The sequence below is a fragment of the Zalophus californianus genome, chromosome 5 (assembly GCF_009762305.2).
Source record: "Zalophus californianus isolate mZalCal1 chromosome 5, mZalCal1.pri.v2, whole genome shotgun sequence".
In the NCBI taxonomy this organism is placed as follows: Eukaryota; Metazoa; Chordata; class Mammalia; order Carnivora; family Otariidae; genus Zalophus; species Zalophus californianus.
This window is the reverse complement of record NC_045599.1, coordinates 62,908,806-63,421,414: the sequence shown is the minus strand read 5'-3', so window position 1 is coordinate 63,421,414 and position 512,609 is coordinate 62,908,806. Positions and strand designations below refer to the sequence as shown.

Genomic DNA, 512,609 nt, shown 5'->3' with positions numbered 1-512,609 from the left:
GGAGCTCGCAGAACCACTCATTTATTATTCTGATAAATAAACATATTCGCATGTAATGATTGCCATGAGCCCAGAGAAAAGATAAAGTCCTTTGCGGTTCTTCCTGTGTATGAGTTCTGCCAAACTGAATATCCTTATTCCATGGGAAGATACTTAATCCTGTGATGAGAGCCAAATTTCAAATGGCTGAGAAGCAAATTCTATTGTTCTGAAAGAAATAATGTTTTTAGGGGCACCTGGGTGGCTCAGCCGGTTAAGTGTCTGACTTTGGCTCAGGTCACAATCCCGTGGTCCTGGAATCAAGTCCCGCATCCAGCTCTGTGCTTAGTGGTGAGTCTGTTTGTCCCTCTGCCTCTCCCCCTGCTTGTGCTCTCTCTCTCTCTCTCTCAAATAAATAAATAAAATAAAAAAATAAATTTTTTTAAATAATGTTTTTAAAAGCCAACCTTTAAGTTCAATATACATGAAAATTTAGTGATCTGTTAAAACAGTTGTATTCAGCATATTGCAATCACCTGGGGAACTTTAGAAAAACACTGAGATCTGCAGCTCTCCCCAGCAGATCATGGTGAAGGGTGTTCTCTGGACTTTGGAAATTTTTAAACCACCCTCTCAACCCCAGTCAATTCTAATATGCAGCCAGGGTTGAGAACCACCTGCCTTGTTTTTTCTTTTATCTTTGTTAAAGATTTATTTATTTGAGAGAGAGAAAGAGAGAGAGAGAGAGAGAGTGTGTGTGTGTGTGTGTGTGTGTGTGTGTGTGTGTGTGTGTGTGTGAGAGAGAGAGAGAGAGAGAGAGAGAGAGAGAGAGAGGGAGGGAGAAAGCAGGGGGGAAGGGCAGAGGTAAGGGGAGAGAGAGTCCCAGGCAGACCCTGCACTAAGCACAGAGCCAGAGGCCACCTGATCCCACGATCTGAGCTGAAACCAAGAGATGGATGCCCAACCGACTGGGACACCCAGGTGCCCCTGAGAACCACCAGTCTTAACAGATTTAAGATGAAAAACCAAAGCCATTCGATTAAGATATGATTCAACTGATATTTATAGCTCATAATTAAAAATGATTTTTAAACCAGTATAATTCGTTTGAATTTACTGAACTTAGAATAGTCTTCAAATATAAATATTTAATTCATTTGACTTGTTTTTCCTTCTAGTGATGGTTCCCATCATGTCAACAAATGTGTATCTAATAAGCTATCTTTTGGCCTGCCTGCCCTATTATTGTCACTCCTCCTATAAAAACGACTTAAAGCCATTTAACATGTTATCCTGAAATCAAACTCTAACCTACCTAAAGTACTGATATTCAAGGACTATAAAATAACTGTGGAGAACATTTTGGGGACAAGAAACTCCATGCTGAAGTCAATGGCTTTTGAGATTCCAGTTCTATCTCAGGAAAAAAAGACCAATGTCCACCATGAACTTTACTTACTTTACAAACATGGACACTCAGATTAAAAAAAAAAAAAAAAAGGGAAAGAAAGCCAACACAATGCCAGTGAGAGAGAAGAGAGGTTGGGGGTACAGGGATGGAGGAGACACAAAAGATTAAGAGAGAGAAAGGAAATTAAGGAGAGAAGAGAAAGAATTCTGCCCCTGCCCCGAGTAAGGACATATGGTTCAATAAAAATAGCTTGTCAAGTACCAGAGACAACTGTCTACTTTTTAAAACTCTTAAGAGTTCATATTAAAATATAGAAATACTGCCATTTTCCAAAAACATGCTTATTCCATGGCATACATTCCTTAGTACTTTATCACTAATTCACTCATCAAATGAAAGCGATGGGGCTATGAATAATCTGAAGACAGAGTTCCACACGGTCGCTAAGCATAGACACCAGAGTGAGGGTGCTGCAGTTTGAATCTAGTTCTGCCACCTACTGATTCTGGGGAAAATTATATAATATTTCTTGGCTTTGGTTTCCCCCCATCTAAAAGTGGAGATATTAGTATTAATGATCTCATGAACTCCTGCCCCCTAGGATTATAAAATTTGATTGAGTTAATATATTTTCATAATAGCTAACACAATATACCACACTATATTAAAAGTACTTTACGTATACAGTTTATTTAATCCACGTAACCCTATAATATATGTACTATTACCTACATTTTTACAAGGAGAAAATAAAGGCCCAGAGAGGTTAAATGACTTGCCCAAATCACAGAGCTTCTTAGAAGTAGCAAAGTAAAAATTTAAAGTAAAGCAGATGGTTCAAAGAGTTGCCCTCCTAACCACCGCACAATACTTAACCTCATGGCAAATGATAATACAGCTCCTGGCACATAGGAAGCAGTCTGTAAGTATTAGCTCTTCTCATATTAGAATCTATACATAGATTCACAAGTCAAATAGAGAAACAGGCCGCAGTTTCCTCATCTGAAAAAAGGGATCATAATACCAACATTACAACTTTTCTCTCATAATGAAATGAGATTTGAAAGTACAAAGTTCATTATCACTCATCATTACCCACTACCTTGAAGTATCTTTATTGTTCACTTTTTTACTATGTAACTCTTTAATATATAATTAAATTTTTATTTGCATAATCTCTTGGTCAATATGCTACATTGTAAGTTTCCGAAAGCACAGACAATATATTACTTTAATAATACTTTAGAGCAAAGGCTAGCATAGTGCTATACATGTAAATTGAGAATTAATGTTTTTATCACAAAATATATACTTATAGCAAAAATACCAGAAAATACAGATAAGCACCCAAAAAATGAAGATCACTCATAATCCAGATTCCCTAGGGAGGGGGGAATCTCTGTTAAATTTTGTTTTATCAGATCATGTTTTCCATTATGCATGTGAATAGGTCATAAGTTTTAATAAAAATTAGATCATTTTAGATTTTATTTAACTAGATAAATTAATAGATTAATCAATTCTCAAATTATAAAATGTATACACGATGTCATTAATAAAACAATAAGTGTTTTCCTAATTGGCTTATGGGTCTGGTATAGCTACTTGAGTCTGCTACAACACTCTGAAGCAAATGTAAGGCATGAACAATGTGGTTCAATGATAAATCAGCATGAAATGTCCTTTAGCAGTCACCCTTCATCTTCCTTAATTCTGTGGTTTGGGCAGAGCACAGAAGCCCATGGTCTGGCATTGGCAGAGGAGATAAAGGCCTACCCCTTCCATCCCTAGCTTTAGACAAAACCAAGGCAAGATTGGGGGCTAAAGACATGGAGACTTCCTATCGGAATACTTCCCATGCAAAAGAAAAAATGAGGTTCTATTCTGTATCCTCCCTAGCGGCAAAGAATAATTCTAAATTTTAAAGACAAGAATGATAACCAATTACCTGGCTGGATTAAAAAGAATAAGCATTAATTAGAAAGGTGAATTGACTATGTAACAACAGTTAGTTCCTACCAAAAAGATACAGGAAGCCACCAAAACCTGACAAATTCATTGAGAGCTGACTCCATATTAATGCCTCCGTGGAGGGAAGTTGAGGCATCAGGGTTTGAAGGGTTCAGTGGGAGAACACTGTTTGGGATGTACTTTAGAAACAGAAATACTGAACCAGCTTAACAGTGTCTAGGGACGGCGGCCTATGTTTGAGAGAGTCCGTGGAAGAAAGCTAATCAGGGGACAACTGGTCTGGAGAAATGCATGACTTACCAGCTCAAGCTTGCCTGCACAAGTCCATTTTGACACATAATGTAAATAAACTCCGTCCAACCTTGTCTGAAATAATACAAGGATAAATAAAACACTGCAAATATAATTAAAGCTTACTCCTATCTGAAATATAAATATTTAATGACTCTTCACATTTAGAAGCCTTCAAAAAAACATTTACAAGTATACAGTATTGATCTGAGGCTATGAAAGTTCTTCACTTCTATGCAAATAATCAAAAATATCAATTTTAAAAAGTCTGTTGTCTTTATGACCTCAACTATCCGTAATCAATCAATCAATCAATCACATGCCTAGTAAAACTGCTTCTTGAGTTTCCACAGCCAAGATATGTTATACAAAAATTATTTAACAAAGGAAAGCACCACAATGTTGGTGCATTGGAGCGTAACAATTTCGGAAAAAAAACTGGAAAAAACATTCCTTATTTAATTCCATCCACTCCTCCCCACTGCCACTTAACATCTCTCCCTTTTCAAGACACTCATTGCCAGAGATTACTCCCTTCCAATTATAATAACTCAAAACGCACCACACATTTCCCTACATCCCCAAGATAGGCAGTAGCGCCTGAGAACCGCCTGACTTTTTTATTACAAGGTGGCAGATCTGAGTAGAAGGGGAACTCGAGGAACTGTCACGTTCCCCAGTGGACCTTCGTGACATCTGCTAGATGGCCACAACCAAGCTCCTGCCTTAATGTCCACCAGAGCTGGATGGGGATATTCCTCCCTCAACCAGCCACCACTCTGGAGCTCAGTCAAGGTTGACGGTCTCCAAGAAGGCCCAGGATATTTTACCCAACCTTAATCTTTTATCTACTGCCGTCCTTTGAGGAGTGCCTTCGATTATGAAAGAAATAAACTAATCTCAGTATTTATCCCATTGGTTAAGATTATTTGTTAATGAAATCAGCTAATGTGTGTAAGCACTTCTAAATGTTCAATAAATGCTATATTCTGGCATTACTACATGATCGATAAATGCTTTATTCGTCACCATCATCATCATCATCATTTGTGATTTCCTTTGCAAGCTCAGTATATCAAACAGCAATTTTGTCCAAAGGCCCAAGCCTGATTGCTTATAATGATTACCCTTTAGTCTACCATATGCCAAGCTCTGTACAAAACAAGTTATCTCCAATCTGGTGATGATCAGCTTAAGACCTCAACAGTTCATGCCCAACAGTCAAAATTTGAGCCCTGTAAGTTGTACCCGTATTTCTAATGGACACAATGATTTTGTCCTTGGCAACGTATTTTTCAAAAAAGATTACCAAAATTCTTAACAAATATGTTTTTACAGTTACTGAGTGGTAAAATCAAATACAATGTAAAATTTATGCATCCATGTGCTCTGACAATTTTCTCATGGGCTGAACTGGTTGAAGTTTCTTAAAATATAAGATGAGTGACATTTGAACTGAAAATATTTTTTTCTGGTTTAGCAAATCCTCCTGTAGCAAGTGAAGCTTTCTTTCGTTGACCAAAGATCCTCCCTCTGGGATTTAAAATTAGAGTCAACTGTCTTGAAATTGTTCACTGTCAACTATATGCATGAAAGTTTTGAGATATCATCAAATGATAATCCTGAGATACCTGTTGTCTGGGCCTGTGGTGGTAAAGTCTGAGGTCCCTTAGCGGAGGTAGATGCAGTTTGGGTAGTTAATGCACTAATTTAAAATCTATTTTGCAAGCATGGTTTAATTTTGGGGAAAGAGTTTTTAATTCAATATTCACAAGAGTCGGCATCCTTTTAGTTCTCTCTGAAGGAAAAACAACATGGTGGGGCAGAAGGCTCAAAATAGATGTATTCATTAGTCCTTGCTAAGGATCTGTGCATAGTCTGGGTTGCCACATTTTACGTCCCAATTTAAAAGTCATTCAAGTTCAAATTCTTTTCAGTTACAAATATGTTCAGGATCCCTGGGGTGTTTGTGACTGAGCCAGATGGCTGGCAAATATGCAGAGTTCCACCTAATCTAACTTTTTATCTCAAAATAATTGAGTTTCTCCTCTTCATGTAGTCTATAATGAACAGCAAATTGTGTAAGGGAGCAAATGTTATTGATGCTTGTTCAGGTTGTGTTGGGTGAGTTAGTCTTGGTAAGTATGGGAAGAAATTATGGTCCTAAGATAAATTTCCAAGTCTGCAGGTGCTCTTCAGCTTGGTAAATAAATGAGTGGAAATGTATGTAACTTGTCCCAGTGGAACTTACAAGAACCCACAAATTTTCAAAGCAGACCAATTTTCTGACTTGACTGAAATATTTCCTGACTAGTCAATGTTACACATTTCAGCAGTTCTTCAACTATTTTCTGTCACCTCACACACCACAAACAATACAGAGTTTTGTGACACAGTGCAATAATATTTTGAAGTAACAGTTTGCATCTTCCCTCCCAAATACTGAATGTGTTCACTTACACCCTGAGGGTTTCCTTTGTCCCCCAAATGCTCAGAGGCAGACACAAGTCACCTATGCAGAGCCTAAAAACAAAAGCTACGACACTCAACTCTTCAGCAACATTCTGGCCTGATAGGAGCTGAGAGCTTCAGACGAATGCTTGCAAACTGGTTTACTGCTCCCCAGGATTAGAAAAATGATGCAGGACGGTGGATCAAGAAAGGCAGGGAGACTCTGGTCTGGGCCTGAGCCTGGGCAGAACCGACGCCAGTGCTCAGCCCACTGCCTATCCATCCACCATCCACGACGGTTTGCACCCCGAGACTCTGCCCAGCCCCCCACTCGACCCATCCACCACACAGGAGACGTGTACACTTTGCGACAGAGGGAAAGCCCCTTCCCCGAGCAGGGAGAGCTGTAGAGAATGGGATCTGAGTTGGAACACACAGCCCCTGCCACACTTTCTCAGGACACACACGTGCTGAAAAACCAACAGCAACAAAAACAGCCTATTAATCGTATACCAATAAGGACAGCTCAGAATGTGAGGGCTCAAGTCACTGATGGTGGATGACATCTACCCGGGAATTCACAGAACACAGCAAAGGTTTTGTTTTTTCTTTACAAGTTCAGTCAAGCTGGTGTTTTCTGCTCTTACATGATATAACAACCGAGGACACTCACCTCAAGCCTGTGTCCTGTCTTTTTCCACCGTCAGTCTCAGCTGTTCTCACATTTCTACTTCACGCCGTGGGGGCCATTACTTTTTCCAAGCTTCTGAGAGCTGTCTTCAGAACGCCTTGGCACCGTCTCCCAGGTCCCCGTCAGGGTGTTAAGTCCCAAGTCACACAGTGAAAAACTACCTCTTCCCCAACTTTACATTCTATTCCTCTGACCCAGCACCCTCAGGATCCGGTCCAATCCATGGTCCTCCCAGCTCCCGTTGGTATGTGTGGGCTAAGTCCCGTAGCTTCTTCAAAGTACACTGGCTTTCCTCCCTTAGTAGGCCTGGAACTTTCTGGCCAGGTTAGGTTGTGACTCAACTCTAGCGATTGATCTGGTTGCCAGTAGCAGAGGTGGGGTTATATCCTAAATGGGGTGCTCGTCATCTCCCAAGGCAGAGGCCTGAGTGTCATCATCAGAACGAGGGCAGAGTGCTAGCCCCTCGTGGGGAGTGGGTCACTCCTGCAGACTCAGACAGTTCAGAGATCTAAGGTGCTTCAGTGCATCGAAGACCCGTCTCAGGGCCCCATACTTGCCCTGTGGTAGCCCAGACTTTGAGAGACAGACTTACTGGCAGTGGGATTTCCACACTGCTTCTCTACAGCTTTGCTACTCTTCCAGTGAAGTCCTGAGTCTGATCCTTAGCTTTCCCAGCCTCACGGTAACAGAAGGTTGAGTTGCCTCACAGGCTTTCAAGAACACCTGCTGACTCACACTTTGCCTTTACGCGGTGATTAATCACCCTCAGCTGTTCTTCGTCTTTCGCTAACCTATCAGTGGCCACTAGCAACAGCAATCCCATTCCACAGGCTTTATGATGATTATTTTTCCCTGAATCTCTGAAACTTTTGAGATCTTGCACCCACAAGTACATTTCCTTCACCAAAATCCGTAACAATTCACTGCCAGCGAGACTTCACAATTGCAGTACCTTAGTCAGCCAAGGCTCGCCGACCTCTCCCTGTGAGGGGAGGTAGGGTTTTTCCTGCCAGCCAGCCGCCCAGGATTCAGGTCCAATATTTCATTGTAGTGTCTCTTTCTGTGGATTAGCCCCGGCAGCAGCTATCTCAGGTCTACTTCTCCTAGAACCATCCAGATTCTAAGCTGCAGATTTGCATGCAGGAAGCTTCTAGGGCAGCGGTCTCAATGACATTGTGAGGGAGGAACAGAAGCAGGTATGAGCTGAGGGAAACGCTGAATGGTAAGGCCGGTAAGGCGCGGGCCGCAGGGGCCTCGGCCCACCCCACAGGCACTTAAGAGTGAGGCTGCACTTCCCTGAATTAACGCCTGTCCTGAATTAAGAAAGATTTAAGAGGGCACGTCCTGCATGGAGCATCGGGTGTTACACGCAAACAATGAATCATGGAACGCTACATCCAAAACGAATGATGTACTGTATGGTGACTAACATAATATAATAAAATAAAATTAAGAAACAACAAAAAGCTTATCAGTTCCCCCCCCCAATTCCCCATATATTTGATCTTGCAGTGGTGTTGTAGCGCTTTTTTTTTTGTTAATATATCTACCTTCCTGTTATAAGCAAGGGCCAAAATGAATGATCTTTTGTGTCACCATACATCCTCATTGTTTGAAACCGTCATTTTAATTGAAATGTCTATTACCTAGGCCCAAACTGGGAGTTAATCCTCTCAAATGATAGTGAATAAGGGAGAAATATTTCTGCTTTGAGATCTGCAATGCCTGGAAAGAGTTATTAGTGTATAAAGATATAAGATATATAAAGATATAAGTGCAATGAGAGAAGCAGAAACAAAACAGGAAAAAATGGCATTATTTATTTATTAAAGATTTTATTTATTTATTTTGACAGAGAGAGACACAGCGAGAGAGGGAACACAAGCAGGGGGAGTGGGAGAGGGAGAAGCAGGCTTCCCGACGAGAAGGGAGCCCGATGCGGGGCTCGATCCTAGGACCCTGGGATCATGACCTGAGCTGAAGGCAGACGCTTAAGGACTGAGCCACCCAGGCGCTCTGGCATTAAGTATTTAAATAAACCATTGAAGTCCTACAAATTTTGAGTAATTTTGGAGAGGTCTTTGGGATTTTACTAATAGATATGATCCTTTTCCCAGAAAAAGCATCTGCTTGTGCACATGAACACATAAACACACACACAGATAGACAGACAGACAGACACACACCCCTTTAAGATACTTTTTAAAAAATATATATTTTATTTATTTTAGAGAATGTGTACGCACGTGTATGCGTGCGCATGGGGCAGGGGCAGAGGGGGAGGGAGAGGGAGAGAGACTACCCAGGCAGATCCCCACCCCCGCCCCCAGCACAGAGCCAGAGTAGGGGCTTGGTCTCACAACCCTGGGATCATGACCTGAGTTGAAACCTGGAGTTGGATGCTTAACCGACTGAACCACCCAGGAACCCCTAAGATAGTCTTAAAGGGTCTTTTTCCCTTGAAATCATCCATGGATTCCACTGGTGAGCTTTTGTGCTAGTAACCTCAGCCCACAGATTAAGAACATTGAGCCTCTGAAAACGGTGTGAGAGGGCAGAACCCCGTAAGACAACAAAGAGCGAGCTTTAGGAGAAAGTGGAAGAAAACCACGAGAAAGACAGGCAGTGTCCCTTTGGACCACTCCGGCTCAAAGAGTTTTGCTTCAGTGTTTGAATTGCAAGTTGTATCTGTCTTATGATTACAACTAGCTGTTGGAGGAGGGTGGTTTTGATGTTTTGTTTTTGATTCCATAGGAAACAAAAAGATACCACTGATTAAAGGCCTCTATCCTTTTCACCTCTGGAGGTGAGAGCTGATATCTTAAGGAGCAAGTCATTCTTGGGAGAAAGGCAGAAGGCGGGTGGTGGGGGGTGTTAGGCCACGGGAAGGGACAGGGCGATGGCTGGGAGAGAAAGGGATGGGATGGTAAGCTTATTTTCACCATTTAAATTCAAGTTCAGAGAAGCTTTGCAATCCTCAAATCTCAGTAGAGATAGGATTGAGTGGGAGCAAGCAAACAAGATGGAATATGGAAAAGAAACAAACTTAGCAAATGAGATGCAGAAAAATGTTAAAATTATATGAAAGGCTTACCATAAAAAACTAGTACTTCGGGGAAGTAGGACATGTTAGGAGTTAGAAATAAAAATAGGCGTGTCTACAGACTACAAGAACCACTGCGGGAGTAGAATGATTTGATTCTCGTTGCCATAAGTCAGCAAGCCCCAGGGTCTATTCTTGATCCCATCTACCTTGCCAGGAGACCTAATTTCTTCCTGGAGACTTCTGAGGATTCTGTTTTATTTTCCCCATCTAACAACATAAACAATAACGGGATGTGATCACTTATTTAGCGCTCACACTAGGCTGAATACTGAGCAGGGAGCTTTCCATAAACATAATTTCACTTCATCCTAATGTCTATTCCATGAGGCAGGTGCTATTACTACCCTCTTTTGTGGATGGAAAAAAAAATGGAAGTTCAGAAAAGCGTTAACTCTCTCAAGGTCAAAGAGCTGATAAATGCAAGGATGAAAGGATTTCTTCTTCCAACACTCATTTTCCTGGAAGGCAGTTGCAGACCTTAATTAACCGGTTAGCTAGTTAGGCTGAGACAGGGAGTCTGGCGTGTAAAATGATTTTTCTAACACTATGGCAGACAAAGAAAGCATAGTCCAGCAACCAAAAGAAATTTCATATTAACTCAGATTCTTTATTTGAGCAATGCTTCTTAAAATCTCATTTCTTCCCTATTTCCTTACTGACCCAGAGCTTCCCTGTCCTTTCTCCCATTAACTACCACAAAATCCTCCTTCCCCACTCTCTCTCTGTCCCCTTTCCTTCTCTTCTCTTGCCCAGACTTCTTATGTTCTCCCAGTTTTAAATCACAAAAGCCAACCATGCAGGAATTCTGTTCAAGTAAGACAAACTTGCCCCACACGCTAAAGCTCAAGCCCTCTCCCCCCTGCCCCTGGTGCCTTTGGGCAGTTGCCACACTACACCACCAGCCAGCAGCTGTGCATGGGACACTGAAGAACTCTCCTCAAGAGAAAAAGGGAAAGGAAACCCCGAACATGGCAGAGCCAGATCACTCTTCAGTTGGCAGGGAGAAGAAAAAATTTGAGAGTTCCCATACATTAGTCATTTTGGTTCAGTGACATTTATTTATATGTTTTTTTTCCCTTCAACTCACCTTGAATGTCATGAGATTTGGGTTTACTTTATAGTAATAGGAAACCACTGATAAGATTTGGTGAAGAAATTGGCTTAAGTCTATCCATATACATACAAGGTAGTCTGGCTGAAAGGTAAAGCATAGATTGAAGAAATGAAGGGTGACAGATGGCAAAAGAGACTTTTCTTTCCCTTTTGCCCTCTTCTCCTAACCCCCGAAAGGAGTCTTTGCAAAGACTCATATACATCAGAGACATGTTATGAAATAATGCATTAAAGTTGCATTATGGGAGGAAGTCACTCATAGCAAGAGAAATGTGTGTTTGGGTTCCACTCTGTTTGCAGTCAAAAGCTAAGATACTCACTTGGAACTGTCAGACACGCTTGGATGAGATTTCAGGGGTGTTAGCCCAGTGCCTGGCACATGGTCGTCAATATTTACTCATTGTGTAAATAATTATCCATTGCAGGAGCGCATGCATGAATACATGGGGTTGGCAGTCCATGGAGCAGGCAGGTAGAGACATGGACTGGGACATTTAAGTTGTTACTCTTACCTGACTTCATCTATTCCAATAGGTTGGTGGTTCCAGGAAAAGTGGAGTTTTGATTTAATAATTGTGAAAAAGTAAAAGAAAATCAAGTTTGAGGAGATGATGACATTGATTTAGGATATTGGTTGAGCTTTTTTTTTTTTTTTTTTAAAGATTTTATTTATTTATTTGAGAGAGAGAGAATGAGAGACAGCATGAGGGGGAGGAGAGTCAGAGGGAGAAGCAGACTCCCTGCTGAGCAGGGAGCCTGATGTGGGACTCGATCCCGGGACTCCAGGATCATGACCTGAGCCGAAGGCAGTCGCTTAACGAACTGAGCCACCCAGGCGCCCCTTTGGTTGAGCTTTAAGGCTAGAAGACTTTATTACCTCTCTAATAACCAGCTACTCCCACATGTAGATGAAGTACTGAACTACTATCCTTTATTTATTCAACTAAATATTATTGGTGATGACTTTGGTCAGGAAATATAATAGGGATCATAGAGAGATGACAAAGAAGGAGCAAAATCATAAAGAACTCGTGGTCTGGGGTGAACAGTATAATACAAGGTGACAGATGCCATAATTAAGGTATAGACTGAGTCATAGTAGGCCAAGATGGAAAGGAGTGTATGAGATATGGTGGAGCACTCCTCAGGGAAGGAAGGAATATTTTGTTACTGACATTGTTTAGGGTTGCCAGTCAGTGCATGGTGCTAATAAAAAGCAGCTGACCTCTAGTCAGTTTTATTATTGTTTTTCAATTCTCCACAGACAACTTATCCCCTTTTTGCTTGCTCCCAGGGCAGATTGCTCTCCCCCTCCCCCATCTCCCATCTTCCTTATGGCTGACACTGATTCTCACTGATGTGTGAGCAAAGTGAAAGAAGAGATTGACTTTTTCTGAGGAAGCTACAGAAAGAATAACAAGGCCAGCGGCATTTAAACTGAATTTTGAAAAGAATTAAAAGTTCACCTAGTTATCTAGAATGAAATATTATAAAATATTAATTCCCTGCTGGATTTTGGAACCCACTGTTCTGTGTGGTGTACCACTATTCATTTACCAGTATTACTTCCAGCCATAATCAGCTAAGAAGTACCAGCGCTGGGGTGCCTGGGTGTTGCAGTTGGCTGAGTGTCCGGCTCTTGGTTTCAGCTGAGGTCATGATCTCAGGGTCGTGGGTTCAAGCCCTGCATCTGGCTCTTGCTCAGTGTGGAGTCTTCCTGAGACTCTCTCTCCCTCTGCCCCTCTCCCCATGCTCTCTTTCTCTCTCTTAAATGGATAAATCTTAAAAAAGAACAAGAAGAAGAACCGCTACTATTCTTTAATGTAACAGGTCAATTATTTTGCTCACTCAGCTTTCTCACTCTTGGGAGTACCTAGTTTTGCTCCAGGAGGGAAAAGAAACCCTGTTTTCCATGCACATGGATGCAGGTTAGGTTCTCCACGAAGCTGACCCTGAGGCAGAGGTTCATGTGTAGTATGTATATGAGGAAGTGCCCGCAGAAAGGGGGAGAAAGAAGCAGGGTTTGTTGAGGCAAAAGACAAGCTGTGATGTGGGCCTAATAAACAGTTCCAGCTGATCCTGTGGGAAATTCTGGAGTTAAAATGAATGGAGTTAAAATGAAATTTGCATTTCATTGCAAATGACTGAGCCTTTATATACCAGATGGTTGTTGGATGGGAGCCACGTCAGGAAAGTATGCCCTTGGGCAAGCAGCAACACCTACCTGTAGCCAATAATGCTCTGGCCTTTCCCACCGCTTGCCCCATCATTCTAGCAAAAAGGGCCATTTGCCCTCATTTAACCATATTCTTGGCTTCTTCAGCATTTGTTCCCACTGAGAACCACACTAAAGAGCCAAGCCGCCTATCCCCCACTCCCTACGGCTCTTTTGTTTTAGAAATCTTATTTGGTTTAGATAGCTGACCATTTGGACTGCTTGTTTGTTTGTTTGTTTTTCCCTTCCTGTGCTTTAAATTTCCTCTTGAATGTTTTAAAATTCACAAATACAAAGTAAGCTCTCAAAACCCTAAACTTCAATCCTCTACCCCCAAAAAAGCAGACCCGCACTCTCTCTCTCTATCCACAGCCTTGTGGTGTGCCCGCAAGTGTGCCGTGTAATTTCCAGAACTTATAAGTAACAAACATTTTTTTTTTTTAAGTTCCTGATGTGGGGCGCCTGGGTGGCTCAGTGGGTTAAGCATCTGACTCTTGATTTCAGCTTAAGTCCTGATCTCAGGGTTGTGAGATGGAGCCCCACATCGGGCTCCACACTGGGCGTGGAGCCTGCTTAGGATTCTCTCTTTCCCTCTCCCTCTACCCCTCTCCCCATGTGCGTGCACTCTCTCTCAAAAAAAAAAAGTTTCCTGATGGTTATTGCTAAGGGTGTCTTGCAGTCATAATGAGAACACAAGGATGGGTCCAGCCACAACATTGCTTATGGAGAGGCTGAGACTGGCACAAAACACAAGATGTCAGTTCTTCCCAAGTTGACCTAGAGATTCAGTGCAATCCCAGTCAAAATCCCAACAAGTTATTTTATGGATATAGACAAACTGGCTCTAAAGTTTATATGGAAGGTGAAAGATCCAGAACAGCCAACGCAATATGAAAGGAGAAAAAAAAAGTTAGACCGATGTCACCCAACTTCAGGAATTACTCTACAGCTACAGTAATCAAGGCAGTATGGTATTGGTAAGAGAATGGAAAGATAGACCAATGAAATGGACGAGGGAGCCCAGAAATAGATATCTAAAATATACTCAACTGATCTTTGATTAAGGAGCAAAAGCAGTATAATAGTCCCCCCTTATCTGCTGGGGATACATTCCAAGACCCCAGTGGATGCCTAAAACCACAGAAAATACCAAACCTTGTATATACTACGTTTTTTCCTGTACATACCTACCTATGGTAAGGCTTAATTTATAAATTAGGCAACAGTAAGAAATTAACAACAATAATGAATAATAAAACAATTATAACCATATACTGTAATAAAAGTTATGTGAATGTGGTCTTTCTCTCTAAATATAATACTGTACTTACTCGTCTTCTTCTGGTGATAAAGTGAGATGATAAAATGCCTTCGTGACGAGATGAAGTGAGGTGAATGACATAAGCATTGTGATGTATTGTTAGGCTTCTAATGACCTTCTGACATCAGAAGAAAGATCATCTGCTTCCAGACTGTGTTTGACCACAGGTTGACTAAAACCACAGACTGTGAAACCATGGATACGGGGGAGGGTACTGCTGTACAGTATAGCAAAGGTAGTTTCTTCAACAAATTGTGCTGGAACCACTGGACATGCAAAAAATGAATTAGACACAGACATTACAGCCTTCACGAAAATTCACTCAAAATGGATCACAGTCCTAAATGTAAAATGCAAAACTATAAAGCTCCTAGAAGATCATATAGGAGAAAACCTATATGACCTTTGGGATTGTGATGCCCTTTTAGATACAACAGCAGGGACGTGATCTATGAAAGAAATAATTGCTGAGCTGGACTTGATTACAACTTACAACTTTAGTCTGTAAAAAAACAATGTCAAGAGAATGAGAAGGCAAGCCACAGACGGGAAAAATATTTACAAGACACATCTGATAAAGGACTTTTATTCAAAATATACAAGAACACTTACTAAACTCAATAAGAAACCGAACAACCTGACTTAAAAATGGACCAAATTCCCTAACAGACTCCTTACCAAAGAAGATATATGTATGGCGGGATGCCTGGGTGATTCAGTTGGTTAAGTGACTGCCTTTGGCTCAGGTCATGATCCTGGAGTCCCGGGATCGAGTCCCGCATCGGGCTCCCTGCACAGCAGGGAATCTGCTTCTCCCTCTGACCCTCCCCCCTCTCATATGCTGTCTTTCTCTCTCTCTCTCTCTCTCTCTCTCTCTCATTCTCTCTCTCAAAATAAATAAATAAAATCTTTTTTAAAAAAAAAGAAGATATATGGATGGCAAATAAGCATAACAATGGATATATGTCACTACATATTTGTTCAGATCCATAGAATATGCCACAACAAGAGTAAACTGCAGTGAACAATGGACTTTTGGTGATAATCTTGTGTCAGTGTGGGTTCATCCTTCGTAAAAAAATGTACCATTCTGGTGAGTGATGTTAATGCTGGGGGAGGCCACATATGTGTGGGGCAGGGGATATTTGGGAAATTCTGTACATTCCTCTCAATTTTGTTATAAACTTAAAAGTGCTCTAAAAAATTAAGTCCGTTTAAAATGTTTTGTTCGTTTTGTTTCTTCAAGAAGGATTATAGCACAACACCATCTCTCCTTGCAGGAGAAACACAGGGATCAGGGCAGAACACTTCCCCATTTGTGACATCTAGTGGCTCTGCATCTGAATGACAACCTCTTAGAGAAGGAAAATTTGGCAAAGTCAACAGTGGCTCTGCCTGGGTTTTACCAGTTCCTGAAAAAACACGAAAGCACTCCTAATTCCCCAGACAAGTTCGGCAGTGTTCTAGTTTCACAGCCAAGTAGATGAAAATATAAGATGTTTGTCTGTCTGCCGAGTATTTATTTGGATTTAAGAAAGTACAAAAGCCAAAGTACACCAAAGCTAGAAAATAATAATGGTAGGGAAGAATGGAAAACCCGGTTCCCATCCTCAAGCTATTCCTTAGCACGAGAAAGGCCATTAAAGAGCCAGCTATCCTCCATAGCAGCATCTTGCATAGTAGTGGGAGGAAATGTGCAGAATGGAACTTCAGGATAAATGGTTGATGTCTTCATGGGGACTAGGAAAGAACTGGGAAATCGACCCAATCTTTAATCATTTCTGCGACCATGTTGACTTGGCTAGTTGGTATCCTCTTTGTGCTTTTGCATATGTTATCTCCCTAAATTTAGACCCCACAACAACTCTAGAAGGCAGGTGTTTTACTTTCTTGTTTTGGTAAGTGAGAACACAAAGTCTCAGAAAGTCTGTACCTTGCCCTAATTATAGCTAGAAAGGAGCATTGTTGACAACTGATTCCATGTCTCTTTGGCTTCAGGAGTCCATATTTCTTCTATATCACATTCACCCAGATTATAGTTTTCATAAACTAATATTCTTTGTTTTTCCACCAGTATTTTCCACTTTTCTTGCCCCCCTCCCCTGTAACAAATATTCTGGGTTTATTGCTTCAGGGGAGGGAGGGATGTGGGGAGACAGAAAGCTGTGAACGCCAGCAAACATTTGGGGTATTGTATTCCAAAGGTCTGAGTTAGGAAGTTAGAGGACTCAGGGCATAGATGAAGAGCATAGGAAGAGTGCCAAGAATTGAGGTGAAGGGAACTGGATCTACTTCTTTTTCTTGCAGAGGTGGGATAAATTTGAGACAAGACAGGTGTGCACTGGAAAGAGAGGCCCCAAAGCTTCTTCCCTGGCAGAGCCATCATGATAAGAGGCACTCACTGTGGAAATGTCTGAAACACCTCAACTGAATGTATATGAGTATAAACCACCTGTCTGAGAGTCTCTCACCCTGTAGTAAGTAGGAAGCGCTAGAACTATCCAATCTGTAGGGGCCAAGGTCACAGAAACAAGGCATGTCCCAGACAACCGGGTTATACAGACACATACTCAGCGCAGTTTACACACAGTCCTGGAAGGCATGGGGAAACTAAATGGACTGGGTTTAAGGGTTATCCCCCCTGCAAGAACTGAAGGACAAAATAAACTTCATGTTGGATTGCAGAGAAATAAAATTATATTTAATAGCCACCTTGTATTAGCTTCCCAGGACTGTTATAATGAACTGCCATAAAGCGGGGGGCTTCAAACAATGGAAATGTATTCTCTCAGTTCTGGAGGCTAGAAGCACAAAATGACGGTGGCAGCAGGGCTATGCTCCCTCTGTAAACTATAGGGAAAACTCCCTTTTGGCCTCCTCATGGCTTCTGGTGTTTACCAGTATACAGGAGGAAAAGCAATTTTCCCTTTGCCCTTCTGGGTTCTTGCTGAGAGCCCATTATGATAAAAGACAGAGTAACAGGAGAGAATCACACAGAAGTTTAATAACATGTGTACATGGGAGACACCCAGGAAAACTGAGTAACTTCCCCAAATGATCCAAGCTACACCCTTAAATACCATCTCCAGCTCAAGACAAAAGAAGATGTTGGGGCAGGGCAGTTATGAGAGGTGACGAGGCAAAGCACAGTAAACAAAGTGAGCGTGGCTATGCAGATTGAAGTCCTTGCTTTCTCCACTGGTAAGAGTTTCTAGAGATTTGGTTATCCTCCTCTTTCTGGTACAGACAGGAAGACACTCTAGAAGTGGAGATTGCCCTTGTAAATGTCTCTTACAGAAGGGTAGCTTTGACTCAGCCTTCAGAGAGTGTGTCTGCTATTTCTTAAAATTAATTAGCCTAATATTTTCACAGATTCTAGGAGTTAGGGCTTGAAGATATCTTTTTGAGGGTCACACTTCAATACACCGCACACCTGAGTCTGTGGTGTGGGGTTCATACCTGCTACACACGTGAGTTTGGTGTGAAGGAGGTGCCACCGTGCAGGGTTAAAAGCATAGATGTCCAGGGGCTGGTCCTGGCCAAATGTTGACATAACATAGGACCTTGAGCAAGGCAATTAGCCTCTAGGGGTCTTGATTCCCTCATCTCTATGGTGGAGATTCTTTCTAGCACTAATGGTTGATTCTACAGGCCCAGTGTGGAGGAGTAGATGAATCCTCCCCCCATGTCCCAGACACAGTGTGGTTTAAGAGGTATCACAAGACTCTCCTGGTCCAAGAACACTACCCTGCACCTTATGATCCTTCCTTCCTGGTCTGCTTTTCTCACTATTAGGGTCACCGAGGTATCGAATGACAAACAAATACCTTGTCAATTGAGGGCCACTGCAAGGATCATCTTGATTCTGGAAAACCAACAATTCTATTGACAACAGGATTCAGTTTTGAAATGCTGAAACTACAGGGAGACTTGCTTTGTGGCGGGGGGGGGGGGGTGGTCAAGCTACATGGTTGCCAAGGGAAACTAGGACATGATTTAGAGAAAACACTGGGCTTAGGGTCTGCATGATTCCTTTCTTATAACTGCAAATGCATTCTCAAAGGAAAGCAATGACAGAGGAGAGCCAAAAGCCGAGGAAGGCAGGCCAGCCCAGACTGCACTGTTACTCATTTCCGGGGAGAGCTCCTGAGCTGCTCAAGTGGGCTGGCCCCCAGCCTGCAGCAAGAGGCAGGCAACCGAGATGTCTCACTTGGTCACAAGGAGACAATCTCAAGGATTTCCACAGCCAAAGCTCCAGGAATTTTCAGTGGCAGAGACCCGGCTGAAATCTGGGCTGCTTTTCCAGTGCCTAAAAGCTCTGCGGGCAACGAGCAGCACTGAGAAAGAAGGTGGCATCTGAGAACCGTGGCCAGGAGCTTTGAGTTCTGCAATCAGAGAGGCTGCCTGGAGGCCATGTTAACTAGCTGCGTGACTTCAGGCAAGTTATCATCTTCTCTAAGCCTCAGGTAAAATAAAGATTATTATCCTACAGCCTATCTAGACATGTAGTTGTGACACGATGTAGGTCAAGTGCTTCCTAGAAGCACAAGGGAAGTAGCCAGTTAATGTTACTTACATTTCAGACGCAGAACCAAAGCTACAGGATACTAAAAATTAAGTGTATTAAGTCCACAAAGCTAAACATATATCTCTGAGGTAAGAATCCAGGGTTGCTGACTCCTTAGTTCTTCCACAAAATAATACAGAAATGAAAAAGGGAAAGCCAGGCACACTTTATTTATTTAATAGTTATCATCGTGTTTACCCCATGCCAGGTGCTATTCTAGGCACTTCATAAATACTAAATTATTTAAGCCTCATAACAACTGATGAAAGCACAATTATCGTCAGGTTGTAAATGAAGACAATAAACACAGGAGGGTGAGTGACTTGCCCAAAGTCGCCCAGGGTCAGCGGGGACTGTGCTGTATCTTGGGGATCTGAGGCAAATTAAAAAAAAAAAAAAAAAAAAGAATATCATTATATTTAGACCATTTCTCTAGAAACTCATTAACTAAAACATATTGTTCTTTTTATTTTTTTATTTTTTATCTTTTTTTTTAAAGATTTTATTCATTTATTTGACAGAGAGAGGGAGACACAGTGAGAGAGTGAACAAGAGCAGGGGGAGTGGGGGAGGGAGCAGCAGCCTGTGGAACATAAACTGATAGTGCACCCAGCTGCTAGCAGTCCCACAAATGGCAAATGGAGTTCTGTGAGACGGCTTATCTTCCCCAAGACAAGCCTTACAGAATTTACTTCATAACCCACATTGTTAGCCTCCAAATTTCTAAATTAATTATTTAAAAATTAATCACAAATGTTCTAAACATCTAAAACAAAGCATAGCAAGCATAAATTAATCTATATTTGATGACTGTGGTCTCATCTATGACTTTCTGTATCTGTCCTACACTGTGATTTCAAGGTTCACAGCCCCTGAAACCTCAAACACCCTAATAAAAAAGACTCTGATGGGCTCCAGAACTGTGCACTTGGCCCAGGGCAGAGCAAAAGAAAGTCATCAGCCAGCAAAGAGATGGACTCTCATAAATTTGAAAGACAAAGCAAAAGGTGAGCTGTGGAACGCTGGTGTAATGCAAGGGAAGAATTCAGGTTATTCCCAAATGCCTGGCAAGAGTTACAGCTGGAGCAGGGAGCCTGGGGAGAACCACGTCCTTTACTGAGATAAAGAACTTGGGAAGAGGGGGAGGTCATCATACAGCACAAAAATAGTTCAGCTTTAGACATACTAAATTTGGAAATCCTGTGAGTCATCCAAGTGGAGATCTTTAGTAGACCATTAGACCTAAGTTGTGAAGCTTAGAAATGGGGCCTGGTCTGGGAATATAAACCTGAAAGTTTCCAGCATATTGTGGCAGTCGTCAGATTTCAATGAGATGACCTACGAAGGGGTGATGGAGTGAGGAGAAGAGAACATTCATCAGAGGGCATGAGGGACCCCAACATTCAGGGCTGGGTAAAGGAGAATTAAGTCAACAAAGAAGACTAAGAAAAAATGGTCACAGAGGTGGAAGGAATTCCAAGGGTGTATGGCAAGAAAGCCAAAGACGGAAATTGGTCAGCTGTGTCGAATGCTACTAAGTGGAACGAGGACAGAGAATCCACTGGAGCAGCACGACGGACGTCATGGGTGATCCCAGGAGGACAGCTTCACAGGAAGAGTGGGACGCAAATTACATCACAGTGAGTTAAAGAGTAACAGGGAGCTGGTATCCGCCATGGCAGAGTGTCTGGGATTGTGTGGGATTCATGCTATGACTGGAATGGCAAGAAGAACTGGATAAAATACGCAAACCAATGGCTCGAGAGAGCCAGCAATCCAGGTGCTGTCAGCCTTGAGAGAAGAAAGCGTAGAGAGGGAGCTCCACATTCTCCCTGGCTTTTTCTCTGAGGTAGTCTTCCACATTCAAGCGTGGGGAGATAGGGCCCCTGTAGAAAGGGGCTGTCTGGCAGGGGTCAGGTACGCCAGAAGCAATTTCTGGACAGTGAGAGAAATTCAGAAAAGGGGCCCAGAAACCGATCTACGTTATTTCCCCCAAACTGTTGGACAGTGTCTAAGCTGTGCATGAGTCCAGTGAGATTCTGCCACACCAGATGAAAACAGCAGCTGGAAAGATGAAAATCTGATCACAGATTTCAGCCACACGCCGTACTGAGAAAACAGAGGTTAGAATTTAAGCCTTACCAAGGAGGAGATGCATCGGTAACTGTTTTAAAATTTTAATCAAGGCTTCAGAAGGGGCATGCCTTAGTAGCAAGGGGAACCCACAAGAAATAAGGTCAAATAAGGTAAAAAAAATTTAGCAGTCTAGCCCTAAGAAAGCCTAAGATCACACCTCAGCAGGATCTGCCTGCCTGCCAAAAACAAACAAAAAACCAGCTTTTTTTTTTAAAGAAATCACAGAGCCGCTATAGTTCTTTTTTTAATCCACAATATCCAAACTTATGAGGCATGCTAATATACAGGATATGCTAGGTTTGATAAAAACCAAGGGAGGGCAAAGAAGATCCACCTGTAATTCACATATTAGAGGAAAAAGTTGGTCAAAGAGTAGAAAAGACTGAGAATTAAGCAAAAAAATTGGAACACATAAAAAAATCAAGTGGACATTTTAGAATGGAAAAATACACTATTTGAAATTAGGAAACCATTGGGTAGGCCCCACCTTCATATACCATTGCATTGAGAGTTAGGGCTTCAACATAGGAATTTGAGGCGGCGGTGGGGGGGTGGCGCAAACATTCAGCCCATAACACCTGCTGTGTGCACTGTGCAAATAGAAGAATTGAGACTGAAGGACAGGTCTGTCTGATGCCAGATTTAATGATTGCTCTTTTTGCCAGGACTGTGCTGCACCCCTCCTCACCCACTGGTTCCCACTCCAAAGCTAATATATCCTCTATATTCTGCCATAAAGGCAAGCAAATTACAGCCTGGGGCCCAAATCTAGCCTGCCATTTGGTTTTGTAAGTACATTTTTACTGGAGCCCAGCTGTGCATATGTGTTTCTGCTCTATCTATTGCTGTTCTCACACCATCGCGGCAGTGTTGAGTATTTGCAACAGACTGCATATGGCCGGAGAGGCTAACGGTATTTACTCTCTGCTCCTTCACCAAAAAAAATGCTTGCCGACTCGTGCCCTAGCTCACTGTAAAAAGGAATTTGACTTTGGCAATTTATGAAACTACTACTGCTATTAATTTCTTCATTAACTGCTTAAGCACCATAAATTTATCCCTCCTTAATATAAAGTGAGTGATGATGCTGATGCCCTGGGAGAGAAGATAGTGGTCGGTGCTCGGAATCAGAGGTAGTACAGCATCAGCCATAAGGACCAATGTACATAACTCATTTTCGACCGAGAGGACTAAAAAGGTCTCCGAGGATAGAATCCTTTAAGAATGGGGAGGTGATTCGAGAGACATCATCATGTACCCACACTGTGGATCCACCATCTCTCTCAGAATAAAACCCAAAGGTCTAGCTCTGTATCATCTCTGATCTTTTTCCTATTGCCCTACTCTCCCCACTGCTTGCTCATTCCAGTCCGTGCACACTGGCCGCCTTGCTGTTGCCCACTGTCCTCCAGGAATCCCCCATCTTAGAGCCTTTGTGCTCCCTCAGCATGGAACACTATTTCTTCTGATAGCACTGTAGCTAAGTGCCTCATCTCTTTCGAGTTTTTGACCCAGACATCATTGACACATTGCAGCCAGCTCGCCTGCCCCCACTGCACTCCCTATTATTTTCCCCAAAGTTATTATCACTTTCCCTACCTTGCCATGTACTCAGTTATGTTTATTTTTATTGTGTGTCTACACCCTAATAGGACCTAAGCTCTATCAGGGCAGGAATTATGGGCATTTTTGTTTTTGTCTACTGATGCTTCCAAAATCACCTAGAACAGCGATTGAAACATTGTTCTTGCCTATCATATATTTATATATATCTTGAATGAATGAGTGTACATTCACATTTTGTTCCAGGGTCCCAGAAATACTTTTAGATCCATTTATTAAAATAAGTTTACTTATTGATTGATTGATTGATTGATTGAGAGGGAGGGAGAGTGAGAGAAAGAAAGAGGAAGGAAAGAGGGAGAGAGAGAATCTTAAGCAGTCTCCAACCCCAGTACAGAGCCTGACACGGAGCTCGATCTCAGGATGAAGAGTTCATGACCTGAGCTGAAATCAAGAGTCAGACGCTTAACCAACTGAGTCATCCAGGTACCCCTAGGTCAATTTAGAACTATCAATTTAGGATTGGCCCATGTAAGCTTGACTGAGAAAATAATTTTTCCTTTCCTCTCTTGCCATAATTCTCCCTTTGTTTCCTGCCCAATAATAGCAAGTATCTCCCAGAGATTTCTGATGAATGAGATTTTCACAAGTCAAGCCTTCTAAGCAGCTTATTAACCAAAATATTTTAATGAAGCTTTTAATCCAAGTTAGCACCTAAATGCTAGATGCCAACGTCAGGTCATTGTGGTTAACCTAGTAGTATGGAAGAGAATCTTTTGATATTCTGTTCACATCTTTTTTTTAAATAAAGATTTTTATTTTTATTTATTTGAGAGTGACAGAGATAGCACAGGCGGGGAGGAGAGGGAGAAGCAGGGAGCCCGACGTGGGGCTTGATCCCAGGACCCTGGGATCGTGACCTGAGCAGAAGGCAGATGCTTAGCTAACTGAGCCACCCAGGTGTTCCTGATATTCTGTTTACATCTAAAATCCAAATTATGTTATAAAAAAGTTCACTAGTTGATATCCTCCACTTATATTAGAACTAGTTGTTCAGTCTAAATTAGATTTTTTCCCTCCTTCCAGGGTATCATTATGTCCTTTCTGCCTTATAAATATAATTAAAAAATACATTAAAAGTATCCATACACAACTTCTTGGAGCCAGATTAGGTCTGAATGCAGAAACTGGCATCACATATCAGAACAATTACCAACAGCAAGGTCTTTTTGTTCTTTATTTTGATGACACAAAGGATTAAATAACAATTTTCTATGCTATAATAAATTTATCCATTTTCAGCCTTTTAACGGATGGAGAAAATTTGTTTTGTTCTAAATGAAAATAGAAAGTATAAGTACTGGTAGATGACTTCATATCTAATTATCCACATCTTAGTTTGTAGAAGGGCAATTCCAGGATATTTAAGTTGAAATATCTTGCCTAGAAATCAATGTAATAAATAGAAGCCTGATTTTTCTATAGAAAATACTTTTTTTAAAACCATATTCCACATTCCAAGTATAGATCTATTGGATAAATTTCTACATCTATTCAATTTTAGCATTTAAATATATTTCCACGGTGGGAGGTAGGGGCACTCTTCTTACAACAAAAACTTTTGTGTTGACTCTCAGAACAATTAAATTCTTGCAGAGATTAACTTAGTGTGTTTCATTTCTAGCCCTGAAATTAGAAACAGTCTGTCTGGTTTAGGGAAAGATTAGCAAGAATTGTTCAAAGTACCATGTAAGGTCCAGTCACATGTTGGATTTGGGGTCTCCCAGAAACATCAACTCTGGGATCTGCCCTGGTTCCCCAACCAACCAGATCTGAAACAACAAAGATGAGTGCTCGGACAAGAGCAAGGAAATGCTAAATACACCCCTCTAAGTTTGCATCCATACAACTCCCAATATCATGCATGGTACCCCAAGATGAAAGCATACTGATTTAGGTATCAAGGATCTGGGATACAAATGGAGAATAAACACAATAATCTGCATGACTTGCCTTTATTGAGACACTCTCCATTTGTTAAAGTCCATAAAACGTACAATCATTTGGAGCCATAAGGATCACATATGTGGAATCATTTAGTTTCCACCAAGACAGAGAAATGAGGACCAGGTTTACTCTTTGGTTTTAAACCACAACTAAACGACAACAAAACGGATAGAATCTATGAAACAGTGGTTTTCAGATACTGAATGACAGGCAACACCTGACAATAGCCCCTAAGAGAGGAAAAACAAATGAGACAACTAAAAAGATGCCTTTCCACCTGTATGGCCGAAAAGTGGAAATAATTCACCACCTCCAGGAAAATATGTTCAATCATCCTTTCATTTTTCAGAATATGTAAAAGAATCCATTTATTTCACAAATAGTCATTGAGTCCCTAGTATGTAACCGTTATAGCCTCTCACAACCAGTAAGGAAGACAAGCAAGACACAAATCAACAATGAAATAAGTAACATCATTTCAGCTGAGAAAGAACCTAAAGTAAACAATAAAACAGTAATGATTCATAGGGACTGAGGACAAAGTATGTGCCTATTTAGACATGATAATCCTAAAAGTCATTTTTAAGAGGTCATTTGAGCTGAGAGACCTGAAAAGTGAGTGGAGAGCTAGAGAACAAACATTCTGGATATGGAAAACATGACATCGAAAGCCCATGAGATGAGAATGAGATTGAGACAGAAGAGCTAGTGAATGAAGGGAACCTGCTAGAAAATGAGTCCAGAATGGCAGGTATTTTATTCTAAGTGGATTTACTTTATTTATTTATTTTATTTTTTTAAAGATTTTATTTATTTGACAGAGAGAGAGAAGCGAGACACAGCGAGAGAAGAACACAAGCAGGGGGAGTAGGAGAGGGAGAAGCAGGCTTCCCGCCGAGTAGGGAGCCCGATGCGGGGCTCGATCCCAGGACCCTGGGATCATGACCTGAGCCGAAGGCAGATGCCTAATGACTGAGCCACCCAGGAGCCCTAAGTGGATTTACTTTAAATCTGAGAATGTTTCAAGCAGGTGAATAACATGATTAAATTTCAATAAAAAACAATTCACCTGACTTCTGGGTGGAGAATGGATTATACCAGGTTAAGAGTGAATACAAAGAGCCAACATAGAAGGCAATTTGAGGAACAGGGCAAGTAATGATGGTGGACCAGAGTGGGAGCTGTAGGTGTGGGGAGAAGCAACTGAATTCAGAATACAAATTTATATTAAAATATTTCCTACACTGCAGATACTGTTCAAAGTACTTTCATGTAATAGCTCATTTGATACTACAACAACCATATGATGTGGGCACAATAAACATCCCCATTTTACAGATGAGCAAACTAAGGCACAGAGTAGTTAAGTAACTTGTCAAATATTACAGGCTAATAAGAGGTGAAGCCTGGATTTGACCTCAGGGGTCTGGCACTAGAGTTCCCATCTCTTTACCATTACATGATGTTGTAGAAACTACAGGAACTGCCAATCTCTCACCTCAATCACATTGGCTTTCTTTTGGTTTCTCAAAGAGGTCATGGTGTTTTTATTCCCCTGGTGCCTTCATATGGGCTTGTTTTCTTAACCTGAAATGCATCCCCACCAGACTTTATGTTCTGCTTTACTCCTCCCTTCTTATCCTTCACACCTTCCCTCAGCTTCAATGTCACCTCCATATGGTGGGCTTTTCATCCTATCTAGAGTTCCCTCCCTCCACTGTTTTCCTTTTTATTACACTACTGTTTCTGCCTTCATAATCTTTTACTACAATCTATAGCTTACATGTATTTGCGTTATTATTCATCCAGTGTCCTTCTTCAACAACCGCATGACAGACTCCATGACACCAGGGACAATGTGTGTTTCATTACAGTATTTTTCGGCACCTAACACAGTGTCGGAAACAGAGCCATCACTCAGTAAGCATTGAATGAAAAAAACAGAAAATGTTTTGAAACCTAGCTTTTGAACAGACAGGTAATGAGGAAGAGGGAGAAAGAGCATATTGAGAAACAGTTCTGTAAAACAGGTCACACTTTGCTCAATGTTCAGAAGAATCACATATAAGGAGATAGTCATTCCTTCATTCAACAAATATTATTGGCTGCTTCATAAAGGTCAAGTGTCCTTGGATCACTGGGGGTGAATGCAGTAGTAAACAAAACAGACAAAAATACCTGCCCTCATGGGCCATACAATCTAGTGGGAGGTAATAAACAAAATCGATAAATAATAGGCTAAAAATGAAAAATAAATCAAAGAAGGGGCCAAGGAGTGTTGAGCAAGGGAGTTGGGATTTTAAATAGATGTTCAGTGAAGTCTTCCTTGAAAAGGTGACATTTTGGGGCACCTGGGTGGCTTAGTCATTAAGCATCTGCCTTCGAGTCAGGTCATGATCCCAGGGTCCTGGGATCGAGCCCCGCATCGGGCTCCCTGCTCCACGGGAGGCCTGCTTCTCCCTCTCCCACTCCCCCTGTTTGTGTTCCCTCTCTCGCTGTGTCTCTCTCTGTCAAATAAATAAATAAAATCTTTAAAAAAAAAAAAAGGTGACATTTTAATACAGATCTGAAGGAGATGAGAGAACAAGTCAAGCAGGTATCTGGAGGCGGAGAGGTCCAAGCAAAAAAAAAAAAAAAAAAAAAAAAGCAAGTGTAAAGCATTAAGATGGGAGCGGACTCAGTGTGCTTTAAGGAAAAGCAAGAAGACCAGTATGGCTGGAGCTGACAACGTGCGGGAGAGCAGTAGAAAAAGGAATTAGAGAGGTATTATCAAGGCAGGTATACAAACATCCTACACAAATTTGGCCCATTTGTGGGATACTTTAGAGAGATATGGGGAGCTGCTGGAGGATATTCAATAGTGGAATGGCATAGTCTGACTTGGGTTTTAACAGGGTTATTCTAGCTGCTCTGATAAGATTGAACCAAAGTGGAGCCAGGATGGACCTGTGCGTCCAGATAGTAGGCTATTGCTTAGTCCAGGCAATAGATAACAGTGGCTTGGACCAGCATGGTAGCAATGGAGGTGCTGAGATAGGAAAGACAACAGAGAGAGGAGATAGAAGGGCAGAGCAGGAGTTTGTATTTGGACATGTTACGTTTGAGATGTCTATTAACATTCAAGTGGAGATGTAGGATGGGCAACGGTCTATGTGAGTCTGGACTTCAAGGACAACTAGGCTGAGTCATAAATAAACACCTGACATTTACAGTCACAGGAGGCTGGGTGAGATTAACAAAAGAAAGTGTATAAGCAGGAAAGATGTAGATGAACCAACAAAGAAGGGAGATGCCCAAGGAGTAGAAGAAAAAACAGAAGAATGTGATTCCTGGACATCAAATGCAGACAGTGCTTACAGGGGAAGTCTAAATGAATGATCAACTGGGTCAAATGTTACTGGCATAAAACACAACCATTGTGTCCTCCTTGGCCAGGGGTCCTTTGGAAAACCTTGTCTTTATCAATTTTTTGTTTGTTTTTAAATACTAGAAAGATTATCTATCATCTATCTATCATCTATATCTATCTATCTATCTATCTATCATCTATCTAGGATAGTCAACAAGAAGGTCCAGGGGCAGAAAGATATATTGTTTCTATCTATATTTATAGCTACAAATCTTTACAACTCTGGTAGGTTTGTTTTCATGACAACTATAATAGCCTTATAGATTGTTGCTCTTGTAGGAAATGAAATACCAGTGGTTAGGGTTCTAAAGCCTCCATAAGGATGTTAATGGTCTAGAACTGGATTTTGCTACCAATCCCCCAATGCAGATAGATGTCAGAGGAAGTTAGGGCTGTTATTTTCACAGCAGTATGGCGTATTTGTACAGGAGAAGTGCATACTACAGAATTCTGGAATCTTTTCTGTAATTCATAGACATAACGTTTAGCAATAGTGATTACTTAGACTATACTTTTAGAAATCTGCACATTTTTTCTGCTCTTCTACAAGATGCATCATTATAAATGATGCTACGCAGGATCCAAGGTCTCAGATGGACAATTTCAGAAGGAAAAACAGGAAGAAAATTTATAGATACAGATACAGATATAGATATATAATTTATATTATATGCAAATATTTGTTATATAATATATATTATTTAGTTACATTTTTATTATATTTACTTCAATGTGTACATCCCATTGCTCTAATTAGACATTTTTCCATTTAGAAAACAATCAGGTGTGCGACGCCTGGGTGGCTCAGTTGGTTAAGCATCTGACTCTTGATTTTGGCTCAGGTCATGATCTCAGGGTTGTGAGATCAGGCCCCGTGTTGGGCTTCACACTGGGTATGGAGTCTGCTTAAGATTCCCCCTCTCCCTCTGCCCCTCCCCCCCTAAAATTTTAGAAAATAACCAAGTGATCAAATTTTATAAGATAATAACATCCCATTTGAAACTAAAATCCAATTTCATATTCTTTTAGAAGAGTCACCATTTCCACCGAGTTTTGCATTGGCAACATCAGAGTATTAATTCAGTAAAGAAGATTAGATATTAATATAAGTATGCAATAGATCATGTGCTTTATTTCTTGGATTCAGAGCTTTGTTCTGCTTTTTATTCCAAGTACATGAGGTGAGTGCAGATAAAATAAAATTAAACATATTTTTAAATAAAATTAATTTAAACTAAATGAAAATAGATATATTAGCATGCCCTAATTAATGCCAAATGACAAAAAATAATTTTTGCAGGCTAACTTGAAATGAGCTTTTTTGGACCCATGTTAATTATCTGTAGTCTCAATTTTATTTTTAACCACTAACTGCTGGGGCTGACTTCAATTGGCTTCATTTGTGTTTTAAATAATTAGTATTTAATAATGTATTATGCATTACAGGGATATTCACAGAGAACCCAAGTTTCAATTACCTGCCACTTCAAATTACAGGCTCCCAGTAATTAGCTTCTGCCACATAACCCATAATGGAACAGATCGAAGTTAATAGAAAGGAGGAGCAAAACTATATAGCCAGTTTGGCATGAGTAGATTTCAAAATGAACCAATTTGTGTACCTTTTAATGTATTTCTCTGCAGGAATTAAAAAGCTGTCTGGCTAACCTTTCCGAGCCTCCCTCATTTGTAATAAAAGAGATAATTATGAGGATAGTATCTGCCTCGTAGGGATTACTTATTCACCTATCCAGAGAGAGGCATATAGTTGAGATGTCAGAATTTCATCAGCTATAGTACATAGTACTATATTTAGAATAAAGTCTGAAGTCCTCATGTGACCTGTGAGGCTTTTTATCAAGGGTTCACAAACCTGACTGGACAGTAGTATCAGCTGGGGGCGGGGGGGGGCGTCCCCTTAGATTCTGTGAGAGCAGGGTATGGGGAGGTGAGAAGGCTGGAGAGGGCTGGAGGTGGCTAGCCTCAGTATGCTTTATAAGTGTGCCCGGTGTGGGCAGGTTTGAGAACCCTTGTCCCACATGATCGTGTCTGGAGCTACATTGCCTGCAAGCTTATAAGAAATGCAAGTTATCAGGCCCCACATTAGACCAACTGAATCAGAAGCTGAGAGTGAGACACAATGATCTATGTTTTAGTAAACACTCTGGCAGATTTTGATACACACTGAAGGATGAGAACCAGCGCTACCAGGTCATGCCATTCCAAGTGTGTTTTACTTTCCTTCCGGCAACATCAGCACCGCCTGGGAGCTTGTTGGACATGCAGAATCTCAGACCTATCCCAGACCTCCTGAAGCCGAATCTGCATTTGAACAAAATCCCCAGGTGATAGGTAGTAACATGAAAGTTTGAGAAGCACTACTCTGACATAATGGCTCTCAACCTTGGCTTGCAAATTGGAAGAATCTGGAGAAGCTGTAAAAATTACAGATGGCTGGTAAGCTGAGCAGGGAGCTCCTGGGTCTCCTATTTCAACAAAGAAAGCTCCACTTTCATCATTTTGCGATAAGCTCCCCTTGTAAGAAGCGCTCTGCTACAACTAAATGCTTTGGGCTTCATCTACCCCCATTTCCCTAGAACACCCTCACGATGGCTGAAATAACTTAATTAGTACAACTCTTGCTTCTGTCTATGCTCCGAGAGCTTCATAGTATCCCTAGCTCCCAAAGCAGCCTCTGATTCTTTCTGGGTGTCTCGACACTCCCATGAAGCCCACACTGTGCCAGAGCCACTCTATTTACCCTGCCCTTCTCCCCTTAACTGTGGGTCTCATGTTGTCCCTTTTAGCTTAAAGCCATGGCACTGCCTAAGCCTTGGTTTCAGAGTCTCAAAAAAAAAGTTGCTCTGCTCCCATGGTAGGCATAGATGGGGTAGGTCCCTGTCCTCCCCACTTCCTCACCAAGAACAGAAAGGAAAAACCTTTCCCTTTAGTTTTCAGTGAAATGAAAATCCCCATAGCAATGTACACGATTTCCAAGAATTATCTCTTCAGGGTGTATCAGACACCACCAGATCCTAACCCCCAGTTCAGGTCATGGTAGGAGCAGCTATATATTGTGAGCCAACAGAGTCCTCTTGGAGCCAAGCCTCAAGAAGCCCCTTACGGAATCGATGGAGATGCCGGAGCCCAAGTTTCTACACAGGCTGCTCTCAGGCAGATCTGCTTTCTGCCACTGTCGTCTGTGGTCTGACAATCCCTCCTCCCTCGCACCCTCTGGGGAGTTAACTTAGGATCTTTCTGCGGTGTTCCAGATACGAAGGGGGCTTTCCCATCTGCTTGGAGACTTAAGTACAGTTTCCAGCTCCCAGGCAAGGAACTGGCAGATGTAAATACAGAAAGTTTGGCCAAAACGCTGTTTGGCACCACGTCAGTACATTGTAAATCAACTTACAAGATGGCAGAAGACACGACTTTAAAAGAAGTATTTGAGGCAATGTTTTCAAGAAGGTCCTTATTTACCACAGAATTATTACAAACTCCTTGTTGCTTGAAAACAAATCTTCCTTCCTACACTCAAACATTTATCTTCATTCTGAACTCACAGGCTATTTCTAGTTTCCAGCAAAATTTGTTTTGCTCCAAAATGTCTTTAATCGTGAAGGAGATAATATATATTTTCAGTGTGTCAGTATAGATGTAGGATGTTCTCACATCATTTCTGGAAAGCTGAAAACTTTGAAGCTTTTCAGGACCAACTACTGAAAACCAGAAGTACCTTCCTTGCTCTATTGTCATAACAATGTAATAAAGTCTGCAATGAATCGAAGAAAGTCAGTAGAATTGTTCCTGGGTTATAGTCCCTGCTCAAAAAATACTTGTTGAATGAATGAAAAAATTGGTGTACAAATGAATCAATTTCTGCTTTTACGTTGGTAGCCTGAACCTAAAGAGTTCTAAGAACTAAGAGTTATGTAAACTTGGAGCACATTATTTCCCTAATTATTTTTGCTACATTTTCTTTGAAAGTAAAAGGTCGGATATTTTATTTGATGTCTATTTTCACTTCAAAAATTCACATATTCACATACTTACATAAACATTCTCAGGACACGTGGTAAAGGTATACCAGTACTTGACTATTGTGCGTGCTGGGATGTGGGTTCTACTGGCAAATTTCCTCCAATACTTTCTGGATCTCTGGGATCAAGTTAAATGGTTATACGGAGATTTGCCCACATCTTCCTGGAAAGCAGATTCTGGTTCTGTTCTAATGACAAATATTTCCTTAGGCTAAAAAGGCAAGCGTGAAAGTCACAACATACTGATCTCCAGCAAGAAATGACACTGACAACATAAGCTTATATAGACATGAATTGCACCTGTATTTTTCTAAACATTCATTCCTGTGATAGTCTAGAAATCCCAATAGTCCATATAATCCTCATCTGCTAAACTATTCAGCCACTAACCTTAGGTGGCCGACAAACCATGAATGGCATATTCCTGGAGCAGAACGGTGAGAGAGAGACAAACAGCCTGACATTTTTCTTCTTTTGTCCTCAGCTTCTGAAGCTACTGGTTAATAGAACTGCTCAATGAATAAAACATAAGTTCTTGATGGCACCTGTGGCAAGGAGGTAATGAGTTTCTGTCTTAGTTTCAGTGTGGTGTTAACATCATCCCACTGACCTTAATTTCAACAGGCTCCCCCCTCTACCTAAGGAGTAACAACCAAATGTATTAACGAGCTCCAGAGTCGGACTTCGTGGGTGTACATACTATCTTACGCACTAAGTGACATGGGGCTGTCGCTGTAACCTCCCTGTGCCTGTTTCTCCATCAGTAAGTTGGAACGGCAATAACATCAATGTGAATATTAAGGAAGGTGGTTTAGTCATCCATTTAACAAATGTTTATCGAATGCCCACTGCATGCCAGGTACTATGCAGAACAGAGTGATGATCAAGACAGAAAAGAAAGTCCCTGTGCTCACGGAGCTTACATTCTTGTGAGGAAAAAAAAAAAAAGATGGAAATACACTTAGAAGAGTGACTGGCACCCAATAAATAGTGCCTTCTGCACTTAGTTATTGAGCACTCTTTGGGGCCATGGGGTTAAAAATAGTGATCTCAAGCAAATACTCTCTTGAACCTTTTCTTTCCTAGTTATGCTTTTCTGTATTTTCCAACACATTTACAATGAGCACTGGTTACTTAGGTAGTAAATTAACAACAACGACAAAAGAGCAATGACATAATTTAACGAATACCTCATGGTGTCTGCTGGAGAGAGCTATGGTTCTGGTAACGATTCCATGAACATTCACTGCCCAGTCTCTTTTCAGCCCAAATGCGTACTTTCCGTCCCATTCATTCTGTTACTTCAGCATCTCTCATCCTTTGGTCTAGTCTAGTCTCTATCCTGAACCTCCTCCTTTGTGGATGGACAGGACTGTTATTTTTGTGTTTTCAAGCCTGCATTTAATAATAATAATAAAAAAAATCACTCCAAATCTTTTTCATCCTCGTACACAGAAATTCCCAAGCAACTATTTGCCCTATTGCTAGTGAGCTTCAACTATTTCTTGGTTTTTCAGGGGAACCGCCTTCTCTCTCTTCAGCATGAATGCTTTGTAGTATTTCTGTTTTCCCTAACTGTGGATGCTAAATGTTATAATTAATATTTTTCTTCTTTCTACCTTTCATCATCAGAGCCTCACCAAATCCCAACACCTTCTTTTTAATGACATGTTTTGGCTCTACCTAAATTAGAACAACCTCTAAAATCCCAGCAAATGACCTTCCTTTCATAAATCATTTTCCAAAACCATGATATGGTTGTGCTATTCTCATTCTGCAGGAATTACTTGGCTATTTAATTTTGTCGGGTTACCTTTCTTCCTTGCTCATGACGTTCACTTTTAAATTCTCTGCTCTCAGGGAGCCTCCTTCTCCCTCTCCCTCTGTTCCCCTTGCTTGTGCTCTCTTTCTCTCTGTCAAATAAATAGACAAAATCTTTAAAAAAAATCAAAAGTATTGCCACGTAGTAAGCATCAAAGATATTACTTATAAGAAAGCCTATGTCATACAGATGTTCAGAAATTTAGGTTTAAATTGCACTTCCCTTTAGCACTAAACAATATTCCTAAGCCCACATGGTACTTGAAAAAAACATGTAAAAATTTTAGCAGTCTCCTTTCCCCAAACATTCCTGGCACACTGGTCTGTTTCATAAATCCACCTTGCATGTCACTCTAACCCCAGCAAGTGTGATACCATGCATATGATGGCAGAGCACATCACACCATCCTTAGGTGGCCAGCTAGGCCTGGGGCTGATTTCTCCTTCTCCCTCCCCAGCGAGGGAATGACCCATCCCTTACTTCTGAAAAGGTCAGTCAAGTCTTAACAAAACTATCCTGAGGACTTGAGGAAACATAAAGATTTCTAACACAGTCAAGCAACACTTAAAACTGTGTACTTTATTGGACTACTTTCAGAGTTTATAGGCTGCTCCACTGATCTCCACTAGAGGTGTCTCTTACTTTCATCCCATCTACCAATATTCTTCCACTCCTTGGAATCAAGACCCCAGAGAAAATAAACAGAATATTTCTTAAAGTAAAAGTTTACTCTAAAAATACATTTTGTAGAAGAAGAAAATAACATCAACTTTTTCATGCAAAGCAGCTTAGTTCCTCCTTTTTACCAATTCATTCCGAAGTAGGAGCTTGTCCTTAAACTTGTAGAACTCAAAGACTCACTGGAATGGGTCCTCCAAAAACAAAGGGGAAAACGTCTCTCTGAAGGATAAAGGCATGCCTCTATCCAGAGAAACAAAATGGGCTGGCAGCTTTAAAATAACCTCCCTTCCCTACTCTTCACACTTTCCCTGTATATGGCCATAATGCTTCAAAAATATTGGGGTTTAGCCTCAAAGAAAGTTGTTACGCACATGTGTAACTTGACTCCTACTCTTTTCTTCACTCCTGATTGTAAGACAAGCATTGAAAACCAAACCTGCTTGATTTCAAGCTAAGGAGCGTCATACTTTATTTTGGAAATTTAAGGCAGAGAACACAACCTCAGGACTAACCAGTTGCCATGTGGCTATGTTTATGCAGAGCCGAGGCACAGAAATGACTGGCAGTTGCAACAATTGCATGGTTGATGTTTAGTGGTTGTAAGGAAGGAACTAAAGATATTAGCGCATAAAAGCACACAACAGGAAGAAACCCAAAGGGATTGACGCATAGTCTTCCAGACTATAATGTAGCATGCCCATCCTATGATTGCTATGAACTGGGTTACTTCCATAATTTCTCTAAAGAAATGCATCCAAAACACTCTGCCAGTCAGGAATCCAGTAGGAAACAGATGGCACAATCAAATTGGATAAGTTAAAGACAGTTTAATATGGGAAGTATTTATAAAGGTGGGCAGCTTAAGGAAATCACAATTTGTAGTGCAGGACTCCTGGACCAATAGTGGTGAGGTCTTACCACCTCTGTCCTGAAGGGTCAAGAAGAGAGAACAGTTGGGAACCAGCAGGCAGAGAGGGCTATGTGGAGATGGCGGCCTTGTAGAAGCTAATGACTTTATTGTAGGAATAGGGCAGCCTATGACAATCCCACAGCATTGGGAAGAAGCCAAGAAGAAACACACACTGCTGTCAGCCTTCTCTTTCCCTGTGATCACCTACCATTGCTCCCCATGGCTGAACCCAATAGGGACAGTCTGTACAGAGTCTCACAGGGCACAAAGCAGGAGGAGAAGGGTACAGAGTGTATCTGGAGGGGCAAACCTATGTCTCACTAAGTCAGATAATATTTCTGGCCTTCCATTTCTGCCTTGTACACAACTGGTACAAGGGGAGTCTGACTTTTGATCAGTTATTTAACAGGAAGCCACACTGATTTAATAGAAGGAAAAAAATAAGACTTAAATTTAATGATTGATTTACTTAGATTTTTATCAATTCCTCCATTCTTCTTTGGCACATAATACCTAGAACAGGGTTTTTTTGTTTTGTTTTTCCCAAAGCATTTTGCTATGCATCTGAAATTAGATTTTATTTTATAGGTCATAGGTTCTGAAGAATTTTGAGCTGGAGAATGCCAAGCTCTGATTTGCATATTTGAAAGAATACCCTATAGTATTTAAAAGATTATTTTGAAAGTGATGCATCTAGAGATAGTAATACTATCTGAGATATTGAGGACAGTTGGGAGAAAGAGAAGGCGATGGATGTGAGAAACTTGGAGAGGTAAGATTAATAGAATTTCAACCTTAATTGAATATCAGCATTAAATTATGAGTGCAGAGTGACTCTTAGACTCCTAGTTTTTTTAAAAAAAAAGTGTAGATGGTTAGTGGGAGAGGTGGATACTGATTCAATTTGGGACATAAGGAGCTCAATGTGCCTACAAAATCCAACCAACTGGATACATACCCGTCACACAAAAGAAAGAGATAGGGAATTTACCATAATGTAGGAAGTAGTTAAGGCCATGGTTATGAGTAGAATCAGGTAAAGATGGAGGGCAGCACAAAGAGATGGCCAAAATGGAGGCTTTGGCAACAACATTTTGAGAAATCAGACCTCTCCCTGTTTTTAGTGCTATTGCAAATCTTTCCCATGACTGTAAGCCCCATCAAGGACAGAGACTTGGCCTGTCTTGTTTCTCCCCAAGATCTAGCACAGTGCCTGGCACACAGTTAAGCACGCACTACATATTATTGAATGACTTGTGGGTTCAGTTTGCTAATGGGCACAGGAGAGGGTGATCTGATTTAGCTTATTCAGAGATTAATTTACTCCCAAGGATTCTCCCACCTCTGCCTTTTTTAGGGCTCTCTGCTGAATCTGAAGTTCCTTTCCCTGACTCTGTTGCTGGGAAGTTACAATATATCTTCTTTGCTTCTATTCTTCAGTTTTTAAATTTGTCATCAGAATGATTCATTGAGTAGCATAGTTTTTAGACTTTGTTTCAGGTCTATCCTTTAAGAAATAAATATTTTTAATCATGCCGCTTTATTCAGGTGGTTTTTTTTTTTTTCCTGTAGAGAAAGATTATCTCACTTTTTTCCTGTAAAACCAGAGGTCCATTCAAAGTTTGGATAGTAATAATCACCAGACTGATAGGACACACACTCATAAATATGGATAGATCATGTACCAAAAATCACAAGTACTTTAATGACTGTGTATCTTAAAGCAGTGGTCTCCGAACCAGGGTTGCTTACCCTGGGAGTACCCCAAGACCCCCAAGGGGTACATGGATACACAAAGGGAAGCAATTTCCAGAACTTCAAGCCTTATCTGGCCTCTTGCCTAGGACTCATCTGTCTAAAAGAAGGTGTCTGTGGTGGAGGATGGTCATTCTACTTTTGCTTCTTCTTTACCAGTTCTCATAAACTTCAGAGTGGATCAGAATCATCTGGAATGCTTGTGAAAACCCAGGTTGCTCTCCCATTACCAAAATTTCTAATTCAGTAGGGTAGGATACAGTCTAAGGATGTGCATTTCTTATAAGTATCTAGGTGGTGCTAAAGTTATTGTTTCAGGAACAAACTTTGAGAACCAAAGGCTTCAGACAATCGGTCTTTTCCCACTTTATAAAAAACAACCACCACATCAAACACACTTCAGTTAATCCATCCTGAGTCTTAAGATGCTTTTCCATGGAATGTGAAAACTATGAGCAAACAGGACAAATCAAAATTAATTATTCTGATAACAGTGTACAAATCAAATCTTTTTAAGGCAGGTCTTTGCAAAAATATTAAGAAAGACTTTGTTGAGTTGTCAGCTGAAAGGTAATTGAAAATAACTTTCAGGATGCCTGGGTGGCTCAGTCGGTTAGGTGTCTGCCTTTGGCTCCGGTCATGATCCCAGGGTTCTGGGATCAAGTCCCACACTGGGCTCCTTGCTCAGCAGAAGCCTGCTTCTGCTTCTACCTGCTGCTCCCCCTGCTTGTGCTTTCTCTCTATATCTGACAAATAAATAAATAAAATCTTAAAAAAAAAGAAAATAACTTTCAATAGAATGCTATGGGATTTTTGGCACATAATTCAGAAAGAGGTAAAAAAATTGAGTAGCACTGCATAATAAAACTATGATTTCCATCATTTCCTTGTATGTGAACGTTTTCTCTGAGTTTAAATCTGTAAAAACAAAATAGGAACAGAATTGAAGCTAAGCCATGACACATTTCCAGTTTTTAAGTAATATTTACTCACAAAAATGTGAATTGGGAAAAACAGCTCTAACCATCTCACTGAAATAGATTTCTTTTTTTAAGATTTTATTTATTTGAGAGAGAGTGAGAGAGAGAGTGAGAGCGGGAGAACATGAGCAGGGGGAAGGGCAAAGGGAGGGGTAGAGGGAGAGGGAGAAGCAGACTCCCTGCTGAGCAGGGAGCCAGAAGAAGCTTGATCCCAGGACCCTGAGCTGAAGGCAGTTGCTTAACTCACTGAGCCACCCAAGCGCCCCCTGAGATATATTTCTAATAAAATTTTACAATTTGTATAATTATCTTTCAAGGTTTGTAATAGTGTAATATTGTTTTGATCAATTGTATAATCAGTAAATTACAATGATAATTCAATACGGGAGAGGATTTTAAACTTTTACTATGTTCACAAGAAAAATTAATTTTCAACTTTTAAATACAATTTTTGATGTATATATGTTTGATAGCTAAATCAGTAGAAGACCTTCAGGCATATAAATGTATAATATCTGTTTAAAATTCCATGGGGGAAAACTGAAATAAAAAAAACAAGTCTAAAAATAAGAACAGAAAAATATAAAATGTCTGGCTGTTGAGTCTTTTTCTTCAAGCATTTTAAAAATGGATAATAGTAGGTATGAAACCACTATGGTATTTAGATTCCACTGAATATATTTAAAAGAGTAATGTTACTTGTTTATTTTAGAATGACAATATTTAAAATATGCCAAGTATATCATCCTTCGCAACTGTTTGACTTTATGATGAAAAATGTTTTTGTTGACAACTTAAAATGTGATGGCCATATAAGTTTTAAAATTTTGTTTTAGAATAAACACTACCAAAAATCACTTAAGACTTCCTGCTTTAAGGCAGTAAATTTTTAATCTTCAGCAGGGATCATTTGATAGGCTCAGACAGAATTCTGAATTAAATTTTAATTAAAACCCAAGCTTTGCTTATTCTGTAAACACCTCAACAAAAACCATTTCTGTTCTTGTTTGGCATTCGCTCTTTCTTGTCCAGCTGGGATCCAAACATACAGAAATGAGTAATAATGGGAAAAGATTATACAATCTTGAATGACTCACTCAAAGACCTTTATAAACTTTCTATTTAGACTTGTTTCAGAAAAGAATCCTTTTCTTGAATTCGTTTGTTTAGCAAATGGAAATTGCAGCTAAAAAAAAAAGCGAAAAAAAAGGATGCCCAAATATCTGTACAAAAACATTGCTGTGGGCATTTTTCTTCAAAAAACATTTCACTGCATTTGTAATATTAGGAAACACAAAAAGAAACACATTAAAACACATTTACATCATCGAGTCTTTAGCCACTTGATAGATTATTTTCTTGGGAGACATTCATGCTCAGGTTATGCCCAAAATTTACTCTGAACCATTTTGCAACCTATTACATTTTTTCTGTCCATTTCCAAATTCCCTAACTTCATTTTACATGATACATGGCTTTTGGACAATTAGCTCAAGGCTAACCCAGTTCCTATTTCCTGTACTGTATTGAAAATTCACTTCAGATTAGCCAAGGTCTATTTGCTATCACATTAAAATGATATATCCCTCCCTATACAATCTCTTACCTCTTTTTCATTTTAGCCACTCTGGAAGACTACCTCTTCTCAATAGCCTCCAGTGGTAGGGGCACATACTTCCTCCTGATACCTCCCCATACTTCTTCCTTCCTCCTGCCTTCTAAAGGCAGCCTAGCCTTTAGAAACTGAAAACCCCCTCTGGCTGACTTTGGGTGTTACAAGCCTCCTTAAACTTCTCACTCTGTCCCAGTATTCTGGGTATTGGAACATCCTACAGACTCCATTATTTGCACCTAGATCAATAAAAATTTACTTGATGGGTTTATAAACATCTAATAAGAGTGTATATGCACAAGTAATGAAAATTCTTATCCACTCCCTTGGGTAATTTCTGTTTAAAGCTCTGGGTGAATGATATGACAGACTGGATTGCATGTTATAAGGACAAGCTCAGCAAGGAAAAGAATCTCTTCTGCATCTATTCATGCCCGACTTCCCACATATTTTTGACATTCCAAGAAAGAAACCTCAAAATAATTTTCAACTCACCTTTGTCCTTTCTGATATCTTCGATACAACCTTAGAACATATCACGGATTTGTTCTTCCAAATTATCCGTAAATATATTGAATGGAATAGGCTGTAAAAAAATCCCCATGGGATGCATCCAGTATAAAACCTTTATGTGGGCAGAGACCTGTCTAACTCATTCACTGCTGAATCTCCAGAGCCTAGGACAGTGCCTGATGTAATAAGTACTCAATAAATAGTGAATGAATCAAACATGAAGGAATGGATGGAAATCTGGGTGGATAGAAACTTGGTGTTTTTGACATCTTCTGATCACTTTTTAGATAGAATCTTCTAGGCAGTAAATTAACCTCCTAAATGTATAACAATTGGAACATAATATTTTGTATTTTTCTTGAGGATGTCACGCAGGCCCTGGAGATTACCTCATTGACTAAAAACTAATTATGTGACTTTGGACCAAGGACTTGAGTTTTCTACAGCTGATCTCTCATTAATCAGATAGTAACGACACCTGTCTCACAGGCCTATCGGGAGATGATACACGCAAAGCACTTGGCCTGGTTCACAGGAAACATTTTGTAAATGTGAGATATCACTTTTCCTACTGCATGTTTCTTTCACATATGAGATTAATGCCTAACTGTGTAGATGTAAACACTATTGGAATTACTCTCAATTTTTGCAGGTACATATATAATCACTTCTCTGCTAGCCACAAAATCATTTCATCCAAGCCAGCAGCTTGAACTTTGTGATGGAACTAGAACGTAAAAATGTCGGTGCACATTAGCATTTCAAGTTGTAAATAACCAGACCAGTCACAGTATAGTAAAAGAAGGACTTTAGGTTTCTTTGGTGAAACAAAAGCAGGTATAAAAAGTTACAAAGGTTTTAGATTTTCATTCACAAAAAAAAAAAAAAAAGAACAACAGTCATTCACATTTTACACTATACACGTTATAATATAAATACAGGAACGTATTATGTGCATTGTAATGAAGGAGAAAAATTAAAACCTAAGAGGTCAACACAGTGTTGTTCTGTGCTCTGGAACACTCAGAGGTGGATTATACTTAGTGCAGCAACCAAGGGATCTTGCTGAAAGACTCTGAGGGTGATGGGAGCTACTGTTGTTCCTTCCAAGCCAAAGGAGGTTTCATGAAAACGAATCCATGTTGGGTCTGCTCTTTTTGCATTTTATTTGTTGTCTGCTCTTCTCAAGGTTGTTCTAACTAAAATTAGGGAAAGACTCCCAAATGCCTTCTTTCCATGACAGGGTTTTCCTTAAACATTAAGTGGATAATGATTCAAATTCATCTTCAGCAGTCACTTTATTCAAATAAAGGGAGAAAACACAGTAGGAAGAGATAGGGAGAAATGTCAACATGTACACTCCACCTAACAGGAAGAAATACCCACATTCCATCTGTAGCTCCTTGCTTAGAATGGGCAAACACCATTTGCTGAAAGCTATACATTTTCCACTCTTCTCATAATAAACACTGGATGCGTTCTATCCATCACATTATTTAATCAGGGACAAAATACCTAGATTATATGGTCCCAAATGGTGTGGGGGAAGCATAAAGGCTAACACTGAAAAATAACTAGCATACTAGGTCAATTTTCAGGTTTTGGGGAAAATAACATCCAATAAATTAAATCAGTATGGCTTACTTCATTTATTTATGTATGCTTCACAGCTGCAGCATTCATACATGAACATTCAAAACTTTATAAAAGATTAAAATGGTTATATATACAAAATTTCTTTCTTTGAATGTGTGCAGTTGTTTTAACAATCCCCCACCCTCCAGAACCCTTAGGTCTATATCCATTTGAAATGCGTTGATCTGTGATCTTGCAAGTTAGTGTTACGAAAGCCATTAAAAAGGAGACCTGGTTGAGTTAATAATTAGCACTTTGACCCCTAAAAAAATGCTCCTGGTCCTAGAAAAGTCCTCCATTCAGGCCTTTCCTGTAAGTGAAGAAAAAGGAATGCAGCAAAGAAGAGTTCCACGGTGCAGTCCCTAGTTCTGTGGGGATCCTGTCAGCCAGGCTTCAGCGTCACGTGGAAGCAAACTGCACTTACGGCTGACATGGCGCAGTGACCTACAAGACCTTGTGTTTGTTAGTTGTCCAGGAAAAGCCGTCCTCAGTCTTGCTGACAAAGGGCAAGTGAAACCATTTCCAGCCTAAACAAACTACAAAAAGCAGCCGAACCAATGATTAAAGACCTCTGAGGCTCCATAATCATCATTAAATATGCCCAAACTCTGTGTGACTTTTTATTTTATATACAGGATTAAAATCAACATTAAATCATCTTATTTACATTGCCATTGGTGCTGAAATGGAGCTTTTTAAATAGTACGGTAGGCTGGTATACATTATAAAATGGTCTGCACTGGAGGCAAATAGAAAACTAAAGAAATTAGATAGGCTGGAAACAGTTACTTTCTGCCCTCATTTTCTTTCATTTTGTTAGCTTTCTTTTTGAATGCCAATACTTTCATCTGAAACGTTTTGGGAGCACAGCAACCCCAAATGACTGGACGGTGGTCCAAAAATCCAAACCAACTGATAATACTTCTCGAGGTGATAGGAAAGGCACAGGAAGTTAGGACTTTGGCTGAAATGATGAAAACACATGTTTGCCATGTTAGGGATCAGCGCCTGGACTCCTGCCACCTCCGGCTCCAACGGTGATCATGTTTTGATGTATTTATTGAATTGTCCTTTGCTGATGAGGAATTTTTAAAGTATTTCTTAGAGTAAGTCCTTTGGTATGCAGATGCTACATGGAAGGAAAGAAAGAAAGAAAGAAAACACAACAATATTACTTGCTCCATACCCTAAACTACCAATACCGTAGCCATAAAATGAGCATGTCTAGTAGTTGTTATAGCACGGTTGTCCATTCTTTCTAAAGGACCACTTACGGTTCATGCAGGTAATTTTAGGCATAGCCCATCTTCCATTTCCGAGACAACGGATAGTTGGAAGGTGGCGTTGAATGAAACCATCTTTGCAGTGATATCTAATCAGAGAGTTGATTTCATAACGAGGTTTCATCTTTCCAAAGGTCTTGGCGTTTTCTACAACAGGAGGCTGGCCGCAGGCAACTAAAGAAAAGTAAACTGGGTTATTGCCAAATAAGCTAAGTATTTCTATTAGTAGGAATCTTTTTTTTCTCTTTCCCTTTTTCTGCTACCCAACCAAGCACCCTCATCAAAGGCAATCATTTAGAATTAAAGAATTGAAATTTTTCAAGAGAAATACTAAATACTGAGGCTCTGAGCCTAGTTTAAATATCAGATTATATCACCTTCAGCTGTGTTTTATTAAAAACCACTGGGCTAAATGATTATATATTCACCTATCCATTTGGAAGGGTCACTTTTCTGAAAAATTCCAAATTAAAAAGCACCTGTCTCACACCAACATGTGGCTTGTCGTTATTGTCTCCATCAGCATCCTAAAGTTTGTATTTATTACCCATCTTCAATTGGAACAATATGGATTTGTGACAATTAACTATCACAGTCACCTCCCTGAAAAAAATTACAATCTATAATAACATTGTAGTTTTTAAAATATGGATAAAATATGGACAAAATATGGATTCCTGAGTATAAAGAAAATATCTCTGGTTCCCTTTATTTTCTCTGTCTGTCCTCTGCCTGGAAACAGGGAAAGTCAGGACATAATATCCATGCCTCAGTTTTGCAATTAACATAAATTTCAACTCTTCAGAAGGGCTAATAAAGGTAAATCTTGGAATATATAACCATTATTTTAAATTTACAATGAAAAATTCTGAATATCAACAAACCTAGCAATGTTGAAATAAAAAAGAAATAGCAGTAAAAGAAACCTAGCAATTTTGAAATTCAAAAAGCTGGGAAAATTGATTCAACTGAATGTGTATTAACTTACAGTTGTATTCAACATTATTGTTTAAAATGATATACTTCAATAATTAACTTTTATTAAGTGATTGTGTTTTGCTATATGTCTCTAATAAAAACATAACTTCAAAATAATTTCCCTAAATGGCACTTCCTTTTCATAGTTTACTTTGAGAATTCTGATATCACAAAGCCCATGTCATATGCTCTCATGAAATAATGCAAATCTTTAACAGGAGAATGATTACCAGAAACCTTGGTAACAAGATGTCTGGATGTCAACATCCTAATATCAAAAATTTACAAACATTAAATTTATTTACATATTCAGAAGGTTGTTTACAACCATATTCTTTTGCAATTACAAATGTGGTTTCACTTAAATCTTTTGTTCCTCTAATTTATTTCTGCCTGACAAAACAGCTTGGAACATATTGACCTCATGACAAAGTTATCTTTAAAGAAACACAATCCAAGCATATCTTTTCATTCACATAAGGGATTGCCACTCAGACATAATCTAAAAATAGATTATGAAGTCATACTATCTATAACCAAGAAATTAGAAATATTTGTGCATGTGAATATTTGATCTTCACAAATTCCTATAAGATAAACTGAAATTCCTATAAAAAGTGTCATTTTCAATTAGCAAACTACACTATGTATATGGATCAACGATAACTTCAATCTGGAATATGTATAGCCTACACTGGTCTAGACACTGGCAAGTATCAGATAGAATGAAACCAAAGAGATACAGAAGGTTAAAAACTATCAATTAGCTAATTCATTTATACTTGATTCTGTGCTATGTCAACAAATTAAAAGTTGTCATTATCAATGTATAGATTTCTTCCAAAACTGTATATGAAGACTTAAAATAAAGCTAAAACAATTCAATGAGTGTAGTATTGGAAAAGGCAGGCAAATAGACCAGAAATAGATCCACACATACATGCTCGATACCTGACAGAAGCAACATGGCAGAAGAGTGGGGTAAAGGTAGTTTTTTCACTTGGACAACTGGGTATAATTATGGATAAAAATGTACTTGGTTCCCTACCTCAGAGAAAACATGGGAAATCAATTCTAGATGGTTTACATATAAAAATAAAGAAGGCAAAAACTATAAAACATTTAGAAAATAATATACAATATCTTTCTGACTTTAGGGTAGGTATAAATTTCTTAAGACACAGAAGGGTTTGAACTCTAAAGGAAAAGGCAACAAAATAGAGAATTCTGTTCATCCATAAACACCATAGGGTAAAAGTAAAAATAATGTACAAACTGGGAGAAGATAATATGCAACATATATAACTGTCAAAGGATCACTAACCAGGATATAAAAAGGATGCCAATAAATCATCATATAAAAGAAAAGCAATCAGTTTTAAAAATAAGGACTAGACATGAACAGAAACTTTACAAAAGAGCTATAAATGAATGACATGTAAATATATGAAATGATATTCAGGGAAAGCTATCTAAGAAAATGCAGATTAAATCACAAGAGATAATATTTTATACCCACTAGATTGGCAAAAATCTCAAAGTCCAATAATATCAAATGTTAGAGAAGATGTAGAGTAACAGGACCTCTCACATATTGCTGGTGGGAGTGCAAACTGGTACAACTACTTTCGAAAACAACCTGGCATTTTCTATTAAATTTGATGGTACATATATCCTATGACTCAGCAACATCACTCCTGGAAAAATACCCTACGGAAGCTCATAGAGGCCTGCTGGGAACAAGTTCAAGAATGTTGATAGAAACAGTGTTTATAATAGCAAAAACACTCAAAATAACCCAAATGTCTACTGATAGGAGAATTGGTAAATAAAATATTATATAGTTAGTTATACATAAAATACTATAAGCAGCAAAATGAAGAAATACAGCTAAATGTATCAACATGGATAAATCTCACAAACGATGCTGAACAAAAAAAGTAAGTCACAAAATACATACAGGATGATTCTACTTGAAGTTCAAAAATGTACAAAATGAAACAATTTGTTGTTTACAAATACAAGCATGTGTGATAATACTAAAGAGAAAAGTGAGGGAATTAAGTCATTATCTATGGTTGGAATTGGAAAGTAAACAGATGGGATTGTAAGGGACCTGCAGGATGCTCCAAAGATGTGTGGACAGCATGCACTATGTTCTTTACAAAAAAAACAAAAACACACGCTTTGAGAGTGACGTTACCAAGAACAACTAGCATCTATTCAAGAATAAGACATTCCTAGTACAGAGATTCCTAGTACAGGGAGGTGAGGTTGAAGCATACCCCTGCACCACAGAAACCAAGACAGACTACATTAGCAGATAAGAGAAGGGGTTAAGTGTTGACCACTTTGCTCCTCCCCCAGGACTGTGCAGCACCATGTGCAGAGGTCTTTCCTGAGCCACACGTTCCCACAGTTGAAAAAAAAGAACACCCGGAAGACAACCAGCACCCCCCCCAGCATTGTGGGATGCTTTGTGGGAGCCCTACTCTGCTCTTGCACCACAGGGCTTATAGGGGGATATTTAGGGTCCAGCCATTGGGAATCTGAGTGTGACTGTGAAGCGGGGAGGGCCCTGCAACAACCAGCACTTGAACCTTGGCAGACCAAATTCATACGTGCAGTGCCTAAGTAGTAGCCCCAGGCAGCAGCTTTGCTTACCTGCAGAGCCCAGGCAGAAGCATACTCTGACCACGGACCTTGGCGGGGTACAGCTCTGCCTCATTCAGATCCTCAAATAAGTTTTGCCAGCCCCAGAGCCTGGTTTGCCCACATCCAGGCAAGGTGCTGGGTTATAGCCCCACCTGCTGTGGAGAGTGTCTTCCAGGCCCTCTGACCAGTAGTGCTGATGACAACTCCAAACAACTCAGTTAAAAAATGGGCGAAGGGCCTGAAGAGACATTTCTCCAAAGATCTATGAAAGGCCAAGAGGTAGGTGAAAAGATGCTCAACATCACTAGTCATGAGGGAAATGCAAATTAAAATCATAATGACATATCACCTCACACCTGTTAGAATGGCTATCATCAAAAAGACAAAAGATAACAGATGCTGGAGAGAATGTGGAGAAAAAGGAACCCTTGTGAGACTGTAAATTGGTACAGATACTAGGAAAGTAGGGAGTAGGTTTGGGGGATCCTCAAAAAATTAAAATAGAACTGCCATATATCCAGTAATTCTGCTTCTGGGAACATATCCAAAGGTAACAAAAACACTAACGCTAAAAGATATCTGCACCCCCATGTTCACTGCAGCATTATTTACAATAGCCAAGACATGGAAACAACCTAAGTGTCCACCAAGGGATGAGTGGATAAAGCTGTGGTATATATACATACATGTACAATGGAATATTATTCAGCCATAAAGAGTGAGGAAATCCTACTATTTAGGACAACATGAATGGACCTTGAGGGTATCATGCTAAGTGAAGTACGTCAGACGGAGAAAGACAAATACTGTATGATCTCCCTTACATGTGGAATCTAAAGCAAATCTAAAATCTAAATCTAAATATGTGGAATCTAAAACAAACAAACAAAAAAATCAGGAAGAGGAGAAAAAAAAAATAAAGAAACCGAACAGACTGAGAAAAAGGAGATCAGACATGTGGTTACCAGGGTTGGGGGTAGGAGGTGGAGGAATCGGAGGAAAGCGGTGAAAGGTACAAACTTCCAGTTGTAAGATAAGTAAGTTCTAAGGATATAATGTAACATGATGACTGTGGCTAACACCTCTGTATGATACACAGGAAAGCTGATGAGAGTAAATCCTAAGAGTTCTCATCCCAAGGGGAAAAATTTTTCCCTTTATTCTTTTCTTCTTTCTTTTCTTTTTATTTTATCTATGTGAAAAGATGGATGTTAGCCGAACTGTGGTAATCATCTCACAATATATGTAAATCAAACCATCATGTGGTATGCCTTAAACTTATACAGTGATGTCTGTCAATTATCTCTCAGTAAAACTGGAAAATATAATCCGCTTTACAAGTATTTAGTTGAAAGTAGAATTACTTAGGTCTATATGTTTAAAGGTGTCTAAAATAATCCGAAAGGAGAAATTGGTCGTTTATAAAAGTCTATAAACATTTATAAAGTTCCCCAGAGTACTGGTTAACAAAGAGGTAAGTCTCTATGACTCCAAGTCAGGAGGATGATAAAATACAAGAATCGTTTTGTTGTTTTGTTTTGTTTTCCCTTTAGTGAGGTGGAGCCAATGTTTTATAAATCTCTTTTCCCCTCGGGAAATGCAAACCATGGTGCTGTTTTTGTGAAACCTCTATAGCTGCAGGGCTGTGGTGGTGAACCTGGGGGCAGTTGTCTTCCTCTCCCTCCCTCCCCAGGGATGCGGGGTGAAGTCTAGAGACACTGAGGGTTGTTACAAAGCAAAGAAGGAGGATGTGAGGGGAGGAGAGTGTTACTGGCATTCAGTGCACGGAGAGCAGAAATGCTGCCGAACCTGCAATGCACAGGACAGCCCCCACAGCTAAGCATTATCTGGACCAAAAGAGGAACAGTGTTGCTGGTGAGAAACCCTGCTCTAGGAAAAAATAACAGGGGAAATAGAAGAATGCTCGGATCACAAAGGGAAAAGCACGACTCCGGGGAACATTTGGAGATCTAAGAAGACAAACATGACATTTGGATTAAGACAAACAGTTCATTAAAGACTTCTTACATCAGAAACAGGGAAAACAGCAAACATTTGATTTGCTATTTTCATGAGTCCCGTGGCAGAAGTGTGGAAGTAACGCACATAGCCGGGGAAGCTGCTCATACAGAAAGGATATTCAGAGTCAATTCTGCTTTAGGTAAGAGAATGGCAGACAGAGTGACACGCCAACAGTTGAGTTTCACCCAAGCTCTGTGTGTCTCAGTGTTTTCTTTCTTCTGATAGAATTTTACTGTTAGAGTTGAAGTCTTTCCTAAAACGTCTACAGAGTGTGTATTTTTAGTTGATTATTTTTTATCCAAAGACAAAGAAATCAAATGGATTTCATATTTTGCATTTGTACTGTTACTCAATGAAAAGGTCTGGGTAAATTTGGAGGCTAAATTTTCATGTTCTAACACCATTATCAATTGGAAGCAGGTTAAAAAATTTTTTATGGAATTCCTATTTTTTAAAGGAAGAAGTCTAGACAGTGCGCCTTAGAAATTCAAACATATTGGTCAATAATAAACACTTTTTAAAATCAGCATTCATAATTTTATCTGTTTAATGTCAACTAAGCAAGTCTCATTACAGCGCTTACATTTCAAATGTTATTATTTTGTCATATGTTGAAGGTATTCAGCCAGAGATATAACAATGCTGTTTTGTGCTATTGTTTACACCCATGGAACTCCTAAGGGAATGATGAAAAAATTCAAATGACTACAAAGACCAGGCACTTAACCACAAGGAGGGAAGGAGCAAAGAGCAGGAGATTGTAGTCCCCACTGAAGGAGGGTGGTGGTTTTGAACATTCATAAATTTGAACAGGGACCAAATGGTATCAGTTCTTATTTTTTTTACAAAAGTAAAAAAATCCAGGTTATTTTATAATATATCCCAATTTTTAAATGTTGACAACTATTTTTCTTAATGTTCTCCTCATTAGAATAAGCAGGGGGATAGGCTCTTGGGCTGGCACTTTGTTTTTCTTAAAGATACTGCCAGGTAGTTGTTTTGTTTTAATATAAATGCTACACTGTTATCTTAGCATCTGACATCTAAGGTAAAGACATTACTGAAAACAAACTTTTCAAATGTATTGGAAGAATGATATTCCAGAGGCAGCAAGAGAGGGCCGTACATGACATGCAGTTCGTGTTTTGAAGTAATGAAGTTTATTCTTCCTGAATTCACTTGATAACTGAAATGCAGATTAAGTACATTATTAATTAATCATTACCTGTTCCTTTCTTGCAGGTATAGGTGAGATGATAATTGCAGGGAACATCATTCCATTGGCCGTTCTCATGCCAAATGATTACAACACAATCTTCTCCAGCAGAAAAGAAGCTGTCTGGCTGGTTGGGCCTCCAGTTCTCATATTGCTGTGAAAATGGAGGAAGAACAGAACTAAATACTTGATAGTTAAAAAGTAGCAAATGATAAGAGTGACGGAGCCATGACATCACAATGGAATGAGAACGACTCGACTTTTGAACCATCTAACTGAAATTATTTTAATGGTAAAGAAAAAGACTTTTATACTCTGAGTGGAAAATACATGTATCTCAAAATCTCTCTTCAACAAATATGTATTTATTTTCCTTTGGCAGTGAGATCTGTCTGAGAAATTTTGTTCTAGTTATCCTAGATTCCTAAATCAATGCTCAACTTAAGAAACTTAATCATGTTATTATTATTAAATGTAACAACATCAATGGAAGTGGAAATAGAGAAAAAAAATCCATTATCTAGTCACTTGGTCATGTTTTTTCCCAGGCCTTATGCGCAGGTATAATTTTATGTAGTTGTGATTATGGTGCAATAGGATTTTTATTCTTCCTTTTACATCTATAAAGTACCTTTTCTTGCCTTATTTAATGTGATTATTTTTATCTAAGTTCGTTTATTTGGTTAAAAGAATTGAGATTTTTGCTACATTTATTTTTTATAGTTATCCAATATACATATACCCATTATTTCATATTCAACCTTCCTGAGTAATTCTGTTTTAGATGTGATTCCTATGTGCACCATACAGTTAAGTATTGCTTTACAATCTAAACTGGAAGTTGTTCTCTCTTAATAGGAACATTTATCACATTTAAGCATATTGATATAAAATATAAGCTTTTAAAAATATATCTTACTATGGGGTGCTGGGTGGCTCTGTCAGTTGAGCATCTAACCCTTGGTTTCAGCTCAGGTCATGATCTCATGGGCTCCAAGCTCAGTGCGGTTTCTGCTTGAGAGTCTCTCCCTCTGCCCCTACCCTAACTCACACGTGGGGGTGTGTGTAAGTGCTCTCTCTCAAATAAATAAATTTTTTATATATATATATATACATATATATATATATACATACATACAAATACATACCTTACTATAAATATATATTTGCTTTTCTTTGTGTGATGTATGTTCAGATACTGTATTGAATTTTATTGATTTGATGTTTTTCTATTGGTTATCTTTATATCTGTATCTTTAGATGATATCTTTTTTTAAAAAAGATTCTATTCACTTATTTGAGAGAGAGAGAGCACAAGCAGGGGGAGCGGCAGGCAGAAGGAGAAGCAGACTCCCTGCTGAGCAGGGAGCCCGATGCAGGACTCGATCCCAGGACCCTGGTATCATGACCTGAGCCGAAGGCAGACGCTTAACTGACTGAGCCACCCAGGCGTCCCTAGATGGTATCTTTTGATTCCCCAGTCTGAGCGATGATATATAACCAGAAATATATTTTGCCTTCTATCAAAGTAACACCTGTCATTTGTTTAGCACCTATAATGGATGAAGCCCTCTTCTAGGTTCTTGGTATGCATTCTCTCTTAAAAGTACCTAGCAGGATTAAGAGTAACTTGGACCTCTGAGATGTTAGACACCCAAGATTCTTGGGTTTACTTTCAATTTCTATTACCTTAAAATGCTGCCCCCATAACTAATAATTATATGAAAAACACAGGCCCTGCCTATTCAAAAATAATAAACTTTGGACTATAAATCAGAGAGTGACCTCCTAGTCTTGGGTCTCCTTGTAACTAGAATGTGATATGGGACACGTCTGTTCAGTGTCCTTCTGGCTCAACTTGAGAATCAATTTGCCAATCTGCTTTGCCTACTGTCATGTTGTACATCACATCTAACGCTGACAACACTGGTGGAGACAAACTGCCCTCACTTAGTAGAAGGACAGATTCAGATTTAGGTGATGATGGCTAATATGACTACCTTTCCTGGGCCTACAGATCTATAAGTCTTCCCTTGAATTATATTTAAAAACAGTGTGGCTTGAAACGATGAATTACGATATTTTATTTGGGAAAAATAAAGTCAGAGAAGAAAGAACTGTAATATAAGAGTAAGGCAATTGTTTCCAATTCAGGGCATGCCAAAAACACAAAAAAACAAACAAACAAAAAAGCACTATGGTTACTTTTATGTCTTTTGAAAACATAATAAATAGATTAAAGAATATCTGTATTTTTTTCTTTCTTCTCAGAAAAACAAATAGCTTTTAAAACTTTTAAGTATGGTAAAAAACCTTGATCTTTGCTAAAATAATTTGTGAGAAGATCTAAAGTTTGAAAGCCTCCAGATTAAGAGGTCTTCTACTTTTCCTTCAATCTCTTTGCCTAGCTTTGCTTTAAAATCCTCCTCAATCATGCCAAAATTAAGATAGGAGATAAGAGATTCCGGTTATGTAAAAAAGAGTCTTTGGAAAGTAATAAAATTGCAAAGAACCAAGGTAAGCTTAATAAAGGTACTGTGGTATTTTTGTTTTTTTCTGGTGGAAATCCAGAAATTATATGGACTGAAATCCAATTCTAGTAGCCTGAATGGTACCACTGAGTTACTGTCCAGATGGTCTTGGAAAGGTTGCTCACAAGGACCATACTCACCAAAGCGTCTTTGACTGGCAGGTCTCCCTGCAACCAGGAACGACATTTGCTCTAAAATGGGTTTCTAAATATTTCTCTGTTTTCCTTCTCTTTGCTAACTGACCTCCCTTATCATCTTCTCACCTGCCACCCATGAAACCTTTTTTTGTTTTGTTTTTTGCTACTCTTTTTAAATAGATAATAAACAAGGAACTGGGACAAGAAAGCAGAGTTATAAGTCACATTCAGTCTGTTGCTGATGTATATAACTAAGTGACCTTTAACAGACAAATTAAAGCAGGATCAAAATAAAAATTCTTAAACTACATGAAATTAAATTAATAAACAAAGGCATAGGAATGCCTTGAAACTAACAAAGATCTGTATTTAATACTATTTAATGGCCAAAGTTTCTAGAGTTCTTCAAATACTTACGGATTTTGGAGCTCAGTAATTTCTAGGTTACTTTCTAACTAACCTCTTTCAGTAAATGAGTAAAAGTCCTCAAAGGTGGAAAATTTTACAGCATCTCAATCGGATGTGCAAACTGTGCAGTGCTCCCTGCCTCCTTGTCCCTACCTACACTGCTCATGTCTCTTCCTTGCTTATTTGTCTTCATAACAACTATTAACTTCTCATGTCCCATATAATTTATGTATTGTATTTTCTTCTCCTTAGTAGAATGTAAGCTCATTGAAGACACGAATTTAGGGTTCTTTAGTTTACTAGTGTATCCTCAGTGCTAGGAATTATGCCTGGCACACACTGGTACTGATATTTAGGAATAATGAACAACAGCATGTGTTGCATTCTTCCTTATCCATATCTACTTCTAATCAAAGATGTTGCTTGCTGCTACCAAATGCTAGGCAAGACAGGCAGTACCATTCTGGAAAACAGTTGGTAATACATATCAAGAGCCTCAAAAAGTTACAACCCTTAGACCCCATAATTCCACTTCTAAAATTCTATCCTAAAAAGTAATCAGAGATGTGAACAATAGTTTATCTAAAATATTATTCATGCTAGCAGTAAATGGGTAAAAATCTATAGAGTGAATACATATTCAATAAATTATGGCATGGGTATGGTCAGACAAGCGGTATATTATATAACCATTAAATATCTTGTCTGTGAAAAATATATAAGGAGATGGAAAATATTAAAAGACGTGTTAAGTTAAAATTAAAAAGCAAAATACTAAAAAATATACAATGATCCAAATTTTATACATACTCTCAGATACAGCTGTGTGTGTGTGTGCACACCCATGTGCATGTCTGTGAAAGACCAAAAGGAAATGCAGTAAAATGTGACAAAGTTTATATCTGAGTTATATGAGACAGAGATAATATTTTATTCCATATACTTTTATGTTTTCCACTTCCCTAGAGTGAGCATGAATTATTTTTCAAATCGGTAAAAATGAACATTGTAAAATGATCTATGCAGCAATCAGAAAGAACTTATAAAACTCTTAGCTAACCCTTTTCTAATCTAACCTCAACAAATATCACTTCAAGTCACCAGTTATTTGACTGCCATGGATTTTGCAGCTGACATTTCCTCCTGATCTGAACAATGACCGTCTCATTTTCACATTGAAATGAGATTCAGATTCCATGCCACTGAAGTGATTCTCAGGGCTTAAGCTGCCCAGACTCAGACCTCTGGTAAAAGATTTAATTGTTTTTGGTGGGAATTACATTTGGCTTGCAACAGTGATTTAAAACCTGTGTTCTGTGTTGTTGCCTGGGCAGAACTGTGGGTTAATGGTGCAGGACCAAACTTTGGGTCTGTGGTTTTTACAAGAATGTCTGATACCCACAGGCATGTCACACTATTACCTCATATCTGATAGCTCCATTGTGCAGATTTATTTTGGCTAGGATGCTTTGATTTTGCTCCATGTTATTGCCTAACTAACTTAGCAAAGGAAACTTTACTTTTCTGAATAACTTTCTTTGTTTCCCCCTAAATTCTTTACAGCTTTATTTTTAATATCATTTGCAGGGGAAAGGGTATAAAAAATAAATCGTTGACTTCAGGTTTAATAATGTATTTTTTCCCCTAAAATTAAGTGTTAGAAAAAGATCTCTGCTCAGGAAATCAATTCTGAGTTATAAGAATATAATAGAGCCTCTCTCATATAGGCAGTGTCTTATACATACAGAAATGTAGATTCTTGGAATGAGCAGAGAAAAATGCCCCCACCCCCATCTTGATATTTTTCTCTTCATTTGGAATTCTAAGCAAACATCCTGGGCGATCTACCCTAGATCAACCCTCTTCTAGGGCTGGATGGGCAAAGTAAGAATTATTCAAAAAAAAGCCTGCATGGTTTGTAGAGAATTCATTTTAACACCATCAACAAAAACAAATGCTGATCAGACCTCTGCACGTTTGCCTGTGTCTCAGAGACTCATGTGACCCCAATCCAGATCCCAAACTCTCATTGCCTCCCCCAGAAAGCAGAATTAGATGAAGACTATGTCTGAAAAGAGAACTCTAAATTACTTTGCATTTTCATTCTCCACTGATGGCAAAGAAAATTATGACATAAAACTCAAGTAGTTGATATAGAAGAAGCCAGCTCAAGATAGAAAATTTTCTACATGTTCTATAACAAACTTATACTTTATTAAGAGATAATTATTTTATATCAGTATGAAATTGCTTAATGTTGTATATTAATATGACAAAGTTACTCTTAGAGTTTCAGCTAAATGACTATTCTCTGTATCTGTAGAAAACAAAAGTGCCAAAAAAAGACAACCATTTCAATTAAATTGGATTTAGTAACTTTCGGTTTTTGTTTTCTCTTTCTTTTTCCCCCCTAAATGGGTTCAAACAAGTCAACTGCCGAAAGCATAAAAAGATTCAAAAAACCCTGGCCAAAATACAACAGCGAAGCATGGTTCTCTCACATGAAAATTGTCTCCACAAACCAGAGAACTCATTTTGAACCAGTCCTAATATCAAGAGGAAAAACTCAGAAAAGACTGAAGTTATTCATCAAAATCAAACTTTATATATGCTTAGCTTACTTTGTTCCAAATAATCCGTATGTTATTGTCAAAAATTTGTTGCTCTCTCACATTAACATAAGAGGGAAGAATTAACCTGCAGCTTCTCTGGGGCACACAAGACTTCCCTGCCTGCCGAAATTCTTCACTCTCAGCAAGTGACCTCAATTCCACACACCTACAAGGGACCTGACTCATTTTTCTCAAGCAGTATGGCTGAAGAGCTATTCTCTCCTCCCAGCTCTTTGCAAGTGTCCAACTTGATTCCATAAACATACTGAGGAGGTTAAAGTATGTGTGTGTGTTTGGCGGTAGAGGTGGGGGTCTCTTCTTTTGAAAGTTATTAGCAATCTACTAAAGTTAGACAGGGTTGACATCCTTTCAAGCTGAATCTCTGGTTATATAGTGTCTAGGAGTCCCAACTATGATTCAGAGATACTGGACGATCTTTTTATCTTTAAAATACACACCACATGGCCATGATCAATGGCCCTAAAATCTCAGCAGATAACTGGTATCACAAGCATGAACAAAACAAATTGATGATAAAAATGTAACATGGTTAATTGACCTTTTCCTTATGCAGAGATGGATAACTGCCTTTTTTTCTGAGGTTAAAAAAACATTATTTCAGAAATATACAAGATTTAGAAATAAACCAGGTGATTTGCTTTGCTTTAAAAAAGGAGTTTCTTGAGTTCAGCTTGGAGCATGGCTCTCAGTTAAAGAAAAGAAACAAGATATCCAGCATTAATCAGTTACTGTTGTGACAGTCACAACCCAGCTGGTCCTTTACTTGATACATATATAAAAGCAAATCCCTTTATGAGGAAAAATGTGAACAGCTAGGTGGTGAAAAGGAAAGACTGGAGCAAGGAAGGTTCTTAAAACACAGAATGACTTAGTCTTATCCCTCCATGCAACATTCCAAATAGTATGTTTTTCTGTATCAAGTTTTTTTAAAAAACATCTTTCCAAGAGAATGTCAATTCAGAAATCAAAACTTAGAAGGTACAAGGTCATGTTTCAACCTCTAGTGGAGAAAGAATCCCCAAAACACGAAACTCTTGTTTTTAAATCCCTTTTATCAGCATCTTAAAACAAAGAAGTTTTCAAAGCAATTGGTCCTAGCAAAACTTCATTGATAATGAACTCTTCTTCATAATAGAATTGACCCATTTCAAATTCTTTTCATTGAGTTTTTATGATTTCTTAACTTGGTCAAATAATTACAAAGAATAATCACTGGCACCAAATAGTTCTAAAAAGTTAGATACTCTTTAGAATCTCTTGATTTCTCTTCCTCTTTACTGAAAAGAAAACAGAATTTTCACAGACACTAGATCAAACTGAAGTTCATCTTTTTGTGAGACACCAAGGTGAGATTTATCACTATCACTCACATACATAGAAACAGACAGACAGACAGACACACACACACACACACACAAATACAGTACTTCTTGGCACTAGGGAAGAATTATCTAAGATGTTTAGAAATGCCCCTATTTCCACAGACCTGTGTGGCAGATAGGCTCTCACCATAAATACAACACAAATCCAAAATGGTTAAGAGGAATAAATAGCAATAGACATCTTGAGATGCCAAAATCAAGCTGTCCGTTAGACAGACTTGGTACCTAAATGAACAATTCTTACACACTAGTCAACCACTGAGTACGGTTCGAATTTGTGCCTGAGAAAGGAGTACAAATTATTTCAGATTGTGGATCTTTAGGGTCTCTCATTATAACTGAAACTGCAAATCTTGAATCTACAGCTGCCAAGGGCCTACTTTATCTGTCTATCTATCTATCATCTATTTATTTATCATCCATCTATCCACATATTTAGCTATAATTTTTTAGCTTAGATGGAGTCACTTTTTATTCTTTAAAATTCACCATTATTTAGATTATCTTAAATGGCCACTTAAAGCCTCTATGTTTTAGAACTATTATGGATTTTGCCAAGTACACTTAAACAATAAATCACACACATTCCACTGATAAAAACCATTCTTGACATTTGTCCAGTGAAGCTGTCCTATGACATAATATATTATTGTACTTGTTGGGAAAACTTACTAAGTCTTCCAGCTATAATTCAGAATCTTTTTCCATGAAGAGCCTAGTCACTGCTTTCTACCTCCTCTCCTTACCCCCACCAAACACTGCTAATTTAATTCACTGTAAAAAGTTTCATAAGAAAACCAAAAAAGTCCTCTAGGTTCACATACCAACGAAACTGGCCAAGGAAAACTTTCCACTGTGTTCTATTACTGTGTATAAAATGAAGATATGGGAAAGACTGGATCTAATATTTGCCTCAGTTGTTAGGACTTTACTAAGCATGTGACTCCCGCGCGTTAGCTTCACAGTGCACTTGAAAAATCATCTAATTTCACATTTAACTTTCAGGTTCACGATATAACGCAAACCATACTAGAATTTTTAAACTCAAAACTACAGGAACTTAATTCACGGGGAATACTATTCTTAAAAGATCGAAGAGGAGTTCTGGGTAAGTGAGGTTTTGAAACACAAAATACAATATGGCCACTAGGTGGTGATCTCCATCCATTATTATATTATGAATTACCAACTAAGTTACTTAACAGAATTTACAATACCCCCCAAAGTCATGATTATTTACTTCATGTGGCAAGATTACAGGATTATCTGTGATACGTCCTCTCAGTTTTGTGAGGGAAAGCATGAAGAGAATACTTTGCTAGAAGATGGACCTCGGCTAAACAGGATTTACCAATGTGATTGCATTCTCTTTTGTCACAGGTCATGGCACCTATAATCTGAATTTCCTATCTGATTGGAAAGTTCATCTACAATAGTTTATTTTTCTCCATTTTGCCTTTTTAAAAAAAAAGATTTTATTTATTTATTTGACAGAGAGATGCGGGGCTCGATCCGAGGACCCTAGGATCATGACCTGAGCCGAAGGCAGATGCTTAACTGACTGAGCCACCCAGGCGCCCCGCCTTTTAGAATTATCAGATCATTTATGTTTACATCAATGGTGAAACTGCATCAGGAGCAAAGACAAATACATCTTACAACAGGGCAGATCATAAACAAACACCCACCTCTGCATGCAAATTAATGTCTGCAGTGGGATTCACATGTTGTTTGTTTTTAGGCAAAACCTTACCCAGACTAACCATAGAAAGTGGCACTTGGACCAAGGGCCGCTTTCTCTGTGTGCAAAGCCCTGTCATCACCTGGGACTGGGGGTGCATGGCTGTGCTCTCACGGCTACAAGTGACACCCAAACGCAGGCGATGCCAAGGGGAAACAGACAACCACCAAGTACAAAAGCAAACTCCACAAATAGAAAACGCTTTCCCAAGAGGACTGCTTCCCCATTTGAACCATATGCTGATAAGAAACCACCTTTTCACGAAATAAAGAACTCAGAATAAGCACTCTGGGTTACCCCCAGCCTTTCAGAACAGAGGTCAAACGGTTATCTGCAAGGAAGTTAGGAGGACTACTTATTACAGAAATCAAAACATTTGGTCACTTTAAAATGCCTTTGTCCCCCCTAGATGGCTGTGGTACACAATAGGCATTTGTCTCCGGTCTGTGGGGGGCATATTTCACTTTGTTGTATTTAACTCCTAGGGGCAAATGACCCGCTTTCCAGTAGAGATATACCTCTTTTGATCCTTGTACTTGCTTAAGGTTCCTCTGGCCTGGGTCCCGCTTTATTTATGTTTTAAAGGAGGTTATGGTTTTGCTGTTGTCTTTCAGTGGAACACCAAAAGGAAAAGAGCAGCTTTGTTTTAATGGAGAAAGAGACATTTGTTTTGGTGTCATTGTCCTGGGCTGGCAGGCTGGAGTTGGATCCTACAAACTTGAATATGCTGAAGGGAAGAAAAACTAACTTGGGGTCTCCTGATAGTTGTTAAAGTGGCAATATGCCCATTATTTTCCTAGCTGGCAAATCTCTGTGCGGGAGAGACAATCTGGCAGCTCTTGAGTCCAGCACTAATCTCGCGTAATAGCGTGAGCTCACTGCCCTACAAAGCTGTAATTATCAACAGCATTTTCCAAAGGATGTGAGTTCCTCCCACTGTGAGAGCACTCGGAGGGGGGCAGGAGGGGGGCAGACAGAGCCCCACGGAGGCCTTTGCATTTAACCCCCACCTCAAATGGTGCTGGTGGGTTCCTTCACCCAAGCTTGTTTGCACAGGTCTTCAGTCAGGAAGTGCTAAGGATCCCCATGCAGTGGGAAACTGCCAAAACCCATTCCACATTTTTGTTTGCCTTTTCCATGAATTGCGCTAAAGCAATTAAATTTAAATATCGGTACGGGATTTTAGAGTTTCATAGAGCACTGCTGGGAAAAGCATCTGTGAGAAGGAACTACTGCATTGATAATTTTTTTTAAGGATAATCTTTTCATTGATGAAATGGTTTTCCAGTGATAGGTAAGTGTTCTTCCAGCTATCTGACATATCACTAGCCATCTGAACTCAAGGAAAGGCAAGGCAGAGATGAGGGTTTTGTGTTCTGGAACCACTCTATGATTTGTTATATTTCACACGTAGAATCACAAGAACCAGTTCTTGGTTTCTAATCAAGCTGAACTGCAACACAAGTAAAAATTTTTATGAAGAGCTCAGTGGTCTTTTGCAGAACAGAGACTGAGAATTCTTCCGCTCATGAGTAATGTGTTAAAGGATGAGGAAACAGCATATGTTTTCCTTGGCTTTTAGGTTAATATAATGAAGCCTGTGAGGTTTAACATAATTAATGTTGATATGCAGTGTGACTTGTTCACAGAGAAGTGGCATTTGACTTGGAGCTCAAACCACACCACAGCTGACACACATCCATCTGCAAATACTTTTTCGAAAGTCTTCTAACATTTTCAGGTAGAAAAAGTAAAACTTAAGTTTTTGGTTTGGGGGTTTTGTTTTTCATTGTTTTCTGCCAAATCATGGGCAATCTTTTCAATGAGCAGAAAGCTACAAACAAGCTTGGAAAACACAGGGAATTAGTTCATACTCTTGATTCTCTTTTCAATGTCCAAGACATCTGGGAGGGAGGGAGATAGGAACCTTTTGTGTTTATAAAAGGGGAATAATGATACATTCCTGCAGAAAAAAATAATGGTTTATGGCCTGTGACTTGTTACTCCTTTTCTCTGCCCCTTTTAAGTGTCTCTTCCTGAGTTAAGGGCTATTTCTTTATGGTTTCTACCTTTTATCAAAGCTGGGTTTTCTCACAATACTTTGTGACAGACTGACATGTTTATTTATGAAAAAAAGTAAAGGGGCCTCCGTATTTGAAGTCAATCCACAAATCTGGCTCTTCTCATGAATCGACTCTAACCAGGAGGGTAAACTGCTGTCCTGAATTCCAGGTATGCTAGCTTGCCAGTGCTGAACCATGCTTATCCAAATGAAAAAAAAAAAAGGCAAAATTCACTTATCTTCCAGAAATATTTTTCAAGTGGGATTTTTTTTAAGTGCAAAAGGCTACCAGTTAGCCTTTTGTAATCCCTTTCATAACTATCAAGGGGTAAGATGAGTTGGTTAGAGCTAGAAAATAAGATATTTATGGTTCTGTGATTAGTAACTTGTTTGAGAACTTGCTGGTTAGAGTCAGACAAGTGCAGAGGAGAGGAAGTCTTTCTGTTTCCTCCAGCAGTACGCTGGACCATGAAGGAGGCCATGACTACTTCCCGGGAAGCTGACAAGCCAGCAAGCAGCCTCTCAGGGCGAAGCGGAGTGCCGACAGAATAGAGATGGCAGAAGGAAAATGTGAAAGGGACGTAAGAAAATGTTTTTTAAAAAATGCCTGAGAGTAAAGTCAGGGTTTTTGTTTTGTTTTGTTTTTGTGCCAAACAAATCAAACTCTCCAAAAGTTCCTCAACAGTTTTAAAAGGGAACTGGATTGTCAGTTCAGTTCAGTCCTCAACCTCTGGCCAACACTACCTAAGGTGACGTTTTCCTTTGAAGTGACTGCTTCTGATCCGCTGAAGCATCCAATCCCCAGTGGTGAGGGGTAAGCTTTGATGGTGCTGCAGAAACTCACTAAAGAGAAGAGAGAAGGGACCAAATTCTCCTCCTGTGAGAATTTATTCCTGAGGGTCAGAGAGAGGAGGGAGCAAGGCGGTAACAGTTTTCATCTCTGAGGTCCACAGGTTGATTTTAAACCATTGGCTAGGAAGATGTGTTATAAAAAGTAATATCACAAAGGCACCTACCTAACAGTTTCCAGTCCCTAATTGTGCTATCCATGGACACACCATAGTCTATAGTTGAAAAGAAAGTTGTGGAAATGATTTTGCTAGGAAGCGTACTGACAAGGCAAGATAAATGACTCCATAGCGTTCCCTCATGTCTGGTTCCCTCTGTGCTTGAAAGAACAGACTCAGATGGAAGGTGAATAAATGAAGCTCTGTCCAGCCTTAGGTGACCAATTCATCCTTGGTCAACCAATGTATAACAAATAAAATGATCTGATAACATTCAGGAGTAAGATTTTCTTTGGCTTGTTTTACTACATTTTGGATTGCATAATAAGGTTTTTTTTTAAGTCATTTTTCTTCAGAAAGTGCAATGACAGAGTATGTGCCTATCTTGAAAAAAAAAATCCTCTTCCAAGTTTTGAGTAATTGTTGGTTTCCTAAAGCTTCATGGAAAATCTGTCCTGATATAACTCAAACCTGCAGGGGTGGCAGAGGCTGAAAAGTTTTCTTTCCCTTTTTTCTTCCCAGAGCTTATTGTAAATGTATTCTTGGGACAACCACGGACAAGACTGTCATCACTTCCAGTAGGCACATGTGTTTTCCTTTGGGTTAATAATTTTTGTAAGATGCATTATGCTCAGCTATATACATCTGTTTGGGGGGAACTTTTTTTTTCACCATTTTTGAAATCTCACCTATTATGTTTTAAGTTTTTCATCCTGGCACAACATTAAATAAGATATTTAACTTAGATGAACAAGAATTGTCACAAAAAGATTCTGCCAAAAGACCTAATTCGTCATTTCATGATTGAAAAGGTAACAGAGTAAGTTGGTTGAGCAATGTATAAATATTAATTATCATTCAAAGAAAACATTTATTAAGTATCTATTTTTGTCAACAATTCTGCTAGGTGCTGAAAACATAGAGATAAAAGTTAATCCCTGCCTCAGAAAGCTCAGTGGCAGGAAACCAGCCCCACAAGGCAGGGAATCAGTGGTAAGATGGGAAAAGGATACACGGGGCTTCGGGAGCACAGGGCAGGGGCTCTCAGTCACACCCAAATGGGAAGGCTTCCTGGAAGAAGGAGACTCTTGGCCAAGCAAGGCATTTGAACATCAATTAAAGGAAATTAGGACAAGAGATGAGAACACGCTAAGCACCAGGGCAAGACTATGCAAAGACCCTCAGGAGTTAAATGTCATGGCTTATTCCAGGAACTGTGACTATTTTGAGAGAAGACTGATACAGCTTAGGAAAGCAGGTGGAATTGTTGGGTCGGTGTGGCACACTAAGAATCAGAATTTTATACTGAAGGGAAGAGGAAGGTGTTGCAGAATTTCAAAGAGAGTAACAGGAGTTCATGGCAGGGGGAGGGGCAGGTCATAGGCACTGGAAAACAGATCTGGGGGAAACACTTCAGACTAGTCATTCATTTAACTATTAGGTTAAAGAAAGAACTTAAAAGTCAGCTAAAAGTATAGAAGCTAGATAAGAAATGTTTGTTTAAGTTTGCCAGCTTTAATGTGTATTTAACTTGGATGGTTTAACTTAGTGTCTTTGAAGACATTACTTGGCTGACAAGTAAAGTAATTCATTATTGAAGTTATTTGTCAGAGTTTCTAATAAAGCACTTGGGGCATTTCACTGTTAGGAGATCAATAGTCAAGTTAAAGAATAACTCATTAGTAGAAAACCAAGGGACAAATTGAAATGTGACTAGTTATTCGAAAACCAAGTGACAAAATAAAAACTGAAATGTGTTAGGAGAAAATAACCTTAATGGAAATCACAAGGGTAAGGCTAGACCCAATCTCTGCATGCGTACACTTTTGTGAAACTTATTGGGTGAACACCACAAATAATAATAAAAAAAGATTTCAAAGATACAACAAAAGCAAGAAGTTGGCATGTTATCTACGCCATATTATAGGGGCCAATAATGTGGAATGCGTCAATCAGAATCTGAAGAACAAGGGCAATTTAGATAACTTGGCCAAATAACATTATTAATTTAGTATAAGCATATAAATTGACTTAGTCTAGCTATAAAGCATAATCACATAAATATGATATACTGCAAGTTTATTGGAAGCACAATTTAATTATTTCAAGAAAAGAAATTACTGAGACTGAAAAATCCAATCTAAACTAGTTTGTTTTTACTGAATTGTAAGACTGAATAACAAAAGATAATATATGGTAAATATCAAAGGTTCTTTTGGTTTTAACACTGCTCTACCTCCCAAGAAGAATAAGCTCTAATAAATCTTTCAAACAAAAAATGGGGGGCAAAGGGGAGAGGGGAGAAATCACTCTAAAACGTAAACAAAGTCCTTAAAATTGCACACAGTCAAGGTAAAACCATTTCCAAGTGTAAGCAGATACTGCTTTCCCCTGAAGATGTAGAGTTTACTATTACGGATTTTTTTTCAAAGGCAAGACACTTGGAGTAAACAGCGAAACAAAGAAGACCTATTTTATTCAAAGCCTACAAACATATGGAAACTGTTAAGGGGATGGTTGGTGGCTGCAGAAAGAACTCCAAAGAGTTTAAGAGACACCTAGGCTGTCTTAGAAAGGGAGGGATAGAGGCGAGGGTGGTTACAAAAGCAGAGTGGGCCAGAGATCAGTCAGATGGGAGGGAGACAGGCTGTTGGGCAGATGGTCTTTTCTGTTCCAAAATGTTCAAAGTTAGGGACACTCCTTAGCACACTTTTATTTTACAACAAAGAGGGAATTAAGAAGAAACCAAGGGTCTGTCAGAGTGCTTTCTGGATTTGCTTGTGTCATTTCTTTTTTTTTTTTTTCCTTTTCTTTTATTTATTTATTTATTTTTTGCTTGTGTCATTTCTTTGATACACTTTACTTGTTTATGTAATTCATCCTCTGCCTTCTTCAAACTGAGGCCCTCACTTGATGCTCTCTTCATAACCTTTAGGTTTTAATGTAAAAATGTAAACTAATTTCGGGTAAGGTTCTTGTTTACATTGTACAGTTACCTACGTGAGGGATGTTATCTTCCTCTGAAAATTTCCTGGGAAGATCAAGATTTGTTTTTTGCCAAGTGCAATGCTCACTTATTTACTAAGTTGAGGATCAATCTAGACCATGGAAATGGCAATGAAGTTATTTTTTTTACAGTATTTTTCACGGTCCATTAAAAATTAATGGACACAGACCAAAAAAAATAGTTGAGTTGACTTGCTTTGGCTAAGTGGAATAATGACATCTGACGAGTGAAGCTCCCCTGAATGGCACCTGGCAGAAAAGAAAGTTTCCCTAAGATGCTTTAGAGACCTCACACAGCTGCCAGCTATAAGCCAATATTCAGTGTCATTAACCAAGCTCATAGGTAGTATAGGGCCTTGTCCCAGACACCATAAGAAAGAAAAAGCAAGCAAGAGAAACACTTCTATGAAAAGCTGAACTGCTGATGACCAAATAAACATCTAGAAACACATCAAAATGCTATGAATGAAAACAAATCAATTCTATATAATCAACGACAGATTGGAAGTTGGAGACTTGGCCTTATCAGGTCGGTGTGTAGCAAATGGCAGACTTCACCTACACTACAGCTGGTCAAACGCAGCTATTCCAGGCTCAGGGCAAGAACACACAGGGACACTCTGAGACGAGCTGTGGTCAAGGTCTGCAAGGCACACGCACCAACCAGAACCCCACCTGACCCCGTGGCTTTCTAGATTCTGTAATATAGGTCCCGCTGGGGCCTCACAGGACCTGCACTTTTCAGTGGGCTATGTATCAGGGAAAGTGTGTGGGAGGAAGATTAACAGAGGGTCTTTAGACCGAATTTATCCCATAGGAACGAAAAATTCCTTCAACAAAAGAAAACTTGATAAACGCCTATACTATATAAAACACATCAACAAAATTATAAGAACAGTTTTAACTATCTTTAACATACAGGAAAAAAATCCTTTAGTTTTTATGTTCACATGTAAATTAAATTAATAAAATCAAAATAGTTCATCCTCAGTTAAAATTAACATAATAGAACTCACGGCCTACCAGCCACTATTGATCTAACTGACCAAAATTAGCACCCCTGAAATTATTATTCATTTTAGCAAAATAAAAATATACAGATGAAACAGCTGCACATATACCATCTCGTCAGGACAATCAGAAAACAATGAGTATTGGGGCGCCTGGGTGGCTCAGTCGTTAAGCATCTGCCTTCGGCTCAGGTCATGATCCCAGGGTCCTGGGATTGAGCCCCACACCGGGCTCCCTGCTCCATGAGAAGCCTGCTTCTCCCTCGCCCACTCCCCCTGCTTGTGTTCCCTCTCTCGCCGTGTATCTCTCTGTCAAATAAATAAATAAAATATTTAAAAAGAAAGAAAGAAAGAAAGAAAACAATGAGTATTGATTCAGACGGTGTGGTTCATATATCTTACTGGGAATGTATTTTATGGACAATCTAACTTCCTTATCTTCTCTGCATCTTGCCAAAGGACCTACTTATGAACCTGAATGACAAAGAGTGCTGATTAAACATAAGGAGTGATGACAGAGAGAGGGCAGGCCAGACTTTATTTTAGGGTTGCTCAAGGCAAAATATGTAATAAGGGATATCTTTTCAAGTCTAGGAGGTGCCCGCCAGAATAAAGCACGGCTTTGGAGACTGGCTTCACCACTTAAAAGCACTGGTCCTGGGGCTCTGGGCAAAAATCTCAACCTAACCGACCTTTCCTTTCTTTACCTATAAAACACCTCATACCTCTCTTAAAGGTTATTGTGGGGAATAAACAAATGCAAGGTGCCAAGTAGAGCAACTGACACAAAGATGAACTGCGCGGTACATCCATAAGAACACAGAAAAGCTTTCTTGAGCAGACAGAGAAGAACTTCAAAAAGCGGAGATTCCTTTGGCATCCATTCTAAGGATGAACTTTACATTTTGCCAAACTCATTAAATCCAGATGAGTGGCAAGTAGTGAATGAAATTTAGGCACCTAAATAAATTCACAAAAAGAGCTTAAACATTACTTTCAATTTTTCCTGTTATTTATCTAATTTAGAATTGAATTTACACTTACTGTCCAGCCCCGTGGATCTCAACTTGTCTGCATTTTGGAATCACCTGGAGAACACATGGAAAATGGAGCCAGCCACCAGGGGTTTTGCTTTAATGAATCTGAGTTGATGCCTAGGCACCAGTTGTTAAATTATGTTCCCCAGGTGATTCTAATGAACAGCCAGTGCCTAGAACCACTAGTATATAGCTAACCACACTTGAACTATTTCTAAAAAATTAGACTCATATGTATTCAGAGTAGTGACTCAAAACAGGTTCAGCTGTCCTAAGAATCTTATTTCAGCCAACTCAAGTTTGGGGCCAGTATTACCATTTCACTCCTTCCTTTAAGAAGCATAAAAAGCTAAAAACTATGTAATTAGTGAGCAGAGTTTGAATGGAAGCAAATCCACAAGATCACAATTCAGCAATCTTTTTTAAGATAAAAAAAAATGAGCACCTTGGTTTGGATAAAAATGAGCCATGCCACAGAGATTTCCAGGTGCAATTATGTAAGAGGGAAAGGTAGGTTTTTTTGTTTGTTTTAAGGCCTTTTCTCTTACATTTATTCTTTCCCTTTTTTGAAGCCATGAAACACAAAAATAACCATCTGAAAGACAAACCTGAGGTGTGGTTTTCCCATTCAATGGACTCTGATACACTCCTCTCTCAAAGAGAGCCACAGTGACTGGAAACAGTCAGCATGGACGCTATTCTAACACTCATCTATCTTACTGAGTGACACTGAGCAAGTCACTTAACTGGTCTCTGATCAAATACGCCTTCTGTAACATGCAATCAGCACACGCTACCAAGTTCCCAGAATTGGTATCATTTTTCATGAGCAACTTACCAGTGTGCTGCCATCGGTCCAACGGAAGTCATGTTCAAACATCTTGTCATTGAGGCCTATCCACTGATAATCATGGCCCACACCTAAGAAAAGGGAAACAATGCAGATATTTTTACTACCTTTCCCATATATGGATGAAATGTATCCAAGAAAATTATTTTCAGAGTGAATCATACATCCTCTTTTCCGGCTAGATTTTTATTTAGTTGCTCATAAAAATCTCTCATAGTCTAACTATCTTTTGTTCTTCTACCCAATGTGCTCTAAACTAAAAAGCTAATTCACAAACATTGAGAAAGATTAAAATATCAGACATAAGAAAATAATTTCCCTAGCAGTTTACTATAATTAAATATTTTTCCATCCTTACTCATGATAAAAACTTGCCATTTTTTTTATTAAGCTATGCCATTGGCAAAAATTCAGTGACCCAGTAAAATGTGACAGATCATTCCCATGCTAGCCTCACTTTGGAAGCCACATGTTTCTTCTTAAAGCATTTTAAACAGTGACTACCTAGACCAGACAGTTCTACAAAATTGTAGATCTTCAAAAATAATTACTTTCATCATGAGATGAGTCACTGGCAAGAATACCATGCAAAAAAGTTAACTGAACCTCCATACAGATTGTAAACTAACAGTCAAACTTCTAAAAGATAGCAGGCATTTTGAGAACATATTTAATAGAGCATCAAACAATGCTTCATATCAAAAAACTTCTACATATTCACTACATAAAAGCTAGCTGCCCTCCTCTTTGCTATAGTTTAAGGAGTTATTCAACAGCTCTGGTAGTAAGTTTCATCAGCTTTACAGTCTCTATTTGTTCATGTTCTTAATATGAAACCCACTTTCTATGGCCTAAAACCATTAGCAGCTTGGATGAGAACCAATTTTGCGCAGAGGGTAGGATTAAGGTGTAATTGACAATTCAATTTTAATTAGTGGGATAAAAATAGCTAAAAGCAATTTTCTCTTTAATTCGAGACAACATATGCCCATCTTCAAAACAGAACTACGAAGGCAGCCATAAGAAGAATTGAGCGGCCATTTTCGTAAGTCAGAAAATAATCAGGTAGCAATGTCATAGGACCCAACCTATAGCATGCAATTTCACCTATTACTGCTGGTAGACTAGGAAATGCCTTCCTCTGTTAGAGCTGAGTGTTTCTCAAAGTAGGGGACTCAGGTAGAAGAGATGATTTTAAGTAGTTCAGACGAGGGATTTAATAAGTTGAACTGCAACAGAGAAGGCTACATCTGTTCAGTTAGATAACAGAGAAAACTAAGAAGATGGGGACACTGAGCAAAGCTTCAGGAAACCTGCGTATATTTGGTACATACGGTTCACAAACATCTGTTCTTCATGAGACAGGATGCTTGTGAGATGCGCGCCCTGCAGACGGCATTCTCGTTCAGCTGCGTCCCATGTGCGCCGATGGGCAAAGTATTTGTAGCACTGCCCTTGGAATTTGTGCCAACCGTAGTCACACGTCTCTGTGTCTGGAAGAAACAAGGCAGGGGCTTAGTAATCTCACCGACGTCATTCAATTTAGCCTCACGGATCTGAGTGTTAAGAAGAAGACCTAAGCCAATATCAGTGCAATGTCCCTGAAGTTATATATTAATAAATTTGGTCACGATGACAAAGAAAGTATGATAAAGACAGCCCACTGACCCCTGCCAAGTGGGTGCTGTACATCTCTGGACTAAAGAGGCAGTATCTAACTTCAGTTTCCTTGATTAGAGCCAGTGTCAGCAGGAAAGAAAACTGGCAGAAGGGCCAGACAAAACTTCTTAGGCTGCAATGTCTACTGACTGACTCACTTGTGAAGCAACTGGGGCTAAGTCCTTACCAACACAACTTTTCTGAAGAGAATTATTCAAGTGATAAGATAAGAATTCCGGCTAATAGGATTATGACTGCTCTATTTGAATAAGGACTTCAAAGGCTCTGTAAGTAGTTCCTTTACCACTTCCCAGAGAGATAGCTGGGTGGCCACAGGCTCTTGTCAAGTAAGATTTACAAAGAGAGGGGGGAAAAAAAAAAAGTCGTCATCAGGAGGCAGCTTCTGGGATATGGCGAGAACTGTGGGCCTTCTTTCCCCAAAGGAGAGGAAATATAGGTAACTCCCCGTGCAAATGCATCAGGATTTTAAGTTGTTCTTTTTTTAAGATTTATTTATTTATTTGAGAGAGAGAGAGGCAGAGACAGCGAGAGAGAGCGCGAGTGGGGAGGAGAGGGAAAAGCAGGCTCCCCGCTGAGCAGGGAGCGTGACGTGGGGCTCAATCCAAGCACCCCAGGACCATGACCCGAGCCAAAGACAGACGCCCAACTGACTGAGCCACCCAGGCGCCCCCAGGATTTTAAGTTTCTTAAGAATGAAATAACCTAAGTTCTTTAACTTCGTGCCCCACATTCCACCAAGCCATGTATACACATATATATGTGTGTGTATACATGTATATGTATATTTTCTCTTTTGTAACAAGCACGCTATAACCAGTACCCTGTTTGGATAAGAACATTTTTCAAATATATCTAAATTTTGCACTGGCAGGAAGCTGCAGCTGTACCTTCTAGATTCTAGATTGCCAGTTTTTAAATATTTTCACAGGAAAGCAGTCTGGCTCCATAGTACTGCATTCTTGTTAGCGACCTTCCTCAGACTCATCCACTCACAGGGGGGGCTGGTTCAACGGTATGTATTCAATGATGATCAACGGAAGTAATTTTGACTATCACAAAACATACCTCACAAACATACTGAACTAGTTAGATGCAAACACTAACAGAACTGCAACATTTATAAAATTTTAGGTACCAAGAAAACTTTCCAAATTACCTACGAACCACCCTCCCTTCCCCTAATCTTACTGGCTGATGAAGGAAAAAAATCCTTCTAGATGAAATACATGCTTGCTGTATACGTCAGACCTGGGGGCCAAACTGATAGTCAGATCATCTCCTGCCTCTCACACCATTTGCTCCTCTTTCTATAATTGTGGGAAAGTATGCATTCTGAGAGCTTTTCATGTTTTCCTGGCTCCAGGGATTTCAACCATCGTCATACAACAGATGCAGCTTATCTCGGAGAGCGGGCTTTATTTCAGTTTAGTCTATCGGGCTTCTTGTTTAGTTACAGCCAGCTGACAAACTGGTTTAAATACTGTGCACTGGAAGTTTTGAGTTTTACTAAAGTGCTTTTGGAGACCACCAAATCTCATAGGAAAAGAATCAAGGCACTGCTAGATGATTTGGGATAAAAGTAGCATTCAGCCCCCAAAGATAAAGTGCAGTTGGGTTACTTAGATGCAGTAAATTTCCTTTTGCGATGTTCCCGTGGAAGGTGGGGTAGGAGGGGTGGGGAGGAAACGGATCTTCATATATGAGGGAATTAGTTTATAAAGGAGAACAATTAGAAAGATTTTTTTAGAAAACTCTTACTGCCAAAGTCAATAATGTGATATTATACCAGCATAGCTTGCCTTAACTATGGAAATTAATATGTATTTTAAGATATAGCTTAAAATTCTAGAGAATCCCTAACTTACTAAGACATTAGAAAAAAAAATTCTTCTACACACTCATATCCTCTATTAACCCAATGGTTTTAGTCCGGTCTTCTTTCTTTGTGTTTTATCATTAAAACAGATTATCATTAAGTATTTTTTTCTCTTACACCAAAAAACCCAAATGATCATAAAATTTAGATGCATGACCACATCATTGCTACAATGCCTTTCTCAGTTAACAGGTGCATATATTCCTATCAGAACACAGGTCCAAACAGGGACCATTTGTTTGTTTTTGCTTGTTTATTTACTCATCTATGCTACTGAAACCAGAGACTTACGGTCCTAATGATTATGAATATATGTGCAAGTACTACTTAACAAAATGACTATTGAAAAAAAAGCCAAAAATCCACATGGATTTACTTAACTTTTATTATTCATGAATTCACTAAATATGTAATGCAGGACTAGGCGTCAAGCAGCATCTTCTAGGATGCTATTCTGATAGGAGTTACCAGAAGCAGTCTCCTTTTCCAATCTCACCTAAAAATGGCGTGATACACATTTCATTCCTTAAAAGCAACATATTTGGGTGATATTTTTGTAAAAATCATCTGACATCTGGAAATACTTATGCTTTCAGACCACTATAATGCATAGGTCATATCACAAAGACCTACATTTAGTTGTGTGTGTGTGTGCTGGCTGCCTGTGTGTGTTGGCTGTGGTGAGAACTGTCTCCATACTGTCCTAAGAGCCCCTTCTAGATTTTAGATCAGTTATCATTCTACCAAAATAGGTCCCTTATTCCAGAGTTACTGGGAGTTGGGAGGTTACCAATGCAGAGAAGAAAAGGTCAGCTGAAGAAACAACAACACAGTCATCACTGAAATTTGGAGAGAAAACTGTTTAGACAACAATGCTGCTGTTAATGAAAAAAACATTTGTTCTTAGGCAACCTGCAAAGAGGAGAAAAAAATCTTTCAGGGTCCTGGCAATAAATCACAGAAGCACAGCTGCATCGGATAAACACACCAGGATAGCTGTTTCTCAGCAAATATTGTGGATGAAAGTACACTTGCTTTAAGACAAAATAGAATGCACCTGAAAACTAAGTGGTACCACAAATGAGAGAGAAAAAAAGCAAAGCTTTTTAAGGTTATAAGCATAAATAAAATGCTTATCTGTGAGAGTTACTTGAAAAGTGGGACGATACTGAGAAAAACCTGGGCTTTACAAGGCAGCCTAGGTTCATTTTTCCCACTCTCTAGTGACCTTGAACACATCACTTTTTCCTTTCTGAACCTTGATTTCTGGCCCACTTACCACAACGAAATACTGTCAACTCAACGAAATGATATACCTGGGAACATCTGGTAAACTATAAGGCATTCAACAAATAGCATCTCTTTTTATTCTCTGCCAAGAATTACGCTGAGTCACCCAGACTGTGGACCTTGTCTATTTTGCTCCAAGTTCTACCTCCAGTACCCAGGATAGCACTTGGAAGACAGTATGTGCTCAGTAAACATTCGTTGAATGAATGATTTTTTAATTGCTCCTCGGACTTGGAACTAAGGGAAGCCAGAATCATTTTAACATATGCAATGTTTCAAGGATCTCGCCCTTTTGTTTTCTTCAACAAATGGCATCTTCCTTACTGTTTTCCTTAAGAAGAGGATCTTGCCTGGCCAATTTTCATATTTACCTTTTAAATTCTAAACAGACTCTTCCTATGCAACAGAGAGAAAAAAACTAAAAATGGAGCCATCACCCATCCTTTTTGATTGGCAGTTCAATACATGCTGCTTTCGGTTGTTCTCATCGTGGTGATGTCTGGATTAACACTGTAAACCAGAATGGGGGGCCAGACCAATGTGTCTGAGTGTCTAATACGTTTTCATTCTGTCTGGTGGAACAGAAGTTTGGCACTGGGCATTTTTGTCAAAGCCAAACCACTGTATGACTTGCAGTAAAGGAAATCGACATTTCAAAGCTGAGTATAGCTGAACATGCAATCTGTTTCTGATTGATGACTAAGAAATGTTACCATTAACCACCTGAAATACATTCTCAGGTTGGCCATAAAATACAAATTACAGGGATCATGAGATTCAAGCAATCATGAACACGGGCCTTGGTTTCATTCAGAAAAAGCAGATGCTTCTGTAGTAGGAAAAGTCCCTGTTGAGCAGATTTACAATACCTTTTATGTAATGTTTACCAAGCCAAAGCTAATGTAGTCTAACAACTATATCAATGCATTCTCCAGAGATGACTGACAATGAAAAATAAACCCATTGACTCCCAAGTGTTTTGGAGGAGAAAATAAAGGCAACGAGTATTGAATTCGATACTCCTTGGTACAAGCCACACAGATGGATTAAGGTCAATGCCTAGTTTGTCCTCAGGAAGAATACTTAACAACGTTCCTTTTGTCAGCTAGATGTCCTTAAATTCAGCTCAGTGTGCCTGTCTACAATTCTGTTCTATCAGCAAAACAGCAGTGATTAAGTCAACACTATTTTTCATGGGCTACGGACACATAAGGAAACCTAATATACTTAGGTAACCTGTGAATTTCCCTTGCAGGAAAAAAACATGCAGTATGGCCAACATTGCTAAAAACATGCAAATAATGATGGCAAAAAGCTGTCTAGAAGTAACATTTGAAATGAAGCAACCATACTGTTCATCCTACAGATGTTGCATCAGCTCTTACCTTGTTCACAAAGTGCACCAACATAGCTCGGAAGGCAGAGGCACCTGAACGTATTAAAACCATCAATGCATGTGGCTCCATTGCGACAGGGGTTAGAGTGACATTCATCAAAATCTGAAATAAAATCATAAAAGGCCACAAAAGTACTTTCAGAAAAGGTCAAAGGATCCTATTTAGTGTAAGGTTGCCAGATAAAGAACAAAACAGCCAGTTACATTTGAATTTCAGGTTTAAAAAAAATAATTTTTCAATATAAATATATCCCATGCTATATTTAGGGCTACTTGCACTAAAAACTTATTATTTTTTTAACCTGAAATTCAAATTTAACTGACCTTCCTACACTTGATTTGCTCAATCTGGCAACCCTAAGAAAATTTCAAAGTTATTCATAGGAGGGTCATTGTTTCCATTGCATTTAGATGGTCACAGGAGCCCTAGAACCGGTAAAGAATTCCCTGGAACTTCCTACCCTCAATCGTGGCTCATGCTCTGATTACCCCACCCGTGGAATACTGAAAATATGTAACTGGCCTGATTGCCTCTGGGCCTCTCTCTCTTCCCAACACATCTTTCATTCTGCTAACTGCCATCTCCTTTAAACACAGTCATGATAATTTACTCTTTGGCTTCCAAACCTTCGGTAGATCCCAACTGCCCAGGGCAGATATCTTCCAAATGTAGTCCCTGGACAAGCAGCATCAGCATCACCTCAGAATGTCAGAGATGCACATTCCCAGGCCCACCCCAGACCTACAGAGTTAGACCCTGTGGGGGGATGGGAACAACACCTGGGGCCGCAGAAGCCATGCCCATGATTTTGATGCCCACTGAAGTCAAAACGACTCTACTAGCGTAGGAAGTAAACTCATCGGTACACTGGATTCAGAACCTTCTCAGACCTATCGAGATCCAACCTGCTTCCAAGGATTTTCTCCCACAAACCCATAAATAGGCCTACCTGAGTACTCGCAGTCACCCAAATGCATTCTGCAGTCCAGGGTGTTTGTGCCTTTGTTTGCTGTGTCTGAGTCTTGCCCCACCAGCTATCAAAATCCTCCCAACTTTAAGATCTTAGGAAGTGCCACCTTTCTACCCAGACCTCCATGATCTCTGATGAAATTAATGCTTTATTCTCTCAGCAGTTTGCAATTCCACTAAAAATTTAATTATGCTTATATTAAATAAAAAGAATATTAAAACATATGACTTATACACAATACATGAAGTTCCCAAGAAGTATATAATGTACTGGTACCTAAGGAAATGGCCTTGGCAATGATGATATTACATAGCAGTGATACCAAACACTTTTATGATGCTTGCTAAATGCCAGCCACTGTTCTAACAGCTTCACAGATATTAACTCATTACATTATTTTAAATTGACTTTAATGTAAAATAGAATGGGGGCCAAAGAGATGCTTTTATACATATATAGGTAAATATGATACTTAAGATGTAATTATTCCTTAAATGTAATCTACTGCTATTTCTATGTCCCTACTAGTTAGCACACAGATAGAGCTGACTAGTTCCATTGACTATTTTTTTTAAAGACAAACACTCTTTTAATATGAATGTTAAGGATCTTATCTCAGCATTTCTGTGTAATCTAAAGCATTATCCATGGGCCTTCTTTACTCAATCGTAGAAGAAAACCTTTATGGGACCTCTAAAAGGATCACCTGGCCAGTGTATTCTCATCATCTCTTTTCTCAGAAGAAAGGTCTATCCATATTTACCCAAATCAGAACTGGGATCTTTTAAAAAAAAAAAAAAAAGAAACCTAAATAAAAATGAGAGTGAAAGGAACTGATTTAGTAAACAGACAATGATATTAAGGAAGAGGAGGACAACCACCTCAAAACTTATTGAGGTAGAGGTGGGTTAGGCTGGCCTCTGGAGACACCCAGAGAAGGATCTTGCCCATTTCACCTCAGAGGAGCAAGTTAACTCAAAACACAAAAACTAAACTCCCTCATCTTTTAAATACAGCTTTTTAATGTTGTTTTTTTTTTTGTATTTAAATTGATTATTGATATGCAGATTTGGGGAAGGAGATTAAAATATTTCCTTACTATTTATGCAAGTTTACATTTGTAAAGCCTATCTGGAAAAACTATAAAAAGACACAGTTCACCTCAGAAAGCTTCACTGAGTTTTGGGTATATTAACAAAATTCAGTAAACACCTGTCCCCATTTCCCAGACTCTACTTAAATTACTCTATGATTTTAATGTCATTTAACAAATAATTCATCTACACATGGGTTTCCCTGAAATCCTTTGAGCAATATAAATTCTGCCCCAATATATCTTCTGGAAAAGAATTACACTCTTTCAGGCAAGAACATCTTACCAAGTTCACACTGGTCGCCACTGAATCCCGGCACACAGGTACATACATAGGAAGTTTCAGTAGGGTAACAGGTGCCTCCATTAAGGCACGGGTTCGTTTTGCAACGATCAGGTCCTACCATGTTCAGGAAAGTAAGAAAAGCAATTAGGCTCATATCCAGGTTTTAATATATTTTAGCATAAATTGCCATTGATTGCTACCATAATAAAAGCTTTACCATAGCAATTTAGATACTACGCACAAAAATTAACATTAACTTTACTCTCTGGAGTGTTTCTTGGCATTACAACTAATTGTTACAAATTGCATCTATTCATTTCTGGGATTCAGTCATCATTATTTTTAAATGATAATCTGTACAGTATCTGGCAACTAATATATTCTACTGCAGATTTAGTCGGCATGATAATGGCAATTGATTTTAGTCAAAAATGATTACACATATGTGCACAGTGAATGGAAAATGTATTCTTTTAAACGAGGTTAGTTCATGTGAAATGGCTGGATACACAAAACATGCATTCTTTTTAGCAGTTTGGCTTGTTATCGTCATTTGAATTATTATTGCCTTTTACCACTTAATGCTCAGAAACTGTTTTTCTTCGAAAGTGTGCACTGAAGTCTCTTCTGCTACATTAATATGCTTTTTCCAAAAACACGTTCCAAATGTACTCCTTTAAACTATACTTGAAGAAAAGCAACACATAAATTAAACTCTACTGTATAAAAACACACCCAAAGACAAAAATCTCACCTAAAATGAGACTCCCAATTTTTCTGAAACCCCAAATTTTTATTACAATTTTCTTATTAAAACACAAATAAAATCAACAGTCCTAGAAGATAAATGTAAAGGCCAGAGACACAAATTTCTGAGAAGAAACACTTTAAAATGTGTTTCCTAAAGGCAAATACTTTTACAATACTTCAAGCACATATATTATTCTGTGGTATTGCTTGGATAATTGTATTTACATGAGTCACTTCTATTTATTATTTGAATGCTTTTTCAGAATTGCTTATGTTTCAAAATGTTTAAAAATCCAGGTAAGAATTGAAAGTCTTACAGAATAATTGAGATAAATAGGCTATATATGGAATAAAAACCATATTTTCAAGAATCTCCAGTCCTGAAACCCTGAAGTAATTACACATGAAAAAAGATTATCTACTTAAGAAACACAAACTTAAGGAATATTGGAATAAGCAGGCACTGCTCTAGAAGGTAACTGAATCTTTCCACACAAGAAAGTCGAACTCAAACTTTCCGAGTGTTAGGTAAATTCTGGACAACAAGAAAGACTTGATAGATACTACATTCACATCTATGAGTTCAACATTATAATCAGGTTGATTCAGATGCTTACACCTACTTCTTCAAAAATGAGCCCAATTTTTCTAAGACTCCTTCTCCTATAGTTCTAAAAATATGCAAAATCTCCCTAGCCATTTTAGCCTTCTGCCTTTGAAAGTACACTGTTTCTCTGTCAAGGATGCCGTCCACAACACATCTACGTGCTGCCCTCAGTGCAAAACCAAAATGACATGTATGTGACAGTGCTTGATAAACTGTCATGTGCCACACAAATGTGAAGTATTATTATTATTCCCACCACAGACTCCAGACACCATACTGAGACTATGGGACAAGGACTTGGCAAGAAAGTGGATCCTTCTGTGAACCTAAAGTAGTTTAGGTTAGGAGAAAAGTTTTGTTTTGATGAATTCTGTTCTTCCCTAAACAGTTTGTATTACTCTCTGAAAGCTGAACCTGCAACAGAGAAACCAGGCAATCCAATGTGAGCTGCTGTTTACCGAATTCGCCTAAAGTCACAATCTGCTTTGCAGTGAAGACGCAAGCTCTCGTTCTAAGTAAATACTGTGGTCTGGATTACTGGTACACATTTTTCATCCATCTGTCAAACCTAACTCTCTATGACTTAACAATGATTTCTGTATTGTATTTTCACCAACCTGAGGTATTTTCAACTAAATCATAAGAGAATAAATACTGGCCAGATTACTAGGTTATCATTTACAGATTAAATATAGAGTGACAGCAAAAAAAAAAAAAAATCCATCGACCACCTCTGATTAATTTTATTCATAAAATACTTCAAGTCATTTATAAAAGTTGCACTTTATGATTAATTATTTTACTCTATCTGAAGCACAACAAACAGAAGCATTACTGGCACAAAAGATAACATTGAAATGATTGGGAGAATAATCCTAAACATAGCCATGCTGTAAAACATATTCATTAAAATAAAACATAGTTTCAACAACACAGCCCTTGAAGTACTGATTTTTTTTTTCTCTTTATCTAGGTCACTAGGTGGTAATGGCTATTTGTGGATTCCACTGACATTGTTATTTAAATAACATTACTAGAAAATACCCTGTTAAAGAAGACTTCTCACTATTATCAAGCTAGACGAAAAGGAAATATAGTCTACAAAGTAAATATTCCAAGATTTCTGGCTTATAAATCATTAAATGTCAATTATTCACTTTTATACTATATTAACTGGAAACCAGGAAAGAGCAATGAAAAGACCATGACTTTGGAGTGGAGCTGATCTGGGTTCAGATCCCACCAAGGCCATGGTGTGTGTGGCTATGCAACCCCAGGTAAATTACAGAACTTCTCTGAACATCCACATCCCACCATTTTAAGTAGGGATAATAACATGGGGATGATGATAATAACAACACATTTTTGTGATCATATGAGAGAATCTGTGTGAACCAATATCAAACTCATGCTTTCTGTCCATTCAGGTAAAAAACAAAACAAAACAAAACAAAAAAACACAGAAATCCTCTTTCGACAAGCAGGGCGCAAATACATACCCACTCTGGCTAGGCGCTGTGCTAGAAGCATTAGGCAGACTATCTGGAGCAAGGAAATTACATAAAAGTGTGAACTGATAACTGATATTACACAAACTATAGTGAATGTTTATTAGAGTTATTTACTACTCAAAAAATTTTAAAGGCCTGACAGATTTTGATATTGCCATAATAGCACCCGTCAATGAGAGATTTTTAAAAATGGAATTTTTCCCCCGTTTTTAACTAAGATGTATAACTACAGGGCATATGACAAAGCAATATTTTAGTTATGGGTAAAACCAAATTGAATTTTTATACCATTAACAATTTCACTTTTCCTATGCCGCAATCATAGGTTGTCTCTAAAACACAGAAGAATACAAAGAGTATCTATAAAGCCCAGAAATAATCTACACTCACTTTCTTTGCATCTAATTATGGACTCAGTAATGTGGTCTGTCCTATTGTTATGTGAATAACATAAAAATCTCCACTGATTTAATATCACAACAAAGACTATATGCATAGGTGTGTTAGGACCAAGGGACTGTTTCCAAGTTTGGAAACAGATTTATCAATGTTGTGACCTTACCTGGTAAATAGACTGCTGTGCCTTCCACTGACTCTTCATTAATGCCAATCAGGAAACCGGTTTCATTAGAAGTTTCCAGAAGGGAAAATGACGGTGTTGCAAGCTCAGTATTTAACTCTGCAATGCTTACTGTTGCCAGATTATTGGAATCAAGAATCTTCGCCGATACTTTCTCTTCTGATGCTGCTACTGTGTAATCCTCCCCTCTGATCAAAGCTGCTTGTGTTTCAGGGTTTATTTCCAGAGAGGAAGGAACGGTGGGCCTCTCAGAAGTCTGTGGGCTGGGATGAGGCATGACATCTGCCTCAACTCCATAAACTGCAGAAGCAGAAGTAGAATGTGGCCACAGTGTAGCACCTTCTAACTTAATGTCACCTGTGGTTGTAACCACAGTTCCAGGCTCAGGGGTTCGAATATTGCTCTTCATTGTTTCTTCAGAAAGTCGAATATTGGTTTGGGTTTGGGAATCTTGGAGAATCTCAGTTCCGTCTTCAGCAGTCAGTTCTGTGGGAGAAGCTTCCATGTGTTCTAATAACTTAGGATGACTTTCATCTTCTGAAGGTTCTAATCTAGTGTCAGGAGATAAGGATGGAGGCTCGGTTATGGGAAAGAGCTCTTCAGTCAATGATGTGAAAGTCACCTCAATATCTGCAAGTTTTCCTGGAGACCTCTGAGATGTGCCAGCATCTGTACCAGGCAGAGTGCTTGCCGGGGGGTCCTCTGCATGTTCAGAGGCTCCACTGCCTAAGTAGACAGTGAGGAGAGATGATGGTGTCTGAGAGGACAACTTGGCAAAAGCTGAAACTGCTGATGTTGTATCAGTGTAATCTGAGGGATTGGATCCTTCTATCATGTTAGGTGCCTCTGTTAAACTCTGAGCCATAAGGTGCATAGTACCAATACTTACGTAGGGTGTAGGATCGATCAGTGCCTCCTCGGCTCCTGATGAGAATTCTGGCTGAAACGAAGGACCTACATGTTTCTTTTCTTCATACTCATCCCGTGTCTCCAAATGGCCCAATGTTGATATTACTTCACTTTGGTCTGCAATAGCTTGACCATCAGACAAGGTACTTGATTCAAAGACGTCATCCAGGGCTTTTGCTTCAACTTTTGGTTCTTCAGTCTCTGGATTAACTGTGGCAGATGTACTAGGAAGGGGCAGGGATGTCACTGTGGGAAGCAAAATATCTAATTCTGTTTCTATGCTAGGAACAGGGAGCTCAGTTGTGAAGGTAAAGCCCACGGGAGCTAAGTGGCTTCTGTCTTCAGAAGGTATTGATTCATTACGTGTTGTCTGAGTGTAGTTAGCCAGAAGAGGGTCACCAGAGCCCTCAAAGTTTTCTTCAGTTAAAGAAAGGTTAACAGCTACCTCATACTTCTCTTGAACTTGAGTGCTTTCTTCACTACTGCCATGTGGTCCTGATAGTACCTCTGGATCTATGTCCGTTTGCATTCCAAGGATGTCTACATATATAGGTTTAGTGTGATCAATATCTATGATAGTATTTTTATCTGATGTCAGCTCAGGTAGAATTTCAAGGATGGTACTCTCTGTAATTGTCAATATTAAATCTTTGTCCTCTTTGTCCAGATCTATAATGATGTCTTCAGTGGTTTTTCTTCTGTTAGGTTTTACAGTGGAATCCTCAAATCCTCTGAGATGGTCTTGGAAACGATCTGCAGCATCTTCTGTGGACCTCGTGTATGACATTGTATTTGACAGTGTGCTAGTTGGATCAAGGGAGCTTTCATTCTGCTCTAAATGAAGAGGCAGCAACATTGAAACTGTTGGGAATCCATCAACAGTAACAGCTTTAGCACTTGGAACCTCAGGATGTTTTTGCAGGGATCTATCAGAAACAAATGTGGTGCTTCCTTGCCTGGTTGCCTGCGTAGTTCCAGAAGTGTGGACTAAATCAACCATATCCAATTCCCCAGATCCCTCTCCAGAATGTTCATAAAGCAAGTCAGATGGTTTTGGTGCTGATGTAACAAATCCTGTGCCCATTTCAAGACCATAAGTTCTAGCCAGAAAATCAGAGGGAGGTGATGCCGTTTCTTTTGTTTCCGCTGTTGAAGAATTCTCGTTAGAGACTTGTTCGGTCATTGGTGGTAGTCCACTAGTCTGGATTTCTTCTGCCCGACCATGGGTCTGATTTCGAGGATGTTCAGTATCTGTGGAGAAAGTGAGAGGTACCATAGAAGGTCCTTCAGTTCTGGTGTCACTTAAAATTTCTAGTAAGGTTGGGCTGGACACTGTCTCAATACCTTCAGAGAGGCTGTCTGTTTTGGAAATGGGTGGTCTAACTTCATTTGCTACATCTTCCATTTCCTCATAGTCTTTGGTCGTATCATTTATGAGGCTGGTTTCTAAACTCTCCATGTGATAAGCCTGGGGAGAGAATGTGGTAATGATTTGTTCCATTTCAGTAAAATTCACTGACGCCGTAGTAGCCAAAACTTCTTCTCCTGATCCCAGTCCAGAGAATAAAAGATCGGTATCTGACTCTTTCACTGTGGGCCTCACAACTTTGGGAAAAGGTTTTAGGGTTTCCTCCTTTTGGATTAGAGAATCTGTAACTACACTTTCAGCTGATAAAGATTCAGTCACTGAGGTAGTAGCTAAGAAAAAATGGGATTTTTCGGTAACTTCAGGGAGAGCAGTATAGGGTTCCAAGCCCTTTGCCTCTGGATCTGGAGTAGACACATCAGCGAAGGAAATGTCTTCTTTCTCCATTTCCTCACCAGTACTGTCAGTTCTCTTCACAGTTAGTGTAGAATAATCTGTGGCTCGGAGTCCAGTTTCAGTAAATGTTTGTGAATCAAAAATTGTTTGTTCTGGTGCAACAGAGCTTTGAGGGGATTCAAAAGATTTTGGTTCTTGAATCTTCTCCTCTGATGCTGTCTCACTTTCAGTTCCTTGCCTTACAGGGTTGACTTCTTGCATGGACCATAATTTGGCTGGCTCCATAGTCTGGGGAAAGTTCACTGAAACTGTGCCATTGACTGTCACTTCTCCCTTTTGTGTTGCGGCTTCAGTACCTTTAGCTTCTGCTGTTGGTAAAATGCTGGTCCTTTTATCGGCTTCATTAACAGAACCTTCTTCTCCCAATCCTTGGTCAATAAATGGGGAATCTGTACCAGAAACATTTCCCATAGCACCGGAAAACACTTGGTCCACCTTGCTGCTTACCGAGACCAGCTGCTCACCTGAGCCCTCGGCTGAGGATGTGAACTCTTCCCAGGGGAAGGCGGAAGTGCTGACAGAGGTGCTACTGGGTCCTTCTGAGTCAGCTCTGTGGTTGCTGTGATCTGAAGTAGGTATCACAGATGATGAAATCTGGGTATCCTTAAATGCTGCATCCCCAGAGCCTTCCATCATTACTGTTTCTTCTTTTGCTATAGGGTAAGTTACTGTTGAGTACTCTCTAAAGTCACCACTGAAATCTTCTTCCAAAGGAAAATCTGTAGAAATGCCCTTTATTTCTGGCCCACGATTTTGTTCTCCTGAGACCTCTGAAATCAAGTTCTCTTTGGATGTTTGGCTTATAATTTCAGCCACCTCTCTGTCCATTACAGTGCTCAAAACTAATCCTGTTGGCTCAAAAGGGAATATAGTTTCCACATGGGGAGACAGAGTGCCAGCTACCTCCTTTCTGGTTGGAATTTCAGACTCTAAACTTAATGAAAATGAAGAAACAGTGGCTGTTTCTGGATCAGCAGCAGCTTCCCCAGAGCCCAGTTCCATAGAGAGAGAGGCGGGGCTCCCTGGAACAGTGGACAGCCCCCCCTGAACCCCAGGTTGACTGCTACTGCTGGGCTTAGCAGTCTGTGCCCCCAGACCGTCTAAAACATTCGTTTCTGTAAAGAAAAGAGTAGAACTTGTCATTTCCTTCTCAGATTCTGTGGGTTTTGTCGAGGACATAAACCTGTTCCTGGTAGTAGATGATGAATCGCTAGATGTAGCTTCACTTGAGCTTTCTAATTCAGAGAGTAAAATCAATTGATCTAATCTCTGTGTAGTTGAATGCACCTGAACTGTAGATGCTGTACCTGGGGTTCCCTCCTCTTCATCTTTCCTCTTCTTTCCCTCAAAAGCTGTACTGAAGACCCACTCAGAAGTGTCTGTTTCCCCTCCAAATTTGGTAGGCACGACTTCTGCAGAAGGTCGTTGAGAAATGGAATAAAAGGTCGTTGCAGGAATATCAAAAAGACCTTCTGTGATCATGATCTTGTTGGTGTCTAAAGTAACCAGCATATCCGTAGTATTTCTCTGTGATAAATCAGTTGTCACAGTGAACATTTTATTTTTATCTTCTTCTGCTTCTCCAGAGCCTTCTGGAAATGGGATTGAAGGACTCCCTGAGAGCTCTACATTTTCTCTAGGGGTTACTTCTACCCAGTTTTCTACAGTGGGCAATGAGCCATCAGGGAGGGCATTTCCTATGAAGGCAACGGATACTTCCTCTGAAACATCGGCTGACACAGAACTTGGAACTATACTTGGAGTATATGTGATAGAAGTACTTTTATCTGCCTCTTCACCAAATGTTCCTTCAGTAGCTCTTGAAAAGATCATTTTTTCAGATTCTTGGTCAATGGCAGCATCTCCTGAAGACTCTTCAGAAAACAGAGATATAGGTTCTATATGTTCATGGATCAGATTATCAAGTTCAGGCCCCCTCTCTGTGACCGATTCTGGCCCCTCTGTGGCTTCTCCCTCATGGAATGGGACTGTGGGGAAAACATCAGGCTCACCACTTGAAAAATGTTCGGGTGTTTCAGGGTAAGTATCGGGCTTCCACGTAAGTTCAAGTGACTCAGTTGTTTCTTGCGATTCATTAGGCTGCACGGCAGTAGACAATCCGGGATCGGCTACCACAAACAGATGCGTTTCACTTTCACTGCTGTCTGAAAGATTTTGAGAAGGTGCAACACTCTCAAACTGGCCACGCCTAGCTTCTGCTGCTTCTGGGTCCTTGGGCACCGTGGTGACCAGCTGTTTGCCATTAATGTACTGCACTGATGGGGTGGTCGTTACGTCAGTAGCATTTGCACACTCTTCGTCTTCCCCTTCGTCTTCTTCACTGTGGTACAGATCTATTTCAATTAACTCGGGTAAAATTTCAGCAATTAGATCGTGCTCTGGATCTGTTTCTTCACTACAAGGTTCATCTTCTTTAGATTCTGAATCTATTGGATGACCACTTACACTCAAATCACTCATTCGACCTGAAAAAAACAAAGAGTTTTCACAATACTTGAATAGAAGATTTGGCAGCGTACGACAGAAGAAATCGATAGCAAGGCTGGCTGATCACACTCATGCACACAAGGAAGGATTCAAATCTTTTCACATAAAGTGCAATCACCCTTCTACACATGGTTTTCAGTCTTCAAATCTGTGGAGTCACATTAACAATAGGAAAAATAAATCCAATATAAGATTATAGAAACAGGTTATGAGAACTCTTCAACATGTCTAACAAAGCAAGGCCCTTAAAATGAAACAAGGAGTCACATATGTACATTGTAATCATGAAATGTGGGAATTCATATGCATGTGAACTGAAAAAAAAAAAAGAAAAATTAAGACCATTTGGCCAGATCATACAGAAAAAGTAAGCGATTACTGTTTTATGTAAGGGGAGGCTGAGACACCCTCTATTCAATAAGGAAATGGGAAGAGATTCCTTCTCTTGCCATAATCTGTCCTAGAGAAGACTGTTTTCAGAAAAGTAAAAGAGAGGTTTCTTTATAGCCTTTTCACAGTGCATCAACAGTCCCTCCCCAGTGTAACAGTAAGACAAGATTTAGCTGCGTAGGCTGCAGCCACAGACCAGACACCAGGACAGGAAGCCCTGCATGAGGGGCTCTGCGCAGGGAGAGCTCATTGAGAACACCAGGAAGGAAGGAAGAGCCCACCACACTTTACACCTTTGTCCTTCATGAGGCAATCTGGATTGGGTCAGTTACATACAGTTCTTTTTATTAACACTTTCTCCAACGGGAAGTTCGGGAGTCACACCTTAACATCCGAACTAGCATACTTTAAATAACACATAGCCTCAGAGCACTCCCTAGATTGTAAATTGCTATAAAGTACCAACCACTAAGCTCAATGGGCTCTTCTGCTTCCAGAAATACACCAACCAAACCCCTTGTCTGGGCATCAGGAAGGAGGAAATTCTGGGCCCTCACTTTTATCAGAGTGGAATTCAGTTGTCCGAGAGAGTTCTGCCACTACAGCTGTCCTTGTCCCAGTGTCACGGCGAAAGGTGCCTGTGCATGCAAGGACCCATGAAGAAGACAAAGAGCAGCATGGAAGACTGCGCAGTGTCTTGCTCTCCCACCCCAGGAATATTGCTGCAGAATTCATATTCGGCCAAGCCCCAATTCATGCCACAAATGCTCAGGTGAAACCTGGGCAGCTTACAGAAGGAATAATTATGACGGAGCCACCCCTGTCCCCCAAAATTGTTCCTGTAGCAAGAAGCCACTCCTTTCCACGCACGAAAGGATCAACATCTAGCATTAACTGATAAGTCAGACGTGGAAAAAACCCTATTGAGAAGGAACGGGTCTTGCCTGTATTCTTTATGCATCAAAATAAATTCAGAAGTGTATGAACTATCAATAAAAACTCTAAGAAACTCCTCTATGTTTTTAACTATGGTTTGCTTAGAAAACCAAAGACCACAAGACTTTTATGGAACTGGAAGACACATACTATATTTACCTTTATCCCTTTGGCCCTAATAAAAGCAAAAAAGAAAACTCTTTTCTGTATCCCATCACATCTTCACTGCGTAATCTCCATAAACTATTACTTGCATAGGACTGGGTTATTCTTACTCTAACCGTATGTCCTATAACCAAATCTCCTCATTCTACCTCAGACATTCAGCCTTTCACCTATGGACACAAGAGCTTATGGGTATTCAAATGAATAAAAAATACTTTTACCATAAGAGAAGGGAGACCAACGCATAACTCTAGTACATTACAAAAATATAAAATGAAGACAAATGATTTCTGCCACAGATGCTGTAACAACTCCTAATTGCCAAACAAGAACATGACTAAATGCCTTACATTTTTTCAAAAAAAATATAATTAAAAGCATAAGCTCATTCACTATTAGATCACTGAAGTTGTTACTGTGATATTACAGTATCTCATGGTATATATGTTTTAAAAGAGGGCACTTTTAAGATCTTCAGATAATAACACCTCTTAATATGGCTTGCAATGAAGACCACTGTTTTGCTATGAAAAAAATGTGTGATAATATATATGCATATGTACAGATATGTATATGTGAACACGTTTTAAATGCCTTTGTACAAATGAATCTTTGGAAATATCACATCAGTAATTTTATCTAATCACCAAATTAAGTAGTCTTTCATTGCTAATACTATTTTAACATAGTTGAGGTAAGCCAGACTCAATTAAACTATTTTGTACAACTTTATAGCATCTAACTGGAACTTCAGAAATATGCATATCTTCAATTGCTAATACTCTCATTTTACATTCAACCTTTTGCATTAGGTTTCATGAGGTGTAAATAAAACTAGAATTCACATCAAGAAGTATCACACACAAAGATGCTAAATTCACACAATATCTTTCATTTAAATATGGAAAGAATTTTAAATAAGAAACATAGGTCTGTGTCAAGCATATAAAGAATCCCCACCACATTTTGTACTGTTTTACAAATAATGGAGATAAAACTAACCATTCAGCCAAGCTTCTCCAAACAAACATGGGATAAATAAAGAAATGACTGCTTAATAGTGTTTATTTATAAACTCCTAGGCCAGGAACAGGATAAACAACACTCATTGCCTGTATAGGTTTATATAGGTTTCTACATAAATTCCTTACTTAAAAAAATAGTAAAAAAAGAAAACCTGATATAAACATATCCCATGATCTTCTTAGTGAATATAAATGGAGGTCCCATCAATGTAGGATGTTGGTGGCTCTAAAAATTAGTGGGGTGAAGAAAAGCAGAGAGAGAGAGAGAAGACACTAAGGTATGTCAGTGTATCAACTATCAGTGTGTCAAAGGAACCGACATGTCATGATGTTCACTTAGATGTTTTACAAAGGAATGAATAATTTCAAATAAAATGTTTCCCCCACCCCCAGGATAGAAAACAAAGAAGAACTATAATTGTAAATCAAAAATTTATATAATAATTTCATTGACTATTAATTCTTATTAAATCTACTAAATTCAATTAATAAAAGACCCTGGCATTCACTTTATATTCTCTCATTTTAGTTCCAATGAACAAAGTATAACATTGTTTTAGTCCAGTTTCCACTTGGATAATGAACTTCAACATTTTTTATTGCACATGAATCTACGGGGACTTCCCTTAGCATTGTATGTAGACTATTGTATCAGAATATTTTACTAAAAGATTCAACTGTTAGATGCAATATATTCCATTTTGTAACCTAAGTAAATATCACAATATTTCAATCACAGCAATACAAACATAGCAGAGTTGGCCTTTGCATATTCTTCATGAACAGTCAGTTTCATATTGGTTTTTGCACACAAAATTAAATTCACTACCACAACCGTGCATGCCACCCAACTGTATTATCTTCCCAGAAGACAACTGACTGCATAAAATACATACCTATTATGTATCAGACTGTATTGCAGACACTTGCTTACCAACTCTATAGAGACCTAGGACCTCCAAGAATATCTTCCAAGTCTGTTTGTCTGTCTGCCTGCCTCTCTCTCTCTCTTTCAAACAGATGCTCTTTCCAAGAGGTTAGAAAAATGGCCTTACTAAACTCTTTTCTCTTCATTTGAAAAGGAAAATTTTTGAGTGTACATATTGCAAACTATCAATCATTACATTTAATCTAGGATTCCTTCCTGCACCTGCCTCCCAAGTATCTGAACTGACTTGCTTTCAGAATAGTAGAAAACAGGGTGCCTGGGTGGCTCAGTTGGTTAAGCGACTGCCTTCAGCTCAGGTCATGATCTTGGAGTCCTGGGATCGAGTCCCACATCGGGCTCCCTGCTCAGCGGGGAGTCTGCTTCTCCCTCTAACCCTCTTCCCTCTCGTGCTCTCTATCTCTCATTCTCTCTCAAATAAATAAATAAAATCTTTAAAAAAAAAAAGAATAGTAGACATCTTAAGCTGTTTTGTCTCACGCTTCTCATTGTACCACGAGGCTGGCAATCACCAAGGATCACACTAAACAGTGACTGCCTGGGTGGCTCAGTCATTGAGCGTCTGCCTTCGGCTCAGGTCATGATCCCAGGGTCCTGGGATCGAGTCCCGCATCGGGCTCCCTGCTCAGCAGGAAGCCTGCTTCTCCCTCTCCCACTCCCCCTGCTTGTGTTCCTGCTCTCGCTGTCTCTCTCTGTCCAATAAATAAATAAAATCTTTAAAAAAAAAATAAATAAATAAATAAATAAATAAATAAACAGTGACTGGGAAGAAGAGATACATTTTAAAAAGTGCTCATTTGATGTGTATCACAAAAATGTTCTACTAAAGGGGAGTTCTTAAATAAAACAGATACAAAATAAGAGTTGAAATTACTTTGTTTCCTTTTCCCCTAGTCTCACAATTAAGTGACTAATATTCATTGTTTAAATAAGTTGTGTCAGCTTCCAAATGGTTTCATCAGATTTCTTAATATTGTTTTGAGGGTGAGGAAAATGTTCATTATCTAGGGCTTTAAAGGTAATTTTTTTCCACCAACAGATTCTCTACAGATCAATCTACATTTTATTCTGTCAGTGTGGCTAGTGTGTTCCCATACTTTTAAAATCTCACAGGGGGTGTGGAGCTCTGAAATCTGCCCAGTATGGATGGACGAGTTCTTTCCCACCACCCCATACTCCTGTCATTGCTACCTGACATCTCACCCAGATTGTATTTGCTCCTTTTTGTGATTCAGTCTTTTAAAATTACTTCTTCATCCCTCGTTCTTGTTACTACCCCCACCCACCACACATGTTATTAGAGAGTTATAAGTACTATCATTATTGCAAACCATAAAAATTTCTTTGGGGGGTGTGGTGTGGGGGACACCTGTGCTACTGTAAAAGCAAAAAAAAAAAAAAAAACCTCATGATCTGCTCTATTTCCTATTAACAGTGCAACCTAATGGAGTAATTAACGTTCCCAGCTCTTAGATGAACAAGTCCTTATAAAAGACTCTCTATTTTAGAATTTTATTCTAAGGATAATATAACTTTTATTTGGATTTCAAGAGTCAAACCACAGAACTCTACACAGTGTATGTATAATCTGTTCTATGTTTATATGAACATATTTTTACAGCTTGACTTGAATATACTAGTACAACAGTTAATAGATTTTTTAATGGCATTTCACACAACGCTTAATTGCGAGCTGACCTCAAATTATTCACCAAGTATTTTTAAGTACTTCATGGCAGAATTTTGTGGACATAGCACAATCTTCCAGTCATGATGTTAGCAGACACAAAATATAGTTGCTAAGATGCACAGGCAGCTGGCTAAAGTTCATATTCTCTTTGGGGAATTTTACAATATAAGTTTAAGAGCTTTTAATTAAATATAACTATATACCAATTTACTCAGCAGAGATATATTAGGATCACATTTCTTTAGTAAAATGGATTTCATTTTAATGTGCAACAAAAATATTTTGTTTCCTTATTTTAAAAATATAATAGGCAACCATACTGAAGTGCCTGAGCAATACTTACAGAATTTAGAGAAAGTTTGAAGTTCTTTAAGATGTTTATATGTTTTCTGACACACACTTATAGGTCCAACAGCCAGACAGAAACCAATGCCTCAATTTCATTCACATTTGATGTGTTCTTAATTTAAAATAAAATGCTGGCACCTCAGGAAGCAAAGACAATCACCTAATATAAATTCCTTTTTTTAAAGATTTTATTTATTTGAGAGAGAGAGAGAGAGAGGGAGAGAGGGAGGGAGAGAGATGGCGTACAAGCAGAGGGAGGGGCAGAGGGAGAGAAGAGAAGCAGACTCCCCACTGAGGAGGGAGCCCCATACAGGCTCAATCCCAGGACCCTGAGATCACCTGAGCTGAAACCAGATGCTTAATCCACTGAGCCACCTAGGCACTCCCACCTAATATAAATTTCAATCAGATTGTTTCAGACATCCTAAATTCCCCCAATATTTTCCAAAATTTGAGACACTAAAAATAGTGCCAACTCAATATGTTACAAAAATTGACATTAGTAATCAAGATATAAACACCCTCCCCAAATCTCTTCAGATATTTTTGCATCCTTAATTAATTACCTCAATAACTGAAAATCAAGTGATATTTATATCAATACTCAATCTCCCCAGAGATGAGAGAGATTAAAGGTTGGGAGACCGGCATTAGATTCTGTGACCCATATCTCCCTATTAACTCTGCTAGCCGAGGTTCATTTGGTGAAACTCCCAAGCATGTTATCTTATACTGACAGCCTCCTCTTGCTGAGCAAGGAGCTCAGTATTTCTCAATTCATGAATTTTATACTCACAAAGAGTAATATTTGTCTATAAACAACATAAGCGTTTCTGATGGCCTCAAATTTAAGAGACAGACATGTTATGAGGATGATAAATGGGAATCACCTCTTTTCCCCAACTTGAGATAATCCACTAATGATGCTGTGGATCATTATTAAGCGCACTCCTAAGTGCGCTTAAGGAGATATCACCAAGTGTGGCGCATTCTTACTCAGAAAAAAGGCCGAGGGGACTTCACAACTTCCAGTTTTTAAAGAGCAAGGGCTTTCCTGGAGACCATAATCAAGTTTGGGACCTTCAAGCATTTCTGAACAGTAAGAGAAAGAGCTATATGAAAGAGAAGTAAGCCGGGTTATTTAAATTTAAATATTGCTTAAAAACATAACAAATAAACAAAAACCAGCAAAAGGCATTACACTTACTATCTTTTTCACTTTAGTTCTCCAACACTGTCAAAGCCTTTGATAGATGACACATAGATAGGTACCAAATATCCTAACACCAGAAAAACACTTCGGTCAGGATCGAGGGTTTAAAGTTTAAGTAAAAGCTTTGAGAAAAGTAAAACAACTGCCTCCCCTAAATAAATATGTTTATACTTCCTTTCTAAGACCTTTAAATTATAGCTGGTAAGATAAACTTTGCCAAGACACCATGTTATTTTTAATTATGTTACTCCTTTCTTCAGAAGTCAACATTTTCCGCTCACCTCCTTCCCCCGACCTCTTCACACAGGGTGCTCGAGCAGTCCCATTGACTGTCCCCTTCACACAGGGTGCTCGAGCAGTCCCACTGACTGTCCCCTTCACACAGGGTGCTCGAGCAGTCCCACTGACTGACCCCTTCACACAGGGTGCTCGAGCAGTCCCACTGACTGTCCCCTTCACACAGGGTGCTCGAGCAGTCCCACTGACTGTCCCCTTCACACAGGGTGCTCGAGCAGTCCCACTGACTGTCCCCTTCACACAGGGTGCTCGAGCAGTCCCACTGACTGTCCCCTTCACACAGGGTGCTCGAGCAGTCCCACTGACTGTCCCCTTCACACAGGGTGCTCGAGCAGTCCCACTGACTGTCCCCTTACACAGGGTGCTCGAGCAGTCCCACTGACTGACCTCTTCACACAGGGTGCTCGAGCAGTCCCACTGACTGTCCCCTTCACACAGGGTGCTCGAGCAGTCCCACTGACTGTCCCCTTCACACAGGGTGCTCGAGCAGTCCCACTGACTGTCCCCTTCACACAGGGTGCTCGAGCAGTCCCACTGACTGACCCCGTATTTATCCTTTCCCTTCAGTTCTGTGTTAGAACTCTCTGCTTCTCTGCCGTGGAGCCCAGTAATTCCACGTCCCTTTCTTATTATCCTCCTCATTCGCTGCTCAACTTCCGTTCAGGAAGAGCCCTCCCACCCTCAACTTGAAAGGCTTCACAGATCCTCCTTTGAACCTCACCCATGCATCTATGAATGATCCAGCTAAAGCCTCAGTTCTCCAGGGCATCTTCTCTAAAACTCCTCAGCCCAAACTGGTTGTATCTTTGATTTGTACGCCACAGGACTCAGGTCATATTGTTTCTTATTTATAAATTCCTTAGCTGTGTTTATATGTTTGTCTCACCTCCCATTCTAAATTCTGTATTCCGTGATTAAAGTGAGTGAAGGGATCCTTTAAACACGAATGCCCTTCATACTCTGGCCACACAGCCTCTCTTTGAGAATTTTGTTAGAAGAAGGTCTGCTCAGTTTTTTATCACCAAGAAAGAAAATGTTTACTATTAGAGTTCAATACTTCCTTTGAAAAATGTGAACTTTAGGCTGAAGAAATTGTTGTCTTTTGATTGCAGTAGTGGATCGAATTCTTAAGCCACAACTAAAGAACCATACAGATAACGCAAACAGTAAAGACTCTTCTGGATAAAATAATCCAGATAATCCAAATGTGCAGACACAGTTTCATTTTTTTTTTTTTATCATTCACCTTATTCCAAATCCAGGATTCCATATAGGCTTGTATCAGGGTGGTAATCACCGTTTTTCCTAATGTAAATGTATAATGAACAAAGTCACTTTGGTAGTAGACTCAAAAGAATCCCTAAGCCATAACCATATGTGTTTCCTTATAGTTTCCATGTTGATATAGAGAAGGTAACATGGATACAGCAAAGTGAGGTATGCAGTCTGGGTAATTCAAGACATATCTTCCACCCCTTGCCATTACTTCTGACTCAATTACAATTACTCCCGAAACTTTTAAAAAACATGTATTTTAATGATATTTAATTTTATTTTCTTCCTTACTTACAGATGCCAAGGTTCATTTTAACACTTGTGACAAAAGCTACACTTCCCAAAATATGATCAAAGAACACCATTTCACTCAGAGGAGACTGAATCAGACATATTCTTTTTCTCCTTAAAATTGGTAAAGTGCAGCTTAACTGGCAGAGGCTTAAAGCATCCCCTTCCCCAGGAGTGTCTACTTCAGCCAGCTGTCGGCAGGTCAGAAAGCCTTTACTTTACTAATGTTCAACACTCACTGTGTATCAAAATCACATGAGATGCATTTTAAAATACAGATATCTAGTAATGAAAAATAAATGAAGCAAATTTAAGAAAAGAAACTAACAGAAAGTACAAATGCCCGAGTCCCCCTGCCAGAAATCCAGATTCAGGTTGTCTGATGAGGGATGGGGACGTGGGCATTTTTACTTAAAGGCTCCCTGGTCATTCTAATAGACAGCGAGGGTTGAGAAGCAGTGTTGGCAATATTTATGCACTGGGCCATCTCCTGGTGTTTCTCAAACCCCCATGATCAGAATGGCGTCACTGTTGGTTAGCTGCCTAGTGCCTGGTTAGTTTAGCTCTGGCCCACTCCTGCCCCCCTGCCCTGGGGCAAGCTGGGTGGTTGCTCAGTGAGGGAATGAGTGTCCAGAGTTTCCTGTGAAGCCAAATCTAAAGATGCTTCTTCTATTAATTTATTTCATATTAAGTCGTTTTATCTTTTTACTAAAGCAAGCAAATAGCCTTTATTGTATGTTTTTGCTTACTAATTATTTCAAGTTGCCTTCCCTATTATGCAATGGATTGCGTTATCTTCTTTTCTCCAGCCACAAAATAGCCTGATTGAATAACTTTATTTCAACACCTCCAATTATCTCCTGGAAGTGAGTGTGAAGAGATGGGAGGAGAATGTTTCATCTACAGATAGTAAAATGGCTTCCCTACAGAGCAGAGCAAGGTGAGGGTGCAGCATAGTGAAAAATGGTAACTACACTATATTCTGTTATACTCTACAGAAATATACCTTAATATATTTCCTTTTCCCTTTCTCAACTTAGGAAAACCAAAACCTTCAGAAACTTCCTCTTCACAGCACATGGCCAAAGCAACTAAGTCACCCTGTGAGAAACCAAGAAGACTATGGCACAAAGCCAAAGGATGAAGCCACCAGAAGCCAGTCAAGGTAGTGTGTACTGATTACACATGTGTGCAAGCAAATCTGGGCATGATATCGTGACATGATAGATCAAATTTTCATAGACACAGATGCTGAAATATAATTAAACTTTTCTTCTCACTCCAGAGATTCTTCCTTTCCTGTTTACACTTTAAATTATTTATGGAGAAATACTTTGTCCATTATCACAATGATTCCAGCAAGTAGAGGGTTCATCATAATTTATTTTCCCCCCAAGAATCAAATCATTCTCTTTAAGAACAATTACAGTCTTCTTGCCGATAGGTGTTTTCCTCCTGATTCATACTCAAAAAGTCTAAACACCAGCATATCTCTCTAAGGAACACCATTTTTTAATATAATAAAATAGGTTCTCAGTTGTTCACATGATGCGCTAGGATAAAAAACTATTTTACATTTTCTATCACCTCAAGTATGGGGTTAAAAATTCAAAGCACTTTGATACAAATGAAAAAAATATACAACAGTTTTCACCAAAACACATCCCCAATCCCTACTCTGCAGCCAGGGCCCCCTTCTTGGAATCATTCTACCAATGAAGCAAATGAATAGCCAACTCTTCTTATACCTGACAAACTGACCTCACTGAGGTGTAACGTTATACATTTCGTAAACTGATACAAATAGGCAATGCCTTATTAAAAACATACAATTTTCAGCTTTACCTCATTAAAATGAAACCTCAGAGAGCATTTCTTTTTCCTTTTCTTTTATCCCTATTGCTCCTCTCACAATGCATGTCTCTCCCCTTGGCTACATCCCTTCCCTCAAAAATGTTCTGAACACTGCCTGGGCCCATGAATACATTTTTTTATTCATTGCACAAATGAATGATCTAAGAGCTATTAAGAAAGAAGAATGTAATCCCTGTGTAGAGAACTGGGGGTTTCCTTGACAACAACAAAAAGACAGCAGGGAATGCCCATGCATTCCATGAATATGCAAGAAGAGACTAGGCCTAGTACCTGGAAAAAATTTATAAAGAATTTGTAAAAAGATCTTTTTCTTTGGAAAAAAAATTAAATGGGTGGTTATCAAAATCATAAGCCCAATTCTCACACATGAAAAAAGAGCAGAAAGCTAATGAATTCTACATATAGGTGCTGTAGAATCAATACTACATTTAAATTTTAAATAAGGGTTGCAGCTGCTTCTGATTTGCACCCAAAATGGCATCACCCTAGACAAACACAATTCATAGAGGATTAAAATTTTAACAAGCTCTTACAGTCACGTAGATACTATAGTACAGTTATTTGGTTCCCTGTGGTCTAAATCTTGAATTTTAAGATAATTCAAATTTTTTTTTTTTTTTTTTTTTTTACCTATTCACCGTACAAAACAATCTAAGTGTCCCTACGTGTAGAAGTCCAGAATAAAATACCTGCTAAAGCAGAGAGGGGATTAATTTGTCCTCAGTAGCCCTCATGTGCCAGGCACTATGTGGAGTGCTTTGTTGTCATGGGAGGATTAACTGTGTGATGTGCCTACCACAGCGACGGACAAGCCCTTGAAGAGATCCCTTTCTCCTCCTAGCAACCTGGTGAGTTTGTAGTCTTATTAGACATTTTAAATGTTATAACAACTGAAGCCTCCGAAGATAAAACAATTTTTAAGACCAAACAGATGGAAATCGCAATGCTGACAATGAACCCAGGACTGTTTCCAAAGGCTCCTTCCATGATGTCAACGGCCTCTGCCATGGATCTTATGGGGCTAACAGACTACCCATCCACGTTCATTCAGAGTATCACAGAACCTGCTTCAAAAATCCAGTTCTAGTGGAGTATCTTGTGCATGGACCTTACTTGACTTGTTGAATAAACGAGAAGACATTTGTTTGTATATTATACATATAGGTGTGTATACATGTATGTGTGTGTATGTATACACTTGTGATAATCTTCCTTGTTTCATGACCCCTGTGATTTGGGAAAAAGCGTATAGGTCAAAGTTTAGGAAATATTCCTTCTATATAATAATAGCCATTACATCTATTTTACTGGCAAAAAATTCTGACAAAGAACTTAAGAAATTTCCGGGTCCACACTGCAGGTAAGCAAAGGAGAGACCGACTCCAGACTCTCCAACTTCTAGCTCTTGCTTCTGTAATAATACTGAGTCAAAAATCACTTGAATTAAGATGGCATAAGCCTTTAACTCACCTTTTATCATACACAGCCCACTCTTTAAAAAGTAGTTTCATGCCATTTAAATTTACAAGTGTGTAACTCTGAAACATGATAGTTCATGGGAATATATTTTGAAAAGTTAAACATACTTAACCTACAGAAGATGCTATATTTGACAAAAAGCCTGAATCACTGAAGAACAGGAAGGTAGTATGAGAACACCCCCTCCTGAAAAAGTTGGCTGAATATCTGGTGTCCACCCACCTGTATAGGTTCCTAGGTGAACACTAAGAAGGTATTCATCTCCTGAAGTGGGCCATGCCCCTCTGTCATCCCAGTGCTATTTAGAAAAATGCCTGATTATACCTGTGGCTCCTTAGTTCCACTGATGAGGCTCTGTTGGGCAGCAAGGGGCTACTGACAGGTTTCCAGTAATTTGTTTTTGATCTTCTTCTCCAACAAGGACCAGCTGCAGTTTCTCCCTTCTCATGAAATATTCTCTGACTTCCCTGTCTTCAGTGATTCCTTCCTTCGCTGACCTCAACCGCCACTTATCGTTGGTACCACGTTACCTAGTGTGTAACTGTATGTTTCCGTACTGTAACCAGATCTGATTGTGTTAATCCTGGCTCCCCAGAATGCACTTAAAAGTCCTTGGGAGCAGGGCCTGTGGTTTATATTTATTTTGTGCCTCTTTTAGTATCTGTCAAAGGATGAGGCACACTGTAGCTTTAACTAGAGATAAATCTTGCTTGACCATGCTCTGCTAGAAGACAGTGTATGCTTCTCTCGAGTTCATTGCCAGTGACAGCTAAGTGCTATTTGTCTTGAGATAATGCCCCACCCTCAGCAGTAGTTTTGATGACTCTAACTTATAACCGCAAATGCTATTTTCAGAAAGAAGAGGCTCATGTTAGCAGATAACAAAGGTCTTTTTAGCTATCTGTGGAACACGTCTTTTATTAAACTTCAACCTGTGAAGAAACAATTTCAGTTTCTTAAATTTTTCCTTGAGGTGAGTGGGTTATCAAACATTCATAGAGCATTTTAAAAATGGAGGGTCTATTGTGTTTGTATATGTGTGTCTACATGCGAGTGGTGTGCACATGTATGTGTGACACATACAAGATACTTCACTTACAAGGACTTTTTTAAAAAGGTAACCATTGATCTGCAGTATAGGGTTAAACTCACTAATAATTCAGAAACACACTAAGGTCAATTCTTTCCTTCGAAGTATAGAAACAAAGGGAAGATAGCCTCTTCCCTTTTCATGATTTGACTAATAGAAGAGGAACTCAATCCTTTTCTGGATTTCAGGCAGTGAAGGAAGGATGGGAGAAGCCATCCTAATTCCCTGCAGAAAAAAAAATGTGCTTCTCCGGCAGGGAGCCACAGCGGGGCCTACCAAGGAGAACCACTCATGTGTGCAAGCACCAGCCCCAACCAATTTCAGGGATGTGCTCCAAAATTCTGCAGGGAAGAAGAAGCCCAGACCCAGGGCTACCAATTTCATGATGCTGTTCTCTTGCCATGGCAGGTATCAGAATAGCATACGTGGCCCCCCATATTAGCAGCAAACTAAACCTAAACACATGCCTCCATTTGCCCATCTGCGATACTTTCCTAGTTGTCTCACAAATGATCTCTGAAGCTTAAACATGAAAATATACGTAAACTATGCCATGAAAGTATCAAACTCTGTGAGCATGATGATGATTTAGCTCTGCACATTCATGTGATATTCTGAAATGTAACTACGTACTACCTTGATGACACATAGGCACCAATGAGATTGAAACTAGATTTGCAGGTGCCTGGGTGGCTTAGTCAGCTAAGCATCCGCCTTCAGCTCAGGTCATGATCCCAGGGTCCTGAGATTGAGCCCCAAATCGGGCTCCCTGCTCAGCTCCTGAGCTCCCTGCTCCCTCTGCCTGCCGCTTCCCTTGCTTGTGCACGCTCTCTCTCTCTCTGTCAAATAAATAAATAAAATCTTTGAAAAAAACAAACCCTAGATTTGCTTAATTTGCTTTATTCCTCATCATACAAAGTTATTCAAAGGTAAATATCAGTCAATGTGTATGATGATAGTGAAATAAAGTACTGATAATCAGACCAATTTAAAAAATGTTTTTACATTAAAAAAAATCAACTCATTCAGGAATGAATAATTGTTGCTGCTTTCTTTTGAATTAGCTAGATGGTATTATTCTTTTTCTAGCCGTGGTCTGAGGTACATGTTAATTTAGAAATTACCACAAGGTAAGAGAGAGGTCCCAAGAAATTGGGGATCCTGATCTCTTTTCTCAAATGTTAACCAGAACAGTGCAGTGTTGCTGGCATAGTGGTGAGCACTTTGCCTATCAAATATTAACCAGAACAGCCACTCTTTTATCTGCTCAAAATATAGTGTTCCTAATAAGATTTTGCTTGAAGAAGGGAATCTGCTCCTATAATAAAAAATCTGAAAGTAATTTTCTCCATAATCAATTCTATCAAAGTGAAAAATATGTAATTTTGAAAAGTTATATGAAGCAATCCCATATAAACATTGCCTTTTAAAAAATGATGACTATGCTTGCAATTAGATAAATATTGCCATTTGCCCAGGTGTCTATCTCCTATTCTCAGAGCCAGTGTCCCTTATTCTTCATCCTCTCCTCAACAGCTTTAGCTTTGTGTACATTTCTCCAAACTACAAACAAAAATGCAGGAGGAATTAATCATATGAGAGTTATTTCTCAATGATGAAAGCAATAAGGTGCCACAAATTTCAATACAGAAACTGAGCAAAATGAATTCTAAGATAGAGGCCAAAATTATCTTTCTCACCATCTCATTAATCTCTAATACCATTGCATTAATAATTTTATCCATATCTTAATATCTGTATCATTTTAGTTTAATATTGGCTTTACACCTGCCTTACACTTAAGATATAAATTATAAAACTAGCAAAAAAGAATGCTTGATGAAACAAATAACATCAGGCTGGCCTGACAAATAGCATGGAGTATATATGAACTCATTTAAAAAAAAAAAACTAATAAACCATCTATTTTAAGGTTATAACTATGAGCATTTACATAATAATGTTTGAATTTAATATCTGTACATTTCCAAATAATTCTTTGGTTTAAAGATAACAGCACACCAGTTTTTAAAACATTCACGGTTTTGTCACACCAACCTGTGACATTTTCGATGATTTACAGGAGCGCTCTTTAAAAAAAAAAAAAAGTACAGAATTGAAGAAACTCTTCCCACACCACTAAATCCTGTAGACTTCATACGTGTTCACAAAGAAAACCTTTCAATAATTTTTCAAAATGCAGGTGTGCAAATTACTCCTGAAGTAGACAGGAGTCATGTTTTCAGTATCCCCTGAACCACTGTTAAACACACCCCATAGCATTTTTCAGCTCATAAAAGTTTTATGAGCTGAGAAGTTCCTTCAGATTTTTTTTTAACTGCTAACTACAGTTGCCCTCCAGCAAGAGCACCCTAAGTTGCTATTAAGATCCATTTCAGCAAATATAACATAAACGTGTCTTGAGTAGCATGTTTTGTTTCATAGTAGTTAAAAAAAAATCAAGATTTATATGACTTGCTGAGCACAGCAAAAAACTATGAATGCTTTGGTTTAGTGTAGCATGGGTGGCATTTTTGCTTACTTGGATATAACAGTACATGTAGAGGTCAGTTCTATGTTTGTGAATAGATTTATACAAGTTCATACATGAACCAAGGATTTTCCAATCTGGAAAAATGTACCTCGATACATAAAGGCACATATGTATTTTCCTTATTAATACACACCTGCCTTAAAACCCATTAATTTAACATCTGCTTTAACGTTTTCCCTTGCCAAAGTTCAAGATGCTTGAAAAATTAAATTTCTCATAGAAAACAAGTAAAATTAATAAAAGTAAGCAGTTGGATCTGAATAAACCTCATTGTCTTGTCAAGACAATAAACAATGCTTTTAGTCTTAAGAAAGACATACATAAAGTATACAAAAATGATAGATGAAAGAGAGAGACAGAGAGACGGAGGGAGGGAACTAGATAGATACAGGCTATACCCCGTCCCGCCCCACCACACACACACTGGAATCGCGTCCTGATGGAGAAACCCAACAACTCCCTGTCCATAGAGTTTTCTGACCTCCTGTTATCAACGCTGAAGAAAAACTAGACAAGCAAATCATGGTCCGTGTTTTAAAAGTGGAAGAAGGAAGAAGACAGACCTAGGCACATCTCCCAGACGCCGGTGAACAAAGTTAACAACTCCAATTTAAACACGCACCTTTGTATAAATGGTTTCTGGGTCAGGTTACTCAGGCCCTCCATTTCCGGTCACCATTTACAAACTCAGATTTTTTTTTTTTTTTTTTTTCTGATGACTGTCAGTGCTTCCAGGGAGATCAAGTTGAACATTTTCTATTTTGTAATTTGATCACCTAAACCTTATCAGTTTCCCATTTAGAAGAGTTTTTAAATGCAGAATTGTTTTTACTGTTTTCTATACTATTTGATTCACCTTAATATCTACACTAACTTGAGAGTCATCTAAATTGGGAAAAACCTCTGCATAGTCAGTCACTCAAGCATTTTTTTTTAATTCTCAAATTAAGTCTTAGTAGAAATTTCTTTTCACTTCTGCTTTTTTCTTTTTCATAGTAATACCATCTTGTCACTTTTCCAGCCCTACTAACAGCAATCCTCATTTCCACTACTTGGCAACTCATCTCTCTCTTACCCCGGTTTCAAGAGGTGGAAAAGGAATGTAAGAGACAGGAGACATGATATAGTTTCCAAGAAACGGCATCATTAGCAGGACAGTAATGTCCAATCCTGGGCTCTTTCAGCTGTACTAGAAAAGTGGAGATTAACTGCAATACTCTGGGAATGTATTTCCTTCTATTTACTGCTCTGCAAGAGCTTTTACACTGAGAACATTCTGGATACTAGAAATGTGAAGTTTCCCCCTACAGTACTGGAAGCCAGCTGACCTGACAACCGAGCTGCCTGCTTGTTTCCAACAGGTGCACTCCTGAGCACTCTAATGAGGATGGCGTCACTCTTCAGAAAATGACACCCTGAGAAAAGTATCTCAACAGTAAGAGAGAAACTATGCTAAAAAAAAAATAAATAAAAAATCTTCTAGCCCAACATCTCGGACCCCAGTCAAGGCAAAAATAACTATTTATTCTTTCAATTCACATATTCAAACAAGAATACAGCAACTTCACTAAAATCAGTGATCTCAACTTCTAAATTAAAAAGATACAAACCTGAATTGATCTATTAAATAGTATTCACTATGTGTTCTCAATTCAGCTTACCAAAGTCAAAAGATGGTTGGTCTGTCCTTTAGGAAGGAACATTATCAAACATAATGAAAACTGCAAGTATTATTCAATGTAAAGAAACGGTTTTTAAGAATTTTGCCGGAGAGAAAAATAAAATATTTGAGCAGAATAGAAGGCATCATAAGAATTCTTAGAGATGAAACAATTAAATCATAAAATAAATAACATTAACAGCCTCGTTTTTAGGGAACAGAGATAATGCTGACATACCCATATCCGAAATTATATGTGACACAATGAATTATAGCATTTTCTTGAACTGAGCTAGGTTGTATTTGCTCTAAATATGTAAAACCTCATTAAAATACCCAAGGACAACAGCTTAACAGTATGCTGAACTGGCATTAAAATAACATTTCAACTATAGACCTGGTACCCACCCCACAAGCTGTACAACCTATAAAATCCTGGGAGAGAAAAAAACCAAAGCAAACCTTTAAACATCCTTCTACCAGCCCTGGACATGTGCAATACAGTTTTAGCTGTCCACAATGTAAGTACTGAAGGTTAATAGTTAAAGACCAATGGAATGTTAACACAGTCTAGTACTACACTTGAGTAGTAATGCATGGAAAGACACTGAAATTAAAACATTTTGTTCTGCATGTTCTGAAGTGATGTAACAGTGATGATTGGTTATATTAGATGACAAAGCAGGGCTTCTTAGGACTTTTAAAATGCAACTGTATCTAACATTCTTCCAAATAACATATTCTTCCAATTCTTGTACAAATACATGAAGCTAAAATACAGAATTTTTTTCACACTCCAGTTATCTTCTAATGGCAGCATTTGGTACGTTGATTTTTTTTTTCCAAAAGTAATTTTCAAGATAAAATGCTGATTGCCTTGACTGGCATGTCTAGAAAGCAAAGACTTACCTGTCTTGTTTTCTCTGACCTCAATAATAAAAACATTAATGTCAGGGTGGAATTTTGTCCCTGCTGGGGGTTCTGGAGTGGAAATTGCCTGAGGTCTGCCAGCCTCTTTGCCTTCCACAGTGGGCGGTCTTGCTGGCTGCGTAGGGGAGGGAGTACTTGAAGTTGTGAAATACTCTCTGTCAATATCAGTTTCTGTCTCCTTCCCCAGAACATCCTCCAGGGTAGTGGGAGGAACACGAGATGTTGACTCTCCGATGATTACCATGTCACGGGTTGTGTCTTCTCCAGGCTCCCTGTCAATGAGAGGTGGTTTCTCAGTGGGTACTGAGGATGGCTTGGATGCTGAGGTTGTGCGGAGTCTTTCTACTGAACTGAAGGCAGCAGTGATATCACTTGGAACTGTGGCTTTAATTGTTGAAAATTCTGGGAGTTCTGTGGCTGTGGGCTTTTCGAATAATCCTGAGCCTATATCAGTATAATCTAGGGATGTTTTCTCTTTTTTCTCGGGAGTAGTTTCCTCTATAAGCTGTGTAACAGGGGTGCTGAAAGGTGATACAAATACCCCTGGACTAGCACTTTCTGTCTCATACTTCTCTTCTGGCTCTGGACTCAAAGACACCATTGGCCCCATGCTTGGTGTGACCACTTCATCTGTTTTTGCTCTGTGCTCCGTGACAGCATCAGGTGGATAAGATATACTATGCTCAATTTTTCCAACTGGAGTTGTTTTGACAACTGGGACTCTCTCAGAAGCTGTCACCAACTTATCTTCAGAGACTGTATATGGTGGCCCGTCACGCTCTTGTTTACCCACAGGTGTTGCTGCCTCCTCAGCCATGGCAGCTGTAGAACTGAGAGTAGGAACTGGTTTCTCTGAAGTTGACTCTTTCCAAGGGAGCTCTTCCTGACCTGGTCCCTGTGTAATTTCTGTTGTTGTTCTTGCAGTTTCAGGGGAAATCGTTGCTTCAAGGCGAGTCTGATTAATGACATGTATGTCTTGAGAGGGTCCACCTAGAACTTCACCTTCTGGTGGAACAGAAGGTATCAATACTCCCAGTTCTGTCTTGGGAATTACAGAAAGAGGAATGGTATGGGAGCTGTCTACATAAGCAGGAGGTTCTTGGGTGCTACTATAATTAACAAATGCTAATCCTTCCACATCTGAAGTGTCGGCAAATTGGGGGACAGTGGATACCAGCTTAGAGACATCCATATCTTCTCCTTCATCCAAAGCACTTCCTTCTGTGGTTGCATAAACAACTTGGCCTTCCATGCTTGTGATAGGTGGAACTCTTTCCTCAGTTGTAGACTCTCTCAAAGTCGGCTTTTCTGCAATACCAATTAATGTAGTTGTCTGAAATCCAACTGTGAATTTCCCATGATCTGTTGTGTCTTCCTCAGTAAACTCTTCTAGTGGCTTTTGAGTACTATCTGGGATAAGAGTAAATTCATCTCCTATATCTTCAGTAAAACTTGGGATTTCTTTATCCTTCCCACTCACTTCTGTAGTGGTGAGTAAGGCAGGGGGTAATTTTGGAGGGCCTGCCTCTTCTGTGGACTCTAAAGGCTTCGCTGTTGTATTATCTTCATCCCAGGCCCATTTTGATACAGTGACCACCTCCACAGTTAAAGTGCTGTGGCTCAAATGCACTGTTGTAATACCCTCATCATACTTTGTAGTATCTTGATAGCTGTCTGTTTCTAATTCAGCTGGTGTTGTCGTAAAGTCTTCCTCCACATCTCTTGCCTCTGTTGGCACTACACTTAGCTTTGTTGTTGTCAGTGTTGGGGAATCGAAAGATTTAGTCATTTCCACTGAAGACTCTGTAAGATGAATTTCCTCTGAGGAAGCTGTAGAGAACTTCATTCCAGAAAAGCCTTCCTCCTCTATTTTTCCTATAAATGGATCTTTGGTGATCTTTTCCTGTGTCTCATCATCAATATAAGTATCTGTTCTCATCTCTGGACTTAGTGTTTCTGTTCTCTCTCTTCCTTCTGCCATTTGTGTTTGTGGAGAGGGATAAATAACTGTGGGCATTCCCTCGACTAATCTTTTATCACCAGAATAAGGAAACAATTCTACTTCTGTATGATGCTGTGACGGGAAAGGTGTGGTGGACATATACTGGCCAAGAAAATCTTCAGTTATCCTTCCATTAGTTTGTTTCTCTTCCCAGTTGTCTGTGGATGATCCATCACTGTCAGGCATAGTTACAGGTGAAAGAATTGTAGATGCTGAGGCTGGCTCCCTGTCCTCTAGCGGAGTGGAGGCAGCGTCTTCTGACGTCTTTGACACTGTAACGACCTCAGGTATTTGGCTAAAGACCAAGGTGCTCTGAGCAGATCTAACTGTAAATGTTCTGTCTTCACTGTCATCTTCTCCCAAGGTGAATCCATAGCGGCCTGTGGTCAGAGATTCAGAAATAGTGCTTACTGTTTTCTTTTCAGTTTTGGATTCCAGGGTCATTGTTGTAGACACAAATGGTGTTACGGACAATTCCTTGGAAGGAATGTGCTTTGAGATTTCCATAGATGTTACCAAGGGACCCACTTCTATTTGTTCAATCTGTGTAACTGATTCTTGGGTTTGTAGGTCTTCCCTGATACCATCCCATGAATCAGTAGCATGATGGGAGATGACAGTTGTACTTTGAGGTACTTCTTTTTGAATTTCAGGTATGTCTGGCCTTCCAAGTGGTTCTAAAGCAGAAGGTGAGTAGTAGTCCATATCCCAAGGCTTCATGGTACTCCCAGCAAGTGTGGATGATTCAGTGGCTAATCTGTGTGTGATAGCTTGAGCCTGAACTGTGGTTTTCTGCTCAAAATTGACTATATTTCCCACAGGAGGGGACTTTGTTGTAATGATAGGTAATTCAGTGATTAGAGGGATGATTGGTGTTGTTCTGTTGGGTACAATTTGTAGTTCTTCAGAAAGACTGGATGATGCAGTTTCTGCAAGGATATTCAGTTCGATGGTTGTAGCCTCTGATATATTCTGTTTAGCTAGAAAAATAATTTCAAAGAGTTGATTAGACAAGTCACTAATAAAAAGTTGTACGTCCAGTATTGTGAAGTGCTGCTGTGTATTTTGGGGTGACCCAGAAGTGTTTTGTGATGAAAGTATCTAGAAACCATAATTATATTTACTCAAGGGCAGACAATCGAACATTTCATAGTCACAAACTCATCACTTGTTTTACATTGTAAGGTTTATCACTGCTTTCACCCATAAGGATGAATGACTGCTTTCGGTTAAGGAAAATGAATATTTTGTAGTTTTAAGACAAGGAGAAGTCCAAAACCATATAAACTCAGAGTTTGGAAACAGTAGATAGCTTACTTATCAGAAACTACAGCAGCAACTTGGGGCCTAGTAGGAAAACGTGGTAATACTATTCTGAAGGCTTCTTTTGTCGCCTGCCTCTAGCTTTCTCCCGCCTTCTCAAGCTGTGCTGTGTCTCAGGGGAGAGGGAGTGCCTCAGATTGCAAAACAACAGAAAAGCCACATCAAACGTACCCGAGTTACATATGAACTATTACATTGTCCATAATGCGGAGGGTTTCATAAAAACAGGATATTAAACTTTTTAATACACCCTTCACTTGAGTCCAGGTGTTGGGACATTTGTCTTCACCTTCATTTCAACTCTGTAGCGTAGCCTTGGGTTTCTAATAAACAGTAAGACATTTCTGGCAGAGGCTGCTTGGCATTTGTGATAGTTCTACGTTCAGCTCTATGCTCTACACACTATGTTTGTAACTCTTATAAGGATCTTGGTTCCAGGCTTACTTTAGCATGAGACGCAAAAGTAAAACATGAGTAAAGTACCCACATGATATATTTTAGGTCTGTAATTACAAATCACTGGAAACAACTCTGAGCATCAGAAAGAATGGGTTCAGGCAATAAAAAGTAACATGTCATCATAAAATGCTACATTATAATGCTTCCAGATTTACAGAGAATGGCCTCTCCTTTTTAAAGAAATTTAAATTGAGTATAAAAGTGACAATGTTATAGACAAGATTCCCTTTCAACATTGGGGAAAATGCAGCAACCTAGCACGCAAAGATTTTGTTTCTTATGAAAAAATCGTATTTTCAAAAACCAACAACTAGTCACCACTAAACTCAGAAGGAACTGTTCTAAGGAAACCTGTAGTCATTCTCTTGCCACATCCAGTATGACTTAAAACCAGCTGTACGGGGAATGCCTGTTCTCCCTGATGAGAGTTGTCACATCTGTAGTATCTGTAATATGTGTCTAACTCTCAATAATCCCCAAACAGGGGTCCTTGGAAAACTAAACTGGGTATCTTTGAACTCCATCTACCCTGTTAAAACTTAATGATATTAGGGCAGTGAAACTGCTGTGTATGATACAAGAATCATAAATATATGTCGTTATGTATTTGTCCAAACCCACAGAATGTACATCACAAAGGATGAACCTTTATGTACTATGAATTTTGATCATGGTATGTCCACGTGTGCTCATCAGTTGTAACAAATGTACCGCTTTGGTGGGCAATGCTGATAATGGGGGAGGCTGTGCATGAGAGGGGGCAGGGGTACACAGGAAATCTAACCGCTCTAAAGCTTAAAACTGCTCTAAAAACTAAAGCCTATCAAAATACTTTGGGGATAAAATGATGCAATTTTGTTGTAAATCAGACTTGAGTTGTAACAGGTTCTTTATTTTTGTCTGGGATGAGCTGTTATTAGCTGTGGTCATTCCCCAGACCATTCTGAAGCCCAGATTCACTAATTTTAGAATGAAAACTTGGTGGCCATTTACATTATGGTAACATTTAAATATTCTCCAAAGTCTGTCACTATTTACCTATTACTATTTTATGCTGGAAAAAAACTAAACAAAAAATAATTGGATTCTTCAAAAACATTAAATAATTTTTTTTCTCCTCATAAGAAAATCCTTTTCTATATTCATTTCCTGGAAGAAGATTTGGTCTATTTTGATTGACATGAACAACTTAAGGAGCCAAAGCGTGGTTGACGATCTCTCTTTTAATTCAATTCTCTATCCTCTGAAATTCCATAACTATTACCTCATTTCACTGCCAAATATCATGTTCGTCCTCTAACAGCTTTCTTTGGGGAAATAGTAAAATGTACATATGGAGAAAGTTCCCATAGAAACATAACATAATCACTTATCACACTGCATATTAGAGAAAAAATAATCATATTATTGTTAAGAACAGCAAAAGAGCTAATTTTGCTTTTTCCTCTGAGTATTTCTGTGGCCGATGAAATTAACTTAAAAGGAGATGATATGGCATTGGGGCCAAACAGAAGGCCTGTGGATCAGGTTGTCCCATGTTCCAACCCAAGTTCTGGGCTAGCAACTTCTTACAAAGCTATGAAAATACTTTTATGGTGTTATAAAAATAAAGGATTCAAATTTTAAAAACTAAATTGTACATCAATGCCAATTATTACTGTACCATTGATGTTGCCTTCATCTAGTCCTGGAGCATAGTAAAGTGACAGCACTATGTCTTAAGAGACTCTCCCTTACAAAGCCAGGGTGTATGTGACTTTGTTTTCAAAAACAAGGGTTTTTGATAATTTTAGAGCTCTGTTTAAAAGTCTGCTTATAATTAAGTTAATTAATTCTACTATTTGGAATGGAAAACCTCAGACTTCCTTTGGGGCTGGGTAGATTTTTCGTCAACTTAACAGCTGATTTCCATCATAACTCAGAATATCTGATCATTGTTTCAACCATTCCAAAAAGAGGAAATAATTTTAAAAACCACAAATATCTCCAAAGAGATATCTTAAGAATAAATGTTACTATATTAATGGTGGCTATTACAAAGGTGAAAATGCAACTCCAAGTTATTCCCAAAGTGTCCCTCCAGAAGAATTCACATGGAGAAATTTCTGAATTGGAAACCTACCAGTGTCCCTTTAGCTTCATTATTAAGGAAGCCAACAGAAATCAGCATATTTCTTTTCCCACAAAAGCCCCATTCCAACCTTTGCAGCTGTCTGCCACACAGATGTTTTGCATCACTGTACTTATGGTATTTTATGTCCTATGGACTCTCTTCTCTGTGCTTCTGTTATAAGACACGAGGGAGATTTTCCCAATAAAATATAAAGATCCTATTAGCAGCATGATAGTCGATTTAACGCACACCCGTACTGCCTACATTATATGAAAGTGACTAATTTCAAATTAGTTCTTCTACATTAAAATGTTTTCCACATAAATAACTGTAAACATGAGAACTCACAAATAGAGTAGATTTTCAGTAAGTTGATTCGGACTTCATAGGTAAATAGAATAAAGGCTGGAACAATGGCATTAGAATTCAAACTCTTTAAAAAGTTTTACGAGTGATTGAATGCTAACAGATTGAAATTCAAAAAACAGAAAACATATTTAAAATGCCATTTAGGGTAGTATTAGTTTTGGTGCCTGCAGTCAGATTATAGTCGGGGGGGACAAAAAGGTTCCTAAGCACACCATTGGTTAGAAGGGCAGGCCAACTTTAAAAGTAAACAAATATGTAAGAAGTGTAGCACATGAAGTGGTGGGAACTTATTTAGCCTTCTCTAAGCCACAATTCTAGTTCCTAGCTTAATCAAACAGAGGGACAGAAAAAAAATGAGGGTTCAAAGCTAGATCCCAGAGATGACTAGACACTTAGAAATTAAAATTTCAAAACAAGAAAATTATGTCAGTTGAGGAAGATGCTGAGAGACAACTGAACAACTGTGTTCAATAATAGAAATGGCTGTTATTTAGAGTTTGGTCTCCAACTTAAAAAGGAAAAATGGGCTCAAAGTCCAAAGCAATGAATTTAGATAATCAGAAAAACTATCTGACCATGATGGTAAAAGGATATGAGAATGGGTTTTCTAGGAAACATGTTCTATCTCCCTGTCTTGGAGATCATTAATAACATAACATGAGAGATTATCATGAGTCTTGAGCGGCTTTGACTGACTTAAATTTGGGGATGTATGGGTGATTTTTCAAAGCCCTAAGTCTCTGACTATCACAGAACTTGCTTAACTCTGAGGTCAAAGAAAAATCAAAAGTGCACAATTTAGGGAAATTTCACTTCACAAGTGTACTAATTTCCTTGTTTTTCAAATCTGCTTGACATGAACAGATTCTAATTATGTTTGTCATCAGCCTTTGTTAATATTCTATTCAGTGATGGTAGAAGGAAAAGAGAATTAGAGCAAAGTGAGGTTTGGTATTGTTCATTCACCAAGAAGTGGCTTTAAAAACCCCTTCTATGTTTGGTAAAAAGCAACCAAGAGAAATATGGTTAAATTTCTAAATTCCTCTACTTAACCAACCAGCGGCACATCTTTGAAATCGCTTTCAGAACTGTTGCTGAAGTCACAACTCATACACTTTACGCCGAGTATTTTAGCCACCGCTCAACTGCGTGGGAAAAGTGAATAGCAGTCAAGTCATTTTGAGAATATTTTTTAAATTCTTTAAAATATATACATTAAAAGAATCCTTGAAAAATGAATTAAGAAATTTGGGGAAGCTGTTGGCACTGTGTGTGATTTAAGAAAGATTTTTATGTTATGACTAAGCCTCCTAAATCTTTTAGATGCTGAATACATTTTAAATATAATAGGCCTTAGGGAAGAAATAAACAAGACCCTAACCATTAGATTAGATTTGGATTAGTTTAGATTACACTTTGGTTTGGAAAAAACTCAAAATTTGAACCATGATATTTAGAAGTTACATATTTCCAAGTTCTATCGATTCAGATGAATTAGAGAGAAAAAACTCGACCTAAACTTTCAAACTTATCTCAGATTTTATACAGACTTTTAGTAGGTGGTTACTGTATTTGAAACTAAGTATCTTGTCATTTCATGCGTTCATGTGAATTTCTCATTTAAATACATAATTTAAAACACATCAGGATGAATTCTTTGTGGCTACAGACAGCCTTTGGTTTAAGTTTTACCCTCAGGGAGAAAAAAAAAAAGTGTTGTTTAAAAGTTCTCTCTTGCCAGTTTTATCAAGCACAAGAAAATACAATTGAGCAAGGTAGTTCGGTTGGATAATTCCACTCCTTCCCTAATTAAACATCTCTAACCCTGCCCTCCCGACACCAATCTGATTTCAGTTCTTAATCATAGTCACTTAATGAAAAACTGATTTTAGAGCTTCAACTACTTGAAAGTCACTGTGAAAAGAATGTCTTTCTATTTTTAGAAATAGGCTTTCCTTTTTATTGTTGTTTCTTTTCCTGAAAATAAGTAAAGAAGAACTTTTCTGCTGTTTCAGGGCCTAGGAACAAAAGTCAGTATTTTCAAGTGGCTTTTTATGGCCAGCTTGTATTGCACTGATACCCAACACATGGCTTTCACACTCAGAAAGCTGAGTCTATGGGAGGAGATGTGGGCAGAGGCAGCTCAGCAGGGAGGACGAGGCGTGTGTGATCACGCCTCTCCACAGCACTAATGGCTACTCTACTCAGACACCCTGGCAGTGACTTTGTGGTTGATAAAGAATGCCTGTGCATTTCAGTTTAGAAACCAATTCCATAATAGGCTAGTATATTTTCTGTTCATTTCAGTTATGTATTACTAAAACAAGATATATTGGAAACTTAGTAAAACCCTTTACTCTATTTCAATATGACATGGTTCTACTTTGAACATACTCACCCCAAATGCTAGGAAATCTTTGTTTAGCTGTCACCACAATACAGACCCTTCAGTAAAAATCACAATGAGACTCTGGATTACTCGCTTGTTTGATCAAGCATCCTACAAGCACGATACTATATCATGTGACTACTATTGCTAAAATAATTTAAGGACATCTGAAAAATTTAAACAATTATATCACGAATGTGGAGAGATGTCACTTAAGATCAGTTTTAAATAGCAAACCTAACTGAGGATAGCCTATGTTACACCTTTCAAAGAACACAGACTGTACTTTGATATGGTACTAGAGAATTAGTGATTAGAAGGCACGTATTTCCATTACTTGAATTAAAATAAGATGAAAGGAGATACTTATTTATAGCATGGTTTCCTGTTAGGTATTAATTGAATGTTATGATTATCCATATCTGTTCCAAGTACTCACCTGCAATTACTGAAATTTGAATTCTCCGCCATTTCAAAGAAAGACATACCAAACAAAGACAAAATAAGCAGAATTCAAGGATTCAACTCAGTCACAGCTGGCCTCAACATTACAGCACCAACAATCTAATTACATTTAAGGACTGCAATTAATGTTAAACAAAACAAAACAAAAACAAAAACAAAGAATCAGAACTATGTTCTGTGGTTCTAGGTGCAATGGAGCATAGTTAAGACCTTAACTTGACATTTCCTCATCACCTCTAAAAGAACATCTGTCAAACTTCCTGTTGTTTTAACCATATCGCTGCCGTTCCATTTATTGGCTTTTGAAAGTCACTGAACTGTTTCCGTTCTGTGCATACACAATCCATTCCCATTGCTAGGTGAACACCAATGCATGTCTTCGAAGTATTTTTTTTTAAATCTGTAATTTTTAAAAAGGTCTCAAACACTTACGTTTAAAGCAGTAGGCATCAAATCTGCTATCAGGGGGAGGGAAGCCTGTCTGGTTCTCAAAACGATACAGGGTTCTCACCCCAAGTAAACCACCTCCACACTGCGCCCTGGCCACAGTCACAGGGTGGCGAACGCTGGCGTCGGACAGCCACCCGTAATCACACTGGTCAAAGCCATTCCTCCAAGCCGCTTGGAGCTCCCCCACTGTCGCCAGCCGGGCGTCCTGGTTTTCACACTCTTCTTCAGCTTCTTCAAAGGTAAATTTATCGGGAGCAGTGATATGGAACACATCACCTGAAATAAGGAGGGGAAGAAACACGACAACAAACGTAAGTTTTACTATTCATTCCTCTCCACTTTATGGGTGGGTGGGTGGAGGGAGCAGGTAGAAGGACATAATACCTTTTTCATGGCAAGGTAGCAGCTTCTGATTCTTTAAAGCAGTAAACAGCACAGCGACTCAATTTTGCCACTATTAGTGTGACACATACCAGAAGAGTTCATATATATTAACTTTAATATCAAATGACTGCTTCTATGGCCATGGGTATACAGAAGCAACCATTTGATAATAAAGTTACAATCAATTCTTTAAAATGAACACACCTTCTCCATTGAGTCTTTGGATTATCATCTGGGAAACGAGTTTTCTCTTCCGTGAAAGAGCAGGCTGGAAAGGGAAACTATACTAAAATGTCATCCGGGTTATTATTTCACGTCGTTTCACCTGAAATCCAACAGTAGCTCTCGAACCCTCCTTCTCACCTATCACTACCATCAGAATGGATGAACTTCCATCAAATTAAACAACAAAACAAGAAAAACTCCAGGGTTTGAAGATGCGAAGGGACGGACGCAAGATGGGTCCCGTGGTTGTTACGTCATCCAGGGCTGAGAGTGCATGGAGGCCCCCTAACGTTCGCTCCCACTCCAACTGGCCCAAGTGACCAAGGTCCCCCTGGAGGAAGAGGCACGTTTTTGTTTGCTGCTCGCTCTGCGAGAGCGAGAGAGGGTGCATACCTCTCTCGCAATCTGTCTGCCCAAAGGGGGCGCCCTTTTCCAGGTCTCAAAAAGACATCTTGGGCACGAGCCGGGGCTCTAGCTACCTTTGAGAGACTCTTCTATTTGCATATTGATTAACAAAGGAAGGCTGAACATTTACTTTGTTCATCACCAGGCCCAATTAGCAGAGAATCTGTTCACAATAACTTAACATGTCACAATAAAATATTCTGGAAATGCTAGAATAAATGCTTTGTTAAATCGGTACGTGGGGAGCTAACGAAACAAGGGGCGTAAATAAATTCAATGCAAATTAAATGATGCTTCTCACATTAGAGCACAAGCGGCTCGAAGACAGAGGCAGGGTGAGAGAATACCTAAGCAAATACAGCAGGCGGGAGGGAGAGAAAATGAGGCAGGGGGAAGCCAAAATATTGATAGCCCATTACTGCAACCGCGGGTCCTCGGTGAGATCACCGAGGCGGCTCTCTGTATGATTTATTAGACAAGGGGACTCCAGAGCTCTCACGATTCGGCTCTTCACCTGACTAAAGCCAGATGTAACAAGCGACTGTTTACAATGAATAGAGCCATTACTCTCTCTCTGAGTGTGCAATAGCTTCATGAACACGAAAAATTAGTCGCGGGAAAAATGGCCAAATCATACACGTCAGCTTTGGTCACTATGAATCTAAAATAGGCCAAATCCCTATAAGAGCTATTTGAAGAAGAGAGAGAAAAATGACTTTTACCTGATTGAAAAAAAGTAAGGGGGGTGGGGTGGGAATCGCTTTTTGTCCTTAACTGTGTAGGTTGCCAAGGACAGTAATCTCAAACCCAAAAAATACACTGTAAGAAGGTAAGTTCCAGCTGCATTCCTGCACCATCTCCCTCGCTAAGAAATTTTGAAAGTTTAAGGGTCACCGTACCACTTACGGAGCAGATCTTCAATAATCCTTGCTAAGTGAATGGCATTTCAAGTTCTTGTTAAGAAACAAGGTGCTCTTTTTCTTCCGTCCTCCCCAAGCAGCACATTCAAAAAAGCTGACTGCAGCCGAGCTGTGGGGAGCTGCGGTCCAGAAGAGCTGATTCATCTCACCTATGGACTGGCTTAAAGCAACCTGGGGCAAGGCAGACAGAGAGACTGTGTCTGTGTGCTCCTGAGCAGCCTCATTCACTTCAAAGGAATGCAAGAGTGAAAGAGGGCAGCACGCCAAACTGTTTCCCTCCAAGGTAGAACACTTGCATTTGTTATTACAGCTGGAATATCCTTCTGTTGCCTTAGTTCCCTGTGATGTACTGCAATTTTGAGGCAAAACGACTGCTCCTTTATAGTAATAAGAGTGATCAGCCAATCAAAGCAGGCAGAGAAATAGAATTGAGAGAGTAGAAGTCTGCTATTCCAAACAGCAATGCCAGTCTGTATGTTGGGGGAAATCAACTTCTCCAAATGTGGCCAGACCAAAGGGCCAGTGAAGAAGAATGACAGCAGGATTTCATGGGTAACTGGTTTCCCCTCTTTTAAACGGCAAACATATTTGAGGTGTTAGAGGAAAGAAAGGTTTCAGAAGATGCTGGTAGGTTAAAAAGAGAATTCCCTTATTATTACTAAGTCAATAAAGATCTACTTATAGAATTTTTATATAGAAACTCTTGTTAAGTCTGACTATATTGCAGTCAATTATTTAATTCATTTGTTTGGAAGATATAATTTCCATCCATCTATCCAATACCTATAAAATAATCATTTTACTTATTTGATTAAATTCTATTATCCCCAAGGCCACCTATTTTCCTTTATATGTAGGAACTTTTCAAACACTGAAAATAAAATAAAAAAAATTGAAAAAGATATCACCATTGTGTTTCATTCAACTCAGATTAAAAAAAAATTTTTTTAACTGGCACTGAGTCAAACATCCAAACTTTGCCCATCCTATGTATCAACCTCAAAATATTAAGGCCAGGACATCTTATACTTTTCTAAAATACGCCAGAATATCCTAGCATCCGTTTTATACTGAAACCCAAACCAGAAAATAGAAAAGGTAAGTCAATAGGTAATGCACAGCAGTAATTGAACTAATTCGTATTACTAAGTGTCTTGGATTCCTAAGACATCTATGACCTCCTATTTTGTTTTTATTCATTAAATGCCTGGTTTTAATTAGATAATCCTTTGACATTATATATCTTTTATCTAACATAATACAAACATAGGTGACCTATTGTTTAAATCAGAATTAACTTATTAAAAGCTTATTGTTGAAGATGTGGATCAGAAAGACTGTTAATTATGGTCCAAGTTCAAAGAACATAATTCCCAAAAATGTCTTCTACAGAAAACTGGTGATCCTTGAGATGAAAGTAGGTATTCTATAGAAAAGAGGTTCCACGGACAACTGCATTTGGAAAACAAATGCAAGTGATCTGACAGGTTTCTGCAAGACTTTCAGAGCATTTAATATTATAGCTTATTTAGAGTTCCCACAAGAAGTTACAATTTGTAAGCCATCTGACCAGAGAAGTCTCCTTTACTCGTAGAATACTAATTAATAGTCCATAGACCTGTTTCGTGGAATCATTTTCCAAACTCAATGAATCCATAGCAAGTATAATTTTGCTATTAAGTTTCTGATTGCCTACGTGTCAACTACTTAAGATAGAAGCAAAGTGGACCAGGTAAGCAAACAGCATCAAAGCAGGAGCCAAAAAGCCAGGGTACAAAGCAAAGGGTATATGAAGTCCATTGCCCCCTAGGGTTGCATCAAAGCCTGCCAGTGAGCACAGGGGACAGGGAAGAGCCAGGGACCTCGATGAAGCATCTAAGATGGTATTTAATGAACACGGGGGGTTCATTTCTTAAAAGAAGATCTTTTTGAGAAAAGTAAACCAAGGAATAGCAGATAAAAGCAGGCTTTCTCCTCAATACTAAGTGGTAGGCACAAAGCTTTCCCACAGAAAAAAAGCATATCGATACCATAGGAAAAAAAATGCAGATTTTAAGCTAAACGCTGACCACTTTTACAATGATAAAGCAGTCAAGATGTTAAGATTTTCAATGTTTCCAGTGATCTACTCTCAGTTTTTAAATCCATAATCAGGAATTATTTACAGGTCAAATTATATGTTCTAAACTATATTGCAGCAGAATGAAATGAGACAGATACTAAGTCTGGGCCAGTAACAATAATGTAACTCCAGCCTTGGTCCAAAAATGAATGATTATAACAGGATGCATCAAGACATAAAGTCTGAAGTTCAGAGTCAAGGGCACATCAGGCACCAAAGAATCAAGAAAAAGAGAAGGCAAACCTGGGAAATCAAGCAAAGCAACTCAGTGCATTCGCTTAGTTTCTTTCTCTACAACACAACTTAATTGGTCAGGTTGTGTAAGTTCCTGCCCCGAAGGTATCTTAAAGGCACTTTTTTGCCTCTGATGTATGTAATAAAAGTTCCTTCTGAATCATAGTACTGCTTTAGAGAGGGAGAGAATACTTGTAACTGAGCCATTTAATGTACTTTAGATTTACTTGATATTTGCCTTCCTGGATGGTAGACATTACTTTTGCAAGTTGACAATGAAGTCTGCTCTCTAAGTTCCAGAAGTAGCCTCTTCAAGGTAGCTACATCTGTAAGACACTTATCATCAAATTGGTAACTAGAGTAAAGATTTGGAACATGTTTGTAAATGTTATCTACCTATGAGAGAATACTTAATTTTTCTCTAAAGAGAACAAATAAAATGTCAGGAAAGAAATATACAAAATGTTTTACATATAATTACTTAACATAAAAGGTCAAGTTAATTTAAGTTAGCATAAGTAAGAATTCATTGAGGTGTATACATATATGCTCAAGTTAGTACAAACATGAGATATAATAATGCTGAACAGAGGATTGCACACATAGGATAATTTGCATAGTTATCTGAAAACCATATATGTGGTATCTTAACGCATATTTTTCCAAAATCTCAAATTAAATGTTATCGGTTTGAATTATTCCTGTTATTTCAACTTTCTAGGGATATCCTAGAAGAAACTGGAAGACACCGCCGGTGAGACTTTAATATCTGGTGACATTCCACAAATTAAATTCACCTTAATCATGGGAATTAACATCATCAGAAATATTAAGAAAAAAATACTTTCATTTGACAACTGACTGCTACAAGACTCCCTGGAAATTGGACCATGCATGTTCTTTTTTCTACATTTCTGATTGCTAAATGGGAAAGTGGCTTCTTGGCAGACTAAAAAATGACACATACTGAAATGGCAAACAATGATGAAAACAAATCAAACATTAAAAATGACCTGCACTGTTCAAAAGCTAGAATTTATACCCAGGAGTAACTCAGAACGACTATTAAAGAGACTGGTTCTAGAGTGAGGATAAGATCTTTCTCTCCTGCAGACAATTCCCTGTAAATACCAAGGAGAAAAGGGGAATTGGCAGGGGCAGGACATACATAATTACTCCATTCTCTCCTGGAGTCAGTGGACAGGTAGCCAAAGCCAAAATCCCACCACAGTTTTCTGGGCTGGGTATATTTGCTGGGTAGTGTGATAAATGTTTATTGTTTGTTTCTGTTTATTTGTGCTCATAACCCTTCCTTCATGAACTGTCCAGTCTGAAAATAAGTTTTTATAAACTAATCATGATTCCCTTTATCCATTTGAAAAAAGAACTCTGATTTTTTTTTCACTTTAAGGAAGTTCAGGATTTGTAAATGTTACTACATTGCCTTGCTATTTAAGTTATAATAAGTAATAAATATATGTAAAAGTAGCTACAGTGTGTAAGCAGGAAGTAGTCATGTGACATGAGCTTCTAAATGCCGATACAATGAAACCATTTATGGCAAATATCCTGATGATAAAAGCAATTCAGCATAATTATTATTAGCTTTGAAGTTTTGGACTTTTAAGTTTCAAAGGATGTTTCTTTTTTCTTTTCTTTCTCTCCATTTCTCTCTCTCTCTCTTGCCCTCTCTCACTCTTTCACTCTTGCTCTTTTTTGACTCTGTCTATGTACACACGATCAAAGCACTGAAGACTAATGCGCATTATACTCTGGATCACAGTATCCATCAGCTGTACATGTTTGATTAGCAGCTAACATACACTGCTATATAATCTTTTGAGGGCCAATATTTGAAGATAATTCAAAAGCATGTCAGTTCCCCTAAGATTTGGTCCTTTAATCTGCACAGAGATCAACGTTCTGTTCACAGTGACAAGAAAACCTCAGGGGCTGCCGACATAACTTCATTCCATCCCTAGTGCTAGGCTCGCATTATTCCCAACTTGGGGGTAATGAGACTGGAAAGACAGATGAGCACCTTTCAGATTTTTCACTTGTCTTAGGTTGAAGGAGAAGCATGATGTGGCTTAGAGCATGGACAGAATTTTGAATTTTTAACTTCCAATTAATTACTAAAGAATTGTCATCAGTTGGCTCTGAGAGTCAGTTGACATGCTCTAAGTCAGATAAGGAAAGGAATCCATGTATTTGTCAATGTGTTATTATATAAGATCTCATGCATATCGATTTGAAGAGCTTAAAGAGACAGGAAACCCCACTAAAATTCAGAATTTAAACATATTTTTATGGTTTTTCAGGATGTCAGATCTCCTTCTTTCCCACTGACAAAGCAGTAAGATTTTAATTAGAGTGAGAAAGAAGTTCTAAAATATTTCTGGGTGTCTGAGTCTTCAAAATATCTAAGAGATTGAACGTGTTATATGATTTGACAGGCACGGTATGGCTACGGGTCAACACGGGACAATCAGGCTAGTTTGGCTTTTTTTTTTTTTCTTTTTACTTTTCACAGCTGAAAGGTAAATGGCCACTGTATTTCCTAAGAAGCTCTTTCAGTTCAGAACTCCCAAAGACCTTGACATTAAAATCTTAGAGCAAATGTCACATGCTTCAAGGGATGTATATCATGACAAGTCTACTTATGGTAAGATTATAAATGCAAGGGTATATATATAGAAAATCCTAAGGATGCCATTAAAGAGCTATTAGAACTAATAAACAAGTTTGGCAGAGTTGCAGGATACAAGATACAAGACCAATATATAAAAACCAACTGCATTTCCATATACTTTCCACAAACAATCAGAAAAAGAAATAAAGAAAACTCCATTTTCATTTGCATCAAAAAAGAACAAAATATTTAGGATGAAATTTGACAAAAGTACTGTAAAACTTATACTCTAAAAGGTATAAAACACTGATGAAAGAAATTAAAGAAGGTCTTAAGAACTGGAAAAATGTCCCATATTCATGGATTTGAAGATTTAATATGGTTAAGATGGCAATACACCTCAAATTGATCTAAAGATTCAATGCAACCCCTATCAGAATCCCAGCTGGCCTCTTTGTAGAAATCGACAAGCTGATCTTAAAATTCATATGAGAACTCAAGGGCCCAGAATAACTAAAATATTTTTGAAAAAGAACACAGTTAGAGGTCTCATATGTTCCAATTTCAAAATTTACTACAAAGCAACAATAATCAAGACAATGTAGGACTAACATAAGTAGAAACATATAGATCAATGGCATAGAATGGAAAGTCCAGAAACAAACTGATATATCTAAGAACAGTTGATTTTCAAAAAGATGCCAAGGCCATTAAATGGGGGAAAGAATAGTCTTTTCAATAAGTGGTGCAGAGACAATTGGATGTCTACATGCAAAAGAATGAATCTGGACTCTTAACTCATACCACATACAAAAATTAACTCAAAATCAATCAAAATAAAAGTAAAACTTAAAACTTATAAAACTTGTAGAAGAAAACACAGAAGCAAGTCTTCATGACTGGGGATTTGGCAGTGTTTTCTTAGATATGACACCACAAGCACAAACAACCAAAGAACAAAGAGATAAATTGGACTTCATTAAAATTCAAAACTTTTGCGTGTCAAAGGGCCCTACTGAGAAAGTAAAAAAGACAACTCATGGAATGGGAAAAAAATTGTGCAAATCTTCCAAAAAGACACTTTAATCTAGATTATATAAAGAACTTCTGCAACTAAATAACAAAGACACCCCAGTTAAAAATGGGTAAAGGTAAAAAAACAAAACAAAACAAAACAAAAATGGGTAAAACTTCTGAAAAGACATTTCTTTTTTTTTTTACTTTTAAGATTTTATTTATTGGGGCGCCTGGGTGGCTCAGTCGTTAAGCATCTGCCTTCGGGTCAGGTCATGATCCCAGGGTCCTGGGATCAAGCCCCACATCGGGCTCCCTGCTCCATGGGGAACCTGCTTCTCCCTCTCCCACTACCCCTGCTTGTGTTCCCTCTCTCGCTGTGTCTCTGTCAAATAAATAAAATCTTAAAAAAGAAAAGATTTTATTTATTTATTTGACAGAGAGATAGAGAGCACAGGTAGGCAGAGTGGCAGGTAGAGGGAGAGGGAGAAGTAGGCTCTCCGCTGAGGAGGGAGCCCGATGTGGCGCTCAATCCCAGGACCCTGGGATCATGACTTGAGCCGAAGGCAGACACTTAACCGACTGAGCCCCTAGACATTTCTTTTTTTCTTTTAATTGAGGTTTAATTGACATACATTATATTCATTTCAGGTGTACAACATAATGATTCAATATTTGTATATATTGCAAAATGATCACCACAATAAGTCTTGTTAACATCCATCACCATACATAATTACAAATATTTTTTCTTGTGATGAGAACTTTTAATATTTACTCTCTTAGCAACATTCATATATGCAATATAAATTATTAACTATGGTTGCCATGCTATATGTTACATCCCCATGACTTACCATTTTATAACTCGACTGAATAGACATTTCTCCAAGAAAATATACAAATGGCCAATAAGCACATGAAAAGTTGCTTAACATCACTAGCCATAGGAGAAATACAAATTAAAACGACAATGAGATATTTTTGGCTGTAATCAAAATCTCGGATAAAAACAAGTGTTGGCAAGGATGTGAAAGAACCAGGACCCTAATATAGTGCTGGTGAGAATTTAAAATGGTGTGGCCACACTGGAAAACAGGTAAGCGGTTCCTCAAAAAGTTAAAAATGGAGTTACCATTTAACCCAGCAATTCTAATCATTACAACACAATGAGTAAACAAATCATTGCTCAAATAAGAATGAAGATATTCTTATGTGAGAAATCAGAGATTTGGGGGAGTCTGGAGAGCACTTTATCTCTTCTTGGCTGGGAGGACTGTCTGTTCTCTGCTGGGGAATCTGCAGCCACAAAAGTTTACCGCCGGGAAATAGGAAAAAGGGCATATCCCATTACTTAACCTTTCCTTATGGTAAAAAGCAGGGTTAAAGAAATACTTGACAAGGTCCTCATGAGGATTAAGTTAAACAATAATACAACCAAACAATAAATAGTTTCCTTCCTTACATTATCTGTGGAGCTACTCCATGGTCAATCTATGGAAATCATTGTACTGAATGAGGATATCATTTTCCAGAGAGGCTGCCAGGGTGCCATGCCTGGTTGCTTTCCTCACTAACTCTTAGCTACACTCTTCAAAACTCCCAAGGTCAGTTTCAGGTCCCTAGCAAGACATGTTAATTTCCAAAGCTTATGTAAGAAGCCACAGCTACAGCTATGATCTATGGTTCTATGAGTTTTACTGAGAATAAATGAAAAGTTTTCAGCATCTTCTAGCACCACACCAAAGTGAATGGAAGTGAAGAGTTTCTGTAATCCAGAATCAATATTTGAATCATTTGCTGAACCATAGCAAGTAGGAAGCTCTTCTAGCTGACACAGGATGTTTTAACTGAATAAGACCAGTATCACTAATTCTTAGATAACTCCAGCTGGTGAAGTATTTTGTAGATTATATGTTGTAAATCCCATTAAAATTAAAAGTCAATCTGGGGAGGAGCAAGATGGAGGAGGAGTAGGAGACCTAAATTTCGTCTGGTCCCAGGAAACAAGCTAGATAAGGATCAAACCATTCTGAACAACTAGGAACTCAACAGGAGATCGAAGAAAGGAATAGCAGCAACTCTCTGAACAGACAAGCGACCACTTTCTGGAAGGTAGGACGTGCGGAGAAGTGAATCTGAGGTGATATTCGGGAAGATAGACGGCGGGGGAGGGGGCCTCCATCAGCTGCTTCTGGCTAGTGATAGAGCAGCAGAGCACAAAATCAGAACTTTTATAAGTCCGCTCCGCTGAGGGACATCGCTCCAGCTAGGGCTAAATGGGGGTGGAACCCTCACGGGGACAGTGTGGTCTTAGGACCCTCGGGGTCACAGAAAGATGGGGGAGGGGGTGCCTGAGTGCAGCAGAGCTCCCAGGTATTGGAGCAGGGAAGCCGGGTGCAGAGACAGCCGAGGAGTGGGCTCTCATCTCAGGGTTGCCATAAACCATGACCCGTGGTACAGTTGGGCCACTGCTCCTCCAGCAGGGACCCCACAAGCGGCAGATCCATGGAGACTCACCTTCCACCCCGGGGAGGAGTGGCATGGGAGTGCACCACAGGATCTGCTGGGTTTGGAGACTCCACACAGGGTCAGGTGCCAGAGACAGAAATGCTCGGTCACAGGCCGGGTGAGCACGGAGTGCGGCCGGAGACCGGGGAGATGGAAGTGATTGACTGCTTTTCTCTGGGGGCTCACTGAGGATCCCGGGGCCTGAGGTCTCGGCTCCTCTTGGGGGGAGATTGGGAGGCTGCCATTTTCATTCTCGTCCTCCAAAGCTGTACAGAAAGCTTGCAGGGAACAAAAGCTCCCGAGAGCAAACCCGAGCAGATGACTTAGCCCAGACCAGGCGAGGGTGGGGTAATTCCGCCTCCAGCAAAGACAATTGGGAACCATGGCAACAGGCCCCTCCCCCAGAAGATCAGCAAGAACAGCCAGCCAAGAACAAGTTTACTGATCAATGAGAACAGCAGAACTCCAGCACTAGGGGAATACAGCACATAGAATTTATGGCTTTTTCCCCCCTGAATCTTTAGTCTTTCAAAGTTAATTTCTTAATTTTCTTTTTTTTTAAATTTTTCTTTTTCTCTTTTTCAACCAACATCTTATCAATCACTTTTTAAAAAATCTTTTTTATTTTTCATTTGTAGAGTCATATTCTATCCCTTCATTGTAGTTAACTTTATTTTTGATATATATAGATAAGTTGTTCTCTCTTTAAAATTTTGGGATACAGTTTCTTCTAACACACCAAAAGATACGCTAAATCTCTAGTGTATGGCTTTGTTCTAGTCTCCTGCCTGATCACATTCTCTCCCCCCCTTTTTTTTAATTCCTCTTCTTTCTTTTTTCAACCAACTTCTTATCTGATCAATTCCTTTCATAAAATCTTTTATAATTTTCATCTTTACACTCATATTCCATCCCTTCATCTTATTTACCCTTATTATTGTACATATATAAGTTTTTCTTTCTTTAAAATTTTGGGAGGCAGTTTCTTCTAACAGACCAAAATACACCCAAAATCTAGTGTGTGGCCCTGATCTATGCACCAGCCTGATCATATTTGATCACATTCTTTTTTTTTTTTTATCTTTTTCTTTTTTCTTTCTTTCCCCCGGTTTCAGGTCTCTTCTGATTTGTTTAGTGTATATTTTTCTGGGGTCATTGTTACCCTGTTAGCATTTTGTTCTCTCATACATCTATTCTCTCTGGACAAAATGACAAGATGGAAAAAATCACCTCAAAAAAAAGAACAAGAGTCACTACCGACTGCCAGGGACCTAATCAATACAGACATTAGTAAGATGTCGGAACTAGAGTTCAGAATGACTATTTTAAAGATACTAGCTGGGCTTGAAAAAAGCCTGGAAGATTTTAGAGAAACTCTTTCGGGAGAAATAAAAGAACTAAAATCTAAACAAGTCAAAATCAAAACGGCTATTAATGGGGTGCAATCAAAAATGGAGGCTCTAACTGCTACGATAAATGAGGCAGAAGAGAGAATTAGTGCTATAGAAGATCAAATGATGGAAAATAAAGAAGCTGAGAAAAAGAAAGATAAACAACGGGATCACGAGGGCAGAATTTGAGAGATAAGTGAAACCATAAGACAAAACAATATTAGAATAATTGGGATCCCAGAAGAAGAAGAAAGAGAGAGAGGGGGGCAGAAAGTATATCAGAGCAAATTATAGCAAAGAACTTCCCTAACCTGGGGAAGGAAACAGGCATCAAAATCCAGGAGGCACAGAGAACACCCGTCAAAATCAATAAAAATAGGTCAACACCCCGACATCTAATAGTAAAACTTATGAGACTCAGACAAAGAGAAAATCCTGAAAGCAGCTCGGGGCAAGAGATGTGTACTCTACAATGGTAGAAACATTAGACTGGCAACAGACCTATCCAGAGACCTGGCAGGCCAGAAAGGACTGGCATGATATATTCAGAGCACTAAATGAGAAAAATATGCAGCCAAGAATACTATATCCAGCTAGGCTGTCACTGAAAATAGAAGGAGAGATAAAAAGCTTCCAAGACAAACAAAAACTAAAGGAATTTGCAAACATGAAACCAGCCCTACAAGAAATACTAAAAGGGGTCATCCTCTAAGCAAAGAGAGAGCCTAAAAGTAACACAGACCAGAAAGGAACACAGACAATATATAGTAACAGTCACCTTACAGGCAATACAATGGCACTAAAGTCATATCTTTCAATAGTTACCTGAATGTAAATGGGCTAAATGCCCCAATCAAAAGACACAGGGTATCAGATTGGATAAAAAAACAAGACCCATCAATATGCTGTCTGCAAGAGGCTCATTTTAGACCCAAAGACACCTCCAGATTGAAAGTGAGGGGGTGGAAAATCATTTACCATGCTAATGGAAACCAAAAGAAAGCTGGGGTGGCAATCCTTGTATCAGACAAATTAGATTTGAAACCAAAGACTATAATAAGAGATGAGGAAGGACACTATATCATACTTAAGGGGTCTATCCAACAAGAAGATATAACAGTTGTAAATATCTGTGCCCTTAACATGGGAGCAGCCAATTATATAAGCCAATTAATAACAAAAGTAAAGAAACACATCGACAACAATACAATGATAGTGGGGGACTTTAACACCCCCCTCACTGAAATGGACAGATCATCTAAGCAAAAGATCAACAAGGAAATAAAGACTTTAAATGACACACTGGACCAAATGGACTTCACAGATATATTCAGAACATCCCATCCCAAAGCAACGGAATACACATTCTTCCCTAGTGCCCATGGAACATTCTCCAGAATAGGTCACATCCTAGGTCACAAATCAGGTCTCAACTGGTACCAAAAGACTGGGATCATTCCCTATATATTTTCAGACCACAATGCTTTGAAACTAGAACTCAATCACAAGAGGAAAGTTGGAAAGAACTCAAATACATGGAGGCTAAAGAGCATCCTACTAAAGAATTATTGGGTCAACCAGGAAATTAAAGAAGAATTAACAAAATTCATGAAAACAAATGAAAATGAAAACACAACTGTTCAAAATCTTTGGGATACAGCAAAGGCAGTCCTAAGAGGAAAGTATATAGCAATACAAGGCTTTCTCAAGAAACAAGAAAGGTCTCAAATACACAACCTAAACCTACACCTAAAGGAGCTGGAGAAAGAACAGCAAATAAAGCCTAAACCCAGCAGGAGAAGAGAAATAATAAAGATCAGAGCTGAAATCAATGAAATAGAAACCAAAAGAACAGTAGAACAGATCAATGAAACTAGGAGCTGGTTCTTTGAAAGAATTAATAAGATTGACAAACCCCTGGCCAGACTTAACAAAAAGAAAAGAGAAAGGACCCAAATAAATAAAATCGTCGATGAAAGAGGAGAGATCACAACCAACACCAAAGAAATGCAATTATAAGAACATATTAAGAGCAACTATATGCCAGCAAATTAGATGATCTGGAAGAAATGGATGCATTCCTAGAGATGTATAAACTACCAAAACTGACCAGGAAGAAATAGAAAACCTGAACAGACCTATAACCACTAAGGAAATTGAAGCAGTCATCAAAAATCTCCCAACAAACAAAAGCCCAGGGCCAAATGGCTTCCCAGGGGAATTCTACCAAACATTTGAAGAAGAATTAATACCTATTGTTCTGAAACTGTTCCAAAAAATCGAAATGGAAGGAAAACTTCCAAACTCGTTTTATGAGGCCACCATTACCTTGATCCGAAAACTAGACAAAGACCCCATCAAAAAGGACAATTACAGACGAATATCCTTGATGAATATGGATGCAAAAATTCTCACCAACGTACTAGCCAATAGGATCCAACAGTACATTAAAAGGATTATTCACCACAACCAAGTGGGATTTAGCCCTGAGCTGCAAAGTTGGTTCAACATCTGCAAATCAATCAATGTGATCCAATAAATTAATAAAAGAAAGAACAAGAACCATATAATCCTCTCAATAGATGCAGAAAAAGCATTTGACAAAGTACAGCATCCTTTCTTGATCAAAACTCTTCAGAGTATAGGGATAGAGGGTACATACCTCAATATCATAAAAGCCACCTATGAAAAACCCACAGCAAATATCATTCTCAATGGGGAAAAACTGAGAGCTTTCCCCCTAGGGTTAGGAACACAACAGGGATGTCCACTATCACCACTGCTATCCAACATAGTATTAGAAGTCCTAGCCACAGCAATCAGACAACAAAAAGAAATGAAAGGCATCCAAATCAGCAAAGAAGAAGTCAAACTCTCACTCTTTGCAAATGATATGATACTTTATGTGGAAAACCCAAAAAACGCTAGAACTCATACAGGAATTCAGTAAAGTGGCAGGATATAAAATCAATGCACAGAAATCAGTGGCATTTCTATACACCAACAACAAGACAGAAGAAAGAGAAATTAAGGAGTCAATCTCATTTACAATTGCACCCAAAACCATAAGATACCTAGGAATAAATCTAACCAAAGAGGCAAAGAATCTGTACTCGGAAAACTATAAAATACTCATGAAAGAAATTGAGGAAGACACAAAGAAATGGAAAAATGTTCCAGGCTCATGGATTGGAAGAATAAATATTGTGAAGATGTCAATGCTACCTAGAGCAATCTACACATTTAAAGCAATCCCTATCAAAATGCCATCACCTTTTTTCAAAGAAATAGAACAAATAATCCTAAAATTTGTATGGAACCAGAAAAGACCCCGAATAGCCAGAGGAATGTTGAAAAAGAAAAGCAAAGCTGGTGGCATCAAAATCCAGACTTCAAGCTCTATTACAAAGCTGTAATCATCAAGACAGTATGGTACTGGCACAAAAACAGACACATAGATCAATGGAACAGAATCGAGAGCCCAGAAATGGACCTTCCACTCTATGGTCAACTAATCATTGACAAAGCAGGAAAGAATGTCCAATGGAAAAAAGTCTCTTCAACAAATGGTGTTGGGAAAATTGGACAGCCACATGCAGCAGAATGAAACTGGACCATTTCCTGACACCACACACAAAAATAGACTCCAGATGGTTGAAAGACCTAAATGTGAGACAGGAATCCAACAAAATCCTAAAGGAGAACACAGGCAGCAACCTCTTCGACCTCAGCCACAGCAGCTTCTTCCTAGAAACATCGCCAAAGGCAAGGGAAGCAAGGGCAAAAATGAACTAATGGGACTTCATCAAGATAAAACGCTTTTGCACAGCAAAGGAAACAGTCCACAAAACCAAAAGACAACCGAAAGAATGGGAGAAGATATTTGCAAATGACTTATCAGATAAAGGGCTATTATCCAAAATCTTTAAAGAACTTATCAAACTCAACACCCAAAGTACAAATGATCCAATCAGGAAATGGGCAGAAGACATGAACAGACATTTTTTTCCAAATAAGACACCCAAATGGCCAACAGACACATGAAAAAGTGCTCAACATCGCTCGGCATCAGGGAAATCCAAATCAAAACTTCAGTGAGATACCACCTCACACCAGTCAGCATGGCTCAAATTAACAAGTCAGGAAACGACAGATGTTGGCGAGGATGCGGAGAAAGGGGAACCCTCCTACACTGTTGGTGGGAATGCAAGCTGGTGCAGCCACTCTGGAAAACACTATGGAGGTTCCTCAAAAATTGAAAATAGAGCTACCCTACGACCCAGCAATTGCACTACTGGGCATGTACCCTAAAGATACAAATGTAGTGATCCAAAGGGTTAGTGCACCCCGATGTTTATAGCAGCAATGTCCACAATAGCCAAACTATGGAAAGAGCCAAGATGTCCATCGACAGATGAATGGATAAAGAAGACGTGGTATATATATGTGTGTGTGTGTGTGTGTACACACACACACACACACACACACACACACACACACACACACTCAATGGAATATTATGCAGCCATCAAAAGGAATGAAATCTTGCCATTTGCAACGACGTGGATGGAACTGGAGGGTATCATACTGAGCGAAATAAGTCAATCAGAGAAAGACATGTATCATATGATCTCACTGATAGGAGGGATTCTTAATCTCAGGAAACAAACTGAGAGTTGCTGGAGTGGGGGTGGGGTGGGAGGGAGGGTGGCCGCATTATAGACATTGGGGAGGGTATGTGCTATGGTGAGCACTGTGAATTGTGTAAGACTGTTGAATCACAGACCTGTACCTCTGAAACGAATAATACATTATATGTTAAAAAAAAGAAGATAGTAGGAAGGGAAAAATGAAGGGGGGTAGTTCGGAGGGGGAGACAATCCATGAGAGACTATGGACTCTGAGAAACAAACTGAGGGTTCTAGAGGGGAGGGGGTGGGAGGATGGGTCAGCCTGGTGATGGGTATTAAAGAGAGCACGTTCTGTGTGGAGCACTGGGTGTTATACGCAAACAATGAATCATAGAACACTACATTAAAAACTAATGATGTAATGTATGGTGATTAACATAACATAATAAAATAAAAAAAGAAAGAAAATTAAAAGTCAATCTGACAATCTATCGCAGGAAATCACACAATTTCCTGATCTGATATCAGATTTCTGTCCAATCAAAGCCTCCAAAAAAGCCTGAACCTTTAAGCCCTGCTTAAGATCTGTTTAATGACATTCGGGCCTTTACCTAAATTTTTAGCTTTGCATATCTAAAGGAGATCATAGGATAATAAAAAGGAAAGGCTATTTTTTGGTTCTAGGCCAGACACAAGGATGGCATAGAAGTATTACACAGTTATGAAGGTGATAGAACTATCTTGGATTTTGACATGAGGAAGCAGTATAAAAATTAACTGCTAAAGTGTGAATAGGGACAAAGGAACTAATCCCAGAAAGGATGATTGGCTAGGGTGGCAAGAAAGGGCAATTACTGTGAGAAGCTGGAAAAGAGAAAAAAGTATCTCTAGGAAGGAATTCTTTCTAAGAGACACCATGGAGAAGAGTGAGAGGAGCAATTCAAAGAGAAAAATTAGTATCATGGTGATCAAATAAAGATGAAAAAAATAGGTTCTTAGTAAATTTGGTGAAGAAAGTGAAGCATTTTTTTTCAAATATTATAGAAATGGAAGGGTAGTAGTAATTGTATTCCAAAAGAGACAAAGTCTGAAAAAAATAATGCAATTCCCACCAAGTATTTCTTGAATAACTATTATGTTTGTATTAATGGAATAGGTCCTTCATTGAGATTGAGAGAGGTCAAGAAGATGTTTATGGCCTTATCTCTACAGGCAGTTACAGAAGTTTTGCAAAACAAAACTAACATCAAATTTTGTATTCGGTGACTATAAAGCAACGAAAGGACAATTAAACACCAAACCTGTGGAACTAACTCTATGAGAAGAGGGAGTTCAGACTAAGGAAATCACGTGATCTGGAAGAGCCAAAGATGGGCTCTCGGAAGCAGTAAGTTTTCAGGCACAGGGAAGAACAGAGTGTTGGAAAGCTGAGGGCTGTATGTTCTCTGAGAGGACCAAAGCAGAACTGCAGGTGGGAGCAAACACAGGGTCTGTGGAGGGCTGGTGCACATGTCATGTTGGAAAGAGGGAAACAAGGTTGAATTGGTTACCCTCTAGCCAGGTTTGGGGCACTTCAAAGATCATGCAGAGTTTATGATTGAGGAGGAAGATGACAGAAAATTCACCACGGAATTTTGAGTAGGAGAAGAACGTGGACACAGTGTTCAAGCTCTTTGATGGTTGTAAAACAGGCCCCTTGAAGGTCTGTTAAAGGCATAGGGATTATCTGTGAGAATCAAAACCAGAGATGAGACAGAAATGCTTCACAAACTAGAAACATGGGTATGGAAATCAGAAGAGAATTCAGGGCTAAACATGCAAAACTAGAAACTAACATTTCCATTTTCACTTTTTGTTATTTTGGTGTACTTTCATGCCCCATTCATCCTACAAGGCATTTGATGTACAGTTTACCTACAAGAACAAGTATGACATTATACAAACTAATAAGGAAATTGGAGCAATGAAAATTTGGGAAGCAAGTAGAATAGCGATTAAGCCTGGAGAGGGGTGAAGTTATCCAAGGGGTAAGGGCAAAGCAAGGTGAGTAGAGTGGGCACTTTTAGTTTGGAGGTTAATTCAGTAATTCACACATTTATGTGACTCCATCTATGGAGCATGGACATAGTGGAGATATACATGGTTCCTTCCCTCCCAGAAGCCACAGTCTTATGGGAGAGACAGAGACAAAGCAATATTTGGGGGTGGTTAGTCATATATTCAAGGTTTGGAGATGTAAAGGTGAGAAAAATCAACTAGGACTTAGGAAGAGGATATGAGATGAAGGAGACAGCCCATAGTACAGACACATCCAAGTGCTGAGAACCTTATGTGAAAGCCAGGAAATCAGAATAGTAGGGTAGTAGTTATTCCAGGAGAAGTAATAGCCAAAGGGTAGGGTTACATAGAAAATATAGGCCACAGAAGGATGAGATGTAAGTCCCCAAGGTTGCCTATATCCGAGGGACAAGAGGCTCCTAGATCGATCATTCATCAGGTCTAGGGACGAGACTGGAAGTGTTGACTCACTTGCAAGGAAACTAAGCAGGTCACCCGTGAAAATGAAAGCAGACTGACCTCACCTATCACCATTCTTTCCAACATTCTCTTATCTTTCTTATTAGGATAGTTTTTTGTTCGTTTGTTTTTGTTTTTGTTTTTGTTTTATTTTGTTTTGCTATGACACACATACTTCCTATCAAGCGGCCAGTTTTCAGCACAGAATGCATTAATTCACAAAGCACTCTCAGAATTATTTAAATCTCCCACTAGCATGACCTCCTATGAGGAATCAGATACCAGATTGATTCCTGAACACTGTTAGTCAAGAATATAATATTCTAATCAGAGAATAAACTTATTTTAAACTATTTAGGAGGGATAACACAGGAATTCTAGTTTTGCCACTGTATTAATTTTAATTCTTAGTAATATTCAAGCAATTTACCTTATTTAAAATGCCTTGACATGAAAGTCATCCTTCTTCATAAAATGAGCCATTTCCAATTCTTTTCTATACACTTCAAAGTACCAGGACTCAGACTTTGACAGAACATTGCACTCAGAACATCTCAGAAAAATTCTAGTTTTAAGATCATTCCAGAGAAGAAATTTTACAGTCTGTCAGGATTATTTCTACATTTTGCAGTATTATCAGAAAATTTTTCCTTATATTGAACCTAATTCACAGAGTTGCAATTTTAAGTCATTTATTATTTTTATGAATTCAGTGGAAATAAAGAAACTTTCATATATCCATAAGCTATTATTTATTGAACACTTACTTTGAGACACGCACTGTGATAAAAGCTTTACACATTAACTCGCTTCATCTTCATACCCTGATTAAAAAGTAAGTATTCTAATTGTCTCTATGTCAGAGAAGAAGAAACTGAAACAGAGGTAAAGCCTTGTTTAGGATCTCACAACTAGTAAGTGACAGAGCTGGGATTCAGTTGAGGTCCTTCCTGTTCTTAATTACAGGGACCTTAACTACCGCCCCAGACTCCTCTCTCAGCATTGTCTTTACCACTCCTAAATAACGCCAGTCCTTTACTCAATTTTCTGAACTGTATGATCAACTCAACTCTATTCTAAATGCTCTCAAAGTTCTCCAAGCCTATGTTTCCAGGAAACCCAAATTAAACTTCCTACTAAGGAAACCTCTCAATGTTTTCCAAAGCTACCTCACCAGGAAACACAGATTAAACTTTCTAATAAGGATTATTTTGTGATTATCTTAATTTCTAGATTTCCTACTTTAGAATCTTAATTCCCTTAATTTCTTGGTAATAGTGCTCTGTTACCGAATCATGGCTAATAAGCCACCACAGTGTCTAGACCATTTCCAAAAATACAGGCTAATACTGGAATTCTGGCTTGTGGATATAGCTAATATAATTGCTATTTTACATTTACTAGGTTATTTTTAAAAATAGAATTGAATATTATATTAGTATGTATAACTGTGCTATAATCACCATCTTAGAATAAGAACCAGATTAGTTTTTTTTTTCTCCCCTAAACTAGCTGGATTTAACAGAGTATAATTATTTGAATTTTATAAAGAAATACACACATCAAAATGAATATGACATTATAAAACAAGAATGAAGAAAAAAAGAGGGTTGACATTCTGTCAACTAAATACCTTTCATTTTAAACGACTAAATTAAAACAAAATTAATTACCTTTTTAAACTATGCTTCATTTTATACTTAATTGGCTTTTTCATTAGGCCACCTGGAATAATTTGGCTTCTGATCTAAAGTTATTGCACCTTAGTTCATAACTGGATATTTTTTCCATCACATGCATTCTGACTGCATCAACATCTCTACTTTTTTACTGACGCTCACACACACACTTGGCTGTCAAAAATACAATAAAATATAGGTGGCAATTATGATAGCCATAATATAGTAAAAAAAATCTCTCTTATGAGGAATTTTGGCTTACTTTCAAATAATCTGTCATCGATGTGGCAATTGAAACATCAGATGTAACTTTATATAGTCAACTTTCCACAAGAGTTTTTATCAATTCAAAGTTCAGCCAATGGCCTTTACTTCAAAGAGAGGTGTACACTTCAGTAAAGGAAGGAGAGAGACTTTACAAGAGTGATCTTCTGATCTTCCTCATTCATCGCCAGTCGCAAAGGCCTCTCTAACCTCCCCCATCACACCAGTCCAATTTCAGGTCAAGAGAGAAAAGATCAGTGTCCAAAGATTTGCAAATTATTCCAAGGGACAACAAACATGGGAGAAAAAATTTCCAGAACACTGTCACTGTAACCATACTGAATATCCTTCAGAACTGTTAAATTCCTTCTATAAAACAATGAAAAACCCTGTTACTCTGCTCAGAAATTTCAGTCAGTGTTTGAATTAGTAGTTATACTGATTCTTCTGCCTTTCTCTTTCAACTTTTATATGCCCAAACAAAAACATTCAAATTCTGTGTATATATACATATATTTTATATTCAAAATTCAATATATATATATTACATATATATCATAGGTTGGATTTTGTATGTTTTCCCTTCGTCCCTATGCAAAAATGGAAAGGGTTACTATCTGAAGTTCTACTTTAGAAAATACATTTACCAGTTTAAAGGTCAGTTATAATAAGAATGTTAAGATGCTAGCGAACCCCACTTAAGCAGCCTTCTGGTAAGCCAGGCTTCTTATTCAAATTTGGTCAGGGCATTAGGAAAATATAAGCTGCTTAGTTTGTAGCTTTCAGCCTCTGAGGTGGTTTATTCAATTCACAGAATCACAGAATTTTAATGTTGGAAGGGACCGTGGAAATTATCTAGTCCAACCTCTTTATTTTACGCATAAGAAAATTGAGATTATCCTTTCTATATGCACCCAGCCAAAATTAAAAGTGTAACTCAATTCAAAACTCCCCCTTATATATTTAGACTTTAAGCTGCTTGTTAATACAAAGGAGACTCCATTTCAAAAGTCACAGAAACTTCTGTTCCATGTGTCTATAATAAAACTGTACTATGCCCCTTGGATGCCACTACTGAACTCATACTTGTCTTTAAGAACCTCTAACTCAAACCAAGTCGGAGTTGATTGTGCCAAAATCAATCAGGCTCTAAGCATCTTAAAAGCAAGGCCTCTATCCTCCCTGGCTTCATATCCCTAACAACTAGCAGAGCACCCAGCATACGGTTGGTGGTTTCTTTAATGAATGAACAATTGCCCTGAATATTAGTGCAGCAAAGTTAACAGGAAAAGAAGTAAAACCTGACAATCCCTCCTGGGCTAGTTTCAGCTATTTAGTTGGGCTTTGGGGTGTTTATCAGCACTTGCATTCACAGTGGTTTGTCATCACAGGACTTTACCTGAAGTTCTCACAAGAATAGGTACCACCCGTACAGGTTTCTATTCTTAAGGCTCTAAAAGTGTATTGGAAACAGTCCAACAGCAGCATGCCTGAAAGAAAACCTGCCATTAACTGAAGACATTTCTAACCTGCCTAACCATTTGCACACTCCTCCTTCTCTTTCCACTTTAATTTAAGCTTATTTCACCACAATCATACGGTCATTTAAACTAAATGCTGCTGCTTGGAATCCAAACAAGTATGAAAACTTGCTCTAGTCCTACGTGCTCCCAGTCTGTCTTCAATTTCCTGAGTTCGAAGGAAGCATTAGAAATGTAAACATCGTACCATCCAGGTGGTCCACGTAGCAGTACACGTCATAAGTTTCATGAGGCGAACGGAATCCATAGGTCCTGACTCCTTCCTTCCCCATCATATCTCCATAACAGCCTACTCGGGGAGCCCGGATGGGATACCTGGGGAAATAAAGGACTAGTAAGTAGCACTTGATTCTTCCTCTCAAATGAATGAATTACAGCCTGAGGCCCCCAAACCTCTCACCGTACGGTCTGATCAGACAGCCAGCCTGCATCACACTGCTCAAATCCATCTTCATAGGCGGCATAGAGCTGCTCTGGGGTTGCTACGACTGCTCCAATATCCAAACAAGCCTTCTGTGCCGCCTCAAAATTCAGAGTATACCTGCTGGTCGCCGCTCTGTAGTGAAACACAACCCCTGCCAAGAGAGCAACAAGCAATCACAGGCAGGTTCAAACACCCCCCATACTTTGCAAAGTGTTTTACTGGAGCAATACATCAAATTCATTGCTCACATGTTAATGACACTATGGTGATCCTTTATTTTCACTTGGTGTAGCACCACACAAAATTATGTGAGGAGCCCCAGAAATGCCATTCACTCAGGTGTCCTATTCTGCTCCATTAGGAAGTTTCCTAGCCAGGAATTTTCTATTCTCATGAAAACAATCTAAGAAAAAGATTTAAGCCATTAAATCCCAAGCGGTGGAGAATTGTTCTAATTACAGGTAGTCTTCACACTATCATGGGGAGACTGGACAACTAAAGGGAGTTGGTGCTGCAGGAGATACAAAGAGTTAAGGGGGTCACAGGATCAATTTGCCCTACTTCATGATTTTACCCTGGGCCAACTCAACAGAAGCCCGTGGAACATTCACTAACACCACTTCCTCCAAACATAAAACATTTGAGATATTTACTTCCAGAAATAATGTACTAAGATGGCAAAGACAATGGACTGTGTATGAGTGAGAGCTTGTTCCAGTTCCTAATTTGTTCCTTAGCCATATATTGAGTTAATCTCCCCTACCATAAAGTATAACGGATATTGCTTACGTTAATGGATATGAAAGTCAAATTATGTAAAGGCTTTAAAAATGTTGGATAGGCTACGAAACACTACCCAATGTTTATCGTATTCACCATCTGACTAGCATAACTGAGGGTTTCCACTAAGACAGATAAAATGTACAATTTTTATCCCAAAGAAGGCCTGAGGTAAAGTTCCTAAGACTCCCCCGAGTTGAGGCTAGGCATTTCAGTACTTGCTTCAAATTCCACTTTGCTGTATGTTAGGAGTTGCATAATCTAGTGGTTCTTGAGTGGTGCTCCAGGGCTCAAGGAATTGTCAAAGGGCTGACAGAAGAGCAGCTGGGGGGTGAGGGGGGTGGAGCTTTGGTCCTCTCCCCGCACTTCAACAGGAGCATCTTTATTTTTAACTGGAGTAAATATGGTGACTCATTTCTACAAGACTGCAAAGTGAGTCACCGTAAGTACCTGGGAAGTCACTGGAAAATAGAAATTGGGGCAACTGGGTTTTATGGATGAGAATTTATTAAGAGTTGCATTGCCAGGGTGCCTGGGTGGCTCAGTCAGTTGAGTGTCTGACTCTTGATTTCAGCTCAGGTCATGATCTTAGGGTTGTGAGATTGAGTCTGGTGCCAGGTTCCACGCTCAGTGCAAGTCTGCCTGGGATTCTCTCCTTCTCCCTCGGTCCCTCACCCCACTCACACTCCCAGTCTCATGCAAATAAATAAATAAATAAATCTTTTTTTTTTCTGAAAAGGTCATATTGCCTAAGACCACTTTTTTTTGTTATGCAGAATGAACTTTGGTTTCCAAGATACCTTCCACTCTCTTTTTATTCCTAGTAATTCCCTGGGGTTGACAACAGTCTATATCCCACAGCCTGACTTAAGAGACTGTCTTCCACATGCCCATCCTTAGATTGTCTCCTTCTCCCGAGACAGGTATGTGGCAATAAAATAACTACAGGGCGACAAACTAGCCATGTCATAGATAAGCACCTCTGATAAGTGTCAACTAAAAAAGACCTGCACAGTCACCGAGTAGAGGTACTGACAATTAACATTCGTTTTCCCATTTCTGATATTGCAACGAAAAATTCATCAGGTGCCTTTCAGAAAATTTGTACCTCTATAGAACTACAATAAAATTGCCAGGAAGTATATATTGTGCTATCTGGTAAGTATGAGATAGTTTATTACAATGATCTCTAAGGCTTAAGCAAGAATTCAAACGGTTTTAAATTAGTCTTATGTTGATCAAAGCTTCAAATAGTCCTCCTGGTAATTAAAAATCTTCCATGTGCACTGAAGACTGGCAGTAAGGGGGCACAAAGGGGCCTCTAAGAGCAGGGCAGGGCATATCAGTCGGTATAAGTATCAGCAATTGTTGGGATAATTTGAAGACCTCATGGGGCTAAGGAGATTAAGTGGAGGATTTTCATTGTTTAAGAGGGGCAAGGGGCAAATCCATTGCTAATTCTTTAATGATGAAAATAGTAAGAAATTGTTAAACTCCTTTTGGGATTTTAAAAACATATATATAAATTTATACATAGTGTGTATCTACCACTACTATATATATTTATAATTTATTAATAATCTATATGTTTATACAAGATATAAATATAATACACACAAACATACAAACACACACACAAAGAGAAATAGAAAAATATCACTAGAGCAAAACAGTCCTAGGCTAACTAAAATAAATAATAAAAAGGTTAAAAGAATGAAGAGCCCAGGATATTTAGTGGATGCCTGGACAATATAAAAATAGATTGGTAGGAGAAAGAAACAGAATCTGAACATAAAAGGATGTACAGAAAATTAATTCGTTGCATCTGAAATTCAAAGTACTTCCTTTTGGCCACACAAGAAAGTTTTAATAAAACCCTTTGTATATATTTCTGAAAGGTAAATATTTTATAGGGAAATGGAGGGATGGAAGAAAAATCTGTTCCATCATGTTTGGGTATTAGAATTTTGCTTAATAACTTGCCAAAATATTCTGTTTCCAAGAGCTATGGTATTATGTGTGTACCCAATTAAAGCAATTTTTCTTTGCTTTGTCTCCTAACTTAAATTCAAATGACATATAAACCACCACAGAAAAGGGGCTAAAATGAAAATGCCTCATTGCAAGACTTAATGTATAACAGCTAGCGTATTAAAAAATTCACTGAGTTTTATTTTGATGCAGTTCAAATGTTTATTAAGTCTGGTCTTTCTAAGGCACTGTGAAAGGTATCATGATACTTATTAAGTGCTTCATTTCTTCAATGTAAGATGGAATTTATATTTCTTAAAAACAAACTCAAAGGTTTTAATAATCATGGTAGGACAGCGAGAGAAAAGGAGAAAAGGTAGCATGTAAGTATGTGTGTGTGTGTATATGTGCATACACACATATTGTAAAAATTAAACTGTAGATCAGTCTTTATGGTCTTAAAAAGTATCATTGATAGGTCTCAATAATGAAGTAATAATTCTTGAGCTATTTATCATGTCTTGAGGTATTCATCATTTCCGCGATACTGCACTTGCTCTTGACTGTACTGAGTCAGGGAAGTTGCTGTGCAAAAAGTCACCTTCCTTGACCCTTGAAGAAATAACAGCTCATTTTTGGTGAAAGGCATGAGCTGTTGAAATGACTGATATTTCTTGCACTTGCCCAAACCCTGAACTACAGTTACTTTGGGTACTGTTTCACACTTCTGAACCAGGTATCATGTTACACTACTGTCTTCCAGACTCAGAAAGCCTTACCATCCACCGCCAACGACACTGTGTCTTGTGTGTCTTCAATCCCGTACATGACGTCGCAGCGGTAGAGACCCGCGTCACTGGCACGCAGTTTGACCATGGTGAGTGAGGCATCACCCACGACCTCGGAATGTGTGGGCACGGACACTCTTCCTTGATAGCCTTGACCAATCTTGATATTCCCATTTTGGGCGACAAGAACCGTAGTCTCCTTCAGATCTTTTCCATTCTTGTCCAGTTCAATCTTAGACCATTTGATTCTGAGAAATTCGCTGGAGGTGTAACTGGGTGGTAAGGTAGGCAGGGTTGAAAAATGACAAGGTAGGTTGACTTTTCCAGAGAGGGAGCCCTTAACAGGTGGGCTTTCTTCCACTTTGACTAGAAGAAAGAGAAAATACCAAATTAACAGTCCTAGAAAACTCAACTGAGTCTATTAAATAAGTGAAGGGATAAGAAACTGTTGCCTTGGTTTGGTTACATCTTCAATATGTGAGATAATTAGAATGATTTTATATATAAAAAATAGTATACAATTTTAATAATGTTTTGCAACGAAGATAGGAATTCATAATGCTCATTTTTATGTACTAAAAATATGGCATTTATTTTGAAGTATTTGTAACTTAGGGTTCAACAGGAACAAAATAGGTGATAGAATAAGGCATGTATAGGAAGGCAGAGACTAGAATCAGTAATGCAAGTTTCAAAGACTGGACTGATGTTAGGAAGAGCAGTTGAAAGGCAAATTTATATCTACAGGTCAGAAGAGGAAAAACTTTTAAGATAACTGCCATATTACCTTAGAGGAAATGAAAATAAAATGCAAAGAGGAAGTGAAAATTTTTAAAAATGTACTTCAGTAGACTGGAGTGAGAGGAAGTTTAACACTTGAAGGACCCTCATTTGGTTCAGTGTTCGAACCAAAGGCTTTCATCATAATGACAAATCCAGCTGCAATCACTTTGCAGTGAAACATTACCTCTCAATTGTATCCTGGGGGGAAATTTTGGTCTGTTCATCTAACCCACCTAAAGTATTAATCTGCATAATGTCTTTCTGTTTAAGCCCTTAAACTTTTAATAAGAAAGAATACCTTGACTGCAATTTAACACTATCACATGCAAAAAAAAAAAAACAAAACAAAACAAAACAAAAAACCCTCAAAAAACTGTTCTTTTACTCTTACAGGAATTCATACCCCTTTCTTTCTTCCCCGCCATCTTCCAGTTCCTACAAATTGGCTAGGCAATGTGTTGGCAATAACAATAGAAATTATGTCAATACACAAGCAGTCCTACTTCATGAAAATATGATGAAAAAGTTAACAGTAGCCTCCAGATGGAGTGAAATAATATTTCTTAATTAACAAAATGACATGTGTCTAACACCTAGTGTGTGTTAGTAGTCAAGGTATTGGTAACATACATCTCAATATAAACATGCATCAGAAATGATACGGCTGTCAACACAGCACTGAGGATTCAGTTGGGGATAAGTCATTTTGAAAACTGCAGGAAGATAAGGAGACACTATGGACTTTAAGAAAAAAATACTCTCGGGGCGCATGGGTGACTCAGTCGTTAAGCATCTGCCTTCAGCTCAGGTCACGATCCCAGGGCCCTGGGATGGAGCCCCACATCGGGCTCCCTGCTCGGCAGGAAGCCTGCTTCTCCCTCTCCCACTCCCCCTGCTTGTGTTCCTTCTCTCACTGTGTCTCTCTCTGTCAAATAAATAAATAAAATCTTAAAAAAAAAAAAAAGGAAAGAAAAGAAAAGAAAAAAATACTCTCTACTATTAAAGACTGAAATTCAACTTCAAGATGACTGGCCTATAAAACGTTTTATATGATACAAATAAATCTAAAATAACCAATACAGTATTATATTTACAGTATTCGATAGAAATCACTCACATATTTCTAATTTATAATGGTCATTGTTGTCATGCATTTCTTTGTTATCTTACTAATCTATATATAACTTGTCCCAAAACAGGATTTAAGGCACTTAACAAAATTAAATAAAAATAAAATATACTACTAACTGCACTAAGTTAGTCTTTAAGATTTTACTAAGATCATTATCATCTTGGAATATAGTATCAAGGGGACAATTCCATTCTATTAAATCCTTGGCTGACAAATTATCTCACTTAAAGCGAACCCTCAGAGTGAAACTAGTCCAATCACTTTCTACGGATGCTCCACTGAGAGGCAGTGACATTCAAGCTCCCAGCTGGCTGGTTACAGACCTGGGTGGTGAGAAGGAAAATTCTCCTCACAACTAATCAAGGGATCTTTCAGCTTTGGTATTTATTGGGTTTTTCCATTGTCCCTAAATTAGTTTTAGTTCCTTTGCAGAGTCTAGACCCATCCTATTTCTTTAATTGCTGTCTGCATTGGCAACTCTTAGTAATTTCATGATCTTTTAAATAAATCTATAAAGTCCACAGGGGACTCCCTACCTGATTCATAATCCTTTAATTTGGGCCCTATTAGGGAGATGATGATGACACAAAGATTTTTTTTTTGCCAAGAATAGGGGTTCTGAGAAGAGAAGGGGTGAGAATTCTCTGATCTAAAAATCTCCTAATTTACATTTATCATATATTCTAGGAAATCCCATCTTCCTTCCTGAAGAATTATTTAGATGATTAACTTCACCACAAATAAAGTATTGCTCTTTTAATGGAGAATAAACAGCTTTACCATCAACCTCAATTATGATATAAATTATGAGATTCTTTATCATTTCCCTAAAAAATGAATTTAAGATAAATGATGTTCAACTCTGTAATATTTATTACTAAATTATAATTCTTTTCACAATTTTAGATGTGTAGAGGCAGATATGAGAGTCAGTCAAATCTATCCAGTTGGGTGGTTTTTGAAACTCAGAGCATTGCTCAATAACTGTGCTGTTATGAAAAAATATATTGGAACAAAATGATGTCAAAAGGCAAATTTCCCAAGGGTTATTTATTGTTCTAGATGTTTATAGATAACAAGAAAATTAAAAGCTTCAGTTGGATATAAATACATATGCATATAGAATCCAGTCTTAACAACAGGATTAACAAGAAGCTGTGTGGTCAAGTCTTTTGTGTATAAAATCTTGAGTCTTAATGCACTGGGTCACAAGAACTAAGTTCACTGAATCTAAATATTTTAAGGAAGAAATTTAGTAGTTCAGAAGATTATGTTTATAGACCACGCATGTTTTTAAAAAATGCTACCTACAAGAACTTGTCTGAAATTGTGAACAATGCAAGTAATAAAAATGAATGTTAATAAAAAGTTCACTGTTCCCACCAGACGGTTTGTGGTCCAAATGAGTATATTGAGGGAGAAATCTCTGAATAATGAATGATCATTTACCCTTCATTCTTTGTCAGTAAATTCCGTGGAGAAGAATGACGTAAATTCCATCTACACAATTTGACCAAACACATACACACACACACACACGCGCACACACACACACACACACATACACACCTTGGCCAAATAAATGTCAGATTGAGAATATGGGAATTTATTACTCTCTCAGGTGATAAATATCACTCTCTTGTTCATTCATTTACTCATAACTGTGCATGACTCATTTACTGATATTAGAGGAATATCCAAACAACCAAGTCAACACTAGATAATCAATATAATAAGTATTGTTACAGCACAGACCTCTTCATGCATTAAAATAAAGCCAATAACCAGGAGACAAGGTATTCATTAATACTAGTTATTGATCTTTTGAGTGCCTAGGAGTAAGCAGAGAAAAGCTTAAGATGAAAATACTTGTGTTGACTCATAGCAAGTTACTGCAGTGTATCCTATTATGAACTTGGCAACTCTGTTTTATGTGGATCTTATGTTTTCAACTCTTGCCCCTCATATGAAAAAATTAAATTCTTCTGAAATCAGCCCCCAACTAATTACATCTCTTAATCATGATCACATATGTACAAAGAACTTGATTCTTGGCCTAAAGTATAGTACAGTGGTTAAGAGCATGGACTATGGAGCTGACTGCCCAGGTTCAACTCCAGGCTCCATAACTAAATGGCTATATAATCTTCTACATTAGCTATGCCTCCAAAGCTTTTGATAATACAGTTTCCTCATCTGCCAAATGGGGAGAATAGAAGCATCTGTCTCACTGGAAAGTTAAGATTCAATACATTTACTATGTAAAATACTCAGAAGAAGGCCTGACATGTAGAAATCATTCAATATTGCTAGCTATAATTATTATTATTTTAAAAAACCGTCAAGGGGCTATATCATAAGTGTTTTGGGCTTTTTCCCCATTGTTTGTGTGAGTTCTTTCTTTGTTTTAAGCAGAAAGTCTAAACTCTGTTTTAAGTGCCCTCAAGGTACTCCCCCTCTTTTCTCTATTATTCCTCTTCTGTTACTACCCATATAAACCAACTCCATTTTCCATATTTCCTTTCTGTGTTCTCCCTTGTCACTGAATGCTATTATCCTTCCCTGTCTGTGACCTTCCCCTTTACTTCCTGAAAACACTGAAGAAGACAGCGCCTGGGCTGTCTGGGAATATGAAAGTCTATGTGTGGAACTGCAAATTAGTTCAGAGAGTCTGAAGCATAGAGTAAGTGTGAGAAAAAAGTGGAAGCTGAGTCTGGAGAGGAGCAGATCACTGAAACTCAGGGCAGTATCTTCCCTCATGGACTATGGTCCAGGAATTTGGATTTATAGAACCTTCATTAGGTGAATATATAATTTAAAACTGAGAAAAACAGTGCATGTGTACTTACCCAGTTACTTTGAGAGAGAGAGAGAGAGAGAGAGAGAGAAGAGGAGAGGAGGGGAGGGGAGGGAAGAAGAGAGGAGGGGAGGGGAGAAAAGAGGAGAGGAGGGGAGGGGAGAAGAGAGGAGGGGAGGGGAGAGAAGAGGAGGGAAGGGGAGGGAAGAGGAGAGGAGGGGAGGGGAGAAGAGAGGAGAGGAGGGGAGGAGAGGAGAGGAGAGGAGGGGAGAGGAGGGGAGGGGAGGGGAGGGGAAGGGAGGGGAGGGGAGGGGATAGGAGAGGAGAGGAGGAGAGGGGAGGGGAGGGGAGGGGAGGGGAAGGGAAAGGAGAGGAGAGGAGGGGAGAGGAGGGGGAGAGGAGAGGAGAGGAGGGGAGGGGGAGAGGAGAGGAGGGGAGAGGAGGGGAGGGGAGGGGGAGAGGAGAGGAGAAGAGGGGAGGAGAAGGGGGAGAGGAGAGGAGGGGAGAGGAGGGGAGGGGAGGGGGAGAGGAGAGGAGAAGAGGGGAGGGAAGAAGAGGGGAGAGGAGGGAAGAGGAGAGGAGGGGAGGGAAGAGGAGAGGAGGGGAGAGGAGAGGAGGGGAGGGGAGGGGAAGAGGAGAGGAGGGGAGAGAAGAGAAATATAGATGTGGGTAGAAATTTGGCTGTCAGCCTGTCTTTTTGACTCTTCTCGAACTCTAGCCTCCTGAGGGTTTGATAGGCTTTCTTTTCTTTATAGGAAAGTCTTTGAGTATATTGAAGAAGACAGATTTTTAAAAATATGTCCAATGCCATATATGAGCCTTTTTGCAGTCTGAAAGTAATCTGGGAATTTACTGAAAATCCATTCGCTTCTTTAGCATTCTTTTCATCATTTCGATTGATTTAAAACCATTTATTAAATAAGAAATAATATTTTAGCTGAAAGTGTTCAGCACTATAAATCACTAAATAGATCAAAATTAATTCTTTATTCTAGTGGCCCCATATTGCCATTCTATGCCCTAGTACTTACATTTTTCTTTCACTAAGCACCAAAGAAATTGTTACCATACTCACCTTTATGTAGTGCATGGGTTGCTATTAAGGTAGAGCACATCCATAAGATGCTCTTTATATTTATCAACATCTTGTTCTAGAAATGAAGAAAAACACAAAGAAAATCATAAGCATTCAGGTTTGTGGTGGGCCATAAATCACATGCTATTTGTGCAGTGTATGTAATAAGAGCACAAGGAGCAGCTCCTCTTAGATTGTAAAAACAAGATAGAACCTGTAATAGGAAAAGTCATCCCAACACTTTAATTATTAGTTTGACTCTCACCCAATGCAGTTGTTACCAAAATAATCCCAGAACCCGCTTTGGGAACATACAACAATATGGATGTGAGGGACAACCACAACCGAGTAGGCTGTAGAAAGAACAACTGAGACCACAGCCCGAGTAACTAGTGGCTAGGAACCGGCACAAAGAGGGAGGGGTGACCATAATGTCTATTTAGAAACAGGAAGCTGGTCACAGATGGAGCAGAAGAAGATGGGGAAGCAATAGGCAGAGATGTTGAAAGAGAGGGATTCATATCAAATGTGAGGTAGGAAGGAACATGGTGGTGGTTCCCGCACATGGTATCAAAACAGGGAATAAGGACTTCAGCAGGCTTTTTAAAGCACAGACTCAATTTAGTTTCTAGGAATCTGAACAAACAAAACAAATGTGTTACAACGAGTTGTTAATTACAAAAAGACCAGTGCTTGCCATGAGTTTTAAAGTAGTTTCAACAGTTCCTAAGTCTGAAGGGTGAAAAAAGAAAGAAAAACTCTGTTCTGAGAGTCAAGAAACCCTGCCCTGGCTTTGCCATTAATTTATTGTGCGACTTTGGGGAAGACATTTAACAGTCTGGGTCTCAGAATGGTCCCTTCCAGCTCGAATTTCTATGAAGCTGTAATTATGAGGCAGATAAGTACCAGTGTTGGGGACCATCTGAAACGCAAAGAGCCAATCTCAGAAGAACTGCAGATTATTTGATCCCCCCTGGTTGTTCCTTTCTCAGCTACATTTAGAACTGTTCTGTAACGGTCCTTCTTGGTTGGCTACCCAGCAGCCATTCTTCTTTCTCCTTTCTAACAAAATTCCCATTCCATTCTCCTGTCTACCCTCCTTCACACACCTTAGAGGAGCCTGAGTCAAACCCAGCCCGAGGGAATGATCTTGATTATCTTAAGTCGGTCACACTGCTCCCATTCCTTTCACCAATGACTGGTTTTGGAAGGAGTATATGAGGCAGTCTTAACTAATGAGATGTGAGGGGATCTCAGCAGGGCAGAAGGGATGCTCCTGGGAGAGGGACATTCATCTTAAGAGTAGAAAGTGAAATTTCAGGTTGTATCATAAAAAAGCTATTAAAGAAAATGCATTCCATGAGTATTAACTGAATCTAACTAAGAAACCTTTTTATAAATATACTTATAAACAATAATTTCCTATCTTCACTAGAGAAAAAATTGTCCTCAATTTTTTTCACTTTTTCAGGAAACTTTTATTTTATAAGCATAATGTTAAAAGCCTGGTCTCCACCTGAATTCAAATTCTGAATCCTTTACTAATACTCTGCAATTTGGGGGTAAATTACTAACTCTCTCATTTTCAGTAGCTTTTTAATTGTGAAAAGTAGTACTTAACTATTGGAGTGAATGTGAGGATTGATAAAATAATGCATATGAAATATAGCTCAGGGATACACAGTGTATTCAGTACTCAATATTTCTTACTAAAATTACTAATTCGGGTTTTCTACAGATACTCTCTTCCTGCTTTCATATCACTAATAGTAAAAAGAAAAGTATTTGAAGCTGTTGGATTTGAAAATTATAACCTTGGTTGCCACTACAGAAGCAGTGGATAAGTTTATGCTTATAATAAATTGCTCTAAAACTTTTTTCAATGTGCTTTGAGTCATTTCTTGTAAACATGTTTTATCTTCTCTGTAGAACAGAGCTAGTATCACATTCAATTTACTAATTCCCATAATATTCCCATAATATTTCCACAGGGCCAGCTTCAGAGCAGACCTTGAGGAAGGTTTATAGACCAAATGCAGGACTATTGCCTCCATTTCCTATTCTGAAACATACTTTGAAGCCAAGGGCCAACAGTCTCTTATGATTATGGGAAAGTAGGCTAATTAAACATGAAATACATTTAAACCAGTCCAGTTGACTATTCATCATGTCATGATAATATTTGATGTTTGTCAATATGTGGACATCGGTGTTAGATCTCATAACAAAATCAGAGAAAGTGTGACCGTGACCCAGGAATGGGTCTTCTGCATCCTAATTTCCTCTCTAAGACCAATACTCAAAGTCTAACTTTTTGTGCCATGCTTCAACCTTACAAAAGTATCTTTTTTTTTAAGGGAGGGGGGGAAAATGGTTTTTCATCTATATAACAAGTATATTCATCACTTGCCTTAAGATTGCCCCAAGACAAGGCTAGCGAAGGAAGCCCCTGCATTAAAAATACAAGGGAGAGATCAGTCATGTCTTAAATATATCTACATAAATATATTTTAACAAATTCTCAACATTCAAAAACTAGAGTTTTCACAGTAAGTCTCAGATCTCTTTTGACAAATCAGATCAAACAACTCTAGGTCCATATTCTTGCTGACCAGTCATCAGCACTAGGCAAGGAGCAGGCTCTCACCCTGGCTCTGTGTACTCAAGGTCATCACTTGCCCCACTAGGCTTCTCACCCATTTCTACTCCATTCCTGTTCCCTTTAGGCACCTGATTTAAAGAATGGTCATTTATTTCTTTAGTAAATATCTCAGAGTGCTTTTACTGATCTTAATTGCCTTAGAACTACATTTCTGTGGTCTCTTCCTTGGCGTCTACGGGCATTCATTCTATTTCTCTAATTTTCTTAAGGCTATGTCCATGTTCATGTTGTTAAAGCACACTATTTACCTTCTGCATTTGATCTTACTAGATAAGAAACTTTCTAAAACCTTTCTTTTTTTTTAGTACCACTCTAACCCCCCACTTCTATTCTTCCCTCTTCCATGTCTTGTAAGCATAATCTGCTAGTGATAACGAGTCTGTCTGCATAGAAAGACCTAGGAGATATGAAAGCCAGTGGCTATATTTAGCCTTCACTCCAGTGAAATCAGTGAGAAGAGGAGAAAGTCATCAAACAATCAAGGCACAGCTGACTGAAGCTGTTTAATTGCCTGAGAGACAGAAGAGACAAGGTTAACAGGACTCCTATACATGACAAATGTCTGCAAAAAGGGTAAGGGTCATGCCAAGGATGGGCTGCCTTGAAGAAAGAGAGCCAAGGTTCTAGTAAACAGATATTTAATATTCTCCCTTAATCCTCCCTTAATCTTAGGGAAGATCCTCTGAACAAAGGGTGACTTAAGGACACAGACATAGAGATTTTGTCTTCTTGTCTTCAAATTAGTTACCCTAGACAACCAACTGTCTAGGACACCTCAACCACAAGGTAAATATAATGAGTACTGCCTACCATCTTGCTCCTGGGTATGTTCTCACAGGAAGAATCACCGCAAAGCAGAGGGAAATATCATGGTTTAAGCAGGACATCTTATAAATTTATTTCACAGGAGTAACTGAGCCATGTGAATTTATCATTAACCTGTGACTGGATTCCTGAATCGGGACATAGATAAGGTTTCTCATGTCATTGCCCCTTGGTACTAGCCTTTTCTCTGCCTGGCTAACTTCTTCCTCATTACTCTGTCTAAAACACTGCATTCTCTATTCCTTTTGCCATGCTCTGTTTTCATCCCAGCACACAGCACATATCATTTTATTTATATGTTTGGGAATTGCCTTTCTCTACTCACCATAATATAAGCTCTGGGAGAGTAGTCTTTGATGTTTTGTTCATTGCTCAGGACACTCAATAAAATATGCTCATTTTTTTTTACATAATAAGATACATATTATAAACACTGTTTGGTACATTCCTTTCTTCATTTAAAATGCAGGGTATCTTAGAGAATGTTCCAAATCAGCAAATACAGGTTTTCTGGGTTGTTTTTAACAACCATATAGTTTTCCATTAGATGAATGCAGCATCTTGTATTTCACCAGTTCCTATGATAAGCCTTTAAGCTGGCTTCATATTTTTGCTATTAGAAACAATGCTGCAAAGGGCATCCTTGTCCATTTGTCTTGGGTGACATTTGTGCCAATATCTATATGACAATGTCCAGAAGAGACTTGCTGGGTCAAAGAGTATATGCATTTTTTTAAATTTTCTGGTAGCTCTTACCAAATTATTTTGTAAAGAAGATGAACCTATTTATATTGTCACAGTAGTATGTGAGAGATTCACTTTCCCCCACAACCTGGCTGACACAACCTTCATCGAACTTTTTTATCTTTACTGCTGTGATGGATGAAAACATAGTGCGGTATATCATTGTTTTTCAATTACTATTTCTTTAATTATGAATGAGACTGAGCAATTTCTCATATGATTAAAAAAATATTTGTTCTTCTGCCAACTGCCTGTATTTCACATTTGATATTTTTTGGATGGGTTGTGGCCTTTTACTTATTTGTAAAAGTTCTTGGTATACCAAAAAAGAGTTATTAGCTCTTTGTCTCTCATCTGTTCCAAATGTGTTACTTGTTTTTGTTAAATAATTTAATTGTTATTTACTCATACTTATCAGTCTTTTCTAGTATGGCTTCTGGATTTTATCTTTTGCTTAGAACAGGTTTCTCTACTTCTATTTTATTATTTTAAAAATCCTGTAATTTCTTCTAGTTTTTTTTAATTTTATTTTAGCTTTGAGAGAGAAAAAGAGAGAACATGTACAAGCCGGGGTGGGGCAGGGGGCAGAAGCAGAGGGAAAGAGAGATTCTTAAGCAGGCTCCACACCCAGGATAGAGCCCCACATGGAGCTGGATCTCATGACCCTCAGATCATGACCTGAGCCGAAACCAAGAGTAGGAAGCTTAACGGACTGAGCCTCCCAGGCGCCCCCTCTAGTTATTTTTTTAATATCATTCTCTACATCTCATATTTGGTCATCTTAACTTTATTTGAGGAAAACAAATGAAGTAGAGATTGACTCTCATTCTGAGTGGACCAATCAGTTGTCCCCAAATCATTTGTTGAATAATCCTTCTTTTCCACTGAATTTCCATGTCTATTCTAGTATATTTCTGGACTCTGTCTCCTGTTAAGTGAAACTAGACAATTCTTAAAGCAAAATGCTCCTATCTAACTCACTTTATAGATTTAGTAGGAAATATGTGATTTAGGTAATAGTGTTTTTATTGAGATTATAGAATTAGATCAATATGAGTCCCCGGGATATAATATTAACACCACTTATTTGTATAGTTTTCCATTTGCCAAAGCTTTCCCACAGGTATTCACCGTTTTGATGTGTATAACTGTATATGCATTTAATAGATTCTGACATCAAGCTTTTTGATTCCAAGTCTAGTGATCATTCCACCACACCATAGGTAATAGCAACTCAGTAATAAGAAAAAATTATTGTCACATATTACATATGTGTTTATTATAAGCTATGTAATCTCATTTTTACAGACATAAGCACCTCTTAAAATTCTTAAAAGAACGAGGTAGGATATATACAGATACAGAAATGAGGTAAATTTAAACATAGATGTGCATTCACACCCTTTTATAGTTGATAGATCTATCCAGAGGAGTTTCAGGAAACATAACAGACAAACACATTCAACAAAGTCACTTTGCCCTGACCGCTGAAATACAACCACCCTGGCACATTCAATGATAAGAACCTAGCAGAGTAAAAACAAAACAAACAAACAAAAAACAACCCAAACACTGGAGAATACATATAAATACAATATAAACACATAAATGTACATTTATGTATTTATGTGTGGGGGGAGTGGGTGTAATTTACTAAATCTAGGCTACCAGAGGAAACAGGCAAAAACTCACTAATAGAAGCAGAGCTTGACCAAGACATTTATCTCTAGGGATTTGTCTGCCTTCCGCTCAGGTCATGATCCCAGGGTCCTGGGATCAAGCCCTGAATCGTGCTCCTTGCTTAGCAGGGAGTCTGCTTCTCCCTCTTCCTCAGCCTGCTGCTCTCCCCAGTGTGTGCTCTCTCTCTCTCTGACAAAATAAAATAAAATAAAATAAAATAAAATAAAATAAAATAAAATAAAATAAAATAAAATAAAATAAAATAAAAGACATTTATCTCTACTTCTTGTTCTTTTTTTCTTTTTTAAAGATTTTATATATTTATTTGAGATAGAGAGAACAAGCAGGGGCAGGGGGAGAAGCAGACTCCCCACTGAGTGGAGAGGCTTGATCCCAGGATCCTGAGTTCATGACCTGAGCCGAAGGCAGCCGCTCAACCGACTGAGCCACCCACGCACCCATCTACTTCCTCTTGTTCTGTTTCCCAATCAGAGGGAGTACCAGCCTTGTGTTTTCTGGTAGAGACTTATGCAAAATTCAGCATGTTTTCTCAGACTAGAGCAACTCACCCCCAACAATGAGTGTGAGTCCTCACTGGTTTCTCTAGGTGGGGGTGAAATAATCACCTACTATGGTATAGTCACTGATTCTTCTCAAGAGAACCGTGTATCTTGAGAAGTTGGGTCAGTCATAGGGCAATATCCCATTTTAAATATCGTGTCTAGTGATGTCTGTCAATGAATAAAGTCAACAAAACTGTTGAAACTGCAGTAGGAAAGAAAAGCTTGGTTTTGTGACTATTGGAAGATAGCCTTGGTGGGTCTTTATGCTCTCAAAGGCTCTGAAGCTCAATTAGTGATTATTCATCAACCACAAAGTACTTATGCATAATAATGTGAGGAAAGAGAGAACAAAGACCATATTTTTAACATTAATCATATTTAACCTTAAGTTAGCTTTTTAGGTCCTTTGCAAACAGAATTTACAAGCATGAAGACATAGGTATCTTAGAATATCAGAGACATTCCCCTCCGGTTTGCAAGCACAGAGAAAAATTAGAGGAAACCTACACCTGTAAGCATATAAAGCTAGGGGGGATTCTTTTCAAACTTCATTTTTTTTAAGCAGAAAAGTTATTTAGGAATAACTTTTAATTTATCTACTAGGAAAAACAAACTAAAAGCTTGAATTCTGACATAAACCCTTAGATGGTCTCGTTCTTATCCCTCTTTCCACCACCCCCAAGATTAAGGACTGTGGACTTCCTGCTGGAGGAAGTAATTGCTCAATCACTTTGGAATCCACGGGAACCCTTTGCTGTATTAGTTTGGACAGACATATACAATTGTGAAATCTTCCTTTTTTTACTGAGAGATCGCACTAGAAGTCAGTCCCTGAGACCTTCTGCCTGATATGCTCTTATATCCAAGTGACATATTCTCGGAACTGGGAACAGATTTCATCTCAGAAAACTAGTTGTTGCTCCCATTGATGCCTTCCCATTTTTATATTAAACTCACAACATCCTATTTCAGGACGTCACATGAATATTTTCATGATAGCTTTGGCACAGTTGACAAGCAGTACTTAAAATAATTTAGGTCACAGCTTTTAGAAGGAGTCAAAAAGAAAGGGAAAGTGTATCAATTAGATAATCAGAATTTGAGATCTCAGAGATCCTTAAAACCCTGTTCTCTGAAGTAAAGCAAGGAAGCAAGAGAGTTTAAAATGCAGCTCTAAGTGGCAGTGTCTAGACTGCGCCACGTTCCCCCAAGTTACTAGCTCCGTCGTTTCATAAATGTGTGCTGAGCTCCCACTGTGGGCCAAACCCGTGCTAAGGGTCCTGATGCACAGGGACTGAGTTACACCCGCAGCCCCTTAATGTTTGCGCTCATTGGAATTACATCAGTCCTGTCAAATGGCAATCGTTCGCCATTCTAGACGCACGACAGTCTGGACGTGATTATCCTGTAATTGACTAAAAATAGTCTTTAAACCTACTTGAACGTATTTTAAGTCAATATATGGAGTACAGAATAAACTCGTGTCATTTTTCTGTCAAAAAAGTTTGCTTGGAGTAAATCTTTACTTCCTGTTGCAAGGCAAACACTCCTACCGCTCCCAAGAAGCAAGAAAAATTGTTTTCACATTATTAATAAGAGTGTTTAGCACCTCCTGGACCTAAGTCGGGTAGCCGCCAGCAGCAGCCCGAAGCCTAAGCGCGGAGGGCGCGACCGCGGAGCTTCCACCCGTGAGCCCCGCCCAGCCTTTCCCCGCCCCTCCCCGCCCCCGCCGAAAGCGCAAGGCCCCGCCCCCATTGGCCTCTGGGCGGGGACCCGAGGCGCCGCGCCAGCGTTCCGGCTGGGCGGACTGCCGGTTCGGCAGAGCGGCTGTCTCAGAGCCCAAGTCACACCCGTCTCTGGCCGGGAACTAAAGCCCCAGCCCACGTGGCGGCGGCTGGAGAACTCCGGCGTAGCGAGGAGCGCCCGGCGCGGCTCCTACCCCGCGCCTGCTGAGCGAGTTGGGCTCGGCCCGAGGCCCCAGCCGCTTTAAAAGGCTCGTTTCTCCCCTACCCGTCCATCCTGGGACGCCGCTTTAGTCGCATTTGTTGTCACTTATTAAAATATATCCTAAAACAAGACGCGAAATTCGGCCTCAAACTTCGAAACGTACCCTACCTGTCCTCTCCTGTTTGCGTCCGTCAGCCCCATCTCCGCTCCCTTCTTCTTCCCCCTTCGTCCCCTATCCACTTCTTTACCCTTCCCTTCCCTTCTCCTCTTTTTCCTCCTGGCGCACTCCTTCCCCCAAAATTTCCATGTTCGATGTGTGTCTTGAAATTGATTAAGTTTAAACTTTGGATTAGGGGCCTTTCTTTTGCCATATCCTGGGGCGGGGCCCTAGTATTGGGTTCAAGTGGTCAAGGGCCTTAGTAAAGTTTCCAAAAGTAAAGCATTCTGTATTATATTTCTTAAAGTGATGCGTAAATTGAACAACAAGCCCTCCAAAACCTGGATTCGCCCCTGGCCATGTGTGTTCGTCCACCAAGCTTCAGACTTGGCCCAGAGCGCGGCGCACATCCCCGAGGACTCGCGAGCTGGCGCTTCTGCACTTCGCAAAGACAAGGTCTCCTTTCAGGGTCCTCCAAATCCCTAGATTTACGTCGCAGAGTCTGAAATAGAAAACTTAACGACTAAAGGTTCTTCATCTTGAATATATGGTTGTAAAAGTGGCTCGCTTGGGGTTTTCTGAGGGGGGAGGTGGGGGGCTCGGTTTCCTCCACCTGTGCTACACTTCTCCATTAGGGGGCGCCCACACCCGCCACAAAACACCCTATTCCTAGACATCTGGGTTCTGCAAGCCCTAAGCACGCCTACTAGGGGCAGATCCGAGGGAGCTCACTGCCTCTCTCGCTCCTCCCTCCTAGCCTGCATCCGCGGACCCGGGAGGCAGGGATTTCACACTAGCCATTCATTTGTCAGCCGTGGGGGAGGGGACGCAGGAGCGAGACTGAACAGAGGCTGGGAGAGGGGAAGGGAGGCAGAGAAGATGGAGACAGAAGAGGGAGACACAAAGATGAGAAACGGGACACAGCGAGACTGTCTTTCAGTCTGTGGGTGTGTGCACGGTGCGACAGCTCTCCAGGCGTTGCGTAGATTTCTTCCCCCCCCCCATCCCCCGCGCAGCATCTCCCGGGCACAAGCAGGACTTGCTGGGGCGCAGCTGGATCGGAGAGTAAATAGTTTAAGCTATGACACTATTTCTAACCCGCTCTCCGCTGCCTAACACACAGACCGCTCCACGCCCAGTGACACAGACAGCAAGCCGGGACAGCCCTGTGGCCCCCATATCCGCACGCACTGGGAATGTCGCCCCGCGGCGCCCACACCTCTGTAGGGTGGCGAGACGCTCCAGCCTAGGGCGTCCCCCGGAGCTCCCGGCACACGTTCTCCCTGGCCGCTGGATTAGCCAGTAAAGTTGCTCAACTAGGGCGAAGAGCTGGGAGGGTGTGGAGAGATGGAAGGAAAAGAAGGACCCGCTTTAGTCGGGGCGAGAAGGCTGGTCCTAGAGGCCCCAGATTCGGGTCCCCGCGCCACCTTTGTCTAGAGAGCGCTCTGAGCGCTGGTTTGCTCGTTGAGACCGGAGTGGAAGCCTCCACTTCGCTCTTCTGGGTGAGAGAAAATTCTTGCACATCGCTGATGGTTTAAGGCAAGCTTTTCCCGCCCAGGCGCTTCCCAGACCGCCGCGGCACTCCAACAACCCCACCCCCATCCCCTGCTCCCTCCCGGCCGGCCCCTGTGCTCCGCGCGCAGGACAAAAGAACCCAGGGGCACCAGGGAGGGCCTTGACAGCCCCCAAGTCTCCAAAGAGACGCAGCCCAGGCACCCCGCACATCCCCCGGCCGGACCTCTTTCCAGACTGCTTGCGGGCAGGGTGGGGGGAGGGTCAACGTCCGCCCAGGTCCCGGGTTGCTGCGGCGCGGGATCGTCCTGTCAGGAGCTGCCCTGGAGCAGCATTCCAGGAACGCCGGGCACTGACCACACACCAGGGGCCCGGGAGCCAGGTGGCCCGCACCGGGGCGGCTTCGGGGACTTGCAAGTGGACAAGTCTCCGGAGTCCCCATTCAAACTTTTGCCTCGAGCAGGTTAACAAAAAAAGCTCAAGGTGCCAGCGGTCCCTCCAGCTCTCCAGCTCAAGATCCCAATACTTTTCTAAGGATTCTCTACAATTCTCTTCCCTCCCTTCCCCCAATTCCGTTAGTCCTTCTACCCCCACCCCATTCCGGGCTTCTTTTGTCTGGATCTTTTCAGCACCACGGTCCCTCGGTATTCCTCTCTCCAAACGTCCTTCTGAAAGTTACCTGCATTTTTAAAGTGCATATATTTTCTTAACTTCTCCTCACAGCTAGTTCTCTTTGCCTTAATTAAAACCTCCTACCAATTAAAATGTACTTCGTTTTTCTAAGCTCGCTCGTTTTTGTTGGTTTTTTCTTTCTTTCTTTCTCTCTTTTTTTTTTTAAAGGGGGAACAAAAGAAACGTGATTACCTTGAAAGGCGGCTTATTGCAGTTTGGGGGAAAAACCACTGCAGCGCTGCGCGAATGGGCTCGGTGTTGCCGGGGCGGGTCACATAGGAAGCTCGGTGGCCTGGGGAAGGGTGCGGAGGGTGCGGGACGGTGCTGAAGGATGCAGGAGGATGCGGGGCTGGCCGCAGATCCCGGTCCCAGCGCCTGTCCACAGCACCTAATGTTCGCGGCTGTTGCTCCCGCCCGCCTGGAGTTCTTCCCCAGAAAGGCTCGGGGCAGCTCGCCTGCAAGTTCAAATGCGGGTTGTGACACCCATCATCATTATATCACTGTACCGTCAGCACCGAGGAGGAGACTCAGCGAGGAGGAGGAGGAGGAGGAAGAGGAGGAGGGTTCATTCACAGGCTCCTGAAGCGCTCGGCAGCTTCAGCCACTCCTAAGAGCCCAGGCTTGGAAAGCAGGCAGAGGGGCGGAAAGGCAGCTCCCCGCGCCTGCGGTAGGGACCGCCTGCCTCCCTCCCCAGGCACTCCCACCTCTCGGCGTTTCTTCCTGACAAGAAGTACCAATCGGCTTGGGGACAGCAGCGCTCCCCATTCAGCGACTCACTAAGTAACATCGCGCTGTGCGCACGGAAACCACTGCCCTCCCACCCCTCCCCACCCCCACTTCCCCGCCCCCTGTGCTGCCAGTTCTGGGTTAGGGGAAAGGAGCCCCCAGGCTCTGGTGGGGCAGGCCAGCACTAGACAATTGCGCACCCTCAGTTCTTCTTGGGAGCGAATGAAACTCTGTAAAATCAGCAGAGAACTTGGTTACAGCGTGTTTACGCGGCCACGGAACCTGCCTGTCCCATCCGAGGGATGTGTCAGGCTTGCGCCTCCGGCCAACCTGAAAGAGACACTGAGAAAACCAGATCCTTCTAAGACGTAGAGGGAAAGTGTAAGAACTGCCTTACCCGGGAACTGCCCAAAGGGGAGCCCGACGTCATAGCGCAATTTACAAAGACCCTGGTAATAAAGGCTTGGACAGGAAATTCCCCGAAGCAAATCCCCTGTCGGATTTCAACAGATTGTCTAACTCTGCCACAAACGTACAGAAGTCTAGATTTTGCTTTCTTCCTTCTTCCTTTCCCTTAGTTTTTCAAAGTGTCCCTCATGGTAGAATATTTAATAATTTTTCTGAGTAACAGAGACTCCTTGGATGTACCAATCCCCTTCCTTGTGGTCAGGAAATGGGACCACAATCTTTCTTGAGTTTTTGTGATTTTTGTTTTCAGCCAGGCTGACCAACTATGTAAACAACATCAACACAAGGAAGAGTCCCCTGCATTGTGTTACAAAAGGTTTCCTATAGGACCTTAAGAGAGCAAAGGGTCAACCAGTTGACACAAAGGATTTCTCCCTCTTAGAAAAGAGGGACTTTGTATTTTCCTTTTCTTTGAAGTCAAGTATGAGTTTATACAATGGGAACAAAATAAGTCCAAGGTGCACATCAGTTTCAACATGGGGGATACTGGAGTGGATAGCAAATTTTTCTTTCTACACAAACATGGAAGTATCCTCATGATTTTTCTCTCTGAAGTCTCTACTTAGAAAATTATATCAAATACAACAGTGATGATTAAAGAAAAAAGTCCAGTTTCACTCTAAATTTCTTTGAATGGGTTGGCTTTAGACTCATACTTTAAAACTTGTAGAAGCCTAGACTTCTGTGCACACACATTTATAATGTTTCTTTTCTAAGTTTCTTTTGCAAGTTGTATACATTCTGCATGATGCTAGATTTTAAGTGACAAACAGGTAGAAGTTTTGCTGGGAGAATTTCAGTCCTCAAAATGTGTGCTTTCCATTTCTTCTTATCTATTTATTTATCAGCTCACTACAGTGAATACCATAACTACTAATTACAGGATTTAGGAATCAATTTTTTTGTTTGTTTTACGATGATTTTTTTATTCTTACTATAGTTATTATACCACCGTTCTTAACATTGAAGGTCTATTTCATTAAGTATTTAGAATAACAGAGTCACAGAACAGAATCAGATTTCAACCTTTACATTTAGCAGATAAGCAAACTAAAGCTCAGAAAGTGATTTTTCCTAAAGTCACACAATTACTAGCAGAGCTATTAGCAGAACACAACTCTTGACTCCAGATCCAGTGGTCTTTCCAGCACTCCTCCTAGTAACATTTTTTAAAGATTTTATTTATTTATTTGACAGAGAAAGACACACAGAGAGAGGGAACACAAGCAGGGGAAGTGGGAGAAGGAGAAGCAGGCTTCCTGCCAAGCAGGGAGCCCAAAGCAGGCTAGATCCCAGGGACCTGGGATCATGATCTGAGCTTAAGGCAGACGCTTTAAGGACTGAGCCACCCAGGTGCCCCTCCTAGCAACTTTATAATCAAGATCACTTCACTCAGAAAGGGAGAAAACTCCTTCCTGAAATTTATACTCCAGGTATTAGGACAGACCTTCCTCTGAGACACCTCAAAGTATATATTATTGTTCTCATTCTTAAATTTGAGTAAACCTAGTTGAGTTCCAAAGAGTTTAAATGTCTCGCCTGCGGCCACTTTCTAAGTGGTACATCTGCCAATCTGAAAAGCTTATTATCTTTCCATTACCCTGCTCTCTCTTCATAATACATTTAAGTAAAACATTTCTGCAAAGGAGACCTAAGGCAGAAGAAAGCAACTAATAGCAGATTAATAACCATTTTTAAGGAAATGTTAATATTTAACAGTCCCTGTAAATAATGCCAACTTTACATGATGAAACATGATGAAAAATAAGGGTCAGAGACTACTTACACCCTGAGATATTTTCCTTTATCTTCCCAAATGTGTTTCTCTAGCCCTCTAATGTTTATAGTTCCTTATAATGTCCATGGATATTACAACTCTTGACAGAGCAGTTCTATAGGGCAAAGGCACTTTCTCAGGCAGACTTCACTAGTCAGAACATGGACAATTTTGAACAGCTTTATACCGCACGCCTTTTCTTTACTTCGGCTTGTAACATTGTTTAGAAAATTAAACACTCCTGCAGGCTGCCAAATAACTAAAATGAAACGACACCCCCAAATATCAGCTTGCTTTCTCTAATTTCCCTATAATAGGGAATAAAAAGGAAAGTATACAAGGTACATTCAGAATAGACTCTTTAGATGTGTTATTTCCATTTAACTGTCCTTGAGGACTTCTCTCTCTCTCTCTCCCTCTCCCTCCCTGACTCTCTCTCCCTGTGTCTCTCTTTCTCTCTTCATGAAGACAAAGTGAATGACAGAGCAGTTATTTCTGATTCTCCCACGTTTGAAAAATTATCACAAGGTTTTGAATGGGAAAGTATATCTTTGTAACCTTTATAACTAAAACTACTTTGCCCATGACACTCAAGTCTGAATCAAACAGTAATTAAAATCTCATTCTATGTATCCCCCTTTAAATCATGTCCTTGTACTGGGGATGTTCTGTATGTAAACTCCATAGTCCCAGGTATTGATAAAGCAAGATCTTCATTCCTAGTGCTGGTGTCTACAAGAAACCAGAAGCCAGAAGCTGCGTGCCTTGCTTCGTTGCCTTGATCTTGTCTTCAGGAACTTGGCAGGAGTCAGGGGCAGTCAGCCAATGACTGGACAAGAAAGGTGTAGCTGGCAGGTGGGTGTACAGGGAATTTCATTATCTTCATCTGAACCTCCTTCTGAGCTTTAGCATCACATTTCAAGTCTTCTTTTTTAGTGATCAGGTGAAGTGTTCTTAGACATGGTATCATCTTTTGCTGCACTAGGGATGACAAGGTTCCAGTCCCACCTATATGCAGAAAATAGGTTCGCATTTCAAGTCCCCGATCTGGCTGATCCTAGGCACAATATCCTCTGTGGATGGTGAAAAAAATGTGTTGTTAAAAAATGTACCTTTAATGAATTCCACAGTGCCTAGAAAAAGGAAGCCAACCTCTAAAATTGCTTCATTATTATTTTTTTAAATAGGTTAAGGACTGATCATTTATCCAACACTTTAAATCCTCTTTGGTTTTCTAGGAAATGCAGAAGTAACATGAGGTCTTTTTGCCTTCCTTAAAAAATAAAAGAAACTCTACAAAAGGCAAAGTGATGGTGGCAATCTTATTACTCTTTAGCCTGAAGTATATAAATTACTCAGAGAAATTAAACACAGACAAATATCTTCAGAAAGCCATGAAAAATTTGATTTTTCCCAGGGTGAGACTTGTTCCCCAACCCCCAAATCAAAATGTTACAGTAAAATGTTTCTTTCAGTAAAAGTTTTTTTTTCCTTCTTTGCTGTAAATGTCCTGTTCATGGTTGGGCAGATCATTCCAGAACTTAACTGGAAGACCATATACATCACGACGGAACTATGCAAGCGAAAGCCAAGTTCCAACATGGAGTGATGGGAAAGGCTGGGCTGCCCAGAGGATGACTTCATTAGGGAGAAGAGAAGTTCTCTGAGTCGGTCCACACGGCAGCCAAATGGCTCAGCACATCTGCGCTCGCCCCCAAGAAAGCTGTTTGGAGCAGAGTATCAAAAATGCCATCGTTTTTATAAAGAAAAAGATTAAGGCATAAATGAAGCAGTCCAACTAAATTGAATCAGAGATAGTATCGACCTTACTCCCCTCCTTGGTCACTTTCTCAAACTCTTTTCTTCCCCTCCTACGGCCTGAGAAATATAGGTCACTTCTTATAAAGCATTTGTCTCACTGAACCAAGATGAACTGAAGGATTTGGTTTCTGAACACAAGGAAGCGGTAGAGATCTTACAATCTATGCGGTAGGGCAGGGAACAACGCAGAGGTTTTCTTAAGAGGCAAGACTTCTGCAGTTGCTGTTTATTTTCAGTGAGTACCAGCTTCCATTTATTTAATCAGAGTACAATGGGACCCAGAGACAAGAAATTTGATGAAAGCTCTATGGATGGTGCAAAAAGCCACCACGGCATCATGAGTGTCTCCGGTGAGCAAAGGTGGGAAGCAAGACAGGAAACAAAGGAAGTTCGACGTAGTGAGAAGAACCTTTGGAGAACTCCAGTATACGTATCAGAACAAGACACAGAAGTAACAGGCAGGCATTCCATTTTAATTTTTTCAGCAAAAAGAATTGCAGGACAAGTTGAATGCTAGGGACTTTAGGCTTTTGTCAAAAAATATGAATGATCCCATTTAACCCTGCAATTCAAAGGACATTAAATATTTGCGATAGCTCATCAAGAAAAAAGAAGAGAAGAATATCTGTAAGACTCAGCAAATACTTATCACAAACAGACTGCTCTCAATTTCATTTCTATTTTCTTTGTTCAATCCAACAAGCATTTACCGAGCACTGTTAATGTGTACTGTTTTAGACCTTAGGCATTCAGGCATTATTCAAAAGGTAAGGATTGCTTCTCAGCCTAAAGAAGTTTCTAATCTCTATAGAAAAAATTAATTTATTGGAGTAGCCAAGGTTATTATTTATCTATGTAATGACTAATGAATTTAAAGGGAAAAAAGCATTTGTGTGTGTGTGTGTGTGTGTGTGTGTATGTCCATTGGCTGGTCTAATCAGCCATCTTTTAAAAACATGTCACTGATTACAAATGGATCAGGGGAGAATGATAGCTCAACAAATATCCTCTACAGGCAAATCACTTGCATGCACATATTCTACTGACATTGAGTCCAGGCATTAATCTTGTTGTATATGAAGAAATTGTGTTTCTTATTTTTCCACAATAAAAATAGTTCAGTAGATGTCATGTACTCAGGGTTCATTTTAAGTTTTTGAAGGTCTTCTAGAGTTGATAAATGAAACCAAAGTTGAATGGTGGAAGGAAAGCATTAATGCCATCCTAGCAAGAAAGGAAGGTCAGGGAAATTGATCACACCAAGGACATCAGGGTCTCTGGCTGCTGGACATGGGTATCAAATGTAGGCATCAGAAAACAAGAGAAAAGAACAGGCACTAAAAATTCTTCTTAGTCATCACAAAGCTGAAATAACTTGATTCTAAATATTGTATTGAATTTATAGGCTTCCTTCAAAACTGCAGTTGAGGATGTGTAATAGCCCTTCCTATCCCCATTTCTGCAACTTTTGGGGGGAACTTTTGTCACTTCTCTCTGATGGTAGTTACCTGCGACTGCCTCCTCTCCCCATATCATTTCACACAATATCTCTCTCCAGCTTTATTGAAATATAAATCACATAGAGCATTATGTAAGTTGAAGGTATACAATGTGACGACTTGATACATGTGTATACTGTGAAATGGTTACCCCAATAAGGTTGGTTAACACATCTTTTACCTTCATAATTAACACTCTGTTGCTGTTGTTCTGGTGAGAACATTAAAGCTCTACTCCCGTAGCGACTTTCAAGTATACAATACACTATTGTTAACTGTAGTCACCACGCCCTACATTAGATCCCCAGAACTTACTCATCTTATAAGTGAAAGTTTGTAGCCTTTGACCAACATCTCCCCATTTCCCCCATCCCTTAGGCTCAGGCGACCACCATTTTACTCTCAACGTGATAAAAGGTTGGCCATATATGACAAGCCCACAGCTAACATCACACTCCACGGTGAAAGGTGGAAAGCTTTTTCTCTAAGGTCAGGTGTCCACTTTCACCACTCTTATTCAACACAGTACTGGATGTCCTATCCAGAGCAATTAGTCAAGAAAAAGAAATAAAAGGCATTCAAATCAGAAAGAGAGAAGAAAAATTGTCCCTGTTTGTTGATGACATGAGCTTGTATATAGAAAATCCTAAATACTTCACTAAGAAACTGACAGACCTAATAAAGGAATTCAGTAAAGTTTCAGTAAAAATCAACATACCTAATAAAGGAATTCAGTAAAGTTTCAGTAAAAATCAACAATCAGTTGCATTTCTATACAGTAACAACCACCTGAGAAAGAAATAAAGAAAACAATCCCATGTACAGTAGCATCAAAAACAATAAAATACTAGGTATAAATTTAACCAAGGAAGTGAAAGAACTAGGCACTGAAAACTATAAGACATTGAGGAAAAAGAGTTGAAGATGACATAAATAAATGGAAATATATCCTGGGAAAGTTAATATTGTGAAAATGTCCCTACTACCCAAAGCTATCTATAGATTCTATGCAATTCCTATCAAAATTCCAAAGGCATTTTCCACAGAAATTTAAAAGGAAAAACAAAAAAGCGTGCTGTCTATCTTAGTTTGGGTTCCCACAGAGGCAAGCCCTGAGGCCAGGATTCAAATGCAAGCAGTTCATTTAGGAGGCAAGACCAAGAAACATCTATAAAGAAGGCATGAGGCAGGGAAGGGAAGGAGACTAGTGGGGGACACACTTCAAGCAGGCTGTCACTACAGGCAATTAGAGCTTAATCCCACTGGGGACTGCTGAGAAAGAGTAGAGAACGTGCACCGCAGAGGTATCCCTTCTGGGCTATTTATATACTTGTTGTTGGTTGAGGGCTTTTCCGAGGGGTGTTAATCTCCTGCCACTTCGGTATATGTGCCGGCAGCCTGGGCTCTGGTGGCCAGAGAAGGCTCTCAGGCTAAAAGATCCAGGGGTTGTGATGGGAAACTGGGCCAGCCTGCATGGAAATAATAAAGGTAAGGGGATGCGGGTGGGGTACCAATCACATCTGCTATAATTCTCAATACTCTAATCACCACTTGGCTGGCTAGAAAGGCAGGACTGGCAACAAGAGGTTTCCTGCCTCGGTTGGGGCAAGATGAGGCTGCAAGTTTTAAGGTATCAGGGAGGAGTGTGAATCCAGCCACGGCTCCTTCCATGTAGGCCATGCTCCCCACGCCAGGATCACATCACAGCTACTTGGTCACACCCAGGGCTGCCTCACTAGCAGGATCCCTAGTCTAAATCTCAGTGCCTCTTCTCCCTCTGATAGATCTAGTTTGTAAATTCACCTAATGCGGACTTCCTCTTACTTTCGACATGTCATCACTGACGGAAGCTGTGCGAGAGTAGGGTCTTTATGTGTCCGGTTCACATTCTCACACAGCTCCTTAGCACAGTGCCTAGCCCGTAGGAGGTGCTCAACAGATATGTGTTAATAGACGTGGAATGAATACATCTGTTGATTATGTTCTATGTCCTAAGGACTATCATTAAAGAATAGAAATGAAGATAGGAATAAAAGATAGTCTCTGCCTCAAGAAACAGTGAAAACTCAAATGCTTCACAAAGGCCATGAGGACACCACAAAAGAGTGAAGTAGGCAGAGAAGTAAACAATAGAAAATGGTAAGACGTTTGGAAGCAAGGGAGCCTAGTCAATCGGAATGTGGGACTGTTGGTCCAGTGCTTCCTGCTCTTAAAACATTCAAAAGGCCCTGCAAAACTGGTCTGTGGACTGATTCCCACTGGAGGGATCCTAAGATTCTGACCATAACTTTAAACGATCCAAGGGAAGGCTGGTGGGAAACTAGTGGAGGGTAGGACTCATTTTATTCCCTTTATCTACTCTCTCCTTTTCTTCTTCTGCTTACCCTTCCCCCCCCCCGCCATAGTAAACACCCTTATGAATCCCCAAGAGGCCAGTGTGCTGTACATAGGCTTAGGAAGGGGAGGAGGCAATGGTAGGGAGATTTCAAGGATGAAAGGGGACCAATACACCAGGATTTCTGAAGCATCAAGGAAGGCTGAAACCAAAATGTAGCAGGCAGGGAAGATGCCGCCTCCCTACGAAGCTCCCTCCCTTGGGGCCACCTATCCTTGCCATGTGCGACCGGGGCCCATGACTCCACCTGAGTTCCTGTTCTAGGGGCCAAGAAAGTCCCTTTTCCCCTTGTAGTTGAGGGATCCAAATACCCAGCAACTCAAGTGGTAATAATGTAACTTCCTAAGGGGGTCTTAACCAAGAACACTGTTAATCTGCACTCTCCAATGTACATTCTTGACTTTTTATCTTTGAGGCAATGTATTGTCAGGACAAAAAGCACAATTTTACACTATTCATAAATAGAGACTGGCCCATGAATCTATAAACAAAATAGGAAAGAATACCTCCTGTGACAGACAATTGCATTTTGGAGAGGGAACTGGGGAAGCAGGTATCAAGAGAGTGAGAAAGAAGCTGGAATCTGGGTTATAATTGGGAATCATTTCCTAAAATGATCCAGCCATGCCTAATAGAGATGGCGGATCCAGATGGGAAATGGAAGAAGCTGAGGGACGGCAGTGTTCACCTGGGGACAGACGGATGGCTGATGCCTAGGAAACAGTGGGACTGGGGCTAGTAAAAAGCAAAGGTGATGAGCACTGGGTGTTATACCTAACTAATGAATCATTGAACACTACATCAAAAACTAATTATGTACTATACAGTGGCTAACTGAACATTAAAAAAAAAAAAAAAAAAACAAAGGTGAATGAAAAATTCGGTTGCTTGAAACCAGGCTATTTGTGAGCTTCCAGGTTAAAAAATAACAACCCGAATGCTATTGTTTTTGTTCCCAATCACTGTCCAAACTGCTGTGTCAAATGCCCCCTTACCATGAGAGTAAAGTTCCATAACTCTCTGTACACTTTTCATTAACATATGCTTATTTTTACATAGTTGAAAATACTATGTAATCTCATAGACTAATTAAGGCTCTCCTTCCACCAAAGCTTCTCTACCTGCGGCTCAAGGGATTTAAACCAGAGAAGGAGGATGTCTGTATTTTTACCCTTCCTGCTCCTGCCTGACTCTGGCATGGGGCAGGGCTGGGCAGGCTGCTCTGGGACCTCTGTATTCGCTCTCTTCTAGCTTCAGCATTTCTGCTACAAACAGGCAGAAGTGAGGGTGAAGGAAAGGGACAAGACCCTCTTCCTTACCGGCTGCTGTTAGAATCCTCTCTGGGATCATTAAAGCTTCCCTGGACCACAGCAACTGGCAGCTGATGCCCTCTGTCGGTCAGGTGTCCCAATGCTGGCCGCCTAGAGGACACGTGTGCACTTTCCAGGAGTCTCTAGAGGACATCCTGCTGTGCAATCTCCTGCCCTGGGAGGTGCCATTGTGCTTCTCCCCTCACCCTCCTCAACTCAATCTCAGTTGATACGCCCCATACCCCTGCTACTGTTCCCCAAGTCTGACAGGCTACTCTTGGGACACCAGCAAGGCAGCTTTAGTACAGCTACTTCCTGCTCTATCACTTAGCTCATTAAAAAACAAAACAAACAAACAAACAAAAATCCAAATCCTGGTCTTTGCCAGATCAAATAGTGGGAGTTCAGGCTCCCCGTGCCCTCTCTCCTTCCAGTTACTTCTTACCAAATACCTTCGCTCCTGTAGGGTAGGCACAAGGACGATCAACAAAGTCCCTTTCTGAGTACATATGCTGAGCTCCACTTCTTAGAAACATCCTCAATTTCTGTGACTTCTCTTGGAGTCTCCCCTTCACCTCTCCCTTGAGGAGAAGAGGGAAAATGGACAGTACTTTCCACAAAAAAAAATAGTGGCATACGGCTTGGTGGAAGGCAGCACAAGAGATATTGGTGAGGAGAAAAGCAGGTTGTCGGGTTGTCTAGAGATGCAGCAAGATGACTCTTGATGGTGAAAACAGATTAGTCCAGCAAGAAAGAAATTACAAAAGCCTTTCCTCCAGTCTCCTCTGCCATAGCCCCTCGGCTTTCTATCTGTGCCTTTATGTAACTGTAGGTATGCATGTGCTTCATATCCTAGACCTTTACGTCTCATTTGAATAAGAAGCCTCCCAGCATCCAGTGGTAAGGCAATTCCATACCGAATGCCAGGATTTCCTCTGATTCATAGCATTTTGGCAACTCCATGAAGGGAGAAGAGAGCTGGCTATGGTTCAGCAATAAGGGAAGAGAAACACTGCCAAGCCTTGGAAAGTCCTAAATTAGAAGGCCAGGGGTTTGATACAGGGAAGCAACGGGAAGGAAGTAGTAATCTGAGTGCAGACTCCAGCAAGGTAAATAGGTTCCCGACGTGTCTGGCAGTTCCTGATCTGGTTTCAGATAGAGGAATTTAATAAGCTTTAAGGTCTTAAAACCTGAGTGACAAACAGAATACAAAACAGTGGCAGAGTGGAAAGCCTTTTAGAATTGAAGTCATAGGAGGGGAGCACAAATCTTAGTTCCGCTACTTACTAGTTCCATGAATTCGAACAAACCAACCGACCTACCTGAGTTTACTCACTGGCAAAACAGTGATAACAATACCTACACAACAGAGTTAACAAGATTTGACAAGAAAATAAAGCACCTGATAAATTGGCCAGGGCCACCATGTACGGCTGTGCAATCTTTGCACTATACAAGTGTCCAGCCAAGCAAATGAGCAGGGGCTGAAATAGCATCCAAGCTCTGCTAGTCAAGCCATTGACCCAGCAAACGTCTATAACCGACAGGAGCAAGGGGCAAAATTTCTTCCACCTCTGACACACCCTACTGAGACTTTTACCAAGGGACTCTATTTTCCCACAGCTGGCACCTCTTTCTAATTTTCACAATGCCTGCAAACTTGGGGATAGCCACTAGATGAACGAATAAATGGAAAGCATTGTCTTGTTACTGGGCCATGGCTTCGGCTAATCTTCCTACAGAGGACAGCTCTCAATAAATCCACAAGAGCAGACTCCAAATGAATGAACTGGTTCAAATCAAGGACCATCTACAACTAGATCAGTATTTTTCAATGTGTACCTTGTGCCACTGTAGAAAATAATCTGTATTTTATAGTTCTGACACCAAAGTCACAAGCAGTAGAAGAAAAAATTTAAAAATGGGATTTCATCATGATTAAAAACTTCCACAGTGTCAAAGCACACCATCAAGAAAGTGAAAAGACAGCGCACAAAATTTTTGCAAATCATAGATCTGAGAAGGAACTTTTACAACTCAATAATAAAAAGACAACCTAATTTTTTAAAATGATCAAATTGTATGAATGGACCTTTCTCCAAAGAAGATAAACAAATAACCAGTAAACACATGAAAGATGCTCAATATCATTAGCCACCTGGAAAACACAATTCAAAGCCATGAGGTTCTACCTCACAGCCACTAAGATGGCTAGAATCAAAATGACAGATAATAACAAGTGTTGTTGAGAATATGCAGAATTTAGAAGCCTGTACACTGCTGGTAGGAGTGTAAGATGGTACTGCTACTTTGGAAAGTGGTCTGGTAGTTTCTCCAAAGGTTACTCATTTGCTGCAGCGATTCCACTCCTAGCTATATATCTGAGAGAAAATAAAACATGTCAACATAAAAATTTGCTTACAAACGTTCATAGTAGCACTGTTCCAAGAGTGGGAACAACCTATATGTCTATAAACTGATGAATGAATAAATAAAATATAGTATATCTACACAAGGGAATATTATTCAGCAATAAAAAAGACTGAAGTACTGAAACATGCTACAAATCGATGGACCTTGAAAACATTATGTTAAGGGAAAAAAAGCCAGACACAGAAGACCACATATTGTATGATTCCACTCTACAGAGACAGAAGGTAGATTAATAGGGCTACCTAGGGCTGAACAGTATGGGGAAATGGGGTTGACTGTTAATGTGTGTGGTGTCTCTTTTTGTGGTAATGAAAATGCTCTGGACTATGTTAGTGCTGGTAGATGCATAACTCTATAAATATAATAAAAGGCATTTAATTGTACACTTTAAATGTGAATTGTATGGTATGCGAATTATATCTCAAAGGTGTTACCAAAGAAATGTATCTTTAAAAATCTTACTTGTGATGCTCGTAAAATGTAGATGCCTGAGCTCTTCCCCAGACTTACTAAATTAGAATTTCTATGAGTGAAACCCAGGAATGTGTAATATAAACAAGTACACTGAGTCATTCTTTTATGCCATAAGTTTATCAACCACACAACCAATCTGTCATACGAATTAACTGTATTATATTTTTTGTTATAGATTTTGCTGGGAGATTTTTCCTTGTAATAAGAGTGGCATTTGAAGTCCAACAGGTGACAAATAGTTCGGATAAAAACAAACAAGCAAACAAACAAACAAAAAACCCCTCTTTTTTCCGTGTGAACAGTTAAAGGCAACAAATTGGAAGAGTCTGTCTTTCCACCTTTCTCACTCATGTGCTCAATGATAAAAGTTAAAGGTAGTAAAAAAAGGAAAACCAAGTAAAATTTCAGTAATTCATGGTAAAAATTTCCATCATCATTATCATCAACCAAAATAAAGACAAGAAGACTCTGGAAAGTTTCTAAAACTTGGGGGATCCAGTTTCTACTTTCCCCTTCACCACCAACCACTGGGATGAGATTTCATCTTTCACATTTCCAACCCTGGCCATTCCTTTTACAGTGTTTACTAAATCAGAATAAAAGTTTGAGGTGAAAGTTGTTAATTTCAACTGTATGATACAATGTTAAAAATTTAAAATTTTCCTATTAAAGATTTTTTTACACTTGGATTGCATATCTGCCTTTATATTTGTGCAGAATGTTAGTATTTACAAAGTTACAAAGTTAGTATTCACTAGTCACTTAATCTTTGAACAATCCCTGTGTAGCGTATCTGGAAGATAATAATAGGCCTTCTGGCAGAGGCATCTAGTTGTTCCCTAAGTTGGAAATGTACCCAGAGTTTGTTTTTATTAGATTTGGTAAGACATCAAACATGGAAATGATTGTCATGAAGGAAGAAGTCTGCACACATAGATCTCTAGAAATAGATGCCCTGCACGCCACACAGGGTCACACGCAGAAGGACCAGGGATGGTCAGGAGTCAGACAAGGGGTGAAAGCAGAGCATGGCCCAGAGGCTTTATTACTAGTTTTTATTTTATTTTATTTTAATTTATTTTATTTTATTTTATTATTTAGTATGTGGGAAGTAATGGGTGAGACAGGGTAGGTACACTGAGTAACTTCAGGATTGGATAGTTTGAATAGTTTTGGCAGGCTCTGGGGCTAGAGAGATGGTCCCTAGTGGTCTAGTACCTGCCCTGGGGAGATCTAGAGTAGGTGTTGGCTTGGTGTGTGTTTGATAAAGGGGCTGGTTGGGGGTGTGGGCTACGGATTGGTTGGTTTGTATATGGAAGGCACATTCCCAGGAGAATTATTTACCATCTCGAGGAATTAGCTAGCTCTAGGAGGGGCAGTCTCTCCATGATCAAGGCTCCAAATGCCAGCGCATCAAGAATACAGAAAATAAGGAAATAAAATCAATATACTCCCCCCAACTAATTGTCTGCTCAGTCGGTCACACCTCTTTCATAGCATGCTTGGATCACCACTACCGGGAAAATGGCAACATTTCCCAGATTCTCTTGCAGCCAGGAAGGACCACATGACTGAATTCTGGTTAATAGCACAGGAGAGGAAATGACGCGAGCAACTTCGAGGATATGTCATTCAAGGATGGCAACATGGTTCCTCGTCCCTTCTTTCATCCTGCTGCCTAAAATGCTGATGTCCCAGTTCGCTTTCTTGGATCATGTGTATAAGGACAACAGCCTAGGGATGGCAGAAGGGCAAGAGAGAGGGAGCCTGGGTCCCTGGCACTGTGAATTTGCCATACTAGTGTTGATGTGCTTACATTAAATTAATCAGATTGTTCCATGAGAGAGAAATAAACTTGCAACTTATCAAGTCACTCTAATTTTGAGCCTCTGCTAGAAAGATTAAACCTATATTGTAACTGATAAGGGTGAGCTACTGTGTACAGGTGTGCAAGCATCTTTCCCACCGTACAGTGTACAGCCTCTGTACTGTACATGGCAGCCATGGATACAGTCCCATTTCCCAGATGAGGACATAAAGTCTCAAGGAGGTTAGGCCATACCTTTAGTAAATCCCAGATCCAAAGCCCTACAAGGATTATAGAACCAAAAAGGATAATATGCCAGTTTCACTATAAAATGAAATACAATAATATATCAACACTCTTAGGCAAAAGATAAAAATACATTCAGTATCAGAATTCAATATTTATTTATTTAGAAATGAAAGTAAGAAATTTAAACAAAAATAGAATTGGAGACAATTCTCCTGCTGAATGTTGTTCAACATGCTCGGAGGAACAGGATATCTTTTTAAATTCAATAGCCAAAGTGACAGGCTATGCACAGGGCCAGTTATAATGCCTGTATGTGTGGGTCTATCATTTGCATGCATTAAGATGGAAATCGAGCATTCATATTTTACTTACATGTGCCAGTGAAGTGATTGCACTTCCCAAGATCCCTTTGTACACATAATTACTTGATTTGTGAACCAAATGTGTGGTTTAAGGATGGAAATAGGTACACAGTAACTCCATTTGGTTGGTCCAGTTTTGACATAAATGATTAGAGACTTTTTTAATGAAAGAAAGATTAGAAATAGGATTCAAATTTAGTTTATTTAAAACGTTTGATATTTGGGGATTCATTTATTTGAAGGGTCCAATTTGATTTTCTGCACTTAAAATTGCACTTTAATTGGGAGATACAGTTAAGTGATGATTGAAATAATTAATTTGTAATAAGAAAACAGCCACAAAGTATCATTTTTATCAGTAGGATATATCATATCAGCTCTGCAGCTTTCAGAAAAAGTTTCAACATTTTATATTTAAAAGACTTATAAAAACATTCTGCAGGGGTCCGCAAAAAGTAGTCCCGCGTGTATCCGCACTTCTGGCACCCGGGAACAAGAACCAGTCAGCCTGCGCTGCTTTGGGGAGGTACCCAGGGCAGGTGTGCACGGGAAGGTGGCGGGGTCCCGGACTGACCCCCAGCTGGTACCCCGGACAGAGAGAAACACAGCGAGAGAGGGAACACGGGCAGGGGGAGCGGGAGAGGGAGAAGCAGGCTTCCCGCGGAGCAGGGAGCCTGATGCGGGGCTCAATCTTAGGACGCTGGGATCATGACCTGAGCTGAAGGCAGATGCTTAATGACTGAGCCACCCAGGCGCCCAGGAACTGAACATTCTGATTTGAGAAGGATTCTAGTATTCTCAGCACTGGTCTTTTCTGAATTGTATAGAGTATATTTGCTGGGGATGTTGTTAACCTGTTAGCATTTTGTTCTCTCATTCATCTATTCTCCTCTGGACAAAATGACAAGACGAAAAAAATCACCTCAGCAAAAAGAACAAGAGGTAGTACCATCAGCCAGGGACCTACTCAATACGGACATTAGTACGATGTCGGACCTAGAGTTCAATGGATATGGACTAGCTGGGCTTGAAAAAAGCGTGGAAGTTATTAGAGAAACCCTTTCTGAAGAAATAAAAGAACTAAAATAAAATAAATAGAAATAAAAAGAACTAACCAAGTCGAAATCAAAAAGGCTATTAATGAGGTGCAATCAAAAATGGGGGTACTAACTGCGAGGATAAATGAGGCAGAAGAGAGAATCAGCGATATAGAAGACCAAATGATGGAAAATAAAGAGGCTGAGAAAAAGAGAGAGAAACAACTACAGGATCACGAGGGCAGAATTCAAGAGATAAGTGATACCATAAGACGAAACAACATTAGAATAATTGGGATCCTAGAAGATGAAGAAAGAAACAGAGGGGCAGAAGGTATACTGGAGCAAATAATAGCAGAGAACTTCGCTAATGTGAGGAAGGAAACAGGCAGCAAAATCCAGGAGGCACAGAGAACCCCTCTCAAAATCAATAATAATAGGTCAACACCCCGACATCTAATAGTAAAACTTACGAGTCTCAGAGAGAAAGAGAAAATCCTGAAAGCAGCTCGGGAGAAGAGATATGTAACCTACAATGGTAGAAATATTAGATTGGCAACAGACCTATCCACAGAGACCTGGCAGGCCAGAAAGGACTGGCAAGATATCTTCAGAGCACTAAACGAGAAACATACGCAGCCAAGAATACTATATCCAGCTAGGCTGTCATTGAAAATTGAAGGAGAGATAAAAAGCTTCCAGGACAAACAAAAACTAAAGGAATTTGCAAACACGAAACCAGCCCTCCAAGAAATATTGAAAGGGGTCCTCTAAGCAAAGAGAGAGCCTAAAAGCAGCATAGATCAGAAAGGAACACAGACAATATACAGTAACAGTCACCTTACAGGCAATACAATGGCAACTAATTCATACCTTTCAATAGTTACCCTGAATGTAAATGGGCTAAATGCCCCAATCAAAAGACACAAGCTATCAGATTGGATTAAAAAACAAGACCCATCAATATGCTGTCTGCAAGAGACTCATTTTTGACCCAAAGACACCCTCAGATTGAAAGTGAGGGGGTGGAAAACCATTTACCATGCTAATGAACACCAAAAGAAAGCTGGGGTGGCAATCCTTATATCAGACAAATTAGATTTTAAAACAAAGACTGTGATAAGAGATGAAGAAGGACACTATATCCTACTTAAAGGGTCTATCCAACAAGAAGATCTAACAATTGTAAATATCTATGCCCCTAACGTGGGAACAGCCAATTATATAAGGTAATTAATAACAAAAGCGAAGAAACACATTGACAACAATACAATGATAGTGGGGGACTTTAACACCCCCCTCACTGAAATGGACAGATCATCTAAGCAAAAGATCAACAAGGAAATAAAGACTTTAAATGACACACTGGACCAAATGGACTTCACAGACAATTTCAGAACATTCCATCCCAAAGCAACGGAATACACATTCTTCACTAGTGCCCATGGAACATTCTCCAGAATTGATCACATCCTAGGTCACAAGTCAGGTCTCAACCGGTACCAAAAGATTGGGATCATTCCCTGAATATTTTCAGACCACAATGTTTTGAAACTAGAACTCAATCACAAGAGGAAAGTCGGAAAGAACTCAAATACATGGAGGCTAAAGAGCATCCTACTAAAGAATGAATGGATCAACCAGGAAATTAAAGAAGAATTAAAAAAATTCATGGAAACCAATGAAAATGAAAACACAACTGTTCAAAATCTTTGGGATACAGCAAAGGCAGTCCTGAGAGGAAAGTATATAGCAATACAAGGCTTTCTCAAGAAAAAAGAAAGGTCTCAAATACACAACCTAAACCTACACCTAAAAGGAGCTGGAGAAAGAACAGCAAATAAAGCCTAAACCCAGCAGGAGAAGAGAAATAATAAAGCTCAGAGCAGAAATCAATGAACTAGAAACCAAAAGAACAGGAGAACAGATCAACGAAACTAGGAGCTGGTTCTTTGAAAGAATTAACAAGATTGATAAACCCCTGGCCAGACTGATCAAAAAAAAAAAAGAGAAAGGACCCAAATCAACAAAATCATGAATGAAAGAGGAGAGATCACAACCAACACCAAAGAAATACAAACAATTATAAGAACATATTATGAGCAACTCTATGCCAGCAAATTAGATAACCTGGAAGAAATGGGTGCATTCCTAGAGATGTATCAACTACCAAAATTGAACCAGGAAGAAACAGAAAACCTGAACAGACCTATAACCACTAAGGAAATTGAAGCAGTCATCAAAAATCTCCCAACAAACAAAAGCCCAGGGCCAGATGGCTTCCCAGGGGAATTCTATCAGACATTCAAAGAAGAATTAATACCTATTCTCCTGAAACTGTTCCAAAAAATAGAAATGGAAGGAAAACTTCCAAACTCATTTTATGAGGCCAGCATTACCTTGATCCCCAAACCAGACAAAACCCCATCAAAAAGGAGAATTACAGGGCGCCTGGGTGGCTCAGTTGGTTGGGCGACTGCCTTCAGCTCAGGTCATGATCCTGGAGTCCCGGGATTGAGTCCCACATCGGGCTCCCTGCTCAGCAGGGAGTCTGCTTCTCCCTCAGACCCTCTTCCCTCTCGTGCTCTCTCTCTCTCATTCTTTCTCTCTTAAATAAATAAATAAAATCTTTGAAAAAAAAAGGAGAATTACAGACCAATATCCTTGGTGAACATGGATGCAAAAATTCTCACCAAAATACTAGCCAATAGGATCCAACAGTACATTAAAAGGATTATTCACCATGACCAAGTGGGATTTATCCCTGGGTTGCAAGGTTGGTTCAACATCCGCAAATCAACGTGATGCAATACATTAACAAAAGAAAGAACAAGAATCATATGATCCTCTCAATAGATGCAGAAAAAGCTTTTGACAAAGTACAGCATCCTTTCTTGATCAAAACTCTTCAGAGCATAGGGATAGAGGGTACATACCTCAATATCATAAAAGCCATCTATGAAAAACCTACAGCGAATATCATTCTCAATGGGGAAAAGCTGAGAGCTTTTCCCCTAAGGTCAGGAACGCGGCAGGGATGTCCACTCTCACCACTGCTATTCAACATAGTATTAGAAGTCCTAGCCACAGCAACCAGACAACAAAAAGAAATCAAAGGCATCCAAATCAGCAAAGAGGAAGTCAAACTCTTCACTCTTTGCAGATGATATGATACTGTATGTGGAAAACCCAAAAGACTCCACCCCAAAACCGCTAGAACTCATACAGGAATTCAGTAAAGTAGCAGGATATAAAATCAATGCACAGAAATCAGTGGCATTCCTATACACCAACAACAAGACAGAAGAGAGACAAATCAAGGAGTCGATCCCATTTACAATTGCACCCAAAACCATAAGATACCTAGGAATAAATTTAACCAAAGAGGCAAAGGATTTGTACTCAGAAAACTATAAAATACTCATGAAAGAAATTGAAGAAGACACAAAGAAATGGAAAAACGTTCCATGCTCATGGATTGGAAGAACAAACATTGTGAAGATGTCAATGCTACCTAGAGCAATCTACACATTCAATGCAATCCCCATCAAAATACCATCCACTTTTTTCAAAGAAATGGAACAAATAATCCTAAAATTTGTATGGAACCGGAAGAGACCCCGAATAGCCAGAGGAATATTGAAAAAGAAAAGCAAAGCGGGCGGCATCACAATCCCGGACTTCCAGCTCTATTACAAAGCTGTCATCATCAAGACAGTATGGTACTGGCACAAAAACAGACACATAGATCAATGGAACAGAATAGAGAGCCCAGAAATGGACCCTCAACTCTATGGTCAACTCATCTTTGACAAAGCAGGAAAGAATGTCCAATGGAAAAAAGACAGTCTCTTCAAAAAATGGTGTTGGGAAAATTGGACAGTCACATGCAGAAGAATGAAACTGGACCATTTCCTTACACCACACACAAAAATAGACTCCAAATGGTTGAAAGACCTAAACGTGAGACAGGAGTCCATCAAAATCCTAAAGGAGAACACAGGTAGCAACCTCTTCGACCTCAGCCGCAGCAGCTTCTTCCTAGAAACATCGCCAAAGGCAAGGGAAGCAAGGGCAAAAATGAACTATTGGGATTTCATCAAGATAAAAAGCTTTTGCACAACAAAAGAAACAGTCCACAAAACCAAAAGACAACCGACAGAATGGGAGAAAATATTTGCAAATGACATATCAGATAAAGGGATATTATCCAAAATCTATAAAGAACTTATCAAACTCAACACCCAAAGAACAAAGAATCCAATCAAGAAATGGGCAGTAGACATGAACAGATATTTTTCCAAAGAAGACACCCAAATGGCCAACAGACACATGAAAAAGTGCTCAACATCACTCGGCATCAGGGAAATCCAAATCAAAACCTCAATGAGATACCATCTCACACCAGTCAGCATGGCTCAAATTAACAAGTCAGGAAACGACAGATGTTGGCGGGGATGCGGAGAAAGGGGAACCCTCCTACACTGTTGGTGGGAATGCAAGCTGGTGCAACCCCTCTGGAAAACAGTATGGAGGTTCCTCAAACAGTTGAAAATGGAGCTACCATACGATCCAGCAATTGCACTACTGGGTATTTACCCCAAAGATACAAATGTAGGGATCCAAAGGGGTACATGCACCCCAATGTTTATAGCAGCAATGTCCACAATAGCCAGACTGTGGAAAGAGCCAAGATGTCCATTGACAGATTAATGGATAAAGAAGATGTAGTATATATACACAATGGAATATTATGCAGCCATCAAAAGGAATGAGATCTTGCCATTTGCAACGACGTGAATGGAACTGGAGGGTGTTATGCTGAGTGAAATAAGTCAATCAGAGAAAGACATGTATCATATGACCTCACTGATGTGAGGAATTCTTAATCTCAGGAAACAAACTGAGTGTTGCTGGAGTGGTGGGGGGTGGGAGGGATGGGGTGCCTGGGTGATAGACATTGGGGAGGGTATGTGCTATGGTGAGCGCTGTGAATTGTGCAAGACTGTTGAATCACAGATCTGTACTTCTGAAACAAATCATGCAACATATGTTAAGAAAAAAGAAAAAGAAGAAGATAGCAGGAGGGGAAGAATGAAGGGGAGTAGTCGGACGGGGAGACGAACCATGAGAGACGATGGACTCTGAAAAACAAACTGAGGGTTCTAGAGGGGAGGAGGGTAGGGCGATGGGTTAGCCTGGTGATGGGTATTAAAGAGGGCACATTCTGCGTGGAGCACTGGGTGTTATGCACAAACAATGAATCATGGAACACTACATCAAAAACTAATGATGTAATATATGGTGATTAACATAACAATAAAAATAAAAAAAAATTCTGCAATTATCTGTCAGTTGTTCTAAAACACACATGCGTAGTATTAGCAATTGCAAAATTAAATTTTGCCTCCACAGTCCTAAGAGATACTCTTCTACAAACACCTTGGGATTTATAGTTTAATATTCACAAGTTTTCCGCTTTCTTGAAAAGTCACTTCTTGCCCCCTTGTGTGCAAATATGTTCTATAGGAAATGGAACAGTCTTAAAAGCAAGCAATTTTTACTAAAGCGGAAGTTTTCTTACCCATACCTAGTGCTGTATTACTATAAACAAAATATTATTTTATCTACTATACCCCAAGTTGTAATGAGTGCTTTCAACTACTCTCGTATTGCTTGAATATTAGCTTTGTGTTTGCAAGTCTGAGAGACAGTCTCCAGTTCTCCCTGAGAGTCAGAAGGAAAGCAGGAGGACTTGTGGCCTGAGGTGAAGGCCCCTGGCGATGCTGGGCTCACCTGGCTGCTGGTGGTTGGCATGGGGCAGTACTGTTAGCCATTTTGAAATAATGATTTTAGAACAATTTTAACCTAAAATGCTGGGTAAAGTTACATTCAAAAAATTTGCAGCCAATAGTTTTTATTTCATTTTCTTATTTAAAAATTTTTTTTTAAAGATTTTATTTATTTATTTTAGAAAGGGAGAGAGAGGGAGTGCATAAGCAGGGCAAGGGCAGAGGCAGAGGGAGGGAGAAAATCTCAAGCCGACTACATGAGGCTCTATCTCATGACACCAAAATCATGACCTGAACCAAAACCAAGAGTCCGATGCTTCACTGACTGAGCCACCCAGGCGCCCAGCCAATAGTAGTTTTTAAATTGAATGGGACAACCACCATTAGGTTTTAAAAAGAATGTTGTCTTTGGTTAAAGTAAATGCACATGGCTGGCATTGATTTCTAACTTCTATTTTGGTTGACAAGTCTAATCATCATACTATTTCCCTGTTATGGAAACCAAAATATTTTGTTTCCAGGGTAGTGTTCATCCAAAAGATACTACAATCTCAGATGAACTCTAAATTTCTCTTATTCATTCTCCAAATACGATTATGATAATAAAAATAATGACAATAGTAAAAATAATAGTTATAATAGCCACCAATTGTTGAGCACCTAATGTAGGCCAAGCATATCTTCATGATAATCTTGAAAAGTAGATGTTATTATTCTAGTTGTACAGAAGAGAAATGTGAAGTTCAGAGGGGAAGGCCACCACCTCAAGCAGCCAAAATCTGTCTGATCCCACGACTGCTACTTCCATGTACCGCATACAGTCTAGTCTCTATATAGTTATATATTCCCATGTCAGGCTGCAACTGAATTTCCAAAGAATATTGTAACTTTCCAGGGAGTTGTTACTGTTTAGACAGGGGCCCACTTATTATTACTATTTTCTTCTTTACTAAACTGAAACTGAACAGAACAAGGACTGCCCTGCTCCCACCCTCCTTAAAGAAAGAATAATAAATAAATAAATAAATAAATAAAAAGAGGAGGGGAAGTGTGTGGCAAAACTAGTCATCACATGTGAATGGCCTCAGACACATTAAACACTCTGTAAATCCTTACCATCCCGGACATTCTGATAAACTCAGTTCTGGGGACATATTATTTTTATTTTGATAATTTGTCTTCGACCTCTTTCCGTTTTACGCAAGAACACAGAAAAATCAATTGGTGTTTTGTTTCATTGCTTTTATTCAATTAAATGCTTCCTTTTACCTTTTTTTTTTTCTACCATGCTTCAAAGTAACAACGTGATAGCATCAGCCTTGGATATTAGCCCTCACAGATAGAAATGTTCTTGAAATAAGCTCAGTAGGACTTTTTGTAATACATTACGCATGCTCTCAGACTCCTATCAGTCTCTGAGGTAGTCATAATAAACATGAACTAAAACCTCAAAATCTTCAGGAAATTCTGGCCTTAAAAAAAAAAAACTGTCTTTGGAGGTCTCGCCAAAGTTAATGTAATGTTTATAAATTGGGTCAATAATCTATAAAAATAAAAACAGAAATCATTTAAGAAAATAACTAAGAAATCTCTTTAAATGGTACTAAATTTACAGACTTAAAATTTTCCAACAAAAGTAAGACAGTGATTTCATAAGAATAGGACTCCTTAAGGGGAAAATGAGCATTAAACATTTTGGTGTTTCAAGTGCTCCATTTTCTTATTTTCAAGAGAAATTGGGATTTAGAAAAATAGTTTTTTGACATTTAAATGAAAGTGTAAAGTTTGTAAAGGATGTTTTATAAACATCAGTTCATTTGTTAAAATAGCTTTGAGGCAGTCTTGTCGCCATGTAAAGTTTAGCTTACCAGGAAAAGTTTAGACCAGACACAAAGTATTTTCATCTTACTGATATACCACTTAGAGATACCATGTACTTAGCAATCCTAGGTCACACGTTGTGACCTGGAGTGTATATCACAGCAAACCTCCTCAAGTTCATCTATTTTTATTACCTCTTGGCCACAAAGCACAATGTGTTTCAGTTTTAATTATTTCTAGAAATTACAATAGCCTAATGAACTCCTACTGAACACTTTGCACATTCCAGAAATTTCCAACTCAAATACTGATGATCTTCCTTATAACAAATCAACTTAAAGAGTTAATTTCCTTGTGGCTTCTACCTTTGAAAACATCTGCTCTTTTATAACATCCTCTTGCCTTCATATATGTCATTTCTATAACTTATAAGCTTCTTTTCCTGTCTCCCACCTTTGTTTATCTAGAAAAAAACTGACCAAAATTTCAAGACCTGGATTAAATGTATAGTAGTTCAAGTTTTTCTGAGGTGATTCTCCTGCTTATACCCCACACCTGCTCCTCCTGCCTTTCAGAATAGCTACTGTAAATTGCATGCCCTTTCACTATTACATGTATCACAGTATTATTACAATTCAAGGACTATGTGAGACTTTAAAAGCAAGGGCCATGTTTTGTTTTGTTTTGGTTTGTACCTGTATCCCAAATTTCTGGAGCAGTGCTTAACACCTAGGTATCCTAAAAAATTATTTCGTGAAAAATGAATGATGAGAAAGAACACATCTGTTTTCCATTTCAGATTTTTCAGGCATTTCAGATACTTCAGGAAACTTTTGTTTCCTTCTCAGTCCTCCGAACGAAGTAAAATCATCAGTGCACCTATTTTGTTGTCACTGAAAAATTATCCATGGACATATGAAAGTTGAAATAGTAAGAGACTGCCAGTGCTTGAAACGTGCCTTCGCCATTTTACTCGTCAAATAAACTCGGAAAAGTAACTTCATTCTACCCTCTCCTCAGGAAAAAAAAAAAAAAAGTTCTCGGTCTACTCACATGTAAAACAGGGACTGTACTCTCTTTACACCTCATAGGGTTCTTGTGAGGACTGAAGGATGTAATGTACACAGGAGGCTTTGCCCAAGGCCCAGCATCACGGGATCAGCTTTTATAAATGACAAATTATCAGGCTAGCATCTCATAATCTATTTCCTTTTAAAAAGCTGAAAAAAAAAATCCTCACTTTGTGGTGGCTTCTCCTTCTGCTCCACTTCTCCTCCCCCTCTTCCAACAGCTTTACTGAGATATGAGCGACAAACATATTAATATGTTCAGGGTTGCAAGATGAAAAAAGTTCTGGTGATGGTTGCACCAGACAACATGAATGTACTTAATGTCTGTACAGTTAAAAAATTATCAAAATGGTAAATTGTCTGTTACATATCTTTTACTACAATTTTAAACATTTAAAACATACTTTTCCAATGGCATACAATAAACTTCATGTATTAAAAGTGTACAATATTTTTGACAACTTTTGACATATGTGTACACCTGACACCATCACCACAGTAAAACAATGAACATATTTATCATCTCCAAAATATTCATTGTGTCCCTATGTAATCCTGCCCTTCCTCCACCTCTGCCCTCGCGCCTAGCCAACCGCTGATACTCTTTCTGTCACTATAGATTAACATATGTCTTCTAGAATTTTATATAAGTGGAGTGAGTATGTATTCTATGTAGTCTGGCTTCTTTCTTTGAGATTTACCCATGCTCTCGTAAGTATCAACAGATCATTCCTCTTTATTGTTGGGTAGTATACTATTGTATGTATTTTACCAATGTGTTTATTCATTCATCCCTTGATGGACATTTGGTTCATTTCCAGTTTTTTAGCCATTGCAAATAAAGATGCTATGAAGAGTCACACACACAAATCTAAGGACATATGCTTTCATTCTACTGTGTAAATAACTAGGACTGGAACGGCTGGATCTCATGGCATGTTTCTGTTTAACTTTTTAAAGAAACTTCTAACTTGTTGTCCAAAGTCACTGAGCCCTTTATATGACCACCAGCAGTGACTGAGAGTTTCAGTTCCTCAGTGGCTTGGACACATGACACTGTGGCCTGGAAACTCTCTTGGAAGTAAAGTGAGACAGTGGTGGGGCTCACCTTGTTTATTTCCTGTTGGTATCTCTTCTATTTTCTTGCTTGACTTCCAGTTACTTGCAAACCACTGTTTAATACATTTTGTCCAATATTCCAGCTATTTCTGGGAAGAGGATAGATCTAGGCCTTTTTATTTTACCTTGGTCTCAAGTGTAACTCTTGCATGCCTTCATTCGTATGATGTGAACAGTCTGATTTACCAAGTAAACCAAGAAAGATGTGATCATTAAATGAAACTGCAGTCATATCTCATGCTTTCTAATCTTTCAGTTTACAATAGACATCAAATAATTAGTCTATTATTTATATCGTGTTATATTTGCATCTTGAATCTTCATTATAAGTTGAGCTTAAGAAAATTCAATTTCTCACCTATTTATCTGGGAAGAAGAGAAGCAAAAGGGATATATGCTGGCCAGTTAGGTAATTATATCCTGGATATATATAACTGGTCAGTTAGTTGATTTTATACTGTTGGCACATTTGGATCAGAGAAAACAGTGCAGTGTGGAGTTTCTCAGCTCTGCACCCAATCAATTGTAAGAGCTTAATAAATGAAGATGGTTGTTGGTTTGGGTAGCTCAGAAACACAATTACACATCAGCTGAACTGCAAGAGATACATCTAAGGAATTTTCACTTATCCTATTTTACCTCTCCTGTGGTTTATCAAGCAACTCTCACTAAATAGGATTTGTAAAGAGCCCACTTGCTTTGCTTCCCTTGCTCTTGGTTGCTGATGAACACATACCACGTTATGCTTTGCCTCTTTTCTGGTGTCAACAGAGTGCTTCAGCTATTAAAAGAATATTTCCTGGCTTTGGGGAGTTAGTGTGAGCTAAATGCAGCCCTCCAACATCCCAAGAGGAAGGACAGCCCCTGAGACATTGTGACCTAAGCCACTGGCTAAAATTTTATGGGAAGTCACAGAAAGGAGAGGTCATGGGCTTCTGGATGTGAGTGTTCTAATTAGTGCACAGTTTAGGATCCAGTCCCCTCATGTTATCCTTCCATCTTTGCTTTGTTTCAAATGAAAGCCAACTTAGATGAGAAAACTATTCTAGACTCTAGGTGAAACCGCTGACATGTACACAGTGAGGTGGTAGGGTGGAAGGTGACAAATCTTCAGGAGAAGAGAAGTGGGTCCCAGGAGGTTGGACAATCTCTGGGGGAGCCTCTCACAGGTGAGTGTCCCATGGCAAAGAGAGGTCCTGAATACAAGATGTGCATTTGTAATAAATCCCTCCAATGCAGGTACAGACTGAGGATGGGACTGCGGAAGTGAAATACCATCACTATGTATAAAAGGCCTGCGAATAAATGTACCCACTTTTCAAGAGCTTCAAACATTAACTTTTTTGGTGCCAGAGGCCCTGGAGTGAGGCAAAACAAAAAACAATGGTAAAGAGTAAAGGGTGAGAAAGAACAGAAAACTTAAGTGGCATACGCTGAAGTCCTTAAAACGATAAAGCCAACGTTCTACCATAATTATCGGAAAATCATTTTTATTGTTTTCCCCAACTTTTGGATTGTGACAAAATCACATAACATAAAGCATGCTGTTTTGAATAACCATTTTTAAGTGTAGAGTTCAGTGATATTTAGTACACTCAAGATGGTTGTGCAACCATCAGCACTACCCATCTCTAGAGCTGTTTTTATGTTACAAAACTGAAATTCAATGCCCATTAAACACTAACTCCTCATGCCCCTCAATCCCTGGCAACCACCATTTTACCTTCTGTCTCTATGGTTTTGACTATTCCATGTACCTCACAGATTGAAATGTCTACCCTTATGTCAGTACCACTCTTGTTTTGATAACCGTAGCTTTGTGGCAAGCTTTGAAATCAGGAAGTATGAGTCCTCCAGCTTTGTTCTTCTTTTTCAGGATTTTTTGGCTATTCTAGGTCCCTCAAGATTTTTCTATTTCTGCAAAAAACATCACTGAGATTTTGAGACAAACTGCATTAAATCTATAGGTCACTTTGGGTAGCATGACCATCATAACAATATTAAGTCTTCTAGGTCTTCTTTAATTTATTTCACCAATGTTTTGTAATTTTCATCATACAAGTCCTTCACCTCCTTGGCTAAATTAATTCCTAAGTATTTTATTCTTTTTAATGTTACTATAAATAAAATTGTTTTCTTAACTTTGAAACTCCTGAATTGGGGTTCTAGTTTGATGAGAAAACAACAGAGCAACATAGTTACATACAAAATTTAAATGTATGTGGGTATTTTAATGTGCCTGTAAGGCTTGGTAATAATGTTTATCAGAGAATCCTTTTCTAAAATTAAAAAAAAATGAACACAGACATTCTATAAATGGTAGACATTCTATAAATGGTAGAAATTGATTATGTAATAGCAACATGAAAGAACAACTTTAAATGGTTCTGTATTTTATTAATCACAGTGGTCACACATATGTACATATGTACAAGCCCTATTAACCAGTGAGACTAGATGAGCCCATGGATACCCTCAAATATCTCTGTAATGCACAAATGGGCTACAATTATTATACATGGTATCTGACAAGTCAGAAAATATAAGAGAAATTTTTGTTTAAACAGTCAATATTTACATTTTCAAATGGCATACATAATATTTTTTCTTCCATCTCTAGACAACTTTTCAGGTACAGCATCTCTAAATTTAAACAATAGGTCCCAAATGCTAATCTGTAAAAGGAACTCTCCATACACTATTCTATTACCTCCAGACTCAAGAATATTAAAAGATCTGAAAATCCTTCAGCTAAATGCACACATATATACACACACACCTACATACAATAGCCCCACCCAAGAAGGTTTAGCTCAACTAACCTAGCATTTCCCCAAACTTAACATCTTGATGGTCAGCTCCCTAAGGGCAAAAACAGTGTATCTCTAGCACGTATCAAAGTACCTAGCACAGAGAGATGCCAACCAGCATCAGGTGAATGAATGAATGAATGAATGAATGAATGAAGTTTGGGAAACCAACAACTAAATCAGTTTGGTGCTTTCCATAGGCCACATACATAAAAATGTAATGCCAAAGTCAAATCTGTTTTGACACCTGAAACAAGCCAGTAACACTATGACTATCCTTTGCAGCCTTTAAAGTCTGGTGTAAGTCTCACTAATCCTAGCACACTTTCACTCTAGTTGTCATCAATCTTCTCCTCTGAAATGTTATAGCACTTTTAGTCTTTACCATATAATTTATACACTATCTTGTAGAACTCACTACAGCATGTTTGATTTACGACTATTTGACTTCTGGTGATGCACGTTGCTGGTGCTCTGTTAAGTTGTAACTATCATATGATAACAAGAGTGCAGCACACCAATAAACCTCTTGTTATTAACAATTATTGTATGATTAATAACTTTATGGCCCTTTATATCGACAAGGTTCATTTAAAACTATTATCTCATTTGATTTCACAATAATGGTGCAATGGATATTGGTACAATTATTCCCATTTTGTGGATGGTGCAGGTAAGAACCAAAGAAGTTAAGAAGTGTTTCAATGATTAGAAAGTTGTTAGATTATGGACTAAACCCAGCATTTATGACATCCGAAGCCCATTTACTTGCTTCCCGGTCTGTTTTCTGACTTGATCAAACTAAGCCTTGTTCTGACATTCAGAACATATCCAGTTCTCCAGTCTTCCTGCCCTGCACAACTTTTGTCCCAGACACTAGTTTCTAGACAATTAGTGATTCAAGAGGCTGGAAGGAGAGAAAGAAAGAAAGAAAGAGGAAATAGAAGTCCAAGGGAAGTAAAGAAAGGGAAAGATACTAAGAAGTAGAGACCCAGACTGCAGGACTCTAGGCCTATCTGGCTAGCAGATGTGTTTTGTTTGGCCACCACAGAGCGTTTTTGAAAAGAGTGAATTCATTGCCAACTTTTAAAATGGCAAGTGTTCTCGTCTATACTTCTAGCTTCTCTTGAAAATATGAAATGAATGGCAAATTAGGCTCAAATTTCTGCATGGCGACAATTTGCTCCAGCTGAGTAGTGGCCGCCCCCTTAAGACAGAGTGTGTGCCCTCCAGTGTACCCCAGTCCCAACACTCTCTCTTACGCGACTCCAGATAGCATCGCTCCTGCAGCTTCTTGAGGGATTTGCAGCTGTTTCTTCTGCATAAAGAAATCTGATGGGCTTCATTTTATGGCTGTCCTGGGCTTTCTATCGATATCGTCAGCTTGAACGGGTTTATTTTAACTACTAATAATTAGAGGGCTACCTGAAGCCAAACTCTTTTTTAGCTGAATAAATTCATTCACGGAACAAATCTTCATGGAGTGCCTGCTATGTACCTGGCATTGCTTAGGAATCAATCTCCTTAATTCAAAGTCATATCTTAGTTTTCCTCTAAGATGACTAACAATTACAATTACTATCTGGTAAAGAGTCAGTCTTATGTCTAAGACACAAACACTCTTAATTATGCATATTCAGGATCAAATTTCAACAATGATTTGGTCATAAAATCCAAGCAGAGCTTTAAGGATTCCCAAATGATGAAATAACCTGTAATAGATCAAGGTGCAGAAGGGTTGGTTTGGATATTCTAAAGATTTATGATTTTGTTTCTTCAACTGCATTACATAGAAAAACATACAAGTTTTTAATTGGGTTTGCCTCAAGAAGCCAGACAGACTTTGGTTCGGAGATAACAGATGAACCAAAGCTTACTCCTTAGTTCCTTTATGTGTTACCCAGAACTTGGAATACGTGAAAAGGTGAGCACAAAGCAGATGCACGGATAGGCTTCTCTAAATCTGATCTCCATCCCCAGATATCTCTTCAAAACTGCTATCCCACTCCCCGTAGAAACTCCACTTGGGGCGCCTGGGTGGCTCAGTTGGTTAGGCATCTGCCTTCAGCTCAGGCGTCCTGGGATCGAGCCCCATGTCTGGCTCCCCACTCAGTAGGGAATCTGTTTCTCCCTCTGCCCCTGGCCCTGCTTGTGCTCTCCCTCCCTCTCTCTCAAATAAATAAATAAAATCTTAAAAAAAGAAAGAAACTCTACTGAATTTCATTAATTCTATATGGCTATGCCTTTAATTTCTGATTCATTACAGTAAAGGAAAAGCAGGAAATTATGGTAAGGAAAAAGAGACCATCAAAAAAGGTTTTAGGTGATTTATTACCATGTGTATTAATATCCCGTGGCTGCCATAACAAATTAGTAAAACTTAATGGTTTAAAACAACAAAAATTTATTTTCTCACAGTTATGGACCAGAAGTCTAAACGTAGAAGTCAAGATGTTGGCAGGGCCACTCTCCCTCTGAAAGCACTTGGTTTGTGGCTGCAAAGTTAAAATACCTGCTTCTGTCTTCACATGACCTTTTCCTCTGTGTCTGTGTCTCCTCTTCTGTCTCTTCTAAGGATACTTGTCATAGGATTATCAGGGTAAACCAGGATAATCTCATTTTAAAATCCTTAACTTAATTACAGGTGCAAAGACCTTTTTTTCTAAATACGGTCACATTCATAGGTTCCAGGGGTTAAGATAATGGACATATATTTTAGTTGTTGTTAGTCCACCATTTTGACCGACTACACTATGTTTCACTGTTCGAACTCTTGATCACCTTTCAGAAACATTTATACCATACAGAAGTACTATTTCTACTTAGTTCGATGTGATGCTCGTGACTAATTCTATAAAGGGTTTAGCATCAAGTCCTTGGTCAACAACACAAGGTTTAATTCTACCATTATTTCTATATGAAAATTAGATGTGATTTATGGCATGCCTCTTATCTGTTTTCTGTAAATATTTAAATATAAGTTTTGCCAAAATAACAACGTAAGCTCTGAGAATCCAAGAACTGTGCCTTATATTTATTTCTGTTTTCTACTCAACACTGAAGACAGTCTAATGTATACAGATAGATATTTATTGCATGCTTATTGATGAGCACATTCATTTCAAATTACTTTGTCTGCAGTTTCTGTAGAGATTTTGCTAAGGGTATGAATATACAGGAGGAACAAGGGTAGTTTTTTTCTTAGAGTATATTTTCCTTCAGGGGTAGGGGGATGAATGACCAAGGTTAGCTCTAGGCATTTAATTTCTTCGTTTTTTGCCCCTCACTGAGTCCTTCCTCTTTGGCTGTTTGGATTAATGTACGTACCGGCTTCCAGAAGTTACAGGTAAGAAGAGCAAGCCTATAAAGCCTGTTCGAGAGCAGCAATACAAGAATATGGCTTAGAAATCTTGATGGCATCCTTTGAGTGATTTAGTCAGGACTGAGGCTCTACAGAATGGCCACTGGGAGAGATATCTCTAGAACTCAGGGAGAGTGTATTAATACCTTAGCTGGAACTGTTCTGAATGGCTTTCTTCAAAGGAAGGGAGGAAAGAAGGAAGGAGGGAGGGTCGGAGAGAACTTGTTTGAATAGATATTAGGATCAATAGAAGAGTTATTTTTAGGTTCAGAGCATTCCAAAAGTTTTTTGAGACATAGTAAGAGATGTCAGAGAAAGAGAAATTAAACAAAAGTTTGTAGAGAAGTGAAAAAATTTTGCACTCGGTTGGTGGGGTAGGAAACAGAAATTAAAATATCGGAATGTCATGAGCTAGCTAGTGGCACTTAATAGCAGAGAAATACTAATGAACAAGAAATACTAATGAAAATAAATGCTTGTGGAGAAGGCTAGAGAAATATAGAGCCTCAGTGCTGCAATTACAGTATGAATAGCTGGCCAATCTGGGGTTGCTGGAAGGAATCATTAGTGCTGATTAAATGAGTAAGGTCTTGCGCTAAAATAATAAAGTACCGTAGAGGCATCAGAAGCTGGGCTGAAGATTTGTAGCAATCCTCTTGATGTTTCATTAATTAACCAAGAATACCTTCTCTAAGCCTCTTTGAACCTCCACTAACAGAACTTATGGACACTTTTTCTAAGGTGGAGAAAGAAAACCTAGAATAATCATATCCTTTTGTTCATTTTAAGTAGAGGTCACATAGGTTCCCTTAAGCTCAGTGAAAACATTATCCAGGCAAAGACTCCACTTCACATTGAAATAACTACTAATCCAAAGCCTTAGATTAGCCTCTAAATGGTTTTCCTTTAAACAAGGAAAATTGTAAAACTCTGAACACTTGGTGAGGAACTGGATGAAAGGCTGGGCCCTCTAGACAGTTCGGCTTGGGAGACATGTGAACTCTACTATCCCTTTTCTGTCTGTCTAGCCAAGGCGTCTCTGAATGCTCAAGGATTGTTTTCAAACCAGACAGATAAGAGACTAAAAAGACCCAGTCTAAGTTTGCTGGACCTTATCTTTTTTCCCTTAAAATGCCTACCACACTGTGAATGTGAAACACAAATAGGTAAAAATAAAATCAAACGTGGTCAAAATAAACATGTCTTCTCTTGCCAAAATGAATATTTCTGTGATTTCTTTAGAGGCAGAGGCAATGACAAGGTTGAGATGTGTGTCAGGTGGAGGAAGGAGAAACTATGGGTAAGGACCTATGGGCTCCAGAGAACAAAGCTCCCTCTTGTTCTGGAGGGGAGGCCACTGTCTAGGGACGTGTCCACTAGGTGGCGATTCATCTCTTACATTTGTCCTACAATTGAAGGTCCAATCTGCTAAGCATTATAATGGGCATGAGAAAGGAAACCATGGATTATTTGGGTTAAAAATTGCTTTTCTCTGAAAATCAGTTTTGAACAATCCAAATATCCCTTTTAGGGTGAAAACTGAGTCCTATCATTTTGAAGATGTCCTAATCAAGGTTCTGAGCATTAAGCAGAGTTGAAGAACTCTGAAGCTGAAAGCAATCTTACAAACCATCCCAATGATCATCTGCTCAGCCTTGTTTTGCAAATGAAGACACTGCAAGCCAAAAATATCAATTCACTTGCCTAAGATTTTAGTATTAGACAGTGAGAGAGCTAGAATTAGATTCTATAACACTTTAGTCATCCTGGTCCAGGTTAAAAGCTTTTGTCAATAAATGTGCTGACACGCCTGTTAAATTCTAGGCACAGTCCTAGATTCTGGGGATGCAGAAATAGCACCTGTCTTGAATCACCCGTTACAGTACGGCTGGAGAAACGAATAACTGGATAGGCAATGGCAGTGCAGAGTGCATTAAACAAGGACCGATGCTGATGTCTGTCTGTTGCCCAGAGCAGAATGTGTCATATGACAAAGCGGCAACCCTTTGCTCCAGGACCCACACTGGAGTCAGATTGCCTCACAGATCGCAAGTGCAGGCAAGTGGTAGACATCAGAAGATGGGCAGGATGCAATCCCGCGGGGACCCAGAGGGCCAGGCAAGGTGGTGAGGAAAACATCTGGACAAGGAAGCTGAGCAGCAGTTGATTAGATAACAGAGTAAGGACACAAGAATCTGGCGTGCAAGTCAATGCTATCCTAGTCAAGAAACTTCCAATACCCACTGTGCTGGGACAAGAAGCAGTTCCAGGATCTGAGCCGCTCAGAAGCTGTTGGTTCTACACAAGTAGAACCCCATCCACTCTTTCTGCTTCCCTTGATAAAGCTATACAGAGAGACATTGAGTTTATTCACCTGGCAACTGCATCCAGCCGTGGCATTGTTCCCATCAAAAGTCTAACAAAACCCGCATGCAAAATCTCACAAACCCACGCTCATCTCAAAACACCCGAATGAAGATTGGTGAGGGGGGGAGGGGAGGAGGCATTACAGATAGTCGGGACATGGCCCCTTTTGAAAAGAAACTGTCAAGCTTTGCGCAGTGGCAGTATCGTAGCCAATGAGATTTATCCGAGGCGTGATTATTGCTAATTGAAAAGAAACTGTCTTGGAATCCATTTCTGAAGAATCTCTAGCTACGCAAGACTTACCACATACATGCTGCCAGAAACAGTTTCCAATTGAGAAGAAGCCTTGGGCCCTGGGAAAGACAGAAGCAAAAACACAAAGTAAATTTTGTGTGAGGAAGACAAGTTCTTCCTTTATCCTAAAACATGAATGCCAGAGCAGGCCAACAGTAATCCACTCCTACACAGATTGGGCCTGCAGATCTTAAATATGTGCCTGTTTTCTCTTTCAGGGAACTAGCTTTTCAGACCACAGAGAAAAGCCCACAGGTGAGTCTCAGATCCGAACAGGGTAAATACCGCGAGGCAAGGCACCACTAGGGCAAAGCTGAGTTTTCTGGTGGATGCTGACTGTATTTATTATCTCTAACTCCTGTCTTGAAATGTTTCACTTGAACCAAATATAAATCTTGGCTTGTTGGTTTGAATTTACCAGGACTGTTCAAACGTGTCTGGAATATGCCATTTACATGGGATGTTAATTTTTGAAGACACGATTTATAGTGTTTTTATCCTCCAAAAACACTGTGGCGTTATTTTAATGAAAAACTCGATATGGCATAGGCCTTGGGGAGGGCTTGTGGGTTGCTGACATTGTTCTATTTCTTGACCTCTATATGATAGTTCTAGGATATTTTGTCTTATAATCATTCATTGGGTTTATGTTTTATACTTTTTTTCATTGCGTTTCACAGTACCAAAAAAAAAAAAGTTTAACAAATGTTACGGTCTGTATTTTTGAATCTGTGAGGCCTTCAAGAAACTCAGTGAAGTGCTAGCAAATTCAATAGCAATATTCCATGAGATCTACTGACAATGAAAAACCAGTTTCCAGCTACATGATAGTTTCTTTCATAGCTGCACTTTGAAAGTAAAGTATTTTAATGTATATTTCCACTGTCTTTTTAGTGACTTGAAAACACTTCACAAACATCTTTTTGCTTTTCCTAGACTCCTGATACTACCCAGGTGAGGGGATGTTGGCCCAGTTAACCATATCATATAAATTAAGAAAATGGGAATTCTGAAAGCAATTTTTTCATGATTAAACTCTATCTTTTGAACTCTCACTTCTTAGTTTTAAACTTTCTCTCTGAGGAATGTGTTCCTGGCATAGTGCTATCTGCCATTCATTCACCTCAGAAAAGATAGTTGATTTCTCCAAAAGCATTTATCCTTCTGTTCACTTACTCTAGGTGTGTTAGTGACAGACCGTGAGACTCAGGGGCTCCAGATCCATGTTCACTACACCAGATCTGAGTTCTTAATACTTTCCTGAATGTTCTGCTAGTTTAAACTGGTTTTCCTATCTCCCTTTGTTAGACTGTGTATATATATCTCCTTTATATAATACTAGAAACAAACCACGTGAGTGTTATACTGCCAAGTTTAGATCCAATCAAAATTTGTGGTTTCTGTTTCAAACCGACCTTGAACCTTTGGTGTTTGGGACTGTTTAATTTTGGCACAGGTTTGCTTCCTGTTTCCAAGAATGACCTATTATTAGGCTCAAAGGCTTCTTGCCTATCTAATAAGTTCTTAGAAAGCAAATTAACATGGAGTGAGGGAATTTAGTAAGTTAAACATTCATGATAAGGAAATAAAACCTGGAAGAATCTAATAAGGAACACAAAGAAAATGTATTCGATACAAAATAATTTGTATTGAACAGAAGTCTAAAACATCCAAAACTAGCTTATACTTTTAAATATTTAAAATACTAAAGAGAAAAAAACCTAGTCCTTGAAACTGACCTCAAAGAGAAATTCTGAAATAATTTTACTTAGTTTATTGAAAAAAAAAAAAACAGGTCGGGTTAGAAATCGGGATGCACAGATGAAATTTTTCTCTGCCAATAACCAACTACTATATACAAGTTTTTAACCTTTGCTACTAATTTAACATTTTTTCATAGATAAGTTAGTAACTTTTATTTTTTAATACCAAAATACTTTATTGAATGGAATGGTGCAAAGGTACGAAGAAAGCAGAGGTGGCTGTTTTGGTGAGGCTTCCAGAAAGTGCGCAGGCGACACGTGTAAGTGCACGGTGTTATTCACCATGGGGAGTTGTTCCCACTGGTGATGAGGAAGGCTGCCGGAGGCTCCATGCACGCTCAGTACCACTGTCTCCCAGGGTGTGCTTGTCAAACATAGAGGCTGTGATGCCAGATTTGGGAACCCCTGTCTTGCCTACGTTTATTACACAATCATCCATTTATTAAATGGATTTTACCTGCTTATTTAGATCATGCGTCGCAAGAAAGTCAAACAAATGGGGGTCCTTTTCATCAGTGGATCACTTTACAGTTGTAGCAGTGATAGACTCACACACGATCTAGGTGTGTTGCACACAATCCATTGCAGTCAGCCCACATTCCCATCATTAGGAGCAGCTTTACTGATATCCTGAAGCAAATTCGTCCACCTTTTCGGTTCTGCAGGCCTGGCAGTGGTTGTGGGGCCCCTGCAGCGAGGATGCGGTCATCATGGCAGGTAAGTGGGAAGAGGTGGCGGCTGCACGGTAGGGGAATGGTGGCACCTTTGGGGCAGCTTGAGTGTAGAATGTGCCAGTCAAGTGGGGGCACAGCTCTGAGCAGCTGATCAGGAACAAGCCTCGGGTTCTGGCCCAGCACAGCTGAAGAAGGAAACTCTGGTCATTCTCTGCACGGAGCATCTGCCCACTCACTACAATTTTCATGCAGGAGTTTCAATCGTCAGAAAACAAGAATAGACTTCTGCTTCCAGCCATAAAGGAGTCATAGGAACCAGGTAAGTCCCTTTCTCTTAAACAACTAGAAATCCTAACAAAAGATGTGAAAGAATAATTTTCAGACCTTGGACAAGAAAAATCACAGGACCATTATCTCAGAGAAGGGCAACAGAGTGGAGGACTTATTGCATGGAGATAGTCTGCAGGCCACAGTATGGAACAATGTGGAATGTATAAAGCACGCAGGTTTCACTCAGCTGGGGAGACAGAGACAGCAGAGCTTGGGAAAGCCAAGGAAGTTAGAATTAATGGGACAGAGTACCAAAGGAAGGAAACGCACAGAGAGAAACGAGGAGTGAGAGAAAGTGAGAGAGAGCAAACTCTCTAATCTATAGAGGGGTCCCCTTAAGTCTTGGGCTGAGTACTGAGGTACACAACCATGAAAGGAAAACAATCAAGACCTGGTAAAGAACCTCTACGAAGTAGTAAGCTAGACAACCGCCAGAGCTCACACCAGGCTGGGAACATTTCTAGTTTTTACCAGTTAGAGTAGAATGGTCTTGTAGTATACAGGGCCTTGGGTAGAGTCCTCTGAAGGATATTGCCTTAGGCATGGGACTAAATTAGCCCTACACTAAAAGGTTGCTCTAGACATGCCCTAATAAAGCTTAAAAGCAAGACTAGAAAGGACCCAGCCAATTTCCAGTATCTTAACTGCAAGCCAGAAACATACTCCTTAAAGGAAAACAACAAAATCCAGCAGACAGTAATGTAAAATTCATAACATCTGTCATCCAATCAAAAGTTACCAATCATGAAAAGAAGTAGGAAAATATGATCAATAACTAGGAGAAATATATTAATTATGGACACAAACACATTAAGTAATGGAGATGAGGGGATTAACATACATACCAAGCCATTTAAAACAACCATTTTCAATATGCTTGCATATTCAACAAGGTGGAGGAAACATGAACATGACAATAAGAGAAAAAGGAGATATAAAAATGCTCAACTAGGCTTCAAAGAGATGAAAACTAGAGTATTGGAAATAAACAAAAAAAGAAAATCATGGGTGGGATTAATGGATGATTAGATCCTGCAGAAGAAAATCTCAGGAAACTTCAAGTGACAGCAATAGGAATCATCCTAAATGAAGCAGAGCGTGCGCGCGAGAGAACTAAAACTAATAAGTTGAATCTCACTGAGCTGTGGGACAATATCAACAGGTCTAACATACACAGAATTACAGTCCCTGAAGAACGGGAGAAAAGAGAACAGAAAAATGTTTCAAGCAATAAAGATAACATTTTTCAAATGTGTTGAAAACTAGAATGCCACAGATCAAATAATCTAATTACCTCCAGGCAGAAGAAACAAGGAAAACCCAAACAAGGCATCTCATAATCAAATGCCGATAATCGGTGAGAAGGAGAAAAACTTAAAAGAATCTAGAGAAAATGACATACGGCAGAAAAACAATGTAAATGATCCCAGATTTGTCAGCAGAAACCACAAATTCCATAAGGCAGCGACACGTCTGTAAAGGGCTAAAAGGGAAAAAAAAAAAAAAAAAGATCGTTACAAATAGAGGTATGAAGATCAGCAGACTTCTGGTCAAATGCTGTATAAGGCAATGAACAGTTCAGCTATACCTGTACAGTCCTGAAAGAAAGAACTATCAACACAGAATTCTACATCTGGTGAAGATACATTTCAAAAAGCAAGATTAAATAGACTGTTAACAAATAAATGTTGAGAGAATTCATTATCAGTAGATCTAAAACTATCAAATATGTTAAAGGAAATTCTTCAGACTGAAGGAAAATGAAATCAAAATAAAATCTGGATCTCTACAAAGGAATGAGGTCTGTCAAGAATGGTGAATATAAAATACATTTTTTTTCTCATTTTTTATATGTTAAGACAACTGAATGTTAACCGCAAAAGTAATAGCAATGTACTGTGGAGTTTAGAATATATAGAGAAGTGAGAAAGATTTGCAACATATAGAAAAATGACAGAATGATCTGTTTGCAGAATATAGGAGTAATTCCCATGAATTAATAAGGACAAAATTAAGTTTCTCACAAAAGAGAAAACACAAATGGCCCATGAGCATTTGAAAAGATTCTCAGGAGAAATTAATTAGATGCAGCTTAATATCACAATGAGATCCCACCTAAAATCCACCAATTGGCAAAAATTAGAAAGTTTGAGAACACTGGGTGTTGGTGACAATATAGAAATAGAGACTCATTGTCTGCTGGTATAACTACTGTGGGGGAAAAATGCACTGTCTAGTAAAATTCTACTCCTATGTAGTCTGTAGAGAAACTCTTGAGTATGTATACTGGGATCTATACAAGAATGTGCATCATGACAATCTTTGTAGTACTAAAAACTTAGAAACTTAAGTGTATGCTGACAACTGAATGGATAAATTAATTATAGTATAGTCTTACAATGATATACTGTACACCAGTAAAAAAAAAAAAAAAGTTTATGATTACATGCAACAATGTGAATAAATCACAGAACCATAACATTAAACAAAAATAGCAAGTCAAGTATTGCTTATCATTTATATGATACAATACCAAAAACAGGCCAAACTAAATAAAATACTGTTGTCTTTCTGCTAGATCCTTCAGTGTATTTATCATAGCAAAATTAAAGTCCCTGTCTGATATTATCTTACACTTGGCTGACTTTGCATCTGATTCTATTGACCATCTGATTCTTTTCTCCTCTTGACTGTGGCCCCAAGTTTTTTACCACTTAGCAGAACCCAAACTTTTTTACTGTGCGCCTACTATTGTGCATATAGGAACAGTGGAAACTGAAGAAATATTTACCTCTAGAAAAAGGCATGCCCTATTTCTGTCATCCCACCAGTATAAAGACTGAGTCAATCTACTTTACAGATTAGTTGGGTCTTGGCTTTGTTACAGCTGTACTTATTTAGTTCACCACTGGACTCAAATGACTTGATGGAGGAATCAGGACCTTCCCTTCAGTAGGACCTGAGATCTGAGCCGTCACAAAGCTCTAGAGATTTTTGCACTCTATAGCCTAGCTTCTACCTCTTTGAATGTGGGTTGTATCTCTTTGCTTTACAGCTTGTGAAAGCCAGTTTTGGGGAGTCTAAAGAGTTCCCTTTGCTCACTAGGGCTGTTATTGGCCTTCTGTATCCCAGGAAATTTCTTGTCTTAGCCTTGGGAGGGCCAAGATGATGCATTCAATGGAGGCCTTAAAAGTCTTGAAGAGATTCCACTCTCTTGCCCTGCTCGCAGCCTTCAGCAGGTGTTACCATGCTCTCAAGGAAGGCCTGGAGATCCTCGGAGGCATTTCTCCTCATTCTCCTGCCCTGATTGCAGCCTTCAGTGTTTTACCCCACGACTCAGTGAAACCTGTGGGAATGAGGTGGTAGGTAGGCGAAGGGAGACTTGCTCTGGGTTTGGACTCCTTGAGATCCTAATCTGTCCCACCAGCTCACATGCAGCTGCTAAAAGGTTGTTGAAAGTTTGGCTGTTTTTGTGTCACTCCATTCTGTGGCAGACTTCTTTTCCCACTGTGCATTAGACATTAAAGTAGCCACAGATCTCTCTTCTTTCCTGGGAATGGTTAATTACTTTCTGGATTTTAGTTCATTTAGCTTTCTTACATCTTCAGTACTCTGATTAGTTTTAAATACCAAAATTGTGTAAGTTATCTGGACTGTTCTCATTGTTAGAAATGACAAACTTGTGACTTACTAAACTATAAGTGGAAGCAAAAGATGAAATTTTGAGTTTTAAAAAGATTCGCAAACAAGTCCTTTAAAAATTGTGGGGTTTTTTTTAACCAAATTAAAAAGTATTGCATATTCATTATTAAAACTCATATTATATGAAAATGACAAAAATCTCAGATACATAAATATTGAGTGCCACCCTCCAGACTAATCACAGGTAAGAGTTTGTGGTAGTATTACTCTAAATAGCAAACACAATTTGTAATCTCAAAAACAATCTGATTCACCAAGACTGATTTTAAACACAACTGTGTATGTTGCTTGAGGTGGGTTAACACTATCCATTTCTCCACGCAATTAGGATAGATGGTGTCTCCAAATAAAATTACTGTCCTGAAAATTTATGAACAGCATGCATGCAACAACTTTCCTCTTCTCTTTTCTCAACAAGTCTTGATCCTAGCCTAACCTTATGATAACAAAATTTCATTGTAGCAAAATAACCTTAGCTACATTTTGACTGAAGATCTACACAGATCACAGAGAAACAGATTAGCTGAATGAAACTGTAATCAAACTAATATGTAGGCTTGATGGATGCTGTGTTGAGAGAATCTCCAGAAGTTAATACCATTGGGCTGTTTTGCCAATGCAGAGACTGGCATGTATTATTAGTCAGAGTTCTCTAGAGAAAGAAAACCAATAGGAAATATATATGTAGGACTTGGCTTATGTTGTTCTGGAGGTTAGTAAGTCACACAATTTGCTCTCTGTAAGGTAGAGACCCAGGAAAGGTGGTGGTGTAATTCACGCTGAGTTTGAAGGCCTGAGCAGCAGGGGAGCTGATAATGTAAATCCCCATGTTGGACAAAGGGCTGAAAAGAACAGCAGGAAGGGGGGCTGCTGGTGTAAGTCCCAGAGTCCAAAGGCCATAGAACAGGAGCTCCAACGTTCTAGGACAGGAGATGATGGGTGTCCCAGCACAACAAGAGAGAATTTGCTCTTCCTCTGCCTTTTTGTTCTACTCAGGTCCTAAAAGGATTGGATGATGCCTAACCACATTGGTGAGAGTGGATCTTCTTTATTTAACCTCATGATTCAAATGTTAATCTCTTCCAGAAAACCCTCACAGACACGCCTCAGAATGTTCACCAGCTATCTGGGCATGCATTAGCCCAGTCAAAATGACACATAAAACAGTGCATGACTGAGACTGAGAAAAGAGAGAGCCATTCACTTACCTGAAAAAAATTGTGGATATAAATATATCATCTTTGCTTTGTTCATTTTTGTTGATAACTTGAACATTAGGTTTATGAGCCTATTTAAAGATAACAAATTTTTTTCCTGAGGAATTCAAATGAATAATAAGTTTAGTATATTTCAGGACCTCCAAAAAAATTTAGAAACACTCAATACTCATGATAAAAAGGATACTTTGTGGCTGTGTGATGGTGTGCCCCAATAGATATTTCAGGTTGGTGATCCAGAAGTTACAAAGGCACATTGTTTTTCTTAAGGAAGAAGTATAGCCCCAATAGACTGTCTCAGTTTATGTCTATTTCATTGCTTATTCCATTGAATTGTACGGCAAACCTTTACAGCTTAAGTTACTCAATCACTCAACAAACATGTATAGACCACCTGTTATATGCTAGGTGCTGTGCTAAGTGCTCTAGGTATTAGGATAGGAAAGTGAGCAAAATCAAATACAATTCTTGCCCCTGTGTTGTTTATACACTGCTTGGTAAGATAGATACTGTTCCAACAATCACAATACATAATGTAAAACTACAAGTGGAGATAAGTGCTCTCCTTCTAAGGAATGTGTTTTATAAAAGCATACAACAAGAGAATCTGACCTAGACTGAGGTGGTCAGAAAGGGTTTCTTCGAATGTGAGATCTACAGCATGAACGAGGATTAACTAAATGAGTGGAAGAGGTGTGGTTTAGATGAAGTGAACAGCACGTGCACAGGCCACGTGCCAAGTATTGCTTTAGGGACTTCAGACTAGTAGAGCCTTATAAGTGGCATAAATTGAGGGAGATGACGGTTGGAGATGGGGCAGAGAGGCGTGCAGAGGTTTGACTATGTAGAGCTTTAAGAGACTGAAATGTTCTAGTCTTTATCCTAACAGAAACAAGAAGCAATTAGAGGGAATTTGGGGAGGGGTGGGGGAAGGCAGCGGGAGAGTGACTTACCAGGAATAACATTTTGAAAATACCACCCTATTTTCAATACGGGGTAAGTCTAGAAGGCACCAGCATGAATATAGGAAGATAGCCAGTAGATTTTGCCAGTAGACTTGGTGGGAGGAACAGTCTTCATACTAGAATCTTGTGAGTAAAGAATGAGAGAAATGAGCTATGATTTGAGATATTTAAGAGGTAAAATTGACAGAACTTGATGACAGATTTGAATTGGGGGAGGTAAGGAAGAAGGAAACATCACGGATCACTTTTACAATTTGATTGGATGGTGAGGCCTGTATGACTCCTTAGCTGAAGATCATGAATTTAATCTCAGGTATTTTAAGTATGTTAAGTTTTTAAATCAGCTGTCAAATAAGCAATTGTATTTACAGGTCTGGAGTCTAGAGGGAATGTTCAGACTAAATACACAGTAGTAAGATAGATATCTAAAGTATGATGATGGAAGAAGTTAAGGGGAAAATTACAGAGTGAAAAGATAAAAAAACAAAACAAGACAAAACTACGGCGTATTTAGTTTTCCAAAAGTGCAATGTGTCTCCCTCCTGACATGATGCCCTGAGAAGGACACAACATCACTTCTGTGAAATATCTCCCCACAAAGGTTTACCTGATTCTAATCATAAAGAAACATGAGACAATCAAAATTAAGGAACATTCTACAAAATAATATTTTTTGAAGAGTCAAGGTCAAGAAAATGAAAGGAAGCCTGAAGAATTGTTCCAGATTAAATGAGTCTAACATAACAACTAAATGCAATGAATGATGGGCTAAATTGGATCTTAGAGCTCTTGTAATGGTACAAGGAAAAGCGTTAGGTGATAAAGCTTCTTGGCATAAATAGTCAATCATTTACCACTTGATTATAAGTGACAAAAAGGCAGGAACCATGTCAGTCTTACTCATTACTATACACTCAGTGACTACGGGCCAAAATGCTTCACATACATAGCTACTTAATAAATATTTTCTAAAATAAGGGATACATGAATAGTGTATTCTTGGTGGATTTTTAGATCTTTTAGTTGCCATTCTCATTTTCTGAATTTGGTTGGTTTTTCAGCCACTTGCCATTTCCAATTGCTGAACTTCTTGGTTCCTATAGAATTATAAGTGGTGAGAGGGTGTATTGACTGTTGCTAATCCTCCTACTGTCCCCTGCTTCCTCCCCCCTAATGACTAAGCCAATGACTTTCATGCCCATAGTCACCCCACGGACATATCATAAGATTGAGAAATTCAATATAGCTCACAACCAGGAGAAAGGGCACTATCTCAGAGAGAGCTGGGTTTTTTTCCATTGAACCACTAGAGCTACCATCACTCCAAATCCCAATAGGCTTTCATAACCTTAACCTGGAGGACTGCATAATAATTCTTTTGTTAAAATAAGCTCATTGATACCTGATAAGGACTTGTTTCCTATAGGTAGTGGGACCATTTTGATTAATCTGAGTATCCCCCACCAGCACTGAACACAAGTATCTTATACCTGAAGAATCTTGATTATAAACACACACACACACACACACACACACACACACACACACACACCCCAACACACACAGAATACATTTGCTGTCCATACACCACACTTCACAGTCAAGACATTAATTGATCTCGTGAGCTTCCTATCTGCAAAACAGAAGGTGGTTGGGGGTTGATGAGTAGAAACCTCCATTATGTTTTATTTAATTGTGCTCCAGGAAAGGGGTCTGTACCTCCAACTGAACAGACAATTTATGCTTCATTAAATTCTCCTCTCATTTTTGCACTTCAGGTACTTCAGTTAGATGGCAGCTCTATTTTGAATGGTTCATTCAAGCGTGACAAGATGCCAGTGAGTATCTGAAGAACCAATAGAATTAAAAGCACCCTTTACATCTGGAAGACACTACCTCTCACTTCTTATAATGCTCAATTGAACCCTGCAGCTTATAAATATTCATAAGTGTGAAAAAATATCTTAGATAAATGAACAGACATCACAGAATTCCTTGATGGGAGGCTCAACTAATGCTTCAAAATTAGAAATTTATTTTTACAGAAGGGAAATGTTTGCCTCATCTGGCACAGTTGGGGACTAAGTGGCTTAGAGATCTATTTATTTTTAATTACAGTATGCATAGAATAATAACCCTTTGGTGATTAACTATGACCCACCAAAATATAAAGCTTGTAAGAGGTAAAGCTTAAGACTTCATTTTCTGAAATCGAATGACATATATTTGAATATTTTCTTTGGAATAAGTTTAAATTCATGCCAAATATGACCTACGTTTTTACATCTATATGTATATATGAATACACACACACATATATATACATACATATATACATTATATATATGTGTATATATGTGTGTGTGTATATATATATATACACACAAACACACACACACACACACTTAAATTTACACAAATAAGGAGGGTTTAAATATGTGGGGATGATTTTATGTAAGCTCCTTTACCATTATCATAATTTCATAGAGAATCAGATAATCTATAATTTCATTGGTGAATAGCTGAGAATCTTAAATTCTTTTCTCTTTGAAGTTAATTAAATACTAAAAATATTATTGCCTCCTTTTAGAGTACTTACAGTATTTTCAAGTTGTTTGTTTTCATAAGCCAACAAAGTCATATAAAATAATTCTTCCAACTCTTATCATTTCAGTGGACATAATCATTAACTAAAATGTAGCCTTGATGACTGGATGTTCGTACTCCTTAAAAAGAAAGGTCCCATTTTCTCTGGGGTTTCTTCATGACTTTGCATATTGTGTGATCAAATACCTTCCCCAATTTATTCTCTAACTTGCTGACATCCAGATTCCTTGGAAACTGAGCTAGTAGCTATGACATTCTTTGTTTTTATATTTTCTCTTTCAAGATGGAAACTAGGGGCTTTAAAAAGCAGTTGAATCACATTTCTTGGTAGCACAGGTTAATTCCAGAAGAAGCTCGGTGGAAATACAGAGACTTCCAGAGAAAAGATGGAAAAACACAGAGAAGCCAACTGAGATGGGTATCAGTGATACGAGTTGAACCCTAGCTGATGGAAATGATTCAGCAAGGAACCTTAAATTTAATTTTCCTCTGTGGAGAGGAAAAGAGTTTTTTAAATTTTTTTAAAAAGATTTTATTTATTTACTTTAGAGACAGCATGAGAGAGAGCAAGAGCACAAGTGGGGGGAGGGGTAGAGGGAGAAGCAGACTCCCCGCTGAGCAGGGAGCCCCTGGGATCATGACCAGAGCCGAAGGCAGACGCTTAACCCTCTGAGCCACGCAGGCTCCCAAAACATTTTTTTTTTTTTAATGACAATTTATTCATGTGTCTGTTAGCCATCTGTATGCCTTCTTTGGAGAAGTGTCTGTTCATGTCTTCTGCCCATTTTTTGACTTATTTGATTTTTGGGTGTTGAGTTTGAGAAGTTCTTTATAGATCTTGGATACCAGCCCTTTATCTGTAGTATCATTTGCAAATATCTTCTCCCATTCTGTGGGTTGCCTCTTTGTTTTGTTGACTGCTTCCTCAGCTGTGCAGAAGCTTTTTATCTTGATGAAGTCCCAAAAGTTCATTTTTGGTTTTGTTTCACTAGCCTTTGGAGATGTATCACAAAAGAAGTTGCTGTGGCCAGTGTCAAAGAGGTTACTGCCTATGTTCTCCTCTAGGATTTTGATGGATTCCTGTCTCACGTTGAGGTCTTTCATCCATTTCGGGTTTATCTTTGTGTAGGGTGTTAGAGAATGGTCGAGCTCCATTCTTCTGTACATAGCTGTTCAATTTTCCGAGCGCCATTTATTGAAGAGACTGTCTTTTTTCCATTGCATATTTTTTCCTGCTTTGTCGAAGATTATTTGACCATAGAGTTGAGGGTCCATATCTGGGCTCTCTATTCTGTTCCACTGGTCTATATGTCTGTTTTTGTGCCAGTACCATGCTGTCTTGGTGATCACTGCTTTGTAATATAGCTTGAAATCGGGCAACGTGATGACCCCAGCTTTGTTTTTCTTTTTCAACATTTCCTTGGCAATTTGGAGTCTTTTCTGATTCCATACAAATTTTAGGATTGTTTGTTCCAGCACTTTGAAAAATGTCATTGGAATTTTGATCGGGATGGCGTTGAAGGTATAGATTCCTCTGGGTCGCATAGACATTTTAACAATGTTTATTATTCCGATCCATGAGCATGGAATGTTTTTCCATCTTTCTGTGTCTTCTTCAATTTCTTTCATGAGTGTTCTATAGTTCCTAGAGTATAGATCCTTTACCTCTTTGGTTAGGGTTAGGCATCAGGGAAATTCAAATCAAAACCACACTGAGATACAACCTTACACCAGTTAGAATGGCAAAAATTGACAAGGCAAGAAACAACAAACGTTGGAGAGGTTGTGGAGAAAGGGGAACCCTCTTACACTGTTGGTGGGAATACAAGTTGGTATAGCCACTTTGGAAAACAGTGGGGAGGTGCCTCAAAAAATTGAAAATAGAGCTACCCTATGACCCAGCAATTGCACTACTGGGTATTTACCCCAAAGACACAGAGGTAGTGAAAAGAAGGGCCATATGCACCCCAATGTTTATAGCAGCAATGTCTGCAATAACCAAGCTGTGGAAAGAGCCGAGATGCCCTTCAACAGATGAATGGGTAAAGAAGATGTGGTCCATATATACAATGGAATATTACTCAGCCATCAGAAAGGCTGAATACCCAACTTTTACATCAACATGGATGGGACTGGAGGAGATTATGCTAAGTGAAATAAGTGAAGCAGAGAAAGTCAATTATCATATGGTTTCACTGATTTGTGGAACATACGTAATAGCATGGAGGACATTAGGAGAAGGAAGGGAAAAATGAAGGGGGGGGGAATCGGAGCGGGAGACGAACCATGAGAGACTATGGACTCTGAGAAACAAACTGATGGTTCTAGAGGGGAGGGGGTGGGGGGATGGGTTAGCCTGGTGATGGGTATTAAGGAGGGCACGTACTGCATGGAGCACTGGGTGTTATACAAAAACAATGAATCGTGGATCACTACATCAAAAACTAATGATGTATTGTATGGTGACTAACATAACATAATAAAATAAAATTAAAAAAATAAACGACAATTTAGTTTATGTACTCTCTCTCACGTGTGATGCCACTGAACTGCAGTTTTGGTTTCACCAGGTCTCCTCTGGCTCACAGGAACCACTGCTCTCCCCCTTCCTGCCCCACACATACTTTCCTCGAACATTCCTTTTTTTTTTTTTTTTTTTACAAAAAGCAAAGAAAACCTCTGCTCTCCATTTTTGCTTTTCCTCCCACACATTGCTATTAACCATTCCCCAAACATAGATGGAAGACAGGCTTAGAATCTTCAGTTGGTGCTTTTTTATAAGATCTCTTCTCTTTAAATATTGTGATTCATTCTTCTGAAGAAAAATTGTACCTTTTCGGGGTTTTTCCTCTCACCAGTAATTCGCTATTTTTGAAACTTGCCATTTTGGCAGTAATACTCTCCAGTGATAAAGTACACATCGATGGAACAGCCTCGTGTACAGTTAGAAAAACTTGCAATTTATGTTTCTCTCATGTGGTCCTTCCTAAGTAAAGAGAAAAGGGTCAAAGATGTAAAGACACAAAAAGCAAACCCACCAATAATCTCTGACTGAAGGAAGGAAGCATACGTGAAGAGGAATAAAACAACTTCTTCAGTTCTTAATCATGCACAATTTCCTTGCTTTGCCACTGAGCCAAGAAAGGTGTGGCCAGCGTGCTCTCAGGTATGGGATTATTTCAGACTCTAGTTTGGCCTTATGCACGCAGGCATGCAGTAAGGATGCTGAAAATTCATAATGTCTCTTGAACATCAAGAATAGGGGCACCTGGGTGGCTCAGTCGATTAAGCATGTGCCTTCGGCTCAGGTCATGATCCCAGGGTCCTAGGATCAAGTCCCACATCAGGCTCCCTGCTCAGCGGGGATTCTGCTTCTCCCTCTGCCTACCATTCCCCCTGCTTGTGCTCTCTCTCTATCTCTCTGACAAATAAATAAATCTTAAAAAAAAAAAAGAAAGAAAATCAAGAAGATTGTTCTTCACTGTGTGTGTGTGTATGTGTGGTGGGAGTGGCTTTCCCTTTGTCACAAGAGCAACTGTTTCCAACATGAGATCATACAAAAGTTTATCTAGCATGATTACAAATTGATATAAGGCTTTTACTTAAAAAAGAAAAATGTTAATGTAGAGGAAGAAGGACATGGTTGAGAGATTATCCAGAGACTAAAAATTTACAAGAACTTCACACTTTGGATCTGTCACCATTAACCTCACCTGCCTTTATAAATTATGTTTCCTTAGAATCAACTGTAGGTTCCCTTCTACTACTAATATTTTTCATTAGATAGATCTATATAGAGATATATATGTTGATATATATGGAATTCAATATCGGATAAGAATTCTACATATATGTAATAGAGATCTCTATATAACAATATATGCTATAGAGATATCCACACAACTATATCTATATATATCTAGAGAGATATATAAACCAATAAACCAAGTTTCACAGGATGTGGACTCTAATTTATTATCTAACTAATTTATTCTTGAACTAGCTTTCTATACACATACATGTGTACAAGCACATACATGTACCCTGTATTAGTGCCGTTGTTCACGAAATGTTTTTGGATTTCCTTCTTGCAGGCACAAGGTAGGACAGCACTTCTCTGCCCCTTTGAAGCAAGATGAGGCCATGTGACTTGCTTGGCCAGTAAAATATGAGCACAAGTGGTATGTTTCACACCAAGGTGGAAATTCTCAGAGCCAGTGTTCATCTCATTGCACTCCCTCCCTTTCAGTTACTGTGGTGACCATGGAAGCACATAATGTCATGAAGTCTCTGTCAGCTTGGGTTTCTGAGTGATCTGGATAAGCAGAGACTCCTGACAGCCTGTGTTGGGCATGTGATATCACCCAAGAAAGACATTTGTGTTGGCAAGCCACTGAGGTATGGACTTTGTTTGTTACTGCAACATAATCCAGTCCGGGAGTTGGCATAATTTTTCCGTAAAAGGCCAGATAGTAAATATTCCTCTTTTTATTTTTTTTAACAAACCTTTAAAAAATTCTTAATTTCCAGACTGTATAAAAAGAAGCTGCAGACCAGATGTGGCTTGTGGGCCTTAGTTTTCCAATGCCCTAACCTAGCCTGTGCTGAGTGTAAAAGGCATTTATCCTCTCTCTGCATCACTTTCTTCAGCTGTGAAATAGAATACAACTGTCCTAATTATCCTCTCAGAGTTTCCCTGAGATTAAAAAAAGAAGTGACGATGAAATTATTTAGGAAAAAAGTAATGTTGTATGCCTTGCAAAGTGTTACTTCAGTTTAAATAATGATACAAAGCAATACTTCCAAACAAACACAATTAAAAAGAAACAAATTTTTGAGAAACCATAAGAGACTCTTAATCTCGGGAAACAAACTGAGGGTTGCTGGAGTGGTGGGGGGTGGGAGGGATGGGGTGGCTGGGTGATGGACATTGGGGAGGGTATGTGCTATGGTGAGCGCTGTGAATTGTGTAAGACTGTTGAATCACAGACCTGTACCCCTGAAACAAATAATACGTTATATGTTAATTAAAAAAAATTTAAAAAAGAAACAAATTTTCTACCCTGAATTCTATTTATTCATGAAGATACCCTATTTCATTTCGTTTTGTTTTTAGATATCCTATTTCAAATGAAGCTTGGCCATGCCATAGCCCAACACTTAAAAAGGTGTGCTTTGTAGATAACTGATCCTTTAAGATGCCACACACACACACACACACACACACGCACATACACACACGGTTCTTTGGATGAATAAATTGAGGCAATTCTACGTACTCTTTAACATAGTATCTATCAATATCCAGTGGAATCTCTCTTCAGCCCAAGACACTTTGGGCAGCCTTGCATGGCCTCTTCCTGGGTACTGAGCTCCTTGAAGTTAAGCCATCGCTAGCTTAACTGGTCAAAGTCAACTTATCTTGCTTCCTCAAGATGTGTATTTGGTCAGCTTTATGACCCGGCTCTTGGCTTATAATATCTCTGGACAATGTGTGTGGCACGCTTGGGCTTGGGCTTGGACAGCAGTTGTTGGCAATGGTAAAGATTAATTTTATGCTAAGGTATGGATCTGCAACAAATGCAAGTTCCCTTGGCTTTAAAAAGAAACACTCAGGAAATAGCACTATATGAGAAAGGCAGAGGGAATATTGTTGGCTATTTGAGTTTTTACCCGTCTAGACCAAGTGGTCCGTAAGAATCAAGAGAATTTGCAGTAGCACTCTATAAAGAATGTTAGGCTTTTAAAAGCAACAAATAGAGCCCTACGGAGACCTGGTCATCTATGACGGACATTACGTTATATTGGATTGCTTCACTCTCATGTGGGATAATCATCTTGATTTGCTATGTTATCCAAACCTAATTCAGTACGCACCCCTAGATTGAGGAACAAATGTTTCCCATTTAGAACTGCATTAGAATGTTTTAAATCAGCAAATCCAAGACAGGGGGAATCATGAGACAATAAAGAAATTAAAAGCTAAATTAAATATGCTTCAGATATATATCTATATATTTATATTACATATATTTTTTTCATATACATATACACATAATTTTATTATGTGCCTGGAAAGAAACTTGAGGAATGTGTTAACTATGCCAGAATAGATATTGCTACTTCAATTTACATGGAATTATAGAATGTTATACTCATGATTTTGGTGATTTTCCACAAGATATAACGGGGGAAAAAAATGTCACAGAGTATCTTTAAGGTGAGAAGTAATGGTCTATCCCCTGAATAGAAATTGTCTCCAACTGAAACGTTCTAGAGTTCTTCATGCATCCCCATCCTTTCTGCCCTGAATCACCTAAGTCAAAGTGGCAGAGTAATAGCACCACTGGAAACTGGAGTCAAAAGACCTGGGCTCAAGTAAGAATTTTCCAACAAATAACAGTGTGAGTTGAGGAAAGTTACTTAACCACTCTGAACCTTTACTTATTGACCTAGAAAATGTGGTTGATGATATCTTTTTCCCTGTCCTGATGCGAAGATATTTTTAATGTTTATGAAAACTTCTACATTATGTGCTTAATAAATGTAGATAGGAATCTGGATCGGTCATATGTTTGAACGAAATTATCAGTAATTCAAAATACACAGATTAATTGCCCCTTTAAAACCAGGACTATAGAACAGGTGCTAAGGGGTGAAAATGTGTTTCCTGGTCATGCTTGAGCTGCAAATTAACAGAAAGTCAGACTCAAGCTTAAACTCTGATAAAAATGTATTTTTTCCCCCTCAAGAGGAAATTAAAGGTAGTGTGGCCTTCGAGGCTGGTCATCATACATCCAGGTTCTTTCCTTTTTTCCTCTGTTGTCCACAACCTTAACTTCATCCCAAGTCTCTCTTTGCAGTGGGAGTGAAAGTAGCTCCTTTCAACCCTTTGGTTAAGTCTCTCCTTTGAGTTTGATTGGGCCAATTTAGGTTATGCGTTCCCGAGCAAATGACAGCCAGGGGAATGTTGTACTCTGATTGGCTTCAACACTGGTTCTTCCAGCAATACCCGCAAGGAAGGTGAGATTATTGTAATTGGCTTAATCGAATCAGAAGCTGCTTCTAGAATTAGGGTCACCTCTAAAACCATATGGTTGCTGCATGTTAGGGGGTCAACCATAATATTCCTGTAACCAGCTTTTTCTAGAAGACCTATAGAGGTCTTTTAAAATAATTGGATGATGGGCGTCTGGGTGGCTCAGTTGGTTAAGCGACTGCCTTCGGCTCAGGTCATGATCCTGGAGTCCCGGGATCGAGTCCCACATCAGGCTCCCTGCTCAGCGGGGAGTCTGCTTCTCCCTCTGACCCTCTTCCCTCTCATGCTCCCTATCTCTCATTCTCTCTCTCTCAAATAAATAAATAAAAAATCTTTAAAAAAAAATAAAATAAAATAAAATAATTGGATGCGTGTCACCTTCAAAAACCAAGAACCCACTCAATTTAGAGTCAGAAATTTATAATGTAAAAAATTATCTTCTCTTGCTTGCTTTATCTAAACTAATCATGCAAATTAGCCCAGGCCATGCAAAGGGAAAGAAATTTAGCTTATTCTGAGAGAAACCAATCCTTAGGAAAGAAGGTGTTTGTTTGTTTGTTCCCTAGTTAGGAATTAAATATCAGTACTGTATACCAAAACAGGGGTATTCACCACCCACTGATGGGTCGTAAGTTTGATGTTAATAAATATGAAAAGCTCTGGCTATGTAAAATTTTAGTCACATGATTTTGTAGGGTAAAAACTCGATGCTTGAGTCCTGGTTCTTGCCCTCTCCTGTGTGACCCACAGCAAGTCACTTGACTGTTCTGTGGCTCAATTTCCTGCAGTGTAAAATGGAGATAAAAATAGCACCTAGTGTATAGGGTTGATATGAGGATTAAATGACTTAATGTATGTCAAGGGTTTATTACATGGCAGGATGTGGAAACAGAAGTTTTGGCAGTTATCATATTGTTATCAGTATTTTTGTCTTCTACTTCAAGATGGTGAGCCGTCTTAAGAGGCAACCCACAGAATGGAAGAAGATATTTAAAAATGACACTACAGATAAAGGGCTGGTATCCAAGACCTATAAAGAACTTCTCAAACTCAACACCCAAAAAACAAATAATCAAGTCAAAAAATGGGCAGAAGACATGAACAGACACCTCTCCAAAGAAGACATACAAATGGCCAACAGACACATGAAAACATGTTCATCATCATTAGCCATCAGGGAAATTCAAATCAAAACCACATCAAGATACCACTTTACACCAGTTAGAATGGCAAAAATTGACAAGGCAAGAAACAACAAATGTTGGAGAGGTTGTGGAGAAAGGGGAACCCTCTTACACTGTTGGTGGGAATACAAGTTGGTACAGCCACTTTGGAAAACAGTGGGGAGGTGCCCCAAAAAATTAAAAATAGAGCTAACCTATGACTCAGCAATTGCACTACTGGGTATTTACCCCAAAGACACAGAGGTAGTGAAAAGAAGGGCCATAGGCACCCCAATGTTCATAGCAGCAATGTCCACAATAGCCAAACTGTGGAAAGAGCCGAGATGCCCTTCAACAGACGAATGGATAAAGAAGATGTGGTCCATATATATACAACGGAATATTACTCAGCCATAGGCTGAATACCCAACTTTTACATCAACATGGATGGGACTGGAGGAGATGATATTAAGTGAAATAAGTGAAGCAGAGAAAGTCTATCATATGGTTTCACTGATTTGTGGAACATGAGGAATAGCATGGAGGACACTAGGAGAAGGAAGGGAAAAATGAAGGGGGAGAAACTGGAGGGAGAGACGAACCATGAGAGACGATGGACTCTGAGAAACAAACAGGGTGTTAGAGGGGAGGCGGGTGGGGGTGGGTTAGCCCGGTGATGGGTATTAAGGAGGGCACGTACTGCATGGAGCACTGGGTGTTATATGAAAACAATGAAGCGTGGATCACCACATCAAAAACTAATGATGTATTGTATGGTGACTAACATAGTAAAATAAAATTTAAAAAAAAGATGGCGAGCTGTCTTTTGAAGATATTTGAAGCTAGACAAGAAGAGAAGTGGAGATACTTTTTAAATGTATTTTCAAGATTATTATTAAGAATTTGCTTTTAACTAAACTATACTGTATTTTTCATAATTGTGAGAAACACAAATCTGGGAAGACATATTTCAGGCAAATAATGAAAATTTAGCACATCATTTTGTATGCACCACATGGCTGTAAAACTCCTCAGGACATACTCATGCCGAGTCCCAAAGTAAAAGAAGGAATCCAGTTTGTTTTAAATAGGATTTGGGTGCAATTTTAATTGTCAGTTATTCATGAATTTAACTTGACTCCGAAAGTACAAAATTATCTAAAAAAATTCTCTACATATTATAAAATAACTATGCTTAAGTGATTGTTATCTTTGGAATATCCTTTTAATTATGGTAATTTTGAAAGACTATGAGTGGTTTATGCTGTTCACCAATAATATGATTCCCAATGTTATTTTTAAAATTATTAAAATAATACTTAATCCAATTAATGATCTAATAAGAAAACAACTAGGACATTAACACAGGCTACTTTGTATAGTGTGCTAGAAGGATGAGTGAATGAGGCCAAAGTTACAGATTCTATTTAAGTCTGATGTGGTCTAGTTTGAAAAGCTCTGTTCTATAACCAGTGCACTTCCAGGCAGTCCCCTGAGATTGCAGGCTTTGAGGACAAAAGAGAGACTAGGCAAGGTGGAAGGGGTACAGCCTGCATGTGTACAGCCGTTAGAAAAAAATCCAGAGCTGTGTCTTACAGATGGTAGTCCGTGGCATTAGGAGTAATAATAACTCTTAACAATCGCAGTTTACTGAGTATTTATACTTTGAGGGTATAAATACATGCTAGATGTGTTGACAGATGTTTTACAAAGTTAATTTCATTTGACTTAATCTTTGCAACAACACAATGAAGGAGGTATTACCACCCCCTTTCCAAAGATGAAGAACACAAAGCTTAGAGGTAAGGAAACTTGCTTAAAATGACACAGCTGATCACCGGTAGAGCCATCACACTGCATGTAAGAAATGCTCTTCTTCAAAGAAAGGTGCTTGAGGATAGGCCTACAGAGCAGGTAACAGGGCTGCTGAGCTTCCTAAAGCATTGATGTTGGCTTTCCAATATTTTTTGAGCTATACTCTATAGTTGCTGTTTTCAGACTGCTGCATCAAAAGAAAAAAAAATCTAGAAGTGCAAAAAACCTCTCTTCCTGATTTTTTTCCTTGGAGGAGGAAGACTAGATAATGATGGTGATTATGATAATAATAATAGGTATTAGTGAGTACTTACCATGGGCCAAAGCTATTTTAGCACATTTAATCCTCCCAACAACCTCAAGTGTAAGATAGATATCATTTCACTCTCATTCTACAGATGAAGCAAATGAGAATAAAAAAGCAAAGTAATTTCCTCTAAGATCAAAAAGAGGAGCAGGGACTTAAGTAACCTCCATATAAGGTCAAACCCATACTCTAACTGAGATAGTGACAAAAATAAACACCAAATAAATGTTTACATAATTTGGTGGATTTGCAATAAAAACTGCACCCAACTTCCTATTACTCCATCTAAATTTATCCACCCCAATTTAGCTCTCAATGATTTATCAATTATTTCATAGCATAGCACATTATGTCTGTAATAAAAGCCTCCGGTAGAAACACACATAGCTCCTGGAAGACAAAAATGCAGAGAATGGAATGTACAAGATCCTCACACATTTTGAATGGGATGCAGATTCTTATTTAACTTCTTTTTCATCTAATTGGTGAAAAGTCATAACCGTGCTGACACTTCCCTAAGGTACCTGTGATCTGTATAAAATGCTTAAATGTACTTACTGCATGTGTGCATTCAGCCATAAATCCAAAACAGAGAACAATTCAAATTATATTTCATCATTTGTTCAAATATGTGTCTCTTTGGTCACACCTTCTTAATGAATGGTAGCAGACAAGCAACACAGCCAATAAGTTATTTTAATAGGGTGATGTAACGGCATGTGAACTGTTACCTCCTGGGAGAGTAAGTGACAGATTCCAGTTCTCATTACTGCGTAGATTAGTCTCAGAGAATTCATTAGCACCCAATGTGGCAGCTCTGTTGAGGGCCCTTAATTTGCAAAAAGAGACAGGAGGCCTGTGTGCCCAAGAAACTCTAAAGACAGATGAGCTGGAATTGGAGGTTTTTAGGGCAAAGGAACTCTCTTGAGAAGATGGTAATTATGCACCTAGATTTCCAGGCATCGGTGACAGCTCTCTTCTCTTCATTCTGTGTCAGTACATACACTAGGGACAACAGCAGACTCCTGGATCTCCCCTCACCTATGGGGAGGCAGGTTGAATGCAGAATGTTTCAAAGGCACCATACATCCAGAGGACTTACCTCCATTATAAAAGGCTTTTTTATTTTACAGACTGACAGTGAGCAGAAGTAGCATAGAAAAATGCAATCTACCAGTAATCCTATTTTATTTTTAGGTAATGGTCTTAATCCTCTCCACCAAACCACCAAGCAAGCTTGGTGTGGATTGATTTAAAAAGCCGCTATGTGCTATTTCTGCCACATGCTGGTAAAGATGTTGTAAAGATGTTTGAACTAGCTTCATAAAAAACAAAAAGTCCTGACTTCTGGACAATTAAAGGTGCCAACATAGCACTGTTCATATACTATTAAAAAGCTTTCAAACTTTTTTTTGACTGAAATCCTTAGTAAGAAATATGTATTACACACAACCAATACCAATATACTTATAGGTATTTATATGGGTGAAGTTAATGTTTCAGTACATGTGATGTACTTAAAAACTGATTTTACCACTTACTAATAAACCAAGATCTATAGTTTGAAAAACTGTATGAAAGAACCAAGGTCTCAAGATAAAGCTCTTTATGTATTAATTTTTGTAAGAATTGCAATTTATTTATGAGTACTTATGATAGGCCACGCACTCTGCCATTACTTTCAAAAAATTTCTAACTTATTCTCCACAACAAAGACAGGTATTATTCCACTTTTCAGATGAAGAAAATCAAGCTTAGAGCATTAAAGAAAGTTGCTCCAGTGCCCACAGCTGGTAAATGGCAGAGCTACAATACTGGCACATAGTAAGCACACAATAAGCACTGAATGAATGGATGGGTGGATGGATGGGTGGATGGATGGATGGGTGGGTGGAGGGAGGGATGGGTGGAGGGATGGGTGGAGGGATGGATGGATGGATGGATGGATGGATGGATGGATGGATGGGTGGATGGGTGGAGGGATGGGTGGAGGGACGGGTGGATGGGTGGATGGGTGGACGGGTGGGTGGGTGGGTGGGTGGATGGATGGATGGATGGGTGGATGGGTGGATGGGTGGATGGATGGATGGATGGATGGGTGGATGGGTGGATGGATGGATGGATGGGTGGGTGGATGGATGGGTGATGGTTGAGAAGGAGGTGACCTTAGATAATTGGATGTATTGACAACTAATTTTCATTGTAGCATTCCTTTCTGGACCACAGCCTAACACTATGGTTTTCAACTATCTCAAAACAAAAATAAGAGTTTTTATCTGAAAATGCAAAAGTCCTTTCTTTATTGGGAAGGGTGACAGTAATAATAATAATCATAATGATTGTGGCTAATACTTATTGATGACTTAGCATGTGCCAAGACTACTCTAAGTTTTTTTTTTTTACATGTACCAATATAAAATAATAGTAGCCAGCCAAAAAGATTGTTATGAGGATTAAATTCATTTAATTCTTTCATCAACCCTATGGGACAGTTACTGTTATTATCTGTTTATAGTTGAGGAGACTGCGGCACAAAAAGGTTAAGTGACTTGCCTAAGGACACACAACTAATAAAACCCAAGACATTTGCCTCAGAGCCTAAACTCGTAACCTTTACTCCTGACTGTAATCATTAGAAATCAGCCAAATTCTTCTTGTATCACTAAAGCAAGGTTGACTGCTTCCAAAGAATGCACAGTAAAAAAATGCGAAAGCCTTTGCTGGAGTGAGCCATTCAGGATAAGCCATTTAGCTCTCCTAACATGCTCCTCGGTTCCTAACTTTAGAGCATTTTTCTGAGCCTATATTACCCAACACAAATATTGAAGATTATGATTTCAGACTATCTTGCATTTTCATGCCTCAGTATTTTATAAAGTTAGAGTTAAAACATACCTTTTAAGAAATTAGTCATGATTTTTTAAATAAAATCAAATTAAGAACTATTTGCATAGTTAATAGCAATTCATTCTGCTAGACAGAATGTTGGGGAGACAAAGAAATTCATTCTCAGGTATAATTATGAATACCTTAGGACTGGGGAGAACTGTGGTGGGGACATTTTCCTTGACAGAATTTAAGGGATTAACAGCAGAGCTTGAAGAGGAAGCCAATTTAAAAAAAATTTCTTTTTAGATTTTATTTATTTGAGAGAGAGAGAGACAGAGATAGTGAAAGAGAGCACAAGTGGGAAGGAGAGGGAGAAGCAGGCTCCCCACAGAGCAAGGAGCCTGATGCGGGACTCAATCCCAGGATTCCAGGATCATGACCTGAGCCGACGGCAGACACTTAACCGACTGAGCCACCCAGGTGCCCGAGGAAGCCAATTTAAAGTGAGGTGACAGGTTTACCTGCAGATCCCATGAGGAAGCAAAAGAACATAGCAAAGAAGGTTGGCGAGAAGTCAGATGAATAATGCAGAATCCTACAAACTAATTTTTTTTAAAGATTTTATTTATTTATTTGAGAGAGAGAAAGAGAGAGCATGAAAGGGGGGAGGGTCAGAGGGAGAAGCAGACTCCCTGCTGAGCAGGGAGGCCGATGCGGGACTCGATCCCGGGACTCCAGGATCATGACCTGAGCCGAAGGCAGTCCCTTAACCAACTGAGCCACGCAGGCACCCCTTTACAAACTAATTTGTAAAGAGACTTTCTCCCTTTGGCCGCAGGTTATCCCCTACATTTGTTGAAGCCTGTAAGCCCTACCACATAAATACAGTAGACGAAACTGGTTAGAGCTTTTAAGTAGAGAAGGCCAGTGCCCAGAGATACACATGATTTTCCTTTTCTACCCAAGGCCAGCACTACATCACATTTCCTAGCCTCTTGACATTCTGACCAATGAAATGTGGGCAGAAGCAATGTGCCTGGTCTCTAACAACCTCTCTTGAGATCCTCCATTCTCCCCTTCCTTATCCACATGCTAGATGACACCAGACAATCTCGTGATAAAGAAGAAAGCAAATCAGGTCCTCGAATGACTGGATGGGGCAGATCCACCCTCACAACCTTCACTAGAGAATGATAAGAGCGAGAAATAAACTTGTATTGTATTAAGAGAGATTTGAGATTTTTATAGCAGCTAACATTACTTACCTTAACTAAAGCAGTGCCAGAGTATGAACACTGGTCTAAATGCTATATTTTAAATAAAAGATTATGATTGGCATTTAGTGTTGTAAATTAGGAACACGGGTATTGTTCACACATGTGGCCTGGTCTGCTCTTGTTTGGAGCCGTGACTGCTCCCAGCACCCACCCTGGCACAGCAGAACGTGTAGTCAGGTCGGTTCTCTCTCCACTAAACTTGCTGGAACCTGCTGAGGGCCCCGTTGCCCTCCCCTTGACAAATCAGAAACACATACACACATATATAAATACAAATTATACATATTTATTTCCGTCTCTCTTTATCTGTATATATGCAAATACGTATTTAAATATCTCTGCTCATTCTATCTAGCCACCTACTCTTAAACAAACATGGTTCATTCTGATCTCTCAGATGCTAATCCAGCATGGCAGTTTTCACTCTAGCCTTCACTCCTATATCTGCAACCTCTCTGATGGTAAGAACCCTGGCTCTCAGTATCACAGTGTATTTACTTTTTTGTTCACCCCTAATAATATACATGTACTAAGAATTGCAAAATTTCCCGCATGAAGAATAGCTTGACCAACTAGAGCACAGTAGTAATGTACTGTTTGTTATGCAGTCATGAGATGGTGTACCGTTGGAGACAACATGAATGGATCTGGAGGGTATTATGTTAAGTGAAATAAGACTGAAAAAGACAAATACCATATGATTTTACTCATAAGTGGAATTTAAAAAAGAATAAATAAATAGCAGACTCACACCTATAAATACAGGGAACTGATGGTTGCCAGAGGGGACAGCAGTATGGGAATGGGAAAAATGGGTGAAGGGAAGTAGAAGATACAGGCTTCTAGTTATGGAATGAATAGGTCATGGGAATAAAAGGCAGAGCATAAGGAATATAGCCAAAGATATTGTGTTTTTTTTTTAAAGATGTTATTTTTAAGTAATGTCTACACCAATGTGGAGCTCGAACTTATACCACCAAAATCAAGAGTTGCATGCTCTACTGATGAAGCCAGGCAAGCACCCCTATCACCAATGATATTGTAAATAGCACTGTATGGGGACAGATGGTAGCTACACTGTGGTGAGCATAGCATAGCGTATATAAACTTGTCGAATCACTAGGTTGTACACCTGAAACTAATGCAACATTGTGTGTCAACCATACTCAGAAAAAAAAATAAAATAAAAAAATAAAATAGATAAAAACATGTTTTTCTTCCTGAAGAAAAATGAACAAAAGAATGAGGACAAAGATAAAACTCTGAATAAAATTAATGAGTTCATTATGCTTCCGATAATAAAGATCAGTTCAGAGAGCTGGCCTATTTAGCGTGTTTTGTTTTGTTTTGTTTTCCTGAAGCCAGTTCTATTGGCCAAGCTATGATTGTTTTCACTGTATGTTGACAGAAGAAAGCTCCACTGAGAATGGAGTTTAAGTATTGGATGCAGAGAGTTGATCTTGTGCCTGAAATGTTTGTCTTTCTTTCTTTACTTACTGACATGTAAACAACATATTAATGATTTCAAGGGGAAAAGCATTGTCAATCATCTCCTTCTGCCCTGAAAAAGAAATTTGAAGAACATTTTCCTCATTCAATAAAAGAATCTGATTGGAGATCCACCGTATATATGCCATTTAAAGTAGGAATTAGACTGGTCAATAAAAGGATACAGTTTGTGACATTTAAAATTTCTATCTGAAACACTCTTTTAAAAAAGGAATCTGAAAATGTTGTAACTGTGGTCAGCAATCTGGCCAAATTTCATTACCATTGTCATTGGTAATTGCCTACTGATGTGAATCCACTTAAAATAACTGTGACACCAAGACAGAAAAATATAGGCTGAATCTGTATATCAGCTTCAGCTATCCTATCTACTATGGAGAAAAGACATATAATTGACCAATATTTAAATTGCTACATACCGCAATAATAAAAACATCTAATCCATTGATAGAAAATTCAATATACCATGAGAGCCTTAATTCTTCTAGAATTAGTAAAACATAGCTTTTCATTTTTTTGTAGACAGAGTGTATCAATGATCCTAGAGACCATAAAGTTGGCATGAAAACACAGTACATCAAGAGAGTGGTACATAGTTGTTCGAATATGTATACTGTAGGCCAGGGTGATGTGAATTTTAACTTAGGCACCCCACCATTTATTAGCTGTGTAACCTTGAAAACATTATTACTATTCTCTAGGCCACAGTTTCTCACGTGGGATTCTCTCGTCCGTATTTTCTATAGGGCTATTTTGATCATTATATAAGAAAATGCATGCAAAGCAGTTAGTAGAATGCCTGACACATAAAAAGTTCTTGATAAATACTCATTACCAATGTATCTGTTAGTTCTGTACCTTTGTCTTTTGTGTGTATGACATCACTTTTAGTATCCAAATCTCCATGAGTTAATATATTATTATTACCTTAATATGTTATTATTTCACCCACTCATTCATTCAACCATATTTATTGACCACTTACTATGTATCAGGCACTGTTCTAGGTGTTGGGGATACAGTGGACCCACAGAAAAATGATTCATATTTAACAGCCATCAAAGTTCTGTAGCAACCAGACTGTTTTAATGTATTTTAACTTAAAAAATAACATTAGTTAAAATAATATCCTCTGAAGCAGAATTTAGGACATTTAATGATAACTTTAAAGATTTGGTGTTATTTTAAATTGATTTTGATACTTTTCTAAAAATGAAAAATGACACCACTGTTTATGGGTCAACGGCTAGTGGGAATTCTTTTTACAGCTGCCTTGTGTCATTTATCTTGATCAGACACTAAAGAAGCCATTTCTGGGTAATTTACAAGATCATTGTGTCTTTTACACCCAGGCTTCTGGATCACCAAAGAATACAGCTTAACCTTTACTTTCATCTATCCATAGAGAAAAATAACATGTAACAAGGTCTCATATTCTATATTTCAATTCATCTGCTTTTAAAATACCAGTTGAACAAAAATATCAATTGGTAACAACTGCAGAAAGAGGGAACTTAGATGTATATTTCACCAGAGATATACATTTTTGAAAATTCAATAATTTAGTATCAAATAGAATATAGTTTTCCTTTTAGTGTATTTCTAACCCTTCTCTAGGTCTATCCATTATTATGCATATATATTACACATCTACAAATATACAAAAATAAATGTAAAAAGTATACATGTATACTTTTTTTTTTTTTACACCACCAGCAGTGGTATTTGGTGGATAAGTAGCAATCTTCTTATTGTTATTTAAGTCTACGTGTACGGTCTGGAAAAGTTAGTAAGGGATCAAAGTCTGCCCAGAATGATGTCATAACAAGGTAATATGGAATCTGATTATGTGCAAAGCTGGATATTTACACAAAGAGGTCAGAAACCAGCTGGCTACATATAAACTAAAGAAAAACCAACAAATGTCCTAAGACAGTTCTTATTCTTGATCTGCTACGGACTTGCAAGCTTAGCACAATTTTTTAAGACCCAGATATTGAGACTGTTTTCTAAGTCAGCACAAATCCACTCAAAAATTTTGTGTGGCTTGCTACCCAAATTATCCTGGAGGCAATAAGAAAATCTGTTTATTTTCCCTTTGCATGATATTATTTAAAAATTATAATATTGTTTTGAAAAAACTGTAACAACATTTTACTTCTTTGATTTAGGGAGAACATCCTTACAGATTCAATAAAACAACTTGGGGCTATTTTTATCTGTATTTTATTTTTATTCTATAGATTTGAACATTTGTTCAAAATGGTTTTGGGGTGGAAACTCAATTCATTTTTCTGGACTACTGCCAATATTGGAAGAAACACTTATCTGAAAAGTCAGCTTTATGATTGTTTGCCTTCATCTCTTCTTCCTTCCTTTTTAATTCCCTCCTTATTTCCTTCCCTTTCTCTCATTTACTTTCATCTCCCACCCCTTCTTTCTTTCTCATGACTCTAAATATTAACAATCAATATCATAAAAGATTAGGTAGATAGATAAAAACCTGGGTCACTTATAGTGCAAAAAATTCAAAATTACTGAATTGTTAAACTACTTTATCTTCACCAACTATATTCATTCTCTTCACAGGATTGAAGATGTATTCTAAATTGGGTAATGGATTGATTACAGAAAGGAAAAGAGGAACCAGAAATGTTATATTTCTGGATTATTCCATAAAAAAAAGATGACAAATCAAAGCTGTACATTCAGGCCTAATAACAAGACTAGAAATGGGCTAGGATCACAATTCCAATATTAGACTGAAGATAAAAGATTTGTTAAATTTTTTAGTGGAAATGTAACTAACTGCTCTATTCATTCTATAATACCTTTAATAATTTTTTTAAACTCTTGATGCCAAGATTATTGCGACGCCATCCAATTTTTGTAAGGTTAAAAAGCCCTCAGCCTGGTGTATGGAGCCATTCGTATTAGAATGGTTAAACAACATAAAAGAAGTCCCACGCAGACATAATCCATGGACTTGATCACAATGTATATGAGCTTATTGATGGTCTTTAACATCTGAAAGACTCTAAAAGCTTTACAGAGCCATAGAGATATTTTGACATTTATAGTGAAACTCTTTTCTGAGCATTTGGTTTTAATGATCTTAAAGACCTAGTTTAACTTTCTTTCACTTTTATAGACACTTCATCAAGCCAGTCTTTCAAAATAAAAAAAAGTGGTTAATGATCCCCTCTTAGCACAACATAGTGTAGCAAAGGACCACAGCCTCAAGTGCCAAAAGGGTAAACACAAATAGTTGTAAAACAACTGTGATGTAATAACCCACATTTTTGTCACTGTGATTCAGGATACCCAGACAGAAGATAAAATGTCAACATACACTTGGACTGGACAATTCTGTCTAGAGCAATTAATTCCTCCATTCCCCTTCCTCCTCTCATTTTCCCCAGTGTCTACTCTGCTTTACCACTCCTTGAAGTTAAAGGAAATGATGAAAGAAAATCTGTTCCATGACGTTAACTAGTTTCTCTACTTCATGAGTAAAATGGCTACCTAGCTTTTGCTTCTTTTTCCCAAGACTAGAGAGAAGACTAAGAAGTCTCAGAAGATCCAGACACTACACAACAATCCCTACAGGGATGTGAAGCCTTGAATTTCTCAGGAGAATGTAACTGCTTCTTTGGCAAATAAGGGAGGGCAGTGTGTGAGTCATTCACTCATAGTAAGCTCCAATGGAAGTTTTGTTTTATATTTTTCAGAGTGGAAACAGCTTCTTCCTTTTTCCACCCATAATTATAACAATATTCTGTGCTTACTCTTAAAATATCCAAGAATCGGGCGCCTGGGTGGCTCAGATGGTTAAGCGTCTGCCTTCGGCTCAGGTCATGATCCCAGAGTCCTGGGATCGAGTCCCGCGTCGGGCTCCCTGCTCCTTGGGAGCCTGCTTCTCCCTCTGCCTCTCTCTGTCTTTCATGAATAAATAAATAAAATCTTTAAAAAAAAAATCCAAGAATCTAGAGAGGTAAGAGAAAAGGTCTCAACTGTAGCTTTGTAAGCTGTGTGACCATTTTGTTGCATACTCTTCTACAATTTTTATTATGCAAATATACAAAGAGTTGCTTCACAAAATACATACTTTCTAAAATTATTGTAGTAAAAAACACATCAAATAAAATTTACCATCTTAAGTGTACAGTTCAGCACTGTTAAGTTTACTCACGTTGCTCTGGAACAGATCTCCAGCACTTTTACACCTTGCAGAACTGAAACTCTGCGTCCATTTAAATAAAAGCTCTCCCCCAGCCCCTGGTAACTACCAGTCTACTCTATGAGTTGACATATTTTAGATACCTTATGTAAGTGAATCATTTTGTGAATGGCTCATTTCACTTAGCACAGTGTCTCCAAGATTCATCTGTGTTATAACATGGGACAATTTCCTTCCCCTTTAAGGCTAGATAATATTCGACTGTATTATATTTATCTGTTCATCCATCAGTGGACATTTGGGTTGCTTCTCCCTCTTGGCTATTGTGAATAATGCTGCAAAGAACATGGGTGTGCAGAATTTTAAGTGAACATTTATACAGTTTATAATTCTCAAAATTATGAACATAAGTATTTGTATAACTGATCAATTATTTTTTTAAAAGTTCCTATAATTCACAGCGCTCACCATGTGTAAGACTGATGAATTACAAACCTGTACCTCTGAAACAAATAATACATTATATGTTAAAAAAAAATAGTAGGAAGGGAAAAATGAAGGGGGGGGAATCGGAGGGGGAGACGAACCATGAGAGACGATGGACTCTGAGAAACAAACTGAGGGTTCTAGAGGGGAGGGGGGTGAGGGGATGGGTTAGCCTGGTGATGGGTATTAAGGAGGGCATATACTGCATGGAGCACTGGGTGTTATACGCAAACAATGAATCATGGAACACTACATCAAAAACTAATGATGTACTGTATGGTGATTAACATAACATAATAAAATAAAATTAAAAAACAAAACAAAAAGTTCCTATAAAAGTAGAATTTCTGAGTCAAAGGTTATATGCATAAAAAGGAATCTATATTTCAAGTAATACATGTGCAAGGTACAGATCAAACATTACAACATATCTTATTAAAACAAGTCTTTTTATTCTTCTCTTTTTATTTGAGTATAGTTGACACACAATGTTAACATTAGTTTCAATTGTACAAGACAGTGATTCAGGTAAGTTAATACATTATGCTATGCTCACAATATGCGTAGCTACCCTCTGTCCCCATGCATCACTATTACAATGTCATTGACTATATTCCTTATGCTGTGCTTGTATTCCCATGATTTATTCATCCCATGACAGGACGCCTGTCTCCCCTTCTCTCCTCTTCACCCATTTTGCCCAGCTCCCATCCCCTCCCCTCTAGCAACCATCAGTTTGTTCTCTGTATTTATAGGTCTGATTCTGCTTTTTGCTTGTTTATTCATTTAGAAAAAAAAGTCTTCTTTCCCAAACCTCTCCATCCTCAGCCCAATGCCCCAATAGATCCAGAAGCAATTTTTTTTTAATTGTTTTTGGTTTCATTATCTGTCACTTACCACAGTTATTCTAGATTACTGGTTCTCAACCATGACTACACATTGGAACCACTTCAGAAGCTGTTAAAAAAATACTGATTTCTGTACTCTATCCTATTTAAAGCATCATCTCTTAAAGTGGGGCCTGGGCTTGGCCCCTTTCTAAATAATATTTTTTAAAACCTTCCCAGGTGATTCCAATAACCCATAACCAAAGCTGAGAATTACTCTTTTAGAGGAGTGCTATTCAAACTTTAATGTGCAGGTAAGACACTGATGGATCTTGTTAAAATGCAGATCCCATTTCAATAATTCTCTGGTGGGGAGAGGGGCTGAGATTGGGCTTTTCCTTCCTTCCTTCCTCCCTCCCTCCCTCCCTTCCTTTTTCTTCTTTCATGTTCAGTTAGCCAGCATATAATACATCATTAGTTTCTGATGTAGTGTTCAACGATCCATTAGTTGCATATAACACCCAGTGCTCATCACAACACATGCCCTCCTTAATACCCATCACCTGGTTACCCCATCCCCCCAGCCCCCTCCCTTCTGTAACCCTCAGTTTGTTTCCTGGAGTCCGGAGTCTCTCAGGGTTTGTCTCCCTCTCTGATTTCTTCCTAATCAGTTTTCCTTCCCTTCCCCTCTGGTCCTCCGTGCTACTCCATATAATTGTCTTTCTCTGCTTGACTTATTTCACTTAGCATAATCCCCTCCGATTCCATCCATGTCAATGCAAATGGTGGGTATTCATCCTTTCTGATGACTGAGTAATATTCCATTGTATATATGGACCACATCTTTATCCATTCATCTGTTGAAGGGCATCTCAGCTCCTTCCACAGTTTGGCTATTGTGGACATAGCTGCTATGAACATTGGGGTGCATGTGCCCCTTCTTTTCACTACATCTGTATCTTTGGGAAAAATACCTAATAGTGCACTTGTTGGGTCATAGGGTAGCTCTACTTTTAACGTCTTGAGGAATCTCCATACTTTTTTCCAGAGTGGCTGTACCAGCCTGCATTCCCACCAACAGTGTAAGAGGGTTCCCCTTTCTCCATATCCTCACCAACACTTGTTGTTTCCTGTCTTGTTAATTTTTGCCATTCTAACTGGTGTAATGTGGTAAACTCATTGTGGTTTTGATTTGTATTTCCCTGATGGCTAGTGATGTTGAACACTTTTTCATGTGTCTGTTAACTATTTGTATGTTTTTTTTTTTTTTTTTGGAAAAATGTCTGTTCATGTCTTCTGCCCATTTCCTGACTGGATTATTTGTTTTTTGGGTGTTGAGTTTGACAAGTTCTTTATAGATCTTGGATACCAGCCCTTTATCTGAAATGTCATTTGCAAATAACTTCTTTCCATTCCATGGATTGCCTCTTAGTTTTGCTGTTTCCTTTGCTGTGCAAAAGCTTTTTATGTTGATGAAGTCCCAAAAGTTCATTTTTGACATGATACTTTATGTGGAAGACCCAAAAGACTCCACCCCCAAATTATCAGAACTCAAAGTAACTCAGCAATGTGGCAGGAAATAAAATCAATGCACAGAAATCAGTTGCATTTCTATACACTAACAATGTAACCAAAGAAAGAGAAATTAAGGAATCAATCCCATTTATAATAGCTCCAAAAACCATAAGATACCTAGGAATAAACCTAACCAAAGAGGTAAAGGATCTATACTCTAGAAACTACAGAACACTTATGAAAGAAATTAAGGAAGACACAAAGAGATGGAAAAATATTCCATGCTCATGGATTGGAAGAATAAAAATCATTAAAATGTCTATGCTGCCCAGAGCAATTTACACTTTCAATGCAATCCCTATCAAAATACCACTGACATTTTTCACAAAGCTGGAACAAACAATCCTAAAATTTGTATGGAACCAGAAAAGACCCCGAATCTCCAGGGGAATGTTGAAAAAGAAAATCAAAACTGGGGACATCACAATGCCTGACTTCAAGCTCTATTACAAAGCTGTAGTCATCAAGACAGTAATGGTATTGGCACAAAAACAGGCACCTAGATCAATGGAACAGAACACAGACCCCAGAAATGGACCCTCAACTCTATGGTCAACTAATCTTTGACAAAGCAGGAAAGAACATCCAATGGAAAAAAGATGTCTCTTCAATAAATGATGCTGGGAAAACTGGACAACCACATGCAGAAGAATGAAACTAGACCACTCTCTTGCACCATATACAAAGATAAACTCAAAATGGATGAAAGACCTCAATGTGAGACAGGAATCCATCAAAATCCTAGAGGAGAACACAGGCAGTAAACTCTTCGACACTGGCCACAGCAATTTCTTTCAAGACATGTCACTGAAGGCAAGGGAAACGAGATTGGGCTTTTCCTGAAGTGATGTCAACACTTCATTTTGCTGTATGAAGATGTTAGATGATACATGTATTCTTCTACTCAACTCCTTTAGACAATATGCGGTGACTTCCTGAGATGAAGACAGGGGTTTGCTCATTTTCATTTTTATTTCCACCTCAATATTTGTTATATTACTTTTAGCTTTAGGTTACTTTTTGGCAATAAAACTAAATTATCATTTCATTTTCCACTTTTGACAGTATTTCTTGATCTTGACCACTCCTTAAAAGAAGAGATAGTCTTCTATTTTTTCCATCTTTCCTCTCAGAAAACTTTTGGTCCACCTTTTGTTAGCTTTTGCTTTGGCATGTAATCCGAGTAGTTAATTATTTCTGTTCTCTGCTGCAAATACAAATAAATCTTCCATGTTATGTCATCAGGTTGTCTCTTAAGTAGAAAACCAACAAAGTGATTTGCCATTGTTATGCTTTAATACAAAAACAGATATAGACCATGCCAATTGATGCACTAGGATTCCAGTGCCTTTCCCATGGGCCCTTGTATAGGAATCGGCCACCCAAAGAATATTGTTTGTAGCATGAAGGTCCATGGATTCCTTAAAAGCATAGCGTTTAGTTTTCATCTCATTTTGATCAAGATTTTGTAGTACAGTCTTTCCCCTGGAATTTCTATTACTTGCTACTCCCACCCCTTTTGTTACTTGCCCTTTAGTTATTTTCCACAGTCTAAGCCATATTAGCTATTCGGTAAGCCACAGACTGTCCCTGAAGCCTAACCCTGGGGCTTACTGTCCCATTCTCTTCAGGACTGGGGGCTCCCAGGCTTGTGGCTACCTGGAACATTCCTTTATTCCTTTCCTGGGTCAGAGCCACTGTTCCCACCTGCCTTGGTTACTGATCTTTTCTGCTAAAGACACTCAAGGAGCTTCAGAAGAGATGACACCAAGGTGATAAATGTACTTAGGGCTTTTATCTTTGAAACTGTATTTTTAGAGAATTCCAGGTAAAAAGTTTTACTTCAGAACTTTAAAGGTATCAGTCTGAATCCCTTTCCTTTGTGAATCGTGACTTTTTTCTTCCTAGAGGCTTGCAAGGTTTTCTTTTTAATTACATTGTTCTGAAATTTCACCACAATGTATCTAGTTGGGGGGTCTGTTTCCATTCATTGGGTTGGACACTCAGTGAGCCATTTCAAACCAGAGTCTAATTGTTCTTTAGCTCTAGCACGTATCTTTTTTAGTATCTTTTTTATTACCCGGTTGAATAATTTGAACACTTCTTTGCCTCCTTCTCTTTCTGATGTTTTCATTAGTTGAATATAGGTCCTCCTTATTTGTTCTTCATATTTTCCATCTTTTGCTTTCTATTTAATGTTTTGGAATATTTCTTTGATATTATTTTTTCTAGTATCTCTAATTTTTTTATTTTGACAAATTATATTTTAAATCTCTAAGAGTGCTTTCTCATTCTCTCATTCTCCTATTTCTTGTTTTGTAGATGTAGTATTTTCTTGGATCTTTTTGAGAATATTTCTTAGGATGATTTTTTAAGTTCTTTTTGTTCCCTAAATCATTTCAGCTTCCTCTGAGGTTTTCTATTTTTTAGAATTTGGTACTTCTCTTTTTATACGGCTAGTTCTCCTCACGTTCTAGTGACTTCTCTCTGTTATTAAGAAAGCAGGCCTGGGTAGATGGAGTAGATGTTTCTGCTTTTGTAGTGGCATAAGACTGTTCTCCTAGCAGGTCTCTCCCCTTTTGAAATTTTTTCTGGGTTGGGCCAGGCAGTGTCGACCAGTAAACCATGAGGACCAACGGTAGTGGGAGCTAGCTGTCAGGCTGAGTGCCTGCACAATGCTCAAATGATAATGGCTTCCCTCTGAGGCATCAACAAATTTAGAAATGATATCTTCTCCCTGTATACCCCATTTCTTTAGAAAGGAGTCATTATATATTTTGCCTGGGGGTAAAATGCGAGTGGCCTGCTTACATATGTTGGAGATAGGGTGCTGACTGGAAGAATTCTGGACATATTCAGACCTTTAAGTAATCTCTCTGTGTTTAGCTCCATCTTGGACTCTCTCCCTCTGTTGTGTCTACTGACCCTGCACCCAAGGCATTCCAGGGGGTCCACAGGGGAGATAAGCTTTCTTCCTCTACAGAGCTGTCAGAGGATATTCTAGGCTTACGATTTCTCTGCCCTCTTTTTGTCTAATGGCTCCCGTCTACCTTTTTGTATTCCAGGAATTTATGAAAGAGCTCAACCTTTAGTGACACATACTTCCCATTCTCACTTGTCTGTTGTGCCAGGCAGTTGCCTTTTTGCTTTTAGTCATTACTCAATGTTCCCCTGCTCTGCTCTCCATCACAGAGCAGTGACCAGCCCCTGTAAATGACATTTACATGCCAATTGGCTTCCATGGAGTTTCAGCCAGTGGGAAGCACTGGTAGGATACTGGAGAGAAAGAACAAGGAAGAAGGCAATATATTTCTCCCTTCTTTCTGCCCTGGGCAGCATCTCTAGAAGTGTTGCATTTCTTCTTTCTCATCCAACACCTCCTGACCCCAAGCAGCCCCTTTCTTTTTTTGTTTTTTTCTTTTTTCTTTTTTTTTTATTGTTATGTTAGTCACCATACAGTACATCATTAGTTTTTGATGTAGTGTTCCATGATTCATTATTTGTGTATAACACCCAGTGCTCATTACAACACATACCCTCCTTAATACCCACCCCCTTCCCCTCTGAAACCTTCAGATTATTTCCCAGAGTCCATAGCCTCTCATGGTTCGTCTCCCCCTCTGATTCCCCCCCTTCATTTTCCCTTCCTTCTCCTAATGTCCTCCATGCTATTCCGTATGTTCCACAAATAAGTGAAACCATATAATCGTCTTTCTCTGCTTGACTTCTTTCACTTAGCATAATCCCCTCCAGTTCCATCCATGTTGATGCAAATGGTGGGTATTCATCCTTTCTGATGGCTGAGTAATATTCCATTGTATCTATGGACCACATCTTCTTTATCCATTCGTCTGTTGAAGGGCATCTCAGCTCCTTCCACAGTTTGGCTATTGTGGACATTGCTGCCAAGCAGCCCCTTTCTGCATGGTTTCAGCTCCTGCCATGCAGGCTAGACTTCTTAGGCTCCAGCAACAGTAGTTTCTTCCTTGACCCCTTCCTTGAGCCATAGTAGTGGCAGTAATGTCTGATGTTGCAAATTCATCTGGCTTTGTAGATGTGCCCATGCTTTCATAGATAGGTGCCTATATTCAGTTCTCTCTACTGAACTACTTGGTTCAGTTTTCCTGACTGAACTTGGGAGATACAGATATAAAGGGAGATTCTATTCTACATTTCTATACCTTTAATTCAATAAGGCCTTGGAAGAAATGAGAGGCCAATGCATGTGTTTAGTCTGCCATCTTGAATTGGAAAATATATACATTTTGAGGCTTTTGATGCATATTGCCAAATTGCCTACTAGAATGTTTGTATCAAATTACATTTCCACTAACAGTGTGACGGTATCGATAGCCCGTCACCCTCAAAACACAGGGGATTGAGGCTTCTTTTTAATCACTGCATCCAATCTTTGTATGGGGATCTAATGAAAACTTCAAGTTTTCCTGGCTCAGAAGATTTCATATTTGTGTTGTTCTAACAGCTGGAAATGATCTATGAGGAGATGGAGCCAACAGCACTTGCCTAACATTTAATTCAAGATGGTTGGCCAAGTTACTAGGGAGCCCAGAATCCCAACAGTACGAAAAAGACACAGAAAGCAGCTTTTCCAGTGTCTGCTTCTGATATCTGAAAGGAAGGAATTATTCTGGCTCTCTAGAAAAGTAAAATTCCCCAAGACAGATAAAATCACTGCTGAGATCCAAATTATTAAAGCATGACTCAAAGAAGAGAGTATCTCACAAAAGACTGAGTTAAAATCAACTCCTAACATCCCCGTTTCCTAGCTTAAAATTTCACTGGAAAAAGTTGCCACTTGTCTCCACGAGGATCTCACGGAGATTTCCAACTAGAGAACTAAACACAGAACAGGAGTATTGGAAATAAAGAACCTCCGATTTCACCTTACGAAGTAGTGGCATAGTTGCAGCCCTCACTGAAATCATGTGGAAATATCAATCTGGAATCTTGATTAACCACATCTGGCCATGACTCAGGCCATTTTATGGTGGCTTTGCCCAATACTTATTTTCCCTGTAATATTGCTCTCAATATTTACCACCTTATCAACTGCTAGTAGTTGTCCCACTCACTCCAGACCTCCTCTGTGCCTCCCATGTGCCTTCCATTTGCATAGAGAGTATACTGAGATATGCTTTTACACCAACTAATTGTGCTCTAAAGTACATCATTTACACTCTTTGGTCTCAGCTTTCTTATCTATCAAATGAGCCTAAAGGATCCTGGAACATCCATCCAGCTCTGAGCAGGAGCTATGATGGTTGGAAAATATGTGTCTTTAGTAAAGCCATTTAGCTAGGGCCATTATATTCACAAATAGCCTCAAATCTGGCCATTTGATCTTGTCTTCCAAAAAGGTTATTTTATTTTTTATGTGTTTGAAGCATGATTTTAAGTACTTAAAATATGCTACATTTTTTTTTTTCTATCCTCTTCTGGCATTTCTCTTCTTCTCCTTCTTGTTTTAATATTCCAGGAGCCTCAAAAAATTGAAGTGTCTCAGCTCTCTCTGGATGTCTGAGAGGGCCAGGCCCTATTATTCAGTGAGTCTATTCACATCTCTCTCACTCTCCCTATGGTCCATGAACAGGTTATTGTGGGATGGAGAAGAGATTTGGTTTTATGAAGTGATGAATTGGTGTTCTGACTAAACCCAAATGTTTTGGTGACTGTTGGGGTGGAACCCAATAATTCTGCCAAGTTGGGATTAGCACCAGTACTACTTCCCCCTTGGTGGGGATTCAGCTCAAAATCACGGTAAAGAAAGATGAAGGAAATCCAGCATGCAAGAGTGGACTTCAATTATCATAACCACCCAAAGTTTTTTTCAAAGTTTCAAAGAAAGAAAAATGGAAAACCTCATCACACACATTAACACACCATTTGTAATTTGCCTAATGGATACCTTCATTGAAAACTATTTCTAATGGGATGGATGAAAAGCTAAAGTGGTCAATAGATCGGGCCAAATCAGGCATAAAAAAACATCCCTAGGGCTTTTTAAATTTCATTTCACCACAGTCTTCGATACACATAGTTTCTTACCAGTCTTCTCAGTCACAACTTGTTCCCTTGAACCCTAAGAATCAAGGTAAAGCTCAAAAATCTTTTTACAAAATAATCATTTATCACTCTAGTCTCAAAAGTTGTAAAATGTACTAAATACATTTTTTACTTCGTATCTGAGGAATTTAAATTTAATCTAATTAGCTCCTATTGAAGATGGGACATCAAAGAATTTAGTATGACTAAAACATTCTTTGTCTGTTGTCCTTTTATCTATGCATAGGTTAAGTTTTGAATGTCGATTTGCTTTTTCAGTTCATCAGAGTATTCCTAGAGGAAATGACTAGCAGCGGTCAACAATGTATGGTACAGGGTTCCAGAAAACCAGGTCCCTCTTGCTCTACGCTAACTACTTGGATCAAGTAAACAAACTAATTTGTCCACACAAGATACCCCTTGTAAATGAAGTCTGTTCCCTAGCATTCCCTATTGCTCGGCAAATACCAATTCTAACCAAGATAACAGAGTTACCTTTATATATTTCCAAGATTAAGTTTTGCTATCTATTCTCAGCCCAAGTAAATACACGACTATGTCTTCTCTGTTTTACAGGTGATGTCAAAAAAAAAAAAAAAAAGTATGTTTCATGGGTAACAAATGGCATCTCTGTTTTATCAAAACTATTTCTCTGGAAAGTAAGGAGTATTTTTTGAGTCTTCTATACATATCTGGAAATTTAGCGTCTCAAAGCAGAAACAAAAACAAAAAAAAACTGAAAAATTTCATTAAACGATATCCAACAGGGAGATATGAAGAAAAGCAAGTCCACTCTTTTTTACAAGTATATTAAGGTTCATGATTATAATGAGCCCCCAACCAGGCAAAGGGCTGGTCTTCAGTACAAGGAAGGGCGTTTTGTCTGGCTATAGCCTTTGACACAGGTGGGGAACATATGAAATTGAGTAATTTAAGAAATCCTGCGGGGGCGGGGGGGAGGGGAGAGACACAACCTTCCGGAAAGCACTTTTACACTGTGTATTACACTGGGGTTACTGCCTCTGTACAGTATCTGCCTTATCTGGTGCTTAGACAAGAAGTACATGTGAGCAGTTCTCATTCGTGAGGAAGCTGACTTCCAAAGAGAGGTTAAGTGGCTAGCTTGAGAGAAGAGAGCTAGGCAGTGGGAGATCCAGGATTAGAATGTCAAAGTTAGTGACTCCAGCCCACTTTACCCCACTGTGACACTATCTTCACGCTGCTGGGGAAAAAAAAAAGTGTTGCTGGAATTATCTATCAATGGAACAGACATTTGTGCTATTTGCAGTCATTTGGGGAAATGTTTCTGGTAAACAGTAAGAAACATTTGCATCTCCTATTTCGGAGATCATCAAGAATGGGGTAGGTATGGGATTCATTCTTTTCCGCAGCCATGCCCTGGAGGGAAAGGGAGAGCCAGAATTATCTCACAGACAAATAGAAGAGAACAGCAAGTTTTACACCCACTGGCTTTAAAACGCCAGCCAGCTCCCCTTGTGATGTCGGCCTGAAGCTGAGTAATGCACTGGAGAGCTGTTCTGTAATGTTTAGAATGTAATGTTTAACATTCAGTATGTATGTAATGTTTAACCCCTTTTATTTTGGATCTGGTGACACTGTGGCATCGCACAAATGATACACTATCAGGTTAAAAACAACAAAATTTAAACTGCTTTTATTCTTCACATTCAAAGATGCAGAAGCCAATGCCAGTGGTAACTCGGCATGATAGCGTGTGGTGGAAAGGGTCACGTCAGAACTCTGTGACTCACGCATGCCTACTCACTTCTGTACGACCAGAAAATTAATCTCTTCTTCAGAATGTTGGGTGATGACTAGCTTTTCCACCTTGATAAAATACTTGGTGCTCACAGGTTAATATTCTGTCACCCAATAATCTATTTGCTTTGTGATAGGGCAGGATCTCACAAACCTCGCTCTTGAATAACTCACATGGTTTCTGCTGTACTATGAAACCACCAATATCTTTATATTTTTCTTTAAATTGACTATTATTTTAAAAGATTATATCACTACTGTAGATGGATAAACAACATATTATTGGCCTTAAATGGATGGTAGCTATAAAATATATATACAATCTGTACAGAACAGTGCTTTAAAGTTTATGTAAATATCGATACCTTGTGCTAAAGGCTCTGAATGTGAGGCCTAGCTACACTCTCTCTGTTAAACAGTAAATGAAAAACAGAGGGAGGGCAGGGGACACTGTAAGAAGTGTTAAATATATGCAAATACTAAAAACACTTAAATTAAGATTTCTTCTTTTGTGTGATCAGAAAGATTGAAAGAAAACTGATAAAAAAATCAACTTTTTATTACGGGAATCAGAGTAATGATACTGCGTCATTGTGCCATCTTGTGTGCTCTCTCACTTCGGGAAATATTTCAGTGACGAGTTTTTGTAAAAAACATGCCTAAATTTTAAAGCGCATGTTTTTTTCCTAAGGAGGCTCCACGGCCAGCACAGAGCCCAATGTGGGACTTGAACTCAAAATCCTGAGATCAAGACCTGAGCTGAGATCAAGAGTCAGATGCTTAAAGGATTGAGCCACCCAGGCGCCCCTGAAAGAGCACTGCTCACTTAGACCCTAGTAAGAAAGAGAACTCAGACCAGGATGGGTGTTGCTTTTCCTTCACAGTCAACTCCACTCAACACAAAATATGAATTACTTACTGCTCAGCTATTTCAAGTAGTTTATTATCTTATTGGTGAGGAGAGACAAAGACATTTGAAACAAATAACTACGAAACAAATCAACACCCTTCAGGGGTCACGTTAAGTAGCGAGGCAGATAAGAGCACCTGAAGAGCCTTTAGGTTCCTCTGCATGAATAAAGCACAAAACGACACTCCTTAGAGACAGACAAATTAGCAACTGGCAGCATCTGGATGGAAGCAGTCCTGTGGGGCTCAAGGCATGGTGAGCAGAAGGCAAGAAAAAGAAAAATGGGATTTCTGGTCTTACTTTCCTGCCCCAGGGGCACCATCTGTGTTCAAAGGAGGGAGAGAAGCCCCACTCAGACTCCTAAAGAATTAGACCTTAGACACTCCATTTTGTTTTCCATGATCTGATGGTGTTTGTTGTGTCAACTATGGACTAAGGAGGGTGTTAGCACAAGTATCCTGCAGAAACAGAGCGAATAAAGCAAGTTTGTTTGTTGAAACATATGGCAAGTGTTTTAAAGAACAGATTTTTGTAATGCAAATAATTATCAAAATATTAAAGAAAATGCTTTGCCTCTTGTTTAAATCATCATCCAGTGGCTTTATTCATGTTTTCTAGCAAATAACAATGGCAAATGTCCAATCTCTTCTGAGTATGAAGACTGTATCATGCTAGACATTATACTTTCAATGTCTGTAGACTGAGAAAATACATAAGGATCAAAGGTTTCTATTAATTCAGCAAAGCAAGTAAGTGAATTTATATTTTATTCATCACCTCATCTACAGACATTTAAAAAATAGTTCTGTGGGTGTGTGTGTATGACATATTATTTATTTAGTCTACCTATACTGAATGTGCATATGGATTTACAGACTCCTCACAATAAATTCTGCTACCCCCGGGGGTCCAAGACCTACTGGTTGGTAACCACGGGGTAGGACAGGCTTATGATTGATGACAGTGAGGAGGGCCTGGGGCACATCTGCGGGTCTTCCATTGCTTTTATCATCATGACCCTCACGCTTTCTTCCTGAAACTCTGTACTCCTCTTTGTTTACTGAAAATATTTTCTGTATAAACTTCAACAAGTTGGTTATGATTTTCCACAGTGGGAACATTTTTTTCATGCTAAAAAATGAATTTGTGCTTTAATTGGAGACCTTCACAACTGGGAGAAAAGTCATTTTAAATTCCAGAGGCACCAGGTCTTCTGCTACATTTACTAATATGTTAGTCCTGAAGCTAGGTGGTGAACATGTGGATGTTTGCTGTGTGATTCTTCATACCTTTGTGACACCCATATTTAATAATAAATGAAAGCACAAGAATTTCCTGCACAGTTACAGCTCTTTTCCTTGACATTGTTAACAAGCCAACAAACTCTACCGATAAAATTACTTGCTGCACAAAGCATAGTGAAGTAACACTGTAAACTTACTTTCTGAGTGTTTTCTGGAATTTTAACTCATTTGTCCTAGCACATTTTATCAGGACTTGCGATTCAAAATGTGCTCGTGAACTTTTGCCCAAATGTGCATTCCTTCTTTTGGGTCTGCCTTTTGTGTGACGCTAAGGACCTTTGTGACTTTCTTACAAGCAGTGTCTTCAACGGGTTCACATATATGTTCCTGCAGCCATCCCCTCTCTCCTGTAGCAGCAGGATCTTCCTCTTACTATGGCACAACTTACAATAAACTTGTCTACGTTTGCTGTCTACAGATACTAACAATTTCAGGACCACGCCACTTCACTCCAACTTCTATCTCTGCGATACCAAGGAAAGTGCCCTTGTCATAGTCACAAACCACTTCCACATGGGCCCAAAGGTCACTTTTTGGTTCTCAGCACACTTGCTCTCTCAGATGCATCTGACATGCTGACACTTCAAATAGTTACTTAAGTTTGTTTCCATTATACTCATGTATTTATTCATTCAGGAAGACCCAAAGAATAGAACAGAAAAAAAGACTGGGTTCTTGTGTTTCTGAATGACAGTGACAGAGACAGAGAAGCAAATATGCAGTTACAAAGGCCATGTACACTAGCTGTGCTAATGCTGTGGTGGGGAAAATAGGGTGTGAACACAGGACCTAGAAGAATGTCTAATCAGGATTTAGAAAGTCAGGGAAAAGCTTTCTGAGGAAGTGACATTTAGTCCAAGACTTGAAAGATGAATAGGAATTAACTCCAAGAATGGAGGAAGTGTAGCGAGAAAGGGTACCCAAGACAAAGGGAGGAGTACATGCAAGGGCCTGGAAGTGAAGAGAGAGCATGGAAATATGGAGTAACTTAGTGTCAATAAAATGCATAGGGTTTTGCTTGTTTGTTTGGGCAGGGGAACAGTAACAAAAGAGATAATAATAAAAATGTCACCAAAATAGGGAGGCATCACATCATTGTCTTATAAGACAATTTAAGAATACTGGAATTTTTTACTGAAGGCACTGGGGAGCAAATGAGGAATGTGGAGCTAGAAAATGACCGAACCAGGAGAAAGGACTGGAAAGGGGCAAGGTTAGAGGGCAAGACTGGTTAGGAGTCTGTGACACTGATCCAGGCAACAGTGGTAGTGTTAGTGGCAGTAGGCTTAGTGGGGATAGAGAAAATTGACCATTATAGAGAAGAAGCAACAGAATTTGATGATTGGATGGGGGCCAGGATGGAAGAAAATGTCTGGTCACGAGATGGAAGAGTCAGTAATAACAACTATGATAAAGCTGGTGCTTTTCACCAACGTGGAGAGCACCCAAGCAGGAATGACATGTGGTTAAAAGTAGAAGTGAGATTATGAGTTTAGTTGGAGCTTATTGATATGTCAAAAGCAGAGACACACTTGGACAGGCAGTGAGGACCCTGAAGAGGACTGGCTCTCCTCTATCTCTCTCAAAGATAAGGAGTGAAGAAATAATGAGGAGTTCTCTGTTCCTAGGAGCTTTCTCAGGAAGCATGTCTAAGTGACCCGTAACACAAGATGTAAAGTGTGGGGGCAACATGTTTCTAGCATGGAATCCACCTTTCTTCTAAGCAGGAGGACGCTTCCCACTACAGACAGAAGCCACAGCTCCAGATCCATGGTTCTGAAAACTAGGGTATCAGGGAATCTCTAACAAGAATCAGACATGTAGTGACAAGGGACACATGACCTCATTGCCAAGTTTTTGGAAATAGGCTTTAAGAGGCCTCAGGGGTCATAAAGGGAAAGGAGTTTAGGGGAAGCAGAAGTAGCCCTAAAATAGCTAAAACCCGAATTGGGGGCTCTTGTCCTTTCACAGGATCCTGACAAGGTCCTGGCAATATATCCAGGTCTGGGATCAGCAAATTGGGCCAAGTCGGAATGAGGATAGATGAAATATAAGGGAAGAAAAAGATCAGTTTTCTAAATCTCAGGTTTGTTGGCTTGTGCATTTTATTTTGTATTTTAATGGTGCATATCACTTTCAGTGGAGGTCTCTCATTTCTTTCAAGATCATTGCTTTTGCAATCTTATCTGGAGCAATACATAAAAAGGAATATATATGTAAAATGAGGATGTGTATTTCAGTCCCTTTTAAGAAATCACTTAAATTGCTAGATGTTTGTTTTATGCCAATAGCTTCCCAACACCCTGACTTGAGATATTGTGCCTCTCTGTGCCGTTAGCAGGACAAAAATCAAAGAATTCAAATATTGTGGTTCAAGGGAACCATTTTTCTGTTTTCAACCTGAGTTTTCCAGTTCATATTCCCATTATTTATCTCTCGAGGGCTATGTCTCTCTCCATGCTAATACTTTATATGCCAACACAACTTGCCTCATCAAAAGGCTATCAGTACACTATGAATGCAGTGTATTTTACTTTAGGAAGTCGGTGGGGAATTCCCAGCAAATTATCTTTAGTATATGTTAAAAGCTGAAATTTCTCCTGCAAATGAGTTCCTTTCTTCTACGATTAGAACTATGGCAGGAGCACCAAGGACGAGACCTTGTGGATGACCTGAATTTCTGTAAGCAGAGCATGGTCAGCTTCACCACAGTGCCTTGCACAAGGGTGGCCACCTCCCTTCTGCTCTATTAGTCATCATTAGCCACACCAGGGAGTGGTTTAACTCAGTTTACAAAAAGTGATTGTTCTGAGTCTACTCTCAGGGGACTGTTTGGTCATGAGCACCAGTTCTGTTGCATCAGGCATCATACTGTGCCCATCTCTCCTTCCTAATGGTTCTGGCTGCACTGGAAGTGGCAGCGGATTAGCTGTAACAAGTCTGCACCTTTGACGCAGCTCTGCTTGGGCACCAGGCACTGTGCTAAGTGCTGTTTCACATGAACTCATTTATCTTCAGATCCACCTGTGATGTGAGATTATTGGCTGCATTTTAGAAATGACAAAACTGAAGTTCAGGGAGTGGAAGACATTTCCCAAGGGTCACCCAGAACGGAGGTTTGAACTCCACTGTTTGACTCCTGAATCTGTTCTCATAATCTGAATCTTGAAGCTGAATCTCTCAGTCACTGGACCGATGGCTTGCAAATTTTGTTCCCAAAGGATGAGGGAGACAGAACTCTTGGATCCTACCCCAAATCTTCTTTCGTTGCTTTAGATACTGAGGTTCAGTGTAGAGCTCACTGAAATAAGAAAGCACAGCCATATTTTAAGAACAGTTTGAAGTTCCTGAGTTTGCTCTGCTCTCTCAGTAAACCAGCCCCTTACCTGACATAGAATCCAGAACTGCCTGCTTCATGTGCTTTAGTGACTGACTAAAAGAAAAGCCTCACTGGTTGGCCACAAAGTCTAAAATCTCATGTCAGTAATTCTGGGTTAGATCAATGAAGGTCTGTTAAAGGGATCATATAACAAGACAAAGGGCAGCCAGTACAAGTCCACTGTCCTCCATCTTTGGCATCAATTTATTAGCCACTTTGTCATGCTGGAACATCCCAGGACAAGAGACATGGGCAGGTACATTTTGTTAGTGGGATGGCTGGAAACAGTTATAATAGTGGGGACCTAGTGAAGAAATCATGAGAGATCAAGTGGGACAGATGGAGAAAAAGCAAATGTAGCAGAAATGTGGGGGGAGGGAGGGAGAGAGGGGGAGGGAGGGGGAGAGAGAGAGAGAGAGAGAGAGAGAGAGAAGAGAGCCTATTTGTTGCATATTTAAAGGGCAACTAATCAGATTTAATTTATTACAGGCCACTCTAAGAAACCACACGCTGAGACTGGCTACAGTTCTTCCTAATGACTGTTTTACAGTTAAGAAAATATCACTGTCTTCATTCTAGAGATAGCTATCATTTCACAGTTCAGAGAAAAGGTTGCAAGAATTTACTATATGGCATGGAAAACTTTTGGAATCAAAGTATTATTATTATCTAATAGATAAAGGAAGCCCAGATTATAGAGGAGGAATGTGTATTAGCCACAAACACTCAGCACATCATCTGCCAGGGATTTCCTGCATTGGATTGCGCTTCAAAGTTTTTGGACACCAAACAGCCAAAGCAGAGGAATCTGCCATTTTGATGCTGTAGATAGCCTTTCTATTTTGGGAAAAACAACCCAATATGCCTGTCAGTTATGAATTATAAAGAAAGTAAACATCTCTACTCTTGAAGCCAAAATAATAACCTGGATTCAGACCCTTTAAGCCCAGAGGATGGGTCTCCCATTTAGTTGTATAAATCAGGTATGATTTCATGGAGTTCTCTTTCTCTGCAGATAGTTTTTGGGGTGGAGGAGAGCAGAGTCCAGGGCAGAAACTTGTTTTTGTCATTATATGGATTTAGGCTGCTTTACAATAGCATATTATTGTTTATTGCTAGGAGGACCCTCTTAGAGCACACAGGTCTATGGGGTGTGTGTGTGTGTGTGTGTGTGTGTGTGTGTGTGTGTGTGTACAATAAATGCAAGTGTTGGGGTGCTGGGGGGGTTCAGTCATTTGAGCCTCTGACTCTTGATTTCAGCTCAGGTCATTATCTTGGGGTCATGGGATCTGGCCTGTGTCGGGCTCCATGCTCAGTGGTGACTCTGCTTCACATTCTCTCCCTCTCCCTCTCCCCCTGCTTGCTCCTTCTCTCTCTCTAATAAATAAAAAAAATTAAAAAACAAAGGCATGCATTTGCTATTGTTCCCATATGTCAAGATCTTATTTTCAGGGAATCTGAAGACTACAAGAAATAAGTCAAGCAGAGAAAGTCAATTATCATATGCCACTTATTTGTGGAACATAGGAATAGCATGGAGGACATTAGGAGAAGGAAGGGAAGAGTGAAGGGGGGAAATCGGAGGGGGAGACGAACCATGAGAGACTATGGACTCCGAGAAACAAACTGAGGGTTTTAGAGGGGAGAGGGGTGGGGGGATGGGTAATCAGGAGGGCATGTATTACATGGAGCACTGGGAGTCATAGGAAAACAATGAATCATTGAACACTACATCAAAAACTAATGATGTACTGTATGGTGACTAACATAACAAAATAAAACTTAACAAACAAAGCAAAAAACAACAAAAAAATAAAGTTGGGTATGTTTGAACTTGACATTTTATAAAAGATTCTTGATTGGGCTTGGTACAGCTTAAAATGGACTGTAGATGCCCCATACTTACTGTAATAAATGGTCCAATAGCCCTAGTTTGGGAGAAATATACTGATATTGAACGATTTGCCTGCTCAATTATATAGGTTAAGGCTGACTCAGAGGGAGAGTGTGGGGCTTTCCTTGGAGAATTTATAGAATCATTCTGGAAAGAGACAGATCCTGGGATATGCAGTGGCACAGGAGGCAAAATTTAGGATAAGGAGAGAAGGAACTTTTTCCTTTGGAGCCTCATGATGATTGGGTGTGGAGGCGACACATAGTAGAGGAGAATCACATTAAGGGTTGTGCATATGTGTGTGCTAGATGGTGCATGTTGATAAGCTGGTTCTTGCAACATGGTCACACGCAACTGGTGACCCTATAGGTCCAGCCACAGTACATTAAATTAGTCAGTGTGGTGCACTTTCCTTGTATTATTCCCAACGTTTGTTTTCAAGTAACGGTGTGAACAAAATGATGACTGCAGAATGACCACCATATTTAGCAATATGGAAGCTACTGGAGAGTTTGAAAAGATCTCATTTAAAGTAAATAAGCTTCATCTGCTGTGCTACGGGAATCAAAGAAGGCTTGCTGCCCCATTTTGGGATGAAACAGTATAGTGGGGAGGCAGCAGCAGCAGCAGCTTAAGGAAACGTATTCTAGGGAGATAAAGGAATGAGCAGAGGCCCACAGAAGGAGCAAAGACCTAAGCTCTGAGCCAGATGGTTAGCTGAAATGATAAAATGGCGACCAGGATGCACCTGTTGAGGGAACAACCCAACTGTCACATAGGGGTAAGGCTCAGGTCTTTATTTTGGATATTTAAAAACATGGGAGCACAAATATCTCTTCAAAACAATGATTTCATTTCCTTTGGATATATACCCAGAAGTGGGTTTGCTGGATCACATGGTAGTCCTATTTATAATTTTTAAAGGAACCTCCACAATGTTTTCCATAATGTTTAAACCAATGTACATTCTCACCAACAGTGCACAAAGGTTTCTTTTTCTCCACATCTTCACCAACACCTGTTATCTTTTGACTTTTTGATGACAGCCATTCTAAGAGGTATGAGGCCATATCTCACTGTGGCTTTGATTTTTATTCCCCTGAAGATTAGTGATATGGATCATCTTTTCATATCCCTGTTGAGTATTTACATGTCTTCTTCAAAAATATGTCTATTGGGTCCTTTTTCCATTTTAAAATTGGGTTATTTGTTGTTTAAATAAATATAAATTCCTTATACATTTTGGATATTAATTCCTGATTAGATATGTGATTTGAAAATATTTTCTCCCGTTTCACAGGTTGCCTTTGCATTTTGTTGACGGTTTCCTTAGCTGTGCAAAAACTTTTTGAGTGTAGTCCCATTTGTTTATTTTTGCTTTTGTTGCTCATGCTTTGTGTCAGTTCCAAAAAATCATTTCTAAGACCAACGTCAAGGAACTTACCCCTTATGTTTTCTTCTAGGAGTTTTATGGTTTTAGGGCTTACGTTTAGGTTTTTAAGTCATTTTGAGTTGATTTTTATGTATGGTGTAAGATAAAGGATCCTATTTTGCATGGGTCAATCCAGTTTTCCCAAGATAATTTACTGAAGAGACTATCTTTCCCTATTGAGTATTCTTGGTGCCTTTGTCAAAAATTAGTTCATTGGAGCATTATTATTCACAGCATCCAAGATATAGAAATAAACTAAGTGTCCACCAACAGATGAAAGAATAAAGAAAATGTAGTATATATACACATGGACTATTATTCAGCCTTTAAAAAGAAGGAAATCCTGTCATTTGCAAGAATATGGATGAAACTGGAGGACCTTATGGTAAGTAAAATAAGCTAGACACAGAAAGATAAATATTGTATGATCTCAATTAAATGTTTAATCTTTTAAAAAAGTCAAAGTTATAGTAACATAGAGTGGAATAATGGTAATCAGAGTCAGGGGGATGGAGGAAAAAGAGAGATATTGATCAAAGGGTACAAGCTTTCAGTTTTAAGATAAGGTCTAGAGACCTAATGTATAGTATGGTGAGTATAGTTGTCAGCGATGTTTTGTATACTTGAAATTTGCTAAGACAGTAGATCTCAAATGTTCCCACCATACACACACACAAAATGGTAACTATGGGAGGTGATAGATAAGTTCATTAGTTTGACTGTGGTAATCATTTCACAATGTATATGCATATATCAAAATATTATATTGTACACCTTAAATATATACAAATTTTATTTGTCAAAAATAAATAAAACTCAGAAAAATAGTAAAGTTAATGATCTCATTTTTAGCCTTACACTGATGGGTCTTGGATATATGATTTGTACAAAAAAAGTAAAATGTGAACACTATAAATTCTGAGAGTCTGATATAATTTAGACCAATCTCTCGAGTTAGATTCAGTAAAGGGTTTGTTCTACTACCATGTCAGTGAGCCTAATCAATAAAACTTCCCATGCCTTATTGCTCTTATAGTTACCATGACAAAAATTTAATCCATTAACTCAGAAAAATCTATTAACAATCTACTGTGTACACAGCAGCACTCTAGGCAAAGGAGATAATAGGGGAGTACAAAATAGACTAAGTCCCTCTTCTAATGGTGTTGGTAATCTAGTGAGAAAAGACAGTCAACAAACAAATGAACACATTATATAATATGCCAAGTTCTGATAACTGCTACGGAAAATAATGAATCAGAGCAAGAGAAACAAAAGTGTGGCAGGTAGAGAGGTAAAGGTGCTATTTTACATAGGATGGTCAGGGAAGACCTCCTTGATAACATGGAATCTGAGTAGAAACTTGAAAGTAAGGGAGTGACTACTGTAGTTATCTGAAGGAAGAGCATTCCAGCCAGAGGAACAGCATGTTCCAGGCACAGTGATGACATGACTGTGGCTGGAACAGAGACAAGGCAAAAGAGGGCATGGTAGGAGGTAAAGCCAGAGAGATGGAGTTGGGGGCAGATGGTTAGAACCTTATAAGAGATGGTAAAGATCTTGGCTTTTACTTGGGTGTGCAGGGATGCCACAGAAGAATTTTGAGCAGAGAAGGAACATCACCTGGTAATTTTCTAAAAAATATTTTATTTATTTGAGAGACAGAGAGAGAAGGTGCGTGAGCGAGGAAAGGGGCAGAGTGAGAGGGAGAGAGAGAATCTCAAGTAGACTCCACACTGAGCACAGAGCCTGACATGGGGCTCAATCCCAAGCCCCTGAGATCATGACCTCAGCCGAAATCAAGAGTTGGATGCCCAATGGACTGAGCCACCCAGGCACCCCGATCCGATATTTTTAAATGGTTACTGGCTGCTATGGGAAGAGACTGCAGGGAGACTAGTCGGGTGTTCCATATATACTGCCAATAACCCAGGTAAAGGGGATGTTGGCTTATTCTAGCTCTGAAGTTGGTAAAAATGAAAAAAAAATCGGATTCTGGGTGTCTGCTGCTCAGAAACTGGATATAGGATGTGAGAGAAATAGATGAATCAAGGATGTCTCCAGAAGAGTTTTTGCCTGGGAGCTGGTTGAAGAGAATCATTATTTATGAAATGGAAAAAGCTGGTAAAGAAGTATATTTAAAGAGAAAATAAAGAATTTAATGTTATATTTACCATGTCTATTGTACATCCAAGAAGAGAGGCCAGGAGGCAGTTGGCAATTTTCATTGTGTAAAGTTACTTAAAGCCATGACTAGATGAGACCACTTAGCCAACAATATGAAGAGAAGAGGTCTGAGTACTGATCCCTTTATAGAGATTGGGAAAATTAGAAGGAAGCAAAAAAGGAGTAAAGAAGGACTAGCCAGTGGAATAGGAAGAGACCAAGAGCCAACAATGAAGCAGAGACCAAGTGTTTTAAGTTATCAGTGTTTCCATGTCACTAAGATGAGGACAGAAATGACCAATGACTTTAGCATGGTTCAGTTAAGACTATGATTTGGAGATTTAGAGACATTCTAAATCTAGGATGGTTCACTAATGAGGCAGAATAATATCTGTGTATTAATAAGTCAACTCATGGTGAAAATTCATGAGCCTATTTAAAAAAAATCATCAAAGATGACATAGCTCGTCCCTTCTAAGTCATTTGATCAAGACATATCACCAGTGGTAGCAGAGGGCATATGCTGAGGAGTGGTCTGTCTACAGCTTAAGTCAGTTACTATTTGGATCTAGAAATTTTCTTCTAGAAAGGTAGAAAGTTGATTTATACTTATGGGAACTAAGGGAGGACACACAGTTTATCTGTTGACACAGTCCCTAACACTGAGGGTTTCAGAAAGACCATCTCAATGACTATTTTTCTTTAGTTGAAGTTAGTTATAAGGAATCCATCTACTCCATTTTATTCTATATAGATTTTTGTTCTTACCACGGCACTTTGGGATAGTATTTCTGAATGCAATTCATAGTGAGTCTACGAGATGGAGTTTGTTCTTGATGAGTACATTTCTCTAGTCTGTAAATTATGGGACAAAAATAGAATGGTAGCTCTGAAAGTAAAAGCCAGGCATAAAGAGGTTTGTTGTTAACCTTCATGAAGGGCCCTATAACAGTTTAAGTGTCTCGCCCTTCTGGGACTAAAGACATCATGCTTTCCCATGACCTGAAATGGAAAATCATTCCAGTGTTTCTGGGACAGCATAGAACACACACCATGTGAAGCTGTCATAAAATATTTTACTTGTTTTATCTTACTTTTTCCTCTTGCTAGTTCCCTTTATTTTGGCAGGAGGTGGGATGTGATGACCTAAATGAGGCTTTTCCACATCAAATTTCCAGATTCAGGGACAAAAGGTTTACTTTCCTATTTAAAAACATATGAACTTCCAGAAGTTACCCAGAAGGAGTCCCACTGAAGGCAAATGTCCTATCAGTTTTAGCATGGTCTGCAACAATTTATTGGAATGAGGTTTCCATTACCTCTTGAGCAGATTGGTCATATGCAGGAAATTTACAGTACCGTAAGTGGCATTTCCTGAGGTGATGGATCTGCCATTAATAGCCTCTGAGCACAAGTCTCATGAAGCCTAATGTTTTTTGCATATAAACCTGTAAATGCCCACTGCAGATTTCAACAAATAAGCCTCCTCTGCATACAAGGTTCTAAAAGTCTACGGCAGGCAATTCAAACAAAACTGTGTTCACTTCTCTTCACTTTTTTTCTAAGTTTACACCCCTGGGTTTTTGTTAACATTTAAAAAAGATATTTAAAAACTGCACTTCAGCCACCTTGTAAAATGAAAGAGTACATTGTACAGGCACCAAAGGTACACGTCAGTGCTTTTATCAAATTCAGGGTCCTGCTCTGCTGCACTAATTGGAACCATGTGTTGAAAATGCAAGACAGGATTTTTTCAGCTGTTCTTTAATTAAATGGAATAAAATAAGGACAAAACCTCACATTTCTTTATAAAGAGAGGCTGCTGGGTTGTTCTATTTGCAGGACTGAGAGAGGATCCTGAGTGGGGATGCCGGCCCCTGCGTCAGGGGCTCCAGGGCCCTTGGTAGTCATTTTAATATTTAAGATAGTCTCAAGGATTTAGCCACATTCAGAGAATGCCTGGTTGCAAATGCTTCTCTGATAAGGAAAATAAGGGAAGTGATAGAAAACCTAATTATTTTCAATTACACTGGAAGACTGACTCATGAAGATTCTTTTTGGTATTTGTATAAAGTTCAGTCACTGCAAAAATCATCAGTGAGGTGGAGAAAGTGCCTCCTCATGCACTTGCCCACTGAAATCTATGGAGAAATAGTGGCCAAGATGAGTGTGTGTCTACTAGCAAGACTGTGAAAAATACTGTCTCGAGTTTTCTGTTGAAACTTGAAAAACAAAATGTAATTTGATTTTTCTTGAAAGTGTTATTTCTGCCACTTTATTTTGGGGAAAAGGATACTCTATACCTTTTAATTGTCCTGGGATTTTGATCCAGGTTTTTGAATAAAAGGTTAGCTCACAATGTCTCTTTTCAGGATTTAAGCCCCTCTTTCATGATGTTTTATGGTATTTCACATCCATTGAATGGCACCAGTGTATTGAACTCCACTCCCTCCCTCCTGCACAAGTTTTGGATCCAGAACTGGTACCTTTGCATAAAGTGTTGAAGCCTTAGGAAGGAGATGTGAATATTGCTTCCAACAGCACGGTGGCACGTACAGCCTCCAGAAAGAGGTGTAAGAAGTGAATTAATGAGGACAGCAACAGCAATTCCTCCAAAGGTGTATATAAGCCACATTCCGCAGGACATGGGGAAGTCAAAGCAGGGCTGGGAATGTTCAAGAAAGGAGGCCAATTTCCCAAGAGGTTAAAAAAATCCTGAAATCACTCCCAAAGGAAATGATGAAACCACTCTTGCTTGTATCAAAGCCCAAGGCCCGGGCACTAGAAAGGGGTCTCTCTGTTGTAGGCTGGTTGTGTCACTCTACCATCAGGAGTCTTTCAACTTCCAAAGATTGTTGGAAAAGTTTAATCTGTGGATATTGCTTGGTATGAAGTGGAGTTTGACAATCTTCCAGACAGGCTGGGAACAGCATCAGAGAGTTACACAACCTGCAGAGAAGTGGGAGACCTCTGGGTGCCTGTGGTTTTGCCCTTACGTTGCCTTCAAATTGCTCTTTCAAAAGCACAAATTGCATCAGGTCACTCCTTTTCTTCTCTTAAGATCATTCTATAATTGTTCATTTGCAATAAAAATCAATGAGGAGCCGCACTACCTTCTCAGCCTCACACTGCCTCTTTTTTTCTCCCTTTACTCCAGCCACAAAGCACTGAAGATGCCACACTCCTCTACTCCTCCGTGCCTCACACATGGTCAAGTGTACCTCAGCCACCTGGCAAATCCTCAGTTATCCCAGAAGTTCAGCTCAAACTTCGTCCATCTCTTCTCTTAAAGTTTCCCTCACCCACAACCTCTTCTTCCTGTACCCTCCCAACAAAATAAATGCAGGCCGATTCTTCCTTGTGTCCTCTGAGCTTCCTGGGCTCCTCTCTTAGAGCATGTGTCACATATCTTGATTGTCTGTGTACATGTCTGCCTCCTTCCTTGGTCTAGACTTCCAGGCACTATGAGACAAGATGGCGTTACTCATTCGTATATCCCCAGTGCCTGGCAGAGTGATTGACACAAAGTGTTCAGTAAACATATGATGACTGAATAAGTACATACACATTAGCATCTGCATTCTTCTAATCATAGTTGAGAATTTCATGTAAGCTGAAGGACATAGGACAGATTCCCATGTCCTTGCACATAGCCCAAATTTAAAATTCTTGAGATGAATGATTACTGACACATAGGGTGGTGACAGTGAAAACACACACTGAGTTACTGAAAAAACTTTACTTAACATTTGCTGATTGCATGCAATTATGAAAGTTATTGATATCATATATGATAGGTTAGGGCTATAATGGAAAAATCAAAGGAAGAAAGAAATGCTCTTCAGAAATGGCAATATTTTATATAGAATTCCTCAAGAAAATACTAGTATTTGTTTTATTATATACTTTCTTTTTTCTCTCACCTTCCTCAAATGCCATAATTCTTGCAGAACATAAAATTGTTAAACAAGCATAGCCTTTGGATGACACATTATTGAATTTGAAAATCTCCATGTCAGAAGTAATAACCATACTTTGAGATTCCAAATCATAAGGAAAGATGACCAGTTATTGCCAACATAGAGTTGCAATTTTATCTTCTGGGGAAGAATATGAATAAATGAATTAATGGGTGAATACATAAACATACTTAAAGCTCTGGGATAGATTTTTCTTTTCCCTAGACAGCACTTGGGCAGACACTTACAGTGTTTTCCTCTGGAGTTCCTCCTTTTTATACTTCTGGGGCAAATCTGCCTCCCTTCTGATTGTCACACTATTTTTTTAGATAGGTCAATACCTTCAATTACGTCTTGCTTTGCTTAGAAGTCATGTCATCTTTTTAACATGACATTACATATATGGTGGGGCAGATGGTATTATTTCAACACTTAACACTGGGGACAGCGTTACATGAAAACATGTTGCATGACTATCTGATAAACACATGGGGTGATCAAAATAAAGAGAGAGCTAAACAGTTCTTCATAAGAAAATAAGAAAAGCTGAGAGGGGATGGACAGTATAGCAGGAGGTTGGACTCTAAGGTGACACATTGCCAATGGAAAATTCAGGCAGTAGGAAAGCCAGAAGACTTTAGAGTCACAGTACAATCAAATATAAATTGCTCATTTTCTTTGAGGTAAACTACTTCTCTCTAACCCAAACCTTCAATAAACTCCACTATACACAGAGATTTCTCAGTGCTTTTGTCATGGAAGTCAAAGGAAAGGAGGGGAGTTCCATGGCTGAGTGGCCATGGAGCAGAGAAAAAAGAAAATTAGTTTTACTACTAAACATAAGTGAAACTCTGAACCCAGTGGAAGCAGGGATTCAGAGCAGAAATGGCCATGAAAATAAATCCTACAGGAATTCACAAAAATCTTGGGAAAAGCATGAGACTTCAGAAAGAACCAAGAATGGGGAGCTTGAGCTAATAAATTTCAGAGAGTCAATTTAGCTGATCTGGTTTTACATAACTGTATGCTGATCCATTGTATGCTGATTTGATAGTGTAATAGTAACACTCATGATAAGAGCTTCAATACCTGCTTCACTTACTGTGCAGCAAGCACTGTTTAAGTGCTTTATCTGTGATATGTTATGTAATTTTCGCTGCATGGATGAGAAACCTCGAGTCAGAGAAAGTAAGTCTGTTGCCCAGACTTAGACGGTTAATAGGTGGCAGACACAGTGTAGAAACGTGGCTTAATCTTGTTCTCAAACCCACATTAGTAATTCCTACTTATTTTATTAGTAAATTCCAGCCAGAAGACACCGGATTTTTGTGCCATGTATACACTAAAAGCTACTACAAATGTAAAGTTGTCACTGTATGTTATACTATATGAGCTTTATTAATCAGCTATTGTCAAAATACCATTATATAATACACTAGCCCAAATCTTAGTGCTTATGAATAGCAAGCTATTATTCTCATGCTCACGGTCAGCATGGTTGACTACAGTTCAGTCTATTTAGAATGGGGTCAGATGGATGGTTCTTCTAAAGGTTTCAGGGTAGCGAGCTTGACTCCAGATTAAGACTGAGCTCAGGTCTGCTCCATATCTCACCAGGGGCCCAGACAGGAGAGATAGCAGCTACCTGGGGCATGTTTCTCTCACAGCAGAGATTAGAAGCTCCCAGAGGGGGGAAAAAAAAAAAAAAACATGTACTATCTCTTAACTCACAAGCTCCAAAAACTGGTATATTTTTATTTCATCCACATTTTATAGTCCAAAGCAAGTCAAAGGAGAGGTAGTGGTGGAGAGTAAATACTTACTGACAATAATTTAATCTTCCATAGTAATCTAAGCACTCCTCTGTAAACTTAGTTCCTCAGAGAGATATACTATATCTCTTAAAGGAGTAGAACAAGATTGTTTCCAACATTACCCAGTAGAGGCTCTGGAAAATTTCAGATAAATTCCCTAAATGTTGGCAAAGCACAATGACAAAGCATACTGCTCCCATCATCACTACCAGCATCTCGTCCTCACAGGGGATCTAGAAGTCTCAGAAAGTTTTCCGGGGCGCCTGGGTGGCTCAGACAGTTGGGCGTCTGCCTTCGGCTCGGGTCATGATCCCAGGGTCCTGGGATCGAGCCCCGCACTGGGCTCCCTGCTTGGTGGGGAGCCTGCTTCTCCCTCTCCCTCTACCTGCTTCTTCCCCTGCTTGTGCGCTCTCTCTCTCTGTCAAAAATAAATAAAATCTTAAAAAAAAAAATCAATTTAAAGAAAGTTTTCCATCAGACCACATATGAGAGAAAGAGACGGAGAACCCATTATCATCATATAAGAATACTACAGGGCGCCTGGGTGGCTCAGTTGGTTAAGTGACTGCCTTCGGCTCAGGTCATGATCCTGGAGTCCTGGGATCGAGTCCCACATCGGGCTCCCTGCTCAGCAGGGGGTCTGCCTCTCCCTCTGACCCTCTTCCCTCTCATGCTCTCTCTCATTCTCTCTCTTACAAATAAATAAATAAAATCTTTAAAAAAAAAAAAAAGAATACTACAACTTGATGGTAGTCTTTTCACTATTTGGTAAGATCAAGAAAAATTATACTGTTTTGTATTCTTTAAAGGGTTAGCATACACATTAATCTACCAACGGTGGCAACTTGGCGGCACCTTACACTTAAAATTCATTTTCAAGTAAAATTTACAGTACTGTCCTATGTTGCCAAAGATCAGACATTTCATACTATCAATAAAATCCATCAATGAAAAAAAGATCCATCAGTGATTTGAAAACACATCTAATGTAGGTAAGACCTTAGCTATATATATAAAATGGTATTTTAATGAATTTTAAAATTTATATTATAAAAATGATATAAATTTTAATTATAAAAGTGGTTTTACTTTCCCCTCATATTCCAAAGTTTGTCTATACCAATCTATTTTAAAGCTCACTTGAAATATTCTTTTAATGGTAGTGTTAACTCGTGACAACTTGTTAACTGAAGAAAATAAAACTTAATTAAAATGTTCAGTGGAGAATATTTTTGATTTCCTTATTAGCTGGGTACTTTTTGCCTTGCTCTAAAGAATCATTTCACTAATAAGACCTCAAAAAAGGAGCAGTAATTCTTAGAGATATGCCTGTACTAAAACTGGCTCTGAACTACAGAAGGACCTGAAGCTGCTCCAGGCCCTGGGTACTCTCCCAGTTAGTCTCACCGGTCACATGGCACCTCTGCTCTGCCTTCTCTTTCTTCTAATCCATCTCTGTGCTAACTTACATAGCAGCTTTTTCAGTGAACTCAAGTTCGGCCACACCATGAGGGTCCCATTTCTTTCCCTGGTCTAATCAGCTATGGCTTGGGTTGGGAGGCGATGCAGGGGCAGGTTTATAAAACAAGGGTACCATATTGGACACCCCTTGTACACCACCTCAAAATCCTCAATAGCCGCCATTTCTTTGGCAGTCAGATCCAGCAGGTTTTGCTCTTCTTCAGGCAGGTAATGGCTCTTGTGCTGCTCCTGTTTCCTGTCTAGGGCCTCCCTGAGATTGCAGCTTTGGTCACCTACAGGAACCTGCTACGTATTCAACAGGGGCCAAGTTAAATATGTGGGAACGAGGCTTCCAGGACACCCTTTACCAGTGGAAACAGCAACCCATGGATAAACGCTTCTCCCCTTCTGCCCCTGGATGTACAGTCCTGAGATAACTTTCAGAAGGTACCTCAGAAGATCCTGGTGGGGTGGAGCATGTCATCCATAGGACTGGCTGCCTTGATAAGGCATCATTGCACCGGTTTTTCCTCCTTTCCTTTTAAATGCTGCCAGTCCAGCACTCCCACTCCCTGGGATCAGATTTCCAAATAAACTGCCTATATGCAAGCCCTTATCTCAGGCTCAGTTTTCAGAAGAATGTAGAGTTAAGACAGATTCCTACAAGGATCTTGTATGAGCAGCTTCCATAAAAATTGTCTAATCCACCTACATATATTTGCCTGGCTGTGTTATTTCTAAGATAGTAATTAAGTTGGAAACTGTCTCTAAACCAAAAGTAAGTTCAGGAGTAGCCTATGTTCCATTTACTGGAACAGTTGCCGCCAAAATTGCTCCTGACCTTAATGAGAATAGCTACTATCGAGATAGGTGCAGGCTCCAATCTCCCTCTCTTCTCCTGAAGAAGCAAGAGCCTTCAGGGACAAAGACCCTCATTCAGAAAATATAGTTCCCTCTGAGATTTTGAGATGAGAGTTTAGGATGAAGGGCCTCCAAAAGAGGGAAGAAAAATCAACATATGAACAATAAAATTCATAATGAATTTTATTTGAATGCAGAGGAAAATCAGTGATAATGATAGTTGGTAAATGAAATGACATGTGGATAACCGAAAGGGAGAAAGTGAGTAGAAGGTAGGCTGGGGAGTGTTTTAGGTTGAGTAGATCAGAGAGGTGGTAGTTGGTAGATCAGAGGATAGGAGATGGTCGGTCAGTCATGTAGCAACCACAAAATGCTTGTCATGTATTTTTCAAGGTATCCTTTTCTGATTATTAAAATATAGAGAAAAATCATTGCAGGCTTGCTCACAGAACACGTGCAAATGAAATCTGCCCTCCTGAAAAGCATTCATTGGAAGTTTTCAGAACAGCAGTGAAAAACTTTAATTCAGACTATAGCTAGAAACGGATAAATAGTTCTTTTGTGACTATCATTCTCCCTTACAAAATGTGTTAACTACCTATGTTTTGCATTTCCTGATGTATAAGCAAATTCATGAGGTCTTTCATGAATTTAAATGTCAGCTATTTAATATCATTTTATTAAAAATGGATTCTATAAATAATACTGAGTGCAAGAATTAGAGACAACAAAAGGAGGAGGGTTGGCTGCTTCTGGGCAGTCTCTGTTGAGGACCCATTGACTGGTTTTCCTTTCTCATTCCCAGATATCCAGGAAGGGCTCCATGACATGAAGATTTCTGGCACTGTATATCTTCCCATGGAAGTGTCAGCTCAAACTATAGCGCTCAATTCTTGTTATGTCTTTAGTTTCACACTAAATCCACCTGGCCAATATTCCTCCCAGGATGCCTTCTAACTTGTCTCCTTCATTCTGATGACTCACAATTACAAACTCAAACATTAACCCTAAGACCCTACCCCCAGTACCTTCTGCACTCTCTCTGATCTGGCAGACAGCTTCATCCTCAGCTCACTGTCCCCAACCCTACCAATTTCTCCTACCCCCCCTAATTGGATCTTTTATCTTCTATGGCTCCTCACCCGTAACTTTTAATTCTTTGTTCTTCTCTTTATGCCACTTATCCTACCATACCTTGATATCATAGTTTGTCACAGAGCGGTTTGGGGCCCCAATCTCAAGCCCCTTCCATATACTTCCACTCGTTGAGAGCAGGCCCCAAATTTAACTTACTAGAACATAAGCTCCACATTAAAAGAGCACATGTATTACTCATTACTGCATCTACTGCCCAAAATAGAGACTGACACAAATGCTTTACAAATATTTGGTGAATGGATGGATTTATCCTTTAATTCTCCATGTGGCCCAGTTCTGTATTTTGTGCATAACTGATCCTTTATAAACAGTTGTTGAATCAATTTTACCCAATTAAGAGCTACTTGGCTCTAAAACATAGGGTCTATCTAGTATTTTATAAATTTGAGTTACAGGTCACTAAGAAAAATTCGTCTAAAGTAGTTTCCTGGCCTTTTTAAACTACATAATAAAGACATCTCTTCCTGAGATGGGACTTTTGCTTTCATGAACTTCCCTAAAGAGGCCTAAGTCATACCATCTGATTATAGACCAGAGCCAAGAATTATACATTTTAAGTTGAAAAAAACTTCAAAAATGCAAACACCTTGTTTTACAACAGCAATCAAAAAAGGTCAAAAGAATTAAAAAGAAAACAAAAGACATGCTGCATTACAACTTAATTCTCGTGCCTTCCATTTCAGTGTTTTCCTGCAACAATCTGTTTTTGAGTACAGACAATGGAAAATGTGAGGAAAAATCATGGCATAGAATGACCAGATCTGGATATCTTAACACCAAATCTATAGGTATCTGTCTACATAGCACAAAATGTAAAACTATCCCTTCAATTTCTCCACACTAGATATAAAGGAGGGAACCATAACTATGGGCTTATTATGCCCTGTTCTAACCAGCTGAATCAATCTGACACACAATACTGGTTGAAAAGATCCACTGCCCCAGAAAAATACTATCAAAATTTTGTAAATATTATGAACTTTATAGATTCTGTTGTTACAATTACTAGGAAACACTCTTTGTACATCACTCTCTCACTCTCTTACCACCAGTGAGTTAATAGCCAAAATTGTTTTCTTCTTCTCTTTCACTTAAAAAAATTGTACATGTATGTATACACACACACACACACACACACACACACACAGTTGTATACTAATTTTGGTTATTCAGATAAGATGACATTATTTTGAGATTCTGGTACTTTACGTACAAAATCCCCTTGGAAAATTCCAAGACATATCTCAGATTATATGAAACTCATTATTATTATGAAGTTCCTATGTAACTGAGTAGAATTTTAGACTTATAAATTATGTCTATAGACTTATAATTATATCTTTATATTTTACATATTTACATTTATATTTATTTTAAAGTTTCCCCTCTTAAATGGAAGCCATTATGGAAATAAAAATGCAGTAAAATTTCTATTTAAAATGCTTTGTTGTTCCATTGACATAATAAAATCCTATTTCTGATATCAACAATATGTGTAATCCTTTCTCATTTACTCTCTGTGATCAAGCCTACATATTTATGCATATATTATTTATAATTAATCATAAAAGGTACTTGAGCTTCTAAACAATTATTTCTTTGTATCAAATCAACTGACTAAATTTCAACCTTAAGTTTCTTTTCAAAACAGTTTAATAAAGAAACATTTCGAGTGCCTATGTTGTGTTAGACATGCATTTATTCATTCAACAAATGCTTACTAAAAGCCTTTTTGAATCTTGCCCTGTTGTAGGAACTGAAAATAGATAAAACAGATGGTCATGCCTCTGCTATGATGGGGCTTATTTCCTACTGGGAGATATGAAAGAGAGAGAGAGAGATGAAAAAATAACTCTAGGTAGTAATATGCACAGTGAAAAAAACACTCCAATGGGACAGTGACTGGGAGTGTGCTCATCTTTAGAAAGGGTATTTCAGGGAAAGCACCTCTGAGGAGGTGACATTTGGTTCTAGACCTGAAAGAAGAGAAGAAACCAACCATATAAAGATGAACATTCTGAATATAGGGCCCAACAATACAATTGTTCTGAGATCTGGCCTACATGAGGGACAGTAAAGAGCAAGGCAAGCCAAGAGAAAGGAGCCGGAAATCAAGGGGAGAGACAGGGAGGGGCCAGATCATATCAGACCTTATACGCTGTGGTAAGGAACTTTATTCAAAGGGCAACGGATTACTACTGGAAGGTTTTGATCCAGGAGTGAAATGATCTTACCTAAAATTTAAAAAATTCAGTTTGTCTGCATTGCAGAGTAGGAGATGAGCAGGGAGACCAGTCAGGAGGCAGATGTAGCAGACACACAGAGAGAGAAGTAGACAGAGTCAAGCTGTAATTTGGAGGTAAAAATGCCAGGATGTGGGAGACAAGGGAAGCAGAGGCACTGGGTTTTTAGCCTGGAGCAACTAGGTACATGATTGCACAATTTGTTGGATGGGGAAGACTGGGGGTTAAAATGATGGTTGGAACACATTCAGATCTCCGCTTTAGAGTATCTAAACATCCAAATAATCATCCAAAACAGACAGATGTACTCAGGTAGATTTTCAAGAACCTCCTTTTGCGATAAATTAATGATAAATTATACACCTGACCTTTGAACAACATGGGTTTGAACCGTGCAGGTTCACTTATACAGATTTTTTTTCCCAGGATTCTAGTTAAATGTACTGCCTCTTCCCTAGGATTTCTTAGTAACATTTTCCTTTCTCCAGCTTAGTTTATTATAAGAATCCAATATATAATACATATAAATACAAAATATGTATTAATTGAATTTAAATTATCTGTAAGGCTTCCAGTCAAGAGTAGGCTCTTAGTAGTTAAGTTTTTAGGGAATCAAAAGTTATATACACTTTTTTGACTACCCAGGGTATCAGTGCCCCAACCCCTACAGTGTTCAAGGGTCATATATATATATATATATACATATATATATATATGACTACGGAAATAGAACTCTTCTAATTTTAGAGATATTAGCATGCAAATGGTATTTAAAGCCAAAGAAAAGCTAGGGAGACAATGTAGGTAATGAAAAGAAGAAAGCTGAAGATTAAGCCCGAGGCACTCAAACACTTTAACTGTTGGTCATCAAGGACAAAGACTTGGGGGCCAAAAAGAAAGAGGAATACAAACAGCCTATGTTACTGCAAAAGTCAGGTGAAAAAAAATGTTTACTGAGGAGAAGTGATGGACTATGTTAGGTGTAGCTGAGAGGCTTAGTAAGATGAGGACTGAAAATGGACCAACCATTGAATTTAGCAACACGGTGGTCACTGTTAACTTTGAGAACCATGGAGAAAATGGATGTTCAACTGGAGGGAAGTGAGGACAAAATGAGAGGGTAGGAGGCAGAAACAGTAAGTATTTTTTTTTTAATTGTGCTAGATGTTATGGAGGATGATAATATCACATAGTCCTTGTTTTCAAAGAAGGCCCTTAATGTGTAAGAAATCTTTCATCAACAATCTGAAAAACATATTTTTGATAGAAAAAGCGGTTTCATTTATATTAATAAGCACCTTGCAAAGCCTGTTACTATAAAAAAGGAAAAAGCTAAGCTAAATAACATATTTTATTAGGAACACAAAATCTTCAATGCATCAACAATTTTGTCTTCAGGTTTTGAGATTGTGTACAAACTAAAAATAAATTTTATACATCACTTCACATATTAAAATGCTCAAACAACTGTTCAGAAGATGACTATTCAAAAAAGAACTGTAGACATTTTCTTTGTCCTATTTCCAAAATCTTCCTAGACAGGATGTTAGACAGCTACCACATATAATATGTGTGAATTAAATAACATAAATGTGTCCTTTGCAATAAAAAGTCTGAGGTTTTATATAATTATAGGCATGTGAATGAATAGTTTAGAATAATGTACCACTGTCATCAAATCACATCTTCATATACATGTATAATCCATTTTGCACAATGGTTTCAATTCAGTGTGTATGTAATTAAATTGTAAGGTACAGTAATAGCTGCTGCTGAGTTGAAATCTTGCTTTTTTAGTTTAAAGAAATGAACAGAAAACATAGTCTAGTGAACATCAAAGTACCTTTTTGAGACAGTTAAATCTCATCAAAGAGGTCTTCTGAACTACTGTTTCTTAGAGTTTCTAAAGACATGTTTTCAGCTGAGCTGTGCTCCTTTTTTGACGTCTCAGGTGGTGAAGGATCAAGCCTAGAATAAAAAGAAAATCAAGAGAATTTTATTCTAGAAAATGCCATATATGTAAAAGAAAATTAAGATACATAAGTGAAATAAAAGTTAAATTCTATTTCAGAATTGGTTTAGAGACTCATTTCCCTATGCTGCACTAACATAAAAAAAGAGACGAAGAGAATTTAATTACTTTAACTGCTTTGGGATTAATCTGTCTCTATTCTGAGCTAACAAAAATTCAAGGGCCTACAACAATACTCATAATTAAGGTCAAGAAATAAAATATCCTCTGTGTTGTAAGCCTTTTTATGCAAGATACAGAAGGTCTGTCTCTCAAGCCATTTCCATTTCTTTTTTAAGATTTTATTTTATTTATTTGACAGAGAGAGAGACAGCGAGAGAGGGAACACAAGCAGGGGGAGTGGGAGAGGGAGAAGCAGGCCTCCTGCCGAGCAGGAGCCCGACATGGGGCTTGATCCCAGGACCCCAAGACCACGACCCAAGCTGAAGGCAGACGCCCAACAACTGAGCCACCCAGGCGCCCCTCTCAAGCCATTTCTTTAATAATCCCATCACAATTTACATCTTCCTTTGGCTCCCTTAAATTCTACCTATTAACATGCATTTTAATCTCTTAATATCAGAAAGTTCTGATCACATGAATTTCCTTTAGTGGTCTTTCGATTATAAGTGTATATAACTGATAATGACTTCACATTTTAGCAGTTGTTGATGAAATGTTGTTGGTCCACATTCACTTACTGAATTTACATATCTTTATTTAATAACTAAATTTTATTCCATTTCAGTATTGGAATTACCACATCAATGGGCTGATCTCTAGTATTTATGTAAATGTTCTCTTTGAGTCCTAGGATAAAAGGCATGATGATCCCAGATTGTTAACTGGACTTATAAAACGGTAAGTTGCAGGGTAACAGCTCAATCAGAAGGACCCTTGGATAAACCTTGTCAATGGTTCTTTGTGGAACCTAAAGAAAACATGCTTAATATTGACAATTAGAGGTGGCTTCAGGGGCAGTTATGACTAGGCTGAGTCAATCCACTAAAACTCAGTAATGCCCCCATATTTCCAACTTCAAAGGCAGAGGGAGAGTCATAGCAGCTAGGTATAGCTGAAAGCGAATGGTACTTGAAGTCTGGACACCTAGATGTGGATCCAGGTCTATTTCTTCTTAGCTATGTGACTTCAGACAAGTCATTTAACCTAACTAGATTTCTGTTTTCTCACCTGTAAAACTGGAATATTATCTGCCTCAGAGGTGGTCTAAAGATTAAATGAAGTATCATATATGAAAATACTTGTAAATTCCCACAAAACATTTGAAAACTACTATTATTAGCCTCTACTAGTGCATAAACTACAAAAAAAAAAAAAAAAAAAGCTCAGGCTAACAGCTTCTTTAATTTAAAAGGATAACCAATTAAAAATCCCCAAACACTGACTTTGTTTAGATTATGAGTATTTCAAAAATCCAGCACCCACACTTAGTCACAACAGATTATCAAAAATGAATCTGCCACAGGTTCCTCCTTGGCCTCCTGGCTGCATACAATTAATAACCATGGTTGGCTGCCACTAGACCTGCGACGTGTTCTGTCTTATCCTGAGCAAGCCAAGTTCAGACAACACTACGCTCACAGGAATGCCAGGGTGCTAGGCATTACTGCATTATCAAGATGACAAGTCCTCCCTCTGGGAACTTCAATGTTAAAATTAACAATAAATACGGACACAATTATTGTAACATGTAATTAAATATCTAAAAATATATTTCATAGGAGAAAATGATACAGTACAGAATAGAAGTATAATTATTACATGCATAAGTTTTCAATGTCAACTCAACACATTTAAACATTTTTCTCTGGCCCCAAATGTCTCAGAGTTGCTTTTTTCTCCTCCTGGCAAAAAGGAGAATTGATTTTTTTTTCAATTAAAAAGTCAGACCTTGAAAAATCTCTGATTTTGTTCGTAGTTTACAGCCAGAACACAGAGATCAATCAGTTTAGTTTAAAAAAAAAAAAAAAAACTGGCATAAGACAAAAGGGCCACTCTGAAGTGACAAGTCTGAAGGACATGGATCCCTAGTGCTCCATTTATAATTCCCATCTCCATCTAAAGTCACAAGGAGCTCAAGAATTAGATTCTGACTCTTTTGTTTTTAGTGCCTAGTACATAAGAGATGTTCAACAAAAGTTGTTCAATGAATGGAGATCATTTTTCTATAGCTTTTTTATCTGTGGTAAGTCAACAGAATAAATTTAGAACTCTTCCCACAACCAAAAGAAAAGTTTAATCATTTCTGTAAGTAGTAAATATTCTAAGACTTCTTAAAAATTCTAAAAAGCATAAAGAAGAAAATAAAAATGTCCATCATTCTATTTTCCATTATTTGTATTTTCATGGTTTTTATTTTCACACAAATGGGATCATTCTGAAATATATAATTTTGTTTTTAGAGAATTTTTTTTACTCTACACATTAGCAAAGTCTTTGCATGTTAAAAGACACATATCTACATTAATCATTCATTTTATTTTGGTTGTATTAACCATTAATCTACTGATGGATATTTGGGTTGTTTCCATTTTTTAATGCTCTTATAAACAACAAAACAATTAATATCCTTAAACATACATCTTAGCATATTTATCACATTATTGTTTCATGAACATGCTTATTCCAAGAATTCATGCTTAGAGGTGAAATTTGAAAGCAAATAGCTCAGATAATCTTATCTAAAGTCTTAATAGAAAGTGAGCTAAACAAGTAATTTGAAACTTGAAACTTGGGAGTTCCACCATAACATTAGTTATGGCCATTTTAAGTCATAAATGTTCCACAAAGACTTCCCACATTCAGGCTGATTTTTCTTTTCTTTAATCATTTAAAGTAACTAATGTCTTTACCCTGTATTTCAATATATAATTTTATTCATTTAATCAATATTTGTTTAGTATGTACTATGAACAGCTCATTGTGTTAGGGGAATAAAACAAATTGATAAAGTTATCAAATGATTCTTGCTCTCAAGAAGCTTTCAGTGAAACTTTTTGCTTTTTCTCATTTTTAAAAAAATGTGTCTTTTCATCCTAAAAATTTTATAAGTAGCTTGAAGTAACTATGTAATATAATTTGCTCACAAACAGTGATTTATCCTTTTAGGAATCTCTATAAACATTGTATCAATATTTAGGACTCGAGAAGATTTTTCAGATAGTTTTTGTGGAAAAAATTATTCAACAGGAAGAATTCTGAATCCAGGGTCAAGGATTTTTATTTATTCTTCATCACTTTGAGATTTTGGTCAGATGACTGCACTTTTCTGGATCTCAGTTTCTGAATTTAATTTGTGGGAAGTTAGGATTACTATAAATGATCTTGGACTTCTTCCAGTTCCTGAATTCTGAAACAGTTACACTCAGTTGAGCATAGGCTACCTTCCAAAACATAGGTTCTCAATAAATATCTGTGGAATAAATGAATACTGTAAATTAAAGATGAATGGCTAATGAAAGAAAGAAACCAACTTTGTAGAGTTTAATGCTTAAGTATAAGGACTTTTTTAAATGAAGGGAATAAATGAAACTAGATGATGACAGCTTTTACTAAAAGAAGACTTATGTTCTCAATAACACAACTGCATAGATTTCTGTTTTATTAGCTTGATTCCACACGGTATTGCAACACACACATATACACAACTACACAGGAACTATATCCTGAATCAAAACATCAAAACTGCACGACCACCATCTATTAACAATGAACAATGTAGATCAAAAGTTAGATTTGTCAAAAGATGTATCTCATCCTGGGAAAGTTTCTCTAAAATGTTTGAATGAAGATTGGCTTCTCTTTTAACTATCTGGGAGTTGAATTACCAACATCTTTTGAAATGTCATTTCCAGTTATTGGCTCATTTTGTAAGGGCATTTTCTCAGCCTAGTTTAATACTGGTGTTACCATGGCTAGAATATCAACCTTTTCTTACTCAAATGAGAAACATTAATATACTTTGGAGTGAATTACTTGCATTTTGTTACATATTCTGAGAATAATATTCCTGAAACACGTCAAGGTGCCAAGCTGAGCAAAATGAAAGATCCAGAAAAATGTGAAATGATTAATGGCACTGGGACACTTGAAAAATCACGCCATTTGACTATGACACAAATGGTTCTGAAATAAAAAATCAAAGGTCAATTTTTATGTGGCCTAACTATCTCTCTACCCACACAATACACACATAAAATTCAGGAGAATGTCTTTAGGATCTTAGGATAGATAAATTTTATTTTTTGTTTTTTAAGCAGAAAGGGAAACCATGAAGATTGATCAATTCAATTACATTAGAAGCATTAGAAGCAAGTACTTCTATTCATCAGTAGATACCTTAAAGAGAATGAAAAGACAAGTTACAAACTGAAAGGAGATATTGCAACATAAGCTACTGATAAAGGATTACTATCTAAAACTCCTATAACATTTTAAAAATCCCAACATAATTTAACAATGTATGCCAAAGACCACAGGAACTTCCAAGAGAAGGGAACAGTAGGGACAAATAAGCATATGATAATAAATTCGACTTCACTGGTAACCAAGGAAATGAAAACCACTATGAAATATTTTACACCAGATTAGCAAAAATGAAAATGTTCAACAATAGCAGAGATCGTGGAGGACATGGAATATAACAAGATAAATTACTACTGGTTAGAGTATAAACAGTGAAATCATTTTGGATAACAATTTGGCAACAACTACCCAGGTATATGGAGACCTATATACCTATACCCAGGAATTCCAGTCCTACACACACATTTTTTTTTTTAAAGATTTTTATTTATTTATTTGACAGAGAGAGCGACAGCAAGAGAGGGAACACAAGCAGGGGGACTGGGAGAGGGAGAACAGGCTTCCCGCGGAGCAGGGAGCCAGACGCGGGGCTCGATCCCAGGATCCTGGGATCATGACCTGAGCCGAAGGCAGACGCTTAACCGACTGAGCCACCCAGGCGCCCCCTACACACACATTTTTTTTTTTTTAAGATTTTATCTTTTGACAGAGAGAGACACAGCAAGAGAGGGAACACAAGCAGGGGGAGTGGGAGAGAGAGAAGCAGGCTTCCAGTGGAGCAGGGAGCCCGATGCGGGGTTCGATCCCAGGACCCTGGGATCATGACCTGAGCCGAAGGCAGACACTTAACGACTGAGCCACCCAGGCTCCCCGCTACGCGCACATTCTAAAGAAACATTTGCATATCTATGTCAGAAGATATGTGCACAAATGTTCATTGGTGCATTGTTTTTAATACTGAAAAACTGAAAACTACCCAAATGTCTCTCCACAGGAAAATGGGCAAATAAGTCACAGAATTTTTACACCATGGACTATGACAATACAGCTGTACACATGAATGAATCTCAGGTTGAACAAAAGAGAAAGGCACAAAGGAATACACATAATATGATTCTATTATTCAAAGTTTAAAAACATGCAAAACTAGGCAGTATTCCTCTCTGAACACCAGTGTGTGTGTGTGTGTGTGTGTGTGTGTGTGTGTGTGTGGTGTGTTACAGTAACGGTGTAGGTACACAGTAGTTCTTTGCTCTTCCATGACAATGTTCTCAGGTTTCTGGGTCTTCTAAGTTTGGCTTCTGTGAAGATGGTGAAATAGAAGAGGGACAAGTTTAGTATTAGGTGTAAAGGGTTCGCTTTTAAACTTTTAACTTAGATTTGGGGTAAAGGGTTTGGTGAGTCTCAAGAGCCTGCAGGATATGTGAATGGGGATGGATGGTGAACAGGTAAACCATTACATAGATGGAGAGCTCAGGGGAGAAGATGGGACTTTGTGTAGAGAGACAGCAGTCACTGCCATATTACTGGCACTACAGGCAAATGAGCTGAAGAGAACTATACTATGAGAGAAAACAGTTCAGTATAGAATTCTGGAGAGTATTAAACTTGCAGGGCAGACAGAAATGATGAAAAGGAATGGTATGAGAGATACAGGGAGAACCAGAGAGAAGCACTGTCATGAGAGCCAAGGGCCAAGTTTTTTGTGTGGTCACAGCTTATGCTCTTTCCACATGCCACCCCAAACGCTGGCTTTCTATATATACAACTTTGCTCAATCTACAAATCCACATTTTCACCCACTATGAATTATGTGGAGTTGAGAATAGCTTGGAAGGATGCTGCTATGCCTGTGATTTATTACAGAAAAGAAAAGACCATGTTTTCTTTTGGAAAGAACGATGTCTTAAATTGTTGGGACTGCAGCAGCCACAGCAAGAATCTAGCAAAATGGTCAGTTCCTGCCTGGCCACCAAAGCAGGTCATCCTAAAGTAGCTGTTTCTCTCACATTTTATTCATATCTATGTATGTGTGTATGTGTGTGTGTATGTGTGTGTGTGTATACTACCAACTTCTCTGGCATCCACCCACCTCATCTCTGACTTCCCCTGGGATTAGGGTAAAGGTCAGATATGGTGTGAGGGGTAAAGAGGAGGGGTAAGGTAGGGGCAATGTACTGGAAGAGAATCAGACCTGAGCACTGGCAAGGACATACATTATTTGGTAATAATAAAAGCCAAATAGCAAATGACTTGTTTTTTAGGTGTAACAAATCAAACCTTCATCAAAAGAACCACAAAAAATAGCCAAATCAGGTATTCTGTACTTGCTAATATTAAATAACTGGGCAGCTAACATACTGACCTTGACAGAGTTCCCATTATGAAATAAACTCAATTACAGAAACATTCTTTAAATGGAAAAGTCTTAAATGTATGCTTAAAGATTCGACATCACCAGAGTTACCACAGTATTTTCAAATTAAATTTCAGTATCTAAAAATTTTTTGATCTTAGAAGAAGTGTGAAAAGTAGCTTCAAATTTCTAGTTGACCTTATAAAAACCAAAAGCATATTCTAAATAAATTAACAGATCGAAGTCATCAGGACTCCGTAAAACAAGTGTTGAATGTTGTCTGGAATTCAGTGGGCCCAGACAACATTGCATTGGCCTGGGAAAATGAAAGAAGAGAAGCCGAAACATTGTTTCTGGCAAATGAAATGGCAATTAAATAGTGTTAGTTAATTTCAATTAAATTTCTAAAGCTATCTTTTTCCAAAGAATATGACTTTGCTGTTCAAATTTACTAAGAGCAAGAAGAAAACAAATATGCTTTTGAAATAAGTAATTCTGACTGAAACAAAGAAGAATTATGAAGAGTGACTATACTTAATCCTAAGATGCTTTATAGGTATTGGGAAAGATAATTCAAAAATTTTCCTGTAAAATAGATATATTATGGATTTGATAAAAAGATTCTGTGGTTTTACATAATTCTATGTTTAAAGTCACAACCATTAAGAAATATACATCTCCAATCCACAAGGATGCCAAAATTTATGCAGGAATTTCATAATAAATTGGAAGATTTTGTTACTCTTACTGTACTTTATTCAGATAAATAATATTACTCTGGTAATTCATCAGATGATTAATATTAGAGTCCATACATGCTTTGAAAAATCAATACCTGAAAAACCCTATATCAAACCTCACTTCTTCCTACATTCATTGCACATTGTGAAATGGTGTGACATTTGCTACTGTTGATCTATGCCTATAAAAGTAGAAAACTGTCATCTTGGTAGAAAATGATTCTCCCCAACCTTAATTTTAAGACAGGCCATTGCTTATTGCTGCTTCATGTGCTACAAATGAAGCCTCCCTCACAAGACTAGAAAGCTTCTCAGGTGGAGAGACTCTGCTTTACTTGACCTAGCTCATAAACATTCTAATAATTGCATGTATTCGTTAATGAACAAATGACTAAGTGAGGTAGACAGTATTAGAGAAGCAGAAGTCTCAATAAACAACCTCCCCAAAGCCACACAGCCAGTAAGCATGAGTGTGAGCAACAACCAGGCAATCCAGGAGCCAGGATATTAGTCTACATTTCCCTCACTCCAAAATCCACACCTATCATGCTACACTGGTGTATGGGAGTCACTAATTCTTACTTCTAGTACAGACGAAGGCAGCTTGGTGTTAAACAGTGTATCTCAAAAGTTGTTCTATGAGATGCTCTCAAAGAGTGAAATCTGTGGTCCAGAATATTTGGAAAATATGCATTTTTCTCCATGAAGTCCTCTTAGTGTTTTATGTGCATATTATACATTAAAAGCTATAAAAATTCTTCCATAAATAAATTTGTTAATTAAATTATTAAGTAAAACAAAAGCAAGGTACAGAAGAGTATGTGTAGATAATTGTGTGTGTGTGTGTGTGTGTGTGTGTATTTATATGTATACAGAATAGCTCTAGGCTGGAAGGATTCACAAGAAACTAGTAATGGCCAACTCTGGGCAAAGGAACATACTTTTTGCTGGATATTCTCTTAAACAGTTAAGATTTTTTTTTTTAAACCTTATACATAGATCGTATCTTTATGAAGTGCTTTAAGAAAAAAGAAGCTTGTTTAGCCTGGATTTTGGACATGAACTTGGAAGTGGAAGCCTTTTTCTTCACTATCTCTCAACTATTAACATCCCAAGAAACCAGTGATCTCTGGAACAGACTGCATTACTTGCTTCCTTGAGAATACAACATTTGCTGGCCTGAACCCCTAAATTTAGTGGTCCAATGAAGGAAAATAAAAATACAGAAAAAAGAGACAGAACTCTACTTTTGGTTACCAAGAGAAATGGAAAAAACCATGGGTAAGACACTAATACCCAGCCATGGAAGTTAGTGATCTCTAGTTTCACCACAGTGTGGAACAAGCTGTTTGAGTTTCCAGCTGCTGCTGTAACAAATCACCATAACATAATGGCTTATAATAACACAAACTCATTCTCTTACCATTCTGGAAGTCTGCTGTCTGACCCAGATTTCACTGGACTAAAATCAAGGTGTTGGCAGAGCTGTGTTCCTCTCTGGAGGCTCTAGTGGAGAATATATTTCCTTGCCTTTTCCAGCTTCCAGAGCTACTCCATTCCTCCATCTAAAAAACCCAGCAATGTCAGAAGGACGCTGTCTCACAGCACATCACTCTGACCTTGCTGCCTTCATCACATCTCTTTCTCTGCCTCTCCTCTCTCTCCCACTTAAGAGCTTTGTGATATATTGGACCTGCCAGGATAATCCAGGATATTTAGCTACTTTTAAGGTCAGCTGATTAGCAACTTTAATTCATCTGCAACCCTTTTGCCATGTGATCTACCATAAGCTTTGGTTCCAGGAATTGAGGCATCTTTGGAAGGGTGGTGACCATTCTTCTGCCTACTCCTACCTTACCTTGGTTAGGGCTCAATTGTTATTCTAACCCATTAGCTTAAATATGGTTCAGGATAACCGAAAAGACGAACAGGTTGTGTATGAGGACATGCCAGGCCCAGAGCTAAGAGAAACCCTCAGCCTGGCTGGAGGAGGCATCTTCAAGGTCTGTGCAATAGGAACTAAAATTCCAAAGAACCCACATTGTATTTCTCATCCAGAAATAAACTGAACCGGATTCCCTGAGAAAGGCTGGCAATTACTATCATCCGTCACCTACCCATCCACTATTTACTGAGTGCCTACCATAGGTCAGAGACCCAGGAGACTGTATTAGATGTTTAGGATACAAAGGCGAGCATACAGACCACCCAAGGCAGAAGCAGCACTCAGCTGCTGAGCTCGGATGAAATCAGACTTACCGCAGCCCTTGTCAAGGCTGAGTTTAGAGGCCTGTCTACAGTGCCATGTTTTATTATGGCAGTTCAAAAGAGTAAGGTTGTTAAAGAACCACAGAAATGCCACCCTCATGGGCATGTGACATGTGCTGTCAGTCACACAGGGCCACGTGCTTAGAGGCCCTCATCTCTGGCTTACTGTTCTGCTATTGTTATCTTGAAACTGTTAAGAATTTTGAACAAAGGGGCTCTGCATTTTCATTTTGCACTGAGCCTGCAAAGTATCACATAGTTTGTCCTGACCGCAAATTTTGAGTGACCTCGGTATACAAGTTCCAAACCAAACCTAGCCAATTGCTCAGACTTCTGGACTGATAAACAATGGGATTTTTAAAAAACCAACTATGTACTGATGTATGGACTCATTCTGTCCTAATCAGAATCGAGTTTTGATCCCTAATTATCATAAACACCAGTAAACCTCCTTTCTATCACTTAAAACACACCTGCTCTTTTTCTCTTCTGGGAAATACTTGGTGAATTTTTATTTTTGCCTGCGTATAAATAAACATGTATTTTCCTGATAAATACATACTCTTCTTTATTAGGCTTTTCCTTCTCCTTCCTTTCCTCCTCTTTTTTCTTTTTAAAGCACCACTGTCTTTTGTTTTACAGTAAGAGAACTCAATTTCTACTTTAATTAATAGTTTTTTCCATTATTCTAGTCCTTGCTAGTGGGCTTTATTCTTAGCGTTCTTAAAATTACCCAGTCTAATTAATTCCTCCACTCTCAGAGGAGCAAGCCTGTTATTAGCGCCATTGTGCTGTGGCTTACCTATCTCCTTCCCTTTGGATTTATTGATTATCAGTCTGCTCCAAATCCTTCCTGAATATCTTTCTAGGCTTTTCATGGAAAAGGTGACTAACGATGATTAAACGGTCAGACTTTTTTAAGAAGTCGAACTATTTTTTAACATCACTAATATCATAATAACTTTTATATAAAATGAGTAGAGTACCATATAACTGATGCATAAAGTACACAAACCAAAACACCACTTCTTCACAATGTGTGCTAATGCAACTTGGTTTTACGGGTGAAATGCAAAGAGAGTCCTCGCTCAAGTTCTGGGAGATGTTCTGTTTTATAGAACCATGTCAGAAAGGAGCCAGAGCCCTGGAAGAAGGCAGATGGAAATAATCTACAAACTTCTGTGGATTTTGATTCTGAATTATAAAGATTACACTTTTCAGTTGATTAAAAAAAAAAAAATTAACTGAACTGTAAAGTAAAGCCAAGCTGATTTGGGAGGCGGCGCGTTTTAAAAAACAACTCATTTTGGGGCGCCTGGGTGGCTCAGTTGGTTAAGCGACTGCCTTCGGCTCAGGTCATGATCCCAGGGTCCTGGGATCGGCCCCGCATCGGGCTCCCTGCTCGGCTGGAGGCTTGCTTCTCCCACTCCCACTCCCCCTGCTTCTGTTCCCTCTCACGCTTTCTCTCTCTCTCTCTCTGTCAATTAAATAAATAAATAAAATCTTAAAAAAAAAAACAACTCATTTTATCTCACAACTGGTAGCAATTCACTGTTGTAGATAAGGCAGTACAAGGCATGGAAGATGTAATCTACGTGCTCAAAGTGACTGAAGAAAGACCTATCTAACCTTTTGACCCTAGAAAAATTTATTACATGGATGGTGTTATGATTCTAGTAAAAGTTCAAATGTCACCACTGAACTTTTATCTATCACACTAAAAATACATGAAATAAACTCAAATGTTATTTCAAAGTCAACCGAAACCACACAGAAAGCTGTTGACTACAGTTGTGTTCTGTGTTTACATAACTATATTTACTAAATGAATTATATATATTTTCTCATTGTAATATCTTTATCATTACATAATTTACCAATTTTTTTAAAGATTTTGTACTTAACTAATGTTTATTTTGAGGAAGGAGAGGAAATATGACACACGGTTCCATCAGTATATTAACTGATGCAATTTAATTTCATTTTTTAAATGTCCTGTGTAATCAATGCCTTAAGAAAAATATAAACATAGATTAATCATAATTCTCCAAAATTCATAGTGGAAGAAGTTTTTACACAGCATTCAGAAGTATCATTAACAAATTTAATTAAATCAGTGCTTTGTAAAGGCAGTGGTTTGATTTGTCAAAAGCAGGACTGGCTATAGCATTTAATTATTAAGCCTTGAGTAGACAAATTCAGGAAATAATCGATTAACAATTGAAACAACCATTGTTACCTAATTGATCTTATTTTGCTACCAGAAGAAGGCCAGCTCAGCCTTGATTGTCTGTCATCTGAACTATATAATTATTAACTTTTCCCCTATCTTTTCATTTCTTTCTCCTTCAGCCCATTTTCCAATTGCTGCTAATTAGTTATCTTTCTATGACACAAGTGTGATTATTAACTTCCACTCCTACAATGCTGTAGTTGAAACTCCCTTGGCATAGCAAATAAAGAAAGAAATCATTGCATAATTTCTGGCTTCATGGTTATCTTTCTGGCTGTAACTATCCAGTGCTCTTCTACACTAAACTTCTTGTCATCCCCAGCCATTCTTTCGTTGCCAAACTTTTCCATATAGTTCTCTCAGCCTGAGGTCTCTTTCTCCTATGCTCTTTATTTAGCAGATTCCTACTCATCATTAAAAGCCAAATTCAGGGCACCTGGGTGGCTCAGTTGGTTAAGGGTCTGATTCTTGGTTTCAGCACAGGTCATCACATGGTTCATGAGATCAAGCCCCGCAGCGGGCTCTGTGCTCAGTGGGAAGTTTGCTTGAAGGGTCTCTCCCTCTGCCCCTCCCCCACTCTCTTTCTCTCTCTCTCTCTCTCTCTCTCTCTCCAAAATAAATAAATAAATCTTAAAAAAAAAAAAAGCCTAATTCAGATGTCACTGCTCTTGGGAAGGCTTCCATATTTTCCTAGGCAGAGAAATTATCTCCTATTCTCCCATAGTATATCATAAATCAAGTAGGTCATTGCTGTGTAATACACCACCCTTTAGCAGCCCCAAACAATGACTTCTGTATTATGCTCACACTTTCTGTCAATCAGGAATTTGGACAGGGCACAGTGGAGGATGGCTTATCTTTGTGCCATGGCATCAGAGCATTAACTGGGAATACTGGAAAACCAGGCTGACATAATGGCTGGGAGCTGGAATTCTCTGAAAGCTCATTCAGTCCTACCTGGTGTTTGGACTGCGAGCCCTCCAAGATCAGGACTGGCTACCGGAAAGTCTTCAATGGCTTGGTTTCCCTATAGCATGGCAGCCTAGAGTACTCAGACTTGTTATATAAAAGCTTAGGGGCTCTAAGCACAAGGTTGCCTTTTCTGACCTAGTCTCTGGAAATAAAACAGCATCGCTTTTCCTGCATTCTGCTGTTACAAGTGAGTCAAAAGCCCACCCAGACTGAAGAGGAGGAGACACAGAAACCACCTCTCAATAGGAGTATCAACCACAGCTTTTAATTCTGTACATCTTTGTCACTTATACTGTAAGCAACTGGAGAACACGAACTATGAGTTAGAATAATTGTTTCATTCAGAATTTGACGCAATTCCTAGAATAAAGAACTACATGCACTGTGAAACTGACTAAAAAGTGTCCTGTCAAGGGCATTTGCCTTTTTTCTCTTAGAGTTGAGTGTGAAAAAAGCTACAGCTACTTTCATATATAATTTACACAGGATAAAAACCATTCCAGATGAGAATAGAAATAATACAGACTTTTTAGAAATCCCCTCACATAAAATAAATTTAAACCTTATTTATGGGCTCTACAGGGAAATTTTAATTTCTGACAACTACTGCTGTCTAGTAGCTAGCTCACTTTCCATTATGAAGTAACTTAAATTATTTATTTTTTCCAAGTAGTTTTGGCTGTTTATAAATTTCTATGCTTACAAGTTCATAACTAATACCATTAGTTTAGTTATACTCCACTTTACTGGAATGTTTGGGAAGGAAAAGTTGTGGTTAAATTAATGATGTTTCAATCCTCATGGCTAAAAGCCTCACTAGTAAATGCTGGCCATGTTCTAAGTAAACACATACGCAGAACTATATAACAACTACTGGAAGACTCTCATTAGTGGAATTTTCTATTAACTTAAGTTTCACTGAGTTGTCATTGTTGCTATTATTATTATTATTTAAGCTTTAGGAATGTTAGTCCATCTAAACCTCTTTTATCTGGCTATTGAGAAATGACTAGGAAAAATACGCAATCATACTTTCCTTAAAAATACAACTAAAAGTCAAAGGTAAAACAAAATCTTCAGCTCTATATATCCTTTACTCTGAGAAGAAATGTGACCCCTGTTAGCAACAGGGAGTTATCACCATCAATCTTACCATCAGTGAGCAATGAAGAAGGAGAATCAGATTTCAAATATCAGAAACCATAAAGAGAAATTAAAAGGTTGAGCCAAGAAATTCTAACACTTGTTTGGAATTAGGAAAGCTGTCATCCGTAAATTCACATGCAGCCCCCAAATAAAAGCATGAAAACTGAACAGGCTACAAACATGCATGAAAAACATTCAGCTAGATTCTACAGTCTGATTATAATTTCCCTTAAAATATATATAACATCCAAATTCCCCTCAAAATGTCATTGGGCTTCTATGGATGGGTAAACAGAGAACATTTTAAATTAATTCATTTAAATTGCTGTCCACAGTACATTCTTTTATTATTTCAGTAAAAACAGGCTCATCTGTCATACTATAAAAGAAAAAGGATGTTTGATATTTCCTGTTTTATCAGTGAACAGTTTTCTGTAACTAAGAAATTTGGAAGTGACTAAAAGGAGCAATTAAAAATCCTGTTTGTAAGATTACAAGTTTCTAGAAGGCAGGAACCATGGTTGTCTATGTATAGTTTAACCCATACAGGACATTTGCAACTAAGAAAAAAGTTGTTTTCTTTAAAAAGTTTGTTTTTAACTTAAACTTAAGACACAATTTTTAGGAATGTTATAAATAACAGATTTTCTCAGGTCATTCCACTAAACTACTTAGCGTATGATGAACAAACTATTAGAAAGTACTAATGATAAGAATAGTCAACACAATTATAAAAACCTGTTTTTCATACTTTTCTCACTTCAACCAATATTTTCTCAATGTAAGGCATTGTGCTAGCATCTGAGATGAATAAGTAAAACATAACCCCAAACTCTGAAAATCTCTAGTGAACAAAAAATTTAAAGAATTAAGTGTAATATGCTGTGATGAGGTACATAAAAATAATGATTTAGAAGACTAAAAAATATTTTAAGTTTCAAATCCAGATGTCAGGAACACATCTTTCCTTACAGAAGGCTTATTTGTATTTGCAGTTATATACATAAAAATTAACATGTTACACATAAAATGCTATTTGATGTTTACTACATGGTAATTTCCCATAACTCTTAAAGTAATACTTTGTGGTTAATGATTAAAAGTCATTCTTATTCATAACAGCCATAAATGTTTCCTTTCCTTAAGCAACTTTTTTCATAAAGAAATGGAATTAATGCTGTATCAGAACACTGAATACTTAAGGGAAATGTTTACTTATATTCATCGGAATTTTATTAAAATAATGATAAACACTATTAGATACCTAGACAAACCCAACCCGAATATCCAACATTTAGGATGGGGGAGGGGGTGGTTAAAAGGCTACTTCCACATCTGAACTGTGCCTTCCAGGTCCAAAATTTCGGTACTGTATTTTCAGGACAGAAGACCACAGTGCAACTTTTAGGTTTTATCCAAAGACATGAATCTAAAATTTCTCCTTACCTTATTTTGGGTGTTGAATCATAATCAAATAAATATTCCTTAAAGTGAAATAATTACTACTTAAAATAAACATTTGGTAAGAAGAAATTATGAATTTCCCAAATCACTTCTTAAGATGACTTGGTTTTCAAAATCAGAAAGTCTAATTCTTATATCAATCCCAGTGGATGCAAGCAACAACAACAAAAGACTTACTTTTTGGTATATAAAGTAGTATATGCAAATTACAAACACTTCAAAAACTTCAGAGAAATAGAATAAAAATAAAAATTGTCCTCTGTCCATTTACCTGTTGATATTTTAGTGTATATCTTTTTTGGATTTATATATTATATATATATATGAGATACACATATAATATAGTCTTTTAAAAATAATTATAGTATGAAAAATACTTTGTATCACATTTCTCTTAATTTGCTGGGGATTACCTTTCCTTGTGAATAATTACGGCCCTACATAATAATTTTTAATGGTCTCATAGTATATTCTATTATGGTGAAGTACCATAACTGACTCTCCATTCATAGTCAAAAATTATAAACAATTTAAATACCTAGAGAAAATCACATTTCAATGAACATCCCTGAATGTACTCCTTCTAGATAATGTTCTTCAGACAATAGTTCTATTTACTTCTAATTGAAAATGATTTATTATAACACTGTAGTTCCTGATAGTTCTTACTCTCAGGAATGCTAAAGGGAGAAGCAAAGCTTACAACCAAGAGAGTAGCTTATATGCTTTTTAACTACCTGAAAATTAAATTATTTTTTAATGAAAGTTCCATTTTGAAACGATGTGATTTTTGCCATAGGCAAATTAAAGTATTACATAGAGATAAAAATGTTAATGGAAGCAACGACTACAGTAACTATCAACATAAACCTGGGAAATAAAATGATTAAAACCTTGAGAAGTGAAGAGAATATTCATTAAAATACTTGTATATTACCAAATAGAAAAAGATCAGACATTCCTTAGGTTTCTCCTTAAAGACTACCCCACCCCTTGCTTTCCAGTCATAAAAAGTTTTGATATTACACATCAGAGGTAGACTTCATACATATTATACACACTATTCATACATATACACACTTCATACATATTATACACACTATTTTTATACACACATACTATTGGGGAAATTGGATAAGGTCATATGACCTATTACAGGAATGTTTTGTGTCTGTTTGGTGAGGTGTGGGCCAAACTCTCTCTCTTATTACATGAACTAAATGGTTTATTATTAATTTGGAAATAAGGCAAAAAGAGGTTTTTCATGGGATTCAGGAAGAGTCAGACCTGACAATATTTCTAAACTTAGCATGCAGAGGATAAGCAAAAGGATTAAAAGATAAAGATAACATATGTATTGAAAAGTGTCTTATTTCTTGTGATATTGGTATTTTAATCCAAGTATACATCACTGTACTCTGATGTCACTCTGCCACATATGTAATTATAAAGAATAATTTAAGAGGTATAAAGATGACTTTTTAAAAAAGAGGACCTTGATCTTTCTGGATGCAAATAAGAATACCAACTAGAAGTTTCAAATCTTCGCACATAACCTGAGTCTGTCCTCCATGGCTTTTTCTTTTTAATTCAACATGGAAAATTCTGTTCAAAGTCTATTCAGATTTGCTCAACTGTCACAGAGACTAACAGTTAACATTTATTAAATGTTCTCCTTACACCAGGTGCTGTGTTAAGCTCCTTGTTCATGCAATTGTCACAATAACCCTATGTCTTGTTACGGTCTCTATTTTCCAAATGAGAAACCAAAACCTTAGATATCTGAACCACTTGCCTAAGTTCTCACAATTTATAAATGGTTAAAGCGGGACTTGAACCCAGGTCTACTCCATGCTCTTAACCAATGCCTCTTTCCCTTTTTCCCTTTGCCTCAAATGTCTTCCTTCACTACTATGTGCCCAAATTCTTCTACCTACCCTAGAAGGCTCAGCTAAAATGTTACATGCTTCATGAAACCGGCCTTGAATTCAGCCTCTTTAAAACCTCTTATCACATACCACTAGAGAATCATTCTAACAAAATAAACTAATTCTGCTCAAAGCCACATAGTTTTATGTGTTACCTGCCTAATTATAATGTGTGAAGTTGAAAGCAGGGCCATTTCCAGCAAATATTTCTTAAAGTACAAAAGGTGTTTATAGTCAGATTATAAGTTCTATTTTCCCTTAAAGTCATTAATGTTACCATCTTGACTGACAAGTACTTAGCAAACATTTGAAAGTGACTTATGCTTTACTGGACATTGTCTGCATAATATTAAATTGCCATGGTCACTACCCTCTTTGAGCTTACAATCTAAAACAGATGTCCTGGTGTAAACAAACATAAAAAGAGATAAAGGTGCCGACATGCATCTGTTCAACAATTGACATACACTGCACGCATGAAATATTTATATTATGTTCCAGTTACAGTGCCACAGTACAAGGGGTGTGTGTGTGTGTGTGTGTAGAAGATTGAAATGTTCATATTCAGGGTCAAGGTAAGAATCTTTTAAATGCAGGTTTTGTCTATGTAAAAAAGAAGGCAACAGCTCACATCTGCGTAACTAGGACTTTATTAGAAGAATACAGATGTCAATCACCACAGAATAACCACTGTACACATGTGAACCAGATGCTTTCATGTAAAATAACCCAGGGTGTTTCACAGATGAATCACCGAAAACGTAATTACACATCAGTCCTTGTTTATTAGTAACAGGTCCGCTTATGTGGAAGCCATATGGTACTGTCCATCCTGAACTAGTGGAAAATACGAAAATGGGTACTGTGAGATCTTCAACAGACACTCTGCTGCTGCTTTGCTAGCCTTGTGGCAAGGTAAGTGATGATGTATGTGTTCAGTCAGATGTCTTGGGATACAGGTCCACTGCTGCCTCTTACTAATAAAGACTATGTCAATAAAGTTTACATTATACCCTTTCCTCTTCAAAGGATTTTACCCCAACAGAAAATAAAATGCTTAGTGACCACATAACTCCTCTATAGCTAATTAATGACTGTCAGGGTAAATTCTCATTTATAATACCTTGAATGTGTGCCGAGCACTAAAGTATTACCAGTGGTTTCTTTTGCATATAGTTTGTTAATTCAATACGGATTCATTGCAGATAAACAAAGCCCATGTAAAAGTTGTCAGAAAGCATCTATGTTTTACAACATTGATTCTCTGAGCTCCAAGGGTCACCAGTCTGTGTTTCGTAAAGCTGTCTACCTATTTACATATTCGATTTGCTTGTTTTCTTCAAGTATCAGAGCACTGCCTGACAAATGGCAATGGAACTCTTTAGTTAAGAGCAAAGCCTTTTAAGAGGAGTTCAATTTTCTGCTTCAGAGAGACTTTAAAACAGAGAAAATCAGCACACCAAAGTCTACTTCTGTGGAAAACTTTGGTTAGGAAACTACACCAGGAGGGCATAGCATGAAAGGCACCTAGAATAACTGTATCCAGCTATCCTTTTGTACTTCAAGGCTGAGGTAGAAACAGGGTTTTGTTGTCGTTTCTACGGAGGCAGAAACAGTTTTAAGTATTCTCAAATAACTTAGGCTCTAGGAACGGTAACACTGAGCAGTCTTTTAATGATGCAGCCTCAGGGTTTTCTTGTTTACTGTTTGACCACATGGACAAAAATGTCATGGCAGGGTGATATGCTACTTCTCTCCAGCCTTAAAATTTTTTTTTCAAGAATTTAAACAAAGTTTTATGTAATATTTGATACATACAATATACATATAACATGTAAATTCATATGTTATAAAGCATAATAATAAATCAAACTCCTGCACTGCTACTACTTAAGAATACAAAATTACCAATATGGCTACTCCCAACGTGCTCCATTCTCCAACCTTCTCTCCTTGCCTCCCCTGAGAGGTATAACCTATCCTATATTGTGTGTTAATTAATCTTTTGCCTTAAAAAGAGAAGTTTTATTACACATATACATATTCCTAAATAACATCTTGTTTAAATGCTGCTTTATTTTTGAGCTTTTATGGAATCATACTATGGCTAGCCTTCTGTGACTTGCTTCTTTTATTCAACATTAAGGAACTAGGATTCATCCATCGCATTCATTTTCACCGCTGTATAATATTATGTTGTGTGATTTTATATACCTACATACACATTATATAGAATACAATATATATAATTCTCCCTCTCTCTCTCTATATATATATATACATGTGTACATATATATAAAACACAAACAACACTGCCATAAGCCTTCTTATATAAAATTTTTAGAGCACATATACTCGAATTTCTCTTAGGATTTGGACTTGGGGTCAATACTGTATGTGAATGTTTAACTTTTTTTTTTTTAACAAAATAACACCAAAAATTGTTTCTCAAAGTGTTTCTAATTTCTACTCCCATTACCAGTGTTTAAAAGTTCCTGCTGATCATTATTAAATGGCTAAAGTGGGATTTGAACCCAGGCAGTCTTGCTCTAGAGTCAGGGCTATTAATGTCTACAGTAGTTTCAAATACACACACACACACACACACACACACACACACACAAAAACTAGATTTCAAAGATATACTATGTTATGATTTATAGCACTAAATCATTTATGTAAAAAATCTACCATAGTACCTGGCACACAGTATTTTTAAATAATATTTAAATTTTAATAATAACATAATTATTAATAGTGAAAGAGTTTATAAGGCAAATGGATAAACAAATGTGATATATCCATACCTGGAGTATTACTTATTAAAAGCAATGGAATACTGACACAGTTCTACATGGAAAAATCTCCAGGGCATTACGCTACATGAAAGAAGTTAAATTCAAAATGGCTACATAGTGTACAATTTTATATGACATCCTAGAAAAAGCAAAACTATTGGGACAGGGGCGCCTGGGTGGCTCAGTTGGTTGGGTGACTGTCTTCAGCTCAGGTCATGATCCCGGGGTCCTGGGATCGAGCCGTGCATCGGGCTCCCTGCTTGGCCAGAAGCCTGCTTCTCCCTCTCCCACTCCCCCTGCTTGTGTTCCCTCTCACGCTGTCTCTCTCTCTCTCTCTCTGTCAATTAAATAAATAAATAAAATGTTTAATAAATAAATAAATAAAACTCTGGGGAAAAAAAAAAAACTATTGGGACAGATCAGCAGTTGCCAGGTCTGGGTGTGGGAAGACAGGATGGACTAGGAACAGGCATGAAGAAACTATTTGGCATGATAGAAATATTTCCTAGCCTGATTGCATGTTTGCCAAAAAAAATTCACAGAACTATACACCTAAGAATAGTGAATTTTATTGTATGTTCACTATATCTCAATGAGTAAAACAAATAAAAAACAGGAAGCAATCTTTCCCCTGAAAGAGCATTTTCAGGCTATATTCATGATCTTTTGTCTTTGATTAACATACAGAATTATGCCATTAATTATTTCTAAAATCTACTGGTTTAAAAAATACAGCATATTATTATGAAATATACGTATATCCATGGAACAGCAATAAGAGTTCCTTACCAATCCTCTGGGAATGGAGGGAAGCAATTAAGGAAGAGGGCTTGCTAGTTTGAAACTATCAAGGGATGCTTAACATCTTTCTTTAGATTTTCTATTTCTTTCTACACTCTTTAAGAGATAGATTACAACCTGCTTTCTGGCAAGAATATCTGCTATATGACCAGAAAAAATGTGACTGTACATTACTAAAAACTCACATTATGCAATGACAAAATTATTGTCAAAGCAAAACTTCAAGAAATAAACCATACTGTAGTTCAAAATGAAGAGTGGAAAATGTGATGTTAGTAGAATATATAGATCCAAGGTGGATTTTCTTATATATGAAATGTGAAATGACTCAAACTTGGTTAGAAGAACTACTTAATTTTTTTCTATTATCCTTAAGAAATTAGAGACAGATTCTATTATGAAGAATAATTAAATAAAATGAAATTTGGAAGAAAACTATCTATTAATAACAAGAGAATCGGGCTGAAAGCAGGTGAAGTCCCAATTCTTAAAAGTACAATACGCTCAGCTACGTGATAGCTTTGATTATGAGGCAGAAACATTTCCAGTCTCACTACAAAAGGGGAATGTTTATTTTGGAATTCAGTCGTAGTACAGAGTAGAAGAGGAAATAGGAAAAAGACTGTTCTACTCTACCTTGTTCTAGGAAGCAACTTCATTAAATAATCACTTGCAGGGTTCTTAGTCTATCTGTGAAAGTAGCAAAAAGTGAAAAGAGATCTCATTCTACATGACTGCCCAAGACTCAAATCGATCTTCTGAGTTCCCAATGAGTCTATTTCCAAATGACTTTTAGTCTGCTTTTACAAGATGTGTTTCTGAATTTAGATGGTGGCAACAGTTATATTACTGAGTCAGTCAAAATCCTTACTCTCCGAAGGTGACTACCTAATGTCAAATAGGTGCCAAGCTTAGCAAAATCTTATGGCTAACTACCAGAGCATATCAATTTCCTCCTACATTAAGAACAACTCTATTTTCCTTCTTCCAGATGCACAGGGAAAAAAAAAAAAGCTGCAGAAATAGAAAAAAGCCAATTCCAACTTACGTACTTAAAAAAAGCAATGATGCAGACATTCAACATTCAACTGTTTCTCTTACATCTGTTAGGTTGAGGCAAGGAAAAGATCTGTTGAAATTCTAAATAAATTAACACTGTATCCCAACTATAACTGTGACTTTTGTAAAATTCCCATTGGCATACTGGCGGATTAAACTGATAGTTATTTTTCAGCCTAGTTTCCCTATTATTGTCAGGGGTGACAAAAAGAAGTAATTCATTATCTAGAGACTAGTAGACCAAATAAATTTTGGAATGACTGTACTTCCCAGGCTTAGGCTGGCATGGATAGTGACAGCACAGGATTATATTTTTTGTTAACAAAGTAGCCAGTGGACACAGCTTATATATATATTAAAACAAAACAAAACAAACCTTGGGGCACCTGGGTGGCTCAGGCAGTTAAGCAACTGCCTCAGTTTCAGCTCAGGTCATGATTGCGGGGTTGTGGGATCGAACCCTGCATGGGGTTCCAAGGTTAGGCAAAGTCTGCTAAAGTTTCTCTCTCCCCGTCCCTCTGCCCCTCCCCGTCCTCACACTCGCTCTCAAATAAATAAATCTTAAAAACAAAACAAAGAAATACCCTTGAAAATTAATGGTAAAGTATACATCTCTGTATACAGATGACATTATCAATATGTGGATATCTGATTAGAAAACTAAGAGACACATATATTTTTAGGATATAGAAATCTTTTGTTTTACAGTAAAATGAGAAGAAGAAATTGTTAAATATTTAAAAGAAATCTTTCTGGGGCACCTGGGTGGCTCAGTCGGTTAAGCATCTGCCCTCAGCTCAGATCATGATCCCAGGGTCCTGAGATCAAGCCCTGCATCCGACTCCTTGCTCAGTGGGGAGTGTGCTTCTCCCTCTCCCTCTGCCTGCCACTCCCCCTGCTTGTGCTCTCTCTGCCTGTCAAATAAATAAATAAAATCTTTAAAAATAAATAAAATCTTTAAAAATAAATAAATAAATACACCTTTCTGTAAGTGAATATTATATATGTATTGTTCCTACGGGTTACCATAGTACTGTATCAATTATTTTTATAGGCATCCCAGTGATATATACTGGGGAAAAAAGAAACAATGCTTATAGGAATAATGAGACAGAGAACTGCCTCAACTATGTGCCATCCATCATTTAAGCATAATTACTGTGCTCATGAATAAAATATTTTTTGAAGTTTTATCAACAGGAAAGCGCTCTTGGACCACTCATAAAAACAAACAAACAATATTGCCAACTGTCTAAATGAATTCGAATCTCCCTTTCAGTTCCATGTCTATTTGCATTAATAGCAAAGTTTTTTAGACTGGATCGGAGGCAATTATCCCAGAAAATCCTCTGCCAAAATAATATGTGAAGTGAGACCTCCCTGACTGGCTGAGTTTGCAAGCCTGTTTTTAACTGGAGCATAGACCTGGCTCAATGTACTGTGTTTGGGCCAGAAGCCAAGAAGGTCTGGGAAGGGGCTGTGAGTTCCATGGCTCTCAGGTGAGCTGGAGATGCTGAGGAGGGGAGCAAGTGTTGGGCCTCCACAGGAAGCCTAATGAATATGGCTAAAACATCAATTAAAAATTTTTATTCCCTGCTGCTTTGGAAAGTGCCAGTATTTGGCTTCTTTCCTACAAAACTGAAAAGTCTGATAATGCCTAATGCTGTGAAGGGTGTGGGAATGAAATTCTCAGTATCTAGTCATCAGTTAATCTAGTCTCTTGGCTCTGGGAAAAAAACTAAAACCGATAGCTGCCTTTTTACTTTTACTTTTCTTGTCATCCCTGGATAATCAAATTGTCCTTTATATTATAATTTACTTGTCTTCCCCTCTTTGTTCTCATAGCCAAATCACTGATACCTGATACACGTCATAGTAAATCGCCACTTGGTTTATAACATCTCTTCTTTACCATTTTTCCTCAAGTATTTATAACAACTTTGAAAATAGATATCAGGACTCATCCAAATTCTGTCCAGTCTGCAAAATTTCTAGGGGTCCCCAACACAGTATCAGATGTTTTGTTCAGCTAACCTCATTACATCTACGGTTTAATTTTGACAAGAGAACACACAGAGAAATAACCTCTCTCTGTTTTTCACTTGGCCAGAAACTTTTAGGCAAAGTTCTTACTAATCCAAATAAAATGGAAAAAGAGAAGAGAAATATTTTTATTAAAACTGTTCCCTTGTTTTTATTATGATTTGAGGGGTTGGCAATTATTTGTCTGTCTAGTATAAATTATCTCTCTCTCCCCAACTGATTAATCTACGGCACTGTTGAGATCTTCTAATCAAACTTCCATGTAATAACTTCTCTAAAACCCTCAGCTATTGGCAATGTTATGAAATTATAAATTATTCTTTACTTTTGTACCAGTAGAATACTTTTATTACTTGTAGTATATATGACATTACTCTTTCCAAGAATGCTTCATAGCCTTACGCTACTCTTTTCCTCGAAAACTTTTATTATTTAAAAAATTGAAATTTTTTGGGGCACCTGGGTGGCTCAGTCGTTAAGCATCTGCCTTCAGCTCAGCTCATGATCCCAGGGTCCTGGGATCGAGCCCCGCATCGGGCTCCCTGCTCTGCAGGAAGCCTGATTCTCCCTCTCCCACTCCCCCTGCTTGTGTTCCCTGTCTCACTGTGTCTCTCTCTCTGTCAAATAAATAAATAAAATCTTAAAAAATAAATAAATAAATAAAATAAAAAATTGAAAATTTTTAATTGAAGTATAGCTGACATATATTAGGTTCAGCTGTACAACATAGTGATTGAACAATTACAAACACAATGCTCACTATTGTAAGTGTAGTTACCATCTGTCACCCAACAAAATTATTACAGAATTATTGACTATATTCCCTTAGGCTGTACTTTTTCATCACTGTGACTTATTTATGCTTTACAGTCTTCTTTGATAAACAAATTGAATCAAAAATTTAAAAATACATGAAAATTATTTTAGGGCTTAATCGTTCCTGAAATAAAATATACATTCCAAAGTATAGTTTGGTATTATAAAACTAACCACACCTTTGTTTGTTTCTGCATTTTTGCACTCTTCTTTGTTTGAAAAACTCTTATTTTTTACTTCAAGCCTCAGTTCACACCTTCTAAGTAGCTTTAAAGAACCTGATCTGCCAGAGCTAATGCTCAGCCCTGTACTCCCACTTCCTTTCCTGTAGACCTTTGCTAGGGTTTTCCCTGCAGCATCATTATTAGTTTTTGTGTTTGTCTCTTTCACTAAATGTTGAGTACCCCAGGATATTCACTTCCTGTGACTGCTGCAACTAATTACCACAAACGTGGTGATTAAAAACAACACACATTTATGTTCTCACAGTTCTGGAGTCTAAAAGTCTGAAATCAGTATAACTGTGCCAAAATCAAGGGGCTGGCAGGGCTCGGCTCCCTCTATATCCACTAGGGGAGAATCTGTTCCTTGCTTCTTCCGGGTCCTGGTGATGGCCATACTCCCTGGCTGGCAGTCATAACACTTCAGTCGCTGCCTCCATTATCACACTGTCTTCTCCTCTTAAATCTGTGTCAAATCTCCCATCTCCCTACACCTACATCTTGTAAGGATACATATAAATGCATGTGGATCCACCTCAACACTCCCAAATAATCCCAGGACATTCTCAAGATGCTTAATTTGATCACATCTACAAAGTCTTGACCATATATGGTATCATTCACATATTCCAGAGATTAGGATGTAAACCTCTTAGGGGGGCAATTATTAAGGCTACCACACTCAGTGAGAAATAAATATCTTATTCACGTTGAACCTTCAGTCCTTGGTATATGACCTGGCACAGAACAGAAGCTATATAATTGTTGATAAACAAATATATACATAATTTCACTGAGGTTATAATTGCATATAAATTCATAAAAAATTGTGAGTTTACAGTGTTTATTAGAATTCAGTATTGAGAAAAACTGACCAGAGGCTTTAATAGGCTAAGAGTAATGTTTTTAGTGGCCATATATATTGAATACATTTATTTTATAATTAGGTTCCCATTTAACACCTAAAAATATTAAAAAATTACAAAGACATCAAATAAGAAAAAATTCTGCAGCCAGTACAATTTATAATTAACTGTTAAATGTAAAAGCACAGAACATATAATAAGAAATAGCTTACTAGTACAAGCTTATTATTTTTCCAATTAAAACTATAACTCACGTATTTGCAATTACTATTTTTAAAAGGGTTGTTTTATTTAAAAATCACAGAATACTAGATAATGAAATATTCACTAATTCATGGAAATCAATTGGATCTCTCAAAGATTGAATATAAATTCCTCTGGTGAATGTCTACCTGTTGTCTTGGTCTTTGTGCCATTTTCGTGTGACTTAATCATGGGTAGTAAGGGACGGTATCACAACACATTACAACTTCTTTGCATCTTGATCATGAATGATAAATGGCTTGGTACAGGTCGTTCTTTGGGGAACACTATTTCTCTGCAATTATATTATGTTCCTATCTGTATTCTACAGTTCCAATTAATTCTATGAAAGAAGCCCTTCATACCTGTGCCTGTACGGTAGACAGATCTAACTCATCTCATACTTTATTTTATGAGGTATCAACTTATCTGTATGTTTGTTCTCCAAAGTGTACTTAAGATTGACACCAATTTGAAAAATAAAAGTTAACATATTAATGTTATAAATAAATATTTGCTATGGCTTAATAGAATATACAAAGCTACCAAGAAAATAATTTAATTTTTTTTAATATTAATAACATAAATGCTTCCATGAAGGGGAGGATTCTAGAAGCTCTGAAAACACTTATTGTCAAAAGAGTTAGAGATTTCCTTGATGCATTCCGCTATGTCACTCCAAGATACCTGATGAAATTTGTGGCAAATTTTTGCAACTGTAAAAAATTGAAGTGAAAGTGATATGGATTTATTGCGGTCATAACGCTCAAAACTATTATTTACTGAATACTGGAACAACACTGAAAGCTGAAAGCTGTTATCATGTATATCATTAAGATAACTATTTCTTTCCACTTTGGATACAGAGAATCTAAACTACCGTACATAACAATTTCAGTTACAATTAGAACTTTTTTGTGCAATCAAATGATTTTCTCTCACTAGGCTTTGAATTACCAAAAACTGGTGTTCAAGAATAATTATCAAAGTAGAGGACGACATTAATTTTATCCAGTTATCAGAACAAGAGGTAGGATTTATTTATTTGACTGGTACAGTTCTTTTTTAATCTGGTGTCTACCATGTGCTATAATTACACTTTTCCCCCCTTTTTTAAAAGTTTTATTTTTTTAAGTAATCTCTACACAAAACATAGGGCTTGAACTTACAACCCTGAGATCAAGGGTCACATACCCTCCTGACTGAGCCAGCAAGGGACCCCTATGATTATGCTTTTTAAAGGAATATACATTTAAGTAACATTTACTAAAGGAAAGTCTACAGTTTTAGGGGATATTTGAGAATCAAAAGGGAAATATCTAGAGCATGAATGTGATTAAACAATAAATAATATTAAAGGGGAATAAGATTTTGTTTAAGATAATATTCTTGTCTGGACATAAGATATCTAGCAATTCCTTACTCATAAAGGTATTTTTAACAATAACACAAAAATTGCTATCTTTATGAAACATATATCAGTAAAAAAAAGAGACAAAGTAAATTGGTATATAATATTTTAGACAGTAAAGTGTTACATGAAGAAAAATTTGAAAAGGAAGTAGAATGGGAGTAGGATGGGTTTACAATATTAAACAGTGTGATCAAAGATGGTCTTACCCAGAAATCAAAATGTGAGCTAAGGTGTGGAAGAAGGGAGCAAGTTGATACCTAAAGGAAGAGCATTCTAGGCAGAGGAATGCTCACACAGAAGCAGGACTACTACTCATGTGTTTGCAGAACATGCAGGAGTCTGGTGTGGCCGGAGCAGAGTGAGAACAGAGAGAAAAGCAGATGAGCTCAGAAAGGTAGATGGGCAGACAGGTGAAAAGTTCAGCATAAAAATCCTGCAGCATTAGACTGGCTGCATTTATCACAGGAAAGCTGCACAAGGAGATACTGTGGAGCCATTACCAAGAATGGGTTAGATCTCAATGTGTTGGCATTAAAAGAACTCAATGGATGGGGTAAGTACCATGCCTATGCCAAGATTCCATTTTGTACATGAGAAAGGCTTTCCAAAAGGACATGTAAGAACCAGTTAATAGCAGTAACCTTTAGACAGAAGATCCAGAGGTGAGGTGGAGTATGAGAGGCTTTTACTTTTTATTTTATACTTTACTGTACTGCCTTGTTAAACCATCTCCATATATTAATTGTACTTTAAAAAGACAAGAGAGAGAACTGCATGTATATCTGCGGCATGGTCCCTTTTCGGTCAAACCTCATCAGCAGTTGCTGAAAACGTTGCCCTTTGCCCTTTGGATGCCATTGCAGCCTCGTGAAATAAATGTTGCAAGTGTTGTTTCCTAACTTCCTTTTTCACAGCTTATCCCAATGATCTTTCTAAGTCATAACAACTTTACTAAGAAAAATTAGTTCCTCAGTTTGAGCCTCCTGGCTACTTAGCAACTACATCAACCTCAGCACTTTCCTTCCTAAAACTTCACACGGACCCGTGTACCAACCACCCAGAATCACTCATACGACTATAATCCCTCCTGACGCCACCTGCACAAAAGCTTCGTCCTCCATCATCCAGAAATGCATTTTCTACTCTGCTCAGAGAAACAGTCTCTGCTTTCCAAACTCTCCTCCCAAATGAAGACTCTGAATTCATTTCCAACTTATTTTTATCACTCAGAACTTCTGAACATACTTTATCCTATATTAACCATATGTAGGTAGCAGTTCCATTTTGCATTAAGCACATATTCTCTGTAAGAGCAAGGGCCTAGTTTTTCCTTTCTTTAGTATTATCCCCTCTTGACCTTATACGATGCTCCCGAAACAACAGGTGTTCTATCCAAGTTGTTGCATTAACTGACTTTATTTTATTAATTCATACTGCTTGGAAAGTAATTCTATAAAAACACAGGGAATGATGGAGCCTAGAATGGTCAATAAATAACCTCAAACCCTTTGTGGTAAATTCTGTAGATTTTTCTGCTCATCTTTCTGGGTTAAATTTTTACTACTGTAAAAACTGGAGAGCTAAAACCTCTTATTTCCCAGTCTGTTCTGTGAAACTATTGAGGGATCTGCAAAGTGAAAATGCAGCGAAGGATATCTTCTTGACTCATTGTACTGTTTTCCCCCTCCTCCAACAGCAAAGTCTTACTGGAGTCTAACAGGCTTTTCTGGAGCAGAGTTCTGTGCCCATTTTTCAGCTTGCTGTGTATCAAGAGGCAGCTGTCCCAGTAGAGGTGATGACCAGAAGACATATTCCTATGGTCATTCATCAATTTTGAGGCTGTCATGCAGAAGAGTTTCCTAACAACTGTACTAGAGTTATGGTAGTAGCTTCTTGTGTTCTGATAGCCCCTAAGGTTAATCATTCTTAGAAGCCCACTATAGCCCAGGCAAGGCTTTCCAATGATTTTATGAGCACCTAATGCCTTACGTGTATTAATCTTCTGTGGCTAATTACAACAAATTTGGTGCCTTACACAACAGAAATTTATCCTCTTACATTTCTGGAGACCACAAGTCTGAAATGAGTCTTAAGGGGCTCAAGACAAGGTGATAGCAGGGCTATTTTCCCTCCTGAAGCTCTGGAATATATCTATTTCCTTGCTTTTTTCAGTGTCTATAGTTACATTTCTTTCGATCCTTGACTCGTGTCCCCTTCCTGTATGGTCAAAGTCAACAGCTTACCATCTTCTCTCTCTGTTTTATCACACAGCCTTTTCCTCCTTCTAATAAGAACACTTGCAACTGCATACAGGGCTCATCTGGGTAATCCAGGATAATTTGAGAATATCCTTAATCAGAGCTATAAAATCTATTTGCCATAAGTGGCAACATTCAGAGGACCCAAAGATTAGGACCTAGATATATCTTTGGGAACTATTATTTAGCCTACTACATGACGCCTTCCTCTTGCACCTGTCACCATATGGGGGTAACATAGTCACAGGTTCCAGGCAGTAGGAAGTTGACATCTTTGGAGGGGGGCACAGGAGGAGGCATTACTCTGCCGGCCACAAAAAAGGTACATAGAATAAATGTGAAAACATGACAACAAATAATGAAACTTTTAGCGCTGCTAGGAGGAGTTTTTCTTTATAGCCTTCCCCACATCTAGCCTGTCCTTCCTATTTAGCTTTTCTTGCTGCTCTCCTAAGCCTCCTGCTTGGAGCCAATCAACTCTCAACCAGTGACCAATCTGCCTCCCTGCCTTTGCTTATCTTGCTCATGTAGGTAGAATGGCCTTCTCCTTCCTCTCCACACAGCTGTAATTCTCACTCGTTACTGTAGCCACCAACAAAAATCCTTCCCACTTCTTTAAAATCTTCCCCCATCACTTCAGGGAAATCCTGTAGTGCTGCCTTTACCACTGTAATATTTATGATGATGTGCAGTTTTCTTCACATATGACCACATCTTTATCCCTGTCAGAAATGTAAGCTCCCAGAGGCCAGATACTCTATTCTTCATTCACAGCTAATTACTTGCCATTCCTAATATACCAAAAGAAAATTCATACTACTAAGCTCAAGGAATTGGCATATGACATAGTTTAAGTTTGACGTATTTGACCTATTTGATACATTTATATATTAGAATATGTCTCCTATCTCCAGAATATGACTAAACTTCTTATAACACAAAAGGTTAGTTTTGAAATTTTTATTAATTGCTGTTTTCACTTTGTACTTTAATCAGTCACTGATTGCAGAGAAATGACAATAGATGGTATATAAAAAAGTTCCTATTAGTTTGAAACATTTCATTTAAAAAAATACAACTAGGAATGCACTTACTGCTATTTTAAGTTTCGGAGATAGATATTTAATAAGACTCTTCTCCTATTAGGTAAAGAATGTCCCAAATATTACAAGTACTTACATTTTCTTGGAACATAAAGGTAAATATTCTCAAAGAGAGCTTTTGAATTAAGGACAAAAAATACATTTAAAAGTGTGGAGGACTGGGACACCTGGGTGGCTCAGTCGGTTAAGCATCTGCCTTCGGCTCAGGTCATGATCCCAGGGTCCTAGAATCGAGTCCTGCATCGGGCTCCCTGCTCAGCGGGGAGTCTGCTTCTCCCTCTCCCTCTGCCACTCCCCAGCTTGTGCTCTCTCTCTCTCTCTCTGACAAATAAATAAAATCAACAAAATCTTTTTTTTTTTTAAGATTTTATTTATTTATTTGACAGAGACACAGCGAGAGAGGGAACACAACCAAGGGGAGGGGGAGAGGGAGAAGCAGGTTTCCCGCTGAGCAGGGAGCACGATGCAGGGCTCGATCCCAGGACCCTGGGATCATGACCTGAGCTGAAGGCAGACGCTTAACGACTGAGCCACCCAGGTGCTCCTAAAATCAATAAAATCTTTAAAAAAAAAAGTGTGGAGAACTTTTAGCATTGACCTTTCTAAGGAAACCAGGGAACTGCTTTGCAAATGCCTATATCTATGTATTAAACAAGATTTTTATATTCTCCAAAATATAAATGGTTAAAAGTAGGCCAAGTTCTATATGGTATTAACATAATCCCACATACATATTTTTCATTCAAATATCTCACACCCTGTGCCTATGCTACTACCCATTCATCTACCCATGATATTTATGTCTATTATATTAAAAAAAAATGGACTGCTACAATGAGTTAATGCTTTCTCCGTAATACAACTACACAAGAATTTCTCACTGGACCCAAATTCATTTTACTGGTGAAACTCCTTCTTTAAATGAAATCTTGTAGATATCATCTAACAAACAAAATAGTAAAACATTGAACTGCTGCGGGAATGAGGGAGAAGAGGTGGGAGGAAGATCCTCTTATTTACCACCAGCTCCCTTGGTCCTCCAAAGTATATTTGACAAATTTTTCAGGCTTCATGAAATATAGCCGGAAAAAGGGGAATACATAATACACTTTAGTAAGACACAGAGTATACCGCATGCTTCGTAAAGACTTCCTTCATAAAAGTTAAAATATAAGGTTCAATTATTCAGTATCAACTCTAAGTTATCTGATCTAGAATTTTCTATCTGGAATTTCATATCATTCTAGACAGCTAATCTTACACAGTGTGTCATATGGTAGAAAGTTGTATACATAACCACAAAATGCCTCCTGGCTTTCACCCTACTTTTGAAGCACTCTCTCTTCAACCTTCCCAGAATGTCCTACACTACAACTAAAAAAGAACTGCTTTCTGCGCTCTTAACCACAGTTTGTGTTTTCCTATTTCTGGGCTTCTGAATCTGTCATTCTCTGTTAGGATTCTGCCTTGCCTCCACCATTCATAAATCCAGCCCTTTACCGTTTTGGTATAAAGCTTCCTGGTAGTCATGAGTGAATATACCCTCCACCCCAGTGCATGACACTCTGCTTAGGATTCTCTTAAAACAACTGAAAACACTCCCTTTATAGCTTTCCTAACACATATATCCTATTTTGCCTTACAAGTATAGATTTTGGGCATTTGTTCATCCTTCAGCTAAATTCTTAGGATATTCAGGGGCTACATTAGAGAAAGCTGGTAGCCCCTGAGTGTTAAATATATTGTAAAATCTTTTAAAATTGCTGTGGAAGGGCCACAGGTCGAAGAAATAGCATCTATTCTCTACAGCTCATCTCCTGCCCCTAAGCCCCAAACAACTGGCAGAAACAACGTATAACTACTTTTTAGAAAAATCAGTACACATTACTAGTTTGAATAATGAAATTAAAAATCAGAATTCCTTATCAACATTCCTTGAACACCTTCAGAATTCTTCTATTAGCAGTCAAGTGTGTTGGACTGAAACACTCTGGGAAAAACTCTTATTCCTCTTTTCAATATTTGGCCAGAGCGAGGCTGGAACACATACCAGGGCGAGAAGGAACGACCATAAGCGTGCCCCCCTCCCTCTGGCACAGTAAAAGCCTGGAATCCCAAATACAAGCAATTCTGACTACTTACTCCCACAAAAATATGATCTGACCAAAGAGTGAAACATTGAAATATTTTAGAGACTTAACAAAATTTCCCTTCTTCCTTCCCCCTCCCCCCGCCTTTTTGGGTATATTCTGTTCTCTGTTCCGTATTTTGTGCCTCATGAGGGAAGAAAAGAAGCCACAAAGATGAGTCAGGGTTTCCAGCCTCTAACAGAGACACTGCCCCAGCTGAAGCACTTCAGTGATGCAGACTGCTGTTGCCTAATCAGTCCTTTGACGGCGTTGGGAGGGATATGGCCGCTGTGGCTTTGTTCCCATCGTCCACAGTCCATCATGCCATGTACTGCTTAATTTGAAAATCCTAAACTATGGAAAGTATCAAATGACATTGGCTGGGAACTGTATTAATCCATTTCTATGATACTGACACTCCCTGTTGATTATATAACTATTCTTGTTAACACAAAGTCTTAATCATTTGGCCCTTGAAAAGTCAACCTTAAAAGAGTCCATAATCTTAAGAGATTTACCTGATTACTTGAAAGGTTTTTTAAGTTCGCCCCTGCTTTAAAACATAACTATCAAGTCTAACATGGGAATTCAATAATGATCTGTGATTTCATGTACTGAAATGTTTTCCTTTCCATATCTAAAATGAGATGAACATAGAGTTGACTAATTAATCTTGAATAAATTTTAATGTGATGACAAATTCTATGGTTTTTAATAACTACTCATTTCCTGCTTCTTAATCTTCATGAATATATATTGAGATATATATATGCACTGATTATGCATCCACCCATATAGGTATCATGACAGCACTTGATGAGGACCACATGGTTTCTGCATTCTAGGAATCTGCAATCTTCAGGAGAAAATGCACTGGAATGTTTAGGGATAAAATCGGTATTAATTGGTAAGATTGGTTTGGGTTCAGTTTCTCGGTAGTTGAGCACTCATGAAAACGATGCCACTTGAAAACTTCTGCAAAATACAATCTTCCATTTTCCTGACTTAATTAACAGAGGTTGCAGATCAAAATTTAACATCTCCTTTGGGTGATCATTCTGAGAATCAGTTCTCGTTGTGCTGTGATTCTGAAGAGATTGTGAAATTCCTTAGACATTGTTATTTAAAAAAATACTTAATATCATCTTTCTCTCTTTTAATTAATTCTGCTTGAATTCCTTATTATTGAAGTTTTGTATAATTAAGCTGCAGCTACAGTCAGGGATCATAATATTCACAGGAGGTACCAAAGAGCTGGGTCAGGAGACTGGAGCTGACGGTGCCCTGGGTAACCTAGGAAATGCCTCTTGGCTGCTGTGTCCATCCTGTTTTACAAAGTGGCATCAACAATAAATCCATACTACATACTTTCCAAGACTATTGTACAGGTAAAACAATGATAACGATGATACTGGTGATGACAATATAAATATGTGGAAAAGAAAGAAATAACAGTAGGTTATTAATTGATTTTTGTAAATCAGAATAAAATGCTATAGTAGAGGCTCCTCTAGCCAAGTATTCTACAGTTTTATTTGGACAGACATTTTCCAATGAAACAGCTGAGAAAGTTGCTTTTTGTACCGAAGCTAAATTATGATGAATCTCTCATTGTAAAACATATTGTTTAATGAACCCTTACTTACTTTGATGTTCTTTGGCAAATTTGGGTTAATTTCTCCACAATAACGAACTTTTAAAAACATATTATTTATATTAAGCCCCAAACTATAATCAATCAGGCATACTACATTATTCATCTATTAAATTATAGACATGCATGTCTTCTGAGTATAATTTTCTGATTTCTTACTATGTCCTTATCTAAGAACACCTTGTATTGGTTATTTTCTAAAATATTCTTACACTGATAGTTTTACATTAAACAATATATAAACTCATATTCAAGGATAGGTTATATGTGTATGATTTTAGTTAGCAACAATATTTTATCACTATGGACATATACCATAACAGTTATGGTAGCAAAATCCATATTTACGCAGTCAATATTTTGTTTCCAGGATAGAATGAATTACAGAGTATTTCAATTTATACCATTCTGTTAGTTTTTGAATAGGTCATACATATATTTGACACAAAATTTTTAAAAGTACAAAACAATACACAAGAAATAGATCTTCCCTTCATCCATACACCCTTAGCCAATATTACCTCTAGGAACTAAGCACTATTATCAATCTCTCAGCCATACTTCCAGGGATGAATTCTAATGAAACTGAGTTTTAATGCTTTCAGATCTATACTAAATTATGTGATAGGCAATAGTGTAGGGCAGAATTTTCCAAAGGGTGTTCCCTCAGAATATAAGTCCTTTGAAATGTTCAGTTATCCAATTATTTTGGAAAATACGACACATTCCTAACTCCACTTAGAGATTCCAATTACATACCCATTAGGACTCTGAATTCTTCAGGCTGGGAATATGTCGAACTTTGTTTAACTTAGCATTTCTTAAGCTTATTTTAACACAGAACAAAAACTTTTTTCCTCCCTACCCAGGAACACTAATAAGCAGCCTGTAAAATTAATTTATTTTAGAACTGAAGAGTAACTATCTGAGTAAATAATGTACTTATAAGGTATTGCTACTGGTTATTAACTATAATGAATGTACCACACTAACAGAAGATGTGAATAATAGAGAAAGGGTGATATATATGGAAACGGTATTATCTTTTCAAGTTTTCTGTAAATCTAAAACTATTCTAAAAAATGAAGCCTATCATAAAAAAAGTTAATTTGGGAGCTGCAAATGGAACATTAAATAACATAAAAAGGCACATTAAGAAATCCAACTTCTAGACTCAGTTCTAGGGAGTTGGTGCCAGGAGGCCTTGGTCAACTCACTATAATAGTTTTCTTGGTTGCAAAATGATTATTAAGGTTTCCCTCCCCCCATCACTATAAAATATTTCTTAAAATATGATAGAGGTAAAATTAAGTTTGTTTCTATGCTTATTTGTTTTTAATTCAGAAATTCATCTTCTGTTCAGTAACTCAATTTAAGAAATATTTTTAGGTAGCTATCTCATAACAACCAATTTCAGAGTGTCTTTAAAAAGTAACTTAAAAGTTTTTGTTTTCTGAAGCAAATGAAACATTATTCCCAGAGTCTTACCAAATATCATTTATTCACAATTAGTTTATGTGAAAATTTTATAGAAGCAAAGCAAAGGTAAATTTCCTCTAGAGATTATTTAAATGACTACCTATTTGGGAGGGCACTCAACTCTTGATTATCTGGTAGAAGATAACTAAAGTTATAATTAACCATAGAGAGTAGAGTATATTTGTGAAGAAATTAAAATTACTATAAATCAGTAAGACATCTAGATACCAAAAGATATTTTATAGTAACTAAGAGATGGTACAGAGCCCTCCAAGATATCCTGACACACGAGGCCCTCCCTGTTCCTCAGCCCATACAGCAGTGTTGTGGTATATTCTAATATTAAAGTGCAAGAACTTCGGTTGAACCTAGGTAAGGGTAAGCAATGGAAGAGAAAGGAGACATGTGTCTGCTCAATCCAGGTCTCACGAATACAAGGGATCTTTGCTAAGAAGTTGTTTAACAGCCCATTATTTTTCAACAGACAATTTATGTGGCCTTAAATCAAAGTACTTGTATCACTTTTACACTTTTGGATAATATCTGTGGACTGTGTTCTGAAATACTAGTTTACTAATAACTTTATTTTGTGTCATATTCTTACTAGTTTTGTAGTTTTGTCTTACCCACAATTCTGGGTAATCTGCGGTTTCCTTTCAATCTATTCATCACTCCAATTATGCCAGTTAATCAAGGGTTGACTGTAGTTGAGTTCAAAGCAATTAGTTTTACTATATTCTCAAATTGTTTCCTTATTTGCCATGCGTCATCTGCAAATATTATCAAAGTTTTCCCTAATTCTATTTGTAGCCATTTTTTTGAACTTGAAATTGTACTCATTTGAATCATTACCTCAAATCCTTCATTCTCAGTTTACTCCACATAATATTAACTAAATATAAGTAGGCTATGTGGTGTTCTTTGTCTCTCTAATTGAATTTTCTATTGTGTTATTTGTAGGTTTTTTTGCTAGATTATCCTTGATTTTCACAAGTTACTGCAATATACAATTAAGAATATTTTATTGGCCCATTTTTAAAAGCTTGCCATAAAAGCAATTTCTCATTTTTATAGTTAAGAAGTATTATAAATTATTTCTGGTACTTATTTTCCTTATACTTTATTATTATATTACTACAATTATAATTAAAGCTTTCTCATAGTAAAAACATTCTGTCACCAACCAACATTTTATGTGACATTTCCTATACTATATAATAATTGTTCTTATAAATGCAGGCTTTAATTTTATTATCCTGAGTGAGATACATTTGAAACCTTTCTCGATGCATAAGTAAATAATCCTTCATTTTTCCTTTACTGATAGGGCAGCGATACAGTATATAGAATGGACTTTAGATTGTTACTACCCAAGCTTGATTCTCTTTTATAGTAATTATTACCTGTCACCCTTTGTGGCTCAGTCCTCTCATTATAAAATGGGGATAAAAATACTAGCTATCTCATAGAATTAGTGGAAGGATTAACTGATATAATACATACAGAGCCCTTTGAAAAACTGCTTTAAGTCCTTAATAGTATTAGTGATTATTATTTCTATTGGTGGTGTTATTTTTCATCATCCCAAGCACACTTATAACTATTTCTCCTTGAATTAGATATCCTATAATTTGTTTTCTATTAAACATGAAACTACAATAAGGATGCTAAAGCACGTAACTTTTTCCTCCCTCAAAAATAGACAATTTAAGAGCCTATCTGAAAGACAAATGTCTCTGTGACCTATAAGAAAAAGAAACTGAGCTATGACATCTTTTATTTGCATATATATATTCCATAAGTCTATTTTTAGAGCAATCTATGATCTTACTCTCTAATACTATCTAAAGTTTAATAATCTTCACTGTTAGGTATCTCTTCTTCACAGCCAATCTCCAAAAGTAAAAATACGTTACCTGCTATTAACGGATAGTTAACAACACTTACATACTGGTGTATTCACTAAACAATCTTAGAAAACTCAAATGTTTCTAAGCATAGAGTTTCGATGAAAATCACTTCACAAATGCAAACGGGGCAAATACCAAACAAAACTCTCTATTTTCTTTGTAATTTTCATTTAGATGGAAGTTAGCAAATATAAAAGTACATGTAGCTTAAGTGTGAATAAGTGAAGTTAAAATTAATCTGCATGATACTTCCTTGTAGCACAAGAATTCTACTGGGAAGAGATTCCTCCATAACTTAGTTTTGTTTTTTATTTTATCATAGACTCAAAGCCCGTAAGTGGTATGAAGTACTACTTAAATTTAGGAGGAAAAACAACTGGCCAGTTTAAATGACAGTAATAAGAACAGCTATTGCGGAGAATGCCACGGTGGCATTTCTGTGCCCAAAGAGTTATTTCTCATAATACCAGTTTAGTTTTCATTTGCATGTCCTATAAAAGAGTATCATAATTAAGGTGAAAGCAAATGAGTTTCATTCAAAGCAAAAGGGTGTGCTGAAATAAAGTGTCAAAAGAAGATGAATAGAACTGGCAAAGGGGAGATGTGACTCCAAGGGATTTTATATATTATCTCTGTCAATCATTTTGGAAATCTTCCAACATTATATCAAATAAAGTCAAACTCAAGAGAGATTTGAATTCACATAGTTTATACTTTGCAATAAAGCATTGCTAAATAAATACTTAAGCTATCTGGAAAGCAGAGCAGAGGAGGAAAAAAAGATCAAGGTCATCCTTATTTGCTACTTCTCCCTTTTCTCCCACTGGAAAGCATCAAACTCTATCTTAAATTTCACAACACATCATCATCCCTTGCATCTTTCATCCGGATTTACAACAGCCGCCTAACTGGTCTTCCAGAGCTCCACTTTTGCCCACTTTCAATCAATCTACCACAGAGCAGGAAAAGTGATCTTCTCAAACTGTAAATCAAGTAACAAAATTCACTGTTTAAAACCCTGCAAAAGCTTCCCAGAGTACATAGAATAAAATCCAAGCTCCCCCACTTTGGCCTCCAGGATCTGCATGATCTGGCTTCTGCCTACAACCCCAAGCTATACTTACCCCCACACAACCACATGGAGCACACGTGTGTGCAAGTATGTGCATGTGTTCCTTCCTGGGTATGTTAGTACCTAGCCATGCTAAGTTTCTTCCCACCCTAAAGACTGCATAGTCATTCTTTCTTCATGGAACGAATACCTCACTTCTAAAAGTCTAGCTCCTTCTGTCTACATGCATCTTAAATATTACCGGGCTTGAGTCCTTTCTAACTACCTATCTCAACTATCCGTTTGTTTTCTTTTTAGCATATATCACTGTGTACAATTAGTTTTTATATTTGACAGCTTTTTATAAAGTTACTAAACTAACATGTAAACTCCATGGTGACAGAGAGGTGTGTATCTTTTCAGATGGCATCTTTTTTTTTTAATTTTATTTTTTTATTTGACAGAGAGAGAAAGAGAGAGAGAGCACAAGCAAGGGGAGTGGCAGGCAGAGGGAGAAGCAGACTCCTCGCTGAGCAGGGAGCCCGATGCGGGGCTTGATCCCAGGACCCTGAGATCATGACCTGAGCCAAAGGCAGACACAACCAACTGAGCCACCCAGGCATCCCATAATGGCATCTTTTTAATGTACAACTTTTTATGACAAATATAAGGTAGATTATTCTACATGCACATCATTTTTTTCCCACTTTGAAACAAGAGGACAATGTTTTAGAAAATATGTCCCATACCGCATGACATTTGATGAAAGAGTGGTTCTATTGCCAAACAATTCTTTGCAAGTGCTACCCGCTATATGTGCCTCTTAAGGGTCCATGATGCACATTAGGATATGAAAAGCTTTGAAAAGTAAATAAATCCTTTTATTCAATCCACTGATTCCTGTATTTGTAGATTCTACAAACTCCTTCATTTCCTTAGTTAGCATTTATTAATCTCCTGAGGTACTAGTGTTCAACATAAGAAACTCTGAGAACTAATGCTATAGATTTCCATAGAAGAATTGTTGACTTTTCTATTAACCTTCCTAAACGGATTCAAGGATTTCATCGTAGCACCAAATCATGCTCCCATAAAACCTCTTGTTTTATAAAAACAGCTTTAAAATTGTTCTAAGAAAAAGTCTTAAGAATGTCTAAAATGGTCAAAAAATGCCAGTGCTGGGAGATAAGCATTATCACTAAAGCTAAGTAAATTTACATAAACTAGTAATAAGTCACTAATTTATGCATGCCTAAAATTCAGGCCTCAACCCAGGTTTTGTATTTTGTGTGTTTACTTTTTGATACATGGTCCTTCAACTCTAACTGTGCTAGTATTGTTATTATTACTTATTTTTGCTTGTGATCTAATAATAAAGCAACCTGAAGTCTTCTCAATCAATCCCTACAAAGCTATCTAGATAGAATTTGCTGCTAATGCTTTTTCTAGGCTACATATATCCTCTGAAGGGATTAAAGTATTACTTGGATGTACACGGCTCCTAAAAACACTTTGGTTTAGGCACTTCACCAGAAGTTTCACTGATAGTAATGAACACCTGGGGTACAAGACTTTTTAACAGTCTGATATAGTGAAGATAAATTTCCATTGGTAAAGCTATTTTATTACTCCATCTTTGAACCATTTTATAACTTTATATTTTTGTTCAAAACATCAAAAATTTAAACCTTGAAATCCAACAATACTGGATCTTTGTTTCTGTTGCCTGTTACCTTTTTATTATATTTCTTTGGCACAAAATCCTACTTGGGCAGAAAAAGGTTTCTAAGAGCTCCCTATGTACTTGAAAACTTGTAGATATACACATCATTGGTTAGAGCACAAGTGTGTTTCCCTACCAACAGATGGTATTATTAATGGTTAGTCATGCTCACTTTTTTGGTCATATTTTATTCTTTAGTCCACAGAGCATTTAAAGTATCGTTTATACCTATTTATGATGAAAAGAGAAAAAGTTATATATCTTTCAACATTTGGGAAAAAGACTTAGAGAGTTAGATAATAATGGTATTAATATCCACAGTTTAAATTAAACCAACATTTTAAAATACCCATATATTGGTTGTTTTATAGTATTAATTTAAAAGAATCTTTTGCAACCTACTCTGCTCTAAATCAGAACTGCTTCTATCCTTATAAATTTTCGTATATCCTAACCTTTTCCTTGGGTAACCTGAGGTAAAAAAATATTCATTCACTTATTTATTAATTTAGCAAATAGCTCATGCATACCTAATAACATCCAAGTATCTTGCTAAGTGCCATGGCACACAGAAGATGCAGGTGTCCCAACTCAACACTCAAGCAGCACACAAACTGAGAATGGAGGTAAGGCATATACATAAATACCAGGCAAAATGGGTCAAATATTAGATGATGTGCTTAACAGCCTATAAGTTCAAAGAGGAAAGACAGATTGTTCTCATGATTTTTAGAAGGGATTTTTGAAGGTTAGGACTATGAAAGAAGAAGGGAATAAGAATCTGCAAGCAGAGAGAGAGTTTAGGAAAGAAAAAAAAAAGGAAAGAAAGGATTCCTGTGCATTCAGTTCACTGGAATGTTAACTAGCCTATAAGAAAGAGAATAAAAGTACTGCTGTATTCAACTTACAGAACTATAACTTAATTTTACCTACAAAAAGAAATTAAATCATTTCATTAATTTTGAAAATATGGTACTATTCAAAATGTCATTTATACGAAATAATGTCATTTCATTACCAAAAGGGAAACAGTGGGAAAGTGAAATGCATATTTAAAGATTTGCTTCAAATTAGATTTTGGAGCTTAAGTTTTTCAGTAATGAATACACCATGAAACACTTCGAATTCTTCAGTAGAAAAACACTCAATCTCAATTATTCTGGGGGATACTTACTAGAAATAGTAATAATTGTAATCAGAAACTGCTCTGGGCAAGTGTTTTTCAAAATCCCATGAGACACTCCAGTAAAAGGTGTTCTAAATTCAGACACATTTGGGAATACTGGTTCAACAAAGCTAACATGCAAATGCATACTATGAATCTCAAGAAAGGTTTAGAGCCTGCAAAGTTTCTTAAAAGCATATGACTAGAGAACTTGTTATTTGCCAGACACCCTACCATTTCAAGGAACAACTTTGAGATGCTGTTCTAAGGAGAAATTAGGGAATTCATTTTTCTGTACAAAATTGATAGTATTGCTTTGCCTTTCTTTATATCTTACAAAATTTCATCAAGTCCTGCACCTTGCCGTACACCCAGCTACACACAACATATATACGTATATATAAATACACCATTTTATATATGTATGTATCTTTTTATCTTTCGATCGATCAAAATTTACCCTTCCTGGACCTGTCTCATGATTTGGCAGATAAAGTTGGTAAGTAATCAATCTGGTGTATACAAATTTTAAAAGAATAGGTCTGGGGATGCCTGGGTGGCTCATTCGGTTAAGCATCTGCCTTCAGCTCAGGTCATGATCCCTGGGTCCTGGGATCAAGTCCCGCATCGAGCTCCTTGCTCAGCGGGAGCCTCCATCTCCCTCTACCAGCCTCTCACTCTCACTCTCTCTGACAAATAAATAAAATCTTAAAAAAAAAAAAAATAGGTCTGGCTGTAACTCTAAGATATAAATCACAAACAGGAAAGTGGGACAAGAGTAGCTATAGTCTGAGGGAAGGAGGTCTATTCTGCTGGCCCAAGAACTCTACCCAAGTGTCTATCCATCTGGCTTAAATATAAATCCAGTAACAAGTATTTATTCAAGGACAGCTTTGTGATTATACTTAGGAAAATGTATTTAAATTTTTTGTTCTTCTTTTATCCTTCCAAAAAACAAAATGAATAAAAAAAAGTACAGGAAGAAAACTTAGGCACATTTTATAGGAAAATGATACATCTTAAAAAACATTTTATAGATTTCATTAATTATAAACTTGGTGTGGACTGGGATGTACAATTATAAAATGGATGAGCTGAAAGGACCCCTACTAATTACCTAGCACCTCCAGCATTCTCATTTATAAATGAAATTTTAAAAGGTGTGGAGGGGTGGTAAATGAACTCAAAGTCACACAAATTTGTGGCATAACCAGGCAGAGAGCCCAGGTCTTTAAACTCATTGTCCTTTTAGCTTTCCATTTCACCACATTGCCTCTCATCTTTCTCTTTTATTTTGTTTTTGAAATTCTTCATACTTTTCAGAAAAAAAAGATACTCAAGCGTATTTTGTGCTGTGTTTTAACATACTTAAATGTTTGGAGAAGTGAAAAGCTACCACTATTGTCTATTTATTTGCTACCTGAGTTTATTCACATTCACCCTCTGATTTTAAAAGTCTTAAAAACAGGGCGCCTGGGTGACTCAGTTGGTTAAGCGTCTGCCTTTGGCTCAGGTCATGATCCCAGGGTCCTGGGATCGAGTCCCACATTGGCCTCCCTGCTCAGCAGAGAGTCTGCTTCTCCTTCTGCCCCACACTCCCCAGCTTGTGCTCACGTGCATGTGCTCTCTCTCTCTCTCACAAAAATAAATAAATCTTTAAAAAAAAAGTCTTAAAAACAAATGCATAATCTGCTTAAACTGAGTAAATACAAAGCACAATAAAGTGATGATCATGTGAGTGTACATTTCCCTTTTTAAAAGTCACATTGTTTATTATCATACCTAAGGAAGAGTACATTTTTACCTGCCAATGTTTCTGAGGGTAGTAATTTTGTAGCATTTTAAAAATCTCTAAATATTGAATACTGACAAAAGAATAAAACTTTGATTTATTTAGATTAAAGAAAATTGTGAAGAACTCAGACTTCTTCGTACTATTTTAAATCCCTGAGCTCTCTAAATTACTACATGAGATCTTGAACAAGATGTCACAAATAATGAAAAATTTCCCTTTGTGCAAATATAAAGTGAAACAGATTTTTTCCAATTAGTTTTTAGTTAAGTAACTGCTAGCTTAAGCCTTAGTGATGTGCTTTATAAAGTTTCATGTAATAAAGATTGTTTTTTACCAGAGAATCCCTGCAATCACATAGTACAGAATATAATCACAGTACTTGATATGTAATAATCATGCAATAAATATTTACCAAATGAATAAAATACATTTAAGTTTTGGTTTTCTTAAATAGAATAAAAGTACCCAGTTTTATATATAATCCCATATAATATATATATTACAAAAATTGAACTTAGTCAAAAGAAGAATATTTCAACTCTCCATTTGTTTATGGATAAAGTAAATTTATTACATGAGGGAGGTCAGGTTTCACTTCTCATATGTAAAGAGCTTGGAAGTCATCATCCCTATCCCTGTAAGAAAAAGCTGAACAAACTGAAAATTAACTAATTTTCTTGGACCTTTCAGATAACGAAAATTACAGGGCAAACCACCACCCCAAATCTGGAGAGACAGATCAATTCAGAGTCACAGCTGAGGTCTACTTACCTGGAGGTGAGGCTTCTAGAGCCATAAATTGGTAGTAACACTTAAGTGGGAATTTTAATGAAATGCTGGTGACTGAGTGTAGCAGAGTGAGAAACTCCCGTGGGAGTTTTGAGGCATACCCACCATTTGCTGGATTTTACTTCCAGGAACCCCAGCAGGTTCTCATACTGAAGATTCAACAAAGATCCCCTCCAGATTTTGAGGAAGGGAAAGAGTGATCACTCTGAAATTTGCCCAGAACCCTTCCATAACAAAGGCCTACTCTCCAGGGTAAAAGACTACTGAGCTTAGTCTCACCTGGGGTAAGGATATTTCTCATGCTCCAGCCCCCTCTACCCTTCTTATCTCACCAAACAAGGGAGGAAAACAAAAAAGCTGTAACACCAGAGAAACACTTAGGAAGGTCACAGTCCCAAGACAGAGGCCTGCTAAAAGAGATTTTTTTTTTTAAGATTTTATTTATTTATTTGGCAGAAGAGGAGATAGCACAAGCAAGGGGAGTGGCAGGCAGAGGGAGAGAGAGAAGCAGACTCTCCGCCCGAGCAGGGAGCCCGATGTGGGCCCGGATCCCAGGACCCCGAGATCAGGACCTGAGCCGAAGGCAGACATTTCACCGACAGAGCCACTTAGGTGCCCCAAGATTTTGGTAAAACAACAGTGAGTTCTAAATGAAAGGGCTGGAAGAGGCTGACTCACTCTCTGACAAGAAGTACTCAGAAAAGCCTAAGGATTAAGAGGGGAGACAAAAACAAAGACGCCAGGGGAATCTGAAGCTCCTGACACCTAGAGCTATAATAAACATTAAATATAGCACAAGTCCTAGTCATATTAACATAAATCTTCACATTAATGACCTTTTCACTTTAGTTCCTATTACTCAATACAAAATGTCAATTTTCTACAAAAAATTATAAGGCATGCCAGACAGCACGAAAAAACCATCTTAAGAGTAAAAGCAAGTGTCAGAACCAGAATTGGATATGGAATAGATGTTTGAATCATTATACAAGGAATTTAAAATAATTATGATGAATATGTTAAGGGTGCTAATGAAAAAAGTAGACCATTTTCAAGAGCAGATGAGTAATGTAAGCAGAAACACAGAAACTTCAAGAAACAATCAAAATGAAATGCTAGAAATCAAAAGCACTAGAATGGAAATGGACAATCCATGGGATGGGCTCATCAATAAACTGGACACAGCCATTGAAAAAAAATGAGCTTGAGAACAGGTCAACAGAAACTACCTACAATGAAATGCAAAGGACTAAAAGAATGAAAAACTGAACAAAATATCCAAGAACTGTGAGACATTTCATATGTGGAATTGGAATACAGAAGGAAAAAGAAAAGAAAACAGAGTAGAAGAAATATTTGAAACTATAGTGTCCGAGAATTTTCCAAAATTAATGAAAGACACCAAGCCACATATCCAGGAACATCATAGCACACCAAGCCGTATAAACACCTGAAGAAACAAACAAACAACATACACCTAGGCATGTCATATTCAAATTGCATGTCATATTCAAAGAGAAAATCTTGAAAGAAGCAAGAGAGATATGCTATCTTTCCCTTGTTGCCCTAAGATCATGGGTTCTAAATTGTTTCCAAACACAGATTTCTTTGTCAGATGGATAAGCCTTGGCCAATGATTTTGCACTGAATATTTTTCTTTTTTCCCATATTATCCCTGAGACCTTAAGAAGGGACAGAATATCAAGTCCACTGACAGATCTTGTCAATATCTATGCCCTTCTTTTCCAATCTCCTATCTAAGAATATTTTGACTAGAACTGTGAAAAGGTGGGGTAAAAGAGGACAGGAGAATGGGGGTGGGGAAGAGTCACCAAAAATCTGCCTAATTACTCCATGGAAGCATAACTAAAAAAAAATCAGAGATAACATATACCAATGAAGCTGGTAAAATCCTGCTCAGGCCAAACTAGAATGCAGATGGTTAATAAATCATTAGTGATGACAGGATTTCACTGCTGATTACATAATTTGTCCAACTGGTAACCAAGTACTGTCAACTCTTCCTCTTTCATATTGTATCTGTCCCACAATTTTCACCTAGTCTCCAATGACTTTAGGTGGTCATCTTCAGTTATCTGCATTATTTTAACAACCCTCTATTGTACACCTCTCTCAATATTCTTCCCTATCTGAATATTCTCATGTGCTTTCTGTTCCTAGCCTGTGATTGTAGTTTTATGTGTCAACTAACTAGGCTAGAATACCCAGTTATACAGTCAACACTAATCATCTAGGTGTTGCTGTGAAGGTATGGATTACTATTTTCAACCAGCTGACTCTCAGTAAAGGAAAGTGCTCTTGACAACATAGGTAGGCCTTACCCAATCAGTGGAAGGCCTTACAGCAAAAACTGAAGTTTCCCAGAGAAGAATTCTGCTTCAAGACTGAACTCTTACCTGAGTTTCCAGCCTGCTTGCTATACGTGTTTCAGACTTGCCACTCCCCAGAACTGTATCAACCAATTCCTTAAAATAAACCTTATGTGTATGAATATGTATATATGTAAGTATATGTACGTACACACATGCACACACACTCTATTATTGGTTCTTTTCTCTGGAGAATCCTGATTAACACACACCTCTCTATTTGTTCTTTTCTGCCTTAAGCTTCCTACTGACACTGACATAATACCCCGGTCTTTGGCATTCAGGACCAAAGAGACGGTTCATGTTATCAGAATAATGATGTTAAATAATTTTTTTTCTCACCTGATCTAAGCAGCAATGGAAAAAATATAATTTTCACATGATGAAAGTTGGAAACAATGAATTCTGTCCTTCATTCTATTTTTACTAACAATTAAGAAATTTTTAAGGAAGCCTTTTTATAAGGGCTTCAAGATACACACTATGCATTAGTATGCATCTGAAATCTAGCTAAGAATGAAAAACTTCCCCCAAACCTTACAATGTTTTATGACCTACATCAATACATTTTACAGTGTCAAGGGTATTGCCACTCTATTATATAACTACAATTTAAAGTAGTTCTTTCCTTTTTGCTTGTTTGTTTTTTTTAAAGATTTATTTGTTTATTTGACAGAGAGAGAAAGAAAGAGAGAGAGAGCACAAGCAGGGGGAGTGGCAGGCAGAGGGAGAGGGAGAAGCAGGCTTCCCACCGAGCAGGGAGTCTGATGTGGGACTCAATCCTAGGACCCTGGGATCATGACCTGAGCCAAAAGCAGATGCTTAACCAACTGAGCCACCCAGGTGTCCATAGAGTAGTTATTTTTAAATAAAAATTACATTAATAATAAAAAGAAACATTTATTACCAATGGACACACACAAGGCTGTGTATTGTATGTGGGTTATCTCATTTATCACTAAAATAAGATGAAACAACCAACCAAAGCACTAACAGCTAAGACCTCTCATTATGTGCTTTAACAGAGGAATAAAATGAAGTGTAGTGATATGAAGTAATTTGTCTAAGGTCAAAATATCTAGTAGGTAGTACAGCTCATGATTCTAAAGCCTATATTCTTGTGTTATTTAGCCAAGATATGATTTTGACTGAATAAAACTCATTCCACTTTTCCAAACTGGTGGCTATATACCGACATTGCTTTAGTTCTTGATGAACAGAAGCCAGTGGCAAACTTTTCTGAACCATTTCTAAGATAGAACAATTATGTAGCTCTAGCAGATCATCAGATTAGTATAAATATCTGAAAAAGAGCCTTTAATAGAATTTTGAAACAGCAAAATACCAAGAAAAATAAGAGCAACTATCTTTCAATAATTCAACTCCTATTTAATTTAGAGTCAACCTCAAAATGAACAAGGAACGGCAATGCTGTGCATAACTGATTTTGATAGCTGTATGTGCTCATTGAAACCTCCCTGTTTGTGGCCACTGCAGAGTGAGTTTGCTATCTGGCCAGCTTCCTTTGGAGCATAGGATGTAGACAGGGACCTAAGTCCTTACTTTGTCATGAATCTTTTTGGAAAGCTCCCTGTACCTCAGTTTCTTCATGTGTCATGTGTCAAATGGGAATAATAAGACCTACCTTACAAGACTGTAATAAACAGTAGAGAGAGGAAAGGGTAAAGACTGCAGTAAAGAGTAAAGAGGACTGCGGCGCCTGGGTGGCTCAGTCGGTTAAGTGGCTGCCTTAGGCTCAGGTCATAATTCCAGGGTCCTGGGATCAAGCCCCGCATTGGGCTCCCTGCTCAGCGGGGAGCCTGCTTCTGCCTCTCCCTCTGCCTGCCTCTCTGCCTACTTGTTCTATTTCTCTGCCAAATAAATAAACAAAATCTTTAAAAAAAAAAAAAAAAGAGTAGAGAGAATTTATATAGCGTAATGGGGGAAACACAGCATGCTAAATAAGTGGTTTCTGGTCATTGTTCTTGTTATCACAAATGTAGATGGTTCCCTGTATCATAAAAAGTACATATTAAAGAATCACTTCTGAGAGCCACTAAGTGAGGGTGAGGACCACTGCTGGTTGCTTTGGGCAGAGAATAAAGGCAACAAGTTGTCAGACGGCAAATGTGTGAGTCAGAAAGGTCGGAGAAGAACTGTAACAGGGAGCTTCTTCAGATATTTCAGACATAAAGTTGATTAGAAGGAAAGGAAACTGAAAGTCACACAGACAGACCAATTCACAGACCACTGGTCCCAAGAGTCATGTTTAGATTTCAGTCAGAGATGTATTGTGCCAAATTATTCTGTCTCTAGAACCTCACCCCAGTGATGGGTATTATCTTACTAACCAGGAATTAAGGGCTGGATCGTCTGGATTTTCTAAGGAACACATGCCAAGGGCAGGGGTATTTTAGACTAATCCCACTTCTGATTCAAACTGAAAAAAGGAATAACAAGCTCCTGTGAAAAGTCATGTTTTTCAGTTTTTGTAAATCAGATGTTACATTCCAGAAGGGTGGAGTGAATTTGGAGGTAATCAGTCCCTACCTCCGCCCCTTAGAAAAAGCCCAAAGGAATTACCAACAGGCCCCTCCCCCCCAAAAAAATTTATACAGCTCAGAATTACAAGAACATACTCATGGTTTTCAACTAAATTTATTACTTTTAATTTACCAAGGTTATTGTGATGAAACAACCCCCTCTTCAATTGATATTTATTTGTTGCACAATATAGCATCACGGCCAATTCCTCTTTGATTACTAAGTATTTCCCAAAACTAGGAACAAATCAGAATGATTCTGAAAAGATGCTTACATTCAATTCCTTTATTTCTGTCAACCAATAGGTCAAAACAAGCTATGAAAAGTATTACATAGATTCCAAAGACAGTGTAATGACCTGTTTTTATTCATGAAACAGCAGAGACAGCCCCCCCACCCCCCAGCCATTTACCTCTCTTTCCATCCCTTCTCTTTCTTGGTATAGTTTGATAACTTCCAGAATCCAACTGTACTTTCTTAAAACATTTTTTTTTAAGATTTTATTTATTTATTTGCCAGAGAGAGAGAGAGAGAGAGTGCACAAGCAGGGGGAGTGGCAGGCAGAGGGAGAAGCAGGCTCCCTGCTGAGCAAGAAGCCCGAAGCAGAACTTGATCTCAGGATCCTGGGATCATGACCTGAGCCAAAGGCAGACACTTAACCAACTGAGCTACCCAGGAGTCCCCATTCTTGAAACTTTTTAAAAATTAGTTTTAATTCCACAAGCCATACATGAACACATTTAGACTGTACTTCAGAGAACGCTGAGATCTTTGAGACACTTACACCACCCACGCCATGCCGCCAATTCTACCCCTCACCCACATCACAGGTAGCTAGCATTAACAGTTTATAGGTAACTTTCAGAGCCTTCATGTATCAGGAGAAAATAACTGCTATTTTCTGACCTGTTTTTTTTTTTTTTTAAGATTTTATTTATTTATTTGAGAGAGAGAGAATGAGAGATAGCACGAGAGGGAAGAGGGTCAGAGGGAGAAGCAGACTCCCTGCCGAGCAGGGAGCCCAATGTAGGACTCGATCCCTGGACTCTAGGATCATGACCTGAGCCGAAGGCAGTCGCTTAAACCAACTGAGCCACCCAGGCGCCCTGACCTGTTTTTTAATAACTGACATTATAATACATGTACAAGTTTGCAACTTGCTTTTGTTAAGCTGTAAGAAATTCTAGGGTATACATATTCATTTATAGAGGCTAAAAGGTTCATGGAAGTAATGCTGGGCAGGTACTAGGATATAAAATAAGGCACGAGGTTCTAGGCCTGTGCATAGCCATGAAATTTTGGGTATGTTACCCACCTCACTATCCTCAATTTTGATGGGAAATCTCCCTTTCTCACAGGGTTTACATAAAAACTACACAAAGTAATATGCATGTGTATGCTTTAAAAGTTGTATGGTGTTGAATATAAATATTTTTTTAAATAGTATCTGGAAAATAAAATGAGGTAGTACTACTATTCTCAAAGTATATACTACAGATATTTTACCTAAATTTTAATGCGGAAGTGTCATAAGAATATTTCATATTAAAACTTTTAGCTAGTGGCATTGTCATTCCTAGCTTTAAATGCTTCTTTGGAAACACTTTGATATATATCAAAGGCTAACCATAAGAAAATATATTTGCATGGAAGTCCATGTTATTAAACTGATTCTTTACAAACCTTATTTCACTTTTATATCCATGAACTTCTGTGCTTGATTCTCAGAGTAAATGAACAGCAGCTCTAATGTATTAAAACACTTAGAATGACTAAATCAGAAAAGAGTTTATGAAACCAAGACATTTAAAAATATTTTAAAATTTACCCCACATCTACTACATGTGATCTTCAAAGGAATTATTTTAGTAAAAAACAACTGTATAAATGACTTCAGTTTTAAGCTGCAATTCTTTTAAGTGAAATATTCTTTATATGATACAAGCCTGAAAGGTTGGCATTTTAATTAAGATGTCAAGATACTTGGAGGAAATGGTTAAAAAAGAATGCTCTAGAAAGCCTCTCACTTCTAGGATTGTTCATAAATAGGAACATCAATAACAAATATCACCTTAAATAAAGACCTCCATGTATTTATTCTGATTGCTTTTCATTATGAATTATCGTTTTGTTTTGTTTTGTTTGGCTGGAGGTTGGTAAGGGGTTTGGGGGAGTGACTGATGTTTCTGAAACTTCCCATTTCCCTTTATTTGAAACACATTACCACACACTGTTTGTCCAGAGTCTCTGAGTTCAACTGGCTACCAATTTTCATGTCTCAGCATTAAAACAAAAAAAGAATCACAGGAAAGTACTGACATATATACATATATGTAAAAAAAAAATTACACAAAGCCATTATAGTTGGGGGAAGGGATAAGTGTACTCATAGCAAGATAACTCAGAGATGAGTTAAGATCCTAAAATACAAGTAAAACAGAGTGTTTCCCAAGGACATTCATGTCTGAGGAGGAAGGTGGGGCAGATGGAACATGTATCTAATGTCTACCTTTTAGATGCCAAAAGTGAAGGCAAACTCTGAGAATGATTTGAGGTCAATCCAGTCCAACACCAAATTATAAATCTGCATGAACATACACATTTAATGAATTAGAGGAATAAAGTAGATCAGGAAACTCTAATTGTATAAATCAGAACAATGAGTCATATGACAATTTTAGGACATTTTAATGTCCTAGGTTGTGCCAATTTTTCTAAATAGAAAAGTTTTGACCACTGGCACTTCAAAAAAAAAATTAGTTTTCAATCATGGGAAAAAAACAAGAACTAACACAATGGTAAATGCTCCAGCAAGGTAGACGTAAATGAGAGAAATGAAAATTATGATTATTTATAAGTTGGGTAGATAGTAGAAAAACACATGGCATCAGAAGATCACAGGCTCCCAGCTCTAGCTTCTGTATACCAAAATATTTTGGATCGTAGTTTCTTCAAATATAAAATGAGGGGGCTGGGCTGTATCTTCAATGTTCTCAACAACCTATGGTATTTCATGGAAAAAAATCCCAAACGGTAGCAGGTTTACAAAACCTATGATTTGAATGCCAAAAATGCTAAGTTGGGAACTTTTCAGTGTCTTGTGTACTCTTTATTGTTGTCAACTAATTTTTTTTCAAGAACCATTTTTCGTTTGGTTACAGATATAATTATATGTTATCTGTAGACAATGTGGAAAATAGAGACAAATCCAAGTAAGGAAAAAAAAAAAAAAAAACTAGTCACTGCCCAAAGATAACCTGAATTGTTAACACACATTTCCTTATATAGTTACATGAATTATTGTAATTTATTGAATCCAGTGGATTTCAAATTTTTACTTTTATGAGCAGAATTTTTAAAGAAAATTTCACAGGTAACCTTAATATATACAACAAATAAAAGTGAAACTACTCTAGTTGAAGTGGTAATGAAAGGCCAGGTTTTCCTGAGATGGTTATCAATACAGTCCTGTGGAACCCTATACTCTAAGAAGTACTGTTTTAAAACCACCGACTTAGGGCACCTGGGTGGCTCAGTCAGTTAAGCAACTGCCTTCAGCTCAGGTCATGATCCCAGGGTCCTGGGATGGAGCCCCATTTCCGGCTCCCTGTTGGGCGCAGAGTCTGCTTCTCTGCCCCTCCCCCTCCCCTTGCTCATAAGCATTCTTTCTCTCCCTCTCTCTCTCAAATAAAGAACATCTTTAAAAAAATAATAAAACCATTGACTTAATTTCCTATACTGGACATTTAAATTGTTTCCTTTGTTGTTGTTATAGATAACATTCAGCTCACTATGGACATTCATGGTTATTTTCTTTCCTTTTTTTTTTTTTTTTTTTTTGGATAAATTCCTGGAGACAGAATTTCTGGGTCAGATAGTTTTAAGGCATTCATTGTCATGAGAACTGACTTTGATCATCATCTCCTCCCAAACCATTTGCCACTGGCAGGAAGTACTCATCTTCTATTCTGCTTTTTTTCATGGCAACTAACCCCAGCTGTAGCATTTGAATCAGATTTAATTTGTCTAACATATTTCCTCATCTTCCCTTTCTCTTCCTCATGATGCTGAATAGGTTGCTGTTAAGGTTAAATAGATGCCCTCTTTGAAGTACCAATATTTGCTTTCCGTTAAATGTCATCAAATGCCTAACAGATTAGCCTTTGGCTGCCTTTAGACAATGATCTGTTACACAGCTTCTATGTAGGAATGACTAACCAAAGCATGTGGTCCTTTTGGAGGGGAATACCTTTGTTACTTAGCGCTTTAGGCCACCACATGCCCTAATTCCCTTGAGTCTTGTCTAGTATGTATCTGAGCTCTGTTTAAAATCTGTTCAAAGCAGCCTCTGACCCGATTCCCAAAAACGAACGAGAGAGCAGACTTTCAAATAAGAGGAACGCCTCAAGGTCATACGATCTCCTTTATGATCACGTGCTCATCATTTATAAATGATGACACTGAGGCCGACAGTGGCTCTTTTGAGCCCAAACTGGGACATAAAAACAAATTAGACACTTGTCTATGCTCCCAAGGACTTTACTACATCATGAGGGATTCAGACAAAAAAATCAAATACTATACAATGTGATAGAGTAAGGTGGTGTGGGTACATCAGAAGGGTAGGTTGGGTAAGTTTTCTGAAGAGCACAACAACTATAGTGTACTTTGAAGGAAGTGAATGGGTCAGTGAGATAAATAAACAGAAGGACAGGAGGACACTCCAGGCAAGAGTAAGCATAAAACTTTGAAAGAACTTGGTCTATAATTCAAAGCTATAAACAATGAACATTAAAGACTGACTGCAGCAAAGGCCAGAGGGAGATGCAAACTCAAATGCCCACCAGTTACATAAAGGGGTGAAATGTCAATGGGTGAGGACTGTGGTAAATTAAAGAGTGAATGTCCTCTCTAAAAAGAATAGTCAGAATAGCCAATTGCCAACATGTGAGAGGATAGTCTTCTAATTTCAAGAGAAGCCAGAAATCTCTCAGTTTTTAAACTAACATTTATACCAAATTTTTAAGAAAACATGGTGCAAACCAGACCAAACACATATATGAGCTGAATTCTGCTAACAGCCCACCAGTTTACAACCTCAGGACCAGAGTTAGGCAAGGGGCAGCTCATGAAAAGCTCTGTGTACCACGCTGAAGGGTTTGGACCATATCCTGAAAACTGTAGGGACTCATTAAAAGACTTGAAGCGATTAACATCTTAGAAGGGTCACTCTGGCAGCTCTGTGAAGTCTGGAAGGGAGCTATGTAACAAGGTCTTAAACCAAAGTAGTGACAGGGTCATAGAAAGGAGACAGATTTGAAAGATGTTAAACAATGCATACAGTTTAGTAAATGACACAGTTGAAACTTGGACGCAGGTCTCCTACCTCCTTACTTGATATTGCTATACCTTTACCAGTATTGTAAGATTTCTTTTTAAGTGGAATACTATTTAGTTTGCCATTAATAAAGTACAGAGGAGATGTCTTGCAAACAATAGCTTGAAATACCAGAATTTCTTCCTTAGATGCTATTCGTGTAGTGTAAGCAAACACTATACTAAAATAAACTCCAGGAAAGGTAATATATAGAGAAATCATGAGGAGAAAGACACTGGGCATAGACACTGACCATGAATTCCTACCATGCTTCATTTGGCTAAAGTTCTATGCCAGTTTACAACTAAACAATGGATAAAGATATCATTATTTGGTAAAGGAAGAGAAAGGACTATCTTACTCTATTTCCACCTTAAAAATTCTATGACTAAAACTTACTCAATTTATGAATTTTTGGATCATCTGCATTGTGGTTAATCTCAGCATACTTGGTGGAAGCAAAGACTACAGCTTTAATTTGCAGAGTACATTTTTTGGTTCAATAAATAACAAAAAGAAAGTCAAACGGAAAGTGAAGTCATTAGGTGGGGTGAAGTGATGTCAAATCTCTGAGTGTTTTCTCTCTTAACCTTCTAAGTGGGAGCTGGACGCCATTTGTCTGACTGGCACAAGATGAGCTTATAAAAGACCATTTGTTGAATAGCTCTGTGAATAATAAAATCGATGACTCCTACCTGCTTGAGAAAAACCTGAAAATGCTATTTTTCTTTATTACAAAAAATATTAATTTGTTTGTAAAATCACTGAAGAATTTATAGTTTCCTTAAAGTTTCTATATTATACAATGACATTGGTATTGAGAGAAAATGAAACTTCCCAATTGTAACATTTGGAAATATGTTCTATGTTTTTAACTTTGTAAAAACATAGCTAAGTAGTGGTTTATTCTGACCCTCTGTTTAGAGTAAAGGTGTAGATATTCACTTTATGGCACTGGGGCTGAACCTGGATTCAATGTTGTCTGTGGTTCCTTATTTTTTAAACAGTACGGTGAAGAATGCTTAAGGTGCTAAGAATATGCTACATTTGGACAAGTCTCTGTGTTCCATCACTCAGGTTAAACCTAACCTATACTGTAGTAGCAAGTACCCCAACATCTCAGTGACTTAAAAACAACAACGCTTTAATTTCTCATCCATGCATTCATGTCTCATTCAACATTTCTCATAAGTCCTTCAGGAGTGGCCTGGGGGCTCCACTCTGCTTTCCTCATTCCAAGACCTAGGATGACAGGGCAGCTACCAACACTGCCAATCACTATGGCAGAAGGAAAGAAAGTTCTCTGGCTCGGAAATTACACATGACATTTTTAATCAAAACTTTCTGGTAAGACCTAGTCTCATGGCCTCACTCAACTACAGTTATTGAAGTGCAATTTTACCATGTGCCCAGAAGGCAGAGAGCTGGAAATATTTGGTGAACAGAACTAATGACTATCACAGTCACGCAAATAATTGCTCTATTATGGTTTCATGTATCTGTTTTTTTCTACTTGCCTGGACTATAAAGTTGGAATCTATGATTTAAAAGGCTCCCAAAAAATTCTTTTGATTCAATGATTATACAGGAAGAGAATAGTTCCATTTAAAGTGTACTTTGGAACTTCTCCCCAGTACTATATATAAATTTAAAACCCAATTGATCTAACACTAAAGTTGTCAGGAACAGAAAATAAAATTGAGTTAAGAGCCCAGCAAGGAATCACCTAGCTATTAAATCCACATATAATCTAAGACTGATAATTAGAAATGAACTGAACTCATTTTCCTACAGCTGTTATAATCTATTAAAGAATAAAGCACAGAATCTAGCACTACAATAGTATCTTCTTTACCTTTATTGTATCGTTTGAAGCGCCACATTAAAAGCTACTCAAGCCTTGTTGAAGAGAAACACCCACCTATGCTGACTGTTCTCACTTCAAAATCATAACTATACATCCCAAATGTTTAGGACTCTCAAATCTTTATCTCTAGACCTCGCTTCTCCCAGGAACTCCACACTCATATATCTTGATATATCTGCTTTTTAAAAAAAATTTTATTTTATTATGTTATGTTAATCACCATATATTACATCATTAGTTTTTGATGTAGTGTTCCATGATTCATTGTTTGCATATAACACCCAGTGCTCCATGCAATACATGCCCTCCTTAATACCCATCACCAGGCTAACCTATCCCCCCAACCCCCTCCCCTCTAGAACCCTCAGTTTGTTTCTCAGAGTCCACAGTCTCTCATGGTTCGTCTCCCCCTCCGATTCCCCCCCTTCATTTTTCCCTTCCTACTATATATTTTTTTCCAGACCTGTACCTCTGAAACAAATAAAACATTATATGTTAAAAAAAAAAATCTGCTTTGATGTCTGTTAAGTATTTTAAATATAACCTAGCCAAAACAAAACTTCTCAATTTTCTGCTCTGCAAGCCTGCTTCTTTTTTAGTCCATCCCTTGTCTGAAAACTGTACCACTCACCTACTTTCTCAAGCCAAAAGCATAGGAATTTCAGATGATGAACATTTGATTGTAAGTTATTAAACATAATAAAATATACATGCTTTTGATAGTATAATTTTTGTAAGTAATTGACTTGGAAGACAATCTGCCTTTAAACTCATCTAGACATTGGAAGGGAAAAATAAAACGAACAAGAGCTGCAGTAGTAACTAATACCGAGCATTTATCATGTGCTTGGCACATTTTATTTATCATCTCATTAATTTTAATGAGGTGGGTATTACTGTTCCCATTTTAGAAGTTAGAATATTGAGGCTCAGAGTAGATAACTTGACCCAAATCACACAGCCTGGGCATGACTGCAGTTTGAGAAACTCAGGACCATTGTACTTACCTTTTTAAAGTAGGTTTTTAAAAAAAATTAGTGATGTCTTAGGAATGAAAAGTATTAACAGCTGGGGAACATCCCACATTAACAGAAGTATGGTGTCCCATTATTCTCTGTACAGATCACACCACATCTGAGATATAAGCAGGCTCTGGGAACACGACTTCAATGGAACACTAGCAAACTATATACATTCAGTGAAAGGCAACTCCAACCAAGAGACTAACCACATGAAAAGCATGTTTTACCTGGGGAATATTGATACATTTAGGCGCTTTGCCTCACAGAAGAAAAAACTTAAGACGATGCAATGGCTTCCATATTAAATGGGGTTCTATTTTATTTAGGGGTTGGGTTCTAACTGTAGGACTTAATGTGAAAATCACAGTATCCTGAAAAATCCTTAGGAAACTGTTACTCCAGTATGATATACCGACTTTAATCAGCCCAGCATTACAGAGTTTTCCACCTATTTTGATAAATGGCTATTTGTTTTCCATCCAGTGGTAGAAGATATAAAGTAGTTGCCTTTGTTTAATGGCAATGTTACATGAAAAAGGTTTCTTTTTAAATGTGCCGTTCGTTATGGAAAAATAATAGAAACTCAGACAGCGGGAAAGGAGATATGTCTCCTACTTGATATTCACTCCCAGGAATATGTCTGAAAAGAATGTCCAGAACTATTTAAATTGCCCTTTTTCGTATCTTTCTCCCCAGACCCTCTTTATGGTCAAAGAAGAGGATGGACAGTGTATGCTGAATACGCATAAGTTGTATGCACTTATAACATGACTCCACTCTGTATGAGTGACTTTAATGTAGACGATTTATCTGATATGATACAAAAGGCACCTCTAGGGCCAATTGATGGATATTACTAGGTGAAATGGGCTTCCTTCCATTTACACTGTAAGCCTTTTGTCCCACAAAACATTTATGTGACGTTTACGTGGCTGCATATTTTTATTAGATAATCAATAAATTCCAGTCTAATACTAATAAAATAATTACCTGAAACAAGTGCACAAAATAAAAATACAATATACAATGTTATTATTCAGTAAGAATACTGAGATCTTCATTTGTCTTACTTGAACATATAACAGTTAAGAACAAATGAAATGTTCTCTTTCCCAGTTTTTATGCCTTATATGGCACTGTTTATTGCTTAACCAAAAATAAACTTCAATAAATAATTATTATTTTCATGGTTTCCTTGAAATAGGGATATACAGGCCAGCTCAGTTTTATAACATTATCTCTTAACTTCATTAGTTTGTCAGATTCACTCAGGAATGTAACACCTATCTTATCCCCTACAGCCTGGAAATTTCTAGAAAGTCATATATCTAGGTCCTAGGCAAAACACTCCATAAAATCAGCACTAAATCCATAGTAGATTGTAAGGCAAAAAAGTTTTTTTTTTCTGTAGTCCATAAGAATTTCATATATCTCGAAGCAAGAGAAACCCATAACTTCAGATTGAAATGAAAATACATGACACATGTCCAAAAGGAGTATTTCCTGTGATTGGAGCTAACAAGAACCCTTTCATCAAGAAAGGTATTCAGAGGCTGTAGTACATACACCTTCCAGAGTGACAACCTTTCTTAAAAGTATGATTTGAAGATAGCTTACTGATTAACATACTTACTTATATGCTAAATTAAGTTTAAAAAATTAAATAAATGAAAAGAAGTAAAATAATATAATAGTAATGTACTATATACCTAGATAATTGAGTATATACTGGAAAGGAAACTTTCCCAGTCTTTTCAGAAGTCAATGCCCATGACCACCAAGCTCTGTTTATCCAGCTTTTGTAGTAGGTTGATTTCTAAAGACAGAGGACTTATTTTGATAAAGACCATGTTTAACAAATAGCTTTCAATACTGATAAGGCTTCCAAGGTCTTTGGCAGTAAGACAGCAATCTTAAGTGTTTCTCAATTCATCTCTTCCTTTCCTTTCCAATCACACTCACACTTATAATCACTATCCTTCTTCAGACTAACTCTTCCTGGACTACTGCAATAGCCTCCTATCTTCACTGACAATCTGTAAACATTCCCTCCATCAAATATATAATTTCCAGGGAAATTTTCCTAAAGCACTGTTTATTATGCCATTCTTTGGCTCAAAACCTTTAACAGTTTCTAGTTGCATTCATAAAAGAAATCCAAATAAATCAGCTTAGCATTCAAGTTCCTTTGTGATCTGAGATCCACCTACTTTACCAGCTTCATTCAACATGTCTATGCACCTCATGATACGGTCAATGGTCCCCTATATTCCAGACTCTTCCTCCATGCATTTACTTATTGTATTCTATTCCTCTGACACAAAAGCCCTTCTTTTTAGTTAGGGAATATCTCAAGTTTCTGTAGCAAAGAGATCCAAAAAGCAACATGGCTTATTCAAGCTAGACTTTTATTTTTCCCTCTCACAATACTGTAGAGGTAGCTGGGTAGTCCCCAGTGGATATGTTGCCCTGCTCCACGAGACTGTCCAGAGACTATGATTCTTCCTTTCTTGTTTCTCTGCCATCGCCTAAGATGTCTTCCTTCCACACGAGGTAGAAAACGGACTGAGAAGGGAAAATGGAGGAATGTATACCCACTCATTTTAAGAGCAAGATCCCCAAATTATACATATTATTTCCACTCACATCCCATTGCCAAGGACTTTGTCACATGGCCGTACTTCGCTGCCAGTGAAGTTGAGAAATGTAGCCTCTAGTTTGGCACCACACAATCTGTTAAAACTTGGGGATGCACGGGTGTTGGAAGGGGGTTCTATTACTAAAAAAAGAAGGGGCCTCAGGAGTCTGGGTTCAATATTAGTCTCTGCATTATCCTTCTTCAGTTTATGTGTCTAGAAACATCCATTCCTATACAAAGTCAGACTAAATAACATCTAGTCAGTCTTCTCTGATTTTATCACATCTTATTTTACAGATTTACAGAATACTAACTCTCCCTCCTCTGAAATTTCATGGTTCTTATACCTACTATGGAATCTGGCACATTTTAGTCATATATATATTAAAGACAGTTTGTCAGGAAATATAAAGAAGCCAAAAGAAAAAGATAAATGTGTTCTAGTGATTAATCTTCCTTCATTATTTTATATCATATACAAAGATTGTTGAAGACATAGCCTACATCATCCTCTTTATTCTGAATTTCTAGAAGTGGTGTATGCAGGATAAATAACTCAATAATGCTGGTGATGATAACACTGCTTTATTCAACACACTTATAATTTATCCTCCTTTATCACAAAAATAATATTTTAAAAAATAACATGCATAAGTTTGATCTAGAGAAATTATTTTTAGAAACTGTTCAGAAATGAAATTATTGTAAAAGATCTTTAACTAAACAAAGTATTTGTCCTCAAATTTTACTGAAAATATTTTTAATAACGATGTTTAAATAAAGCATTTCTGTGCTCTTTGTCCTTTAGTAATGATTTACCAAAAACAAACAAAATCACTGAATCATGTTTATGGATTATTATATATTTTTAATTTATTTAGGTTTTTGTTTGTTGTTTTTTATTCTCATATTTTATTTTTTTTACTCCATTTGCTAACATCTTAGTTACTTACAGGGTTTATATCTTCTTGTTTTGACATAACTAGTTTGTACTTTCACATAAGCTTAGAACATGAAACAACCTTCAGTTCCATTGTGATAAAACATTTTATTTCATTTCACGGTGTTTTAATACAAACAAAATACCTATTTAACATTTAGTTATATATCACAGTAGATGATAAAGTTATATAATTTCACTGTTAAAATGTGTATTTTGAATATAGCATACCAAATAATTAAAAAATAAATGTACCTATTTTTCTTTCAATACTGAACTATAAATTATGAGCAAGGAGTCATTTCTTTTGATTAATAACTCCTCTGACCAGTATAATGAATATTTACACATTATTCTTTGTTGATAGAGCACTGAACAAACGCCTGAAACAATAACTATGATCATACCAAATTGAGAGAAATTTGATGTTAAGTCTTTCGAATAGGAATATTATATATGTGAAATATATGATAAATTCCCTTTACCTAAAACACAGAAAATTATAACAGCTTCCTACTAAAAATTATTTTAAACAGAAATTCAAGTCAGTTATTTGAAATCTAAGTGCATGTAACAGCCTGAGGGAATCGTAGGAAAGGTTGTTCCCAGGGTAAGTTATAAACAAGGAAATACTTATTTAAACATCTATGTAATCTCCACTGAAACATATTATTTTGAAATTATGTTAAAACAGAACTTAAAATACATGCACTTATAAGACTAAATCCCTGATACACTTAATCATCATGCTTTAAATTAAAAGGCCACAAAGCCGTGCTTAATACTGAATATACATATTTTTTAATATTAATATTTTGTCCTTTCTGTACAGTTAAAAAAATCCACTAAGGGAAACTTTATCTTAAAATATAAATACATATATATATATGTATTTAAAAAATACATATATATATAACTGTTGATCTTATTGGCAAACCTATAATAATACCTATGATCAATCTTTACTTAATTATTTTGATGCAAACACAATTAATAAATCATCTTTGAAGTGCACTGACCATAATCAGTATATTCTGGAACAAGTCCAGGGGGCCATTAATCAAAACATGCAGCAAGGAAAGTGAGAGCCGCAGCCTGAACAGTTAGGTAAACACAGAGTGAAGCTAATAAAAACCTATCTTGCTTTAAAACCACCACTGTGTTTACTTTTGCAACTAAGATAAACATTATGATAAAATTAAAGTTGTATAAAAAATGAGGTTTGCTCACAATGACCAAAGTAAATATATAGCAATTGCACGTTCTTTTTACGTCTCTAATTTGACACTAAAGAACTTCTAAAGTTCAGTTACTAAAAATCTTTAAGAATTAGAAATTTGAACCTGATAAATTATATTCTCCAGAAAAATTAAACATACACATGTATGCACACACAAATTTCAAATACACTGATGTTTATACTAGAAAAATCACAGTAAGTTGTTAGGAATTTTTAAGAATTAAGTTATAAACATGAAAGCAGATCCTTTCGGAAAAAGTAAGATATAGTAAAATACTATATTTTAATATGGCAGATAGAAATGATTGAACCGTAACAAAAAATGTATAAGTACTTGAGTAAGTTGAAAATTAAATCTTAAATGATTAATAATATAAGATATAAAAGAATACAAATGCATATATACATATGTATATCAAATTAATCAACTGTTTTTAAAACATGGTCTTCCAATTGTATTATTTTCCTCCAACATTATCTTATTGATTGCTCAATAAAGTAGGAAAATTTGCTGAGTTAACACACAGAAAGCTCTGGGCAATCCTCAGTTCCTTAAGAGTTATGAGAAAAGGAAACACTCCAGGTTTGAAAATTTCATAAACACAAGTTTCCTTCTTGGGAACAGACTTCCAAGATTTAACTGAAAACCCAGGGATAATACCACTTTAAAAATAACAATGCATCGTATTCCTAGAGCATCCAACTTAGATAGTATTTTCATACACACGATCTCATCTAACCCTGATATTCATGTAGAAAGGTAGGCAGGAGGTATTATTAACCTAATCCTGCACTCACAGAGCTTACATTTTTATTTCTACTATGTAACTGGAGGAATTTTGAACTAGCAGTTAAACCTCATTGAAACTCATCTTTATTTAGCTTTTAATAAATATGGTTATAAATAGAGCCCTAATTCAGAGTTCTGGAGAGAGTTAAAAAAAATAAGTTAATGGAATTGAAGTACTTAACTCATAACCTGGCATAAGTAATCAAACATATATTAGTTATTATTTTATTTTTGAACAGTATAATAAAGTAGCTTAAAAGAACTTGCTTTGGAATAAGATGATCCTAGATTCAAAATCAACGATGTACCACTTGTCTTTGGGCAAATTATCTAATCTCTCTAGTTCTGAGCTTCCTAATATATGAAATGGGTACAGTTAAATGAGAGACTGCATATGAAAACTTAACAGCATGTAGGACATAATATATATTCAATCAATATTAAATATTATCATTATTATTGATGGATTGATCTAATAACTTGTATACATAAAAAATGCCACTAACAAAAATTAAAGGGCAAATGATGAGCTGGGAAAAAGAAAGATTAATTTTTTAGGTACATGAAACTCTTTTAAAACAATAGGAGACAAAGACCTCCACTGAAAATCAGCTGAGGTTATGGACAGAGAAGTAAACAAAAGATAAAATGCCAATAGTGAATAAATACCAGAAAAATACTAGACTTCTCTAATGGTTAAATATAAAAATTAAGCAATGAGATATTCATTGATTAAATAATTAAAATGATCTGGCAATGATCAAAATGAACTGGAAAACGACAGAACAAAAGGCAAACACGACTTGTAAGACTGTGGATTGCCACGGCCTTCTGGAGGAATTCTGGCAAAACATAAGAAAGGACTAACAAGTACATATGCTCTCTGACCTTGTAACTCTACTTTTGGGAATGCAGTCTAAAAAAATAATCAGTCATATGTGCAAATTTATGTATAAGTATATACAGCACTCTTTGTAACAATACAAACGTGGACAAGGCCTAAATGTATAGGAGGGTAATTGGTTAAAGATATTATGGTACATTTATACAATGGAATATTATAAATATAAAATGATATAGAAGCAATGTATTTACTAAATATAAAATGTTTATAACGTATAGTTTAAAAACAGCAGACTACATCATAAATGGTATGAGTCTCGTTTTGCAAATAAAGTGTAGAAGAAGAGACCTATAAATATGGAGTAACATGGTAATCCTGAAAAATAAATGGATTCCTTTAGTAAGTAAATGGATAAACTCTGGTATATCCAGACAATGAAATATTATTCAGTACTAGAAAGAAATCAGCTACCAAGCCATGAAAAGACATGGGGGAATCTTGAATGCATATTATTATAAGTGAAAGAAGCCAGTCTGAAAGGGCTACATACTGTATGATTCCAACTATATAACATTCTGGAAAAGGCCAAACTATGGAGAGGGAGGGATGAACTGGTGGAGCACATAGGATTTTTAAGGTAGTGAAACTTTCTGTAAGGTACTATAGTAGTGTATACTTGTCTTTATGTATCTGTCCAAATCTGTAGAATGTGTAACAGCAAAAGTGAACCTTAATGCAAACTACTGACTTTCAGTGATAATGGTGTATCAAAGTTTATCAATTGTAACAACTGTACCACTCTGTTGGGGGACGTTGATAGTAGAGAAGGTCCTACATGTGTGGGGACCAGGGTTATATAGGAACTCTGTACTTTCTGCTCAATTTTGCTGTGAACTTAAAAATACTCTTAAAAAAAAAGTTTACTTATAAATAAATAAGTAAATGGATCAACACTGGGCTCTTTCCCTCCCTACTATTGGGTTTTGTTTTCAATAAACTATAACACTGACAATAGTAACATAGAAAGAAATGTATCAGAAGGCAAACAAACATGTTTCTTCAAAACTCCACCATAAGAAGAATCTTATTAATAGTAAATATTTTATTTAAAACTCTATTTGACTGTGCCTGGGTTACTGTGAAGAATTGGGCACTCTAGGACCCTGAAAAGCTTTGAAAGACATGATAGCTTTGCTTTTGTAGGCAGGGAAGTCTGACGTGTGTAATCATTCCTCTAAACAAAAGTGCGTGGATTGTGCAATTTCTTCCTGGATGATGCTGTAAGCTTCTAGTATTAAAAAGGAAAGAATTGAGCTTTCCTGGGTCCAAGAAGACCATATATTATACCAACCTTCTCAGTGGTGGCTGTGTAATACCTAACCCCACTCGAGGAGGTGGGGAAATACTGTGCTAAAATACGCTCTATCTTTTCCTGGTCCTTGTAGCTATGTGGGCTTTGATAAGATTGTGTAACCTTTGCTAATTAAACCATAAACTTAATCTGAGGAGGGTGTGTGTGCGCATGTGTACTCTTTTGCCACCCACTTCTAATCTAAAATATTACAGCTACACAATTATTAATGGGACCACTTACAGGTTGATTAAGAACACACAGTTAAAACTTCTTCCCTACAGTTCAAGGAGCAACATCTGTGAAAAGTTATAATAATTTTTTAAGGTTGTTTGGAACAATATGCTAGAAGTCTTTACTTTCAAAAGCTACTCATCACATAGAGGACTAAATCATAGCTGAGCCTTGCATGAGATGTGTGAACCTATATATATTTATTTTTTTAATTTTTTATTGTTATGTTAATCACCATACATTACATCATTAGTTTTTGATGTAGTGTTCCATGATTCATTGTTTGTGCATAACACCCAGTGCTCCACGCAGAATGTGCCCTCTTTAATACCCATCACCAGGCTAACCCATCCCCCCACCCCCCTCCCCGCTAGAACCCTCAGTTTGTTTTTCAGAGTCCATCATCTCTCATGGTTCGTCTCCCCCTCCGACTTACTTCCCTTCATTCTTCCCCTCCTGCTATCTTCTTTTTTCTTAACATATATTGCTTTGTTTCAGAAGTACAGATCTCTGATTCAACAGCCTTGTACAATTCACAGCGCTCACCATAGCACATACCCTCCCCAATGTCTATCACCCAGGCACCCCATCCCTCCCACCCCCCACCACTCCAGCAACACTCAGTTTGTTTCCTGAGATTAAGAATTCCTCACATCAGTGAGGTCATATGATACATGTCTTTTTCTGACTGACTTATTTCACTCAGCATAACACCCTCCAGTTCCATCCACGTCATTGCAAATGGCAAGATCTCATTCCTTTTGATGGCTGCATAATATTCCATTGTGTGTATATGGACCACATCTTCTTTATCCATTCATCTGTCGATGGACATCTTGGCTCTTTCCACAGTTTGGCTATTGTGGACATTGCTGCTATAAACATTGGGGTGCACGTACCTCTTCGGATCCCCACATTTGTATCTTTGTGGTAAATACCCAGTAGTGCAATTGCTGGATCGTATGGTAGCTCTATTTTCAACTGTTTGAGGAACCTCCATACTGTTTTCCAGAGTGGTTGCACCAGCTTACATTCCCACCAACAGTGTAGGAGGGTTCCCCTTTCTCCGCATCCCCGCCAACATCTGTCGTTTCCTGACTTGTTAATTTGAGCCATTCTGACTGGTGTGAGGTGGTATCTCATTGAGGTTTTGATTTGGATTTCCCTGATGCCGAGCGATGTTGAGCACTTTTTCATGTGTCTGTTGGCCATCTGGATGTCTTCTTTGGAAAAATGTCTGTTCATGTCTTCTGCCCATTTCTTGATTGGATTATTTGTTCTTTGGGTGTTGAGTTTGATAAGTTCTTTATAGATTTTTGGATAATATCCCTTTATCTGATATGTCATTTGCAAATATTTTCTCCCATTGTGTCGGTTGTCTTTTGGTTTTGTGGACTGTTTCTTTTGTTGTGCAAAAGCTTTTTATCTTGATGAAGTCCCAATAGTTCATTTTTACCCTTGCTTCCCTTGCCTTTGGCGATGTTTCTAGGAAGAAGTTGCTGCGGCTGAGGTGGAAGAGGTTGCTGCCTGTGTTCTCCCTTAGGATTTTGATGGACTCCTATCTCAGGTTTAGGTCTTTCAACCATTTGGAGTCTATTTTTGTGTGTGGTGTAAGGAAATGGTCCAGTTTCATTCTTTTGCATGTGGCTGTCCAATTTTCCCAACACCATTTGTTGAAGAGACTGTCTGTTTGCCATTGGACATTCTTTCCTGCTTTGTCAAAGATGAGTTGACCATAGAGTTGAGGGCCCATTTCTGGGCTCTCTATTCTGTTCCATTGATCTATGTGTCTGTTTTTGTGCCAGTACCATACTGTCTTGAGGATGACAGCTTTGTAATAGAGCTGGAAGTCCGGAATTGTGATGCCTCCAGCTTTGCTTTTCTTTTTCAATATTCCTCAGGCTATTCGGGATCTTTTCTGGTTCCATACAAACTTTAGGATTATTTGTTCCATTTCTTTGAAAAAAGTGGATGGTATTTTGATGGGGATTGCATTGAATGTGTAGATTGCTCTAGGTAGCATTGACATCTTCACAATGTTTTGAACCTATATATTTTTACTTGTTAGCATGCAGAAACAAAGACTATACAAAAGTATCAAAAGACTACACACATATTTATTTGTATTTTTGGCCCAAATTATTTTAATGTTTTTATCCTGCCGTTGAGATTATGTGGAACTGTTCCTTTTGAGATATACTCAATGTGTGCTAATCACTAGAAGTCTCTTAGAAAATGATCCTGCTGCTCCCAGCAAGGACATATGCTGGACAAGCAGGAAATTTCCCTAAGTAGTAGGATTGCGGAGAGTGGCAGAGGAAGGGCCCATATATGCACCAATTTTCTTTTCTCATGAGGTCCCATATACACACTAATTTTTTTTCTTGAGATACGTTCAATGCCTAACATTCTCTAACTATGGTTTAAAGGTTCTTATATTTCTAAAATCATTGATATTTGAGAATTTTGAGAGTTCATATTCCAAACTAGGGCCGTACAGAATATTATCCTTTGGACTGTTACTAAGCCTTTCTTGGGAGGGAGGGGAGAGGCAAATTGCATGAGGATGCTCTGCTTAAGTACATTTGAAAAGTGATTATAAAGTCAAATGAATTATTTACTATGGGTTTCTCAGAGCCTTTAAAATATAAATCTCCAAGTTCTATGGGTTGGAGCACATGGAAATGTGGAAGCTATGGTATACAACCATTTATAAACTTATTTGAATATGGAACCCCTTACAGAGCACCTGATAAGATCTCCTTTGCATATTCTACAGAATGAAGTATGTTAACGGTATTCTAAAGAATAAATTCTGGACTCATTACCATCTAACTTCAATAAACATCTTGATTTTCTTCCTGAAAACCTCAGAGGTGGGGGCATTTTGTTCCCTTCTATATATTTAGCTCTTCTGGCCACAGGGACTAATGTTTTTTCTAGTTAAGGATCACTTAAGAAGGAGCTCGAAATTAAGTTAGTATTATTTCTGATAAGAACTTTATACTCCAGTTCTGGTAACAATGCCTGTATGGTATATCCCTACGTTTGATTCCCTGTCTTGGTCTCCAGCATAATCTTCATTTGGTTGCATCAAGGCTTTGGCTCTCCTTGGCCACCTTTTCTCAGTGTCGGAGCCTTAATTCTTAGGCAAAGTTTTCATTTATAGGCCCCTTGTTCAGATGCTAATTTCAGTATCTCTTAAAACTAGTTTGCTTTCAAGAAAGAGAACCTACAGAGCTGAGAAACAGAACAACTAGAAAAAGGTAAAGCAAAACTGGGGAGAAATGGGGTGAAACAGCTGAAGATACGACAAGCATTAAAGTATTAATTAAATAATCTAATCTGAGCATTGTGTTCATTCATTTTTTTTAACTGGTTGCTAATTTCAGTAAAACTGGGACATTGACTCAATTTAGCCAAATAAGTAAATAATGACTGGATTAATTTGTTAAAATAATCCCACTAGTCCACCTGGCCATAATTGACTTAATGTCATACCAACAGAGTGCTACAAATAGACTTTTATTATATTCACTCTTTTAGGATGTTGGAAGAATTAGTAAGAGCTCCTAAAATTTAAAGAATTTTAAATGAAAAAATCTTCCATGGGTATTATGTTGTATTATAAAACATGACCTCATTAAAAAGTTAAACTGAGTGCCTAATAAAGCCTGAACATAGTTATATTTCATTGAGATATGTATTGTGCCCTTATATATTTATAGAGAGTAATTTTATATCTTGTTTACACTCAGTATTTTACCTGATATTAATAAAGTATACAAATATGAAAGTAATTTTATAATTTCTGTAGTCTTTTTCAGCTGGCACATTTTGTTTAATATATAGGATTAAAAACTCATACTGAATAACTCTATAAATCACAATTTCAACTGATGTAAGATAGTAAATAGCAAGGAATGTACAGCATATGGTTATGTTGAATAACTCTTAGTGTTGATGCTAGTTGAAAGAACAGGATGAGCGTTCCCCAAGCATAATCATATTGTGGGGATTAGTCACACTAAAATTTTTTAATGAATATTTACCAACATATACCACATTCAAGGAGTTCAGAGTCTTACTAGAAGTGGGAACTCTTCAAAGATCTAAAAATATTTCTGAAAAAAGGCATTTATATTTACCATAAAAAGGGAAAATAGCACTACAATTCTGCACCTCAGGACTACTAACACATGTCAATTTAAGCTGTTATCCCTGTGAGCACTCTACATAAGTTTCAGTATGTTTTCAATTTTCTAGTTTCCTGTGTTTCAAGAGAATGAAAGTTGTATTATTGGGAATCCAAAATTGTACATTAAGCAGTTTGAAAGCAGAGTTAAAAAAAAAAGAAAAATAAACTAGGTACAATAGCTTTAGATAATCTTAAATGATTATATCTAAGAAGATGCAAAAAGGACCAAAATATAAGAGTTTTCTATTCAATATGATATTTTCTAACTCTTAAGAACTTGAGTTTAAAAACCATATTAAAAAGCAGGGAAGACAGAAGAAAAGTCCCTCATGATGTGAGAAATGAAAATGCTTACATGTATGCAAGGAAAGGCTGAATTTTTAACAAGAAGTACACAGCCAGGTTGGTGTGGCCTCTGAGCAGCCCTCAGCCTCATCACACTCCCCCCGGCCCCATCTAGCTCTCCTAGCATCACCACTTACACATTCCACCTGGTGCATGCTCCCAGGCTGTTTCCTCAGGATTTTGAGCACTCTGCTCTCTACTCTGCTGTTGTACTTCTCTTCATCCTTCAAATTAGAGCTCAGATGATGCCTCAAGCCACACCCCCTTGTCATGTTTACCCTAAATCTTGAAATCCTTCAAAAGTTTGCAATTATATATTGATGTAATGATATAATTAATGCTTGTCTTCTCTCATATAAACTAAGCTTTATGAGATCAGGACCTATCTCAGCAGTATGTCCCTCGTGCTCAGCATGTAAGCATCTGTTAAATGAATGAATGAATGAATGAGGGAAAACCACAATCAGAATTTTCTTCTCAACAAACAGCACCTACTGTGTACTTCTTTAGTCAATGTGAGATCATGTAATAGTCATACAATGAATATAAACTCTACTCAGTGGTTAATGCAGAAGATACGGAGGAAATGACATTGTGAGGGACTGACATAAACACGTGAAATCAAGCATATTCTTAGAATTGAAAACAAGTAATGAAGTAAAACTTCCCTGATAAATTTAATGGTATATAATGGTTAACACACCATGGTATCATGAACTACAAACTCAAAACTTTCTGTGCAATTTTTCTTCACTAGAAGTATAAAAAATTGTATAATACATTCATTCTCAGCTTAATCTTTTCTACTTAAACATGGCTAAGAATACAAAGAAAAACAATATGGTAGAATATCTATATTTAGATCAAAAATCTGTTAAGTATTCAGAATTTTGAAAACTCTTGAAAATGGTCATCTAAGAGTTACATCTATGGGATGTCCTTAGAACATACATTTAAGGAGATATACAACCAAATATTTCATGTGCTTTTACCATGTAGTGCACGTTTATAAACAGACATAACCTATTTTAGTATAGTAAACTGAAAGAAAACACCATTAATCAAACAGCTTCATAAACATTAGTGACTGGTTGATGCAGAACTAACCGTTTAATTTAGTAAGATAGTAACAGTTAACAGTAATAGACAGTAATAATAATTAAACTAATTTTATGGCCAAATTTGGCGAGATGTAATTACTCATCCACGTAAAGACAGCTCTCACTCTTATGAACAATGGAGAATATGTTTTCATTAATCCACAGAATAATTATTTAAAATCACTCAGTATGTGACCTTGGATAAGTTACTTAAATTTTCTGTATCTTTGTGCAATAGAATTTTTGCATTATTTGACAGAATTGGGTTAATATTTCCATAGTAAATAGTTCCCACTTAAGATGGTAACGTTATTTTTTAGAGTAAACTCAAGGACTTAGAAAATTACATTTGTCTTCAGTTACAAAATATTTTTAAGACACTCGGAGTGACACATTTTTTAGAACTTACTAAACACACTAGACTAATTTTAAAAGTTGTGACCCTTAAAAATACAGTTTTAGCTTCCTAGTTTTTGTTAATATTTTCTTATATGGCTAAAGAATAATTGTTTTTGTATTAAGGGTGGAATTTTACTTTATGTTAACATTTGATTATCTATTGAGAAATTATCTTCACTATAGCTTTTACATTTATTGACAAATTAATGTGCTAAATTTTCCTGTGTGGAAGGTATCTAGTTGTTCACTAATCATATTGCTATCCACTCATTAAATGGTATTTTAGAGCCCAGACACTCTGAGAAGTCACCTCTGATTTGCCTGGGTCCTTACATCTATCTGAAGAAAAATCTGTTGTCTTTCTACCGTAGAAAAATGTAGAAAGGAGGTAAGAGCGAATGAGAATGAAGAAATTGAACAGACTTGGGTCTTTATATGGCTTCAGTACTTAGTTTAATCTTATTCCTGAAGTTTTAGGCATACTTTTTATCAAAAGCAAATATATGAAGCTTGACTTCACTTTTCTATCCTTAATATAACATAAACAAGATATTTGAATAAAATCTTATAGAATATGGTAAACATTCCCATGATAGTTATTAGTCATGTTTTCTGCTAAAAACTGTACTGTGTATTTCACTATTTAGTTTTATTGGTAAAAATAACTTTATTACAAAGTTCTTTTCATATTTAATATACATAGTTGCCCAGAAATTTTAAAAGTTTACTTACAAATTGATTTACTTCTCTCAGCTAAAAAATAATGCAATTTTTATCAAAGGCAGCTAAATTACAATTACTGTTTCATAATGCTATCATATTAATTCATAAGGAATTAGGTTATTATACTTTTTAACCATGAACACACTTAAATATGATAGGTAAGTAACACATTCTGATTTTCTAATATTGCCACGCTGGTGAGATAGAATTAGAGACCCCATTGATTAGTTCTAAGCATACCTCTCTAATATAGATCAAAAGTGGGTCTCAGATTCACATAAAATGTCCTAAAACTACTCCCACTTATGATATAACTTAAAATTTTGTAATAACACTCCAATTTAAAATCTTAAGGCTGGTGTTCTCCTCTCACTCTGTTCTTGTAACCACAAAATTATTTGTGTATATCTCTGTCTCTCAATAGATTATAAGCCCCTTCAGGCATTGAACCAAGCACAGGCTTTTAAAATAAAACAATGGTTGTGTTGCTCTAGAAAAATAAAATGTAATTCTGAGCCTGAGTTGTTTTTCATCTGTAAGAAGGGTAAATTAATATCTACCTTGTAGGATCTGTGTGAGATTTAAATGAGGGATCACATATAAAGCATCTACCCCAATTCTTATTTATTTTCTATCTCTCTCTTCTCCCACAGCTTGTCACTGTACCAAGGACAGTATCACAATAAATTTTAAATAAATGTAAAAATTACCATGATTTTGTTTTATGGATTAGTATTAGTATACCTTAGTATTTAGATTTTTTTAAGAGTACAAAGTAATCCATGGTATATAGAAATGTACTAAAATTTTTACATTGTGAAATACTCATAAATATATAAACTTAAAAGACAATTTTCTCATTCATAGATATCTGTATTTTTTAATCTTATATTTTTCATGAATTTTAATTGCTAATACCTAATAAATGGGTGAGTAATTTATTGCTGAATCATGTTCATGTTTTGAAAGTAGTAGTTGAAAGTATAATAAAATTATAGATATTGGGAGATTTTACAGATCATCTAGTTCAATCCTTTCACTTTACAAAGGAGAAAACGAAATTCCAGAAAGAGGCAATGACTTGCACAAAATCCAGTAGCAGACATAATTTTTTTTAAATTAAATCAGAGTACCTATGATTTTCCCTTCCTCCACTTTGTTTTTGAGGTGGAGAGCTAGAGAAGCCAAGAGAAGCCAAAGAAAAAATATGGAAGATGCCCAGTGGGAATATTTGAAAGGACTAGAGGCCACAGAATTTGTCAAAGAGGGCTTAGGACACTAAGAAGTTTAGAGTTAGGGGCCAATATCTTTTCAGCCCTAAGAAGTAAACATCCACATCTGCATTTGTTTGGGAGGCTACAGTTAGAGTATATTTGCCTAACTGAGGTACATGAGAAATCATCAGAGAAAAAAGGTGTTTAGGAAGTTAGGAAATAGGTAGTAGTCTAAATTTAAAAAACATAAAATAAGGGTTAATCAACAGTACTTGAGAATGTCTTATTTTAACTTTTCTTCACAGTTAAGAGCTTGTTTTTATTTTTTGTTTTGTAGAAGCTTTCTAATATTTTTGATGAAGAAGACTGGGAAAGAACTAGGACTTTAAACTTTAATAGCCATAAAATTTCAGCCTTCTGTATTCAAAATGGAAAAAACAAAACCCAAAAGTATATAAAAATAAAATAAAAACAAAAAATATAATTTCTCTTTCTGCTTTATTTGGGAAAAGGAAGAGGAATTGTAAAGCAGGGTATCAACCACTCACCATCGGATTGATAAATGTTAAACTAAATTTCCTTTCATCTTTAAAATTCTTCCTGACATCTAACATATGTTTTTCATTTCTTGTAAGGGCCAGTTGAGCCTAAAGGTCCAAAGTAATATAATTAGCAGACAATTTGAAGAAGCTGATATGGTTTATATCAACTTTTAAAGTAGTGAAAATATACAAAATAAGTACTGGCACGATTATCAAAACACAGAAAAGGAACACAACATTAACTGCATATATTTCGTAGAAACAAACACACTGCATTTATTAAAAAGTCTAAATAAAATATTTAGTCTTGATTCAGATTTAACTTTCTTCATCTCTGTCCCATGCATACTGGAAAGCTGTTCAAGCAATATCATGTAATCAGAAAATGTTAGTAACCTCAAAACCTTGTATGTCGTTCACACACAGAGTGAAAAGACGTAAGGTGCAGCTCTCTAACATAAAACCAATATATTTCAGTCTTCCCTCAGACCCTGAAATCTTTATCAGAAAAAACGTAAAACCAAAAGTTATATGAGGATGGGGCTGCGTCTGTTTCTACTGAAATTCCCCTGAATCTTCAATATCCAGTTTATGTCTGCACACAACTGGTTCTCATTGCTCATTTGCTTACAGATTGACTGAATGAAGTACAGAGTTTCCTGAATACTTCAAACTGCTTGTAATTTTATGTTTTCCCATATTAATCTATAGGATTAGCCTGGCTGCTCTAATGTTTGCAAATTGGAAATATTTTTGGTTCATTATTTAAAAGAGATAATGCAATACCTTTGAATTCTATGAAGCCAGCAGTTTATGAGCTAATGAATAAATTCAGATGATAAACACAAATCACTAAGAGTTTAGTACACATTGGGTTTTTATACGTATTGTCTGAAGACATAAGGGCATAAAACCATAAAGGCATTTTCAAGTACCAATAGATCAGGCCAGTTGTGGAGAGAATAAAAACCCAATGATAAATATACAAACAAAATAATTCCACTATTAACTGTACAACGCTTATTTTCAAACAAGAAACTTGAAAACTCCCTCCTATCAAACCATCAGTTTCCTGAAGGCTTGGATTGTGCCTGTCTTGGTATCCTCATTGTCTAAAACTTTCTGCTCTCAGGACGTCTTCACACTTTTAAAAGTTCTTGAGGACCTCAAAAGCTTTTGTTTATGTGTACTATATCATATTCAAAATTTAAGGGGCACCTGGGTGGCTCAGTCGTTAAGCGTCTGCCTTCGGCTCAGGTCATGATCCCAGGATCATGATCCCAGGGTCCTGGGATCGAGCCCCGCATCAGGCTCCCTGCTCTGTGGGAAGCCTGCTCCTCCCTCTCTCACTGTGTCTCTCTCTCTGTCAAATAAATAAATAAAATCTTAAAAAAAAATTAAAACCTGAAAATTTTTATATCTTTATTAATTCATTTAAAAGTAATAATAAACCCAGTATATGATAACACGGATGTCATATTCTTTATGAAAGATCATTATGTTTCCCAAAAACTCTTGTGAGAGCAATCTTTTACACTTCTGCATATCTGTTTCATGGCTGGCTTGAATGAAAAGAGTTGGATTCTCATAAGCCCCTGCATTCCATCAGATCTGACATGTTATTTTAATTGCATTATATGAAATATATTCCACACAGGTATGGAATTGAAGAAGGGATGAGCTTACGGATAACCCCAGAGGTCCTCATTTCACACTGTGAAACCAATGACCTGTAACATCATTTGTCATATGGCTACTGTTTAATAACTACTCGCTAAAAGTTAATAAAAAGTTTACAGAAAAAGAAATATATTCTAAGGGCACACGTGCATATATCCAAACATACAAATGATGTGCACATTCATTTTGGATTCAACTGATAAATTATTCTTTTAAATGCTGTTTTACTACAATAAAGTGTTAATTATCCCAAGTCCTCAACTCATTACAACTAAATTGGGATGCAGATCAAAGGAGGGTATGTGAATGAAAGAGTGAAAAACTCTAACAATAAAGCATGTAATTCCAAAATTTAATAGAAAGAAATAGATGACTAGAATGAGACTTTTCACTTGAGAAAATTCCAAGCATAACCAAATCAAGTAGCTAATTCAAATGCTATATGGGTCTGTTTAAAGCAGTAAATTAGATTGAAACACTTTACTGAAAACAAGCTGGATTCTAATATTTTTAGTATCTACACGCCATTTCTAATTAATCTATAAAAACCACAAGAAAAAAACATTTTGCTTATATTTTTAGCACTTCTGCTTTAAATATTAATAGGAACTAACCAAATACCAGAGAAAATATATTGATTTTAACATTTTACACTTTCCAAAATCACAATTCTTGTTCTTTAAAAATAGCCTTAAGTAAACTCAGAAATGAAAATATAATTTTTGAGATCAGATATTAGATTTTTTAAATGATATTTCATCATTTGGCAAAAAATAAAATGACTTACTTCTCCTTTTCTTGAGGCCCATGTACCTGAGAAGCTATTTTAGGTTCTGTCCCAAGATTCTTTTGCATCCGCTGCCTCCTCTTTCTACTTGGTGCAATATCCATGACATCAGGACTTGAAATAATGGAATCATCTCCTCTTAAAGTAGCTAAAATTAAATGACATAAAAGTGTAACCCAACAAAATTATGCATATAATTTGTAAGTAAGAACTTGCTGCACTGATATGAAGTGACACTTAAAATACAGTATAACTATTTTTAAAAAATTCATGAAGATTTGGTAAAGTGGACCAGTTAGATTATAATACTTTAATACCAATATAAAACATAAAGTATATTATACACATGGAATAATTTGATCAAAATGGTCTCTGCCTATCTTGCACAACAACCCTCCCAAATACATCAAAGGCACAGTTTGATCTTTCAATGGTAGAATTAGATAGAAATGCCTTAGAGGCTACTCTATAAGATGTTTTCTTTGGGGGGGGCAAATACTGCTATAGGAATAGGATAAATCAAGTTGATACTAAACAGTAATTATTAACAGGAATGGAGACTTCTGCTAGTGATCCAGAGATAATTTCATAGACTTTTCAGCCAACTGTAGGGAATGAGAACAGGAAAAATGTCTAACAGATGTCTCTATTGTATCTAAGTCACATTAAACTACCACTAAAAGTGTTAGATATACATGAAACAGAAGCAACAAGAGAAACATGTTTGATTTATATTCCTTTATTCTCTATAAACAATTTAGTTCCAAAGAGCTTTAGGGGAGTTCAGAATTCATTCATCTAACACATAGTATACTTAAGTAAATACATATTTATATAAAAGAGCTCCTTTGCCATTGGTAAATAATGAACAATATCAATATAGTTTGGACTTTGGATGTCTTGCTGGTTCATATGATTTTTGTCTAGCATGTTAACATTTTAAGGCACAAGCTTTCATCCCAATTAAAGAGAAGGCCTTCACAATGTATAAAGTCCTAAAAAGATGGAGATGAGTGGCAAAAATCCTGGACAAGACAATTCCTGTACCACAAAGAGGGGCTGGCTGAGTAGAGTCAAGAACCCTAGACTTTTCAACAGTTAAGCTTTCTGTTACAGAAAGAAGCTGTGAAGATGTCTCCCTGTAGCTTGAATCAGATGTTTAATTTTCATCAAACTATTAGAATGCATTCAGTAACTGCCATCTACTCCATTTGAGAGGAAATGGGATGCAAATGGTTAGTGGGCTGTGATGCTGAGTGCAAATGTTGCTAGAGAGTTAATGGGGTTAATACTTTCATTAGGATTATAACTAGGGAACTAACAACAACAATGTAAAACTGCATAGATTTTGAGTGGTCTGCCTAAATCTTAATTTTTTTCCCCATAGGCTCTACTATTTTTAGTGTGCAATTCTGCAGAATGAGTGGTTTTTCAGGCACATATATATCACATCCTAGAAGAAAAGCTGGTATTTTGAATTCCCACTTGCTGCAGCCCATGCTTCTCTGAGTGACCGGAGATCACTTGGACACTGTTGACCACTCTCTTGAAAGTCTTCTTTGGGTGTTTTTTTTTTTCATTGAAATGGCTACCATTTTTGAGAACATATGTGGTAGACAGTTTGCTATGGGTTTTAAACATATTATTTTATTAATCTTTAACCTTGTGAAGTACTTACTATTATTACCTTTATTTATGAAGAAGCCAAGGCTTTAGAAAGGTTAAGTAACTTGACCAAATCACACAGACTTTGAGTTGATATTTTAACATATGACAATTAAAAAATATTTCTCCTTAGTAGATAAAGTATTCCTTCATCAAATATTTACTGATTAAAGGATATTTTACTTTCCAAAGCTATTTAAGTCATTAGGGCACATAAGTTCTACTACATTTCACATACATTATTTTACTAGCTAGTACTATTCTAGGAATAGAGAAGGGTAGATAACAAAGGGTGTTTCAAAAAGTTCTGCCATTCATTTCAAAACTCCAAATAATGACTTAACACACTGGCACCCAAAAGCATGTTTTATATGTAATATGGTTATACTATTTGTTATGCGTATAATTTGTAACTAATTTACTTTAAAATACAATGCAATTAAATGTATGTTGTTAGGGTGAGCTATAACCCAGGTGTTGCTAGCACCTACTCAAAAATGCATAGCCCATTGAGTTGAAGGTCCATTTCTGGGTCCCTATTCTGTTCCATTGATCTAAGTGTCTGTTTTTGTGTCAGTACCATACTGTCTTGATGATTACAGCTTTAAGTCCAGAATTGTGATACCTCCAGCTTTGGTTTTCTTTTTCAACATTCCTTTGGCTATTCAGGGTCTTTTCTAGTTCCATACAAATTTTAGTATTGTTTGTTCCAGCTCTGTGAAAAATACTAATAGTATTTTGATAGGGATTGCACTGAATGTGTAGATTGCTCTGGATAGCACAGACATTTTTTTTTTATTATGTTCACTTAGCAGAGATTTTAACAATATTTGTCCTTCCAATCTATGAGTATGGAATGTTTTTCCATTTCTTTGTGTCTTCAGTTACTTTCATAAATGTTCTATAGTTTTCAGAGATCTTTTCCTCTTTGATTAGGTTTATTTCTAGGTATCTTATAGTCTTTGGCATAATTATAAATGGGATCAATCCCTTGATTTCTCCTTCTTCTGCTTCATTGTTAGTCTATAGAAATGCAACTGACTTCTGTACGTTGATTTTTATATCCTATGACTTTGATGAATTCCTATTATCAGTTCTAGCAATTTTTTGGTGGAGTCTTTTGGGTTTTCTATATAGAGTATAATGTCATCTGTGAAGACTGAAAGTTTGACTTGTTCTTTGCCAATTTGGATGTCTTTTATTTGTTTTTGTCATCTGATTGCTAGGCTAGGACTTCCAGTATTATGTTGAACAACAGTGGTGAGAGTGAACATCCCTGTCGTGTTCCTGACCTTAGGGGAAAAGATCTCAGTTTTTCTCCATTGAGGATGATATTTGCTGTGGGTCTTTCCTATGTGGCTTTTATGATGTTGAGGTATGTTCCCTTCATCCCTACATGGTAGAGGGTTTTTATCAAGAAAGGATGCTGCATTTTGTCAAGTGCTTATATTCAACTAATCTTAGACAAAGCAGTAAAGAATGCCCAGTGGAAAAAGGTCTCTTCAATAAATGGTGTTGGGAAAGTTGGACAGACACATGCAGAAGAATGAAACTGGACTATTTTCTTACACCATACACAAAAATAAACTCAAAATGGATGAAAGACCTAAATGTGAGAAAAGAATCCATCAAAATTCTAGAGGAAAACACAGGCAGCAACCTCTTTGACCTCGGCCACAGCAACTTCTCGCTAGACACATCTCCAAAGGCGAGGGAAACAAAAGCAAAAATGAACTATTGGGACTTCCTCAAGATAAAAACTTTTTTCATAGCAAAGGAAACAGTCAACAAAATCAAAAGACAACCCTACAGAATGGGAGAAGATATTTGCAAATGTCTTATCAGATAAAGGGCTAGTATCCAAAATCCATAAAGAACTTATCAAACTCAACACCCAAAGAACAAATAATCCAGTCAAGAGATGGGCAGAAGACATGAACAGATATTTCTCCAAAGAAAATATACAAATGGCCAACAGACACGTGAAAATTTTAATCAACATCACTCCGCACCAGGGAAATACATATCAAAACCACAATGAGATACCACCTCACACCAGTCAGAATGGCTAAAATTAACAACACAGGAAACAACAGATGTTGGCAAGGATGCGAAGAAAGGGGAACCCTCTTAACTGTTAGTGGGAATGCAAACTGGTGCAGCCAGTCTGGAAAACAGTATGGAGTTTCCTCAAAAAGTTAAAAATAGAACTACTCTATGATCCAGCAATTGCACTACTAGGTATTTATTCAAAGGATACAAAAATCGTAATTTGAAGGGGCACATGCACTGTTTATAGCAATGTTTATAGCAGCAATGTTTATAGCAGCAATGTCCATAATAGCCAAGCTATGGAAAGAGCCCAGATGTCCATCAAGCGATGAATGGATAAAGAAAATGTACACACACACACACACACACACACAAAGGAATATTACTCAGCCATCAAAAAAACTGAAATCTTGCCATTTGCAACAATATGGATGGAACTAGAGGGTATTATGCTAAGTGAAATAAGTCAGAGAAAGACAATTATCATATGATCTCACTCATATGTGGAATTTAAGAAACAAAACAGATGAGCATAGAGCAAAGGAAGGAAAAATAAAATTAGATGAAAACAGAGAGGAAGGTAAACCATAAGAGATTCTTTAACTCTAGGAAACAATCTGAGGGTTGCTGGAGGGGAGATGGATAGGGAATGGGTTAACTGGGTGATGGGCATGAAGGAGGGCACTTAATGTAATGGGCACTGGGTGTTATATGCAACTGATGAATCACAAAATTCTATCCCTGAAACTAATAATACACTATATGTTAACTAAATTGAACTTAATTTAAAAAAAAAAAAATGCACAGCCTAGGAGCAGATTGTTGAGATTCTAAAAATAAAGCCCATATCTTGAGGGGCCTACTATAAGTACTTTTGATATTTGTATATCAATGAATAATAGATAATTTATTAATTAATATAGTGAATGACAAAAATGTGTGTCTCTTAGTAAACACAAGGCATGAAAACAAGCATGATGAATATTGCATATGGGCTGTCATGAGTGGAAATTAAATGCTTTCCAGATATACGAATTGACTACAATATTTTAGAGATACTCTCCACCATTTTACAAACAGGCTATAATCCACTGAGGTCTGTTTAATCTTGGAGACGATAACCTGTGCTAAATTTTTAAGTGGTTTGGGGTCCAGTTGTGAACTCTGGACAATTGGTGGCCTGATGTCAGGAAAAAGCATCACTTCTGCCTCAGTAATCTTTTTATTTGCCAAAAGTGAACTTTTTATATGAGAGTGTGACTGAGACATCTAAAAAGACAGACAGCTGGAATTTCTTCAAGTTTATAGAACAGGTTTATGAATTCTTTTGTGCTTACTTGTTAGTAAATATTAAGTTGATAATTGTGTGTGTGGGAAAACCTAATCTGGTAATTTGTTATTATTATCCTCATACTTCAAACTTCTTGGTAGCCACCATTATTTACCACAAAGAACCTAAAAGTTGTGTATAACCAAATGTTTCAGGTCAGTTCACTGCACCATTTGTATTCCTTTCTCTTGACAATTACAGGGTAGCCTCTGTCTAATGGTGTCATGATGCAAAGGGGCTAGCATATAAGTTAACTACTGTTTAAACTAAATATATATTTTTTGGTTTGTATTTGTACTGTGAGAAACAGTTCTCCCTTCAGTTTATGACACACATGTAATAGCAAATTATATTATAATAGATTTTCTTAATTCATAAATTCCTTTCAAAGAAAGTTGTGGTAATATTTATATAGACTTTAATAAAAGGGAAAAGGTTCCACCCTATCCTTTCTTCTCCACCCCTCAATGCCAGAAACCAGGAAAAAGAGGCACAAGTCCCATACCTGGTACCTAGGTATCAACTGCTCATCTCAAGCAGTCCTCAGATTTCCACCCATCCTACCTCTAACCTTTACTGTGCTAATGTTTGGTCTTATTTCATTTGGTCTTGATGCTGGATACTTTATTTCTATTCTGATAACGGATCCCTTGAAAAATGATTCAGGGTCTACAAACATCAAAGCCATTTTATATTCAGCAGAAGGGATCTGAAATAAACCTATATCTCTATCTGTATCTACGAAGTCAAACGTGGGACTTCCAAATCGTATTATTCATAACCATACATATTTTTAAGGGCAACAACCAAAGTTTTCACTTTCAAGTATTGCATCCCATTTTTAAGGAAAGAAATCAATTCATATTAAGTTTACCCAGTTGTACATACTCATTTTACGTAGGAAAAAGAACTTGAAGAGAGTTGGAAAAGAACGGCAAATGTTCAAAGGGTAATGAGAAGGAATGTGGCCTGGTTGGAGTAGTGTTCACGAGCAAAAGATACAGAAAATGCTTGGATAAGTATGGGCAGCAAGGAAGGAGGGGAGAAGAAAAAGGAGACAGAGATATGCTAAATAAATTTGCAACCTTTCAAATCTAGGCAGAAGACTATGAATTCAATATTGATCGGGTTTTTTTTCCCTGAGGTTTCACCTCCAGAATTCTCAGTTTTTACTATTATCATCAGTCTCTGTCATAACAATGTGTCTTTCACCATTTCCAGGAATTATTTTTTAAAAGAAAACAAAAGAGAAGAAGAAACTCTTGCCAATGAACATACTACAGCTGAAACACTGATGGGCAGAGCTGTGGGATGAATTTCAAGTTCTCATTAGGTTCACTGAACCTAGAAAATGGGGAATCTTTACACAAGCCTTGTTATTGTGAAAGGTGGCTCCACAGAAAGCCACACTTCTTCTCATGTGACAGAAGAACTGCAGGAGTTTGGCAGTCGTATTTCAGACATGAGAGGCAGTGTTGGCTTCCCTGCATACTCTCAATGTCTCAATGTCCAGACAAAATGACACTGTTGGCTAAATTGCCAGCAATCTGCATAAATCCCATGAGTTAAACTACCTGGTAAACTATTGGCTCACCTATGTGCTCCCTTCTAGCACAGCCCACTTCGGTCATTTCAGTCATCCCTACTAGTTCCAGTCTCTCCTTACTCTGTAAGGCTTACAGTCTGAACCACTCACTTCACATATATGGTCTTATTTTGTTATTCTCTTTTTATGTATATCTCTTTTTTCTTCAATTAGATCAAGGACTATGAATACCCTACAGCTAGAGGCTATGCCTTATACCTTGATATAGCCCTAATATATTACCCAATAGTGTTATAATGAGAACTATGAAAACTCAAAATTTTTTTCAAATGTCTATTTTATTTTTTTTAAATCAAAACTTATTTACTTATGGCCTTCTCAATGAGGTGTAGAGAAAAGTAGAATCAGAAGACCTGGGTCTGGATCTCTAGTTCCGCCATTTACCTTGGGTATATTACAGAATTTAAGTTCCTAAGATGAGAAACATATTTTAACCATGATTTCTGACATGATTAAATGAGACAAAATGACTTACAAATGACAGTGTCAGAAGTACTTGATTTCAGCAGTTAAGTATTATTAACAAAGTGTGTGTATCCTTATAAAAGATCAAGTTGAGATGAATTTAGATTAATTTGAAGAACTTTCAGGCTATCATCTACAGCTTAACAGAGACATAAAAATAAAACAATAAAAAACTCAAAGTCAGATGAATTCATGGTTTTCTAAACTCAAAATAACCCAGTTGTCATGGAATTATTATCTGTTATGAATATACAATAGCCTGTCTGCTATGGCTCTTTACACTATTATTAATTTCACAAATGTTTTATGAAGTGTTTACATTCAATAAGTCATTCTTTTTTATTTCAAAAGATATAAAATATTGAGAGGAAAACCCAAAATCCAAACCTTAAGATACTACCCTAAGTAAATCCAAAACTACAAAAAACAAAAACAAAAACAAAAACACAACACTATTTCTTTCACCAGGGAAAACAACAAACCAATGACTTGGGCTCCTTCATGTTCTGTAGTTTGTCTTACTGACAGGTATAAAGATAAGCAAAAAAAAAAAAAAGCTAAGATAAGGTAGGTCACACCATACTTCAATGAACAGTATCTTAAAGTGGGCTATCTGGAGGTAGGAAATTTCTAATCTGACCAAACAAGCAAACATTATTTTCCCTCACCATTCATCAAAGAGCCCTTTTTCAAATCTGTAATCAGCTGCTACCCAGTTTTCACAATCTAATCTGAATAAATGATGACCACCTTACACAAAAAGTCAATGGTTTAACTTATTAATCAGCAATCACCAAGTAAACTGATAATTAACATCACATTGAACACTTAAAAGAGTGTGTGTGTGTGTGTGTGTGTGTGTGTGTGTGTGTGTGCATATTCACATACATATACTTTTCCAAAAGTCAGGCTCCTCTTTTAGCCAGCACAGCTGGAAGTGAGACTTAATGACAAATACCTACTGACATTAGGACAACTAAAAGGTCATCTTTGGAAATCCAATACTCTCAATGTCAGAGGCAGGGTGGGCCACTAAAGATAAAGTACAGACTCTAAAAGTATTCACTGAATTTAAGAAAAATTAATTTGAATATATTAAGTATTATTCTGTACCTACAAAACAACAGGCTTTTTAAAAAATACTTTTAAAAAATTTAATTCCAAATGAACTCAATTTTTTAAATCTTAAGGATTCATTCATTCCTTCACTTATTCAACACATATTGTTTTCTGTGTCAAGGACTATCCGGAAGACACCATCACCAGGTATTCAAAAATTTTACAGTTGAATAGAGCAGAAGGACACTACTATTTGCAAGAAAACCATAAGTCACATAAGCAATTATAAAGGAACTAACTTGAAAGTTCTAAAGTAGGTGCAGCTTTCCAAACTTTCATTATTTTTTTTCCAAATTAATCTGTGAAGCTTCAGTTTTTCTTGTCCATTATTAAGCACTAATTATAACTTGATTTCTTATATTATTTTTCTTCTTATATGGATATTTCTTTTGAAAGAATAATCATCAGTATCAGATGGCTCTGAAGCAGATTTCCCAAAAGAGAAAATGAAAAGGCTAGCTCACTCTGAGTAAAATGACAAGAAAAAAACTGCATTTTAAAATTAAATATTAGGATCTTCAAGAGTGAACTCTAACAGCATTTCTTTTCTTTTTAAAGATTTTATTTATTTATTTGAGAGCAAGTAGAGCGATAGAGCGAGCAAACGAGTGGGGGAGAAAGGGGCAGAGAGAGAGAGGGAGGAGCAGGCCGCCCACTTGAGTAGGGAGCCAGACGCAGGGCTCAATCCCAGGACCCTGGGATCACTACCCTGAGCTGAAGGCAGATGCTTAACTGACTGAGCCACCCAGGCGCCCCACAAACAGCATTTCTAAGTTGAAACTACACTGTGACCTTTTTGGATATCCTTTACATGGCCCCACAACATCCTTAGATTTCATCACACTGTAATAATTTATCTAATATTTATAAGCTCCATGAAGGCAGGGGCTGAGTTTGTCTTATTCACTGTTAGTACAAGACAGACTAGCTGGGTCTCTACACACATAGTAACTCATCAATAAATATTCGTTGATTGATATAAATGCTTAAATAGTAACAATGTTAACAAATAACTTCTTAAAAATTATTTCGAATCTATGCAACCACTGATTAGCTATGCTTGCTGCTGCCAGTCAACATTAAGAAAAGAAAAATATCAGTGAGGAAAAGCTGTTTATGAAAGAACAACATTAGCCTTCAATTTATATCATTTTGTAGTTAAAAATAACAAATACTGGAAACAATTTTAATGGCTAATGAGTTTTCAGAAAACAAAACTACAATTTTTCACTTTCACCAGCTTTGTAAAGTGGCCTCTGCCTGTGACCTATGTCATGAAATGTTTGGACTCAACATAAAGCTTTCACTGTTGTACATGAGTCAGGTATGGTTTTCTGTCAATGGAAGGCATTTTTTAGGCGTTTTCTTCATAGAGACTGAAAGGTTTTTGAAATTTTCATTTTTTTTAATTTGGGTCAACTTTTAATAAAACCTAGACTTTTTACAGAGTTTAGGATGTCGTTGAACTGGTATGAATGAAAAAAAAATCAGACAACAAATGAAATGTAAACCTGTTTTAAAGAAGTAATATAAGGAATCTTTCAGTTTTGTTTTGTTTTAAATAATGTATTGCCAGCATTTTATCTACAGTGACTCTGGGTTAACTGGTTAGAACTACGACAAGACCAGTAGTTTAACTAGCTAGTCAAAATCAGAATAGGATGAAAGTGGTAAAAATGAAGTGCTGCATAATTAAACAGTGAAATGGGTTTGAGAGCAACTTGCTCTCAAATAGATTTGAAATAGATAAGAATCACTAATCTAAATCACAGACCCTCACTCTAAATATTAACAGGGGTAAGAAGAACTTGACTTGAGTTTGTGACATGATGTACTTTTCCACTTCATTTTGCTAATATCTGTTTAATCTTAGGAAATTTTGGAATAATTTTGATACATTAAGAAAAAGCTCTCTATTTGCACCTCTTTAAATTCCTTTATAATAAGATTCATGCCCTTGTGATATAATTTAGCCAGTTCATAGAGGCTCTGTAAAAAGGCAAATATGAGGCTAAATTTCAGAGGCTTCCCTTAAAATCTGTGGGAAGATTTTCAAAAAGATCCATGATGCGAGACATGTCCCAACTAGCCTTCAAACCAAATGTGATTAAGGCAATACTTTTACTAAAGATTAAAAAAAAAAAAAAAATTCTCTGCCAAACTGTCAAATAACTAAGATAATGTTTATACTGAGTTAATGAAATACTGCAGAAGGATCCTACATGTTACTATTAATCCCTGACAAAATGACTATACGCAATTCTGTGAGGGTTTTAAAATCTATAAAAATAGGTGTGGAGAAGTGAGACCAAATAGTTACTTCTGGTATAAAAAATGCCCTGAAATAAATGGTGCTGGGAAAACTGGATAGCTACGTGTAAAAGAATGAAACTGGACCACTTTTTAACACCATACACAAAAATAAACTCAAAATAGATTAAAGACCTAGATGTAAAACCTGAAACCACAAAAATCCTAGAGGAGAACACAGGCAGTAATTTCTCTGACATCGGCTGTAGCAACATTTTTCTAGATACTTCTCCTAAGGCGAGGGAAACAAAAGCAAAACCAGACTATTTGGACTAAAACAAAATAAAAAGCTTTTGCACAGCAAAGGAAACAATCAATAAAACAAGGACAACCTACTGAATAGAAGATATTCGCAAATGATATATCCAATAAAGGGGTTAATATCCAAAATATATAAACAACTTACACAAATCAACACCAAAGATACCCAAACAACCTGATTTAAAAATGGGCAGAGGACCTGAATAGACATTTTCCCAAAGACATAAAGATGGCCAACAGACAAATGAAAAGATGCTCAACATCACTTATCATCAGGGAAATGCAAATCAAAACCACAATGAGATATCACCTCATACCTGTTTGAATGGCTAAAATCAAAATGACAAGAAATAACAAGTATTGGCATGGATGTGGAGAAAAAGGAACCTTGTGCACTGCTGGTGGGAATGTAAGTTGGTGTAGCCACTGTGGTAAACGGTACGGTGGTTCTTCAAAAAAAAATTAAAATAGAAATTCCATACAATCTAATAATTCCACTACTGGGTATTTATCCAAAGAAAATGAAAACACTACCCTTATGTTTATTGCAGCATTATTTCCAATAGCCAAGATATGGAAGCAACCTAAGAGTCCATCAACGGACAAATGAGTAAGGAAAATGTGGGGTGTGTGCGTATGTGTAAAACAGAATTATTACACAGCCATAAAAAAGGATGAGATAGTGCCATCTGAGACAACATGGATGGACCTGAAGGGTGTAATGCTAAGTAAAGTAACTCAGACTGAGAAAGACAAATACCATATGATTCCACTCAAAAGTGGAATCTAAACAACAACAACAAATAAACAAGAAGCAGAATCAAACCTACAGATACAGACAACAGTTGCCAGAGGGGAGGTGGGAGGGAGCTGGGCAAAATGGGTGAAAGGGAGAGGGAGATACAGGCTTCCAGTTAAGGAATGAGTAAGTCACAAGAATAAAAAGCACAGTGTAAGGAATACAATCAATGATACTGTAATAGCACTGTATGGGGACAGATGGTAGCTACACTTGTGGTGAGCATAGCATAGTGTATAAACTTGTCAAATCACTATGTTGTATACCTGAAACTAATGTAACATTGGACATCAATGAGTCTCAAACAAACAAAAAAGAGCCCTGATTCTATAATTCATTATGCTTTTTAAAAATTATTATCTGGCATTATCTGAATTTGAGAAGAAAAACTAAATGCATTCTAAGGCCATTTTTAGGCACTTTTAATAAGTTAGTAATGTCTTGCCCAAATGTGAAAGTTTTTCTTCAGAAATTTTATTTCCAAACATCTACATGCTTTTCTTTACATTACACTTTTGTTTTTAATGGGCAACTTAGGGAATTTTTGTTTATACATTTTTTTTTATTTTTCAATAAAAATTCTGTAAAGTTTTTATGCTAAAACAAATTGTATATTTTTTGCCTTAATACTCAAAATTAGACAAACAACAGCAAAATAATTTTAAGCATTGATCTGACAAAGACAGTAACACTGGAAAATTTATTACAGCTTATTATGAATGTATACCCTTTACATTAGATTTTCTATATGAAGCTTGTTTGGCAAGCTTCAGTATTACTGTTAGCAATCACTGTTGGCAATGTGTTAACTTCTCATTTTCAGCGTGCTTAGTAATATGCAATCTCAGGACAAAGTCTTTATAATGCCACTATCCCATAACTAGCCAAAAGCCAAATTGGGAATCATTCTTGATGCCTTCTAAAACTTCATCTTGCACATCCAATCAGCACTCCCTAAAAGGCTCTTAAGCTCTCCAATAATTCTTTGCATCCACAGTATTTCCATAATCCCTTCCCTAGATTACTGCTATAGCTTATAAATAGCTAAAACAGTTACAATTCATTCCCTAGAAAACATCTAGGAGAATTTTTCTTAAACTGTGAATCTGATCAAGTCATGTCGTCCTTGTTCACTACCTTGAGGACAAAGGTAAAACTCACTAATGCTCTTTAACAGCTTTCTTTTCCTGATTCAACTTACTTTTACAGCCTTACTGAATTTTGTTTGATATATCATTCTCTCTCTCTCTCTCTCCTCTTGGACTTTGAACATAATGATTTTCTTCCAGATACAGTGTTCTACCACCTACCCCTCAACTGGCTAACTCTCACCCATCCTGGATATCTTAGTAAAGATTTCACTGTGTCAGGAAGCCTTAGATGTCTTGATTAGATGTCCCTCCTCCGTGCTGCCATAGCATCTTTTACTAATCCTATAACTGCAGTATAGGTCATAGACTTAGAAAAATGAAGTATGGAAAACTGTTTTGGGTCCCCTAGGGAGTAATATACACAGTGGGGTTGAATCTTATTGTAAAGTCAGTGCATATGGCAAACAATCATAATTAATCAAAACTGCCCCTGAAAATTCCTTAAATTGCCCATTAAACATAGTAATACATAGTGTATATAATTCTGCAGTATAATACTCATGCCTAAATATTTCATGACTACCACTGTGTGCAGTTTTGTAGAAAAACTGTATTTTGAAAAAAAAAATTACTCAAGGCCTTCAATAACCTAATCACATCATCAATATAGAAAAATTTGACTTGCTAGCCCTCCCCAGTTAATGTCATCATTTTAATCTTCCACGGAAGACATATCAGTTCCTCTAATGCTTCCTTAGTCAGATTTCTCTATGGTTCCCAATTAATTTTTCATTGTTTTCTTTCCTGGATGAAGATATCACCTTACTTGCTTAGCTACCTAAATAGTGCTTACCATTTCTTTGTCAATAGCCCCACATCTCAAAGTTACTCATACTTGTTCGTAAGTTTTTCCTAGTGATACTAACTCTTGTCAGGCTTGATTTCATCTGTTATCAGTGGTCATTAAGTAGAATTGCAGGCAAGTGGCAGAACTATTTAAAAATATAAGTTTCTTCACCCCTGGTAAAATTTATAATTACCTAGAAAATACGGTTAACTAAGGTTCAATTAAGTATATGTGTGTGTGTATATAAAATGCTACTCCACTATAATTCATAAATGACCAGTAAGACCAATTTTGATTTTAAGGTATTTTAATCATGAAATGGGAAGTGGGGATATCATAGCATAGTAGGCCTCACAGAGTTATACATCGTACTCTCCCTGAAATTCATAAAATAAGATTTTTCACATATGCATTTACCAGAATGCTTAGACATGAATCAAAATGGACAAACTGCTACTATAACGGGCTAGAATTTTTTAGGCATTATAATTTTGTATAAAATGAAAAAAAGGTAAAAACTACTGACACAAAAAACATCTTTCCAATGAAGTAGATGCTATATGTACCCTCACATTTTGATATTTGTAATTATTCCATAATAAACTGTCATTTAGAATAATGGTCCATCATATTGCTCAGTATATTGTAGGTACTTAAAATATTATTTCTCAATGAAAACAGCAGCAAAGGAAAATACTGAAGATTTTATAAATAAAATCTAAACAGCAAAACTTTTATAGTTAAATACAAACGAGGAAAAATAACAAAAGTTTGATCTATTTGTTTATCCATAAACATAACTTATGAAAAAAAAAAGAAGCCTGTAATATTCATTATAAAGCAAACACTGAATTCAAAACCTAAGACATTGCATTAGAGGTGGCATTTAAAATGCCCTTGTGGAGAATATTCTGACCTTGTGTAAAGGAATATATTATTTGTAAATAATGGTTACCAGACGTCTTAGCCAAAAAACAAGTAACACAGGGGAAGTTATCATAACACAGCTGGGAAAATACAGAAGGAGAAAAAAAGTCTATATATGTGTTAGTGTTCATACAGACAGATAAAGAGATCTATACATATTTATATATATGAAAATAAAAATTTTTAAGTGCTCTAAATAAAAGTGAGGAGTATTATTCCTAACTAAGGCCAAAAATAGGGGAAAAAAATAACTGGGAAGAAATTAGGATAAATAACTTGATAGAGAAAATACAGAAACACAAGGGGAAAGAAACAGGTACCTTCAAGAATCAGTATTCAACTGACAATAACACACTTCCTGTAGGTCACAGAATTGTCGCAGATGCTATATAAAGTGTTTTAAACTGTCTCCATAATTGCCATTGGATTTATTTGACCAATTTGAATTGCAGAGGAAAAAGATAAATTTAATGAGTTCATAAATCATTTGAGTAAAAGCTATGTTATTTTCTTAGAGTGGAATCAGCACAAAATTTTTGCTTAAAGCTTCTGATTCAAGAGAAACAAAAAAGAATACCTACATTCTTCTGCATATCATCTTTGATGCCTACTGTAATAGTTTAGACACCTGCACTTTATAAAATATTATAAAACTACCCTTTAAAAAATTAAGACACAATCTTTACCTATAAAGGGATAATAATCCAGAAATAATTAAATGGAGAGGCGCCTGGGTGGCTCAATTGGTTAAGTGGCTGCCTTTGGCTCGGGTCATAATCCCAGGGTCATGGGATGGAGCCCCACATCGGGCTCCCTGCTCATTGGGAGACTGCTTCCCCCTCTCCTCCCTGCTTGCGCTCTCTCTTGCTATCTCTGTCACTGGCTCTCTCTCTCTAATAAATAAATAAAATCTTTAAAAAAATTTAAATGGAAAACATATTGTTAAAAAAATCCCTTTAACATTTGGTACATTTTTAAAAAGGTGTAGGTGGCAATTAAAAATTTTGCAAAGTTTAATATTTTTTCTTATTTAAAGTGGTTTCATACCGTATGCTGCCAAAACTTATGTAACAATAACATTAAATATAATCATGAAAAATTTAAGATCTTGCCAAGAGCTAGACCTTGGTTATCAGTGAGTTAGATATCAAGTCCATCATGACACTCAAACGAATGCTTTGAATCCTAAATTTAGGTAAGTAGAAAGAGCGCAAATAAGGAAAAGCAAGCAATTCAATCATAAACGATCAAGGCTGGTCAAGGATAGTGTAAATACATCTTAATGCCATGCCTCTATAGCTACTGAAAATGAAGACTTAGAGGCAATTATCCAGATAAACTGGCAAAATGCAAATGTCATCTCTCAGAAAAGTAACTGGAAGCTCTGCCAGCAAATAACTATCTCATTACTTTGGGAGACATGGCCTCGAACTTTCTTCTTTAGATCACAATAATATACAATAATATTACATCTAATTTTTTTTTAAAATAGAAAAAGAAAGCAGGTAGGAGGAAAGAAAAAGAGAAAGAGTGAAGAGCAAAGATGGAGAAAGAAAGGGAGGGAGAAAAAAAGTAAATTTTTACCAAACTGTTATCTAAAATTAATTTGTATTTTTTTCTTCTCTTATCAAATGGAGTATTTTAAAATGTCTTTCAAAGATTTACTTCATCCATGTTCATTTAAGATAAATAATTATTCCTATTAAATGCAGATATCAAATGAACATTTTAAAATTGGAAAGTTAAAAAATATAAAATTGGAAATTTAAACACATTTACAGTCATAAAAAAAGTCTTATACAATTATTCAAAAAGTAATTTGTCACTAACTTCTCATTTACTTTATATGTATTAATGTATTACTTCTATGATGACAATAAAAATGATATTCTTAGGTTTCTAGTACCTACATGTTTCTGCTTTGTTTTAGGTAATAAATTATTTTAAAATCTACTAACTCTAATTTCTTATGCTACATAAGATATGTCAAAGACCAATAAGGCCACTTCCTTGATTTCTTCTTCAAGTCCATATAGCAACAGATTCATTTCAAAATCTCTTGTTTCATTAATTATAATAAAGAAAATAGGGTACCCTAATGACTTAAGCCATGAATAGTTTTTTTATTACCAAAACACCTGTTGCTATTTCCAAAACTATTTTCATTAAATACAGAAGAATGTTGATTTTGTTACCCGAGGACATCAAAAGCTAAGAAAACAAACTTTCTTTAACAGAACCATTCTCAGAACACTTTTCTGAACACAAGTGATTTTAACAGGTTGCTCCTTCTCAGAATGAGGCTTTTATAAATTATTTTACATTAATGTTTCAAGCTGGTGTGATTTATCTTTGATATGTTGCTAATATATAGCCATATTTAACTTCTTCAAAACAGTAGTAATGCTAGTATGACTATATAAAATTGACCTCAGCAAAAAAAAGCTGAAATTAATTTTATCAAAACTCATGTTAAAGATGTTTTCAATTTCACAAGAAGAAATTACTGGTTTTCAACATTGGACAACAGTCAATATATGTCTCCGGAAAGAAAAGAAATACAACAAGTGAGCTCAGGATCACTCTGTCTTTCTGACTGGTGGCATTCTTTGGACCTCAGTACAGGGAGGTAGAAAAGAGCCCAAGGAGAACACAATGATTTCACTTAACTGAAGAAGTAGAAATCAGAGTTTGGTGCTGTTGAAATGGTTGGAATCTGCAGGACAAGGTACTGGAAAAGAGAAAACTGCACACAAAAATGAGGCCAAAAAGGGGTGATCTTAAGTTGTTAAGATGAATAATAAGCTGCACATGCACAAGACTGTAAGGCCCAGCAGAAAATAGCTACTGAGGAGTCAGAGCTGTGAGCTGAATAGAAATTCTAAATGTTACATATACTAGGAGATGCAGAACATCTGACTGGTGGAGTAAAATACCATGCTGAAAATGCTAAGCATTCAGGTGACACTCCTAAAAGGTCTAGATCCACCCAATCAAGCTTGAAAAAAAAGGATCAAGTTTATTTGCCAGTAAATTAACTACCTACCAGAACAAAACTCAACATTCTTTAAAGGAAGACAACAGATTCCAAACTCTGAACAACATCGAAACCATAATGCCCAGTATATAATAAAAAAATTACTAAACATGTAGGATAGGAAAATGTGATCCAAAATAAGGAAGAAATCATTAACACTTTGAGTACATTAGGAGTTACAGTCGCTACACTTACCATTATAAAATAGTACAATTCTTGGAATTACAGAAAAATAACATCTTTAAGTTAGTAATACCCCTTCATTTGTAAAACAAAAAAACAAAAAAAAACCCGCATTTTAACTTTGCACATTATCTCAAAAAGAGATGCTCTAAGAGCCTTCATCTGCCACATCCCCACTATTGGTTACTCCCCTCTCTATTAATTTAGACTTTCTCAGTGGCAGGCACACAACAAAGATGTAAGCTATTTAGAGCCCTGAACATTAACTTTCTGCTTATACCTAAGGAGGCTGGTTAGGTCAACAAAGCTAGCACATTATTCTGTCTTGTCCTTCCTTCCTACACATCATTAAAATGTGCTTCCAATTTCCTAATCTATTGCCTCCTTTATCCTGCTGATGTTGGTATTCAGGATCAATACTCTGTTGATATCTTTTTGCTAGCTCTCATTTTCATTAAATTGATTCGCAATCCTTTCCAGGGTAACTGTGTACAAATGATTGCCCTTTTTATAGTCAAGAAACTCCTTGTTAAATACTGAACTGTGTCCCCAAAAAACTTTAATATAATAAAGTCCTAACCCCCAGTATACCTCAGAACATGACTATATTTAGAGACAGAGTCTTTAAGAGGTAAGTAAGGTCTACTGATGTTATATGAGTGGGCCCTATTCCCATATGATTGCTATACTTTTAAGTAGAGAGACACCTGGAATGTTCACACAAAAAGAAAAGGCCATGTGAGGACACAGCTAGAAGGCAACCATCTGCAAGCCGAGAGAGAGGCCTCATGAAACACTATACCTGCCAACACCCTGATCTTGGACTTCCAGCCTCAAGAACGGTGAGAAAATATATTTCTGTCATTTAAGCCACCCAGGCTGTGGTCTTTTATTATGGCAGCCCTAGCAAACCAACATACCCCTGAATATATTTTCATTTTTGCTGGGCATTCAACCAACCTCTTCAACATTGTGAAATAAACTTAATGACACCATATCCAATAAGACATCATTCTTATCCTTTGAAGTAAGAGAAGCATATAGCCAGACCACTTACCAACTACTGATACTTCTACATGATTATTCCAATATTACATCTCAGTCTTTAAGGCTGATAAAATTGATTTTGAATCTAAATGATGTATCAGGAGGAGGAGGGTATACACATATCTTTGTGAAAAATACAAACAGCAATGTGGTATTATAGAAATTAAGAGTGAGCTACCTATGATACCTGGATTTGAAACCAAGTTTCCCTGCAAGCTACTAAATCTCACTCTGGACAGTAATAGTACCTACTTTTTATACTGTTGTTGTAAGTTAAATATGTTAGTATTTGTAAAGTATTTAGCTTGGCACATTAACTGTTACATAAGTGTTTGCTATTATCAAGGGAACTGATTTTGTACAAGACTGCTAAGTGTAGGGAAAAGGGCCAAGGTAATGGGAATGTTGAATTACACATATGTTAGAAATTGATTATACATATATTAGAAATTTGAAGTAAATGAAGGTTAGATTCAGTAATAATTTTAAAAATGAGTACAGCAAGAGAGAAAAGTTTTTTGTTTTAAGATAAATGAGAATTGAACATGCTTACAATTTCATAAAAGAGACTCAGTGAGGGTGAGAAAATAAGCATCAATAAAGCAAAACACTGAAAAGAGATTAAGGCGGTCAAATAATGTCTGGACAGGTCATGACCCATTAGTAAGTTACAAAATAAATTAAGTGGGTGGTAACCAGGTTTTACTTTATTTTTATTTCAAATTTTTATTTAAATTCTAGTTAGTTAACATATAGAGTAATACTGGTTTCAGGAGTAGAATTTAGTGATTCATCACTTACATATAACACTCAATGCTCATCCCAACAAGTGCCCTCCTTAATGCCCATCACCCATTCAGCCCATCCCCTACCTCCCTACAGCAACTCTCAGTTTGTTCTCTGTAGTTAATACTAAGAGGTTTGCCTCTCTCTTTTTTTTTCTTCCTTCCCCTATGTTCTTTTGTTTTGTTTCTTAAATTCCACATATAAGTAAAATCATATATTTGTCTTTCTCTGACTGACTTAGCATAATACACTTTACCTCCATCCACATTGTTGCAAATGGCAAGATTCCATCCTTTTTGATGGCTGAGTAATATTCCTGTGTGTGTGTGTGTGTGTGTGTGTGTGTGTGTACACACCACATCTTCTTTATCCATTCATCAGTCAATGGACATTTGGGCTCTTCCATAATTTGGCGGTTCTGATAACATTGCTATAAACATCAGGATGCATATACCCCTTTGAATCAGTATTTTTATACCCTTTGGGTAAACACCTAGTAGTGCAATTGCTAGATTTTAAAAAATAAAATATCTTAGGGAATATCAGAGTTTATGAGATATAACAGGGTAAGAAGTGTCTCATGAAATGTGTATGTCAGCTTTACATACACATAAAGACACGTGTACACTCAGCTGAAACGAAATATATTGTCACTGTGGGTCTCAGTGGAGAGTTGAAAACCTTAGAGTCTAAGGCACTTTTGAAAGGGACTTTTCTTCTGAGGTGAGAAGAAAAAAGTATCAGTGAACTGGGACTGGAGAAGTATTATTCTATTTAACAAAATTAATTCACCTATACATTATATTCATTACAAAAGAAATAGACTTGTGTAAAATTATGTTGTACTTCTTAAATTTTATTTTATTTTTTTTAAAGATTTTATTTATTTGAGAGAGAATGGGAGATAGAGAGCATGAGAGGGAAGAGGATCAGAGGGAGAAGCAGACTCCCTGCTGAGCAGGGAGCCCAATGTGGGACTTGATCCCAGGACTCCAGGATCATGACCTGAGCCGAAGGCAGTCGCTTAACCAACTGAGCCACCCAGGCGCCCTGTACTTCTTAAATTTTAAAGTTAATGAATTAATTATGAGTGAAATGACTGAACAAGTGCATTAACTTAAAGATCTTACAACTCAAATTTTTATTTTCTTAAGTTATTTCTTTGTTTTACTGAATTTTTAACACAGTGAATGAAGCACTCTTTGACAGTCTTGCGGGACATTCATTAGATGCCAATTAATATAAAGACTGGTTTTCATACACCTGTATTATTTATTTTGGATTCTTAAATACACCTCAAAACTAACCTTTGTTCTTCTTGACAGTGCCTTAGAAGACAAGTTTCAGGACTTCCAGGATCTCATGCAGCTGGCTCCCCCTGGTAATCCTACCCACTTTTCCCAGCCTCATCTGTCACAGAACCTGCCCTCATGTGCTTCCTTAGATCTGAACACACAGTTTCAACTGTTTCTGGGACATTTTTTAATATGAGATCCCTAAAGCACAAATTCAATATGTGAAGATTTAAAATCATTTGTTTTGATTACTAGCCTTACCATCAACCTTCTAGTTTGAGATAGAAATCTAAAAGTCAGAATGCTCCCATCCACTTGGAATAAATCATCAAGTTCTATCAATCTTGTCTCCAAATAGCTCTCAGTCTCTCCCCCATCCACCTCAGAGGACATTATTTTCTCTCATTTTAATTCAACAGCCTTTTAATTCATCTCCACCTTCTGGGTTTCTTCCTGCTAGTCCATCTTCCACACTAAAATCAGTTATCCTTCTAAAATGCCAGTCCACTTGTATTCTAGAAGGCCTAGTCTTTCTACCCAGCTTCTCTCTCCCCATTCTGCCACATTCTGACACACACTGAGTCAATCACATACTTGTCTCCCTTCCTTTAATATGTCCTATTCTTTCATTCTTTTCTTAAAAACACCTTCACACCTTTGCATAAGTTGTCTTCTCTACTCGGAATGTTCTGGGCTGCCTTCTCAACCTGCTCACTTTTTAGCTCTACTACTCACTCTTCAATTTACAGTTCAAAGATCAACAACTCTAAACTATTGCTGAAGACTGTCATTCCTTCCTCTTTGCAGATTTTCTACACAGCATTGTAAAATTCCATTCACTTACCGATACTGAGTACCGCCTATGTCCTATACTTGTGATTTTGCATTGTAATTAATTGTTTAGATGTTTACTCCCTCAACTAGAGAGGGAACTCATAAAAGGCAGAGACAACATCTTATTTAATGTGGCTTCCCTAGAGTGAGATGACAGGCCCAACACCTAAAAGGCATTTAACAAATGTTGGTATAAGTAAATTAATTTGATGCTTTCTAACACACTACTTTCTTCTACCCTCCAATTATTTCTATTTTCCTCAACAAAATTTAAAATGCTGGGAGAACAGAGCCATCAGTCATTTAATTATTAATGGCATAGTCTGGTGTGAACAGGATTAAACATCTTTTCTAAAGAGATACAAGCCTACTTGAGAGCTGCCTGAAACTTGGAATCATTAGCACCTATTTGTGGTCTAACCATTTCTTAAAGGAAAAGTTAAAACTATTTTGCCTAGTTCCTTATGCTTGAAAAATTCACTATCTTAAAAACCTTTACATTTCCTAAGAAAATGGTGTAAATTTTTATTACTGATGAACCTGAGAACCATATAGCTAAAAGGTATGATCTAAGCTTCCTTTTTTATGAAAACTAAATTGCTTCATGGAAAAATCAAACTTACTCCAACATCAACAAAATCACTTAGGTAAATACAATTCTCTCTCTTATTTGCTCATATATACACACAGATGAACACTTTGTGTCTATTAGTATTTATTAGTGTTTGTTATATTTTTCTACCTCATTCTTTAATGTTTATTTTTGTGTTCTTTAAAATCAGGCTGCATATTAGAGAAATGGCTAAAGAAAGGGTTTTGTGAGCATGTAATAACATTTACTGACCCAAATAAGCACTAAAAGAATCTTCAGAGCACAGCAGCTTTGTCCAAATTTTGAAAGCGCCCAGGGGTATGAAGGCTCATTGTTCATCCTAACAACTCACATGTCTCTGAGCCTGGCAGATCCCTTCCCAAAATCCAAAAGTATTTGTTCAAGAGGCAAGATCTTATTTTCTGAGGACCACCACCTATATTTCTTCATAAATCAATTATCAAATTCCACTAAGATAAAATTCCAGGAATATATTTTTTAAATATTTGAATTACTAGAATAATACTATTAGCATATTTTCTTTACATATTTTTTGAAAATTTAAATAAAATAGCAGTATTTTATTGCATTTAATAGCGATATTTACCATCACCACACTGCCATGAATAGTAATATTAATAACAATGCCAACATCAGTTATTTTTATTAAGTATGACAAGTATTGTATTAAATTATATTTTTGATAATATAATAATATATAAATATACATATTTAAAGAGGTTTAAATTTAAGCCTCCATTAATATAGTTATCTCCATTAATATAGTCTCCCCCACCATTTAGAAGCCTAATTCCTTTCAGAATTACTGGGATGGGAATAGGTAACATTTTTTAGGAACATTTTTCCACCGAGTAACATTAGTTACCTCCTGGCATACTGGTGACTTTCCTGACCTCATTAAAAACAAACAGTAAATTTTAAATATATTGGAAAACTAAAAATTTAGAGCTGATCAAACTCCAGAGATTATCTAATTTTCTCCTCTCATTTTACAGATAAGAAAAATGAGATGCAGAGAGATTGGTAAAAAAAAAAAAAAAAAAAAATTCCTTGATCAGAAAGTTAAGTTATTGGTAGAACTACAACTGAAGCCTAGATTTTCACAGTGCTATAAATAATTATGGTGTAACTCTCTCAGTAATTACTGTTTTTTTTAAGATTTATTTTTATTTATTTATTTGAGAGAGAGAGCAAGTGCACCCATGAGTGGCGGATGGGGTAGAGAAAAGGAGAGGGAGAGGCAGAGAGAATCTGGAGCCGACTCTGCACTGAGCAGGGAGCCCAACTTGGGGCTCAATCCCATGACCCTGAGATCATAACCCGAGCAGAAATCAAGTAACCAACTGAGCCACCCAGTAATTATTGGTGATTAACTAAAACTTTTTAAGAATAGAAGCTGTGGGAAGTAAAAGTTTCTGGATAATATGTAAATATAAGAGAGACCTGTTTTTTTCTGAGGAAGAATGGGTTCCCCCTAATGAGGCAATCAGTAAGCGAAAGATCAACTTACATTATTCGAAATTCACACTTCAACAGTGATACAGTCGATTATTAACAACAGTAACCTCCTCTAGAGTGCCTAAGGAGAGAGAAGAGTAGAGGAGGCTCTTATTTTCTCTCTGGATTCATTTCCAGAGAATATCAGAATCAGTTGGATACTTCCATTTGCCAATTGCACAGACACAGGAACATGTGGTTATCCAAGCCAGTTAGAGAAATCAGTAGGATTTATATTGACCTCAGACTTCTTTACAGACTGATCCTTTCTGTGCATCCAGTTGAATTTTTAAATAATGTCTTAATAACTGTTTATTTTCCAGTATAACAAAGGACAAAACAGCTCTTTTACTTCAATATTCTTTACACTAAATCTTGTGAGTTCACCTATATAAAATATTTAACAACCAAATCTAGTTATTAATTAATAGTAAAAGAACCTGAATCATAGCATGGGTAATTAAATAGCATAGGCTTTGTTGTCACCCACAATTGCGTTCAAATTTTGGCTGTTTGTCCTACTAGTTGTGTAACCTTGGACAAATTACTTAACCTCTCTTTTGAACTAAGAGCTGGAAGGCCTGATATTGATTATGGTCAAGATGAAATGAGATAAATTATGCAAGGCACCTAGCACAGCCTCCCACACAGAGCAGCATAAAATCAATGTTGGTTCACTTTCCCATTATTCTTTTTGACCAGAAATTTAGCAGACTCAATGACCTTGGTCTGAACAAAGTTTGATTTCAGGAATCCTAGGCACTCTAATTTTGATATTGTTTTGAAAGGGCAGACATATTTGGACAAAACTCCACATACTCAGTTTTCCTCAAACTGAAAAAATAGTTCCCAATGAAAGTCCTCATGCTTTAACACCTGGTCTTTGACCCAGTCCCCTGAGAATTATGTGACAGCTTAGCTCCTGCTCTTGATTTTTTGGTTTTAGGTAACAGTCTACTAGAGACCTTTGTGGAGCACTCATTATTAAGACTTTTCATAAATCTTTTATACAAGTATTAGGACAATTCACTTTGACAAAAACTTTGGCTACCCATTAAGTACAAAGCACTGTGCTGACGCTGAGTCGCAAAGATGAGTAAACCATGGATTTATCCCTTTTCTTTAGAAATTCACAATCAGGCAAATACACAACTATCTATAATGATGATATCTGTTGTGTACTTTTAAATTTATCAGGGATGCTGAAAATGTAAAAGGTGATTTTGGTGAAAAGGCTGATGTAGAATATTGTGTTTATTTTTGTGAAAATATTTTTATGGAGGCATAATTAGTTTGCCCTCTGGCTTTTAAAAATATGCTAGGATATGGTTTCATGGAAAGAAAAGTATAATGGGGGATAAAAGTTTTCTTTAGGGTAGTGTCCAACAAAACAGAGACTTAAACCAAGCTGGCCTGCAGATAAAAGGAGTGTATTTTGCAGTGAAAGTCATTAAAAACACCTTATTACATGTTGTAAAGTCCAATAGCAGAGGGAATTGTGACTCATTTAAACTCTAACAAATGACCACTCCATGTGAGTGGGTCTCACAGGCAGTTTATAATCAATCATAGTCAATGAATCTGTGAGTAAGTGGCATGCCAGCCAAAGAACAGAGAATGAATGGAGTCTTTTAGGCTAATTTGGATATAACACAATGTTTAAGTAAGTGTTTGAAGCTTAGGGAAAAACAACTAGTATAAATTATACTTTATCCTTCTGAAATAGGTAGGAAATTGTGCCAAATAAAAGTCATAACTGCGGGGCTTTGTTTAGCAATATGATGATGCTAAAATAAACTCTGAAGCAGTTCTGATGCTATGCCAGATAATAATGATAGAAGTCTAAAGGTGTCAACATTTTACTAATGGTGCTCAAACAACATGGCAGGTAAAATCAATTAAAAATTATAATCTAATTTAAACTGCATTTATTGTGTTCATCTCAAATATATTCAATTATACTGCAATGGAGACACTCACTACTTCATGAACAAATGTTAGAAATCCTACTGTGTGCAAGGCACTATGCTTGGTGATGCAGGAATAACACTAAATCAACTAACTTTTAGGATACAGAGAATGAAGAGTATGGGAAACAAAGAAAACTATCTAAAAAGTTCTTTGGAATCCATATATTCCTAAATAAAAGAGTAAGAAGTGAAAATACTTTCACATATATTATGCTATATGGCTTCCAGAGTCCCTGCCTGACAGAGGTAAGAAAAAAACAGGTAACCTATCCACAATAATAAAGAGAAGATCATACATGAGCTCTCAGCTTATTCTAAATCTTTTCCATTAAAATAGGCTATGCTGCCTCTCTTTATGGATACGTACTTTATTTTCATGATGCTAACATTCAAATAAGGAAGTACGATTGGAATGTGGTATCATCTAAATCATGTGGGTTATTACAATTTATGCAATATTTAAACAAGCAGAATACACACACAATTCTAAGCCAAAAAGAAATTCTTATCAAAAGGTAACTTTTCCTCTCCAGAATTAGAAAGAGCTAGTGATTCAAGAGATGTCAGATTTTCCTTCTAAAAGAGAATGCAGGTTAGTTTCTAAAGTATTTAATTCTTTGTTTTTAATTTTTTGTTCCTGAATAAGCATGAGGTGAAGCAACAGAAAGATGCTAATAAAATGGTGGCACCTTCATTTTATGTTTTTAAAACAATACACTTCTTATTCTGAGTTTCTGCCAATCACACTCTTTGTAACACGAGCTACAAGAACTCAGCTTTGAAAATAGTCTTTTCAAATGACAGCATGTCTACAGGAAGTTCTCCATATAACTATCAGATGCTATTTTTTTGTTTGTTTTGTTTATCTTTGGGTTTAAAAGGAAGGTTGTCATTTAAAAAGCAATTAAAAGATTCATTATTCCTGATTTCCTTTGTAATGGAAATTACAGCAAGTATATAATACTTTGCACACACAATGTCTTAAGATATTAATCACAGGAATTCTGACTCTAATGGTAACAAAGTCTAATTTTATTTCACTTTGAAAAGCTATACCATAATATAGCAGAGAAACAGCTTGATCTCCATGTAGAAAATCATGAAAATTTCAGAGTTTTTAAAAAGAAAGTCACATTAATTAGCCTTCGAAATTTATTTTTTTAGTAAGGAAAGTGCCAAGAGTTTTGGCAGGTAAACTCAACCTATTTATTACTTTTTAAAATCTCTCAACAATTGTTACTACTAAAATTTTTATTTTAAAAGGTAGAATTATCTAACTTCACAATTTTGTACTTCCAAATTTGTGTCACAAATATCTCTGAAACAGAATAACCAATAAAAGGGAATAAAGGAAAGATAAATCACAGAGAAATGTAAAGGAGCCTCTATTTCAGTAAACATCATTTATTAAAGACCTAGTTTAGTATCAATGAAATTAATTTCAGTACAGAAGGTCAAATTAAAAAGTAAAGTATATCAAATATTGTTATGCACTTTATTTAATTTTCAATAATCTCACGCTCTGTTGAAAATAAATTAACTTTCTAATAATGCAAATGTTGAACTGTGGAAAACAGTGAATGCTGTAGTCCTCATTTAATCAGATTAAAAATGTATACTAATTACCATCTTAAAGACTCAACTATTTAGAGTAAAAGAAATATGTTTAATTTTTATTAACTGTTTTCTGAATTTATTGGTCATAAAATTCATTTTTAGCAAAGAATATTTTAACATTTGTCTCCTGGAATACAGTTTTAATGAATGAATATAATTTCTCAGAAGGTATTTCTCCCAGTTCAAAGTTATCTTCCTATTAGTACTCAATTAAAAAAAAATTATTTTTCTAAATAAAAACCACTGGAAATGTATTCAAAGCAGTGCATATAGCATCTTTTTCAGAATCCACCCTTGGTCTTTTGAGTTAACAATAACAGAATCATCCCTAATATCCCATCATCACTGTCACCACTACGGGCCCCAGGAGTTTTAATAACCTCTGGGTCACCAAAGTTATATCACAATAATTGACATCATCATGTATTATAAAACCATATTTTTTATATTTTAAAACTATGTATTTATATATAAATATGTATTTCTATACAATAATAATGCTTTATGAGGTCTAAAATACATGGCAAATTGAAATATATGTTACAATAATGCAAAAAAGGTAAGTGGACTTAAAGTGTCCAAAGTCCTAGCATTATCTAGGGAGCATGAAAGTTAAATTAACATGGGACTTAATAGGTCATGGATGTTTGTTGCCAGCTCAAGGATTGTCACTAAAACAAGAATACATAAATCTTTAAGTAACAAGTTAATAAAAAGAGAAAGTTAGAATGAGAATAAAAAACAAAGAGTACATTAGTAGATCTAAATTTAAATATGCAAGTAACTACATGAAATATAAATGGAGTAAACACTCCAATTAAAAGACAAAGATTATTACACTGGGTTTAAAAAACAACTATAGATTTTTAAATATATAAAAGGTTGAAAGTAGAAGAGTAAAAAAAGATGAAAAAGATATGCTATGTAAACATCAAGAAAAAGAGAGCTGGTATAACTACACTATCATCAGACAAAGAGAACTTTTAAGGGAAAGAAGCAATATAGACCAACAAGAGAGATATTTCATAATGGTAAGAAAAAGTCAATTCACCAAAAAGATATAAAAATTCTAAATCTATATCCCCCGAATAATACATAAACAGTATATAGTGTAAAGTCTTTATTTTAAAACTATATTTTTTATATTTTAAAACTATGTATTTCTATATTTTTTAAATGTCTACATGGACATTTGGTAGTATTATTTAATATTTTTTTAGCACCTCTATACACAAGCCTTTTAATCAAGGACTGAGTATAAATCAATGTTCTGTTGCCTTATTTGCTTTGCCATCAAATCATAATAAACCTCCAACACAGATATGAACATTCCCATTCATCTTAATGGTGCATTAATGACCTCAAGCCATATCTTTTTCCAGTTAAATGTGTGCCCACCCCATTAAGTAAGGAATCAAGGAGGCCATATATTCCACCCTTTCTTTTTTAGGACCTTAAGTCTTTTTATAAAAACAAAGGCATCAAGTACATTTAAATTTAAAATATAAAATTACAGACACCTCTTGGATTTTAAAAAAGAGTGTTCTACTAAATGAAAAGAAAGAACTTTAGCACAGGAAGGGTTCTCAGAGATGAGTTCTGTAGTCAGACTGCCTGGATTAGAACCCTGGTTCTTTAATTTACTAGCTGTGTCACCTTAGACAAGTTTTCTAATCTTTCTGTGCCTCAATTCTCTCAGCTATAAAACGGTGATAATAATAGTATATACTTCAAGGGACTGCTTGAAGTAATGCATCTTAGAAACCTAGAATACATTCTGGCACCCATATAAATGCTAAGTAACCGAGTCTATAGTAGTTGTGGTGGTGGGGATGACATTACTATAACAGTGGTGGTGGAACTGTAATGGAACATAAAAGTAACAGCACTAGCAACCGTAATAGTAAAGGAGAAGAAGGAACAATAATTGTAGTAGTAGAATTAGAACTAGTTGAACTAGTCATCATTGTCAGAGTAATCATCATTTTCCAGGGGTTACAAACTCAAATATTTCCAGAAATCATGCAAATGACATCAATGAATAAAATGAGACAGATCAAATACAAAAGGAAGTGTTAAAGACTACAGAAAACTAGGAATCTATTTCCTATATAAATGCATTCAGATTTATTATGTAAAACACTGATGTTATCAAAGGAAAAGCAAAGTATGTGACCTAGGTCATACGAAAGATAACAGTTACAATCTCTGATACAGTCCGAGTTATTCATTTAAATTAAAAAAACAGTATGGTTGTTAATATGGCTAGCCATTATGCTTGCGAAGTAACACGGCTGGCAGGACCCTAAGTTCTTTTTATACTCGGTCATCCCCCAAATTACAACGACCCCCACAAAATGCTGAGTGTCACAGATGTATGTTTGCACCTACTATTTCTCAATGCACTGAGTTTTACCACAGGCTTGAAACTGGCACTCCGGGTCTCACTTTGATTTCTTCTTCCGCCCACCCCACTTATAACAGTTCTCTTTCAGGACACCACATATTCAGATTCTACTCAGCAAGCCTGCTGATATCCATCCTTCACACATACCCAAGCCCTCCAGAGTGGAAGCTTTAGCAAGCATCATGTCAGTGCTGGTGGGCTGGCAACATTCCAGAACCTCATCACTAGTAACCTTCTCTATCCTTTTGATCTTAAATATGGCTTATAAATGATGTTGATGAATTGGTTCAAGGAACCAGATGTGCTGTTTGTGGTGGAGATCCCTGTCACAATCACAAAGAGACAAGAGTCCTATATATTATATTATAGACATTCAGCTGACTTAGAGAGTACTGCTACATTACCCCAACTTTTGTCTCAACTGGGTCACGGTTGCAGTTATACAGGGTCAATAAAAATGTTTAGCTTCATTTTCCTAGGACAAAAATGAGCCAGGCTTTCTTAAGTCTGTTTTACTATAATGAATCAAAAAACAACAAATAAATAAAACAGTGCAAAACCTTTTGCATTTCTTAGATATACTCAATTACACCCATAGTCATCTACACCCACCTAAAGGTCTCAGCCTTACATTAACAGCTTCATAAAAACTTGGTAGTAAAATTTGATTTCATTTTCACAATAATATACTTCTATCATAGAACCACAAAATCAGCCTGAGATGGAACTTTTTAGAACACCAAGATCAGTATGTCAAATAGAAATATGGGAGTCACATACAGAATTTTAAATTTCCTATTAAACACATCTGAAGAAGTAAAAAAGAAGCAAATGAAGGTAACAGTAATATATTTAACTCAATACATCCAAAATAATTATTTCAAGATTCAATTAATATTAAAGACACATTGTAAGAAATTTTTTACACTTACTTCTTTTTTCATACTAAGTTTTTGAAATCCAGTATACTTATGGTACATTTCAATTTCAACAAGTCACATTTCCAGTGTTCAACAGTCTCAGGTCACTAGTGGCTACCTGACCGAACAGGGCAGAGCAGCTCTAGACAAAATTAAATCCAAGGAACTGACAGATGGTGATTTAGTTTCTGCCTGACTGCTGTTTTCTCTTCTTCTCATCTTCATTTGTTCTAAGGTGCAGTTTCCTTTTAACATGTCTTAATCCATCTTATGTGGTTTAAATACCATTCTCCTAGGTCAATGATTCTGAATGATTTTTGGAATAGACTTCCTATTGAAAATATGTAATAATTTGAACCTTACTCTAGAAAAATGTACCTGTGAACTTGTTATGAGATGAACTGTATCCCTCCCAAAAAGACATTTTGGGGTCCTAATCCCTAGTGCCTAACAATGTGATTCTTATGTGGAGACAGAGGATTCACCGAGGTAATCAATTAATGAGGTTACTGGCATGGGCCTTACCCAATGAGACTGGTGTCCTTTTAAAAAAGGGAAATTTGGATGCAGCATAGAGGGACAGTGATGTGAAGAGACCCAGGGAGAAGATGACCTTCAACAAGCTGAGGAGGGAGGCCTGGACAGAGCCTTCCCTCCTGGCCCTCAGAAAGAATCAACCTTGCTGATATCTCAACTTGGGACTTCTATTCTCCAGAACTATGAGACAATATATTTCTGTTGTTTAAGCCACCCAGTTTGTGGTACTCAGTTATAGCACCCCAGCAAACTAATACATGCATTTACACACATAATTTTATATATAATTCCAAAGGGTTCAAAGATCCCCCTGCTAACTACTTAACCAGAGGTTAAGAACTCACTTTGAGATTAGAACAAACCAAATTAAATAGCAGTTAAGTAATGTTTTCTGTCAACTATTAACATTAATTTTATCAGCCAACATTTGTCCTAAGTCCATTCTCAGATCAGTCCTCTTACTACAATGGCAAAAATATAATTTTTAAACTGTCTTCAGAATCCTAAAAGTCACTCACTGCATATTCTGAGGTTTAATATTCACATGGGTTCATATGACATTTTAAGAATATATCCTTGATTATATGATCCACTCCCCATGTTTAGTACATGTCCTCTTAAAATAGAGAGACTGTTCTGGGAAAGTATTTGTTTTCTTTAGATGCTTCTCCTTTTTTCACCTAATTTATATACAAATCCAAACAGTCTAAAACAGGATTTCTCACATGGAGTGCATGGCATAATAACTTCCACTGAAAAAGTTCCTAAGGTCTTACAATTTTGAGAAATGTTTCCCAGTACATTCTACCCTTCATTACTGTCTACATTAGCTTATTAAAGACCCTGAGAAGCTATGCAGAAAAGAAAAAAATAAGTGACCACATAATTTTTCTCCCACAACATATTACCCATTGAAACAGCAGATAGATGAATACTTATGTCAAGTCACCATACTCTGTAAAATTCTAATCTTAGATGCTTGGAGCAAGATGGTACTATTGTAGCCACATAGCAGGCTAACTTTAGGTTAGCAGATTGATTGGCCCAATGCACTTAGCCACTGCTGCCAAGATCATTACTTCTACCAACACCGCTAAATGTGGGTATTCTCCTCCATGCTGAGTGAGCCTTTTTTTGACCCAGACCTAAGAGTTGCCAGTCCTCACAGCCTCCCAGGTCCTGAAAGAACTTCCATACTGACCAAACTCAAGGAATATGGGAGAGGGCAAGAAAGGAGGGCACAGGACAGGAGTGGGGACAGCCCTAGGCAAGAAGTGCACAGACTCCCAGTTCTTAATGGAATTTCAGCAATTTTTCAAGTATAAATACTTCTCATATTGCTCTTTGCCTTTACTAATTTCCAGAGCATTTCAGTGAATCGCTTCTTGGCTTCCTGGCTAAGATCAAGGGCAGAGCACTTCAATGTTTGTTTCTTTTTTGTCAGTTTAGATTTCTAGTTACTTTTTTGGGGAGATTAGATAACCTTCTCATTCATCCATAGGCAGATATAAATATTCTTTTTTTAAAATATTTTATTTATTTATTCGATAGAGAGACACAGCGAGAGAGGGAACACAAGCAGGGGTAGTGGGAGAGGGAGAAGCAGGCTTCCCGCTGAGCAGGGAGCCCAATGCGGGGCTCAATCCCAGGACCCTGGGATCATGACCTGAGCTGAAGGCAGACGCTCAATGACTGAGCCACCCAGGTGCCCCCAGAGATAAATATTCTGAACAGAATTTCCTTCTGTCTCTCCAAGAATATATATAAAGATATAGAAATAGTTGCCTAGGAGGTTATATCTAAGTTTTATTTTAATAGTGTAGCATAGAGAAATTATCACAGATTTACTACAAATCTTTGGTATATTTGAGATTCTCAGGTAGATAAATGCTAAGTCAAAACCTGAAGCAATTAATATACAGAGGGAGTGAGAAAAGTCAAACAGAAAAAGATAAATACTGTATGATATCACTTATATGTGGAATCTAAAAAAGGCCAAATTCATAAAAACAGAGTAGAATGATAGTTAACAGGGGCTAGGGTAAGGGAATTGGGAAGATGCTTAGGGTAGAAACTTGCAACTAAGTAGATAAATAAGTCTTTAAGATCTAATGCCCAGCATAGTGATTATAGGCAACAATACTGTATTATAACTTCAAAGTTGCTAAGAGACTAGACCTTTAATGTTCTCCCCACAAAAAAAGCAATGATAAATATGTGATACAGTAGAGGTGTTAGCTAATGCTACTGTGGTTATCATACTGTAATATACAACTACATCAAATCAACACATTGTACACCTTAAAATTACACAATGTTATATGTCAACTATATCTCAATAGAAAAATATACAAGGAATAACCTCAATAGAAATATGTGCATTCTGGAATTTTTTTCATAACTATGTATCATGAAGTCTTGTTTGTTTAATCTGATGATGTTGACTCTCTTTCTGGAGAATTTATGTACAAATAGAATCTCCTCTTCAACAGAAGTGTTCTCATCATTCTATTGCATTAATTGCAATTTCCTCAGTGTTGGGAAATTTCCGAAGTTTTTAAAATATCTCAAAAAGAGATGTGCAAATGTGGTTTACTACTACAGAAGTCAAATATTTTCTCATTCTTTTCTCCTGTAACATATTTAACCTTTCTAGGACTCTGTTTCTTCATCTGAAAAATGACAGGCTTGAACTAGAAGATCTAGAACTACGTGAGACCTAGATTTCTGAAGTACATAATATCACTCCTCAGCAATGTTGCTTATGTATAAGAGCCCATAATTGCTACAAAATACACTCAAATTGCTCTTCCAGTTTTGTGACAGGTTTCACTAAATCAAGCTTTTTTTTTTTAAGATTTTATTTATTTGAGAGAGAGAGAGAGAGAGAGAGAGAGAGAGAGAGAGAGAGAGCACGGACAGTGGGGGAGGGGCAGAGGGAGAGGAGGAAGCAGACTCCCCACTGAGCAGGGAGCCTGAGGTAGGGCTCGATACCAGGACAAAGGGATCAAGACCTGAAGGGAAGACAGACGCATAACTGACTGAGCCACCCAGGTGTGCCCTAAATCAAGCTTTTTATTTATAATTTATCAATAAATGAGTCTATGATAAACAAGCTGGATAAGATTAAGGGAATAATCTGTGATTCTAAAGTTGAATTTCTGACTAATCTCTTTGGCAGTACATGTTGTTACCCCTTCTGTGAGTAGACATTCACTGTTTGAAGCAACGAGCTCTTTGATACTTAGAAATTTTGGATTCTGTTCTATTTTTAAAAGCTACTATATCAGTATTCATCAACTCTTTGACATAGCCATTCATTTATTTTCTAAAAGGCTATTCTATAATCACACTTCCTTTCAGGAAGCCCACCAACTAAGTAGAAGCCTAAATTACTGATAGCAGTAACACAGGGACCTTCCTGTTGGTTAAGAATCAAGACTAATTAAACTAATGTGCTAAATCCCAGGCTCATAATTATGCAGACGAGTGTTAAGCTTATTTTATTTGTTTTTAGTGGTTGTGCACCTTTAAAATGAAGCTAAGAAGAATAAAACATTCTAGAATAAGTATTTTTCGTATTTATCTTTTAGTAAGGCTGATTTAATTGGTCTTTATTTTAAGAAGTATTGTCAATTCCTACTAATAGAAATAGTTACAATTTAAAAATATTATATTAATTTAAAAATAAATAATTTAAAATAATTAAGGAGACATTAAAATAATTCCTCTTGTAAAAGCTAATTAGGAACCAATTAAGCATAAGTTTTCAAAATGCTTCATAGGAAAGATCCTATTTCAATGAAATAAGCCCAATCTTTGTACTAAATATTCACCCACATTCTGAATTATGTTAACACTAAGAAATCTTTCATAATAATGGTTAAAATTCTTAAGACTATTCATATATATTTAAAAATTATTTTTACATACCATTTTACTATTATTACAGTATCAAAATGGTTATAAATATGAAAAACTGCATAACCATAAATTAATTTTTAGGTTATAGCAGATATTGTTGGGGCAAATAAAAGGCCACGTGAATGCACTGCTAGAGGTTTTGGCACTCAGATGCTATACTAATTACACTTCTGTCTCTGTATTTTGATGAGGTTCTGTTATTCGGGAGACCTACTTCAACCTAAAGTTTCTCCAAAGACATGGACATCAGATGTTACCTTGATTTGTATCCCAAAACACAGAAGATTTCCTGTAGAGAAGGTTGTTTTACTATATCTATAAAAACCCAACAGGGTTATTTTTCCATTCAATTAAAAAACAAAACAAAAAACAAAAACAACATGGAGGTAGGGCAAATCCAGACAAACCAGGAAATCCTTAAAGCCACAAGGAGTTAGACAAACTAGGTGAGAGTGAAAGTAATCCATCCTCCTTGGTAATCCAGGGGTGGAGCTATAAACAGAGACCATAGCAACCAGTTTATCTATCTTAACCTTAATCTGAAACAAAGTTAAATGCCTATGGGCTTTAGTATGCAGTAATCATTTATTTCTTAAACTAAGTCTGTAATACCATTGCTACCTATTTAGAAATTCTGGAAGTTAAGAACAACAGAAAGTAAATCTTGCTTTACATATTTACAGAAAACTGTAAAATGTAGGTATGGGTGGTATAGACTGTGATGTTCAGGTTTCAGAATACTTCAGAGATCTCCTTTTAAATAACCAACTTCTAAAAATTTTAGGGGTTTTTCATACTATATGGTATAACACATATAAGCATGATGTAGTTTATTAGATTGGAGTACTGTCATCAGTTATTTCCTCAACAACCCTAATGATGGGGGGGGAATTTAAAACTTTGGAGAAAAAAAGTAATAAAAGAGATTGCCTATACATAAAAAAGTTACCTATCAAGTTTCCTGCAAACTACAATATCCCTATCATACACCTGGATATATGTATAAAAATAAGCAGACCTTTTCCTTGAATGAATACTGCGGAATCACTAAGTGATCTTGGTCTCACTAAACTTTTATCATACAGGAATGGGGTAAAAATGTGAATGACTCATGAGGAAATTTGATGGTTTTAAAAATTAATGATGAAAACACATTTACATAATAGAAATGACTACTAAGTTAAACATTTAGCATTTTAAATAAATGGCTTTCTGAAAGAATAAGTATAATAAATCGCATCAATTTTTTTCCTCCTGTTCTTATTGTAGGGAAAGCACACATGAACCTGCATACCTAAAATATATATTCAAATAAATTAATAAATTTATTTGAATAAATAAATTTAATAAATTCAAATATTTACTTGTACAATAAGAATAGGTAATTCATTATCAAGATGACAGAGTAAGTTCAGGAAGAAACTTTCATTGCTCTGGTCCAAATACATAGTAATAACATATAAAATACCAAAAGACGAAGCTATGATTATATATATAAACATATATCCCATGGACTAAGAGTACAATTTTGTCCCTGTAAAAGAATGAATTATAGAATCTGGTAAGTTATAAAGAAGCCTATTCTGTTGTTTAACACATAAAATGTTTCTCAGATATATGGAATCTGGTTCTTATTCAATATGGAATCTGGTTCTTATTCAATATCAAGCATTTTAGGTCTGAGGCTCTTTTTTTTCTCCAAAATTCAGTTTCCTGAATATTTCTTACTGAAGCAGAAGGAAAAGGATAGTTAAAATGTCGAATAAAAATGCTCTTAATTCTTGACATCAAAACCTGCCAAAAGCAAGTTAAGTGCAAAAAAAAAAAAAAAGAGAGAATCAGAGACCTATATGTCAAATATGTAGTGAACTAGATTTGAGTTAAAGAAAATATGCCAGGTAAAAGATAGGAAAAAAGGTACAATGAACCAAACATTTTTTTTAATGTTTTATTTATTTTATTCATGAGAGAGAGAGAGGCAGAGGGAGAAGCAGGCTCCCCGCCTAGCAGGGAGCCCGATGCGGGGCTCGATCCCAGGACCCCGGGATCATGACCTGAGCCGAAGGCAGACGCTTAACCATCTGAGCCACCCAGGCGCCCCTGAACAAACATTTTTGAAGAGAAGAGAAATTTTGCCAGATTTAAAATAGTACAATTGTAGTAAAGCTTTGCCTAAAATAGATTGAACACATAAAGGACCCCATTCTCATATACCTATTATTTAACCATGGATTTTCTCTTCAACAATAATTTTCATCTACTTCAAAGGTTAGTAAGATACTCTGAGTAAGGAACAAAATCAAAGTCCATTGTATTTAATAAAAATTTTGAACATTTAGATTGGAAAGAGTACAGATTCCCTTTTTAGTGAGCTTTCAATTACATATGATTATTAAAGAATGACTTCATTTTATATTGGGTCACTAATGTAAAATAAGCATTGCCTTCAAACTTAACTCTGCTGTGCAAAAGTGAGAGTGTATGTGATTGTGCGATCCAATTCAAATCTAATTAGAATCAGGTTAATCAACCAACTTATCTAATCAGCATCAGTAAATGTCCATGACCCCCAATTAGATACCTTCCTATGTCTTTGTCCATTTATTCTACTTTCTTTTCTGTCATTATGGAAAGTGCCCATGCTCCTACTTAACCAAATCCTGCCACTTGTCCATTTGATCCCATCTTCACTTAGGAGAAAGAGTATTCCAGGAATTCTGGCAACATTTTCCCCCTTTCCTTTCTTACTCCCATCAATATGCAAACGTGATATTATTTCTCTCATCTAAGAAAAAGACAAAAAAAAACCTTGGCCCTATGCACCCCTCCAGCAGCTACCCAGGTCTTTCCTTTTCTTTACAGTGCAACTTGCTAAAAGTGTTGCGTAGGCTTGTGGTTTCTTCCCAACTATCTCCTCTCACTCTTTTGAACCTTCTATTCCTGCTGTCCCACTGAAAATGCCTTCTTAAGATTTCCAGGAACACCTGTGTCCTACAGTGTTTGCCTGCTACCTCCTGGCTGCTCCCTCTCAGCCTTCTTTGCTGGTCTCCTTACTACACACCCAAGTGCACTAGGGCGGAGTCCTTGATTACTGCCCTTTCTGGTCTTCTCAAACTCCCTTGATAGCTCAGCCAGCTTTAAATACCTCTTTACTTAAACATCTTCGGCAGGAAGCCCTCTCCCTAATTCCAAATTTGTATACCCAACTCCCTACTCAATATCTCAGAATTAAGGTTTGAAAAACTGAGTTCCTAACCCCGCTCTTGCGTACTCCCCTAATTCAGTAAGTCAACTGCATGCCTTTGGTATTCAATCCAAAACACTTATCATGATTGTTGTGTGTCGGTCTCTCAGGACAATCCCCACTTCACCAACAATAATATGCTGCCTCTCAGCATGGCTAGAATCTGCTCGTTGTGTGTCATCGTCACTGCTATCACTCTGGTGTAAGCCACTCACATCCTTCACAACTGTTGAACCAGCTTTCCACTGTTCTAACTTCTGTGCTTACCACACTACGTATACTCCATTCTCAACACAACAGCCAGATTAATCCTGCTAAAACTCTGAGTCAGATCATATCACCTGATGTCTGAAACCCTCCAACAGTTTCCAGTGTAACTGAAAGCAAACCTTGAAATGCTTACAATAGCCTATAAGGCCCTACACATGATCTGCCCTCTCTCTGACCTCATACCTCCATCCCCCCATCTTCATCGTCCTATTTTACCCATACCTCCCTCCATGCTGTTGCTTAAACACATCAATAAAAAGTTGATGAAAGCTCCCACATCAGGGCCTTTGAACTAACTGCTTTTTTCTGCCTAGCATGCTCGCCCCACAGATAGACCTGTCACCTTCTCACCAAGGCTTTTTCTGGTGCCCTGGCTAAAATTATAACCTTTATCCTACTTCCACCCCGACAGTTTCTATTGTCCTTCCCTGGTTTATTTTTCTCTTCAGCATTTATCACTATCTAATATAGTTGATATTCAATTTATTCATCTTATTATTGTCGGTTTCCCTGACTAGAATTTATAAGTTCCATGAAAGCAAAAATATTTGATTATTGCTCTCTCTGACACAGACTAGTTCCTGGTACAGAAGAGACACTCAGAAAATATTTGCTAAATAAATGAACCAAACATTTATTTTGAGACTACTAGGCTTCTGCCAGAACCATGTAAGTGTAAGATGAGTTCAGGGGCTCCTGCCTCTAGGAAATCTATAAACGTTTAGAAAAGTAATTCATGGATTTAGATCTGAGGGACTGAGTAAGGCTCAGGTACTTTAACTTAAACTGCCATTTCCCCTTCTCTTCCCCTTTTCTGAATAGTGAAAGAAGGCCCAGCCTCAAGACAATCAGAAGCATTCTAGATCACCCTGCTCCTTGCCCATCCGTAGTTCTAGCTAGATAAGATCTCACATGTTAAAGGCAGCCTGCTTCAAGCTAGAGATAACTAGCATGAACACATACATATCTTGCTTATTCCTTATGCACCCTTCTTTAATAAGAAATAGCATGCCTTGGGCGCCTGGGTGGCTCAGTTGGTTAAGCGACTGCCTTTGGCTCAGGTCATGATCCCGGAGTCCTGGGATCGAGTCCCACATCAGGCTCCCTGCTCAGCAAGGAGCCTGCTTCTCCCTCTGACCCTCCCCCCTCTCATGTACTCTCTCTCTCTCATTCTCGCTCTCTCAAATAAATAAATCTTTAAAAAAAAAAAAAAAAGAAATAGCATGCCTTGGTGTGTGTGTGTGAGTATGCATGCTTGTTTGTTAATGAGTTGCTGCATTTTATAATAAATATTAATTTTTAACATTAAGTACTTGAGGTTTCAGACTAAAAACCCTGAAGAATTTTTGTAGAAAAGACTTTTTTCATAACATTTTTCATTACGGTTTATTACCTTTAGAATAAGAAGCCCGAGTGAGATATTCAACAAAGGTAATGAATGCATTCCTCTTACCTGGAGCTAACACAGAGGGATCAGGCAGGTTTTCCCTTTCCTCATCAGTGCTTTCATCATAGACTGCATCTCTGTCAGCAGTCATTTCAGAACATGTTGTGGTTTCCCTAGAAGCGGAAAAAGGTAGAATTATAAATTTTTGGCTCACCCCTGGCTAGGTATCAAATTCACCAGTAAGTAAATATAGAAAATATCCCTGGAAAAATACTGTAGTTAAATAAACATATATTGAAATATATATGATTAAGATGAAAGCACTTTAAAGACTGTATGTTAACTCTCTTAAGAACAAGTTTCCCTTCTACCTAATTTAAATGTGGTTTAGTGCTCACTATAATCAACTCTTGAATCAGTTTCTTATCATATTATTCATCTATCAAAATACTGTTCTTCCAAATTATCTTCTGTGGCTCAAAGAGTGTTCAGTATTTTATTGATCTCAAAGCCGTTCTGCCTTGCTTCTGATTGCCCCCAAATTCTCAGAGAGGTATCTTTCGTCTTATTATGAAGATGCCAAGTAAGGCACAGAGAGTTTACAGTTTGCCCAAAGTCGTGTACTAACAGATATCAGTGCCAGACAGCACTTGAACTAGGACCATCTGACATCAAATGCTGTGTTCTTCATATGACGCCATTAGTAAACCTGTGCATTCTCTTGGATTCAGGGCAAAAGATCCAAACCTGGGTCCACTAAAATAATTAAGTGGATAAATAATAAATAAAATAATAAAACAATAAAAACCAGACTAAAATAATTATAAGTGTCCAAACCATACCAGCTATAAGTCACCTATGATTTTTCCTTAAAAATCAAGGCTATGTCCACTCTCAGAGCCACTTGATTCTAAAATTAACCACTACTTAGACACCAAGATTACAAATGTGTATTCAACTCTGCAGTTTTGCAGAAGATAAGTTTTTATTATTTTTAATGATGTCTAAGAATTACACAAATAATACTTAGATAAGTCATATGCCAGTTTTAGGGATTTAAGTGTAGTTATGGCAGTGGGCAGAAAAGGAGGGATCATGCTGAGAATTCTCCAGCCCATTGCATCCAACAGCCAGAGCATCCAACCCCAGACTATCAAATGATCTCGTATTACTAAAAAGTTGGCACCTAACTTTCATTAAGTTTGGGAAAAAATTCCATCCAAATTTCTGTATCTGCCATCTCAAAACAGACAACTCAAAATACCTTTCAGGCTCAACGTTCTTTTCTAGTTCTTGAACTTCATTTAACAATTTATGTAAGCTTCTAATCTTCGCTTTCTTCTCATTCAGCACCAGAATAAACCGTTTATAAAGATCAGTCTCCACAGCTTCCTTAGCACTCACACATTTTTCAAATCTAAAATGTAAATAAACAAATAAATAAATCATGCAGTTTTTCTTAGCATTAATATTATTCAATCCAATACTGAAGATGATTTCAAGAAAACTTTTCAAGGAAAATACAATTAAAAATCACTTTTATAGATTTTCATTGACTTAAAGTTTTATACAGATAATTAAACAATTACAATTTATTGTTTATTAATGTTAGTAATTATGCAGTGAGATAAGGATCAAATTGGAAAATGATACCCAAAAAGCTTTTAAAACATCTAAATACCTAAATGTAATCATTTATTTACATCTACGATTTATTTCCAAGAGTATTTCTATGGGAGGAATTTCACACAAGAGTAATTATAGCCTATGTTTCCTGTACTTTACTAATATTACTATAATAGCAACCATGATCTTGTTTTGTGATTAGGTGATTTACCTAATCAGTTTTCCCTAAATAGACTATGAACTGCTCCATGGCAAGAACATGACTTAGGCAGTTATCAGCACCATATACACACACTCACGTATGCATATATATAATGAATGAAAATATCCAACTTGAAATTTCCAAGGAGAGATTAATGAAGCAGCAAATGAGAAACACTATATATCTTCAATTTTAAATATATAAGACAAAATATAAAATTCTCTCTATCATTTATAATTCTTTCTACAATGTTCAAATGAGCTAACAAGAGATTACACTAATTTTATTCTTCCAGATACAAAGAGAGCTAACAGAGACTATATATATGATATGCTCATTCACACAAACCACGAATAAACCTGTATTTTAAAGATTCAAACATATATTATTCCATATAAAATATTATTTTAAATATAGTCTTGCTCTGCCTTGTTTTCTCTTTACTATTTATTTATACTTATTCTATGCAGGTATTCTAGTATTTTTAATATATATGTATTTATGTACATATATTTTATATATTTGCAATATAGAATTTTTCATTGAAAAATTATAAACAAAAATGTCAAAATTTGATACCTTTGATATACATGTTCCTATGCTTTCAATAATCCACCTATTTAGAGATGCAAAGAATCAGGGCCTCTTATGGAATGAAAAGGAACAAAAAGCAGTATATTTTCTGGGAGCAATTACAACACTCATAGTACAATCATTGCCACAGCTGTGAACTCCGTAAGGGCAGAGACCATGTGTGTTTTACTGACTGCTTTATCTTCAGTGCCTAACATAGTGTTTGCCATTCAACAGATGTGGAGTAGCTATTAGAAAAATTAATAAAGGGAGTTAATATGGACATCTTATAAGGAAATGGAGAATCAGTGATTCTGAATTTATTTTTCACTCCTTTAACAGCTATTCACCATTTTAAGAGCACCATTTTTCATCCCCTTCAGCTTCTAATAAAATTTGTGGTAAATATTAATATAACAGTACTCCTTTCATCAAGCAAAGCTCTCTGAGAAAGAAGTATACCAAAAAGTTGGGGGGTGGGGAACAGAGACAAAGTTGAAGAGGAGCTGCCAGTATCAATGGCTTATGTTAAGCAGGAACATCTCACTGCATTTTTATTTCAGATGCAAAGTGTTAAACATTCTATCTCATTTTTTTGTACTATTTTCTAATGTAACATAAGAAAAAAAGTTTAAAAGATGAACACCACCAAAATACTTGCGTACACTATAAAATACGTTATACAAAGGCAAATTAAAAACCAATTACAAGAATGTACAATAAAAATCTTGTGCATTATATAAAGTTTTAGGATCAGGAACCACTTGGTTATTTATCTGATTTAAATGCATATTTAATTTCCATATAAATCACTTCAATAATTCTTAATTGATAGGTTATGTGCACTTAACAACTATCAAGCAAATTTCAAAATCCGTATTAAAACTGACATTTGGTACAACACAAGGATTACAAATGAAAATAAATATAAAAATAAAGTATCATGTACTTTGTCTAAAGAATACTGTTAATCCTAATAACTAGTATCACAACTACACTGTCAAAGGTAACATGTCTGTGATAGGAGAACAAACAATAGAATAAATGGCATTCTATGACTTAATCTTGCTTGGTTTTAGCAAACCTTTAGGATTTTCTTGCAACCAAACTTCTGACTATCAAACTGGTTAACACTTCCTAGACAAAGCTAGGGAGTGGGGGGTTGGCTGGGATACAGTATTACTGTGAACAGGACAAAAATTTATTCTCAATTATTAATTTATCAAATTTGGAGAACATTATTCTTCTATTAAATACTCAGTAACTAAGAAGTACATACCATCTTCCTTACCCCATTTTTAATGCCAATCCTCTCTTACAGCATTATGATGCTACTAGGCCTTCCATATTACTTGCCTCCTGCTAACCTTTCACTGAAAAAACTAGACAGGTATTAGAAGTTGAGGCCATTTAGTGAAAGAGAGACATGGGATTCACTGCCAAGTCAGTGATACTAAAGGAGAACTCACATACAACTAGATTAGACTACAACTAGTCCAAGGATCATCTCGAAGGCAAAACTCAAACCTGATGAAAACATAAATAACATCAAACAGGAGAGGGCTAATGATGCTTCATCCTTTCAACAGTGACTAGGACAAAAGAACAATAGTGTTAAGGTTAATTAGTACCATAGGGCTGACATATCTAAAAACTATGATGAAAGAAGAGTAATTTTAAAAAATTAAAAGGATAAAGACTAAGTATGGGAAATACTGAATATTCTAAATAAAATACTTCTCTGCAGGGCACCTGGGTGGCTCAGTTGGTTAAGCGACTGCCTTCGGCTCAGGTCATGATCCTGGAGTCCCGGGATCGAGTCCCACATCGGGCTCTCTGCTCAGCAGGGAGTCTGCTTCTCCCTCTGACCCTCTTCCCTCTCGTGCTCTCTGTCTCTCGTTCTCTCTCTCTCTCAAATAAATAAATAAAATCTTTAAAAAAAATAAAGTAAAATAAAATACCATGCAGGAAAACAAAGAGTCTAAGAAGAATAACATCAAAAAATAACAACAAAAATAAGAGCAGAAACAAGGCAATTTCATGCAAAAATACAATTCAAAATAAAACAGATTAAAAGATAACCCAAATAAAACATCAGATACATAAATGGGAACATGTGGTGCTTAGAAATCGTGCAGTAATCCTTATATTTACAATCAGCTGTGGCCAAATTTATATCCAGGTCAGGGATGTACAGCAAAAGAAAATGTGAATGGAGTTCAGAGGACAAAGAATGCTAAAAAGAACTGGAAAAGAAAGCAGTGGTAAAGAGATTTAATAAGCCTTTAAGTACTGAAGAAGATGGTAAACAGCTGTTCCTCGTCCTCTCTGACGACAGAACAAGAGGAAATGGCCTTCAACTATACCATGAAGGACTCAGATTACTAAGAGACGGAAGGAAGAATTTTCTGACTGTGACTGTTCTTAAACACTATAATGGGCTACCAAGGGGAGTTGAAGCTATCTCCTGAGGTCTTTAAAAATCAGACTGAATTCATCTGGATATAATGTGATCCTAGCCTGAAGGCAGAGAGATGAAGTAAAAGAGCTTTCAAGGTCTCTTCTATTCTTATGATTCCATGAGTGTCAACCCAATTCAATCTGCTGAGAACTGCCTCCAATTACAGGTTTAATAACTATAACGCAGAATAAAGCTGGAGTTTCTAACTTGATGTCTGAGCTAACAAAAGACCTATTTAGTAATATGGAACTCGAGAGTTGTATTTGAAACTAAATAGGAAAAACAAGTGAAATAAATATAGCTAATAACTTAAGGATTCACATACAATATTTCTAATGTTTTCTCCTTCACCTAAACTATACAAAATTAAATTGATCCAGTAATGTCACTTGTTCAAAATGGAGCTAAGACCACAATTATTAAACAGTTAATAAAAAATAACAGCAGATATGTTAAAAGTCTGCACATTAAAACTCATTTTTTTACTCATACTGTAATTCCTCATTTCTTATTCAAACTTCATTTATTCTCCACTGTCATCCCAAATGGAAATAGCTTTCGAGTTGGTTCTGATTATAATTATACGTATTTCAATTTCAAAATACAAAAAATACCCCCAAAGAGTAAAAAAAGAAATTTAATCCGCAATTCCAGACATATACTATTACATTTAATTTTCTCCCTCTAGATATTTTCTATCTTAAAGATGTATTTTGCAAAAACTGGCATACTATTCCTCTTTTTGATAACTCACATTTCTCATCTTAACATATTAACATTTTCCATGGTACAAGCACATGCGTATATGACTGTTTTTTGCTCATATAATATCCCATTGTGTATTACATTTATTTAGGACCTATCTACCATAGCTCTAAGGGAATTCTCAGCATCTATTCTGTGCTGGTCCCTCCTTCATCCTCCCATATATACACAGTCTGAAACAATGATGGGGAAGAAATGATTGGAGCATGGATGGACACTGATATAGGAGTATCAGAGGCTGCCCAAAAAACTGAACTGTGGCCAGGCCTAACATGATGGCCACCACTCTAAAGATTCTCTACTTTCTATGTTCTCAGTTACCGAACTCACTATGTTCATGTCCTATTTCTAATTTCCCTAAAGACTATTCATCAGTACTACTGCCATATAGAAGATGGAAATTTAAATCCTTTGGCTCATTTTCCACCATACTAAGGCTCTAGAGAGGGAACATTTAGAAAAGTACTGCTTGGCCATGACCAAGATGTATTTACAGCTCCTTAAAATGGCCACCTTCTCCTCTGATAGGAAAGAAAACCATTTGGGAAATTTGGAAAATAGAGAGAGCTAACTAATCGAGAATTCTCTGGAGCAGGCTCACTTTCCTGTTTGGGAGGCTACCACAATAGCACACAATCTTCAACCCCTGAAGAAAATACATGACCCAGTATTTACAAAAAAAGAATAGCTGGAGCATAATAAGCCCGGGGATGAGAGATATGGTTGTGCTTTTGATCAAATGGAAACGTTTTGCCACAATAATGCAAAAGCACTTTCTGGACAGTTCAGGAATAGCAAATCAAGCACCAGGGGGCCACATATTATACACAGCCCTCCCCCAATGTTTTACAGCACAGGGTGCGTTTGTTTCCACCGTCTCATCTTTGTTCCCTGCTGCTTTCCAGTCTACTGCATTGGTGTTGAATACTGATGAGGTAACACCTCTTTCAACCTCTGGCAGACATTTTAAAGCAATTTGTTCAAGGACCAAGTACTCAGTATGCATTTTTGTGGGTAATTTGTGGAACAAATTTCCTATCATCTTGAGGGTATTTTGAGTTTTAAATATAATGGCTTATCACAGTCACAGTACATCTCCCTTAATTTGATTTATTTCATATATAAAACAGAAAAGCATATCCAAACTACAGATAAAGACCCAGAACCATGCTTTATAGCACAGATATTTGATACTGATTCATACTAACATGACTTTAAGGAGAAAAGGAAAAATTAACTTATTTTTCCATATGGTTTCCTAATATTTACACAGCTTTGATTTGGTCTCTTTTTTTTTTATACAACTGGAGATAAATGTTAATTCAAAAATAAAAGAGAACAAGACACTTTCTTAATATAATCACTGAAAGCCAAATATAGTCAAGTTCTAGGTGTTAAGTTTACATGTCTTACATTAATAAATATAATTGGATATATAGAAACATAATTCCTTCTAGTTAACACCCTTTCCACAAACATACATTGATAGTGGTAAACCCTTCACATTTTTCATATATTCTCACATTTACTTACCAATCCATTTTAAACAATCTTAAGGATTATCCTAAAAAGATCCTAAATTGGAAAATTGTTCTTATGTTTCAGAGCTAGTGGTTTGATTGAAAGATAAAAAATCTACTGGATATACTGGATATAATAATAATATTATTATATATATTCCATATAACTCTTTCAGATGTTGCCATGCACATATGTACAAACACATGCATATGATGTTATATGTCTCTGTAGAGATACAAATGGTCACAACATACATTTTGTTTCATTCAAACATCTCTTACCTAACAGAGTAATAAAAATACACCCTGGGCTGGCCTATTATGATACAATTGAAAAAAATGCATAACAAGAAGTAAAGTGACTTTCTTCATTCTTTTTTTAAAAAAAAAAAAGAGGCAAAATCATGAAAATAAGGGCTTCCAAATGTCTTATCTAGTAAACACAATTACTTCATCTTTTTAAAATGCTGGTAGTATGAATTCTCAGTGAACAAAATAAGTCTATAATAGGAGCCAAAGCACACAGCATCTGAAATAGTTACCATTTATATAAAGAGTCCATATAAGCAATCAATTGGCATACTTACATTTCATATCTTTTTTTATTCATTATTAATCCTATAATTTGAGGTAAATTAAATTTATAAATATCAACTTCCTAACTTTTGATTAATATTAATGGCTTCTGATTCTCATTGCCTGATTACTCCTTATTGTTCATTAGTTTGCTGGTGCCACCAAATACTAATGACCAATAAGTGTTAACGTACTCCAATAATGTACAGTAATGACCAAGAGCTTGATTTAATCATACTAAGATTTTTATGCTAAATATATGCTAGTCTACATATATTATAAACTTATAAATCATTAACTTAAATCTATAGCAATATGAGAGCTTAGTGTTTTTATAATACAAGAACATTAGCACATACCGTCCTTGAACCTCATTCCAATCTCTCAGAAGCCTTTCATTTTCCTTCTGCAGGTGCTCATTTTTGGCTTGGTTTTCTGTGATTGTATCCAGGCAATCACAAATAAGTTTCCTAATGACCTCAGCTGGACTTGCAACTTTCTCCAGGTTGAAGGAACCAAGTCTGAACTAGAACAAAAGGAAAACATTATTAGTTTTGGGAGAATATCAACATTGAGTTTTAAATATACATAATTTCTTCTGAGGGGGGAAAAACATAGTACATTTATCAGATACAAATACAATGAAGAAAAACCGGGCAACTTCCTATCTTCTTACGGAAGTTTATCATGTAAATCAACATATAACCCAAGAATAATTTGTGTAAGTGCTAAGTCACTCTCCCATCTCCTAGCAGAGAAGAAAACAAGTAAATACCATATAAGCATACTACCATTTATTTATTACAACTTAATTTAAGTCACTTTTCAGAGTAAGAAAAGGAATTATACATGAAGATTTTTTTTAAAGATTTTTTTAAATTTATTTATTTGTCGGAGACAGAGAGCACAAGCAGGGGGAGTGGCAGGCAGAGGGAGAAGAGGACTCCCTGCTGAGCAAGGAGCCTGATGCAGGACTTGATCCCAGGACCCTGAGATCATAACAAGATCCGAAAGCAGATGCTTAACTGGGTGAGCCACCCAGGCATCCCTATACACGAAGATTTTTAACTGTACTTTGTTACTAGCGATAACATAGAATAAGTGCTATAATACATTTCTGAAGAAAGAGCAAAATTTTGGTACTAGTTAAGAGAAATGCAGGGTTTTAGGAAACTGATAAACCTGAGTTACCACTCAGTAATTACTTCTGATTCAAAAACCAATAAATTACAAATAATACTGTCCAATGTCAAGTTTGTGTACTTCTTCATAAAGGTAAGACTTGGAAAATATATCCTCTACTAGAAGGCACTTTAAAATAAAATAGTATAATACAGTTTCATTATAGTTATGGAATTTAGAAGGGGACATGGGTTGTCCTCATTTGGTAGATAAAGATAATGAAATATAGTGATTTAATCATAATTATAATTATCCTTACTATTAAAATTATTATAACAGCTACATATAAGATTTTAAAAATGATAATTATTATTATATAGTTACCATGTCCTGCAGCTGAAATTTAATTCAGGCAAAACACATATACAACTCATCTAATCATCACCAGAATGAAACTATCATATCTACTTCATAAATTAGTAAACTGAGGTTCAGAGTAGTTATCTAATATATTGAAGGAATACAGCCAAAATTCTACTATGCTATGCTGTTATGCTGTTTCCTGACATAAGAGAATAACCTAATTTAAAAAACTAGTGCTATCTAACTGAACAACAACAAAATAAATAAATAAATAAAATAAAAAACCTAGTGGTGTGCCTGGGTGGCTCACTCAGTTAAGCATCCGACGTTTGGATTCAGTTCAGGTCCTGATGTCATGAGTCGTGAGACAGAGGCCCATATCAGACTCCCTGCTCAGCAGGAGTCTGCTTAGACATTCTGTCCCTCTGCCCCTTCCCCACACACACACACTCTCTCTCTCTTAAACAAATAAATCTTTTAAAAAATAAATAATGAAACATTAAAAATTTAAAAACTAGTAAGAGGAAGAATTAGATTCATAACCTACATATAATTCTTAAGAGAGACTCTAATGGCACTGAGTGGTAGAACTGAGCAAAACTGAAGGTTTTTTGGGTTGCCAGATCAGTAATTTCTACTATGGTATTCATTTAATAGGAACATAGTGTGTGTACACACACACACACACACACACACACACATATACACGCACATATATGAAAAGAAAGTTTTATCTGTGTAAAGAATATATAAATTGAAAGTAAATTTAAGGGGAAAAATAAATTTAAGCATTTACCTTTTGAAGCTTTTCTTAGTTATAAACACACACACACACACGTTAAAGAACACCTATAGAATATCTAGAATATAACTTTGAATTGATATAAAATAGAAAAATTAAGCTTATTGTTATATAATAGATTACATTACCAGTAAAACATAAACCCACAAAATGATTCTGTATTCTCTCATTATCACAATTGTCAGGCAGAGATAAACATTTTTAGAAATGAAAGAGTTTTTAATTATTTGAAAGTTTCAACAATGCCAAATGGATAATGAATTCATGCCACACTTTGATCCTGAATAAAGTAATTGGTAAAATACAAATGTACAGATAAGCATAAGTCCAGCTGCCTACTCATCTATCTTAGATGGCAAAGGAAGAAGGTAACAAATTCTAAATCACTAATAAGCCATTTCTTTCAAAATATCATTCAAACCTATATATTCAAATTCCAAAAGAGAATTCTTAAATCTTCTCTTGGTTAGTCACGATAGAATAAACTTAAAATGTCATTTCTTAGGAATAGGCAACTACTTTGTTTCCATTTTCTAATTATATTCACTAGTATTTGGTCCTTTAATGGGTGTGAACATGTTTTTCTAAACCAAAAAAATATACAAGAAGTATCTAGAAATTCAGTCCAAGAAAAGAAATTTACTTGAAACATTCAACTTATTTCTTAGAAAAATTTTGAAGTGGCAGAGGAACTCTGCTGGGCCATCCTTCCTGTAACACACGCAGTTCAGAGCCACGGCACAAAGCTCCCTTCTACCCTCACTGCTGCTGTTCCAGCCTTTCCGCATTACTGAAGATAGAAGGGGACATATGCACTGAACTCTGATCAGGGCCTTTTATCAGACCTCATGAAACAAGAAGTGTAAAGATTTCTGCACTCTCACTCTATATCAAGCCAATTAAAAAAAAAATTTATTTATTTTAAAGAGAGAGGGAGAGCAAGAGAGCATGGGTGGGGGGAGGAGCAGAGGGAGAGGGACAAGCAGACTCTGTGCTGAGTGCAAAGCCCAACAGGGGGCTGAATCCAAAGACCCTGAGATCATGATCTGAGCTGAAATCAAGAGTCCGACGCTTAACCAGCTGAGCCACCCAGGCGCCCCTATATCCAGCAGACCTTTATACTAGCCTCCATATAAAAAGTGGCAACTTAAAAAAGTATTATTTTTAAAACAAGCAAATTTGCACAAAAGCCACATTATATGGATGCGATGGTTTTAAAAACTACTTTAGCTTTTTGTTTGACATAGAAGGCTATAAGCACAGCTTTTAATTATTAGTTCTGTAATTTCAAAATAATCTAAATATAAAATCAGGACTTCAAATGGTACAACAGAATCAGAAACCACAAATTAAAGGCATCCTGAAAGCATGTCTCTCCTTTAGAGGCATGGTCAAAAACTTTTTTTTGCAGTCAGTTCTCAAGATCTGGTAGAGAATTCGGTACATAGACCTCTACTAGGCACCTTATTCAGTCTATAATCTAAAGTTTTAAGACACATCTTTAAGACACAGTCTATAATCTAAAATTTTAAGTTGAAAACAATTAACTTTTTAAATGTTGATAACTGTAGGAGTTTGCACTAGTTGGTTCTAAAGCGTCATAATTTTAGATATTAAAACAAGTAAATAACATTTTTAAAATCCGATCTGCATTAAAAGGTCTCAATTTCAGAAAACTTATCCATTTTCTTTAGCCAGTGCTTTGTTTGTTCTGGATATCTGTCAATTCTTAAATCCAAGATTAAATGCTATACCTCCTTACCCACCCACTTCAAAGCGCAGGTCACATTCTCTATAACTACTTTAGCCTATACTGACCTGTCTATTCTTAATACTTCAGAGTTTGTCTCACAATTTTTCCCTCCTGTCATCCTCCTTATATTTTCCTCTGGTTGTTTCAGAAATGTAGTCTTTTAAATATCTAGTTCTTTAAGATCAGAGGGCCTATCTTATATTTCTTCCACTGCCTCTACAGTACCTTGCATAGCTCTAGACAAATATTAAGCGCTAAATAAAGATTCCAATTTTTTATTGGAATGATCCTTATTAATAAAGGAATGTAACTATAATGGGGCAGGCAAATAAAAAAACTGGGACAATGGGGTGCCTGGGTGGCTCAGTCAGTTAAGTGTCCAACTTTTGATCTCAGCTCAGGTCTTGATCTCAGGATCGTGAGTTCAAGCCCCACGCTGGGCTCCACACTGGGAGCAGAGCCTACTTAAAAAATACAAAACAAAACAAAAATGGGAATGCTCTGAACACAAATTAAGAAATATTTTAAATAGTTCAAGAATATAACAAAGTTTTATCTTATTGAACAGTATAATTGAAACAAAAAAAATCATGTTAAAAAACTATATAATAGCACTTGATACAATGATAATATATATGTTTAATAAAACCTACACAGATTTTTTTTTTTTGGTCAGATTTTTTTTTTAAAGAATGTTTTCAGGTTCTTTGGAGTGACCAGATTAAAGAGAATACATAGCATTACTAAAGTATACAAAATAAACACTATGGATAATTACTAACCAATTCCTGGGGGATTGTTTGTGGCCCTTCTGAATGTTTCTGGGGAGAGGAGAGTTATCACAGAGTGAGCTGATATTCTGCTTAGAACACATCAATTAAAGAATTTGAGTTTTGACACATTATCAAAGTAGTCTAAATAACCTTGCAGACTTAATCTTTGCTACTGTCCTGGGAACCAAAATGTAAAGCTAAATGAAAAGGAGGAATAAAGATATCTTGATGTTATTACAAGGCAAATGATGGCAGAGAAGAACTCATTTTCTTCAGTATGTTTTTAATTTATTCCTATCAGACAAAAGTTTAGCTGTATCTAGATATGTGTACACTAAAAAAGTAAAGCCTGCCCATTATAGTTTATAATACAGAATGTTTTGTCTATTTTAGACAAATACACAGTTGCATATACTTCGCTGTTATAATACAGTTACAAAATTCAGTAATATAGGAAATCAGTCAAGTTTTGTAATAAGAAAGAGACTAAACTGTATTACTTTGGCCTACTTATGTTACTTACCATTTGTTCATATTTTGGATCAAATATATTTTTACTAAGATATGTATCATGAATTCTTTGGTTTAGTGGCCTGTTGAAATGTTTATTTCATATTTAAATAACTAACATTACAAATGTACCTCCTAAAGAAGTAATTTCTCTAGGTTGACAACTGATCACATTTCTTTTCGAAGATACCTAGAACTTAGAAAAGAATACCGATAAGGACTCCTAAAAAAGATAAAAGAGCTATATATACTAGAGGAATACTAATCTCACTTTTCCCACTATTTTCTTGCCCAAATTTCTTACAGCTCATAAAAAAAAGTTTAAATATCTCAAGATGATTGTATGATCAAGCAAGGCTCTGTATATTTTAGATTCTGTAGGTTCTTACAATCAAAATGCAATAATCTAAAAGTGAAAAATACTCTCATCTCGAATTAGAGTGCTACAAAATTATTCGAATTTTAAGGCCATGCTATGTGCTTTAATGTATTAAATATCATCTAAGAATTCTTATTTTGGTCTTCATAATTGTAAAAACCTTTGGTAGAAGTCAGAGAATCCTTCACAACAAAAACCCAAAGCCTATGTGGTAAGGGAATCTCAGAAGTTACTTTTACTTTGAATGACTATAAATGTTCACTCCACTACTGTCTTAAAATGGATGATGAGTCTTTTGGTTCATGAGAAGTACAGTAAAATCTAGATTTACCTCAGCCTAATTAGGAGTTAAAATTAATAATGAAAGATTATACTATACAGGGATTTAGAATCAACTAGAAGGTTTTTTATAGTAACTGGATTGGGGGGAGGTGATAAAAAGCAGTAGATACATATTATTCGCCTGTTACTTCATTTTTGGTATTGCCTTGGATTCCCTAACACTCTTCTAAATCTCCTAATACTTATCTAATCACATCTGTGCAGTATGCTTCTCTGTCCTCCACTTAGATGCTAAATGATAGTATTTCTTGGCATGGTCTCTTGATCCACTTTTCTTTTTCCTCTATAGTTATAGGGTTGTCCAATATCACAGCTTCCATCATTACCGATAAATTGAAAACTGCCAGATGTATATGTAGGTGAGGGCGCTCCTAAACTCCAGACTTACATACACATTTAACTCCGTTTCAGAATGGTGCCAGCAAAATGACCTATGCAAACCCCACACTTTAAATGCCCAAACAGAATTCATTGTCCATCCCCCTCACTACTAACCTAGCTCTTCACTGCATTTTCCACTAGACATTCACCATTCACTCAGTTATACTTGGGTGGTCTAGTGAGTAAGTATGGATATCTATCATAGCATTACAGTATTTACTTTTTTTTTGTAGTATGCTAAAAGCTGCAAAGGGATAGTGGCTACATATTACACATAGTATCCCCAGTTTTTTTTTTTCTTAAATTAACAGACTATTTTTTTTGGAGCACTTTTAGTTTTATAGAATAATAGAATGGGGACAGTTCCCATTCACACACCCCCACCCGCAGGTGCCCCTAATAGTAACATCTGCATGCATGTGCTACATTTGCCACAATAGATGAGATCAATACTGTTTAGCTAGTAAGACTTAAACCCCATATTTTGTAGCAGGATTAATTATTTATGTTGTATAGGTGACCCTTGAGTGACATGGATTTGAACTGCACAGGTCCACTTACATGCGGATTTTTTACAGTACAGTCCTGTAAAGGTATTTTCAGTTCCTTAAGATTTTCTTAGTAACATTTTCTTTCCTCTAGCTTACTTTATTTTAAGAATACAGTATATAATACATATAAAATACAAAACATGTGTTAGGTGATGGTTTATGTTACTGGTAAGGCTCCTGGTCCACATAAGACTATTAGGAATTAAGTTCTGGGGGAGTCAAAAGTTAGTATCCCCATTCTTACACGGTGAAACACAGAACACATTCATTCATTCATTTATCAGACATTTTGAATATGTACTATGTACTAGGCATTGGAGATACTGCTGTGAGAAAGGAAAACAATGTGTTCTCTTGGAAAGAGTTGATGGTGCACAATGATTATAATTTCACACAGCTGTAGAATCAATGAAGAAAATAAAATAGGTAATGAGATTGTGACTAGAGGGCAGCATATCTTTGGATACGGTAGTCAGGGAAAAAGACCTTGCAAAAACTTAGGGGGAGAACACAGTTGAGGCGATTGAAAAGGTAGACAGGAGACTAGATCACACAGGATTTCGTAGGCTACAGTAAGAAGTTGAGCATTTATTCCAATTATAACAAAAAGCCACTGGAAGGTTATATGCAGGAAAATGACTGCTTAAATAGTACACAGCACTTCCTCTAACACTGCACCTGATTATCTCAACCTCCTGGGACTCATATCCTATGTAATCCCCTCCCTTAAGTGCAAGGAGGCCTGTGATTTGCTTCTTAACAACAGAATACAGCAAAGGTAACATATATCACTTCAGTGATTAAGTTATATAAGATTATAATATCCACCTTGCTAATAGAACCTCTCCTTGCTGGCTTTTATGACACTAGCTGCCATGTTGGAGAAGCCCATGCAGCAGGGAGCTGAGAGTGATTTCTGACAAATAATCATTTTAAAACCATAGGAGGCCTCTGACCAACAGCCAGTGCATTAGATGGGTTCTCTAAAGACAGAGAAACAATAAGATGTTTATACATATAGAGACTTATTGTAAGCAATTGGCTGACATGATTTTTTTTTTTTAAGATTTTATTTATTTATTTTTTAACAGAGAGAGAGACAGTGAGAGAGGGAACACAAGCAGGGGGAGTTGGAGAGGGAGAAGCAGGCTTCCCAACAAACAGGGAGCCCGATTTGGGGCTCAATCCCAGTACCCTGGGATCATGACCTGAGCTGAAGGCAGATGCTTAACGACTGAGCCACCCAGGTGCCGCGGCTGACATGATTATGAAGGTTGGTTAAGTCCAAAATCTGCTGGGTGGACCAGCAGGCTGGGAATCTAGGAAGAGTCAATGAAATCTCTCAGCAGATTTCCTTCTTGTTCTGGAGAGATAGGTCTTTTGTGCTGTTCAGGTCTTCAACTAAGGTCCTCCCTTATTTGGAGGGCATTCTGCTTTACCCAAAGTCTGCTTATCTAAATGATAATCTCATCCAAAAACTTCCTCAAAGATATCCAGAATAATGTTTGACCACATATCTAGGAACTTTTAGCCCATCCAAGTTAACACATAAAGTTAACCATCACAGTCAGCAAGAAACTGAGGCCCTCAATCCAACAAGGCTATAAGGAACTGAATTGTGCCAGCATCAACATGACCTTAAAAACAAATCTTTCACCTTGAGATGAGACTGCAGCTCTGGACAAAACCTTGATTGCAGCTTTCACAGGAGTCCTAGCAAAGCCATGCCTGGATTTCTGACCCATGGAAACCATGAAATAATAAATGTACATGGTTTCAAGCTGCCAAGTTTGTGATAACCTGTTACTCAACAACACATAATTAATACAAATGTGCTTCAATATTACCAGTCTAAAAACAAAAGCAAAACAAAACAAAACCACTTTAATGTCATCTAATTCTAGCTACTGTTCAGTTTTCTGCTTCTGTCAGAGCAAAATATCTCCAAAAATATACGTAGTATCTTCCAATAGTTCTTCCAGTAGTCCTGCTTCCAACAGTTACCAGCCACACATGAGCTATTTAACTTTAAATTAGCTAAAATTAAAAACTGAACTCCTCAGTAACACAAGCCACATTTTAGGGCTCAATAGCGACATGTAGCTAGTAGTTGCTATATCAGATAGCACAGATACAGAATCTATCATCCCAGAAAGTTTTTTAGAATAGCATCGATCTGTTTCCTCATTTTATTACAACCCATTTTCTCTTTAAATACTCCAATGGACGAAAAGGCTTTTTATAATCTGGCCCATTACTATCTCTCTAATTGCATCTCTCACTTGAATAGGTCAATTATTCCCATATGTAATAAGCAGCTACCCCCAAATGTAATTAATGATGCTCCCCACAAAATGTCTACACCCTACTTTCTGTAACTTGTGAATATCTTACTTTCTCTGTGAAAAAGGGACTTTGCAGATGTGTTAAGGATACAGACCTTGAGATGAGGAGATTATTGTGGATTATCTGGATGAGCCCAATCTATTCACATAAATCCTTACAATCAGAGAACTTTCCTTTCTCAGCTACAGTCAGAAGGACGTGGAATTGGAAGAGAAGCACAGAAAGATGCAAAATTGCTGGCTTTGAAGACAGAAGAAGACCTTGAACCAAAATGTGGGTGGTGTCCAAAAGCTGGGAAAAGGCAAGGCAATGGGTTCTTCTGTAGAGCTTCCAAAAAGAAATACAATACTGCTGACACATTGAGTTTAGCTAGGTGAGACTACTATGTTGGACTTTTTTTTTTTTTTAAAGATGTTCTTTCTGTTTTCCTTTCTTTCTTTAGAGAGAGAGAGCCTGCGAGCAGGGTGGGGGGAGGGGAAGAGGGAAAGGGGAGAGACAATCTCAAGCAGACTCTACACTGAGCATGGAGTCCAATGCAGGGCTCAGTCCCATGACCCTGAGATCATGACCTGAACCGAAATCAATAGTTGGACCCTTAACTGACTGAGCCACCCAGGTGCCCCTGTGTTGGACTTTTGACCTACAGAAACATCGGATAGTGAATTTATATTATTTTAAGCTGCTAAGTTTCTGGTTATTTGTTATAGTAGCAACTAAAAATGAATATAGTGTATCGGGGTCTATGGCAGGATAAGTAATTGACCCCCAGTGATGCCCACATCCTAATTCGCAGAATCTGTGAATATTACCTTATATAGCAGAAGGCACTTTGCAAATGTGATTATATCAGTGATCCTGAGATGAGGCTATTATCATGGATCATCCAGGTGGCCCAATGTAATCCAAGGGTCCTTATAAGGGGGAAGCAGATCAGACTGAGCTAAGGCAGTGTGAAGATGAAAAGAGATTGGAATGATGTGGACACAGGCCAAGGAAGGCTGGCAGCCTCTTGATGCTGAAAGAAATAAGAAAACCACTAAGTCTGTCCTACTTTGTTACGGTGGTAACAGGAAACTAATAGTCTGCATATTCTTCTAGAATGTTCTTCTCCCTGAATTGCACATGGCTTCCTCTTGTATTTTATTCAGGTCTCTAACTCAATGTTACCTCTGGAAACACTGTCTTAACTACCTTAACTATGATATAAGCATTCCAGAATCCTTCAAATAGTCCTACAAAAAATTGCAATAGTATAGGTATTAAATAACATTTTATCATCTTTGCAGCAGTTGTCATCATCTTAATTCATTTTATTTACAAATGGTTATTGTCTCCCTTTCCCATCCTCATAGTAGGGATTCAAAATATGTCTGTTAACTGAGTGAATGAATACTTGGGTCATAAATGCTACAAATATTCTTCTGGTCTGACAATATAACTTATAGAGCATTTACGTTTTAATGTACTTAAATGTAAAAATAGTTTCCTTTGAGGTGCCTGGCTGGCTCAGTCAGTGGAACATGCATCTCCTGATCTTGGGATTGTAGGTTCAACCCCACACCAGGTGTAGAGAATACTTAAAAATAAAACCTTAAAAAAATAAAAATAGTTTCCTTTCAAGGTCTTTACAAATCAGATAAAGTGACTACTTGCCTATATTTTCATTTTTAATTTACTTCTCCAAATACATAAGCAATGTTCCCTCACCATTTACTCAGTGAACCATTCTCTCCCTGATATAAAATGCCGTGATTATTAGAAACTACATGTTTATGTATACTTAAGTATTTTCTTGAGTTTCCTCTTCACTACCATCGTTCACTATTCTTTTACTAGTGCTAAGATGCTCCTTTAATTATGACAGCTTTATAATATTTTATTAAGGATTATAAATTCCACCTCATAATTCCTTTTTCAATATTGTATTTATTGTCTAGTTTTGCCAAGCACATCCCAAGAATTTTGACTGTGAATTTCAGACAAGCTAAAAACAAACAAAAAAAAGCGACTAAAAAATACTAGGAACTTTGTTTGGAATTACACTCATTTTCAAATTATTTTATAAGGAATTAACTTATTTCCAATATGAATTAACAGTGTTAATTCCTCCATTCAGGATCATTATGTTTCTTCATCTAATCAAGAGTTATTTTTATGTCCTTTGGCTAAGTTTCTTATTGATTTTTTTAAATCAGACTCCCTCCACTGCAGCTGATAAGATTACCAAATGATCTGTAAGTAGAAATATAAATGCGACTACACAGTCTTATTTTTGATACCTTGATCATATCAAAAGAATTACATGGTGTACAGGAACCTTAGGAATCTCTATTTTAGAATCCCAATACTGACATTTATTTACAGTGGGGTCCTGCACAAACAATTGTAACCACTGTATTCAAAATAATGATTTATCCTTTTTTTTTGAATATCCGTATAAATTCTATTTTTATTATTATGTTATGTTAATCACCATACATTACATCATTAGTTTTTGATGTAGTGTTCCATGATTCATTGTTTGCATAATAATGACTTATCCTATACAAGATTTGTGAAAAAAACCTAAGCGCTGATCAGGAAGGATTTTGCAAATAAACCACAACGGAAGTAACACCTAAAGACACAAAAAACTCCATTCTCTTTAGTTTGAATTTGATTTGTCTTCTAAAAATGGTTGATTACTTTAACACAGTAGCATTCCAGAGTGGCTATGACAGAGAAAAATGTCACTGGGGCTGGGATCACTGCTGTTGCTTAGCTTCTAAGGCCCCAAAGAAATAGTAAGCAAGCAAACACTTGATAAAACTTATGATAAAATATCCTGCTGTGGGATAATTAGGAAATGTAAGTGTTAATAAAACATAAAATGAAATGGATTGTTTACTTCAGAACTTAAACCAGTTTATCCTGTTAAGTAACAATTGTTCAGGTCTCTCATAACATTCTCCAGGAAAATTAAAACAGTAGACTCTTGTAATTTTTTTTTCTGATTATAAAATTCTGACCCTTTGTCCTTTAAAAATTTCAGAAACTTAAGGCTAACCTCCCCTATCCTGCCCCCAAGGCACTAAATTACATCTTTTGATGAAATAGCATAAGTGGTTAAAAGTCATTAAATTGACATTAGAAACGTTTTGGAAACAAAATATTTTCATAAAAAAATATTGTTAATTGTAACTCTAATATTCTTAAAATCAATTATCATAAACTAATAAACTCAAAACTAGTGATCCTTAAAAAATCATAAAAGCACCAAGTATCTTTAAATCCTCAACTTAAATGAAATGATGAAACATGAAATCAAAGACAAAATATGAAATCAAAGACAAAATAAAAAATTTTCCTGTACTGTTTATGAGCTTCTAAAAAAATTTTAAATAATTGCCTTTTTAAACTATGGATTAAAAATTCTTTTGCCATATTTTTTTCATTCAAAAATATTTACTAACAGGGCACCTGGGTGGTTCAGCCAGTTAAGCGTCTGACTCTTGATCTCCAGCTCAGGTCTTGCTCTCAGGGTCATGAGTTCAAGTCCTGCACTGAGCTCCACACTGGGTGTGGAACCTACTTAAAAAAAAGAATCCTAAAAAACTTTATTGTAATTCAGTGGCAGATCTTTAGGAAATAAATTTCTATCTAAAATATTTATACAGAAAACTAGTAATATTTACTTTGATTTATTCCCTTATTTACCTAGAGACAAGATAAAAACAAAGCATTCATCTAAAAAACACTTTAAAAATTTTCAAGGCTTTTTTTAGGTGAATAATCACTAAATAGGAAAACTGGCTATTAGGTATAAAAATTACTATCTATTGATACTTGAGAAGAACCAAAGAGCACAACAGATAGTAACCATGCATCTAACTGAATTTTCTTGCAAAGAAAAATGTAATTAAGAATTAACACCGAGGTAGTTCCAGTTCAGGTAATGGCAAAGTAAGCTATAATAGACTAACTCCCCTGGAGGTAACAATTATAAACTTTGAGCCAAAAACCAAAAAACAAAACCTATCAAGGGACTGGAGAATGACTGACAGCAGGCAGCAACTGGAAGGTACTAAAACAGGGTGAGACCCATGTTTCCATGAGTTCCTCACAGGGCATTCTCCCCTGACCTAGAACTCATATAGATAAATAGAAACCATACGTACTGACTTGAGGTATCAAAGAATAAAATTCTGGGCTGCACATAACACACACACACACACACACACAGAGAAATAGATGGAAAACAGGAGAGAAATTATAAGAAGATTAGAGGATAAGCATAGTACAGGATCAGTGAAAATCCATATAATAGAGTTAGCAAAACCAGAAAACAGAAAAGGAATTTAAAAAGTAGGAGAAAAACATGAACTGAAATTTCCAGACAGAAAGAGCCTACTAAGGTCCCAGCACACTGGATTTAAAAAAGGACTTCTATTAAAACCTAACAACATTATGGAATCTGGATTCCAGATTCCATTAAAACAAGTTATGTGTGCTTTTCTCAGGAAACAAACTGAGGGTTGCTGGAGTGGTAGGGGGTGGGAGGAATGGGGTGGCTGGGTGATAGACATTGGGGAGGGTATGTGCAATGGTGAGTGCTGTGAATTATGTAAGACTGATGAATCACAAACCTGTACCTCTGAAACAAATAATACATTATATGTTTAAAAAAAAAAGAAGATAGTAGGAAGGGAAAAATGAAGGTGGGGATATCGGAGGGCGAGACGAATCATGAGACTATGGACTCTGAGAAACAAACTGAGGGTTCTAGAGGGGAGGGGGTGGGGAGATGGGTTAGCCTGGTGATGGGTATTAAAGAGGGCACATACTGCATAGAGCACTGGGTGTTATACGCAAACAATGAATCATGGAACACTACATCAAAAATGTATGGCATATGGTGATTAACACGTATGGTGTATGGTGTAATGTAATGTATGTATGTAATGTATGGTGTAATGTATGGTGATTAACATAACATAATAAAATAAAGTAAAATAAAAAAAGGTCATATGTGAATGATCAGGAGTTAAAATGGCACTGGATTTCTATCGCAATGCTGGATACCAAAAATCAATAAATTAATGTCTTCAAAATAATAAAGAAATATTCAGAGACTATATTCCATCAACGTGATGAAATAAGCCAAATTATATAATATTTTTAAATAATAAGTAACATTTATTGAGTACTTACTATGTTTCAGGCATTTGATTAATAGAGAAGTCTCTCTGGGGCTAACAGTAATAAATTCAGATTTTGAGCTCTATGGACCTAAGACCAAAATAGTATAATAGTTTAAGTATAAAATAGTATAATACTATAAGTACTAAGACTATAAGAAGTCTCTCTGGGGCTAATAGTAATAAATTCAGATTTTGAGCTGTATAGAAAAATACTTCATAAGAAATATATGAAGTGTAGTCAGTAGGAATCCTACATAAAAACTTGAAATTCAATTAAATATTCTTTCTTTAGCTCCTACCATGTGTATGTACAAGGCAATCTACATTATACAAAGATAAGTCAGATAAAATATCTGCTTTACATAAGTGTAAAGAGAGTAGTATTTTATAAGGCCTACAATGTTAATAAATTTCAGAAAAATCAAGATAAACCATCATATCCCAACTATGAATTTTCCACTTTTAAAAGCACAAAGTAAAAATGTAGCCAGACAAAAATGTTGAAATACTGCAGTACTAAAATTACTGTTTTCAATGAAATAATGTCATTACTGCATGAAATACCAAGTGTTTTGTGGTAACTATGTAAATAAATCATGTTACATAGAATAGCACCTTGCTGTTAGGAAAAATTAAAAGCAGAAACCTAGTTTCAGTTAAGTCCAAAAGAAATCAACTATTTTGGCATACTGTAGTTCCACCTCTGTGAACTGTTTCTTATGAAGCAGCTCTCAAATGAGAACACTTACTCATTGCCAAAAGTGTCCAAATGGTATAGCAGTTATTGTATTTTGACAATGTAGTAATCTCAATATATTCAACAGGGTGCTAAGGGATAAATCCCTAAAACTAGGGTGAGGGAGCAGTGGAAAGGAGGGTGGCAATCTGAAAACACAGTATACACTGAGATACACAGTTATATGAAGAGTTATATCCATGGGGAAATAATGTCAGATGCAAAATGAGTATTTCATAAAATTTTTAAAAGGGCAATTTTTCTTTGATCATATGACTCAAAAGGTCAGATCAAAGATTTATGTTCAACTACCAGAAATGCTTTTGCACTTACTGTCATGGTTACAATATATTAAGGGAGGAAAAAAGCATTCCCCTTAATAAACCAGGTCAGAAAACTACAGAACGTAGACTTTACAAATTATCATAATTTTATAATTCAGTGTTTGGCTATAAACTGAAGAAGGAGGCCATAACGCCTGATATGCCTGTCACATACCAAGCTCCTTTTGCGAAAGGTAGCTCCGACCAGTTTATTTAATTTTTAACCTAGGTAAGTAAACTTCTACAAGTTCATGCTTTGGATAAACTCAGATTTGCTACCCAATCATTACCAACTGGATCAAGGCACAAACTAAAAAGAAAAAAAAAAAAAAGTACCTAAGGACTGATTATGGGGATGGCTACCGCTTTTGAAATGACTTGACAGAAACTCTTCCCAAAGGGATTCTATGTAGTAAGGGACAGGAACTGTCACATTCCATATCCCCTTAGAATTACTAAAGTGGTGATTTTAGGCAAACAAATAAAAGACATTCCCATGAAGTTAGGTTGCTTTCTTAAACTGGACAGAGCTAAGATTTCAGCTCATCATATATCAATCACAGGAGCTAGAAACCAGGCATTACTGGGGGGCCGAAAGAGGTGGTTTTCCAATCTGTCCTTACCTTACCCTTGATCCAAATACTCTCATTTGTACGGATATTCCTAACATACCTCCATCCTCAAAGGTCATCTATATATATATACCTTCTCTTACTGATCTTAAGAAATTTGACCAACTAGGCTCTACAATCTAGAAATATTTTCTAGACATGAATATCTATTGGATTGGCTACCTCAAAAGCAAATTCCTATTTGTTTAACATATGTTTAACTGAGATTTTCACTTTTAACTGTGTATCTTAGAAACATCTGTGTTAAATGAGCATAAATTCACAATCTACTTTAAATTCTGAGGTTGTCAAATGTAACAACTAAATTGGTTTTAATAGCCATTTCCTGGACCTACATAACTATGAAAGACTGACAATCAGATTTAAATTCTGATTTTTTCTTAATACACATTTTTCTTCCTAGGAATAACTTCCTCTTAGCTAAAACTAAAAATATGAATAAAAACAAGATATGCTACATGCCCTAAAATTTCAAATTCCCTTCTTTACAATGTTATCCACAATCTTAGTACTTAAATACAAAACAAGATATACATGAGATAAATATTATAGTCCAGATGCGGTTCCCTTACCAATAAGCTATGACCTTAATCTTTGAACTTCAAAAACTTTTAACAATGCTACTGCCCAATTTACCCTAATTCACAGGTATTATATAAAGGGCATTCAAGAAGAAAATGAGAAACTACTATATAGCCTCAAAGAATTGTCCATCCTTATAATTTCATTCAACAAAGATTTTTATGTAATTTTTCACCAGATACTAATATATACAACAAAGCAACAAAGAGGATAAAGCAATGCCCCTGCCTGCAAAGAGACTTGTAAGGATGTACCCATTATATAGTATGAGAAGTGCTATAAAAAGGTGATTAATGGAGTATTCAATATTTTTCACAAGTACATCAATTCCAGGATAAGCACATTTTCAGGATAATAGTAGCAGCATGAAATATTAGCAAAGTATCAATATATAGGGCCATAATCAGATTCTCAATCTCAAGACTGGCAAAAGCTGGTGTGATAATTCATTTTATGTGTCAACTTTATGGGGTCACTGAATGCCCAGGGAGTCAGTTAAACATTATTTCTAGGTGTGTCTGTGAGGTTGTTTATGAGAGACTGGCATTTGAATTGGTGGAATGAGTAAAACAGATTAGCCTAACCAATCATTTGAGGGCCAGAATGGAACAAAATGCAGATGAAAGTTGAATTCACTCTGCCTGATAACCTGAACTGGGACACAGATCGTTTCCTGTCCCTGGTGTTTCTGATTCTCAGGTCTTCAGACCTGGACTTGAATCTACACCACCAGCTCTCCAGCCTTCAGACATTTAACTACACCATCAGTTTTGCTGGGTCTCCAGACTTCAATGGCAGATAGTAAGCCTTCTCAGGCTCCACAATTGTGTAAGCCAATACCTTATAATGTATCTCTTTATATACTGGCATTGTTGCTCTGGAAAACTTTAATACAGGTAGTATTTCAACCTTACAGAGTCTATGGTTATATACTAAATTTATTTCCTAAATTCCCCCACTATGCCTTGAGCAACCTCTGGTCAATTCAGTTAAAAAAAAAAAAAAGTGGAGGAGAGGGAAAGAACTACTTCTATCCAGGCTTTTTGTTCTTTTTTTTTTTCCATGAGTATGGACTGAACATTATAAATAACAAAATAAAGAAATACTTGGGGTGCATGGGTGGCTCAGTTGGTTAAGCATCTGACTCTTGATCTCAGCTCACGTCTTGATCTTAGGGTTTTGAGTTCAAGCCCCGCATTGGATGTGGAGCCTACTTTAAAAAAAAAAAAAAAAAGCAATACTAGAACAATATCTAAAAATAAAACCAGAGTGTACTGAAAATAATGACTATTGTTGGAACATATACACAAAACAATTTATCGCAGAAAACTAACGTCATCACTATTAATTATCATTGAAAAAAGAGCAGAATATTATGAACCTTTAAGAGCAACACAAAAACAAGATCACAAAGAGAATTTGTTCACAATTTAACAATTTAACTGAGCCGAGAAAGAGCAATGATGCAAATTTTTCCATTGTTATTGTCTCATCAGTGAGTAACCTAGAGGAACCACCCTGTCTTGGATTAAAAAGGATTTCTTTCTATTTGCCAACAATAATCTATGATCCTTTTTAACATGAGTAGTAGCTACCTCTATTTCAAGCAATAACGCTTTTGTGGGATACTGTAGATATATATTTTTTTAATTAGTTCAATACATTTCGGAAAAACAACTAATATATGCAGTGGAAAGGCCATCCTCAAACCCTAAAAGGACAACTTAATTACAAAGAACACTATAAAATTTACCCTCCTAGACTGAGATATATTCAATAATCCCATTTACATTTTCATGTTTTAATCCAACCATAAAGAAATACAGTAGAAATTCCATTATCTCTATACAGTTCTCCAATAACCAAACCCATCATTCTCAAAACTACCTTAAAGAATCAGTTTAAAAATGCTCCTTAATGACTAGCAATGGTTAGGAATCTATTTAGAAAATTTATAAATATTTCCTGATTTTTATGGATATCAACAAATAGAAAGCCTTTCAGTATCTTGCAAAGGAAAGAACTAGAGCCAGCTGGAAGCCCTATTTTCTCTGTGTTTTTCAGAAGACTGAACATGTAACACTGTCAGGGGAATCCCGATTCTCACTCCTGTTAAAGAATGGAAGGATCAAGACACTGATTATGTTAAAGAATTTCCACAACCACTGCCACCATCATAGTACTACAACAGATTATTTGTAAATCAAAATAACTCTACTGATTCATTTTTGGTAGAGAATAAAGTTTTGATTGAAGATTTTTCAATAGTGCCGAGAGCTGATACTTTCATCTGTATTGCCTTTTGAGCAATTATATGGGCACATAAAATCAGTGTGAAAGTATAATCAACACCATTCAATTCAATTTCATTGAGTTCCTAATATGTGTTAGAAATTATGTTAGGGGCTGAGAATGAAAGCATAAACAAAGCATACTTCCCATCCTTATGGAAATCACAATCTGGCAGAAGGAACTGAAATGCTATCATCCAACTAAAATATAACTTGATTTGAAAAGAATGAATGGGAGGAAGTTAGGAAACAATTATGAATGTCATGCTAAGACATTTAACCTTTACTCTCTAGGTCAGGGCTTGTGTAATCAACTGTCCTCAGGAGCCAGGCAGGTAAAGTGAATGAATAAAGCTGATGGGCTGACAAATTACAGAAAGCTTTTCCCTTCTACAGGGGGAGCCACTAGGTAGTAGTAGTGTGGTGGAAATGTGGGCCAGGTTACTCAGATTTTTAATTTTTCAAGAGAGACCAGAAACTTAGATTTTTAGATATAAGCTCCTGTTTGATAGAGACTCATTTCTAATTTTTTCTAGATGTAAGGGCCAACATAGCATTTCTATCGGCTGTATTTGGCCTTTTGCTGAAGACAACAAGGTAGGGCTTCCAATGACTTTTAAGCAGAGTAATGTGATTAGATTTGCATTTTAGAATTGTCTCCCTGGTGGTAGATAAGAGTAGGGAGGGCCAGAGACAGGAAGATTACCCGTTTGCAAAAAAAGAGTGGATTTAAACCTGAGCTATAGAAAAGGCAGATTCACTTCAGAGAAGAACTGAGAACTAGGCAACATGCAAGTTGAAAAGGAGCAAATAAACAGGGAAAAAGGAAAATACAAGAGTGTGTGAGTGGGACCACAAGTAGGTCTAATAGAGTGAATTGAAAGAGGGGTGGGAAAGACCAGGGGGAAGAATTTAAACTTAGAATAAAGAATCTTCCTTTTATGAAACTAGAGGAGGAAAAGAATCCAGACACATATGAAGATGGAAAAAAGAAACAAGAAATCCACACCTCATCACCTCCTATTATTTTAGTGGTAGACACTAAGATGGCCCTCCAGATTCCCAACTTTAAAGCACACACCCTGTATAATCCTTTCCTTTTGCATGTGGGTGAGTACTTGTGGATTTAAGGAGATATTCACTTCCATTAGGTTAGGTGATATGGGAAAGCTGACTTTAAAAAAAAAGATTATTCTGGTTGGGCCTGATCACATTAAGTGAGTCCTTAAAATGGATTGGGATCTTCATCAAGAGCAGGAATTTGACTTGAATGAAATTCTGTTATGGGATTTAAGAGGGAGGGTGTCATGAAAATGGCTTCTGAGAGCTGAGAACAACCTCTGGCTAAAAGCCAGCAAGGAAATGAATGCTGCCAACAACCATGTGAGCATGGAAGAGGAATCTGAGCTCCAGGTGAGAATGCAGTCTGGCTGACACTTTGATTCCAGCCTTGTGAGACCCTCAGCAGAGAACCTAGTTGTGCCACAACAGAAAACTAACATGCTTAGTAAACAGAACATCGTTTTTTGAGTGAAACAACAGGCATTGCTTTAAGATAAAGTTGTTTGAACTGCCGTGAATGAGTGTCAGGCTGAATTTATTTTCTAGCAACTTTGGTCTCATCAAGCTTTATTCAAATGTCACACCAGGCATAAAATGATTCACCAGAAAGAGAGAAATCACTTCTTGTGTTACGTAAAATTTTAAGTTCTATACTAAAGGAGTTGGACAGTTACAACTAGGTTTTCAGAGTATACTTCCATGAAAAGATGCATGCAGCAAACACACAAGATGCAAAGTCACTATTCAATGGTAGTTCACTGGTAGTCAACAAACATGAAAAATGTTATCAAGTAAATCCTGAGAATTGAACACCTTTAGAAGGTTCTAGCTATCATAATTGCTATAAAGAAGTATATATTCAAGTTTCTCCATTTGGTAGAATAAAAGACTAAAAGTTTCTACTAAAACTCTAAAAAAAAAATCAATTTATGCATGGCAAAAGACTAACATATGTCATAAAATTATTTCAGAAAACATTTCAAAATTATGGTAGAAATAAAAAATTATGAAAGAATAATAGTATTACTGCAGTCTTCTTGGCATTTAATCACTTAGGCTTTTGAAATCATTCTGTTTACAGTCATACTTACTCTCTGGTTTCCACAGTAATAAACACACAGCCTGTTTATTTTAAATATTCTATCCTGAAACAAGAAGCTTTTTTTTTTCTCTCAAAATCATACTGCACACTAACCAAGCTCCCAAGCCAAAAAGAACACAGGAGACTAAATGTGTAAAAGACAAGAAAGCTCCAATATGAACATTATCCAGTCTTCAGACTTAGAGAAGAAAAATGTCAAACTCCAGCTGTTCTAACTTAATAGAAGGATAGCCCAGATTGGCCTAAGTCTTTGTCTCCTGAGGGAGACAAGCAGCCTATGACATAATGCGTCCGTTTTGTTCATTTTACGTTAGTAAGCACAACACTGGCTTTGTGTTTCATCTTTCTCTTGTCAACTTTCAACTCTCTTTCCCTAAAGAGAACAAAGAAAGCTCCCTTTACATTAAAATGAAAGTCTATTCCAAAATCAAGGGAAATAATAAGAAAATCAACCACTGAGAAAACAGAATTAAAACTTAGAGTTGTCTTCAAATAAATAGTTTCAAGGAGGTAGTCTTTGTTGTTCAATCAGCATATCTTTTAAACACAACAAAAAGTACTTCCCTTTAAATTTAGAAAAAAATATAATCACCTATAATTTTAAAAAGGAAATAAGCTATAAAAAACTATTTTTTGAGAAATAAATCTGAAACATATTCCTTTAAAAATGGAGGTATAAAAAAAGATGTATAAAATAGATGGAAAATGAGAATGGGAAAATATTAAAAATAATTTATGTTCAACAAATTTCAACTCTAACTCATAACAATCCAACACAAATAATCACCAACCTCAACCACCAGCCCCCTTCAATTCATCCCTCCTGGCCCTCTGACCAAGCCCTTCTCCAAGATGGACTGGCAGTCTCTTACGTCAACTGTATGAAGTCATCCTGGATCTCCTTGCAGCAGCATCATAAGGGTTCTCTTGGTTGTACGCCCTGTTTCTTACATCGCATGGCATGAGATGAGAGCTCGCCTCATCAATTTTCAGTCCTTGCTAAAATATGCACTTAAAACTATACTAATTCTTTAGCTTCAAGTTATGATGCAGTGTTTTGGCTGGTGTTCAATTCTAAATATTTCATAATCTTTCTTTAAATTTCTGCTTTGGCCCATGGATTTTCTTATATGTGTGTGTTTTACATTGTGGGAGAGACAATCTTTTTTGTAATTAAGAATTACAAAATCTTGAACTCTACACTTACTCTCTCAACTAGAGTTGAGAAGTCTTTGTGGCCTAGTACATGAGTATTATGTTTTAATATGCTCGAAACAAATGTATATTCTCTAATTATTAGATAAAGGGATCTACCTCTTTATCCATCCATCTCTCCAAACAACCTTGTTAAAATATAATGTTCAAACCTTCTATTTTGTTGCTATTTTCTGATCAGCTTAATATGTTGGTTTTCAAGAACAGTATTTTCAAAAGTTTCGTATGATTTGGTATTTTTTAATTTCAATTTGTAATTGAGTCAACTTTTGCTTTGTGTATTTTGAGGTTATGTTGTCAAGTGAGTATAGGTTCTCAGAATTATCTTTCCAGTCATTTGGTCTTCCCTATTCCTAGCAACACTTATTGCCTTAAAGTGTTATTTTTTGTATGATAATAAAGTGACCTCACAAGTTATATTTTAATATTTGCCTCATGTATTGCTTTTATCTTTTTTCCAACCTTTATGATCCTTATATTCAAGATGTGTTTCTTATAAACAGCATAAAGTTGTATTTTGCATTTTTTTTTTTTTTTTAGGGAGAGAGAGAGAGCATGATGGGGGTGGGGGGCACGGGGAGAGACAGAGGGATAGAAAGAGAGATAACTCAGCAGGCTCCATGCTCAGTGCAAAGCCTGATGCAGGGCTCGATCCCACAACCCTGAGATCATGACCTGACCCAAAATCAAGAGCCAGACACCCAACAAATTGAGCCACCCAGGCATCCAGTATTTTGCATTTTATAGAATCTAGAATCTATCCTTCAATAGAAGAGTTTATATTCACATAATTGATTTACTGACTTATTTCTACCATCTTATTGTTCCATTTTCTTTGTATTTATTTTCCCTTTGCTCCATTTCATTATGTTTAAGAGTCATTTAAAATCTCCTTAATCACTTAAAATACACTTATTCTACATTACTTTTCATTTTTAATATTATTTCATGTTTTGTAGCAATAACACTTCTTTTCAAGGTAGCTGCTAACTATATCATGTTATTCATGTTAGATAATTCATACAGCTGTATTTTTTTATTTTGAACTTATTTTCAGAGGGGATATTCTTTCCATAAGATGCCCATCTGTGTGGGCTTTGTATTAGTTTCTAAATAGCTTAGCATTTGCTTTGGCAAGAGTTTCAAAAATTCTAACAGTCTCTTGGCTTGGGATCCCTGTACTATAGAGACAATACAAATTCTGACTCCAATCAAAGGCTCCTCCTCCCCTCCTCCTGCATCCATAATATCCTATCACCACACAGCCATTAAACTCAAGCCCACAGAACTTGTATATAGGCCAAATGAACTCTCTGTGCAATGCAGCATAACTCTGGCTTCAAGTTATCTTTTCACTTCTGTGCCCTGGAGAGTTTCTACTTCTTTCCTTGCCCCAGCATTTCTATGTACCTGGAATGGGATCATCATATCCACAGGTCAGGCCCAAAAATCCATATAACACTTTTCTAATCATTCATATTACTGTCATGAATAACGTAAGTATTTACTGAGTGCTCAGCTCAGCACAAACGTGAATGACAAGAAAGTTACGTTCCCTACCCGCCTGGAGTTTACAAAATGCCTGAGGATTATTCATCACTGTCCTCTGTAATTTGAACATGCAATACTACCACTGTTCCAGTTTTCTATGCAGGATGTAAAATCTTCTAATTCCATAGTGTCTTTTTCACAATAATTTTAAGTTAAATCTAATATAAATCAGTTATGTCTAGGGATTACCCTAATCCAGACATATTCATCACCTCAAGAAATGCTAAGACATTTTTCAGAAAGAGTATCTCCTAACAGAAACTAATTTTACTCTTACAGGTTATGTTTATTTAAATAAAAGGGTTATTTCATTATAACCTGGATCAGGAAAATTTTGCATTTGTTTTCATTTTGAATTGAAAAACACAACTAATTCTGCATGTTTGCTCAAAGTTGTCAAGCTCCAGGATACTGTTTTGTAATGGGATTATCTTAAACCCTTACCTAATCAGATAATAGTTTATCATTTCATGTTATTTGGAGCCTTGTGCGAAAAGACATTTTAATTATTTAAAATAAAATAAAATAAAATATAAAATAAAATAAAATAAACATAGCAAATGAAACATAATCATAACTTATGTCATCCATAAAGCAATTTCATATTCCTAACAAGTTTTTATATTATATTACTAATAATTTTTAGTTTTTTAAAAAATGAAATCAGTGTGATTTATAGAGGCATTCTTATTTAATATAAAAGAAAATATGAACGACTGACAATTCTTTTAATAAGATACTTTCATGCAATATGTTACATACCCAAAACATATCCCAAACTGTAAAACTTCTTAAATTTCCTGTTTTTGATCTTAATGTCTAAAGAGTAATGGTTTTTAACTTTTTAAAAAATGGTTTATTAAAAATATTATTCTGTAAAACATGCACAAAATTTTTCTGAAGAACAACTTAAATATGTGAAATTCACTTACAGCCTGAGCTGATGAAATAAAATTATTATATATTCCATTTCAAATTTCATGGTAATTTAGAGAGTACAAAGCTGAAGATTTTTTCTATTTAACAAATTGTTATATAGATATCAGAGGTCATTACGGTGAATAAGACATCTTAATAAATCAAATTTCTAATCTAAAAACCAGGTAATTTAAAGAAGTTATCCTTGAATAACTAATAGCTTTTTTCATTTTTGTTATTGTTTTGTTTTGTGTAAGAACCTTAATGCCCTCTATTATAGTATTTCTTTAAAAATTCCATACAGAAGACCTTTGATATTTTGGCTAGATTTTCGAAGACCTTAGGAATTCTGCACATTTACAAAAACATAAACCTTCTACTAGCTCCTAGCATTTTCAAACCCATAGTACTGCTCTCAGGAGACATGTTTCCAATGTGTTTTGTTACAAGTTAAGAGCATTCTCAATATTCAGGAAAATTTTCCTTCTGATTTGGTGACTGTTTCTCCACAAAGACACAATGTTTTGAATATTTCAAAGGTTACTGTAGTGACAGTACAGAACAAAAACTCGTATGTAGATAAATAGGCAACTCGCCCACCTAAGAATCTGTGGTCTAAAATTAAAATTCATAGCTATATAAATTTACAGATCATTTCATGTCATAGACACTCGGGGATTGCTCATGACTTGGATATTAAAGTTATAAATATCAAAAGTCTACCAATATAATCCATGATTTAAATTTTTACATTTGGTCTTCTCCCTGAATAACTCTGAATTATAATGCTTTGTTTTACAGTACTCTGTTAATAGGCATACAAGTACAGAAATGTGTCCATTAAGAGAGTGTATCCATTAATGAAGCTTGATTCCCAAATTTGGCAAAGCTGATATCAGAGTAGAGAGATATCAATCAACATTAACGAATCAGTTTGAACAACTATAGAACGATCTACAGAAGAGTGCCCTTATTTGGGACATTTCCTAATTATTTATTCAGAATTATCTTTGTTTTTTTCAGACTAATAAATAACTGAGAAACCCAGCTGCTTAAAAATAAGCTACTATCAAGAGGACTGACCAGACCTGAGAGACTCCAAAACAGCAGCAAGGCCTATTTCAAATAGCCACAGATGTCCACCACATGAGAGCTAACATGCTGACCATAAGGGACATGATGAAAGTCCTCTGTCTCCAGCGTATTTGTCCTAAGGTGTGAGCAGCCATCTGTTCTTTATTTATGTTTCCAGAAACCCAATAACTTTGGAGATGTATTCGCATGGAAAAAAAACATATATTAGAAACAAAAAGGAGACAGTTATGAAATGACTCAGTGGCCAAATGTGTGAGACATTTTAGCAGCTAAAGAGGTGGTCAGGAGTTTACTGAAAGTGAACTCTGTTATAAGCCATTATTGCAAAATGATTGTCATTAAAATAGGGACCCAGAGATAAGGGAGAAAATAAAAGGCAACTTATTTCACTTTAATTTTTTTCTCCTGATTAGAGATTAATAATAGCCAGGTAATTAAAGAAGCTCAGAGTTATCTAGTTAAAATAATAGGAACAAGCAGGGTAACCCAACAGATGAGGGAAATAGCATCTTCAGGGCAGAAAATAAGTGAACATAAATTTGGTTTCAACAGTTACTTAAATAGACTGAATAAGATTTTAAAGGCATATATGCCAGACCAGAATTTAAGATCAGCGATACCAAACAACTGCTGATATCAGTTAACTCTAAAAGTTTATAAACTCCAAATTCACTTGAAATCATGAGTCCAGATTCAAGGACGAGATAGGAAATATAGCCTATTCACTGAAGTTCTTTATACTTCTAATACACAAGACAAATAAACAAATATGCGGAGTGAAGGAAAAAATAGAACTTCACAAGTAACCTTCACGAGTCTTTTATTAGCACCTAATTCTACTGAAGTCTAAAAAATTATCCAAATGCAAATGAATTAAAATAAATGGAAGTTGAGTATATTAATAAATATGAAGGGATTCCCTAGACTTCTTTAATTAGTATGTGGTTTTTATTTAGATATTGTTTTCATTCTTTTATCTTTTAAAGTTATGATTTGTAATCACAGGTCCGCTTTTTAAGGTAAAAATTTCTGATAATTCACCTAACAGGAATAAAAAGAACTGAGAACAATTAATTTAATATTCTCTGGTTGATACAATTCAAATGGAATATCCTATCGAAGTTCTCTTAACAGGACTCTAGAAATGTAATTATTTGATAAATTTAATTTTTTTCTTTAATTTCAAAAAAGGATAAAATTTACAAGATAAGATTTAGAACCACTTTAAAAAAAGATCTTTTTTTTTAAAGATTTTATTTATTTATTTATATGAGAGAGAGCGCACGCACACACAAGCAAGGGGAAGAGCAGAGGGAGAGGCAGAGGGTGGGGGAAAGAATCCCAAGCGGACTCTGCGCTGAATATGCAGCCCCATGTGGGGTTCAATCTCATGACCCTGAGATCACAACCCTGAGATCATGACTAGAGCTGAAACCAAGAGTCACTTAACCAACTGAACCACGCAGATGTCCTTCTTTTTCTTTTTAATTTTTTATCTCATGACAAATTCAAAGTGAGAAATATTAAACTTAGGAACTCTTCTAAATGTGTATATTTAACAAATTATTGACTTAATATAAATTATATGCATTTATAACTATGGTTAATGTAAATTTTTGCATTTATGATAATAAACAGAAGTCTTGAAAATATTCATAGGGTAATATAAACGATATGATGATCTGATAATAGGATGCAAATCTTAAGTGGTAAGGTTAAAGAATATGTTCTTTCATCCTATCAGGGTATCTCTGAAAGTGTAGGTGAAATCTTATTTGGAAATAACATCAAAAAGCCTAAATTTGAAATCTTTCACAAATGTGTATTTTGCCCACAAAAATGTTTCAATGAATTTCTACACAAAATTTTAATTATTCTATATTTTAATCTCAATTTTCTGAGATTTTTTCCCCCCAAATTTTCATAATGACAAAATCACTCCCATATTTCCCATACAGGAAGAATTTAAAAAGCGATTAAACCTGCATGAAAATGGTCAAGGGAGGTCCCTGGGTTCTTCACCTATCACAGCAAAGTCTTTTGCATAAATACACATACTTTGGTCATGCTATGACTATATTATAATTGCACCTTCACCAAATTTCCTAAATTCAAATATTTCTTCTTTCAGTGTGTCCGTCCAATTGTTTCTGCCACATGGCAGTGTTCTGGAACCTTCATGGATGCTTCTTAAGCAAGGATGCCCTTAAACTAGGGCGCCTGGGTGGCTCAGTCAGTTAAGCATCTGCCTTCAGCTCAGGTCATGATCCCAGAGTCCTGGGATCAAGTCCTGCATCGAGCTCCCTGCTCAGCAGGAGACTGCTTCTCCCTCAGTCTCTCCTTCTGTGCACGTGGTATCTCTCTCTCTGAAATGAAAAAATAAAATCTTTTAAAAATAAATAAATAAATTGCATAAACTAGCACTCTAGGTCAAACATTCCCACTGCAGTCAAACTTTCTCATGTTCTCCAAATACCCTATCTAAATAACCGACAGTCCTAATAGATTCTAAATTCTCTAAGGGAAGGGAATTACCTACCTTGCAAATAGATCAAAATATGATTTGGAAATAGAAGCAGAATTGAAATGAATCATTATTTGTTTCAAATAATAAAATATGGAAGAATTTTAGTAATCTTAAAACATAACCTTAAAATTAATTTTTTCATATCTTCCACATAATTGTCCAATACATTTCTTACTATCTATTTACGAATCTCAGAATTATGTACTAATAAACATTTCATAAAACTTAACAAGTTATAGGAATTTAATTTCCAGTATATTGCTTCTCTTAATTTGTACGCCTGGGTTACAGTACAGGCTGATACTGATGTCTGTGTCATAGCATATATCACTTGGAGAAGTAAAGCAATTTGGTGAATGGTATAAGAGAAGACCTATAAAAGGAATGAACATAACTGTACCAATTAGAAAAAATAAGTATTTTGTACCTTTTGCTCAATGTTGCGCACACAAGATCAGTTCTTCGTGATAACTGTATTTTCTATTTCATAATTAAAGAAAAAGGCACAGTTTCTTTCAGCAAAACTGGGCAACATTCCCTACTGCCTCCTATGATTAAAACTGTTTACAGTTCTTGGAAAAAATTTTAAGTCTTATGAGAAAAAATTATTTTATTATTTTATGAATCATAAAATGCAAACATCAAATTGTCTTTGCCCATTCATAAATTACTTTTTCCTTACTTTCTTTTATTTCTCAAAATTCATCATGACTTTATATTATTTGACATTATCATCTTTGCATGAAATAACTGTTATGTATATTAGGTGAATTTTATTTTTTAAAATATAGTCAAGATAAAGTATCTTTCATGGTTGACAATGATCTTACATTAATTTTCAATATAAAATCTTTTTATACTGGTTGGAATATAGACAAAGATTCTTTCACAATCTAGAAAGAGATCTAATCCCTGTCATAAAATGTCTTAAGTGGAGTGGTTGTTTTTCTGAATATTAAAAAAGAAAATAAGAATTCTTTTTAAATGGAAAAATAACTACTAAATCCTCTAATCCATCTGCTGCCATATACTTCTTCCTAGCACAGAAGCATAAAAGACCATTACAGAAGACGATGTCCGAGTCCTTTACTTGGTAGAAATCCCATGGTTTCACAAATTTAAAGTTACTGAACGTAGTCAGCTTTTCTCAAATTGTTTCCAAGATATAAAATCCGACATAAGCATTTAGATTTAGGGACTGCTTCCTCATACAATGAGATTATTATTAAGCAGTCATATCTATATTTATAAAACCTTCCAAATAGCATTTGAGTAAACAAACTCTTCACCATATAATGCACTATCCACCAACATAGATTCTTGATAAACAGCTAATTGGATGGACAACTAATTTCAAAATAAGGATAGCTGTTTTCATTCACAGAATATCCAAAGTTTTGGGGTGCTGGGGTTTTTTAAAAATAATTTTCCATTTATACACCAGTGGCTAAGATTATAACTTCTTTATCAAAACTTACTTATGTTCTTAAATGTTCACAATACTTTATATAACAAAGAAATATTTAAATCCATATTTTTCAAAGTGGGTTTTATATACTATTAGAAGCATGTGGCCATGGGCCAAGAAGTACATACAGCAATCCACATAATTAACCTAGCACATAAAGCGAACATTTAACTAAAGCATCTCTGAGAGGTGGACACTTTTCTTTATAATAAAACCACCACAGGTACAATAGCAAAGAGAATACCGAAGTCACAGGCATATTTTAGTTCCATTATTAACCAAAATAATGCACATATATAGTTTAAAAAGTCAAAGAGTTCCACAAGATTTATAATGAAAAAAAGCCTCTCCAACTCCCCCCCCTTCATTTTTCCCTTCCTGCTATCTTTTTTTTTTTTTTTTTAACATATAATGTATTATTTGTTTCAGAGGTACAGGTCTGTGATGCAAGAGTCTCACACAATTCATGGGGGGGAATCGGAGGGGAGATGAACTGTGAGAGACTATGGACTCTGAGAAACAAACTGAGGGTTCCAGAGGGGAGGCGGGTGGGGGATGGGTTAGCCTGGTGATGGGTATTAAAGAGGGCATGTTCTGCATGGAGCACTGGGTGTTATGCACAAACAATGAATCATGGAACACTACCATCAAAAACTAATGATGTAATGTATGGTAATTAACATAACATAATAAAATTAAATTAAATTAAAAGAAAGAAAAAAAAAAAAGCCCCATCCCACTCCTGCCACCCAGATTCCAGTTCCACATAAACAGCCCCTTTCAACACTTTTGGCTACTTTTCACAACTTTCAATTTTAGCCATTTGGCCATTTGCTACTGATTTCCTTTAGCCTATCTTTCTTCAATCTACTCACTATGCAAGATGTGGACTTAACTCTTTTTACCACTTCTTCCTCCAATTCACTTTCTCTATATATGAATATATAGAGTTATATATATAGCTATATATATTTAACTGAATTTATTATGTAATTATGAATGCATACAATTATTCATGGCTGAACTATGTAATACACTGATTTTATTATTTTCTTTCTTATACAACTATTTGTTTTCTTTGAATTAATTTTTGACTCATTTTTGCATTTGTTTTGTTTTCTATGTACTTATCAGTAACTCATCCTCAAAGTTTCCAATAGAATTAAAAATGCCTCTCAACATGGGTAACAATTAATTGGGCAATACATTTTTCCCCTTGGGCAAAATCTTCCTGAAACTCTCCATCTTCTTGTTCATCCATTGAGTGGCTACTCCTTTGGGCTGAAGCAAAGCAGTTATCCTGAGATTTCAGCCCATCACCATCAACCCCTTATTCCCTTTGCCTCTCTCCTGTACTGGTTATCTATTTACTTGATTATTGGTCTTTTTCTTCTTTCTCAATGTACTCCCTTGTTTTAGTGAAATGCAGTCTTTAGAAATTTAATGAGAAGAACTTTCTGTTAATAACACACCTGAGACTTAGAATGCTTTAAACTATCTTTACTGATGATTAAGAATTCCAGGTTAAAACCTACTCTCCTTTTACTCTACTTTTTTATACTCTTTATACTCTACTAAAAATTACTCTATTTTTTACTAGCTTTAGGTGTTGCTATTGATAAGTTCAAAGACTTTTTCATTTCCAATGTTTCATGTGTATTTATCTTACTATTTTTCCCTTTCCAGATTTTTTGGGGTCATCCGTGGATTTTACTAGTGTTTTGAAATTGCACAAGGCTGTGTGACCCAGTATGGGTCTCTTTTCATTCATTTTGTAGGCCTTTCATATATGTTACATATGTCCCATGTGTTCTTATACTTTGTCTTTATTAAAATTAGTTTCTCTCTCATTTTACTCTTTATTTCTTCCTGAATCTGTTACCAAGTAATCCAATTTCTAGATTGGTGATCAAACTTTCTTTTCTTTCCTCTCCCATTTTGTTCATCTCTTTTTCTTTTAATTTTACTTCCTGAAGACTGCCTCCATTTATATTCCACCCTTCTAATATTTTTTTTTAAGATTTTATTTATTTATTTGACAGAGAGACACAGTGAGAAGGAACACAAGCAAGGGGAGTGGGACAGGGAGAAGCAGGCTTCCCGCCAAGCAGGGAGCCCGATGTGGGGCTCGATCCCAGGACCCTGGGATCATGACCTGAGCCGAAGGCAGACGTTTAACAACTGAGCCACCCAGGCACCCCCCACCATTCTAGTATTTTTAAAACTTATTTTGATTTCCAAGACTTCTATTCTTTCTCTGAGAATTTTGTTTTAATAGCATATATCCCTATTTTTTGCTTTTTGACACAAATTTTTTGACACAAAATTCTTATTTATCTGAACATATTAATCGTAAGTTATTAGACATTTATTCCGTCCCTTTCAAGGTTTCTGTTTATGCAAAGCTGTTTTGTACTTTGTTTGATTTGATCACTGTACTTTATACTATAGACATCATATTCTAAGATCCCATAAACCTGCCAATATCTGAGAGTCTTTTTTCTTGATCAGCTCATTCTTGTTCTTAGGAATTGTAAGATTGGCTGCTACTGTTCTTAAAATCAAACAAGGGAAGGTAACCGGCTCCACTGCTAATTATGTAGACTTTCATTTAATCCTCATGTTTTTAGTATAGTCCCTTAATCTTCCCTTAGCTGTGTCTGGTTTCTGTGGAACCAGATTTTCTTCTGGGAACAAGAAGAGAGAAAATTAGGCACGTGGCTACCTGGGTGGTCTAAGTCCCTCATTATAATGCCTTATACAAATATTCATAGTTTCAACACTGTTCTGTACCGTCACCTGTGGAGGTAACTGGTACCTCCAATTCCTGAGGCTTTCTGCTTAGGAATTAGTCTGCTTATAGCAACTTAAAATTATTAGACTCTCTCCATTCCACTTACTAAGTTACAAATTATTTATTTGCCTTCCATCTTCAAAAATTTTATAGATCTTTCTTAGATGCCTCTAGTATTCTTGGGTTTGTGAATTTATACTGGGTTTCAGCCATGTAAAGGAAAGTCTTGTATAAAATATTTAAAGCAATAAAGACACTTCAAAGAAATGTTGCACTTATGCTAACTAACAGGCCATGCACCAAGTTCACTGCCCTTAGCTAAAAGGGATGGCTGAGTGGAAAATTTTAAGAAATAAACATAGTCTAAATAAACAGTCTTTGGTATTCAAAAACTAACAAAACACTCATCTTTGACAAAGGAGCAAAGGCAATACAATGGAGCAAAGACAGCTGATTTAACAATGGTGTTGCAAAAACTGGACATCCACAACCAAAACAAAAAAAAAAAAGGAATCTAGACACAAACCTTATGCCCTTCACAAAAATTAACTCAAAATGGATCATAGACAGAAATGGAAAATGTAAAACTAAAAACTCCTAAAAGATAACATAGGAGAAAACCTAGATGATCTTGGATATGGCAATGAGTTTTTAAATACAAACACCAAAGGCACCATTTACCAAGAAATACTGGATAAGCTGGAGTTCACTAAAATGAAAAACTTCTGGAGCTTTTTTCTATTTCCTAGATGGGATGCTGCCCATTTTATGAATCCTTAAATAAAACCAATTCGATCTTTAAATTTACTCAAAAAAATATTAAAGACTTCTTCTCTGCAAAAGATAATGCCAAGAGAATGAGAAAATAAGCCAGTCTGTGAGAAAATATTTGAAAAAGACCTAACTGATAAAGGACTGCTATCCAAAATACATAAGGAACTCTTAAAACTCAATCTAAGAAAACAACATGATTAAAAAATGAGGCAAAGCCCTTAACAGACACCTCACCAAAAAGATATACAGATGGTAAATGAGCACATAAGATGCTCCACATCATAGGTCATCAGGGAAATGCAAAATAAAACAACGAGATAACACTACACATCTATCAGAATACCCAAAATCTAGAATACTGGCAACACAAAATGCTGGCAAGTGTATGGAGCAGAAGGAACTCTGTTTCATTGCTGGTGGGATTGTAAAATGGTACAGCCACTTTGGAAGACAGTTTGGCAATTTCTTACAAAACTAAACATACTCTTAAGATCATAATATCCAGCAACTGAACTCCTTGGTAGTCCAAAGGAGTTGAAATTTAGCCACGGGATTTGAAAACTTACACCCACATATAAACCTGCACATGGATATGTATAGCAGCTTTATTCCTAATTGCCAAAACTTGGAAGCAACCAAGATGTCCTTCAACAGGTGAATAGATAAACCGTGGTACATCCAGAAAAATGGAATATTATTTAGCACTAAAAAGATACAAGCTATCAAGCCATGCAAGATCTGGAGAAACCTTAAATGCATATTACTAAATGAAAAAAGCCAATTTATAATGCTACCTACTGTTTGGTTCCAACTTACGACATTCTGGAAAAGGCAAAACTAGGGAGACAGTAAAAAGATCAGTGGTTGCCAGGGTTTGGGGGCAGAGATAAGGATAAGCAGGCAGAGCACAGAGGATTGTTAGGGCAGTGAAAATACTCTGTATTAAATCATAATGATGGGGGTGCCTGGGTGGCTCAGTCGTTAAGCATCTGCCTTCGGCTCAGGTCGTGATCCCAGGGTCCTGGGACCGAGCCCCACATCGGGCTCTCTGCTCAGTGAGAAGCCTGCTTCTCCCTTTCCCTCTGTCTGCCGCTCTGCCTACTTGTGCTCTCTGTCAAATAAATAAATAAAATCTTTAAAAAAAAATCATAATGATGGATACATGTCATTAGACATTTGTCCATACCCACAGAATATACAACACCAAGACTGAACCCAAAATAAACTAGAGTTTGGGTGATAATGATGTATCAGTGTAGATTCATCAATTCTAAAAAATACACCACTCTGATAATGAGGGAGGCTATCTGGGAGAATAGGGAGTATGGGAAATCTGTGTACCTTCAGTTAATTTTGCTGTAAACCTACAATTGCTCTAAAAACATTGTTCAAAAAAAAAGTTAGTAAAAATGTCGTTGCAACTATAATTGTGTAAAACTCCATCAAATGGTTAATGGATAATCAATTTGTGGTCTATCCATGTAAAATGAGAAGGGATGAAATACGGATACAGACACCAACATGGATGAATCTCACAGATGTTAAGCTGAGCAAAAGAAGCTGGCCATAGACGACTATATCTGTCTGACTCTATTTACATCAAGAGCAAGAACAGGCAAAATTAGGCAAACTATCATGAGGGAAATTAGAAGAGTGGTTGCCTGTGAGGGATGGGGACTGACTGAAGTGATATTAAGGTTCTGTATCTTGACTGAGGTAGTAGTTACAAGGGTATATACATCTTCAAAACTGCAAACTGTACGTTTATGATCAGGGCATTTCACTGCATATAAATTTTATCAGAAAGGAGAAAGAGATGAAAGAAATATAACATGTATACTCCTGTCTCCAACTAGTTACATAGCCAAAAGTTTTGCCATAAGATTAGTGATATATTTAATATTGAAGGCTGTATATACCTTCGAACAGATTTTTTGCAACAATAACGTTTATCAAATAAATACTGAGGATTTCAGTTCTGAATAATTTTAAGTCATAGATTTGATACTCCCTAGTTTCAACTTTCAACTAATAAGAACTATTTTTTAGTAAGATTCATTGATTTCTTAGACTTCTTCCCTTCCTAAAAATATTATCTCACTAGGAAACTTAATTTGATTGTGTGTTAGTATTTCTTAGAAATGACTTTTGATTATTTTTAAAGTATATCACTGAGAACATTTTAATGCTCAAGAAATTCTAGAAACTTTTAAAGAGTAACTACCATATCCTAGTTAATCAATGGCATATTCACATAGTAGTACTCATTTAGCTTAATTTTTGTAAGCTTTTTACATTTTATATGTTGTTTCCTAATGATGGTTTATCACTTGCCTATGTGTTTTCTTGTGGATAACCATTTCACTAAGAAATAGTTTTATTACTTCATGACAATTTTTGTATATGACACAGTGAGTTGTAAAAAAAAAAAAGCTATTTTGAGATACCAATTTATCAATTTTGCTCTCTCACTTAGGAAGTGACTTAATTCCTACAGAAGATCCTTTGTGGAATACAGAATTTAATTTTGTGCCTTAGAAAAAAATTACGTTATGTCACAAACTTGAATAGCACACCCATGTAAAATTCTTGAACGACATGGATATACTGAGAGCCATAGGTCTTTAGTCTTATTCTTCACAGATGTTTTTAATTTTATCATTTGGCTTTAATGTTTTCATTAAGTTTTTTTCCAATGACACTAAAAACACATGAAAAATACTAAAATAACAGAATGTATTATTAGTTTTTTAAAGAAATTCTACTTATACCCCATATCATCCACAAAAAGAACAAGGTTCAGAAAGATGAGACAAAAAGAAACCAAAGGTAACGGCATAAAATTCAGCCAGAAATGAGCTATTACACAAAATACATATAAAGACATATATGGTAACCAGAACTGAGATGTCTGTTATATAACTATTACTTACTCAACTACATGAAATCTAATTTGTTACAAGCGAAAATACAATTTTCATTATATTTAATTTGTCTCAGATGATATTGGCACAAACGCATAATTACATAATTACATAATATAATAGTAACATGATTTCAAAATATATACTCAAAATTAAATGGCATTATGTATGCCTGATAAGTAACCTTTCAGCAATTCTGCTGGAATCCCCTTCTCTTCTATGTTTTTGATGTTTGCATCAAAATAAGAGAAGTATGAATATTCCTGAATATAAACTGTACAGTACAAATCATTCAAAAAATAAAAACTCGTACTTTATTAAAAAATAGCTGAAAAAGATATATGAAAAACACTATAAGTGTAATTTAAAAGCAATACTAAGTACAAATTATTATTACTAGCATTTAGGTCTTCTAGAAACCTAAATTCACTCCCTAAGACTCACATATACTATGAGGATCATTTCATGAAAGACTTTGCTTTCTCTACAATGAATAAAGCACCTTGGAACAAATATAAATATGGCAGTGAGGGCAAAGAGGAAGATGAGTAAAGGGGAAAAGCAAGGGTGATATAAAGGGCATGACCATAATAATGGTATAAATCTGCACAAAGTGAACATTTTCTTAAAGTGAAGTCTATTAAATGATGAAATAATCTCTGCAAGAATGCAGTAAAAGCTCCATCACTTAAGCTAAGAACTAGCCCAGACAAAGCACTTGAGAAAATCCCATAAGGACCAGACTAGTATTGGCAGGGGAATTGCTTTGATGAATGTCTTAAATTTTCAACTAAGTTTGTCATTCATAAGACAAAGAAGATTGGTTACATTCCCTGAAGAATATATCTGTAAATAAATGATGCATGAAGACCTGACTTTAAAATGAAATGTTACGTTTTTCTGGCATGCCCTTCTAAAAATTTCAATATGTTGCATTGAACATATTTCATTCACAACTATCAGTTATGTTTTATTTGCTCTTCTATTTTTAAGCTACCAATTTCCAGAAAGCATTTAACTAGTGAGAGTAATATTATCATGTAGAAAGACATAAAGATTACAATTCATATTGCCTATATAAAGCCAGAGAGGAAAAAAAGAGCTAAAATAACAATATGTTTAAACAAACTTTCCTAGATATACCTGGTTTTAAAATGATTGTTGAAAGAAACCATTCTTTTAAAAGGGATTTTTCTTGAGTTTTATGTTGGTACCAAAATTAATACTGACTTTCAAATTATATAAATGTTTTTATGGTATTCTATAGGCTAAATTTCAATTAATCATATTCCAGTCTTACAGATTTAACAGTATTTTTAGGTGCACTTTTATGTGTTGGAAAAATGTCTCAACCATGATCGTCTAAGAGCTCTTTTCTCAGTTAAACTTTAAATCACTCTACTATAGGCTGGTCTAAGATGAATCTTCACATGCTGGAATAAAATCCATTGAGGACAGAATTAAAGATTCAAATAATATACATTTTTTGTACTTTATATATAACTAGTCAGCTTCCAATTTCATATCATGTAAGATCACATAAAATCAATGCTTGCAAACCCCTTCTAACCTAGTGATATATAATAAGCATATGATTGGTACATATGAAGAAACTGGTCTCATACACTACTTGAATATAGGGACTGAGGAAAAGCTTCCTAATGAGGACAAAAGTATTATATTCCTACATTTTTAATCCTTTCTCCCATTAGAAATACACCCAAGTTCTCGTCAGACTCTGATGAGGAGTCCCCCAATGAAGTCTGATCAAGAATCATATCTTGAGTGTATTCTAGCACACAAGGTTATGGCAAGCTTTGTTTTTAGTAATTTAATTATTTTAAGACTTAATTTTTTAGAATAAATTTAGGCTCACGGCAGAATTGAGAAGTAGTACAGAAATTTCCCATATACCCCACACCTGCACAGCCTCCTTTTACCAACATTCTCTATTGTCTTATGTACCGCTGTTTATTTATCCATTCAAAGTAATAACACACCAAGAGTACAGAACAGAAAAACAGTTTGGTTTCTAGGGAGAAACTAAACCTCACACATATGTTTAGGGATACATCAACTTCTTTATGATTGGGTATGATAAGAGATGAAAGCAGATAAAGGCACAGGCCAGTTAATGGGCACCTTAAAGGCTCTATGAAGAAGTCTGAGTCATATCTGTAGGGGACCAAGAGGCACCTTGTAGCTTTCTGATTTGTCCAGGGGATTTGTATAGTTGATATGTAAAGAAATCACTGACTTAATCTTAAAAATAACTCCATATATTGGTTATAATTAAATATTTAATGACTGGCCTACTACGGCAAGCTGAAATAATGGGCTCCCCAAAATAAATATATTCACTTCCTAATCCTGGAACCTTAAATATTAACTTCCATGACAAAAGATGTGATTATACTAAGGATCCTGAGAGAGAGGCTTACCCTCCTTACAAGAGAGGGTCACAGTTTTCACACACACACACACACACACACACAGAAGGGGATGTGAAGATGAGGCAGAAGTGATGCAGCCACAAGCCAAGAAACAGGGGTTATAAAAACTAGAAAGGCAAATACACAGATGTGAATGTACATGAACATTAATGAATTGCACACTTTAAAACATGACGGTAAATTTTATGAATATTTCACAATTTTTTTAAATGGTGGGGGGTGGGGGAGGTGTGAGGGAGAAGACACCTAGACAAGGAAAGGAAGATATTCTTCCCCCAGAGTCTCTGAAGGGAGTGTGGCTCCGTCTACACAGAAACCCTGATTTGAGGTTTCTGGTCTCCAAAAACGATGAGAGAATAAACTTCTGTTTTAAACCAACCAGCTAGTGGTAATTTGTTACAGCACCAAAGGAAAGTTATACCTACTATAAACACAAAAACCATGTATGCTAAAATAGCAAGGAGAGAGAATAAATAGATTTATGTATGTATTTATATAAATTTTACACACGGGAAAAATTATGAAAAAATACCAAATATCTTCATAATATTAAAATAGAATCATTAATGTGTATTTTACCTTAAAAAATATGACATTTAAAAATTTGATTCTGAACTCTATGGAAAACATATATATTAAACATGACAGTATTTTCTTCAAAGGATAGCCTTTTGTAATAATAATATATACCCACTGACTATCACAACTGTAGGAAATAATATGAGAACCCAGAATATTTACTATGCAGGTGGCTTTCCTCCTAGTATTCTAGGTTTACATAAAGTCATAACAAATGACATATCAAGAACAAGAACTGTCACTGAACTGAATCAAAAAGAAATTATCTTTTCCTTTGCAAGAAGGTTTATAGAAGATCCCATCAATGAAAAGTTTATATATATGTTATTTTTTATTAGACTCTAAAAGCTGATGAATAGAAATTATTTCCATAAAAGCTATAAAATCCTTAGTTAACATAAACATGAAGGAAGGTATCTCAGTTTAGTTGTGCCTATATTAACAATACAAAATACTTCATTCAAAGCCACTAACACATTTCTCTATTTTGATTACCAGGGTTCTTGTGCACTTATTTTTGATAAACGTATCTGCTGAAATTGCACCATTAGGGAAGAGTCTGAAACTGAGTGGAAAGACAAATGAGATGACAGTAAATAATAATGCCACCTGAAAATGTGCTTTGAGATAGAATAAAAAGATTTACATAATATAGATTCAGTTCAGCAGAGATTATTCAATACCACACATAATTAGAGTATTTTCTGTATGCATTCCTTTCTTTCTCAAAGCACCATGTCACTACTGTCCTAGGACTGATCCCAAGTAGTACTTCAAAGGAGAGTTATGGTTACCCAAGTGTTGAGAGAACTACTTAAAACTCCAAAAGAATGTCTTAAAATTATCATTTTCTACATGTATATAATATAAAACATAATCGTTTATACCTAATATTTGATAGAAATTCGAAAACAAAGTTACATTTCTCAGTAACTAAAGTACTGAATTAGCTATTACTAAACAATAGAACATTAAAAACTTAATTCCATTGCTATTAATAATAGTTTAATATTGATTCAAATTATTCAACTTATTCAACTTGGCTTTAATGAGGGATATAAAATAAAATTAAAGGATTAAGAGAGTCCCCTTTTCCTAATTTAAACCTAATAACTAAGATTATTTAACCGTATATTTATGCACAATTGTTGCAGGACCTCAAATATATTTCATTTAAAGAACTGTTCTAAGTTTAAAAAAATGTTCTCAAAAGATCAACTTTATTTTCTTATTAAATTTTTAACGTTGACATAACTGTGGATTCCCAGGCAGTTGTACCAAAACAAAGAGATCCTATGTAGATTCCAACCAGTTTTCCAATTGTTAATGTCTTGCAAAACTATACTACAACACTCCAACCAGGAAATTGACATTGATACAATCTACCCATTTCACCCAGATTTCCCCATTTTTTTTAAATTTTATTTTATTATGTTATGTTAATCACCATACATGACGTCATTAGTTTTGATGTAGTGTTCCATGATTCATTGTTTGCATATAACACCCAGTATTCCATGCAATATGTACCCTATTTAATACCCATCACCAGCCTAGCTCATCCCCCCAACCCCCCTCCCCTCTAGAACCCTCAGTTTATTTCTCAGAGTCCATATTCTCTCATGCTTCGTCTCCCCCTCTGATTTCACCCCCTTCAATTTTCCCTTCCTACTTTTTTTTTTTTTTAACATGTATGATTAGTTTCAGAGGTACAGGTCTGGGATTCATCAGTCTGACACGATTCACAGCACTCACCATAGCACATACCCTCCCCAATGTCTTTCACCCAGCCACCCCATCCCTCCCACGCCCCACCACTCCAGCAACCCTCAGTTTGTTTACTGAGATTAAGAATTCCTCATATCACTGTGATCATATGATACATGTCATTCTCTGAGCGACTTATTTCGCTTAGCATATTACCCTCTAGTTCCATCCACGTCGTTGCAAATGGCAAGATTTTGTTCCTTTTGATGGCTGCATAATATTCCATTGAATATATATATACCATGTCTTCTTTATCCATTCATCTCTCGATGGACATCTTGGCTCTTTCCACAGTTTGGCTATCGTGGACACTGCTGCTATACACATTTGGGTACAAGTACCCCTTCAGATCACTACATTTGTAACCTTGGGGTAAATACCCAGTAGTGAAATTGCTGGGTTGTACGGTACCTCTAGTTTCAACTTTATGAGGAACCTCCATAATGTTTTCCAAAGTGGCTACACCAGCTTGCATTCCCACCAACAGTGTAGGAGGTTCCCCTTTCTCCGCATCCTCGCCAACATCTGTAGTTTCCTGACTTGTTAATTTTAGCCATTCTGACTGGTATGAGGTGGTATCTCATTGAGGTTTTGATTTGGATTTTGCTGATGCTGAGCGATGTTGAACACTGTATCATGTGTCTGTTGGCCATTTGGAAATCTTCTTTGGAAAAATGTCTGTTCATGTCTTCTGCCTATTTCTTGATTGGATTATTTCTTCGTTGGGTACTGAGTTTGGTAAGTTTTGTTTTTTTTTAAGATTTTATTTATTTATTTGACAGAGACAACGAGAGAAGGAACACAAACAGGGGAAGTGGGAGAGGGAGAAGTAGGCTTCCCGCTGACCGGGGAGAGCCCGATACAGGGCTCAATCCCAGGATCCTGGGATCACGACCTGACCCGAAGGCAGACGCTTATGACTGAGCCACCCAGGTGCCCCGTGTTTAATAAGGTCTTCAAAGATTTTGATACAAGAACTTTATCTGATATGTCATTTGCAAATACCTTCTCCCATCGGTTTTCTTTTGGTTTTGTTGATTGTTTCCTTCGCTGTGCAAAAGCTTTTTATCTTGATGAAGTCCTAATAGTTTATTTTTGCCCTTGCTTCCCTTGCTTTTGGCGATGTTTCTAGGAAGAAGCTGCTGTGGCTGAGGTCAAAAGGTTGCTGCCTGTGTTGTCCTCTAGGATTTTCATGGACTCCTATCTCACATTTAGGTCTTTCATCCAAATTGAGTCTACTTTTGTGTGTGGCGTAAAGAAATGGTCCAGTTTCATTCTTCTGCATGTGGCTGTCCAATTTCCCCAACACCATTTCTTGAAGAGACTGTCTTTTTTCCATTGGACATTCGTTCCTGCTTTCTCGAAGATTAGTTGACCATAGAGTTGAGGGTCCATTTCTGGGCTCTCTATTCTGTTCCACTGATCTATGTGTCTGTTTTTGTGCCAGTACCATACTGTCTTGAGGATGACAGCTTTGTAATAGAGCTGGAAGTCTGGAATTGTGATACCACCAGCTTTGCTTTTCTTTATCAACATTCCTCTGGCTATTCAGGGTCTTTTCTGGTTCCATACAAACATTAGGATTATTTGTTCCATTTCTTTGAAAAAAGTGGATGGTATTTTGATAGGGATTGCATTAAATGTGTAGATTGCCCTAGGTAGCATTGACATCTTCACAGTATTTGTTCTTCCAATCCATGAGCATGGAACGTTTTTCCATTTCTTTGTGTCTTCCTCAATTTCTTTCATGAATATTTTATAGTTTTCTGAGTACAGATTCTTTGCCTCTTTGGTTAGATTTATTCCTAGGTATCTTAGGGTCTTGGGTGCAATTGTAAATGGGATTGACTCCTTAATTTCCCTTTTTCTGTCCTGTTGTTGTACAGAAATGCCACTGATTTCTGTGCATTGATTTTATATCCTGCCACTTTACTGAATTCCTGTATGAGTTCTAGCAGTTTTGGGGTAGCATCTTTTGGGTTTTCCACATAAAGTATCATATCATCTGCAAAATGTGAGAGTTTGACTTCTTCCTTGCTGATTTGGATGCCTTTCATTTCTTTTTCTTGTCTGATTGCTGTAGCTAGGACTTCTAGCCCTATGTTGAATAGCAGTGGTGATAGTGGACATCCCTGCTGCATTCCTGACCTTAGGGGGAAAGCTCTCAGTTCTCCCCCATTGAGAATGATATTCACTGTTGGTTTTTCATAAATGGCTTTTGTGATATTGAGGTACGTACACTCTATCTCTACACTGTGAATAGTTTTAATCAACAAAGGATGCTGTACTTTGTCAAATGCTTTTTCTGCATCTATTGAGAGGATCATATGGTTCTTGTTCTTTCTTTTATTAATGTATTGTATCACATTGATTGATTTGCAGATGTTGAACCAACCTTGCAGCCCAGGGATAAATCCCACTTGGTCGTGGTTTTTTTTATGTATAATTATACATTATACATAATGTATAATTATATATATTTATTTAAATATATATTAAATATATATTTAAACATATATTTAAAATATAAATTTGTCTGATATAAGGATACATATAAAATCCTTTTAATGTATAATTTTATGTATAATCCTTTTTTATGTACAATCCTGATAAAGGATACATATAAAATCCTTTTAATGTACTGTTGGATCCTATTGGCTAGTATTTTGGTGAGAATTTTTGCATCCATGTTCATCAGGGATATTGGTCTGTAATTCTCCTTTTTGACAGGATCTTTTCTGATTTGGGGATCAAGGGAATGCTGGCCTCATAAACTGAGTTTGGAATTTTCCTTCCATTTCTATTTTTTGGAACAGTTTTAGAAGAATAGGTATTAATTCTTCTTTAAATGTTTGGTAGAATTCCCCTGGGAAGCCATCTGGCCCTGGGCTTTTGTTTGTTGGGAGATTTTTGATGACTGCTTCAATTTCCTTAGTGGTTATGGGTCTGTTCAGGTTTTCTATTTCTTCCTGGTTCAGTTTTGGTAGTTGATACACTTCCGGAATGCATCCATTTCTCCCAGATTATCTAACTTGCTGGCATAGAGTTGCTCATAATATGTTCTTATAATTGTTTGTATTTCTTTGGTGTTGGTTGTGATCTCACCTCTGTCATTTATGATTTTGTTGATTTGAGTCATTTCTCTTTTCTTTTTGATAAGTCTGGCCAGGGGTTTATCAATCTTATTAATTCTTTCAAAGAACCAGCTTGTAGTTCGTTGATCTGTTCTATTGTTCTTTTGGTTTCTATTTCACTGATTTCTGCTCTGATCTTTACTATTTCTCATCTCCTGCTGGGTTTAGGCTTTATTTGCTGTTCTTTCTCCAGCTCCTTTAGGTGTAGGGTTAGGTTGTGTATTTAAGACCTTTCTTGTTTCTGAAGAAAGGCTTGTATTGCTATATACATTCCTCTTAGGACCGCCTTTGCTGCATCCCAAAGATTTTGAACGGTTGTTTTTTCATTCTCATTTGTTTCCGTGAATTTCGTTAATTCTTCTTTAATTTCCTGGTTGACCCATTCATTCTTTAGTAGGATGGTCTTTGGCTTCCATGTATTTGAGTTCTTTCCGACTTTCCTCTTGTGATTGAGTTCTAGTTTCAAAGCATTGTGGTTTGAAAATATGCAGGGAATAATCCCAATCTTTTGGTACCAGTTGAGACCTGATTTTTGACCTAGGATGTGATCTATTCTGGAGAATGTTACATGGGCACTTGAGAAGAATGTGTATTCTGTTGCTTTGGGATGGAATGTTCTGAATATATCTGTGAAGTCTATTTGGTCCAGTGTGTCATTTGAAGTCTTTATTTCCTTGTTGATCTTTTGTTTAGATGAGCTGTCCATCTTAGTGAGGGGGATATTAAAGTGACCCTACTATTATTGTATTGCTGTTGATGTGTTTCTTTACTTTTGTTATTAATTGGCTTACATAATCGGCTGCTCCCATGTTAGGGGCATAGATATTTACAATTGTTAGATCTTCTTGTTGGATAGACCCTTTAAGTAGGATATAGTGTCTTTCCTCATCTCTTATTATAGTCTTTGGTTTAAAATATAAATTTGTCTGATATAAGGATTGCCACCCCAGCTTTCTTTTGATGTCCATTAGCATGGTAAATGGTTTTCCACCCCCTCACTTTCAATCTGGAGGTGTCTTTGGGTCTAAAATGAGTCTCTTGCAGACAGCATATCGATGGGTCTTGTTTTTTTATCCAATCTGATACCCTGTGTCTTTTGATTGGGGCAGTTAGCCCATTTACATTCAGGGTAACTATTGAAAGGTATGAATTTATTGCCATTGTATTGCCTGTAAGGTTACTGTTGCTGTATACTGTCTGTGTTCCTTTCTGGTCTATGTTACTTTTAGGCTCTCTCTCTGCTTAGAGGACCCCTTTCAATATTTCTTGTACGGCTGGTTTCATGTTTGCAAATTCCTTTAGTTGTTGTTTGTCCTGGAAGCTTTTTATCTCTCCTATTTTCAATGACAGCCTAGCTGGATATAGTATTCTTGGCTGCATATTTTTCTCTTTTAGTGCTCTGAATATATCATACCAGTCCTTTCTGGCCTGCCAGGTCTCTGTGGATTGCTCTGTTGCCAATCTAATATTTCTACCATTGTAGGTTGCAGCCCTCTTGTCCTGAGCTGCTTTCAGGATTTTCTCTTTGTCTCTGAGACTTGTAAGTTTTACTATTAGATGTCGGGGTGTTGACATATTTTTATTGATTTTGAGGGGGGTTCTCTGTGCCTCCTGGATTTTGATGCCTGTTTCCTTCTCCAAATTAGGTAAGTTCTCTGCTATAATTTGCTCCAATATACCTTCTGTCCCTCTCTCTCCTTCTTCTGGGATCCCAATTATTCTAATATTGTTTTGTCTCATGGTATCACTTACCTCATGAATTCTGCCCTCGTGATCCAGTAGCTGTTTATCTCTCTTTTTCTTAGCTTCTTTATTCTCCATCATCTGGTCTTCTATATCACTAATTCTCTCTTCTGCCTCATTTATCCTAGCAGTTAGAGCCTCCATTTTTGATTGCACCGCACTAATAGCCTTTTTGATTTCGACTTGGTTAGATTTTAGTTCTTTTATTTCTCCAGAAAGGGTTTCTCTAGTATCTTCCATGCTTTTTTCAAGCCTAGCCAGTATCTTTATAATCATCATTCTGAACTCTAGTTCTGACATTTCACTAATGTCTGTATTGATTAGGTCCCTGGCAGTCGGCACTGCTTCTTGTTCTTTTTTTTGAGGTGAGTGTTTCCATCTTGTCATTTTGTCCAGAGGAGAACAAATGAATGAGAGAACAAAATTCTAACATGGTAACAACGACCCCAGAAAAATATACTCTAAATAAATCAGAAGAGACCAGAAACCAGAGGAAAAGAAAGGGAAATAAAGAAAAGAGAAAAAGGAAAAAAAAAAAAAAGAATTTGATCAAATATGATCAGTCTGGTGAATAGACCAGTGCCACACACTAGATTTTGGGTGTATTTCGGTCTGTTAGAAGAAACTGCCTCCCAAAATGCTAAAGAAAGAAAAACTTATATATCTACAAAAATAAGGGTAAATACGATGAAGGGATGGAATATGACTGTAAAGATGAAAATCACAAAAGATTTCCCCACTTTTACAAGTATTTATTTACTTATGGGTATGTATTTGTATTAAGTTCTATGTAATTGTATTTCATGTGTAGCTTCCTGTATTTAACACCAGAGTCAAGAACACATTCCATTACCACAGACAGTTCCATCACCATAAGTATCCATCCTTTTGCTCTACCCCTACCTCTTGGCAAACACTCATCTGTTCTCCAACTCTATTATTTTGTTATTTCAAGAAATTTGTCATATAAATGGAATCATTTTGGGATTGGCTTTTTTTGGTCAGCATAATTACCTTGAGATTCATCCAAGTTGCATGTAAGAATAGGTCACTGCTTTTACTGCCATTAGTATTCCATTTTAGATGTACTGCAGTTTGTTCAACCATTCATCAGTTTTAGAACATATGAGCTGTTTCAGTTTTTGGCTACTAAGAATAAAGCTGCTGCTGTGAAGATTACTGAACAGTTTTTATGTGAACATAGTTTTCATCACTCCAGGATAAATGTCCAGGAGCTTGATTGCTAGGTTATATGATAAGTATATGCTCTGTTTTATAAGAACCAGCCAAACTGTTTCCCAGAGTGACTATGACATTTTGCATTCCCACCAGCAATGCATGTATGATACAATTTATACATGTCCTCACTAGCACTGTCACTATTTTTTATTTGAGTCATTCTCATAGGTGTGTAATAGTATCTCATTGTGGTTTTAATTTACATTTCCCTCATGGCTAATGATGAACATCATTTCATGTGCTTATTTGCCACCTAAATATTCTCTTTAGTCAATTGTCTGTTCATGACTTTTGCCCAATTTTCTAATTGTATATTTGGTTTTCTACTGTTTTCTTTTTGTTGTATTTTTACTGTTGTATTTTAACTCTCAAAATACACTAAACACCACTCCTCTATTGGGTACCTGGTTTGCAAATATTTTCTCCAGTCTGCAGCTTGTCTTATCCTCCTCTTCATAGGATTTTCACAAAGCAAAATTTTTAATTTTTTAGTTGTTTTTTACCAATTTTTCCTTTTATGAATCATGCTCTTGGTATACTAAGAACTTTTTACCTATACCTAGATCCCAAAACCATCCCAAAGATTTTTCCTTATGTGTTCCTTTCCAAAAGTTATATAGTCTTGTGTTCTACATTTAAATCTGAAATCCAGGGGCGCCTGGGTGGCTCAGTCGTTAAGTGCCTGCCTTTGGCTCAGGTCATGATGGGATCGAGTCCCACATGGGGCTCCCTGCTTGATAGGAAGCCTGTTTCTCCCTCTCCCACTCCCCCTGCTTGTGTTCCTGCTCTTACTATCTCCCTCTCTCTGTCAAATAAATAAATAAATCTTTAAAAAAAATAAATCTGGAATCCACTTTGAGTTAATTTTTCTATAAAATATAAGGTTTAGGTCAAGCTTCATTTTCTTGTCTATTGATGCTCCAGTACCATTTGTTGAAAAAGCTATCCCTCCTCCATTGAACTGCTTTTACATTTGTATCAAAATCAGTTGGAGAAAAGAAAAAAAAGGTAGAGTAGTCCCGAGTGGCTCTAGTGACTTCCTCCACTTCATTTCCCTTTATCATCTTCCACAAGGAGAGTCACTGGGAACTAAAAAGTCTGTTATGTAATTTTGGACTGGCATAAATCATAAACAATGATGCAAAGTGGAACAGAACGATCATAATTATTAGGCCTCTCTCTGAGGCATTTCCTGGCTCCTTGATGCTCAGTTGACCATTCCTTGGTAATTACTGCCTTAGGACTTCATATCTACTTTGACTGTAACACTTAAGAATTAAAGTAAAATGATTTCTTGAAAACACTAATTGTGCACATTTGTGTGGGTCCATTTCAGGGATTCTCAATTCTGTTCCATTGATCTGTGTCTATGTCTCTGCCAATACCATACTGTCTTGACTAGCATAGCTAAATAACAAGTCTTCATATCAAGTAGTGATTCTTCCCACTTTATTCTTCCTCATCAAGATTGTCTTAGCTATTCTAGGGTCCGTGCCTTTCCACTTGAATAAAATTTAGAACAATTCTGAATGTGTCTATAGAAAATCTCACTGTGATTTGACAGAAATTGCACTAAATCCATGGATCAACTTGAAAAGAAATGAAATCCTTACTATGTTGAGTCTTCTAATTCATGAACACAATAGGTTTCTCCATTGATTTAGGTCTTCTCTGATTTCTGATAGAGATCTGTACATGTTTTATTAAATTTATATCTCAGTATTTCATTTCTTTAGGGCAACAGTTGATAGCATTATTTTTTATTTTAGTTCCTACGTGTTTGTCTTTTAAACCATTTTTTGAATGGCTTACATTTGATAGGGAAAATTCTTTAAGACTTTGAAATAGGTAAAAAGCTCTTTCTGAGTATCTTTTCAACAGAATACTGGTCTCTAGAGAGCCTCCCATGTTACTGGATTCTACAGTAGTGTACAAATATGACTGTCTTTGAATAGGCTCTTTTATAACTTTGTAAGTTACAGAAAACTAAGAGTAATGCTAATGATTTTACCCACAGAAATTAATTTTGTCTGGTATAAATATGCTAATTTCCACATAGTATATATGATTCCAAACATTACACTGTCCTATAGAATATTACCCAATTTTATATGGCTTAGTAAATTTATTTCAGCATTACTATTACATATATATCATTCTCCTTTGACACAGTTTTATTACCTCACAGGTTTCCTCACTAAGAAATCAAAACCTCTTATAGGTTCATTTTATATTTATATAAGAGTCATGATTTTACTTTTTTTGAAATTATAGTTTAATAGATTTAATAAAAACCAAAAGTCATTTAATAAAAACCAAAAAACTGCATCTGAAGGAGTATACCTTTCTTGTTAAGATATGTAGCTATGAATTTCTCAATCCACAACTGTCAACTGTAAAACTGGCAAAATATCTAATGCAAGAGTCAGCAAACCATTTTTTTAAGGGTCAAACAGTTAATATTTTAGGCTTTGAGGACCACACAGTTCTCTGATGCAGCAATTCATCTCTGCCCATATCACACAAAAATAGCCACAGACAATATGTAAAGGAATGAGTGTGGCTATGTGCCAATAAAACTCTATTTACAAAAACAGAAGGCAGGCTGAATTTGGTCCACTGACTGTAGTTTGCCAACATGGCCTAATATGTTGCTGTTTTGGAAAAACAGTTCTCAATCTTTTCCTAAAATAACACCCACATTTACAAGCAAACCACTCCCATGGATCTATCAAGGATGGAATGGTTGTTTCCTGGTTGTAGCATGGCCAGCTGTTTCTATGCAATGCCCAGTGAGTTAATTACATCCCCACCCATTTCTCACAACTCCTTTTGACCAGTACGTCTGGATGCTCTGACAAAGATCTACTACTGATAATTATTTTTCCTTCTAACACTGACGGAATTAAAAGAGTGATTAATCCTCTGAGTAAAGTGTATTAAGACATTTTCAAACCTACAGTATTGTTCATGGGAAACCACTACTTACCAAAAAGCAAAAATACTTAATTTATAACATAAAAATATGATGCAGTTGGGAACTTGGCTGTCCACAAAAATATTCACAATTTAGTATGCAACTGAAAACTAAGAGTCTCAAAAACTAACCCAGAGGAACATGGCAGTGCTCACTCATATAAACCTTTCTCTATTTTTCAGTAATTCCACACCTTAATTGAGCCAAACATTGATCAACGACTCATGCGTTTATACTTAGTACTATGGAATATGGTCCATGACCTCAAATAAAGTAAGGCACAGCATTTAAGACAAGTGGGTTAAATGATTATAATACCTATGTCAATATACAGGGTATAGAGAATTTATATACACAGAACAGAATTCAGACTTGGGAGAGAAGGTGAGGTGGGAATGAGGATGGCTTAAGAAACCAGGAGATGAATGTTGATAACTGAGGTTAAGTCTCAAAGTACTAGGAGTTAGTCAGAATAATAATAGTGGGAGAGTAGCAGCACCCTCACAAAGAATTTCTTGGTGGAAATATACAGGGAAAGTAGGGAAAAACCATAAAGGGCCTTATATGTCATGCTAAAAAGTTTATCAGAAAGCTTTTGAGAACTGTTAAAATATTTTAAGGAGGGGATGGATACAGAATGTGTTCTAATAACAAATTATTTTGCTTTAATAACTCTTCATAAATTACATGCATTTTAAATAACCAGTGTAATTCTAGTTACTTTTCTAAAGTATTTGTAGTTACATTCATGGTGAGATAGAAAAGGAAAACAGAAATAATAGTGATGCCGACTTACTGCTAGGCCACTTTCACATACCACTGCAGAAATATTATAGTGTTACAAGTGGGCTGAGGCATAGAGTTTTACCAAAATGCCCTAGGCCACACTGTGAGTGAAAGGGCTGGATTTGAACCAGGAGTTACCCATCATCAAAGCCCATGCTCTCCTGATTATGTATTGGCAAGACTATAAATACCTGCTTTAGGCTATCACCACAGTAATGCAGCAAAGTTATATCATACTTAAGAGATGCAAAATCAACTCTATGTGCTAATGAAAAAAAATTTAAACAAATATTGTTATTCAACAGAGCATTTAAATTAAAAGAAACCTTTTTTTACCTAGTCATCTGTGAAAGAAGCAGCAATATCTTTTATCACTAAAGGAAAAACTGCCTATGCTGGGCTTACTGGTAGATAGTGTTATGGATATTATACTTAATGACAACTTAAAGGACTTTCAAGGGTAATTTTTACTGCGTTCAACTTTTACCTTAGACACTGACTTTAAAAGTTAGCCCTCATTCAAGACTCTACTATAATTGTAACATAATCCACCATGATTTACACTAACTCATTTTCACTTAACCTACCACTATGTTAAGGGCCATAGACAAATAAACCACTTAAAAAGTGCTATATGCTTATGTTTACATAAGAATGTTTACGTAGGAATTTTGTTTTTATTTTAAATAAATCTTATTTTAAAACCTGCTATATTAAAAAAAAACCACACAAGCTCTATTTATATTCCAATATAAGACATCCTCTTAATCAAGCAGACGATAAATTATACAAACATGAAATTGCCTAAATAATTAGGTTTATGTTTATCATGGAGGTAACAATTCTAACCACAGTAAATCCTAGAAACATTTCATACTAATTTACAGCTGTGTAATAGCACAGAATAAATTCCCAAAAAGTCAGAATATATTTTTGGAATAATTTCACAGCACACAGGTCCAATGATCTATCTCATAGTTCATATACCAACCATGCTAGGACTTTTGTGTTTATGTATGTCTATGTGTGTGTATTTATGCTGAACCCTCAGTAAGTAAATAGTCAAATAAGTCTTCACTGCATCTATATTTTCTGTGACCATTGAAAGCATAACTTCATCTTTTTTTTTCCTTAATTGAGCAGTTAGTTAAATTCCTGGGAAACACTCTGAACTCCAAATGAATTATGCTATCCAAACACTACATCACAGATCACAGTTATATTACCACTCAAACCCTGATTGACCAAATTGTGCTTAGAAAGCTTTTAACACCGAGAGGTTACTCTGCAAAGTAAAACACATACTTCATTATGAAAGATTGCTATTAATGTGCATCACTCAGATACCCAAAAAAATTGTTATCAGAGTGCTATTTGCTTTTTCAGTAGTCCCAAAAATCGCACTGTAGTGGCAAAACATAAAGATAATACAAATGTATTATAAGGAATGACAGCATTGCACAGAAAACTATTTAGACATTATTTAAAATGCTTACTATATTAAAACTAAATATAATTTATAATTATTGGAAAATTCAACTTAATTTTACATATTAAATTTATGTCAAGGAAGGTTTTTATCTTTTTATTACTTTTTTAATACAGAATCTCAGCAGCTCAGACACTCGGAAAGATTCATTTCTAATTCAGATCAAGCACTAAATCACAAAAATTTGCTTAGGTGGTAGCAGTTTAGACAAGCCTAATAATCCTTCACTGGACTCTCTGTGGGTGGCCCATTTTGGTGTTGCAGCTGGTTTAGCAGACAATATACCAAACAAGCTGTTATTATAATAGGAATAAACAACACCCTCTGCTCTCACTACTCAAAACCCAAAAAAGAGCACGCCCTTGCAGAACATTTACAACCTGTCAGATAGCAGCTTAGGGGGTCAGCATGTCAATACATTTATAATTCAGTTCTAATGACACCATCTCTTTTGATGAAGTATTACTTTAGTTGGGAGTAAATATTTCAAAATACTGAATCACACAGAAATGTAACTTCTTTGATCGCTGTTTCAAGAGACTAAAAGGAAAGCAATAATTATAATTAAGAATGCTAGAAATATTTGTAGTTTCTTGTATTGGATGAATTATTCATTTTGCTTTAAAGCTGCATTTAATCATTATGCTACTGTTAAAGTATAACATGCAACAAAGTATAACAGTAATGACATATCTATCACATATATATTTTCTATATTTAAAAAAAAAAATCAAAATATTGAAGACCAGGAGTAAGATAATACAACACACTTCAGTGTAGTTCAACCATCTGAAAAATACATGCTAACTAAATGCTAATTAAAAGAACACCTGGGGTACCTGGGTGGCTCAGTCAGTTAGGCATCCTACTCTTGATTTCAGCTGACTCTTGATTTCAACTGACTCTTGATTTCAGCTTGGGTCTTGATCTCCGGGTTGAGAGTTTGGGCCCCACATTGGGCTCCACACTGGGTGTGGAGCCTAATTAAAAAAACAAACAAACATCTAAATATCTTATATACTACTGATTAATGAAAGAGAACAAGAGCCCAACATAACCTCTATAAAGAGCAAAGTTGGAGACATTTCCCACATTTCAGGACCCATCAAAAAGAAACATCAACAGATTGGGGCACCAGATTGGCTCAGTCAGAGGAGCAGGCAACTCTTGATCTTGGGGTCATAAGGCTGAGCCCCACACTAGGTGTTGAGATTACTTGAAATAAATTAAAAAAAAAAAAAGAACCATCAATAGATTGATTCAGATCTCTGTAGAGATCCAAAATGGCTGAAAAAACCATTAGAAAATTAAAATATAAATCAGGAGTGCCTGGGTGGTTCAGTTGTTAAGCATCTGCCTTCGGCTCAGGTCATGATCCGGGGGTCCTGGGATCGAGCCCTGCGTCGGGCTCCCTGCTTAGTGGGAAGCTTGCTTCTCCCTCTCCCACTCCCCGTTTGTGTTCCTGCTCTCGCTGTCAAATAAATAAAATCGTAAAAAATTAAAAATTAATTAAATATAAATCAATATGGCCATATTAACATATCAATGATATGATCTGAAAATTAAGTACAAAATGTACTCTTTCAGAATTCTGATTTAATAATAAAGTTCTTGTTTTGGATAGGGCTATTCACTGTACAATGTTGCAAAAAATATCATAAATGTATTTTTGCAGGTAAGAGTTAGTTAAAGTTCTGTACAGCTTGTTAAATACTCTATTAAAAAGTGTATTTCTTCATTTGGAGTACATGTGATACAATGCCTTAACTATTTTCTTTACTACAACTTATTATTATTATGAATGTCCTGATTATGCTATCTATCCCAGGAAAAGAATCCCAGAAAGGTACCACTTACTTGATACCTTCAACGCTCACAGACCCAAAGGAAACACCTAACACAATGTATTATATATAAAGTGAGCACTCAGTTAGTATGTGTTTTAAACACTGTAAAGTTACATGAGTATATCTTTAAGGACTTGTCTTATACTCTCATTTAGTGAAAGTTGAAAACTGAGGCTACGAACAGGTAAGTGATATCAATCTGGTTCAGACTCATATCACTACAGGACATCTTCCAGTGAACCATGAAAGTAGCCCCCAGAGTACTGTGAAGAACCTCCTAGAAATTCCCACCAATCACAGATAGCACAACAAAGAGACTCTGAGTTAACTCAACTCCTCAATGCATAAGTAATTTAACTGAGAATCAAAGGTTAAGCCAAAAAGGTTCAAAGTCACATGGCATGTAATTGGTCCCATGGTAAAATATAAAATTATCCCAAAAGCAAGAATGAAGAAACTATAAAGATTAACTACTATAAAATAAGTACTATATAATAACAGCTTACTGTTTATCTGGTATGATGCTAAACAGTTCTACACACTATTGTCATTTTAAACTCATTATCTGCCATATGAAATAGGTACTAATTATCCACATTTTTTAAAGATTAGAAAACTGAGATTCAAAAAGGTTAAGGAAGTTTTCAAAGGTCACAAATGTCACTCTCAGTAACTGACATCCATTTGAGAGGGTACTGCTTTTTCAGTGAAGTATAATAAAATTACAAGGGATATTAACACTTATCGAATGCCTTCTGAGTGTCAAACATTAGCCTGGGCATTAGAAATACAATGAGGAGACAAGACAGTTTGAATCCCTGCTATAAGGGAATTGTGTAAGAACATACAGAAATTTCTTCCTTTCCATGAGAATTTTTACTATCAATTATAAATTTTCTAGAGGAATCAATTTTCTTAATCCAAATCAGACACTCGTATTAATAATGCAAAACCTGAAGGGCTTTCCTGCTAATGACCACAGTCAAATAGCCAGCCACTGGGAAAGTTAACTATGAGATCATACAAACTGTCTATCTGCCAATACGAGACCTGGGCTTATTACTTGTTTTTCCTCTGACTTTTCCAATTCAGTATGAAATAGCTCAGAGGAAGTACCCTTGCCAGATTGTTTAGTCTCACAAATCTTACCATTAGATACTTTTTCCTGAGGTTCAGCCTAACTGGACCTTTGCTTACTTTCATTGCATAAAACTCTTTTGAGTGTCAATACCAGATGCTCACTTTCCCTGGAAATCTTCCACTTTTCAAATACAGGCATGACTTTAATTAGACAAGGCATAAACTAGGACAGCAGAAAGACTGATTCCAAGAAATTAGGCCAGAGCACCAATTTCTGAACAAGCCAAAAGATCCAAATAGGCCGAAAGAACAATATAAACATACTTTTGTTGAAATATGGAGAAAAGCCACAAGACGACAGGGACTGGAGAACTCAAAAGCTAAGTATAGATCTCTGCTTCTAGTCATCATTAGATAGTTCCCATAGGACCACTCCTACCAGAAATAACAATTATGGGCTTGGAACAAATATTTTAGAAGGAGAAGGAAACTTGAGGGCACAAGAGAGTGAACAAAAGCTGCCTGAATCTTGAAGAAAGGGACATACACTGAATAAGATTCCCATTTTATAGTTTTTAGTCTGAGTAAGGATCCCAATACCTGCCATGAAGAGCAATTAAAATTTAATAGAAACCAGTAGTCTTACTCTGTTAAAGAATTTGAAGACAGGGCCCAGGGAAACCACAGCAAGAAAAAGAAGGGTTCAATTCTAGAAAGGAGAGAACCAGAGAAGGGAAACTCTAAATCCATAGATAAACTGTTCAGGTCTCTTGCTAATCCCCAAATCAAATATGTAAAAGACAGACTCGAAACAGCCTTCCTAAGGTTAAAAGAACTGACCTGAAATTTCAGCTAACACTCACCAAGTGGAAAACAGAATTTTGAAGTTGGGAGTTTAGCCAAGGTAATGGACTTAAAAAACAAACAAACAAACAAACAAAAAAATCAATACTCTTCAAATGAGTCTAATAGAATAAACCTTCTATAATAAATCATTTACCATGTCCAGGACAAAATCTGTTAGTTCTCAACAAATGAAGAAACAAAAACATATTAAAGATACAATACATACAATCAGTGGAGATTGACATAAGTTTATCCAGATGTTAACATGAGGAGAAAAAGATTTTAAATCAGCTAATATAATTATGATCAAGAGTTTAAAGTAAAATATGATAATAAATGAAAAGACAGAAAATCTCAGTAGAGAAACAAAAGTTATAAAGAAGAACCAAATGGGGTGCCTGGGTGGCTCGGTTGGTTAAGCAACTGCCTTCAGCTCAGGCCATGATCCTGGAGTCCCTGGGATCGAGTCCCGCATCGGGCTCCCTGCTTGGCAGGGAGTCTGCTTCTCCCTCTGACCTTCCCCCCTCTCATGTGCTCTCTCTCTCTCAAATAAATAAATAAAATCTTTAAAAATAAATAAAGAAAGAAGAACCAAATGGAAATTTTAAAAATGAAAAAAGATTGGAGTTTTTAAAAAATCACTGCATTGAGATGAAAAAAGAGACAATGAACTTGAAGGAAGATCAATATAAATTATCTAATATGAAGAACTGAGAAAAAAGGATTTTTAAAAAACACAGAACTTAAAGGATGTTTAATTAAGGTCTCAAAAGGAAAAGCACAAAAGAATGGAAGTGAAAAGTATATACATATATATATATATGGATTTTTATATTTGAGAAATAATGGCTAATAATTTCCCAATTTTAGTTAAAGACAAATTTACATATTCAAGAAACTCAGAAACCTCTGGAAAGACGTTTCTAAAGTCCATTCCTAGACATACCTTAGATATATTTGACAATGTTCAAATTGTTGGAAACCAAAGATAAAGAAAAATATTAGCAGCAGCCAGGAAAAGACACGTAACATACAGGAGAACAATAATTCAAACGAATGCTAACTTCTCATCCGACACAACAAAGATGAAAAAACAGGAAATTAACATACTGAAATTCCTGAAACAACAAAAAAATTGCCAATCCAAAATCCTTTGTACAACAAAAAGATACTTCAAGACTGAGGACAAAATAGAGACAGTATCAGACAAAATAAAACTAAAAGAATTTACTGCCAGCAAACCTATACTATGCGAAGTGCTACAGGAACTTCTTCAGGATGAAAGGAAATGATACCAGCTGGGAATAATGATTAGCAAGAAGGAATAAGGAGCAAAAGAAACGGTAAGTATCAATCCCACAATATAATGTAATTCTTGCTTTTTGTAGTGATTTTTTTTTAAAGATATTTTTTATTTATTTGACAAAGAGACAGAGAGCACAGGTAGGCAGAGGGGCAGGCAGAGGGAGAGGGAGAAGCAGGCTCTCTGCTGAGCAGGGAGCCCGATGCAGGGCTCGATCCCAGGATCCTGGGATCATGACCTGAGCCGAAGGCAGACACTTACCTGACTGAGCCACCCAAGTGCCCCCGTAGTGATTTTTTTTTTTAATTAAGAGGAAAAGTTAATCAAGTTTGGTGAACTTGCAACATAAAGTAATGAATACCTTTAAAGGAAAGTAACATAGCTGTTTTATACTACATTTCTCTACTTTCATTTCACTTATAAGTACAACAGACTTTACTATATTTAAGTATTATGGGGTTTAAAAACAGTGGTTTAAAAAACAACATGAACAAAACTGATTCTCCAAATATCAAAACAGCCCTGGAGTATGATTTTGATTAATTAATCTTGTCATCACTCTAAGAAATAATACCTCTTCCACTGAGTTATAAGAGGCCTGTAAAATAATGTGGAAAAAAGTTATCATTTTTCATCAAAAAGTATTCTATCACTGATAACTTTTTAAAACTATATTTAAATGGCATCAAAGGCTATAAAGATCACCTATGTAATCAAAATTTTATCATAAGCACTGTATCCCAAATTGACATGAAAACCCACTGAAAAACATTTATGTTAATCAAAGATTTATGAAAATTATTTAAACAATTTCTCTGAAGGAAATTTTAAAAACATCTAATGACAGCTGGGATCTCTCTAACTAGCAAGTTTTAAACAACACGTAAAGAAAATGGGTTTCTCTGGGATGTCACCTTTCCAGTAGCCATGTACAAAATCGGTTTCTTTTGCCAGTGTAATCAGAATCAATGATAATTTCTTAAAAATCAAGGAGGCTCACCGTGACAAAACTTCAACGATCCTTACAAACTTGGCCAGATTAGCTCAGTGTATACTGGACTGCATGTGGATATGCAATATGTCTTGCTATGACTCTCGTTTTACTGCAGCACCCTTAGCTAAGGCCCTCCCAACTTTATACCTGGAATATCGTGAATACCACAGACATTGGTGGGTTTTGGTTTTGTTTTTGTTTTTGGGGTTTTTTTTTTTTTTTTTTGCCCCACAGAACTTTAATAGATGAATTCAATAAAAATTTGAGCACAGCAACTACATACAAAATTAAGAGACATTATATATAGCATGGTAATAATTAGCCCCAAATGCTTTGAAATCACATCACCTATGCTCCATCCCAGCTCTGCCACTCACAAGTTACTTGGCTTTGGGTAAGTTATATACCACTGAGTGTTAGTTTCCTCATCCATAACATTAAAATGATAAAGAGAACCTATTTCATAAAATCATCACGGTTACATGTAATATAATGTATGGCACACAGTGGTCAGATCCATTATAAAGCACAGTAAAGGAGTAAAATATGACAATGACAAGGCCCTAGACCTTAGGAAACTGTAATAGCTGAACACAATTCAATGTAAATGGAATTATGAAATACAGAAAACCTATAGGAATACCAAGAAAGGCAATAAAAGTACTTTTACTTCAAATTAAAATGGAAGTAAGTGAAAACCTCTTGAACATCAGGCATTGCCACAAACCCAGAGAAATATGCACTTTCCAAGTATGGGACAGTATAAATAAAAGATATTTAGAGAATAACATGGACCATAAAGAGGTGACCAAAATGTAGGATTTTCTGTCATAAAGAAATTGAAATAGCATTATTTTTTTCAGTGCAAGACTATTTATCTAGAATATCTGAGACCTAACTTGTTCCAGATTAATATTTTGGGAAGTTTAACACAAAGAAGCACACTGAATGAATAAATCTCAGGTGCAGTGCTTTAAAGTAAGTAATACTCATACAAAGGGCTAATGTCTCTAATATATAAAGAATTATTAAAATTTGAGAAAGGACCAAAAACCAAAAGAAAAAAATGAAAAAGACAGGACAAAAAAATCTGAAAATGATCCTTGAACGTATGAGAACGTGTTCAAATTTACTCAGAATCAGAGAAATGCAAATTAAAACAACACTGGGATACATTTCACACCTATCAGATTGGAGAAAATTAAAAAGTGTAACAGCACATTCTGTTAGTGAGGCTGCAGGGAGCTAGACAATTTCATATACTGCTGGTGGTAATGAAAATTAGTCCAACTCTTCTGGAGGGGAATCTGGTAATATCTAAGAAAACAATATATGCACTTATTTTCGAGCAATCTCACACCTAGGAATTTATCCTGAGGACAAACTTCCAACAACACAAAAATACATAGATAATTCACTTCAGCATTATTTGAATTTGCAAAATACTGGAAAAAGCTTAAAAGCTCATACACAAGAGAGTGGCTGAAAATTGATATAGCCATACAATTAGAGAATGAAGCTCCACTAAAACTGAAAGTGAAAAATTTTTATGAATTGACATGGAGTGATTTCCAGGATATGTTGTTATGTGAAAAAAATCAAAGTGTTTATAGTGTACTACCATTCATATAAGAAAAAAGCAGAATACAAGAAAACACATGTGCTCATTTATACAAAAGAAAGGACCCATAAACCAGAAACTAAAGAACTTGCTTACCTAGAGGAGGTGGCTGGAAATGTAACAAAAAAGTATTGGAATGGGAAGAGAGTAGTAGGGATGAGGGAAAAGTAACCCTCCTTTGAATATACCTTTTTATATAGCTCTGATTCTTGGTAATTGTTCACATAGCAACAAAAATAAATAATTAATAACAATGATAATGTGAGATGAACCCCAAATGGAACAAGGACATTAGAGGGGATGGGAAGGAATAGAACTAATTTAAGACATTTTGGAAAATCATATTTTGAATGTATACTGTAAGAAGAATATGCAAATAGTATACTGTATTCAGAAAATCTGCTTTTCACAGGGATATGTATTAGCAATTCTGAAACTACTTTACATGTATACAAGCATTGCGGTAAATACGTAAACACTGTAGAAAAGGAAAGCCAGACTTTTCACCATGAGACAAAGTTACCAACAAGAAAGTAGGGAAGGATGAACTCTATGACACTGGACTGAAAAATGGCTTTTAACCTATGCACAGATGGAGAAATACAGATGTGTGCACATATATGTATAAATATACACATATATTTGCTAGCTCTGCTAGTCTGCCGAGAGGATCCAGAGCAACAGCACCCCAGTAGCAATGAGCATGCCAGTCTCAGGGGCACCTGGGGGTTCAGTCAGTTAAGCGTCTGCCTTTGGCTCAGGTCATGATCCTGGGGTCCTGGGATCGAGCCCTGCATCGGGCTCCCTGTTCAGCGGGAAGTCTGCTTCTGCCTCTCCCTCTGCCACTCTCCCTGTTCATGCTCTCTCTCTCTCTAATAAATAAATAAAATCTTTAAAAACAAACAAAATACAGTCTCAAATAAAATGAACTGTGGCTCTTTAGATAAATGGCTGATTCTATGGCTGGAGTAGGAAACACAAGATGACCCTTGTACATCTTGTGTGCCAGAAAGCAAGGAAGGGCTCAAAGTAATGGAGACGTATCTTAAAGACACAGTAGCCAAGTTGAAGAAGTTCCCACTGGCCACATCCAGAACAATTTGAGCAACAAAATAAATAATGAGAGAAATTTAATCCATAGAAGAAAATAAATGTACTCACGAGAGTACATGCTGATATAAATAAATAAGTGAAAAACTAAATGGAGGAGAAGGTAGTTTTACCTATGGTAGGAATCCAATTAATAAAGTAAAAACAATAAAATGGAAAATCATAAGTATATCATAGTAATAACTGTTGGAGAAAAAAAATCGTCAATGGGTGCTAAAATTAGTGGATAAAAGTATGATTTTAAAAAATAGGATGTTTGTGTACTGCCAAAATATCTCCACATAAGATATTTATTAATAATAAAAAAAAATACTAGGTTCACAATGGCGAAATCTGGCAGACACCACCTTAACCAAGTATTCGAAATTAATACCACACACAGTAACGCATGTATTAGATATCATATACCTCCCAATATGGTGCATCACTTCTATGGTATTATTGTCAAAAATCTATAAACTCAACCTAACCATGAGAAAACATCAGACAAACACAAACTGTAGGACATTCTACAAAATAACTGGCTGGTACTCTTCAGAAGTGTCAAAGTCATGAAAGACAAAGACTGAAGACAAAGACTGAAAGACTTTCACAGACTGTAAAAGATTAGTTAGACCATTAAATGCAATATAACACACTTAATTGTATTCTAGACCAGAAAAAGAACTTCAGTGGGTGCTATGGACTCAATGTTTGTGACTTCCCTATGCAGAATTCATGTTGAAGCCCTGCCCCCCAACAATGTGAGTATATTCAGAGGTGGAGCCTTTAAGAGATAATTTGGTTTAGATGAGTTCACAAGGAAAGGACCCTCATGATGGGATTAGTTTCCTTATAACAAGAAGACCCTAGAGCTGGCTCTGTCTCCACCACAAGAGGATAGGAGCAAGGCCCTCACCAAAAACTGAATCTGCTGGTACCTTTATCTTAGACTTCCCTCCCTCCAGAACTATGAAAAATAAATTCCTAATTGTTTAAGCCACCTAGTCTATGGCATTTTGTTATGGAAGCCAAAGCAAACTTTGGCTTCCATAACAGACAGTGGGAAAAAATGGTGAAATTCAAATAAAATCTATAGATTACCATGTCAATGTTAATTTCTTAATTTTAATAATTATATCATGGTTATGTAAAATGTGAATATTAGGGATGTAGAGTAAAGGGTATGCAAGAATTCTCTTTACTATTTTAGCCACTTTTCCTAAGTCTAAAATTAAAGTGTTAAAAAAGATAGCTGACAAAAAATATAAACCAATAACCATAAAAAATCAGGAAAATATTATAATCCACCATATGGTCCTAGTCACTATGGGCATATCCCCACTATTGAACTGGTTTTGGACCATTTGTAGCTAGAAATATCATATTCCCTCTAGGAATATGTACAAATAAATCAATTATTACAATGATATATTTTTTAAAAACAACTGTTTTGTGTGGATGCTTCTAGTTTTGAATAAAAGTTATTTACTATGTGGTCAATTTTAATTAATGATATGTACTATACCATAAAATTCAATAAAGAAAACAAAAACTTACATCTAATAGAGTATACAGCATAACAACAACAAACATCTGTTTAACAAGGCTTCTCTGAGGTCAAGGGAGATCCAAGCTATGCCCAATTTTTTAGTTGCCAGATATATTAAAAGTCAAAACAAGGTTATAAAAATTGTATTGACATATTTAAATTGATGCTATTCCTAATGTACTTCAAGCAGTATAGCTTGTATCATACAATTTTAAACTGGTATGAAAAAAGTCTACTATGACCATGTGTATAAATTTATTTACAGGTAATATCACAAGTATATGCTTGAGGCCCTTCTGAATGCAAGGCATCAACTCAATAGCCTCCTGAGATAGGACACATGGTATACCAATTCACAGTTTACAAAACATTTGCACACACATCAATCCGAGTACCCACAACCATAAACCCTGTGAGTTAGCATTATTAGCCTATTTGAACTTGGTTTTTTCATAAAATAAACATAAATGATTTGCTGAAACCCATATAATTAGAAATAGATTCAAGACTCAAACCAAGATCTTAAGTTATTTCCACTATGCTATATTTCCTCTCAACAGAAGGCCATCCCCAAAACATCTGGATCTGCTGTAATTTCAAGTTCAGCTAAGACATGGTCACTGACCTCAAGGAATTTACTGTATAATGGAAGAGACACTCAAGTAAATAATTAAAACAAACACTTATGAAGTGCCTTTTATAACAAAGCCTGTCCTAGAAAAAATGTACCCACACACACCCCCATATACTAATTTATTAAATCCTTACAACCACCCTATGGTTAGGTATTAATATTATTTTCAAATTATAAAATAAAAACTGAGAACAAACAATTGAATAAGCTGCCCACAGTCATACCTAGTAAGTAAAGAGCTGAGATTCAAATTAGGTAGTTGGGCTAATGTTTATCACTACTAAGCATTTGGACAATAAAATGTCCAGAATGGGTTACTGATATGCAATAGGATTCTCATGGCTATGAACTGTTTCAGCAGTAATATTTTAAAGTATAAAAGTATAGGCATTCAAAAACATGTAATAGTTTTAACATCATTTGAACAGTATTTCTCCCTCTATAAACTTCCTAAATTAATTTTTTGAGGAGGTACACAGCTATCCTACATTGCATCTCTTCCAAACTTACCCACTGAAACATCCTAGGTGGTCTAATTATAATATTAGTTGTGATTTACTTATCAACAGTGAAGATTTCTATTCTGTATCCATTTAAAGAATAACTGAGTTTTAATATCAATTTAATTAGCAATTATTTTCCACAATTTTTCCTGTTAACAGAAAAGTATATGCCATCATTATCATTCTTATCACCATCTGATTTTAGATGTTCCTAAAATGTTTTAGATTTTATTGATTTTCTTAACTGGTCATTTACTTATAACGTCAGGACAGTAATAGTAAATGAAAATCTGACTCTTGATGGAATTTCATAATAAACAGTTTGCTTTTAGTAACAAAAAGTAATGCCTATTTAAGAAAACAAATAACTAAACATAATTTAATTGATAAAGTGGATTATATATCTTTATTGTTCACAAAATCAATTTGTCAAAGTATGACTAATTTAAATTTTTTTTCTATGCAATAACTTAAAACAGTATTAAGAATGTAGGTGACCTAAAAATATTTTGAAAATTTAAAATTCTGAAGTAAGACTTTCAAGGCCTACAATCACCTTAAATACTTAAATACTTCATAGATTTAATTTTAGTGATGATAACTTAATGACTATATGGCTTACTTTTTAAAGCTAGAAAGTCATGAGAATCAAAAGAAAACCCAAATTCCAAAAAAAGTAACTAAATAATGAAGATTATCACAACTTTGACTCAGGTGCCCTAATGATTCTCTTCCTGAATGTTAATGTTGTAGGTACACAGAACAAAGTAATGATAACTAAAAGACTACGTCATCTTACCTAGAGGAGGAAAATCATCTCAAATTTTTTTAAGTTTCTGCAAGAACAAAATAAGCAACAATCTAAGAGATGAATTATCACAACATGCAATCTAATTTAAGAAGCTAAGGACAAGATACCGTAATTGGCAGACAAAGCTGAAATGCCACACACAATCAGAGAATCCTTCATTTTACTACCCCGTGTAGAAACAGTGGGGATTGGATAAGGCACTCAGAAATACTTCACCTCAAGAGTGGTATAAAATTAGACCTAAAATAAATGTTCTGGTCCTCTAACAAAGCTTTAAAAGCAAGACCCAAAGTATTACGTAGTTTCCAAGTAACTTATCTAGTGTCCCAAAAGCACAAGTTTACAGAAATACAAAACTATACAACACAAAATGAGATTTATAAAGTTTGGCATTCCAACCAAAGATTAATAGGAAGGCAACAAAAAAGGAAAATAGATATGCAATGAGCAGAAAAATCTATCAAAACCTACCCCAAAAGAATAGATTGCAGAATTAGTAAACAAGGTCCTTAAAAGTTATTATAATCCCATCCACACATTCAACAATGTAAAAGACTAAAAATGCTAGGAGTTATGAAAGACATTTAAAAGGTACAAATGAACTTTGATGAAAACCACAATGTCTGAGATGAAAAATATGCTGGATGGAATTAACGGTGCATTAGACATAGCAGAAGAAACAATCAGTGAATATGAAGACAGAACAATGAAAACTATTCAAAATAGAAAACAGAAAAAAAGGGGGGGGGGGAGAGGATTAGTAAGCTGTGGAATAACTTCAAGCAACATAATATACACGTACTTGTAGTCTCCAAATAAGGAGGAAGAGAAACAGAAAAACTATGTGAATAATGGCTAAAATTTTGCCAAAACTGACTAAAAATATAAGCTAACAGATCAAAGAGACTCAATAAAAAAAGAACACTCACCAAGTCACATCACAATCAAACTGCTTAAGGGAAATGATAAAGAGAAAAATCTTAGAAGCAGCCGGAGAAACAAGGCACATTGCTTAGGTAGGAACAATGATAAAAATGATAGCTGTCTAGCCAGAAGACAATACAGAAGCATTCTTAGGTACTGAAAGGAAAAAAATGTCAACTTAGAATTTTATACCCATAAATATCTTTTCAAAAGAAGGGTGAAATACAGATCTGACTGAATGATCACAATCAGACCTGCACAAAAAGAAATACTAAAGTCCTTCTGATGGAAGGTAAATGTTATAAGGAAATCTAAATCTACACAAAGGAATAAATTGCTTTGGAAGAGGAAACTTTGCAGGTAAACATAAAAACCTTCTTCTTAAAGTCATTTAAATCACTTTAAAAAATAACTCAGAATTCTGATTCTAGACAAGATGGAGATAATTCATTACATCCCAATACTCTCACTAATTATAACTAAGAACCCTGAAAAGATACAGCAACTATGAAAAGACTCTCTATGGTGGAAAAAAGAAAGATTTAGTGGGGACCTTGGAATGTGAGAAAAGACTTGTCAGAGAGTTCCCTGACTGGTTTCATTTTGTTGCCTTCTATATATCCAGTCTGGATATCAGATGAGCTTGCAACAAGAAAACACCATTGAATGCAAATACACAAACAAAAAGAAAAGCCACCTCTATCTGGCCAATGGAAGCAAGAAAGGGTAGCCATGAAGGACAAAAGCCTTTTGCCTAGAACCCTTCCCTGCCCCTTCTGGTCCAGACAAAGAACCCAGAACAAGCTATGCTTATCCACATCCTTATCCTCATCTAGTACTATAGAAAGGAAATTGTAGGTGAAGTCTAGTCCACCATCTTAACCCTGAACTAATAAGGTAAAGTCCCTTCCTCTTCCAACTTGATACTGTGGCCATGGAAATTGTGAGTAGAAACTTATCATCCATTCGCACCCTACACTAATCAGAGGGCACTCCCTACTACGACAGACATACACCATGACCAAGTGAGACATATTATAGGAATACAAGGTAAAAGCTCAATCTTCATAATTCCCTACATTAATAGTATAAAAAAGAAAAGTGAAAAAAAAAGAAAGAAAACTCATTTGACTACATCAATTGATGCAGAAAAGCCATTTAAGACAATTCAATACCTATCTACAATAAAACCAACCAGTAAACCAGAAATAGAAGAATACTTCCATAACCTGATGGGAGGCATAAAGCAAAATAAATTACAACTGACATCATAACTAACAGTGAAAGGTTGATGGTTTCCCCCTAAAATGGGAAATAAGGTAAGGATTTCTGTTCCCACCACTACAGTTCAAAATAGTTATTTCTTGTCCTAGCCAGCGAAATATGGCAAGGAGAAATAAAAGGCATAAAGATTGGAAAAAAAGAAATAAAACTGCACCTATTTGCACACAACATTACTGTCTACATAAAAGGATCCCAAGGAATCTACAAAAAAAAAGCCACACACAGACACCAAAAAAACCTAGAACAAATATGGCAATCTAGCAAGATTGGAGGATATAAGATCAGGACAAAAAATAAACTATACTTTTATACACTAGTAATGAACCACTGGAAACTCAAATTAAAAAACAATACCATTTCTAATAGCTCCAGAAACACCTGGAAATAAATCTGAGAAAACATGTATAGAATCTGTGTACTAATAACTAAAAAATGCTCATGAAAGATATCACATACTATGTTCATGGACTACAGGAATCAACTGGGATTTTTTGTAAATAGAGTAAAGCTGATTTTAAAAATGTACTTGGTAAAACAATACTGGAAAAAAAAATACAGCTGGAGGAATCATGCCCTCAATTTAAAGGCTTAAGATGCAGCTACAGTAATTAAGACAATGTGGTGTTGGTGGAGGAATAGACAGAGATCCACGAGAGAGAATACAGAGGCCAGAAATAGATCCACACAGGTACAGCCAATGAATTTTTAAAAAGTGCAAAAGCAATTCAATGAAGAAAGGAGTCTTTGCAACTAATGATGTTAGTTTAATTGGACATTCATATCATATCAAGGTAATTACCCTCAACCTAAACCTCACACCCTATGCAAAAATTAACTCAAATGGAGCACAGACCTAAATGTAAAACACAAAACTATGAAACGTTTAAAAAAAAAAAATAGAGAAAATCTTCTGGCCAGAGTTAGGTGAAGAATTCATAGACATGACACCAAAAGCATAATCCATAAAAGGAAAAGTCCACAAATTGGACTTCACCAAAAATAAAAATTTTTGCTCTACAAAAGACCCTATGAATAAAATGAACAGATTGGCAACAGACTGTTAAGAAGATATTTACAAGTCATGTATCTGACAAAGAAAAACAATCCAACTAAAAAAATGTGTGAAACGAGACGCCTGGATGGCTCAGTGGGTTAAGCGACTGCCTTTGGCTCAGGTCATGATCCCAGGATCCTGGGATCGAGTCCCACATCAGGCTCCCTGCTCAGCGGGAGGTCTGCTTCTCCCTCTGCCTGCCGCTCCCCCTGCTTGTGCTCTCTCTCTCTCTGACAAATAAATGAAATCTTTAAAAAAAAGGAAAAGGAGTGAAAGATTTGAATAGACACTTAACCAAGCGGGATATACAGATGGCAAATAAGGACATGAAAAGATATTCAACATCTTTATCCATGAGGGAAATACAAATTAAAGACACAATAAGATCTAGCATGCCTATTAGAATGGCTAACATAAAAAATACTGACAATACCAACAGCTGGTGAGAATGTGGAACTTTATCGTTATGTTTCAGGTAGAAATGTAAAATGGTATAACCATTTTGGAAAAGTTTAGCAGTTGTTTTTTTTTAAGATTTTATTTATGTATTTGTCAGAGAAAGAGCACACGCAAGCACAAGGAAGGGGAGCAGCGGGCAGAGGGGGAAGCAGGCTCCCCGCTGATGTGGGACTCAGATCATGACCTGAGCTGAAGGCAGACATTTAACTGACTGAGCGTGGGACACCCAGGTGTCCCAGTTTAGCAGTTTCTAAATAAAATTAATCATATACTACCATACAACCCAGCATTCACAATCCTAAATATTTATCCAAGAGCAGAGGTCAGCAAACTCTTTCTAAAAGGACCAAAAGTAAATATTTTAGCCATTACACACCATAAGGTCTCTATTGCAACTATTCAACTCTCCCATTGTAACACAAAAAGCAGCTACAGACAATATATAAACAAATGGGAACACTTATGTATTTACCAAAATGCATGGCCAATCTACAGGCCAACCTTTGCACTAGAGAAATGAAAACTTAACGCTCACACAGAAGGCTCTACATACATGTTCAAAGCAGCTTTGTAACAGCCAAAAAGTGGAAACAACGCAAATGTTCTTCAGTCTGTAAACAGATAAACCATCATTCATACAACAGACTATTAAGCAATAAATAAAAATGAATTACTGATACATGCAAACAACTCGGATCTATCTCAAGGGCATTATGCTCCACAGAAAAGGAAGCCAATCTCTAAAAGTTACATACTGTATGATTCCATTAATACAATATTCTTGAAATGACAAAACCACAATGATACAGCTCCTGGTAGTTACACTGGAAAGAGGGTATGACTATAAAAGGTATAGCATGAGGGAATGAAGGGGTTTCTTTGTGGTAATAGAACAGTTCTGTACTATGGTTGTGGTGGTGATTACATGAATCCATTTATATAATAAAATTCATATAACCATAAACACACAAAAGCAAAACAAAACAAAACACAATAATAACAACAACAAAACAGAATGCTTGTAAGAACTGGTAAAATCTGTATAAGGTCTGTAGTTTAGTCAATAATACTATACCAATGTCAATTTCTTGCTTTTACTAATGTACTATTGTTATGATTTATATCATTGGGAAAGCATGGTAAAGGGTACACTGAAACTTTATTATTTTTGAAACTTTTTGTTGAGTCTAAAATCATTTCAAAACGATTTTTAGAGTTAACCTTTAAAAGTTAAAAGCTAAGCAATGTCCACAATAGCCAAACTGTGGAAAGAGCCAAGATGCCCATCGACAGATGAATGGATAAAGAAGACGTGGTATATATACACAATGGAATATTATGCAGCCATCAAAAGGAATGAGATCTTGCCATTTGCAACGACGTGGATGGAACTGGAGGGTGTTATGCTGAGTGAAATAAGTCAATCAGAGAAAGACATGTATCACATGACCTCACTGATATGAGGAATTCTTAATATCAGGAAACAAATTGAGTGTTACTGGAGTGGTTGGGGGTGGGAGGGATGGGGTGGCTGGGTGATAGGCATTGGGGAGGGTATGTGCTACGGTGAGCGCTGTGAATTGTGCAAGACTGTTGAATCACAGATCTGTACTTCTGAAACAAATAACGCAACATATTTTAAGAAAAAAGAAAAAGAAGAAGATAACAGGAGAGGAAGAAAAGGGGAGTATGTCAGAGGAGGAGACGAATCATGAGAGATGATGGACTCTGAAAAACAAACTGAGGGTTCTAGAGGGGAGGGGGTAGGGGGATGGGTTAGCCTGGTGATGGGTATTGAGGAGGGCACGTTCTGCATGGAGCACTGGGTGTTATGAACAAACAATGAATCATGGAATACTGCACCAAAAACTAATGATGTAATATATGGTGATTAACATAACAATAAAAAAATTTTTAAAAAAAGTTAAAAGCTAAAAATAAAAATAATAACAAAATGTTACGTAGTTTATAACATATGTAAGTAAAATAAATGACCACAGTAGTATAACACCTAGGAGAGGTGTATTGTAGGCGTATTGTTGTAAGATTCTTTTTGTTGTTGTGAGATTTTTTAAAGATTTTATTTATTTATTTGAGAGAGACAGAGAGCACATGAGAGGGGGGAGGGTCAGAGGGAGAAGCAGATTCCCTGCTGAGCAGGGAGCCTGATGCGGGACTCAATCCTGGGACTCCAGGATCATGACCTGAGCCGAAGGCAATCACTTAACCAACTGAGCCACCCAGGCGCCCTGTTGTTGTAAGATTCTTAAACTATCTGTGAAGTAGTATCACTTCGAGGTAGACTGTGATAAGGTAAAGATGTATCCTATAAACCCTAGAGCATGCACTAAAATAGCATAAAAATGAGTTAAATAAGCCAATCAAAGACAGAGATTGGACAAGATGAATTTTAAAAAGCAAAATCCAACTGTATGTCTCTTAAAAGAAACCCAATTTAAATACAGACAAAAATAGTCAAAAGCAGAAGGATGGAAAAAGACCATGCTAACTCCTATCAAAAAATTAAAAAAGTAGGATTACTAATATATAAAGTAGATTTTAGATCAAAAAATATTAAGAGTTTGAAGGTCACTTCAAGCGTAAGGGGTCAAATCATGAAGAGGACATGACAAACCTCAATGCTTTGCATCTTATAACAAAAATTAAAAATACATAAAGGGAGACTTGATAGTACTTCAAGGAGAAGTAAACAAATCCATAATTACAGTTGTAGATTTGAACACATTCTCAGTCATTAATAGAACAGGTAAACAGAAAGTAAGTCGGGGTGCCTGGGTGGTTTAGTTGGTTAAGCATCCAACTCTTGGTTTTGGCTTAGGTCATGATCTCAGGGTTGTGAGATCTAGCCCCAAGTCTGGCTCCATGCTCAGTGCAAAGCCTGCTTGAGATTCTCTCCCCCTCCATCTCCCTCCCCCTTTGATCCTCTCCACACTCTCCTGCACTCTCTTTCTAAAATAAATAAATAAAATCTAAAAGAAAAAGAAGCTAGAATACAGAAAACTTAAACAAGATTAACCAACTTGATCTGACATTTAAAAAACAATCCACCTAACAACAGCAGAATCTTTCTTTCAAGTACACTCAGACCAATGAACAAGAGAAACCATATTCAGGGCCTTACTATGAACCCAAATAAACTTAAAAGGTTTCAAGTCATATAATATTTTCTAACAACAATGGAACTAAATTAAAAACCAGTAACAGAAAAGTATCTGGAATATAAAAAAAAAATCAGAACTAAATTACCAGCTTCCAAATAATTCATAAGTGAAAAACAAAATTAAAAGGTAAATTAGAAAGTACTTTATTATAAACTAAATTAAAAAAAAATGACATACCAAAATTTGTGAAATGCAGTTAGAGCAGCACTTGAAAGAAAAGATCCTAAAATGACTATATTGGTAGAAAGGAAGGTCTCAAATCAATCTATTTCAGAATGGTAAACTGGTAAAATATTTACAAAATCTACACTTTGAAAACTTCAAACAGCAACTGAGTGATTAAGGAATATTAAATCAGTATTTCTCAACTTTGGCACTAATGAGGTTCTGGGCCAGATACTTCTTTGTTGTAAAAAGCCTGTTCCTGTGCACTGTAGGATGTTTAGCGGCATCTCTAAGGATGCCAATAGCAGCTGCTAACTGTGACAATCAAAAATGTCTCCTTGCCAAATGTCCCTGGTAGAGCAAAATCTTCCCCACTTGAGACCACTGACCTAAATAAATGGAGAGAGAGATCTTGTTTACAAGACAGAAGACTCAATATTAAGATGTCAAGTCTGTAGATTCAAAGCATTCCCGATCAAGATCTCAAAAAACTTAATGGTAGAAATTTGCGAATTGATTCTAAATCTCACAAGAAAATTTGAAGTATACAAAAAATCCAAAACAACTCTGAAAAAGAACAAAGTTGAAGGACTTGTACTACCTGATTTCAGTATTTATTATAAATCTAAGTATTCAAAAACAGTTTGGGGTTGGCACAGAGATAAATAATAGCTGCTTTACTCATAGGAGCCCACAACTGGCAACTACCCACATATCCATCAAGAAGTGAATGTGGTATATCTGCACAATGGAACACTACTCAGCAATCAAAAGAAATGAACTGCTGATACACAACACATTATGATGAAGCTCAAAAATGTTATATTATGTGAAGTTACATGCGAGAGTACACACTGTATAGTCCATTTATATGGAATTCTAAAACAGGCAAAGCTAATCTATAGGGACAGAGAACAGTTCAGTGGTTGCCTGGGGCCGAAAGGGTGGGCAGGGTTGGGGGGCAAAGGGGGTAGTCGGGGACTGACTGAAAAAAGGCATGAAGGAACTGTCTGGAGTGATGAAAACTGTGTATTTAACACAGGGTACATTTTATCATATGTACATTACACATTACACCTCAACAAATTAAAAAAAAAATTTTGTTTTCGATTTTTAAGACAGAGGCCTAGATTCTATCCTAATTTAATACCTCTGCTTTCCTTAAGAACTTGCTTAGGCCTTCAGCATCTGTTTCCTCACGTGTAAATAGTGACAATGCCAAGTCCACAGGGTGAAGTGAAAGTACATGTCAAAGGAGATTAACTGAAAGGTAAGAAGCAAAAACTAATATTATTAACACTCAAAAGTCCTTCTAGAGCATGGTTTTTACATGTTATTTTCTACTTCTGTCTTTAAGCTGTTTCTTTTCCACACCATCCTGGGTTAACTAAAAAACTAAAATATAATCACTTTGAGATGTTCTTTTAAAAGAAAACATTTTAAATCAAAGCTGAGCAATATGAAGAAAAAGCAAAAGTTCTCAAAGATTAAATACTATAGCTAAAAATTAATAATTTTCTTAAAATGGCTTAACTAGAGAGCATATACTTTGAGTAGGATTTGTGTACCACTTACATTACTGATTTAGTTCCCACATTCCAAAGAGGTCAGGAAATTATAAAGTGTTTAATATAAAAATGGCAGATGTATACAAATATTTCTATCACAGACATAAAGAATACTATTTTTTTTTAGGCATTCAAACAACACATTTGCAAACCATACTCCCACAAACCTGAAAGGCATTACTATTTTTGACAAAGTCTTTTGCAGAGTATCATAATAAATGCTCAAATTCTGATATTTCATCTGGAAATACCCATTTGAATTCAAAGTCAAATTACACAGGGACACATGGTAATAATAAAGGATTCTGGAGTAGTGTTTTTACAAACAACTTTGGCTGCTTTTGGCTAACTTATTTTACCTCATTTTTATACATCTGAGAATGAAAATTCAATTACTGTAGGGAAGTTGAACTTGGAATACACTTTTTTTACTTAATAAGTTACAAAATATAGCAAGATACAAACTAGCCTGTTCCTCACTATATTTGCAACATTTTTGTAACTAAAATACAACCGAAACAATTATTTGTATGGAAAATACTACAGAAATACCTCCATAACAATAAAAGTAAACCCTTCGAAATGACGTTTCAATCTCTCTTAAACGTTAACATGCAGAGATTGCTAGTTGTCCTACAGTATCCCTCCTTCCCCTCTTTACACAGTAATGGAAATTTCTGGGCATAGGACACAGCTAAAGATTCCCTTGCAGCTAGGTGAAGCTTTGTGACTTAGTTCTAGACAATGGGATGTAAGCAAAAGCAATGTATGCAACTTTAGGTGATGGCCTTAAAGAAAACGGACAGGCTCTTTATTCTCTGCTTAACTCAGTCCTGTTGCCTACTGAAGCTAGCAGCCTTCTTGGACCATGAGATTAAAAACTGCCTTTTAAAAATGGCAAAGCAACATTATTAGAGAAGCCTGGACATCCAACATCATAAAGCCATTATATTAACCCAGGACTGCTTATTTGGATTTTTAAATCAGAGAAAAATAAGCCTCCACAGTACTTAAGTTGTCAAATATTCAGCCTAAACTGTATCCCAGTTTCTCAGGAAAAGGAAATGAAAATAGACTTTAATTCTAATAGAAACCTGTAGCCACTTCTCGTGTGTGTGTGTATCATGTTTATTTGTTCTTCAAAATTCATGGCTTTCCTTCATTAGGGCTATTTTTAGAAATATAAGACTAGTATGTTAGATGACCTGGAATGAACCCAAGAAATCACTTTAAAACTTGAGCGATGAGAAAACAGAGGTATGAGCAAGCAAATTATGAGCCCAAGGTTATTCTTACCAAAAATTATTAGGCGTTCTTTTTTTTGTAACTCATAAATAATTTTTTCTGAAGAAACAGATCAACTTATAAAAGCAAAAAAGGAAAACATTATTAAGATGTATTGTTTGCATGACAAAGAATATACTGCAAAATCAGTATGAATTGTGAACGGCAGAGAAAAAGCCATGACACAAAGTATATGAATAATCTCTTGAATGGGGCTACTACTTACAGTAAAGACATAATGAGTTCTAAATGCTTGCACCAGAGTGTGTTTTCATCTAGAATAATCTACTGCCAACTGAAGAACACTGGTGATGGGGCAGGAAGGGTCCCAGAGGTTTGTCCCATATGGAGAAAAAGAGTTAATGTCTTGCTGGTCATTCAACACTTATTCCAATGGGAATTAAGATAAAATTAAAAAAACCTATGTTATCTATAAAGAAAAACTAATTAGAGCATAAATGAAATTTTGGGTGTTATGAGCTCAAAAACAACCTCATGAAAATTATGCACATGCTCCCTCCAAAAAATGTGCCACATATACATTATACATTTTAAATATTTCATTGCTTTGGATTGACAATTCTTTCACTCTAATAAAACACAAGATGATATTCCCAAAACTTCAGGTCTTTTTAAGTACAAAAATGAGCAGTTACTTCCTTTTAAAAAGGTGTTTTTTTTTTTTTTTAAGTAAGCTCTACGCCCAACATGGGGCTTGAACTCACAACCCGAAATCAAGACTCACATGCTCAGCCAGCCAGATGCCTCTAAAAAAAAATTTTTTTAAAAAGAACATTTTATATAAATTCCAAGTCTTATATGACTTGAGTACTCAAAGTGTTCAAATTATGCAGTGATCTCCAACGCAGAATTAAAAACATAAAACTTCTTGAACTGATGGCAACAAATGCCTAAAACCATGATTCTGAGAGTATGAATCTGGTAGTAAATGTACTTAGGACTCATAGAATATTCTTTGCCATGGGAGAGTAACCTTATGTCAACAAACAACAGAATTCACTACAACTTTGTGAATTGAATCTCCATTCATTCTTTTCTTTTTTTCTAAGTATAAGAGGTCATTTTTGCAACAATCAGATGTCTGTGTCATCAAGGAAAGGATTACAAATTCCTTTTAAATTTTTAGGTCACCCAAAGCACTATAAGCCTTAAAAAGTATTCTGCCATGTTTCTAATTGTCTGCATATTTTTGCCAGCAGACGAATTTACAAGATATTGTCACTCTGAAATTCAATTTGCAGAAGCACATCCTGAAGCACTGGAAGATCCCCATGGCAGTTTGGCTAAATGAACTTGTGATTTTCATCTGCATCCATAAGGCAGACTACAGCACCGCAAAGCAGAACTTTTATTTCATTCAAATATCCAAAAATATCCCTCAAGTAAGTCAAGTCACAAATAAACTTGTCCAACTGTCCTGAGAATAGCATTTCTTTCTCTCATAAGCAAACTTAATAGACAATAAATAAGGAGGCAGCTATCTAAACTGCAGTGTAGTGCTTTAAGACATATCCTTTAAGGAACCAATGCACTTCTGTATTACTGGGAATCTCTTATTCTATTTCCACTTCTTGAGAAAACCTGTTAATAGGTAGGGAGTGGTTCGTGGTTCGTGGTTGGTGGTTGGTGGTTCTGACTCAATAAAGTTGATTATGTTCAGGGTGGTAAGCAAGTATCTTTCAGGATAATTGTCACAGTTTTTAATGCTGATTCATGCCAAGCCAACTGTAAAAGACGTAGGTTATGAATACTTGGAAGTTCGTTCCTCACAAAAGCAACAAAATCAGATGTACTGCCAAGCATGGTAAGTACTCCATCCAACCCCGATGCAGCAAACCACCTAATGTTAGTCATTACATACAAATGCTCGTTGAATGGGAAATGGCAGAACTCCCAATCTGACAATGATCTGCTTCAAAACATTAGAAGAAACACTCAGCAGTCTTAAGAGTACGTAACATCATCTGATTGTGCTTCAGCCATAGGAAAGAATGCTTTGTGATAAATAACCAAATTTCAGCAGCCAGTTCAAATCTTTCTTAACCCATTCTAAACTATCATTTTAAGGACCTCAGCATATTGAAAGTTACATAAATTGGCAGGTAAGTAGAAAAAGTATGTATCTTCTAAACAGAAATAATTACTGAAGCCAGTCTCTCTGTATTATTCTCTATAGGTTAACATACATTTCAAAATAATGATTCCATCTGTTACTTTACATGTTTCTGTAATTGGTGAAATCCCTTTAATCATTCTGAATTAAAGAGTCATTTTCAAGGAATTTTTTTAAACTCAATTTAGTTCCAGCACAAATTGTCAATACTGTCTCTAACCTTAGGGTGCTAAAGATTTCCCTCCCTTTCTTCTACTAAAGACCTCATATCAGAATATAAACCACTGGCAAAAGTGAATAATTCAACCTCTAATTATCCCATAAACTTGGGCAAAATATACAAGCAGTACATTTTGATAAACATTTTTGATACATAAGCCGCCCACCTTGATCTGAACTGGTACAGGAACTAAACAGGACAAGTAGCAGATATCCTTGTCTATAAAGCATGCAAGCCTTCAAAAGCCTGGGTTGAATGTTATTTCTATTTTAGTATTTCTAAGTTTGACATATAAATAAAATACTTTAATGCCTAATGATATGTCTTACTACACTTAGTTATCTCATTTTGTAATTTCGATACACTAGTAGAGAATAAGTTATAATTATTAAATAGTCAATGGTAAATAAATTATCTTCTTTCTTAAAATCAGTATTTCCCAAAACTTATTATAATAAATCCTGTCTCAACGGTCTAAAATTTCTGACCCCACTTGGTAGAACTGCTTATTCATGTAATTGTCTCTATAATACTTATTTTTAAAGCATTAAAACTCAATACATTTTCTAATAATTATTTTTCACAGTTCATAAGTATGAAGCACTTGAGTAACAATGTTGAATGAAGCATTCTTCCAACTTGAAAACCAAGTACATTTCACACTTCTATTTCCCAGGTATTCTGGGAATAATAAGCTAGTTACTTAGATAATTCCTCAATAAGTGCTCTGACATTTTACCACTTATAATATTAATGGAAAGTTTTACTTACTGAAACATCTTTCAGGTTTTTCTCAAAGGAGAAATGACAAGACTCTCTAGAAAAATCAAATTTGTATGCATCAGCTGGTCCTCCTCCTAATACCAATGCTTTTCTCAGTTCATCAACATATTTCTCTTTTTCCAATGCCATGTCATCAGCTTCTTGGGAAATCTCTGACTCAGAAACTATGGGAAACATAAATAAAAAGTTTTGACATGAAAAATAAATTTCTAAACACGAATACATATTTATTTACCTATTGCTACTAATTTATCACTTATATAACAGATACTTCAAACAAAAGATAAAACCAATCCCAATACCACACATTTTTAAGTCAAATTATACCTTTGAACTAGAAATTTTTGAGAAACACATTAGTCTCAAATCTCATGTGAAAACATTAGACTCCTTGCATTTTTTTTCCCTCTGTCCTCAGATGAAATACATGCATTGTAAATTACTAGAAAAACTACTATCTTATATACCTGCTCCTAGGTCAAAGCCAATAAATTATTTCTTAATAATGATTAATAAGCTCAGCATTTTATAACATCTTTCTTCCTTGCCTCAATTATTGAAGAGATTAAATAGTCAATAGATTATTTCTCACTCACATGGGCTGAGTTGAATTAAAGTAAAAATGGAGTTCATTCTTCTCATCTCATTATATGCCAAAAAATAAAGAAGGTGGATGAAGGTAGGTGATGAGGAACGAAAGAGAAAGGAATTAATATTTATTGAGTGTCACCTGTTTGACACACATTATATCACAGATCCGGCTTCCAGTTCTCCCATCTAGGTATACTGAAAGCTGATGCTTTACTCATCTACAGAGATTTTTACTTCAACAATTATATTCTCAATTCTAGACTGATATTCTCTTTCTTTTTCATAATATCCTGTTCTTGCCACACCCTTCCTTTAAATATTTGAAGGCTTTAAACATATTTAAGATCTCTTTCAGGACAGTCTTTATGCATGGTCCCTAGAGTATTAATTCCATTTCTACTGCTGACACATTCTCATTCTGTTTTTTTCCCTTGCATGCTTTGCAATGTTTGAACAAGGCTCTCCCCTAGCCAGAGTATCATCTGCTCTGGGCAATAGCGCTGGCCTTGAATCAAGATTGCTAGTTTACCTTTCTTGGAGTCTCTACAGGTTTCAACAGCTCTGCACCAGTTTTGAAGGTTAATTTCTTAACTTGGTTTTTACTCTTGAAGCAAAGAGTTCAATCTTAAATCCCCCATCCCTCATCTCTACATAACAGAGACTCAGGGTTCTGATTTTTGTTTGGACTTTTATCCACTCATAGCTCTTAGTGACTAGTTTGATTCTACGCTGCATCTTCAAACCAGAGAGTAGTCTTTTGTTTTTGTTTTGTTTTGCTTTTTTATGATGATTTCATTAACAAGATAGCTTTCAGTTTCCTTTCTTTACATTGAGAGCTCAGTTCCAGGTCCTTAAGAGGCCTGCCGTCTCAACATTCCACCCCTCTTAGGTACTACAACCACAGTCATTAAGACATATATCTAATTCAGATATTCCATGAACCTAAAGTTAAACTTTAGTTCCTATTAACCACTTTGGTTTTCAGATACTTCTTCATAGGTGGCACCTGGAGGGTTCCCTTTCTTACATCCAAAAGCTGCAATGTATCTGTTTGCTTTTAAAATTATAAGATTTAATCTAACATTTGTTTGGAATGTGTGCATGTGGTTGGGTGGTTTCCTGTCAATTCCCGCTAGCACAATGATGAAAGACTCATGTGGTTCTATACTTTTATATTTAAATGTTACATTTATCTATTTTATTCCTTATAATACTGAAAGATGTTTCAAATGATAAAACTGATGCTCAGATCAAATAATGGTCTATGGCCATGGAGTAGATTAAGTGGTCAAACGGATTCATACTTATGGTCTTCTTGGTTATTTGGTTTTGTAGTGAGGCAGATATGGGACACTGGAAAAACTATTTCCTTTCACGGAATTAAAAAAACACACTAGTAGGACATACTGCAGAAATCAATAAAAGCTTGACTAAAGAATCCCTAAAATATAACACAGATTTTCATACCTTTGGTCTGTGTCCTATCAAGTATGTCTGGAAGCCCCATGACAGGCAAAGAGGAAGAGAATTTTGAAACATATCCATATGTTTTTCATTATCTATTTTTGGTCATTTCTGATAGCGAAATATGAATCTCAACACAGATGACAAAAAGAGGTAAGAATAAAAACTTTTATATTTTTTATGTGATTTTACAGCTTCTAAAATTCTTTCATATATTTTGTATCTCTCTGAAGCAGATGCATATTTAAGATGATCACCACTATCAAATCTATTTATCAAATCTATTGACCTTTCAGTTACCTTACTAGCTCTTCTGAAAAAAAAAAAAAAAAAGAAAAACAAAAATAAGAAGTCTAATGCTTCCTAGTTAAGGAACAATTTCATATTTTGTGTTGGGTAATTCTGAAGAGTTATAAATACCAAAGAAGAGAAAATATTTCATAGAGAAATAGGAAATAAATCTGTAGAAACCACCTTTAATGCAACTACAGAAAATACAAAAGAGGACGCCTGGGTTGGCACAGTCGGTTAAGCGTCTGCCTTTGGCTCAGGTCATGATCCTGGGGTCCTGGGAACCGGCCCTGAGTCAGGCTCCCTGCTCAGGGGGGAGCCTGCTTCTCCCTCTCCCCGCTGCTCATGCTCTCTCTCCCTATCTCTCTCTAATAAATAAATAAAATCTTAAAAAAAAACACACACACAAGAAATAAAGTATGCCTACTGATAAAACATCCAGTGAAAAGCATTCTAAATTTCATTAAACTGAAAAGATATGTATCTGAAAATATTTCATAGCATTTAATGGTTTGATTCACTTATTTAAAACAATGCTTACTCAGCACCTACTATGTGCCAGGTACTATTCTAGGCACCAAGTATACAAAAGTTTAACAAACAGAAATTCCAGCCTCGTGTACCCTAATTCAAGTGCTGACATTTTAGATATTCTCTTATGTTACACCATCTGTGAACGCTGTTCTATTATTATGGAATATTTCATTTTTGAGAGAAAAACACATATGAAAGAAAATTTTCTATTTATACTCCCCTTTAAAAACTGTGAGAAAAAATTAAGAATAAAATTTACTTGAATATTTCCATTAATAGTAAATGTGAAATTTTGACTGCCTATTTAGAACTTCAGGCCTGGAAAAACGTGGTCACCAGTTTTGAATTTTGTGCTAAGAACATCTGGAAGAAGCACAGCTGTAAGCATTCACTGCTCCAAAAACTTTGGTGACCAGAAATAAAAGCCATGGAAATAATAAAATTCAGCAAGGATACAGCTGAACCACATAATAATAGCATAAAAAGTGAGCAGGCCAACATGACCAAAAACCAAGGAATTGTTCTCAGACACATAGGATCCAAGAAAGCATCATTTTAACAATATTTGTGGGTAGATAAAGATGTAAGTAAGGAAATGAAGATTTTTTTTCTTTTGGCTCCTTATGTATAATGAACCAAAGACTGTGCATAGCCTAAGTTTGTGTTGGTGCTTTGAAGACAGCCTTATCATCACATTAGAGAGCTTGTTGGTATCACATCATGGACCTACTTTACTGCATTTATTAAAAATCCTTCTTCCCCTGAACTCTGTCACATAATCTCCATATAGGTCACCAAATATCAATGTTTAGAACAAATATAAATGAATATAATTACTTGATAATAAATGTATTAATAAAGTTTACTTCTCAATGAACTACTCCAGAGATGGGTGATTTAAGTTTCTTACTGCTGACTGATAAGAGTTATAAAGGTCACATAATAATCATCAATCATTAACCTACTTTGTGACTTAACTTTGCGATACAACCCTCTATGTTGAAGTGATGATAGACCACATGATAATTAGACCTCAAAACATTCATTAGATAAAACATTACTAATGGAAAAGAAATCAGTGAATTTAGTGTGTGGGAGATTAAAAGGAACCCCACATCCTTTTAATTTCACTCAAATGAAAAGAGAAAAAAATTATCCAAATTGAAGGTTGCAGCAATCAAAAAGCTGTACAAAAAAAAACAGGATGAGGTATAGGAAGGAAATCCATTTTCATGTTTCAATTATGTAATTGTTTCAATGTTCTTAATCATGTTATTTTCTCTATAAAGTGCCAAACCAAATCATATTCATGTAATAAACCTCAACTAACCATGGAAACAATTATATTATTTGGTTTGATATTTTGTCCCTGAAATGTATACAAGAAAATAGAAATGAATAATGACAGATATATAAAACATTTATGAGATTCAAAACTTTAGTGTCTTTGAAAATAAAACAACCATATATGGTGCACTATAAAATTTTCTGTTTGAAAGCCTGGTTAGTAAGCAAGCCAAAATGTTAACAACACAAAGGATATGGAAGTTTTCTAACACATTTTTCTCTCACTATTCATTAGCTAAAAAACAAATGGCAAAGCATACTATATTTCTGATCAATGCCAATAATAAATAAATATGAAACTGGAGTTTTCTCTAAAAAATGCTAATTCTAAAATAAATGGTTCACTTTCTTTTTTCCTAGGAAGTTTTATACATTTGAGGCATCCTTCCAAAGAATATCTAGTGAACATGTAGGTCCCAGGCACTGGTCTAGATACTTATAAAGAATGAATGACAGAAAAATCAGATGCATTCCTTGCTCCTAATGAATCTAGTGAAACAATATTGATAATATTAAGAACAACTGCCAGCACATTTTTTATGACATATACAAATTGTTCCATAAATGTAAACTCAGCTTAAATTTCTGGTTAAATCAAGATTTAAGAGTTCATCAGTGTATTCTTTTATTCCCAATCCTTAACGATAAAAAAAAAAAAATTCGAACAACATAATATTGTTCTTTGCTTTCGTGAACGAGGTTTACTAACTAAATTAGAATTTAGTATTTTCTTTTGATAATTAAGGCTCTTAAAGCATCTCAAGGTCATCTGTCTAATCAGAACTAATTATACACAATAAGCCACTTGTCAGCTGGGAACATCTAAGTTATAAATACAGTATTCCTTACATACAAGCAACCACTTCACCTAGGACCTGCCTCCTGGGCTGTATGGTTGGAACTGCTCTTCTTTCCAGACAACTGGCATTAACCTCCTGCCATTATCTTCAGCCCTGTGCACCCCCTTCCCAAAACAGAGCTACCGCCACTTGGGTACCCTAGCATACAGAGAGCTAAACTGAAAATTTTTCTTCCACTCCTACATGGCAACAACCAAGCACCAACTGGTTTCTCTTAACATAGAAGTTTACAGCTTAAATAGATCCCATAATACATACTGCAAACATTATCCTTGAAATTTCTTTATTTTATTAATACTTATATCAGCATTCCTTACCCTCTGTCATAAAAGAAGAGTTTTTTTTAAAACCTGCAATTATAAACTCAGTTTGACCATACTGTGTAACAGAATTTGTAACATCCAAGAAAGAAACAAAACTTCACCATGTAATTTTAAAAGATATAATAATTACAATAACAAGTTTTAGGGAAATATTTCAAAATTAATATATAAATGGTATGTAAATTAACATGACAAAATTATTTTACCTAAAATTTACAACATAACTCTAGAAAGGACTGTTGCATAACTATAGAAAGAGTTTTTTAAATCTTTCAAAATATACTTTAGAAGATTATGAAAACTTCACTATATGAGCAAAACATAATTCTATATATTTTCACTTTATAACTGCCATGTTCCATAAATAATTTCAGGGCCATTAGACTTTTTAAAAGATCACTGCCAAAGACACAAAAAATTTAAAGTTTATTTCATGAAATAATAGCCAATATCCCACATGTGGGTTTGAACCTTGGTTTACAAAATCTCTAACACTATTTTGTTTTTGTTACAAACGTAATACATGTTCACTAGAAAATAAATCAAACAATGTAAGTGTCTAAAATAAAAAGAAAATCATCACCACCCCACTCCACCAAGCTAACAAATCCCTTGGCCCAGCCAACCCACCTCCCTATGCCTCCCAATATTTCCCTGGGGTCCTGAAAAAAAAAAAAAAAATACGTGTATAAAGTACTATTTATGTTTTGTAAAAAGAGATCATTTAAAAACCCTGACCAACCCCAAGTTTCAAGACTCAACTAGTGACCAGAATTTTCTAGGGCACATGCTTATTTCTCTATCCTTCTATTAATTATAGAAACTGGCATTAAATATTATAAATCTACGTGTAAATTAGACAGCAATAACAAGTACAGCAATGTTAATTTTACCCAGAATCTACTAAAGAAACACCTCAATCTGAAGTGTCACTGGGGACTGAAGAACAGCATATTACCGAAATTTTACTTTTAAAAAATTTGCTTTGAATATTACCTGTCCCGGTCCATGCTGACTGACCATCAGTAAGTGTAATAACAAAACCAGATCCTAATGTTTTCTCCCAAGCCACTTGTAGAAAATGAACTACATCAGGTTCAGAAGCAAGACAGATTCTGCTTACTTTTCTCTCCATTTCTGGTCACCTGTTATAAAAAAATAAAATTAATATTTTTGTAAGAAACCGTGACTATCGTATAGTTATATTTTGTATATTGGTCTCTCAGCTACACAAAGCACCAAGGAAATAAGTAAAACAAAAAAACCATGTAACAGTTAGCCAACCACAAATCTCAGTAAATCATAGTTCTATTCAACTGATTTATAATTTTTACAGATAAGAAAAACAGAGGCCCGTAAATGGCAAATGAGTTGCCCAAGTTGAATGTTGAAAAAAATTACTATATCCAAAAATATGAAGAGTAAAGGCTTTTCTTACTGATCCCACTTTCATTTCTAATGATTAGAGGTTCTTTTTCTATGAATTCAAAAGCCATTCTTCTGGTAATTTACTCTAGAATCTTGCCCAGATTGACCTCAAACTTATCAAACTGTGGTACGACACATATTTGGTTCAAAGCAAATAACTATATTTTTTCTAATACTGGAATATCCCCTGACCACGTGCACTTCATTAAGAGATGCTTAAGCTGTAGAAGCTAACATGCATAACAAAATACCCTAAAAATTACAAACATGCAAAGAAAAAAACATAACAAAAAGTCAAAACCAGGAACAAAGCACAAACTTCCAAAGATGAAAAACTAGAGAGAATTATTCTTTAATCACAAAGCATGAATCTCTTCCTAGATAATCCTGAAAAAGCTAAAGAAAATTCTTCAATCTTTTATTCGGGAGAAGAGTATAAAATTCCTTCAATTTTTATGACCAGCATATATAATATGCTATAAAAATCCAAAAGCAAATTATTAATTGGCACTTCACTGACAACTGATTACTAAGTTTTAAAAGCAAATTTTTAAATCAGTTTTAATTTGCTTTCTCAATTTAAAACTATTACATTTTCATAAAGCACATTATTTTTCTCAATTAACAATTGAATATGAAAATAAAAACTGAATATGAAAAACTCACTTTGTCAGCTCTTCACACAATTGAATATGAAAATAAAAACAACTCACTTTGTCAGCTCCTCACAAAACAAAACTAACTTACTACAGATCTCTATCTTCTGGGAGTGGGAGGGATGCTTAATTATAGAATGCTAGAGCTATTCTATCTTACAGTAAAAAGCACAAGGAAGCAGGGCGATTTCCAGAATAAAAGAAAATATCTAAAATTAATAGTGTAAGATACTTCCAAATTGGTAAATTAACAATAATTCTAACTTCTACCTAAAGTGTATTCAGAAGACTGTTTATTATCTTCCCAGTAAAAGACCAAGTTTTAAAATAACCATACTTGTAGCCACATCAATTAAGCATGTTTATGTGTTAAAAATATGTAAATTTGTAGGTTTGACCACATCATAACCATTGAAAAAATATAATTATTTTTAAATATTTCATTTAGCCAAAAATTTTCCTACATTGAGGTCTTTCTTGCCTCAGTATGCTTATTCTGAAATGCGTTATCCATTTGTGAATATTTTCTTTTAAATGAATTAGTCAAAACACCTAACATGCAGTTAATTACCCACATGCTCTATAATCCTTAAATTTGAAAATTGCTGGAAAATGTGTATTACTATTTTTCTATGCCAATCATTGAAAAAGACACATAGAGACTTACATAATTCTAATAGGCCCCAAAACCACAACTTTGGAGTGGGAAGGGTAATAGAAACTACTTATGAAGGCCACTTTTTGCCTCTCTAGAATTTATATACAAACACACAGATACACTTGCACAGGTTATTTCTTCTTAAATGTGCCTCAAGAAGCATGGCTATTGTTAGCAATTAATGTAATTTTGCGAAAGGAAATCTCAGCACTTAGAATTGCTCTAAAACAGCAATTGGTTTCACTGCTATTTTTCACCATATTTGAAACGAGTGACAAACTGCTAATTATACAAAGTAGTTTAAAATTCAGTATTCCAGATGCTTCATTCTACTTTCACAATGACATAAGGGGCTTTAATCTCAGTAATGTTAAAAAGACATTTAGGGATCAGATTAGTTTTAATAACATCTTTGAATTATTTGTGTTTCAAATATTTTCCAGTTTTCTGACCAACTCTAGGTTGGTCTAAAATTAAATTGTATTATTTTAAAGCTAAAATTAAATTGTATTATTTTAAAGATTCCATTATTTTACTAAACTCAGATTTCAAACTTTGGATGCTGTGAGTCATGTTTAAGCACTTAATATTTATAGCCCAAATGTGACCACTCAGGTACTCCTATAAATACTTTGTGCCTCAGTAGCCTCAGATGTTTTCTCTGTATCAACTGAGTTTTAATTTCCTGATAATATATTATTTGAATGACTTTTGAATGAAATTCATTCTTCTACTTACTGAAGTCACCCCCTCATTAAATATCAAGTAGAAAATATCTAAGAACCAACCACAAAAATAGGAAAAAGGATGACTTGCCAGGTCTTTCAAGAATCCTAAGAGCAAACCAATAATCTCTTTGCTTTCAGCAGCCCTGTAAATGGGAATAGTCAGCCATAATTTTTCTGCCCCAAGAATACTTGAAGAAAGGGGTGGAATCCTCTTTAGAGGGACTGATCGATTAGGGCCATAAGAAAGCGTGTTTTATTTTCTAAGGGCACTAAAGGTCGCACTAGTATCAGCACCTCTCCCAGCCAGAGCCCAGGAGCTAATAAGACAAGCCTGCAGATGTAAACAGTTGAGTCCCACCCCAATTTGTACATCAGTAGCTTTATTGAGAGCTCAGAACAGTTGAGAATTGAGAAGCTTATCTTTAGTACTTTGTGCCTTTGATACTTGGCTTCCTTCTTAGAAGAGAAATAAGTTGTTGGCTGGTATGCAGTTGATGTGATCTACACTCTGAACAAATACCATTCACAGTTGCCTCTGAATAAACAAGACGCTTTTTAAATTAGTTTACAAAGAATTTTGTATGCCCTTTTGGATGCTGATAAGGAGCAGTGCAGAAGCCAACTCTCTTAGGTCAGCTCAAGTTAGTGACAACACTATATCATTGATAACACCATTTTGAACTTGAGCTTCTTTTATTTTCCTTTATAACTAAGTTACGGGGTCTTTTCAAGCTGCTTGGCTGCAGGTGTTCAAACTTCTGCAACTATGCCAAGGAGTTGTACTTACAGATCAGAAAGGACTAAATGCATGTTTCTAATGAAGCAATTAACTTAAGTGCCCCCTTGTTCAGAAAAGTAGGCTGATACCTAAAGTGAATTCAGAATAAAGATTAGCACACAGCACACTGTTAAGTCTGTAATTAGATTCCTGATCATATTATTTTGTTTAACCTTATTTTTTAAAAAAAGGGGAAGAAAAGAAAAAAATGTAAATTCTAAATTGAAAGTATGGTGATAATTTTTTTTAAAGTTCTATCATATTATAAAAATTCAAGGGTAGAACCATACGTACTGCTAAATAAAAAGGAAAGAAAGTCTTATGCAACAACCACTGGGCTATTTACTTTACTTTTAATAAGAAAAACATCACACAAAACTAAATGCAAAGAAAATGATGATTTTCCTGTTTGTTAAGTATTTTTAAAAAGCATTGGTTATTAATGTTTATCTTACCAGAATTCCCACACCGAAGACTTTTTTTTAAATTAATAATTGATTCCTAGCATTTATTTCTTTCCTATAATTTTCATTAATAGCATGTCAACTTGCTGGTTGGAGTTATCTATCTGACTAAAGGGTAAATTAAGTCTTTTTTTTTCCTAAATGACCACAAAATCAAAATCAGTTTACCTTTAAATTTCCAAAGCAATTAAACAAAAATATCAAGCTAACTTTCTATAGAAGAAATGCTTTCTTGAAAGAATATTTTCAAGTTCCAATTATCTAAACTTTAAGGGTAAAGAATTTATAGTATTATTAAATACTTTTCTAATCATGTCAATATTACCTCTATTCTATTAATTTAGAAATTTAAGTAAGGTGACCAGCTGTCCAGGTTTCCCTGAGATTTTCTTGGTTTCAACTTTCCAAGTCCCAGGTGCTAGAAACCTCCCAACCTCAGGCCAACTAGGATGGATGGTCACCTAAAGTAAGAGTAAAATACAGTTAAGACTGTGGACGTAATTTTGTTCAAAAACTTGTAAAATACAGCTCACGTTTAAGTTAGATGTCAGGTTAACAGTCTGATGCTTCAGGAATAAAGCATTAGAACTATAAAATTAGTCTAAAAAGTAAGGCATCTTTGCCATGGTCATAGTCCATTCTCAGTTACCCCTTATGGCTGTGGAATGCCACCTGCAGCCATTCCAAATATCATATTACTACTCATTTCCTCTACTTATCTTTTACAAATACCATTAGTAATCATTAGTTTCAGTGATTCAAGTTCACTTCCTCTTTCTTTTTTCTTTACCCAATGAACTAAGTATTTTAAAACAGTAAAATAGCTTGACTAAATTTCCCACATAAAATCTAACACCTAGATCCAAAATGCCCTAAAAATTGGACCCAGAGTTCCAGGACTTCCTTTCTATTCATCAAATGGACACTCTTAATTACAAATAAACTTGGCAGAAAGGATGAGAGCATACTTATCATTTTGGAAACTTTCTAAACTTTCACAAGAACACTTCAGTCCTAACTGCAGAGTTTCCTGTGAGAATGACACTTAACAGAACTGAAGAGATAAGATAATACCTGAAATATAGCATTAGCTAAACAACCGTCTTTCTTCATTAAGAATGTAGTAATTTTGATTTCTTAAGCCATGAAATTTTGACACCTCTCTCGTATTTTAATTTCAGAAGACCGAGGGTGTTCCTATGAAATACCATCAGTTAAGTGTATATGCAGTCTTTTCTACTTCAAAAATGTGCTGCTCAGAACTGAAATGTAACTAAAAGCATTTGTATGGAAAAGAAACAGGACTTGCACTGTACTTTTTCCCTTACTCACAAACCCACCATTTACTTACAACTGTACCCATTTATCTGCCTATTTCAAATGGCAAACAGGGGATGAATGATAAGACTGGGGTACAAATGAGAGTTAATGCTGAAAAAAAGAACCCTATAACATATCCTTAACTGGTGACAGCACCTAATTCAGCCACTCAAAAAAATTTAGGAACTATGCGAAACTGCCGGTATTTAACAATGTTTAACCTACAAAAAAATGGCAATTTCACATGGTTTGAATGACAGCAAGTTATAAACAGCACATTCCATATTGGATGAATAATTACTATTTATTTCCCATGCTGTGATTTTTGACTCTAAGTCATTTTCAACCACATCCCTGAACATATTTTGGACTGTAGTGGGAGGATGTTCCAAGATAAAAGCAAAAGATTCACGAGCTGATAACTGTGCTAGGTGATGGGTACACAGGAATCCATTATGTCCTACCTTTATATATGTTTGAAATTTTCTACAATAAAATGAATAAAAAGAAAATAGTTCATTAAGTATTATTTGACCATCAGGCTGATTATATTGTTAGAGTACCTTTGTAAAAAGAGACAAAGTCACCTATTAGAAATTTATTCTTAAATATATAATTCAATACTTCAAAACTTAGGAGCCTATTTAAGAAATATTAAGTTCAGTGTTGACTTTGGTAAATAGTCTTTATCTGATAAGCTTGACACCTGAAATACTGGGATGTAATGCTGTGATGACTGACTCAGAGATGAGCACATGATTCAAGTTAGGACAAATAAGACCAGTGAAGCCTAATTCCACGACTTAAGGATATAGATTCTTCTCTACTGGATTTGATGCCATAACAAATCCTGAGCCTGAAGCTGCTGACAACAAAACCAACAGAGCAGAAAGTGAAACTGAGGTGTGGGCAGCAGCTCAGATCTGGTTCCAGCAACACCAGAATCTAGATCTAATCAAATATATTTTAGGTATGAGGCCAAGAAGTTCCTTCCTGTTTAAGCTACTTGGTTTCAGGCTTTGGAATCAGTCAGACTTCAGTATGAATCCTCACTGTCATTTCTTGGTTGTGTGGACTTCAGGAAATTATTTAATTCTCTAAACCTCAATTATCTCCTAGTACCTGCAAAACAGTTGTCAGTCAGCAATGTGTGTATTCCGTCATTGGCATGAGGACCAAACTTTGGGAAACACTATATTAAACTCATAATATTTAACACCAAACAGCAAGTTTCACATTTTCAGCTTAATATGTTTACACTCTCATCAGTTCTAAAATACGTGACATTTGAAAGCACTGGGCAACTTTGTTATCACTACGTGATAAATAACTGGTAACAGGTGGTTCAAGAAGACAACTGGTGAATATTTTCCAGAAGGCCCTAATGATTCTAGAAAAAAAATGTCTATTCAAAACAAAGGTTCAAGTCTTGGTTACATGCAAAAAAAATGTTTTTCAAGTTTTAAAATCATTAATTAATAAATTTAATGTTTCTCCTTAAAACTCAACAGCTTACCTCAAAATATTGGCAAATGTGCTCTAAAAGAGGGCTCCAATCAATTTAAATTTTAAAATTGTTTCTTTCCCTTCCATCCTTAATATACTAAATACATTAAAAGCCTTTTATGAACCTCTAATACAATTTATTTTTCATATTTGAAAATTTGTTTATAAAATATTTATAGCAATAAATGTAGCTCCTGGCCAAACATATGACCTCAACTATACTTTGCATTCATTCTTCACAATATAAACTTAAGAGTGTGATGTGGTTAAACAACTAGATTACTATATAAAAGCCATCAGTCTCTGTTACTAGAAAAGCAATGAGAGAACTAGTCCTGATACTCATGGTTCATGCTCTTCTAGGACTGTTTTAGGAATATCATTCAAACAATGCTCAGTTTAACCTTCTATACGTCTGCAAAACAGATGTAAGACTGTATGGTTCCAATGACTTGATAAAAAAGCTTCAAATGTGTCTTTACTTTGCATCAAATGCTCTATTACAGTGATATTCATATGGGAATTAAAAGTGGTAATCTGTGATATTCAACCAAACATACCAACTTTACTTGCTCTTTAATCCACTCATTTTCTTCCGATATATAGCTGTCAAATAATCAGAACAAATCTTATCACATTTAAACTTCAGAAACTTACTTTGTTTTCTCTATTGCTAAATTCTCAGAGCATAAACTTTTGGTTCCCAAAAGTAATTTCTGAGTCTTGAGGTGAGCCAATTTTTGTAAGAATAATATGTAAAATGAGGTTGGTTCCTAAACACAGGATTAAGGCAAGAGTTTTTTATTCAATTTATAGATGAGTTATCATTGCACAAGTAATTTACAAAATTATAAATTGCAACCATGCTGTCATTTTTTAAAAACACGTAAGTTAAGCCCACAAATGGAACTGTATTAGTATACTATGTTATACAAGCATCTACCTACAAATTAACAAAGAACTGTCAAAAATATTTTTTAAATTCAACTTTAAGTGCTCCAAAGTTTAGACAGATGTTATCCTACTTTCTCTGAGCAGCTGTTCATTGGACATGTTCCTTATTTATTGATATACTGTGTTCAATGCTAGTGTCACATTTCTTAAACAGGAACTTGGCAACTTCCAAATTCCACGGTAAATATTGACGTATCTCAGCATGTCAATATTTATACTGCCAACACTTTGATGAGTCTCCTCAACAATGGCTGCATCTTATTTCTTAGCAGCCACTTCTGTTCCAATTGAGCAAGGTCTTTCTTTATTCAACAGCATCCTCTCACACAAAGACCAGATTGACTTTCTGGCTTATTTCAACATTTTGGACACTTTTACAGGGTTAGTAAAGTTCAAAGAAACAAGGCACAAATTTAGGAATAGTCGTTTTTGATTACTTAATCCCAAACCTAATCATCATTTCAACCCCACTGCTGCGGCCAAAAACTGCTGAGGCCTTTTCAAAATTTATAGAGCCAGATTATTTCCTTTTCTGTTAGTCCTAAAGGCTATACAACATTACAAAAAGATTGGTTTACGGACTACAACAATGATGATAATATTCAGGGGACAGTTTAAATTCAGAATGTTCACCATGAAAGGTAGTTCAAGGTCTGGTTCATTATCTACAATTAAACTGTTTTAAATACAAAATTACTTCACCTAATTTTGTGCCAAGTATCAGAAATTATGTTAACAAACTAATTATCTTTAACTCAACCTTAACAACAAATTTCCATGTCATTGTGAGAAAAATCTTCACAATATCTTGAAAATAGACTGGGATTTCCCAATGGCATACAACCAAAAGTTTAACTTAAAACCATTGGCAGTACTGGCATCTAGCAAAAACATGGATGGCTCATGAGCAGTTTGGAATTCCAGCATGGATTTCCCCTTTGAGGCAACAAAAGTCTCAAGGGTGTTCTTCCAAAAAGAGCCCCGTCTCATCAACATTAAAAACTGCTGACTATAATAACCCTCTGTTCATCTATTTCAGCCAATGTCTTAGGAAAAAAAGCACAACTCATGTTCTCATCAGCGCTAGCAGCTTCACAAATGACAAGGAACAAATTGCCCTGGACTATAAAATGCATTAACTACCTCCTACCTGTATAAAAACTATCCTTCTATTAATTTAAGGACAGCCACCTTTTCCTAGAAAACAAGGTATAGCAAATAGACCATCAGTTTTTTCAGATCAAAACTCTACTGCTTCATAGCTGAGTGACTTTGGTCATGCTATTAATGCATTAAAAACATTCACTGACTGCTTCCTATGTACAGGGCTTTGATATCCCCGGAATGAGTTAAGACACATTCCCACCTCTCGAGTGAGATAAAACCCAAAAATAATTACTTTACAAGCTTGTAAAGTGCAGAGGCAGGGTGATACCTCCTCTCAAGAGTTCACTTAAGCCAGCCTGACATTTCAGGGAAGGCTTCCCTGAGCTACACCTGATATGAATCTTAAAAAGTGAAAAGGAAAGAGATAAGAAAAGGCATTCCATGCAGAAGACCCTGCATGATGAAAAGCTTGGAGGCAAGAAACAGCATAATACCTGGACACGATAAACAATTCAATGTTTCACAATGACTGCCAATCAAGGGTGACTAAAATTCAGATACCCAGTCAAGTTCATTCATTCAACCAAAGCATGTGCACTTCTGTGCATCAGACAGTGCTTTAGAACGTGGCATAAGGAAACAAAGCAGATAACAATTCTTTCCTTTTAAAATTTGTATTTTAATAGGAGACCAAAAATGAAAAGCCACATAATAAATATGTAAAATACATAGTAAGGTGATAAGTGCTAGAGTAAAAGGAGAAGGAAGATAAGACAGGATAGAGAAAACTGGGAGTACAGAGGCCAGGGGGGGAATGGGGGATAGTTGCAAAGCTGTAATTTTAAATAGGAGGTTGAGGTAGGCTTTATTGAAAAGGTGATATATGAGCACATACATAAAGATCAGCTGTGTGGATATCTGGAAAAAAGCATTCCAAGCAGATGAAGCAGCCAGTGCAAAGGCCCTAAGGCAGAAGTGGGCTTAGTGTATTTAAGAAACAAGGAAGCCAGTGTGGCTGGGACAGAGTGAGGGGAGAGCACACAAAGGCTGAAGTCAAGGAGGTAATAGGAAACCAGATCATGTAGAGTTTTGTAGGCCAATGTCAGGATGTCAGCTTTTATCGTGAATCAAATGAGAAGTCATACAATGTTTTTAAGCAAAGAAGTAATGTTACATTCCCTTCCAATAAACTTTTTATTTTGGAGTAATACCGAATTTACAGGAAAGCTGCAAAGATAACACAGAGTTCCCATATACATCTCACCCAGTTTCCTCTAATATTAACGTCTGGCGTTCAGAAAGACAGGGAATTAAGAATATGAACTCGGGAGGCTTCAGTATACAGATGGTTATTTAAAGTCATTAAGACTTGATGATATAATCAAAAGGAAGTAAAGAAAGAGGAAAAGAAGAGAAGCAAAGATTGAGCCCTGGAACACTCAATAATAAGAGATCAGGAAGAACAGAAGGAAGACAGAAGGAACCAATGAGGTAGAAGGAAAACCAAGAGAGTGTGATGTCCTGGAAATGAAGAAAATACATCATGAAGAAGGAAGTGATTAACTGCACCAAAGGTTGCTGATAGCTCAAACAGGAAAAAGACGGAATAATCAACACCTGGAGACCACTGGTGACACTAAGAAGAGGATTTTGGGGAAGGGTGGGAGCAAAACCATGCTGGAATGATCTCAAGAAAGAATAGAAAAAGAAGAATTGGGATTTGGAACATAAAATCCTTAGAGGATATTTGTTCAGAAGAGGAATAAATGGGGTTAGAAGCGGAGAGAGGTTAAGAGAAGCAGTTCTTAAAGTAAAAGAAATAACATGAAGGTCAAAAATGGGTCTTAATCTAAGAGCCACGGGGAAAGAATATAAAAAACAGGGGGGAGGGGAGAAGGACAAAGACAAACACTAGAACACAAAGAGCCTTAATCTTAAACTACGGAGGCTAGCTTAGGGTTAGAGAAAACAAGCAGTTAAGTAAAACCACTACCTTTTAATGTATGTGTGACCATCAGTGAATTAAAAAAAAAAAAAAGGAAATCATACGAAAGGAAACTCTTAACGTTATCAACACTAGATACAAAGTGAAAGGGGGTGGGGGATGAGGGAGGCTGACTAGTGGTAAAAAAGCAATACCACTTTAATTCAAAAACCTTATATTGAGTTCCCAAGAACTATGCGAACTGAACACGTCAAAACACCTGTTTCTCCATTTATATTATGCAAAGACAAAATCGGGTGGAAAATAAACCCTCAGCTAATGGGATTATCAAAACTGAAAGAAGCTAAATAATACTACTGATTAAAAGAGAAAGTTGGCATGTAATTCCTCTCGCTGATGGACCACTTCTCTGGAACACCTATGCAACTATTCAACTCAAGAAAGGGCAGTTTCTTTCCATTTGTTACTACAGAAAGTTCATCCCTTACCCTAAAGGGCCTAGTACGCTTCAGGCCCCAGGTGAAACCCATAAACAGTTTACAAAGAGCGAGGGATGGGGGGGGAGAGGGGGAGAGAGAGAGAGAGAGAGAGAGAGAGAGAGAGAGAGAGAGAGAGAGAGAGAGAGAGAGAGAGAGAGAGAGAGAGAGGAGAGACAGACACACACACACACACACAGGGGGAGAGAGAGAGAGAGAGAGAGAGAAACACAGAGAGAGAGAGAGAGAGAGAGAGAGAGAGAGAGAGAGAGAGAGAGAGAAGGCCAGCGTCAGAAAAGTGTCCAACAGCCTACTCAACAAAACCCTCCGGATTCAAGTGTCTTCCTACTTCCACAACCATTACAGGGCACTTCAAAGGCGCTCTGCATTCTAGAGAATCCCTCAGGTGCAAAGGGAGAAACTGAAAAGGGGTGTAGCAGGTGCACACCCTGCACGTAACTTTAGGGAACCCAGGCGTCCCCCGAGAGTGCAAAAACGGAAGGTCCAGGAGCTTACACACTGAGGGAGATCCGAGCCGGGAAAAATCATGCACTGAGGAGTTCTAAAGGGAAATAATAGGGAACTAAAAAAAAGGAAAGAAAGAAAAACAAAACAAGGCCAAACAAAGGACTATTACTATCATTAATTTACTATTACTAAAATACGCAGCTCACGCTTCCGGACCCTACCTCTCAGTTCCTCCACTTCCGGTCTCCTCCAAAAGGCCCGCTCCCGCAGACAGACGTTCCGCAGCCAATGAGAGTGTCGTCCACTTCCGCAAGGGCGCCTGACGTCTTTTAGCTCCGCCTTTTCCGGTTGCGGGGAGCCTATCCTCGTGTCCGGGACGCGCGGCTCGGGAGGAGGTACCCTGACAGGCCCAACCGGACGCGGGGAGGGAGCGAGAAGGGCAGGCGGGGCGTGCACGCCTCTTCCGCCCTGGGCCCGGAAGGGTGATGTGGCTGGGGCTTCGCCGGCCTCACTATGGTAAGAATTGGGGTGGTGGGGTCGCAGCCTGCTTTGTGAAGGGGCTGTGGGCGCGAGCTAGGGCTGGAGGATTGGGCGGCGGCCCTTGGTGCGCGGGCCAGGGAGAGCTGTCACTAGCTTGATTCGGCCGGGGCTCGGAAGATGCTCAGGCCCGGGAACCATGTGGCCCCTGCACGCCCAGCCAGGGAGAACCAGCGCCCACCGCCCAAGAGAGACCCCGCGGTCGCAGGTCCCAGCGCCTCCCGCACACTCCACCTTTCTGACTTGTTTCGAAGTGCGCTGGTTGGCTTAACCCAATCGTTTATACAGACTCTATGGTCATCGACCCTTGGAGGCGTGGAGCTTCTTGAGTTTGCGCTTGTTATTTCGCGTTCTCTAATGTCTCTGAGGGCCTGGCCCAGGTGTTTCATTGTTGTCGTTAGAAACCCCAAGCTCCACCTCTTAATTTTCATCTATTGAGTTAGTGACCTTTCAGGCTCTTCCTACTCTACAAACTAGATTTTAAAACATTGGCGATCTCTGGAGAAGTGGTTTTTCTTCTAGGAATGTACTTAGGGTGGCGTTTGGCCTCGGACCTTCCTTCCTCACACATTTTTACGGTTGTATGTATGATTTTGTGTTATTGCAGATTCTTTGGTAGTTTGGGCCTCTTAGGAAAATTTAAAATGAGTCATGAAAAGTTTTCAAAAGAAATGCCTACGTTTTCAGGCAGAGGAAAAAAAGGTGGAGTCAGCATGGCCGGAGGACAGATACAGTAGTAGTAATACTGAAATCTCCCAAGATGTGTGAAGCCCTTTTACCTTTGTTATCGTAAATGCCAACCGCCTCTACACCGGGTGAACTTAATGAAACCCACTGGCCAAATGTTGCGTTTATGAGCATATTTCTGGGGAAAGGATGCATGCCTTTGATTACAGTATCAAAAGCAAACATGACCCCCCAAAAAAGCTATTGTGGGGTGAAAGTTACTGAGCTTATGTTTCCAGAGGTTCCTGCAGAACCCATACAACACTAAACCCTTAGACATTTAATCGAAAACTCATTGTTTCTTGCTTTAGCCCAACTACTTTGATTATAAATGGGGCCTAAGTCACAGGGTCTTTCCAGGAGAACTTAAAGAGAAAATGGCAGTCTTTTGACAGGTGATTCCTTCCTTAGCCAAGAATGTACTCCAGCTGCTTTGCCTACCTACCACACGATCGGATGAGTATACTTGGTCTTAAAGAGTGTCATTAGAGAACTATTACTTAACTAAGAGAATTTGATTCCTTTTTCAATTTAAAAAGAATAGAATAGAGACTGTTACTCTTTCTTTTTTTTTTTTTTTAAGTAATCTCTATCTGTAACAAGAGACATGCTCTAATGACTGAGCCAGCCAGGTGCCCCTAGAAATTGTCACTCTTAAGTCTTGTACTTCTTCCTAGATGCTGAAGTTTAGTTATTCTACTCATAGTACAAGTCAAAGATCCATTTTCATCATCTTAGTGTTTTATGAACTAGCTAATAGCAAGACAGATACTGTTTAAGATAAACAGTATTTAAACTTTTAAGAACTTCAGAGTGCCTTGTTCTCCCTCTTAGTATCCTTCAAGATTTATCTCAAATTTCATCTCTTCCTAAAAAACCTTCCCTACCCCTTCTATATTCTTCTCCTGGGTCTGCATTCGGGCATCCACAGTCCATGTATATACCTCCAGTGTACCTCCAGCCCTATGGAGGTATATACATGACTGTGGATGCTGGATGTACCTCCAGCACTTACCACAAAAAAAAAACAGCAGTACATTGTTGCATATATTTCTTCCCTCTAGCTGGAGTTTTCTAAAATAGAGACCAGGTCTTCTAATATCTACATCACAATGACAGGTAGAGTTAGTACTCAAATGATTGCACATCTGGGGAACCAGAGTCATGTAAAATACGCTAGATGTCTTTAAGGACTTCACAGTCCACTGAGGGAGATTATTAAATAAGTAAATTCCACGTTTTTTTTTAAAGATTTTATTTATTTGAGAGAATGAGATAGAGCATGAGAGGGGGGAGGGTCAGAGGGAGAAGCAGACTCCCTGCTGAGCAGGGAGCCCGATGCGGGACTCGATCCCGGGACTCCAGGATCATGACCCGAGCGGAAGGCAGTCGCTTAACCAACTGAGCCACCCAGGTGCTCCTCCACGTGTTTTCTGTTACGATAAAGAGAAACAACGTGTAGTGGATAGAGCTCTGAGAAATGAAGATGGCCAAACAATTCAGTCCAAATTTCTGGGCATCGATAGTTTTTAAAAGCTTCAAGTGATAATTTTTTTTTTTTTTTAGATTTTACTTATTTGAGAGAGAGAAAGATTGAGAGAACGAGTGGGGGGAGGGGCAGAGGGAGGAGCCCAACAATGTGGGACTCGATTCCAGAACCATGGGATCATGACCTGAGCCAAAGATAGACACTTAACCGACTGAGCCACCCAGGCGCCCAAAAGCTTCAAGTGATTCTTATGAACAGCCAGGCTTCATACCACATTTGACTCCAAATATTGAAAAGTTTTTCCCTTTTATCAATCTTTGTTGTTTCCGATTGCATGGTCAGAACACTTTTCTTCATAACAGGATTTGCACTTTGCCCTTTGGAATACTTTTGTCTTATCAAATTATCAACATGTGAAATATTTATTGCTTCATATTTTTTTTAAGTCTACTGCTTATCATGGTTCTATGTATACTTTCTCCTATTAACACCTTTGATCCCCTTGTTTTATATTTAGATCTCTGGTGTCTATAAAATCGCTCTGCAACTAAGCAACACAAACATAGCAAATACATTATAGATACCATGACAATGAGATGAAAATAAGTGCAAATGACCACCTATGTTGCCAGTGGAGAACAGAACTGAGGTGCTTCTACTCTGAACTGTACCTTTCCTCGTAGTCATGAAAGTTCTTAATTTTAAGTGGAAAGGTTAAACAGAAAAGGTCTACATAGGGCGCCTGGGTGGCTCATTTGGTTAATCGACTGCCTTCGGCTCAGGTCATGATCCCGGAGTCCTGGGATCCAGTCCCACATCAGGCTCCCGGCTCAGCAGGGAGCCTGCTTCTCCCTCTGACCTTCTCCCCTCTCATGCTGTTTCTCTCTCTCTCTCAAATAAATAAATAAAATCTTTAAAAAAAAAAAAAGGTCTACATTTTTGAAACAGGACCAATGAGATCAAATGGCTATTTAGTCCAGCTCCTCATTTTACAAGTGAAATTAAACTGATAATATAGAGGTGCAGATTTATCCAAGGACAAATTAATACACTGGATTATTTCCTAAATAAAGCAAATGTTTAATGGCCACTGATGTTAAGAGGTTTTTAACATCAAGACATTAAGTAATCCTGGTTTCTTGGTTTCAAATTAAACCAAAATAATCTGCATATGGGGTACAATTTCAGTGCTGCCTTACAGTAAGCAACAAAGGTTGAACTTACGTGCTAATAACACAAAATAAAATGTCAGTATTTCTGTGTGTTAATGGAAATATTAATCACCTGTGGTCACTTGGGCAAGTGGGGAGAGGTGTGTTTGCACATTTATATACAGGCTTCATTTATCCCTGCATTTCCATGTTTTCCATTTTAAGAGAAAAGAGTGGTACATAAAATTTACAAGTAGAAACTAGTTGGAAAATGCTGGCCTGACCTAGATTTGTATGTGATAAAATGCTGACCCACTTTTGCAGTACTGTATAGTTTTTATCACAATTAGGTCAGGAATATCATTTCTGGGTCCTTTTACCTTCTGAGAGGAATAAATGACTAGTTTTGTGTAAAAGCCGTAAGTCTTAAAACAAGTAAAATTGTTACCATTTGGAGTTTTAAAAATTGTAAGTCTTCGGTATTCAATTCTTGTTTTAAAGTGAATTCCAGTTAAACGGAGGAATTAATATGTTAATTCCACGTAAGATGCAATCAACATTTGAAGCTCCCATGCAGTGTTATGCATAAAGAAGGCCCTTAATCCACATATTGGTTAAACAGTTTATTTTGATAATGCTAAAAATAAATAAGCTGTAGGGAGCTCAAGTGATCCAGGACTAATGAAGACTGTTGGCTTAGTCTTTTCTGTAGATTAAGTAAAGTTAGCAACCAGTCACTGAGCACTCCACAGACAGCTGTTCAGCTATTAATATGTATATTTCTGCTGCCTTTCTCATTGTTTCTTTGTGCCTTTATACTGCTGGGATCTTTTCCCCTGTTTTCTCTCTATTCCTAATGTTTTGGATGGTTTCTTAAACTTTTTATATATACATCTAAAAACAAAACCTTATGCTGAATTCTTGCCTTTATAACCAAGCTTAATGAATATAGTTTTAACATTCACTTGTGACTGAAAACAAGAAATTGTATCTTCGTAGATAAAATGATAAAAATTGAATCTGAAATAAATATTCCTAACTTCAGATTGACTTGAGAATAGAGAGTTTTTGAAAAGATGTGTTAACATCGCAAGTAGTTTTTTGTTTTAGCACTAAGCTTTGCATCAGCAAATCTTCATCTATTCACTGATAAATTATTTCATCTACTGTAGTGGTGGCTGGATGAAAGTCTGAATTATTTTCATTATTTCAGAAGGCCTAACAAATTGTGATTTACTTCAGAATGATTATACAAAGTGACTCATCAAGTTTATTTCTTTCTGGTTTGCATAATTTAATTTAGTATAATAGTACTAATTATTTGAAGCATATCAAAGTCTTATGAGTAGTAGATACGTCTGGAATGTGGAGGGATAATAAAAGGGGCCTTTGGAGAAAAACAGTTTAGGATGTCCATTGCGGTTTTTTAGAAGAATGAACACAACTGCGAGAGTAACCGTCAAAAGGGCAAGGCTGCTGTATTCCACAACCCCAAGTGTTACCATTCTGATTATATTTGAGGTTGTGCTCCAGAGAGTCTAGGGAATGTTATTGGATACCTCTTAATAAAACGGAAGTGTTCATTGGTATAGCAGAATGTCCTCTCCCACTTAAAAATAAAAATAAAACCCTGTAAATATGTTATCTTACTTGGCAAAAGAGACCCGACATATGTGATTAAGAAATTTGGAATGGGGAGGGGGAACAATTCATCACAAGTTTCCCTTTAAGAGGGAGGCAGTAGGGTCATAGTCACAAAAGAAGTATCAAGGTCAGTGTGATGAGGGGTCACTAGCTAAGGATTGCAGACAGCCTGTAGAAACTGGAGAAGGCAAGAAAACAGATTCTTTTCCTAGAGCCTCCAGAAGGAATGAGTAGTATTTTATAACTCCTTAGTTGCAGTGTACATTACTTGATATTTAATAGTTAGCTAAACTTGTTAAACTCCCTGGCACTACCTGACTGAAAAGTACGTAAACCTTAGATTTGAGAATTGAGGTTGTGGAATTTGATGCCAGCCAGCTAGCCTACTCTGGTCAGGTCATCCACACCTCTGGAAGATGTATATCTCTTAACAAATTAGGTGGAGTCAAAAACACTCATTGTCCCATATGCAAGTACCTTGAAGCTGACTTCTTGGTAGAACTTTCCCTGAATTCCAGTTGGTGATATAAGAAGATTGAAATGTTGAGAGGGAATTACCTCAGGCCTTTATTTTACCCTCCAGCCTGGGTCCTTAACATAAACATCAGGGTATTTGTTTCTTCCATCTGCATTTTCCAAAATATCATTGACAAGTATCAATGCAGAGCCATGTGTGGCGGTTTCTCTTGAATAGTTAGCCAAATATATTCAGCAGTCTAATCTACATTTTTTTAATACATGCATTGTTAATTTGGAATTTAAGTATGCTCTTGAATTTGTTGAAATGTTCATTATTTGCAGTTGTTTTCAAGTTCCTGTTCATTCAACATTTTTCAGTGACTTCTGTGCACTATTTTAATAGGCTCAAGGGGTCGATGTGAACCTCAGTAAAATAGAGGAGACCATTACAATACAGTTTGATGGGTGCTATCTATGATACACACCTGCACAACAATCCTGACTGCTCGGTATGGCAAGTGGGGACAGGGAAGACTTCACAGAGGAGGTGACTCTTGAGTTGAAACCCGAAGATTAAGTCAGTTCACCAGGCAGTCAAAAATAGATGGCCTGTGCAGAAACACAGAGTACCTTGAAAAAGATGTCATGATCTGAAAAAAATTAAACAGTAAATGACTTTTACTTCCATTACCTTTTTTAAATCATCTTTTCCTCTATTTTGTGATCGACTGTGCTTGCTTTTTTTCTTAACTTCTTCCTTTTTAATAACATTTTCCTATTGAAAATCCCAATTATTTTTTCTACAAGAATAGGAACATCTGTTTCTCTTAAAACTGAGACGAAAATTTTATATCGGACAACAGATGCTAAGCATTAAAAGGAATACTTAGGTAGGGTAAGAAATGGTAGGCTAATGTCTATAGCTTTGAAACATTCTTGTTTGGTCAGAGTTTGAGTACATCTAAAAGACTTTACCGCCTAAGATTATTTGTTTAAATTTTAGGGTCTATAAACCCCAGAAACAAAGTTGTATGTATCATATATTGCACACTTGTAAATGGTTTTCGTTTATAAATGGTTTTCAAACACAAATGTATATATACACACCCCACTTCTGTAATAATAGGCATGTCTTTAAGTGCCTCTTAAAATCTTTTATTATATAAAAATTCAAACATACAGAGGTAGAAAGAAGAGTATAATGAAGCCTCACATCCTCAGCATTTCGTCATCAACCCCACACCTCCCACCACACATAATGAATTATTTAGAAATCAATCCCAGACATCGTATCATTTAAGCATTTTTTTTCACTATTCATTCAGGGAAAGAAAAAGTACACATTGCAAAATTGTGAAATTTAGATACTCCATTAGGAACATGATAAACCTACTTTGCAAATTGATTTTCCAGCCACCCTACTACATCAGTCCTTTGTTTAATACAATAAGCCTGCTCATTATTCCTTAAACGTGCAAATTCCTGATTCTGTGAGGATGTTTTCCATGCTTTTGTCTCTTATGGAGCCTGCTCTCTATTTGCCAATCTAATTGTGCCCTTTCTTGACTTCACTTAGTCCTTGCTTTCTCCTTGAAGCTTTTCCTGACTTTCTTTATGAAAACAGCATTTTTTGCCAGTATGGTTCAGGTGCCACTTAATACATGCTACAAAGAATTGCTAGTTATTTTTAAAATATATGTCCCGTTCTAACTTGATTATAACTGCTGTATGCCTCAGTTGTCTCATATATAAAATACAGGTATTAGTAACACCTACCTCAAATATATGAGGATAAATAAAATAATCTAAAATAAGCCTTCAGTGAATATCAGTTATTATTGTTAGCTATAGACTCCTGGAGGGAAGGAATCCTGCTATGTACCTTTTTAATCCTGTGTCTAGCCTCATGGTCCAGACAGAGTACTTATTCGATACAGGTTTAGTTATGTTGCCTGGAAAGAAATCTGCTTTGTATTTCATGAGGTTGTTATCAAGTACTATATTAATATATTCACATACATGTTCAAAATATCTTTGAAAGATAAACATTGTGAAAAACTTACTGTTTTCTATATAGAACTTAGAGTTCATTTATTGGTTTATTTCAAGTTATAATAAAATTTGTACGACTTAACTTTCACAAATGTAAAATTAAAATCTAATTCAATAAGAAACCAAGACATACTAAACATTATCCTTTGTATATCCATGAAGAAATGATTTGCATACAAAACAACTATTAAAATAGTAATTACAAATAAATTTTATCTTTTTCAAACCATAAAAATAATTTGAGAAATCCAGAAAAGTTGAGAATTGGGCCAAAAACCTTCCAAAGATAATGCATTCCCCCCTCTTGTTCGCATAAACGTTTACATAGCTGAAGATATGCTGATTATGAAATTTTGTGTGCTGTTTTCCCCACTGCTTAGCATTGCACCTAAGCATTTTTTTGTCTTTAAGAATATTGGTAAATACCATGTATTATTTCTTAATGTTTTGAATAGTTTATAAATACTTATCATAGAAATATATAACAGGTTAAAAAATATTGACAGTTTCTGACAAGGTTAGTTCTTGTTTTAGGATTCTCCTGGCTGTTCTTGCTTATTTATTTTTCCATATGAGCTTCAGAATCAGTTGTGTATTTCAGAAATAACTGGTATTGAGTTCACTTTAAATTTATAAATTAGCTTTATGATGTTGCCTTCCAATGTAAGAACATGGTATACCACTCCATTCTACTTTTATGTTTTCAGTACATTTAAAGGTTTTCTCAGTTTTGTTCTTTAATGCCAGTGCTGTACTTCTTGTTAAGCTTATTCCTCAACATTTCAGCTTTTTGTTCTACTTGCTATTATAAATAGAAACTTTTTTCCATTATGTCTTTCAGCTAGTTGGTAACATAATTCTGAAGGCTGTTGATCTAAATATTTTAGTTATATACCCAGCCACCTTACTCAATTCCCTTGTTGTGTATAATCATTTTTCACTGGATTCTTTTGGGCTTTTCAGGTAGTACTTACTATTTGTAAGTTAACAGTTTTGCCTTTCTCAAAAAATTTTGTAACTCTTATTGTCTAACTTATGACACTTTGAAGGTCCTTCTGAGTTTACTAAAGCATATTGCTAGCTACTGTGTGAGACTGATATATTTTATCTACCTTATGTAATGGAAATATTATTGTTATATATATATATAATGGTATTCCTGCACGTTCAAAAAATTGTTTTATTTATTCGGCCACTACTTATTGGTCTACTGTGTGGTAGGTACACAGTCATATCCTGGAGTTCAGAGCCTGATGAGACATTGTCCACTTTCAGGGATGAGTATTATAAAATGTATAACAGTTCCTGTGAGAACAGAAAGGAGAGTTCTGTGTGAAAAAAAGGAGAGGGAGGTCGATGGGTTCAAGGAGACTTCCTGGAGAAGATGATGCTTGAGCTGAATTTTGAATAGATTGAGTCCACCTCCATTTTCCTTTGACTGGAAAACTGATTTCCTGTGATTCCTATGTTAAATTTTTTGAATAGCTTTTAAAGAATGAGCAGTGAAAGAGCAAGTGGTTTTTCTTCACCAAAACCTCATAGCTTAGTATTAGTCAGTGCATGCAACATGATTGCTTAAATGTGAAGCATTCTTATCCTAACAGAATTTCAGAATTGAAAGAAACCTTAGCCAACATTTAGTCTATATCCCCACTCTCCACCCAGTTTTACAGATGTGAAAGAGAGACTGAGGTTAATGGTTCAGCTGAAGTCATACGGCCAGCTACGCTCAGAGCTTGTCAACTTTATGTCCTGCCTAGTAGTCTGGGCTCCTAGAACATCTGTATTAATTACATACTGATTCAGTTTTGGTGAGATATTTTAGATTCATGACATTTTTGGTATTGTTTTCAAGTTCTCGAATTTAGAATTTTTCTTGCATCTCCTGCATTCCTTAGCTCAAAGAATGGAGAGGAAAGTACACTCTCGGAATACCTTATGATTTGGGGTTTTAAGTGTTCTCAGACATGCCATTCCGTTTGTCGTTGAGAAGAACAAAAGTACAATTCTTAATACAGAATTGCCTAGCAGTTTTTACCTATGCTGTTTTTCTTGTGATATTAATTTTTCTTTTTCTCTTTTTAGTCTGCCATTTTCAATTTTCAGAGTCTGTTGACTGTAATCTTGCTGCTTATATGTACCTGTGCTTATATCCGATCCTTGGCACCCAGCCTCCTGGACAGAAATAAAACTGGGTATGTTACTAATGATATCTAATCACCCAAATTAGGTCCTATAGACATTGAAGGTAAATTACCATAGAAGTCATTAAATAATTTAATTCCTATATGTAACTTAGTTTTGTAATAACTTTTTATATTCTCCCTCTATTTTTAAAAATCTGAAAACTTTGTATGTACAGAATCTTAATAAATAAAAAGATAAATATCAGAAGGGACCGGACATGTGTCTAACTATACTTAAAAAGATACGACAGGTTTTTTTCTGGAATTAGAAATACAGTTTAACACTTTCAAAGATAGTGTTTGGCCTTAATTTTTTATGCAATAATTAGTAAAGTTGGTTATTAAAAAAAAAAGTTGGTTGTCATGTTTTTGAAGCATAAAACAGTTTGCAAGCACTGTGTCCATAAAAATATAATGTAGACATTTCCCTCTCCAGTCCAAGACTGCTCTAATCATATGGGCTCCCTATTAGTATCAGAATGCAAACATCTTTGGAGAAATTTATTTCACTTACATAAAGCAGTAATAAAAATTAAGTCTTGGGCTTGACACATCTCTTGTATTATATGTTCACACCCTGAAAAAATTTGAGCTCAATATGATACCACACAGAATTAAAAATTTTAAAGTGCCATCTTCATAACACAAAAATACATGTTGAATTCAACCAAAAGGAAAAGTATATAAAAAAAAACAGAGACTATGTGGTGGAAGCTATGTAAATTTTCACCTTGCATATTTATTAATTTCTATGAAAAATTATCTTAATCCTTTCTTAATAAAAGCCTATACCTCTTAATCATTTTAAGAAATAAAAGAATGAAAGAACACTGCACATAGGAATAATTATCTCCAGCACCTGTATTGGGCCAAATAAGGATCCTGCAACATCAAATTCTGTTTTTCCACTAATAAAAATCTACAAGAGGCAAGGTGATAGCTATGAGAATAATAATTTCTGCTTCCCTTTCCTTCACCTCCATGCTGTCTTTGAGGACATAATTAGCATTTATTCAGACATTCTGTCATCTAAATTATTTGGCTTTTGTTACCATTTCTTCCTTATTTCCTAGCGTTGTTCAAACATGTATAAAGGAATAAATAGAACCTTTAACAAGTTTCAAATATTAAAAATCCCTAATCCTGTTCTAATAAACTGATCATCTGTTGCATTTAGCCTGAGGGATTTTATTTAACCTACTGATGTTATTTGTCCATCAGTTTTTATGACAATGCCCTTCTTCCTTTGTAAACATTGACTTTTCATCACGTTTTTTTCCTCTGAAGTCCTCTTGCACTTAGTCTTCACTCACTTTGTCCATTTTTTGAAATTATATAGTACATTGTCCCTTTGTTGAAGTTGTATAATCTTGTTGCTTAGTTGTGCGTGAAGCCTTTCCACCCAACCAGATTGTTTTATTTCTTCCTTCCCTTCTGCAACCCCTGACTATTGACTTAAAGCATATGGTGGAAAGCAGTAAACATCCTCATTGATGTGTTGCTTGGTATTGTAATATAATACATAACATCTAGCTAATAAGATATTTAACTGTTTATTTCATTATAAAAACAATCACATAGTAGAATAGAATATTTATGCTTGTCTGATGCTGTTGTGAAGAAAGTAGGTTGCATGTGGAAAAGTCTGCTCCTCATTCTTTGGGGAGCAGGACTACATCCATTACATGCTACATTAAAAAAAAGGAGTTCTCAGGGCTGCCAACCTTACAGTAGAGGTTGAGTAGTAGTATATTTCTCCTACATGTAATACCAAAGAAATAGCATGCCTAGTTCTATATTTTGAACCATATACTGATAACAGTCAACCATTTAAAGGATTTTTAAAAAACTTTACTTCTATTTATATAAATGTTAGGCACCATTTTATTTTCACTTGTATATAAGAAATATTTTATTTTCTCTGGGAGAAATTCTTAACAGGCTATTGTCCCTTTCTGTTACAATATATGTTTTTATGAGACTCATTAAACTGCCCTTTCATTATAGTGAATATTCCATGTTTAAGTAGAGATATCTAGCCTAATTGGATAAAGCAGGTTCTTGATGAATTCACTCTTGAAAATAACAATTTCTTTGCTGCTTCAAATAATATAGAACTAAAAAGCAGCAATAAGCAGTTGGTACTTTGCCTCATTTCCTATTATCATAGACCTGATTAGTTTTATCAGCAGATATACCTATTGGCTTATAGCCATAGAAACCAAGCAATGTAATTGTATTGGTTTTTCCTAACAAATAAAGTTCTTGTGTTTTAATAAATAGCATTTGGCATATGACAGAAATATGTCTAGGTAGGGAAATATGGGAAAGGCCAAAGTGGTAATGATAAATCTCTAAGTTGCCTGAGTTAGGAAACTTTTTTCATTTGTATAGTTTTTAGTATATGTGTTGTAACAATTTCCTAATGATACTTGGAGTTATTTCTAGGTTATCAAACCTGAAATGACCCTGATTGTGATCATATGGTTTTAGATTATGTTCTGTGGGACTCTAAGCTTCCTGTGGAGGAGCTTCAGGTGTCCTGCCTCTTGAGTCCCTCATCCAGAGTAGCTTTAAATCAATGTGCATGTTATAATCAATAGGTTTTTAGAATCAAGGAACCATGGCATTGCAGATGATTAACCAATTGTCTTCCATTTTTTGATGACATGTAAGCCAATTTTAAGTGATATCTGAAGTTACTGTCACATATGCCTTTAACCTATGTATTACTGAACACAGCACATGTTAGTTACTGTTCTGAAGAATTTCTGTGTAATAACACATTTAATCCTTATAACAAGCCTATGAGGGTGAGTGCTATTAAAGAGAAAATAACTTGCTCACAGTTATGCAACCAATTAAGTAGGATTAAACTTAGGCACAGTCTGGCCTTTATGTTATCCTACATTATTTTCAAGAGTATATTTGATTTCTGTCCTTTTATTCCTATAGTAAAACTGTTGCACCTGTCAGAATGTCCATCCTTCAAAATAAACAACTTGTATTTTTGCCCATTTCATGTCATCTGAACTAAGAGACTTTTTGCTTTGAGGTCAGGAAGTTATACTTCAGAGGAGGAATATATATAGAACTTAATCAAACAGTAATTTCTTTCAGTCTTTACCACACATATATAATTATTCATCAGCCAGCCATCTCTTAGGGCAAAAAAAAAAAAAAAAAGCATGACATAAATTTCCCTGGAATTTACATATTTCTGTTTTGTTACACCAGTCCTAACCTATGCAATAAGTACCACTAAGTACCGCTAATTTATCTTGATTTGTAGCCTTGTATCATTTATAATTCTCTTCGTCAGAGCAACAAAATAGTTGTCTACAATGTTTTTATATCTTTTAGCTATCTCTATTCATTGAATGACTCAGTTGATTTTCTTCTAAAGCTCGTACTTTTCATACATGCTGAATAAGTGAAATATGCATATAATTTGTATTTAATTCATAGTATATTCATTCATAGAATTGCAATGAACATCTTCATTCTACTTCTTATTTCCAGAATGTATGTGTTTTAAATGCCATATTTAGTTGACTCATACACAGTGTACTCTAAGCACATATTTTTTTTATATCCTTCCTTATTGAGTTGACATAGTTATGTAAATGCTATCATTGGAGTTCATGGTTATAAATCATTTAAATATAGAACTACATTCTGTAAAAAGTAATTTCTTTAGTTTGAGAGTTTTATTTTTTAATGTCAAAACACCCGAACCAACTGTGTTCATTTACCATTTTCTCAAAATTAATGTTTATGTAAAATGGCATATATATTTTCTACTTTTAAGAGTAAAGCACTTGAAGTTGACTGAATTAATTTACAATAAAAAGCCCTGTGCACATTTTTGCTGCATGTTAGTTTACCCTGGGTTTAACCTAGGATACCACATGTATTCCAGTTTGTAACAGTTTATATACACTAACATTTGGTTAGCAAGTGTGTCCTACTTTCCTACACAAATGGTGGATCAATATCAAATAAATTTCAGTTTCCGAAGTACCAGAAGGTAAAAATGCCAGTTGGTAATGAATGCTCTCTAGGATACTGAGAAAATGATTTACCTTTCCCAATAATCAATAGCTACTTTTTCCTTTTTTATTCTATGCAGATTGTTGGGTATATTTTGGAAGTGTGCCAGAATTGGTAAGTGTCTATTATAATCTCCACATCTTCAGCTGTAAATTGTTGGGCAATTTACTTATGCCATATTCCCACAAGTCAAATGTCAGTTTTAAAACTGCAGGCTTCCCAATTTTGTGCACTTCTGCAAGTTTGTAGAATTCCCCAAACTCTTTCCTTACACTTAAAACTAGACGTGTTAGATACCTCATAATACTTAGCAGGAAGATGGAAACTACAAGAAAAATCTAATTCAGATATCAAATTCTATGCATTCCCTAGTGTTGAGATTTCAGACAAATGTGTACAGTTTTATGCACACATGCTTATAGTATAGAACATGCTACTCTGTATAATGTGTACTATTTTTATAACTAAGGATAACTTTCCCATCTAATGAAAGGCTTGCTAAGCAACCATCTAAACATACTCATTTTAGTCCCCTATGCTAAGTCCAAGAATGTTAGAATGTTATTTGTTGCTTTTGGAAAGCATTAACTGTTTCACCTATCAAATTCATGATCATAACTGAGTTTTGTTCTAATTGATTAAAGTTAAATATGATTATCTTCTAACTTTTCATAATAAAATTAGTGTCATCGTGTGTTTATGTTTAAATAATAATATACTCTTATCCCATCCCTATATGTATATAACATTTAGCACAGTGCCCAGTTCATGGCAGACTCTCAAAGGATTGGCAAGTGAATGAATTAAAATGTATTTTAATGATGTAATTTGCCAATATTCTCAAATAATAGGTTATACCCTTTTTAACATAGCTAGTTCCAAAAAAAAACATTACAGAGCATTTGTGATTGTTCCACTTGGATGGCACAAAATGAATATTTCTCCTCTTTGGAATTATTTACATGACTCCCTCCAAAAAAAGTTAGATTTTAGTACTCTTCCAGTATTTAATTTGTATGTAACTGTTTTTTTTTTCTTTTATAAAGTTATGAGACTTTCATAATAAGAGAAAAATGTTGCTGCATTTGATGGTTAGTCTTGTTAGCCAGTCTGACAACAGCCTGAATTACCCACCCCAATAAATCACTTTAAATAGGAAGGGGGAGTTTAGGAGTCATGTCCCTTAGATAAGCTGCTTTCTATCTAGAGTATTGTTTTCTTTTGGATTCATTTATCATAGATAATGGAAAATTTAGAAGATGGTCCATAACAGGAAACAAAATTGATTAAAGATTAAAAACTACAAACTAAGATTTTGTAACATTTAGAAATTTTTCTAAATAAAACATATTTTGGAAATATGTTGTTAGCCACTAATATAAATAAGTATGAAGGAGCAGGTTTTCTTTCCTTGAGCTTTTGGTGATCGGCAAGACCCATTAACAGTGGAAGTTGTAAGCGTCATACTAAATTATATAGAACTCCTTTTAAAATCTGCTACAATGAGATTATAAGATTTGTTGGCCTTTTAGGTGTCTTGCTATAGAAAATGACAGTGTACTATAAGTAGTTTCAGAGAAGAGTACTTTTGGGGCCCTCAATCTAATGTATTAACCATTGAAACAGACATCTTGAGAATCCTTAGTGCTTTTAACATGTTAACCTGTCCTTCCTCATTGTTCTTTGTCATACTTGATATCTCATAGGGTGATAGACATGTGAATCTTTCTTCTATAGAGACGATCACTGACTTTAGATAGGTAAGCCCTAGATAAGTGGTTATCAATCGGGACATTTAACTGTGTCTGGAGACATTTTTGTTTGTCACAACTAGAGTGGGGGGACATATACTGAATATAAATCATGGATGTTGCTAAACATCCTACAATGCACAGAACAGCGCCTTACATAGAATTAGCCCAAAATGTCAGTAGTGCCAAAGTTGAGAGGGCCCAACCTAGATTTATAGAGATTTGTGGTACAGACTTATCTGACATCCAGTCATGCTCAACAGCTGCAAAGCCTGAAATAACAGTAGAAATCTTAATCACTTTAAAAATAACCAAGAAGGGAGAGATAAAGAGACAGAAGAGCACCCTTGATGGCCAATTCTGATAGCTAGTAGTAAATGTAAATACATGTAAACCAAACTGCTTGTTTCAAAGCCAAGTCGCCCAGAAAATGAAATAATATTGTCAAGGAACAGAGTGGAAAGAGTACCTCAAGAAAACTTCAAAGAGAGAACATAATGGAAGAACAAGACCGTTCTAATACAGTGAAATTCTCTGGATCAGAGTAATACTGAATATTCATTGGTAAAAATATAAAAAGTCTGGAATTAGGAGGTAGAGCTTTCACCTTAATATTATGAAGTTGCTAATTCATAAATAAAAGATTTTAAGGGATTTTAAATGTTAAGGTATTTTAAATCCATTTTGTGTAATAAATTAAAGAAGTATGTACAGCTTCCTTCAGTAGCCAACCCAGGTGACCCTTTTCACAATTGTTACTTAAAAGTAAAGCTGAAAGTTTAAGGGATCTAGTTTGTAGCTCTCTCAATGATTTCCTGTAGTATCATCTGTTTTTTTGTCTAATTATAAACTGTGCCTTTCTTTTTGCTTGGTCAGTTATTTTCATTTTTTTCTCTTGACTGTACGAATGCCATGGGTTAAATGGTTCAATTAAAGTATTCATTGATGCCAATTATGTGAAAGCATTAGCTTTTCATTTTGGCAAAATGGCTCAGAATATGTTGATGCTGATAGGCTGCTTTCTCAGCCATATGCTCCTCTCTTATCTTGACACAGAATATATCCACCAAGAAAGGATGCGGTTTTAATAGGAAAAGGCCCAGCCAAATCATCTTATCATGTTACACATCATGTTACAGCAACTGTTTCACATTCACTTAAACAGACCTAAGACCAGACAAGAAGTAACATTCTTACCCAAGTTGAACCAAAGATGTTGAGTTCTACCACATGGCAATCTCTTTTAAGAAAATTAAAAACAGGAAAATGAAACCCATATGTAAATTATAGCATTCTAAGTTGGAAGATGAGGAAGAGAAGAACTTTCTCAAAACTTAATTTTCAGCAGATGGAAAATTTAGGGCAATATTAATTTCTTTTTTTAGGTGTTTAATAAGACAATATTGACCATTAGAGTATCTAGCCCTAATGAGAGTGGTTTGCTTATGAAATCCACCTGAAAATTATGTCTGAATGGTTTGGTTTGGTTTGATAACTTGGGTTGTTGCCCAGAAAATTAACATTAGTTAATAATGATGACCAAAGTTATTTTTTTAGTTTAAAAAATGTTTTTTTTCCAGTTGAGAGAGTGGCATTGTGAAAATGCTTTTGTCTCACTTTTTAAATTTTCCTTTAGCTAGAACACAGCCCAGTGTCTATGGATAGAAAAACACTTTCAGACAAACAACAAATGTTTCTTTTACTTGTATGTGTGTAATATCTTCTGTGAATGTTGTCATTGAGCAGACACAAAGGTAAAATTAATACCAATATGACCTTGTGAGCTCTTTGAGGAAGCTCTGAAAATAAAAATAACGTTGAGGATTTTAGTTGATGAGGATGGTTGAGATTGACATTTTCCAGAGGTAATTAAACTTGCCAAATAAAATAGTTCCTTGCTGAAGAAACTTAGTTACTGGAAGAGAGCTGATTTTAAACATCATAGAAAAACACAAAAACAGTCTCTACTACAGGACACCAGGTATATGTCTGGTTATTTCTAGAAGTAGCACATCACTCCCTCTTTTTCCTTCTCCCTTTCTTATGCATCCCCCCGAGCAGCATAAATGCCTGGTGCTTTGTACAGCCCTTCAATAATTGTGTAGCCCTTCAATGAATGAAAAGCAGGAATGAATGAGATGAGTTTGGGATAACACAATTACAGGGTCTCTGTCTGTTTGCAAGACAGTTTCACAAGCCAACTCCATTCTACTTCATGCAAAGGAAAGTCTCCCAAGTAAAAACCCTTATTAAATACATGTGAAAATTGACTTATATAAATAAGTGGTTGTTTTAAGTTCTACACTTCTAACCCAAGAGTAATCCTGAAGTCTTTCTTTAGATTCTAGTTAACATTGTGTAATACTAGTTTCAGATGTACAATATAGTGATTCAACACTTCCATACATCAGGTGGTGCTCATCAAGACAAGCGTACCCCTTCATCCCCATCACGTGTTTCACCCATTCCCCCGACCCACCTCCCCTCGGGTAACCATCAGTTTGTTCCCTATAATTAAGAGTCTCGTTCTTGGTTTGTAGCTTACGCCCATTTTTCAAGTGAAGTTTTACTGATCGCTCTCTGTTTATGTTCATCCATGAATGCTTATTTTTTCCCATTTAAGTGTCATGAATTGCTACCACTGAGGAAAAAAGTTATAGCTAAAAATTGTATGTTGAATTTCTTTTTATAGGTAGAAATTTCCCTTTTTTACAGGAAAAGAAGCAATATTTTTTGCCCTTAATTGAATTATTTGAGATCATTTGACTTGGATCTGTGTCCTACATTCTATGTTGTATTTTGTATCTGGGTTTGTGCAGTGGCACAGGAATTGGTGCATTGAGGGTTTTCTAAACACAGGGAAAGGAGGTGGTCTTAGAAATAAATCAGCATGATTTAACTCATTCTGTATTGTACTTGCTTTTATGCTGCATCTAGTTCTTGTTTGGCCCATCCCCCCAAATGTATGGGCCTCCTAGGTAAGAACTTTATCTTGAGCCTTATGTACCCCTCTCCCGTAGTAAGTAATAACCTTATCATATGCATGTTAACTTAAACTCACTTAATCAACATGAATATCTCCCCCTTTTTTTCAACAGGTGAACGGAAGAGTCCTTACGTTGCAGTATGCTGTGTAGTGATGGCCTTCAGCATCCTCTTCATACAGTAGCTTGGAAGAATATCAGAATCTAATTGCTATCAGATTTCAGTATGAAAAAAGGACTTATTTACAGAAAATAATGGAAGGAATGGTTAACCCTTTTATCTTTGAACATTGAATGAGATAAATTTCCAGCTGCTGTTCTCTATTTTTATTATTGGACCAATGTTCTATATAAATAGGATGTAACCATTTAATACTCAAAGAGTTAAATATGCCTGTAACAATCAACCTTAGTACTGTCACTACAATACTACGTTCTGCAAATGTTATTCTGTTATGTCAGATACCAGTTTTTAGTGAGGTATCTCTAAGGCGCATAATAGAAAACAAAATTGGTAAATGACCCAAGTTTCTTTCACTGTGATTTGGGAATGATAAATCCTTATAGAATGAGACATTTTTCTGGACTAGCTTTTTTATTGGGGGAGAAAAAAAAGGTTCCATTTGTGTTGGTAAGGATTGCATTCATATTTAATAATGCTTGCTTTTCCTCTGGTCACAGCAGAGCATTAACAGAGTACCTCGAAGCAGACTCTCTAGTGTATCCCAGGTGTTTCAGCCTTTTATAACAAGCCTATGCAGTTCTTAAGGAAGAAGATAAATGAGATCAGACTTAAGAGTAGTATCGGGAAGATGTTCACACTTAGCATAAAGAGTTTAGAATAGCTGACTGGCATAGTAGGCTCTGAAAACTCTGCATAAGTATGGATAAATATCTGAAGCATAAATCTGACCAGATGTCATTCTCTAAATAAGACTGCATTCTTAGAGTGAAAATAGCAAAATAGAACAATTACAGAATGGTTATCCTATTTGTGTTTTGAATTCTTTTTTTTTTTTTAGTGTCAGGTCTCCACTTATTTTGATTGCCCCAAAACACAAACTGTATTTTGTTTGTTTTTAAATACAGCACTTTAAATCTAGTTTACTTTTTGTGTGTCAACTTGAACTAGAATCTGCTGCATAACTCAGTAGGTGATGATAACAGTTTTCAAATCTGCTTATCCATATACCTTGTCATTAAGTGTCTTTGAGTTTTGATAAAGAGCTTCAACAGTTTCCATCAAAGCAAGGGAAACGTTTGGAGTGTGACTTAAAAATTTTGCAGTAGAGCAGTTTATTATAAGTTTAGTTATCATTTCTTAAGTTTCAGCTGAAATTCTGTTAGAATTTCAAAGCTAAGAGGAACTTAAACACTTAGCTAAAAATTGCCCATCATAGGTAGTACTAATTAGATATTGTCCTCAGCTATTAATTCCTTTTCTTTTTTTAAGAAAAGAATATTAGAAGTATTTGAAAATGAGTCTGCCAGTAGCTCTTTCTGTAGAAACAAAGTTTGGAACTAAAAGCCATCTATTTTTAAAGAGCACTTTTAAAGTACTTGAAAAGAATTCTAGGAAACACGTAAGAAAAGCTTGTTAAGTATTGCCTCTTACAAAAGATAAAAGCTGCTGTAGGCTATCAGTATAATTGTTTATTTTCTATTTTTGGCATATCTCGCTTGCTAAAAGTTGTATATTTTGCTTTAGGCAGGGAATCAGGTTATGATCATTGTGCCTACTCTGAACTCTCTTGGGCTTTGCGTCAGGTCAAGAATTTTCAGGGTATCCTAAAAATAGGACTCTTATCAGTGTATACATGCAGAGTTAGTCACCTTTCTGGGTCTGGCTCCAGAGTGGCCATCTGTTGTCCCACTCTGTTGCCAACTAGACTTTCCAAAAGCTATGTCAACTAATTTTTTATATGCTAACACAAATCTAATATGAATAAAGGGAAGAATAGATAATCAGTTCTAGGGCACTTCTTTAATTTTGGCATTTTGGAGAAGGTAGGTGGTAAGTGGAGGAAGAAATAATTTCTTTGAAAAATTTGTAGTAACATACAAAAAATCTTGCTGTGTGTAGATGCTCAACAGAGTGGGAGGCAGCTTATTTCTGACCCCAGACACTGTGACCTTTTGAAACACAAGCTCTTTGGGAGATAGAGGAAAGACAGGATTCTATGAAGAAAAGCAATTAACATTTTCTTTAATGTACTTTTTTCAAACACTGAATCCTGTTCTCTACCCCCAAAGGGCAGCGGAGGTAGTTTTAGGCCCACAGAATATTCAGATATTCCTGTTGTGGTCTTGGTGGGGTGGTAGGATGCAGAAGAGGATTAAGGATCAGTTTAGCACCAGATAGACTGCCTCTGTCACATAGTCTTACTGCAGGGCCGGAAGGGGTGGATGGTGGGCATGGAGGTCCACAGCGTCCAAGGTTTGGATACTATCCCTAACCTCTTTCCTGGCTCCAGAATTTTTGATTCCATCTCTCCTGGAAATTGTTCTGTGCTGATACTTGGTTCCTGAATGGCCTCAGCTTTGTCCATGGCAGGAGCTGGTCTTCCTTCTGGGCAGTCTTAAAAGATGGTCAGTTAAAAGGCCACTTAGTCTGTTGAATTCCCTCAGGAGCTTAAAAAAATCTGGACTCAAGTCCAGTGTCTTGTAAATGCCTGTGCCCCTGTGCCAGGCACTTTCCATGTTCAAGTTCAAAACAGCCTCTTCACACTAGGGATAATAGAAATAGGTCATCTGTAACGGATTTCTGCATCTTAGTAACATGCACATCAATAGAAGAGGTCAGAATGAAGTGACTTCTCCAGGTGGACAGAGTGAAAAATGGTCTCTGCCTAGTTTTGTGGAAAAGACCTAGCATTTGTAAATAGAATTTATACATTTGACCCTTCTTTCAAGAAGCATTTATGGAGTATACAGTACCTTATCACTGAAGACAGAAAAACAAGTACATTAATTTCTGTCCTCTAGTAGTGCACAGTGCAGTAGATGAGAGAGATGAAATTACTTATACAAAGTGCAATGTGATAGCGTTTATTATTGAAATAATGCCAGGATATTGGAAGAAAATAAGGGTGACAACTTAAGAGGTAAGAATTTCCTGACAGAGAATTAGTGCTTAAGCTGAATTTAAGAGCCAGGTGCAAAAGCACCAGTGGTATGTTATGAACCATAAGCACCTAGCTTGTTGTGCCACTTCGGGAGTATTAAGACAATAAGCCTATAAAGGTGGACAGAGGTTAGATCCTAGAGGGTCTTGTATTTTTTCTCGCTATTACCTACCTCAAAATTGAAGTTGAATATATGTTCCCTCCTGCCTGGGGGGGGGGGGGGGACTTTGCTGTATGTGTAAACAAGGTTAAGTATATCCATGCCAACCTTAATTTGGACCAGGAATACAATAGTATGCTCTCCAGAGACTCCCCTGTGTAGTATATAAAGCCAAGGTAACAGTCAGGTCACGTATTTTCAGTTCATACTCCGTCAATGCCTAAAGCAGCCATGATTCTCAGAGCACACATCTGCACAAGAAGTGGAGGTGGTTGCACTGTCTACGTTTCCTAGATGCACAGGAAAGATTTCTAGTAAGCAAGGACTTGTACTCTCTTCAAAAGCTTTGGGAAGGTGCTGGATCATAGGAAGCTGAAAGGAACTGAAGATTCTTAGGGACCACTTTGAACTTTATTTGGTGTTCAGTAAACAGTACATGTTCAAAATAGAAGTAACAGTAATAGCGTTGTGAATATGATAGCCTTGTTAGTCTCAATCAGCAAGTTACCACTGGCTTCCAAAAATAGCTTCATAATTAACGTCATTTATATACTGCCTCCCATGATTTCTTTTACTTTGCCCTAAACTAATCCCAAAATAATCTGAAATGCACCTCCGACATCAAAAAAGGAGGAAAGTGGAAATCCATTTCCTGTGATTTTAAGAGAACAGAATCATCCTCTGGTTAGTGAACATGTCTATGGTGTGTAATAAAAATCAGAACGAACTCTCAAGAGCCTCCCAATTTTGTCTTACTGTCAGATGAGTAGGAACAGTTTAAGAGGTTAAAAAATTGAAATTGGCACCTTTTGAGTAAGATGGGAAAAGAGAAGTGTTTCTGTTCATTTTACCCGCATTTTAATTCACGGCTGGTCAAGATTCTTTTGGGGGAATTTGTTGTTTTGCATCTTAAAGCTGTTATATTATATTGCCATTTCTCTGAAGGAAACTTCAAGAACCTAAATGACTTACTTTAGATAGGAAGTCATTGATTCACACACCCCCAGATACAGCAGAAATTGGATTCTGAATGAAAGTGACAGCATTAATTGTTGACAGTTACTTTAACCTTGTCCTCCACTAAGAGCCTTGAGATACCCAAACATTCAATCCAAAATCTGTGAGCCGTGTCCATCAATTATTCAGTTTATGCCATTTATTAAGAAATATGACAAAGTCTATATATACTATGTACTTTGCTTTGCACAGCATGGTCTTTCTACTGTTATCTTTCCAGCACTGAACTGACACAGATAAACTTTTGTTACACCTGTAACTAGAAAGGATTTACTTAACCAAATGAATTGGAACAACTATTTTTTAGTTGAACTTTGAACTCAAAAAACATTTTCAGGTATGAATAGAAAAACAGTATGTTAGTTATTTCCTTCAGTGTATATTGTAAACCTCCCTCACTGCTCCATCATAACTACCAGTTGATCTGAGACTTTAGAGAGAAAAATCACTAAATTTCTGATTCCTAACTCAGGTCAAAACAATTAAAAATGGCTTTGCTTGAGACCATTGAATTTTTGTTTTCAATTCAGAGGGTTTGTATCAATATCCCTAAGCATAACAGATTGGAAATAAGGGTAAATCGCTTCACACACACCATGTGGAAGACAAGAACACGCAAGAACTGCAAAGTACCAGACACTACTACTGTTTTTTATTTGGTAAGGGAAGTAACCTAGGAGCAAATGTGTAGTTATTGAAGGTGTGTAGCCAAATTGCCAAAACGTGTAATTTATGAGTCATTTCAACATTTTTGATCAAGTATTATGTCTAGACTAAATGTTGGAAAAATGATGTGCAAAGATACTATTTAAAAAGTAAGGAAAAAAAAAGTAATGAACCGTTAAGCCATGAAGGATTTCAAGGCCAGCATTGAAGGAATATTTCCGGTATTGAAGTGTTAAAGAAAAGTGACCTACAGGCTCAGGGTAACACGAAAAGATTGGACATTGGAAATTGAAAGTTATAAAGATAGAATACTCAATAACATTTCATTAGGGCTTCTAAAAAACCAGAAGATAGCATTTTCCTTTTGATTTTATTTAATAAGTAAACTCTTTGCTTCCTTTTTAACTAGTGTGTTATTCACAAATGGAAACTTTATTAAATCTTGGAAAATGATGAGAGTACTTCGACTTGTAAAATATGTTTTAAGAAGTTTGCAATATGAAATTAAGAGAGCTGTAGAACACAAAATAATAGGGTAATAAAGTTGGATGGGTTTTCTGAAAACAGTTTTATAAGAACTCTAAACCTCATTCAGATCTCTATTAATGGGTCGGTCACATTCTTACCTCTAAGTGAATCAAGGCCAAAATAACATATAGCGACATAATTCTAAACCCACAAAGTACAATTGCATTCAAACTACTGGCAACTCCAATACTAGTTGTTTTTAAGTATTAACCATCACAAGCATCTTTTCAAAGAAGGGTAATTGAATCTGTTAACACTTAGAAATTGGATATAGGGAACTACTGAGATGTCTTCTGAATCCCTAGGCAATTAGTCTGACTTACCATGAAGAACAGAAATAGGGGTAGAACTCAGGATAATGTGCCCCTCAAGGAATGGAAAACTAATCCCTTTGACATTCCTACCCCACCGAGTAGGGTCCTCCATCTCTCCCTTTCCATTCCTAGAAGAATCCTTTGAGAACTGGCTGTGTGCCAGCTACAGTGCTAGGTTCCGGGTGTACAGTGTGGAACAAGACAAATATATTTGCTGTCGTGGAACCTGGGTTGTGAAGACCAACTAACCAAGAAATTACATAAGCAAACACAATCTCTAGTAAGGACCTTGGGGAAAACAAAGGATGATTTAGATGGAGTGGTCAGAGAAGGCCAGTCCATGGAGTCAATCGGAGAGGACTTGAGGATTGACGTGGTGGAGAAATTGATAAGAAACTGGCATGAGGAATGTTACTAAGACCAAGAATGGTGTAAACAGACCAAACCATGCAGTTCTTCGAACCACAGAAAAGGCCGGCCAGCTCATGCAGAGGATCTGACCTTCCACAACCAGAGCAGGTATAGTAGTCTCTGTAAGGCTAAAGTATTTGCTATATTGGAGCTGAAATCCACAGGGGAGATAGTCAAGAAGGGAGGGCTAGAAGCTGCAAAATGGGCTAAAAATCCATGTCAATTGTTGCTCTATCTTGGTGCTGTGGATATCCTGCAGAAAGAAGCCAGTGGTCAGAGCTAAAAATACACGTGGCACAGGAGTCAGAGAAGCTGAAGGAAAAGGTAAGAACAGTAGTAGGCCCAGCTGTCCCCTCAACAACAAGTTCATCAGCATATCTGTGACAACATGTATGAGCTAATAAGAGGACCACTGCTTTACCTCTGCCCTTCGAATTTCATACAAGACTCTCCGGTGGCCCATTCTCACCGGAACCTTACAGGGAAGGGAATTCTAAGAAATGTAGGTTAGCCTAACCAAGCTGACACATCACAAGGTCATCATGCCCTCTAAGACCCTTTTACCTGGATCTCTCCCCAGCGACTCCAACTGCATATGACAAAGCTCTTCGTCTTCCCTTCTAAACCTCCTCCTCCTCCTCCTCTTTCTGGGTTTCCCTATTTTTCTAAATAGTACAACTTTTCTTCTATGATCAAAACTTTCTAATTCCCTAAACTCTTTTTCTCTCATATTCCCATCTTGCTCCCACCAATATGTAACTTAGTTCTAGCGTTTTTACCTCTGAAGTGCTTACCCCAGGCGTATTGAGTTCAAACCCACCAGGTGATCATACAACCCCACACACTGATTTTATATTCAGTTTGCGATCTGCCCCATTTTGGAACCCCAGAAGTACAATGGGCAGCTCTCCCCTCCAAAGGCATGTACAGGCAAATGAGTTATGGTGGAGGCACTAGCATGCTGTTATCATTATTTAAACCAAGAAAAACATACTGTAGACAAGATGAAAGATCTAATAAAAATGTGTTCTTATTCCTGATTCTAAAACTTGAACAGCTGGGTTTTCCCATGTGGAATAATGTTACATAAATAACTCAGCCAGGAAGCAGAAGGGCTGTGAAGAAGTCCAGCAAAATGATCGATGATCTTGGACGCTCTGAATATCACACCCAATGGAGCTACAAGGAAATAAGTGGTCATTGGAAGGTACTAGTGAGCTGGTGCCGGTCTGGTCAGTAGACTTGACAGAACCTGAGTCATGTATCACTAATTCTTCCAGAAGTTTCCCTTCTACTTAAGCATATTGACACTCTCTATTCCATAGGGACTTTCCCTGCCCCATCCAGATTTGTCATCTTTTAATTAGTCATGGAAATGTAGAGAAATTGGCTCTCAGAAAAGAAAGTTGTTGAGATTTAAGACTGAAACATATTCAATTCTTATGTCTAATGTCCTCTTAAAGGGGACAATATCACACAATACACCCCAGTTAGTATTTCTGTCCACATGATGTAGGTATGGGTCATGGTACACTTCCTACTCCCACTTCTTCCTTCCACTGAAGTATGTATATACTCGCAGTTATGGCACAAATACCAAAAGGCCTTATGAAAAATATATGAATGAGGAATAGAACTCCAGCCTAAGAAAGTGAGTACTGTTGTTGTTTTCCATTTACCTAAGGGGTACGTGGTGGGAGAGTGATAGATCCCGAACTTCGGGGCAAGTCTCATTTCCCACAGGTTTGGGTTAGAAGATGTCTGAAGGATGTGTTGCTCTGAAAACCAATGACTGTCCTGTATTTATAGTATAGTGAAGTCGTTCTGCACTGACCCCCTACTTCTCTTTCTCAGTAGTTGCTTAAAAGTAGACAAAGAGCTTTTAGAGAATGATAATTCACTTGTGGGTTGTTTGTTTTTTGTTTTGTTTTGTTTTTTTCCAGGTACGTTCCTGGAAATTCCACTGTGGTTGGAAGTTCTACTTTGTGAAATATACCTAGGACTTCACCTTGCCAGAAATTATGTGAGGGCTCACTTCTGTCTTTTTGAAGAGTTACAGGAAACACTGTGTATTAACAAGAGTGGTCACTTCAGTAGAAAACATTCAGGGGGCATGTGCTTGTTACTCCTCTCTTTCCCTGATCCTGAGATTAACCTTATCTATGAATATCAGCAAGAATCAACTCACCCACTGGCTACACCAGGCTCGGGGAAATATCCACATCAACCTGAAAAAAAGAAAAGGAGAAAAAACAAGAAGAAAATTACTTCTAGGCTTTTAACTGCTTCTCATTTTCCCTTGCTCTGTGCTCTCCATAAGTTTTTACTCATTATGATCCAAAGTAATATGCTAATGCAGCTGCCCCTCATCTCTAACCACCCTAGCACAGTATGACTGACTGGACAAGAGATGCTTCTATTTTAGTTTATTCTTCCTTCTACGAGGCTGGTGATGTCTGAATGACAAGCCCTGTGCTTGAGAGATGGCGCAATGAAGCCCTTTAGAATCATATGGGAGACAAAATTCCAAAGCACCTTTAGTCTCATACCTAGAAATGATTAAAAATGTTTTTGCTCGCTACAAAATTTAAATCGTTAAAGAAAATGTAGGAAATGCAAATACACAAAAAGAAAGAAAGGTTTCCAGTAATCTTACCAGTCCGAAATAACCACCATTAATGACTGATGTAAAGATATTCGATGTAAAGATAAAATATACATAATTTATTTTTACAAAATGGGACAAAAAATAGTACACACTATTTTATAGCCTCCCCATTTAACATGAATATCTTTACACATATTATAGACTTTTGCAATTATACCATTCTTGAATAATTGGGAAGTATCCCACTATAGAATACAACAATTTATTTGACCTATAGTCTGTTACTGGACAATTACATTGTTTCCTCTTCAGAAATGATACATTTAAAGGACAGCACAGCACAAATCACATCAGTGTCCTCTAAGGTTGCTTTTTACTTTTCGTGAAATGGATATCCCAAGTTTCTAAGTAGCTCTGCATGCACAGTCTTTTGTTTAGGATAAGAAGCACCTGTAGGCACAAGACTTGACTACTTACTGCTCATTATTTCAAGGGCACTTGGAAATTTCTCTCCACTCCACCTCTACTTGCAAACTAAAATCACACCCTTAAGAAGCTTAACATTCATATTTTATGGACCTTTAATAGAGTAGGGCACAATGCAATTTAAGTAATTCCCTCCCCTACCACCTTGAGTCTTCAACGAAGTATCTGCATGCATTAGGCGAGGGGATCAGCACTGAAGTACCACATTTGAATCCAGGTCTATTAAACATTGCAGGACACTGAGCAAAACAGAGATGTTCCCCAGGCTGTGCAAAAGAAATGAAGCATCTGAGAGAGACAGACTAAAAACAGACACAGGAGCTTGAAAAGTGAGCTCAGGCTGTGGGCATGCTGCAGATCATTCAGACTTAGCAAAACACCTCTGGATTCAACAGCCTGATATCAGAAGGCAATCTATCTTACTGACACCATTAATTCTACAGTTTTTCAGTCATTCAGGGTGCAGTGAGGCTATAGCTTCATTTTAATAATGGAAGTTGTAGGAGGGAAATTTACAGAAAATATTGGTAGAATTCATTTATTTGTTTATTCTACAAAATGAAATGTTTGTGCAGCCATTAATTGTATGTTGAAGTATATTTTTGATATGAAGGGATGCACACAATATATTAAGTGATGAAATCATGTTACAAAACACTATAAAATGATTCATTAGTATAAAAAATATATTTGTTCATACACACACACACACACACACACACATTTAAAAAAATGCATTCCAACATGCTAATAATGGCTTTCTCTAGGAGGTAGGAATAACAATGGTTTTTATTTCCTTTTACTTTTTTGAATCTGTATTTTTATGGTGAAGATCTATGATTAAAACAAATGCTAAGAAGGGACATTTGAATTTCATGCTCTACTTTTTTTCTTTGTGCTTGTTATTTTCAGACCATCAGTCTCTTGATGCAACTAGCTTTATTGATTTTTTCCTCTTTGTTTCATTCCCACGAGAATATGAAAGGTCTTTGTCATTTTATCTCCAATTCTGTTTCTCTATCTCCCCTTTTTCCCACTTGCTTCTCAAACTAGATGTTTCAAATGAACTTAAAGTATTTAAGGGTGGTCACTCCTCATTTGCCTTTGTGAACAGTATTTAGTAAACTTTCATCTATCATGTAAATTCTTAATTCTTTGAAGAAGCACAAATGGACTGATTTGCCCCCTAATGCCCTGACTTCAAGCATTTTCAACCAAGAAAGTAAATCATTTAAATTTAGAACTGACAAGAAACAGACTCTGTTATCTCTAACATATATGCATTAAGAATAGTCTGCCAAGGGTTTTGTGTAAAGGCAAAAGATAATAAACTTAAAATGTATATACTAGTCAGTGAACGTTTTACATATACAGTAGAGTAAATGTGATCCAAGTTCCAGAAATAAATGTCTTGGGTTGAATATAAAACTAATGCCAAGTAAATGAGCTTATTTTCTGAGTGATGAAACTCACTTCTCTTCTACCTTAAATGAAATGAAATGCATCTATCTGAGATTACATGGCACAAGGACGTCAACTTCATAAATATTCCTGATTCTCTGCTTTATGACAATAATGGCAAACATAACTCCATTCACTTTCCATACTTTATAAAACACTGGAGAATTTGGTATTTATTACACCATTCAATTATGTATACTTTGAGGCTTTAGAAAAAATGAAATATTTGACAAGTCTTATTAAAAAAACTGCATGAGTGATTTTGTAGTAGTTGTATATGGCTTTAGACATTTAAAAAAATTTTATGTAATAAAACCTGGTTAATGGATGGCATGTTGAAGAAGCCCATTACATAGGAGTTGTGGCTAATGACTACAGTCTCTCTAATCTGATCACATATTCCACCTTCCTCACTAGAAGTTCTTAGCGTATCAAAAAGACATCTAAGTATTAACAATTAGGTAAGGAACAGAAGTGTCAATGAGGCATAATCTTTATTTTTTTATTTTAATTTTTCTATTGTTATGTTAATCACCATATATTACATCATTAGTTTTTGATGTAGTGTTCCATGATTCATTGTTTGTTCATAACACCCAGTGCTCCATGCAGAACGTGCCCTCCTCAATACCCATCACCAGGCTAACCCATCCCCCTACCCTCCTCCCCTCTAGAACCCTCAGTTTGTTTTTCAGAGTCCATCATCTCTCATAGTTCGTCTCCCCCTCTGACTTACTCCCCTTCATTCTTCCTCTCCTGTTATCTTCTTCTTTTTCTTTTTTCTTAAAATATGTTGCGTTATTTGTTTCAGAAGTACAGATCTGTGATTCAACAGTCTTGCACAATTCACAGCGCTCACCATAGCACATACCCTCCCCAATGTCTATCACCCAGCCACCCCATCCCTCCCACCCCCAACCACTCCAGTAACACTCAGTTTGTTTCCTGAGATTAAGAATTTCAATGAGGCATAATCTACTAGTTTTAGGATTGTTGATGGACATAGCTTACTGATTGAAGAACGCTGGTCACTCCTTTTGAAAGATAGCCTGCTGACCGACCCCATGACTCATGTGCACCCTGACAAAGTAGGAACTGTTGCACATTCTCAGAGGCATAAAATAAAAAGCCTGCCTCATACCGTACAGAGATTCTCCTGCACACCACGCCACAGAATTGTGGACTTATGGACGAATGTCCCTGCTTCTTCCGCTATTGGCCAGTTTCACTCTCTGCTTTTCCAAATCCTCCACTTCCAGTGAAATATAAGGGCTGATTCTGACAGGGTTCTTATTTGCAAACAACACAGCTCGACCCAGACCAAATTAAGCAGAAAACAAATTTATTGGAAGGATATTAGTTATCTCCTAAGGATATTAGTTATCTTATAGAATAACTCAGAAGGTTGGGAAACCAAAGAAGAAACTGAAAGAAGAACATGGGGGAGCTGAGACCTCAGTGAAACTGATGCCATGGCTGAACGCTGGGCGTTGTCATTAGTACCGTGTCAGATGGTCCTGAAGGTAGTATCTCTGTAGACAATATAAATTCTTCACTTTCTCTGCTTCCACGCATCATGTACTACAAACTCAAAGTCCCAAGATTAAGTGTCTTGGTCAACTGCTGCTACACCAAGAGCTGCATAAAGAAACCACTCCAAAAAATCAGTGACTTACAACAACGATAGTTTATTTTTGCTTATTTGTATGTAGGTCAGCTGAGAGTAGCTGATCTAAGCTGTGCTTGGCTGTACTTGGCTCCAAACTTCAAGTTAGGTTCCATTTCAATCCTTATCTCTTACTCTGATTGGATCAGTGAGATGCCTGACCTTTCTTCTCAAGGTGATGGCAGAAGTTCCAAGATAGCAAGCCAAACCATACATTTCAAACCTCTGCCATATCAAGTCTACCTATATTCCACCAGCAAATACAAGTTATATGGCAAGCCCAAAGTCAAGTAGCCAGTGAAGAGCACTGCACCTCTAATGAGAAGAGCCATGAAGTCACGTAGCACAAGTCATGGACACAGAATGTGACGAAGAAATGGGGCTAATATTTTTATTTATTCTAGTGATAATTCCTATTGGTCAAGTTCAAGCCTTGTGATAGTGCCCTAGCTGCCAAGGGGATGAGTAGAGCAAGTGTCTGGCCCTTTTGACTTCTGTAGCAGCGAAAGGGTCCTACCACAAGAGGGTTCAAATGCTAACCAGCCATCAAAGCAAAAAATATCCATCAAAAGTGCCCAGTCATGCTTTCCCATTCCCTTCGATAAAGTTCCAGTAGATTGTAAAGAAATGGAACACCTGACAAGTGGAAATTAAATCAGAGTAGGAATTTGGAGACTTGGGCTATGTAGCAGGAAAATAGGAAGCAACATCATTTTTCCAGAATAATGACAATGGGATGATCACACTTGTAAGACCTTTGCTCTGGCTCTACACAGAACCCTGGAAGAATATGCTATTCTTCTCTCATCCTTCTACCCAAAAAGATATACTGGAATCAAATATATGTGAAATGGAAAGGAAGGAACACTCTTATTTATGAAGATGTTCCATCCCTGCTCACACACATCCCATAAGCAAGAGCTAACCTCCTTCAAAACAAAACAAAACAAAACAAACCTCAGTGAAATCTTCTGCCAAACACCACTTTTTTCTCTTAAGAACTTTAACAATCATTACTCTGACACCCCTGTAGGAACAAAAACAGAAATCTGGGGCAAATCTAGTCCGATTCTCCCTTGAGTCTCTTGACTTCTTTAACCTTCCTAAATGTGATGTTGGGCACAGATATGGGTTGGGCAGAAAGTCCAGAATTTAACATGAGTGGCATGACTTGATGACGATGAGAATGTGGACAGAAAGATGAGCTGGTCCGTGAGGAACTATTTACTCCACATCCTTCAGACAGGCATGGTCGGGCTGGTGTCTAGCTGGTACATAGGAACGGGCACCAGGAAAGGGACCTTGCCCCCTGTTGCCCCCTTTTTATAAGTCAGGTATAAAAGCAACATTGGTTGGAGGAATACATGTTTTGGACTCAGCTGCCAAGCAAAATAAGCCATTAGTTGTTTTGGGCAATAATAGGAGTTACCAGCTGCCTGGCACCCGGAGACTTTAGGGATCCAAGTTCCCATGGGAAACTGAGTTCAGCTGCATCTCCTCCTGCCACCATTGGAATGAGGTCTACCTCACTTGTTGCTGGAGAGCATTCCAGGGTCATTCACCAGAAAATCCTGGTAGGCTTAGAAATGGGCCAGTTATTATATTGCGAGTGGTATGGCAAAAGGGATTCAGGGGCAGGTGAATTTTGTAAATAAGCAGCAGTCGCAATTGGGTGACCATATGTGATACTGATATCTCAAGGTAAGAATGAGGCTCCAAGGTGACCTTCTTAAAGTCACCAAGTGTCTATGGTTAACGTCACCCAGTCCCTGAAGAACATGTTAAACAACTCCTATCTTTCTGCCATTTCAATAGATATAAAGTACTGAACATAAGGCAATGTGGCATCTGGTATGACCTGACATCAACATGCAGATGTACACTTAGTACTGAATTTTCCCTCAGCAACAAACACATCAGTCTGATTGAGTTCAACAAAAAAAACAGACTTCTTCCTTCCGTGGAACTAAGATTCTTGCCCTCACCTCTGGCACTTTCACAGAGTTCACGTGTGTTTGAGAGATGTGTGGTTGGCACATATTTCCTGAACTGGATCCTTTTGGAATGCCAACCCAACTCAGTGTTCCTGCTTTTCTGAAAACAGCCCCCCATGAGGCTGATTCGTCCAGGTATGGATGACCCCCGGTCAACATAGACAATCATACTCTTTCCCCTGGGTATTTAAAATCTGGTTTGAAGAAAGAGTAAGGCTTGGAGGTAAGTGGAGTTAAGGTAGTGTTCTGATGAGATGCACGTGATAACCCTCAAAAACTTTCCAGTAACTTCCCCACTCCTTTCTTTCTTAAAAAAAATTAAATTAGCAGAATTTTGTATTTGTTGTTTGAAACTAAAATAACTATTCCAGGGGCACCTGGGTGGCTCAGTCAGTTAAGCGTCTGCCTTTGGCTCAGGTCATGATCTCAGGATCCTGGGATCAAGCCCCAAGTTGGCTTGCTGCTCAGAAGGGGGCCTGCTTCTCCCTCTGCCCCTCCCTGCCCCACTTGTGCGCTCTCACTCTCTCTCAAATAAATAAAATCTTTCAAAATAAATAAATAAAAAATAAAATAACTATTCCAAACACATTCCTTTTGGAATGGGGGCAAACCAGGGTTCAGGGACATGCAAGTTATCCAGAGAAGTTCACAGTTAGACAGTATTATTTCCTATCGGAGAATC

General features: G+C 37.0%; 3 protein-coding genes, 1 non-coding gene and 1 pseudogene across 13 annotated transcripts; 3 read left to right on the top strand and 2 right to left on the bottom strand.

Moving 5' to 3' along the window:
* Positions 1–41,340: 41,340 nt before the first annotated feature.
* VCAN (versican) lies at positions 41,341–156,819 on the bottom strand. 5 transcript variants are annotated; one of them, XM_027606007.2, is made up of 15 exons: positions 156,325–156,819; positions 145,371–145,446; positions 139,575–139,949; positions 136,021–136,195; positions 135,808–135,935; positions 113,133–113,426; positions 103,560–106,562; positions 80,160–85,394; positions 76,730–76,843; positions 74,369–74,482; positions 69,472–69,630; positions 68,126–68,208; positions 50,343–50,487; positions 43,454–43,636; positions 41,341–43,308 (listed from the first exon to the last, which is right to left on the bottom strand). In XM_027606007.2, exons 2-15 carry the CDS (start codon positions 145,438–145,440, stop codon positions 43,181–43,183), a joined length of 10,206 nt encoding a protein of 3,401 aa, XP_027461808.2. In that variant the 5' UTR covers positions 145,441–145,446; positions 156,325–156,819; the 3' UTR covers positions 41,341–43,180. The 5 variants fall into 5 exon arrangements, with proteins under 5 accessions (XP_027461808.2, XP_027461813.1, XP_027461811.2 ...); XM_027606012.2 differs by lacking the exon at positions 80,160–85,394; XM_027606010.2 differs by lacking the exon at positions 103,560–106,562.
* Positions 156,820–191,013: 34,194 nt separating this feature from the next.
* Positions 191,014–191,120, top strand: LOC113929976 (annotated as a pseudogene).
* Positions 191,121–193,681: 2,561 nt separating this feature from the next.
* On the bottom strand, positions 193,682–478,762 carry XRCC4 (X-ray repair cross complementing 4). 6 transcript variants are annotated; one of them, XM_027606568.2, is made up of 9 exons: positions 478,681–478,762; positions 466,968–467,116; positions 460,550–460,725; positions 382,921–383,087; positions 376,103–376,255; positions 374,905–375,011; positions 334,799–334,946; positions 257,656–257,780; positions 193,682–193,746 (listed from the first exon to the last, which is right to left on the bottom strand). In XM_027606568.2, exons 2-8 carry the CDS (start codon positions 467,104–467,106, stop codon positions 257,669–257,671), a joined length of 1,002 nt encoding a protein of 333 aa, XP_027462369.1. In that variant the 5' UTR covers positions 467,107–467,116; positions 478,681–478,762; the 3' UTR covers positions 193,682–193,746; positions 257,656–257,668. The 6 variants fall into 6 exon arrangements, with proteins under 6 accessions (XP_027462369.1, XP_027462370.1, XP_027462371.1 ...); XM_027606569.1 differs by lacking the exon at positions 193,682–193,746 and adding an exon at positions 238,663–238,746; XM_027606570.1 differs by lacking the exon at positions 193,682–193,746 and adding an exon at positions 247,762–247,778.
* Positions 478,763–478,838: 76 nt separating this feature from the next.
* TMEM167A (transmembrane protein 167A) lies at positions 478,839–502,305 on the top strand. The gene is made up of 4 exons (XM_027605204.2): positions 478,839–478,975; positions 488,603–488,712; positions 492,836–492,870; positions 497,606–502,305. The coding sequence occupies exons 1-4, from the start codon at positions 478,973–478,975 to the stop codon at positions 497,674–497,676; spliced, it is 219 nt and encodes a 72-aa protein (XP_027461005.1). The 5' UTR covers positions 478,839–478,972; the 3' UTR covers positions 497,677–502,305.
* On the top strand, positions 490,333–490,469 carry LOC113930089. The gene has a single exon (XR_003522456.1). It is a non-coding gene; the product is annotated as a small nucleolar RNA U109 (small nucleolar RNA).
* Positions 502,306–512,609: the final 10,304 nt, after the last annotated feature.

What these genes read in the sequence shown, in the direction of transcription:
- VCAN (XM_027606007.2), bottom strand. Translation starts at nt 145,440, where the DNA reads ATGTTGATAAATATAAAGAGCATCTTATGGATGTGCTCTACCTTAATA. An exon ending in GGTCAGAGAAAACAAGACAG is followed by an intron (nt 85,395 to 103,559) that starts GTAAGTCTTTGC and finishes TGTTTTTTTCAG; the next exon opens with GTCGAATGAGTGATTTGAGT. An exon ending in TGGCGACCAGTGTGAACTTG is followed by an intron (nt 74,483 to 76,729) that starts GTAAGATGTTCT and finishes ATTTTATTTCAG; the next exon opens with ATTTTGATGAATGTCACTCT.
- XRCC4 (XM_027606568.2), bottom strand. Translation starts at nt 467,106, where the DNA reads ATGGAGAGAAAAGTAAGCAGAATCTGTCTTGCTTCTGAACCTGATGTA. An exon ending in AAAACCTGAAAGATGTTTCA is followed by an intron (nt 383,088 to 460,549) that starts GTAAGTAAAACT and finishes CTTTTGTTCTAG; the next exon opens with TTCAGACTTGGTTCCTTCAA. An exon ending in TCCCTCTGTGTTAGCTCCAG is followed by an intron (nt 334,947 to 374,904) that starts GTAAGAGGAATG and finishes ATTTAATTTTAG; the next exon opens with CTACTTTAAGAGGAGATGAT.
- TMEM167A (XM_027605204.2), top strand. An exon ending in CTGGACAGAAATAAAACTGG is followed by an intron (nt 488,713 to 492,835) that starts GTATGTTACTAA and finishes TATTCTATGCAG; the next exon opens with ATTGTTGGGTATATTTTGGA. An exon ending in TTGGAAGTGTGCCAGAATTG is followed by an intron (nt 492,871 to 497,605) that starts GTAAGTGTCTAT and finishes TTTTTTCAACAG; the next exon opens with GTGAACGGAAGAGTCCTTAC.